This window comes from Monomorium pharaonis, chromosome 10 (assembly GCF_013373865.1).
Source record: "Monomorium pharaonis isolate MP-MQ-018 chromosome 10, ASM1337386v2, whole genome shotgun sequence".
In the NCBI taxonomy this organism is placed as follows: Eukaryota; Metazoa; Arthropoda; class Insecta; order Hymenoptera; family Formicidae; genus Monomorium; species Monomorium pharaonis.
The window spans coordinates 9,742,566-10,319,281 of NC_050476.1; the positions used below are offsets into that span (position 1 = coordinate 9,742,566).

At 35.6% G+C, this 576,716-nt stretch overlaps 17 protein-coding genes, 5 long non-coding RNA genes and 1 pseudogene across 38 annotated transcripts; 9 read left to right on the top strand and 14 right to left on the bottom strand.

Annotated features, from left to right (window-relative positions):
* Positions 1–8,291: 8,291 nt before the first annotated feature.
* LOC118647690 (putative nuclease HARBI1) lies at positions 8,292–8,849 on the bottom strand. Its single transcript, XM_036293061.1, has 2 exons — positions 8,682–8,849; positions 8,292–8,591 (listed from the first exon to the last, which is right to left on the bottom strand). Exons 1-2 carry the CDS (start codon positions 8,828–8,830, stop codon positions 8,315–8,317), a joined length of 426 nt encoding a protein of 141 aa, XP_036148954.1. The 5' UTR covers positions 8,831–8,849; the 3' UTR covers positions 8,292–8,314.
* A 14,392-nt stretch (positions 8,850–23,241) lies between these two features.
* On the bottom strand, positions 23,242–31,535 carry LOC118647689. The gene is made up of 6 exons (XM_036293060.1): positions 31,193–31,535; positions 30,601–30,999; positions 24,847–25,002; positions 24,690–24,752; positions 24,364–24,581; positions 23,242–24,237 (listed from the first exon to the last, which is right to left on the bottom strand). The coding sequence occupies exons 1-6, from the start codon at positions 31,305–31,307 to the stop codon at positions 24,025–24,027; spliced, it is 1,164 nt and encodes a 387-aa protein (XP_036148953.1). The 5' UTR covers positions 31,308–31,535; the 3' UTR covers positions 23,242–24,024.
* Positions 25,001–30,471, top strand: LOC118647691. Its single transcript, XR_004964846.1, has 2 exons — positions 25,001–25,743; positions 30,118–30,471. It is a non-coding gene; the product is annotated as an uncharacterized LOC118647691 (long non-coding RNA).
* A 211-nt stretch (positions 31,536–31,746) lies between the features above and the next one.
* LOC118647730 lies at positions 31,747–42,829 on the bottom strand. 4 transcript variants are annotated; one of them, XM_036293164.1, is made up of 3 exons: positions 42,513–42,829; positions 42,161–42,431; positions 31,747–32,864 (listed from the first exon to the last, which is right to left on the bottom strand). In XM_036293164.1, exon 3 carries the CDS (start codon positions 32,655–32,657, stop codon positions 31,857–31,859), a length of 801 nt encoding a protein of 266 aa, XP_036149057.1. In that variant the 5' UTR covers positions 32,658–32,864; positions 42,161–42,431; positions 42,513–42,829; the 3' UTR covers positions 31,747–31,856. The 4 variants fall into 4 exon arrangements, 3 of the variants coding, with proteins under 3 accessions (XP_036149057.1, XP_036149058.1, XP_036149059.1); XM_036293165.1 differs by lacking the exon at positions 42,513–42,829 and having other exon boundaries at positions 31,747–32,067; positions 32,234–32,864; positions 42,161–42,506; XM_036293166.1 differs by lacking the exon at positions 42,513–42,829 and having other exon boundaries at positions 42,161–42,506.
* A 13,596-nt stretch (positions 42,830–56,425) lies between these two features.
* LOC118647612 lies at positions 56,426–89,477 on the bottom strand. The gene is given in 11 exon segments (XM_036292851.1): positions 56,426–56,551; positions 70,873–71,041; positions 71,164–71,213; positions 71,216–71,386; positions 71,470–71,511; positions 71,590–71,814; positions 72,054–72,182; positions 72,277–72,708; positions 73,114–73,294; positions 87,803–87,960; positions 89,396–89,477. Coding segments are annotated over 10 exon segments (1,584 nt in total). The 5' UTR covers positions 87,890–87,960; positions 89,396–89,477; the 3' UTR covers positions 56,426–56,453.
* On the bottom strand, positions 58,256–61,284 carry LOC105829710. The gene is made up of 6 exons (XM_012668752.3): positions 61,062–61,284; positions 59,683–60,375; positions 59,061–59,174; positions 58,726–58,973; positions 58,479–58,638; positions 58,256–58,415 (listed from the first exon to the last, which is right to left on the bottom strand). The coding sequence occupies exons 1-6, from the start codon at positions 61,258–61,260 to the stop codon at positions 58,306–58,308; spliced, it is 1,524 nt and encodes a 507-aa protein (XP_012524206.2). The 5' UTR covers positions 61,261–61,284; the 3' UTR covers positions 58,256–58,305.
* Positions 61,265–67,293, bottom strand: LOC105829709. Of its 2 annotated transcripts, none has more exons than XM_012668750.3 (3): positions 67,188–67,293; positions 66,461–66,727; positions 61,265–63,453 (listed from the first exon to the last, which is right to left on the bottom strand). In XM_012668750.3, exon 3 carries the CDS (start codon positions 63,430–63,432, stop codon positions 61,303–61,305), a length of 2,130 nt encoding a protein of 709 aa, XP_012524204.2. In that variant the 5' UTR covers positions 63,433–63,453; positions 66,461–66,727; positions 67,188–67,293; the 3' UTR covers positions 61,265–61,302. The 2 variants fall into 2 exon arrangements, with proteins under 2 accessions (XP_012524204.2, XP_012524205.2); XM_012668751.3 differs by having other exon boundaries at positions 66,461–66,720; positions 67,188–67,278.
* Positions 63,477–66,164, top strand: LOC105829711. 2 transcript variants are annotated; one of them, XR_004964801.1, is made up of 3 exons: positions 63,477–63,886; positions 64,321–65,269; positions 65,358–66,164. It is a non-coding gene; the product is annotated as an uncharacterized LOC105829711 (long non-coding RNA). The 2 variants fall into 2 exon arrangements; XR_004964802.1 differs by lacking the exon at positions 63,477–63,886 and having other exon boundaries at positions 64,048–64,742; positions 64,996–65,269.
* A 1,771-nt stretch (positions 89,478–91,248) lies between the features above and the next one.
* On the bottom strand, positions 91,249–143,424 carry LOC118647617. Of its 3 annotated transcripts, none has more exons than XM_036292857.1 (3): positions 142,369–143,424; positions 91,823–92,755; positions 91,249–91,738 (listed from the first exon to the last, which is right to left on the bottom strand). In XM_036292857.1, the coding sequence occupies exons 2-3, from the start codon at positions 92,394–92,396 to the stop codon at positions 91,623–91,625; spliced, it is 690 nt and encodes a 229-aa protein (XP_036148750.1). In that variant the 5' UTR covers positions 92,397–92,755; positions 142,369–143,424; the 3' UTR covers positions 91,249–91,622. The 3 variants fall into 3 exon arrangements, with proteins under 3 accessions (XP_036148750.1, XP_036148749.1, XP_036148751.1); XM_036292856.1 differs by lacking the exon at positions 142,369–143,424 and adding an exon at positions 118,542–118,667; XM_036292858.1 differs by lacking the exon at positions 142,369–143,424 and adding an exon at positions 118,552–118,647.
* On the top strand, positions 93,457–95,081 carry LOC118647613. The gene is made up of 3 exons (XM_036292852.1): positions 93,457–94,262; positions 94,333–94,570; positions 94,652–95,081. The coding sequence occupies exons 1-3, from the start codon at positions 93,880–93,882 to the stop codon at positions 95,042–95,044; spliced, it is 1,014 nt and encodes a 337-aa protein (XP_036148745.1). The 5' UTR covers positions 93,457–93,879; the 3' UTR covers positions 95,045–95,081.
* On the bottom strand, positions 95,701–97,875 carry LOC118647615. The gene is made up of 4 exons (XM_036292853.1): positions 96,827–97,875; positions 96,583–96,763; positions 96,029–96,141; positions 95,701–95,967 (listed from the first exon to the last, which is right to left on the bottom strand). Exons 1-4 carry the CDS (start codon positions 97,107–97,109, stop codon positions 95,735–95,737), a joined length of 810 nt encoding a protein of 269 aa, XP_036148746.1. The 5' UTR covers positions 97,110–97,875; the 3' UTR covers positions 95,701–95,734.
* LOC105833366 lies at positions 118,590–422,024 on the top strand. Of its 10 annotated transcripts, XM_036292848.1 has the most exons (17): positions 118,594–119,564; positions 131,729–131,825; positions 190,295–190,387; positions 190,524–190,671; positions 190,764–190,924; positions 216,981–217,057; positions 217,137–217,246; positions 217,318–217,532; positions 219,376–219,450; positions 281,478–281,586; positions 307,770–307,867; positions 327,415–327,478; positions 327,551–327,629; positions 327,714–327,941; positions 328,761–328,866; positions 370,935–371,163; positions 420,640–422,024. In XM_036292848.1, exons 5-17 carry the CDS (start codon positions 190,782–190,784, stop codon positions 420,778–420,780), a joined length of 1,674 nt encoding a protein of 557 aa, XP_036148741.1. In that variant the 5' UTR covers positions 118,594–119,564; positions 131,729–131,825; positions 190,295–190,387; positions 190,524–190,671; positions 190,764–190,781; the 3' UTR covers positions 420,781–422,024. The 10 variants fall into 10 exon arrangements, with proteins under 10 accessions (XP_028050575.1, XP_028050576.1, XP_036148741.1 ...); XM_028194772.2 differs by lacking the exon at positions 131,729–131,825; XM_012675065.3 differs by lacking the exon at positions 131,729–131,825 and having other exon boundaries at positions 118,597–119,564; positions 327,714–327,851.
* On the bottom strand, positions 180,639–181,175 carry LOC105832699 (vicilin-like seed storage protein At2g18540). Its single transcript, XM_012673880.1, has one exon. The coding sequence runs from the start codon at positions 181,173–181,175 to the stop codon at positions 180,639–180,641; it is 537 nt and encodes a 178-aa protein (XP_012529334.1).
* Positions 285,998–287,502, top strand: LOC118647614 (annotated as a pseudogene).
* LOC118647618 lies at positions 296,758–297,301 on the top strand. The gene is made up of 2 exons (XR_004964803.1): positions 296,758–297,073; positions 297,144–297,301. It is a non-coding gene; the product is annotated as an uncharacterized LOC118647618 (long non-coding RNA).
* On the bottom strand, positions 360,661–363,178 carry LOC118647616. The gene has a single exon (XM_036292854.1). The coding sequence runs from the start codon at positions 362,410–362,412 to the stop codon at positions 361,702–361,704; it is 711 nt and encodes a 236-aa protein (XP_036148747.1). The 5' UTR covers positions 362,413–363,178; the 3' UTR covers positions 360,661–361,701.
* On the top strand, positions 395,484–398,135 carry LOC114255592. The gene is made up of 2 exons (XR_003626826.2): positions 395,484–395,669; positions 395,748–398,135. It is a non-coding gene; the product is annotated as an uncharacterized LOC114255592 (long non-coding RNA).
* Positions 422,025–433,237: 11,213 nt separating the features above from the next.
* On the bottom strand, positions 433,238–434,156 carry LOC118647756 (uncharacterized protein F54H12.2-like). The gene is made up of 2 exons (XM_036293197.1): positions 433,559–434,156; positions 433,238–433,305 (listed from the first exon to the last, which is right to left on the bottom strand). The coding sequence occupies exons 1-2, from the start codon at positions 434,154–434,156 to the stop codon at positions 433,238–433,240; spliced, it is 666 nt and encodes a 221-aa protein (XP_036149090.1).
* A 24,133-nt stretch (positions 434,157–458,289) lies between these two features.
* On the top strand, positions 458,290–458,727 carry LOC105836178. Its single transcript, XM_028188909.1, has one exon. The coding sequence runs from the start codon at positions 458,290–458,292 to the stop codon at positions 458,725–458,727; it is 438 nt and encodes a 145-aa protein (XP_028044710.1).
* Positions 458,728–464,322: 5,595 nt separating this feature from the next.
* On the bottom strand, positions 464,323–465,033 carry LOC105829452. Its single transcript, XM_012668303.2, has 2 exons — positions 464,927–465,033; positions 464,323–464,884 (listed from the first exon to the last, which is right to left on the bottom strand). The coding sequence occupies exons 1-2, from the start codon at positions 465,031–465,033 to the stop codon at positions 464,323–464,325; spliced, it is 669 nt and encodes a 222-aa protein (XP_012523757.2).
* Positions 465,034–469,863: 4,830 nt separating this feature from the next.
* Positions 469,864–470,766, bottom strand: LOC105828279. The gene is made up of 2 exons (XM_012666529.1): positions 470,350–470,766; positions 469,864–470,211 (listed from the first exon to the last, which is right to left on the bottom strand). Exons 1-2 carry the CDS (start codon positions 470,764–470,766, stop codon positions 469,864–469,866), a joined length of 765 nt encoding a protein of 254 aa, XP_012521983.1.
* Positions 470,767–533,391: 62,625 nt separating this feature from the next.
* On the bottom strand, positions 533,392–539,090 carry LOC118647758 (gustatory receptor for sugar taste 43a-like). The gene is made up of 2 exons (XM_036293198.1): positions 539,039–539,090; positions 533,392–533,815 (listed from the first exon to the last, which is right to left on the bottom strand). The coding sequence occupies exons 1-2, from the start codon at positions 539,088–539,090 to the stop codon at positions 533,442–533,444; spliced, it is 426 nt and encodes a 141-aa protein (XP_036149091.1). The 3' UTR covers positions 533,392–533,441.
* A 35,041-nt stretch (positions 539,091–574,131) lies between these two features.
* LOC118647706 lies at positions 574,132–574,580 on the top strand. The gene is made up of 2 exons (XR_004964866.1): positions 574,132–574,337; positions 574,427–574,580. It is a non-coding gene; the product is annotated as an uncharacterized LOC118647706 (long non-coding RNA).
* The last annotated feature ends 2,136 nt before the right edge of the window (positions 574,581–576,716 follow it).

Below are 576,716 nucleotides of genomic sequence, written 5' to 3' on the forward strand. Positions count from 1 at the left end.
TGGGGGGGAATTGAATTGGGGGGAAAGAAAATATATTCGCTGGCATATGCAGATGATGTGGTGCTAATAGCGAAGGATGAAGAGGGAATGAAAGGGATGATGGGTAAATTGGAGAGTTATCTGGATGGGAAGAAGTTGGAAGTAAATACGGAGAAAACAAAGATTATGAGATGTAAAAGAGGTGGGGGGAGAAGGAAAAAGATAAACTGGAGATGGAAAGGAAAGAAGTTAGAGGAGGTAAATAGGTTTAAATACCTGGGGTACACGTTGCTGGCAAATGGAAAACAGGATGGGCATGTAGAAGAAAGAGTAAAAAAAGGTTCGGCTATTTTAGGACAGATCTGGGGAATAGGGAAAAGGAGGTTTGGAAGAGACTGGGGGAGAAGGCTATGGTTATTTGATAGGTTGGTGTGGTCGGTGGTAAGTTACGGTGTAGAGATTTGGGGATGGAAGAGGAGAATAGGGGTAGAAAGACTGCAGGAGAGATACTTGAGATGGATGTTAGGAGTAGAGAGAAGTGTACCAGGATATATGATAAGAGAAGAATTGCAAAGGGATAGATTGGAGGGAAGAGCGGGAATGAGAGCATGGGGTTACGAAAAGAAGTTAGAAGAGGGAGGAGGGGGAGAGCTGGCAAGGAGATGTTGGATGGAGATAAAGAAGAAAGCGAGGGAGGGCAAGGCGAAGTCGGGGTGGGAAGTAGAAAGGATAAATTTCTATAAAGAGAGGGGATGGGAGATGGAGGAGGTGGAGAGGCTAAGGGAGAGAGGGAAGCTAAGAGGAGAGGAGTTGGTAAGGAGAGAGAGGGAAAAGCAAAGAAAGGAAAGATGGGAGGGAATCAAGGATTCAAAATACAATGGGTGGTATTGGAGAGTAAAAGGGGAGGGGATTCCGGAATATTTAAAAAGGAATTGGGAGGAGAAAAGATGGCAAAGGATGGCAAGGTATAGGTTAGGGGGAGTAATGAGGGGGGGGAGATATTGGGAGGAGGAGGAGAGGAGGACATGTAGGTTATGCGGATGGGGGGAGGAGACGTGGGAGCATGTTTGGGAAGAGTGTATAGACTGGGGGGTACAAAAAAGCTGGCAGGAGATGGTGGAGGAATTATTAGGGGAGGAGGGGGAGGGAGAGTGGTGGATGGAGAGGTTAGATAGACTAAGAGAGGACAGGAGGATAGAAGAGGAGGGAGGGGAGAGGGGAGGGGGAGAAAAGAAGGTAGAGCGCGTGTGGATGAATGAATGTAAAGGAAATAGAATGGAAGAAATGTACAGCGGAAGCGGAGGTCCAAGTGTGAATGGCTGTGGAGGTATGAATGCTCTTTCTCTCTCTCAAGCGAGTGTGAATGTGAATGCGAGTAGAGCGGCGGATAATAGTTTAAGAGAGGCGAAGAATTATTGTGAGCGGAGCGGAGGTCCGCTTGTACCCCGCAAGGGATAGCAATAAATATTATTATTATTATTACTATAATTTAATTATTCACGTTTAACAATAACAGTTATTTATACATATATTTGTGTAATATATATATTTATTTACACTCTAAATTTTTCTTCTGATATTACATTTTTTTATTTTATTAGTTTATTTTTATTAAAGCCTATAATTATTATTTATGTTATATACTACTTAGAAACTGATGTTCATAGCAAGAGTCTATATTTAACATTATTTTTAGTTTATTTTCACATACTACAAGAATTATTTTATTGGTTATGGTCTTAAATATACAATCCTACTGAGAACACTGGCTATAGAATATAAAATATATTTGATATGCTTTTTATGATGTATTTATATTTTTCACTCTTTGGTCGATGGGGCGGAGCCTAAATATGAAAGATGTTAGCTACCGATTTCGGTACAGAAGTGAATGAGAAAACTAAGACACTGGCAGTCCATACTTATATAGTCAAAGTGTAATCCACGGACAGGATTGCCAGATGACTCGCCATTTCCCTCTAGCTAATCACTGATTCCTCCTAAAAATCCAAATTCTCCCGCCAAGGCGACCAAGATAAAACGTTTTTGGTAAATTTTTTTTCTCTATATTGGAAAGAATTGCGGAATAATTACATTTTAAATATTTTTTTTAAATAAAATATTTTTAAGAGAAGAAAAAGATATTTTTCAATATATTTTTCTTGTACAATATTAAAAAATCTTAAAATTTTAATATTGTACAAGAAAGATATTGAAAAATATCTTTTATTTATATTTGGTACGTTTTAGCTTTAGTAATCACAATAATATCATACGTGCTCCTTTCAAATGCCTTGGTCGAACAAGCTTTTTCTATATTAAATATAATTAAGGACAGATTGCGCAACAATATGTTAATTGTGGTAGCCCACAAATATAACTTCCCATTTTAGCCTATAACACAAGATTATAATTTTATGAATAGCGTTCGTCCACAGCGGATACAACAATACAATGTATCTATGTATGCGTGTACGTATGTAAAAAAGAAAACATTTCTTTTTAGGGCTACAAATTATGTAACATTATATTACGCGAAAAAATTTCTACGCGAAAACATGTTATGAGTGACACACTCATAACGATAAGGTGTCAGTAACACGATGACGTAAGTCGGTCAGCTGCAGTCAGCATCGAGCGCATCGCGCGAGGTTTCGCGCAATCCGCTCGACAATTAGCGCAATGCTCCTTAGACAGCACTTGCTGTCTAAGCAATAATTTGGAATACTGACCGATTTACGCCCTCACGCAATCCTCCCCTTCTTTCGATCCAACTACCGAATTATCGGATATATAAACCGGCGAAAGAAGGTGAGGATCGGGTCAATCCGAAGTAGACAAACTAAGACTACACACGACACTCTGCTTTGCGGGGTCGTGTATCGCCGAGATAACTTATACTAAATATACAACCACGACACTCTGCGTTGCGGGGTCGTGGACAACAAGTTCATAGACGCGACACTCTGCCTTGCGGGGTCGCGATCTACCCATTGTAACTGAATACAAGAATAAAAGTGTTTAAGACAAATAACGGTGTATGTGACGAAATACCTTCCTCGCGAGATCTCTGGCAGCGATCCCAAATCGTACTCACAACGAGGGGTACAACAAACATTATATTGAACACTTCGCGAAAACTTATGCGTAAACCTTTGCGAAAACTCAGCCTCCTCGTTTTCTTCTTAATAAAGGGGAGGGATGTTGTGAGTGTGATGCACTCACACAAGAAATGTCGCAAGCGATATAAGATGTCAAATGACACCTCGTGCGCGGACATCGCCCGGCCTACATACCGGGCGTCGCACCGTGCAATGCACCCGGTTGCTTAATAAACAACACCCAAAATCTCCTGATTTTGGGGTGGAATCTGCATAGCTAGCAATTGCTGGCTAAGCAAGAGCATTGAGCAAAGGCCAGTGACCGGGAAGTACTCTCCCCGGTTATACACCAAAAATCGGTGTATATAAACACCGAGGTATAGACAACGAGCGGGCTTTGCTACACATACAGCGACGAACGTATGTCGCTCATTTTTTTATATTTGTCACAGGTATTAACGAATTAAGTCAGTGTAACTCAGTGTAATCAAGATAGAAAATATATACTCATTGTTATACGACAATCGGCTACAATCTCTCAAGAAACCTGACCCAAGGAGTATCGACGGACGATCCCTAAATACCGGTGGCCCTCTATCCACCAAAAAGCCACAACACAATTGCTGTGATTTTAAGCCTACAGCTTATGTGTTAAAACGTTTAAATTCAGAAAATGTTTATAACATTGATAACAGAGTCGTTGAAATCCTTGACATTTTTTTGACTGATCAAAGTTGAAATAAATTCCGTTTTAATGGTCCAAAAAAAATGTCAAGAATTTCAACGACTCTGTTATCGATGTTATAAACATTTTCTGAATTAAAACGTTTTAATTCAGAACACATAAGCTGTAGGCTTAAAATCACAGCAATTGACATATTGTTGCGCAATCGGTCCTTAATTATATTTAATATAGAAAAAGCTTGTTCAACCGAGGCATTTGAAAATAACAAAATCAATAAAGCAAGCATAAACTCGGAAATATTTTCAAAACGTTTTGTTCCACTGGCGTTACTAATTTCATATACCTGGATTCAATAGTTTTCGGTGCTTATACAGTTTTTAATATTTAGGCTATGAAGAAGATTCTATTCCCTGATCGTTAAGTCAATGTCGGTCGCTATTTTTAAAACTTTCAGCGATTTCAATAATGTCTATTTTTACTTGAGAAGAACCCCAATAAAACAATACGTGATATCCACGTTAATGCTATGTGGATCGGCATCGTGAAATCCACGTGAATATTCGAGTGGACATCCGCTCAAAAATGGTACTAGAATCTATGTGGATGCGATCCCCAGATAACGTGCTAGAATACTATTGCTTGCATGCCACTGTAGTTAGCATATTGATAGATAGTTGTTAAAGCTTTTATAGGAAACATAATGGAAACAATTGGATAATGCGAATATGAAACAACAATACGCCAAATATCTTGCATTTATATAAAACTACTGGTAGAAGACTATTAGTTTACAAGAGTAAATAATTTATTAATTATTTTTACCATCAATGATATATAGGTCAATAATTAACAACTTTTGCATAAAAGTTTAAGCCTATCTTTACTTGAATACATTTTACGATAGTATATGTGGGGTATTTGGTATAATGTGTGCGTGTGTGTTACTCCCCACTTGAGATATTCCACCGCGTGGAGTTCTTTGGTCGCCCTGAAAAGGGCGGTTTGTCAGGCGCTCTTAGAAGGACAGTTTGCTTCCTTGTTCACAAGGCAGCCACGAACTCCTCGTAGAGGTCCAGTGGCTTTGCCTGGTTGGTCCGGTTGCTCCTAGTCTTCTTCCGTGGTGCTCTTGGAGTCACTGGTTCGGGTACTGGGCCAGGAGATGTCGGAACTGCCTGGAGACTTGACCTGGATGCTGGCGTCGACCTTTGGTTTGGTCGGTGTGGTCTGCGTCTCCGCCGAGTGCTGCAGGTAGCGTAGAGTCCTGGTCCGTGGAATAGGCGGGAGGTCCCAGGTGATGAGCTTCCACTTTAGCCTGGTTTCCCCTGGGTCGAGTCCTGGTGTCCTCGTGTCAGCAGCCCTGGACAAAGGCCGCTCCGGCCGGTTGATCTTCCTTCGTCGAGGCAGGATGTTGCCGTCGAGCACACTCCAAGAAGGAGGCCTTGGTGCGAGCGCACTCTGTGAAGGAGGCCCTGGTGCGAGCGCACTCCGTGAAGGAGGTCCTGGTGCGAGCACACTCTGTGAAGGAGGCCCTAGTGCGAGCGCCTTCCGACGAGCACGCTCCAAAAAAGAGACTCGTCTGCCAAAAAGAGAGAGTACAGAGAATATCTGATAAACGTCAGGATATCCTCTCTGTGAATCTAGGATTAGATTATCTTTCAGCGCTGCGGGTGGTCTTTATATAGCCGGGCCGTTGCATCTTACTCCGGAGTGCCGCGGCCGCTCTATCGGCTGCGCCGCACACTGCTCCGCTGGCGGCGCGCGGCGTAGGCGGTGAGCGCGCGTCGGTTGACGCATCGGTGTACGCCGTGAGCGCATTAGCTTAGGCGCGCTGCGAGAGTGGCGTATGACCGCCACAGTATATATCAATATTTATTCACCTTTCTAAGATGACAAAAATCCCATACAGCACAAAGCTCCGATTAAGCTCCCAGGGAGTTCATTTTGCTGAGCTCCCGAGGAGCTTACAAAATTCGACAAAACAAACTCCCAGGGAGTTCATTTTGCTGAGCTCCCGAGAAGCTTACAAAATTCGACAAAACAAGCTTTCAGGGAGTTCGTTTTATTGAGTTTCCGAGAACCTTACAAAATTCGACAAAACAAGCTCCCAGGGAGTTCATTTTGCTGAGCTCCCGAGGAGCTTACAAAATTCGTCAAAACAAGCTCCCAGGGAGTTCATTTTGCTGAGCTCCCGGGGAGCTTACAAAATTCGACAAAACAAGCTCCCAAGGAGTTCATTTTGCTGAGCTCCCGAGAAGCTTACAAAATTTGACAGAACAAGCTCCCAGGGAGTTCGTTTTGCTGAGTTTCCGAGAAGCTTACAAAATTCGACAAAACAAGCTCCCAGGGAGTTCGTTTTGCTGAGTTTCCGAGAACCTTACAAAATTCGACAAAACAAGCTCCCAGGGAGTTCATTTTGCTGATCTCCCGAGAAGCTTACAAAATTCGACAAAACAAGCTCCCAGGGAGTTTGTTTTGCTGAGTTTCCGAGAACCTTACAAAATTCGACAAAACAAGCTTCTAGGGAGTTCGTTTTGCTGAGTTTCCGCGAACCTTACAAAATTCGACAAAACAAGCTCCCAGGGAGTTCGTTTTGCTGAGTTTTCAAGAAATTTACAAAATTTGACAAAACAAATTCCCAGAGATTGAACATATCGGGTAAATTAATGTACTGCATGTATAGTCATATAGCCGCGAGTAGTTCGCAAGATCGCCACTAGGCGAAGGCACGGCGCTCCTCCTCGTGAGAAAATTTACTCCAAAAGGCTTATAAAAGAAAACCATCACTCACGGCTTACCTAGCAGTTAGTACTTTACTAGCAGCAAAGTGTAATATATATTGTTTTTGTTACACGAAGAGAGTTCGTGGGCCTTCGCAACTCAAAGAGAGCTTCCGAAAATTGAGAAAATATAAAAATAAAATTTTTTCCGGCAGCTCCAATGTCCGCTTTTGAGAACTCCTTGAGAGCTTTATTTAAGCTCGCAGGGAGTTCAGAAATAATGTTTTAAGAACTCCCTGCGAGCTTCAAAATAATTCCCGTGAAGCTTCTATATAAGCTCCCTGATAGTTTCATCTAAGCTCTCAGGGAGCGCCCAAAAGCGGACATAAGAGCTCCCGGGAAGCTTATATAGAAATTTCCCGAGAATTATTTTGAAGCTCGCAGGGAACTCTTAAAACAATTTCTGAAATCCTTGCAAGCTTAGATGAAGTTCTCAGGAAGCTTGTATAAAAGCTTCCCGGGAATTACTTTGAAGCTCGCAGGGAGCTCTTAAAACATGATTTATAAACTCCCTGCGAGCTTAAATGAAGCTCTCAAGGAGCTCTCAAAAGCGGACATAGCAGCTCCGTGCGAATTTTTTGGAAGCTTAAATGAAGCTTATGAAAAATTTTGTGAGCTCCTTGGGAGCTCTCCGTGCTGTATGGGATGATACATTGAAAGTGGGTTATATAGCTTCCTCCAAGCGATCTACATTCGTCCAACTGTATATTTTTTCGTCAGAAAACTTTAGAAGTATACTGTTGATGAATATTAGTAAACTTTTTGCTTACCAAAGTATTTGAGTATATTACATGATATAATATATCGATATTTATTCACCTTTCTGAGATGACAGAAATAATACATTGAAAGTGGCTTATCTAGCCTTCTTTAAGCGATCTACATTTATCCAACTGTATACTTTTTCGTCAGAAGACTTTAGAAGTATACTATTGATGAATATTAGTAAACTTTTTGTTTATCAAAGTACTTCAGTATATTACATGATATAATATATTTAGGCCCGTATTCATAGTCGAGTCTCAAGTCAGTACTTAAGATGATCTTGGTCAAGTCAATCTTATTCAATCAAAACCGTCTTAAGAATAATAGATTTCATAGTCGTGAAATAAGACAATCTTCACGAAGAAGATTGTGCTCAAGTAAATCTTATTTAATAATTCGAGATCATCTTGACGAAGATGTTCTTAAGGTTGAACTTATTTGATATTCGGCAACTTCCGTAATATTTCTGTTGGATTGTCCAATAGGAACGTTGCATTTATTATCATCTGCTCATGTTTTTACGTTATTGTCATAGTTCATGGTGCAATAAGCAGTCACTGCAAAAAGACACTACTAATTATATTATTAAGTTTAATATTAATATTAATTTATTGAATGCTATAAACAAAGTAAGTCGAATATTCAACTTAATAAAATTTATTAAAAAATTTTCCTAATTAAATTATGTATTTATTAACAAAATGTGCAAAGAAAATGTAAATTCGAGCAAAAATAAACAATGGAAAAAAAAGTATTTAAGTATTTAGTATTATTTTTTAATAAGCATTTTATAAGCATTCTTTATTGTACTGAAACCTTATGTGATACATATGCGTTTTATTTATAATTTATCAATTTAATAAATGTCATGTGTTATTATATAAAAAAATATATCAACAATTATTTATAATCAAATCAATTTATATATTATTCATTATTACAATAATCCATTCATTTATTATTACAATGATTGTTTCATTATTCAGTAAAATACACTATCTAAACAATCATTCAATGAGAGCATCTCGTACAATAAAGCCTTCTCCAGGTTGCCAGTGAAGTTCGTTTACAGGAACTTCATCATTTTCTACTTTTTCTTCTTTTTCCATAAGTACATCCTTGAAGATCAGAGATAGATTGTGAAGGACAGCACAGGCAACAACAATTGTCCTAGAGGTTACGAGTTTTGTTGTAAGTCCTTTCGATAAACATGGAAATCTTCGTTTCCATATACCAAATATTCTTTCTACTATTGTTTTGGTTCTTCCGTGGATCGCATTGTAACTATAACAAATATGTCATTTTTTAATTATAAATTTAATTTCAATAATTAAATACAACAATTTACGTGTAGTTATGGAACAAAATTTGAACCTTATTTCTTCATCAGTGACAGGATTACCAATCGGAGTAAGTAGAAAGGGTAATGCTGGGTATCCAGCATCTCCAACTAGCATACCCTGTAAATTCTGACTGTGTATATTGTATATAAATCCGTGAATTTTGAAAAATTCTGCTATCATGCTGACTTCCTGGCCATTCAGGAACTATGTCCAAGAATTCTGTTCGTAGTCCAACAACTAAGAACATAAATATAAAATATATTTTATAAATTTATAACTATTGTTACCACATTTTAATATATTAAAATATTAAATTTGTATATATATAGATTTTTCTTATAAGACCAAAATATGTGCAATAGTTTTCTTTAAAAAAATTCCAAAATATAGGTAAATGTTTTTGGCTGTCACAGTAGGATGATCCTTTTAGAAATTTAATTTGTTTTATGCAATTAAATTTGCTTAAAAGATGATACGTACTTGAACATTTAAGGAGAAGTATCCTTCTCTATTTTTAAATATTTCATCGATATTTTGTAATCTTGTATGTACTAAACGTACATGTACAATCAATTGCTCCATCAATGTTAGGAAGACCAATCACTCCAGGACCATGACCAAGTTGTTTAAATAAACGTTTGTTTTCAGATTTAGCTTCGTCAGAAATGGACATTCTGACATAATGATTAATATTACTAGCTAATAAAGTTAAAACACGATAAATTATCCTGGAAATGATAGATTGTGAGATTTGTGCGACATCTCACAATAATCTGAAATATAAAATTATTTTTGTAGAATCAATTTTTTATATTGTCTAATAAATTTGTATTGTTATTAATTAATTTTTTTTCTACACATATTGCATATATTTTTAACTATAATACAATTAACGTACAATACAATTAACGAACTTCTTTTTTACCTGAAAGCTTGCAGTTGCATAAAATCTGAGACAAATTAATAACTGCATGATAGGACCTTGTTCAAAAAGTACGATAGAAACTGATAGAAACATATAGAAATTTGATAGAAATTTAATATGATTTTATCTGAATCTATCGTTTCTATCGGACACTAGGTTTCCTGCCAGATAGAAAAGTTATAAAATTTTATCGTTTCTTATCGTATCTGAAATAAACGATTAAAACTTTATCTGAATACGACTACTTTTCTATATGATCCTATCTACTTATCGTACTGAATATGAAAATTACGATTCAAGGTCAATAAGACTCTATATGAATTAATCTGAAATTGTTCCTATACGTTTCTATCAGATGTATTCCAATTTCGGCGGACATAAAGTTCTATCGTTTCTTATCGTATCTGAAATAAACGATTAAAACTTTATCTGAATACGACTACTTTTATATATGATCCTATCTACTTATCGTTCTGAATATGAAATTTACCATTCAAGGTCTATAAGACTCTATATGAATTAATCTGAAATTGTTCCTATACGTTTCTATCAGATGTATTCCAATTTCGGCGGACATAAAGTTCTATCGTTTCTTATCGTATCTGAAATAAACGATTAAAACTTTATCTGAATACGACTACTTTTATATATGATCCTATCTACTTATCGTTTTGAATATGAAATTTACGATTCAAGGTCTATAAGACTCTATATGAATTAATCTGAAATTGTTCCTATACGTTTCTATCAGATGTATTCCAATTTCGGCGGACATAAAGTTCTATCGTTTCTTATCGTATCTGAAATAAACGATTAAAACTTTATCTAAATACAATTATTTTTCTATATGATTTTATCTACTTATTGTACTAAATATGAAATTTACGATTCAAGGTCAATAAGACTCTATATGAATTAATCTGAAATTGTTCCTATACGTTTCTATCAGATGTATTCCAATTTCGGCGGACATAAAGTTCTATCGTTTCTTATCGTATCTGAAATAAACGATTAAAACTTTATCTGAATACGACTACTTTTATATATGATCCTATCTACTTATCGTTCTGAATATGAAATTTACGATTCAAGGTCTATAAGACTCTATATGAATTAATCTGAAATTGTTCCTATACGTTTCTATCAGATGTATTCCAATTTCGGCGGACATAAAGTTCTATCGTTTCTTATCGTATCTGAAATAAACGATTAAAACTTTATCTGAATACGACTACTTTTATATATGATCCTATCTACTTATCGTTTTGAATATGAAATTTACGATTCAAGGTCTATAAGACTCTATATGAATTAATCTGAAATTGTTCCTATACGTTTCTATCAGATGTATTCCAATTTCGGCGGACATAAAGTTCTATCGTTTCTTATCGTATCTGAAATAAACGATTAAAACTTTATCTAAATACAATTATTTTTCTATATGATCTTATCTACTTATTGTACTAAATATGAAATTTACGATTCAAGGTCTATAAAACTCTATATGAATTAATCTGAAATTGTTCCTATATGTTTCTATCAAATATATTACCATTTCGGCGGACATAAAGTTCTATCGTATTTTATCGTATCTAAATTAAACGATTAAATCTTTATCTGAATATGAGTACTTTCCTATACAATTTATCTGGCTATCTTGCTGAATATAAAAATTATGACGTAAAGTCTATATAAATTAATCTGAAATTGTCCCTATACGTTTTTATTAAAAATATGTTATATACTATAATAGTTTTTTATCATTGCCTATATATAATTGGAGATATTTTAAACAGGGAAAAATTATTTCGCAATTTTGCCGAACATAACATTTTTCATTCTTTATCATGTCTGAATCAAACGATTAAAACTTTATCTGAATATAGAATTATCTGAATAATTTATATAGACTTTAAGTCGTAATTTTTTTATTCAATAAGATAACCAGATAAGATAATATAGGAAAGTATCCATATTCAGATAAAGTTTTAATCGTTTAATTCGGATACCATAAAGAACAACAGAATGTTCTGTCCGGCGGAATTATAAAATAACACAGACACACAAAAAAAAAGGTTGGTCCGGCGGATTGACTAGTCTAGTCAATCCTTATGTATTTTGATCCGCTGAATACAAATCCAAAGTCAAAATTGCAAAGTTAGCTCGCATTTCCTAACCTCAAAAAAAATTTTTTTTTAAATGTTGGCCTGGCGGACCAGACTATATAATCAGTCAATCCTTATGTATTTTGACCCGCTGAATCCAAATCCAAGGTCAGAATAAAAGAGTTAAATATAATAGGAAAAAGGAGTGAATTTTCTACGCTATTCATTCACAGAAGCTCAGACTTGTTATAAGTATTGAATTTTCCCCGGATAATGTGCTTACGCAAGCTTGCACGCTTCGAATTATACATTTAAGATCCAAGCTGCTTTTACAAGGTGTTTTTTTGAGGTTAGAAAAAAATAAGCCAATTCAGCAATTCTGACCTTGAATTTCGATTCAGCGGGTCAAAATACATAAGAATAGACTACTCTGGTCCGCCGGACCAACATTAAAAAAAATTTTTTTTGAGGTTAGAAAAAATAAGCAAATTTAATAATTTTGACCTTGGATTTGGATTCAGCGGGTCAAAATACATAAGGATTGACTGATTATATAGTCTGGTCCGCCAGACCAACATTAAAAAAAAATTTTTTTTGAGATTAGAAAATGCGAGCTAACTTTGCAATTCTGACCTTGAATTCGGATTCAGTAAGTCAAAATACATAAGGATTGACTAGTCTGGTCCGCCGGATCACTTTTTTTGTGTGCCTGTGATAATTGTTCCTCCTTGAAATATCTCCTATTATAAAGACAACGATAGAAAACGATTATTGTTCCATAACATATATTTGATAGAAACATATAGGGACAATTTCAGATTAATTTGTATAGACTTTAAATCGTAATTTTTCTATTCAGTAAGATAATTAGGTAAGATCATATAGGAAAGTATCCATATTCATATAAAGTTTTAATCGTTTAATTGAGATACGATAAAGAACGATAGAATTTTATAAATTTTCTATCAAATTTTTATATGTTTCTATCATTTTCTATCCAACTTTTTAGTTAGTACGCAGCGCCGCCGATAGGCTGGTAGGCGATTACTCTCTCGTGAGTCAAATGCAGCCGACCCGCTATATAAAGACCACCCGCAACACGATTAAGACAAGCAATAATCAGTTTCTTTCGCTACGAGAGTTGTGGAAGATGTGGAAGACGATTGCCACATTACTTTTATAATTTACTCATTTTAATTGAGTAAATGATTCTGTACAAGAAAAGTAAAACGTTTACATTTTTTGAACTAGATTTACGATAGGTAATCTATACGAAAAATATGATACTAAAAGATAAAAAGTCATAAGTTTTAGATAAGCAATCTAATATTTGCGAACCAAAAACACGATAGAATACGATTAATTTATATAAAACATGACAATAGAAATTGATTAAAAACGGTAGGTAATCTATACGAAAAATACGATACAGAAATATAGAAAGCCTATCGTATATTTCAGATAACCAATCTAATATTTACGAATCAAAAACACGATAGAATACGATTAATTTATATAAAACATGACGATAGAAATTGATTAAAACCGATAGGTAACTATATGAAAAATACGATACAGAAATATAGAAAGCCTATCGTATATTTCAGATAACCGATCTAATATTTACGAACCGAAAACACGATTCAATTAGATAGAACTTTTTCTTATCTGATTCTATCGGATTTTTTGAGCAGGGGAGATATTGATAATCCTCTGTTATTTATTTTAGCAAGTCCTTCCTTTATTATTAGTAAAATTCCATACATAATTGATTCTTTCAAAAACAGGAATCTTTTTTTAAACTCATTTTCATTTCAAAAATTAAAAGGATTGTGACCATCTCGATTATATCTTTTTGGAAGTTGTATTTGTAATTCGTTTTCTTCATTTTCTTCCTCCTCTTCATTAGATAAGTTAATATCTGAGATTTCAATATTTCTTGGTTTTTCAAAATCCATTATAAATGTAAAACTGTCGCAACTTATATAAATTAGGTTAGCGTTCACTTCTTAAGTTTACTACAGACACGACTTGGCGAAGATCGTCTTATTTGCCGACATATATATCAAATAAGACGATCTTAAATGACTATGAATATGTATCATCTTAAGCCTGTGCTTATATTGAATAAGAAAAGTTTATGAAACACATTTAGGCGTTCTGAAATAAGATCGTCTTGGTTAAGTCACGACTTGAGATTTTGCTCAAGTCTTTGCTTATTCGTCGACTATGAAACTAGAGGGCATCTTAAGACCAAACTTAAGACGGTCTTGGAAATAAATCTCGACTATGAATACGGGCCTCATTCACCTTTCTGAGATGACAGACATAATACATTAAAAGTGGCTTATATAGCCTTCTCCAAGCGATCTACATTTGTCCAACTGTATACTTTTTCGTCAGAAGACTTTATAAGTATACTGTTAATGAATATTAGTAAACTTTTTGCTTACCAAACTATTTCAGTATATTATATGATGTAATATATTGGTATTTATTTACATAATTAAGATGACTTTGAAGAATATTTTCTTAGTCTTCTACAAGTAAGATACGATTGGCAGAAAATAGTATTCTTCTCAATTTTAAGTAAATTGTTCTAGAATATTCTAAAAAAAGCACAACAACTTATGATGTTTTCAATCTCAGTTCCTACATAGCCGTGGTGCTAATCACAACGGAAGAAAAGCGAAATTTGTCACGAAAATCGCGCAAAAGTTTTGGTGAGTTATCGAAAAAGCAACAATGATTACGTTATTACGCGGAGTTTTATGCAACTGTAGGAGCTAGTAGTAGTCAATTGTGTAAAAATGACTCGATGGACGTTAGTGGATCGGACAATGGTAATGAAGATCAAACGCAAAACGTGCAGTATTTAAAAGTGAATATCGAACACAATAACGATGAAAATTGCATAAATAATGACAATGGAAATTACATTTCTAGGGATGATAATAATGACACTTCTTATGATATTTGTAGTTGAACAAGCGTCGTGCGTTACGAAAAAACAGCAATAAAGTAAGAAGTGGGAACGACAATAGGCATGAATACCGACACATTTCAATTTCAAGCCCAAAATTACAAATCCTGGACAGCACTGATTTATTTCGTCATTTTTCATCGAAAATATTTAATAAGATGACCTATTGTAAAGCAGCATAGTTATAGCATGATACTATAGGATGAGAGCAGTTTTATAGTATATTGATCTACAGTAGTTTTATAATTAATGAGAATTATGTAGTACAAGGAACTGCAACGATTTTTTGTTTTATCAGAATGATATAACACACTTTTATTAAGTAATACAAATGGTGATACAGTCAAGATTTTAGACCGTGCGTACGTAGAGTGTTACGGAAGAGAAGAAGAAGAAGCATAAAAAGAAAGTACATAGATTGGTCACATAGAAATAACCTTGAACTAGAGAATTCATATAGATGGCAATTGCTATAAGCGCTATAGGAACAGACTCTAAATAGAGCATACAAAGCGCTCTAGGAATTTACTTCTAACACCTCTCCTATCCTAGAGTGCGATTAAATCTCTGAGTAAGCCATAAAATTAAAATAATAGTTTAATTTTCATACTAATTTAGGTTTAACATAGTTACACATTTATCATGCTTTATTTTTGGCAGTGACTTAGTCAAAATATCAGCTATCATTTGATCTGTTCTTAAATAAACTACCTCTATTTCCTTTTAATCTACTAACTCTCTGGTAAAATGAAAGTTTATATCGATATGTTTACTTCTTTTATGTAAAATCGCGTTTTTTTGATAATTCTATTGCACTTTGATTATCGCAAAATATACGTATAGGAGATTCTACACACCTTTCAAAGCCAATATAGTTCAATAGTCTTTTTAAATAAACAACTTCTTTAGAAACTTCAGCTAGTGCTGCGTATTCTGCTTCCATAGTAGACAAAGCAACAGAAGCTTGTTTCTTGGAACGCCAGCTTATTGAACCACCTGCCAGCGTTATGACGGTTCCAGTACACGACTTTCTATCATCGATGTTGCCAGCCTAATCGGAGTCGGTAAATGCTTGAAGTTTTTCCTTGTTTTTTGCGTAAGTTATTCCATAGTGTGGAGTGTTTTTTAAATATCTCAATACTCTCTTTGCGAGAAACCAATGTGTTCTTCCAGGATTTGAACAAAAACGACTTAGTGTACTAGCGGCAAATGCTATATCAGGGCGGGTTGCATTCGTTAAATAGATCAGGCTACCGACAAGTTCACGGTATGGTTTCGTCTGCATCTCTAATTGTTCCTTTTCGTCATGGGGACACAAATTTTTTGTGACTTTTATATTCGCTTCTAAGTTGATGCTCCTTTTGCATTATCTAAATTAAATTTATTTAATAAGTCTTCAACGTATTTTTCTTGATATAGACGAATTGTTCCTGTCAATCCTTCTCTTGTAACATCCATATCTAAAATCTGGTTAATTGGTTTGAGATCAACCATTTTGAAAGCTTGTTGCAAGATCTTTTTGATTTTCATGAGTTTATCATATTTTCTAGAAGCTACAATTATGTCGTCAACATATATCATAAGAATTGTTCGGAATTCGCCTTCGTTGAATGTGTAAACACATGGATCTGCTTCTGTTCTTCTACCTCCAAGATTCAAGAGAAAATTGTTAAGTTTTCGGTACCATTTGCGTCCTGATTGTTTCAATCCATATAAAAGTTTCTTTAACTTGCATACCATTTTTTCCTGCCCTTTTTGAATAAACATTTCAGGCTGTTCCATGTAAATTTCATCCGAAAGTTCTCCTTGCACGTAAGCTGAAACAACATCCATTTGATCCACGTACATTTCATCATTTACGGATGCAGCTAACAATGCCCTGATTGCTTCGTAACGTGCGCAACGGGCGCAAAGACTTCATCATAGTCTATCCCTTTTTGCTGGGTATGTCCACGAGCAACTATCCTCGCTTTGTATTTTGTAATTTCTCCGTTTCGGTTTTGTTTTATTTTAAATACCCATCTACTGGTAAGTATTTTTTTTTTCTTGGTTTCGGCACCAACATCCAAGTATCATTTTCTTTTAAAGTTTTAATTTCAGATTTCATTGCTGCTAGTCATGCTGAATAATCATCTCGATTCGAAGCTTTATTCACATTTGTCTGGTCTTGATATATATTATTACGCTGTTGATAAAGCTTCTTGGATCTTCCTCGTTGACCAGTTTTTAATAATTTTGGACGCCCTCGACCCCGTTGATTTACATTCCTATCGTTTTGATTCGAGACTTCTTCAACTTCAGTATTTTCCTCTTCTTCTGAAGCATCATCTTCCGGTGTTGGATCCCTTGTTTTTTCGTTTTCTTCCGAGTCTTGTTGATTCGTTAATAAGGGGATTGGTTTAATTTTCAACGTTTCTGTTTCGTTTGAGTTATTCTTCAAGTTTTTAATTGAATCACATCAATCATTGTGTCTTGTGTGAAGCTCTTCATAAAATTTTACGTCGCGTGATTTTATTACTGTCCTCGTTCCTGGCTTCCATAATCTATATGCTTTTGCTTCTTCGGAGTAGCCGACCAGAACATAATCATCTCCCTTTGGAAGAAATTTTCCTCGTGCGGGACCTTTATTTAAGGCGATGACCTTGCTTCCAAAAATCCGAAAGTAGCCCACGTAAGGTTTCTTTCCTGACCATAATTCAATTGGAGTTTTATTATTTAAGCATTTCGTAAGAGATCTATTTCGTATATACGTCGCGGTATTTACTGCTTCCGTCCATAAAAATTGTGGTAATCCCGCTTGTTGCAATATGCATCTCGCCATTTCGACGATAGTTCTATTTGCGCGTTCCGCAACGCCGTTTTGCTGCGGCGTATATTCTACGGATAATTGTCATTCGATGCCTTCATCTTCTAGAAATTTCTTGAATTTATTGGATAAGTATTCCTTTCCATTATCTGTGCGTAATTTCTTAATGCGTTGTCCTGTTTGGTTTTCAACTCTTTTTTTGTAATTCCTGAAAGCTTTTAAAACATCAGACCGATTGCGAAGCATAATGGTTTCAGTGTATCTTGAATGGTCATCAATAAATGTAACAAAATACTTCGACCTTCCTAACGACTCTACATACATTGGACCGCAAATATCCGAATGTATTAGGTTCAACACATCAGTCTCTCTGTTATTTGACGGTTTAAATGGTAGAGTATGTAACTTATTCTTGTCGCAAACATCACATCGAAATTCGCTCGTGTTAGTTCTGAATTCCATACCTTTAACCATCTCTTTCGTCTTGAGGTTCTTTAAGTCCGTAATGTTAAGGTGTCCATACCTTTGATGCCATCGAGTCAGCTTATCGTTGTTAATTTTCTGAGCAGCCATGGTATAGTTTTTTTGCTTCATCTACCACGTAAAGTTGATTTCTCTTTGTTGCAGTTAAAACGGTTGATCCGTGTCTACGTTTTATTGTTGCTTGATCCTTGTTAAATATTACGATGTACCCATTATCTGTAATTCTAGAGACTGACATCAGGTTATGTCATAACGCAAGAACATGCATCGTATCTTTTAATTTTACTGTATTTTTCGAATCGCGATTCTTTACGTATAAGTTGATTTCGCCTACGCGTGTTGAGTTTAAACTATGGTCCGCTGCTGTAAACACTTTTGATTGTTCCGCATCGTTTATTACTTCAAACTTTTGAGAGTCATTGCACATATGGTTTGTTGCGCCGCTATCAAGAAACCAATCGTTTGATTCCAAAACTTCGGTATATTAGCTATAGCAGTCATAGCGTTACTTTTATTGCTCGTTTCGCGTTTTGTTTTAGCTCGGCAGTCTGCAATTTTATGTCCGATTTTACCACAGTTAAAACATTTCCCGATAAATTTTCTTTGATTTTGTTTCGTACATTTATCTGTTGAGTTCGCATGTTTTGGTTTATCGCGAGTATGACTAGGAGAGAGTAATGCATCGTTAGTCTGACCTTTTTCTGTGTCGCTCTTTCCGGTCCGTTCGTTTTGACGCGCTTCTTCTTCCAGTAATTTAACCTTCAAGCTGTCGATATTTGGAATTTCGTCGCGAGACTATCGCTATACTAAAATTTTCGAAATCGTTAGGTAATGAGGATAACAGCATTATCGACAGCAGGTTATCGGGTATTTTTATTCTTGCTTCGGCTAACTGTTCCGCCTTATTAGAAAAATTATTTATATACGCGTTCATAGTAATTTCTGAGTCCTTTTTCATTCGATATAACTGTTTATAGAACGTGGCTTTTTTTACCGGTCCGCTTGATTCGTGAAAGCGCTTTCTGATCTTTTGCTGTCCAAGCCTGTGCATTTTCCTCAGTCTTTCGCACGGTACCGTCTACGTAGCTCCATAAATCATTGCACACTAGAACGCTTCTCATTTGGATCTTCCAGGAGTCATAATTGTCCTCTGTCAATTTATTGATGTTCTGGATCCCTTGTGTTGTAGCCATCTTGATTATTTAGAACTGTTTTCCTTTATATAACACGTAGTGGAAGTATCCTGGGCCCATAACCTGATGGGAATTATGTAGTACAAGGAACTGCAACGATTCTTTGTTTTATCAGAATGATATAACACACTTTTATTAAGTAATACAAATGGTGATACAGGCCAGTATTCATAGTCGGATCTTATATTTAAGATCATCTTAATTACTGTCTTAAGATGCCATCAGCCAATCACAGAGCTGTATTAGCATCTTAAGATATTGCTTGAGACGATCTTGAAATAAGATTCGACTATGAATACCAGCCACAGTCAAGATTTTAGACCGTGCGTACGTAGAGTGTCACGGAAGAGAAGAAGAAGCATAAAAAGAGAGTACATAGATTGGTTACATAGAAATAACCTTGAACTAGAGAATTCCTATAAATGGCAATGACTATAAGCGCCATAGGAACAGACTCTAAATAGAGCACACAAAGCGTTCTAGGAATTTACTTCTAACAATAATATTAATCTACAGTAATTTTATATTTATTCTAATTAAATTTACTACAAGCGAACTACTATTGTTCGATAAAATTAACCTATTGAGAGAATATACAAATATGATCCCCGAGCGAACTAAAAGTAAACTACATACAGAAGCCTGATAGAAGTGAGCTACGAGTTCTCGATGAAAGTAAACAATAGTAGGGATATTCATGGTGGAAGGATATAAGGTGTGCTCATACTCAAGACGAATTTCGGTACGGTTCTGCGCAGATTCCAGATGCGGCCATTTTAAAGAAAGAGAGAAACAGAGAAGAGATCCTTTCTCTCTTTCATTATTTCTGTTCCTATTGCCTGTTGTCTGGCATTGTGTTTAGGCCCTATTATGAAAAAGTTAATCTCTTTATTTTTATCCCAACTATCACCTTCAATTATTTTCATCTCTAATAATTTGTAATTATTTAGAATAAGGCCTTTTTCCGAATTATTGAGAATTGGAGTCTGAATACTTGGGTCTGAATGATATTGAGGTACTATTATGATATAACAAATTGAAAATACCGCGGCAAGATGGCGGTATCTGGAAGGAACTTTTCATTGGCTGTTAAAAAGCATATGCGTATGAGCACACCTTATATCCTTCCACCATGGGGATATTAATATATTATTTCTTATTTTATCTATTCTTATCTTACTTTTGTGGGCTACTTGGGATCTGTGGGGTACGCAAGAAGATCGATTCTAGTTCACCGATTGTTGGTTGATTATATACTACTTTTAGTGTGCTTGCATGTTATCTGGGATCATAGATGACGTAAAAACCATGTAAAAATTTTACGAATTTTAAAAACATCCTCATAATATATACATAATCTTTGAATTTCTTGGAGTGGAACATTACTCCAAAATGGAATTTTACTCTAAGCGTTAGTGAAATACGGCCACTGGAAATGAAGTGACATCTCGCTTCTTATAAGAATGAATTTTTTGCTTGATAAGTTATCTCTTCATTTCACTAGAATGACAGTCACTTTTCTTGTAGCGAATCGTTCACTCAATTAAAATGAGTAAATTATAAAAGTATTATGTGACGGTTTTTTTCCACATCAGGCAGGAAGCTTGTCCTAATTATTGCTTGTCTCAGTGCTGTTAGAAAGGGTTCACTTCTTCGCGCATGCGCGCTGTAACGGCCATTATACAGTGCCAAAGTATGGATACTATAGTTTTGACGGCATTTGGTGGAGACAATATCGGCAGTAGAAGTTAATGTTTGAAAGAAAGAAAAAGTGTGTGTGCGTGCGTTTATAACCGCATACACACCCATACACTCTTATTTGATCTTACATTAAAATCTTTATTAATTTTTTTTTAATTTTTTGAAAACAGACCATACGGCACCCTTAGATGACAGATTTAGGTACTGCTCTGACGTGCTCTTAATCCGCATGCGCGCAGAAGTGAACCCTTTCTAACAGCACTAATCTTAATCGTGCTGCGGGCTGCGGGTGGTCCTTACATAACGCAATATCCACCAGATATCCGAGGGATATCGCAATAACCGTAGGACATCCATGGGATTGCAATATGTCCAATTGAATATCTCGATAACCTGGGGATATCCTCAGGATAAAGTGTGCTGTGTGGGTGTCGATGGCGCCGTGCACTAACTGAAATTTGTTACGTAATTTTGTTATGTGATTTCGTGACGTAATTTTTTTCAGTAGGGTAAGCATGAGCATCAAATCCGAGATTATCATTTATACTAAAGAACGAAGAAACTTTTTAATTGTGTTATGCACGCAATTGCAAAAGAGATTATTCAATAATATAAAAATACTTGAAAAACTATCAGGGAAGCGACTTTCGGCGAAAACGTTGAGTTTTTCAAGTATTTTTATATTATTGGATAATCTCTTTTGCAATTGCGTGCATAACATAATTAAAAAGTTTCTACATCGTTCTTTAATATAAATGATAGTCTCGGATTTGATGCTCATGCTTATCCTACTGAAAAAAAGCACGTCACGAAATTACATAACGAAATTACGTAACAAATCACGTAATTAATGACGACCAAACATGTAACAAAATGTTTCAAATTGTTACCTGATTTTTAAAAATCATATGATTTGAAAAATTACATAATTTTAAAGAAAATTATGTAATTTGAAGAATTACGTTATTTTAAAAATTATGTTATTTTGAAAAGTTACTTACAGATTATTTACGTAAAAAAGATTATTTACATCTTCAAACAATTTGACGGGATCGATATTGTCGAATTAAAATAATTTTTGTTTACTGCCAAATTGTGACATCTTTCAGACTACTGCTTAGAAATGTTAGAAATAATTTTTTTTCTAAAATACAATACATTTTGTACATTTGAAAAGATGTGTAGCAATGCTCTTTGTTACTTTACGTGATCTGGAAATGCAGCTTTAATGCATCCCATTGTTTCAATATTAATTGATTGCTTGAAGTTGTATTAGCCATCGTGTATTCGATAGTTTCCCTAATAGCCAAATGCTAGCAGTATGCTGGCAGTATGTCAGCAGATTAAAACATGAATATCAAACAAATTCTTGTCCACTGCGTCCTCATTAAGCTTATTTTCTGACAGCACGATTTACCGTCATAATGCAACAGCAGAAACGCAGCAGAAATTATGCACAACCTACCTTCACAATATGATAGCAGAAACATCGTAAGAATAAAGGCACGACTTACTATGAGTTATTGACGTCAAATCATGCAACATTTCTGCTGTGTTTATGCTGTTACGATCTGAGACGACAATACATACACGATTTTTGTCCCATTTCTGTCATTACCGGTATGCTGCTTAGTAAACTTGACAAGTTTCTGCCTATATAAAGTGACATCATCATCTAATTAATTTTTGCTTACTTCTTGTTAATATATCATGTTAACACATAATGCTTAAATTTTGTTCTCTCTATGATGACATATTTTGTCCGATTTTTGCAGCATTTCTGTTATTATATTACGCAAATTCTACTAGATTTCTGTTTCATTTCTAAGCACATTAGCTGACACTGCAGATTATGCTTTATTATTGTCAAAATTATGTCAGTATAACATACAGCACATCCCAAGGAGAACAGAAATATCAAAATGACGTCAAAATGATGTCACAATAAGGTCAAATTTTAGATTATCAAAATGACGTCAAAGTACAAAAATTTTTGATGGTTTCGTGACATTATTTTTATGTCATAATGATATATTTTTGACGCTTCTTTGACTATTACAATTATTGGGTGTATCCAACCGCTCAGGGTGCAGTCATATGGGGCCAGCGTACAGCGTACCGGCGTATGGCGTAAAGGAATTAGACCAATCACAAGATTTACGCCCGTTTTGTTAGCACAGACATTGGTCTAATTCCTTTACGCCATACGCCGGTACGCTGTACGCTAGCCCCATGTGACTGCACCCTCACAAGCAGTTAAGTAGTAATAAGATGTAATTAGTTGGATTTAGAGATAAAAACCAATCGCATTTGATTCCTACTTAGCTGAATGATTGCGCTATTACTGGATAAACCTGTTGAAACAAAAAATGACAAAGATAAGTTAATTCAGTTATTATATTTATAATTTGATATATTTATTATGAATCATTACAAGATCACAGATGACACAGGTCACACAAATATTATTGCACAATCCTATTCTTGCACAATTTTTATGATCTATAAAAATAACAAAATCTAGAAATAAAAATAAAAAAATGAAAAGCACAAATTTAATAAAAAATCACAAATTAAGTGAAAGATCTGATTATATTTTTCTTATTTGCGTTGACTTGAAGTGTTCAACCAGCGCTTTATAGCTTCTTCAACATTTTTTAAAGACTCATTTTTAAAACGGCCCATTATAGCATCTAAACAACAACAAAAAAGAAATTAAAAGAATTAGTCTTCTAAAAATTACCGTATCATACTGAATCATGTAAAAAATAAAAAATCACATAAACCTTTTTAGCACGTTAGTAAAAGCAAAGATAATTTATTTTTTTATTTTCTTAGTAAAGAAATCTGTACAGATGCACACACAAAATTTGTATTCAATGTTATATACAATAATTAAATATTATATAAAATACAATAATTTGTTAAAATAATTGAATGTTATACATATTTAATGAAAATAAATCGTATACTGATCACAATTTGTAATCATATATTATACGAATACAGAAACAAGTTTTAATACGTTTTACTAAAATATTCTTTCTATTATAAACAAATAATAGTACATCATCAAAATTAATTTATTTAAAAATTTGCCAAACAAAGAAATGGAAAATGTGATTTTAAATTATTTCTTGCTTCTTATAATTTAATATAATAATTTATAATCAGTGTCTCAATATTTCAAATAAGTAAAAGAAAAGATAAACGTAAAACATTTACAAAACAAAGCTTCCTTAATTCTTGTTCCGTAAAAAGAAATTTTCACTCCTCTGGTTCCTTTCCAACTAACTTGTCTTGCAAGTTCATTATGCAATATGTTAGACATAAGACGAGTAACAACATTCCACTGATCACAATCATTAATAAGTGCATTAAGATAGCTAACCTTAAAAACACAAGAATTAAAAATTATGTAAGAAGAGTTCACATATATTAAAAGTTAAATATAAATCATATATGTAAGTACACCACACAAAATATAAATAAAAATTGAAAAATCAACTGTACTTACAAATTGAGAAAATGCAACTTTATTTTCCAAAAATTCGTTGAATTCCTCAAAAGACTTCTCATCTGGTAATGGAAGAGGGGGACAATTTTTGGGTCTGTCTAAAATAGCTTCACCAGGAAATATTTCATTTAAAATGCGACGTTGGTTCATTAATACTATATCAAGTTTACTTGACACATTTCGAAGCAAATCTCTATCAAGATTAGATACAACCGATCCTACAGAATTAATGGAAAAACGGAAATAAATTAATAATTACAAAGTGTAACATATGTTAATATTGCACAGTTATATGTATTAAAACAAAGAAGTTCAATAAAAATTACCATGAAGCTTCTTTAAATGACTTAATGTTGTCGTAAGCAAGTCACGATCTGCATTTGATAAACCTAATAAATGTAAAATATAAATTAAGGAAAAGAATGTGGTATGTGTGCAGAAAAAATCATCTCTCGAAACTAAGATTATCTGGAAAAATCAAACCTTGAAATAGTGGTGATTTTGGAAATACTTCATTCTCGTTGTTCGTAGATAGTATGGTCCTTTCTACTTTTAAAACGTCATCTTCACTCTTTTCTTTTAAAGTTTCGGAGTGTATTGTATTAAAATTCTTGTACTGTTCATTGTCATTTTTATCATCTATATAAAAATTAGAATATTGTTACTTTTATTTATTGTAAGCAATATTTGTTGAGTAAGATAACATAACACATACAAAAAAAAGAAAAAACAAATTATTTCACATTTATAAAATTTTAATTTAAACAAAGAGAAACTATGTAACTAAGTAACATATACGAGTAACTTGAGAGAGAGAGAGAGAGAGAGAGAGAGAGAGAGAGAGAGAGAGAGAGAGAGAAAGATTGTATCTGAAAAGGATTAATACAAATTTAAATATAAGCGCACGTAAAAAAATGTGATAAAAAATGTAATTTAATTTTAGGAAAAGTAGACAGATAATAATGAATTTACCATCTTTGAAGGCCGAAGATAACTTTGTTCTGTTAACATTCTTTGGGTGCAAAATACTTTGTTTTTTTTCTACGAGATTACGTACAGATAGTAGGTGTGAGAAAACTAAGATATATATGTGTGTGTATCGAAAAGGTCTCTAGGATCACATTTAGTTCATGGAGAGTACGCGACGTGTGCGTGCGCCACAAGCCTAATTTTTGGTCTTTAAGTTTCCGCCCTAGTATGCGGTACTTTTATGTTCTTCTCGCTGATCTGCGCCACGCGGTGCCTGTGCATCACACGTTTCTTTTATAAAAGTTATAACCACTCAATTATATCATTTTGTTGTTTACTAAATATAATTACCAACGTACAAAGTTGTGTGTGTTACTACGAGTACCTTCGTTTAGCCTAAATCCCTGTCAGGTTATGGGCCCAGGGATCGTACACTGTGCCAATAAGTAAATTCAGTGTTCAAAGAAAGGACACGCAAAAATGGCTACTGCATCGAGTCTCGCAAATATTGAGAAGCTGACTGAGACTAATTACGAGCTGTGGAAGGTACAAATGAAAAGCGTATTAGTATTCAACGACTTGTGGAGGTACGCTGAAGGCACGGAAATAAAACCGGCAGCAGATGCACAAGAGTGGATAAGGAAAGACTCAAAGGCATTAGCGTTGATAAATTTAAGTATCACGCACAGCCAACTCAACCACGTTAAGAAGGCTACGACGTCGAAGGAAGCATGGGACGGACTAAAGGCGGTCTTCGAATCACGAGGCCCTGTGCGGAAGGCAGCTCTGTACAAGCAGTTGCAGAGGATGGAAAAGAAGCTGAACATCACGATGACGCAATATGTACCCGACTTCACACGGAAGGCGGAACAGCTTGAAGAAGCGGGCATCGAAATACCAGATGAGTTGTTATCGATAATGCTATTAGGCTCATTACCGGCCGAGTTCGAAAATTTTAGTGTAGCGATAGAATCACGCGACGAAATACCGACACTTGAAAACTTAAAAATAAAGCTCATCGAGGAAGAAGCTAGGCAGAGTGACCGCGTCGCGAGAACCAACGAAGACTGTAATAATAATGAAGCGTTACTGACGAAAGGACGTCCCGAACGGTCAAATCGGTCGAATGCAAAATCAAAGGACAGTCATACAAAGGCGAGCGTAAATAAATTTAGCGGAAAATGTTATAGTTGCGGTAAAAGCGGGCACATGAGTCGATTCTGTAAAGCGAAACCGAAACGCAGTGAATCAAACGATGCGACTGATGCGATGACGGCAATAGCGTGCAATACCGAAATTATTAAGAAATCGAATACTTGGTACCTCGATAGCGGCGCGACCAGGCATATGTGCAATGACGAGCGTGCTTTTGTGACAATAAAAAACGACGAGCGAGTAAAAATAAATACAGCCTCGGATCACTTCGTGGAGTCAGGCGGTAGAGGCGATATAAAGTTAGACGCGAAATCAAATCGACAAATAATTAACTCCGTAAAATTAAAAGATGCGTTATACGTTCCAGAGTTGCGAAATAATCTTTTGTCAGTGTCGAATATTACTGAAAATGGTTATACGGTCAAATTCGGAAAGGATCGAGCAACGGTTAATCGGAAGGACGGTTCTATAGTTTTTACAGCGTCAAAACGTGATCAGTTATATGTTGTCAACGAAAGAAGAGAACAGGCAGCGTTTGTTAATGAAAGAGAAAAAATCGAATTAATAAAATGGCATCAGAGGTACGGACATCTTAATATTAGGGATTTAAAAGCGATAAAAACTAAAGACATGGTACTAGGTATGAGTCTTGCGTCAAAGATAAATGAAATAGATTGCGAGGTATGCGCAAAGTGTAAAATTCACGTGAAACCTTTTAAACCATCGTCTAGTCGTGAACCGAGCGTTTTAGGGTTAGTGCACTCTGACATTTGCGGGCCGATGAGCACTGAGTCGATCGGTGGCGCAAAGTATTTTGCCACTTTCATTGACGATTGTTCCAGACATACAGAAGTCGTCATGCTCCGAAATAAATCAGACATTTTTCAAGCATTCAAGGACTACAAGAGAAGAGTGGAGAATCAAACTGGCAAACGAATCAAGAAGCTCCGTACAGATAACGCGAGGGAATACTTGTCTAATAATTTTACCAATTTCCTCAAAGAAGAAGGAGTTCGACATCAGTTGAGTGTCGAGTATACACCCCAACAAAATGGTGTGGCAGAACGAGCCAACCGCACGCTGGTGGAAATGGCCAGGTGTATGATGCTGCAAGCTGGTCTCCCTGATTCTCTATGGGCAGAGGCAGTAAACACGGCGGCGTATTTGAGGAATAGATGCGCAACGAAGTGTCTTGATGGGATTACACCATTTGAAGCATGGACGCAACGAAAGCCGTACGTGGGTTTCTTCAGGACGATCGGAAGTAAAACAATTGCGCTAAATAAGAATCAAAGAGGAAGGAAATTCCAACCGAAAGGCGACGAATATTTGCTGGTGGGTTACTCCGATGAGTCAAAAGCATATCGATTGTGGAAACCGGGAACGAAGACTGTCATCAAAGCACGGGATGTAAAATTCTTTGAAAGGATCGAATCTTCCCCAGAACCCCCGTCAGGAAAGGTGTTTGCCGCACCTAATACTTTCATTGAAACGTCAGACGGAAAAACGAGTAATGAAGATACTGAGGATGAAGTCATAGGAGATTCTAGAGAAAGTCACAATGGAGATACGGAAGACGAATGGATAATGCATCAGATCTCCAAACAGCAGAACAAGAAGTAAGTGAGCCGCGCCGGGGGCCAGGTCGTCCTAGGATCGCTAGGACAGGCAAACCGGGAAGACCACGAAAAGTCTATCAAGACAGCAACGCTAGACATCCAGATCCAAAGTCCACATCACAAATGTTAGAGAGAAATGACAGAGAAGCATGACTATCAGCCATGAAGAGAGAGTATGACATCTTACTAGAAAACAAGACATGGACCCTTGTACCTAGACCATTGGATAAGAAGATTTTAATTAACCGATGGGTATTTAAGGCCAAAGTCGGTCAAGATAGCGAGATCAAGAAATACAAGGCACGGCTTGTAGCTAGAGGAAACACCCAAGAATGGGGAGTAGATTATGAGGAAGTGTTTGCCCCTGTGGCGAGATATGAAACAATTCGCACGTTACTCGCCGCTTCTGTGGATGAAGAAATGCATGTGCATCAAATGGACGTGATCTCAGCATATGTACAAGGAGAATTGAACGACGAAATATATATGGAACAGCCCGAGATGTTTGTTAAACGTGGGCACGAAGAAAAAGTTTGTAAGTTGCTCAAACCATTATACGGCCTAAAGCAGTCAGGACGAGAATGGTACAAGAAGCTCGACAGCTATATTATGGAGATTGGTGGTAAGCGCACATCGGCAGATCCCTGCGTCTACGTAATCGGTGAAAATGAAAGACGAGTCATTATCATCGTTTATGTCGATGATTTAATTTTGGCTTCAAAGAAGATGGACAGACTCGAAGATGTCAAGTTGAAGATGAAATCAATGTTCAAGATGGTAGACCTTGGTCAAATAAATAATATTCTTGGAATAAGTGTGCAGCGCGAAGGTGCAACCGGAAGAATACACCTTTCGCAAAAGAAATACGTTGAAGATTTAATCGAAAAATTCGATATGGAGCAGGCTAAAGCGGTATCTACACCAATCGAGCCAAACTTGAAAATTACTAAGGAAGCAAGTCCATCAACCGAAGAGGAAAGGCAAGAAATGAGGAATCGACCTTATAGAGAGCTAATCGGCGGACTGATATACTTAGCGAATGCCACACGTCCTGATATATCATTCGCAGCCAGCACATTAAGTCGGTTTTGTGCAGACCCAGGAAATGATCATTGGCTCATCGCGAAGCGAGTATTACGCTATCTAAAAGCAACGTCTCATTATGGAATCACATACATTAAGGATGAGGAACGTCTAAGAGCATACTCTGATTCGGATTGGGCAGGAGACATTGACGACCGCAAATCGTGCACCGGGAATGTCTTAACACTAGCTACGGGTCCAATTAGTTGGAAATCAAAAAAGCAAGCGTCTGTGGCTTTGTCGACCATGGAGGCAGAATACGCGGCACTTTCAGAGGTTTCACGTGAAGTAGTCTATATCAAACGGCTGTTAATTCATATGGGTTTCGAAAAATATGTGACACCTCCAATTAATGTGTTCTGCGACAACCAAAGCGCGATTGAATTGTCAAAAAACGCTGTATTCCATAAGCGAAGTAAGCATATTGATATTAACTTTCACTTCACACGCGAGTTAGTTGATAAGAAAGAAATTGTAATTCATTATCTACAGACAGATTCGATGCTTGCTGACATACTTACGAAACCGTTAACTAAATGTAAACACGATAGGTGCGTACAGATGTTAAATCTAAATTCTATTATTTGTTGATAGAGATCTTGTCGATAGAGGGAGTGTGAGAAAACTAAGATATATATGTGTGTGTATCGAAAAGGTCTCTAGGATCACATTTAGTTCATGGAGAGTACGCGACGTGTGCGTGCGCCACAAGCCTAATTTTTGGTCTTTAAGTTTCCGCCCTAGTATGCGGTACTTTTATGTTCTTCTCGCTGATCTGCGCCACGCGGTGCCTGTGCATCACACGTTTCTTTTATAAAAGTTATAACCACTCAATTATATCATTTTGTTGTTTACTAAATATAATTACCAACGTACAAAGTTGTGTGTGTTACTACGAGTACCTTCGTTTAGCCTAAATCCCTGTCAGTAGGCTTGATACTGAAGAACTGTCCGATATAGATTGCAGTTCATTACTATCTATAGTTAATTGAGAAGATGAGCATTTTTCAGAAACTGTAACATTGCAGAAAATAAATTCACAATAAAAGAAAACAGGAAATATAATTAGTTGTAAAATCTAAAAAATCTATTATTTGAAAAGTAATAAACTTACTATCAAAAGAATTATCACAGTTTTTTTTGTCTAAATATTGAGGCATTCTGTTAAATTTTCTGACAGACGTGGTCTTTTTTGATTGCAATGGATTAGCAGTTCCAAAATTTTCCGACATTTTGGTGTTGCAGTCTTCAGGAACTAAATCTCTTTGTTGTACAGTTAAAATTATAAAAAAAGCTATAAAATTATAAAACTATAAAAAAGACTGTTTATAGTTTAAATTAGAATATTTAAAATATAAAAATAAGTTACATAAAATAATAAATACGAATTTACTTGAAAACATATACATACTCTCTTCCAACATAGAATGATGCTTCATCGGATTTTCGTCTAACGTAGTTTTATAAGTTAACTTAGAAGGACTTAAAGATGTAACACGTGACTCTTTACGGGAAAATAATTTCCCAACAGACGTGTCTTTTTGTTGACATATCATTGACGTTTTCATAGATTTATTTTTAAAAAGTGTTTTTATTTTATTTGGAAGAAGAGGATTTGGTGCAGGCACTTTATTGCTAGCACTACAAAAGATGTTTGACGGAGGATTGTCTTCATCTTCATCTGAAGATTCTATATACTTCTTGTTCTTTTTTCTCTTTCTTGGTTGATCATAATCTGTTTCTACTTCTGTCCGAGCAACGTTTCCTTCTAGAACATTCTTAGCAGCTTTGACAGCAATATTGTAAGTACCTACAAGTGAAAAAAAATGTATAAAATAAAATATAACATAAATACACATGATACTGAAATTTATTAATTTATTAATGAAAAGAAATGTAATTTATGTTTTAAGTAAGTTTTAGGTTTTAAGTACATTAACACTAAAAGAACTCAATATTTAAACGCAAATTTATGATAACTTATCTTCGAAAATTAAACTTACTGTAGTAATGATGAAATCTAAGATTATAAGTATTCCAATCTTTTCCAGGATCTATTTTTGACATAACTAGACGAGTCGTTTTAAGTTGATCTTTTTTAGGTGCAATTAATTTCATTAAATTTCTTTGTAGTTAAATCTCATTCCAAAAAAATGAAAATACTACCAGTTCTGTATCATAAAAGTATAATGTGGCGGTCCTCCGCCACATCGGACTCTTCCGCAGGCGCAGCGAAGGAAGATAATTTTTGCTTACCTTCGCGCTGCGAGTGGTCTTTATGTAGCGAGTTGACTGCATTTTACTCCCGAGAAAATAAGCCGCCTATCGACGGTGTCGCACTTTTTATTGCCAATTTGACATTTCGACAGATCTGCTGCATTTCTGGTATCAATCTGTCGCGTACTTTGACACACAAATGTTGTTGCATTTCTACAGGCAATTTGCTGACATTGTTTGCACTTTGGTGTTTGTCGTCAATCTGTTATCAATACTTTCAATAAATCTGCTCGCAGTTCACTATTATTTATATGATGTATTCTGATGACAGACGTTGCTAAATATTTGCTGAATATCTGCTAATAGTGTTTGCAATGACAAAATATGTTTCTCATTTGTCGCCTTTTTGGCAACAGAATCTATTGCCAACATTTGTCACAGCAGAAATGGTTATAGGGGTAAGATTATAACATCTCCATTTTTAGTTTTAAAACAACTGTTTGCCTTGTTTTTTGTAAGAGTAATACTACATAAAATGACAGTCTGAAACTGTTCTCCCTGAATACTGTCATCTCCATCATACTGATTTTTCAACAAAATTTTATTTGGCTCATCTATATTTTTCCTTGGAACAAGTTGCCCTTTAGTTTCTGCATCACGTCTAATTAATTGGTGTAAAGGCTTGTAAGTAGATCTCAAATATCGTTTCATAACGCTCATGAAATTTTCATATTTAAAAGCACTGAATGATTCTAAAATTCCATGGTTTCGACATTCGTCAACTAAATGAATCAGACAATGGATATTATAAACAACAAAATATTTACCAAAAATCTGAGAAGAGTGATTTATAAATTCTTTTAAAATTTCATGCGCAGCATCAAGCATAACAGGATTCTGTACTGTACTTGGACTGGATAGTATATATATTCCACTATGTAGAAGTAAGTAATTGTTATACAGATTTGAAGGCAGAATGTTCTTAGAGATTCGTACACCATCGTATAATAAGATACGTCGCAGTTCTGTTGCTTTATATTTAGATAATTCACAGAAAGATCGAGGTCGACGATTAAATTCCATAGGCACCCAAGAACTATATCGTAACATTTCCAGAGACAATTGAGATTTAGCTGCGTTATTAATTTTGCCTATTGTTGTTACATGTACTCCAAAGAGAAACTGTAGCCATCGTTTAAAAACTCCTAAATATACGAGATGCATCAAGTCTAAACATAGACACCATTCCATGTTGCAAATCACGTTCTAATGGTGAATTATACTTGTGATGTTCTGGTTGATCTCTATTTTGAAAAGATTCATCAGTACGTAGAGGTGCATTATCATATAAAAACACCTGACGATTTCTATGTCTATCACTTTTAATTGTACACTTTTCACAACCAAATACACTGTTATGACTGTGAATGCCTTTGACAAATTGTCTAGCTGGAGCATCTAAAATATAATTGCCTAATTTAAAAACAATATTTTTTCCATAGAAATTATAACTATTTCTACTCAAATTTTTAATTTCTTCAATAAAATCAGATAAATATCCTTCTAAATCATCGGGCTTTGAATGTCCATACCACACACCAATTATAAAAGGAAATCTTTCACCCTTCAGACAACCTAAAATGGGCCAAAATTGATCATCTGTACTTTTATATAATTGGACGCCATCAATATTAATGTCTACTACAATTTGATTATTATTTTGTAGATAATTATCGGTTAATATTTCATTAAGATTCACTTTAATACTTTTATACCACATTAGGCCTTGACCAACTTCATTAACATTTATAGTACGAGGAGTACGAAGAATTGTTTTATATGATTTTGGCAAACCAGGAAAAATAACTCGCAATCCTGCTAAAAGCTTATCCATTTTGTTAAATGATACATCTCGAACACCCCATTCTGACAAAAAGTTCAATAAATATTCTTCTATATCATAAACAGGACAATTTTTTAAATATTCGACATCAATTTTCATATTATGTTCTAATTCATCACTGCTGCTGTATTCACTATCTTCAGCATTTTCAATTTGATGATTTGGTAAATTATATAATTTATCTTTAACATTCAAATTATTATTCTGAACATTATCGCTTTTATCCATATAAAGAGCAGATGAAACATGAGAGAAGTTTGATCGTCCTTCATCTAACGAATCTAATATATTTTGTACTTCATTCAACCGATCTTCAATTTCAGCTTCACAAAAACGCTTGGCATTGGCTTTAGAAGCCTCAGCATATCGTATTTTTATCATGACCAAATCTATAGCCAAAAAATGTATTAATTTTGTAATTCATTAAATAAAAAAAATTTAAGGTTGTGTTTGCTACATTTTGTTTGTACTAATAATTGTAAGTGAAAAACATTAAATAAATATATGTTATATGTTATTAATAAAGATAAAATAATAAGTATTTATAAAGTATAAAAATAATAAAATATTTTATCATACAATATTTCGACGTCATTCTTATAGGTTATATTTGATCTCAAATGCTTTAATATTTATACATTTGTATACAAAACGAAAAATATTACCCAAATCAAAATTTACTTACTTCTTTTTTCAACTCTTGCGACATTTTCTTCTGCATTCAAATATTCTTATTTTAGTAATTAATGTTGTGAACAAATTCGTGCACGCTCATCGTTTCGATCTCTTAAGGTGCCTTTTCACGCTGACGCTTGACGCTCATTTTCAGCGTCAAAAAACATCACGTGACTACAAATGACGAATGGGTATCTTTATTTTTAGTCACGTGATGTCTTTTGACGCTGAAAATGCGTCAAACGTCAGCGTGAAAGGCACCTTTAAAAGACAGCAGAAGCACGGAAAAGCGTCGAAACAGTGATTGGCGACTGAAAGCACGGCGAGGCGCCGTACTGTGTGCGTTTGGCGCTAAATATTCACGACTTCAAAATAAGTAGTTTTTCTGCTTATGAATATTGTAGTCTCAATTACATCCTTTATTTTTAATTGCAGCAAATTATTTTATTACAGGCAAAAGAATCAAGTAAAACTTTTGACATATATTTAATTATTTTATATTTTATAAAAATATAACACTTAATTTTTATTTTATTATATATAAAATTAATTATTAATATTTTTAAAATAATGTAAAAATAATTGCAAAAGATTATCAATATTGTTAAAATAAAAATATAAATTGTTAACATGGTTATAATAAAAAAATCATCATAATTTATATAAGAAAAGTAAATAAATTATTGCTTGCAATTTTAAATAAAACTAAAAAAATTAATTAAAACAAATTTAAAACGCAAATTTTATACATTTTTATAATAATATGCATCTGAAAAATATCATGTTTTTTAGAATATAAAAAGATATATACCATAAAATAAGGAGTCAACATAAAGTCATTTTTAAGTCATCTAAAATCTCGAGATTTTTATTATGACCGAAAAATGACGGAATTAGATCAATATAATGTCAAATTAACGTTATTTTGACTTTTCTGTTCTCCTTGGGATAATGTGCAAAGCCTGTCTTTAGCTTGTCTAGCAGACTTGGCTATTGAAGTTGCCTAATTTTTGAAGTATTTTACCTAAAAGTAAATGTTTGTGAGTTTCTGCGTATTCGATTTGCCGTTTGATACTATGAGAAAACCAGTTGTGCGTTTCCCGTATCAAAAAGTCTAAGTCCCTCGACAGCGCTTTGCAGGCTTTTTCTGTGGCGAAATGCATTGAATGGCAAATAAAAGGTGATCACACAATAAAGTGGATTTATATTCTTTAATAATGTTGACCTAATAATGACGCTCAACATTGACGCTTGCTCCATCGACTTCGAGACCAATTAATTTTTCGAGCTTAAGACCATCATTTTCTAATTGGCGTAGTATTTCCTGTACAATAACATCCGATGTTCCAGCTTCTATTTCAATTAGCTGATAAAATGTTCACGATTTTTTTTGCTGTAGTACTAAAATAACGAATCATTACACAAAAAACTTTTTTTGTACCGATTGCCATAGATTCATTGATTACACAGGCACACACAAAAAAAGTGGTTGGTCCGGCGGACTAGACTAGTCAATCCTTATGTATTTCGACCCTGAATCAGAATCCAAGGTCAGAATTGCAAAGTTAGCTCGCATCTTCTAACCGATTGCGCACATAAGCGATTGGACACAGTAGTATTTCCCGATTGGACACAGACCCGATTGGACACGGACTCGATTGGACACGGACTCAATTGGACACAGACCCGATTGGACACAGACCCGATTGCACACGGACTCGATTGCACACCGACCCGTTTGCACACGGAAGCGATTGCGCACCGATCCGATTGCACACGGACTCGATTGCGCACCGACCCGATTGCACACAACCCGATTGCGCACCGACTCGATTGCACACGACCCGATTGCGCACCGACTCGATTGCACACGATACGATTCCGCATTTCAGATAGTACATGGGTTAGCGACTTGGACGGGGTGGGTGCGGGAGGAGGGCAAAGCCCCCTTGCAGCCCCCCCTCCGTGTGTGTGTGTGTGTGTGTGTGTGTGTGTGTGTGTGTGTGTGTGTGTGTGTGTGTGTGTGTGTGTGTGTGTGTGTGTGTGTGTGTGTGTGTGCGTGCACAAAGCGTTTTCTGCACCACATAAGTTTGCGACTATAAAACATGTATATAAAAGAAAAATATTATAATAAATATTTTATACGTATTTTTATGTCTGAGTTTGCCAAGTATAAAATAATTATAATAAATATTTATGAAAATATTAAAAATAAATATTTATGCTATTATACAAAAATACAAAAATATTTCGAGCTTATATACCATGAATATTTTTTAGTACATTTTAAAAATATATTTTATATATTGTTAATAATAATTTCTAAATAATTTATGAAAACGATTATATAATTTAAAAAATGATTTTTAAACATAAACTCGTAAAATATTTATAAAAATTTATTCTAAATTTTCTGTGCTATCCAGGTTGTTTTTGCATTATTCTGCGATGCGGAATCGTATCGTGTGCAATCGGGTCTGTGTGCAAATGGGTCGGTGCGCAATCGGGTCGGTGTGCAATCGGGTCCGTATGCAATCGAGTCCGTGTGCAAACGGCTCGTGTGCAATCGGGTCGGTGCGCAATCGGGTCCGTGTGCAAACGGGTCGGTGCGCAATCGGGTCCGTGTGCAATCGGGTCGGTGTGCAAACGGGTACGTGTCCAATCGGGTCTGTGTCCAATCGAATCCGTGTCCAATCGGGACTGTGTCCAATCGGGACTGTGTACAAACGGGTCGATGCGCAATCGGGTCGGTGTGCAATCGGGTCTGTGTGCAAATGGGTCGGTGCGCAATCGGGTCCGTGTCCAATCGGGTCTATGTCCAATCGCGACTGTGTCCGATCGGGACGGTGTGCAATCGAGACTGTGTCCAATCGAGTCCGTGTCCAATCGGGTCCGTGTGCAAACGGGTCGTGTGCAATCGGGTCGTGTGCAATCGGGTCGGTGCACAATCGGGTCCGTGTGCAAACGGATCGGTGCGCAATCGGGTCCGTGTGCAATCGGGTCGGTGTGCAATCGGTTCGGTGCGCAATCGCTTCCGTGTGCAAACGGGTCGTTGCGCAATTGGGTCCGTGTGCAATCGGGTCTGTGTCCAATCGGGTCTGTGTCTAATTGAGTCCGTGTCCAATCGGGTCCGTGTCCAATCGGGTCTGTGTCCAATCGGGAAATACTACTGTGTCTAATCGTTTATGTGCGCAGTCGGGCCTCAATCTTCCAAAATACATGGCGATAGAACATTCTTGATTAGAGCCGAACATTTTGTATGGTGTAGTTTAATATTTTTGCAAAACTTCTTTGTCGAGGCTTTTTATTAAAATAGAAAGACGATCGACGGTTTTTATTGAACAATGTTTGGCTATGTATGTCGCAATTTTTAATTTAGCTATTTTTCTTTTTTCAGACAAAACTATTTGAACAAATTTATCAATTTTCGATAAATTATTAGATATTTGTTTATCATATGCACAAAGCAAGTGCTTTTTTGTACAGGTCCAAGAGATTTTTTATGTGCATTTATAGTCAAATTGCAATAAGTGCAAAGCCCCTTTGTTGGGTTTTGATTATATGGTTGCATCCTATATAATATACATTTCCGTATAATATAAATTTACAAATTTGTATTGTTTATTTATACATATATAAAAGAATGTACAAGAAATTCAATATATGAAAGCGAAATAAACTTTAACATAATTTCCCCAAAATTTTATATTTAATTATTCTAAAAACCTACCTTTAAAATTTGGAACTTTTCCAATTTTTAACATATTTTTGTATGTATTTTTTGTTTTTTAGGCATTTTTACAGATTTTTGGGATTCATTGCCCAGCAAACACCAATATTTAACCATTACATTACTGCAATAAAACTGAATGCAACAGATAATATTACATGTAATATTTTTGTTAATTGTAATTTTTCACTCATGTGATGTAGTTATATAACATGAATATAACTAAACTGTTATAGTATAATCATAATCCGAGATATTTTGTAATGGCAATATAAACTATTATATTGCTGTTATAAAAAATAATTATAGTGTAGTTATATATGTATATGTATGAGTGAGTCCCGATTGCGCACATAAGCGATTGGACACAGTAGTATTTCCCGATTGGACACAGTCTCTATTGGACACCGTCCGATCGGACACAATTCCGATTGGACACGGACTCGATTGGACACAGACTCGATTGTACACGGATCCGGTTGCACACCGACCCGATTACATACGGACCGGATTGCGCACCGACCCGATTGCACACGACCCGTTTGCACACGGACCCGATTGCGCACCGACCTGTTTGCACACGGACCCGATTGCGCACCGACTCGATTGCACACGATTCGTTTGCACACGGTCCCGATTGGACACGGACTTGATTGGACACAGACTCGATTGGACACAGTCTCGATTGCACACCGTCCCGATCGGACACAGTCGCGATTGGACATAGACCCGATTGGACACGGACCCGATTGCGCACCGACCCATTTGCACACAGACCCGATTGCACACCGACCCGATTGCGCATCGACCCGTTTGTACACAAACCTTATACATATTTTATAGTCGCAAACCCGTGTGGTGCAGAAAATGCTTTGACACACACACACACACACGGGGGGGGGGTGCAAGGGAGGCTTCGTCTCCCCCCCTCTCACACCCACCCCGTCCAAATCGCTAACCCATGTACTATCTGCAATGCGGAATCGTATCGTGTGCAATCGAGTCCGTGTCCAATCGGACCTGTGTCCATTTGAGTCCGTGTCCAATCGGGACTGTGTCCAATCAGGACGGTGTGCAATCGAGACTGTATCCAATTAAGTCTGTGTCCAATTGAGTCCGTGTCCAATCGGGACTGTGTCCAATCGGGAAATACTACTGTGTCCAATCGCTTATGTGCGCAATCGTGACAGTTCCCACATATTGTACGTATTGGTCAAGTTGGCTCAAATCAAGCTACTTACACTGCAAGTGCTCAGCGAGACACTGCAAAAATATTTCATGACAGACATTGAAGAAGTTGACTGGCAATTTAATAGTGCATTAAAGGGTTATAACATTAATATTTTTTTATAGGACATGCAATATGCTATTGTTAATTTGCAGGTAAGCAAACTCCGATTGTTTAAAAGTCGACATAAAGTCGTTTAGACATTTATTACGGGACATATGTTATTTTCGGGAGTGTCCCAGATGCGCACAGTAATAAACGGACACAGCAGGCTGAGTGAAACGGACACAGTAACAAACGGACACAGACCAAACGGACACAGTAATAAACGGACACAGTAATAAACGGACACAGTAACAAACGGACACAGACCAAAGGCGCACAGAGCAAAACGGACACAGTGCGAAACGGACACAGTAACAAACGGACACAGACCAAATGCGCACAGAGCGAAACAGATACAGTGCGAAACGGACACAGACCAAATGCGCACGGACCAAATGCACACGGACCAAATTCGCACACTGCACATGCGCACACTGCACGTGCGCACGGACCAAATGCAATCCATGTACATTGCAAGCAGAGTAAAGTCCACATAGGTTAGCGACTTGGACAGGGTGGGTGCGGGAGGGGGGCCAAAGGCCCCCCTTGCACCCCAATGTGTATGTGTGTGTGTGTGTGTGTGCGTGCAAAGCATTCACTGCATCACATGGGTTTGCGACTTGCCGTGTATGCATTTGGTCTGTGCGCATGTGCAGTGTGCGCATTTGGTCTGTGTCCGTTTGTTACTGTGTCCGTTTGTTACTGTGTCCGTTTATTACTGTGTCCGTTTGGTCTGTGTCCGTTTGTTACTGTGTCCGTTTCACTCAGCCTGCTGTGTCCGTTTATTACTGTGCGCATCTGGGACGCTCCCGCGCATAATGTTACGTTTCCATGGAATAAAATATTGTATATTTTCCGTATTTCCATTAGAATTAAAACAAAGATCACATTTTCCACAGTCTCACGTTGTTCATTTGTTAATTTCCATCAAGTTAATCGAGTGGCACCCGTTTGGCCACGGTCCCGATTGGCCACGTCATTATTGACCACGGGATGGATTTGTCACGTCATTATTGGCCACGTCAATATTGGCCACGCGTTATTATTGCCCACTTCATTACTGCCCACGCGTCATTATTGCCCACATCATTTTTGCCCACGCGCCATTATTGGCCACGTCATTATTGCCCACGTTATTACTGTATATGGGTTTGCGACTTGGACGGGATGGGTGCGGGAGGGAGCGGGCAAAGGCCCCCCTTGCACCCCCCCTTGTGTGTGTGTGTGTGTGTGTGTGTGTGTGCAAAGCATTTGTCTGCACCACATGGGTTTGCAACTGTCCACGCTAAGCAAAAAAATTGATTAATATTGACGTGGGCAATAATGACGCGTGGTCAATAGTGACGTGGGCAATAATAACGCGTGGGCAATAATGACGTGGTCAATATTGACGCGTGGCCAATATTGACGTGGCCATTATTGACGCGTGGGCAATAATGACGTGGGCAATAATGACGCGTGGGCAATAATGACGTGGGCAATAGCGACGCGTGGGCAATAGTGACGTGAGCAATAATGACGCGTGGGCAATAATGACGTGGTCAATAGTGACGCGTGGCCAATATTGACGTGGCCATTATTGACGTAGGCAATATCACGCGTGACCAATATTGACGTGGGCAATTTCACGCGTGGCCAATAATGACGCGTTGCCAATATTGACGTGGCCATTATTGACGTGGGCAATATCACGCGTGGTCAATAATGACGTGGCCAATAATGACGTGGCCAATCCACCCGTGGTCAATCGGGATCGTGGTCAATAATAACGTGGTCAATATTGACGTGGCCAATATTGACATGGCCAATCGGGACCGTGGCCAATATTGACGTAGGCAAACGGGACGCTCCCAGTTAATCTAATTTGATATTATTTTAGCATATTAATAATTACCTTAAGAATGACTTTGGTTTTGCTCAAGCAAATTTGGGAGAGAAATCACTATACTTTCTTGATGGCGAGCCCAAGAAGACGGTAGTTATAAGAGAAGCAAACTCAAGAATTGAAAAAACGAGAAAATGATTTTCCAATAAATATTATGTCTCTTAACTCTATATTATACTGTAATCTTTCAATACTTTTGTACTTTTTATTATTTTATATTATCTCTGATGTACATTACATATAATTCTTATATACTCTTCATAAATGTAAAAACTTGTAAAAGGATTATAAATGTCTGTCAGTGGTTGTGATTAGCAAGTATGTTCATAAGTAAAACTGATTTGAATAAAATCTAAATTTAATTTTCAATTTTTCCTATAAGAATACGTACAGGAACACAAACTTTCTTACACAACATTATTGTACGAAACAAAAATAATTTGTTAACTTATAGATTCAACATTTTAAAATCAGACTATTAATTTCGTTGTTGCAATCTCAATAAATGTCTACACTGTATCTACAGAAAAACATCTACCTTGCACCGAATATATCCCGAGATGCGCAACTTTGCTTAATTATACTGTGGTTACATACTTGTGAAATATTTTGACTCGCTTTCAATATAAAAATGCCGTTAACTTAATACTTTCTGAATATTCATTATGCGTGGTGTATAATTATAAAGGTTGGTTAAAAAATAAAGCTTTGTACGAGAATCAACGAGAAATATATATAAAACTATATATAAATTCATAAATTCAACGTTTTTTACAAATAAAATTATAATTGCATTTACTTACATTACGGGGAGCGCCCCGATTGACCACGTCCCAATTGACCACCGCTTTTCTAATTGGCGGTCCAATGGAAAAACTCTAAGCATTTATTGCTGTAAATGGTTGTGGTCAATTGCAACGTGGTCAATCGGGGCGCTCCCAAATCTATAGGTTGAAAGTAACTAGCACCACTATGACTTTAATTTTTCCATATAATTATGATAAGAAATAAAATTATAGTTCGGTATCACGAGTTTAAAAAAATTAAAATATTTTGATACATAATTCTTTAGTAAAATTGCGTTTAAAAATTGCAATATTTTGTATAAAATTTTAAACAGTTATAACAAAATAATATATTTTTGGTACTTATTCGTATATGCAGTCTTATTGGAATCATTTCAATAAAACTAAATAATTAATTAGTATTGTTGAAATAATTCCAATACCTCTAATATTTGGACCACGCATCTTATTTTCTGTTGTGCAGGCACATGTTTAAACCCAAGTAACAAAAATGACATTAAACTTTCATCTTCTTTTGTGTCTGCCTTGGAAGATGCATTTAGAAATGTTGGCAAAGATGAGCAAGCTGCCGATATTAATTGTGACGTTTCTTTAATTACAGATTCTATTCCAACATCTGTTTTTTTTTAATATCTGAAGCAGGTACTCTGAATGAGTAATTGTCACTTGCTGGACTATCAATACTCTCATTATCTGAAATTTTTTTAGAGATGTTAGGAGTATTTATAATCAAAAGTTGAGTTTTCTCTGGAAAATTATGATTTAATCGCTTACTTTTAGAAATGTCAACCAAGTTTTTTTTGCAAATAGGGGAGTCTACCGGCGAATCCTTTAATGATCTTGTCGATTCGTCTGAATCTGAAATAGATAGTCGTGGACGCTTTGTCAATAACGATTTGGAGAGAGGCCTGAGGAAAAGTATATTTTTTGAACCAGACGAAGGACATGATGCAGATGACATATCTTTAGTATAATTGGAAACTGTCCTACAACACAATTTTTCTAAATAAATAAGAGAATAATTGTACAGTTAGAAAGAATTTTATGAATAAAATGAATAAAATAAATCAAAACATGAAATAAATATGAAAATCAATAATTACTTTTGTGCAACAGATGACCCATAAAACGACGGATAGCCATGTTTTGCGGTGTCAACAATTTTTCATATGACACATTACCTGTTCTTGAACCTGAACCTGACCGCCTTTATTCTTTTAATAACAATATTTCTCGCCTTGCGCGACCATAAAGATTTTGCAGTGTATCCCATCTACCCAGCTAGTCAGGCCTGTTAAAATAGTCAGGCTTGTCGCAAATAGTATGACGCACATTTTATGCAAATAACAGGATTGCATTATCGAGTTTTAAACTTTATTTCTGGGTGATTTTACTATCTATCTCGAGATGGCGCATTTCTTGTGAAAGATTTACTTATTGAATTAATAAAAGGGGCTAATCGAGAACAGAGAACCAAGTACGATTTTGCACCATTCACATAAGTCACTGATTAGTCCAATACTTCATTTTTGTTATTTTAATTTCGACAAGACTTGTCCTGTTCTTGCCACAAATTCGCTATCATATTGTGCATAGCAAGGTTTGCCTTGTTTTCCACAAATTTGCTATCATATTGTGCATAGCAAGGTTTGCCTTGTTTTGCCACAAATTTGCTATCATACTATGTACAGCAAGGTTTGCTCTATTCTTGCCACAAATTTGCTATCATATTGTGTACATGCCATTTCTTTTTCTTGTGCATTCTTGTAACCTACTTTTCCTTTGGCATAAAGTCTAGGATTGCCTTCAACAAGCTATCAGATCTAAGTCATCTTGAATTTTATTATCAATAGATGTCTTCTAAGACGGTTGTTGCTACTTGGTCTGAATTTTCTTCAATTATCTCCCCTTCATCTGCCATCTCCAAATATTCATATTCGTATAAATTCATGATCGTGGTCGGAACTCGTGATAATGAACATAACCTTCTTCGTAATATTTTTGCGTATATTATGTATTAATGCAATACATGATGCTCTCTTCTCATTGATCCATCGCAGCGACATATTGTAGTCGTAATCGTTGGAATAGGAATTGAACCAACTTGAGCGATTACGAATACGACGTCCTTTGATCGGAAACAAGAAGTGTTACGACCGTTTTTGCGATTCTAATAGTATATCCACACAAATTTGCATAAACGCATAAGCATATGCATAAGAAATTTGATTGGTCTATTTTCTTATGTAAGTGCTTGTAGACCAATCAATTTTCTTATGTATATACAGTAAGGTTTCGACCAATTACGTACTTGAATTAGCCGGTTACAGCAGGTTACGGTTATGGTCGCCCAATCCGACGTGTCAAAACCTTACGTTATAGTTATGTCAATTCATGTGTGAGGGCCTTAACATATAAATTGACATAACCATAACGTAAGGTTTTGACGCGTCGGATTGGGCGACCATAACCGTAACCTGCCGTAACCGGCTAATTCAAGTACGTGATTGGTCGAAACCTTAAGCCTTGTCTACAGAAGTCGCAAGCAGCCAGTTGCGACTTGCGACAGCCAATGAGCGCCTAGTTTCTAGTTAAAGCTCGACAATCATTGGCTGTTGCAAGTCGCAACTGGTTGCTTGCGACTTCTGTAGACGAGGCTTTACTGTTACGGTTATGTCAATTCATGTGTGAGGGCCTTAAGGCATTCGCAGTGTACTGTGATTGTCGTTCCGTTATAGGGCGAAGAAAGTGTTATAAGCAATTACGGAACGCATCGCCAATACTGCTTTACGACGTCACGTTGTCAGTACTGGCAGTGAATATCGGAATGCACCCTTAGGTTGTGTTCGGGAAGACGCTATTAGCGCTATCAGCATCAGTTTATCCTTGTTTTACTTTTAATAAGTAATGAAAATGGACTGATGCTAGTAGCGCTAATAGTGTCTCCCCGAACGCACCCTTAGTTGACTATACGCTCTGATTAAAAAATGTCTTGGACTAAAATATGACCAGTTTTAGTGATCCTTTTAGACAACGTGCTGTCTGGGTTGTTCTACAATGAGTCGTAAGTCGTTGATCGTAAGAAATCTAGCCAATCATAGTTAATTGTAGAGAAGAAAAGCGAACCTGATTGGTTAAATTTCTTACGACCACGATTAACGACTTATTGGCTGGGTTCGGGGAGACGCTATTAGCGCTAAAAGTATCAGGGTGCAGTCACATGGGACCAGCGTACTGGCGTATGGCGTAAAGGAATTAGACCAATGTCTGTGCTAACAAAACGGGCGTAAACCTTGTGATTGGTCTAATTCTTTTACGCCACACGCCGGTACGCTGTACGCTGGCCCCATGTGACTGCACCCTCGTATCAAAAACGACAGATCGTCATTGGTCGAAATTTAATACGCCCGATACGCGCCATGGGACGTCACCCTAAGGTTGGATTCCCATGGCACGCATTTTTCGCGTAAAGGCTCGTCTACATAGGTCGCAATACGTCCATGGACATAGGCCTAGTTTACATCGTGCATTTGATACGCGTATCAAATAGTAAATAACTAGTGAATGTGTTTAATCATTGGCTGATCAGCTTAAATTCACTACTTGATACGCGTATCAAATGCACGATGTAAACTAGGCCATAGGAATATAGGGACAGAGTATAAACTTGGTTAAAGGACGAGGGGAGTGAAGCTGAAAAAATACAGTAGGGGGAGTCCGCCATGATACTGTGCTTAAATTTGATTGGTTATAATTCTGCGCATGCTTAATGTTACTATTTTGAAAAAAAAAAACAGATTAATTTGAAACTGTTATTTATTTGTTATACAAATATAAATCTAGTAACATTGTTGAGTGCTATTGGATTATGAAATTATTTACTTTATTCTTTACGTTATTAAATATTTATCATAAATGAATTTTCAAATTAGACTTATATACCCACCCAAATAACACATTATAGTCAAAATGACATCACATTGATGTCATAATTACGTCACGACAGAAGAGTCAAAATGATGATTTTTGGTTATGTTGTGAGTGTGCGACACTCACACAAACTTTACTTGTAATAACGATAAGGGTGTCGAGTGACACCTCGCGCGACGACACCGTCCGGCCTTGCTACCGGGCATCGCACCGGCCTTCACACCGGACATCACACCGAGCTACATATCCGGTTACTCATTTTGCCACCCGAAATCTCCTGATTTCCGGTGGAATGCGCCTAGCTAGCAATTGCTGGCTAAGCTAGTGCACGGGCCAAAGGCCCGTGACCGCGAGTGACATCCCTTGGTAACAAGCCGAAAGGCTGAGTATATAAAGACCGCGGAAAGAGAACGAGTGGGCTCATAATCAATAATAATAGCGACGAGTATATGTCGCTCGTCGAAACTACAAACTAGACGTAGTAACACATCTTTCGGGTTCGCTAACGAAAACTGTAAAGGAAGAACAAATATATATCTCTTGTTATTAACTCTCGGCGTTATCTATTGGAAACCTGATCCCGAGGAGTCATCGGCAGCGGTCCCGCACTGTATCTCGAGATCAGGGATACAACAAATTGGTGGCAGCGGTGGGATTCACTGCCGAAAAATACCGAAAAGGAAAAAAACGCTCCCTAACGGACTCAGCGCACAGAAGAAAACCGCCGAAGAGAAACATTAAAGCCAGGGCGACAATTCACCCGAGGCGCAACGAAGCCGACCTGCTGATTCTCCGAGACAAGGAAGGAAAATAGCACCGGACGACAGCGATAGCAGTGTTATCTAAGACGACACCGACCTACCGCAACGTGACGCACCAGCCACAAGCAGCTGAGCGACGGACAACATGCGGCGATACATCGCGGTAATGTAAGTCCACGAAACTATTTTGTATACCAAAAAACTTGTAATAAAAACGACACGCGAACCCGAATTGATTAGACCCCCGGTAACACTATTACCGAAACGCGTACTAACGATAGCGAATGTCCGACGACAATAGCACACCGATAAGAAACGAATCGTGGCTATTCAGTAGAGCGGCGGCGCGATCCATACACTATCGCGAGTTAGAACTAGCGTGGCGAGCGGCACAGGCCCTCCGTGAGGATCGAGATAACGATCGCAGGGCCTTAGGGCGTCTCCTAGACGGCGATAGCGAGCTACCCGAGCACGTCCTACGTGAGCGAGAATTTCCTTTTGGGGCCCTCGACGCCAGCTTATTTTCCAACAACGCAGTTGACGTAACACTACGGGACCGTGTGGACAGACGGACGAGACCGTACGTTAGTCGCACTCCGAGCCGCGTATCTTCACGAGGTGAATTTTCACTGACCTCGTACGATTCCGATATCTTTAACCCTGAAGAAATTTTCGAGAGATTCGAAATGAGTACCAACGAACAAGCCCAACCCTCGGGAACTCAACAATCAGAGGCTCAACATTTTATAGCCGACGCAGAGCGGGAACTTCAAGAAATACACCACGAAATCCGCGAAAACCCAGTTGCACGAGCCGCACCGCCCAACGCAGCGCAAGAAAGAGACAATGACGTCCGAGACACTCTGTGCGCGGTGATCCAAGAAGTACGTCGGTTACAAACAGACATAGACGCTGTGCGAGAAACGCAAGTACACACACAGCGCATACACGACTATCGACCATCACAACCCAGCAGGAGAGACACAACCTACGTAGATCACGATGATGTTCGCCACCAGCGAGGCCGCGGGTCCCTACCCTTAAAAGAAGCGCGCTGCATGATCCCTGAATTCGACGGGAATGCAAGTAAACTACAAGAGTTTCTAAGCGCGATGACGTATGCGGTCGAAAACATCGATCCGAACGATGAGGTAACTCTGTTAGGAGCTATCCTATGCACCAAGTTGAAAGGGCGCGCAAAGTTGGACTTCCAAACGCGAAAAATTCGCAATTTTGAACAACTAAGACAGGAATTAGAAGCGTGCTACGTGAGTAAAAAGAGCACAACACATTTACAAATTGAATTTAATACTCTCAAACAAAGAACCGGAGAAAATGCACGGACCTACGGACTTAGAGCCGACAAATTAACAATGGATCTGTATGAGTCCATGATAGAGGGTCGACAACATTACACAACGGAAAATAAACGCGCGATATTAGATATCCTACAACAACAGGCGCTTGAGAATTATCAGATAGGGCTAAACGACGACACAAAAGCCGTAGTCAGATCACGAGGATATGCAACATTGCAGGATGCGATAGCTGCCGCGACCGCAGAAGAACGAATAAAGGGAACGACAGTTTCCCGCCCGAAACCAAAATATTATATGCCGATCGCAGATAGCTACAAAAATAAGCTACAATGTCGAAAGTGCGGAAAATTAGGACACCACGGAAAAGACTGTTGTAACAGTCGCTACTCGAACCGGTTCGCACTACCGCAACCTGATAAAACACGTATAAATGCCGTAGAGAAATTCTGCAAGCATTGCAAAAAACGTGGCCACACACAAGCCGAGTGTTGGCACTTGAACGGGAGACCTCGCAACAAAACGTCATATCACCCTCCTCGACCACAAAATAATGGGAATAAAAGTAACAATCCTAGAAAAGCGATCGAACCGCGTAAAAAGAAGAATTCCGGATCCGAGTCTAGTAGCGAAGACGAAAGGAAAACAGCCGGAAAGAAAGATAAGCGCGCTCAGACGTATCAGGTCGCGCAAGTAACTCGAGCTGCCCAGCCGAACAGCGGCCTAGATTAAATCACGCTTCCGATACAAGAAACGCGCTCAGGAGAAATAAACATGCTTTTCGATTCGGGCGCAACCCTTTCACTCATCAAGGTAAAAAACTTAAAAGGGAAAACTAGAATTTCCCCCGAAAAAATCACCCTTGCGGGAATAACGGGGCACAAAATGTATACAATCGGAAGCATGCAAGCCCACATTAATCTAGGCGAACAGGTATTAAGACATACCATGTACGTGGTCAAGGATGACTTCCCCATGGAGTACGATGGAATACTGGGACTGGACTTCATGAAAAATCACCGCGTGATCTGCGATTACGACAAGCAACAATTGAACATCGCCGGCGTCACTTTCAAAATAAAACCTTACGGTAAGATAATTCTACAACCGCGCAGCGAGACTATTGTCCGAGCAACCACTAACCGAAATCAGCCCGGAGTAATCCAGGCGAAGGAAACTAAGCCCGGCGTATATATCGGACGATGCATGGTCGAGCCGAAGAATTTTGCATGCGTAGTCAGCATCATAAATACCACAGATAAGCCGGTAGAGATACGCACGCCGCACGTGACAATAGAAGATCCCGACGAAAGTGATCATCAAATATACGCGGTTATCAACGAGGCGGAACGTGCGAATAAACTCCCACGAAGCAAACGGATCTGACAAACATTGCGTACCCAGCATCTCAGTTCGGAAGAACGACAGGCACTCACACGGATATGCGAAGAATACCAAGATACCTTTCACCTAAGTGGAGAACCACTGACATGCACTGCAGCAGTGAAACACGAGATACGTACACAAGCCGACTCATCGCCGGTCAACGTACGGCCGTATCGCCTCCCCGCAAGGCATAAGGAAGAGGTGAATACACAGATAAAACAAATGCTGCATGATGGCATTATCAGAGCCAGCACGAGCCAATGGAATGCGCCACTACTAGTGGTACCCAAAAAGGCCGACTCATCTGGAAAACCGAAGCTCCGAATCGTGATCGACTTCCGAAAGCTAAATGATTTAACAATTGGCGATTCTTTCCCCCTACCCAATATTGAGGAAATATTGGATCAACTGGGAAACGCCAAATATTTTTCGACGCTAGACTTAGCGTCGGGGTATCATCAGATACCGATGGCTGAGCCAGATAAACAAAAGACAGCGTTCTCGACACCATACGGACATTATGAATATAATCGGATGCCCTTTGGATTAAAAAATGCGCCAGCCACATTCCAGAGGCTGATGAACTCGGTACTCATGGGAATTCAAGGACTTAGATGCCTAGTATATCTCGATGACATAGTGATATACGGATCGAGTTTAAGCGACCATAATAAACGCCTAACGGAAGTATTGCAACGCCTACGAAAAGCGAACTTAAAATTGCAACCGGACAAGTGCGAGTTCCTGCGCAAGGAAGTAAATTACCTAGGACATGTAATTTCCGAAGATGGAATATCGCCCGACTCGGCAAAATTGCAAGCCATAGAAGATTTTCCGGAGCCCAAAAAGGTCAAAGATATCCAATCATTTATAGGCCTGGCCGGATATTACAGAAAATTTATCAGCAATTTTTCCAAGATCGCGAAACCATTAACGAAACTAACAAAAAAGACGGAAACATTCGCGTGGACTGTCGAACAGCAAATAGCTTTCAACACATTAAAAGAAAAATTAACTACGGCGCCCGTACTTCAATATCCAGATTTTACAAAAGAATTCAATGTGACTACCGACGCCTCAGATTATGCAATAGGAGCCGTACTGTCACAGGGACCGATAGGAAAAGACCGTCCCATTGCTTACGCGAGCAGAATATTAAACCGCGCCGAGCAAAACTACAGCACGACAGAGAAAGAATTACTTGCAATAGTATGGGCTGTAAAACACTTGGGACAAAATTCAAAATCGTAACTGACCACAAACCCCTCATATGGTTATTTAACGTAAATGACCCCGGATCAAGATTGATCCGATGGCGATTAAAACTGGAGGAATATGACTATGAAATTATTCATAAGGCCGGTCGAGCGAACCCGAACGCCGACGCGCTAAGTCGCAACGTGAAGCGGGAAGCTCGCGTTACCGAAGCAGCTGATAAAATCCTCACACTAGACGAAGACGGCGAATACGCACGTGCATCTACAGAAGATGAAAAGGAAGAGGACAACGTATGCGAACCAGCATACACAGAAGAAAAGAAAAAACAAATTCTATACGAATATCATGATGCACCTACGGGAGGGCACCAAGGAATTGAGAGAACAATAAAAAGAATACGATTGACACATAATTGGCCCGGATTAACGGCCGATGTAGAACGATACATTAAAAAATGTGAGCTTTGTCAGAAGAATAAACTTTCTCGGAGAATAAAAGCCCCTCTTGTCGTCACAGACACGCCTAGCCGACCCTTCGAGAAATGTGCACTGGATATAGTGGGACCACTAACAATAACGAAAAATGAAAGTCGGTACCTACTGACATTCCAAGACCATCTTACAAAATTTAGTAAGGCAATACCTATACCGAACCAGGAAGCAAATACCGTGAGCAAAGAATTTGTCACGAAGATCGTCCTGGAATACGGAACGCCAGAATACGTACTGACAGACCAAGGCACTAACTTACTGAGCGAAATTTTCAAGAATACGTGCAAGCTACTGAAGATAAATAAAATTCAGACTACCGCCTACCATCCCGAGAGCAATGGTATCCTCGAGCGATCACATCGGACCTTAGCAGAATACCTGCGACATTATATAAATAAGGACCAAACCGATTGGGACGAATGGATCCCGTACGCGATGCACACGTATAATACAACGCCTCATACGGCGACAGGGTATACACCGTTTGAATTAATCTACGGTCGACAGGCAGAACTGCCGACGGCCCTGACAAAACCGCCTAAACCTACCTACAACTACGACGATTACGCGCAGGAATTACGGGAAAGGTTAAGGGCTACTAATCGTGTCGCACGCGAAAATATAAAAGACGAAAAGGCCAAGGCCAAGACGCAGTACGATAAAAAGACAAAAGAAATAAAATTTAAAGTCGGCGAAAAAGTATTACTATACGACGAAACGCTCCGACGCGGAAGATCGAAGAAACTCGACGCGCAATGGACCGGACCGTATACGGTAACCGAAAAACATTCTAATATAAACTATACAATAAGGCGAGGGAGGACAACGACGCGCGTACACGTAAACCGTCTGAAACCGTTTATTGAAGCCTAACCCGCGGTCAAAAGAGAGGATAAAAAACATGCTCACATGCACGCACATACACAATAAAAAAGAAAAAAGAGAAATATAATAAATAAAAAAGAATTAGACTCACCAAAACGAAGACCGCCAACCAGGAACATAATCCATAACAGCAGTCAGCAAAAGAGGATACACTATACACTATACACTAAAACTAAACTACACACTACAAACTACTATACTACAAAGTATCCATGCACGGATTAGTCAACCGCGTCCATGTCTGGATCCTCCGGCGGAAGATCCAGATGCGGCAAGTTCCCCCCGCGTAAATATTGATCCACAGCAAACTCGAACTCCAGATCAAGGTCACCACCGAATTCTTCACTATAATCATGAGTTAAAAAACGGGCAAGCAAAGAGCCGGGTATCAAAATTTCCCCAAGCTCGTCGGTCGGAAAACTCTCGGAGAACACCTCACCCTCCGCACCGGCGGGAACAAACATTTCGGACTCCTGAGAAAGGTCCATGAATAAATCTAAATCACCATAAGGAGCACTATCAGGGTTTGATAAATGTTCAAACCCACTGACGAGCAACGGCTCAGCGGCATCTGTGCACTCCTCTTCAACAGAAGAAAAACTTTCGCCCAAAAGGGCCACAGTGTCTAAATCGCTGAAGTCGTCAAAACTACTTTCGCTTTCTTCAGCACTCTCCTCACTGGAAGAAGCAAACGAAAATTCACGACGAGACATGATTATCAAAACTTCAGAGCAAACGCACGAACGGATAGCCGACAAGAGACTAAAGGACCGGATCGTCCAGAGAAGAAAAGACACACGAAAAAAGGTGTAAATAGATAACAGGATGCAACGCTAAGCATACGATAAAAAATGAGGAATCAACGAGATACACAGGCAACGGAAACGAAAATATGACACATTTCGAAGCGCGAAATGATAAACGATACAAATTGGAGAATTCTTTTCCGCTCCCATCTGAACTTGAGAATCCTTTTCCGCTCCCACGGTCCCACAACGATCACATTATAAAAATACATTTGTAGCAATTAAAAATAATATATACAAAAAAAAGAATTTTTTTTTTAAATAAAACAAAATAATTACAGATTTATAATCTGGGTGACGCTAAGTTCCGCAGAAGACCCGGACATGAAGGCACCGTATGAAATAGAAAAATTTACGCACCATCCAGGGATATATTTTGAAAAACTAGGAGGATTACATCAGGTTGAATCCTTCTGGAAAGTGGTCATCAAGATAGACGTGACGACACTATCAAAACGACTCGCACAGGTAGAAAAATACGTACGCAAAACGGATAATCTATGCATAATGATAGCAGTCATAGGGAAAGAAACATGCGAAAATTTACACAGCGTTATTGCAAAAGGGTGTGAAAGAACTAATAAATTAATAGAACGCATAAACTCAACATACAATACAAGAATACACAAAAGAGGATTAATCGACGGGATAGGATCAGTCGCAAAATCATTGTTTGGTACGATGGACGCAAACGATGAAAAATTAATTAACGAACAACTAACGGTATTACACGACTTACAGGAATTAAACAAACACGCAATAAAAAACCAAATAAAAATAATGCAAGCCACTATCGCTCACATTGATAACAGTGAAAAAACTATTCGACAAAACGAAAATACTCTCGCGGACGCGACAGACAAACTAAGAACAAAATTATTAGAAGATGAACGCCAAAGTAACCTACACGAAAATTTTATAATAATTAACGCGGTACTGTCTGATCTAACACGCGACGCGGAAGACGTACTAGAATATTTAACGTTTTTAAAAGAAGGAATTCTGCATCCTCGGTTAACACCCATTTCAATAATAATAGAATCACTTAAAGACGCTAGCTCGCAATTGCCCGAAGGACTCTACTTCCCATTCAGAATAAAAGAGAATGAATGGTCGACAATAGAGAAATTTGCGACAGTAGGCGCATACTGCGATCAAATAAATATATATACTATTTTACGATTCCCTCTAATTTCGATGCCAAAATACGAAATACTAAGTGTAATTCCGCTATCTATCCCAAGTCAGAACAACATTTTCTCGTTCGTAGAAATTAACAATCCCCTGATTGCAATAGACGCAGAACAACGTACTTACATAATCCTCGCAACGACCTGCAGAAATGCATAGAGATAAATACCGAATACCTATGCGCGGAAAATCACCCCGTATATCGAATAAACCCAGATTCTATCTGCGAAATAAAAATGTACCTAGAAACTAAAGATCATTATAAAAATTGCAACATAAAAAATGCGACGTCGAACCACAGCCTTTGGATAGCGCTAAGTAATTCACACTCGTGGCTATACTCGTCACCACGAAAACAAGTAATTACTCTACATTGTAAAGACCACGGAAAAATAAAGGAAACAATTGAAAAAGTAGGTAAAATTACATTAAAAAATAACTATAAGTTAGTGACAGAAAATACAATTATAAGATCACCCAAGATGTCACATGAGACAAGAGTAGAATCATATCTTCCTCAGTATAATATTTCACTACTACAGAAGCCTGGTTTAGAAAACGATACAGGTCTCAAAGAAATAAAATTAAAAAATATTATACCAAATCCGACGGAATTAAAAAATTCCAAGGATAAATTAGAGGAGATAGACAACGAACTAGATAAAGATTCAAGTTCAATTTTTCAGTCGCCACACTTTATTTTTCCAATGGCAACAAGCGGAACAACAATTGTAATAATAATAATAGCCGTAGTAATAGGATTTATTATAATAAAAAAGAAAAAGCGGAATAACAATAAGCGGGTCACATTAGATATAGATACAGAATATACGATACCGAGATCTATCCTAAAACGAAGCAACAGCACACGTTTCTAACACAAAAAACATATATATATATATATATATATATATATATATATATGTAATAGTAATTAATAACTATATGTAATAGTAATTATTATATATATCATATACAATTTGATCCATTGTTTCCTGCGGGGAAAAAACGTGGCATTAGTTTGCACAGCTCTACGTCTCGGATTAACAAAATCAGACCACACGATATCGCGTTACACCGGAACCAAAGAATCAAAAAACTTCTTTCTGCAAATTTCGCTCACACACCGGATGTGCATAGCTGAATTGACTATGACCATATATGGCCCGATTTAGGGAATTACACCCCACCACTTCCGTTTCTTACGGGATTATAAAAACAGACGACCCAATCGAGCCCCAAAGACTCGATACTGTCGTTACGATAAACAAAGTTCAAGCTCAAGAACAAGAACAACAGCAGCCAGGCGGAACCAGCCCGCAAATTACCCCGGTGACATAGAGTTTCCAGCATACACACCAACTCCAAGGACAGGATGAAAATTCCTGTGGAATTTGAACTCAGTCAGCCCATAGATGGAGTGCGCCCATTGGACCACCCAGAAAGGTACGAGAGACTTCTACGAAGCATCTGCCTCCAACAAACAGAGAGATGTCTAGTGGAAACAGAGTTTCCTTGGAGAAGATGGTGCCGAAGCTGTTATCGCCAACGATACCGGCTTTATTGCACCATACGAGATCTATCGGCACACGGATACCGGACGCAACTCTCACCTGACGAACATTAGGAAACGATCACCCAGTGCTTCAAGTGCGGAAAAGTGCAAATGAACGTGCGCCCTGCCAGAGACTGCCGAAAGTGCATCGAGATATTCCTCGACGAAGAAGAGGCCGTAAACGAGACCCTGGACATGAACATGTTCAGTTTTGAAAGATTTTAAAACCTGTGTGTACGCGAATCTGAGAACGAGCAATACCAGCTACAAATGGTATGTAATTATTAGTGTAAAACAATAAAGAAATAGCGATTAGTATATAATTTTTCACTACGGAAAAGCGATAAGATAGCGTAAACTATTAGTTGCGAAAACTCAGCCCCTCGTTTTCTTTTCAATAAGGGGGAGGGATGTTGTGAGTGCGCGACACTCACACAAACTTTACTTGTAATAACAATAAGGGTGTCGAGTGACACCTCGCGCGACGACACCGTCCGGCCTTGCTACCGGGCATCGCACCGGCCTTCACACCGGACATCACACCGAGCTACATATCCGGTTACTCATTTTGCCACCCGAAATCTCCTGATTTCCGGTGGAATGCGCCTAGCTAGCAATTGCTGGCTAAGCTAGTGCACGGGCCAAAGGCCCGTGACCGCGAGTGACATCCCTTGGTAACAAGCCGAAAGGCTGAGTATATAAAGACCGCGGAAAGAGAACGAGTGGGCTCATAATCAATAATAATAGCGACGAGTATATGTCGCTCGTCGAAACTACAAACTAGACGTAGTAACACATCTTTCGGGTTCGCTAACGAAAACTGTAAAGGAAGAACAAATATATATCTCTTGTTATTAACTCTCGGCGTTATCTATTGGAAACCTGATCCCGAGGAGTCATCGGCAGCGGTCCCGCACTGTATCCCGAGACCAGGGATACAACAGTTACAAAATTTGACGGTTTATTGACGTCAAAAAAATGTCATTATGCTATTAATATATTTATTAGTAATATTTAGTATTATAGTAATGTACAGGTAAATGTGAAACAAATTTATTAAAATTTTTATTTCTTATAATTAGAATAGATATAAAATTAAATAAACTATATATATATATATATATATATATATATATATATATATATATAAGTATGAACAAAAGCAAAAAACTGAATTTACACCACTCGCTGACTACTGGTATTAAACCAACGTTTTACGTAATCTTCAGGTTTCTTCAGGTTGGTTGTTTTACCAAATTTTTGCAAAATAGAAGCTGCAAAACACAAAAAACAAATTATTTAATAAACTTATTTCTTTTAAAAAACATCAAAAAAGTGTAATGTACAAGATGTACATTATATCTACAGATTTTTTAATTTCTGTTTCAATTTATTATTGCGCACATCAATACATTTAACATAAACCTCTTTATATTAAGAATGTAGAAAAATGTGTACCCAGATAGCACAGAGACTAAAAAAAAACTCAATTATATGTCACAATTATGAATTCTTTTTGAGATGCAAAAATTATTTTTATAAAAAAAAACTCAAAAAGAATTTATAATGGGTGACATAATTGGTGACTCAGATAGCACAGGACGTCCTCAGGATCATCCTGAATATGTCCCGGGATGTCCTGGGATCTTGTCAGGATATAATAGTTGTATTATTGTAAATATTTTATGTATAAATTTGACTTTTAAAGTAAGTTTAGAATGTTAAATTCTGTAATAGTATTAATATAAATTGAAATTTTACTCATGTCTTGAGGACATCCTTGGGATGTCCTGAGGATATATGTATTCTAGCTGAAAACATTATTCTTAAAATATTGTATAAAGAGTTTCATTAGCTACAAAATGTCTGAAAATAAACTAAATATAATGACTGTATAAATACCAGACATTTTAGATAGCCCAGAATGTTCTAAGAATATGATATTCTGAAAGTCCTCAGGACATCCTAAGACAGTCCTCAGGACATTCTAAAACAATCCTCAGGACATCCCAAGACAGTCCTTAGGACGTCCTAAGAGAGTCCTCAGGATATCCTACGAAAGTCCTCAGGACATCCTAAAATAGTATTCAGGGACATCCTGGACGTATCCCACACAACACATGGACACGATTACGACATAAATCGGATATCCGAAACGGGTCCTAAGGACATCCGATAGACATCCCGTGTACATCCCATGGACGTAAAAACGGTTGTCCTATGTCTCGCCAAAAGACATCCAAAGGACGTCCTTAGAATGTCCTCACCGGACATAAAATGGTCATCATTTGGACATATATAATTTTGCTAAAAAATGCACTGAACAACTAAAAATTAGCTTGATTCATAAATAAAATGTCGAGATATGTTAAGTTAATATATAAGTTAACTTAACATATCTCGACATTTTATTTATGAATCAAGCCAATTTTTAGTGCTTCAGTGCATTTTTTAGCAAAATTATATATGTTAACATTAGACAATTTTGTATACGTCGATAGTCGAAGCTTTCTACGATGAAGTTTTCATCGGATAAATGTGAAATTTGGACTATAACTTTGAAACTCTGGTAAAAATATAGTAACGTCTTAATTGTTTTTTTTCATATTCTATTTCTGAGATTATAAAACAATTAATATAAGAAAAAATTATTTAAGTTGTTTTTAATTTTTTTCAAATTATAATTTATGTCTGGAGTAAAATAAAAAAAAAACATTACTGTTTTTACCATAGTTCCGGAATTATGTAGTAATTCAAATTTCACATCTATCTGGTAAAAATTTTATCGTAGAAAGCATTAGCTAGCTATTGATCAGTAAAAAATAATAAAGTATTAATATATTTCGACATTTCATTTATAAATCAACCCAAATTTTTCGTGAATTACTTTTGATGAGAGGACAGTTGTTGGAGCACAAATAAAATATACATATTCACTTTGACATATTTTATATATATATATATATATAAAGGAGAAGAAAAACAAACAATTAAGTTTTATTTTATCAGGTAGGTATATAATATACATTCAGATATTGTCTTCTGGGTTTTTTATCCTCTCAGACGAACGGCGGAACCAGTTAATTATGGTTAACTCCACATTCCTATCGTCAATATTGAAATGCTGCTTTGCAGAAACTGCGAACAAGAATTCAAGTATTATATCGTCAATTTTTGTCATCGACTATTAAATATACATACTAAATAATGCACGTGAAACGAAAGTTCCGTTGAACTTTTCATTCTTTTTGAGTCCTTGCCAGGATATTTTTGTTGCTACACAAGGCGAAAACACGGCTCGTAATATTCGTCGAATACGCTCAGCACCATTTTTTCCCCCACGAGTGGAAAACATTTTCTCCTGAAAGAATAAAAAAAATTTAATTTAATCTTTATCGTCGATTACTTGTACCATTTTTAGAATCGTTACTGTGTTATAAAGACTTACAAGCTGTTCACGCGCAGCAGCGTTGTTTGACAATAATGTCTCAAATTCATGCCAATCATTTAGCGTTTTCAATGGAAAAACTGGTAAAAAGTTTTCCAATTCTTCCTGTCTCGCGTTCAAGACATTTCTTTGAGAAACATCTGGTTCATTGCGTAACTTTTCTTCGTATATTAGTTCAGTTATATCACGAATTTCTTTGACATCATGTTTTATTCGTGTTAAGTCACGAATAACTCGTTTTTCAAATTCTGTATAAAAAATTATAAAATATTAATACTTACAAACATTTAATAAAATTATTTTGTATATTATATCAGTTTGATTTAACATTTTACCAGTTTCACCGGTATATATTGACATCTGGGATTTTACTTTATTATTTGACGACTTCGCTCGTTGTTCTCTTTGAAGAGTATTATCCCATGTACTGCATCCTGGACGAGCATCATCTAAAGTGGAGAAACGGATTTATTTAAAAAAATTTTCTATACATTTTGTAAATATATTGTATATATATGCTAATTTTGTAAATAAAATGTACAGATTTCATAATTTTTTTGTAAAGAAATTTCTGTCTGTTAAAAATTTTGTTAATAATTACTGTCAATCCATTATCGATGAGTAAAATATTACTTTTTCAAATATTGTCAATAAATTTGGAACTTATTATTAATGCTTTGCCGTATATAATTAACCCTTAAAGAACTTTCCCCATATTTAAAGACTTAAGGACTTAAATTTTTAGTTCACGGTTGAGTTTCAAAGTCCTAAAGTGCTAAAAAAAATCCGATAAAATTCATAAATACTCATTAAGATCTCTACTTTTGATTGTCTATGATAAAGTTTTAAAAATTTCACGTGTAAAGAAACCAACAATTAGAAACGGCTTGCCCCAAAACGTTCTCAAAGGTCTTTTAAGAGTTAACTTTACGATATTTCAATTACATCTTTTTTTACCTTTATCGATATCTTTGCGATAATTTTGCGGTGATGAAAAAGATGACTTTATGGACGAAGTTGCACTCTTTTTTGTCGATGCTTCACATGGAGTAAGAATAATTTTCTTCTTAAGTCGATTGTATTTACCTTCGAAGGCTTTGTATTTATTTTCGAAGGTTTCACATATTTGAACTTTTGACTCTTTTTGCCTTTTATTTTCTTTTTCTTCATCGTTTGACGAATTGCTTAAAGAATTATCTGAAACATGTATAAAATCCTCGGTGGCCGAATGATTTTGTGAGGAACCTTCATCGACGACTTTGCGATAATTTTGCGGTGATAAAAAAAGTGACTTTGTGGACGAAGTTGCACTCTTTTTCGTCGGTGCATCACAGGCAGCAGTTGCTTTCTGAATTCGTTTGTATTTATCTTCGAAGGATTTAGGTATTTGAACATTTAACTTTTTTTGTCTATTTTCTTCTTCGTCGTTTGACAAACTGCTTGAAGCATTATCTGAATGTACGGAAGCCTTGAACGAACGCAAGGAATCTGTCTTTTTCTTTTTAGTGTTTACATCACTCGATGAATCATCACTAATATATCGGCGATTACGTTTATGTAATCGTTTGTCAGGTATTTGTACATTTTTTGACGGAAAATCCGACAAAATTTCTGCATCTTTTAGATTCAAACGAGCTGTGTTGAAATCATCTGAAAAAAAATGCTTACAATTATTATTTTATTAAAATAATGGATCAATTAATATTTCAGGGTTGGGTAGTATCTAGTTAAAAAGTTAAAAGTTATTTTTAAGTTATTTTTCTAGATTAGTAAAATGTATATTTAATATTTTCACATTAATCTTTTAAAAGTTATTTTTTTTAATCTGCTTGAGTCAATTTTATCGGCTTTTATTTATCAAAAGATAATAAGAATCCTTAATAATGTATAATTTTTTCTTTTAAAATAACTTTATATCCTGTTCCTATATATAATATGATAATGAAGTAGCAATTGAAAATTATAAAATTAGCATTTTTCCAATTTCTTTGAACATTAAAAGTACATAAAAACATATAATACTATATAACTCACATTATTAATATAAAAAAATTAATTAAATTAGGCTATACAAAATCTACATTTTTCTGACAGTTTTGTAAAAGCTATTAAATAATTTTATTTGCAATTTTACGTATCATATTAAATAATTGGTATCTTGTAAAGAAATTGGAATAAAGCTATTTAAAAATAACGTAACGTATTGTCCAATTCACGCATGTAATTAGATGCAAAAATAATTGTTTGTACACTCACAGAAATGAATTTAGTAAATATACATTTCAAAACTTTTTTTTAAGATGAAATACTCGTTAATTTTATTTTAAAGTGCGTACCAAATGTGCCGAGAATTCTGCACTGATGGATTGACCAATCTTGATGAGGAATTGTCCTTTGAACAACATTCTTGCCTGGAAAAGGTGTATTGGGCCAGTGACATTGTGATGTTCCATCTGATTCCGAAATCCAGAAATCCGGTACAACTTCTACAGTTTCTTCTTCCATAAAATGGACGATGCAAAATTTTGAAGTCATCTCTGTATGAAGCCGTACATTTACATATTAAATATTTTCAAATTACTGATTGTGAATAAGTGGAAAAACTACAATATTGTTATGGCGATCTTCATATCGGTAACATTCATCAAAAACAGGTAAAACAACGGCTTTATTTTTTATGTCATCAATTGAAAATACTCGTAAGGAACTGTATGTACCGGAAAATTGCACAATTCCAAAGCAAGTCGAAGGTGCAGGAGAAGTAAAAAATGGTGTTCCATTTTTCAATATTTTTCCAATAACCACAATACCATTATTTCTATGACATATACTTTTTACCAAAACAATGCTCTCATCAGTCATAATACAATAGTTATTAGGTGCTTTTGTAGTAATTATAAAATGTTTAAACTCGATCTTCTTGTACATAGGCCCTCTGCATTCATTTATTAAGCATCCGTTGTAACATTCAGCACCTAGTTTGTACGTATTAATGGTATTATCAATGGTGATAATGTTGCTTTGAATACTTCTTATTTCAAATATTCTATTGCTAAGTTGTTCAAGAGGTTTATCGTTTTTTCTGACCATTTTCTTTATTTGTTGCAATTGATTTTCAAAAATAAAAGCTGAGAATTCGTCTAGGGCTCCCCATTTCAAGGCATCATCAGCGAGGTGTAGCAAACCGTGGGTATTATATGTCACGTTGTTTTCTCCATATAATTTTATAAAATCGATAAAGTACGCCTCAAGTAAACTTTTCGCATACCTGTTTTGATCCACATTTATTCCATGCATTGCTAAGATACGTATTGCGACAGACAGTTTAAGAAAATGTTCATATACATCTTGCCGCACAATCTTACGCAATACGATTGGTCCAGTATACAATAAAAATTCTCGATATTCAGTCGCTTTCATACGATCAAGTTCATCTAATGCTCTTGGTTTCCGAGCAAAATCAAACGGGATATGCTTTCTTAAAGCAACCTGTCTCTTTGAAATATCGCTAATTTGTTGCGTCCCCAGTTTCATTGCACTTAGTTTTCCTGTCATTATCTTTAACATTTTTTTCGTTTGTCCCAATAAAACTAAATGCATATAGTCGTGAGGCATATCCAAAACCATGTCCGTGACAATATCTAATAAGGGACTTACTCCAGTATGATGCTGCTTTTGAGTTTGATTGATAAATGATTCCGCAGTACGCAACGGACTATTCATTTCTGGAAACACTATTTTTCCTCTGTAGATGCCTTTAGTTTCACATTTTGGACAGCCGTAATATCCTGTGTGGCCTTTTGTACAGGAAATATAAGCCCTTGCAGGCGCATCACATATGAAGCAATCAATAAAAAATTTTATGTTATTGCCTTTCCAATTAAAGCCATTTTGCATCAGTTTTTCAGTTTCTTCGACAAAGTCATATAAAAATACACCAGCAGCTGGCGGCTTTTCATATCCATGAAATGCTCCAACCAGGAATGGTGTCTTGTTAACAAAATTGCGAAAACTTGCAAGAATAGTCCACAGTTGGCTCTTCGAACTTTTTACAAGCGGTAATCCATCTACATTAATAGACAAATGTATTTCTTCAGGTACGCGTCTGGTACCACTTATTTCAATAGTATGCCGTAAGCCCTTCTCTATTTCGAAATAACAGTATCGGCCATGTTCCATTACAATTGTGTTTGCCGTCCTGGGAGTCCTTAAGAGTGTTCGGCCATCTGCTGGAAGGCAGTTCATAATCTCTTCTTTCCTTAAGACGCGCAAAAGATTAGTTATGGCGGATATACATATGTCGTTGTTATGACTCCATTGCACTAAATTTTGGCGCAATCTAACGATATCAATTCCATTGTTTTCGTCTTCCGACTCAACTGAATCTTCACTATCGTAATCGTCTGACGGGATGCCACCCTCAATTACATTAATATTTACTTCTTCCCCTTCTTCTATTTCTTCATTTTCTACTGTTGCTTTTTGTTGTATTAATTGGTAACTAACATTTCCTTCATGTTCGAACGAAGAATCTGAGTTTTGCTGCAATTGTCTGTAAATGTCAGTGTCTGACTGTGCTGAACCAGATTCAGTTAAATAATCCACTTCATCATGATCAAAGGCTTGTATAACTTCACGTATTGTATTTTTTACAAGTCTATCCCTATGGCGATGAGTATAAAACATGCGTTTCCTTAGTTTTGGCATGTTTGCGTCAAAAGAATTGGACTGCAGAACATAATTATAGCTTAGCAAAGAATCAGGTAAAAAATAGTATAAGTGATTAAGAATGTTCTGGGTATAGTCTCTGTCAAGAATTAAATTGGATTGGAAAATGTGTTAACATTTATATTTTTTAAATACATTATAAAAATATTTTATACCAATATTGTATATAAATATACATTTTATATATAAATAAAAATATATATGTTGCGTGCACCGCCCGGTATACTCCTTGGATCGCGACTCGGCTGTCCGATCGGCGATATCGATCGACAGCGGCGGTCAGCTGTCAAAAGCTTAACGACCGATGTCAACAACCAGTTGAATCTCGGCTCCGCGCTCGCGTTGACGTATTTGTAATTGCTCTAATAAAGCTGCTAGTTTGTGTTAAAGAAGTCTCTTTCATTTCCGCGGCGCGCTCGCAACAATATGTTAGGTATACAGTTCTTTCATATATATATATATATATATATAAATTCTATAAATAACATATATATTTTTATTTCATACATTTTTATAGTTTATTTATTTCATTTATTATAAAAAAATTATTTTACAACATTTACAAAAATCAAATAAATTCATTTTTGGACTATTTACGAGATACGGCAATAAAAAATATTAAGCGTAAGAAACACGGAAACACATTTTCCGAACCTCTAAAACTTTTCAGTTTATATATCTTTATTGTTGGGGGTCGTATGCTGTATGAACTTTTACATGCTAATTTACAAAATATATTACCATCGATTACAACTATTAACCGATGCATAGATAAAGAAAGTAATATAGTCGATGGAACAGTTCAGTTGAAAGAATTAAAGTTATTCGTAATAAAATGAAACTATCCGTTGAATGTATTTATTTCAGAAGATCAAACCGCAATAATTAAGAGCGTAGCATACGATTCTAAAAGTAACAGAATGATTGGTTTTGTATCTGCATGTAGCAAAGATAATGGATTTCCTAAAAATAATTTTTATGTAAATTCCGTATAAGATATTGAAAATGCTTTTTCTAAATATGTTATTGGTTGCAATGCATATGTGTACATGGCTCAACCGCTTGTTGATAACGCACCAGGATTTTGTCTAACAGTTTTTGCAAGCGATAACAAATTCAATCACAATGATGTCTTAGCTAGATGGACATTTTAAAAAAATAAACTTGAAAGACTCAATATTCAAATAACTGGATTTTCAAGTGATGGTGATACAAGATGCTTAAAAACCATGAGAATATGGTCCAAAATTCCTTTATCATCTAAAAATCCATATTCTCCTTACTTTCAGGTAAATAATTTAATTACTTCTATTTTCTAGATCAAGTTACTAATTTAACAATGTTGTCAACAGAATCAGAGCCAATTAAATTTCTACTTTAAATAATTGCAAATATATGTATATGTATATGTAATTGCAAATATATTATTTTATAATGGCTTGAAACCCAAAAGAATATTTTTTCATATTAATAATATTACTAATTTAATAATTTTGATTAAAAAATGATGTAAAAAAACTGCAAATCTTTAATTATTTTTAGATGGAATTTGATATAAAAAACCAGTATGTATTCAAGATACAGTTCACATTGGAACAAAATTAAAAACAAGATTTTTGAAACTCAATGTACTTTTACCGATGGGTTCACAGATTGTTTCTCCAGAACATGTAAAAAAATTAATGAAGCAGTTCTCTAAAGACAAACATTTATTATGTGACAGTGATCTTGAACGTATGTTTAGTTTAATTAATATCTGAAGTATTATACATCTGAAGTATTGCATAATTTTTAAATGAAATAAATACTGATTTAAGTAAGTATATATTCATCATATATTTAATTGTACATACACAGAAAAATTATATATAAAGTTTAATTTACTTTAATGTGTTTATTTTAAGAAGGTACATTTCGATTTCCACAAGAAGAAAATAATCGCTTAGGAATTTCTTCGGATACAATTTTAAATTCTGATAAAACTCCATCTACAGAAAAAATTTTAAATATTTTGAACACTGCTAAAAATGATGCAATAAATATTGCAAGAGAATTGGGAATGAATATGAGTGAAGAAAAAATAAAGGAAAGTTTCGAAAAGATTATAATTCGATGTTTTACTGATGAAGAGGAAAATGAAAAAATAGAGAAAAATGACGATGACAACGAACGACAAAATGAAGATATTGAATCTACTGAAGATTTTGAAGATGATTTCGAAAATTTGCGAAATGATATTTCAATTTTTAAAAATCAAACAGATTTAAATTTAAAAATTATACAACTAACTGCACAGAAAACAATAAAGGTTTATTTTTAAATGTAATTATTAATAAAAAAAAATATGTTGTAAGAAAATCATCGCTTTGTTGGTTATATCAAAATAAAAGTAAATTGTCTAGTGATAGATTGTATCGAGTTTGTGGTATGAATGTTACAAATACAAATAGAAAAATAACGAAAGAATTGAAGATAGAATGCGAAAAATATTATTGCGTTTATTATGATACAGGATGGTACATAGGAAGAGTGTTACGTATAGAAAAAAATACATGTAAAATTAAATTTTTATCTGCTAATTTAAATGAGTTTAGATGGCCAAAGAAGGATGACATTCAAGAAGTAGATAAAGAATTTATAATGTATGGGCCGATATATCTTTAAATGGGATAAATCCTTTTACAATTAGTAAAGAAATACGTTCAAATATCGAAAAAAGATTCAAAACATTCAAAAATAATTATTTCATATAATTTTAGTAATAACTTATATTTTATGTTATATTTTTATAAGAATTTTATATTTCCATAAAAGTACTCTAACAAAGAGTTTCTTGAAGCAAAGTTAAATACTTTGTATAAAACTGTTAATTTGCCACAATATTTAATTCGTTTTAAGCCGGCGAGCAAAGAAATACACGTTAATTAAACAAAATGATTAATACAAGTAACCGTATCAGTAACATTCAATTCTACGGACTTCAATGTATAAACAGCTATGTACTTACGGAGCTTTAGGTCCTCTATTTCCAATATCAAGGTTAATTTCTCTATTTCCAATATCAAGGTGCGTTCACCTTTTTCGTACCTCGTACCTTTTTCGCACCTTGTACCTTTTTCAACTTCGGATCTTTCCGCAACTTGTATTCGACATTCAATTACCTTCCCGTCGATTAATCTTTGCTGCGACATAACATCGTCTACGTCGCTTCGTTTTATAAATTTCCCGCTGCAGCTCGGATATCTCCTCAGCGTTGAGACCCTCTTTCTGCAGTCTACAAAAACAAAAAATTCTTAAAAAAAAAAACAATTTCTCGTATTTTCTTGCTACGTCTATCGACAAGTGTTTGACTATAAACTATTCTGTAAACACTAACGATATCGTTACGTGTTCTACGCAGTTTTTCTATATCGTAGAACTGCGCAGAACACTTAACGATATCGTTAGCGTTTACAGAATAGGCCCCTTAATTCTTGTAAAATATACGACGAGTACCCTTTTATCGCATGGCAATAATACGGGATCAATACAAAATGAGATATTATATTGTTTAATCTTTTAAATGCCTAATATTTTCTATGCAACTTTTACAACCGAAAATAACCTCAAATTTATAAGTAGACTATATTTCAATAAATTATCAATATATTTCATATAATTATTTTATAAAAGTAAAGATTTATGTCAGGTAATATTTAGAACAATATTTTATTAAAGAAAGAAAGATTACGTACCTTTCAAAAATGCAGATGAACTGCTGGCTACTGCCGGCTAACTTTACACACACACACCACGTAAGAATGTCTCTCCACTCACACACGTCGCTCGCTTAGCTACCGAGAGTCGCCAATCGCGCACGCGCATGGCGAGCTTTGCAACGCGATAGCCAATCACAGACACACTCAACTTTTACTTAATATAATATATTTTAAATAATTTCCTTATTTTAAACAACTTTATACAACTATAATTAACAAAAAGGTTTAGTTTTTCATATTTAACTAGTAACATTATTAGTTAAAAATATTTAAACAATTAATAAAAAATGTATAAACAATATTTTTTCTTATTTTGAAATAATTAAAAATATACGTTGTATAAATTTTATAAAATTTAAATTTTATTAATTATTAAGATATAGAATACAAATTATATTATAGCATTGTTATCTTCACGATAATTATTTATATTACATTATACTACGATATTTTAGGACATCCGGAACACGTCTTTCGGACATCCTGTTGTAGTTGCGATTTAACGGGACGTCCGGATAACGTACTTCGGATATCCCGCGGACATCCGAAATACGAGGACATAAACAGGACTTTTCAGGACACATATAGGATATCCGAAGGACGTCCGTGTGTTGTGTGGGATAGTAATTTTTGAAAAAGACGGGTAAATTAATATAGCAAGTGAGAAATCTTTGAATATCGTACGTATTTCTAGAATGTATTGCAAAATCAAATGTATAAAAATGTTGACTTCAAAGTCAGATTGAATGTCTACATTTATTGAAACAATATGGCATATTAGCAATACTAAAAAATTATAAAAGATGACATTAAATAATTTTTTTATTTTATTTTATATAAACAGCGCAAAACAGTTTTTTTAATAAGTTATTCCACATGCTATTTCGCGCGCATATGTAAAAATGATTTTAAAAAACTGTAAAACTTTATATTTATTTATAAAAATATAAATTAACTATATATGTTTCATCCTTCTGACAACATCTACTGTAATGATTTATAACAAATATGTATGCATAAACAAGAAATACTCATGGATCATCACGAAGCGTTAGGAAGCGTATGGTCTTCGAAGTCAAGCATCGTCGGTGATGGTTGATACTTGAATGGGTGACCGTTTTCTCGGGTACAGAGATTAAACATGCTTTAACACGTACAACTGTCGCTGAAACATGTATAGTCTCTTCTTCCTCTTACAAAATTATTGTAAAGATAATTTGAACTTTTAATTTCTTTGTTAAAGTTTTTTATCAATTCTCAAAAACTGTTAAAAATACTTAAAAATATTTAAAAAATTTTCTAAATTAATCGGAATTTTTTATTTTTTAAATTTTTCTGAGAAACGTTTCAATTCTTATAAAAAATCGATACATTTATCAAAAATCCTAAAAAAAAATCTAAAAAATCTGACAAAAAGTGGTCATTGTTTGCTATTCCTGAGGATGTCCTGAGGAAATCCTATGGTATCCTCAGGACGTCCGATGGACTGTCCTCAGGATGTCCGATAGACTGTCCTCAGGATGTCCTGAGGACTAAAAAGTGGCGCTCGTTTGCTATTCCTCAGGATGTCCTGAGGACGTCCCGGGATAAAATCAGGACGTCCTCAGGATATCCACGAAGTCCGTCCTGGACGTCCTGAGGACGTCCTAAGGACGTCCGTGTGCTATCTGGGGATATACAATTGAGTTCTTTTTGAACTCTCTGTGCTATCTGGGTAGTTTTTTTTTTCTTTCTCCCCTCCCCCTACACACACACGCGCGCAACACACATATATGTAAAATTATATATAAATAATATATATAATAATTTTTAATTTTTAGTATTATTTTTAAAGTGATTTACATAAATTAATTATTTTAAAAATACAACTTGTCTTTGTTTACGATTAAATTTAAAACTGTCGATCGACATATTAATTTTTGAGAAAAGCGTTGTCAGCTGTTATGAACTTGACAACGCTCTTCTTAAAAATCAATATATCGATCGGCTAAGACAGCTAACCGACCTACCGGGCGCAACAATACATTTACTTATTAATTATTTTAAATACAATTTTAAAACAATGATATCGATCGGCCAGGACAGCTGATCTAACGAACGCAACGATATAATATATAGATAAAAAATAAAAATATATATACATACAGTGTATATTATATACACAATGTCTTATATTTGTATTTATAAAATGTGTATTATTTTAAAACTAAAAATAATTATATATATATATATCCCATACAGCACAAAGCTCCGATTAAGCTCCCAGGGAATTCATTTTGCTGAGCTCCCGAGAAGCTTACAAAATTCGACAAAACAAGCTCCCAGGGAGTTCGTTTTGCTAAGTTTTCGAAAACCTTACAAAATTCGACAAAACAAGCTCCCAGGAAGTTCATTTTGCTGAGTTCCCGAAAAGTTTACAAAATTCGACAAACCAAGCTCCCAGGGAGTTCGTTTTATTGAGTTTCCGAGAAGCTTACAAAATTCGACAAAACAAGCTCCCAGGGAGTTCATTTTGCTGAGCTCCCGAAGAGCTTACAAAATTTGACAAAACAAGCTCCCAGGGAGTTCATTTTGCTGAGCTCCCGAAGAGCTTACAAAATTCGACAAAACAAGCTCCCAGGGAGTTCATTTTGCTAAGCTCCTGAAGAGCTTACAAAATTCGACAAAACAAGCTCCCAGGAAGTTCATTTTGCTGAGCTCCCGAGAAGCTTACAAAATTCGACAAAACAAGCTCTCAGGGAGTTCGTTTTGCTGAGTTTCCGAGAACCTCACAAAATTCGACAAAACAAACTTCCAGAGATTGAACATATCGGGTAAATTAATGTACTGCATGTATAGTCATATAGCCGCGAGTAGTTCACAAGATCGCCACTAGGCGAAGGCACGGCGCTCCTTCTCGTGAGAAAATTTACTCCAAAAGGCTTATAAAAGAAAACCATCACTCACGGCTTACCTAGCAGTTAGTACTTCATTAGCAGCAAAGTGTAGTATATATTGTTTTCGTTACACGAAGAGAGTTCGTGGGCCTTCGCAACTTAGAGAGAGTTTCCGAAAATTGAGAAAAAATAAAATTTTTTTTGGCAGCTCCTATGTCCGCTTTTGAGAGCTCCCTGAAAGCTTTATTTAAGCTCGCAGGGAGTTCAGAAATAATGTTTTAAGAACTTCCTGCGAGCTTCAAAATAATTCCCGTGAAGGTTCTATATAAGCTCTCTGACAGCTTCATCTAAGCTCTCAGGGAGCTCTCAAAAGCGGACATAAGAGCTCCCGGGAAGCTTATATAGAAATTTCCTGAGAATTACTTTGAAGCTCGCAGGGAGCTCTTAAAACATGATTTATAAACTCCCTGCGAGCTCAAATAAAGCTCTCAAAGAGCTCTCAAAAGCGGACATAGCAGCTGCCAGGGAGCTCCGTGCGAATTTTTTGGAAGCTTAAATGAAGCTTATGAAAAATTTGGTGAGCTCCTCGGGAGCTCCTCGGAAGCTCCCCGTGCTGTATGGGTATATATGTATATAAGATTATAAATTATTTTTTTATAACATGATTTATGTTAATCGTTTCTCACTGGAAAAAATATTTTTAGATTCTTTCGAAATAACCTCTTCAAATTTAAGTTATCAATTGTAAATAGAATGGAATAAATAAAGCAAAAATAATTATTTACCTTGAATAGCCTCATATGTTTTGCTTTTATTAAAAGCAATTTTGGTTTTCTGAGTGCCTCCCCAGCTAATACATCTGGAGAGGGAATTCGTAATTATTTTCGAGAGTACAGACTGTACACTAGCAACTTCTGATTCTTGACTTTTAATTTTTGCCGTAAAAACATCCACCTATATAACAATTTTACAAATTAATTATAAACATAATTTTAATTTTGTCAGAATATACAGCAGAAACAGAAAATATGTAATGTTAAACAACTAAAAGTTGAATTAATTGCTAATATATTTACCACATATAAAAATGCGTTGTCATCTGTAAGAATTTCTTCAAGATTTTCCCTTCTGTGCGTAGAGGAAATGCTGGGATTCCATGTGGTCGCTTTAATTTTATTTCCTCTGGAAAAAGCTTCCTTAAGATACGATCTAACTTGACCAAGTTATCAAGCTTAATGCGTATTTCTTCTTGAACTTTGACAATGTTGTCAATAAAATCCAATGTAATTTCTGTGCTCTCTGAAAATAATATTAATTGTAGTTTAACCAATTCTCTTTCATATTCCAATTAACATAGAAGTAAAAATATTAAGAATACTTACCGACACTTCTTTTTCCCTTCTCACAGAAAAAATCGTCAGAACCTGAAATTACAAAAATATATCGTATATAATTAAAAACAAATTCAATAATTGAGGAATAAGATAAAACATTATTTTTACCTTCCAAAGATTTTAGGGAATCTATCTTTACTGAACTCTCTCTACTACTAAAATTTTGTTCTGCAGGCATATGTTCTTCAAATTTCCATATGTCATTGTCACTACGCTCGTCACTGCTTTTGAAAATTTCACTTTGCTGCTTTTGATCTCTCAACTTTTGCAGTATGGGGGAAACTTCATACTCTGTTTGTGTTCCAGGTAATATTTCTACATTAGAAGTTATATCTGAAAAAATAACTAATAATAAATAATTAAAGCTTACATTATTTACGATTGTTCCAATTAAACTATTGTTATATTTACTTTTTGAATTCGCGACATATTATGAAAAAAAAAAATATTTTGAATTGTGTAAACGGCTTTATATATACAAGTGTAACAGACAATAGATAAAAATAATGTGTACTTAATATAAAAAATCTAAAATAATATACCATACTCTTGCAAAACAAAAAAAAACTTACTCTGACTGTCCAATGAAAGGTTAGACGTATTAGAGGCATGAAAGCTTGTATGTTGGGATGTAGATGGAAGATCAGTAGGATTTGTATTTCCTACATCTGTAAGACTTTTCTCATTGTTGATAAAAATTTCTGTAGCAACATATATTAATTGTGAGACATTTACATAATTCATGATAAAAATAAATAGGAATGGATCGTGTCACTTAAAAATCGATTTACTCACCTTTCAGTGGTGATTTTTGGGGAAGCACTTTATCATTGATTACTTTAATAAGTTTCTTTTTAGTGAAAAATTTTTTTTTATTCAAATGAGATCCGTTAGACTTCAATGCTTTTTTAGAAACTTCATCTTTCAATGCAGCAAGCTGTTTTCTAATATTTGCTGCAGGAGCTGGTACATTACTTTTTTGAGAGATATCTTCGCAATTTTTACGCTTTTCATTGACATGTTGCATCTCTCGACTGGATCCTGCTACAACTTGTTTACGTTTTGCATGCACATTTTCTGGCTCCCAATCGTCATCATCAGAAGTTTGAGTAAATCTGATTGGAAGTTGACGCTTCCGCGGTTTTTCATAATCAGTTTCTATGTTGGAGTCAATGGGTTCATCTTCGACAGCCAATATAGTGGCTTTACGAGCTAGGTTATAAGTTTCTAGAAAGAAAACAGTAGCTTAATATCTTTTTTGAGCTTAATCCTAGACTGTTACAGCGGATTACGATAAGCCGGACCCATTACTATATAGTAAGTTATCTTTAAGCAGTGTATAAATATGAAAAATATTACAAATTAAGAAAATTATAATTTTTTTAGCAAAATGTGATATAAAAAAATTGTTAAACAATTTTTTTTAATAAAAATAATTAAAATATTAATTGAATTACAATTAAAATATATTTTCTTGTTTTGACTTTATTACACAATTTTTCAGAAATTTTGAACACTTAGTTTTTAAATTGCAATTCATTAAAAATGGTCATGGTAACCCAGTGTGACAGTCTTATTAAAAAAAAAAAGGTGTGACAGTCTAAGGTTAAAGATTACAGCTAGACTACTTACTATAACTGTGCAAAAACTCAATATTAACATCTTCCCAATCTTCTTGCGCTTCTACAAGAGACATTACCAGTTTTGTAGGACATTTGAGTTTAGTAGGATATACGACACTCTCTTTAGATTTATTTAACCATTTAGTTGCTACCACGCATATTCCACCATCTGGCCAAACGATGACTGAAAACTGTCATGAAACAAAAAAATTAAATACAAGAAAAATTACACTTTGCTCAATTTTTATACACTAGGCAACAATAATACTTTTTCAGTTTCAAACTTTTAAGTTGTATATATTTAAATTTTCGTGTATCAAACAATTTAAGTAAAGGTTATTTGATATTTTAACATTTAAATAATGAATAAAAAATTGAATGCAAAGTTTAGATATCAATAATAGCGCATGTAATAAGTATAATAATTAATAAAATTGATATTTTTACATTGCATAAAATAAAAAAAGGGTACAGCTGAAATTTTAATGCAGTTTAGTAGAAATCTCACCCTTATTTTACTCTTACTCAGCATGAACGAGTGGAATACATAAATAACTATTATCGAGAGGAATAAGAATGCATTTCTGGAGAACTTGATTAAGAGACCAAACTTCTTCGGCTTGTTCAAGTTCAAAATACTTTACAAATGCCCAAGTCTGTAGAATTAATAGGAAATGTAAAGAAATCACGAATATTCCTAAATTTATGTCCGTGTAAGGAAATTTGTGTGCTTCGAATGAGACAAGTAATTTTTGAGAGAATGACAATTTCACCATTTTTTGACTGAAAGCAACAATCAGCTTCTGATGTAGAAAGTATCATTCCATGCATGATCAATTTGGAATAAACTTCTATTTCATCGTCCTTCTCATATTTTCCACTTAATTCTATGTGCTCTTCGTTAATCGTGTTTTTCTGCATCAGTCGACCTCCTCTTTCAAAGTCTCTATTGTAAAGTTGCTGAAGAGGCATGTGTGTTGATCGTAAACAACGTTTGATGATACCCAAATAATTTTCATACTTAAATGCACTGAAATTACTAAGAGCCTTATGGGTGCGACATTCCCCAGCTAAATGGCAGAGTACATGAATATAATAAGTAACAAATTCTTTTCCAAAGATGTCTGTAGCATGAGAAATAAACGAACGAAGAAGGACATCTGCTAATTGAATCATATCGTCCTTTTGAACTAAAAGTGAACTTGAAAGAATATACCCATACAGCACAAAGCTCCGATTAAGCTCCCAGGGAGTTCATTTTGCTGAGCTCCCGAGAAGCTTACAAAATTCGACAAAACAAGCTCCCAGGGAGTTCATTTTGCTGAGCTCCCGAGAAGCTTACAAAATTCGACAAAACAAGCTCCCAAGGAATTCATTTTGCTGAGCTCCCGAGAAGCTTACAAAATTTGACAGAACAAGCTCCCAAGGAGTTCATTTTGCTGAGCTCCCGAGAAGCTTACAAAATTTGACAAAACAAGCTTCCAAGGAGTTCATTTTGCTGAGCTCCCGAGAAGCTTACAAAATTTGACAAAACAAGCTTCCAAGGAGTTCATTTTGCTGAGCTCCCGAGAATCTTACAAAATTTGACAAAACAAGCTTCCAGGGAGTTCATTTTGCTGATCTCCCGAGAAGCTCCCAGGGAGTTCGTTTTGTTGAGTTTCCGAGAAGCTTACAAAATTTGACAAAACAAGCTTCCAAGGAGTTCATTTTGCTGAGCTCCCGAGAAGCTTACAAAATTTGACAGAACAAGCTCCCAGGGAGTTTGTTTTGCTGAGTTTTCAAGAAGTTTACAAAATTTGACAAAACAAACTCCCAGGGATTGAACATATCGGGTAAATTAATGTACTGCATGTATAGTCATATAGCCGCGAGTAGTTCGCAAGATCGCCACTAGGCGAAGGCACGGCGCTCCTCCTTCTCGTGAGAAAATTTACTCCAAAAGGCTTATAAAAGAAAACCATCACTCACGGCTTACCTAGCAGTTAGTACTTCACTAGCAGCAAAGTGTAATATATATTGTTTTTGTTACACGAAGAGAGTTCGTGGGCCTTTGCAACTCAGAGAGAGCTTCCGAAAATTGAGAAAATATAAAAATAAAATTTTTTCCGGCAGCTCCAATGTCCGCTTTTAAGAACTCCCTGAGAGCTTTATTTAAGCTCGCAGGGAGTTCAGAAATAATGTTTTAAGAACTCCCTGCGAGCTTCAAAATAATTCCCGTGAAGCTTTTATATAAGCTCCCTGATAATTTCATCTAAGCTCTCAGGGAGCTCCCAAAAGCGGACATAAGAGCTTCCGGAAAGCTTATATAGAAATTTCCCGGGAATTACTTTGAAGCTCGCAGGGAACTCTTAAAACATGATTTATAAACTCCCTGCGAGCTCAAGTGAAGCTCTCAAGGAGCTCTCAAAAGCGGACATAGCAGCTGCGTGCGAATCTTTTGGAAGCTTAAATGAAGCTCATGAAAAATTTTGTGAGCTCCTCGGGAGCTCTCCGGGAGCTCCTCGTGCTGTATGGGTATACTCCGCATTGCAAAAATAAATAGTTTGTATACAAATTTTGATCCAACAAACTGAACACTTTTAATCCATCATACAGGAGAATCCTCCTAAATTCTGATGCTTTGTATCTTCCAAAATAGGATAAATTGCGAGGTCTTCTGCAGAATTCGATCGGAATGTAAGACTTAATTTGATCAATAGCCATAGAAACAGCAGCTCTGTCGCGCGCTGAAATTTTTCCTCGATTAGGCCCTTGTTTTCCCAAAACAAACTCCAACCATCGCTGAAAAACTCCACTATACAGAAGATGCATTTCATCCAACCTAAATTGAGACACCATACCGATCCTAATTTCTTCTAATGGAGATGTAATCCCAGGAATATGATGAGAAATATCTATCTTTAATTTGAATTCTTCATCATTGCGAAGAAGTGCATTATGATCCAAATAAACTTCTCTGTTTTTATAACGCATGCCAGTGACATGACACTTTTCACAAGCTTTCCTTGACATATGCCCTCTAATGCATTTTATAAATGCTCTTGCAGGGGCATCCAAAATAAAATTCTGTACTTTAACATGATACGTAGTATTATTAAATACAATTCTATTTACCATTAAAATGGAAAGTTCGTCCACAAACTGCCGCAGAAAAGGTTCTAATGGAGGTTTACTCTCTCCATAAAAAACTGCTATTATGAATGGCTCCTTTTCATCTAAAAGGCAACCTAATATTGGCCAAAATACTTTACGAGAACTAGAATATGATTCCACACCATCAATGTTAATATTAAACTCTATACTCTCTCTGTTAGAAAGATATTTTTCTGATAGCCGTGGTATAATACTGTGATAAATTCCTTTATACCAGAATTTGCCATTTCCCATATCGATAAGACTTGTAACTCTAGGAGTTTTTAATAAAGTTCGGTAGGTTTTTGGTAGAATAGGAAATATCACCTGGAATACTGTGAGAACCCAGGTAGCAAGGTGACGTCTAATTGACGGCATTTTTGGTCATTTTATGACGAACCGGACGTCATAATGTCGAGATAAAATGACGTCTAAATGTCGTAAAACTGACGTACATTTGTCTCATCTTAACGACGTCATATATTGACGTCAAAAATACGTCATTATTTTCATATTATTGACGTCATTTTCAAGAAGCTAGTATCGTACATTTGACGGTATTTTATTGTTATTTTTATGACAAAACATAGGTTTTTAGATTACATTTAATAAAGACGACATTTTAACGTCATTTTTATGACTATCCCAGATAGTAAAAGCCGTTATTTTGACGTTTTAGAAAATATTTCGGGTACATGTCCTATATATGCAGTACTTGCATTATGAAAATATCGTAATAACATAATTATAATGTTAAAAAAAAATTTACGTTGTTTCTCAACAAGCATCGTGACCCACCACACCATAGTCACATTTGGGATTGCCTAACTTCTGCGGTCACCCATCCAACTCTGAACCGCCGTCAACGTTGCTTGACTTCGAAGATCGTACGCTACCTAGCACTTTGTGATGATCCATGAACACTTGATGCTTATGAATACATATTTATTGTAGATCAGTTCAATAGATGCGAGAAACACGAAACTTGCAGTTAACTAATATTTTTATAAATAAATATAAATTTACAGTTTTTTTCCTGATTTTTACATATGCAAAATAACTTATAGAAATATGTTTTTGCTTTGTTCTTTTGATAATGCTAAATTATACCTCAGACAAAACGCAATATTTATAAAATATTTATAAAATATTTATAATATTTATTTAAATATTTTATAAATATTTATCTAAATATTTTATAAATATTTATCTAAATATTTTATAAATATTTATCTAAATATTTTATAAATATTTTTGTGGTCTTAGATTTGACAAATCATAAAGATTTATCATAAATATTATAAAAATATTTATGAAATATTTATAAATATTTACAAAATATTACTTATACAAATCTTTATCTTTTATTTATCATAAATATTATATAAAATATTTAATTTATATTTTAATATGTTGAATAAAGATTTTTTTTTTCGTATATATAAAATATGTGTAAAATATTTATATAATATTTTGAAAAATTAAATATTAATAAATATTAATAAATATTTATCATAAATATTATGTGCTGCCTGGGATGATTCTAAAATATTGATAGTATTAATTATATAAAATATTATATTAATTTTAATAATGTTGTTTATTAACCAATCTTTAAATAATGATAGTTATAGGTAGCAAGGTGTCGTCCACTAGACCTCAATAATTTGTCATTTGAGTTCAAATCGTCAATTATTACAAAGAATTATAGTTAACGTCAGTAATTAGTCACTAATAAAATCTTATTAATACGTCTTAAAATGATCAATTAACTAACATTATTAATTAGTCAAGAATATGACGTCGGAAATACTTTGTAGAATGGATAAATGACTGACGTAATTAATAGGTAAAAAAATGACGTTACTATTACATCTTAATTTGGTAACATGACGTCTGCGACATTAAATGACAAATTATTGACGTTGTATTAACGTCACCTTGCTACCTGGGAAAGGTTCCTAATGAAATTTAACATATCAAACAGTTGAAATAAAAAAATATATAAAGGAAAAATAAGAATCCAAATAGCACAGATTATTGCAGTTACATCAATGTTGCAATGCTACAAGTTGCAATGCAAGTTACAAAGATATTGTACAGATATAAATATACCAGCGCACTCGTAGCAATGATATATTTCGGAAACGTTGCAAAACTAAAATATTTATTAATATTTTATAATTTAATATAATTAATTAATTATTTAATCATTTTAGCAATACAGCCCTCCATCCACCTTTTTTCTATATCCTATTGCTTCAACACCATATTCTAGTAATAATTTTAATACAATAATAAAAATAAAATAATTTTATATTACAATAGATTTTAATAATAAAATACTAAAAAATATAATTTTTTCAATATTTGAACATAATAGATGACCAGTAAACATTGATATCTTGTAGAAATCGAAAAGACATCTTATTCAAGATGTCTTCAAGACATTTCTAAAAGATATCTAAAAGATATCTAAAAAGATTTTGTCGAAGATATCTTCATAGAATTTCTAAAAGATATCTAAAAGACTTCTAAAAGACATCTTAAAAGATGTCTTAAAAATTTTTGAATTAGACATGTCAAAGGTATCTAAATAAAAGATCTATACAAGATACCCATATAAACAAAAAGATGTCTTTTAGATTTCTAAAAAACATCTTGTGATTTCCTGCGATATCTCGCATTTTTTACGAAAAGGTATCTTTTCGAGATCTAAAAGATATCTTATGCAACAGTTTGAGATATCTTTTAGATATCTGGCGATGTCTAAAAGACATCTTGAAGAAATCTATAAGATATCTTAAAGATATCTAAAAGATGTCTTTTAAAAATCCAAAAAATCTATATGAGACATCATTAAGATGTCTTTTGTACGTCTTGGAGACGTTTCTTAGAATTCTTTTTAGACATTTATAAAGGTTTATACATTTATGCGGAGGCTTAGAGAGCTTTCTCGGAGAAGACCCGTGGAATTCTCCATCAGGATACAAAAAATTTATTACGTAGGTTCTAAGAGGGTTGAGAGCTTACTACGATTGCTATTGTAATAAGTTAATAAAGTTAATCCATCACCGTAAGTGATCTTCTTATATAGCTCTCAGAATGTAAATTACATCACGAGAAAGACAGCATCGCGTCGCCTATAGCGGCGATTCCGCAAATTACATCACAACGGCGGATGCTGCACGCGTGTGCACATTGTATTGTGGCGGATGTTTCACCGCTACATGAACTACTAAATTATTATTTAAAATGTCTTTTTTTAAATGTTGAGTAATAAATATAATGACGTTTATAGATATCTTAAAGCAATTCTAGAATTGGTATTCAAGATATATGTATAAAAGACATTTTTAACCTCTAGAAGATCAACCCTTTTTTGGCCGACTTTTTAAATTTTAATACTAAACATTTTTGTCCTTGTCAGTGAAATAAACTACGAAGAAGATAACATCACTCTAACGCCTAATATTATTAGGCTTTTAGTTCGAGAAAAAAGTGATTATTTTTTTGTTGTATTTGAACTTTATATTACTATTTATTGTTAAAATAATTGTTTAGCGTCATTTGCAATAAAAATGTTGAAAAATATGTATATAAAAATATAATTATGTTGCACTTTATGAAGTATGAGACAGTAAAGTGTCATTAAAGTAACATATCAAATTATTTCGAAATATATGCATATATTATGTTTTGTTGTTATATTGCACAAAAATGTTTTAGTATTAAAATTTAAAAAGTCGGCCAAAAAAGGGTTGATCTTCTAGAGGTTAAAAATGTCTTTTATATCTATATCTTGAAGACCAATTCTGGAATTGCTTTAAAATATCTATAAACGTTTTTATATATTTATTACTCAACATTTAAAAAAAGACATTTTAAATCATAGCCAGTGAACACAGTAATATAGTAGCAATGTAACAACAATGTAACCGAATATAACAGGTTACATTAATCTGAAATTACACGTAACTTACATGTAAGTTATAATTTCCGACTCAGCAATATAACATGTTATATAACGTGTTATCTAACCAACACAACAGTTACATGCGTTCCGTTTCACGCATGATACGCATATCCTGTTTCTGAAAATGATAACATAAAGAGACTTCTCAAAGATAACATAATGATATGTTAGAATGTTGACCAATGCGACGTTTTTTGAGAACAGAAAGATATCATGAAACTGATATCTAAAAGATTTCTTAAATTGGATATATATCTTTAAACTGCAACTAGAGAAAAATAAATTAAAATTTTTTTAAATATTATTTTTATCAACAGCACATACTAAATTTAGGACAAATTTTTATTAATCAATTAAATTTAAAGGGAGCGTCCCAGATGCGCACAGTAATAAACGGACACAGCAGGCTGAGTAAAACGGACACAGTAACAAACGGACACAGTAACAAACGGACACAGACCAAATGCGCACAGAGCGAAACGGACACAGTGCGAAACGGACACAGACCAAATGCGCACGGACCAAATGCACACGGACCAAATGCGCACACTGCACGTGCGCACGGACCAAATGCAATCCATGTACATTGGCCTAGTTTACATCGTGCATTTGATACGCGTATCAAGTAGTGAATTTAAGCTGATCAGCCAATGATTAAACACATTCACTAGTTATTTACTATTTGATACGCGTATCAAATGCACGATGTAAACTAGGCCATTGCAAGCAGAGTAAAGTTCACATAGGTTAGTGACTTGGACGGGGTGGGTGCGAGAGGAGGGCCGAAGGCCCCCCTTGCCCCCCCCCCCGTGTGTGTGTGTGTGTGCGTGCAAAGCATTCCCTGCATCACATGGGTTTGCGACTTTTCGTGTATGCATTTGGTTTGTGCGCATGTGGTCTGTGTCCGTTTCGCTCTGTGCGCATTTGGTCTGTGTCCGTTTGTTACTGTGTCCGTTTGTTACTGTGTCCGTTTCGCACTGTGTCCGTTTATTACTGTGTCCGTTTGGTCTGTGTCCGTTTGTTACTGTGTCCATTTCACTCAGCTTGCTGTGTCCGTTTATTACTGTGCGCATCTGGGACTCACTCAATTTAAATTGCATTATTTTATTTTATTCTTACTTGCCACTGATAGTTTTGAACCCGGGACCTTAGGATGACAAACCTTGTACTCTATCTAATACGCCAATTTGACTCATCGATATGGAACTTATTATTGTCTACATATACCTATATGTTATAAACTGAGGCAATTATATTATTTTTTATAAAAGCAATTAAATTTTGCAAAACATTAAAAATAAATAGCATTAATTTATTTACTTATTAATTTCATTGTTAAATTTATCTTTTTCCATAACTTTAATAATTTGATGGAAATTGCTATCTATTTAGCACTAAACTTTGAAGCGTTCAAATAGTTAATTAGATGGTTAATTATATAGATCATATATTCTAAGAAAAATTTAATAATACATTTATTATCCTGTTTTTGTTTAGTACATGATGAATTTAGATTTTGTGCATTTTTTTGTGCACAGTAATTGTAGACAAACCGTTATTTTTAAAAACATTATCTTTATGATAATTTTTTTTAATATTAAATGGATCTCTCATTCAGGATGTTATAGTGTTGTTTGATTTGTGAGTCAACTACGACGCATCGTTCCGTAATAACATTGATACGAGCGTGTTATGTTACGATTATACAATTTTTGTTACATGACTGTAACGCTAAAACGATGTATAACAGTTTTATTATCTGCGTATAACAAATGTTACAAAACAGGTTATTTACATGTTATATACTTATATAGCATTTACTTATCGCAAGAATAACAACGTTACATTACATGTAACTTCCATGTTATATTGCCGTTATAAAACGTGTTCACTGGGTAATTTAGTAGTTCATGTAGCGGTAAAACGTCCGCCACAATACAATGTGCACACGCGTGCAGCATCCGCAGTCGTGATGTAGTTCGCGGAATCGCCGCTATAGGCGGCGACGCGATGTTGTTTTTCTCGTAATGTAATTTACATTCTGAGAGCTATATAAGAAGATCACTTATGGTGATGGATTAACTTATTACGATAGCAATCGTAGTAAGCTTTCAACCCTCTTAGAACCTACGTAATAAATTTTTTGTATCCTGATGGAGAATTCCACGAGTCTTTGCACCTCTTCTCGGAGAAGCTCTCTGAGCCTCCGCATAAATGTATAAACCTTTATAAATGTCTAAAAAGAATTCTAAAGAAGGTCTTCAAAACGTACAAAAGACATCTTTATGATGTCTTATATAGATTTTTTGGATTTCTAAAGGATATCTTTTAGATATCTTTAAAATATCTTTTAGACTTTTTCAAGATATCTTTTAGACTTCTTCAAGATATCTTTTAGATTTCTTCAAGATGTCTTTTAGACATCGCCAGATATCTAAAAGATATCTCGAACTGTTATGCATAAGACATCTTTTAGATCGCGAAAAAATATCTTTTCGTAAAAAATGCGAGATATCACAAAAAATCACAAGATGTCTTTTAGAAATTTAAAAGACATCTTTTTGTCTATATGGGTGTTAACGATAAATTAATCAATTTCCGTTTTAATTGATAATAATAAAACATATAATAAAATAAACAAAATAATTACAAATAAAAATATTTAATTAAAAGTATATAAGTCACACATTTATTTCTAAAGAAAAATATTCCTAACATTATTCGTTGAATATAGCAACATCCCAGATGGCAAACTATCGGCATTGTGCCGACATAGCGCATTCACATCTACGCATAGACGTGTCGGCATATTTACAACAATTGAGTCGGCAAATGAAGCGTATGTGAGCAGCACGGTTTGCTGACACATTGCGACACGACTTGTTGTCGTAGTGCTGGCAAACTTTGTTGGATTTGTATAGTATATAATAACGGTTTTGTGCAATAAATACAAAAAGCTGTCAGAGTTCCAACATATCTAAACAAAATTTTTTTTCTTATAATTTTATGGAAAAAAAGAAGTTTATTAATTAAGATATATAATATATAGACCATAAAGTTAAGATCATATTATATTACTTCGCAATATGTACTAATAATACAGTTAACATATAACAAATACACCATGAAATGTTACCATAGAGATAGCTGTTAATATATCTTTATTACATCCTTAAATAAATAAGGAATATTCCTTTGTATTGAGTATGAATATACTCGTCGCGCATACATCTTTGGTTTATTATTAAATTCTATTTTATAAGAATACAGCATAATAAAATTTCAAAAATATAAAATAAATGTTAATATAATTTCAAGAACACAACATGTAATATATATACTGTTCAGTATATGTATTGATACTCGTCTATACTTTTCTTAGCATAATTAATACTATATAATTAATTTTCCTCCTCGTTATTTGAGGCACTATCACTTTTATCAATATTATCACAGCTATAATTATTTTCAACTTGCATATTTTGTCGGTTTCGGAATCGTTGCTTTAAAGACCTCAGTGCTTCGGTAATAGCCTCCTTAAATACAGCTTGCGTTAATTTAAAATTGGGATTTGCCGCCATTGCTTCTAAAATATATTCAGAAAAAATAACCCTTACAGAAAAAACACTCTAATTTTGAGAGTTTACACTCAAAATTGAGTGTTAATACTCGATTTTGGGAGTTTACTCCCAAATTTAGGTGTATATGCTCAAATCTTGAGTATTTACATTAAAGATTGAATGTTTATACTCGAACATTGAGTGTGTATACGCACCGGCAGAAATGGTGTCCCTCGGAATCCAGCGCGGCGATCATCCACATACACGAAGCGCCGTACGTGTTACTAGGCGCGCGGTGAAGTGGAGACGCGGAGGAGCAAAAAAAGTGGCGATCGCGCCGCTGTTGCATCCTTCACCAACGCTACACGCTCAAGAAGGATAGAGTTATGATGAGTAAGAAGACGTGATATCGATTCTGGTGTCCATATCTGTTTCACTTGCACTCAGTACTAATGACATCTTTCGCTTGAGTGCGAGTAAAACTGATATTGGACACTAGCGAATCGGTATCGGTCTTCTCAATCATAACTCTATCCTTCTTAAGCGTTGGTGAAGGATGCAACACCGGCGCAATCCACAATTTCTAAGCCGAGGGACTGTACACGCATCGGCACCATTTCTGCCGATGCGTGTACACCCAATGATTAAGTGTTCCCAGCAAACACAAAGTTAGTTACATGTAACGTGCTTGTTAGTTGTAATTTCTCACTCAACAATGTAATTGTAATATAACACGTGTGTTATATTACAATTACATTGTTGAGTGGGAAATTACAACTAATAGGAACGTTACATGTAACTTGGTGTTTGATGGGTTCATACCAAAGTTTGGATTTAAATAATGAATATTTGAAAGTACACTCTCAACATTTGGATATAACACTCAATAAATGAGTGTATACTTCCAATATAAAGTGTGAATACTGAAACGTTGGGGATGTACGCTCAACATCTATCGGTTGAAGGTATACACTTAATATTGAGTGTACATTCTCAAACATTGGATTAGAAAATGTTAAATAAAAACAAAAGCAAGAAAAGCAAGTTCAACCGAGATTAAAATTAATCTGCATTGGTAGAAATGGACATAAAACGAATATCTAAAATAAACATTCAACTATAGAGTGTTCAGCTGGTTTTGAATGTTAATTTGAGCATTACTTTCAACTTGGATGTTTGCCATCTAATTGAGTGTTAATTTCAGTGTTATTCTTGAATTTAGGATTGACATTGAAATTAACCCAGATAGCACAGGACGTCCTCAGGATCATCCTGAATATGTCCCGGGATGTCCTGGGATCTTGTCAGGATATAATAGTTGTATTATTGTAAATATTTTATGTATAAATTTGACTTTTAAAGTAAGTTTAGAATGTTAAATTCTGTAATAGTATTAATATAAATTGAAATTTTACTCATGTCTTGAGGACATCCTTGGGATGTCCTGAGGATATATGTATTCTAGCTGAAAACGTTATTCTTAAAATATTGTATAAAGAGTTTCATTAGCTACAAAATGTCTGAAAATAAACTAAATATAATGATTGTATAAATACCAGACATTTTAAATAGCCTAGAATGTTCTAAGAATATGATATTCTGAAAGTCCTCAGGACGTTCTAAGAAAGTCCTCAGGACATCCTACGAAAGTCCTCAGGACATCCTAAAATAGTATTCAGGGACATCCTGGACGTATAGTAATTTTTGAAAAAGACGGGTAAATTAATATAGCAAGTGAGAAATCTTTGAATATCGTACGTATTTCTAGAATGTATTGCAAAATCAAATGTGTAAAAATGTTGACTTCAAAGTCAGATTGAATGTCTACATTTATTGAAACAATATGGCATATTAGCAATACTAAAAAATTATAAAAGATGACATTAAATAATTTTTTAATTTTATTTTATACAAACGGCGCAAAAACAGTTTTTTAATAAGTTATTCCACATGCTATTTCGTGCGCATATGTAAAAATGATTTTAAAAAACTGTAAAACTTTATATTTATTTATAAAAGTATAAGTTAACTATATATGTTTCATCCTTCTGACAACATCTACTGTAATGATCTATAACAAATATGTATGCATAAACAAGAAATACTCATGGATCATCACGAAGCGTTAGGAAGCGTATGGTCTTCGAAGTCAAGCATCGTCGGCGATGGTTGATACTTGAATGGGTGACCGTTTTCTCGGGTACAGAGATTAAACATGCTTTAACAGGTACAACTGTCGCTGAAACATGTATAGTCTCTTCTTCCTCTTACAAAATTATTGTAGAGATAATTTGAACTTTTAATTTTTCGTTAAAGTTTTTTTCAATTCTCAAAAACTGTTAAAAATACTTAGAAATATTTAAAAAATTTTCTAAATTAATCGGAATTTTTTATTTTTTAAATTTTTCTGAGAAACGTTTCAATTCTTACAAAAAATCGATACATTTATCAAAAATCCTAAAAAAAAAAAATCTAAAAAATCTGACAAAAAGTGGTCATTGTTTGCTATTCCTGAGGATGTCCTGAGGAAATTCTATGATATCCTTAGAACATCCGATGGACTGTCCTCAGGATGTCCGATGGACTGTCCTCAGAATGTCCTGAGGACTAAAAAGTGGCGCTCGTTTGCTATTCCTCAGGATGTCCTGAGGACGTCCCGGGAAATCAGGATGTCCTCAGGATATCCACGAAGTCCGTCCTGGACGTCCTAAGGACGTCCGTGTGCTATCTGGGAACACTCAAATTAGATTGCGAACATTCAAGTTGAGAGTAATAACACTCTAATTAAAAGTAAATTAAAAAGCGAACACTCAAGTTGAGTGTTTACACTGAATTGAGTGTTTACCCCTGGTCCCAAATTATACTCAACTTGAGTATTTTTGTAAGTGTTATTTTTAGTGTTTTTTTCGTAAGGGAAGTAATATAATTTATCTTGAAAAGACTAATATAACACAATAGAAATAAGATAAATGCCTTTCATGATCAAAGCGGATCTTGGTGTTAATACCCTTACGAAAAAAACACTGAAAATAACATTTAAGAAAATACTCAAGTTGAGTATAATTTGGGACAAGGGGTAAACACTCAATTCAGTGTAAACACTCAATTTGAGTGTTCGCTCTTTAATTTATTTTTAATTAGAGTGTTGTTACTCTCAACTTGAATGTTCGCCATCTAATTGAGTGTTAATTTCAATGTTAATCCTAAATTTAAGAATAACACTGAAATAACACTCAATTAGATGGCAAACATCCAAGTTGAAAGTAATACTCAAATTAATACTCAAAGCCTGCTAAACACTTTATAGTTGAACGTTTATTTTAGATATTCGTTTTATGTCCATTTCTACCAATGCAGATTAATTTTAATCTCGGTTGAACTTGCTTTGCTTGCTTTTGTTGTTATTTAACATTTTCTAATCCAATGTTTGAGAGTGCACACTCAATATTAAGTGTATACCTTCAACCGATAGATGTTGAATGTACATCCCCAACGTTTCAGTGTTCACATTTTATGTTGGAAGTATACACTCATTTATTGAGTGTCATATCCAAATGTTGAGAGTATACTTTCAAATATTCAGTATTTAAATCCAAACTTTGGTATGAACACTCAATCATTGGGTGTACACACTCAATGTTCGAGTATAAACACTAAATCTTTAGTGTAAATACTCAAGATTTGAGCGTATACACTTAAATTTCGGAGTAAACTCCCAAAATCGAGTATTAACACTCAATTTTGAGTGTAAACTCTCAAAATTAGAGTGTTTTTTCCGTAAGAGTAAGAACTTTTAATATCGTTATTAAATATATATTTTTCAGTTCTATAAAGTGCATATCTACGTGCCAATATAATTTGTCGATATATATTTAATAACGAATTGAAACTAAAAATAACATCTCAATTTAATCGTCAGATTTAACAATGACGCTACGAGTATTTTAAAAAATTGTAAAGTATTTATTGCATGAAAAATAATACCAATCAGAGGATAATTAACATATTAGCTTTTAAAGAGAAATACACACCTTCACAAGCCTTTGCAAAACGTAACTCTTTGAAAACATTTTTTCTCTTGTAACCTGTAAAAGTGAAGTCATAAAAGACCTTGTCATTTAGCTTCCTTTAAAATAGCATTGGCACAGCTGCGTACTGTCCATCCACCAATATGACTAAGATATCTAACCTGCAATAATCAGACTTTATTATAATATTTATGCCATGATCACTCATTTCTTGATTTTTTTTATCTTTCTCAATTTGCTTTACAAACGAGTTTGATTTTTACTTATTATTTAATTAAAAATTTTTTAATCTTATTCAATAATAGACAGCATTTCACACAATAGTAGGAAATGAAAACAGTAATAATTTAAATTATTATTACATTAAATATGTATATAAAAATTAATGTATGTATACTTTTTTATTCACAACATTGTCATATTCTTTGTTTGGCAGCTTATCAAACATTTTTATGTCTTCTGTAGTTTATCTTAAGAGGAAGACATGATGGCTATCTGGGCTGGTTTGCATGGAACCTTGATATTTTGTATTAGAGTAGTCTTGACCTTTCGTATTTCGGGAGCGTCCCAGATGCGCACAGTAATAAACGGACACAGCAGGCTAAGTGAAACGGACACAGTAACAAACGGACACAGATCAAACGGACACAGTAACAAACGGACACAGTAACAAACGGACACAGACCAAATGCGCACAGAGCGAAACGGACACAGTGCGAAACGGACACAGTAACAAACGGACACAGACCAAATGCGCACAGAGCGAAACGGACACAGTGCGAAACGGACACAGACCAAATGCGCACGGACCAAATGCACACGGACCAAATGCGCACACTGCACATGCGCACACTGCACGTGCGCACGGACCAAATGCAATCCATGTACATTGCAAGCAGAGTAAAGTCCACATAGGTTAGCGACTTGGACGGGGTGGGTGCGGGAGGGGGGCCTAAGGCCCCCCTTGCCCCCCCACCCGTGTGTGTGTGTGTGTGTGTGTGTGTGTGTGTGTGTGTGTGTGTGTGTGTGTGTGTGTGTGTGTGTGTGTGTGTGTGTGTGCGTGCAAAGCATTCACTGCATCACATGGGTTTGGCTTTCCGTGTATGCATTTGGTCCGTGCGCATGTGCAGTGTGCGCATTTGGTCTGTGTCCGTTTCGCACTGTGTCCGTTTCGCTCTGTGCGCATTTGGTCTGTGTCCGTTTCGCACTGTGTCCGTTTCGCTCTGTGCGCATTTGGTCTGTGTCCGTTTGTTACTGTATCCGTTTCGCACTGTGTCCGTTTGTTACTGTGTCCGTTTCGCACTGTGTCCGTTTATTACTGTAAATGTTTGGTCTGTGTCCGTTTGTTACTGTGTCCGTTTCATTCAGCTTGCTGTGTCCGTTTATTACTGTGCGCATCTGGGACTCACTCCGTATTTCAGCCTGAATTATTGATCTTAAAAATATGCATAAATATTTCATAAATAATACGTATTATATTTTATGCTCACAACGTTGTAATACTTTTTGTAGTAACATTTGTGTGTGTGTGTGTGCTCGCGCGCACATGCATGCATGTAATTTTTTTAGATTATTGTTTATAGTCTATAAATTTACCCGAGTTGATCAATAATCCTTTTCGGCATATCTTGCAATTGTCGTTTAATGTTCCTAAAATAAAATTGGAATATAAAAAAGTATCTTTAAGCTATGTATGTATGTATGTATGCATGTATGCATGTATGCATGTATGCATGTATGTATTGTGACGTGACAGCCGCAGGCTGCTGTCCGTCACAAGGCCCTGAGGCCCCTTACGCAATAACATCGAGGGCCCTGCGTCCTCCCGCTCGGGAGCGGACGCAAAAGCGTATTCCTTTGTACTTTTGTGTGTGTGGCGTCCCACGTGCTGTCCATCTAATAAATTGTTAAGAATTTTGCGGGCGTTATACCGCAGGTGCGGCGGAGATCGGTGGCTCGGAAGATCTCGTTATCATTGTCGGACGTCTCGTCTCAATGGAAAATCGTCCCGGAGATTACAGAGGAACGAACAACGAGGGAGTCGAGGAAGACCCTTTCTAAGCGGGGGTCCGCAGGTAATGCCGCCCTTATCTTGCCTACTGTTTGTGCCATGTAAGAATTGCGATACTGCCGCTGAATCACGCTTTCAGGACCCAGCGACGGCGTGCGATGCCGACATCCCGACGGGGCGATTGCAGACCCGATACCGCGGGAAGTCCGGCGGAAGGATCACGACAACTTAAGATGCGCCGACGCCCCGTCGAGGAGGAAATGACGCCCCGATGGCGGAGGATACGCCGGGCGAGGAGAAAAGAGTCGGACGCGCGAGAAAGCGCCAGGATTCCTGTGCCCGGGGCCCATAATCATCGACCACCGTGCGTGGATCGATCAGCCGGCGACAGCGTGGGCACCGCGCTCTGCGCGAAAATCGATTTTCGCGAAATCAACCAATAAGGGCCAGGAACGCCGGAGGCAAGGTGGGGCGCGCCGCCGAGCGGCCCCCGCGAGATCCAGGATTCCTCACTCGTGCTGCGGAAGTAGAGTAAAACTGTGTGTGCGTTCTAATATCCCGAGCCGAGTGTAAGGAAGGACGCAGGGACGACAGACATCCCGACCCGGAGGAGGCCAGCCAAGGAGAGGCGAAGTGGTGAGACGAGCGTCACTCGCACTGTAAAGCCACCGATTTCGCGGGTTGGGCGAGCCGCGAGGAAATCGCGCACTTGTCGCAAAATCTCGGCGTGTTTATGAGAATCCCGAGCTCGCGGATCCAACGGAGCCTCGTCGTCTCGCCCGATCGCGCCCGTCCGCGTGATTTCGCTACGTGCCGTGTGTTTCATAATCGTTTCGCGTTGCGTGTGCGTCCCGATCCGCAGCCGAGTCAATTGTTGTTGCGTCCGGTCGTCGTGTCGCGGGTTATTCCCGCACTGTATCTTGTCGCGTCGTAGAAGACTTTGTTCGTCAATGTTGTATAGTTTGGTCGATCGCACTGTGACTGCGAGCCCTTCGGGGAGTATATTCGGATAATTATCGACGCGTTCGTCGTATCCCGCCGTACTGGCGAATCATTAGTAATCATCGCGCTTATCTTCGCGAGAATCGTTCGAGCGCGGGAGAACACGAGTCCGTCGCATGTCGCACGGGCTCGGAGTTGCGATCCGTCCCGTTCGCCCTTGGCGAGGTCACCCTGACGGAAGTCGGCGTCCTCCGACGCCGAATCAAGCGTAAGACAAGTCGGAGAGTTCCCGCGTACGCATCATAGCCCGCTCGTTCAACATACCGTTCTCGCAAAATTTGATATCCAGCGGACACCCGCTGATAACGCGCGCGAGCCACCACCGCTCCGCAGAGTCGTCCATTTCTGTATTTATTACGATCAAATACAATTGTTATTTTTATTTGTTACATCTGTGTTGTACAAGTAATTCTCTCGCCTTCCCGATTCCATCCGCCCGCACCGAACCTCCCCCTCTGCCATTTGAGGGCTGAGCAGCTGGATCTCGGAGCCGCTAACGTCCCGGTCGCCTGACGTGCGCCCGTCTCTCCCGAAAGTCGAGTATCCTCACATTTGTTTGCGAGTTGGTGAATACAGAGTGGTACGCTTAACGTACCTGGCGCCCAACTTAGAGTAACGTCGGAAAACCTCGCGAGGATAGTCGCCCCGACACCCGGGCGGCTTAGGGCCGCGACCAGGGACGGAGGCGAAGTTGGCCGTCGCTCGTGAGCGGCGGTTACAGTATGTATGTATGTATGTATGTATGTATGTATGTATGTATGTATGTATGTATGTATGTATGTATATCTTCAAACTTATATATTCTTCATATCAAATATCGCTTCGAATTAGAGACAGATCATTGTTTAATGAATTTTTTGATGACATTGTACATTGTAACTGACGTGAAATATTGTTCGTATTTTTGTGGATACAAGTTTTTAAATCTGAAAATTTAAATTGAGATATTCAATGTTTATATTTTTAATTGACGTAAAATTATAATATTAATAAAATAGTACAATATTTACCACTTCCGCATAACTTGTGGTCGTGTGCAGAGAATTTGTCATGACAAATAGATCGTTTGTGATTATGGTGAGAGTCTAAATCACTTATATGTTTTGTTTGTACAGATGAATGAGTGGAATGCTTATTAGAGTAATAGTGTGATGTTTGGTGTTTACGTTGAACAAATAAAAGAAAGGGAGAGCGGTTAATGTGAAACTCATCTGCATAAGCAATACGGTTTGTTGACGAATGTTGAGTTTCTGAGCAACTGCTTTGAGAATCTATTTGGGCAATGCGGTCCTGTGATGAATGTGAATTCAAAGAGCGTTTACTATAAGAATCTAGTTGGGAAGTGCGGGCAGGTGAAGAATGTGGAGTCACTGAGCGATTGGTGTGATAATCTATCTGAGTAATGCAATTGGGTGATGAATGTAGACTTAGAAAGCGCTTACTGCGAGAATTTACATGAGTAGTATGGCTAGATAGAGAATGTGGAGTTACAGAACGGTTCCTGTGAACATCTATATGGGTAGTAGTACGATTTGGTGATGAATGTGGATGCACAGAGCGTTTATTGCGTGACTCTACATTCATCACAGACAGATGGAGAATGTGAAATTAGAGAATGGTTCTCTTGTGAAAATGATTTATTAGTTAAAGGAAATTTCTTATGAGAGAAGGTATTCTTTTTTAGTAAAGGTTGTGAGAAACAGTGTTTTGACGTGAATGTGTTTCGGACATGTTTATCTTGTTTCGGTCGTTCTTTTTTAGAACGAATAGTCAATGTTGATTTGAATTGTTCAATATCATCTTTAATAGATCTTGAATCATTTAACAAACGCCTTCGATTGATAGGTGGCTCGTTCTCAGATGAGGAGGTATCAAATGGAACCATATCTGCAAAACGCGTTGGCTGCTTTATATTTCTCATTGTTCGTTTCATTTTATCCAATCTGAAATAAATAATACAAAACATATATTCTGTTAATGGTAGAAGCGTCCAATTTGTATAAACACGATGTTATTAATAACTAGCCATACTAATTGTACTAATTCAGAGTGTCTTTTTCTTTCCAATGTGGAAAGAGTAAGATACATTGTAAATTAGTGCAGTTAGTATGGCTAAGTATTTAATAATGCTATGTATACTTTTTCCAACCAAAGAGTTATAAAAGTGTTAATGTAATGTTAAACTTATTAATAACGGCTTAACGTATATTTATTTATTAACTGTTATAGAATTTTTTATTTGTATTTATTTATTAATTGACAAAATCAAATTTTTATAAATATTGTATATTTGCATTGCAAATGGTTTAATACACACACACACGCACGCACGCGCAATTATATATTATACATATTATATACCCCTATAACAATTTCTGCTGTGACAAATGTTGGCAACAGATTCTGTTGCCAAAAAGGCGACAAATGAGAAACATATCTTGTCATTGCAAACACTATTAGCAGATATTCAGCAAATATTTAGCAACGTCTGTCATCAGAATACATGACAAAATAATAGGGAACTGCGAGCAGATTTATTGAAAGAATTGATAACAGATTGACGACAAACAAAAAAGTGCAAACAATGTCAGCAAATTGCCTGTAGAAATGCAACAACATTTGTGTGTCAAAGTACGCGATTGATACCAGAAATGCAGCAGATCTGTCGAAATGTCAAATTGGCAATAAAAAGTGCGGCACCGATAGGCGGCTTACTTTCTCGGGAGTAAAATGCAGTTAACTCGCTACATAAAGACCACTCGCAGCGCGACTCAGGTAAGCAAAAATTATCTTCCTTCGCTGCGCCTGCGCAGGAGTCCGATGTAGCGGAAGACCGCCACATTAAGGTGCAATTTCATTGACGCTAGAAACCAGCGTCAAATGGAGATCACGTGACTAAATTTGACGCTTGTTTAATGGAGGGAGAAGTAGCGGCAAAACATGCGCGTCGTAAAACCGCCGCTTGTTCCCTATGTCCAACAAGGTTATGTATTATTGAGTACTGACAGACTACCTTCAGTTAATAATCTGATTACATGAATTGTGTAGTGATTAAATTAAGAACATAATGGCCTACAAACAGAAATATCGTGCATGGATGACAGATCCTGCGAGGCAGGTGAATAATGCTCAAGAAGAACAACTCTTAAATGACATGCTACTAGTTGTCATTATGCATGAAATATTGCGGATGAATTCGAAAAAAAAGAAACGGATCTATAAGAAAAAGCGTTTTTGGGTACATCCTATATTTAGATTGAGAGATAAGCATGGATTTTACCAAGCAATATATCCGACTCTGTCAAGATATGAACCAAAGTTTCAAAACTACATGCGGATTTCATTATCGCAATTTGAGGATCTGCTAGCTTTGGTTGCACCTTATATCACAAAAGAGACGGTGACTCGAGATCCCATACCTGCTGCAGCACGGTTATCTATGACATCAAGGTAAGCTTGATATGTTAAATAAAATGTGTTCTTTCCATAAAATAATATTACATACAGAATCTTTTTTCAGATACTTGGCTATTGGTGATTCAATGAACTCCATGTCGTATCAGTATCTTGTTGGAACTACAACAGTATCAAATATTATTACCGAGACATGTGCAGCATTGTGGAATTGCCTTGCTAAAAAAGTACTTCCTTTTCCATTAAGTAAAGAGGATTGGCTCAATATTGAACGAGATTTTAAAGATCAGTGGAATTTTGATCATTGTATAGGCGCAATAGATGGAAAACACGTTGCTATTCAGGTATTTCTTTTATTTGACGTTATCTAATTATAACAACTGACTATATAATTAATAACTGCTACATAATTTTATTTATTTTAGTATCCCCATAATGCTGGGTCATTATATTATAATTACAAGAACTATCATAGTATTGTATTGCTTGGGATATGCAATGCCAACTACATGTTTACATTCGTCGACATTGGCGCTTATGGCCGGCGTAGTGACGGTGGAATTTTCCGAGATTCTATTGTGGGTCAGAAATTTTATAATAATAAAATGGGACTGCCAGAACCTAAAAAACTCATAGTCGATGGTGATCCTATGCCATATGTTCTTGTCGGTGATGAAGCGTTCCAGCTAACTAATTTTTTGTTAAGACCATATCCAGGAAAAGGAGGACTTACTCACGAAAAAAACATCTATAATTATCGTCTCAGTCGTGCACGTAGAACAATAGAAAATACTTTTGGAATTCTTGTGAGTCAATAGAGAATATTGAAAAAGCCTATGGACGCTTCTATAAAAAACACAATGCAAATTGTACAGGCTATCATTTGCATTCATAATTGGCTTCGAAAACAGGATTTAGACAAAAATGAGTATATTTCTGCGGATATAATTGATTGCAATGGACCTAATGGTTTTATTCCTGGAAGTTGGAGGAAAGAAATAGATAGCAATCAGGCCTTAAGAAATCTTGGTAATTGTGGCTCAAATAATTCTTCTCGAGTTGCCATGAACATCAGAGATGAATTTTGCGATTATTTTAACGGTGAGGGTGCTATACCCTACCAATATCTTCAACAACAATAATTGAAATTATCATTACGGATTTGCATGAAGAAATTGGTAATAATCTGAATAAATAAATATTTGATATTTTTTTTATTATTGTATGTCTAAATTGTATGTATTCTCTATCATTGCACGTATAATACTATATTTATATTTTGAAGGAAAAAAAATAAAGACAAAAATTAAAAACCATACATTTACTTATTACATACATTTATTTATTTTATTAAAATTTAAGACTAATTATGCTTGTATAAAAATATAAAAAATTTGTTGTCGGAATCTTCTAAAAAATTCAGCTAAAAAAATTAATTTTTATTCATTTCTTCACTCAGTCTGGAGAAAGTCATTTGAACAATATCTTGTAGAGTTTGCATTTGTAGTTTAGGCGCTATTTTGCGCAACTGTATTGCTGCTGTTTGTAACATGATCCACTTCATCGAGTAGATCATTTGTATTTGGTGGTACATTTAGCGCGTTTTCTCGTCTTTCAAAAATTTGGATTAATTTATCCAACGGATTCGTAGAAGCAGCTAATATATCGCTAGCGCTACTGGAATTTGTATTGAGTCTTCGCCTTTTTGTACTCGTAGAAGTACTTGGTAAGCTTACTGGTGCTACAAACAAATTTTTATATACTAATTATATCGATAAATAATAATAAAACAATGATCATACTTTTTGTGCTATTACTGTCATCTGGATCTATGTCAATCAAACTTTGAATTCCAAAAGTTGACTCCGCCGAATTATTTAACTCGTTCTCTGTGTTAGGAATATTACTCGATGTGCTGCAATAAATTAACAAAGTATGAATTACAAAAACAAATTGTAGAATTGCACTAATTTTATCGCTGTCTAATAATGTTCCTGGCACAAAGAACAAGCAATTTTTTAAATGTCTTAGCCTCAAGATCAAGTACAAAATCTGTTTGACATAGACAACATATGCAGTAGCTAAGATAGTATAATAGTTCTATTATTATTGCAATTGTTTCAAAATAATTTAATAATAATAATACATAACAAAATTAAGTTATTTGAATTATTATTATTATAATAAAATGATTTTTAAACAATAGCAATCATGATAACAAAACCATTACGTACAACCTTAGCTATTATTGTCCGTGTCGAACAAATTTTGTTCTTTGTACTCGATCTTGAAGCTGATAAAGTCCACTATTGTGTTGTGTTAGGAACATTACTTTATAATAATAAAAATTAGTTACTCCTTTGATAGACTGGTATCACGAAGAAATTCCATTATGTCATAATGCTTCCACTTGTGACGATCCTCATTTTCATTCCTCCCAGATCCACTTGGAAGGTACTGCTCTGACTGGACAATTTTGCAATATGTATCGCGTAATGATTTAAATTTCTGCTGTACAGCAGCTACATCGAGTACACCTAGAAAAATCAAATTTTATCTTATTTAACTAATCCTACTGTATTATATATTTATTTATTTACCATTCAATTCATTAGCAACTTCTTGCCAGAGTCGTTTCCAAGTTTCCCTAGACCTCTGGTCTACCGGTTGACTAATGTTCCACAGAGGTTTTCTTTGTTGGACGGTCAAAATTAAATGCTCTTCCTCTTCTAGAGACAATTTCTTTGAGGCCTTTTTTTTGGAAGGAACTTTAGATTTTTTGCTGCCCACATTTTTTACATTGTCTGCAATTTGGCAGTTGAAATTCGCCAATTGACAATTTCCTGCCACGACTAAAATCAAGTAAAAAATATTCGATTTCATTGTAAAAGAGCAGAAGAGTTTGTTGTGCCAACTAATCCATAACTTACGTATATCTGGGCTGAAAGTTGCACCAACTTCGGCCTCAACTATTTCCTCTACGCCGTTAATGTAGACACGGCGTAGACACGTTTTTCCATCACATGTAAAAAAAATATTAAGTTTAGAAATATACGTACAACAAAATAAAATGCACTTATAGAAAATAAAATATTTACTTAAAAGCGGGTAAAAATAAAATGTCTTATCATCGACATAACAATCATATCCCTCCAGACATTTGTGGTTTGACACATCGGCGAGATTGCAAATTGTTTCACAAATCCCGCATGTCTGCACCGGTGCAATTTCCTAAAAAAAAATTATTAATTATTTAACATATTCAATTAATCCAAACATAGCTCTATTCGTCAATAACAGTTATTTTAATCATTTATATATTTGCAGATATCCAACTAACCTAAAAATGTAGTTATCATGAGTCATGACTTATTAATACCCCCAAAAACAGCATATTTATGCACAACAAGAATGATCAAAATATTCTACATATACTATAATATTAATATATTACTTACTTCTCGTAATGGTTCATTGTTAATTATAAAACACTTGAAAACACGCGGCACGTTGAAAAAGTTGAAACGATCTGAACTTTATTCCTTTTGACGCCGAATCTAGAGAAAGTCTAGTGATTTTAATTTGACGCTGGTTTCTAGCGTCAATGAAATTGCACCTTTATACTTTTATGATATAGGCTGCGGTCCACTTGACGCTACAAATGCTTCGAAGCGTTTGATTGACCAATCAAAACAAAGATTTTTACGAATTGACCAATCAAAGAATGCTTCGAAACGTTTGTAGCGTCAAGTAGCCATAGAACTGGTAGTATTTTCATTTTTTTTGAGTGAGATTTAACTACAAAGAAATTTAATGAAATTAATTGCATCTAGAATAGATGATACACCTACGATATAATTAAAGGGAGAAAATAGATAGGTCAATTGAGGCCCTCCTATAGGAAATATTAGATGCTAAGAGGGTTGGATAAATTATTTGAGTAAGTCCCAGATGCGCACAGTAATAAACGGACACAGCAAGCTGAGTGAAACGGACACAGTAACAAACAGACACAGACCAAACGGACACATTAATAAACGGACACAGTGCGAAACGGACACAGTAACAAACGGACATAGTGCGAAACGGACACAGTAACAAACGGACACAGACCAAATGCGCACAGAGCGAAACGGACACAGTGCGAAACGGACACAGACCAAATGCGCACAGAGCGAAACAGACACAGTGCGAAACGGACACAGACCAAATGCGCACACTGCACATGCGCACGGACCAAATGCATACACGGAAAGTCGCAAACCCATGTGATGCAGTGAATGCTTTGCACGCACACACACACACACACACACACACACACACACACACACACACACACACACACACACACACACACACGGGTGGGGGGAGGCAAGGGGGCCTTCGGCCCCCCTCCCGCACCCACCCCGTCCAAGTCGCTAACCTATGTGGACTTTACTCTGCTTGCAATGTACATGGATTGCATTTGGTCCGTGCGCACGTGCAGTGTGCGCATTTGGTCCGTGTGCATTTGGTCCGTGCGCATTTGGTCTGTGTCCGTTTCGCACTGTGTCCGTTTCGCTCTGTGCGCATTTGGTCTGTGTCTGTTTGTTACTGTGTCCGTTTCGCTCTGTGCGCATTTGGTCTGTGTCCGTTTGTTACTGTGTTCGTTTATTACTGTGTCCGTTTGTTACTGTGTCCGTTTCACTCAGCCTGCTGTGTCCGTTTATTACTGTGCGCATCTGGGACGCTCCCAATTATTTAATCTGTTCCTACTCCTGAATTAATAAATCTTCCTAGGAGATTGCTTACATCGATTCTCAAATAAAATTATAACTGTGATGAAAGAAGAAATGAAAAGATTTGACAAATCTGTCGCCAATCTGTCGTCATTTATGAATACAGATCTGTTGCATATTTGGCGCAAATCTGCTGTGAGTTTACGTTGCAACATCTGTTCTCAATTTGCTGCGTGAATTTGTCATTGTATTGCTAGTGACAGGTCTGCTCTGGTGTTGCACCCAATTTGATATCAGGATTTGGTAACAATTTTTGCTTGCAATTGGAGCGCACTCGAGGACACAGTAGGCCATGGTTTTGGCAGCCTGATTCCGCAAGAAATTTTTAGCAGTCTGCTGGCAATTTTGCAGCAAATGGCTAGCTGGGTATATATATGTATGTACGTGTATATACATATATATGATGTATGTACGCGCCTACGCGCGTGTGTGCGTGTGTATACGAAACATTTATTTATGTACAAAATACAATTTTGTTGCTTACATGTGACGTTATCTTGTTCAGGATTAAAAATTTAATTTTATTGATGAAGAAAGTTGCTTATACAACCGCATCATGACTCTAATATATATTTATAACTGATCTTTTAATATATCAATTTAATATATCAAAAGTTTTTATACAAATGTATAAAATTGTAATATAAAATTGTAATATAAAATATTTAATGTAAAATTATTAATATTACAGTATGTCTTTGCAATATTATAATAATGATTTATTATAATATTAATTTTAATATAATATATGTATATTTAAAATATTGTCTTAAATATAATCAAAATATAATCTTAAGTATGAAAGCAATTAATTTGAAAATTACAAAAAAGTTAATATTAAAATAATAGTTAAAATAGTTGCACAATATTGTATCATTATATTAATATCATTATAATGAACTCATCATTAATAATACATTGTGCATTTGATGTTGCATCAGAGCTACTAAAATCAGCAGTATTATTTTGCCAATAAGGCATTTGATAGCATTTTGCTTCAATTGCACTTACAGGCACAACAAAAGTTTCAGTACTCAACATTGAACACTTAAAAACCCCTACAGAAGTCGATGAAATTCCCACATCATAAAAATTTTTAATACAACGAAATTTCTTAATAACCAAATAATTTGTTTTTTGAAATACCAAAATATTCACAATAATGCAAATAAATTTATCTTGCAATATGCAGCAGCAATTATGAAATTGAAGGCCTAACGTAAATTTCTGTGTCTGTAACTCGGAATGGACCTTTGTGATTTAGAACAAATGCTCGGGCTGGAGCATCGGCTATGAAGCATCTGAGAACAATAATAGATAATCTATTACCTTCAAACATTATTCCCCCCTCTGTGATCACTAAATTCACTTCATCAATAAAATCTTTAAAAAACTCGAAAGCACTAAAAGGTTTACGTTTTCCTCGATAAATACCGATAATTTCGGGCATACTACCGGAAATGTTGGCAATTTTACATTGGATTGGCCAAATTTGGATTTGACCTGATTTGTCTAAGATAGCACCATCGGTACTAAAGTCTATTTCTAAACTTTGAGGAATCATAGCTCGTGAAACATTCCAAAGACTGTTGGTTATTCTTGCTACAAAACCTATATGAATCCAGCTAGCAAAATGACGCAAACTTTGCGCGAAGTTTGCCGCAAACTCGAACAAACCTTTGCAACAAAATTACGACAGGGTGTGTCCGCATTAAGCTTAGCTTTTGCTGGCAAGGCTTGTTGTAAATAGTATGACGCATACTTTATGCAAATAACAGGGATAAAATTTACTAGTAAAGCATAACAACAAATTTGCAGCAAGAACAAAGCAAACCTTGCTATGTACAATATGATAGCAAATTTGTGGCAAGAACAGGACAAATATTGTCGAAATTTAGATCAACAAAAATGATTATTAGACTGAAATATTAGACTGATTAGTCCAATATCAAATGTGAATGGTGCAATCGTACTTGGTTCTCTGTTCTCGACGAGCCCCTTTTATTAATCCAGTAGTTAATCTTTTTCACGAGAAATGCGCCATCTCGAGATAGATAGTAAAGTCAGAAATAAAGTTTAAAACCCGATAATGCAACCCTGTTATTTGCATAAAATGTGCGTCATACTATTTGCGACAAGCCTTGCCAACAAAAACTAAGCTGTTTATGGACACACCTTGTCGCAATTTTTGTGGCGAAAGTATGCTCGGCAAGTTTTATTTTGTTCTTGCTACTAATTTGCCGTTATTCTGTGCTTAACAAGATTTCCTGTTTCTGCCATAAATTTATTGTCATGTCGTGTAGCAAGGTTTGTTCTGTTATTTGCTTAAATTTTGCATTTTATCGTGTCGGAACAAATCTTGTAATTTCTATACGTAATATTTATGTACAAGTCTTTCTCTGTTATTTGCAGCATTGTGTGATGAAAACTTTTGCCGTAAATTTGCTCGAAACTCTTAGAAAACAAAGCAACAGACAATTACTTGTCATAAAATTGTTGTCAAAATTGAAACAATTCTTGCTGTAAAGCTTTCACGATGTGTGATTTTAACAGGCCTGGCTAGCTGGGAAGATATTCGCCAGAAGGAACATTTCTTAATTTAATGGATTTGCAAGGAGTTTTTAATAAAGTTCTTACATCTTTCGGGAGATTTGAGAAACAATTATGATAGCGTAACGTGTTTAAAATCATATTTCCTTGTACATGATTAATACCACTTTCTATAAAACAAGTCGCAAGTTTTTCAGTGAATGTAGATGCATAGTTTACTACGTTATCCTCATATTCATTGTATTCATCATTGTCACTAACATAGGTTGTACTAGTATCTAAAAAGCTTTGTTCATTCTCACTTAAAAAATTCTGAATTAATTACATCAGAGTTTAACTCTAAATTTGAATCATCCGACTGTTCTTTAGTTACTGAATTGTTAATTGGAATAAAATGATTAACAAGATCCTTAAGTTCGAGAGTTTTGTTATGACAACTGCATAATAAATTATTTGATGCTTCGACGCAATTACGTGTCAACTCAGCTACAATTCGTTGACGTTGACGAGAAGAAATGTGGCGAAAAGCACGACGGCTACAAAAATTAGTGCCTATGGATTGTTTAAGATGTTTCATTATTAATGATATATTTTTATATAATGAAATATTACTGTAGATGTTAATCAAGGAGTCAAAATAACATCGACCAATCTGGAAGTAAAACAAAATAAAGAAATTGACATTATTATACCTTTGATAAATAAAAAATAATTCTTGATAAGTATAATTATGGAACTTTTATCAGTTTCTGCATTCTACAATATAAGTTGCATTCCGATATTCATGCGGTTATTACTATAAAGTATTCAAAATTTATAATATACATAACATAAAATATAGATTTTCAATACTAGTAAATATCGGAACAGAATTATAATTGTTTGTCAGTTTGTAAATTAAAAAGAAATAATTTTCACATAATATTTGTGAATAAATCAAAAAGGAAAGAAATAGATAACCTACAATAAATTATTATACAAGAGACAAAAGTCGCAATAATTATACGGGTTAAACAGGTTGAACTGTTAATATTTGTAATTCGCATATGTTTTTTCTTGAATATTACCAAACTGCTTTATTAAAGAGAAACAAATTGATAATAAATAATTTCATAACAATCATGCGACTGTAGTTTATAGGTTAAGGTATAAAGTACATGCAAGAAATAGATATAAATATTGAAATACTTTAGTTTTACCTTTTACTTATTTATGATAGTAAACTTCTTAAAAATTAGTTTTTTAAGTTATTCTGTATGTTCTGTAGGTATTTTGTACATTAATCAAAAACTTGCACGCGCAGTTACTGATATCCATAGAAAGCTTTGAATCAGCGATTGCAGATTGCAGTCCCCGTAGCATACGGTCGCATAGAGAGGGGATGAAGACTAAGGACGGGAGTTCATAGACCGATCTTAAGCTCAAGCATTGTCTTAAGTCTAGCTTCGAGCCGACTTGAGACTTACTTAACCAATGAAATAACAGCATTAACGTCTCAAGATCGTGCTTAAGCTGGAACTTGAATAAGATTCGACTATGAATTCCGGCCTAAGGGCAAAGACCAATCATATTAAAGAATAAGTAAGTGTTCAGTATATGATTGGGTCTTGCCCTTAGTCTTCATCCCTTCCCCATGCGACCGTATGCTATCGGCCCTGACGCCTCTTTCTCGAGACTGTCTAAAACCATCATTGAACGAAGCAATAAGTAATAAAATATTACTAATCCATAATATATATTATTAAGAAAAAAGTTGCAAAAGACGATTTTGTAATTAATCGGCTTATCGGCATGATATCCCTAATATGAATATTTCCCCACAGCACGGGGAGCTCCCGGGGAGCTCCCGAGGAGCTTACAAAATTTTTCATAAGCTTCATTTAGGCTTCCGAAAAATTCGCGCGGAGCTCCCTGGGAGCTGCTATGTCGGCTTTTGAGAGCTCCTTGAGAACTTCATTTGAGCTCGCAGAGAGTTTATAAATCATGTTTTAACAGCTCCCCGCGAGCTTCAACGTAATTCCCGGGAAGCTTTTATACAAGCTTCCTGAGAGCTTCATCTAAGCTCGCAAGAAGTTCAGAAATTATGTTTTAAGAGCTCTCTACGAGCTTCAAAATAATTCTCGAAAAATTTCTATATAAGCTTCCCGGGAGCTCTTATGTCCGCTTTTGGGAGCTTCCTGAGAGCTTAGATGAAGCTATCAGGGAGCTTATATAGAACCCCTACAGCATGAAATATTGCTGCAACGTTGCAGAAATATTATTTTGCAAGATTGGAATATTGCAGAAAATATTATTGCAATATTGCAGCAATATTTCTATGTCCGCTCCAAAACAATATTGTGCAATATTTCTGCAATATTTCAGCAATATTCTCCGTAAGATTTCTGTAATATTTCAGCAATATTGCTGCAATATTTCTTGTAAGATTGCTGTAATATTTCTGAAACGTTAATGCGCAATATGAAGGAAATGTTGCAGGTGGTTAAATTAATCAATTAATATGTAAGATGTGTATTATACAAAAAACGGGAAATGAATTTATTGTCATACCGTTACGGCACAATAATTTAAAAAATTAATAATTAAAAAAGTAATTAATTAAATTAACATACACCAACGGATATCGAATATCGTTCCATTCTAGATTTAGGTAAGCATTAAAATGAAGCAAGTCCAGAAAATGCCCATCCTGATCAATTTATACGCTAGAATTACACATGCATGTATGGTTCACACATGTTTAATTAATGTATGATATATATAAGTCAGAGTGAACATCTTTTGGACTTGCTTCACTCAATCTAGTATTGAACGCAACGCTGTCGTGATTACAGAATTTGTTGTACATCTATGTATCTTTTAGCTCTAATCTTACATAAAAATTTAAAATAAAAATATCCTGCTCTATTTTTTTATTTGTCCCTTAAAACTATGTAAAATATTACTTATTGTTAGTTCTAGATTAAGAAATACGGATTATAGGGAAATAAATTTTGCAAGGTTGCAATATAATATTGCCACAATATTGTGCAATATCTGTTAGGAAATATTACATTTGTAATATTGCTACAATATTGCACAACATCTGCTAAGAAATATTACATTTGTAATATTGCTGCAATATTGTGCAACATTTGCTAGAGAATATTATATTTGTAATATTGCTACAATATTTCTGCAATATTGGTTATATTATGCACTATTGCAATATTTCTGCAACGTTGCAGCAATATTTCATGCTGTAGGGGAAGCTTCACGGGAATTATTTTGAAGCTCGCAAGGAGTTCTTAAAACATTATTTCTGAACTCCCTGCGAGCTTAAATAAAGCTCTCAAAGAGCTCTCAAAAGCGGACATAGGAGCTGCCGGAAAAAATTTTATTTTTATATTTTCTCAATTTTTGGAAGCTCTCTGAGTTGCGAAGGCCCACGAACTCTCTTCGTGTAACAAAAACAATATACTACACTTTGCTGCTAGTGAAATACTAACTGCTGGGTAAGCCGTGAGTGATGGTTTTCTTTTATAAGCCTTTTGGAGTAAATTTTCTCACGAGAAGGAGCGCCGTGCCTTCGCTTAGTGGCGATCTTGCGAACTACTCGCGGCTATATGACTATACATGCAGTACATTAATTTACCCGATATGTTCAATCTTTGGGAGTTTATTTTGTCGAATTTTGTAAACTTCTTGAAAACTCAGCAAAACGAACTCCCTGGGAGCTTGTTTTGTCGAATTTTGTAAGCTTCTCGGAAACTCAACAAAACGAACTCCCTGGGAGCTTGTTTTGTCGAATTTTGTAAGCTTCTCGGGAGCTCAGCAAAATAAACTCTCTGGGAGCTTGTTTTGTCGAATTTTGTAAGGTTCTCGGAAACTCAGCAAAACGAACTCCCTGGGAGCTTGTTTTGTCGAATTTTGTAAGGTTCTCGGAAACTCAGCAAAACGAACTCCCTGAGAGCTTGTTTTGTGGAATTTTGTAAGCTCCTCGAGAGCTCAGCAAAATGAACTCCCTGGGAGCTTAATCAGAGCTTTGTGCTGTATGTGATAATTACACATAATATATCGTTTTAGTAAAATATATGCATTATATATATGTATTATATATTATATTACATATAACGTATATATACATTGTGTGTGTGTGTGTGTGTGCGTGTGTGTGTGTGTGCGGGCGGGCGTGCGTGCGTGCGTTCGTGAGTGCGTGCGTGCGTGCGTGCGTGCGTGCGTGCGTGCGTGCGTGCGTGCGTGCGTGCGTGCGTGCGTGTGTGTGTGTGTGTGTGTGTGTGTGTGTGTGTGTGTGTGTGTGTGTAACGTATTACAATTAAAATAGCATTATAATAAATTTTAGCATTTTGTTCTAAATACTTATTAAGAATAAATAAAAAATTTCTTGTAGTCTTATTTTCACATTTTTTACCATTAAAAAATTATTCTATCTTCAAACACCTTTGAAAAAATCTTTAATTTCTTAAAGTTAGATTGAATTTTTTTTTTAAATATAACTGTATCCTTAATCTCTGACAATAAGGTTTATGTGAATATCTACATTGGAATCAAAATAATTTGTTTTTAAATTTGATTTTTAAAAGGTAAATATAATCCCACACAGCACACTTTATCCTAGGGATGCCCTGGGATGTCATTTTGGGATATCGCAATATCGTTGGATATCCGTGGACCGTCTGCGATATCCAAGGATATCCAAGGGATGCACAAATGTCCACCGATTTGACATCCTGTAGATATCTCAAACGATATCCAAAGGATGTCCAAGTAATTTCCTGAGATATCGTAATATACCCTAATGACAAAATTTGTCAGAATTAAAAAAATTTTTTTCAGGATTTCTGATAAATATCCAATTTTTTATAAGAATTGAAACGTTTCTCGGAAAAACTTTAAAAATGCAAAATTTTTATTAATTTAGAAAATTGAATTTTTCTAAGTATTTTTGAGAGTTTCTAAGAATTGAAAAAAAACTTGAACAAAAAATAAAAAATTCTAATTATTTTTACGGTAATCTTGTAAGAGGAAGAAGACTATAACAACATGTTTCAGCCAAGCCACAGTCGTACCCGTTAAAGCATGTTTAATCTCTATATCTGAAAAAACGGTCACCCATCCAAGTGTCAACCATCACCGACGTTGCTTGACTTCGAAGACCGTACGCATCCTAACGCCACGTAATAATCCATGAACACTTGTCTATGCATACATATTTGTTATAGATTATTACAATAGATGTTATCATAAAGATGAAATATGTATAGTTAACTTACATTTTTATGAATAAATATGAAGGTTTAGTTTTTTATTCATTTTTACATATGCATGCAAAATAGCATGTGGAATAACTTATTACAAAGTTTGTTTTTGCTCTGTTTGTATAAAATCAAAAAAAATTTTTAATGTCATTTTTTATAATTTTTTAGTATTATTAATATATACCATATTATTTCGATAAGTGTACTTTCTTTATGTTCTGTTTTAATCTGTTTCTTATGTCCGATTTCTTCACTTCCCGATAAAGTTACCCGGAGGATAAATATCAAATTTGACCAATCACGTGCATGGATCTGGTAGTTTATTTCCTGGATAATTTTAACCGCAAGATAACTGGACATGAAGAAATCGGGCATTAGAGATTTAATTAATGCTTTTGTCACTCTTTTATTACATGATAATTCACTTTTCCTTTACACTTGATTTACGCTCTATTAATTGTAGAGATAAAAGATATGATAGGATATTATCTGGATGTAATAGGATATCGTAAGATTTTATAGAATATCTTACAATATCTTATAATATTTTAAGATATTTTTTGGGGATATCCCGGGAGCTACTCATTGAGATATCCGTAGGATCGCCTTCGTCTGTCTGGGATAGTTTGGGATATCCTCAGGATAAAATGCTGTGTGGGATTTGACCATTTTTATTAATAAAATATTTTTTTGGTTTGCAAGTTACTCTATTGCAATTAGACCGCAATGGTGCAATTACACTGCAAAATATTAAAGCATCATTGTTATTAGATTGCAGCAACGATGAAATGTTTGCTTTTACAAAAATTGCAACAAGACATAGTAATATTGCAATGCAATAAAACAATCCCAGATAGACAAACGTGCTGAAGCATAAAAGTGGCAAGCCTTGTCGGATTTGTTTGTCGTTGCTATGCTGGACCTAGTGCAGCACATGTTACATACAAAACTTTATACGTTTAAAAACTATAATTTTAATAATATAATTTATTCGTATATAAATTAATAATGTTTTGTTAATAATATTATTTGAAATTGTTACTGAAATTAAAGTTTTGATGAGAAACATTGCATAAAAATTGTTAAGCTCAGTGTTGGAATAACTATTCGTATTAGCGATAGATAATCAACGTGATCCCCATACAGCACAAAGCTCCGATTAAGCTCCCAGGGAGTTCATTTTGCTGAGCTCCCAAGGAGCTTACAAAATTTGACAAAACAAGCTCCCAAGAAGTTTGTTTTGCTGAGTTTCCGAGAACCTTACAAAATTCGACAAAACGGGAGCGTCCCAGATGCGCACAGTAATAAACGGACACAGCAGGCTGAGTGAAACGGACACAGTAACAAACGGACACAGACCAAACGGATACAGTAATAAACGGACACAGTAACAAACGGACACAGACCAAATGCGCACAGAGCGAAACGGATACAGTGCGAAACGGACACAGTAACAAACGGACACAGACTAAATGCGCACAGAGCGAAACGGACACAGTGCGAAACGGACACAGACCAAATGCGCACGGACCAAATGCACACGGACCAAATGCGCACACTGCACATGCGCACACTGCACGTGCGCACGGACCAAATGCAATCCATGTACATTGCAAGCAGAGTAAAGTCCACATAAGTTAGCGACTTGGACGAGGTGGGTGCGGGAGGGGGGCCGAAGGCCGTGTGTGTGTGTGTGTGTGTGTGTGTGTGTGTGTGTGTGTGTGTGTGTGTGTGCGTGCAAAGCATTCACTGCATCACATGGGTTTGCGACTTTCCGTGTATGCATTTGGTCTGTGCGCATGTGCAGTGTGCGCATTTGGTCTGTGTCCGTTTCGCACTGTGTCCGTTTCGCTCTGTGCGCATTTGGTCTGTGTCCGTTTGTTACTGTGTCCGTTTCGCACTGTATCCGTTTGTTACTGTGTCCGTTTGGCACTGTGTCCGTTTGTTACTGTGTCCGTTTCGCACTGTATCCGTTTATTACTGTGTCCGTTTGGTCTGTGTCCGTTTGTTACTGTGTCTGTTTCACTCAGCTTGCTGTGTCCGTTTATTACTGTGCGCGTCTGGGACTCACTCGACAAAACAAGCTCTCAGGGAGTTCATTTTACTGAGCTCTCGGGGAGCTCACAAAATTCGACAAAACAAGCTCCCAGGGAGTTCGTTTTGCTGAGTTTCCGAGAACCTTACAAAATTCGACAAAACAAGCTCCCAGAGAGTTTATTTTGCTGAGCTCCCGAGAAGCTTACAAAATTCGACAAAACAAGCTCCCAGGGAGTTCGTTTTGTTGAGTTTCCGAGAAGCTTACAAAATTCGACAAAACAAGCTCCCAGGGAGTTCGTTTTGCTGAGTTTTCAAGAAGTTTACAAAATTCGACAAAACAAACTCCCAGAGATTGAACATATCGGGTAAATTAATGTACTGCATGTATAGTCATATAGCCGCGAGTAGTTCGCAAGAGCGCCACTAGGCGAAGGCACGGCGCTCCTTCTCGTGAGAAAATTTTCTCCAAAAGGCTTACAAAAGAAAACCATCACTCACGGCTTACCCAGCAGTTAGTATTTCACTAGCAGCAAAGTGTAGTATATATTGTTTTCGTTACACGAAGAGAGTTCGTGGGCCTTCGCAACTTAGAGAGAGTTTCCGAAAATTGAGAAAAAATAAAATTTTTTTTGGCAGCTCCTATGTCCGCTTTTGAGAGCTCCCTGAAAGCTTTATTTAAGCTCGCAGGGAGTTCAGAAATAATGTTTTAAGAATTCCCTGCGAGCTTCAAAATAATTCCCGTGAAGCTTCTATATAAGCTTCCTGATAGCTTCATTTAAGCTCTCAGGGAGCTCCCAAAAGCGGACATAAGAGCTCCCGGGAAGCTTATATAGAAATTTCCCGAGAATTATTTTGAAGCTCGCAGAGAGCTCCTTGCGAGCTTAGATGAAGCTCTCAGGAAGCTTGTATAAAAGCTTCCCGGGAATTACTTTGAAGCTCGCAGGAAGCTCTTAAAACATGATTTATAAACTCCCTGCAAGCTCAAATGAAGCTCTCAAGGAGCTTTCAAAAGCGGACATAGCAGCTCCCAGGGAGCTCCGTGCGAATTTTTTGGAAGCTTAAATGAAGTTTATGAAAAATTTTGTGAGTTTCTCGGGAGCTCCCCGTGCTGTGTGGGATACTTAATTGAACACAATTTCTCTTCTATATTTATAAAAAGAATATGATGCAACTAGTTCGAGTATCGTGCTCATTGAAACTATCAACTATAGGCATATTTCTCATAGTGAGGGGGAAACGGTTAGAACGTGCAGGTAGAAACTTGAACGATTGTTCAAAATTGAAATTTTCATAAATTATGTTTATATAAAAAAAAATATTGTTTTTTATCTAGAAATCTATTTTTTGTAATTTTTTCTGCACAAATAAATTTTTAAATTACAAAAAAGTTAAAGTTTATGTGTTTTAAAAATAATTAATTAAAATTATAAATTAAATTATTTAAATAAATAAAGTTAAATTAGGTGTACATAATTTTTTAACTTTAATTTTTAATTTTTCTATTGGATTAGCTCTGTGCTTGGTCAACGCAGCTATATACCGCAACACAGAAAATTAAATTGATTCAACTCGTTGCGTGGAGCAGATTTCGCGAATGCGTGTGCACGCTGCGTACGATAATGGCTTAGTTTACATCGTGCATTTGATGCGCGTATCAGGTACCATATTCGTATCAAATTCGTACTAAATATTTAGTACGCACGATGTAAACGCTGCCGGATCAATTTGGTACGAGCGTATCAAGTAGGAGTATCGTACTAAACTGATACGCGTACCAAGTGATACAAATGTCGATGTAAACGCATAAAACGCATTTTAGAGAGAATTTAGCAATTGAGCATAACCTCAGTGCTAAAATCTAAAAACCGGTGTGAAAATGTCTTAGTAGGAGACATCAACATGAATTAAATTTGTATTATATTTTTCACAGTACATGCTTAGTACATTCGATGTAAACGCGCCCGTACTAAGGCTTTGGTGCGCACCAAACTTAATACGCGTACTAAGGTTTTGACGATGTAAACTAAGCCATTGTCACTTTACTTAGGGCCACCGCACAAACTCTTCCATAACGCGTTACGTTACGTTAAGTACTCCATACGAACCTAAGTTGTACTTAAAATTTAACTTAAATCAACGCACAAAGAAATCCTTAACGTAAGTTCTTAAGTTCTTACGTTAAGGATTTCTTTGTGCGTTGATTTAAGTTAAATTTTAAGTACAACTTAGGTTCGTATGGAGTACTTAACGTAACGTAACGCGTTATGGAAGAGTTTGTGCGGTGGCCCTTACGCGTCTGCGAATTGCGTCTGGCGTGTTGCGACCTATGTAGACAGGCCTTTACGCGTATCGCGTAACCAATGAATTTACACGATTGACATTTCTGTTGGAACATTCTAAAAGAATGAACGATATGATTGTCATTGACATAAGCTGCATAAGCATAGCATAAGAGCTCTAGGCCAATAAGCATCTTATGTATATCAATATATGGCGGCTTTTTGCTGGGAACTGATGGGTTCAACGATCTTAGGCTGAAATCACATGGTGCGGAATAGAACGTGCGTCATAGAAGCAGCCAATCAGAGCTTTGCCACATCAGAATGCGTTAATGCGGCAAAGCTGTGATTGGCTGCTTCTATGACGCACGTTCTATTTCGCAGATCTATTCGGCACCATGTGATTTTGGTCTTAGGCTGAAATCACATGGTGCGGAATAGAGCTGCGGAATAGAACGTGCGTCATAGAAGCAGCCAATCAGAGCTTTGCCACATCAGAATGCGTTAATGCGGCAAAGCTGTGATTGGCTGCTTCTATGACGCACGTTCTATTTCGCAGATCTATTCGGCACCATGTGATTTTGGTCTTAGGCTGAAATCACATGGTGCGGAATAGAGCTGCGGAATAGAACGTGCGTCATAGAAGCAGCCAATCAGAGCTTTGCCACATCAGAATGCGTTAATGCGGCAAAGCTGTGATTGGCTGCTTCTATGACGCACGTTCTATTTCGCAGATCTATTCGGCACCATGTGATTTTGGTCTTAGGCTGAAATCACATGGTGCGAAATAGAGCTGCGGAATAGAACGTGCGTCATAGAAGCAGCCAATCAGAGCTTTGCCACATCAGAATGCGTTAATGCGGCAAAGCTGTGATTGGCTGCTTCTATGACGCACGTTCTATTTCGCAGATCTATTCAGCACCATGTGATTTTGGTCTTAGGCTGAAATCACATGGTGCGGAATAGAGCTGCGGAATAGAACGTGCGTCATAAAAGCAGCCAATCAGAGCTTTGCCACATCAGAATGTGTTGATGCGGCAAAGCTCTGATTGGCTGCTTTTATGACACACGTTCTATTCCGCAGCTCTATTCCGCACCATGTAATTTTGGCCTTAAGGTGCAATTTCATGCGAGCGAAGAAAAGCTGGCGTTTACCCCCTCTTCTTCGATTTTCAATAATATGACTGTGGCTACGATCCACTTGACGTTACAAACGTTTCAAAGCATTCTTTGATTGGTCAATTCGTAAAAATCTTTGTTTCGATTGGTCAATCAAACACTTTGAAGCATTTGTAACGTCAAGTGCACCGCAGCCTGTATCAGCTAAAACACGCTGAAAGTTCGACTCAGTCCAACTATCAGCGAAGCACGCCAAATACAAAATATAAAATTAACGTCATGATGGAACAGATAAAATAATAAAATATATTTTGAATAAAATAAAAATGGAAAAATATTAATTTTTAATAGGATATAAAAATACTGAAACAAAATTGTCATATATAGTATATATTATTAATAATATATCCCAAATAGCAATAAATATTTATTAAATATTTATAAAATATTTATAAGATGGAAAAATATTTATGATAAATATTTTGTACATATTTTTATGTCCGAGTTTGTCGGTATAAAAAAAATTATAATAAATATGAAAATATTTAAAATAAATATATCATTATTATCAAAGGAAAAATATTTCAAGTTCATATACCATAAATATTTTTCAGTACATTTTAAAAATATATTCTATATAATGTTGATAATAATTTTTGTATCATTTCTAAATGGTTTATGAAAAATAATTATATAATCTTTAAAAAATATTTTTTGAAAATAAATTTGTAAAATATTTATAAACATTTATGATAATATTTATAAAATATTTATAAGAAAAAAAAATATTTATGATAAATATTTTGTACATATTTTTATGTCCGAGTTTGTCAGATATAAAAAAAATTATAATAAATATGAAAATATTTAAAATAAATATACCATTATTATCAAAGAATATAAAAAATATTTCAAGTTCATATACCATAAATATTTTTTAGTACATTTTAAAAATATATTCTATATATTGTTGATAATAATTTTTGTATCATTTTTAAATGATTTATGAAAAATAATTATATAATCTTAAAAAAATATTTTTTTAAAAATAAATTTGTAAAGTATCCCAGCAAACACAGAACATAGCAGCAACATTGCGTCAATGTTATAACATTGTAGCAACATCACAGCAATATTACAACATTGCCGCAATGTTGCTGCAATGTTCTGTGTTTGCTGGGTATTTATAAATATTTATGATAATATTTTGTGCTATTTGGGAAGTTCTTGTTGATTGCAATGCTGATTGTATACAAATACACAGTAAATAAACAGAAAGTCAGCGAAGACATACTCCATAAAAAGATAAAAGTGGAAATAAAAAGCCAGCTTTTCTTCGCTCCATGAAAAAGAAGGAGGCAAATAGCGATAGCTAAGCGACGCTGCTTTTTATTGGATGGTGAGGGGGTAAAAGCCAGTTTTGCTTCGCTCGCATGAAATTGCACCTTTATGCTATGCATATGCAGCTTATGTCATTTCGTATGTGATGGCCCTTATGCTAAAACTCCATGTCTGCGGTGAGTTCCGGCAAACGCATGCGGTGATCAATCAGCAACCAGACGCAGGTCGGGTTCCGGTAAGTCACAGCAAGCGCTTGAATTCGGATTGGTCACCGCATGCGTTTGCCGGAGTTCACCGCATACATGGAGTTTTAGTATTAGCCCTAGTCTACAATAGCCTTGTTCGTTTTGTCTGTTCTGGGTCTACTCCGAGCTAAAGACCTATAATCAAAGATTCGCCAATGGCGAACCCAATTTTGATTGGTCACTTGAGTCACATGGTTTGACTCAAGACATCCGCCATTGCGTACCCACGCTGGGCGAAGAAGAGGGGAGAGTGCTCTGTGAGTGCTTTCCATTTAATGACACAAGTCGACACAAGTGTCGTTCTATCTTTGTTACTCATTGAACATAAAAAAAGATAGAACATAAAAAATTATAATAATAATTGAACATAAAAAAAGATAGAACGATGCTTGTGTCGACTTGTGTTACTAAATGGAAAGCACCCTGTGTTGAGCAGTATAGGTTAAACGAATATGTGTCAGAAATTATAAGGTAATTCAATCTCTGCACTCTAGGGTCACTATATTTTGACGATACACTCAGGAAGAACAAGAAAAATTAAATTTGCATCTGTTATATGGCTGCGTACAACTTGGAGCAGGCTCGCATTGTTTACTATCTCCACTACTCCAGACCCCAGCCCCAAACCCCAGCCCCCGGCCCCAGCTCCCATCAAGGGTCTGTTCGCGTCACATGCCCCAACATGCTTCTATTCACCCCAACGCACTCCAATACGTTGATTCCGATGACGCCAACCTATTAGAATGCGTTGGAGTGAGTAGGAGCATGTCGGAGCATGGCGACGCGAACAAACCACAAGTCTCCGTATGGGTACAAGATGGTGGATAGCAGTCATGGTGGGGGGCCATTGGCGCATCTTTGATTATAGGTCTTTACTCCGAGCAAACCCAAGCAGACCAACGCACTCTAATAGGTTGATTCCGATGACGCCAATCAATTAGAGTGCGTTGGTCTGCTTGGGTTTGCTCGGAGTAGACCCAGAACAGACAAATCGAACAATACTAATGAAGGATTTAAGCTTTAATCTGTAAGAAATTGACCAATCACAGTAGATTTTTAGAAGAATACTCAATTGTGATTGGTCAATTCCTTACGGCTTAAAACTTAAATCTTTATTGTAGACAAAGCCTAAATGTTACGTCTTAGCCCTTCATTGTAGACCAGGCTTAGGCAGAATCTACAATAGGTGTAATAAGCCTTAAGCCATAAGGAGTTAATCAATTATATTTGATTATTCTTCTCATATTCAATTATAATTGGTCAATTTCTTATGGCATAAGGCTTACTACATCTATTGTAGATCCGGCCTTATGGTATATCCACATAAACTTACATAATCGCATAAGCATATACATAAAAAAATTGATTGGTTTATAAGCACTTTCATAAGAAAATAGACCAATCAAATTCCTTATGCATATGCTTATGCGGTGATGCAAGTTTATGTGGATATACCATTACGGAAAACGTGTGCCACAGGCCTTAGGGCCACCGCACAAACTCTTTTATAACGCGTTACGTTACGTTAAGTACTCCATACGAACCTAAGTTGTACTTAAAATTTAACTTAAATTAACGCACAAAGAAATCCTTAACGTAAGAACTTAAGAACTTACGTTAAAAGTTTCTTTGTGCGTTGATGTAAGTTTAATTTTAAGTACAACTTAGGTTCGTATGGAGTACTTAATGTAACGTAACGCGTTATGGAAGAGTTTGTGCGGTGGCCCTTATAGAGCACTTAACGTAACGTAACGTGTTACGAAAAAGCTTGTGCGGTGGCTCTTATGGAAGAGTTTGTGCGATGGCCCTTAACATAAGAACTTAAGAACTTACGTTAAAAGTTTCTTTGTGCGTTAATGTAAGTTTAATTTTAAGTACAAACTTAGGTTTATGGAGCACTTAACGTAACATAACGTGTTACGAAAAAGCTTGTGCGGTGGCTCTTAGGTCTTAGGTACACGTACCATTAAACAGGCACGTTGGGTGCGTTCTTAAATTCGCAACGGATGCAGCTAGATACACCAGAATGTCATTCCATCTTTGTTACTTACGGAAAGTTGAACAAAGATAGAAAAACTCTCCAGTGCATCCGTTGCGAATTTAAAAACGCACCCGTTGTGTAAGGTGCAATTTCATGCGAGCGAAGCAAAGCTGGCTTTTACTCCTTCTCCATCGATTTTCGTTAAAATGGCTGTTTTAGCGCATCTCAAGTAAAGACACGCTCAAAGTTCGACACAGTCGAACTTTACAGCGAAACAACTGTAGCTGCCATTGTAAGGGCTCTGGCAGACCAGCGCGATTTCCGTCGCGCGCGACGCGCGATAACCATTGGGCGTACAGAGATGAGCGGAGAGGCGGTCATTCATTGGACACCGCGCGTCGCGCGCAACAGAATCGCTCTGGGGCCCGATTCTTGAAGTCATTCGCAAGAGAAACGTATTCGCAAATTCTGTTCTTACAGAAAAGTTAGAAATTTATTGGCTATCGTATGGCTATTAATCAATTAACTTACAACTTTCTGTTAGAGCGAGTATTTACGTATACGTTTCTCTTGCGAATGACTTTAAGAATTGGGCCCCAGGTCTGCTGGAGCCATACGTCAGTAATATTCGACGTACGCGATGTACTGACTATAATACTGATTATAATCCATTTTTATACGCGGTTAATTACAGGCAGAGTTGCAAAATAATTTAATTATTGATTAATAATTAAATAATTAAATAAAAAATTTTTAATTAAATTTAGTTTAATTAAAAATTAAATTCTTGATTAAATAAAATTTAATTAAGAATTAAATTTCAATTCTTAATTAAATTTTGTTGTAATTGAAAATTAAATTTTTTTAAATTGAGAAATAAAATTTAATTTTCAATTACAACAAAATTTAATTGAGCATTAAAATTTAATTCTCAATTAAATTTTATTTAATTGAGAATTAAAATTTAATTTTGAATTATAACAAAATTTAATTGAGAATTGAAATTTAATTCTCAATTGCAACAAGATTTAATTGAGCATTAAATCTTAATTTTTAATTAAATAAAATTTGATTAAGAATGAAATTTTAATTCTTAATTAATTTGTATTTAATTTAGAATCAAAACTTAATTATGAATTAAAATAAAATTTAATTAAAAATTTTTAATTTTTATTTAAAATAAATTTAATTCTTAATTGAAATGAATTTAACTGATCATCGAAATGTAATTCTTAATTAAATAAAACTCAGTCAATAATTAAATTCTAATTCTCAATAAAATTATATCTCTCAGGGAATGAAATTTTAATTTTCAATGTAATTAAATTAAATTAAGAATTAGATTATAATTTCTTTTTCCGTGTAGCTAATGACAGTGTCGAAATGAGACACGACAGGCAGCATTGCAAATAATTAATTAAATATTTCAATTAATTACATTAAAGTTGAAGAATTAAAAGTCAATTAATTTAATTTTAAATTAAATCTTATTTAATTAAAAATTAAAATGTAATTCACAATTACAACAAAATTTAATTGAGAATTGAATTTTTAATTACAACAAAATTTAATTGAGCATTAAATTTAATTTTTAATTAAATAAAATTTAATTGAGAACTAAATTTTAATTCTCAATTAATTTTTATTTAATTAAGAATTAAATTTTAATTTTTAATTAAACTTTATTTAATTAGTAATTAAAATTTAATTTTTAATTACAACAAAATTTAATTAAAATTTAAAATTTAATTTTCAATTAAATTTTATTGTAATTGTAAATTACATTTTTATTTTTAATTTAATAAGATTTAATTTAGAATTGACTTTTAATTCTTTAATTTCAAAGTAATTAATTGAAATATTTAATTAATTATTTGCAACTCTGATTACAGGAACAAGAACAAGTTCTTGTTGATTGCAATACTGATTGTATACAAATACACAGTAAATAAACAGAAAGCCAGCGAAGACATACTCCATAAAAAGATAGAAGTGGAGATAAAAAGCCAAGCTTTTCTTCGCTTCATGAAAAGGAAGGAGGCGAATAGCGATAGCTAAGCGACTCTGCTTTTTATTGTATGGAGAGGGGGTAAAAGCCAGCTTTGCTTCGCTCGCATGAAATTGCACCTTAAAGCCTTTGGCACACGATAGATTTTTTCATGCCAGGGGCTCGATTCTTGAATTCATTTGCAAGAGAAACGTATGCGCAAATACCCGCTCTAACAGAAAAGTTGCAATTTTATTGGTTAAAAGTCATACGATAGCCAATAAATTTCCAACTTTTCTGTAAGAACAGAATTTACGAATACGTTTCTCTTGCGAATGAATTCAAGAATCGAGCCCCAGATCGCATACGAGACATCTTATTACATGTCCTGATTGGCTCGAATAATTTTATTACCAATCGTAACTCAATTATTGTAAGGCTTGAATCACATGGTGCGGAATACAAGCAGCCAATCAGAGCTTTGCCACATCAGAATGCGTTGATGCGGCAAAGCTCTGATTGGCTGCTTTTATTCCACAGCTCTATTCCGCAACATGTGATTTCGGCCTAAGATGCCTTGTATGCATGAAAAATCGTATCGTGTGTGCCGAAGGCATATGCAATTGTGCAACGAGTTAACTATAAAATTCAAGGTCCTCGACAGCGCGCGTGCGCGTCGGCGAGCACAAGCACAGCGTGCGAAGCGACGCAACGGTTTGGAGAGTCTGCGCGAACCTCACCGTTACTCACTGTGTGTGACATCACGCTTCATTGTTGGAGGTTTACGTCATTCCCGAGTCTGCCCAAAGGGTCGATCGTGGTGTGCGCGGAGCAGGTCGCGAAGTGAGTTCACGCACGCATGCACACATTCACGCACGTGTGCATGATAGACAATTTCCTTCTTTCGTCGCGGGAAAGACGAGCGCTAAAATGTCGGTTACCCTGACTCGAGTAAGTTCAAATTGCCGCTCGTACATTCACATCTGTGTCTGCCGCGTGTAAAACAGAAGAAAGGAGACATCGCGCATCCGTAGTGTTGCGCACGGATGTCATTCGCGAGAAACAAATCGCCTTGGTGCCTTTGTGAAAACAAACTTCTATTCGAGGGAATGTCGACGCTCTACATGTTGACAGAGTCGTCTAAGTTCCTCCCTCTTATCGCGGAGTTACGGAGACTTTTACGTTGATTGATATTTACAAGTGAGGTTCCGCGTCGAGGAGCACGCATTGAACAATTTCCGCGCAGTTTGACGCCGCATGACTTTGTCATCGCCCGTTCCTCGCTCGCGCATCGTATCACGTCGACCGGGTAAAAATGTGATTGATCCTCGTACACGGCCTTATTTTATCATATTCTCTTTCGCCAGTTGGTTCGGTGTGCGTGCGACAACGAGGACACGACGACGGCCGCCGGCGCACCTTTCTTTCATTTTAAATATAACAGTATATAAATAAGTATGAGCAATAGCGGGAGTGCGTGGCGAGACTCTTCGCGTCGCTACCGTTGTTGATTTTTCTGCCGCAAGCACGCGCGCGCGCGGATACGCGTTGTTTATCAATGCGCTCTCTGCGCTAGACGGAGATAGTAGGCGTCGGGAAACACTTGAAGGAGTGACAGCGAGAATTGACAAATGTGATATGTGTTGTCTTTTTTTTTCATTGAATGTGCTCATCGAAAAATTCTGATTTTTTTCCTCGCTGACCACGCTGTACTTCTACAGTATTTTTTTTGTATGGACATGTGACGGCCAAGCATTATCAAGGTTAGTTGTATACGACTCGTGTCAGAGCTGCCAGCAAGGTTGGAATCATATGTATCATACACAGTAAAAAAATTTGTGTCTTTTGTTAAAAAATATTTCTGGTTAAAACTTGTATGTTAAAATTTAACATATTTGCTTGTTACTTTAACATATTGCTATTGTTTGATTCAAGTAAAGTGTTAAATTATTAGAATAACTAAAAAAAGTGTAAAAGTAACACAACGTACACATACTTTTAATTTTACACAATAAATGTTCTTTATTATCAGTGACAGCATGTATCTGTTATAATTGACAGAAAAAATGTTGAGTTTACTCTATAAGAGTGACTGTCATTTCTCGACGTGATCTCAATATATCCAGATGTGTCTCGCGAGTACTTATCTTATTGCCAAATCTCATTACAATTACATAGGCTGTTCCACGGCCACTGATACAAATTTTATATAACGAGTAGATTTTATAATATATTGTAAAGTACTTCTTTAAAATGTTTTATAAAATCTATTGTTACATATAGAATAGATCAAGACAAATGAGATATTAGGACAAATTGGAATAAGTAAAAATTGAAATTATATTTATTATATTTTGGTTGAAATTTTCATTCTCAGGTGCGAATTACTTTGTCTCTGTCTTCTTACATCTAAAATCATAAGCCTTACAAAAAACATTACCAATTAATTAATCTTATGTTGGACTGATTCACCTCGATTTACTATACACACATAAAATTTTTATCAATAATGCTGGAACAATCTATATATACAATTGTGAAAAATTTCTTTAGCATTTCTAAAATAATTATTATGTAACATTATAATATGTTAAATTAACATATCTAACGTTAAAATAACATTATGATAATGTTAAAATAACATATATAATTTGTTATTGTAACACATTATATATGTTACATTAACATTATTATAATGTTAAAGTAACATGCTACTTTGATATAATTTTCTCTTAAATTGTTACATAAAAATTATGTTGAATTATAAAATCTACATTTATTTTTACGTTAAAATATAACAATATTTATGGTGCTATTTAATGTATACTTAATATGTTAAATTTAACAGAAAAATTTTTGTGGACTGTTTGGGACATACAATATCTGTTAAATTTAACACAAATTCTTTTACTGTGTACCTTATATATTCTACATAAATATTGTACGTGGTATTTTATCATATTCCTATTTATCTACATAAAAAAAATTTAATAAAAAATACAGTTATAAAATTGCACTATCAAGTTTTGTTCAGAAATTATAATTGAAAAACAATTTAGCTGATTTTTAAAGGCTGATTTCACTTTTTAAACTAAACACTGTTTAGTTATTGATAAAAATATTTATTATAAAATATTTTTACCTCTATAAATCTACCAAGTTTTATTAAATTAAAGAGAGAAATTAATTGAGAGCTTTGAGTAATATGTTGCTTTAGTTTGATACATATATTATATGCTACGTAATTTTATTTTTTATTTGGTGTTTTTATTTAAATTAATTTAAATCAGTCAAATGTGATTTTTGTTTCTACAAACGATGGATAAAATTACCCAATTTTGGTCCAACAATGGAATCTTTCTTATGTATGTTTTCGTATATTTTTGGTTGTGCTGAATCACAATTAAACATTACTTTCAAGGTGCACCGATGGGAAAATATTGAAAATGATATTGTCGTTAGCATGATCTCCAGGATCAACATGAACATAGTGAATGACTTATATCATGTATATGTGTATGTGCATGTGTGGTGTATATGTGTGCGTTTATGTTTAAAATTGGTTCTTGTATTATTCAATAGTTTAAGCGTCAACGTCATTATTGTGATCATAATCCTTTAATATTGATCTATTAAGGCTCATGATTAAACTAGTGACATTAACAAAATTAATATAATAAGAAAGAAAATCGGGGAATAAGAAATTTTCGAGGAATTAGTAATGAGCGGTTATAGTGTACAAAAAATTATTCTTGATATGGATTACCTTTAAATTACCTCGGATTACATAAGATTACCTAATCTATTACCTATTTCAAATTGTTCCAGATTATCAAATACTACCTTATATTACCCAAAATTATCTTCAAGTATTTAAAATTACGTCATATTTTTGGCTTTGTGAACTTGGCATCCGACTTGAAGGGATTTTTTTTTCTTAATTCTTTTTTGAAAGATTTTCGTATGTAGTTGAATGTAGTAACATTTATTTTGTTTGTAGTAGCGTAGAAAAAAAATATCGAAATTTAAAAAAACGTCATCCCCCGACTTTGAAATAAATCAATTTTAATGACTGTTTCTTATAGAAAATCGTTTGTAGTGGATTGTAGTACAATTATTTCCGTTTGTAGTTGAACCGTTTGCGCGGTATAATAATTTAAACAATTTATAAATAGAAAATTTTTTAATTTTTGAAATAGCTCAAATCCGCTTCCGGGAATCGATTCAGAATCGTTTGTAGACGTTTTTAGTGATTTTGCTTTTGTTTGTAGTTGAACCGTTCGCCCGATATAATTATTTAAACAATTTGCAAAATAGCGAATTTTTTAATTTTAAAGATATCTCAAATCCGCTTGCGGGACTCGATTCAGAATTGTTTGTAGTTGTTTGTAGTGATTTTGCTTTTGTTTGTAGTTGAACCGTTCGCTCGGTATAATTATTTAAACAAATGGGTTACAAGTGATAATTGTTAATTTTTAAGATATCTTAAATCCGCTTGTGGAAATCGAGTCAGAATCGTTTGTAGTTGTTTGTAGTGATTTTGCTTTTGTTGTAGTTGAACCGTTCGCCCGGTATAATTATTTAAACAATTTTCAAAATAGCGAATTTTTTAATTTTAAGATATCTCAAATCCGCTTGCGGGACTCGATTCAGAATTATTTGTAGACATTTGTAGTGATTTTGCTTTTGTTTGTAGTTGAACCGTTCGCCCGGTATAATTATTTAAACAATTTGCAAAATAGCGAATTTTTTATTTTTAAAGATATCTCAAATCCGCTTGCGGGACTCGATTCAGAATCGTTTGTGGTTGTTTGTAGTGATTTTGTTTTCGTTTGTAGTTGAACCGTTCAAAAGTTATTAACATTTAAACAAATTAAAAATATAGAAATTCAACAATTTTTTAGATACCGCAAATCGGTAATTTAAATTAAATTAATGAATTATTTTTTATATAATCTTATATATGAAATCGGTTTTTTAACATCGATCATAGTTCCGCCAATAGCTCGAACTAACCGATTCACGCCGAGAAAGCAAGACAGCGGTAACAGCGGTCTTACTCTCGGCTGAACGAGAATGAGAAGGATAGGACATCATACTATTGCGCCGGCGCCGCGGCAGCGCCGGCGCCGCACCGTTATACGGATAGACGAAGCGTCTCTGCGTGCGAAAGTGTAGAGAGAATCCGGAGCGTGCGCTCGAATTTCCATCACTGACGGTCCCCCCGCTCACGTGTATATTGAGCATACGCAGAAGCGCTATACGCATTGCACTGAATCGTTTGCTCTGAGCGTTGATATTCACTCTGCTAACATATACTTGTATATATATAAGTTATATACAGGGTGTTACAAAAGCATCGGATTTGCTTAGTACCATGCGATAGAGAATGAAAATCTAAGAAGAAATGTCTAATACTATTTTTTGATGCGGTAAATAGTTTCGCCTTAATTCATCATTGTAATAAGTCAATAAGCGCGGAGGTACAAGAGAAAGTCAGTGACGGAGAATGCGTGAAGTTGACTCCTTGTTATTAAAAATTAAAAAATGCTTCTAATGCTAATAATAAATTTGGCAACTCATCGCGCAAAAATTCCATGTAATTGAGACCGTTTATCCTTTCTGGTAAAAATCGGCAGTTCTGGTAGCCGCCTGAAAAATTCTATCGATAATTATTAGCACTCGAAGCTGTAAGCTGCGGAATAAAAAATTTCTTTACTTGAAGATACAAATTCGAAAATTTTCCAAGTCCCGTCAAAATGGAAATATTTCTCAGTAATCGACAGTTTTATTGAAAATTTTGGTAGCCTTCCAAAGAATTTTATTGATAATTATTAGCATTAGAAGCATTTTTCAATTTTTAGTAACAAGGAGTCAACTTCACGCATTCTCCGTTAGACTTTCTCTTGTACCTCCGCGCTTATTGACTTATTACAATGATGAATTAAGGCGAAACTATTTACCAGATCGAAAAATAGTATTAGACATTTCTTCTTTGATTTTCATTCTCTATCGCATGGTGCTAAGCAAATCCGATGCTTTTGTAACACCCTGTATAATTATATTTAAATTATATATAATATGTTTTTAATTATTATAATATTTTTATTATATATAAATATGTATAACATATAATTAATATATAATAATAAATTTAATCAATAATAAGAAGCTACAGAAGTTTAACAGATTAAGTTTATATAAAAGGCAGCGTTGCGGTGATATCTTTAATATTCTTTTATCGTTTTTGGCCTGTTTATTTTATCTGAATCAGCTTCAAGAATAATATAAAAATGCCTCGACCGCCGACAAATTCGCCGAATGAAATTTAGGATGCTCTGAAAGGGTTTTGTTTTATTGATAATAAAGGCAAACTTTTAGCATGGGACAACGATGTTTGGAAAAAGGCAGTTGATGCTATGAGAGGTAAAATGTTAAAGGACTACATCTATCTTTATTTATTTAAAAATAGGAATAATATGTTTAATTGAATACATGGAATCGAAATTGGAATGTACCAAAGATGAAAGTATCGATACAACCGCGGATAGTTCACACGCTTCAAATTGGTCAATGGGTGAAACAAATTGCGTATTACCAACTCTACGTAAATCAATAACTTTATCAAAAAATGAATGGGACATCCTCAAGTCAAATATTGTGAAGTACAAAGATCGCGAATATGGTGCTTGTAATTGGTTGGTCTGATGCGGTATATGACATCTTGTGGAGTCATCTTAAATTGCCCTGTCCCTTCTCTTTAAAAAATGCTAAAATTAATCGAAATTTAGGCGAAATATTCTTGTGAATTAAAGGTAGTTGCTCAGAATGCGAATCGAAAATTCACATATATAATCGAAAATTCACATATATTTCAAACCGAACCGACTGGAGATAACTTCATCTTAAATATTTCCACTTTCGATTTTCGTGGGATAGTTCATAAAAAAAAGCGGCAAGTTTGTGGTAACAGACGGATTCGTATTGGGAAAGAGTTGCAGGGTACATCTACTTATGCTTGGCGACGGAATGAAGCTAATAAATTAATGGATTTTGGAGATGTTGTACCGGTCAACCTACCGTCGGAAGATGTTGCACGTAAAGCAAAACAAGAAGTTCAAGATAAAGAGTTAGGAGTGTTCAAAGTTAAAGCAGCTCTTGCTTCAATATGGGACATAAAATATGGTCAAGAGTTCAATGGGTGTATTTATGAAATCGGGCTTGATCATTTTTATGTGATGTATTGTAGTCCCACACAGCTTTTTCTATATAAAAAGTTTCAGAAGGAAGACAATATCGGTAGCATTAGCATTGATGCAACAGGTGGAATGATAAAACAGATTCCAAAGTCAGACGATTCGAAACGAATCGTTTATCTCTATCAGGCTGTTTGTAGCTATCGCAAGAAAATTTTGCCTTTATTTCAGTTAATTTCAGAAAAGCACGATACCAACACATTATCATATTGGATGCGAGAGTGGTTGCGTTCCGGGGCATTGGTTCAAAACAAGTAGTTATTGATTACTCACTGGCACTTCTGAATGCAACTTCTTTAGCGTTCAACAATACCAATCTTAAGACATACATCGAGAACTGTATTGTCTTCGATAACAGCTCATCATCCATGCGTATCCAACGTCCTCGATGTCTTATTCGCATTGATATCGCACATCTTATCAAATTAATTGCGCGTTGGAGCTGCTTCAAACATGAATCTCCTGGGAAAAAGGACTTTTATTTACGTTGCGTTGGGCTTTTGACTACATGCACAAAGATTGATGGGTTCATTGAATTATGTACGGACGTTTTGTCAGTAGCATTTTCAATTTATGAAGATATTGACGATAAAAAAAGTCATTGTTTTGCTGCCCATAATAGAATTATAAATCGTATAAAATTTTATCACTTTCCTAACGATACGCCAAAAGATCCCGAAAACAGCGATTTCAAATTGCTGGAATGTCGCGAGGATTTTGACGAGACACTTTTATCGAGCAATGCACTTGATGCAATTATACAAAAAATCAAATCAGATAGCACCGATAATTTGAAACAAGGCCGATTAAATCCATATTATTGTCCTGATTTTGGTTCTCGTCTCTTCAAATTATCAAAACAGTTTGTTTTATGGACAGCTGTAATGACATCCAGTGATGAACAAAACTCCACTCTCGTAGAACTAGAAAATAAACATGTTGCTAGTTCAACCCGAAGTGAAGAATATTTTTGGGAACTCAAAAATCTAGGGGATTTTAAAAAGGGGAAGGCTATTCAGGTAGACAAATACCTTATTATTTATCTAAGATTTCTGATAGGAACCAATAAATTGTTGAATGCGCCGGAAAAAAAATTCAGGAAGATGATCTCCTACTTAATAAACCACATGAAGAAGTAGTTATTGACGACATGAAAAACTGAATATTTGTTGACAAATTGATCGAGTTAATAATAAATGATACAGATGAATCTTACGTTCATAATTCAGAGGATTTGGTAACAGATCTGGTAAAAACAGATTTATCTCAATCGGAAGATATTACCGTTGACAGTATTCCATTCAAAACCTCCTTTCTTAACGAGGCCGAGAATTGGAAAGGTCTTAATAAAAAGACAAATTCGATTAAGTCAAAGACATCAAATAGAGCAAACAAATGAGGTAAATATCTTATTGCATGTCCCGATATCGAGATTATTTATAAACGGCCGAAATTTACTTCAATGCTACCTATACTTGTGAACGGAAATTCTTTGAAACCAATAAACATAGGTAAACATATCATTAGTGTACGAAACAGTTGTGCATTTGATACTACCATTCAAAGTATTACAGCTGCATATCACGATTTTGAGGCATATTCCGAATATCTCACAAAAAATAACATCTTTATATCTAAATTTATTCACACAATATCAACGATGGGTGTGTCGGCGAAATTATACAATGAGCGAGGATATATTTTAAGTACCACAAAGGAAATAAAAGATGGAATATTAGGCTGTATGATTAATATTTTGTATCTACAAGAAAAATGTATTCTTCGTGATGTGCCATCTCTTGAAGAAATCGCCCGATGCACTGATTGTTTGTTTGAAAAATCAATATGACGGTTTTACATATTAATCCAGTCCCCATATACAAATATGGCGTGATAGGTTTACAAGAAGCTATAAATGAGGCTTGTAAACCAAGCAGTACAAGCATATGCTTACGATGCAAGAGTGCTAATATTATGAAAATCTTTTTGGGGAGCAGTCACATGTTACTTGACATCGAAGATGTTGGAAATGCTTTGCTTTTAAGTCGAATGGGTTATCCAAATTGCAGGAGAAAATTTACAATTGAGGAGATACTAGATAAGCTGGTTTACGACAAATACACATATAAGTTAGTTTCCGCAATTATTTACAGTGACAGTCATTATTTCGCATTTATTATACGGATTACTGGTAAGTGGGAAATTCACAATGATCTCAAAGAACGAGTCATGAAGGTTACTGCGCGAATGCTTTTGCAGAAACATAGTATACATATGTTATTTTACGTTCGAATTTCCAAACCAACCAAGATCGACATGTCCGGTCAAAATCTTCTCTTATCGATGATCTTGCATAAAATGCAAGCACGTTCATCTAAACACACGCACGCATGCACGCACGCGCGCGCGCGCGGGCGCACACACGCGCACCCGCACACGCACACACCACACACACACACACGCACACGCACACGCGCACGCGCACGCACACGCGCACGCGCACGCGCACGCGCACGCGCACGCGCACGCGCACGCGCACGCGCACGCGCACGCGCACGCGCACGCGCACACGCACACGCACACGCACACGCACACGCACACGCACACGCACACGCACACGCACACGCACACGCACACGCACACGCACACGCACACGCACACGCACACGCACACGCACACGCACACGCACACGCACACGCACACGCACACGCACACGCACACGCACACACACACACACACACACACACACACACACACACACACACAATCAATTAAATACTAAAATACCAAATAAGAAGAAAAACACAACAAAAAAGAATTTAAAAAAAAGTAAAAAAAATACAAAAAATAAAAAAAGTAAAAAAAAGTGAAACCGATTTTCTGTCACGTCCTCGTCGTCGGTTTTGGTTAATACTAAGAATGGAAATTTATTATAATGATAATGCTTCTTGAAACTTTCAAAATTACAGCAATGTGTTTAGAACAAAAGAAAGCAAATACACTACAAACGTCTACAAACGATTCTGACTCGATCACCGCAAGCAGATTTAAGATATCTTAAAAATTAGCAATTATTACTTATAAGGCATTTGTTTAAATAATTATACCAGGCGAACGGTTCAACTACAAACGAAAGCAAAATCACTACAAACGTCTACAAACAATTCTGAATCGATTCCCGGAAGCGGATTTAAGCTATCTCGAAAATTAAAAAATTTTTTATTTATAAATTGTTTAAATAATTATGCCGCGCAAACGGCTCAACTGCAAACGGAAATAATTGTACTACAATCCACGACAAACGATTTGCTATAAGAAACAGTCATTAAAATTGATTTATTTTAAAGTCAGGGATGACGTTTTTTTAAATTTCGATATTTTTTTTCTACGCTTCTACAAACAAAATAAATGTTACTACATTCAACTATATAAAAAAATTTTTCGAAAAAGAATTAAGAAAAAAAAATCCCTTCAAGTCGGGTGCCAAGTTCACAAAGCCCATATTTTTTTAGATTACTTGAGATTTGTTCGAATTTACTTCGCTCGGATAAAGTTCTGAAAAGCGCAAACTTCCGATCGCGCTAAAATTTTAACCAAAGCTCATCCTTGATTAGAGAAGAAAGTTCTTAAAAGAATTTTTGGCGACAAAGCCTCATTTGCCCCCAGCCCCTCTCAAAGCCTCCTTTTGACAATTTTTATTAAATATCTCCGAAAATATTGATTTTAGAGGAAAAAGTTTTAAACAAAAAATGAAGCTGTTAAAATGTTTTACAAAAAATGTTAGGTACATTTTTTATGTAAATCTATTATTTTGGCTATCATGAAGAAAAAGAGTATTTTTTTCATCAAAATTTTGAAAGTTTTCATTATGTATTTTGGAAAAGATTAGCGTAAAAAATAGATATAGAGAATGCGTGGTATAGAGAACAAACACACACGGAGGGATGCAAGGGGGCCTTCGACCTCCCCTTTCCCGCACCCACCCGCTGATAGGGCAGAAGTGTGCAAAATTCAAATAAGTACGTACATAATAAGAATCTTGTTTTGCGTGGAAATTTGCAAAGGGTTGTGCAGAGAACGCGTGGGCGGGGGAGGGGCTTCGCCTCTCCCGCTGCATTCCGTCCCCGTATTTTTTCCTAACTCTAACCCACTAATTTTAAGTCGTTATTTGGCTATGGATATCCAATTGACCACGTTACAAATTTGCAATTAAACTTTTGTTTACGTTAAATAAATATATATAACCTTTAAATTAAAAAATTTTCGCATAGTTAGTAAAATAAATTTTAAAAAATGTTTAACGGGGTCAATTTGACCCCCGCTGGGTCATAACAGCCAAAATAATAGGTTTATGTAAAAAATGTATATAACCTTTTTTGTAGAGCTTTTTATGAGCTTCATTTTTTGTTTTAAACTTTTTTCTCTAAAATCAATATTTTCGGAGGTATTTAGTAAGAACTGTAAAAACTTTGAAGGAGACTGTGGGGTAAACGAGACTTTGTCGCCAAAAATCCTTTTAGAGACTTTTTTCTTTAATTAAGGGTGAGCTTTGGTTAAAATTTCAGCGCGATCGGAGGTTTTGCGCTTTTCGGAACGTACCCCTTTGCTCATCTAAGATTATCTTATACATTATATGAGTACATAAAGTATTATTTTTTTAGATCACTCTGGAATGTCTAGAATATCTTTATAGATTATATAGATATGATAGGTATTTTTGAGAACATCAATTTTAAATTTTCACTGCTTAAGAAAAAAAACCACAATTTTACAAAACATTTATTACATATAAAAACACAAAAATGTAAAAATTTTGCAAACAGAATGTGTATATTATATGTATACATCTAATATACTATATCTATACATATTATATGTATTTGACTCTCATAACGTTAGAGATTTTTTAATACTAACAAAACTTTTTACTAATAGATATAAATATTAATATTTTATAAAATAAATAATATTTAAAAAAACATCAATAGTAATACAAACTTTGTGAAACAATATTGCAACTTATTGTTAGTTAAATTAAAAATGTTAAAATAAAAATTAGATATATCAAGTTAATAAATAAAAAGGTACATTTGTGAATCAAATATCTGAAAATTTTTATGTGTATGTACTGCTATTCATTAATGCCTGAACTTATATTTTTACCATTAGTTATCTTATTTATACGGCATTTATTATAACTATGGACAAAAGAGTCGTATTGTTATATGTTACATAAAAATGATCAATTCACATAGATGAGATAAAACACGACAAAAATGTCACTGTGCAAACGGAAATCCAGGCATTAATGAATAGTAGTGTACTTAAATGTTATTAAAATCTTGACATAACTAAACTTTTTTAAATTATTTAAAATTCTTTCATAATCATTTCTTTATCTTTTTAAGAAAGAATTAAAGGATTAACACCCTGCATATTAATAGGACCATAAAATACATATCTCTCCTTAACTTTTTAAATATCATCTTTTTGTGTGGCCACTTAAGAACTTATAAATATTTTAACAGAAATTTTATTTCAAATATTTGATTACTTAATTTTTTCAAGACTTTTTCTATATACCAACCAGTATCATAATAAACAACGTAATACATTTTGGTGTTTATTATACACTGCGAATTGTTATTTTCAGTACTTATGACACTTTTTTAAGACGAAGTTTCTCGGCATGCTTAAGAAACGTTTTCTTTAAAATGTCATTTTCTTGTACTGTTTTTGAAATTTTATCAATATAGAAAAAAGGTCGAGTAATGAACATTTTATTTGAAGATATCGGTAGTGTTCTTTTTAATCTATTTTGTCGATTGTATTTTTCATTAGATTTTTTGTTAAGTGTAATGTTAGCACTGCACGTTATCTTATTTTTTTCCAGTACTATCTGATTAAAATTTGACAACTTAGTATCGGAATCTGATTTTTTTCCTCTACAACGATCTCGGAGATTGTTTTCTCTTTGGTTTCTTCGATTGGAATTATTACTGAAGTTTTTAAAGATGACCTTTGTTTCGATTTTTTATTTTAAGTAGTATCCAAATTGTTACATAAATTTTAATTAGCATCAGTTTTTGAAAAATAAGACATTAGCGGTTTTTTGGAAGAAGTCTGAGATGTTGTTGAAATGTCATTTAAATATTAAAAAAAGTCTATAAAAATTGATCACCATCCATTTTGCACTTGTATTATTTTTATATTTACTACACTTGATTATTTTTATGGATGTATTGCAAAGAAAAATCAATTTTGCTTTACTATAATCCCGTTGGTTGATTTTAATCATGTAATTATTTGATCATCAAGCCCGTTTATTATTAAATATTTTAATAAAAAGTTATAATAAATTTTGTACAAATATTTTTATAATTGGCGCATTTACTTTATATTATTATTTGTGTAGAAAAGACAATAAAACAATAGGACAGTAAGACAATTTATCTAATATAATATTTTTTTTCTTAAGGGGCTACATACACCCAAAAATTTGGAAAAAAATGGCTTTTTTGTTTTTTGCATATTTGTAAAGTATAAAGTCTTGAGAATATGCCTTGCAAGTTTCAAAGTGATTCCTTGAAAATTGTCGGAGATATAGCGAAAAAGGTCCAAGCGCGTTTGACGATGTTGGGGCGTGATGAGCGCCTTTTAATCTTTTGCAGCAGATAGAATATTACGCCGGCAAGCTAGAATCGAAGCCTTTGATGCCGCTACATCTGGGGAGGGTTCACTGTATGGCCCTGGAGTGGATGACTCCATGTAAGTTTAAAAAAAATTATCTACGTTTTAACCGAATGTCAAACTTTAAACGCGTTTTTCTCGAAACCATGTTTTCAAAACGCGTGCCAAAAATATCTCGGAAACTGCTGGACCGATTTACTTGAAATTTGGAGAGCTTAATCTACACAAAAAAGGCAGTTTTTATCGTGGCGGTTTTTTTAGAGCTCTTACTTTTTTTAAAGTTAAAAAAATGACCGATTTTTACCTTTAAAAATTGCTTTTTTTCTTTAAACGGCCGCCATTTTGCCAAAAATCGATATTTTTAAAATTGGCCACGATAAAGACTAGATAATATCATTCAGTTTAAGAAAATTCTAGGCTGGTCTGTTTTAGATAAGTCTTGTACGAGTTGCAATTGGCACCGCGGAGCATCTTTTTTTAACAAGGTCTTGCAACGAGGACAATATCTCTGCCATTTTTTAATATTTTTAGTTCAAATTTATTCTGAAACATGTTCTAAGAATGTATTTTAAAGTAAAGAAAACTAGGATTAATTAGATACATTACGTTTCGAAAAAAAATTGAGACAAAGGCCTATTTTTTACGTCTCTGGGTGTATATAGCCCCTTAAGGGCGCACATACCCACACTTGGCGCCTTTTTTTACCTTTTTTTAAAAAAAGTAATTTTGTTTGGATATCACGCATTTTATAGTATTAAGCATCTTATTTAGGCTGCGTCAGTGAATATTCACCGATTATCACAGTTATAAGTATGCCATTGCGAATCAGTGAATATCCACTGATTAAGATTTAGAGAGTGAAATGCGGTAGTAAATAATGTACCAAATTTTTGTCTTCCTAAATGTCTAACAATGATACATTGGCTTGATATATGTGTAGCTTTTTGAATTCCTCACAAACTTTGATGGCACTTTGCTAAATCACTTTTTAAAAATAGAGAAACAAAGGTATTCCTATATTATTACTTTTGCCAGATAGATCAAATTTTTGTAATTCAACACTTATAATTTTATATTGTTTTATACATAGACTCTAAATATTTATAACTGCAGCAACAAGCATTTGTTACTATATACTAACTACCTAATACTGCATGCTTTGTAATTTCCTGTAGAGCTTTATTTTCTATATTACTTTTGTCAACTTCTGTTTGTAATTTGTCAATTTTTTATGGCTATATATTTAAAAAAAAGGTGCGTGCGTGCGTGCGTGCGTGCGTGCAATGTATGTACACACATACATACTTAAATTTATATACGTACATATATACATATGTATATAAATATTATTACACAATGTTATTCTTTTCTGTCTTTTTCTCTCTCTCTCTTTTTCTCCCCCTTTCTCTCAATTTGACAATAACACTCTTTAACTAAAAATACATTAATTATAATTTATTTATATGTGTATATATGTGACTTACTTTATTTTATTTTTATTACTTTTTCTTAATTTTTCCAAACTATTAAAATTTTTTTTCTTCTTATTGACTTTTTTTTATCTATTCTTCTTCTATTCTACTTTATCTTTAAATACAGTGTTTCTTCCTCTCTTTCTTTTAATATATAACTAAAAATAAAACATGACACAAAGTATATTGATTTATCTCAAAATAATTATTTCTATAAAAAAATAAAAATTTTATATAATATACTTATCTGATTATATAACCGTATAACGGATAGTACGTTATACTATAATCTCCTTGCGCAATGTAATATGCGTACAGAAACTAAATAAAAACTTGCTCGCTATTAACCTCGCGCACGTCACATCATTAATCCCGAACTGTCACATTATCGTCGTGAAACTTGCCGCGGACTCGTCTGCTAACGTCAAAGTATATTTGACTACGAACGCGCACTTCTCGTCGGATCTACGAGACTTTTCTTATAAGAAATTATTAACCGTACGATTTACAGATATATTACTTAATATTTATTCTTTACTCTCACAAAACGATCATATCACGAATGACAGCGATTTATCATCATATCAATATGCAGTATATATTTTATAAGAAACTGTCACAGGTAAGTTTTAGAAGAGCCCTCTCGTGTCGAATTCGTGTACTTGACAAAGACCGACGACGTATCTTAAATGAAAAATTTACATTTTGGACTTTGCGTCGCTATATCTCCGCTCGTAGAGCACGCAGAAAAAAAATGAAAACATTTTTTTTTATAAATCAGACCCAAGCTTTTGATTGAACCTAGTTAGAACTCGATAGGTTAAATTGTTATTGAGATCTGATAATCTCAGGTGCTCGCAAGTATAGAACTGTAGGTTACCGAGAAATATTTCCATTTTGACGGGACTTAGAAAATTTTTGAATTTGTATCTTCAACTAAAGAAATTTTTTATTCCGCAGCTTACAGCTTCGAGTGCTAATAATTATCGATAGAATTCTTCAGGCGTCTGCCAGAACTGCCGATTTTTACCGGAAACGATAAACGGTCTCAATTACATGGAATTTTTGTGCGATGAGTTGTAAAATTTACTATTTTGCCTCCTGTTGCTATCGGCGATATACCGTTATTTCGACGCAACATTATGCATGATGGATGTCCAGCACATTATGCAGGTTACAAATGCTATAATTAAATTAATCGCGCAGAAACGCAGGCCGAATTGGAGGAGCAAATACAAATAGCGTTTAATAATGTACAACGACACCACATTCAACATGCCACAGAAAGTGTCATAAATAGAGCAATTAAATGTTTGGAAGCTAATGGTGGACACTTTGAGCACTTGTTATAATGTTTTATTGTTTTATAATAAGTAAATTTAATTACCATTGAATTTTTTCTTACTTTGCCTGATAGACAAATCTTTGTAAGTCCTCTCAGCAAACACAAAGTTACATGTAACGTGCTTGTTAGTTGTAATTTCCCACTCAATAATATAATTGCAATATAACACACGTATTATATTACAATTATATTGTTGAGTGGGAAATTACAATTAACAGGTACGTTACATGTAACTTGGTGTTTGGTGGGCTATAGCGGTAAAATTTTTTTTGGTAATCGGCAGTTCTGGTAGCCGCCTGAAGAATTTTATCGATAATTATTAGCACTCGAAGCTGTAAGCTGCGGAATAAAAAATTTCTTTAGTTGAAGATACAAATTCGAAAATTTTCTAAGTCCCGTCAAAATGGAAATATTTCTTGGTAACCGACAGTTCTATTGAAAATTTTGGTAGCCTTCCAAAGAATTTTATCGATAATTATTAGCATTAAAAGCATTTTTTAATTTTTAATAACAAAGGGTCAATTTCACGCATTCTCCGTCACTGACTTTCTCTTGTACCTCCGCGCTTATTGACTTATTACAATGATGAATGAAGGCGAAACTATTTACCGCATCGAAAAATAGTATTAGACATTTCTTCTTGGATTTTCATTCTCTATCGTATGGTGCTAAGCAAATCCGATGCTTTTGTAACACTTTGTATATATATATATATATGTGTGTGTGTGTGTGTGTGTGTGCGTGCGTGCGTGCGTGCGTGCGTATACGTTAGTGCGTATACGTGTGGCGTACGTGTGTACGTACATTTTTATTAAAAGGAAGATCTTTTTAATAGGAAGGAAATTTTTAGTCTCCATACAATTTTTTTGTAAATTTATAAAAACGTTAACACCTTTTATATATAAACATGCATGTATATTTTCTCGTATTAAATAGAATAATTAAAAAATTGTATTTGATTAATAGTGATAAGATTTTTTGGTGGTTTTCTCTTAGCTTTGTGACCAATGTCGGTATTCTGTATGAGTTCCGCCAAATAAAATATCTAATTTCAATTTAAATATGTTTTATTCCAAAAATTTTTTGGAACAAATTTTTTTTTTCTTTAAATTGATTTTTATTATTAAATGCAAATTATTTTTAACTTCTTAATTTATGTTAAATATATATACACAAATATACATGCAAACGACATGCAAATATATGCGTGCGTATTAAATATATAAAAAGTGTTAATGTTTTTATAAATTTGCAAACAAATTGTATGGCGACCAAAGATCGTCTTCCTATTATTAATGGATATTTTACTGAAGCCTTATATGATGCGCCTGCGCGAGAACAACCGGCCCGTCTATCAACACCGATATTAAACTTATTCGCCCGTGTCGTCTGCAAAATGTATATATATATATATATATATCCGTGTAAATGTATTTTCAAACTCATTAAATTAAATTATATAATTATATTATTTTTATTATCAGAGTGTGCTATGTGCATATAGTGTAAATAATATAATTATGTAAATAGTTATTGCAGTTTATATTTTATACTTTTTCTTTAATATTATATATTTTGTTATATTGTATTTGCAGTTTTAAATATTAAAAAAATATTTTGCTTTATATTAATCTATATTCGCATTTGTAACAATGAAAATGTACGTACGCACATATGTATATATATGCTACTTTTGTTATATATATGCATTTGTACTTTATATCGTGTAATACGTTGAGTATTATGTAATTAAGATTTTTATGTTCTAATATAAAAATATACGCAGGAGAGACAGTTATGGAATGTGACGCGACTAAAGAAATAACGCAACTTTTAGCGCGGCGCCTATAGCACGAGATTATCATCTTGTTTTGCAATAATTGAGAATGACGGAACCTATATATTATTACATTTGGATGGATTTGGCTTTTAATGTTTTTTAATTTTTGTCCTTACAAAATTTTCAAAATTTAAAAAAAGGGAATGGGATAAGTTAAAAAGTTAGAAATTTTTGGAAAATCTAAATATACTATTGTAAAGAGTCAAGAGACACGGTAGTGGCTCGCGCCAAATGAAAGCGCAGCGCGAGTCCAACCGTGTTCTTTTACGCGAGTACGCGATTTGCGAGCAACCGAGATTATCGGATCTCAGAAACGGCTAAACCGATCGAGTTCTAACTAAGTTCAATCGAAAGCTTGGGGTCGATTTACATTAGAAAACTGTTTTTTTTTTCTACTACATGTCTTATGAGTGGAGGTATCGCGACGCAAAGTCCGAATGTCAAAATTTCATTTAAGATACGTCGTCGTCGTCGTCGTCATTATCGTCAATCTTGTAGGTATCAGTAGGAAAATGAGGGACGAAATTCCATCTTGCTTATCCGCTACCATGTGGCGTTCGCATCATCATTATAGCACCGTATATGGCAAATGTATAAGTCACGTGGGTCGCCAGTTGCTCGCTCGCGCCATGTACTAGCTCACGCGAAGTGACATGTATAGTGTGAGGTTATGTTGATTTTTTAACATCTCATCTATTTAATCATCGACACTAATGTAAAATTAATAATTAATCAGAGAGTAACATAGTACATTAAGATTTTATACTTGTGTCGATAAAATAGATGAGATGGTATGTGATGTAAAATTGTGTATTGGTTTATTGCTGTAATTGTCAACTAATTAATCATTGACACCATTAATCAATGTAAAATTAATTAATTAGAGAATAACATAGCTCAGATTTTACACTGGTGTCGATGAGGTAGATGAGATGTTGCGTAATGTAAAATGTGTATTACTGCTGTAATTGTCAAATGTTGTAAGGTGATAATGTTGTAAGGATAAGAACTATCACCATCATTAAGGTATTACTTTTGTCAGCAAGATATAATTATATGTTACTAGTAAAGTAAAGAATAAAAATAGTATTGTTAAAACCATTCATTTGAAATTTTGTTAGATCTAATTAATAGTTATTAATATTGATTGACAATTATAGCAACATTTAACCAATACATAATTCTTCTATATCATACAACATTTCATCTCTCATTGACTAATGTAAAATCAGAGAGCTATTTTATTTTAATTTTACATTGGTGTTGATGATTAATGGGTCACATAGGTTGCTCGGGCCACTGGTCAGCTTGTGTCAAGTGACTTGTGTATTGGAGGTTAAATAATTTATTTAATGATTTTTAACATCTCATCTATTTAATCATCATTCATTAAGATTTTACACTTGTGTCGATGAAATAGATGAGATGTTGCGTGATGTAAAATTGTGTATTTTTATTGCTGTAATTGTCAATGATAATGTTATAAGGATAAGAACTATCACCATCATCATGGTATTACTTTTGTCACCAAGATATCAACAATTATATTTTATTAGTAAAGAATAAAAATAGTATTATTAAAACTATTCATTTGAAATTTTGTTAGTATAATTAATAGTTATTAATATTGATTGAGAATTACAGCAACATTTAACCAATTCTTCTACATCATCTCATCTATCTCATCGACACTAATGTAAAATTTGATAGCTATTTTACTTTTTGATTTTAATTTTATATTAAGTATATATTCTTTAATTAAGTATACATTCTTAATTTAATATAATTTTTATAAATATTAAAAAAAACAAATTTTGAAGCGAGTTGTTTAATTCATTGATTGATTATTTGTTTTATGTGTAAATATTCTTTTTACACAATAAAGTTGTATTTGTGCATGATGCAATTTATTAATCAATGATTAAAATATTCGCTTTAATTAATCTATGTTACATCATAGGTTAAATTTGATAAAAAATATTTTATCTTGGATTTATTTGATACATAAATAAATGTGATATGTATGTATTTAGATTGAATCAAAAGTGTGATTTTTTGCTTTGTGAAAGAAGTTCACACATATATATTACCTAGGTTGAATTTCATAAAAAGTATTATCTTGAATTTATTTGATACATAAATAAATGTGATTTTTTTCCATCCAAAGGTATATATTATTTAAGTTGAATTTGATCAAAAGTTTTATCTTGGATTTATGATTTTTTCCTTAAAATAAAATATTGCTTAGTCTATGTTACATCAAATAACATTTTAGTGACCAAACATAATTATCTTTTTAAAAAAAGGTAAAAGGACTCCAAGTGTGTGGGCTTCTTTAAGGAAAGACACAAATTCAAAATAATCGTTTTGATCAAATTCAACTTGGGCCTGGTTTCAAAATATGCTTACAAGGAAAATTTTATTTAAAAATTTATAGTATTATATCTGTTATATAAACTTTAGCTTCTTTGTAAAATTTTTCTCAAAGAGAAAGTTTTAGAATGTAATCTTATGTGGTCTAGAAACCTAAGTAGTTTATAAAAAAAAATACAAAATGCGTGAGATCCAAACAAAATTACCTTTTTAAAAAAGGTAAAAAAAGCGCCAAGTGTGTGGTTTTCCTTTAACAAAAAATTTACAAAATTCAAGATAAAAAAGATTTTGATCAAATTCAACCTAAGTGATATATGGAATAGAAAAAAAATTTACTTATGTATCAAATAAGATATTTTTCATTAAATTCAATGTAAGTGATACATGCATCAAATTCAATCTAAGTGGTCTATAAACACTACAAAACGCGTGATATCCCAACAAAATTACCTTTTTAAAAAAGGTAAAAAAGAGGCGCCAAGTGTTTGGTTTTTTTCTTTAAGCAAAATAATTATTGGATGGTTTAACCTAAGTAATATAAGAAAAAAATAACAAATTCAAGATAAAACTTTTAATCAAATTCAACCTAAGTGGTATATACTTTTGGATAGTTCAACCTAAGTATTATATACTAAGTGTGTCAAATTCAAATTTTTGCAGGCGCACAGCAGCCAATAATTTAATACAAAAGGCTAATATTTATAGTTTAATATTATATTTAAGAATCTTCTTAAGTTTATCGTTAAAATACTTTGTAATTAACGATATTGTATCTAAAGACAAACTTAAAACAATCAAATTAATACTCTTATAGTATCAAATCTAAAAAATCGTTTTGTATTATAAAAACTAGCTAAAGAATAATAATAATGTTTTAGTTTTTATAAAAATATTTGTTTTTATAATTGGCGCAAAATATTAGATATCACTATTTTTTTAGAGAAGTTAATTTGTGTGTGTGAGTATAAACTTTAAAAATTTTAGGAATATATATTACTTAGGTTGAATTTGACACACTTAGTACGTAATACTTAGGTTGAACCATTCAAAAGTATATACCACTTAGGTTGAATTTGATTAAAAGTTTTATCTCGAATTTGTTATTTTTTTCTTATATTACTTAGGTTGAAACATCCAATAATTTTTTTGCTTATAAAATACCATAAAACTTTCGTATAAATCATTTTTTCATAAACCTTATATTTTCAAAGATATTTGCCAAAAACGAAAAAATGTGTTATTTTTGAGAGATGGTTTCAACCCCTAAATGTTGAGGCCGCTAAAAAAAAATATGGGTCTAATATTTTTTTATGTTCTACAACATATCCAAAGCTCATTAAAATCGGTGAGGGACAGTTCTGTCCGTTCCCTTGTAAGTCCAATTAATAATTTGGTGAGATATAAAAAAGGGAAATAAATTAATTAAACCGCAAAAAGAAGAAAAAATAGAAAAAGTAAAGTTAACAATTTAGTTAAAATGTAAAGTAAAAGTAAATAAATTACACAAAAACTAAGTCAAATTTATAATTTTGTCATACAGGCAATTCAAATTTTCAGTTTCTTTTTGTAAGTTAATTGCAGTATTATGCTTTTTAATAAATATTATTTCAGTTATCTCGTGCTTACTTAATTGTTTTTCATTGTGTAAGATTTTCGGTGACATCCATTTAATATCATGATCAAAATTTAGATGATGTCGACTTACAACAGATAAATTGCTTTCATGTTTCTTAATATCATAACGATGTTCATTGATTTGTGTTATTAAATGACGTTTTATTTGACCAATATACAGTCTGTTAAGTAAGAGCGTGGCCGGATAAATTTATAAAAAAACTTATTAAATAAAAAAAAATTTATTAAATAAAATTTTTATATACATATGTGCATTATACTCGATAAGAAGAAAGATGCAATTATGTTAATAATGCGTCCAATCACCATCGGTGTCGATAATTGCCTGGCATCTTCGAGGCATGCTTTCAACTAAATTGACAGCATTTTAGCGGCAATGATCTTCCGACGAATCTTGCAAGATAACTCTTTCAAAGTGTGTGTGCGTTTCCCACGAAGCTTTTGCTTAATATACCCAAACATTTTCGATAGGATTTGCATCAGGCGATTGCGACGGTCAATCCAATGTAACGATGCTAGATTGCTTCTTCCACTCGGTACAGACTTGCTGCGGTGTTTAGGATCGCTTAACGTGTCTCTCTTCGAAAAAATCAACAACTGAATCTCTCTTGACAATGCATCAAGGACAGAGCTTTCCTTTATCGGCTCATGAATAAATTAGGATGATATTTTTTATTAGCTATGAGTAAAGTCCACCACGCTCTTACTTGACTGACTGTAGCAAGCATTACAATTATTACAATTTAGTTTGTACACTACTTCAGTTCTTTGTGGTGTGTCTAATTTATCTTTGTCTTTTTTGATTACCAAGTTTAGTTTGTTCATAATTGTATAAATAACTTTTAAGCCACACTTATAAAATGCACTTTGAATAATGTAATTTATGTCATTGATATATGGAAGAACTACACAATGTCGTGGGTCAAAAGTATTAAGCGACTCTTTTTTGCGTCCCGTTGAAGATTTTAAATCCCTCAATCTTCTGTTAATGTGTTTTTTAATAAAATCCAACGCAATTGGATAGCAATTATTAATTAAAATATTTTTGACATTATATAAATTAGCAGAATGAAAAGAATCATCAGCCAAAAGAATGGCTCGATCCACTAAGTTTCTAATGGTGTTAATCTTTTGTTGTACTGGATGATTAGAAAGGTAATTTATGTATCGTCCGGAGTAGGTAGGTTTTTTATACCAATTTATGATTAATTTCCCATTCTTTCTAATAATATCAACATCCAGAGATTTATCATTCTCAAGTTTATGCGTAAATTTTAGACGTCGGTGGTAGTTATTGAAAACGGATAGAATTGCATCAATTTTGTTATTCGGGACTATCGCGATAATATTGTCAACGTATCTGTAAAGTAATGGTATTGTAAATTTAAGAGAACGCAAACATTTAGTTTCGAGATCGTCCATTACCATGTCCGCTAATATTGGTGATAATGGAGATCCCGCAGGGCTACCAAAAACTTGTTCATAATAAAGGTTATTAAATTTAAAACAAGTTGATTCTAAAACGAAAGTGATTGCGTATAAAAACTGTTGTAATGTAAATTTTACAGAGTTTTTAATATTATTCCATCTATTTGTGATTGAGTCTATAACTAATTCTTTAGGGATGTTTGTATATAATGCTGTGACGTCTAACGAAATCAACAATTCATCGTCATTGATGGATTTATTTCTAATAATATTTGAAAAAGACCAACCGTTTTCATTGTGTGAATTGGGTTTTTTTATTGTGTGGTGCAGTATGTTGTGTAAGAAACTTGCTAAGTTATATACTGGACTGCCCACAGAAGACACTATTATACATAGCGGATAATCTCTCTTATGAATCTTTGGAAGCCCGTAACATCTCGAGAGATTGCCGTTAGTGCAACGTAGGCGTTTGTATGTGTGCTCCTTGATAAGTTCAGCATCTTTCTAAGATTTAACAAGTATGTTTACCTTTGTTGTGAGCGTTTTTAACGGGTCCTTCTTTAAAGCTTTGTAAGTCGATTTGTCATTCAAGATATTCGTTATTTTTTCGTTATAATCACCTACATCCATAATCACTGTTACTTTAGTCCAGTCGTGGGAGCAGATGGTATGGACTTGGTTTGATGTAAAATTTTCTTTCACAGATCAGTCCTGAATAACATACATAATAAGAATATTGACGTGCGTCAAGCCAAAAACCATGGGAAATATTTTTAAATTGCACAAGTTTGAAAAAATCGCGAAAAATGGCCCGTTTTTGCTCGAATTTCTCGTTGTAACTTGAAAACGAAGCTTCTGACGAAAAAATTGTACAGAATATTTTTTGTTTATCTTGATGTTTTCTACAAGGAAAGTGCATTTTTAAATTAAAAATTTGCATTGCAAAATATAAAAAACTGATTAAAGTGTAGCCTTTTTTTAAGCGCTTGGCAATCAAGCTAATCATTAGTTGTTATTAATGAAAATGTAGATTAGGAAAGTTCAAACTATTCTTAACTTGTATTCCAAACCCGCTCGTGATCCGTCGAATAGTTTTCGCACAATCAATTTGTTAATTTACAAAAATTGAAAACTTTGATTAAATGTCGCGTCTATAGAAAAGCCCTCATATAAGCGCTGATTTTTTTACATATTCTCGGGAATTTTTTACGTATTTTCCTAAACAATAAAAAATTGAAAAAGTTCCATTTTTTTAGTCTTACCCCTTTAGAATTTTTTGAAAATTTTGAGCTTATAAACAAACTAACTTTTTTCCCTGGCTAATATCTTTTTTTCTGGGTAGAGGGTGTGCGTATGCATTTACGCACACCCGTCACGTTTCTCGTTTTTCTGGGTTGTGTGGGACTTCCAAGGTTGTTTTTCTTTGCCGCTGTTTCCCGTTTTTCAGAATTCAGCTGCGATTTTTTTCCTTGGACTACCCACTAAAACCCCCTTCCTGTTTCTCATTTTCTTCTCTTTCTTTTTTTTTTGCAAAAATTTCTCTTTTTTCCTATTTTCCTTTGCTTTTTTCTAATTACTCTTTATTTTTCCTTAATATATCTTTTTTCTAATGTCCCTCCCCCCCTTTTTTTATTCAATTTCTTTTTTTGTTTTTTCTTTTTTTGCTCCGTCCTTTTTTTCTTCCGATTTTTTTATAACATTTCTCTGTATATTACATTTTTTGTATAATTTTTTTCACTTTTTTCTCTATCTTTTCCCTGATTCTCTTTTTTCTCTATTTTAATTTTTACATTTTTCTTTTTTGTTGCTCTTGAAAATGCCACATAAAGCTGTCCATGTGCAAATACTGGATTTTTTAAATATATCCCTACTTTTTCTAACGTTTGTCCTTGTGTTTTATTTATTGTCATTGCAAATACTACTTTTATTGGAAATTGTCTTCTGTTAAATTTAAATAGTAATTTTCAATCATTTTTTATTAAATCTATTCTTGGTATTATTACCAATTCTGTCTTTTTGCTGGTCCTGTTAGAATCTCTTCATAAATTATATATTTTTTAAATTTTGTAATTATTAATCTTGTTCTATTGCATAATCCTGTATTTAAATTCATTATTAACATTATTGTTGCATTGTTTTTTATTTTTAGTCCATGTACTGGCATTCCTGAAGGTGTCAATGAATTTAAAAATTTACTCGGATAATTTCTTTGCTCTTCTGCATCATCACTAATAATTGTGTCAATTGATAGGTATTCCTTTTCTTCTCCCTCCATTTTTCCAAGTATTTCATTATTTATTTTAAATGTTTCTTCATTTTTAGGACACAAAATTGCTCGATTTGGATAATTTCTTATCCATTCTTTGGAAATTCTTTCATTAAATATTTCATTTATTAATGATCCCTTTATTACATAATTCTGTGGTATTTCAACTGTTTAAGGATCTTTTCCTTCTGTATTTGTTATTCTACCTTCTCCAAGTTGATTAACCAATCTGCAAATTCTTTTTCTTTTGCAGTTTTCATATTTTGTTTTACTTCTTTAGTTTTACTTTTTGTATATTCTTCCATAGTGCATTATATTTCACTGCCGATTCTATTAATGCTGCTTTATTTGCATGTGGCACAACCGGTAGATTTTGTTTAAAATCTCCTGAAAATAATATTATTTTCCTTCCAAAGGAGGGGTTTTTATTCTTCATCAAATCCTTTAATAGTTTATCTACTGCTGTTAAAGCATATCCTACTGTTATACTGACCTCATCCCATATGATTAGTTTCGCTGAGATGAGTTCTCTTGCAGCCTTTGTGTTACTTCTTATATTTGATTTTGCTTCTTTATCTATTGGTATTGTCAGCTTAAATAGGGAATGATATGTTCTTCCTTCTTTTAGTAATGTTGCTGCAATTCCTGTAGATGCACATGCGAGTATTTTCTCGTTTCTTCCACGTATTACACTCATAAATGTGTTAAAGAAGTATGTTTTTCCACTCCTTGCAAAACCATCCATTTAAAATAATCTCCGTTTTTTTTTTTTGTTATCTATAGCTTCCATGACTTTCTCCTACACGTTCTTTTGTTCCGCATTTAATGTCGTTATTAAATATTCTCCCCGTATTCTTTCCTCTTCAACATTATACTCTTTTTGTTTCGTAAATATTTACTGGCTTTGGATTTGGTAACTCATATTCTTTACAGCTATTTCTATTATTTTTCAAAATTTCCTGTATATGATTTAAAGCCGTATTTTCAGGATTGTCAATATTTTTCTTTACACAATCTTCAATCATGTATTTTTTTGTATTTATTCCATATATTTGGTACATTTGTTATGTTTCCGTAGATGCATGTGTATGCAAATAATTTTCGTATTTGTCCTGGCATTTTTTATTTTATTGCCTTTTCTATTGTTTTTTCCCAAAGATTATCTGTTTCTACTAATTGTTTTGCACTTGCTGCAGCCTTAAATGTTTCATAACTCCATTAACAGTTTTTATATCCTTAAAACTTTTTGCTTCTGTTACATGCAATAGTAGTAGACGTAGATAAAATCTTTCTTTATCTTTTATACTTACTGTACATATTTTTGATATTATTTTCTCTTCGCTCTTTTTTCGCGGTTTTTACTTTGTTTCTTTTTTATCAAAGACATATTTATATGGTATATCTGTGTATAGCATCTGCCTTGCATTTTCATCTACTTTATTTAGTTCGAACCATGCTGTTAGCGTTGTATCTCGATTCTATAGTTCTTTCTGAGCAGCTTGTTCCTCATTTCCCCTCTGAAAATATACTATTTGACAATTTGGTAAGTGTACTGCCAATCTTATTATTGTATGCGACCTCATATACAGATCGTATCCGTTTAGTCTCCACATGGCTTCTGGCGTACTTATATATCTTGCATTTAGATATGAGTTCACTTCATCTATTCTAATTAACTTTGTTTTATCTCTTTTTGCACTTCTATTGCTACACAGTCAAAACCCTTATGAATATATATATATATATATATATATATATATATATATATATATGTATGTATGTATTTTACATTTTTTATTGATGAACATATTTCCAAATTAATATGTCGATCATATTTTATAATTAAATATGGAGAATATGGCACCACCCATCGATTATCTACTTCCTTCCCTCTTACGAAATATTTTTTTCCTAAATTTCTACGTTGATACAATGGATATCTATTTATATTCGCTGTTATTTCTTCACAAAAACTTTCTAGAAAACCTTTAGAACATTTTCCATCGTCCCCCGTGTATGGATATTTTATGTTTTGATCTCTACAAGGTCCATGAATCATATGTTTCAATACTTATGCATTCAATTCTGAATATCTTTTCTCGTCTGGTATTTCTGCCCATACCATTTTATCAATTACTTTTTGTTCTCTCGGTTTATCCTCTTCACTTAATATTGCAAGTAAATGCATATGTGATATCTCTTTTTTGAAATTCAATTATACCTGCATAAGCTATTATTTTTCCATAAATTTTATGGTCAAATAGTTCTTTTAAAATCTCTTTTGTATCTAAATTAAATGTTTTGGCTACTACATCTGGTCTAAATTCTATTAAACATTCATTCAGATTATTCTTAATATTTTGACTTTTTGGATTACATGTTATTGTTAAAAAAATGTCTGGTTTACCATACTTTCTTACCATAGACATAGCATCTTGATACCTTTCTTGCATATTTCTTGAACTCTCCATAAATGAAGATGGTAATATTACAGGTATACCTATCATTATTCCTTTATTTTGTGCCTTATTTTCTAAGTGACCCATTAATCCGGAATAAATTTCAACTCTTAATTTTGGTTGATTTAATTTAATATAATTCAGTCTATTTGCTTCTATTTTCATACAGGCATCGAGTATAAATTGACATCTCAATTTTCCAGCCTTTTGAAATTGACTAAATTATTTTCGTGGAGCTAACAGGTGTGCATAATATTCTATTTGACTTATTCTATATCCTGAATGTTTAGGATTACATGTTTTTAGGTCTCTATGCCATCCTTCATTCCCTTCTGGATATAATAATGGATAATTCATTGGATCACATCTTTTGTCTAATATTGATATTTGTTGTACCTCATTTGAATTATATATCCGAATATCTTTTAAATGGAGGCTCTCCATTTTTATTTTGAAAAACTACTGCTATTTCATTTGCTTGTGGCACATTGTATCTTCTTTGATCTTGTTTTGGATCTTTTCTAAAAGACAACATTATATTTACCGTTTTTTTTCTTTTCGGATTTAGATCTTGTTCCACCTGACGCATCATCTTGAATGTTCTAATTTATTTCTTTGTTCCATTAAACAGGACACAAATCCTTCATTAATTCTAATTACATTTTTTATTTGTTTTTATATTCATTCTGTGTTTTACTGCTTCTTCTACATCTAAAAAATAAAGCTGTGCATATCGCGGTATTTTTCCCTGCTCTGGGCGCATTGCTGTGGATGTCAAATGATAATATTGCCCATGAATCAAACAATACGATGCATGGTTCACTACATCCATTGGATTTTTATTTCCTGGTGCTCTCATTGAAGCCATTGCTAATGCACTGTTCTATGATCGTATATTTTCTATAAAATTTTTAGATGTTTTATTTTTTTCAATGTATAACTCTTAAAAATTCTGGACAATTTATTGGCTTAATTTGTACCTTTTCCTTTTGGTAACAATAAGTAAATTTTCCATCTTTGGGTTTTTCTTTCGCAAAGTTTAAAGATTTACATAATTGACGTTCTATATTTATTCGTTCTAATGTATATACTGACACATTAATTTCTTCGTCCTTTGCAATCAGTGTTTTAAGATAATTCCTTTCTTTTTCTTTTCTTCTGTTTTCTGCTATTCTTAATACATCTTTCTTTCGTCTATAATTTTTTGCTTCCTCAGTTTCTTTTGCTCTATTTTTAAAATTTCTCTACATTTGCCTCAAGTCTTTCTATCCTTTCCTCGAAATTTTCATTTTTTCTCTCTTGAGCTTTTCTTTCTGCATCTTTTATTTTTTTTAATTTCCCTTTTGTCCTCATTTAGATTTCTTTTTGAATTATAATTTTTTTTAAAGGGTTTTTTAAATCATTCGTTGTTTTATTTCTTCTATACTCTCGTTCTTACTCCCATCTCGTTTTTGTTTTTTAAATTGCCTGTCTTTTATTTCTCTATCGTTATTACTTATTGCACACATACTGGAATGTGCTTTTCTCTGTGCATCATTATCATTATCTATAATTCCTTCCTCTTCAGTTTTCCCAGTAATATTTTTATTCTTTTTTCTACGTTATTATAATTCTTTCCTTTGTTTAAAAAAATTTTTTACTGTGTATTTCCTTCGGCTCCATATTCTTGTCCTTCTATTCCTTCGTTGTTCATCTCCTTATCATTATTCTTATTTATTGTAATATCATTTTCTTCTTTGTTTTTCTTCACTTCTAAACTCTCTTTTTCACATCTTTCACATACCTGCTTGCACTTTTTACTCTTTATTCAAATTTCCCTCTTTTTGTAGCATTTTTTATACTAAATAGTTTCACCCTTTTTTTTAACCTTTGCTTTGGTTTTATCAACGTAATCTTAAAGAAACTAATCTTAACTTTATCAATTTAAACTATTCTTAAATTTAACTTTTCTTTAAACTGTTCCTTAAATATTAGCCTTTTCCAAAAACCTATAATAATATGCGTTTTATTTTTCTTCTAATCTTTTTTTCTTTTTCCTTTATTTTTTTACTAAGTAAATACTTAAATACTATTTAATATTCAAATTAATCTTAACTTTTTTAAAACAAACTATTCTTAAATTTAACTCTTTTTTAAAGTGTTCCTTAAATATTATCCTTTGTTCAAAAACTTTTAATTATATGCGAAATTTTATTATTCCAAATTATTTTTTTTTTTTTAATGAGAAAATACTTAAATACTATTTAATAATTTCAAACTATTTCTATCTTGCGTAAAATTACAAACATAATTACTTTTTGGAACTATATTTAATAATTACCGTCTAAATATTACTTATCTTTGTTTTAAACAGAATTTTTATTTTCTTTTTATTTTATAAATCCAGTTCTTTTCCGTATTACTTTTTGCATATATCAAAAACATCTCTCTCTTATTCTTCGTTACAGGTAAACATTCTTCATCTTCTTTTAACATTTTAATAATTAATTTCTTTTAAATAATTACTTAAAACACAGATATTTCTATTTTCTCTACGCCTCTAAATTCCTTATTTATAGGACATCTTTTTATTATTTTAGAAATAAGGTTTTTGTTTTTCCTTCCAAAAATTATAACACCGTGAAAAATCATCACATTTTTATTTTCCAAAAAGAATTTTAAAACTTGAACTCTCTATTTTCAAATGAATTTTGGCCATTTCTATTATCTTTTTTTTTATTAAACAGCACAATAATGAAGCTTGACCCATTAAAATAAAATTTTTTATGTAATTTTGCTACATTGCACCTGCTGTGGAAAAAAATCGCGAAGACTTTCTGCTACTTGCATCTTACAGCAGGATCTTTTCCCTTAATTTTGAGTGGTTGTTTATTGCTGTGCAATTTTTCTGACCGAGTTATCGATGTTTGAATAAAACGTGGTCACTTTGACTTTGTTCACTTATCACTCGTGAAAAATTATCGCATTTTTATTTTGCAAAAAACATTTTCAAACTTGAACTATCTACTTTCAGGTGAATTTTGTCGATTTCAATTACTTTTTTTAACAAAACGGCACAATGATTAAGCTTGATTCGTTAAAATAAAAATTTTTATGCAACTTTGCAGCATTACACCTACTGTAGAAAAAATCGCGAAGACTTTTTGTTATTTGCATTTTACAGCGGGATCTTTTTTCGTTATTTTAGTAGATGTTCACCTCTGCGCGATTTACCGAATTATTGAGATTTTTAGAAAAAAATGGTCATTTTGATTTTTATCACTTATTACTCGTGAATAGATCAACGTACAGCGCACCGCAAAAAAACAATGGATAGCTTAAAGTTTGCTCTTTTGAATACTACTATTATTTTTTTTTGCAGATTTACCTGTAGAAAAAATCGCGAAGACTTTTTGTTATTTGTATTTTACAGTGGGATCTTTTTTTGTTATTTTAGTAGATGTTCACCTCTGCGCGTTTTCCCGATTTATTGAGATTTTTATCACTTATTACACCTGAATAGATCAACGTTCAGCCCATCACGAAAAAACAATGGATAGCTCAAAGTTTGCTCTTTCGAATACTACTATTACTTTTTTGCAGATTTACTTTTTCTAACTACAAATCGCGTTCAAAGATTCCGTAAGAAATCGCATATTTTATGGTTTTCATTTATTCATATTGTCGTAAAGAAAGATCCAATCACATCAATAAAACAAAGTTTTAAAGTACGATTACTCGCCAGTAATAAACACTAACGTTCTTTGATCAATTACTGCTTGTAAACGTTCTCATATGTTTATGCACCTCTCAATAATATCCAGTGGAATTTTGTGCCTAAATTGTTAAGCGTTTTTCCCAACTTATCAATTAACATTCGTAAGTGCAAATTTTCAGTTTTCCATAGTTTTTTTTTGCGGAACGCTGTACGTAATCTATTTACGATTAATAAGCGATGAAACTTGAAATGACCATTTTTTCTTAAAATCCTAATAACCCGGTTAAAAGAAAAAATAAACAACCACTGAAAATAAAGGGAAAAGATCCCGCTGTAAGTTGCGAGTACAAAAAAATCTTCAGGATTTTTTCTAAAGGAAATGTAATACATCAAAGATGCATAAAAATTTTTATTTTGACGGGTCAAGATTTATCATTTTGCCGTTTTGTAAAAAAAAGATAATTAAAATAGCCAAAATTCATTTAAAAGTAGAAAGATCCAGCTTCAAAATGCTTTTTGGAAAATAAAAATGCGATATTTTTTCGCGGTGTTATTATTCCTTATTAAAATTATCCATTGTAACAATTTTATCAGCCTTCTGTTTAAAAAATTTGACAATTTTTTTGAAATTGTATTCTAATTTTTCAATTTTTTTTTATAAATAGAAAGATATTCATTACTTTAAATTTTTTTACCAAATAATGAATTATTTTATTCCATTTTTTTTTATCTTTTTCATAGAACTTTTCCCTTTTTTTTGTTAAATAATAATCTAATTTAATTGTTTTGCAAATTGTGGAGAAATTTCTTCCGTATGTATTTTTTTTAAATTGGTTTTTCTAAAAAATATCTAATCAAAATTAAGGGAGGTTTATTTTTTTATTTAAAAAAAAAGGTTTTTAAAGTTATAATTGCGTAAAATAATTTCATAATTAATAAATATATTTTTTGTTTATTTTTAAATAGATTTTTTGGACTTTAACTTAAACGTAAGCACCTATTTTTTTTAAATTATAAAGTTTTATATAATGAATCACTATTTTTTCTTTTTTGATAGTCTTTAATTGCATTTCAAGTATTAATCTTTAATTCTTTAGAATGTTTGCATCTTATTTTTTGATTACCTAAATTTTTTAAATTTTTGTAACTGGCTTTTTTATTTAAAGTTACTAATAAAGTTCGGTATCCAACTTTGTTTAAAATTTTGACTTTTTCATTATTTTTTAATTTGTTAATTTAAATAGATAGTTTAGCATTCCCATATATCTTTTTTAGAATCTTGGAATTAATTTTTTTCTTCTAATTTTATACTGAATCAAAGAAAATTTCCCCAAATTGTATTTAACATTTTAACTTTAAATATATTTTAACTATTTTGCAAAATATTTTGAAATTTCTTTAAATTAAAAAATTTTTTAATTGAATTTTTTTTAAAGAGATAAAAAATACTTAAAATGACAAATCTGGCAAATATCCTTTATTAATTTAATTCAGAGAAAGGCGCAACGTTTCGGCCAGACAATTTCTGGCCCTTATCTATACGTTAAAAATGAAAAAACAACTATAAGTACGTTTCGGAACAATAAATCCACTAATAAAAGAGAATCAGATAATAAATACCTTAAATATTTTAAGTTATCGACAATAAAATTATCTACATTTTGATTTGCACAAAACGGTTGAATATAGCAAGGAACGTGTTGGAAAGCACGTCTGTACGGCACAACTTTTGTTTGTGGAATGAAGAGATCACCGAAAGATGTTAGTCAGATTTAAAAACATGCTGTGAGTTCGTTCAAAAATGATTAGTCATAGGTAGCTATACAACACTTATAATTCTGTCATATAACGGATTGAGATACTCCGTGTCTTTTTGTAAATTAATGCTATTATTAAACTTTTTTATATAAAACATTTCAGCGATCTCTCTTTTTCTTTTAAGTTTCTCTCGATGTAAAATTTTAGGTTTCGACCAATCAAAGTCGTGGTGTAAAGATAATCTATGATCCGTGACCACGGTATGGTGCGTAGACGAACTTTTTTTATTATGTTGGTGTTCTTTAATTCTAGTTTTTAAGTGCCGTTTGGTCTGGCCAATGTATGCAGAATCGCACTCATTACAGTTGAATTTATACACGATTTCCGTAGAGTTCATATCGTCAATTTTGTCTTTACCTCTTTTTATTATTCTATCTAATTTTTTAGGAACCGTGTATCGTACATCCAGGATTGCTCAATATACCTCTTATCTCATTATTTACATGTTTTACGTACGGTAAAACGATCGTTTTCGTATTGTCTGTTTTATAGTTAGTTGGAATGTTGACGTTGTTATTTATAACGTCCCGATCTTTTGATAATTTATTTAATCGTCTTTTAATATATTGATTAATGACTTTTATTGGAAAATAATTATTTAACAATAATTCTTAGACTATTTGAATATTGTGTTTGTGAAAACGTTCACTGGACAATAAAATCGCCTGGTCAACTAAGTTGGTGATTGTATTTATTTTGTATGCATTAGGGTGAGATGAGAAATAGTTAATATATCGGCCTGAAAACGTAGGTTTTCTAAACCAATTAGTTAGTAATTTATTGCCCTCTTTAATTATCTGGACATTGAGAAAGCTCAAGGAATTGTTTGTTTTAATTTTGTACGTGAATTTTAATCTTGGGTGATAGCCATTGAACGTGTCAACGATATGATTTAACTCAGTCTCCGGAATTATTGTGAAAATGTCATCCACATATCGGTAAAACACTCTCGGTATAAAGCGTAGCTTATCAATGCACTGTGTCTCTAAGTCTTCCATCACTATATCGGCTAATATCGGTGAAAGGGGGGAGGCTATCGGGCTGCCAAAAACTTGCTCGTAAAATTTTCCATTAAATGAGAAACACGTGGAACTCAAAACAGTATCGATTGCGTACAAAAATTGGGGCAGGCTTAAATCAGTGGCTCTAGATATCCTACTCCATCTCTTTTCTATGCCCGATAGAACAAGTTCTTTGGGAACGTTAGTGAATAACGCAGTTACATCCAATGACACGAGTCTCTCATGAGGTTCAACGGCTATGTCCCTTATAACTTTGGCAAACGACCAACTATCTCTAACGCGTGATATGGTTCATCTAAGTTATCTAAGTTATCTTTCAGTATGTCGTGTAAGTATCTTGCAATATTATACAACGGGCTGCCCATTGACGGTACGATAACGCGTAGAGGGAAACCGGGTTTGTGGATCTTCGGTAACCCGTAGCATCTCGGTAAATTGCCGTTGGTACAGTTCAAAAATTTATATGTGTGGTCATCGATGATGCCATTTTTTGCCATGATTTGATAAGGTTGTGGGCTTTAGTATTGATATTGTTGATTGGATCTTTTTTCAACTGTTTATATGTATCATGGTCATTAAGTATCTCAACCATTTGGTTTTTGTAGTGATTTGTGTCCATAATAACCGTAACGTGTCCTTTATCAGCTTTAGTAATGAAAACATTGTCGTTCTGTTTAAAAAATTTTTTGCATTTATTAAATTGTTTAAGAATAAATTTGTCCAAATAGTTGAGATGTGTACTGGTGTATAAAAATCTGTTGAGAGAATTGACCATGAGTGATCGTACATTATCTATCGATTTTTCAGGCAACTTGTAACACGACGTTTCAAAATTCTTAACTATATTGAGAGCAACATCCAATCTGTCATTCTTCTCACCTTGATTGATCGGTAACCCAAACTTATCTCCCAAGCTCAACATTTTCATAACTCCATCAGGAATCTTTTTATTACTAATATTCACTACCCATTTAGTTGTGTCATTATTAAAACAAATCATACTTTTTGTTTTGATGTTCGTATAAAATGTTGAACTTGTTTACAAGCTTCGTTTTAATTTTTGCGTTGAAACTATTGAATTTATTTGTGTAAGAATTAAAAAATTTTTTCAGTAAATCAATTGGTAATTCACTGTTGACGTAATTTTCTAATTTTCTGATTTCCGTTTTTAAATACTCAAGTTGACAATGAGCATCCCTAATCTCTAAATTAAGTAATATTTTCTGATAACATTTCTTTATGTTTTTGAGTTTGTTGTTTACTCTACCATTATGTAAATTGACAATCGTTGATTCAAAATATGTGACGGAATAATATCGGAACGTCTGCACCTGAGGAGGAACTTCCCACCAAACACCAAGTTACATGTAACGTTCCTGTTAGTTGTAATTTCCCACTCAACAATGTAATTGTAATATAACACACATGTTATATTACAATTACATTGTTGAGTGGGAAATTACAACTAACAAGCATGTTACATGTAACTTTGTGTTTGCTGGGTTTAGTTGTTGAGATGCGGAGAACATCTTATATTTACTTTTGATCCAGGTCTTAAGTACCTTTGTGTATGTTTCTCCAAAAGTTCTAGAAAGCGTCTTGAAAAAAACGTTGCGCCTTTCTCTGAATTAAATTAATAAAGGATATTTGCCAGATTTGTCATTTTAAGTATTTTTTATCACTATTCTTCAAACACTGGCACTTGAACAAATTACTATTGGAGTTTTTTAAAAGAAATAACTTTTATATAATAATTATTGAATGAGTCTTTTTTTCGTTTATTTTTAAAATATTTAAGTAATTAAAGGGGCTTACATTTCAGTTTTATTCTAAAATATTTATTTAAAAATATAAAGTATTATATTAAATAGATATGGTATTAATTTTACTTTACTTTTTTGATTCATTTTTTTTTTAATGGATGTTGCCTATTTAAAAATTATGCATTTTATTCTTTGTTTTTACCTTTTACTTTCTCGATAGAAATTTTTTTTTCTTTTTATTCCTAATAAGAAATTATCTTGCAGATCACAATTTTAATTTTTTGCATAATTTTGTATTCCTTAAACAAAGTTAATGTTTCAGACATCTCTAACCTATGTTAAATTAAAGGTAAGTATTTTATTTTATTTTTTAAATCTCTCTCCTTTACGTATAAATTCTCAATAGATTAATCTTTTTCAAGACCAACCTTACCTTTTAAATTCGATTTGTGTTTTATTTCCGATCATGGATTTATCAGGTTCATATTCTTTTAAAAACTTTAATATAAGTATACATGCCTTTCTCAAATTTTAAACATCCTTTTTTTGATGTTGAAATAAAACTTCAAACTTCAAATTTTACTAATAATTATACTGCCTACGTTTGCCTTCGATATTTTAATAATATAATTCTTCTACGATCTTTAACGTTAAATCCTCATTCATAGCCAAATTACTATTATGCATGTGAAACCAGCTGTTTAATTTTTCCAATTGAAATAAAATGACTGTCTTTTAATACGTTTATAGACAAATTCACTCACAAACACTCAAACTATTGCACTGACACACATATACAAACTCTCTCAACACACTAACACATATATACACTTACACAATTACACTATTAATTTTTTCACAATTTATCATTTTCAAATACAATCGCATCTCATATTAATCCGGTTATCATACCTGAAATATCCATAGTCTCACGAACACACACAATCTCTGTCTCTCCACTTATTTCTCTCCTTAAATTTGTTATTTTTTATAATCGGCTTTTTTTAAATTTAAAGTTGTAAACAATCAAGTATTTCTGTTAAATTTTAGTACCCTAAAATTTTTTTTTTTCGTAAAAATATAATTTCTTACTGTTTTCGGTTTTAATTTTTTTTATAAATCTGCTAGCAAATTTCCAAAATCCATGCTTTAATTCTCACAAACTACAACTGACCTAAAAAAAAACAAAAAAAAACTTTCTGTTTTTCCTATATTATAATAAACACAACACCCACCTTCAGTCTCACTCACACAAACATACTTTGTCTCCTTTTTTATTTCTTATTAAAAAAAATATTTTACTTGATAAAGGAATTTTATTACAAATTATATCAATATATACAACCAAATTTTCTTCTGTGATATGTTTTCCCCAAAAATAAAAATTAATTTGATAAATTTGTTTTTTAACAATATTAAAATAAAAGCTAAGAAAATTAAATTTTATAAAAAAGAATTATATCCATCACTAAGATCCGATGTAGACCGTTAGGCGATTTACAACTCATTGATATGTTTGTGTTTTAAATTGTTTTCAGTTTTAATCTCATTTTGTTTTTCTTCCACGTTTTCTTCCAGGATACTATTTTCCTTGCTTTTTTTTGTTAAAGACGTCTTCCAAAATCTTCTCCAATTCTTTTTCAATTTCTTTATTTGTACGTCCACTAAAATTTTATTCCATCCATCTTCAAAAGCTTAAATTTTAAATTTTTGAATTAATCAATTTCTCAAATGTTTATAAATAGATTTTTTTTTAAATAAATTAAATCTAAATAATCAATAATATAATTGATTTTTTAAACAAATTTAATTATTAGTTAATTTTTTGAAGATACTTTTTTCGAATCCTCAATTTCTCTTTGTCTTTTTGCACTATTTAATTTCTTTTTTGAATTTTCCTTTGAATTATTTTCTAAAATTAATTTTTTAAGGTTAATATTTTTTTCTTTTTTTCATAAAAATTTGTGCTTTTTAAAAGAATGCCATTTAGTATTTAATTTTTTTCTCCCTATAATGGAATTTACTTCATTAAAATCCTTATTTTTTTTATATTATTTATTTGGGCGTCGCATAATTAATTATTGAACGTTTTTTACAATCGTATTCCATCTTTTTATTAACTTAAAAAAAACATTCTATATTATACTATTCCTTCAGGGGTTATTTAATTTATTTTTGCCCATTTTAAATTCTTAATTTTCTTTAAACCATAAAAATTTATTTTTTAAAAAGTATTTTTTTTTAAAGTCACCTAATATTAATTATATGTCCCGAATTTTTTAAAATATTTTACTAATATTGTAATGTTTTTAAAATAAATTATTTATATCTTAAATTCCAAAAAAGGTTAAAATAAATAATAAACAAATATTTTTTTATTTTTTTTGCCAAAGTTAAAATTTTTTACATTACTTTTAATTATTTTTTTATAAAATATAAATTAGCTTTTTTTTTACTTGTTCTTGAAAAAATACATGGCTTTTTTAAACTATACTATTCTTTCTTTTGTTCTTTTAATCAGCCTAATTAAAACTAATTTATAAAACTATAAAAACCAAAGGGCATAGCGGAGTAAGCAGGTGAAATTTGCCCCCGTACTAATCGAGCTCAAATTGATATCATTAGTTGGCACCCTTGAGATGTAAAACTTCTCCAAATATTAGCTACAAAATTGCATTTTTTTGGGGAGTTATGGAGGGGGAAAAAAATAAAGAAAGTGGTTTTTTTCGAAAATGGTTGGACCGATTTTAATGAAAAAAATATATGTTGTAAACATTGTTTAGACAAGTTTAAGAAAATTTTAAGTAATTTTTGTGGTTAAAAAAAACCCGATAAAAAAATTTTTGAATTTTTTATGAATTTTTTTGGGGGTGATAGTTCTGAGATACCACTTTTATATTTTCACAAAAACATCTCTAGATTTTTTTCTTTAACACATATTTTTTTCAAATCAATCGGAGTGGTGGAACATGGTTAAAAATAATAATTCACACCGCGCCGCCGTGCCGCGCCGCGCCGCTGGGCGACCGGGCCGCGGCGCACGGCGATTGTTGTCATGTTGAACTTACATACTAGTTGCAGTGTTGCAATGTTTAATTGCCAAGAAAAATTATGATATAATATAAAATATAATAATGCATATAATTTTTCCAGGACGTCTGTAATTAGCCTATAAAACTTATCGTTTCAGCAGTTTATCACGAGAAGATTGCAGTACGTTTTTAAATTCCATATGTTCGGGGTGCTTTTTTAATGTGAGTCCCTTTGCCTCTCATATTATTTATCATCGGTGTGTTTTTTTAATGTGAGTTCCTTCGCCTCTCACATTATCTATTATCGGGGTGCTTTTTTCCTTTTTTCCCATCTTCATTAACTTTCGGTTTAGCTGTAATTTCTAAAGACATTTTTGGATTATCTTTGGAATCAATATTTAATTTGAATTTTTTAAATATATTAGTAATTTTTTTTAAAGATTAAATTTTTTAAAATCCGTAAAAAACCTATATATTCCTTGTTTTAAATTTTATTCTACCTTTTTAATTAATTTCTGTTTGTAAACTTTAACAATTATTTTTAATATTAAATGAAGGATTAAATAATATAGGCCTTTTTTTCTTTTTTTTAAATTCTTCATTATTTATTTTTCTTTTTTTAAAATATTTACTTTTAAATTTTACATCTTTAAAGTCAAATATCTCGGTCGTTTTTCTTTTTTTTCGTCATTAATATTTCTTTCTTTTATAATCAGAAAAAAGCATTTCAACAAATTAATTACTTTAATCCTTTTTATTTTGAAAATAAATTAAAATATATACTTTGGCGAAATTAAAAATTCATTAATTTTTAAGAATACCTTTAATTACATCCTCATTTTTGACATGGATAAAGTTTAGCTTATGCTCCATAATGTGAAGTTTCCCGTAAAATCAATTTTCGTATAAATTGAGATGCACAATCTGTTTGAAGCTTTATCAAATAAACATGCAAAATATGAAACTATCAACATTAAAAATGATCGATTTATTTTTTTTATTTTAGGATTTAACTAAACAAGGTTTAACTTGAAGTATTGTTTTTTCTTGAATGGCTTATATTAGAGATACTATAACAGAGATTTGCCAATGTGCCGTGTTGGGGTAAAACCGGATATCGGATATGACGTTTTCGATGGCGGTTTATTTTGATTGTAAATGCAAGAATACAATATATATTTTTTTATTTGTAGTTATTGATATTTAATAATCGTGAACAAAATAAATATTAAAACACAATATATTTAAAAAAAAGGTTTAGGCATATTTCATTAATTCTCCCATGTAAGGTTAAGTAATATAAATTGATTATTGGAGGGGGAAAAATGGCGTCGGTGAGAACGGGTGTGAATTTGGAAGCTCCAAAGTAAGGAGCAGTGAAGTGATAATGGAGGTGAGAGGGAGAGTAGGAAAGTGAAAATTCGGGTAGAAGAGGACGAGTGGTGGTCGGGCGATTGGAGGGAAGCAGGAGGACGGCGGAAAAGAAAAGATATGAAAAGATATCGTGGTGGAGTTTGGGAGATGAGAGGAAAGAATGTGGAGTGAAGTAGCCGTGGAGAAGAAGAGGACAGTGAGAGGGCGCTGAGAAGAAAGGAAAAGCCGGTTGGCAGGAGATGAAGACGGGAACGAGGAAGATGACGAGGAGAGGAGAGATGGCGCGGATGGAGAAGATGGTGGAAAACAGGTTGGCAGGAGTGAGGCGGCAGACGGTAGCGAGCTTTGGGAACGCAGATTCTCACAGCACGTGGTCCGTCGAAGGAAAAGATAGCCGACGCAGAAACAGTAATAGCAGAGTGAGAGAAAGCAGATGAGGTGAAAATAGAGACAGAGATGAAATGTAATAATGAGGAGAAGAGAATGGGATAATGAAGGAGACGGAAAAGGACAGAGTGAGGGAAAAAAGTGCGGTCGAGAGGAGGATAGAAGAGATTGGAAGAGAAGTAAGAAAACAGAGTGAAAATGCCAAAAGGGTTAAAAGAGGTTAGGAAAAGATTTAGAAGTCTGGAGGCGAGACTGGAGAGGTGGCAGACGGGAGAAGAGGACTTGGATCCAGACGAGGAAGAAAAGAGGGGAAGAAAGGTATGGAGAAGCGGCCAGGGAGAAAGAAGAGGAAGCAGAGGGGAAGAAAAGACGGTCGGATGGAGACAAGCGGAGAAGAGGCGGAAAGGGAACAAGGAGCAAAGAAAGTCGGTGTAGAGAGGGAGCGGAATGGAGGGACGATGGAGACTGGTGGGGGGAAGGAAGCAGAGACAAGGAGGACAGGAAGAGACGGCAAGGAGGAGGGAGGAAGTGACAGGTAGGAGTTAAAAAGGAGGTGAGAACAGGAACAGAAACTGGAGAGAGGAGAGACAGAGGGTAGAGGAGGAGGCAGAGGATGACGGAGCCAGAAGAATTGGAGTTCGGGAGAGGACAGTTAGATGGAATGAGAGGGGAGCAGAGAGGAATTAACTTGGATGCGGCAGTGAAGGCATTTGGAGAAGGGAGCGAGAGGGGATAAAGAAGGATAAGGAAGGGGAGAGAGGGAGAAAGAGGTATAGAAGGGCCGTGGAGGGGAGGAGGGGTATACGTCTGTAAGGCTGCTCAAGGGCCAGGTTGGTAGGAGGAGATTAGACATGTAATATATTATAATGAGATATTGATAGGGAAGAAGTTGGGGGACAGGTGGACTTCCGTTTCGTTTACAATTGTGTTTGTCTTGTTATTGTATATTTTGTTACTGTGTTGTATTATATATTTTATATATGTTATATCTTTATATGTATGGCTGATATGTAGAGTATGAATGTATGGATAAACGGCTTGCTAGTGAAAGAAAAGAACGGTCAAACAGATGGAAGAGAGAGGAGCCGAGGAGATCAGAGAAGGAGAAAGAGAGACAAGGAGAGGAGGTTAAGAAGAGCAGGAGAGTGAAAAGAGCAGAGAAGAGCGTAAAGAGTCGGGGGGGCTCAACAGCACGGAAAGTAGAGAGATGACAGAGAGACGGCAAGTTGGGAAGAATGAGAGGTGGAAGGAGAATAATGATTTAATTGATTGTCTTAGGAGGAGAGGCAGGAAAGAAGGAGAGACGGCGAGAAAGCATGAGGGGAAAGAGACGAAGAGGCGGAGAGAGCAGAGGGAGACAGGAGAAAGAGGAGAGGAGGAGAGGCCCCTTGATGAAAAACGGAAAGAGGAAATCAAGGAGGAGAAGTAGAAGCAAGAGAGCAGAGATGAAGAGAGATGAATGGAAGAAGGACAATGAAGAAGGGGCAAAAGAGAGGAGAGAGTGGGATTAGGGGATGGGGAAAAGGGGATAAGGGCGTGCGAGGGGGGGAGGGTGTTAGAATGTAAGGGTCGCAAATGGCCAGGTCGGTTCGGGAGTAGAGAGGATACAACTGTGAACGGTTCGGGAACGCTCCGTGGAAAAAGCGCCTTGTAACCCCATATTGGGACACAATAAAGTCTATCTATCTATAAATTGATTATTAAGAAATTATATATTATTATATATAAATACATATTATGTTTATATACACATTATGTATTATAAATATAATTTAAGCATTGTATTTAGACTCGTAGAAAAATATGTGCAACCTCAGGTTTCTCTGATTTTATATTTTATTTGGTAGACACGTAGACACTCTGTTTTCTTTTGACAGGTGACAGGTTAGGTCGGCTAGGCTTTCTCTGTCAGTTATATCTACTTTTCTCTCTCATACTTCCGGTTATACCCCAAGCGACGGGAGCCAATCAGAAATCGTTAACGCATTGGCGAATCTCTGTTATAGTATCTCTAGCCTATATATGTAATTAAGCATATTTTACATTAAATTTCTCGTTAAATTTGTAACAAAATGAGACCTTTTGCCGGAGAATTTGACCACAAATGATGAAGGAGTTCGGGAACATACTGAAATTTCTAAACAAAATGTAAATAATTTTTTAAAAACCCTGTTTTTTGGAAAAACCAAATCCATAGCAATAATCCTTGTGAAATTTGTAATAAAATAAGACCCTTTGCATTAAGGGGATGCTGGACTGCCTCTCAAACTTGATCGAGGTCGATAATGTAGAGTCATTCGTGCACATCATTAATGAGATTTCGTATATATCTCTTTTATAAATTTGGAAATTCTTTTCCAGAATTAAAGTACACATATTAATATCAATCTGTGAATTGGATTTTATATCAAGAACAAAAAAAATTTTTTTTATATTACTCTACTTATCGACTTCTTCCGAATCCGCACTCACACATACATGAAATTTTCATAGACATTTTTCTCTTATACCAAAAGCTTCGTAGCTGTTCTGAAAGCACATTATTATTTTTTCCTATAGTGACAACCCTGCATAACGGTTATTTTGTACGTAAAGAATCTTTAAAACTTAGTGTTGTGGATGAAAGTTACGAGACGACTGCACAAAAGTATATTTTTTTAATTTTTTCTTGTTTTTTAAAGAAAATTGTATCTAGCAGGGTTTGTTATTGTCTATACTTTAATTCTGGAGAAGGATTTACAATTCTATGAAATCAATTAAGAGCCAAGTGAAAAAGAAAATAATTAGTGTTTAATCGGTAAAACAGACGACTCCAGCATCCCCTTAAAATCCCTATTTTTTTCCGGTAGAATTTTCAAACAAAATAATACCAATTGCATTATATATATATATATTTTTTAAAAACCCTGTATATTTAATTAACAACATTTTACATTGTTATCTACATTTCTTCATTTCCTTAAAAAGGTTGCTTTATATATATATGGTGTAACTTTAAAAAAAGAATGTCTATAAATGAACACCCTGTATATGGAAAAACAAATCGCATTGCAGCCATACTCGCTTAATTTAGTTGTACAATAAAGTTCTAATACATGCACATCGGTACTCAAATGACTAAAATTATTGCGGACTATATTTTATATAGATTTTTGAAAAACCCTGTATACGTAAATAACATTTTACAATGATTTATACCATTATTCATTTTCAGAACAGGTGGTTTCATAAATGTATGCCGTAACTTTAAGAAATAGAAGTCCATAACTGAAACCCTGTATATGGAAAAACAACCAATGGCAGACTTACTCGTTAAATTTGGATTAAAATGAGACCATTTGCTTAAGATTCGGGCCACAAATAACAATAGATTGCGGTTAACAAACGCTTATCCATTACTTAACAAAATATAAATAATTTTTGAAAAACCTTGTATATCGAAAAATCAAATCTATAGCAGAAATCCTCGTAAAATTAGAATAAAATGAGACCTTTTGCATTAGAATCGGGTCACAAATAACGAAGAAGTTCGAGAACGTACAGAAATTACCAAAGAAAATATAAACAATTTTTGAAAAACTCTGTATATCGAAAAACCAAACTTATAATAGCACTCGTCGTAAAATTTGGAACAAAATAAGACTTTTTGCATTAGAATCGGACCACAAATGACGAAGGAGTTTGGGAACAAAGAGAAAAAACGGACATACAGACATCCGGTACTTATGTATATATATAGATAGAATTTCTTCGAGGATTTTGATCGGAGAAAAATGCTTTTTTCACACATTAATAGTGTTGCAAAGCCCGGTTAATTTGAGCTCAACCAGTTAAAAATATCTTGATTAGGTTCGGAGATATTAAAGGTCAAATTTAGTCGCTGTTTACGGCTGAACTATATAACATATTAATATTAACCAAAAATGTGCTGGCAGCTTATTTCATGCAGTTTTTAAGCATGTATGGCACTTTGACGTTAGCATTGTTCTGCGTCTTAAAAAACAGTTGGAAGAGTACCGTAAGCGCGCGAATTTCGTTGCTGCGGCTGAAAGTGGAAGGGGGTAGCCTTGAGCGCGAGGAGCAAAAGTGAGAACCGCGCGCTTCAAATTCGCTCGCGCTACAAAAAAAGTGATTTTTTCAACAACGGATGCACGAATCGAGACTTTTTTTTTAATTGATATAGGAAATCGAGAGAACAACGAATTTGATGTTAAAAATAAAAAATATCCATAAACATCTTACTTATTTTGGGTGTTTCGCAATATCCACACTTTTTTGCATATTTAAACGAATGTATATTATTTTTACATACTATTAGTTACTATTGTTAGTCCGAAATTATTTAGTGTAAATTAAATAAATAAAAAAAATTATATTTTATGAAAAAAAATTTATTTATTAATCTATATAAAAGTATTTTAAAGCTTACATATTATTTTTATTATATTTATTTGCAATAAAATCTTGCTTTTTTACATGGAATTTTAATATCTATATTTTCAGTATCAATATCTATATCTATATCGTTGTTACTTTCTACTTCCACATCGCTAAAATTAATTTCTGTTTTGTCCTGATTTGTATTACAGTCATTGCTATCCTCATCAAATTGAGGTGTAAAAATTTCACTAATTTTACAACTTTGTCCATGACAATGTACGCAATAATCAGAACATTGCAAGCTATGTTTTACGCAGATTTTTGTGCATTCTTTTATGCCCTTACATCGTATATCTTTTAAAATATTGTCAGGTACTAATGGTCCTACTACGTACGATGATACAAGTAAAAATAGTGAAAATAGTGAAATTTTTACACCTTAACTCTTGATGAGGACAGCAATGACTGTAATACAAATCAAAACGAAATAGAAATTAATTTTAGCGATGTGGAAAAACTAACAACGATATAGATATAGATATTGAAATTCCATGTAAAAAAGCAAGATTTCATTGCAAATAAATATAATAAAAGTAATATATAAGCTTTAAAATACTTTTATATAAATAAATAAATATTTTTGCATAAAATATAATTTTTTTTATTTATTTAATTTGCACTATCTTTTTTATTTATTTAATTTACACTAAATAATTTTGACTAACAATAGTGACTAAATAGTATGTAAAAATAATATATATTTGTTTAAATATGCAAAAAAGCGTAGATTGCGAAACACCCGAAATAAGTAAGAAGTTTATGGATATTTTTAATTTTTAACATCAAATTCGTTGTTCTCTCGATTTCCTATATCAATTTAAAAAAAACGTCTCAATTTGTACATTTGTTGCTGAGAAAATCACTTTTTTGCAGCGTGAGCGAATTGAAGCGCGCGGAATTACTTTTGCTCCTTGCGCTCAAAGCTACCCCCTCCCTTCCACTTTTAGCCGCAGCGATGAAATTCGCGCGCTCGCGGTACTCTTCCAACTGTTTTTCAAGACGCAGAACAATGCTAACGTCAATGTGCAATACATGCTTAAAAACTGTATGAAATAAGCTGCCAGTACATTTTTGGTTAATGTCGATATGTTATATAGTTTAGCCGCAAACAGCGACTAAGTTTGGCCTTTAATATCTTTGAACCTTTTTTTTGTTTTACGAGGTGGGAATGCATTTACGCATACCCTCGCTGTCGATGACTCGGGCGAGGGTTATGTGGGACTCACGGGTTTGTGAGGGGGGAGGCTAGTCCTTTCCGCTCACGTGCAATACCCGTACTACCCATTAAATCCACCTCGGGTGGCCATGTCCGCGTGTTTTGAGGGACTTCCCGAGAATCGCTATCCAGTATAACTGCCGGAGGGTCTCCCCACGCTGGCGCGTCACCAAGCGACGCGCGCGTCGCGCCGGGGGGAGCGGGGCGAACATCTCCCGAGGAGAGCCCCCCCTCGGTCAGTCTGTTTGGTTTGGACCGTATTAGCCCCTGATTCGGGGCAAGGGAAGAGAGACCGGTTTCTTGTCCCCCCCCCCCCCGGTCACCACCACTCTGTTCCCATCTCTCCGCGGCGTGCGGAGGAGAGGGACCTAACCGATGTTGGGATGATCCCCCAGGGTACTACACTTTTTGGGGTGGTGAGGGGGGCAGGAGCGAATAGCGCCCCGAACAGCCCCCCGCCCCCAGACGGCCAGCGCGGCTAGCAGCCACACGAAGGGGGGGCCACGCGCCCAAGCCTCGCGGCCGGGCTGCTAGCGGGCGAACGTTGTCAGGGCCCAGAGGGAGGGTCGCTTTATACGGGCGATCTTGGTTGTCCCTCCGGGCCAGCCTCCACATTCTCACTACTTGGGCGCCGTCGCACAGTGGTCCAAACGAACAATATACTGTTCAAAATAGGCTACAGGTCGTATTTTTTAACCGATTTGCATGATCCTTGGACAGAAATACTCGGAAATAAATTCTAAAGAAAACTGTGAGAGCCGATTTTTTAATTTCTTTGTTTATGCAAAAATATTTAAATAAATAAAGTGATAAATTAACATTTTTCAACTCAATTATTCTTTATCTGGCTACAAACGAGATTTTGTGTTTTGTATTTGGTTTGTGTGTGCGTGCGTGCGTGTGTGTGTGTGTGTGTGTGTGTGTGTGTGTGTGTGTGTGTAATGGAGATCAGGACTCTGAGATTCGTCAATTCCCCAGTATTTTTTGACTCCAAATTCTCTCCGTTACATATGTGTGTGTGCGTGCGTGCGTGCGTGCGTGTGTGTGTGTGTGTGTTGTAAACAATTTTCTAACTTATTTCTACCAAAGAAATGTTTTTTGAAATATTTTTATCTTATTGTATTCAACAATATCAAATGAAGGCTGACTCGTATCAGTCAGTTTTTATTTGATATTGTTGAATACAATAAGATAGAAATATTTCAAAAAACATTTCTTTTGTAGAAATAAGTTAGAAAATTGTTTACAACACACACACACACACACACACACACACACACACACGTAACGGAGAGGGTTTGGAGTCAAAAAATACTGGGGAATTGACGAACCTCAGAGTCCTGATCTCCATTACACACACACACACACACACACACACACGCACACGCACACGCACACGCACACGCACACGCACACGCACACGCACACGCACACGCACACGCACACGCACACGCACACACACACACACACGCACACACAAACCAAATACAAAACACAAAATCTCGTTTGTAGCCAGATAAAGAATAATTGAGTTGAAAAATGTTAATTTATCACTTTATTTATTTAAATATTTTTGCATAAACAAAGAAATTAAAAAATCGGCTCTCACAGTTTTCTTTAGAATTTATTTCCGAGTATTTCTGTCCAAGGATCATGCAAATCGGTTAAAAAATACGACCTGTAGCCTATTTTGAACAGTATATTGTTCGTTTGGACCACTGTGCGTCGGCGCGCCCATACCTCCTCCCCTCCTATCCGGGGGGCGTCCCCGCTTTTCCCCGGCCGCCCGCCGGCGGCCCGAACAGGGCCGCGACGGCGGTAGCTGGGGGAGCGGGGGCATCAAGGGCCGGTTACGGTCCCCGCCCCCCGGATCTGGCGGGCGACCGCGACGCCCGCGGGGGGGTGCTCTCTCCGCGTCGGCCATCCTGATGTCGGGAGGGGGGGGACCCGCGAGGGCGCCCCCCCTCTTCCCTTCTAACTCTCGGTCTCTTCCTTCCGCGACATGACAGTTTTGCAGAAGGAGAAGACCGCTTCCCACGTGGACTTGTCCCTTAGCATCGTCCGTACCAGCGTGCCGAGGGACAAGTCCTCGCCGGGCATCAGTTTCGTCGTAGGACACCGCGCTCTCGCTTCCACGCTGGACACATCGCCAGCGTGTGGAGCGCGGTGTCCCCCTCCGCGCCCGTGTCCATCACACAGTGATGGCACGTCGTGCTTTCCTTCCGGATTCGGCACAGGAACTCACCGAAACATCCGTGTCCGGTGAACACCTGCGCCATCCGGAAGGACACTGCCCCAGCTCCGGTTCAGCCAATCCGCTAGCACCGGGGCCAGAGCCCCGACGATCCATTGGCCAGCGCAGCCTAGATTGCACAGACGCGCGCGTCACTCTTCGATTAAGGACCGCCTGGAGCTTAGTAGGCGACGGACCCTGTTCGTCACCGTCCCGTTCCTCTCCCGGAATATCTTCGAACCTAATTAAATATTTTAAACTGGTTGAGCTCAAATTAACCGGGCTTTGCAACACTATTAATGTATGAAAAAAACATTTTTCTCCGATCAAAATCCTTGAAAAAATTCTATTTGTTTATAAGCTCAAAATTTTCAAAAAATTCTAAAAGGGGGTAAGACTAAGAAAATGGAACTTTTTCAATTTTTTATTGTTTAGGAGGTTCTCGAGAATACGTAAAAAAATCAGCGCTTATGTGAGGGCTTTTTTATAGACGCGGCATTTGATCAAAGTTTTCAATTTTTATAAATTAACAAATTGATTGTGCAAAAACTATTCGACGGATCACGGGCAGATTTGGAATACAAGTTAAGAATAGTTTGAACTTTTCTAATATACATTTTTGTTAATAACAACTAATGTTTATCTTGATTGCCAAGCGCTTACAAGAAGGCTACATTTTTAATCAGTTTTCTATTTTGCAATGCAAATATACAAATTTTTAATTTGAAAATTCACTTTCCTTAGAAAAAAAACATCAAGTTCCTGTAGAAAACATCAAGATAAACAAAAAATGTGTACAATTTTTTCGTCAGAGACTTTGTTTTCAAGTTACAACGAGAAATTTGAGCAAAAACAGGCCATTTTTTCGCGATTTTTTTAAACTTGTGCAATTTAAAAATATTTTCCCTGGTTTTTGGCTTGACGCACGTCGATATTCTTATTATGTAGTTATTTAGGACTGATTTGTGAAAGAAAATACTTTACATCAAGCCAAGTCCAAAAAAGCTACTTTTTTTGCTTCCGATATGACATATAACAAGTAATACAACTGTATTACTTGTCACTTGTCAGCCTTGGTGACAAACAAATCTTTATTTTCGTGTAAAAATTTTTTGCAAATTTTTAAACTTTTAATCCAGTGCCTATCTATTGTGCTAAGATGTTTAGGAGTGCTAAAGAGTTACTGAAGCGAAGTAGTGATGAGCCTCTAATATTTTCAGCAAATTTTTTAGATACTTTATGGACATTTGTCTGTACATTTTTCAGCGTCTCAAGAACAATACTTTCTCTATCTTTTTTATTGGTCTGATTCATCGGTAAAGCGAATTTGTCACCAAGACTCAAAAAATTTATAACAGTACTTGGAATCTTTTTTTTGATAATGTTGACAACTCATTTGGAATTGTCAATGTTTTCAAGAGTTTTCAAGGCATTATTTTCGATACAAGTATTAAATTTCGTAATCAGTGTGATTTTTCGTGTGTGATTAAAGTAGTGCAATTTTTTTATAATTATAGAATAAAATTTCTTTAATGTGTTTTTAGGTATTTGTTTCGATAATCAATTTTCAATTTTTGATATTTCTAACCGTAAATAAGTTAAAGTAAAGTTTAAGTCTTTAATTTCTAAATTCAAAAGTCTACTTTGGAAATGTTTTGTGGTTTTTAAACTTATGTCTAACGTGATTTGTGTTGTAATTAATGTTAAGCTTAATGTTCATTAGATGTGGTGGAAGTACATTATATCTTGTGCATCGTAAGAGAAATACTAGTTGTTGTTTTGAGGAACTAATCTTGTATTGAATGTTGATCCAAAATTTTAAAAGCGTGGTGGAATAAGCTCCGTGTTCTTTACTTATTGTTCTGAAGAAACCTTTCTTCTGATGTGGCACTATTATCAAAGTCTTTAAGTTTAGAAAAAGTTTTTGATTGTAAATTAAGCAACACGTTTAAATTAATATAGAAGCAAAAAATGTATTCTGAATGAAAGTTTATGAGAAAATTACTCTAGTTCTAACGATTGTACAGTTGTATACAATGCTATTAACCTGCTTTGAGGGTTGAAATATTTCTATTTTATAAGATGTGATTTGTAGGTTTTTTTGTAACTCTTAATGACAGTTAAGACATTTCGGTATTGTTATAGTATAATTACGCACATATTATACCTGACAATGTATTGATAATACCGAATTGTGAAGAGTTATAGAACAGACCTACAGGGTAAAATTTTAGAAGTTTATATTAGATTATATTATTTAAATATTACAAAAATTATTATTTTTATATTTTACAATTTATAATTTCTTACCAAATGTATAAAAATAACAAAATAATTAAGAAAAAAACAAAAATCAAATAATTCTTACTGTTACAAAATACCAACATGGTCTGTACACTGGATCTTTTTGGGAACACTTGAAAAGTTTACATGCTGCCGTTTTAACAAGTGCCGGATTGAAGTGTCCTTTCGGGTATGAGTACCTATCATTACTAACAAGTTTAGGGTTGGCATTTTGTCCACTTTTTTTCATTTTGTCCACTTTTTTTTATTTTGTCCGGACACTGGAAGAAAATGGACAAAATGGAATAAATGGATGAAATGGACGAAATAAAATAGAAATCGATAAAATGAGAAATGTTAATCGACATCAGTGTTGATAGAACTGAGATTGATTTTATTATATTTAGTACTATTTTGGTACTACTGTAGACAATGTAGAGACAGATATAAAGGCAGATATTATCTATGTCTTATGTTTAGTTTAAATTTTGTTTTGTTAGCTGATTAACAACCAAATTTTAAAAAGATATATATACATATATATATATATATATATATATATATATTTAGTATTTTGTCTAAAACCAAAGTTTTTATTTAATAAAGTTTATTTTTTTCTGAGTTTTGTTTAATTTTCTCCAGTTTTGTCTATTTTGTCCAGCACGTATATTTTTTCCGGGGCAGACAAAATTTGAAAAAAACTGGGGGGGGGGGGGGTTTTCCACTTTGGACAGTGGATCCAACCCTGCTAACAAGGGAACCTTGTGAACCCGAAAATTCTGATTTTAATGAAACTTGGCATAAATGTAGAGGGGGTAAATACATGAATTTAGAAATTTTTAGTTGGTGCTTATAAACGGTTTGAAGAGGTGAAACCACCCTTTAAAGTTGAGACATTTTTGCGTTTTCTCGATATATCTCGCAAACTAAACAAAATATAATAAAATTTATTTATACAAAAGTTTTACACCATAAATACCTCTATTTACTATGCTATTTATTTTTTCAGAAAAAAAATTTTTTTCTGAAAAAGTAAATAACATAGTTAAATAGAGGTATTTATGCTGTAAAACTTCTATATGAAACATTTTTTTATATTTTGTTTAGTTTGCGAGATATATCGAGAAAACGCAAAAATGTCTCAACTTTAAAGGGTGGTTTCCCCTCTTCAAACCGTTTATAAGCACCAACTAAAAATTTCTAAATTCATGTACTTACCCCCTCTATATTTATGACAAGTTTTATTAAAATCAGAATTTTTGGGTTTGCGAGGTTTCCTTGTAAGTTTTTTTTAGGGAGGGAAGCCAAGCTTTGACTATCATCAGTTTTGTGGCTATACAAATGAAAAATTTTACTTGTTCCCCTTTGGTTCAGTGTACAGACGGAGGGTTAATATGGTATGGAAATTTTATAAACTTCATATACATATATTAAAACACATTCATATACGAAATATTAATTCTTTTTAATTTGAGAGAATTAACTACAATAATTCATTAGAAAAATGATTAGAAACTTTTTAATTGTAAATTAAAAAGTATGTTTAAGATAATATTTTGAAATTTTGCTATTAATTAAAACAATTACTATGAAGCTGTACAATCGATAATGTCAAATAATGAAAAGCGATTTATTTATCAAAAACTTTTTCAAATTCGACATCTATCAGTGTTTGTGTTACTTTTTAAATAAAGTCGTTGATTTCAACATTTTAGCATTATTGGATAGTTTTTGTTCTTTAATAAATAGTGTAAATCGTGGCAAAAACATTTCAGCACGATTTTTTCAGCATGTTTGATTATTTTAGCACTTACATATGCTTTATCTCATGACACGTACATGGTAACTCGCAGAATTGACCGATGCTTTATTGCTTTCTTGAACTTAATCTTGGCTAACTTGTCAATTTGTGAGAACCTAAAACACTCAAAAGACTACACATCGACGCATAGATAAAAAAAAGCAATACGGGTGTGACGATCTTTTGTACTCATGCATTCACTCCCGCACTTGTGCACAAAAGATCGACTTTACGCTTTTGTTATATAATGTACTATTTAAATTAAAAATTACTAATTTTATTACATTGATTTTGGATATTTCTTGAAATATTAAATTTTTTTAAAATTATAACTTAATTAATGATCAATTATATGTGATACTTGATTGTTTCTAACACTTTCGTGTAAAAAATTACAAAGAGAGAATAAAGAGGTGATTGGCGTAGTATGATATGAAAGCGGTCGTTGAGCTCTCGAAACACAGTGGTAATGATCCACTGATAGAGTGCTCGACGTTCAACTTTCTTTATAATTCTTTGTATTATAAATAAAAGAAATTGGAATTGTTTATTTTTTTTACTCTAGAATGTAAGCTTTTTATCTTGCTCGCGTGGATGTTAGTCTGTAAAACATTCTTGAACATTTTGATACGCAATTCAAATGTAACTGTAATTAATTCGTAAAAATTTTGTTTTTCATGACAATTTTGAACAACACAGAATAAGAACATATCAAAAGTTGAATTTTATGATTTGATGAAATGTGCATGCGTACGTGTACGTTTTATAAAAATATCTATTTTATAAAAATATTTTTTGTTTTCACCCACATTTTTTTATATTAAAAAATTTCAAATGATAATATAAAAATTAAAATAATAATGTTGCGAAGAAAAAATAATCATATTCTAATAACTTTAACAATATTGGAAGAGGTTAACATACTCAATTTGCAAATTTATCAATCTTACGATTGTATTTCTGAAATAATTAAAAAATGATAATAATGATTTTGTAATAAGATAGACAGGAATAAAATAAAAAAATTTTAATATTTTAAAACAATAATAATTTGTCGCTCGTTAGAAGCTCAGTTTATACGCATCATTGATTAATCTTTCACATGGCAGGATGGTTATGGCTTGTTTTGATTGCTAAAAATGAGATTAGATTACCCCTATCGAGCTGGCTTCCTACCACGTAAAAAAAACGTATAACGCAAAATTATGAGTTATTTATGAGCTCTTACATGCCCCAAATTAAAAATTTTGAGCTTATTCTAAGTAAGAATTTAACATTTTTTGTTGGCGTTTAAGGCGATGTTGACACAGCCCCCTCCACAAAAAATGTTAAGTTTTTCCTCAGAATAATGAGCTTAAAAATTTTTATTTGTAACACATTTGTTTTTTAAATAAAATGATTATTTATTTGCCAGTGATTACAAAAGAAAAAAACAATGTAATTATTACATTTGACCTGACTGGCCTCAAATATATTCAACAAATAGCGCAACAACGTTTCGACGTTGGTTTTGGTCCTTATCAAGTGCTTAGATACGTAAAAATTAAGTGGTACACATTTTGAGTTATAATGTGTCTAGATATCATTTAAAAGACAATATAAACGAAGTAAATTACAGAAGAGCTGTCCTAAAAATATAAATCAATAATAACGTTTACAAATCAAAAGTGTGGTCAAGTTTGTGTAACAAAAAATAATAAATGATTGGATACGTTGAAGTCTAATGTGTGTGTTTCCTTTGAGATGTGAGGCTTGACTAAACGGCGGTGCGGAGTCTAACGGTAAAAATATATATAAACAAACAAAGATACCTAACATCAGATACAATTGATATCTTTAAACGCCTATGCCGATTTAATTATTTTGTCATAAATTCCAGTTAAGTTTTCAGTATCTTTTTGTAAATTAATGGTATGCTTATGTTTTTTGATAAAACATGTTTCAGCTATTTTATGCTTCCTTGTAACGCATTCTTTATGCAGTATAATCGGTTGAGACCATTTAAACTCATGACCACAAGATACCCGGTATTTACTAATAACGGAGTGGTTGCTAACATCTTTTGTTATATCCCGTTGGTGTTCCTTGATGCGCATAGACACGTGTCTCTTAGTTTGTCCGATATACAGGGTGTTGCAAAAGCATCGGATTTGCTTAGCACCATGCGATAGAGAATGGAAATTGAAGAAAAAATGTCTAATGTTATTTTTTGATGCGGTAAATAGTTTCGTCTTAATTCATCATTGTAATAAGTCAATAAGCGCGAAGGTACAAGAGAAATTCAGTGACGGAGAATGCGTGAAGTTGACTCCTTGTTATTAAAAATTAAAAAATGCTTTTAATGCCAATAATTATCGATAAAATTCTTTGGAAGGCTACCAAAATTTTCAATAGAACTGTAGGTTACCGAGAAATATTTCCATTTAGACGGGACTTAGAAAATTTTCGAATTTGTATCTTCAACTAAAGAAATTTTTTATTCCGCAGCTTACAGCTTTGAGTGCTAATAATTATCGATAGAATTCTTCAGGCGGCTGCCAGAACTGCCGATTTTTACCGGAAACGATAAACGGTCTCAATTACATGGAATTTTTGCGCGATGAGTTGTAAAATTTACTATTTTGCCTCCTGTTGCTATCGACGATATGCCGTTATTTCGACGCAACATTGCATGATGGATGTCCAGCACATTATGCAGGTTACAAATGCTATAATTAAATTAATTGCGTAGAAACGCAGGCCGAATTGGAGGAGCAAATACAAATAGCGTTTAATAATGTACAACGATACCACATTTAACATGCCACAGAAAGTGTCATAAATAGAGCAATTAAATGTTTGGAAGCTAATGGTGGACACTTTGAGCACTTGTTATAAGAAGCACTTGTTATAATGTTTTATCGTTTTATAATAAGTAAATTTAATTACCATTGAATTTTTTCTTACTTTGCCTGATAGACAAATCTTTATAAGTCCTCCCAGCAAACACAAAGTTACATGTAACGTGCTTGTTAGTTGTAATTTCTCACTCAATAATATAATTGCAATATAACACACGTATTATATTACAATTATATTGTTGAGTAAGAAATTACAATTAACAGGTACGTTACATGTAACTTGGTGTTTGGTGGGCTATAGCGGTAAAAATTTTTTTGGTAATCGGCAGTTCTGGTAGCCGCCTGAAGAATTTTATCGATAATTATTAGCACCCGAAGCTGTAAGCTGCGAAATAAAAAATTTCTTTAGTTGAAGATACAAATTCGAAAATTTTTTAAGTCCCGTCAAAATGGAAATATTTCTCGGTAACCGACAGTTCTATTGAAAATTTTGGTAGCCTTCCAAAGAATTTTATCGATAATTATTAGCATTAGAAGCATTTTTTAATTTTTAATAACAAAAGGTCAACTTCACGCATTCTCCGTCACTGACTTTCTCTTGTACCTCCGCGCTTATTGACTTATTACAATGATGAATTAAGGCGAAACTATTTACCGCATCAAAAAATAGTATTAAACATTTCTTCTTGGATTTTCATTCTCTATCGCATGGTGCTAAGCAAATCCGATGCTTTTGTAACACTCTGTATACCGCATCACATTGATCACATTCGATTTTGTACACTAGTTGCGTTTGTTTCGTAGTATCTAATGAATCTTTACCGCGTTTAATGATACAATCGAGTTTTTTAAGAATAGTGTACAGACTGTTCAATTTTACACTTTTTAGAATACGCTTGATGTTATCGTTTAGCTCTTTAATGTACGGGATGGCAACAAATTGCTTTAAATTAACCTCATTATGTACATTGTTATTCTTATCATGGTGGTTGAAAGCTTTAATACGCAAACCAACGTGTTTATCGATCATACTAGTAGGGTAATTATTGTTAACTAATATTCTTTTAACTTTTCTAGTATGTTTTCTGAATGGATCTCGTTTGTGAGCGAGTAATATAGCTCTATCAACAAGATTATTAATTGTGTTAATTTTGTATTTTGTTAGATGGTTGGAAAAGAACTTCATGTACCGACCCGAAAACATTGGCTTACGGTACCGATTAGTAATGAGAATGCTACCATCGCGTATAACAATAGTATCTAAAAAATTCAGTGCATTTTCTTTTTCGATTTCATATGTAAACTGTAATCGGTGATGATAACAATTGAACACAGTGCGCATATCATAACTTTTGCTGTCGGTATAATAGCGAAAATATCATCAACATATCTATAGAACATTTTGATATGAAACGGTAACTGTTTTATACAGTGTGTTTCCAAATCATCTATGACCATATCGGCTAGTATAGGAGAGAGCGGAGATCCCATTGGACTGCCGAAGATCTATTCATATATCTCGCCATTGAATGAAAAACTCGTCGATTCCAATATCAGTTTTATTGCAAATAGAAATTGCTATAATGACAGTGAAGTTTTTGTAGAGATATATTGCTATTTATTTGTAATAGAGTTTAGAACTAATTGTGTAGGAATGTTCGTAAACAATGCTGTGACATCGAACGAAATCAACGTTTCGTGAAACTAATTGGTACCGTAAGCCAACGTTTTCGGGTCCGTATATGAATTTTTTTCCCAACCATCCAACAAGATACAAAATTAACACAATTAATAATCTTGTTGATAGAGCTATATTACTCGCTTACAAACGAGATCCATTCAGAAAACATACTAGAAGTTAAAAGAATATTAGTTAACAACAATTACCCTACTAGTATGATCGATAAACACGTTGGTTTGTGTATTAAAGCTCTCAACCACCATGATAGGAATAACAATGTACATAATGAGGTTAATTTAAAACAATTTGTTGCCATCCCGTACATTAAAGAGCTAAGCGATAACATCAAGCGTATTCTAAAAGGTGTAAAATTGAACAGTCTGTACACTATTCTTAAAAAACTTGATTGTATCATTAAACGCGGTAAAGATTCATTAAATACTACGAAACAAATGCAACTAGTGTACAAAATTGAATGTGATCAATGTGATGCGATATATATCGGACAAACTAAGGGACACGTGTCTACGCGCATCAAGGAACACCATCGGAATATAACAAAAGATGTTAGCAACCACTCCGTTATTAGTAAATACCTGGTATCTTGTGGTCATGAGTTTAAATGGTCTCAACCGATTATACTGCATAAAGAATGCGTTACAAGGAAGCATAAAATAGCTGAAACATTTTTTATCAAAAAACATGAGCATACCATTAATTTACAAAAAAATAATGAAAACTTAATTCTCCGACTGCACACTATTAAAAAGTTACGTTTATTGCACACATGGGTGTACGACACCCGGGAAACTTTGACGATTTGTATTTCGGGCAAAAATCGACGAATTTCAATCCATTTTTTTTTAATCCTAAGGAAAATTTCTTAGAATTGTGATAAAATAGGTTAGAAAGTCGTATGTATAAACTGGAAAGAGATATATTCAATAGACAGACAGAATAAATAAAAAAATTTTGCATAAAAAATTTTTTTTTCAAACGGCTGCATTTTGTAGAAAAAAAAGAAAAAATACTTCAAATTATGATAATTTTTAAAGCTGAAAAGTTATATTTTAAGAATTTATTATTAATTTTTTTATTTGTACCAAAAAGTATATTTTTTTAAGATATGAATATTCACTATTTTTTGATCTGACGGTCAATACCCTAAAATCGAAATCATCGATATATTTGTGAATAAAACGACAACAATTATTGTTTTCATTATTACTTATTGTTTATTTAACTCAAATATAAAGAAATGAAAGTTCAACTATCCACTCTTCCGTGTATTTACTTTTCTAGAAACATATACAGAAAATAAGGGAATATTTTTGTTAAATTAAAAAGATTTACTTGAACGAAGATTTATTTCAAAATGTTATATAGTTTAACCAAGAAAATAATATTTTTGTTACTTAAGAATAATTTTCTTGAATGCAAAAGAAAAAAATATCGGATAAAGATACTACATGTTTAAATCGAAGTTTATAATTTTTTTAGACTAAAATTATCAAAACAATTGTATCATATTTTTAAAATAATACTTATAGTATTGAAATAAGATTATAATATTTTGAAATTCAAGATTTTCAAATTCTAACCTTAGGGGTCATGGGTCATCGATTTTTTTCATACTTATAGGATTTGAAGATCAGTACTTGGACTTCAATTTCCTAAAGCAGTACGATGCGCTTTTCGAAAATACTCGAGAAAATCGATTTTGAAGATTTCCGATATCTTTAAGTACAGAAAATTTTAATTTATCGTTAGAGCCGCTCGTAGCCGAGCGCACAGAGCTCTAGTTTCATAAGCGCGGAGTCGCTGGTTTGATTCTTGCTCTGGCCCCAATTTTTTTTTAATAAGTTAATCGAGTTTTTTTAAAATCCTATATCTTAACATTTATCAAATTGAAATACTAATTAATTATTAAATATTTATTCGTTATTTTTTAAATAAAAATTAACATTTTATTTTTAATAGCCATTTGCTTGAAAATTCGAATATTTATAATAAATTAAAATTTGGTACAAAAATGGAAAACGTCTTATTGTTAAATGCAAAAATAATATGTACAAATAATATTCAGTTATTTTATCGCTTACATTTTACGCTGTATCTTTAACACGTTAGTCGGAGTTTACAAGTCGAGTTTATTGTAAGTCAATCCTGGTCGATCCTCATTCTTTCGTATCTAGTCGTGAACAAAGAACAGCTTTGCAAAAAGTGGGAGAAGTAAGGGTTCCGAGAGAGCAGATGCTGTGCTATTCGTATTTTACCGTTAAATAAAAATAAAAAGATGTTAATTTTTATTTAAAATATAACGAATAAATATTTAATAATTAATAAGCATTTTAACTTGATAAATGTTAAGATATAGGATTTAAAAAAAAACTGCATTGACTTATTAAAAAAAAATTGGGACCAGCGAGAATCGAACCAGCGACTCTGCGCTTACGAAACTAGAGCTCTGTGCGCTCGGCTACGAGCGGTTCTGACGAGAGGTTAAAATTTTCTGTACTTAAAGATATCGGAAATCTTCAAAATCGATTTTCTCGAGTATTTTTAAGAAGTGCATCATATTGCTTTAGGAAATTAAAGTCCGGGTACTGATCTTCAAATTCTATAAGTATGAAAAAAATCGATGACCTATGACCCGTAAAGCCCCTTGTAAGAAGATTATATATTGTTGCTTACATATGAAACAAGGATCGCGTTAATTTAAATACATAAGTTGCAATTTGAGAGTAATTTTTTTTCGTGTACGAAAATTAATTTGTCATACACGAAAATATACTTTATTAATGTTTTTTCACTTGGTTTATTTAAAAAAAAGTAATTTATAGTTGAATGCAATTACTTTTACTTACATTTCAAATTTGCGTTATGCACAATTTTGTAACGTTTGCTGCACACTGGGTGTATCACACCCAGAATTGAATTTCCATTCACGCTACTGCAAGCACTAAGAGAGTAATGATCAAGCACGCATAAGGTAAAAGGGACACTTAACTTTTTTTCTCCCCCATGTTCCATCTCTCCACTACTGCTTGTTATAAAATGGCGCACGTTTGAAAATCGGCCTGGGTGTGGCTAACCCAGTGTGCAGTCAGAGGGTTAACTGGAATTTATGACAAAATAATTAAATCGGCATAGGCGTTTAAAGATATCGATTGTATCTGATGTTAGGTATCTTTGTTTGTTTATTTATATATTTTTACCGTTAGACTCCGCACCGCCGTTTAGTCGAGCCTCAGATCTCGAAGGAAACACACATTAGACTTTAACGTATCATTTATTATTTTTTGTTACACAAACTTGACCACACTTTTGATTTGTAAATGTTATTAATAATAATAAGGTTTATTGCTTTCCTGAGTGGAGTTACAATGGCGCTTTTGTACTACGGAGAGTACCCGAAACGTTTACATATTACAACCCTCTTTCTTTCCGACCCGACCTGGCCTTATGCGACTCTTACATACTAGTACCCCCCACCCCTCCCCGCACGCCCCCCTTTCCCCGAATCTTTACTTCTTCCTCTCTGATTCTTCCTCCATCATTTTCCTCTTTCCTTTTCCATCGCCTCTTCTCTTTGGTTTCCTCTTTCCCATTCTCTTTCCGTTCACATCTCAGTGGGCCTCTTTCTCTTCTGTTTCTCTCTGTTCTTCTTCGCTCTCTCTGTCTTACCATCTCCTTCTATCCTAGTCTTCTTTCTTTTCCATGTCTCTCTCCCTCTATCCTCTGTCTCTTCCTAAGAAGAACATAAAACACAAAATATAAAATATACCGCTACTCTCTTTCCTCCTCCTCCCCCTCCATTTTTTCTCCCCTTTAATTTCCTTCCTCCTTTTCTTCTCCCTCGCCTATTTCCCGCTTTTCTTTCCTTTTATTCCACACCCATTCCACCCCACATACTTCTATTCCCTACGTCAACTTTCTTTCCCTTATTCTTCCTCATTTGCCCTTTCCAGCATCCTCCACCTGATTTTTCTCTCCTCCATTGTCAAATCCTCATTTAATCTCACCTCCCAGCGACTCTTAATCTCGGCCCTCCTCTCTAACAACCAGTCTCTATCCTCTTCTCTCACCACCTCCGTAATCACCACTATCATCCCTCTTTCCCCCACCATTCCTATCTCTATCTCTCTTCCCATTTCCCTCTTTATGATCCCTTCTATTATCGCCTTTCTATCACTTCCTCCCCTCCACTCCCCTCCACATTATGTTTCTTCTCACCTCCCTTATTCTTCTCTCCCTCTCTGCTCCTCTCACCCTTTTCCACCCTTCTTTCTCCGCTCTTTCTCTCATCCTTTTCTCCATTTCCCTTTCCACCTTTTCCATGCTTCTACCTCCCTCCCCCTTTTACCGCCACTATCCCCATTCCTTTCCCCGTCTTCCTCCTCTGCTGTCCTTGCGCTCTTCTCCTCTCTGCCAGCTCCTGCCTGTCCTCCCTCCTTTCCTATCATCCTGGCTGCTTCCTTCCTTCTCACTTTTCTCCTCGCTCCCTCGCCTCTCCTTCTCTTCTTCTCATCTCCTGCCACCAGCTCTCCTCGCATCTGTCCTTCCGCTTCTTCCCTTCCTCTCCTCTTTCTTCTCTTCTCCCGTTCTCGCCATCCCCCATCTTCTCTTCCCTCTTCTCTCCATTCGACTGTTTGTCTCCCTTCCCCCTTCGTTCTCTTCTATCGTCCTGTCCGTCCCTCTTCTTTCTCATCTCTCTCTTTTCTTCGTCACCGTCCTGCTGAATTTCCTCCTTTCCATTGCTTCTTCCTCTTGCTTTCCGCATACTCCTCTCCTCCTTCTCTCCTGCTTCCTCTTCTTCCCGTCTCAGTCCTTCTTCCAGCGCCTCTAACCTCTCTTCCAAGCCTCTTAACCTCTCTCTAACTTCCTTCAGCCCCCTTGTCACTTCCCACCTCAATTTTCTTAACTTTTTTCCCAGTTTTTCCATCTTCACTTTCCCCCCTACTTCTCTCTTTTCACCACTATTCCTCTCCTCTGTATCCGGCACTTTCTCTCCCTTCAGCATCTAGCGTCACGTACCATCGATGGACGAATTTACATCTAGCGTCACGTACCATCGATGGACCACGTATGCGGAACTCCGTGTTCCCAAACACGCTACCATCCTGCCCTGATGCTCTCTCCAACTTTACTCTGCTTTTACACTGCCACTCTCCTCTTTCTACCAGATGACGCTTTTCTTCCTCTTTACGTCTTCGTTACTGCATCACTGCGCCCGCACCGCCATCTGTTTTCCGTCACTCCTCTTTTTTTCTCCATCGATACTCTCCTATCTCTCTAGCGCCCTCTCTCTGACCTCTTCTTCTCGTTCACTGCCTCCGTCTTTCCTGCCTCTCGCTACTCCGATAGATTCCCCGACACTTCCATCCTCATATCTTCTCACCTCCGTCTTCTTTTCACTTCCCTCCAATTACCCGTTCGTTTCCCGATCTTCTCTTCCCGCATTTCCACTTCTTTCTTTCCTCTCTCTCACTTTCCACCTGCACATCACCTTTCACGCCGGAGCTTTCCGTAAAGGCTATTCTACAATTGCGTAAGCGTAAGGTTGTAGGAGTAGGAGTAGTAGTAATCATAAATATTTTACAACGGATCAATCTACAATAGAGTAAAGATACGTTGTAAACTTGATTACAACAACCGATCAGAGTGCAGTAAGTTATGGCGGTGTGCGGCATGATGACGTGAACAGCACTCTGATTGGTTGGCTCTTACGTTTACATCTGTTGTAGTCATGAAAGATGAAATTCAACCATCTTCCACAACACGCTCTACAACCGGAAGTACCGCTTTACAACGACGCCTTACAACACTCTTACAACCACTTACGACCACGCTTACGCAATTGTAGAATAGCCTTAATACCTCTACTCTTATCCGCGCCATTTTCCTCTCTTGTAAATGTTATTATTGATTTATATTTTTAGGACAACTCTTTTGTAATTTACTTTGTTTATATTGCCTTTTAAATGATATCTAGGCATATTATAACTCAAAATGTGTACCGCTTAATTTTTACGTATCTAAGCATTTAATAAGGACCGAAACCAACGGTCGAAACGTTGTGCGCTATTTGTTGAATATATTTGAGTCAGGTCAAACGTAATGTTTACATTGTTTTTTTTTGTTTCTTAATTTTTGCATGGTAAGGGGACCGGCTCGACAGGAGTAATTAAATTATGATACTTGATTTTTAAGAACAAATTAAAAAACTTATTCACAAAAAATAAAAAGAATGAAAGAATCTGCTTAATTTTAAACATGGATGTCAGATAGTGTCTGAAGAATCCTCAACAATTTTTTAAATATACACTACATATAATTATGAAATAAATCGAATAACAGTATCGCGTAAACATATTCTCGGAACAAAAGTTTTTTTTTTACAATATATATGCTGTTAACATTGAAAATTAAAATTATCCTAAATTGTTAGGAAGTTAAAATTCTTGTCAGAGTTTCTCAGATTCATGACTGGCATTCTAGGATTAAATATTTTACAAATTATTATTTTATCCATTAAGAAAAAATTGTGCAAATATGATTACATGACGATGAGAACATTAGTGAATAATCACGATGGTATAATGATTTGATAATATACAGGCAGTTAGAAAATGTTCGATAGTGCTTACATAGAGATAGAATGGACTAAACTGAATAGAAAAGTTCTTTATCATTCTGCAATTGTCGCAATAGATCACGAGTTATTAATTAAGAAAGAATAGCCATTTTGCCCGGCCTACCGTTAAACCGGCAAGCGCGTGGCAGCACGAGACAAGATAAGACCGCCCAGCGAGAAGTTATAAACTTCCTGGCGATTGCGGACGCGCGTCCGCTATCTTGCTAACCTAACTATTGCGACAATTGCAAAATGGTAGAGGACTTTTTTACTCAGTTTGGTTCGTTCTCCCTTTATGCAGGCGCTATGTCGAAAATTTTCAGATTTCCTGTACGAAATAAAATAATTTTTATTAGATTTCTTTCTTTCTTCTTCTTTCTTCTTTTTCTCCCTTTTTCCTATTCCCTCCCCTTCTCTTCCTCCCTCCTGCCACTCTTTCTCTCTCTTTTTCTTTTTTATTCCTTTTTCCCTATTTCTTTCCTCTTTCTCCATTCTCTTCTTTTTCTTTCTTCTTTTCTTATTTTTTTCTCCATCTTTGTCTCCTCTTTTTTCTCTTTCTTACTTTTTTTTGTTTTTTATCACGAAATAAGAAATTTTAACTTAATGCTAATGCTATGTTTCAGATACAAAACAAAAATATAAATATTATAATAAGTTGAATATTGGATCGATAGTAATTAATATAAGAAGTGGTAAAAATGCTGAATAGCGGACTCAGCTGCAATGACCTTGACATATGTTGTTAAGATCATAACCTTGAGTAATGTATAAAAGGTTTTAGCTGTCGCTTATTGTTTGTTAGAAAATTATAAACACAAGAAGTTTATATAACGTTTTATGTATATACATACGTATATACATATGTATATATATGTATATATAAGATTTTATTTAACGTGTGTGTGTGTGTGTGTGTGTGTGTGTGTGTGTGTGTGTGTGTGTGTGTGTGTGTGTGTGTGTGTGTGTGTGTGTGTGTGTGTGTGTGTGTGTGTGTGTGTGTGTGTGTGTGTGTGTGTGTGTGTGTGTGTGTGTGTGTGTGTGTGTGTGTGTGTGTGTGTGTGTGTGTGTGTGTGTGTGTGTGTGTGTGTGTGTGTGTGTGTGTGTTTAATGCATTTAATGGATATATTGAACTCATTATATTGAAAAACATGTCAATACGTTTATCATACTCATACGTTTTTTTAAATAAAAATTTTGCAAGATAATTTGTAAAATAATAATTACGTATGCCATAACGAGGAACGTTTCTCGCATTTTTCTCCACAATCTTTCTATATTTTGTGTGTAAGTTCCAGTTACTGAATCCACAAAATTAACAGAATGATAAACTGTTTTGTGTATGTAAATATTGTATTGATCTAAACCATTGTATGCACGCCATTTATCGGTATGAATTATAGAATTAGATGCAACATATATTTGATAAATAGGTATTTGGATAATAGGTAATAACGTTTCAGAACATCGGTTTGGCACACATAATATAAATACTCTATTAATGTCTCTTTCAATATTACCAAAAATCCATTGTCCCTTTTCCAAAACTACATGTTTATAAGGATCACGTTTTGCATGAAAAGTCGTGAAGTTATATGGTATGGAGAACGCGTGGGCGGAGGAAGGACTCTGTCTCTCCTTCTGCACCTTTTCCCCGTAATTTTTCCTAATTCTAACCCAACCAATTTTATGTCGCTATTTGGTTAATGGCGAAGACATTGGAAAGCGTGGATCTTGTTTGGCGTGGAAATCGCAAACCCATATGGTACATTGGTACAGTACAAGCGTGGACGTCATTTACTTTACGTAAAGCATTGATATATATATCGTATTTATGAAACTTTAGTCAAATAGGGTAGACTTTGCTTCACAGGTTTATGTTTATGTTTGCAGGTTTATATGTTATCAAGATCATGACCCTGAGTAATGTATAAAAGGTTTTAGCCGTTGCTAATTTTCTGCGAACATAAACATAAACCTGTGAAGCAAGTTCTATTCTATTTGACTAAAGTTTATGATATATAGGTTTGCAATTTTTTACAACAAGATCCACGCTGTTCGTTTCCAATGTTTTTGTATTAACCAAACAGCAACATAAAATTGGTAGAGTTAGAGTTAGGAAGAATTACGGGGAGGAGATGCAGGGGGGAGGGGTAGAACCCTCCCCCGTTTACGCGTTCTCTATATCATAATTTCATGATTTTATATGCAAAACGTTATCTTTATAAACATGTAGTTTTGGAAAATTACATGTAATTCATAAAACTTCTTGTGTTTATAACTTTCTAATAAACAATGAGCGACGGATAAAATCTTTTATACATTACTCAGGGTCATGATCTTAACAACATATCTTAAGGTCATTGGAGCTGGGTCCCCTATTCGGCATTTTTATCTAAAATATAATAAAAATGTCATTTTTTACTTGCGATAGTTTTTAATAGATAGCTTTTACATTCCGATAATTTTTACAATCTCCAATTTATACGAACATTTTTACGTTTGCGAATTTTTACAATTTTTAATTTGTACGAACTGTGCGCAGTATAATTGTAGGTGTTGAAACACAACTGTTACATAAAGCCGGAATTATTAATGTACAAATTAAACGAATAGTTTAATAGTTTTGACAACAAACATTTATATTATGATCTTGACAACATAAAACCTGTGAAGCAAAGTCTATCCTATTTGACGAAAGTTTCATAAATATGATATATAATATCAATGCTTTACTTAAAGTAAATGACGTATAAGCTCTCGATGAAAAAAATCGTTTTATTTAATTTATGAATTAATTATTCCAATTTTATGTAAGGATTGTGGTTCAAGATTGTCGAATATGCGGCGCGCAGTTTGCAGAAGTTAAAAATTAAAAAAAGTTACATTAATGTTATTAGGCATCAGAAATAACCTTAACTGAGAAATAGCATTCGCTTATTTGTGTATTAATTACATGTCAATCCAATATTCATCTTATTAGTGTATATTTATTTTGCCTGAAGAACTATATTAAAATATATTGGTTATTGCGAATAATATGCCTACCGAGGCATATTATTATTATTCAACTACCGAGTTGAAATAATAAAACATTTGCACGGAAGATTTTAGGGAGATCCAAGTTTGAATATTGACTGAGGTGTTATTTGTCGTAGTTTTTTTGAGGAGACTAGATTTTATAGATACTTGTTAACATAAAAATTAAATTGTTTATTAGTTTAGTTTATTGATATTAACGAATTAATTACTTTGACTTTATGTAAGAATTGTATTCTAAGATTTTTGAATATGCGGTGCGCACTTCGCACCAGCATGGAGATTGTAAAAAATTACACCAAGTTAATATTGTTATTAAGAAATTCTTTTATTTTTTTGTATTAACCTTTTAATGACCAGTGGGATATATACGTCTACCCTACTTTAAAAAAATTTTAATTTCTGTAAAAATAAAAATATTGACATGGTTATGGTTTTAATTTAAAGAGGAAAGATGGATCTGTTTACAAAAAGTTCGGCGAGTATGCAAATCGCACCTCTTTACATCCTGTCAAGAAGTGCAAAAATTGCTGAAAAACGATAAATGACTTAATTGAAAGCAAATTTACTTTTTGTTACATTTGCATCGAAAACGGTTTTTTCCGTGGCCCTTTACCGATTAGAAAATCGCTGATTATGCATGGGCGATTTTTTACTACAAGCAACTCATTTCCCCACCGATCAACTGTGCGGAAAAGTCGTGCGGAAATGATTTCCGTACGATTATTCCTCCGAAATCCCGCCTGATCAATTATTTTGTCACAGCTTTTTCTTCATTCTGACACTCGCGTCACAGATACGTCATTTCTTGACACGCATATGGTAATTCTTGAAAATTTTTGCAAAAATTACCGATTGTTACAAACTTTTTATCACGCTCTATGATAACTTTTGACGCTTTTGAATGAATTTGTTCGGTTTTAAACGAACCTAACCTTAAACGAATATCCTGTTGATTCGTATTGCACAGACTTCAATGTTATTACGCGTTATCGTAAAACCGCGTTAAAAGTCGAGCAGTGCAACTTTGCAGTAATGAACGTTAATGAATATAACAACTTGATATAAAAAAACAAGCATGCTTTCAAAGTAAAAAGTCGAAAGTTTTGACGATAGATGCCTGATCATACACATTTAGTTACAAAACTAAATTTTTAATTTGGGGTGCCTTTCAAACTTGATCGGGGGATAATGTACTTATTTGTGTACATCATTAATGAGATTTTGTATATATTGTAACCGTGCTCACGAGCGACGGCCAACTTTGCCTCCGTCCCTGGTCGCGGCCCTGAGCCGCCCGGGTGTCGGGGCGACTGCCTCCGCGAAATTTTTTACTGCAATGCTTAGTTGGGCGCCAGGTACGTTAAGCGTACCACTCTGTGTCCACCAAATCGCTAATGAACGTTACGGTAACAGAATCGTGGGAAAGACGGGCGCACGCTAGGCGACCGGGGCATTAGCGGCTCCGATATCCAGCTACTCAGCTCTCAAATGGCAGAGGGGGAGGTTCGGCGCGGGCGGATGGAATCGGGAAGGCGAGAGAATCATTGACACAACATTAATGTAACAAAGAAAATTAACAATTGTATTTGATCGTAGATATTACAAGGTTAAACGGCTCTGTAGAGTGGCGATGGCTCGCGCGCGTTACCAGCTGACGACCGTTGGGTATCGTATATCGCGAAAACGGGATGCTTGACGAGCGGGTTATTGTGCGTACGCGGGAATTCTCCAGCTTGTCTACGCTTGACCCGGCGTTGTTGGAGGACGCCAAACTCTCGATAGGATGACAACTTCGTCAAGGGCGAACGGGACGAACCGTAACTCCGAGCCCGCGCGGCACGCGACGGACTCGTGTTCTCCCGCGCGCTAACGAATCTCGCGAGTAATAATTATTATTCACTCGCCAACCAGGCGGTTCAAGACGATTACATCGATTATTACCAGAGCGCAATTACCGAAAGGCTCGCGACAAAAATGCGATCGACCAAATTACACAGTATTAACGATAATTTACCAAGGCGCGACAATTTACAACACGGGAATAACTCATGACACGACGACCGGACGAAATTACGATTGACTCGGCTGCGGGTCGGGACGCACACGCAACGCGATGATAACACGAAATGCACAGCACGGAGCGAAATCACGTGGGCGGGCGTGATCGGGCGAGACAACGATGCTCCGACAATTCCGCGAGCTCGTGGCTTTATTTAACAAGTCGGAAAATACAACGATAACTACGCGACTCTCCCGCGGCTCGCCCAACCCGCGAAATCGGTGGCTTTACAATATTTTGACGCTCGTCTCACCACGTCGCTTCTCTCTCGCTTGCTTCCTCCGGGTCGAGATGATCTCGGCTCCTGCGTCCTCTCTTACAGATCTTGGCTCGGGATTCCGGAACACACGCACAGTATATTCTGTACGCCCGTAGCACGAGTGAGGAATCCTGGATCTCGCGGGAGCCGCTCGGCGGCGCGCCCCACCTTGCCCCCGGCACTCCGGGCCCTTATTGGCTGATTTCCCGAAAATCGATTTTCGCGCAGAGCGCGATGCCCACGTTGTCGCCGGCTGATCAATCCAAGCATGGCGGTCGATAATTAGGGGCCCCGGGCACGAGAATCCTGGCGCCCCCTTCCGCGGCCGTCTCTTCTCTCCTTGCCGGGCGCATCCTCCGCCACCAGGGCGTTATTTCCTCCTCGACGGGGCGTTGGCTGATCATAAGCTGTCGCGATCCTTTCGCCGGACTTCCTGCGGTATCGGGTCTGTAGTCGCCCCGTTGGGATGCCGGCTTCGCGCGCCGTCGCTGGATCCTGAAAGCGTGATTCGGCGGCAGTATCGAAATTCTCAAATGGCACAAACGGTAGGCAAGATAAGGGCGGCATTACCTGCGGACCCCCGCTTAGAAAGGGTCTTCTTTTACTCCCTCGATGTCCATTCACTCTGCGACCTCCGGGAAAGTTCTCCGTCGAGACGAGACGTCCAAAAATTACAACGAGATCTTCAGAGCCACCGATCTCCGCCGCACCCGCGGTACAGCGCTCGCAAAAATCTTAACAATTAATTGAACGGACAGCACGTGGGACGTCACACACACAAAAATACGAGATAACACGCTTTTGCGTCCCGAGCGGGAGGACGCAGGGCCTGCGTGATGTTAATGCGTAAAGGCCCTCAGGGTCTTGTGACGGACAGCAGCCTGCGGCTGTCACGTCACAATATTTTTTTTATAGATTTGGAAATTCTTTTCCAGAATTAAAGTACATATTAATATCAATCTGTGAATTGGATTTTATATCGAGAACAATTGTTTTTTTATTATTCTACTTATCGACTCTTCTGAATCCGTACTCACACATACATATGAAATATTCAGATACATTATTCTCTTATACTAAAAGCTTCTAGCTTATTTCTGAAAGCACATTATTATTCTTTCTTGTAATGACAAGGGTGTATAATAGTTATTTTGTACGTATAAAGTCTTTAAAACTTAGTGTTACAGATTAAAGTCACGAGACGATTGGTCAAAAGTATAATTTTGTAATTTTTTTTGTTTTTTACATGAAATTGTTATTACCCATTTTTTATTATTGTCTATACATTAATTCTGGAGAAGAATTTACAGTTATATGAAATCGATTAAGAGTAAAGCGTATCCGAAAGTAATTAGCGTTTAATCGGTAAAACAAACGACTCCAGCATCCCCTTAAAATAATTTATTTAAAATTACATAGAAATAGTTTTTTTACTTGCCGAGAATTCAAACCCGCAGACTTTTCGTTCTTTGTTCTAAACCCTCTACCTTCCGCTCTGAATCACCTCTCGTCTCCGTTATTTTGTACACACTCGTAACAAAAAATAGAATGTGTTACTCGTGCAAATCATTTATTTCCACTCGTGCGGGTGAACGCATTCGTTGGAAATATTCGATTTTCCGCACTTGCAACACAAACATCTATTTTTATTTTATGTACATGTTTTAGAATAACGTCAAGAATATGTGCGAAAAATTCTCTTAGAAAAAAACCACCTCTAACTATAATAAAATGCCATAAACTATCCTTAGCAGTGGTGATGAGTTTAAAAGTATACTCCGAAATAAAAAAATTTAATAACAAATCGGGGTACAGTTTATTATTGTTCGTTCTCTGTTTTTTTTACAAATTGCGGTGCTTTTTGTTATTGTAAGTTTCCTCACCTCTCACAATTCGGGATGGTTTTTTATTGTGAGTTCCTTTGTCTCTCACAATTTTAGGTGCTTTTTTATTGTAAATCTTCGCGGCCATGTTGGAGCTGCTATTTTGAATTTTTCAAAGATTTCAGATTCGTAATCAGCGACCCCAAAAACTTCTTATACAAAAACTGATCTAATTTGAATTAGCAGAAATAAATATATAAATGTACAAAGTTAAATGTGTAACATATGTAAATATACTAAGAGTTTTCTTTTGCATTTTATTCAGGTGACCTTAAGACTAGAAGAGACCAGGATAAATTTTTTACTTCTGATAAGGAGCATTTATTGTGCTGACATGTCTGACAAAAATGTCACTAAGGTTAATATAATTGTTACATTTAAAATTTAAATAAGAATTGTTAATTATTTAGTATTATTATGTATTATATAGTTTTTTATTTAGTGAAATAAATTTATGTATTTTAATTAGAGAACTTAACTTTGTTTTTCTGTAGGAAAGCTCAAAAGTCTTAATTGAGAAGAATATAAGTACGTTTGTCTACAAGCAAGCATTTAAGTTATTTGTACAGTTTTAAATGATGAGGAACATTTATTATCAGGTATTGATCGAACATAAACTGAACGATTACCAGTATCTCCAGTGTAAGTGATAAATTTTTTTTACTATCTGTATTATTTAATTTTTACTGATCAGTGATGTCAAAACGGAAAGAAAAGATCGTTTATTGTTTCAGATACAAGAAATATACGTGATGCTGTTACTTTCAAACTACTTGCAGCTGTGCAACAAGCTGCAGCACGACGCTGAAGATTGTCCCAAATGTATTGATGCCTATATAATGTTACAAGAATTTTGCATATTTGCCGTAGTACTGGCACGTCTGCGCGAGCGAGGGTAACAAAATCTTTACAATATATTAAGGGGTTAGTGGCAGTTAGCAGGCTAAAAAAACGCACTTTTTGGGATTTTTTTTGGTGACATATTTATATTTTTAATTAAAACAATTTTAATGTATTATAATGTAAGTTTTAAGGAACGTCTACAAAAATTTTCATGCAAAAATATTCATTTGTTCAGGCATAACAGCCAATGGACGGCCTTTTAAAAAAGGTGGCTTTTGGTGAGCAAGATTTCTCGGGACTGGATTATCTGTAAACAAAAATATGGATAAATTTAGTAAATATATTAGTTTGGCGGGTCCCTGATCGAAGGATTTTGGAAAAAATTAATTGGAAACAAAATGGCGGACCTTGAAAGTAAAAACTCAATTTTTACCTAAAAAAGAAGCGTTTATTTTGACAATAAAAAAAAGTATATAAGAAAATAAAAAATCCTTTGATCAGGGTTCTCCTAATTATGTGCAAAAGAAGTCTTTAAAATTTTACAGCTATACGTTGAGCTGTTTTTTAGCAATCTTACTTACCTATTTGAAAAATGCTGTTTCGAGAAAAACGCATTTAAAGTTTCAAGTTCTAATTTGATTGAGTTAAAAAAATTTTTTTTTAACTTACACTGAGTCTATTCCAAGGCCGTACAGAGTACCTTCTTCTGACAGAGTCGCTTCTAAAATATCAATGCAGGTATACACACATACCAATATTTCTAATAAAAGCAGAGAGCAGCTGCCGCGGTGCGCCGGGCTACCTGCTCCGAACAGAGCAATCGTTACAGCTCTATAACTCCGTTTCTTTTAATCAGATTAGCTTGAAACTTTCAGGGAATATTCTTGAAATGTCCTACTTTTAGAAAATAGCAAAATTGAAAAATTTTTTCAAAGTTACTGACTGCCACTAACCCCTTAACGGATTTGACTTTGTTAGGTATTTTCTCAACATTTTCGAAGACATTAGAATAAAATTTTGCCATACGCCGTCCATTTCTTGCAAGCTAAATTATTTGCACTATTAATAAATAAACGTCATTTTTACCCACATACATATTTTTAATGAATCATCACTTAAATGGAAATTTATATATATGTTTCAGGAAAAAAAGATATTGGGCATTTAATTAATGGTGTAGTGAATATTTTTAAAAGCCATGATGAAACGCAACGCAATGTCTGTCGTTACAAAATTATTTGATATTTGGAAGTACGTTTAGTTATAAAACGATTACGTGTTATTATCTGTAGTACATTATATTATCACGTTTTGATAGAAATTTTATTTTATAAAAACATCATTAAATGATGTTTTTTCTTTGCTGTGTAACGGTTTGCCTTTCCCGAACGCCTCGGACAGGCTCGCCGGGTGCCAGGATCCGGGAGAAGGGGGGAAGCCAACTTGCACGCCAATATGAATTTAACAACTCTTTATTAGAGCCTTCTCTTTACATACAATTCTTAGTCTAGGTGAAATCTTATCCTACGTGTTGTCTTATTCTAAACGCACGACCTAACTTACAAGGTTATTTACAATATGTACAGTCTGAACCTAGTGGCGTTCGGACGGGAGCGCGCTAATGCGCAGCACCTTAGCTCGCGGCCGCGGTGCGGGGTTAAACGATAGTCAGGATGTCGAAAGCCGGTGTGCGCCAGGCGGCGGAACGATCTAATGACTTGCTCCATCGGCGGAGGTAAGGAAGCCGAAAGCCGGCGTGCGCCTGGCGGCGGAACGGTCTAGTGACCAGCTTTGTCGGCGGAGGTAAGGAAGTTGAATGCCGGTGCGTACCAGGCAGCAAAGCGGTCGAGTGACCTGTTCTGTCGACAGGACAGGAGTGGTGTTCAGTTTCGATCGCGCCCGGCTTTTATACCCGCCGGGGCGATCCCCACGCGCTCTCAGCCGCGTGGTGGGAGCGGTTTCTCATGGGGCAAAGGAGACTCTCGAGGAGGGCGTCTTAAGACGCCGAGTTTCTTTGTAGTGGGGCGGGTGTTCGGCCCCAGGACTAGTGACAGTCGTCACAGCTGTATAAATTGTTATGCATGGGACGTCCCACATCAATCAGGACAAGTCTTTATACAAAATTGAAGTCTTAAATTAAATCTTCGTGTTGATGTATACTTTAAATGCAACCTGGCCTTTTGCAAAAATCCTATATGGCGACAACAATCTATGAAATATGACGATTATTTAACAATATTATTTATTAAAATACGAAAATAGTTTGCAACGGCTTAAAATTAATCACTCAAGGGTTTTTGAGGTCGCTTATCCAGAATCTGCAGTCAAAATTTAAAAAGGACATGCACACACATAAAAGGGAAATTGGCTACCTGTCGAATTGGCTGAAAATGTAATATATTGTAGTTCATAGCCTCCTGGTCAAAAGTTCCAATGGATCCGAGATCTAAAATCAACCGTTATCAATATAGATGGCATCAAAGATCATGTATAGGGCGCTGCTCAGTAAAAAATGTGTATGTATCACAACTTAATTGGATAAAAAGCATGCGATCAAACAGTTTGCCCTTCAAAATGCTTTTTTACTCGTCTCGATACGATGATTTTTCGCTGAGATGTGCTCATTTAAAGTAAAAAACTGCTTTTTTATTCAAATGCGCATATCTCAGCGAAAAATCATCGTATCGTGACGAGTAAAAAAGCATTTTGAAGGGGAAACTCTGTTTTATCGCATGCTTTTTATCCAATTAAGTTGTGATACTTGCCTCACGCCATGGATTGTCGCAAACTCGGATCAATATTTTTCAATTTCGCATGCTCTCGCTTTGTCATACACCATTTTGAAAAAAATTATTACGCAAAATTTTAATGAATCGATTCTTTAAGTAGACATTTGAAGCTTTAATTTCTTTTTTTAAAAATCTTCCTATCTTTATTACTTGCGTAGTTATCGTTGTTGGAAGTTTAGTGATTTTTTGACAAATTTTAGGTGTACCGTTTTTTTTTTTTGACTGAGTGTATATACTCATACATACACGAGTGGTCTTTACTAAGCAGCGTTCTATATATGACCTTTGACGCCATTTATCTCGATAATGGTTGATTTTAGGTCTCAGACTATTGGGAATTTTGATTAGGGGGCCATCAACTACTGCATTTTCAGCCAATTTGACGGATAGCCAATTTCCTTCTTATGTGTGTGCGTGATTCTTTAAAATAAATTGAATATGATGGCCAAGTATGTTATTTTAAGCGACTCAAATTGTTCGCAACTGCTTGAAATTGATAACTTAAGGGTTTTTGAGATTGCTGGTCAAGAATCTGAAGTCAAAACTTAAAAATTAAAAATGACATTTAATGTGGCAGCCATATACTCAAGTACTTTGTTCTAAATGACACAAAATTGCTCGCAGTTATTGCTAAATTGTTATTCGGAGATTTTTAAGTCACTGATCACGTGTATAAAGTCGGAATTTGCAAATTTAATATGGCGGATTCAATATGGCGCTTATACACCTAAGTATTAAATTCTACTGAACTTAAAAATATTTGAAACGATTTAAAATATGGAACAGTGGCTAATATAGATGTTACCAAATTAATGGAATTGTAGCTCTCACGAGTTTAGTTCTTTTTCAAAACGTTATAATACAGTTAATCTGACCTGATCATAAAACTGCTTATGAAAACGAAAGGAGAGCACTATTGGCACTCTATTTCACTTACAAGGGAACGGACAGAACTGTCCCTCACCGATTTTAATGAGCTTTGGATATGTTGTAGAACATAAAAAAATATTAGACCCATATTTTTTTTAGCGGCGTATCTCAACGTTTAGGGGTTGAAACCACCCCTCGAAAATGACGCATTTTTTCATTTTTTGCGAATATCTTTGAAAATACAAGGTTTATGAAAAAATGTTCTATACGAAAGTTTTATGGCATTTTATATTCTTTACAATAGTATATTTATGTTTTTTTAAATTTTAAAATTTTTTAATTTATTCCACCCTTACCCCTTTTTTTCAACATTTAAAAAATTTTGTAAGGACAAAAATTAAAGAGCATTAAAAGCTGAATCTACCCATATATAATAACATATGGGTTCCATCATTCTCAATTATTATACAAAAGTTTTATGGTATTTTATACTCTTTTCATTAGTATATTTAGATTTTCCAAAAATTTCAAACTTTTTAATTTATCCCACTCTTTTTTTTTTAATTTTGAAAATTTTGTAAGAACAAAAATTAAAGAGCATAAAAGCCAAATTCATCTAAATGTAATAATACACTGGCGCAAAAAAAACAAAACAAAATTTTTGACCGATTTTTAGGCAATATTCAAAGTGATGCAACTTTGCGAAAAATCATCCAAATTACATGTACTTTTGTTAAATTAAAGGGCAAAGACTCTACTTTGAGAATCCCTACGCGAAAGTTTGATTTGTTAAGTGCGAACCTTTTGTATCGCATGAAAACCAAACGTGTTTTTTAATTAAAAAAAGTAAAAGTTTGTTATCATTTTGCACAAGTTTCTCGTTATCTAAATCTTGCTAATATTAATTCAGATTCTGAAAGTTTATTCTTTTCTAAGCAATTTAAAAAAAACATGTCGATACAATGTTTTTTGTTGATTGCACGCTAGTTTGAAATTTGCACTGCATTTTAGCGAATAAATACAATATTTTTTGAATATCATAAATTTTGAGTATTAATATGATATTGCACATTAATTTTATTCGAGTTTAACTTAATCATACCGCCATCATCAAAGTGACCCGATCTGCACCACGTGGAAAATGACGATCGGATTTTGTACATCATGTGGTCCTGAAAAGGCTGATTTTTTAAAATAAAATTTGAACTTTTACTTTTTATGTATGAGTATGTGTATATGTATGTTTATGTGTATGCGTGGGTTTATGAGTATAGATGAATGTGATCTTCTGTTGACTTCAGTGAAATTGGTGCGTCAGCTATCCGTTATATTCAGATCAGTAAGTACAAATTTTCACTGATGAATTTCAGAGCCACATGATGTACAAAATCCGATCGTCATTCTCCTCGTGGTGCAGGTCGGGTCACTTTGATGACAGTGGTATGATTGAGTTCAACACGAATAAAATCAATGTGCAATATCATATTGATACGCAAAATTCATGATATTCAAAAAATACCGTATTTACTTGCTAAAATACCATAAAATGCAGTGCAAATTTCAAACTAGCGTGCAATCAACAAAAAACATCGTATTGACATGTTTTTTTTTTAAATTGCTTAGAAAAGAATGAACTTTCAGAATCTGAATTAATATTAGCAAGATTTTAACGAGAAACTTGTGCAAAATGATAACAAACTTTTACTTTTTTCAATTAAAAAACACATGTTTGGTTTTCATGCGATACAAAAGGTTCGCACTTAACAAATTAAACTTTTGCGTAGGGATTTTCAAGTTAGAGTCTTTGCTCTTTAATTAAAAAAAAAGTACATGTAATTTGAATGATTTTTCGCAAAGTTGCATCACTTTGAATATTGCCTAAAAATCGGCCAAAAATTTTGTTTCGTTTTTTTTTTGCGCCAGTGTATATGGGTTCTATCTTTCTCAATTATTGGCAAAACGAGATAATCTCGTGCTATAGGCGCCGCGCTAGAAGTTGCGTTATTTCTTTAGTCGCGTCACATTCAATAACTGTCTCTCCTGCGTATATTTTTATATTAGAACATAAAAATCTTAATTACATAATACTCAACATATTACACGATATGAAGTATAAATGAATATATATAACAAAAGTAGCATATATATACGTATGTGCGTACGTACATTTTCATTGTTACAAATGCGAATATAGATTAATATAAAGCAAAATATTTTTTTAATGTTTAAAACTGCAAATACAATATAACAAAATATGTAATATTAAGAGAAAAGTATAAAGTCTAAACTGCAATAACTATTTGCATAATTATATTATTTACACTATATGCACATAGCACACTCTGATAATAAAGATAATATAATTATATAATTTAATTTAATGAGTTTGAAAATACATTTACACGGATATATATATATATATATATATATATATATATACAGGGTGATTCAAAATAACTATATGTCCTTGCATAGACGTATTCTTAGTAATATTCTGAGTCAACTTTTTCTTTCGCAAAAAATTATCCAGAGCTTAGATTTCTAGATATAATAAGAAATAGTTTACGTCTCCTGAATCGGATACAAGAGGTAAGCAGGGGTGGCACAACTCACCGCTGCTCGCAGGCACCACGAGCACCGCGAGGCATCTGCTGCGCTCAATAATCGATAATCATCTCAATTATCTTTAACGATGGTATTTAGTATTTTGAATCACCCGAATATTATGTAATAAAGGATGAAATGAATAGGTGACAAAGAGAGAGAGAGAGAGAGAGAGAGAGAGAGAGAGAGAGAGAGAGAGAGAGAGAGAGAGAGAGAGAGAGAGAGAGGAGAGAGAGGGGGGAGAGAACTTGTTTGAACCTGTTTACGCACGTACCATCCTGCAATCAATTGATTGTTTTCACGATCCATCCTTTAGTTTATCGGATTAAAAGTCTTTTTTTCTTTCTTCTTACATTTTATCACTTCCCAGCAAACACAGAACATAGCAGCAACATTGCGGCAATGTTATAACATTGTAGCAACATCACAGCAACATATTACAACATTGCCGCAATGTTGCTGCAATGTTCTGTGTTTGCTGGGTTCACTCATTTACACACACACATTCACACACACACACACACACACACACACACACACACACACACACACACACTCTGTTCACTCACTTGACTGAATTTATTTACACATCAAAAAAATAGTACGAAACATTTAACTATTAAACATTACTAATCATTCGGCGCGTCAAAATTATTCGAAGAAAGAAACGCGTATTTATTCGACGAACACACAACGCGTGTTTACTAGTTACTTGATATCAGCTGACATCGAGCTCAGCTAAGCAAGCAGACAACTGACTTTATTGGTTATTGTATGGTAACACTGTCGAATATGTGTCTGGAAATGCGGCAACTTAAAAATAAAAATATTGATTAATATGATTTACTATTATAATTTGTTGAAGAATATGTTGGAAATGCATACACGGAGACCCGGAGAGCAACAAATTTGACATTCTAGCAATCAATTTGAATATTCTACGTAATTATTTAGATGATAGAAAATTAATTTTAAATCTGTATTAAAGATCTGTGTTAAAGATATTTGAGATGATTATCGATTATTGAGCGCAGCAGACGCCTCGCAGTGCTCGTGGTGCCCGCGAGCAGCGGTGAGTTGTGCCACCCCTGCTTACCTCTTGTATCCAATTCAGGATACGTAAACTATTTCTTATTATATCTAGAAATCTAAGCTCTGGATAATTTTTTGCGAAAGAAAAAATTGACTCAGAATATTACTAAGAATACTATGCAAGGATATATAGTTATTTTGAATCACCTTGTATATATATATACATTTTGCAGACGACACGAGCGAATAAGTTTAATGTCAGTGTTGATAGATGGGCCAGTTGTTCTCGCGCAGGCGCATCATATGAGGCTTCAGTAAAATATCCATTAATAATAGGAAGGCGATCTTTGGTCCCCATACAATTTGTTTGCAAATTTATAAAAACATTAACACTTTTTATATATTTAACGCGCACGTATATATTTGCATATCGTTTGCATGTATATTTGTGTATATATATTTAACATAAATTAAGGAATTAAAAATAACTTGCATTTAATAATAAAAATTAATTTAAAGAAAAAAAAGATTTGTTCCAAAAAATTTTTGGAATAAAACATATTTAAATTGAAATTAAATTAATATTTTATTTGGCGGAACTCATACAGAATACCGACATTGGTTACAAGGCTAAGGGAAAACTGCCAAAAAATTTTATCAGTATTAATCAAATACGATATTTATAAATTATTCTATTTAATATGAGAAAATATACATGCACAAACATGTTTAATATATAAAAGGTGTTAACGTTTTTATAAATTTACAAAAAAATTGTATGGGGACTAAAAATCTTTTTCCTATTGAAAAGATCTTTTTAATGAAAATGTACGTACGCACTAACGTACACACACACACACACACACACACACACACACACACACACACACACGCGCGCGCGCGCACACATATGTATCATATTTGCCACTTTTTTGTAATATTAAGAAACAGTCATATATGAAAGCAAACTTTTTTTATGTTTCTAAAGGATTTTAGAAATATTTCATTTGCAATTTTATTTGAAGCAAATACATTTCTGAAATATTTAGGATGAAAAGTTATAATTAAAATGTTAATGAAATATTTCTATACTATTTCCAATCGTTACAATATTTCACCAATGTTACATGCCAGGTGGGATGCTACTTTTGTTATATATATGCATTTATGCTTTATACCGTGTAATACGTTGAGTATTATGTAATTAAGATTAATCCGTTTTTGTGTTCTAATATAAAAATATACGCAAAAGAGGCAGTAATTGAATTTGACGCGACTAAAGAAATAACGCAACTTCTAGCGCGGCGCCTATAGCACGAGATTATCATCTCGTTTTGTCAATAATTGAGAATAATGGAACTCATATATTATTAGATTTGGATGGATTTGACTTTTAATGCTTTTTTTTTTCAAAATTTTCAAAATTTTGAAAAAAAAGGTGAGGTAGGGTAAATTAAAAAGTTTGAAATTTTTGAAAAATCTAAATATACTATTGGAAAGAGTATAAAATACCATAAAACTTTTTTTTGTATAAATTATTTTTTCATAAACCTTATATTTTCAAAGATATTCGCCAAAAACAAAAAAACGCGTTATTTTCGAGAGGTGATTTTAACTCCTAAACGTCGAGATACGCTGCTAAAAAAAATATGGGTCTAATATTTTTTCATGTTTTACAACATATCTAAAGCTCATTAAAATCGGTGAGAGACAGTTCTGTCCGTTCCCTTGTTAGTACATGTTGAAAGCTTTCTGCATATACAGGGTGAAGTCTGTCTTCGAGTTTAGCTTAAGAACCCTGCATTACTTGGGTTTTTCCATCGTTTTTTCATTGTTTTCATTTTTTATTTTTGTTTTTATTTTTTTATTTTTGGTTTTTTAATATTTTTTATTTATAGTTATTTAATACTAGAATAACTATTTTAAAAAAAGGAAAAAATTAAGCTAATAAACTAAAAATTAAAAAACAAAAAGTAAAAATAATGAAAAAAGAAAGTAAATGCGGACTTCTTAAGCCAAACTCGATGATAGTTTCAATCCTGCAAATAATTTTACGTTCTGTAGAAATTAATACTTGAATGTATAAATTGTATGTCATTTTGAATTTTCAAATTTTGACTTTAGATTCTTCACTTTGGAAACTCCTGAGTGATCAATTTCAAGCCGTTGTGAACAGTTTTTGCATTTTAATAATTAATATTGTTCAATAATCTGCATATTTTATAGGTCGGTATTCATAGTAGAATTTTATATTTAAGATTGTCTCAGTCCATTACCGCCCAAAAACGCAATTTTTTGTTTATTTTTAAGCTTTATTTTTAATAGAAAAAACGGGAAATGTTTTGACCAAAATCATGTATTTTACTATTTGTGGGTGTGCTCCTTTGATTTCCGCAGTTAAATTGCATTTTTATGCTTCAGAAAATCAGTATGGCGGATTTTAAGTGGAAAAGTACCGAAAAATTGGGAAAAATTTTCGATATTTTTTGCGAGTATAAAAAGGCTTAGGATTCATTTCTAATCGCGTCTAAAGGTGGATAAAATAATTGAAGTTTAACAAGAAATTTTTTTTAACTTCAATTCTCTGTAATCTTTTCAAAATGGCGGAAATTGCAAGAAATTTAGTGAAATATGGGGTTTTTCTTAATAATTCTATTAAATAAAGCATTATCAATCTTTTTTTTTCATAGTATGAACTTTGAATTCAACATTACTGTTTATGTTTTCAGAATTTACAGTCTTAATAATGGCAGATTTAATATGACAGTCAGAGATATAAAAAAAATTTTTTTTGTGATTATTAACAACAAAAGTTTTGAAACCATAAGTTTTGTATAAGTTTTTTATGTTGTCGACATTAAAATGGCGGATTCGATATGGCGAATGGAATATAAAAAATGTTGGAATTTTTAATTGAAAAAAAAATTGTATTCTACAAAAAATTTTTTGAAAAATGTACTCTTGTTAATTTCTTCATTGAATGCGTTGTTTTTGAGAAAATAAAATAAAGTTTTGAAATTATTATAATCACTATAATTTATTCTTGAGCTATCAGACCAAAGAGAACTGTCTTGTAGGTTTTTACTATGAACTATTTTAAGGGTTTCTGAGACAACGATTGCAGATTGCGGTCCCGGTAGCATACGGTCGCATGGGGAGAGGATGAAGACTTAAGGACAAGAACCAATCTTGTACTAAACACTCACTTATTCTTTAATATGATTGGTTCTTGCTCTTAGTCTTCATCTCTTCTCCATGCGACCGTATGCTACCAAAACCGCAATCTGCGATCGCTGTTCTAAGATTGCTGAGTCCGAATTTGCTGACAGATTTTCAAAATTTAAAATGGCGAATCCAATATGATGGAATATCAAAAATTAAGAAAAAACGCATATTTCACTAAATTTCTTGCAATTTCCACCATTTTGAAAACGTTATAATGAATTGGGATTGGAAAAAATTTCTCGTCAAACTTTAACTATTTTATCCATCTTTGGACGTGGTTAGAAATGGACTTTAATACTTTTTCTACTCAAAAAAAAAATTGAAAAAAATTTGTTCTTAATTTTCGGTACTTTTCTATTAAAAATCCGCCATACTGGTTTTTTGAGGTATAACAATATAATTTTGACCCCGGAAATTAAAAGAGCACATCCTAAAATACTAAGATACCTGGTTTTGATCAAAACATTTTGAATTTTTCTTATTGAGAATAAAGCTCAAAAATGAACAAAAATTGCGTCTCTTTAGTCGTTATTTAACCCATTAACGCCCAAGGCACGCAATTTTTTGTTCATGTTTAAGCTTCATTCTTAATAGGAAAAATGGGAAATGTTTTGACTAAAACCATGTATTTTGTTGTTCTAAGATGTCATCAATCAATTACAGTTATATTAACAACTTGAAATATTACTTAAGATAATTTTGAAATAAAATTTGACTATGAATTACTGGCCATAGATTGTTGCCGCCATGTTAGATTTTTGCAAAAGGCCAAGTTACATTTAAAAGTATACATCAACACGAAGATTTTAAGACCTCAAATCTTTTTTTTGGTTGCAAGAAATTTTGTACAGAGCCTTGTCTTGGTTGACGTGGAACGTCTCACATACATCCATAGAGTAGCATAATTTTTTAGACATCTCTCGGAAATGTTTTAATTAACGGGGAAAGTATGTATGTATGTATTTATTATACTGCGTCCCCTGAGGGTTTGCGGTCTCTCCAAATGTACATATCAAATTTTACATACACAAAACATTCTACACGCCCTGGTCATTGTGCGACTTTACAACTTTCTTCTTTCTCCCTTTTTCGACCACTCTATACATAAATTATATTTGCATCTCGTCTTTCCTTCGCGCCCTGGCTCCTGTGCGGCTTTACAACTATTTTTCTTTTTCCTCTCCACGACTTTCTAATAACCTTTACCCTTTACTCTCACTCTTTTCCCTCCCCCTTCTCCCTTCTCCTCATTTTCCTTAATCCTCCCGACTCCTTTATTCTTACTTTTCCTCCTTTCCCTATTCCTTTTCACCCTCTTTCGATCTCTCACTTTCTCCGTTCCAACTTCTCCTATCCTTTACCCATAACCCTTTATTAGTAATTTTCACTTTTTTACATTTTGTCCTCTCTCTTCTTGTCGTCTCCAAAATCCTCCATCTCATCCTTCTCTTCTTTATTGTCAAATCCTAGTCCATGCCGATCCCCATATCCCTTTCACTTTCCCCTCGTTAAAATCTCTGTCCTTTTTCCTGGATATTTCCGTGATCAGTTCCCACCTTCCTCCCTCTCCCCTCCTTTCCTCCACTCTATCTAATACTACCCCCCTTCCCAACGCCTTCTCTATTATCCCCTCCATGAACTATCTTCTCTTCTCGTTATTCCTTTCTACCCCATTCCAAACTACGTTCCTCTCTCCTCTTTTTATCCTCTTCTTCCCTCCTCACTCTTTGTCTTTCTTTCTGTGTAGCCCTCTCTCTCTCTTATCAATCCTGCTTTTCGTCTTCTCCATTTTTTTTCTTTGGTTGGTCCTTTTTTCTTCTCTTCTTCCCTCCATCGATCCACCAGCTCCTCATCCTCCTGTTTTTTTCTTTTCCCTTTCCTCCTTTTATCCATTGGCGCTTCTCTTTCTCAGCACATCTCTTTACTCGCCTTCCCCTCCTTCCTTACTTACCTTCTTACTTCTCTGCGTTCTCTTCTCTGCATTTCCTCTATCTCTCTCCTTTTCTGCTCTCCTTATTCTGACCTTCCTTCTTCGTTCTTTCTCCCACTTACTCTCCTTTTCTACTACTCTTTACCATTCTTTCATCATCCCTTTTGCTGTCTCTTCCGTCTTCTCCATCTTCTTATATTTCTTTTCGTCCATCCTCTTTGTCTCCTTCTCCGGACTACTTTCCGTTTTCTTTTTTTTTAAGTCGTTTCTTGCATTTTTCTTTGTTTTTTTCTCTCCTTTTTCTCTCCTGCTCTCTCTGTCTTCTCTCTTCCCTCTCTTTCTCTTCCTTCGCGTACCTTTTTAAACATCCTTCTCATTAACTTTATTATTTTCTCCGTGCCTTCTCTCAGCCACCTCACCTCTCCCTTTATTTTCCTTATCTCGGCACAAATTTCCCTTGCTTTTTCTGCCATCTTCTTTTCCATCTTCTCCTTTTCCTTACATTTCTCACTATTCACGCTTATCATACTTGCTTTCTTTCTCGCTACCATTTTTTTAACTTCTAATCTCCACACCATGCGAACCTTTCCACTTCTCGGCATCGATACATCAACCTGTCTTTATCTCGCGCTCTTCTTCAATCGCCGTTCTCCATCTTCCATTCGATATATCGATGTATCTATTACTCGATCTATGGCTAAGCGAATGCTCGCTCTCGCATTTCTTCTCTTCTCTCTTCCTCTCTCCTACTCCGCATTATTCTTCTTTTTATCTCCCTCAACTTTTTAATTAACTCCTCCATCCTCCGTATTTCTTTTCTCATTAGATACTCTTTCTCTCACTTATACTCTCCTCCACCATATCACACTTTCCTTGGCGGACCACGCGTTTGGGAACGCAAGCGTTTCAAAACCCGCTATCGCTTTCCCACTTCTTATTGTCAACCAACCATCTCTGTCGCCCAATCACCGACCTCTTACTTTCCATTCCACCAATCTTCTCCATGTACCGTGCTTATCACCAATCACGGCCTCTCGTCACGTAAATCAATGAGTCGAAGTTTCTATCATCCTGCCCTCTCATGCCTCCATCCACGTCATCTGCCGACTCTTCTCACTCTCTCCACCTTTAGCGCCTCTTTCCATCTTCCGCACCACCTGTCCACTTATCTTATGCTTCCGTCCGCTTATGCGCGCCGTCACCATCTCAAAAACTGCTATTTCATTCATCGGCCACCTACTCTGATCTTCTAACTTCTCTTGTCTCTCTACCGTCTTCTCTGCACCTCTCTCCAATGTCCAAGCATCTATTCCACCTTTTTATCCACTTCCACTCGTTCTCACTTCCTTATTCACATCTTTCTCACTTGCTCCTTCTGCCCGTCTATCACCGTCTGCCATCATCCCCTCCTATGAATGGGGAAAGTACTTATTATAAAAATTGCGAACATATTTCTGCAACAGTTTTGAAAAAACTCTGGATATGTAAAATGTCAATGATTCTTGTACTTGAAACCCTGGGAAAGTTGTTGCAAGATTATTGAACAAATCTTCAACTTTTCTGAAATATTGTCAAAAGATTACTGAAATGATTAAATAAATTGACAGGAATTAGGCTTGAAAGAATTAAATTAGAAATATATATATATATATATATATATATATATATATATACACATACATATATATGTAAAATGTTATTAATTTAGAGCCAATATTGAATGTTTGCATTGTGTACAATATACTATTTTAGTAGAAATTACAATCTGAAATGATTGAACTATTCTAAAATTTTACAATTTTCTCAAGAATATTAGTTTTGTGAATTAATTTTTTAACAGAACTAAATGAAATTAATTGTAAAAGAGTTTTATTTATTTTATCTTAGAGTTTAATTTTTTCTTTGAATTTTTTGTTAGAACGGTTTTGATAAAAAAATGTCTAGTTGCGCATTCCATTTCTGTTTGATTAATTTAAAATTAAAAAATGATATTTAATTTGAATATTTAAAATAGTTTGAACTGAAGGTTTAACCAAGTTTGACATTTTATAAAGGTTTTGCTTAATCCCTTTATCCGAGATTTGCTAGAAGTCCTAGTATTATAGTTTAGTTTGTTTAGTCTCGCCGCGATTTTGAACGCATGACGCAACTAATAAGTACATTTTATTCTGTATTCAATAATCTGTGATTCCATAATGTATTTTTTAAATTTAATAACTTTTAATGAACATTAAAAATTCTATTTGAGTTTCTTTTTTAAACAAAATAACATATAATTGTTTATAAGTAACAAGTTTTAGTAGTAAGGGAATAAGACGAGTGTCAAGTTAGCACCCCAAAATCAAAATTCCGTAATTCTGAGTTTCCATTTCATATTGAAGAGATTAAGAGTTAAAAATAGATAGCATCTTCATTTAATTCACTACGTATAAAGAATTATCAAACTATTATACATAGTGAATTAAATAAAGACGTTATCTATTTTTTGCTACATCTACAAAATTATTTTAATTCTTGCACGATGAATTTATCAACAAATGCCTGTCAAAAGCATTCTACATGGTATCCTGATTATGATAATGGAGCCCTTTCTCCAATCAGTCTCTGCAATCACTTTTCCTAAGTTTTCCAATGCTAGAAAGTCATAATTAACAATAGACGAGTAAATGTTATTCTAAAATGCTTGCTACAACCATTCTACATGCATCCTACTAGGATGCTATGTAGAATGCTTTTGGCAGGCATTTGTTGATGAATTTATGATGTAAGAATAAAAATAATTTTGTAGAATACAAATGCGAAATAACGAAAAATAGATATTGTCTTTATTTAATTTATTATGCATTAAGAACATTATTTACAGTTGTACTTGTCTATTCTTGCTACCTTGGTATTTTATAATTTATATAAAGAGTTTTGCATTAACGGCTGGAAATTAAAATTTAAAAATGGGGTGCTAACTTTTTTTGAAATTTGAAATCGAATAGTTCTGAACAGCTTAATAGCTTCTTTTTGCAAATATCTAGAGTTTCTGACATACATAGAAAACATCCATTTATAACAAAAATTTTTATTTTTGAAATTTTGATTTTGAGATGTGATAGTTTTAAGACATTTCTATTGTTATTTTATTTATTTTGAAGAGTTCTCGACGGTTAAAAACAATTTAAACTAAATATGAAAATAATTAGAATTTTAAGAGAAAGTGCCCTTGCTAAAGTGCCCGTCAAACTTGATCGGGTCAATAATGTAGTCATTCGTGGATATCATTAACAAGATTCTGTATGTATTTCCTTTATAGATTCGGAAATTCTTTTCCAGAATTAAAGTATACCTAAAGGTAAAGAAAAGGGCACCAAGTGTGTGTGTGTGCGCGTGCGCGCGCGCGTGCGTGCGTGCGTGCGTGCGTGCGTGCGTGCGTGCGTGCGTGCGTGCGTGCGTGCGTGCGTGCGTGCGTGCGTGCGTGCGTGCGTGCGTGCGTGCGTGCGTGCGTGCGTGCGTGCGTGCGTGCGTGCGTGCGTGCGTGCGTGCGTGCGTGCGTGCGTGCGTGCGTGGGCGTGCGTGCGTGCGTGCGTGCGTGCGTGCGTGCGTGCGTGCGTGCGTGCGTGCGTGCGTGCGTGCGTGCGTGCGTGCGTGCGTGCGTGCGTGCGTGCGTGCGTGCGTGCGTGCGTGCGTGCGTGCGTGCGTGCGTGCGTGCGTGCGTGCGTGCGTGCGTGCGTGCGTGCGTGCGTGCGTGCGTGCGTGCGTGCGTGCGTGCGTGCGTGCGTGCGTGCGTGCGTTGCGTGCGTGCGTGCGTGCGTGCGTGCGTGCGTGCGTAAGGTCACAACGAAGAAGTGTTCACGCTTCGTACTGTACCATATGGGTTCGCGATTTTCTACGCATAGCGAGGGCCATTCAGTCTTTATTACCTTTTTCAATTTTAGTTCTTTGGGGTAGTTTAGTTTGATTAAGCATTAAAGTTAATTAATAAAACTCGATATGTGTTAGATGAGTTATATGAAGTTTTGTACATTTACATTTTCTTAAAATTTATTGTCTTTATAGCAAAAATTAATAAAACAAAAGGTGTACTTCGATGAGATCTACAATTTTTATTTGAAGTATTTTTAGAAATTGCTATTATTTACGGAAATAAATAGAAAAAAACCACGATTTTTATGATTTTTCTATACTATGAAAATTAAATTTGCGCCAATTTTTACTATTATATTTGTAATCAGCGCGCTAAAATACATAAAAATACGTAGTTGAAAAAAAAGATTTCAAATCAGAGATTTGATTTATAGGGAAGTTTCCCCTAGAGATTTTTTGTAACAAGTTTTGTAATTTTTTTAGACAAAATATTATGTGCCTATTTCAATTTTTTGTACATATCTCGTAAGCTTTGAATACTGCCGCGTTTTCTTCTTTTGCTCGAGAAGCTCATCGAGTGATGTCAATGTCATAAATGAATGACAATGGCAAAATTAAATGGTACTTATTTGTTTTAAATTATTGTTATAAATTCTTCAAGATTAAAGAATTGATTTATTTTAATACGTATATATATGGGATTTTTATTTTTGCTTCATTTGTTTCTGTTTTCCATATATTTCTTTGTTACATGTTTTTCTATGTTATATTACATATAATAATGATTTGATGTACTTTTATAATTTTAATAATATCAAAGCAAAGGACAAGAGAGTAAGAAAATAATTAATACAATATATATATATAATATATTAATACAAGTTAAAATAGATATTTACATGTTTACCAAGAGACAATACTTGTGACAATACACTATCTATTACGTTTGTTTACATTACTAATTTACAAGTTGAAAAGACATTTATATACATTAGTTAGCGTGAGAGGGAGTTGAAATATTTACAAGGTTAGTTACATAGTATATATTTTTTTTTATCAGTTTATTTTCATATAAATATACATTAAAAATAAACGAACAATTACAAAATCATAGAAACGAGATTTAAATATAAAAATACAAACTTTGAAATAAAATTAAGGTAATTATTTAGTTTAGGGAAGGCAGCTTCGATGACCTTGACTTTGGCTGCGTTCCGTTTCACGCATGATGCGTATAATGCATTGTTTATCTCTGTTTAAGGTCAGACAAACAACAAAGATGATGACGTTTTTGACATATGTTATCAAGGTTACTCTCCTGAGTGACTCAAAAAATTTTAGCTGTCGTTTGTGATTCGTTAAAAAGTTATTAACAAAAAATACGACACATAATTATTCAATACAGGAGTACGTCACATAGGTTTGCGACTTTCCATGCGTAGCGAGGTTCATTTACTTTTCTGCTTCCTCCCCCTGCTCACAAAGCGGAACGACGTCCACGCTTGTACTTTACCACAAAGGTTTGCGACTTTAGATTTGAAATTGTGGCTAAATATTGACTTTAAAATGTTTGGGTTAGGTTAGATTAGAAAAAAATACGAGTAGGAAGGGCAGGGGCTTTGCATTATGTTTTTTAACTTTTTGTTTTAGTATATTCCATAAGTGCTGTATAGGATTAATATCCTGATTCATAACAGGTCACAGTATTCGGGGCATGTTTACGTGATCAAAGAAATCAGTCACTATTCATGCGACGTGTGGTCTTGTGTTATCTGGCACCAATAAGAAATTATCTCCAATGAATTCCTTGTAAGGCACAATGTATGAAATAATAATGTTTTCAATATAAACATGGGAATTTATATTACGCTAAAAGTGGAGGTCCGTATGACTGTTGGCCGATATTTCGGCTCAAACCATAACGGAACCACCATTAAAGTTTTCTTTTATTTTTAAGGCGCATGGAGCAAATTGTTCTCCAGCATGACGATAAACTCGTTGACGTCCATCGGGCATTCTGAGACAAAATCTTGTCCGTGAATAACACACGACTCCAATCATGATAATTCTAATGTTGATATTCTATTGCGAAATTTAATCAAACTTGGCGATGTTATTATTTTAAAGTTGGCATTAAGACTGATCTTCGACATTGAAGATTTATTTCCGCAAGTTTTCGCCGAATGGTGTTGTCATTTATCTCTGTTCCAACTTGTTGCAGATTATTTTTTATTTCGACTGATGTAATGTGTCGATTTTTTAATGCCGATGTAACAATATACTGATCATTTTGTGCCGTTGTACATCTTGGACGACCAGATTCAGGTTTCCGATCATAACTACCCGTTTCCACATATCTATTGTACACTCGCTGTACAGTTGTACGAGGAAACGTTTAAAAAAATTGATACATAACGTTGACTCCTTTCATCATTAATCAACACTACAACCTGTGCGACTGTTACAGAAGAATCTCATAACATTGTTATGAAATTGAGCTGAGTATCGAAACAATACTCTCAATTTTTGTACGTGAATGTCGCCAAAAAACGCTTCTATCCGACATTCAGGTTGTACAAAAATTGAGCGTCGGAGAGAAGCGTTTTTTTTTGTGACGTTCACGTTGTACAAAGATTGAGCGTATTGTTTCGATACTCAGCTCAATTTTGCAACAATGTCATTAGATTCTGCAACAGTCGCATAGGTTGTAGCGTTGATTAATAATGGAAAGAGTTAACGTTATGTATTAAATTAGTTTATTAATTGTTGATTTGAAATGAAAAAGCTTTCGTTTTTGTAACATTTTTTTCAAAACGATGTAATGATGTAAAAAAAATCATAGAAAAATATTCCAAAGATGAATTTGTTAAAAAATAAATAAGCTTAAAAGTTTATACATTTTTAAACAGGAAGTTGACTTTCTTGAGCTACGCAATAATTAAATTTTTTTTCTATTTTTAAGCACTATTTTTAACGTCCGCCATTGTAAAACATAACTCAATTACGGTTTATGTTTTTTAAGAGGAACGTTTAAGCTTTAATTTGAGCTTTGGTTCATCTCGATACGATATTTTTTGGCGGAGTTGTCGTTATTGAAAGATATTAAAAAATTTGAGAAAAATTAGATGGCCCGCGCGCGTTTTTTGCCGGTGAGTGTGCATTTGTTTCAAATTTTTTATTTATTTAAGCGTTTTCACTGAAAAATCTGTAGTGAAAGCGTTCAAATGAATAAAATCTGATTATATAATTAAATTTTTTTATCGCTTGTAATCGTAATCTGACGAATATAGTTTTATTTTTCAATTTGTTCTGAACTGCGGGGTACCATTTATTTGTACGTATAAACTACATAACTTGTATTTTGAAGCGAATATTTTTATGAACAAATAAACAAATATTTTTTTGCATTTTTGATCTTGATCTAATCGTCCTCGGGTTTATTTGTGTACATACTTTAAACGTGTAAAAGGATTTTTCATTCTGCAAATTTAATTTAAAACTAAATCCCCTTAATCTATAGGATGGCTGTATAAATGTGTCTTTCTCTTCTAAAGTCATGAGCTTAAGTGAAAAGAAATATCCCAAATATAACATTTGTATTTGTAAACAGTCTTTATATGTATTTGGATAGTTTATTTAGAATATTAAAGTAAGATTTACTCAACAGATTTATCACTTTTTAAGTTAAGGCCATTCAATTATTTTTTTATGTAAATTCATTTCAGAAATTAGTTTTTTGTGGTCTACAGTTTTAACATTGTCCCAATTGAATGAATATGATCTAGAAATTTTAGAATATATGCTGAGATAACAGACTGTTTGGATGTGTTAAATCTGATATTATTAACACGTTCTTTTAATCTCATTTTTAGTTGTCTTTTTGTTTGCCCCACATATGAGGCATTGCAGTTTTTGCACTTTATATATCTTATTATTATTTGAAATCGCAAGATTTTTATTTTTTTTGTGCTTTAATAAACTTGCTTAGATTATTGAGACATTTGTTCAATAATTAATTAATCTTTATTCACGACTGATGTTACAACTTTTGATTCTTAACATACGGAATAACCATAAAGTTTTCAACAATTTAAAAATCAAAATAATTAAAATATTAATTTTATAATTGAAATATACTTTCCTATGCTTGAACTTTATTTCAGAATTTTTTCAAAAGTTTTGGTTTGGACACTTAGTTTTTAAACTGCAGTTTATCGTAAATTGCGTTGGGTCATGGTGAGTCAGTGTGACAGTTTCGTTCGGAAAAAGAGATGTGACAGGTTAGGATTATGTCTGGATACATTTCCAGATTTTTTAAAATAAAAGTTTGGGTAGAAAAGAACCGGTTCACTAGATTGTGCCGATCTTATGGCATATAGGGTGATGTAGCATGATAGGGGAAAAAAAGGAAAAAAACATCTGCCAGACTACGTATTTTTATGAAACTAATCTATTGTTGTGATATTTTTATTTCTTGATAATGTTAAATTAAAGAAGCTGAGGTTATTGTCCTTTTCTTATTTAATTGTAAATTGTAGGGGTAGAAATTATCTAGAATATTATTTGGGCTGTGAAAACTAGTAGAACTATGTTATTTACATAATATAAAAGGGTAGATTGATTTTAGTGCATGTGTCTTTATATCTTGAATAACTATGTCTACAATTATTATGTTTTTAAATTTGAGACCATTTTAAATATTATCTTAAGATGTCAGCCAATCACGGAGTATTAGCTTCTTATGACACTTTAATGCGATCTTCAAATAAGATGATTTGATTATAAATACAGATATGTAGTAAAACATACAATATCTAGTAAAACATTGTGATATATTTATGATAGTATAATATTGTATATTTTTAATCGGCCTTGTATAAAGCGATCTTAATTTTAATTGATAACTACAAAGTAGGGCTAGGTGGCTTTTATTATTAAATCTTTTGTATAGGAGGCGTGCACTTGGCAACGTTTTTTTCTTTTTTAAAAAGTTATCTCTTTGACAGAATAAATACAATTGCTTTGTATTTTATTATATTTTTTTATGACAGAATAAATACGATTTCTTTCCATTTTTTTAATAAAAAAATTTGCAAAGTTAAATTGTTATTTTTATTTATTTAGGTATATATATTCTCTCCCTTAAATTTTATAAGAAATGTATTTAGGCGCACAAATTAATTTGCTGTTTTTTTTACGAAATTTAAAATTTATTTATAAAAAACAAATACACATTTAATATTCGAAATAATCTCCATTATTTTTGATAACTTTACTTTGCTCTTTCGGGCAATTGACGAATGCTCTTACAAAAGAAACTTTTGACTTGATAAAATCAAGTTTTTTCGGACTTCGTCAACTGTTTTAAACTGCTCATCAGCTAAGTTGAAGTGACTGAAATGAGTAGTAGTCCAATGAAGCGAGATCTAATCAATAACTCATGTGGAGAATTTTTTAGCTAATGTATAGACGACGTCTTTAATATCTTTTGCGGTATGTGATCATCAAAATTATTACCTATTATTGCCAGTATAAAGCATCTTTTGCTCCAATGCATTGTTTAAACTAGAGAGCCTTTGAGGGAGAGAGTGGCAAACCGCATCTCTTCTGATTCGTTTGGGGCGTTAAGGATGCGGTCACGTGATCAATTTGCCACTCTCTCCCTTAGAGGCTCTCTGGTTCAAGCAGATAAATTGTTATTGATAGTATTCTGCATTAACAATCTGACAAGGATTCATCAACTTGTTATGCAGCATATTTTTTATATATCACTAGAATCTAATGGTATATAAAAAATCTAGTGACTAGATACTGAAGCAAAACTTGTTTTACATTGGATTTTGGGCTTTGAAGTTGATATAAATTGTTGGCCGGATATACTTTTTCTACATTTGTCGTATAAAATCCATTTTTTGTCAATTTTTTTGTAATGGTTTTGGACAGAAAATTTTTTAAAATTAGGTTAGTAACATTTTCGAGTTGAATCTTTGCTTTTTGTTTTTCGGGCTTAGATTGTGCGGAATCCATTTACCTTCTTTCTAAATTTTATCGAATTGATGTAGAGTGACAATGAAGTATGCATTGTTGAGTGACTTTGAATTATAATGCAAGATTCTTTGCGTTGAATTTGAGCAGATTTTTCAGTTAACAATTGTTTGAATTTCTTGTCGTTGAATTTTTGTGATTGACTTGGACGTTGTCGATTTTAAAGATTCAAATAAAGTTTCGCTTTTTTATTAATTAAATAAATACTTTTTTGACATTTAAATACTGAAAAAAAATATGATAAAAGAAAAAATATTTTTTGTGTGTATTACTGGATATTTTTCTGTGACAAAATTCAATTACTGTGCCCTAATTATTGAGCATAAGTTTCAAATGCTATACTCTAATTATTGTGCATAAGTTCTAAATACTGTGCTGTAATTACTATGTATGAAACCAATTACTGTTTTCCAAATACCAATTACTGCGCTTTAAATAAAACCTGCAAATTTTTGAATTGTATAAAAAGTATTTTAATTATTAAAATTAAACCAATGTTATTTTAATTTTAATTTGTACTAATTTAAGTTAATTATTATAATATTTAATACAAAATGTTAGTAATATTTTTGTTATACTTAGAAGAGAATATAAATAAAGTTTATAAAGTGACCTGAAATTTATATTAATAAAAAAGTAATATACATTTTTAACTTAATATTTTTATAACAATAATAATTTGAACATTTTTAGACATTTAATTAAAAACGCAGTCTTATCCTTTTAAAACATAAATAATGTAATTTAAACAATTTAATTTTTGGTAACGATACTTTTAGTTTTTCTTTTTGTAACGTTTTTGGTTACTTTTATTTACTTTAGGCTTTTCTTTTACTTCAGATTGATTTTTTATCCTTTTTCCTTTTTTTTCTTTTTTCTTTTCTTATTTTATTAACTGCTTTTTAATCCTTACTTTTTTCATTTCTTTGTCTTTTTCAATCTTTTGTTTACAATCTTTTTTCTCTTGTAATACATTCTAGCTTGTTCGAAAGTTAAAATTGAAGGGATCTTATCTTTAGGTTGTTGGTTTTTCTTTTTCTTATTATCCTTTGGACAAAACTGAAATTCCTTAAAAACGGCAGGAACTTTAACAAGTATATTATTTTTAACTAATCTCAATATTTTTGAATGGCCTATTATTATTATTGTGTACACAATCTAGAGTAGTCTTTGTTTGAGATATAGACTCCAAAACTGGAAGCTTTTGTGAATTTTCTATATCATTATTGCTATTGATATCAGATTTATTAATAATAGAATTACAACTTTGTAAGAACTGTCTTTTTTATTATCAGACTTTTATCTGTAGCAGTAGTACACGTATAAATAATACTGAATTTAGAACCAGCAACCGTATTTAGTATTACCTGCAATAATTACAAAGAAAACAAGTATATAGAAATATTTGAATATTTATTTATTTAAACGATAATCATGAGTATGCATACAGATATTAGTTGTATTAAAAGTGATTTATTTACATTTTTAGTTTCTGTTTGTGCCCTAAAAACAAGTTGCATGTCTGTGGGTTTTAGCTACTCATTCAATCCATTGTATAAGATATCATCAATTTGCCTTGTAACTAACAAGTTATTACAGTTATTGTGAGACTGTTGAGAATTAGTCAAAGGAATACGAATGATAGCAGCAGTAGAAACTACAGAAGTATTAGCTTGAAACTTATATAAATTATTTTATATATAAAATAATTGTATATATTCTGTATCACCAGACCAGGTATTTGACGCACTATCTAATTTAAAAGCTTTTAAAAGGCTTGGCTTAATTTTATCCTCAATACCTCTAAAACGATTGAATGTTTGGAAGGAGTAACTTGCACAGTGAGCTGTAATATTGATGCACTGACTCTGATTTACTCTTACACATATTATCATGTATAAACAGCTTATAATCCACATTATCCATAGAAAATGATTTTAAACCACAAACCTTAAATTCATTTATTAAAATAGTTTTTACATCCATACTTTTAAATGTTTTATACTGATGCAACATCTATTTTTGACATATTAAGTACTTTGTTCGGATCTGCATATATTTATTTGATTTGTCCAAACAGACTTAAATGGTGCGAAAAAAGATTGAACCGTTGGTTGAATTATATGTGTACAGTTGGGATATAAAGCGAATAAAATTTTTATTTTTGTGATAAAACTGTGCTAGTGGGAGAGTCAAATAAGATGTGTATCCATCAACAAATAAGATTACTGAAAGTGGTATTTTATTTTTCAAAATCCATGGATAAAATAAATTCGCTAAACATTATAAACATATTCATAAAAATTTTTATTTTTTCTATAAGCTGTATTAGATTTTCCATAACTTTAATTAGCTGGCATTTTATTATAAATTTTAGTTGGCATTCTTTTTGCTATGGAAATAATAAAAGTGGAAGTGCTAACTGTCCAGTTGCATTAGCAGTAATAAGAGCTGTCAAAGACTTTTTTCATTTATTATCAACTACTCTGTACACATTCTTTGTACCTTTTTTGCAAAAGGTTTATCTGATTTAGGATTCAACGCAATGCCAATCTCATTCGTATTAAACACTCGACAAGATTCTATATTAAGTAAATTATTTTTTCTCCAATAATCACCAACATTTGTGAACCAATTTCTTAAAGCACTTTTAGTAATTAATGCTTGAGAGAGAGAGAAATATTTTCAGTTACACGAGTGCTTATATCAAGATGCCTTTTTAAAATGCTTGTATACCAGCTTCGACCTGGCTCTGTGCCATTGAATGAATGCTCTATTTTTAATTTATTAACTAAAATTCTAATATTTGATAGTTGGATTTTTGTTATTGCATTTCCTTACTTGCAGCTATTCATAATCCTTGCATTAGTTGATTCTCAATATCAAGTTGAAGAACAGTTGATGGTTCGGGCTTCTTGTCGCTGTACATATTAATTGCTTTACTATGTAAAGTAGAATAAGATACTTAGTACTAGCTGCATTTATTGATAATTCAGAGTTTACTGCATTCACAGCTTCTTGAAGTGTTTCTTTGTATAAAGTGTAACACATACGTTTTTTTTCTTCCCATTTATTGCGAGTTAGACAGCTAAAAGGAACCATTGATTAACAACATCATTATATGATGTAATTAAATGTTGAAAAACATTTATTTTATAATAAACAGAATACTTACACAATCACTTTGTGCTTTTAACAAATTACTTCTCCTACTACCTTAAGAGGTTGAGTTTGTCATTTGTCGACTGGCGCGACGGGCACATACAATTGGAGCACGTCATAATTTGAAACTAATTACTATGCACAATAATTAGAGCAAATAAAAAATTCTATACCAATTACTGGATTTATTATATATTTAAAAAATATTAAACATATAGTTATAATTATTTGTTTTATATAATATATATACTTTACTTTATCATAATGTATATTTTTTGTTAATAAGGTTATTTTACATATATAGGTATTCATAATCTTTTATACACGTGATGTTTTAATGATTTTAATAAGCGAAAGGTAAGAAAAACGCTAATTCGACTAACATAAAATTTAAATTTAATTTTTAATATCATTATAACGAGAAAATTATCTAATTCCTTTTTTAATGTGTAAAGTATATTTGAACTTTTCGAAAATTATTTACCTTATCAAAAATATTTGCAGAATTTTTTAAAAGCAAAAAAAAAAACAAAGGCACAGTAATTGAACGAGGCACAGTAATCAGGGCTTTTATCCTATCTGTTTTTGTTCATTTTTAGAACAGCAGCTGTTCCTATGAACGCTTCTTGCTCATTACACGGTGATGGAAAAGGCAGTAATTATAAAACTGGCTCAAGTAAGTAAACAATATGTATTTATCAAGCTTGTTTAAATATATTGATGCTTATTGACTTATCTATTGATTGATTATTCAGAGAGGATGGCATATGAAGTATTTTTGGGTGGGTCTTGTAATCCAACTACCTGGAGGACAGACATAGCAATACCGACTCTTCAAAGCCTTGGCATTACTTATTATAATCCTGTAAGTATTTTATCTTTCTTGTTTTTATAATTACACGTGAGATATTGCAACAAATAAATTATGTATTGTAGCAAGTGTCACAATGGGGTCCAGAATTAATAGCCCAAGAATATGAGGCGAAGCAGACGGCGCGAATTTTGCTGTTCGTCATTGACAATCAAACGCGTAACAGTGCGGGCATCATTGAGGCAGCTCAACTGGCAGCTACACGTAGCGAGTCCTTGGTCCTTGTCATTTACCCATATCGTCAGGGACAGACTATACTTGGGGAGACTGTTTCCACACAGTATGTTGTTTTGTACGATTAGTTAATTTAATAGTATTCGATTGTTATGATTTTTTATTTTATTAAGAGGATAAATCATCTTAGAAGCTTCAAAAATCGAAAAAAATTTTTTATTTAGTCACATCTTTAAAAACATCTTTTTTATCCGATTGAAAAGTTCTTTCAACTTAATGAGTTATAGGTTGATATATCTGAGCGTATCAAGCGCCGCCAGTGCTTTGACACTCTGAGCAATTGAACGTGTCAGGTATTCAGAAATCTTTACTTGATAAGCTATATATATATACACTCAGTCGAAAAAAAGCGGTACACCTATTTGTCAAAAAAATCACTAAACTTTCAACCACGATAACTATGCGAGTAATAAAGATAGAAAGGTTTCTAAAAAAAGAAATTAAAGCTTTAAATGTCTATTTTAAGAACTTAAGAAGATTCATTAAAATTTTGCGTGATAATTTTTTTCAAATGACAAAGCGAGAGCATGCGAAATTGAAAAATATTGGTCCGAGTTTGCGAGGATCCATGGCGTGAGGAAAGTATCCCAACTTAATTGGATAAAAAGCATGCGATAGAATAGAATCTCCCCTTCAAAATGCTTTTTTACTCATCTTGATACGATGATTTTTCGCTGAGATATGCGCATTTAAAAACTGCCTTTTTTAAAAACTGCGCATTTAAAAACTGCCATTCTTATCTTTATTACTCGTGTAGTTATTGTTGTTGGAAGTTTAGTGATTTTTTGACAAATTTTAGGTGTACCGCTTTTTTTCGACTGAGTGTATATGTAATTTGTAGATGGTCTTTATTAACATAAAGAATGGACTGAGCATTGCAATAGACAGAGCAATGCGCGCTGTAGAAAGAGAGATAAGAGGCTTATGAAGAAGCTTATGTTTGTCTCTCTTTTACAGAATCGTCGAAATAAAATTGCTAATCTTGCGCACTTATGTAATTCTTTTCATTTTATAAGTAGTTTTACACAAGAAACATCTTAAAATCATCTTGCTTTGCAAAATAAATAAAAAGATTTTTATAACATAAAATGGCAGAGCAAGTTTTGATAGCTATTACAAAATAAGATTATCGAATCGAGTAGTTACCGAATTTATTTCGAGAGGATGGCACATGAAGTATTTTTGGACGGGTCTTGTAATTCAACTACCTGGAGGTCAGACAGCAATACCGACTCTTCTTCCAGGATTATAAGTAACACCAAGCTTTGGTGTTACTTATAATCCTGGAGGAAGAGTCGGTATTGCTGTCTGACCTCCAGGTAGTTGGATTACAAGACCCGTCCAAAAATACTTTATGTGCCATCCTCTCGAAATAAATTCGGTAACTACTCGATTCGATAATTTGTATGTTATAATCCTGTATGTTATCTTCCCTGTTTTTATAATCACACAATGAGATATTGCAACAAATAAATTATGTATTGTAGCAAGTGTCACAATGGAATCCAGAATTAATAGCCCAAGAAAATTAAAGAGAGGTACTACAGAAGAAGTCTATGTTCGAATTTCTAGCATCTCATTGGTTATCTTGTTCCCTCTCCAGAATTCTTGTAGTAACATAGCATTAAATTTGATAACTATTCGATTTGTAATAACCTTATTTTGTAATAGCTATCAAAACTTGCTCTGCTATTTTATGTTATAAAAATCTTTTTATTTATTTTGCAAAGACAAGATGGTTTTGAGATGTTTCTTGTTTAAAACTACTTATAAAAGTGAAAAAAATTACATAAGTAAGTGCGCATAATTTACAATTTTATTTCGACGATTCTGCAAAAGAGAGACAAACACAATCCTCTTTATAAGTCTTTTATCTCTTTTTTTTACAGCGGGTGGTCTATCGCGGTGCCAAGTCCATTTATTATGTCAATGATGGTATTGGAAACTTTGAAGGTTAAATTAAGGTAGGTAAAATAGGTTAGACAGATTGTTGCAATTGCATTAAGCAGATGTCATTTGCACATGTGAAAAAATAATTCAAGTGCCCACATGTTTTAGATATTGCTGTATATATTATAACAACGGTTTTTTGAACATAATGGCTACTGTTAAATTCATCTTTTGCGTGGTAAATTTCATTTACCAGTAAATGGCTTATTGACCTCTTGTGTTTTGAAATTATTTTATTTGAAACGTCAGCTTACATAGACTCTTTCTCGAATACAGTGAATAGCTTTCGCGAAATAAACGAAAGTAAGGCACAATGTGTGCTGCTTTGTCGTGCTCGCATTGATCGATACGATGTAATCGATATATTGACTACGCTTGAGATTCTTATAAGTGTTGTCGCTAACTAAATTTTTTTAGTAATTAAAACGAATCAAACTTTCTCTTCAGTGTAATGGCTAACAAGACCGCCGGTCTTGAAAGTCTTGGCTTTCAAATAAAAAAAAGAACGATGTTTAATTATCAATGGATAAAGCACATAGTTTTGCTAAGAATTGTCAATATACATCGGATTTGGTTTTTGCTACTATTCGTATTAGCCCATCTTTACCAGGGTACGTTTTAATTACTTGTCCAAGCCGCCAATTCATGGGCGGAATATTTTGCTCATGTAGTGGGACCATCGTCTCCTTATAATTTTGAATTGTTTTCTATTTAGTATGTTGTTAAGTATTGATCATTTTTTCCAAAAATTTTGCCTCAATCGCTCCAGCATTTGGTAATTGTTGAGATGATTTATTTGAACATTGATATATTCGATTATTGAGAGAAGTGGATGACCAATTAAGAAGTGCCTGGGTGTCAGCGCGTTGAGGTCGGTTGGGTTGGCAGACATCGGCGTGTGTTGCGAATTCGATATTGCTTCTACTTGCGTTACGATGGTTGCAAGTTCTTCGAAACTTAAAGGGATGGAGCCTATCGTTTTGTGATGTGTCGCTTGCTCGCCTTAACGTCAACCTCCCATAAACCCTCGATATAAGGGAATTGTGAGGGAATGAAGTACCATTTGATAGTTTGCTCCGCTAGACAGTCATGAATGTGTAACTTAACTAATTGATATATTTTTTGTTTGCGTCTACGAAATTTGTTCCATGGTGTGAAAAGATGCTGTTACATTTGTCTCTTTGTGTTATGAATCTTTTTATCGAGTTTAAGAAAGCGGAAGTAGTAAGTTCCAATGCAATTTCTAAGTGTATGGTTTTAGTAACGAAACATACGAAGATACACAGGTATGTCTTACTTGTCCTATTGCGACCTACTGATGGTAAAAGGTCCCGCGTTTACTCTGCACTTTGTGAAAGGCGGTGAAGAAGTTATGCGCGACGTAGGTAGATTTTCTATCAATTGTGTGGTCGGAGCAGCACGAGCTCGGCAGCAGACGACGCACTTGTATAGTATCTTTTTTATGATACTTTTTTTAGAGATAGGCCAATATTGTGCGCGTATGATTGCTAAAAAGAGCTGGGCACTGGCATGTAGATTCTTTAAATGTTCCATTATAAGTAGGCATGTGAGATGATGTTTCTTTGGCAATATTAAGTGATGGCTTTGATCATAGCTTAATAAAGCCGCTTGTAAGCAATCTTCAACACGTAAGAGACCATTTGTATCTAGAAATGGTCGTAGAGAGATTATCCTGCTTTTGCGCGATACTTCTCGTTTCTGGAAGATCTGACATATTTCTTCCTCAAATGCCTCTTTTTTAAGCTATTTTAACGAAGGTTTGCAGGCTTCGCTTGAGTTCTTTTATTTGTAACAGTGATGTTATTTTTATTTTTCTTGTTTTTTAATTTCGCGTTGTGCGCAAAATTGGAAGCAGTAAGCGATTACTTTCTTGAGCTTACTTAAAGATAATTTATTGTAGAATTTTGTTTGTTGATGTTGTTAGTACTATAGCTCTTCGTCTCTTTTACTTTGGGTAGATTTTGTGGCTCAAGTCAATCAATGGCTAGTATTTAAGATTTCGTGGAGGTTTCTCTTTAGAAACTGGGTTCTGTTCCACCAGAGCGAGTAATCTTGAATTTTGTTGGGATTGTGTCCCCTGGAGATGACGTCGGCGGGATTATGTTCTGAGCGATCATGATGCCATTTTCCTGGCGCCGACAGTTTTTGTATCTCTCAGACTCGATTTGCTACGAAAGTTGCCCACTGACCCGGGTTGCCAGCGATTCAAAATAGTATTATGCTAGACTCGCTCTAGAAGTATATGCTGTCAAATGTTACATCTCTTAGGGCGTTGATGACGCATTGATACAATGGGAGCGTCTCATTTGCCCACGTCAATATTGGCCACGATTCCGATTGACCACGGGGCGGATTGGCCATGTCAATATTGGCCACGCGTCAATATTGCCTACATCAATAATGGCCATGCGTAATATTGCCCACGTTAATAATATGTATAAATAATTTATTTACTTATGCGGCGTGTTTATTTACATATGCTTAAAGTTAATATAATATAATTTTTTTATAACTTATTGCAAGGAATGTGTACGTTATATATTTTTTTGCATAATTTAGTGCAATTAACGAACATTTAAATTAAAAAAAGAATTTAATGTTTTAGTTATATTACTATTAATTGCACTAAAGTTCTTTTTTTAATTTAAATGTTTATTAATTGCACTAAATTATGTAAAAAAATAAACGTTCCTTGCAATAAAAGTAATAAAAAAATTAAATTATATTAACTTTGAGCATATGCACACGCCGCATAGGTAAATAAATTATTTATACATATTTAACGCGTCAAACAAATAATTTACAAAAGGAAAAAATTAATTAAATTGTTTATTTAAAGAGATATAAGAAAATGATTTAGCTTATTATATATAGTTTTATCTCGTCGAGATAGCCCAGTTAAAAAAAATCGTTTTTCTAGGACGCTTAGTTCCCGAGATATTAACGATTGAAGTAATTGGAACGCGCCAGATCCATTTTGTACGCGGGCGTCTGACCATGCACTAACAAACGACGCGCGCGCGCGGCCGCCGTTCTCAAGTTAATACTGCTTTTGTTAACACTTTTACAGTAATCAATCTTCATGAATCGCTTCCGACTTTTGGGAAAGGCTACGTTAATAACTATTTAATAAGACGTAGTCAAAACTTCAGATTTAATATTCATAATTGTAGCAACAGCGACTTAAAAAAAAAAAAAAAAAAAAAAAAAAAATCTGTTTCTAAGCAAGCTAGGACAATGTTTATTTTTTTTAATTTAAAGAAAAATCGCACCTTTCAAATGCATTTTATCCCATTTTGATAGCGTTAATATTTTATAAGATATTTAATAGTTTATTAGGCTTATTTTTTACACATTTATTTGAGGCACTTACAAGGGAACCTTGCAAACCCGAAAATTCTGATTTTAATGAAACTTGGCATAAATGTAGAAGGGGTAAATACATGAATTTAGAAATTAAAAGTTGGTGCTTATAAACGGATTAAAGGGTTGAAACCACCCTTCAAAAATGTTGAGTTTTTGTCTTTTCTGGATATATCTCTTAAACTAAACAAAGTATTAAAAAATGTTTCATACAAAAGTTTTACAGTATAAATACCTCTATTTAACTATGCTATTTATTTTTTCAAAAAAATTTTTTTTCAAAAACAAATTTTTTTTCTTTGAAAAAAAATTTTTTTTTTTTAAATAAATAGCATAGTTAAATAGAGGTATTTATGCCGTAAAACTTTTGTATGAAACATTTTTTAATATTTTGTTCAGTTTACGAGATATATCGAGAAAATGCAAAAATGTCTCAACTTTGAAGTGTGGTTTCACCCTTGCAAACCGTTTTTGAACCAAAATAAAACATTTCTAAATTAATATATTTACTCCCTCTACATTTATGCCAAGTTTCATTAAAATTAGAAAATTTTTCGTTTGGGCGTATAAACGGTTTAAAGGAGTGAAATTACCCTTTAAAGGTTGAGATATTTTTACCTTTTCTATGTTATGTTGTTCTTATCTATGTTATAATACTATACATTTATATTATTTGCATCCCTATATGTATTAGTTTTCATCTAACAGTTGCGCAATATTAGAGTAGTCACGTTGCTTTCACACAGTTCATTCTGTCTACGTCACATATTTCACATTCAAGTTTTATATTCGTTATATCACGGTATATATCATATATGAAATGGAAATCACGTATTAAAGTTTGATATCTTTATTAATGATGTTACGCATTATTTTCACATCTGTATCAAGTCTAACGTGTGCTTGATTAGTACATCAGTATCACATCTAACGTGTGCTTGATTTTTCTGTTAGATTATTTAATTAAGCGAAGCATAATGTTACACGTAAATGTTGCGAATGTTCTTAATATGTTAATTATTTTATTTCAAATTATACATATTCCACCTATAAATGAAAGAGAAATACAATTACGTGATGTGATAGAGGATATTATAACAAATGATATTATAACAGTGAATGTGACTTATCATTTGATGTACACACTGATACTGCTTTAGAATTGTAAAATTATTGGGAAGTGGATTTACCTGACATAGAATATGTAACAAATGTTGAAGAAGAATTTTTTAAAAATGATAATTGTGGTAGGGACTTCACCTTTCTGAAGCGACGTTGCACTCCTAAAAGAGAGTGTCGGCCTTTTATCACTTCTCCAATATTCGACGGCTTTCCTTTTATAGCTACTATTTAAAATTTCGTCTTCTGGTTCACAATTATATTCATTATCAGGTTCATAATCAACATTATCATTTTCTAAAAATTCTTCCACTTTATCTGTTACATATTCTATGTCAGGTAAATCCACTTACAAATAATTTTGAAATTTTAAAGCAAAATGAGTGTGTACATCAAATGATAAGTCATTTACTGCATTTGTTATAATATCCTTTATCACATCACGTAATTGTATTTTTCTTTCATTTATAGGCGTTGGTGGAATATGTGTAATTTGAAATAAAATAATTAACATATTAAGAACATTCGCAACATTTATGTGTAACATTATGCTTCGCTTATACTGATGTACTGATCAAACACACGTTAGACTTGACACTGATGTGAAAATGACGCGTAACACCATTAATAAAGATACCAAACTTTTATTAATACGTGATTTCATATATGATACATACCGTGACATGACGAATATAAAACTTGCATGTGAAATATGTGACGTAGAGAGAATGAACACTGTGTGAAAGCAACGTGACTACTAATATTGCGCAACTGTTAGATAAAAACTAATACATACAAAGATGCAGATAATATAAATGTATAGTATTAAAACGTAGATAATATATAACATATATAATATACACATAGATGATATAAATAAAACGTAGTATAAGATAGTATAATTACTTTATAAATGCTATATACATAAAAGTCAATTTTATTGAAAATTTATCTTAATTAAAAAAAAATTTTTTTTCGAAAAATAAACAGCGTAGTTAAATGAAGGTATTTATGCTGTAAAACTTTTGTATAAAACATTTTTTTATATTTTGTTTAGTTTACGAGATATATCGAGAAAAGGTAAAAATATCTCAACCTTTGAAGAGTAGTTTCACTCCTTCAAACCGTTTATAAGATTAAACAGAAAATTTTCTGATTTTAATGAAACTTGACATAAATGTAGAGGGGGTAAATACATTAATTTAGAAATGTTTTATTTTGGTTTAAAAACGGCTTGAAGGGGTGAAAGCACGCTTCAAAGTTGAGACATTTTTGCATTTTCTCGATATATCTCGTAAACTAAACAAAATATTAAAAAATGTTTCATACAAAAGTTTTACGGCATGAATACTTCTATTCAACTATCATATTTATTTTTCAAAAAAAAAATGTTTAAAGAAAAAAAATTGTTTTTGAAAAAAAAAATTTTTTTTTTTATATAAGTAACATAGTTAAATAGAGGTATTTATATTGTAAAACTTTTGTATGAAACATTTTTTAATATTTTGTTTAGTTTACGAGATATATCGAGAAAAGGCAAAAACTCAAATTTTTTGAAGGGTGGTTTAAACCCTTTAAACCGTTTATAAGCACCAACTTTTAATTTCTAAATTCATGTATTCACCCCCTCTACATTTATGCCAAGTTTCATTAAAATCAGAATTTTCGGGTTTGCAAGGTTCCCTTGTTAGTTGCATTGCACACATTTTGCAATACCAATATATGATACTGCAACTTTTTAAGAAAAGAAAAAATTTTGGGTTTATGCTGGTCTCAAAAATGTAGAAAATAAATTTTAGTGGAGCGCGTTTGGGATAAACAATAGACAATCTTCAAAAAGTTGGTAATATTTTTTGATGAAATTTGGTACACTTTTTTATTATCATAAAAGCCATATTTTCCTACAATTTCAAATGCTTTAGTTAATTTATAAAAAAGTTATAAACAATTTAAGAAACGGCTATTTTTGATTGCTTTTTCTATTTCACAATCAAACTAATCGACCGATCTTAATGAACCAAATTTATTATTGTAGGTCTACTTAACATCTACAACTTTTATTTGAAATTTTTTTCGATTTTGTTTTTAGTTTACGAGGCGCAAGCAAAAAACTGCTTTCCACTTCAACCCGTAATTTTGCAATAACCCCCAGCTTTTTGTGAGTGGCAAATGTACCTATTTTAATCTATACATTATTTGTGCTTTACGCACAGTCAAACCTGAATTATCAATTTTTTTTACAAAACTGTCTTTTTTGAGTCCAATTCTACTGGACTAAATCGAGCTGTGTTCAATCGTTACGTGTCCAACAAGATACTTATGAAAGAACTCAATATAGTGGTCTCAAAACTGCTATGGGCTATCTCCGTGTTCACGGTGATATCCTCTACTATGTTCTCAAAGTTCATTGACTGTATTTTATATTCATACAGGAGGTCTCCAATCTGGACCGAGAAACCATCGATCTTTTCCCAAGCTAAAGCTAATATACTCTTTTTTTTTCTTGGATTTCTAAGTTCAATGTATTTGTTCCGTATGATGATCCGATTGGATCGTGCTGTCTCTTGATGATATAGATGTGGTTGAAGAACAACGCTTACTTATAAATAAAGAACACTACTCAATTTATTTGTACTTTATTCGTACAGGCATCTTGCACGAGTGATTACAGGCTACTGATTTTCCTTCCTTTCTCTCTTCCTTTTCGCCTAGCCTGCTACAAAAATGACATCTATTGCATCGACTTACAAGCTAGTTATACTATCACATCAACGAGCGCTCTTGGCCCTAAAACGCGAACTACGAGTTTAGACATACCGCGCCCTTTGAAAGGCCGCTTTCAACGAATAATCTTGTAATGAGTATTATACTAAAATGAACTTATTTCCTATATATATAAAAAAAAAGAAAAACAATGCGCGTTTTAATACTAATCAGTCTCGTGTAGATTGAGCTACAAATCATATAGTCCTTAATATTTGATTAAGTATCACATCGCTTTGTCTAATACCCAAATTTTTCCTAGCGATCGCTTCAATATTCTATTAAATATTCTTACGCTTACCACACGTACTACTCCATCCTCACCAGGATGAATCTCTATTACGCGACCAAAACGCCATTGCTGAGGCGATGTATGATCTTCCTTTAAATAATACCATGGTACCCAATTTAATCTTTGACGGAGTGTCAATCTTCCACTTGCTACGATGCTGTAGACTCGACAGATACTCCTTATTCCATCGGGACCAAAAATGTTGAACGAGCTGCTGATAGATGTTGATAGACGCCGATACTGATTTAATCGATTAGTAGCTAATTCTATCACGGAGTTTTGTGGTACCGCCGTGAGTGGCTCATCAATTAAAAAATGTCCCGGCGTTAACATTACCATGTCATTTGGATCATTAGATATTGTCATTAATGGTCGAGAATTCATAATTGCCCTAATCCGCGCGATTACCGTGTACAACTCTTTGAATGCTAGATGGGCCCGGCCCATCACTCTCTTAATATGATATCTCGCGGTCTCCACCGCCGCCTTCCATACGCCTCTAAAACTTGGAGCCTGCGGAACAAAACGCTACGCTATCAAATTTTGGGTACAAAAATTCACAAATTTGTCATCACTGTTTATACAATCCAACCATTTAGAGATCCCAAACAATTCCTTGTTTGCACCAACAAAGTTAGTGGCGCTGTCAGAACATATGCGACGGCACAATCCGCGCCGTGACACAAATCGCTCCAATGCGTTTAAAAACGAATCGCTCGATAGATTGTCAACGATTTCCAGATGCACAGCCTCGGTCGAGAAACAAACGAACACGCATAAATAACATTTGACAATCCTTCCACTTCTCAGCTCACCGTCCCTGACCAATAAGAGTCCTGCAAAATCTATACCGACTACTGCAAATGGTTTGTCAGAGTTAAAACGGGATTTTGCCAAATTTCCCATTTGATATTCCGCGTTCTTTGGATTCACGCGAAAGCATCAAACTATGCATCGAGAAATTATCTTTCTTACTGTACTACGGCTATTTAGAGGCCAAAAACGTATTCTAATTGCCGCTGGTGTAATAGCTAATCCTGCGTGCATTTGTTTTTCGTGCTCGTGTATTATAACCATGCGTGTGAATGGATGATCGTTCGGCAGCAACATCGGATGCTTCCGCTCATATCGTAACTTGGAATGTCTTAAACGACCTCCCACTTTTAATATACTGTTACGCGCAGGCCCGCAGAAATGAAAGAAACACTTAGAACTTTAAAATCAGGCAGCTTTATTCCGAGCAATACAGAACGCGTTCGACAAGGCTCGAGACCGAGATTCGACTCTTCTTGTTGACAAGCGTTGCCAAAAGCGTGACAACTGACAAAGCTCTCGGGAAAATCAATATATCGATCGGCTTCAGGACAGCTGAGTCGCAGTCGCGGAGTATACCGGGTGACGCTCGTAACAATACGATGCTCATCTAAAAATGGATTAGTGATAGTATTCTGCGATTTGCTCGTATTGTTTCTCTATGTTCTAAGTCATTGATTTCGCAAAATGTATGGTTTGCACCATTCTAACAAACGCGAATAATGATTCATTCAATTCATCGACTGATAACAGTCTGGTACATTTCTACTTTCCCATTACGTTTTTAAAAAATCGCAAACAATATGCTCTAACGCGAAGTAATTTTATGTATGATGAAAACCGATCGAATAAATCTCAATTGATTTTAACCGTAGTGCACGCCACTTCACTTTTCTTTACTCGGGAAGAACTGTAGCTTGGGAAACAGTATTTATGATAGGCCACATCTCAGATTTGAGTTCCAACCACGGTAGTTTGTGCGAGAGGCCTTTATTTGCGCACAGTACAATTGGACACATTGCGATTGCCCACCGTGGTATTAGACACGAAACATTGCGCACCGTTCAATTGGACACTATTCGATTGGACACCGTTCAATTGGACACAGTTCGATTGCGCACCGTTCGATTGCACACCGTTCAGTTGCACACCATTCAATTACACACCGTTCAATTAAACGCATATTAAATATTTATACATTATGGCTGCGTTCACAATGTGTACATAAGTTAGCGACTTGGACGGGGTGAGTGCGGAAGGGGGGCCAAAGGCCCTTCTTACATCCTCGTAAGTGTGTGTGTGGGGGGGGGGGGTGCGCATGTGTTGCAACGTGTCCAATTGTATTGTGCGCCACTGAATCTCTCCCGGTCCGGTGCCACCACAACCGAGTTGTCGCTAGCTTGTTTAGACTCATTCCTCTTGTTATGACATCTGCGGGATTTTCGTTACTCACAACATGAGACCAACGATTAACGTTAGTAAGTCGCTGTATTTCGGCAGTTCGATTTGCTACAAACGTTTTTGAGAGGTTGGGTTCGGTGGTAATCCACGATAAAACAATGGTAGTATTGCACCAATAGAAGCTATCATATTATTGATTACCAAGACGACTTAGAGCTTCCACTACTTGTTGATACAACCGTGCTAAAAGTAACGCACCACATAATTCGAGTCGCGGTAGACTTATCGTTTTTAGCGGGGCCACGCGTGATTTGGCACATAAAATTTTAGACGTGATATTACCGAGTGGCACCCGTTCGGCCACGTCAATATTGGCCACGTCAATATTGGTCACGTCATTATTGACCACGATCCCGATTGACCACGGGGTGGATTGGTCACGTCATTATTGGCCACGTCATTATTGACCACGTCAATATTGACCACATCAATCTTGGCCACGCGTGATATTGCCCACGTCAATAATGGCCACGTCAATATTGGCCACGCGTCATTATTGCGCACGTCATTATTGCCCACGCGTCATTATTGGCCACGCGTGATATTGCCCACGTCAATAATGGCCACGTCAATATTGGCCACGCATCAATATTGATCACGTCATTATTGCCCAAACGTCATTATTGCCCACGTCACTATTGACCACGTGTCATTATTGCCCACGCGTCATTATTGCCCACGTCAATATTAATCAATTTTTTTGTTTAGCGTGGAAAGTTGCAAACCCATGTGGTGCAGAAAAATGCTTTGCACACACACACACACACACACACACGGGGCGTGCAAGGGGCGCCTTCGGCCCCATCCTCCCGCACCCACCTCGTCCAAGTCGCAAACCCATATACAGTAATGACGTGGGCAATAGTGACGCGTGGGCAATAGTGACGTGGGCAATAATAACGTGGTCAATATTGACGCGTGGCCATCATTGACGTGGCCCATATTGACGTGGCAATATCACGCGTGGCCAATAATGAAGTGGCCAATAATGACGCGTGGCTAATAATGACGTGGGAAATAATGACGCGTGGCCATTATTGATGTGGGCAATATCACGCGTGGCCAATATTGACGTGGCAATATCACGCGTGGCCAATAATGAAGTGGCCAATAATGACGCGTGGCTAATAATGACGTGGGAAATAATGACGCGTGGCCAATATTGACGTGGCCATTATTGATGTGGGCAATATCACGCGTGGCCAATATTGACGTGGTCAATAATGACGCGTGGCCAATAATGACGTGACCAATCCACCCCGTGGTCAATATTGACGTGGGCAAACGGGACGCTCCCATATTACCAGCTTGATCTTCTGATCTGACATATATGCATGCTCCATAGGCTGTTTCCGAGGCGTTGCTAAATCCGTGTAATTGTATACTAAGCTACCGCTGACCCCTTGCGCATCTGAGTATCGAAATTTTGCTTATGTTCTTCATACCCTCGAAAAATTGATTCCATGTCATGAGTATCTCAAAGGGTAACGACTCGTTCCAACCGATTCCTGCTTTCTAGATTTTCTACATAATAATTTTTCCTATGACGATTGTCGGCCTAATTAATTCTAACGGATCAAACAACTGTGCTATAAATGATAATATCGTTCTCTTGGTAATTTTAGTTTATTTATTACTTATAATGCTCGTCTGATAATGTGATGTATCGCTACTACATAGTATTCCACGATAGACCAAGCGTCTTCGAATTGACTTCCTGAGGCAGTTGTATTTGATTAGCACTCGGCTCCGTTTGTAATGACTTAATTATTTCTTTATTATTGCTATTTCATTTATATAGCTGAAAACATCCGCTGCGTAGTACTGTGTCTATATTATGCGCAAGCCCCTTTGCGCCCTCGATTGTATCGTATCCCGAGATTAAATTATCTACATAAAAGTCTATTAAAACGACATTACATGCCTCAGGATACGCGTTTCGTTTATCTATTACTGTTTGATGAAGAGCTCGTATAGTCTCAAATGAAGCTGATGCTGTATCGTATGTTAATGTATTCAATTTAAAATGTCGTGTATAAGTTTCCCTTCACTTTGGCGCCATATAATTCTTTGAAAATTACGATGTGGTCAATAAACATTGATTTGTCTATACATCTTTCTTACATCAGCGGTAAACACATATTTGTGCACTCTAAAACGAACTAATATTGCGAATAAACTATCTTGTATAATCGGACCAGTCATCAACACGTCATTTAATGATAAATTAGAAGATATCTTTGCTGACACATCGAAAACCACGCGTACTCTCGTAGTTGTGCTCGATTCCTTCACCACGCTATGGCAAGACAAATAAAAAACTGAGTTAAGGCGTGATGTCTGTCATGTGACCGAGTTCTTGATATTCCCTCATGAAATTTGAGTATTGTTTCTTAAGATCCGGATCTTTAGCTAATCGCCGTTCTAACGCATAAAGTCGTTTAATCGCCATGTTTAAAGAATCCCCGAGTTTATTTACATTTGCTCGAAACGATAATTGTACTGTGCAACGCCCTTGCTCATCGCGTTCCGCAGTTTTAACGAATAAGGCTTCGCATTCAGACTCCTTGCGTGTATTTCGGCACTGTGAAGCATTCCTCTATCTCTCAGAAACGTTCTAAACTATCGCGCACTTCCTGAACAGTATTGACGTGACAGGGATGCTGCTTTTCTGCACGTAGGTGCTATAGGTCCTGATATGACCTATCCTAATTTCGTTTTTTGAAGGAATGGCCTTCCCTTACCTAATTGAATCTGTCCTGCGCACAGAAGTTCCCAAAAAATACCCGCGCCTAACAGCAAATTTATCCTATCGGGATAATTAAAATGCGAATCCGTTAATGATAGATCATCCGGTATATTTAATGTTAAAATATTATAAAATCTGTTTGGCAACTCTTGCGTGATATTTTCAATTACTAGAATGACAATTCGTCCTTATAATCATTGTAAATTGATTTAACGGAGGCATTGATCTTATGCGAAATGGTCGTTACGCTTTGATTGATCCTACAAACCGGAAGCCTTATAGACGTCCCTGTGACACCTAATTTTTGAGGCAAACCTTTTGTAATAAAATACGATTGCGATTCATTATCTAATAGAACCCTGCATTGATGGGGCTTACCATCGTTATCGAATATGATAATCCTAGCCGTTTCTAACAGTATATATGAATTATTGTTTATTTGTAATGCATGTGTGGCCACCGCCGATTTCTTTACGCTGTCATCGCTATTCGTATTAACAGTCGAGTGATCATTTTTCTCATTTTTGCCTTTAGAGTCACCGAAATATAATAACGTGTTGTTCTTACCGCTACATTTCTTACAGCCACTTGCTTTGCAATCTCTATTAAAATGATTGCTTCTTAAACAATTTGTGCATAATTTTAGTTTTTTTGACTTGCGTTAATCGCTTATCTACTGATAAGTCTAATAAATCCTTGCATAAATATATATTATGTGAACCCTTGCAAAATAAGTATTTTGTAAGGTTTGATGCTAATTACGTTAATGTACCTACTCTTGCCTTATCCTTAGTCTCTCTATTTCCAATTTGTTTGTTTGCCTGTTTATCATCCCTTGCTAATTTTACAAGAAACTGACAACGTTTATTTAAAAAGGTTTTAAAATTTTGGTAGTTGGTAACTTGCTATGCTTGACCGTTGCCTTCTCCCATTTCCTCCGCGTTATTGTATCCAATTTCGACGCAATAAGAAAAATGATCATCGAATTCCACTCACCTACCGGTTGTCCCAAGGATTTTAAAGCTCGCAAATGCTGTGACATTCTATCGATATGACTCCTAAGAGATGTGTGTGAATCTTTAATTACCTGTGGTAATTCGAATAAAGCCCTTACGTGACTATGTATTATAATATTTTTGTTTTCGAATCTTTATCTTAAGATATCCCAAGCGACCTCATAATTCGCGTCCGATGCTTCTAATGTATCTAATGCTTGGGCGGCCTCTCCACTCAAGCACGACCTCAAATAATAGAATTTTTGCGTGATATTCAACGTATTGTTATAAATTATCGCATTGAATGTATCGTTAAACTGTATCTATTTACTGTATTCTCCGTTAAACTCTGACAATTTCAATGTGGGCAAATTTACGTTTTGATTAGCGCACGCATGATTCGTTTGTGTCTGTACATCTGAACTTGCTTGTTCTGATCCCGCTTGTTTAAACTGTCTCGCCCTACCTATTACATTAAAATATGCTGTTTCGAATACATCGCGATGCTCAGATTGCGTTTCGGTATCTTCCACTAACTTGATTTCCGTTTGTATTTTGTCAAAATCCGCCCATAAATCTTCAGCTTTTTCACCGCGCAATTAATTCCGCCAAATTTCTCGAATTATTAAATTTATCAATATATGTCGTGAATTTTGATAATTGACTTTTGATGATGCCGCGTTTCTTTTTTAACATACCGATTGTTTGTTCATCCAGCATACCGACTTGTGTTGTACGTGAATTAATATGCTTTAAATGGATAGTGATCACGCAATTATGCGTAAAAATGATACGAATGATATAAGTGAGCCACTCTGCTTACATGTCGCGATCGCAAATGACTTCGATTTCTCGCTATCTTGAGCGCGCCGTGAACTCGAGCTCCTTGCTGTTAAGGCCGCTGGCGCGTCGTTCCCGCTAATTCCTTTGATGCTACTATGGCTGTCGACGCGTCCCTTTCGCGGCTGCTATGGCCGCCGCCGTGTTTCTTCCGCTTTTCACGTGGTTGATATGGCTGCCGATGCGTCGTTTCTGTGTCCCTTGCGACTGTTATGGTTGTTGACGCGTCGCCGTGTTCCTTCCGAATTATGCTGAATTTGTGTGACGTGTTGAATACGCCACTGCTGCTAGCCCTTGCTAGAGGTTTGATGCCGGCGTACGTGCACTTGCTTTGTACGATGCCTTATGATTATTGCGTTGAATAGCCTTGTTTAGCCGACTTCTGATTACGATGCCTTCTTATCACCGTTTTTGCGTTATCGTTACGCTGCGTAGAATCGCAACTTTTTGTGTGTGGACTTATGATTCCGTGGGTACAATTTATTGTCTTGTGTGTGTTTGCATCGATGAATGTGCCGAATTGCAAATCCGCTTGCCTGATTCCTATGTGAGAGCTCACTCGTGTGGATTTCTCGACATTTTCATGCGACGCCGTAATTCCAATTGTTGCTTGCACGAACTTGTTTCTTATTAATTCCGAATATCCGGTTCGAAGGACCAATGCTTCGTATGGTGATCCGATTGGATCGTGCTGTCTTTTGATGATATGGGTGTGGTTGAAGAACAACGCTTACTTATGAATAAGGAAAACTACTCAATTTATTTGTACTTTATTCGTACAGGCGTCTCGCACGAGTGATTACATGTTACTGATCTTCCTTCTTTCCTCTCTTGCCCTTTGCCTAGCCCGCTACAAAAATGACATCTATTGCATCGACTTACAAGCTAGTTATACTATCACATCAACGAGCGCTCTCGGCCTTAAACCGCGAACTATGAGTTTGGACAGTATCTCTTTGTTATACACAGATCATTAAAGCTTCTCTGCAATATACCGGTTTATCATACTTCTTAACTTTCACGCAGAAATTCATAGTCAACATCAAGAATCTATAGTACCCCTGTTAATGTTATGATTGCCGAGTTCAAGATTGTTTTTCTGACACATAGATCCTTGATATTGGCTATGAATTTTTGCGTGAGAGTTAAGAAGTATGGTGAATCGGTATTGCAGAGAAGCTTTAATGATCTATGTATAGCGGAGAGATACATTGGATTTAGAAATCCGAGAAGAAGAAGAGTATGTTAGCTTTAGCTTGGGAAAAGATTGATAGCTTCTCGGACCAGATTAGATACTTTTGTGTGAATATGAAATATGGTCAATGAACTTTGAGGACATAGTAGAGGATATCACCGTGGATATGAAGATAGAACTTTCTAGGAATAATATTAAGAAGAATAAAAACACAAGAAGACTTGAAGATCTAAAATATACCCCAGATGATTATAGATTGATTGAGGAGATCAAGAGTAAGCTTCATATACAACGGGAATGTTAGGTGGTTTATAGAGATCGTTCGAGACCTAAGAATGAAGGGACTACGGGTTATTGTTTTTGAGAACAATGAGGAAGCGTGGTACGTGAGTCTACTGAAAACCTGTTCTTCTTTTACGGTGGTGGCCTTTGCTGTCAAGGCAGCCTTGGAAAGGATAGAAGTGTGAATGAATTGGATGATAGAGACATTTGTAATCATTACACATAGTCAAAGTATTCTGAAAACTGTAATGAATAATAGGTTAGATGTTTATAAGAATAAATATATATTGGAAATTAGAAGGAGACATTTTTGGATTAAAGATAGATTTAAGGTGAATATAGTCTATGTTTGAATTCCATCTCATCGTAATATTACTGGAAATGAGGCGGCGGATAAGTTGGCTAACCTGAGTGTTTTGAAGGAGACTGGTGCGGGGATAAAGGTCCCTACATCGGATTTTAGAGTTTTTTTTGCGGAGGAAGCTTGGAAATTAACCCAAACTCTTATCATAGAAGAAAGTCGAAAAAATTTTTATTTTAATAAATTCTACAACAAAGATACCCAAAAACCTTGGTTTTGGAAACTAAAAACGGAAAGATATTATATTTTCTTAAATAGAATCGGAGTTAACCACTACAACCTGAATGCTGGCTAGAAAAGGCTATGTTGATTTGTCAAGATGTGAGTTCGGAAACGAGATAGAGGATATTGATCACGTGATATAATGTGGTAGATACGATGTGGAAAGGGAGGTTATGGACGCTAAGCTCGTGAAGCGATGGATTGTGGGTGTGGAGGAGTTCGCTAACGTGATTGCAAGGAAGGACTGGATGAAGATTCAGGTTACATTTAACTTTATCAAAAAGATCAACAGAGTGATATAGACAAGTTCACAAACTATTTTTACTATATAACTCAAAAGTAGAGTGCTTAGCTAATTCATCCGGAGCACAACCCAAAATAAAATATTATAATCAAATTTACTTTTGAGCGAAAACTTTAAAACGCGATATCTGCTCGTAATTCACGTAGCAGAAAAATACAAACTTTTGTTATATAAATCGGATCCAGCTATTTATTCAGCCTATTTAAAAATCAATTGACTCAACCGTTATTGAGAATCCGATAACTACTGACGCAAATGGCGTCTCGCGTAAAGGAAGCGCGGCAGTGCCTCGCGCGCGTACACTTGGCGCGAGGCACTATCGTGCTTCTTGATATTAATTAACATGAAACACATTAAAAATTAATTTAAACAAAATCAAGTTTGGAAAAATGGCAAAAATGAGTTTTTTTTAATCTATCATATTTTTATTAATTATTAATTATTATTAACAAATTTTAAAAAACAGTTTTGGAAAGGTAAAAGATCTAGAACCGGGATAAAATGGATTTTAAGTACCGTTTAAAATGTATAATTATTTTGATAAACAGTTGAAAAAAGATAGCTTAAGGTGGAAAACTTGTGTAAATGAGCAGTTTTTTAGGAATTTTGGGGAGGAGAGGACTAATGGATGGAATAATTTGAAATTTTGTATGCTTTTTGCTGACATTACTAACTATAACATACAATTTTTTTTTAGTAAAATATTTACTAAAGAATCTTAGTAATAAGCAGTAATGGTAGCTGAAAAATGGCATCTTGAAAATGCGCCGGAACAAATGGAGGCTGCAAAAATGTTTTGAAACAAAATTTTTAATAGTTTCGGTAATTATTTACATTAACGATTTCTCACAGACTTTGATGACCGTTAAATATGTTGTCAGGGTCATTATTCTGAACAACTTGTCTTTATTAAGAGACACGGTAGTGGCCTGCGTCAAGTAAACGCGCAGCGCGAGCTTGATTGTGCTTTTTTACGCGAGTATGTGACTTGCGAGCACCCGAGATTATCAGATCTCAGAAACGGTTAAACCGCTCGAGTTCTAACTAAGCTCAATCTAAAGCTTGGGGTCGATTTGTATCAGAAAACTGTTTTTATTTTTTTCTGCGTATTCTATGGGAAGAGATATTACGACGCAAAGTCCAAATGTCAAAGTTTTTACATAAGATACGTCGTCGTTGTTAATCCTGTAGGCACGTAAGGGGCGAGAGACAAGACAAGAAAATGTACCCAGTCTGTCTTTTTTCAACGTCTAGGTTCATTCTTTTCTAGCCTATACGTGTACCTATCGGCGCGTAAGGGGCGAGAGACAAGACGAGGAAATGTACCCAGTTCGTCTCTTTTCAATGTCTAGGTTCGTCCTTTTCTAACGTGTGCCTATACTTGACCCCCCACTTCTGAAACGAAAGGCTTGCTCGCGCACCGCGTTGGGTCACGTGGGTTGCCAGTGGCTCGCGCTGGTTTGCGCTATGTGAGAGTGTGAGGTTATAATACAACAACAAATCTATTGAAAATATATGAGATTTTTGTACTAAATGTTCTTATATATAATATTTTATTATTTTATTATCACACAGATGTATTAATTAAACATTTAATTGAGCTATGTTACTTTTTGATGAATTTTTAATTTTACATTGGCGTCGATGAGACAGATAAGATGTGTGCATCAGTTAAATGTTGCTGTAATTGACAATCAATATTAACAACTATTAATTAGCTTGAATAAAACTTTAAATGTTTTTAATAATACTAATTTATATTCTTTATTTTAGTGGTAACGTATATATAATTGCCAATACCTTGGTGACAAAAGATGGTTCTTATCCTTATAACGTTATCAATATTTAACAGATGCACAACTTTATGTCACACTTTATCTATTTCATCATCAACTAATGTAAAATTAATTAATCAGGGAGTATCATAACGATTTTACACTGGTTTTGATGAGATAGATAAGCTGTTGTGTGATATAGAATTGTGATTAGTTAAATGTTGCTGTAATTGTCAATCAATATTAACTATTAATTAGTTTGAATGGAACTTAAAATTAATTTTAAATGGAACTTAAAATAAATGTTTTTAATAACAATAATTTTTATTCGTTGTTTTATTAGTGACATGTATAATTGCTAGTATCTTGTTGACAAAAGATGGTCTTTATTCTTACAACATTATCAATATTTAACCAATGCACAACTCTATACTTTACATCTCATCTATTTAATCATTAGCTAATGAAAAATTAAAACCAAAATTACTTTTTTAAAAAAGATAAAAAAAGCGCGTCAAATGTGTCGTTTTTCTTTAAGGAAAAAAATTACAAAATCCAAGATAATTTCCCAGATAGCAATTTGTCATCAAATTGTCGCCAAATTTGATCAAAATTTGATGCCAAATATTATAACATCTGTGTCCGCATTAAGCTTGTATTTTGGCGACAAAATTTGCAGACATAATGTGACAGCAAATTGCCGGCAAAAACCGAGCAAAACTTGTTGACATAACCCGACGACAAATTGACGACAAACACCGAACAAACCTTGCAGCTATAATGTGACAACAAATTGTCGGCAAAAACTGAGTAAAGCTTGTTGATATAATTGACGACAAATTGACGGCAAAAACCAAGCAAATGTTGCAGACATAATGTAACAACAAATTGTCAGCAAAAACTGAGCAAACCTTGTTGAAAATATGGCCACTCGAGATGGATTGACATTTCACTTCTTATAAGAGTGAATTTTTTGTTTAATACGTAAATTATTTATTCGATTGGAGTGAACGTTTCACTTCTCTTGTAGCGAACGTTCACTCAATGAGTAAATCATAAATGTATTATGTGGAAGTCCTCTTCCACATCGGACGGAAGCTAACTATTGCTTGTCTTAATGGTGCTGTGGGTCTTTAGCACCAATGAAAAATTAAAAACAATGTAGCGCGTCGGCTGCACCTTACTTCCAAGAGAGTTAGCCGCTTATCGACGGCGCCGTGCACTAATTGGCGGACGAGCGCGCGGTGTTCCTCGAAATATCTATGTAAATTCCCTATAAATATTTCTTTTCAGATATATCCACAGAAAATCTAGATATTTCGAAAATAAAAGAATTCGCTGAAAAAGGATTTGTATCTACGTGGATAACATGTGGAAAAACTTGCATCCACGTAATCTATGTAAATCACGTGATGTCACGTAACTATTTTATTGGGGTAGTTCTTTTAATTTAATTAAAAAAAAGAGTGCAGTACATTTTATTATACTTTATGGCAGAGCGGGATGCAATTTTGTAACATGATATTATCAGTTAATGATCGTTTAAATACCAAATTATCAATTTAAATAAAGTAGCACACTTAAATTCAGTTTTCACCATCAATTTGCCGCTAGAATATATTGCAAACTTTAATCAGTTTTTGTCATTAATTTGTTATCAGATTATGTCAGCAAGGTTTGTTCGATTTTTGCAGACAATTTGCTGTCACATTATGTCTGCAAGGTTTGCTCAGTTTTTGCTGTCAATTTGTCGTCAAGTATATCAACAAGGTTTGCTCGGTTTTTGTCGACAATTTGCCGTCGGGTGATGTCAACAAATTTTGCTCAGTTTCTGTCGACATTTGTTGTTGAATTTTATCAACAAGATTTGCAGACAATTTTTTGCCAAGTTTTCTACAAATTTTGCATGGTCTTTGCTATCAATTCGACGTCAGATTATGTCAGCAAATTTTGCTGTATATTTGTCATCAAATTGCTGACATTATTGAATATAATAAAATTTGCATCAAGTTTGGTGCTTTCTTGTCAACAAAATTTGTAGCAAAATTTTACAAGGTCTGTTTTCGACAAACTTGGCTATTTGGATTTGATCATATCAAATTTAATCTAAGTGATTTATAATCTGTAAATACTACAAAATGCATGATATCCAAACCAAATTACCTTTTTAATAAAGGTAAAGAAATGCGCCGAGTGTATAATTTTTCTTAAAAAAAAAAAAAGAAAATTACAAAATCCAAAATAATACTTTTGATCTTATCAAATTCAATCTAAGTGATATATAATCTGTAAATACTACAAAATGCGTGATATCCAAACCAAATTACCTTTTTAAAAAAAGTAAAAAGAACACGCCAAGGTTTTTCTTTAAAAAAAATTACAAAATCGAAGAAAATACTTTTGATCATATCAAATTCAACTTATTCTAACCTCTTTTTATACTAGGGAAAATGCATTTGCATATTCCTTTACCGACGGGGAATCGGCAGAGGGTATGTGAGACTCGAAGGAAATCTGGGAAGACTCCTCCATACCCACTAAAAACTCTAGTATGGCCGTCAACCGGTGTCATGGGCCGGGATCACACGAGGTAGTTTACGGCCTCCCAGCCACCGCACCGATACCCTCCCCCGTCTCAAACTCCCTAAAGGGGCGGAGGGTGGGGAGGGCCCTGCTCGGGGCCCGCCATTGGGATCTTAGAGGAGTCCGGCAGGCCCACATTGTCCTAACTCGGCAGGAAATGCGCGGCCACGCATAACCAGTCTTATGGAGGCCTTTGGTTTTCCTGCCTCTGTCTTTCTGACTCCTTTTTTTATAGCCATGACCTCTTCACAAAATTCAGTTAAGACTCCATTTCTCTTCATCCTCCAGAGCTACCATTACTATTCTATTTAATTTTAAATTATTTCCTATTATTGATTTAAGTTTGTTTCTCTGTTCATTCCACGTTTCGCAGAACTTCAGTGTGTGTTGCGCGTTATCCGTGACGAAGTCACAATGCGCACACACTGGAATTCGCGATTTACCGATTCTAAATAAAAATTTATTAAAGCAGCCATGGTCTGTAACTATCTGGGTCAATCTAAATGTTAAGTCAAATCTCCTCTCTCATACCAATCAATAAGAACCGGTACAAAGGTCTCCCGAACCCTTTTCCCAGTTGTGTTAGGACCATTGTCAACCATTTTATCTCTCCATACCTCCAGCATGCTTAATCTTTCTTGCTCCTTGATCAGTTGCTTTGCTCTCTTAGTTAAGAGAGTTTCTTCGTAGGGTGCATTCTTAATTCTATTATAGACTATTTTATGTTTCTCGGCCAATAGCTTAATAGGTATTAATTTGGCTAGCAACATGCTTGCCTCATAGGAGATTGTCCTATACCCTCTTTTCAAAACCAATCTCTTTTGTAACTGCCTAATTTTAACTGAAACTGCTCTATTTTTAGCTGCGTTTTTGCCCCACAATGGAGCCCCATAATTTATGACCGAGTGAACAATTTTGGAGTATAATCTCCGAGATCGCACACTCGGCTCTCTTAAATTCGGAGAAATTCTACTTAGAGCCATAGCCAGATTCTCAGCCTTAGGGATAACAGTTAATAAATGCTCCGTAAAGCTCCATCTACTATCTATAATTATACCCAAATATTTTATGGATCTTTTGATAGGTATATTAGTATTGTTTATATTGAGGGATAACCCCTGCGTTTTATTCTTGTTTAGGCCAAAAACTATGACATCTGTATTTTCCGTTGCCACTTTTAAATCCAATTTATTTATTGCCCTTAACATTATTTTAATCATTAATTCGGTTTTTTTTATAACTTTTTTTATTTTATCCCGGGGCAATCTTTTTTTTAACGAGAGAAATGCTTTTTACGCATTCCCCCCACTCTGAGGATTGGGTGAGGGGTATGTGGGACTCCTCATCCCTTCTCGGGATGGGCCTACCCACTAAACCCCTCAGTGGTTGTGCCTACCACTGGCGTTACGGTGAATCGCGGGGTCGGACAGGCGTGCACCGCGGTCTGCCGCGCCTATTGTCGCTCCCCGAGGGGGAGACCCATCCCTGAGAAGCAGCCGGACGAGTCTGGCTACTCCTCTGCCCTATACTATTAGTGGCGTCGAGGCACAACCACGCCGCCTCGACGCCCCTTCCTAGGGGGTCGATGTGCAAGCGGGTCGCTCACGTCTCCGCGTGAGATGGCCCAATCGACCCATAAGGGACGGGCGAAGAAGAGGCCTACGGATTTCTCACGTAAGCCCTTCTCCTCCGCCCGCCCCTTACTCGGCGGGCGGGATCGGCAGCCCTGTCAGACTTCCTCTCCCGCTCCGTCTCCTCCTTCTCGAGATAAGGAGGCCACCGCAATCCATGCCTCCTCGTCGCCGACCATGGCCTGAAACACGGCTGGCAGCGAGAGGTCCTGCTCTATTTTATTGCTTAGGACACGGTGCCGTCTCGCCCACGCCGGACACGCTTCCAGCGTGTACTGCGCCATGTCCCGCAGTGGTGACACCGCTCGTCGGGTTCCCGCCCTATACGATGCAGATACCGAAATAACCATGAGCACCTGCACCAGCCTAAATAAGAGGGGTCCGTGCGCCCTCGCCACCCAGTTTTTGAGGACCGGGCGGATCGCCACCATGGTCTTCAGGCCCGCACGCCCATGCGTCAAGCGCTCGCGCCACAGGCCCAGGGGCCTTTCTCTGGCCTGGAACCCCCAGGCCACCGCCATCCGGGGTGTCGAGGTGATTCCCTCTCGGCGAAGGGCCGACCGCCAGTAAAAGCGATCGGCGGCGGCGCGGCCCATCCCTAGGCTTTCTGGGGCAACTTTTTTTTTGTTTGCAAGGAAATGGGAAATCTTCATAATGGGTCATCCAGAAATCCGAACCTCTCGCATAGTAAGGAAATCAGGAGGCCCAAGACATCCGGGTGCCCGCACACCCGGTGTGGGATTTTATGTGAGCACATCGCGCCAGATACTGCTCACATAGCCTACCCACTAAAACCCACTCCCTAAGACTTATCCCTACTTAAACATATTGGGGTTTCCCCCGGTACCAGCATGAGCTATTTCGTCGGTAGGGAATCCCATGTCTGGAGCTTATCACTCCCCTACCGTGCGGCGTTTAACAGAATTATATATACTTCCATATATAGTTGCTTGGCTAAAGCCAAGCAGCCCTATCCTTACGCAATATACAAATTTCTAACACTATACTAACGACAATTACTAACGCTTGCAATACCATAGAATAACACTAGATCTAAATAGTTTCTAAATAGTTCAACCCAACTTTTGATCATTTGGCCATTATTCATGACCTGACAACTAACTAATTATAATCTCTATACATGGAATTTAGCACCATATAACTTACATTATGATTTGCTTAACCACTTTGCTCGGCCATCCGGCTAACCCCTATCGCACGCGTTTTTCTACGCGTCATAACCTCTCGCGCACTTGGCTCGGGATCGGGGGAGCGCCAAGCCCCGGGTAACTGCAAGTCACCTCCCTGCGATTATATGAGTCAGAGAAATAAAATTCTTCTAACTCAGAAACTAACTAATATTATCACAAACTATTAAGGTGGCCCTCCGCTGTCACACCTTTGTCTCTCTCTCTCTCCGCCTCCTTTTTAACAACCATAATCGTTTTTACATACTCAATTAATGCTTTCCACTTTTCCTTACCATTAAAGGCTACCCTTAATAAAGGACCTAGTTTAATATCCTGGCCTACAACTGTTCTCAGCTTAGTCTTTTCTTCATCCCAAACTTCACAGAACTTCAGTGTGTGCTGCGCGTCATCGGATATAAAATCACAATGTGCACACACTGGAGTTCCAGACTTATCTATTTTGTACAAAAATTCATTAAAACAACCATGATTTGTAAGTATTTGCGTTAACCTAAAGGTCATATAACCTCCTTTTTCCTCGTTGTACCAGTCTATTAGAATGGGCAGCAGTGCTTCTCTAGTTCGCCTTCTTGGAGCATCAGGTTCGGATTGCTCCAACTTGTCCCTTCATTCCTCTAAAGCCCTGTCGTACTCTTCTCTTCTGACGTACTTTCTCACAGAGGGTGTCACCACACCTCCTTCTATTCTAATGGATTTGACCCTACGGAAAACCCTTTCGTGTTTAGCTGCCATAATTTCAATCGGTAACATTCTGGCCAAAAGAACCGTAGGAGACGATTTGTAGGACATCCTATATGCCATAATTACGCGTTGAGCTATGCGTCTTTGTAGGGCTTTAATTTTAATCCTAATCTCCTTAAATTTGAATATATTATCCGCCCATATGGGGGACCCGTACATCAAGACCGTGTAAGCTACCTTGGCATATAGTCGTCTCCAACGCTCATTTGGTCCCCTCAAATTTGGCATCAACCTCGCAAGGTTTTGTGACTCTCAACTTTGGGTATTATGGTCTTTAAATGATCTCTAAAGTTTCATTTTTGGTCTATCCAGATATCCAGGTACTTAATTACTTTTTTAGTTTTACTGTAACCGTTTTCTATCCGTATCTCGATCTCGGGAGTTCCATCACCCCCAGCGCCGCATAGCGTTATATCTGTCTTTTCAGCTGCTATTTTAAGCCCTAAACTTTTAATCCTGGAGCACACCATTGCCAGTACCCACTCTGCCCTGGGAATAAGTTGATGCAAGCTGTCCCCGGCAATTATAACCATAGTATCGTCGGCAAATTTGACAATCTTCACTCCTTCTGGTAGAAGAAGTTCCAAGATCGAATCATACGCCAATAACCAAAGTAAGGGCTCCAGAGCAAATCCATGGGGTACCCCACACGTTACATCTCTATATACAATTTTGTTTTTATTATTTACGTACATAATTTTTGTTTTATTAAAATAGTTCTTAAGAATTCTCTGTAAGTACCCCCTTATTTTCGGCTGCTCGCAGAATAGTTCCCCAAGAAAGGGAATTAAACGCATTACTTATATCCAAACTAACGACAAGTACCAGCATATCCCGTTCTACAAAGTTACTAACTAAATTACGAACCTCGATGACCGCATCAATGGTTGATTTCCTCTGTCTGAAACCAAACTGTCTTTTTGATAGTCCATTAGATTCCTCCAGAAACGACATAAGCCTAGCTCCGATTATTCTTTCCAAAAATTTGCCAGCTTCATTTTCCGGGGCAACCTAATCTAACCTAACCTAACCTAACCTAACCTAACCTAACCTAACCTTTTTTGCGAGAGTAGGGGGAAATGCATTTACGCACGCCCAGAATCCGTCCGGACGGGCAGTGTAGGACTCCCGGGGGCCCGTCGTCCCGAGGTCGGAACCAAGTCCCCCATCCAATGATGGGAAACGTGGACCCAACCAAGGAGCGGATGCCGCCGGACTACTCACTAAAACACCCTCCTTGTACCCTACTTCCGCCATTTGTGTGGGACGTAGCCGGAAGCGTCGCGAGACATACGTCAGACTCGTACCACTTGGGCGTGGCTCCTTGACGGAGTCCCTCTTCTTTTCTCCTCTATCGATCCGTCTGCCAGGCGTCCGGTTACAGGGAACCAAGGTGGTATTGCTCCGTTTTTTTGCTATGAGCTGAGGATGGGGGGTTGCTGGGCGCCGGGGGAGATCTAGGATACTCCCCCCTTGCATTCAACCTAACCTTACCGTAACCTTAACCTAAGTGACATATGAAAAATTCAAGAATACTTTTGCACCTAAGTGATATTTTTTATAATGTAAAAAAAAATCACAAAACCAAGATAAAACTTTTGATCAAATTCAACATGTAATCGTGAATCTCCGTTTAAATTATTTGCCGCGGATAGCCGCGGGATTCAGGGTTGGACTCAGTGAATAAGGAGACAAGTTTTACATATTTGGCTGACGAACAATTTATTGAACAGTAGTAAAGGTGCCCTACGTTAATATATACAGGTGCCCTATTCTAATATATACAAGTGTGCCTCGAAATGCGAGGAGAAGCGAATGTTGGCGACGTGTGTCGCGGCGCGCGTGGTATCTCAGCGCGATTGGTTGCGACGGGGCGCAAGGCGGGAGGCGGAGGTGGCGGGTAACGCTGGTGGCAACGGTGGCGCGGATCGTGGCGGCGATGGCGGCAGTAATGCTGGTGACGGAACGGCAAAGTGGTTGGTGTCGGAGACCGGCGGTAGCGCGACGAGCAGCGGCGTCAGGTCCGGCATCGAGGTAGCCTGTCAGTGGTGGTGGCGGTGCAGCGGTGGTCGCAGCGACGTCTTCGTCGTCGACGTCCAAGTCCGGTAACGTCGACCCGAACGTGCAGAGCAACTCCTCGCGTCGCGTGGCAGTTGATGTCCGGGAAGCCGGTTCGTACAGCCGCTTCTGTCGGGAGCGCGTCGTTTGTTGCCGGATTGTCGGCGGCCGGCGAGGTCCGGACGGTGGTGGTGGTGCCGGCACGGGCGTCCCTTTGGCCGCGGCTGGTCTTGCGTTGTTGGTGCGGCGGGCGTGCGGCGGATGGTTTTGTGGCCGGGTTGATGCCTCGAACAGCCTGGAACTGACATGCATTTTTGGCGGTCCGACTATGGCGCGCGCGAGGCGTTGTTGCAGAGTGCTTTTTTGTCGTCCCATGTTCACGATAGAGCTTTTCGCCTTCTCCTCTCGCTTGAGCCACCGTGCCTTTTATATCCTCCGGTTTTGTTATGACCCGGCATCCGGACATCCCTTCAAATCTTTAACGTGCGTGTTGTCAAGGATCTTATTGTTTTGGTCGCGGAATTGAACGATAACGGGCGAGATGTATTTGTCTATGGTTTACGGGCCTGAGTATCGCGGAGCCAATTTTTTATCGAAGTTTTCGGAGCCTTTAGACAAAGGGTGTTTCCGTCGCAACACATCTTCGCCGGGCTTCCATTCCCGTCGCCGTAGATTATAATATGGGCTTTGTCGTGCGGTCTTCCTGCAGGCTTTGAATTTGGGCCAGTCGGTTAGCGGGCCTGCCTGCCGATACAGTTACTTCCCCTAGGCTTTTCTTGTGTTGGCTCTGCAGGGTTCCTGGTGGTGTTAGTTCCCGTCCATACGTTATCCAGGCGGGCGTGTATCCCGTGCTCTCATGTACCATTGTATTGGCTGCGAACACGAGATGCGGCAAGCGTTGATCCCATTGGCAGTGATTGGCTCCCGTGAACTGCACGATCATCGGCTTTAATGTTTTATTGGCGCCTTCCACCGGGTTGCACTGGGGCGAGTATGGCGGCGCCTTGCGGTGCTCGATCCCCGTGCGGCTTAGCAGGTCCCGGAATTTGCGACTTCCGAATTGTCCGTTGTCCGTTATGATGCGCCTCGATCGTGGATAGATATCTTGCTTTCCGTAGGTAATCTAATATGTACTGTACCGGTGGGAGCGGATATGCGTCTCTTTCGATTATCTCGTTTACTTTTTGGAAGTCTATGCAAAACCTGTAGCGGCCGTCTTTCTTTTTTGCTAGTACGATCCCGGAGTTCCACGGACTACTCGTTGCTTCTATGCAGCCTTCCCGGATCATGTTGTCGGTCTCATCGATGATTTTCTGCTTCGCCGGATTGTAGATGCGGTATCGTTGCCGAATTCGCTCTTGTCCTGGCTTTAGGCGGATTCGGTGTTCCATCAGTGTAGTCATGCCTTGGCATTGTGCGAATTTTCGCAGGTATTCTTGTAGCAGATTCTGTAGCTTCCGTTGCTGGTCTCTTGAGCATTGTGATAGCCCGGTTTTCGTGGTCTCCTGTGTGTGTATGGCTGTATGCTTGTCGCTTCTGGCATTGATCAGTGAAAGCCTGCCTTGCGTAGGAGTATTAGGGCGGCTATCACATCCAGTGCCATTCCAGGTAGTAGAATGTCTGCCGGCTTCTGTATTGTTCTGTTGTGAGCGAAACACTCACAACCAATAAAATCATATTATAAAATAAAGAAAATAAAATATTAAAATTATCAGATAGCTCGCCGAGGAAGGCTCGCTATCACAAGGTGTCAGGTGACACATGCCTTGTGCGCTGCCGGCCGGTCATCGCACTGGGCAACGCACCAGCCACCTTAAAGAATTAGCGAAGCCAGCTTAGCAACAATCATGCCGCCGGGAATGCATACCTGCATTTTGGCAATTGTTGCTAAACTCGCAAATATTTCCCGCGCGTCGGATGCGCGCGGGAATGACCATATGTGATCATGCGGATGGCCCAATGCCCCCACTAATAACCAAATCCACGACACTATTTAAGCTGCTGCCGAACAGCGGCCAGCGGGATCAGTGATTAGCAATCAAGCCGATACGTACGGTCTGCACGAGTGAGTTACGAGTTCGGGACTTAGCCGCAAGCAAATCTCAAGCGAGCAAAGGGACGACGCGTTAACTCCGAGTCACGCGCCGTATCTAATCAAGTGTAACACGACGTGCCTTCGCCGACCGCAACCAATGTACAACCACAGTGAAATAAATCTTTTATATCAAATTAACTTAGAATCAGTGAGTGAGTGATTTGAGGACCCTGCCAACAAAAGCCGCCTCTCCGCGAGTTCCTACTCCTTAGGCAGTAACGAATCCCGAAAGATCTTTTGTCGCACCACAAGGTACGGCAAAAATCATTTGTTGCACCGCAAGGCGCAACAGTTCCATGCGGATCGGTACGTTGATTTCTTCGGTTATTTCGTTTGTTCGCCTGTCGGCCAGGAATACGGACGCAGTGATTAGTCAACTATGCCCGTACGGTCTGATTCTGTATGTCGTCTCTTCGGAGATGTAGGATAGAACGGCTCCGCAGTCCAGGAGTGCGGTGTGGGGTTGTTCTGCAAGATTAATTGTCCTCCGCGGTCACGGGTTGTTCGAGTTGTGGCGGGGGTCTACGCTCGGAAGGTACGGTTTCAAGTGGTATCTTCTTCCGTGGATGTTGTCGACCGTGGTGCCCCCTTTGCTTCTTCGGCTCTGGTGGCGTTTCCCGGCGTTTCGTGGCAGTTCCTTGTTAGAACGCCTTCTTTCCCGCACTGGGAGCAGAAAAGCTTTGGCGGCCTCTTGCAGAAGCGGCGTGTGTGGCCGCATTGGCCGCAGCCCCAGCAGCAGTCTTGTGGATTGTACCCTGGTGATACGGCAGCGGTGGGATTGGTAGCAGATTTCGGTTTTTCTTTTCCCGGTCGGGCCAGCGGTTGGTAACTTAGCTCGTATCGGCGAGTGCGCTCGTAGTTATCGGCGAGTCGTAGCAGCCCCGAGAGGTCGGCGAAGACGGCCCTTCGAATATACAAGTGGTACTCTTATCGTAAGTTCTGATAAATTCGTTCGAGACGGTCTCCCGGGGGTACGCGCCTATGTCGGCGTATTAATGTTTGTAATGCGGTCACATATTTCCGCGTCGTTTCGTTCGGGCTTTGGGTGCGGCGGGCGATGTCGGCCTCGAGTTCGAATTGGGTCTTGGAAGACACGAAGTACTGCCGGAAATCGTCTTCAAAATCGGCCCAACCTCGCCATTTTTCGCGGTTGTTGCGGTACCAAAGAAGTGCTTGGTCTTTGAAAAGGAGGGTCAGGCACTATTGTAGTTGTGCGTGCGTCAGCGCGTAACTCAGGCGGAGGTCCTCGAGCCGTTCTAGGAAGAGTAGCCCGTCTTTTCCGTCAAATTGACAGCCCCACTTCCGGACGGTATCGAGAAGAGTAGTTGTGTCTGACAGTGTCCGTCTGCGTCGTGGTGTTCGGGGTGTTCGAGGGGCTTTCTCCCCCTGCACGGTTTCGCGGTCCTCTTTGTCGCTGCTGGTCTTGCTTTCGATTTTTCCGGAAGTAGCTTCGTTTTTCTGAATATAATCGATCAGGCGGTTTCGCATTTCGTTGCGATTGCCGTCGGCGTTTAAACCGTGTCGTTGTAGTTCGCGTATTAACGCGGATTTTCGGAGGTGGTAGATCTATCCGGTCGGGGTCGCTTTTATTTTCGCGGAACGCTTGTTTCCTTATAGTCCCTGTTCGAGCGATATTTTGTAACCGTGAATTTCCGTTTAAATTATTTGCCGCGGATAGCCGCGGGATTCGGCTATTGATTCGACTATCTATTCAGGATTCGGACGGTGGACTCAGTGAATAAGGAGACAAGTTTTATATATTCGGCTAACGAACAATTTATTGAACAGTAGTAAAGGTGCTTTACGCTATGTACAGTTGCCCTATTCTAATATATACAAGTGTGCCTCGAAATGCGAGGAGAAGTGAATGTTTTCGACGTGCGTCGCGGCGCGCATGCGCGCGTGGTATCTCGGCACTCGGATTGGTTGCGGCGAGGCGCACGGTCCGTGTATTAGTCTGTCGGCACGCTGAGTGGCACCCGTTTGGCCGCGTCAATATTGACCACGTCAATATTGGCCACGGTCCCGATTGGCCACGTTAATATTGACCACGCGTCAATATTGGCCACGTCATTATTGGCCACGTCATTATTGGCCACGCGTCAATATTGACCACGTCAATATTGGTTACGTTAATATTGGCCACGCGTGATATTGCCTACGTCAATAACGGCCACGTCAATATTGGCCACACGTCAATATTGACCACGTTATTATTGCCCACGCGTCAGTATTGGCCACGTCATTATTGGCTACGCGTCAATATTGTCCACGTCATTAATGCCCACGTCAATATTAATCAATTTTTTTTTGTTTAGCGTAGAAAGTCGCAAACCCATGTGGTGCAGAGAAATGCTTTGCACGCACACACACACACACACACACACACACACACACACACACACACACACACACACACACACGCGAGGGGGGTGCCTTTGGCCCCCCTCCCGTACCCACCCCGTCCAAGTCGCAAACCCATATACAGTAATGACCTGGCCAATAGTGACGCGTGGCCAATATTGACGTGGTTAGTATTGACGTGTGGCCAATAATGACGTGGCCAATCCACCCCGTGGTCAATCGGGATCGTGGTCAATATTGACGTGGCTAATATTGACATGGCCAATCGGGACCGTGGCCAATATTGACGTCGGCAAACGGGACGCTCCCGACACGTTGATTGGCGGCAGCGATTGGTCTTGGTATACGCGGTACTCGTGATGATACAGTTACGACTGCGCGGTGCGAGGCGACGGTCGCGGAGGTACGGTCGCGGCGACGTGGTGCGGCGCGGCGAGCGCGGAGCGCGTGTCCCGGCGGAGTCAGTTGTTCGCGGTCGATCAGCTGTTCCGTACGCAGTCAACATCATTCCCCGAGAATGATCTTCGCGGTGCCGGTTATCCCTTCACTCTAGGATGCCAGGCTCAATCCGCACGGAGGTACGATCAGCTCACTCCGCTGATCGGGAAGATCTGTTTTCTCTCGGTCGGTGGAGGGCTTTTATATCCTCCAATTGATGACGAGAGGGGCAGGGAAGCAAGGAGGAGAGACCCTACACGTGGTAGAGAGTAACGGCCCTGCGTGTTTACCGCGGTACGCTCGGCGAGGGGCGAGCGGCTCTTTACAAACCTAAGTAATATAAAATATACATTTCTAAAATTGTATAACTTTGATTACAAAGGCACACAAAAAAAGTGATTGGTCCGGCGGACTAGACTAGTCAATCCTTATGTATTTCGACCCGCTGAATCCGAATCCAAGGTCAGAATTGCAAAGTTAGCTCGCATTTCCTAACTTCAAAAAAAATTTGTTTTAATGTTAGTCCGGCAGACCAGACTAGTCTATCCTTATGTATTTTGACCCGCTGAATCCAAACCCAAAATCAGAATTGTTGAATTGGCTCATTTTTTTCTAACCTTAAAAAAAAAATTTTTTTTAATGTTGGTTCGGCGGATCAGAATAGTCTATCCTTTTCTATTTTGATCCGCCGAATCCAAATTCAATGTCAGAATTGCTGCATTGGCTCATTTTTTTAACCTAAAAAAATTTTTTTAATCTTGGTCCGGTGGTCCAGACTAGTCTTTTTATGTATTTTGACCCGCTGAATTCAAATTCAATGTCAGAATTGCTGCATTGACTTATTTCTCTTAACCTTTAAAGAAAAATTTTTTTAAATTCTTGGTCCGGCGGACCAGATTAGTCTATTTTTATGTATTTTGACTCGCTGAAATTTAAGGTCAGAATTGCTGAATTGGCTCATTTTTTCCTAACCTTAAGAAAACACCTTGTAAAAGCAGTTTGGGTCACGTAAATATAATCCGGAGCGTGCAGGCTTGCGTAACCACATTATCCGGAGAAAATTCAATACGTATGACAAGTTTGAGCTTCTGTGAATGAATAGCGTAGAAAATTCACTCCCTTTTTCTATTATATTTAACTCTTATTCTCGAAGGTTCTGTGCAATCGCTATCTCATACGTTTCTTCTCTTTCACAGAGAATTACGTTTGAGCATCCAGCAGAAATCAGCCATCATATTCACATCCCACTTGCCTTGATATCGATACTCTATCTTCTTGATGTTCCGATAAAATCTTTTTCCCTGTTCTTCACTATAATCACCAGCATTTTCTGGAAAGTAGTCGATATTAGAATCTACGAAATGCAACTTAAGATTCATCAGGCAACCTAGTTTTTTATAGATCTCCATCATTTCCGTTACCCTTTTTCTGTAATCTTGACTTTCGTGGTTTCCTAGAAAATTTTCTGTGACACCTTTGAAACTCAGCCATGCTGCTCTCTCGTCTTTATTCATTTTGGTGACAAAATTATCGTCTCTCAGCATTTTACGTATTTGAAGTCTATCGAAAATTCCTTCCCGCAATTTTGCATCAGAGATGTTGGAAAATTTTTCTTATAAATACTGGTAGCATTCACCATTTTTATTCAGAGCTTTCACCCATTGTTTTATGAGTCCTAATTTGATGTGAAGAGGTGGAAGAAGAACTTTCGAAGCCTCAAATAACGGTTTATTTATGATATTTTTAGATCCAGGTTGCAGAGACGTTCTTGTCGGCCGATCTTTTCTTATGTAATGTTTTGTTTGATCTCTACTATCCTATTCACATAGAAAGCATGGATTTTTTGTGTAACCTGATTGTTGATCCAATAATATGGTGAGAATTTTTAGATTCCCACAAATTTGCCACCTATGTTCTGTGTATTTAATTTTTTTAAGAATTGTTTTCAAGTTTGTGTACTCTTTTTTTATCACTACCGAGTGTGCTACAAGAATGGAGGAATACATTAGTATTGTGCAGTAACACTGCTTTTATACTTCTCTTAGAAGAATCGATGAATAGTCTTTATTCGTCTGATTTGTAACATCCAGGTTTCAGTTTGTTCATTAATCCAAACTTTCGAGAATAAATGAGTTGTATATAATAGAAAAACGGAGTGAATTTTTTATGCTATTTACTCACAGAAACTCAGACTTGTCATACGTATTGAATTTTTGTCGGATAATGTGGTTACGCAAGCATGCACACTCTAGATTATACATTTGTGATCCAAACTGCTTTTACAAGGTGTTTTTTGAGGTTAGGCTAAAAATGAGCCAATTCAGCAATTTTGACTTCGAATTTGGATTCAGCGGGTCGAAATACATAAAAATAGATTAGCCAGGGTCCACCGGACCAAGATTTAAAAAATTTTTGTTTTGAGGTTAAGAAAAAATGAGCTAATGCAGCAATTCTGATATTGAATTTGGATTCAGCGGGTCAAAATACACAAGGATAGACTAGTCTGGTCCGCCGACCAACAGTAAAAAAATTTTTTTGAGGTTATAAAATGCAAAAGCTAACTTTGCAATTTTGACCTTGGATTCAAATTCAGCGGGTCGAAATACATAAGGATTAATTAGTTTAGTCCGCCGGACCAACCACTTTTTTGTGTGTTTGTATTATTGAAGTGACAATTATTTTAAATAAAAATTTTTGTATTCACACACACAAATTAATTTTTTTATAAAAATAACGATAGGTAAAATGACAGGCAAAAAATTAACACCTAGTTTTATAAATTGGCGCATATCTCTTCATATCATTATTTATGTAGAGAAAAAAATTTAATACTCTCATTTTGTAGTGTTTATTCTTAATTGGCGCAAAATATTTACCTATCATTATTTTTGTAGAAAAATTAATTTGTGTGTGTGAATGCAATAATTTTTTATTTAAAATAATTGTCACTTCAATAATCAAAGTTATACCATTTTAGGAATGTATATTACTTAGGTTAAATTTGATCAAAAGTTTTATCTTGGATTTGTGATTTCTTACGTTATAGAAAATATCATTTAGGTGCAGGAAGTATTCTTGGATTTTTATATGTCACTTAGGTTAGGTTAGGTTAGGTTGTAGCCGGACCGTGCTCGGGAGTTCCCGAATCTTCACGTAAACCGGTCTCTTTGGGCTGAATTTCACTTACCGTGGCGGCATATCCCGTCGTATGGTGGCCGCTTGCGGTCGGTGTCGGTCCTTGTCGGTCGCCAGGCTGGTTTGTTCTTTCCCACCACCAAGGTCACAGTCACCTGCGCTTCGGCTGGTGCCACCGGCGTCCTCGCATTTTGGTTGGCCCGCCGGGGGAAGGAGGTAAGAGGGTGCGTGGCGAAATAAACACACGTGCTTATTTTCCGGTGAACTTGCCTTGCAGGGCTTTATTTTGGTTGCCGATACACTTTAACGGGCTCTCAGCGTCCTCGCGCGCACTCGCACCACACTTACACACTCGCTCGTCCCACGCGCTCGTTCGCGCTGCCGTTTGATCGCCGAAACAATGTTTCCTCTGTGATTCGAGGCGCTTTGTTACACCAGACCTCGGGTCCCCGCTGGGCCTTCCCGGGTCCTCGCGTTCGCGTTTTTCGTCGCGAACTTGTTTTCGCGCGTATCGCTCCCCCGTCGTCGTATCGTTGCGTTCGTACTTTGATTACGTCGCGCCGTCGGTCGGTCGTCTCGCTGTTGCGTCTCGGTATGTTCCGGTTGTTGGCTACGATGCTCTCGTCGGGATCGCCCGGTAACGACTCTCTACTTCGTTCCGTTGCGTCTTTGCTGCTGGCGTCGGTCTCTCTTCCCCGGGTGTCGGGTACCGTGTCGCGCATGCTCGACACGCCCTCGGTCGTTCTGGTGGGGTATCCGCCGTAATTCGCGCCTTCGCGCCGTATCTACGGTTGCTTATCGTAGTTCGTGACTCGTTTGCCGTATCTACGGTAGCCGATTCAGTCGCTTGCCGTATCTACGGTTATCTCTGGGTTTCAGTTCGGTTGCCACGTTTTCGATCGTCGGTCGGGTTTGTGGGTTTTTGAACCGTGGTTCGTTTGCTCAATACGGTGAGTTCGGTTCGTCCGCGGTGTTCCCGGTTTTTTGACCGTGGTCTTGCGCTCGAGACCGTGGGTCGTGGTCGCCCGTCGCGTTTCCGGTTTCCTCGGGTCGTGGCCCGTCGCTTTGCGTTTCTCGGTCGTTTGCCGTTGCGCTGGGTTGGTTTGGTCTTTCGCTCATTCACACCCGATCATCAGTGGACCGATCGCGTTGCCTCGCGACCGTATGGTTGGTGGTCGCAAGGTTAGGTTAGATTGTGGCCGGACGGGCCTTGCCTGGTCGCGTAATGCCGGGAAATCACGGTCACTCGACGGCTAGCTCGGGAATTGGCGCGTACCACCGTTGTTTCACAACGACTTACCGTTCGGTGTCTTCTCGCGTCTCCGTCGCACGCTTCGTCCGTCCTCTCTCTGTCTACAAGTCGCACCGCTCAAGTTCTGCGCTCCTCACGGTCGCCAGATCGGTTTGACCTCCAACCGTCAAGGTCACTGAGCGTTGTCCGGGTCGCTCACCTTCGGATCGCCTCGAAGAATATAGCTTTTGGCCGCGTCGGGTACGAGCTCTCGCTGTGCGTCGCTCGGCGGGGAGTAGGTATCTCGCGCGTTAAATAAACTTGACACTTTATCTAGGCTTGGAAACTCTTCGATGCCTTTATTTCTATTTTTCTCTCTTTACATTTCACTTGCGCTTCATCTCTCTCTCGCGCCTCTCGCTCACGCACGCATTCTCGCTTCGCACATTCACTCTCGATCGCGCCTCTCGCTTCGTATTTCGTATCACTACAGGCGTCGGGTGTACACGATTGCCTGGCCCTCCGTGGGCTCGTCGAGTTACACTCGCTCACGTTATCGTATCGATTCGTTACAAATCGTAACGGCCGCTCTCGCACACGGTCGCACGATCGATCGCGTCCGCGCTACGCGAAACGCGTCTTTTCCTCGACGGGAAAAGAAAGGAATCTACGCCGCCCGCGTCGCGTTTGTCGTAGGCACGCTGTTGCCGTTGCGTATTCGTTAAACGATGCACGACGTAGTAATAGGCGCGTCACTACGACTCACGTTCTCGGGTAGCGACGATGTATTGTAATAACGCAAACTCGAATAGTCGCGGAGCCTCCCGTGTTATGTGACTTCTTCGTTAAAAGGTCCGGGAGAGACTGTTCTCGAATAACGCGATTAATACTCGCGGAGCTTCCCGTGTTATGTGACTTATTCGTAAGGATGTCCGGGAGAGACTGTTCTTAAATAACGCGATTAATACTCGCGGAGCCTCCCGTGTTGTATGACTTACTCGTAAGGATGTCCGGGAGAGACTGTCGGGTGTCGTTGGGACGAATTCCCACCTCGGTCTCTGCTTTCCCCCGTTTCTTTACGCGCGCATGCTCGCCACGCCCTCCTACGCAGGAGTGGGGATGCCGCAATTACGGTGTGGCCGTATTTTACCGTTTACTGCGCTCGGACTCTTTGCCCTCGCGAAAACTACGGGTCTTACGTGACTTCGGTACTTTCGCGGATGGTCCGCGGATACGGTTCGCGCGTCTCGCGTCGTTCAAACCTTGATTACGGCGAATCGGTCGCGCACTTGGAACGACGTTCCCGTCGGTTCCAAGGTTAGGTTAGGTTGAATTTGATATGATCAAAAGTATTATCTTGGATTTTGTAATTCTTTTTCCTTAAAGAAAAACTTTAGCGCGCTCTTCTTACCTTTTTTAGAAAGGTAATTTGGTTTGGATATGCATTTTGTAGTATTTACAGATTATATATCACTTAGGTTGAATTTGATAAGATCAAAAGTATTATTTTGGATTTTGTAATTTTACATGTTACGCTGCTCGGTTTTAATTTTTGAGTTATACACAAAAACTTTTTTTTAATTTCTTGCTTCGATTTCATTTTGTTTTGAAGCAGGAGGGCGAGTGGATTGCAGAAAACATGGGCGGGATGCATGGAAAGAGGCTTCGTTCCTCTGCTTTGCTTTGTAAGCAGAGGAGAGGTGTGGGTAGACCTCGCTGTACGTGGAAAGTCACAAACATTGTTTTACTCCATGTGGTATAAAAAATGCGTGGAGGGAGATGCAGGGCAGGAGTTTTTTACACTTTCCACACCAAATAAGATGCTTGTTTCCACATTGTTCTGCGCTACGGAGAACTTTGCTTAAATCAAAGTCTGTTTTGTATTTACAGTTATTTCTCTGGCTTCATTATTTATTGAACTGTTAGTGTTATTTGATATAACGAATTACATATTTTGACGTGGTTTTATATTTAAAAGTAATGTGAAGTAATATGAATTTTTAGATATTTGCAATAATTATGATAAATTAATTGATTTTTTAATTGAACGCAAAGTGATCCATGGCATTTATTAATAAGTCATTAACACAAGTTCTGTGATAATAATAATAGTAAACATTGACAGTCTGCATGATTGAGAAGTACACTTAATCAACATCTTTTCGCTGTGGTCACATACGAGGAGGGTTGCAAGGAGGGTCTTTAGCCCCCTTTCTGCACCCACTCTGTCGGTAGGGATGCCCTGGGCAGAAGTACGGTGCGTATTTTTTTGAGGAATAACTAGGTCAGTTAAGTCGTAATTTATCATCAATAAAGTACGCACCGTGCTTTGGCGCACTTCTGCACATCTAACGCCGAAGTCCCCCCCCCCCCAATGTGTGTGCGTGCGTGCGTGCGTGAGAAAATCGTGCAATGTCCAATAATGCGGTGTCCAATTGTGCGGTGCCCAATCGTGCCATGACCAATCATCCATATCCAATTGTTACGTGTCTAAACGGGATACCTCCGCTGACGCGTTCTGTAAATCCTTATTGTCGTCATTAAATTTTCTTCTCACTTCCGTGGCTGATAATTGTCGCGACCCTTTGATTTTGCGATAATGGTTGCTCCTGTGAGTGTTGGCGCTCAGCTGTAGTTGCAGTCGCATATCGACACAACAACTTCAACTGATGAACTCATAGATTATTTGAGCAGTTCAAAGTTTTGGATGCGAGATTCTTTACTTTCATGTAGGATCAGCGGCGTACCAATAGCGAACTAAACGATAAGCTTAATCAGTTGAATTGTATTGCGAGTAGCGTTGATCGGAATAGTTAGCGGATTACTAAGAACTTAGAACAACAGTGTATTTCTCTTACAAATAAAGTTCGCGAGTTATCTGGTAGTGGGTTTTTATCTGTTCCAGTTTTGCACAGTCCGACAGTATGCTTATAATTTTTGGTTTGTCAGCTAGTATGTTTATTGCCCCCTTGGTGCGTTTGCAACGTGTTTGCTGTTTTCAATATCCCTGATATTTTTTATTATATTTTGGATGGCAGGACTATTGTTCGTAAGCTTCGGTTTGCTGTGGCTCTGATCGGCTTTCAGCGGTCTCCGACACAAATTCGTATATTGTCACAGTAATTTCCGTTGCTGTTCAGGACATTGTTTTTTCTAAAAAGCGGGCACGTGCACTCACGCAGTGGGAGGTCTGCGGCAATGATTCTGTATGTAGTGTCTATGTTAACGAACTGCTCTTTAAAGAGATTTATGAATTATTACAACACACTAAGCGTGTTGCTAAAGAAGAGGTTTTGTGCGTATGTCTGTGTTAGGGGCGGTTGTATTTGCGTTAAACAATTTGATGACAAACTTGTTATTTTGATCAACTCTAACGTTGACCTCGACAAGCTTGTTTGACACACTTTTCCTGTTCAGTCTTTATCTTCTGTCTCACCTTGTAATTTAGTTTCGAGATCTTTTCAATTTTGTATTGCTCAGTTCATTGCTAATTCTTTACGTAGTCATATTGAATTTATTAGATTGCACTTCAATACTTTCTCTTACCATGCAATTTCTGTGTCTGAGTCTTGGCTCCATGCGGATGTCTCTGACGATCTTGTTGCTTTGAATGGCTATTTTCTGAGTCGTAATGATCGAGCAGGTCGAATCGGCGAGGAAGTTGCTTGCTACGTTCATAACTCGCTGAAAGCTGCGATTATTGCTGCATCCGAAGATAACAATGCTAATGACCCCGAATAATTATTGATAATCGTTTGCCACATAATGAGTCGTTATTGTTTGCGTCAATTTATAGAAGACCGAAGCGATATTTCCATGATTTTGTTGAATCGTTGACTAGTGTCTCACCTGTATAAAAATATTATTGATTGCGACCTTAATTGTAACTTATTAACAAACAATTTCGAAGCGATTTATTTACACCAACTCATGGCCAGTCTATCATTGCATATTGTACACTCGGATGCAACTTACCACACTGCTACTTTTGACTCTTGGCTTGATGTCTTGATTGTTGATGACAAGATTTCATTATTTATCACTTCTTCATGCCCATTTGTAGCTAGTTATGATCTTCTTATGGTTTTACGCTGTCACTCGATTTGGTGGACACTGAAAGCTCTTGTGGCGTAGTTACCGAGGTATTGCAGGTTCTGAATTTCTTGAGTTTTTTCGCACAGGTGTAGACAGTGCTTTAACAGAAATTAACAATTTATCTGATGAGACATATGTTCATAATTCGTGTGCCTTATTATCTTATACCTTGCGTAGAACGTTTGATATTTTTTTGCGCCCGCTCAAGCGTTTGTTGTTAGAAGGCCCGTTGAGCGGTGATTTTCTAATGAGCTCATGACTTGTCTTTGTGCTTGCAATTTGCTATATAAGCCAAATGTTCTAACAGTCTGCTTGGTTATGGTAGATACAGACTCTTTCGCAATAGATTCAATGTGGATATCAAGCGTGCTAAAAGTGAGTTTCTCTTCAGTTCACTTAATGATATCACTGGCTCAACTAAATTCTGGAGAGAGCTTGCTCGTCTGGGATTTGTAATGTCTACCTTAATCTCTCTTCTCCACATTTTTAGTCTAGATTTTTTAAACTTTTACTATGCTTTGGTTTCAAGCGCTCCGCCTTTGTGGTTCACAGATTTTCTGCTATCACTAGTCTCACTTGCCCATCTAGTCATCCCGAGTTTGCTTTTTTTGCCAGTACTGTCTAGTGCAATTTTTAAGCTTATTGCGCAGGTCCCCCTTATTCTTATGCATTTGGCTCTGATGGCATTCCTTTTTATGTTCTTTGTATCGCTTTGCCTCTTATCTCTTCATGGCTTACTTCGCTATTCAATCATTTATTGGAATCTTCTTCATGTCCTTTTGAATGGAAACGTGCTTTTATCCGTCTTCTTTCCAAGATTCGCATTCCTTTATCCCCGTCTGATACGCGATTGATTGCAAACCTGCCGGAACTGTTAAGAATCCTTGAAAAGATTATTGCTGAGCAGATTACAGACTATTTGAACAAATTTAATTTTTTAGAACAACAGTGTAATTATTTGTTTCGACCTGACTAGCCTTGAATATATTTAATTAATCAGTGCACAACGTTTCGACCGTAGGTTTCGGTCCTTATTAAGTGCGTAGATACAAGAATTAGAATAGCTTTGTACACATTTTTTGAATTAAGACATGTTGCCTGATATGTCGTGTGTAGATATGCGTACTTTATTTTCTATTCCGAAGAAGCTAGACTGCCTTATAAAACGAGGAGAAGACCCATTGGAATATTTAAAACAAACACAACTCGTTTACAAAATTCAATGCAACCAATGCGACGCAGTATATATCGGACAAACCAAGAGATATTTGGCTACACGTATCAAAGACCATCAACGCGATATAACTAAAGATCCAAGTAACCACTCTGTTATTAGTCAGCACCGCATATCGAGTGGTCATGATTTTGAATGGTCTCAACCGATTATACTCCACAAAGAATGTGTTATAAGAAAGCGTGAGATTGCGGAAACCTTTTTTATTAAGAAGCATAAATGCACTATCAATTTACAAAAAGATACCGAAAACCTTGCTTGCATTTATGACAAAATTATCAAAGCGACATAATAATTTCCGTAGCAATGTGCTTATATTCGAGGTTCTATACTTTTTCTGTATTATTTATTTAATACATAGTCATTTTGTTTAGTCAAGTACACGATCTCGAGAAAAACAGACGTATAAGTTGTTACTTATTAAAGATTCTGTATATCATACATTATATTTTTTATTTTATATTTGTGACTACATTTTTGCGTTATAAGTAACTGCACACTGTTTTAATTATTATAACTCTTGTATCGTTAACTTATTTTTAATTTTTATTATTTTTTATAATTTTATTCTTATAAATTTCTGTATAAGTTCTAAGTTATATATTCGCTCGTTGTCTTCAATTTTCAGACGACATATCAGGCAACATGTCTTAATTAAAAAAATGTGTACAAAGCTATTCTAATTCTTGTATCTACGCACTTGATAAGGACCGAAACCTACGGTCGAAACCTTGTCCACTGATTAATTAAATATATTCAAGGCCAGTCAGGTCGACACTAATAATTACACTATTGTTCTTTATATTTACTGGCGAACAAACGATCTTATTAATCTTTTAGATCTTAGACAATTTGCATACCGTTCTGGTCACAATACTCAGAGAAGATATTGATGGCGGATTTGTCACTATCATGATTCTATTCGATTTCAGCAAAGCTTTTGAGACCGTTCCGCATCTTTGACTACTCATTAAGCTCAAAGGGATTGAATTCTCTAATTCAGTGCTCACCTTGTTTTTCTGGTATTTAACTGACCGTTCTCAAGCTGTGGTTGATGATGCAGGAAATTGTTCTAATTGGCTACCTATGTTTCTGGGTGTATCTTAGGGCTCTGTGTTGGGTTCGTTTTTATTTTCTCTCTTCATTAACGATATTAGCAAGGCCTTGTTCTTTTTTAGCTACATGCTTTTTGTCGACGACTTGCAGATATAGCTTTCTTGTTCATCTGCTGATATTCTTCATGGTCTTGAGCTGATTTCTATTGATGCTCATGCGATTTTTGATTACGCTAATACAAATGGGCTTAAACTTACTTGTTAAATCTAAGGTTATTATATTTGCTAGTCACAACAATGTTAACAATATTGACACTACCTAGCTACCACAGATTTTTGTTGATCATACACCTTTACCTTTTGCGAGTGAAAAAATTGAGTGTTATTTTTACGTCAAGCCTCTCTTGAAAAAGGCATGTCTTGCATGTATCACAAAGTGTTTATCATGCTCTGTACAAACTTAAATTTAATATGTATTTTCTCTCCACTAAGCTTAGAATCAAACTTGTCAACACTTTGTGCAACACTTGTCAATTACTTTAATTCTATCTCACGTTAATTATTGATGTTGTTTATCATGGTTTAAGCAATGAATTGAATACCAAATTGCAACGGCTGGCCAATTGCTGTATTAGATTTATTTTTAATGTTAGTGATGAGCATATTACTCCTTTCAGACGTCGACTCAGTTGGTTTTCGATAGAGAATAGAAAGCTTTATTTTTTTGGCTGTTTAACTTATTGCATTCTCTACATGCACTCTTTTTTATATTTACGTGAACTTTTTACTCCTCTTGACCCAATGATAAGAAGATCTGACCGTCTTGTCTCACTTTCACAAATTTTTTACATACCTTGCTATAAAACTACCACGTACAGAAACTTTTTGTCTTTCTGCAGTCTACTTTTGGCACTCTCTCTAAATACATTACATCTGCACCTTAACTTTAATACCTTCAAAGATCTGCGCTCGTTTCTGGCTGTATCTGAGCTTGTTTGATGTTGTCATTTTTATGTTTTTAATTGGCGCTTGTATCTATGATTTTGTACTACTTGTAGTCTTAGTTTTAGTTCTTTAGTTTTACATTAGATTTAATTTTTAGCGAACTATTTATGTTTACTTTTATGATATTTTTATTCTAAATCTTCTATTTAGCTATTTAATTGTATCTGAATTATTAGATGTATCTTTATACGTACTACTTGTGTTTATATATACAGAGTGTTAATAAACCTTTGCATAATATTTATACCATCGTGTTGCCTACGAAAATTGAAGACGAAAAGCTCTCTAAATTTTTTTAATTTCATGCGTACAGTTCTTATAATTACTGTCGGAAAATAGTGAAATATTGCCAATGTACGCACGGCTATAACGGAAACACGAGCACGGTGGGAAACAAGACGATCGTCGTCGCTCGCCGCGAGGCGAGGAGAGCGCAAACAAAATTCATTGCTATTCGCAACGTTGTTCGTAGCGATAAGCGACTGGGGACTAAGGATGGTCGACGACGAGCTCATAACTAAAAATTTTCACATAATTTTTTAAACTGTACTACATATAGTAATAAAAAACTTTTATAGAAATTACGAAGTCTGTTATTGTTTTTCAAATCATGATAAATCAGTGAAGAAAACTTACTTGTGTTAATTAATGTACGTGATTCACTAAATCAGCCAATTGTCCGAACAGGAACGTCAGAACATGTGTACATTTCAATAGTCATCGGTTCATAATTATTTTAAAATTCTATCTCTCAAATGCTATCCTGGTTTGAGTCCTATCTCGCTCTAGCGAGTGTGTGAGCCTGATGGTTTCTCCTACTTGGCTAGAGTCTCCACCGGCATACCTCAGGATTTTGTGCTCGTACTTCGCAGTTTGGCTTAAGTAAATAAATATTTTTAATATTTAATAATAATAATGACAAAACTACAAGAAGATCGATATCTTGATCAATTATAACAACATTCTGAAACAATATCGATTTTTCTTATGCTGTATTAATTGTAAGTATGTATGCATCTTCTTTTGCTTCGAATTATCTTGATTTTCGCTGCTTTCATTTTTTCCATTAAAAATTTAATAAATTTTTTATTATTTTTTATTTGCAAAAAATTCGTCGGGTTTCGTTAAGGGTTTTAAGTCGTCCAAGAAGATTTTACTGTAAAAGTTAACGAGAAAATAGATATGATATTAGATAATACGGCACTTTTTATAGAAAATTAATATAGAGAAAATTTTAATTTACTTGTATATATATTAATAATTTACTTGTAACGTTTTAATTTATTTCATATGTATGTAATATTTATAAGTAAGCCAAAACGTCTAATTGATGTATTATTTTTACCGGTTTTTATGAAATTGCTTTTTTCATATGTGTATTTGAAAGGAAATTTAATTTGCAACAAAAAAGGTGTCTTGTACTATTTCATAAAATGCAAAGCTTTCTAGATACATGAAATATAAGAAATACTTATCGTTCAAATCCAACCGCAAAAGTGAAAAACTGAATAAAAATGCCTAACTTCCGTCAACGATATCTTGGTAATTATTAATGGAAAATACTTTAACGTGTGCTCATTTTGTTCGTTATAATGTATACTTTAAGTTTTTGTAAACGTTTTTTACTTTAAGCGTACTTTAAGTTTTGTAGTCGATCCCTTTGAGGCAAATATTAGTTATAAACAAAGATGTAAAAATTGGAATTTTTTGCAAATTTTCGTTATTCTTTGCCACCGTTTTTTTATTTTAAAAAATTGTAAAAATTTTTTTTAAATACATATTTGATAAGAAATTTAATTTCTTACAAAAATGTTCTGGAGCAATTTTTTCGTACTTGCCTTTGTTTTCAAGATATTTCAAATTTCGTGAAACCTACTTTTTTTCTCTATATCTCGAAAACGCACCCCTGAATTTAATAGCATTTTGAGGCTTTTCCACTTTTTTGGTCCAGTATACCATAACAATCAATAAAATTGCTTGAAGGAATTTGTTCCTAATTAATCCATTTTGGACCAAAATGCTACATTTTATTCTCAACTTTTAATGCTCTATCTTTTGATGTAATCAACTTAGTAAAAATTTTTTGAATATCATTTTTGAACGCAAAAAGCTTTCTTTTTTAGATGCCGTCATCAAAAAGACCTACGAAGTCTTTGAAAAAAGTTACAGCTTATTTTTTCGAAAAAAAACCGATTTTTCCGTATATTTTTTTCAAAAATCCCATATTTTGAGTTCGAAAACAAGTGGTCAGAACCTCTCTGCTATGGTAGAAAGTGTCATCTGTATCTGCTTTAAAAGATCTCATCGCGATTTTTTCGAAACTTTAATATGGCGGCTCAAAGTTTAGCAAATTAAAAATATTGATATTTCTTAGATTTTTTTATAGTGATCTCACTAAATATAATCTAAAACCGATTAGAATTTATCAACACCACATATGAAAGGCTTGAAAATGATAAATATTCCGATATTATTGTCGAATCATTGTCAGTTCTAAGAATCTAGGATCTTTGATGCAGAGACATTACTGTCGGCATTAGCGTTACCCAAGATACACCGACGTGGAGGTTTGTATTTCTTGGATTTGTATTTCTTTTGTTGTGTATGTGCGTGCGTGCATGCGTGCGTGCGTGCGTGCGTGCGTGTCTGTTTATCTGTGTGTGTACAACATGAAATGAGATCACCATGAAAAAATCTAAGAAATACCAATTTTTTAGAATTTGTTGAACTTTGAGCCGCCATATTAGAGTCGCTATATTGAATTTTTGAAAAATCGCAATGAAGTTTTTTAGAGCAGATAGAGATGACACCATGATAGAGATGTCTGGTCACTTGTTTTAGAGCTCAAAATATGACATTTTTTAAAAAAATTTACGAAAAAAATCGGCTTTTTAAAAAAAATAAGCTGTAACTTTTTTCAAAGACTTCGTAGGTCTGACGACGGCATCTGAAAGAGATTTTTTACGTTCGGAAGTATTAACAAAATTTTTACTAGGTTGATTACATCAAAAGATATAGCGTTGAAAGTTGAAAAAAAATGTGGCATTTTGATCCGAAATGGGTTAAACCCTCTAGTTACTGGTTTAGTAGAGATACCTACAAAGTTGACTACAACGACGACGTATCTTAAATGAAATTTTGACATTTCGGATTTTACATTGCGATACTTCTACTTATAGGGCATGTAGAGGAAAAGTAAAAAGTTTTCTTATATAAATTGCCCTCAAGCTTTCGATTGAGGCTAGTTAGAACTTGATAAGTTTAGCAATTAGCCGTTTTTGATCGGATAATCTTAGGTACTCGCAAGTCGCGTGGTCGTTTAAAAACTTTAAAATACATGGTCGGTCTTGTTGCGCGTTTACTTGGCGCGAAACATTACCGTGTCTTGTGATTTGAAACTGTTAAAGAGACTCGGAAAACGAGTAAAACTGTTAGAAGAGAGGCAGAAAAGGCTAATAAATAGTTCAAAGGCCAATTATATAATACAGTAGTAACTGACTAAAAATTAATATGCATTTTTATTATGTATTTTATGGTAAAAATTACGTTTTAAAACTTTAAGTGTTTTTTTTTTTTTTTTTTTTTTTTTTAAATTGCATTCTTAGAATTGATGGGGTCAATAGCTCCTACATTTTTTGGGAAATGTGTTTGATTGGACTTGAAAATTTTAGATAAGCTTTTTTATGAGTGGCCTTCACTTGGATACAGTACAATTGGACACAGTGCAAATGGACACGGTGCAAATGGACACAAAATAATGTACACGTTTCAAATGGACACGGTTTATTTCGACACAGGAATTTTGGACACAGTAATTTTGTATACAGGAAAAATAAATTTTGGACAAATTATAATTTGGACACGATAAAAATGTACACTGTACAATTGGACACGTAAAATTTGTACACCGCAAAGTTATACACCGCAAAGTTGTACACCACAAAGTTTTGCGTGGAAAGTCGCAAACCCATGTGGTGCAGAGAATGGTTTGCACACACACACACACACACACACACACACACACACACACACACACACACACACACACACACACAAGGGGGGTCTTCGCCCCCTTCCCGCACCCATCTATCGAAGTCGCTAACCCATGTTGTACATTGCAAACAAAGTAAAGTTCATATGTATTAGCAGATTTTTAATACAATATACAAGGTGTACAATTTTGCGGTGTACAAGTTTGCGGTGTATAACTTTGCGGTGTACAAGTTTGCGATGTACAACTTTGCAGTGTACAAATTTTACGTGTCCAATTGCACGGTGTACATTTTTATTGTGTCCAAATTATAATTTTTCCAAAATTTATTTTTCCTGTGTACAAAATTACTGTGTCCAAAATTCCTGTGTTGAAATGAACCGTGTCCATTTGAAACGTGTACATTATTTTGTGTCCATTTGCACCGTGTCTATTTACATTGTGTCGAAGTGAACCACTCCCCTTTTTTATTAATATAAAGAAGTACGTAGCCATTTTTTAATATATTAAATATTTTCTTTTTGCAGACTTATTTATTTTTTTTTACAAAAATTAAAATGTTTTTTAAACTATTTCTACAAAAGTCAATATTGCTTAAAAATCTTATTTATCTAGCAGATGTTATTTAGAAACTAGAAAAAGTAACTGTTTTATCCCAGTTTAACAATTCCGATCGTCATTGACGTTACTGCGGAGAGGGTCGTTCGAGAAAATGTTGTGAAATAATTCTAGTAGCCATTTTGAATTAAAAATATAAAAAAATACATAAATGTCGTTGAACAAATACTTAACCCTTTAAAGTCTTACAAGGGGACACTACGCACTACTCTTCACCAAATTGAATAAAACTTACAGTAATAATAGAAAATACTATCCAATGAGTACATGTAAAGCCATTTTTTTTAATGAGCCTTAGAAGATAAATTATAAGCAATTAAAGATAGGTACTTTTCGTTATGTAACGTTCTAACCGTCGATATCGCAAAGTTTATGTGGCTCAGGGAGTAGAGCGTTGAGCTACTGTTCCGTAGGATCGCGGTTTGCGGTTGGCGTCGGAGCTTTTTTTTTTATTTTTTTATATCTTAAAAAAAATTTTTTTTTATTAATAAGAAAGTAAAAAATTATATAAGCAAAAAAATAAAGTGATTAAAAAACATACGAACTATTAAATAAACAAATTAAATGGATAAAATTAAAAACCAAAGAAATGAAAACTAAATGTCTTAAAGGTAATTACACTTTACAATTTACAAAAGTTTCATGTTTTAAATGCTTTTATAACGATTATCATCTAATCTAAAAATTGTAAAGTGTAATTACCTTTAAGACATTTTTTTTTTCATTTCTTTGGTTTTTTATTTTATCCATTTAATTTGTTTATTTATTAGTTCGTATGTTTTTTTATCACTTTATTTTTTGCTTATATAATTTTTTATTTTCTTATTAATAAAAAAAATAATTTTAAAAAAGGTAAAAGAAATAAAAAAAAGCTTTGACATTAGCCGCGAACCGCGATCCTACAGAACAGTAGCTCAACGTTTTACTTCTTGAGCCACATAGACTTTGCGATATCGACGGTTAGAACGTTACATAACGCAAAGTACCTATCTTTAATTGCTTATAATTTATCTTCTAAGGCCCATTCAGAGAAATGGCTTTACATATATTCATTGGATAGTATTTTCTATTATTATTGCAAGTTTTATCCAATTTGGTAAAGAGTAGCGCGTAGTCCTCTTGTTAGCTAAATTCATGAAACGGACCCAAAGGACTAAAAATAAAAATATTGAATTCCATTAAACATTCATACACGGAGGTTTTTTAGGATGCTAATTACGAATTTTGTGTGAAAATTGCGAAATTTAAAATGGCCGATCTAATATGACGAGTTGATTTTCTGAATACTCGTATTAAGAAAAAAATACCGGCTAGTAAAAAAATACCGCTTAGTCGTGCGAGTCATAGGACCCCAATGTATTAAATATTGGCTTCCGCCTATCGACGCTGAGCGCGGACGCGGTGGCATGCTGGGTAGCGACTCTTTATGTAGAGGGTGCCGGGATCGGAAACGTACATTTTCAATAAGTGTACTAGCAAATGTCAAAGGTGAAAACATTTCAGCATCTTTATTATTGTAAATTTTCTTTAAAAATTATTAATGTAAAGATATAATTTGCGGTTTTTTTTCCAAAATAATTTTGATGCCGTTATATTTTATCAGCAATTTCAAATTTCGAAATCATGATATTAAATTTGTATGTAGTACAAAAAACATCGGAAATGGTTATTTTCAGATTTTTTGAGCCTCAAAATGATTATATGCTTTATAACAAAAATTTATTAAAAAATTAAAAAAAGTTAATTTTTTAGTTATCGTATTTTGTTTAGGATATGAAAATTGGAAAAACTGACTGTTTAGAGATTGTGTTCAGCGAGCCTTAAAACATTTAGAAAATCCTTTCTTCAAACGCAACTAAATTTGAGTATAGTAAAATGTTTTATGACAAAGATTTGCCTTTTTCCAGGCCTTTAGACCAAGTCCTAAATGGCAAAGATCTTTGCCATTAAGAGGATGCTAAACTGCCCATCAAACTTGATTGAGGTCGATAATGCAGAGTCATTATTTATCCTTGTTCATGAAAAAATTTGCTTTAAAATACGAGTTATATAGCTTATACTTACAAATAAATGGTGTCTCGCAGTTTGAAATAAAAGGAATAAAACTATATTTGTCAAATTACGATTACAAGCCGTAAAAAAACATATTTATGCGATCAAAAATTTTATTTATTTAAGCGCTTTTATTATAAAAATATCTTTTTTTTTTACGGCTTGTAATCGTAATTTGACGATTATAATCTTATTCCTCAATCTATTCCGAACCCGGGAACACCATTCATTTGTACGTATAAGCTACATAACTTGTATTTTGAAGCAAATATTTTTATGAACAAATAAACTTTAAAAAATTTTTTGGTCTTTATCTAATCGTCCCTGGGTTTATTTGTGTACGTTTACTTTAAAAGTGTAAAAGGATTATCAATTCTGTAAATTCAATTCGAAATTAAATGATTAAACAGAATGTCGGTAAAACACACGGCTTTAGCATCCTCTTAAGCCTTAAGGAGTTAATAATAAACCTTCAAATAGATTTTATATTTATTTTATATTTATTCTAATATGTACAGGGTTCCAGATCAACCGCAGAAACCGGTATGTAAGTATTTCTCATGAAAAACTAAGTTGAAAATATCAATAGCAAAATGTTGAGGGGTCAATAGTTTTTAAATGGTGAGCCTTTGGAACTTCCTAATCACAGGCTGTGAAGCTCGTGCCGTGATGGCGCAACTAAGCGGCCGGCCGGATGCTTTGATGAGTACCGGTAAACGGCACGGTGTCGAACAAGTATTGCACCGTACAAATCTGTGAAATCTTTTAACATCTATTGACAAGAAGTAATATCAATTGCAAATTTAATAAAACATCATTTATATGAATAAAAAGTACATGTTTCTGAAATACGTTTTATGTATAAATAAATTAATAACTAAAATTAATATTAATTAAATTAGCGAATTAAATTATGATATGACAGAAAAGAGATACAGTGAAGGAATCGAAGTAAGCAAGTAATAAGCCGTATTATTACGACAAATTACATTTTAAATAATCTTTCAAAAATTTTAGAGTAGGTGTTTGAAATGGCCACCACCCATTTTAATACAAAACTGAGCATGTCTAATCATATTTTTCTCATCATAATTCGAAATTTCGTTCATTTCATTTTCTAAATATGAAATTTGTTTACATTAAATGTGAATTTTAAATGTAAATATTTTCGAATATTGTTTATGACAGAACTTTTTGAAAAGAAGTTTTGGAAAATGTTTGTTGACTGATGTTTTAATATTATTTAATTGGATAACTTAATATTAATTTTATTTATTAATTTATTTATACATAAAACGTATTTCAGAAACACGTACTTTTTATTCTTATAAATGATGTTTTATCGAATTTGCAATTGATATTACTTCTTGTTATTGAAATTGGACTCAATTTAAGAATACAGCAATAAATGTTAATAGAGATTTTACATTTCTGTGCAATACTTGTCCAGCACCGTGCCGTTTAGCGGTATCCATCAAAGAGTCCGGCCGGCCTGTGATTAGAAAGTTTCAAAGGCTTATCATTTAAAAGCTATTAATTTTTCGATATTTTTGACTCAATTTTTTATGAGGAATACATGCTGGCTCTTGCGATTGATGTAGAATACCCTGTATACATATATATTAATACATGCGTTATGTATATACTGGTTAAGTCAAAACGATCCAGATGTTCTTGCAATGACATATTTCTGAATTAATTCTGAGACAATTTTTCCTTTACGAAAATTTTATTCAAAGCTTACTTTTTGAATTAGTAAATAAAATAAGTACCGAGGAGGTATCACGGAAGGTATACAGAAGGTAGGCAGGAGAGGCGCGACTTACCATCCAACACGGGTGATTACAAATTCGATGTCTTCATACTGCTTGACGGATAAAGAATTTTTTCGTGTATGTACACACACGCACACACACACACACACACACACACACACACACACACACACACACACACAAATTACATACTAAAAGTTTCTTGAATTAAATAAATTGTTTATAAGTTTTCAAACATTTTATAAATTTATATATTTGTAAATTTACACGGAGAAAATTTTACAGTAAAATTATATATGATTTATTATTTATCTTAATAACCACAAACTGTAAGAAAAAATTTCAGAGAATTATATCATATAAGTAGTATAAATATTATCGTAATTTGATAAAAAAACATAAAAGAAACCAGGAATGAACAACACTTTACGTATAACATTTTATATATAACAAACCCATAAGTATCAATAAGTTATAAGCTTTTTCTTTCTTGTCACACAATACACATTGAATTTACTCACGCACTTGATATGCACAATGCTTTTGCAAATTTACACACCCACACAGACACACGAACAAATCTGTCTGTTGCTATTAATTATTACCGGTTAATTATTCAGCGAGCGAAAATTATTCGAAGAAAACGCGTTTGAAACGCACGTAACTCGACTCAGTGTCAACAAACCAAGTCAAGGTTATGTTTTTTGAAAAACATTAAGTGTGTAATTTTGTCGATAAATCATGGTATTAATCTCGTTGGGTCGTTCTGAATTACCCCGTATATTAGATATCTTATACTATATTATATTTTACATATATATGCATATATATATACACATACAGGGTGTTAATAAATCTTCCCATAATATTTATACTATCGTGTTGAAATCCACGAAAATCGAAGACGAAAAGCTCTCTAACTTTTTTCGATTCCATGCGTACAGTTCTTATAATTATTGTCGGAAAATAGTGAAATATTGCCAATGTACGCACGGCTATAACGGAAACACGAGCGCGGTGAGAAACAAGACGATCGTCGTCGCTCCTGAGCGGTGATATCCGCGCCGTCGTCGCGAGGCGCGAGGCGAGGAAAGTGAAAACAAAATTTATTACTATTTGCAACATTGTAGCGATAAGCGATTGGACTAAGGATGGTCGACGATAGCTCATAACTAAAATTTTTCACATAAATTTTTAAACTGCACTACATAAATTGCGAAGCTAGAAAAATTAAAAGTTGATTAACAGCCTTAAGAGAATCATTTCATAGTATTTTCATTGATATACTTGAATTTTAAATCAATGAAAGCGAATAATTCGTTGGAAATCCACTACAGCTTATGCTCTTTCGTAATTTTGCAAGCTTATCAGAACTGTATGTAAAATTAATATATTTTGTAATTATTTTTATACTAGCAGGTCATTTTACAGCTTTCAGAAAATGCATAGTATTTTCAATGATAAATTACAGTTTTAAATTAATAAAACCGAATAATTCATTAAAAGTCTGCCGCGTCCGATTTTTTTCGCAATTTTCCAACTTTATCGATTAAATCCTGATAAGGAAAAAAGGAATTATGTTGCCATACCAAAACTTTTTATACATTGGCAATTGTATTGTCACAAATCATAAACATAATATTTATAAAATGTAAGTAGACATTTTCACGAACACCGGACTTCACAATTTGTGGACCTATTCCAACGTGCAAAATTTCCAAAACGAATAGGAAACAATTAATTGTTCACGTATTATTCGCTTTTATTTATTTAAAATTCAAGTCTATCAATGAAATTAATATGACATATTCTTTGGAAACTGTTAAATAGTCTACAAGTATAATATATGTGGTCAAAAATATTAACCTTATATATTTAATCGATAAAGTTGGAAAATTGCGAGAAAAAATCGGAAGCTGCAGACTTTTAATGAATTATTTGGTTTTATTAATTTAAAACTGTAATTTATTGAAAATACTATGACGTATCTTTTGAAAACTGTAAAGTGACCTGCTAGTATAAAGATAATGACAAAATATATTAATTTTACATACAGTTCTGATAAGCTTGCAAAATTACAAAAGAGCATAAACTGTAGTGGATTTCCAACGAATTATTCGCTTTCATTGATTTAAAATTCAAGTATATTAATAAAAATACTATGAAATGATTCTCTTAATGTTTTTAATCAACTTTTAATTTTTTTAGCTTCGCAATTTATGTAGTACAGTTTAAAAATTTATGTGAAAAATTTTAGTTATGAGCTATCGTCGACCATCCTTAGTCCGCATCGCTTATTGCTACGAACAACATCGCGAATAGCAATGAATCTTGTTTGCGCTCTCTTCGCCTCGCGGCGAGCGACGACGGCGCGGATATCACCCTTCACGCGCAACGACGATCGTCTTGTTTCCCACCGCGCTCGTATTTCCGTTATAGCCGTGCGTACACTGGCAATATTTCACTATTTTCTGACAATAATTATAAGAACTGTACGCATGGAATCGAAAAAATTTATAGAGCTTTTCGTCTTTGATTTTCGTGGGCAACACGATGATATAAATATTATGCAAAGGTTTATTAATACCCGTTATTAACATGGAGCATTCTTTGTCAAGCGGGCCATCTGCCATTCCAAAATTGTACTTGATAGAAGAATCACTTTGCCCACAAATTTAGTTATAGACAAGAGTTATCGAAAGCCATGTGCACTTTTGAAAAATTTAAAATGGCGGAGCCAATATGGCGGATATAAGAGTGCAAAATGTAAAATAGTTTATAGATTTACTTCAATTTTGTTTTCAAAGGGATATTGAGGATGCTAATTACGAAACTGCTGTCAAATTTTCGAAATTAAAAATGGCTGATCCAATATGGCGGATCTAAAAGTATAAAATGTAGAATAGTTTACACAATTACTTAAATCTTGTTTACTTGAGAATCAATGTAAGGCATAAGTCTAGTGTCATGTGACTGATGATAAGACTAGCGCTGATAGAACGATAGTATACGGAGACTACGGATATAAGAATGTAGAAATACAGTGTAAGGTAGGAAATAATCATTCGCAAATACATAAAATTTTATGAATAAGGTAATAATATGTTTGTAACATTAACACGTAACAACACTTATCATATAAATACTATTAATAATATTTCTCTCTTCACCGAAAGAGTCCTAGTGAAGGTTCTAGGATACCCCGCTTTGCACCTCATGGCTTCTACCTTGCGAGATAAGTTGTATCCCTACATTCCTATATCCGTTCTATCAGTGCTAGTCTTACTATCAGTCACGTGACATTAGACTTATGCCTTACATTACACTATTTCTCAAGTAAACAAGATTTAAGTAATTGTGTAAACTATTCTACGTTTTACACTTTTAGGTCCGTCATATTGAATCAGCTATTTTGAATTTTTAAAATTTGACAGCAGTTTCGTAATTAACATTTTCGAAAACTCTTAGAAAACAGAATTAAAGTAAATCTATATACTATTTTACATTTTGCACTCTTATATCCGCCATATTGGCTCCGCTATTTTGAATTTTTCAAAAGCGCACATGGCTTTCGATAGCTCTTGCCCGTAACTAAATTTGTGCGCAAGATAGTTCTTCTACGTCGAGTACAATTTTTAAACAGCGGGTGGCCCGCTTGACAAAGAATGCCCCATATATATATAGGATGTTTTGTAAAGATTTATGCAATTTTTATGAGCAGGTAGAGCGCATTAAATTGAACAGAAAAGTCTATTTTCCAATTTTCGCAATAGTTAACGAGTTATTGACTTGTAAAATTTGCTGTACTTGTCCGGCTTACCGGCAAATGCAAGCACGCCGAGCGCCCGGCCGCCCCCCCCCCCCCAGCGCTTGAGCCTTGAGATTGCTAAGCGCGCGGCGGGAGTTGTTACAACAAGTGGCAATGGCTATGCACGAGCGACGCGTAACGCTGGATTCTTCCTTTGAGTTATAATAGTTTCTTACCTTTTTTAATAGAAATATAATTTTCTAAAGACAAAAAGTACGTGTGTACGTGTACACGCACGGGCAGAAATGGTGTCCTGCAACGTTCAGCGCACGGTGATCATGCACACACGCGAAGTGCCGTACGTTTTACTGGGCGCGCGGAGGAGCCGGGGAGATGGGAGAGGAGCGAAAAAAGTGGGGATCGCGCTGGTGTTGCATCCTTCACCAACGTCGCACGTTGAAGAAGGATAGAGCTAAGATGAGTGAGAAAACGTGATACCGACTCGATGGATCCCAATATCCGTTTCACTCGCACTCGATACTAATATTGTCTCTCGCTCGCCAATACCCATGCGTCGTGCTTTCCTTTTTCCTTGAGAGGCGGCTATCCGAGTACACGAAGCGTCGACATTTATTCTATTAGCATGTCATTCATTACTTTATATTATGTAAAGTGATAAAATTTAATTAAAAAAAATACTTTTTATTGAAATATTAATTATGTTATACATAGAAAGAAAATGGGGTATGTCTACTACGACTCCTGGTTTCACCTCGACCGGGATAAGCGGTAAAGGCGCAAGTCCATAAACTTGGAGAGGCTCCAGAGTCGGTCTGGGAAATGGGGTGGTCGCGCTTCCACACTCACTCTCTGATTTCGGGTCTCCAGGCTCGTCGGCGCATATTGTAGTGGCGTTCTTGTTGCTGGAATGCCCGCGCATTTCGTATCCGCACGAGTTCGTATGCTTCTTGGAGTCGTCGCTGGAGTTCGTGCGGCGGTCGGTGCTCGTGTTCGGCGGGAGGTTTGGTCGGTCGACAGAGCTCATACTCGTACATGAGGAACACAGTTTAGTATCCCGTCGTGTCGTGTTTTGCTGTATTATAGGCGAATTGTAATTCCTCGATATGCTCGTCCCACGCGCGGTAATTTCAGCAGACATACTGGGAAATCATAGTCTTGATGACGCGGTTCTTGACGGGGTTACAGTGCGGGGCGTACGCCGGGGTGAGTCGGTGGCGTATTCCATTCTCTGCGAGTAGCTGCTTGAATTGTGACGACAGCAGTTGCGTTCCGTTGTACGACAGGATCTCTGGGCATCCGTGCCGGAGGATGACTGCTTTGGAGATCTTCTCCACTATGTCTTTCGCGGAGGCGCGTTGCAATATCCGCACATCAAGCCACCGGATAAACCGATCCTGCATCGTCAGCACCTAAGTACCCTTGAGCGGTTCGCGGTAGTCGACCTATTAGATCGATGGCCACCTGTTGCCGGGGTTCGGTCACCGAGGTGTAAGAGTTCGGCGGGTCGCACCTGGATGGGTTTGTGTGCTAGGCACTCCGGGCACTGGCGGACGTATTGGGTGATATCGCCGAATATTCCTGGCCAATAGTAATGTTCGGCAAAGCGCGCAATTTTCGAGATGTCCCGCGGTCGGCTCGTCGTGCTACCGTCGCAAGAGTTCATGGCGTTTTTCGGTGGCTACACACTCTTTTTACTGTGTTTCCGGTGGGATGTCTTTGAAGTCGAGGATGTGGAGGATATGCTTTCGGAGTTGATTTCCTTTGATTCGATAATCGGGAGTGCATCCGGGCGTCCGTTTAGCGTATCGTCACATGCGACAGTACCACGCGCACTTCGGCAGGGCTACGGCGTTTACGGCGTGTTGGCGCGATAGCGCGTTTGCGATGCGATTTAGCGTGCCTCTTTGGCATTGTACCTCGAAATCATATTGCTGGAGCTCAAACGCCCAGCGCCCCATCCGTCCGGTTAGCGGATCTAATTTCCCTAGCCACCATAGGGACTGATGATCGATTGCCACTTTGAAATGATAGCCTTCCAAGTAGCACCGCATTCGTCGTATCCCCCATATGACCGCGAGGCACTCGAGCTCAGTCGCGCTATAGTTTCGCTCGGCCGGGTTGAGGGTCCGGCTGGCGTACGCAATTACTCTCTCCCCTCCGGGGAAGTTTTTGCGTTAGGACCGCGCCTAACGCCGTTGTGCTTGCGTCTGTCTGTAGAATAAACTGCCTCGAAAAATCGTTAGCGTTTGTTTTAGTCCATCGAAAGCAGCCTGCTGCTTGGTTCCCCACTCCCAGCGGGCGTTTTTATGCATCAAGGCGGTTAGCGGGGCGGCGACGGTAGCGAAGTCCTTGATGAATTGACGATACCAGGAAGCGACCTCGAGGAACTGGCGGACCTGCTTTACATTTTTTGGCGGCTCTTATTTGGCAATCGCATTGGTTTTTTCGGGGTCGGTCCTGATCCCGTCGCGATCCACCACGTGCCCGAGTTAGGTGGTTGACGTCGAACTTGCACTTGTCGGGGTTTAGGCGGAGGCGAGCGTTGCGGAGTCGTTGGAATATCTCGCGCAGTGTCTCGAGATGGTCCGTAAATGTATTATTAACGATCTCGAAGCTTGCGCAACCCGTGACGGACTCGTGCTCCTTCGTACAGTATAATATCCGGCGCGAATAAAGTGCGCGACAATTACTACTCGCTTGTTAGCCAGGCGGTAAGGGATAAATACATTTATTGTAATGAAAATATAATTACGCGAAGATTCGCGATATGAATACGATAAGAATACATTAATAACTCGGCTGCGGATCGGGACACGCACGCAACGCAATTATAACAAGAAGAACGACACGCAGCAAATTCACACAGGCGGGCATGATCGGGCGAGACGACGAGATTGTAGAAAATTCGCGAGCTCGTGACTACTTTAATAAAAAGACAGTAATAAATCCGTGATCTTCTCGCGGCTCGCCCAATCACGAAATCGGCGGCTTTAGAATACTTCTGACGCTCGTTTCACCAAGTCGATTCCTCCTCCTCAGCATCGTCCGGGTCGGGATGCTTCGGCTCCTGTGTCCTCTCACAATTGCTCATAGCTTGGTGTCTGGAATTCACTCGCAAAGATTTCCGCAGCTCGAGTGATCGATTTTGGATCCTGCGGGGGCCGCTCGGCGACGCGCCCCACCTTGCCTATGATAAACCGGGCCCTTATTAGCCGCGATTTCCCAATTTTGACTTGCGCGTGACGTGCGTTGCCGCTACTTGCTGGCTGATACAAGGCGCAATGATTGACATTTTGGGGCCCCACGGTAATTTTCGCGCTTTTCCATCAGTGGCAGTTTCCTGTCTTTCAGCCGGGCGCATCCTCCGCATCCGGGACGTTATCTTCCTCGACGTGGGCGTGAAAAGGTCGTTAACTGTTGCGATCCCTGCCGGAAATCTTGCGGGATCGGATCTGAAGTCGCCCCGTCAGGGTACTGGTCCTGTGCGCCTTTGCTGGATCCGCAATTGCGATTCGGCAGCAGTATCGGAATTCTCACGCGATGAAAATTGTAGGCAAGATAAAGAGCGGTATTATCTGCGAACTCCCGCTCGAATAAGGTCTCTGTAAATTCCTCTTTGACAGCTCACTCCGCGACTTTCGGAAACGTTCTCTGTTAAGACGTCTGAATGTTATGCAATAAGCTTCTTTTGGTCGCCGATTTCCGCCGCACTCCTGATACAATGCTCGCAAAGAACTTAAATAATTAGAAAAAGGACAACACATGGGACGGCACACACAGAAAGTACGACGTGTCACACTTCCGCGTCCGCTCCCGAGCGAGAGGACGCAGGACCCGCGTGATGTAAACGCGTAAGGGCTACCAAGGCCCTTGTAACGGACAACAGCCCGCGGTTGTTACGTCACAGCGCGCACGCACACACACACACACACACACACACACACACACACACACACACACACACACACACACACACACACACACACAAATTACATACTGAAAGTTTTTTTAATTAAATATTGTTTATAAGTTTTCAAACATTTTATAAATTCATATATTCGTAAATCTACACGGAGAAAATTTTATAGTAAAATTATGAATGATTTATTATTTATGTTATTAATCACGAACTGTAAAAAGAAATTTCAGAGAATTATGCCATATAAGTAGTGAAAATATTATCATAATTTGATGAAAAACATAAAAAAATAAAAATTTTTATAATTTCTCCTTGGTCCGCGTTTACTACTTACCACAGTAATTGTACCATAAAGTTTTCTTCGTGTATTATAATTTATCACAAGGATTAATTTTATTAAAAATATAAATTCTAGTTATTTAATTTTTAATTAAGAATATGAAGTTGAAACAAAAATTTTATTTGATTGTCATTTTGATTTTATCGATAAAATTTTTTAATGTTTTTTGAAGAAGTATAAATTTTTTCCGAACACATAATAACAGCTTCTTTTAAAATTTATAATGACAATTTACGACGTTTAAGACTATCATCAAAAAAGATTTTTTATGAAAAATAATCTTTATTTATTAAAAAAATAAATTTAGTAGTTGCTTCTTTAAGCATTAGAACTGATGTTTTTGTACACATTGTTGTACCCCTCGTTGTGAGTACGATTTGGGATCGCTGCCAGAGATCTCGCGAGGAAGGTATTTCGTTACATACATTATTTGTCTTGAACACTTTTATTCTTGTATTCAGTTACAATGGGTAGATCGCGACCCCGCAAGGCAGAGTGTCGCGTCTATTAGCTTGTTGTCCACGACCCCGCAAAGCAGAGTGTCGTGTGTAGTCTTAGTTTGTCTACTTCAGATTGACCCGATCCTCACCTTCTTTCGCCGGTTTATATATCCGATAATTTGGTAGTTGGATTGAAAGAAGGGGAGGATTGCGTGAGGGCGTAAATCGGTCAGTATTCCAAATTATTGCTTAGACAGCAAGTGCTGTCTAAGGAGCATTGCGCTAACTGTCGAGCGGATTGCGCGAAACCTCGCGCGATGCTGACCGACTTACGTCATTATGTTACTGACACCTTATCGTTATGAGTGTGTCACTCATAACAACATGTATGTACACGTACACACATACTTTTTGTCGTTAGAAAATTTTATTTTTATTAAAAAAGATAAGCAATTATTATAACTCAAAGGAAGAATCCAGCGTTACGCATCGCTTGTGTGTAGCCATTGCCGCTTGTTGTAACAACTTTCCCCGTGCGCCTAGCAATCTCAAGGCTCAAGCGCTGGGCGGTGGGGCGCTCGGCATGCTTGTATTGGCCGGTAGACTGGACTAATACAGCAAATTTTACAAGTTAATAACTCATTTACTATTGCGAAAGTTGCAAAACGGTAAATGACTTTTCTGTTTAGTTTAATGCGCTCTATCTGCTTATAAAGATTGTATAAATCTTTACAAAACATCCTGTATATATTATGTATGTATATATATGTACAGTATGAATTTTGGGTGTCTAACATTTTAATATATATTGTTGTATACGATAATTTTATTAACCCTCAGTTATTAGACTGACAACGGATAGTGGAAAAATTATGGAACAGTAAATGAACAAATAAAAGATATTATATATGTCATATAATTTAGTTACGTGACATATGATTTGTAATATTTTTAATTTGTTTATTTATTGTTCCATAATTTTTTGATTTTTCTTTAAAAATACGTAAATTCTTTTTTATCTATTTTTTAAAATTATATATATTATAAAATATTGCTAAACAATTAATACATATAACGACAAAAATGGCAAAAATAGATTAAAATTATGAAAAAAATGATAAGAAAAAGATAAAATCTGGTGACCTGGCTCGAACTCGAGTCAGCCGCAGACAAAAAGCATTACGCGTGCAGTCTGATTATTGTCAGCCACCGCATTTCATGCTTGGAGAGGCTATGTTTTAGGTGTGTGGCACTTAAGCAATTATATTATTAATCGTTTATATCTCAGAACCAAATCAATTAATTAAAGTTTTTTTTAGTTTAGGAAAATTAATATTCTAAATAAAATATCAAAAATTAGATTTAGAAATATTTTGAAAAACGTCAACAAAATTTTTGAAAAAATTGGGCGCACGTTTGAGTGTGCCACACTCACTTTTTGAAATAAAATTTTTTATGAAACATAGCGCAAAAAGAGGGAGTACTGAAGAACTGTAAAGTGATTGGTGTGAATGGGCCTTAGTTCCAGAAAAATTTGTATCGAAAGTTGGGCATTTGATTGACTGTACGGTAAGTGCAAAACATTCGAGCCAGGCCACTAGTTTTTATCTAATAATAACGGTAAATTTCGATAGTCTAATAACTGAGAGTTAATATATATGGTGCCTTCTGATTTAAATAATTATTATATATATTTTATCCTTTAGGGAATATTATGATTTGATGAACGGGTTGTTAGTGCTCCAGTACCTAATGGAAAGGCAAAGGATACCGATATTTGAGAGCGTATCAGTTGCCCTTCACTGTACGTCTAAGGTAATAGTTTTTAGATAACACAGTTTAATGAAAAAAAACTTTTTGAACATCGAACGAAGACTAATTATTTCCATAGTTTTGTTAAAGACAAATTCAATTTCCAAATGTCTTTATCACGTCCTAATTTGCAATTGCAGTTGTGAGAAAGTTGTTTTATTGTTAAATTAAAAATTCATAATTTTTTAAGTTAGATTGGTATTAATATTTTAACATAAGTAAAAGTAATTATAATGTAAATTATTAAATAAATTTATTTATTTGTGTAAATTTTGTAAATTATATGTATAAAATGTAATTTACACAATTTATTTAATAACATATATAACAGATATTTTTATGCGGGAATGTATTTTTTCAAATTTTGTTTTAATAGAAAAAAATTTTTTACTTACGAAGGAAGACAATTAATAAGGAAAGTGTCACGGGCGTCCAACGTCAATTTGATTTTCTATGAAATGTATTGTTAAATACAAAAATCAAAACACGTATTTTTTATGTGCGGAATTTTATGTTTAGAAGGTGGAATACCCCTTTGAAAGTGGGGGTATTTTGTTAAACAAAAAAATTAAAAAAAATTTGTACAACTTCAAAGTACCTTTGAAACTGTACAAATTTTATTTAAACAATTTTTTTATTTTATACTTCCGACAGTATGCGCTCCAAAAGGGAAAAATTATTTTTTTCGAAAGGTTGTTTTACTCTCTGAACATGAAATTCTGCACATAAAAAATACGTGTTTCTTTAACTTTTGTATTCAACAACATATTTTATGGAGAATCAAATTGGCGTCGGATGCCCGTGACACTTTCCTTGTAAGTTTTTTTTTTTTTTTTTTTTTTTTTAATTTTAATGAGCTTTAGATATATTGAAATATAGACAAAAATAAAAGACGCATTTTTTTATATATAAGTTTTTGACATTAATGGGATGAAACCCCTTTTAAAAAATTACCTATTTTCTTTTGAAGCAAATATTATCAAAACTGTAAGAAAAAGAAAAAATGTTTTAAATAAAAATTGAATGGTTTTAAAAGTACTTTCTGAAAGTATTAAATTTTATTTTTTTATTTTTTAACTCTAGGCTGTCATCTCTTTTTTCGAACGAGACTGTTACACTGGATCACTGTGACTCAACACAATTTTGATGAGCTGCAGTTTAAAAACTAAGTGTCTGAAATTTCTGAAAAAATTCTGAAATAAAGTTGAAAATAAAGAAATTATTTGTTTTTAAATTTCAATTAGAAAATTTAATTTTTAATCGTAAAACAGCTAATTAGATTGTACAATGCATTTGATTATATTTTATTGATCAAGATTTATACGCATCATAGTTTTGTCTTATTTTCATTGGTAACATATGACCAGCATGAAATTCTATCTGAAAATTGCTTTGATCTGAATTATATACATTTTCAATTCCAAAGCGCACAATATAATATTTGACATTATGAATAAATCTATTACTTTTTTTTTAAGTTTTATTGATATTAAAGCTTTTTTGTATGTTTTCTGGATACAATTTTATACGCGAGCTTAAATCTTCTTACTCATTTATGTGATGCTGAATCTTGGTTTTTTGTTATTGTGCTTGCAAAGCTTATCGTATAATACCGATATCATAGATAATTGTTGTCCTCTAAAGTGATTTATTTTTATTGATAAAAATGCATAAAAGGTAAGACCTCATCGATTTTTTCTTCTTAAAATATGTTATAAAAGTGAAATTTTTAGCAACTTTTTTCTATATAACTATATGGAGATTGCATGTAGTTTTAAAGTATTCGACTTTAAAGTTTCAAAAGTGTATATGTTATAAACAGGCCTAACCTTAATAATCGACAATGTTTCTTCACATTTATTGTAATATATACTTTAGTTGTAATGTGGTTTCGCATAGAAAATCGAAAACCTATGTGGTACAAAGAACGCGGTTTTTATCTTTCCTCTTACATTCTCGCATAAATAATTATAAAATTTATCTCTGTGGCACCTAAGAATGTAGAAACAAATCGCGTGAGTTTAATCTTATAAATAAATACGACATTATCGCAAAAATTGTTTTTAAACGAAAATTTTTATATACTGAACGCATAGAAGCATTTTTTGATGTTATGGCAAAACATTATTTACCTACACTTTAATAAAAACAAATTTTTTTATATATTTAAAGATTATATGTTTCTTTTATATTAATATATATGTATTGAGGAGAATCTCCTCGTCAAAGATTAGTCAATGTGGACTTACAAGGGAAGTTATTGAATCCGAAAATTCAAAAAATTCTGAAAAATCATATGCAAATAGAGCAGTTCGTTCCTAATAGGGAACTATTTTTCATTTCTGCTAACTTTCACTTTGAAGGGGTGAAACACTCCTTTGAAAAAAATCGGTTTTTTCCTTTTGTGTAAATATCTTCGAAACTATAAAAGATAGAAAAAAATTTTTTAAACAAAAGTCGAACGGTTTTAAGAGTACTTCAAAGTTATAAACAAAAAATTTTTATTTGCTTTTGTTTAACAAAATACCCCCTCTTTTCCTTCCATTTTTTTAATTTTTAAATTTTTGTTTACACTAAATTAAAAGTTTTTTTTTCCGAATTCAACCATATATGATTAATTTATGTTTCAATAAACCATTTTCGAAAAATAATTATAAACGTGTCGGCATATATGCTCTCCATATTTATATGCGTAAGTAATAATCGTTGAAACATTAAAATATAGAAAAATGTTTTTAAGTAAAATTTTCGTAATTTTATATGTTATTCATGTTTGTTAATATATATATATATATATATATGTATACACTACTAAAAAAAAATAGGGAACATTTTTTGTATACCGAAAATTTAGGTTATTTTCAAACTGTTGCAACTCAGCGAAAAATTATCGTAGAAATAAAATCCAAAAAGCGTTTTAAAGCTTGAAACTTCTTCTTTCGAATGCTTTTTGGCGATTTTAGTTATCTTTTTTTTTACCAACATGGCACAATATATGTCTCCGGGTAATCAATGGGTCGTACCCCATCGATGGGTCCGTAGTTTTCCATTTCCGACTCCGTCCTTTCCTCATTGTCAGTTGGTAGTTTCATCTTTTAAAACAATTAAATTAAAATTTGTTAACAATAATTTTAATTTTAAAAGAAAATACCTTTTTTGGTTCCTTGATAAGGAGATCTGGCGTTCTTTCTCTCGCACTCGCATTTTTTTTTTTTTTTTTAAGAAATAATTTTTGTTTATCCGTTAGAAACTATTAGACACGTATAAATTGGATCCACTTTATATATAAATCGGAAAGGTCGATAAGATTATCGGCGCAACATGTGATTTTGCGTCATTTAATATCAAAATAGAGTTTCATCTAATATCTTATTTATCGTGCTGTTTAAAATTATTTAATAAATATTATTGCAAAAATAACTAGACACATCCGCTTTATATCAATCAGAAAAATTGACAAGATTATCGGCGCAGCATGTGATTTTGCGTCATTTAACAACAAAATAGAATTTCATGTAATATCTTATTTATCGTACCGTTCAAAATTATTTAATGAATGTTATTGCAAAAATAACTAGACTCATCCGCTTTATATCAATCAAAAAAATTGACAAGATTATCGGCACAACATGTGATTTTGCGTCATTGAACATCAAAATAGAATTCATCATGTAATATCTTATTTATTTATTACACGAAAAATGAGATAAGATTAATGTTATATAAGTGATAAATTAAACTACTTTGCAAAAAAATAAAATAATATGTAATTGCGTCTTTTGATTCATATAAATATGCTCAAGAAAATGTTATTTTCTGTTTTACTTACGGCAGCAATTAATAATTTTAGAGAAGAGTTTGTGATTTATATAATATCCTACTTTATATAATTCTCTCTCTTCAAAATGACACCATTAAATGTAGCAAACATAATAAACATGTTAGCAACTACGTTTCAAATTGCAAGTATAACACAGACACCTATAACGTCGTTTGAAATTGAAGTACATAATGAAATTCGCGATATTCTACAAAAATGTCAAGACGTACGATCGGTATCATTATTTGAACATGATTATGTACTTTATTTTGAAGATTTATTAGAACCGCATGAAGCACAAGTTGTAAAACCTATTACGCCTGCAGAAAAAGAAGAAGACAGTTTTGAACCTGAAGAATGCATTGTTGATGAAGGTGGGAAGGTCGACTTTAATTATAAGAGAAAAGCTGTGGAGTTTTGGAAAGCCAGAAAGAAAGCAAGTCGACCTTTAACTACTGTACAAAACCGTTTTCGCAAGGTTAAATCCATACATCAACTATACAGGTAGGAAGCAAGTATAAAGAAAGGTGGAACAAATGCAGATAAAGTTGTATTTATTACGGAATACGTACTGCAAAAATTCAACGAAGCTCGTGAAAGAAGATCTATTGTTTATGACATGAATTTAAGATCATGGGCCTTGGAAGCAAAAAGCCAAATAGATCTACTTGAATTTAAGGCAAGTAAATATTGGATTTGGAAATTTAAGCATGTGCATGGAATTGTTTCCCGCAAAATAACAACATTCAGAACGCAATTTATGCTTGAAAATATTAATAATCTACAAGATATCGCAGAATCGTTTGTTTCAAACGTAAGATCTAACATCCCAGCCATCGGAGTTGAAGAAGTTTATAATGCACTTGAAAGTGGTTTCAACCTTGAAATACATTCTGGACGAACATTAACGCAATTAGGTGCAAAAATAGTTGAAGCAACGGTTCAATCAATATCTTCTACGACATATAGTTACACTATAATGCCGATTATTTCGGCAAGCGGACGTCTTCTTTCACCACTGTACATGGTTTTAAAGGAATCCACAGGAACATTTGGTCCAAGAGTGCAAGAAACTCTTTTTCGTCCAGTTAATATTTACATTCAAGCTTCAACATCAGGAAAACTTACATCTGAGCATTTCAAAACTTGGTTCAGCGACGTGTATTTACCGAATACTGGTCGTAAAAGCATGCTACTGCTTGATTCATGGACGGAACACTGCCCGAGTACAGCTACAGCAATTGATTCCACAAGACAAAGAGGTACAACTTTTAACCATTCCAAAAAAGACGACGGGCCTTATTCAGCCTTTAGATGTGTTTGGATTCCGGATTTGGAAAAATTTTGTGCGAACATTTTCAGATAATATAATTCTTCAAGAGAGAGATGTTAATTTGCACTCCCGTAACGAAATAATTAAATTGCAATCATTAACCCATAATCAGTTTTCTTCGCCAGCTTCAAAAATCTTTTCCAATATGCTTGGTTCAAAAGCGGATATGTAGAAATACATCCTGACGAATTTCAAAATCCTGTAGAGTTCTGTTACTTACAAAATGAAAAGCATATACCCAAATGTAGTATTTGTGGAATGACCGCTTTTATGCGCTGTGCGTGGTGCGGCGAATATTTTTGTTTTAAACATTTTTATGAAGAATATCATTATTGTACAAATTATAATCCGTAATTTACAAAATAGTTAAACATATCCGCATTATGTAAATCAGAAAGTTAGACAAGGTTATCAGTGCATTATGTAGTTTTACATCATTAAATATTAAAATAGTTTTAAAATCTTCTTTATTGATTTGCAAAATTATTCACTGAATAAAAAAATGTATGAATGTTATTATTACAAAATAATAAATAACGTATATTGTTATTATAATTTATACGTGTCACTAATTAGTATTAACTTGTTTTAATTTTTATATATTTGTAAGTGCATACTGATCGGCTTAAAAGCTATCTGAAATGTATATTAATAATAATACACTCCGCATCAAAATTAGGGGATCACTTTTAATCTACCCAAAAATACCCAAAATTAAAACTTACATAACTTCGCGGGAAATGGTCGTAGAAAGAAAAATAAAAAAGCATTTTGAAGCTTGAAACCTCAGTTATAAGACACATTAAACCGTTTGAACTAAAAACGATTTCCCTCAAATAGATGGCGCTTTGAACATAACTGTGAAAAAATTTCAAAAAATACTCAACTTTGAAATCGTACATGACATTAAAAAATTTTTTTGAAAATTTTTATTACAGCTAATCTAAAGCTTAAAGTCTCCTCTTTAAATTGGTTTCTTAAAATTTATCCTACGATTTTTTTCCGCCGAGTTATTCCACTTTCAAATAAACCATGCATTTTCGACACTTTCTCTGAAAAATATTCAGATGCCGCAGGCATTAAATGACTAAATTATCTAAGGGATGTACTAGGAGTAGGTAGGTAGGTGTGTGTGTGTGTGTGTGTGTGTGTGTGTGTGTGTGTGTGTGTGTGTGTGTGTGTGTGGTGTGTGGTGTGTGTGTGTGTGTGTGTGTGTGATGGTGTGTGTGTGTGTGTGTGTGTGTGGTGTGTGTGTGTGGGTGGTGGTGTGGGTGGTGTGTGTGTGTGGGGGGGGGTTGAACTTACTGTTCAGAAACGAGTGTTGCCACCTCTTTGCCGAATAACTTCCTGACATCGAACTCGCATATTGATGCAGCGACGTATATCGTCATAAGAAATTTCACGCCAAATTTGTTGAAGGGCGGCAGTTAATTCTTCCAAGTTCATTGATTGTACTTCAAGACTTCTCAGACTACGACCAAGCATGTCCCAAACATGTTCGATCGGATTTAGGTCCGGACTCATGGCAGGATGATTAAGAAGCGGAATGTTGTTGTCTCTAAAGAAACGAAGAGTATGCTGAGCAATATGTGGACGGGCATTATCTTGCATAAAAATAAATTCTTGCCCCATAATATCCCGCATTGGTAATACGTAAGGATGCAATATTTCGTCGACATATCGTTGTGCAGTAAGTCCTGGTGGCGGCACTATGACGAGTTCGATTCTGTACGATGGAAGCTCGAAATACCCGCCCAAACCATTACAGAACCTCCGTGAAATGCTCTTACTGGAACCATGTGGCGTTGCTGGTATCGTTCTCCTCGTCGTCGCCAAATGCGTACACGTCGATCATTGCCATACAAACAAAATCGCGATTTGTCAGTGAATAATACGCGATTCCACTGTCTTGGACTCCATTCCACATGTGTGCGTGCATATCGTAAGCGCGCACGACGATGATTTAAAGTCAACGCTGGTGCTGGAGCACGTTGACGTGACTGCAATCCAGTGTCCCTTAGGCGTCGTCTAATGGTAGACACACTGAGATTCCCATAGACTTCTCTAAATTGATCTCTGACTTGCCTTGCTGTGACCACTGGATTGTCCACAACGAAACGAACTTTCTCAATTTCTGATTAAAGAAAATCCATTCCATTAAGCAGTATTTTGTAGAACCAGGTTTCTCAATTTTTGATTAAAGAAAATCCATTCCATTAAGCAGTATTTTGTAGAACCAGGTTTCTCAATTTCTGATTAAAGAAAATCCATTCCATTAAGCAGTATTTTGTAGCACCAGGTTTTTCAATTTCTGATTAAAGAAAATCCATTCCATTGAGCAGTATTTTGTAGCACCAGGTTTTTCAATTTCTGATTCGGGCTTTAATAAAGCGAAGTGTTATCACGTTAATGCATTTTCGAAAATGCCGAGACAGCTTACGGAAATGCAAGCAGTTCAGATTGTTACTCTTCTACAAGAAGGTAACAGTCAACGTTATGTTGCAAGACGTTTAGGTGTTAGTCAGTCAGTGATAAGTCGTACATGGTCACGTTATCGGGAAACCAACGATTTTCGAAGACGTCAAGGCCAAGGCCGTAGACGTGTAACAGATCAAAGAACCGACAAAGCAATAGTTCGTTTCGTTGTGAACAATCCAGTGGTCACAGCAAGGCAAGTCAGAGATCAATTTAGAGAAGTCTATGGGAATCTCAGTGTGTCTACCATTAGACGACGCCTAAGGGACACTGGATTGCGGTCACGTCAACGTGCTCCAGCACCAGCGTTGACTTTAAATCATCGTCGTGCGCGCTTACGATATGCACGCACACATGTGGAATGGAGTCCAAGACAGTGGAATCGCGTATTATTCACTGACAAATCGCGATTTTGTTTGTATGGCAATGATCGACGTGTACGCATTTGGCGACGACGAGGAGAACGATACCAGCAACGCCACATGGTTCCAGTAAGAGCATTTCACGGAAGTTCTGTAATGGTTTGGGCGGGTATTTCGAGCTTTCATTGTACAGAACTCGTCATAGTGCCGCCACCAGGACTTACTGCACAACGATATGTCGACGAAATATTGCATCCTTACGTATTACCAATGCGGGATATTATGGGACAAAAATTTATTTTTATGCAAGATAATGCCCGTCCACATATTGCTCAGCATACTCTTCGTTTCTTTAGAGACAACAACATTCCGCTTCTTAATCATCCTGCCATCCGGACCTAAATCCGATCGAACATGTTTGGGACATGCTTGGTCGTAGTCTGAGAAGTCTTGAAGTACAATCAATGAACTTGGAAGAATTAACTGCCGCCCTTCAACAAATTTGGCGTGAAATTTCTTATGACGATATACGTCGCTGCATCAATATGCGAGTTCGATGTCAGAAAGTTATTCGGCAAAGAGGTGGCAACACTCGTTTCTGAACAGTAAGTTCACCCCCCCCCCCCCACACACACACACACACACCACCCACACCACACACACACACACACACACCACACACACACACACACACACACACACACACACACACACACACACACCTACTCTTAGTACATCCCTTGGATAATTTAGTCATTTAATGCCTGCGGCATCTGAATATTTTTCAGAGAAAGTGTCGAAAATGCATGATTTATTTGAAAGTGGAATAACTTGGCAGAAAAAATTTGTAGGATAAATTTTAAGAAACCAATTTAAAGAGGAGACTTTAAGCTTTAGATTAGCTGTAATAAAAATTTTCAAAAAAATTTTTTAATGTCCATGTACGATTTCAAAGTTGAGTATTTTTCGAAATTTTTTCACAGTTATGTTCAAAGCGCCATCTATTTGAGGGAAATTGTTTTTAGTTCAAACGGTTTAATGTGTCTTATAACTGAGGTTTCAAGCTTCAAAATGCTTTTTTATTTTTCTTTCTACGACCATTTCCCGCGAAGTTATGTAAGTTTTAATTTTGGGTATTTTTGGGTAGATTAAAAGTAATCCCCTAATTTTGATGCGGAGTGTATAAATAATTTAAATATTGCTTTGCGAAACCATTTTAATAATTAAAACTGCTAACAATTTTTTAAAAATTATTTTAGATACAATTTTTTCGGTTCTTACTTATTGATGGTTATTCCGTAAAAACAAAGTCTATAATTTTTACAGAGTTTTTCTTAAATTGTAGTATTGTCGTCGTTTTTGTAAAGAATTAAGTGCTTACACGAATAGCATACGAATAGTCTATATACGGATAGCGTATATGCGGAAACGTTTATAATTATTTCTCGAAAATGGTTTATTGAAACATAAATTAATCATATATGGTTGACTTCGGAAAAGAAAACTTTTAATTTAGTGTAAACGAAAACAAATAAAAATTTTTTTGTTTATAACTTTGAAGTACTCTTAAAACTGTTCGACTTTTGTTTAAAAAATATTTTTCTATCTTTTATAGTTTCGAAGATATTTGCATAAAAAGGAAAAAACCGATTTTTTTCGAAGGGGTGTTTCACCCCTTCAAAGTGAAAGTTAGCAGAAATGAAAAATAGTTCTTTATTAGGAACGAACTGTTCTACTTGCATATAATTTTTCAGAATTTTCGGGTTCGATAACTTCCTTTGTTAGTCTTCAAAGAATATTTATTTCTTTACAATAATTTTTAATTGCTTTAGTGCGCCTTTCGGCGCGGAAAAAGTGTTTTACAATCTTCTCTCCCTGTAGGAGATGTGTGGTTTTGTTAAGATGACCAATATCGGTCCGTATTTCTCTTCTGGATGAGCTTCCTCTTTTGTTGAAGATTTTGGAAGATCCGTTTGTGAAGGTGTCTCTAGGCGAGTCTTCTTTTCTGCTGGCGGTTCTGGAAGATCCATTTGTGTCAATATTTTCTGACGAGTCGTCTGGATGAAGGCGTCGAAGAAGTATCTAGGTTCTGGGAAGTCGATCGGGATTAACCTCCAAGGGAAGTATTCCGTATATCGCTCTGATATCAGGAAGATCTTCGCTCAAGTAGGAGCAAGTACTACATTTGCTCAGTGAGCGAAGAGACGTCGAATCGTCCCTTCTTATATATAGTTTGATTAGTTATCTTAATTATGAGTAAATTCATTATGCGACGTCTGTCGGCGAAAAAAATTTCCTCAATTTGTTTGAAATTGAATTCAGACAAAGCCAAATTCAGAATATGTGCGTCTGTCAATTGTCAACGGTCATAGTCGCCTTGTCAATGATCATAGCCGCCACATGTATATATACATATATATATATATATATATTTTTTGTTATATTATATTTTATTATATGTTATATTATGTTATATTATGTATAGTATGTTATATTATATTATGTTATATTATATTATATTATATATATGTATAATCTATGTTTGTATCTAAAAATAAATAAAGTTATAACATATATATTTTAAAAACTTTGAAGTTAATAATAATCTTTATTACTTCAAGCATATACAATGCCAAGAAGGGATTTGGTTTACATTAAAAATCTTAATTAAATAAAAATATTTCAAACCTTGCATTCATTCACACTTTACTTATACTGGTTTAACCTAAACCTAAACCTAAACTCCTAATTTCTTAATCATTATTTCTCTTGACTTTTATCTGTTTATTTACATTCAATTCCTCTATTTTCCAGACACCTTACCTTTTTCTATATCTTATTTTATATCTTATATATTATACCTTCTACATTTTTACATATATTCCTTCAATCGTGTAACTATCCTTCTATCCTAATCTCCAGTCGCATAGCTTCTCACTATTAAATAAACCTATTTACCTATAAACCTAATGTAATGTATCTTATCTTATCTTACCCTATAATCGCAAGAATCCTTTTTACACAACAAATCTTTTTTCTCTTTAGCATCCATTGCCAAGAAGAGAATCCTACATAGAATACAATATAATCTTACTTAAATCATTTTTCTCGCTACGTACTTCCAATATTCTAATATACCAATGACATAACGATAAGATAATTAAACACTCTACCTCTTCTATTCCCTACATACATTGATACTTCTATCCTCTTCTACTCTACTTATAATTCCTATCCCTTTACTCCACGTGCACTTAACCTGTTCCACTATCTACTATCTACTCTCTGAGACGAGACAAAGACAATGAACTCATCGCACAGCTTCTTCCCAGTCTTGCTCTGTCCGTCATATTAAATTCGTTGTACTTGTTACTCCTTCTTCTATCTCTCCTGTCATCATTGTGTCCTCAAATCTTTTTTCCATCTTCACTTTTTCCTATATCTTTTACATTCTTCTCGTGTACCTCCTGAATTTTCTCTTCTTGTACTATTGTGAGCTGCTTTTAAGTTTTGATCCATAACCTAAAGGAGACTGCAACCTTTTTTTCTTTACTTTTTCACGCAGTCCGTACTATATGGATCACCAATAAAACTGTATCCTTCGCTCCTTTCCTTTTAATCTTTTACCTTAATATTTACCTTAATATTTCCTCTTGTCTTATCTCTCTTTTGCATCTCTAATCTAACCTTTTCTTGTCCGGTCCAGAAAGTCCTTTAAATTATTCTTCTCATTTTACTCCTCTCACCTTTCTTTCACCTCTTCATAGCACTTATCTTTTCTCTTCTCTAATGTGTACAGCCATTATCCTAGGCCCGTTATCTCTTCTCTCTACTGCCTCTCTGATCTATCGTTTTCTTGTTTTCGGACCAAAAAACCCTTTGATTTTCTTTTTTCAATTTATTCATCTCTCCTACATTTTGTTTGCCTCTTCCTAGAATCTTGCTTTCCTTTTCTTTAGTGTACAGCCGTTAACCTACCAGAATCAGAGTCTCCATCCATTTGTCTTTTCCACTCTTTCCTAGCGTGACGTTCTGCAGGTGAATTGTCGTCCTCTCTTATTCTTGTCCTTTCTGCATTCCCTTTCCTCCTCTTCTTTATCCTTGTTATTTTCATCATCCAGGGCATGTGTTTCGAGTTTACTCCTTTCTCTGTTCTAAATTTCCTATTCTTACCGAGACAATATTATTATCTATTCTACCTATCCTACATATTCTATAACTATATTTCTTTCGCTTTCATTAACATATACACTTTACTTCTTATTTTCATTTGATCATCTTTCTAGAACCTTCGAACATTAACTTAACCTAACTTTCTCTTGCTCACTTCTATATTCATTTTTTCCTTATAATCCTCTATCACTTTTACTATGACACACGTATCTACCTTATATTTTATCTATTCGATTTCTCTAGCCCTCTTCTAACATTTTTTACTTTTTCCACTCTCCTCTCTATACATTTTCCGCGCACGACTACGTATTTTAACCTTCATTCCTATAATCTTTTATCCAAATTCTGACCTTATCTCCTATTTCTATCTCGTTCCCTTCAATTATCCTACAACTTTACGCTCCTCTCTTCCCTCTTACAACAATTTTCACAACCTAAATTTCGTTATTCCGATTATCCCTATCCCTATTCTCACACCGCTTTCGCCACACGACCATTCACTCTCACACCACCTAACCAAGTCCAAAAACTTTGAAGTTAGAATATTTTTGAAACTAGATGCGACCCTTATATGGGAAAACGTTATAAAGAATTTTATTCTTTATAATATATTTTACAAAGGAACAATCGTTGAGGTGTTATCTTTTATGCACGTTTACCAGTTTATCTAGTGTATAGCAGAAATTTATTCCTATTTTTCTAATCTGTTATCACTTTTATTAAGTTGTTTCTCCAACCGTCGCAGTTGTTTTGCTGATGAAACTTACCGAAATTTTTGTTTCACTTCTATGATTATTCTTGGCTTTGTCTTACTATTTTTTCAAAATTTTTTCTATTCTTTTATTTCATTAGAATATCATTGACGTCACTTGACATTAATTCCTTCATATTGTATGCGTAAATTTCTTCATCGAGTAGTATTTCTTAGGTACGCTTTCATTCAAATGCTTGTGATGTACGCGGGCCAAAGGCATGCGGGGAACTGCCGACTATCATCACTCTCAGCATGGATGCGTACTTTGCACGCACGCACACACACGCGCGCGCGCGCGCGCACACACACACACACACACACACACATTTCTATCACCATACATATACAGCACTTCTTATATACTACAATTTTTCTTTCTCCTTAAATTTTAAGATTAATTGTTTAACTGCGTCTGGTTTGCAAGGAATCATGGAGATTATTTCCGCAACGGTGCAGTTGTGGATGTACATCTTTGTTATTTTTTGCAATATTATGAGTATCTTCCGCTGGTTTGCGATTTACAAGTTGATTAATGTGACGTTTATTGACTCTCTCTGCGACCCACTTAATTCTATATACATTACTGGTCCGATTTTTTCTTTAATTAATTGCTTCTAACAACCGAGGACCGTTTTTACAAAAATTTTTTGTCCAGACCAGTTTTCCTTCTTTAAAGCCGATAAAATTTTCCCCGTTTTATTTTTGATCTTGTTCGTTTGTAATTTTTTGCTCGGTACTTGGGTGCAGTAATGAGAATTGTATACACAGTTTCTTACCTAACATAAGTTTTGCTGGCGACTCACCCGTCGTTTCGTGGACCGAGAGTCAAATAAAAATGTATCTAGCTCTTGGATCGTAATCCTTTATCTCATTAATTTTTTAAACGGTTTTTTTTATATTTGCACTAAATTTTCTGCAACATCATTTGACGCTGAATACTTTACAGTTGAGAAGGTATGTTTAATTCCTAATTTTTTTTTATAAATGATGCAAAGATGGATAACGTATTGGTGCCCATTATCGCTAAATATCTTTAGCGAAAATATGCTTAAAAATTTTAATCAAATTTTTTGAAATAAATAGATTTAATTTCAAATATTTCAGGCCACTTTGATCTTCCATCGATTACCAGTAAAAAATTATGAGAATATACACTCACTCGAAAAAAAAGCGGTACACCTAAAATTTGTCAAAAAATCACTAAACTTCCAATGACGATAACTACGCGAGTAATAAAGATAGAAAGGTTTCTAAAAAAAGAAATTAAAGCTTTAAATGTCTACTTTAAGAATTTATTTAGTAAAATTTTGCGTAATAATTTTTTTCAAAATGGCGTATGACAAAGCGAGAGCATGCGAAATTGAAAAATATTGATCCAAGTTTGCGACGATCCATGGCGTGAGGCAAGTATCGCAACTTAATGGGATAAAAAGCATGCGATAGTACAAAGTTTTCCCTTCAAAATGCTTTTTTACTCGTCTCGATACGATGATTTTTCGCTGACTTGTGAGATATGCGCATTTAAAGTAAAAAACTGCCTTTTTATTTAAATGCGCATATCTCAGCGAAAAATCATCGTATCGAGACGAGTAAAAAAGCATTTTGAAGAGAAAACTCTGTACTATCGCATGCTTTTTATCTCATTAAGTTGTGATACTTGCCTCATGCCATGGATCGTCGCAAAATTGGACCAATATTTTTCAATTTTGAGTGTTTTTGCTTTGTCATACGCCATTTTGAAAAAACGTATCACACATAACTGTGATATAAAATTTTTTTAAGTGGCAATCCGAATCTTGAAAATGCTTCTTGGAAAACTTTGCTAGCTGTATTAGGTGCTGAGATATTCAATTTTGAATTTTTAACAATGCCCAATTTTAACTATTGCAAGAATAAAAATTCCGGGTTTCGCTAACAACTATGGTTAATTTTTATTTTAAAACTCGAAACCATCCTCGGATTGTAAGCGTTCGACGTACATGTGCATGTGTGTTGCGTACCTGACTTCCCACGAATTTTTACTACTCCAGACTCACATTAACACAAGCAAATCTGAGTAGTTACGCGAACGAAGCTTCCCCATTAGGGAATTTTGATATTCGATTTTACCACGTAGAAAAAGTCATTGGGCTGTATCAGTTTCAGGAATTGCGATATCTAATAAAAATAGACGACTTTCATCTGACTATTTCTTATTAAAAGGTTTTACGATCGGAATTTGCACATCATGGGGCTCTGAAAAGTGCCGTTTTGTGTGTGTGTGTGTGTGGGGGGGGGGGTGTTTAACTCAAGGATGACCCCGTGGCTCGTCAGTTCCACAGTATTTTGCGAATCCAAACCTTTCTTGGGTGTGTGCGCGCGCGTGTATGTGTGCGTGTATGTAAGCGTGAGTCTATGCGTGAGAGAGAGAGAGAGAGAGAGAGAGAGAGAGAGAGAGACGAGCCAAGGGGTCCTTATCCTTGAGGTAAACACCTCCCCGCCACACACGCACACACACACACACAAAACGTTACTTTTCAAAGCCCCGTGATGTGCAAATTCCGATCGCGCAACTTTCCTGTGGTGCACATTGGGTAATGCTAATGCCGACGGTGAAACCTTTTAATAAGAAATAGTCAGATGAAAGTCGTCTATTTTTATTAGATATCGCAATTCCTGAAACTGATACAGCCCAATGACTTTTTCTACGTGGTAAAATCGAATATCAAAATTCCCTAATGGGGAAGCTTCGTTCGCGTAACTACTCAGATTTGCTTGTGTTAATGTGAGTCTGGAGTAGTAAAAATTCGTGGGAAGTCAGGTACGCAACACACATGCACATGTACGTCGAACGCTTACAATCCGAGGATGGTTTCGAGTTTTAAAATAAAAATTAACCATAGTTGTTAGCGAAACCCGGAATTTTTATTCTTGCAATAGTTAAAATTGGGCATTGTTAAAAATTCAAAATTGAATATCTCAGCACCTAATACAGCTAGCAAAGTTTTCCAAGAAGCATTTTCAAGATTCGGATTGCCACTTAAAAAAATTTTATATCACAGTTATGTGTGATACGTTTTTTCAAAATGGCGTATGACAAAGCAAAAACACTCAAAATTGAAAAATATTGGTCCAATTTTGCGACGATCCATGGCATGAGGCAAGTATCACAACTTAATGGGATAAAAAGCATGCGATAGTACAGAGTTTTTTCTTCAAAATGCTTTTTTACTCGTCTCGATACGATGATTTTTCGCTGAGATATGCGCATTTAAATAAAAAGGCAGTTTTTTACTTTAAATGCGCATATCTCACAAGTCAGCGAAAAATCATCGTATCGAGACGAGTAAAAAAGCATTTTGAAGGGAAAACTTTGTACTATCGCATGCTTTTTATCCCATTAAGTTGCGATACTTGCCTCACGCCATGGATCGTCGCAAACTCGGACCAATATTTTTCAATTTCGCATGCTCTCGCTTTGTCATACGCCATTTTGAAAAAAATTATTACGCAAAATTTTACTAAATAAATTCTTAAAGTAGACATTTAAAGCTTTAATTTCTTTTTTTAGAAACCTTTCTATCTTTATTACTCGCGTAGTTATCGTCATTGGAAGTTTAGTGATTTTTTGACAAATTTTAGGTGTACCGCTTTTTTTTTCGAGTGAGTGTATATACTTGATGGGGTACGCGCGCGCTCGCGCGCACACACACGCACACACACACACACACACACACACACACACACACAACATACATCCATATATGAATTTTTTTTCTCTGCAATTTCCGAGAAGTGCATCAAATAGCTTTGCAAAAGTATTTTAGTTATATACATTTTGTGATTCAATACCGCGTGAAAAGGATTATAGGTATGTATCGAAAAGAGATCTATTGTTTCTCTCTAAATTACGTCAGGGCCTGAGTGATGAATTTTTGAAAGCCATCTTTTATTATTCTAGCAGACGAACCGTAAGTTTAACTATTCAAACAGTGAGAAGATCCCTTAAGCAACGATTAGTACCACAAAATATTGGTTTTCAAGCAATAACGAGAGATGAATTTATTGAAAGACACGTTAATTACTTTGTGGCTCGTACAATCTACAACTCAATGAAACCAGAGTAATTGTTTATATTGATGGCACCTATGCTTACATATACAAGAGCAGTAACTTCCGTATCTTGTGACAATCTTATTGTCGTCATAAAGGTCGTTATTTAGTTAAACCTGCTATTGTGGCTCTGGATGGCTATATACTGACAATCCAAGGATCATATTTTTCAGATTCAAAAAATAATGATATAGAAATGCTCCGAAATGAGTACGAGATGGTGATGCAATGAGAGTATGATTTCAAAATGAAGACATCCTTGTAGTTGATTTTGGATACCGAGATGTTATGTGCTCGAAGCCTTGGGAATTTATATTAAAATTCCACCTATTTTTAAGTCTGAATAACTTCAATTTTTCATTGAACAAGCGAACAAACCATAATTAGTTACTAAAACTAGTGGATAATTGAAGCTAAAAACCGCTATACCCTTACGAAAAAAACACTCTAAATAACACCCCAAAAAAACACCAAAATATAATAGCGTAATTTCGGATACCCAAATGGCGTTCACACCATTTGAACGTTAACGCCAAGAAAAATGGCACCGAAAAAACACTAAAAAATAATACCGTTTTGGATACCCAAATAGTATTAACACCCACAGTAACACTGAACCGAGTAGAAATTGACAAGCAATTAGACATAAAAAAATAAAATAAAAATTTTATTTAAAAAAATTACTTTTATCAACAGTACATATTAAATTTAGGACAAATTTTTATTAATTAATTAAATTTAATTTAAATTATATTATTTTATTTTATTCTTACTTGCCGCTGGTGGGTTTTGAACCCGGGACCTTAGGATGATGAACCTTGTACTCTATCTGCTACGCCAATTTGACTCATCGATATGGGTACTTGTTATTGTCTACATATACCTATATGTTATAAACTGACGCAATTATACTATTTTTTATAAAAGCAATTAAATTTTGCAAAACATTAAAAATAAATAGCATTAATTAATTTACTTATTAATTTTATTGTTAAATTTATTTTCCTCCATAACCTTACATATATAACTACATAATATAACTTCGAATTTTAGAGTGAGTCCCAGATGCACACAGTAATAAACGGACACAGCAAGCTGAGTGAAACGGACACAGACCAAATGCGCACGGTCGCAAACCATGTGGTGCAGAGAATGCTTTGCACACGCACACACACACGCGCGCGCGCGCGCGCGCGCAGGGAGTGCGAGGGGGGCTTCGCCCCCCCTCCCGCACCCACCCCGTCGGTAGAAGTGCCCGAAAAGTCGCAACCCATGTGGTAAGTCTGTTGGTTATTGTGTCCGTTTGGTCTGTGCGCATTTGGTCTATGCGCATTTGGTCTGTGTTCGTTTCACTCAGCCTGCTGTGTCCGTTTATTACTGTGCGCATCTGGGACGCTCCCGAATTTTATATACATATATACATATATATATAATTCAAAATTAAGTATATGTATAATGTGGTCTCATAATAAGTCGAAGTTTTAACTTTGCATTTTATAATTTTTATCTTTTGTTTTATAATTGGGTGTCATCAACACTGAAACCCGAGTATCGACACCCAAAGTTTCGATATTGACACGAAATTTTGGTGTCGACACCCTACTGTTTCGGTGTCGACACCCACTGTTTTGGCGTCGACACTCAACTTTTGATGTCGACATTTAACTTTTGGTGTTGACACCCAAATTTTTTGTGTTGACACAAAAAATTGGGTATCGATACCGAAACTTTGAGTGTCGATATTAAAATGTTGGTGTTAACACTAAAAATTTAGGCGTTAATACCAAAAATGGAGTGTAAACACTCAAAGTTAGGTGTAAACACCAAAATCTTGGGTGTTTTTTTTTTCGTAAGGGTATAAAAAGCATTTTCAAGTTCTTCCCACAAACTGTTATTGTGTCGCATGTCACGAATTTCGGTGATTTCTTCCGAATAGCAGGAGCAATTATAAATAAGTATCACTTATTGATACACATGGAAAATGCTAACCTCTAACTAGCCCAACAATTATTAGCTAAATGTCAGGAGCCAAACACTGTGCAGGCTTGATTAGAAGTGGAAAATCTGTACAAGAAATGCAAGAGGATTTCTTGCACCACAATCAGATTTACGACTTTCCGCGCCTTGACATAGATTATTTTAGAGACTTGACCATAGGAATATATCAGGTACATCTTGCAGCTGGATATATCCAAAACAAGCTTTAGCGAGAAAACAAAGAATTCTATGTAAATATACTCACTAATGAACGTGGTTTCTTGAGAGTGAAACAATATTCACGTTTCCGGAATGCGACAACACATCAATTATGGATAGTATACAACTCTTTTGAAAACTATGATATTAATAACGACGATATTCTTGGATATTACTGTGTTTGCCAATTCGGAGCAAGAACATGCTGTGCACACGTAGCAAGAAAAAATCTGGTTTCTGGGCTATGGAAGACACCAACCAAATATACGGTACCCTGATGCACCTTTACTTTATTTCGTATTAAATACTAAAAGAGACGACTACAGCAAAATCCAAACGATCTAATTACTCATTAATGAATAATAATGTAATATTTTATATTAATTAACACCCTTTTTCGACACACACACACACACACACACACACAGACACACATACAGCAGAGAGGCTTTGGAGTCAAAAATGCTACGGGAGTGACAAACTGTGGGGTCCTTATCTTAGCTGTGACACACACACACACACACACACACACACAAGATCGAGGGTCACATATATCGAGTTGAAAAGCCTATACCTTTACATTAAGTTTGAACCTTCCAGGGCCTGTAGCGCGGAAACGGCTCATAGGATCGAGTTGTGCATTGAGACATTTGTTCAAAATGATGAGAACTACAACATATCTAAAAATTAGCCAATCCGCAGAAAGAAATTTTTTCTTAAAAATGGTGCGGGGTCCTTTGATAGTTTTAAAGTACTTAGTTCTTTGCAAGAAATTTGTGGCAAAAAAAAATTAATATTGTACAGACATAAATGATGTACATTTCTGCAAAAATTTCTTTTAATTAATAGACTTTCATTCTCTTTTTTTTTGTTTTTAAATTCTATCACGAGTAAATAAAGGAAATAAAACCATAAACTTTTTTATTTCAAAATATAAAATAGAATCATTGTATGCATAAATCGGAAATGTTTAAAAATATAGAAAATAAAAACTTTTAGAAATAAATTTACATTTGTTGGGTGTCTCAGAACAAGACATGATCGTGATTATTGCCAAGAAGTTCGACTTTAAATTGACACATCTTGCTTGATTTGCATTTGCTTTTATACTTTTACTTATGGTTTAATGTTGGGTAGCATCCAAATTCTACATCAGCATTATCAAAACATTGTTTAGGCAGAATTTGTTTAATAAACATTATCTAACAAATTCTTATTTTAATATTTATTGTTGTACTGATTTGCCTTTAACGCTATCTCACATAGGCAATACATATAAAATAAATTCATTTTAACGTAAAGCACCAATACAAATGTATTTGTGTAATTATTTTTCAAAAACGGTAAAGATATCGAAATAGTACATTATATAACAAAAGTGAGGCCAAAAATTGCCTTTTTGGCCACCCTTAAATTCCTACCTGAATTTTGTGCTAAACGATAGTTATATATAAGACATTAATCCCTTTGAAGTTTTAGATTGAGCCTACTCTTTATCTTCATTTGGTGCTAAACAATAGTTATATATAAGATATTAATCCCTTCGAAGTTTCAGATTGAGTCCACTCTTTATTTTTAAGATAGGGAGGTTAAAGTTTGCATTCTGCAACGCTAACACAGGCACACAAAAAATAAAAGTGGTCTGTCTCTGGGACTACACTAGTCAATCTTTATACATTTTGACGTGCTGAACACGAATCTAGTGTCACAATTGCTCCATCACTTACCTCTTTTTTTTAATCGAAGAAATAGCCTAAAAAACTTTGAAAATTGTAATAATTTCGCTGCACGCGGAAAAAAGTGTACATTTTTTTGATTTAAAAGAAAGGTGGGTGATGGACACCGGACACCACCGGTGGGTAATTCAGACACCGGATTCGTGTTCAACACGTCAAAACACATAGAGATTTACTAGTGGAGTCCCAGAGACAAACCACTTTTATTTTTTGTGTGCCCGTGTTAGCATTGCAGAATGCAAACTTTGACCTCCGATGAGCCAAAACACGATTTTTACTTTTTATCTTTCTTTTCGAATGCACTATGGCTCATTCAAAAGTAGAGAGTAGTTATACTATGGGAGTTCTGACCCAAATAATAGAATGGCGGGGAGGGGGAAAGGAAATGACGTCACCAGGGAAAGGGTGAGAGGTAATTACCTGTCACATTTTCAAAATTCCTTTGTTTATTGTTCTTTATAACAATTGACGCTGTCATAAATTTTAAAATTTCTTTTGTTTATTGTTTCTCTGTAACAAATAATTCTGTCATAAATTTCAAAATTCTTTTGTTTATTGTTTCTCTGTAATAAATAATCTTGTCATAAATTTCAAAATTTCTTTGTTTATTGTTTCTCTGTAACAAATGGCCCTGTTATAAATTAAAAAATTCTTTTGTTATTGTTTCCTTGTAACAAATGACCTTGTCATAAATTTCAAAATTCTTTTGTTTCTCTGTAACAAATACTCTGTCATAAACTTCAAAATTTTTTTGTTTCTCTGTAACAATTGAGAAACTTGTCTCAACATGTTTTCGAAAGTTCTTTGTGCTCAGGGCTCGCCGCCGCTTAGGTACATAGATATAGAAACTTTATTATTATTTCATATATATATAATTTAAGTGTAAGGAGAACATGCCCGCGAGTACCACCGCGTATTATCTTATTATACACGATCACGTAGTTCAGTACAATCCGTTGACCAACATTGTGCGCAAAATTACCTAAGACGACGACGCCGCTCTTTTTTTCTGAAAATACATTCGACGATATAAGAATCTATAACGCATCCATGTTAACCACAGTCTTTCAACAATAACAGTTTATGTCTGTACCAACGTTTGTGGACCTGCAAGGTTTTCCCGTTGGGAGAAGCTTTGTCGTGAAGGAGTTTGCCTCTCTCAAAAATGGCGTCGAAATCTCACTATATTTTTGGATGCTTTGAACCATGGAATCCAATCTCACCAAGATAGAGAAACATCAGACAAAGTGGTTGATTAATCATCATCACGGAATACAGTGGGAGGATGGAATGATTCCATACAGCATGGCTAGGAGATTGATTACAACAGCGGTAATGGATGCAACTGTGGTTAAAAATGAAATTACTGTATACGTTAAGGGGCGTGAGAAACAAGAATGGCTGCAGGATTTGCTCTTGGACAAAGCGAAACAAGAAGTCTATATTGAAAACATCGAGACGCATTATGAAAATATTGTGTCTCTAAACAAAATGAATGTTACGGATCCTTATGTTGTCAGAAACATGTAAACATTCCAACCGCCTTACTGGAGCCGCCATATTGGATTTTTCAAAACGCCACAGTGCTATCGAAAGTTAAAGTTATAAGTTACTAGCAGAAATTTTTAAGATTTATTTTGTAATGGAAGGAGAAGGGTCCAGTTGACAGAGAATGCCTCATATATATAATATATATAGGAGATAGAAATAATTCTTAAATGATTTTTTTTAATTTTTACACAAATACATTTTTATTTATCGCACAAAGCATTATGTACAATATTGTTAGAAGCATAAGTCACCAGTTCACAATTAATCATACAAGTTTTATCATAATTTTTCTATAATATTTTTAGAGCATCACACTTATTAGTAACATAATTTTGACGTAAAAGGCTTACAAAATGTTTATATTTATCACTTACTCTATAAGTATCTTGATATAATTGATTATATACAGATTCGACGCAGTGTTCAAGATTTTATAAAAATAATATTGTTGATGGTTTCATGTATATACAAGTACTTTGCAATATTAATTTTACGATACCTTTATCGTATATGTTTACAATTTCTATTACTAAATCACAAATAAAAAATCTCGAAGATGGTATAGTTGCCCGCACGAGTCCCTCAATATCCACACGTTTCGATAAATTTTTGCCATATTATGTATGGCAAAATTATCTTGTCGCCAAGCATTATTTCCACAAAAGGCTCGGGGCTCCACGCTGATTCCAATCCGTCTAAATATTTGAAGGATGTACCCGTAAGGAAAAATTTCCTTCCCAGGATGCGGGGAGTATGGTGCGACTGCGATATTGTTCTGTAAAGAAAAAAAAATTTTGCGAGTTAGAAATAAAATCCAAATAAATATGTAACAAATTTTGATTTAATTAAGAAATACTTACGGTTTATCGCACGCTTCGTTTTTCTGCATTGGAACGTAGTAGTTCATATTGTACGTTTTTTCAACCGATTGACTAAGGAGCAACGTTGTCGGGAACCTTTCCGATGTCCGTTCGGTAATGAGCGACTGAAGTTGGAACTCTTCTTATATGATGCACCCCTCCACCATATCTTAATAGTAGTATGCGTAATCCCATTGGTCTTGTGATTTTTTGAAAAGAATTTTAGGAGAAGGGAAAAAAGTCCTGCTGAGCTTTAACATGTTGCTACGCGTTCAATTGTAGTAAAGAAATTTTTCAGGTATAATATTAGACGTACATTACAATATCTGAATGTTATACTTTTTTCATTAAAAAGAAAATATTTTTAAAGTTTATAAAATCTAGCAGCCTGACATCGGTGCTCGCTGGCAGCCGAGAGAACGGTGCTGCTTATATGATTAGTGTAGCGGGAGAAAGAAAGAGAACAAACTGTAACTGGGATGAAATATATATAATATAATTTTTATTATTTAATTATTTATAATTTAAATTAGAGTATAAATATATACATATAAATATATAATCTAACTTAAATTTTAAATAATCAGATAAAAATTACATTATATATATGAAATAATAATAAAATTTCTATATCTATGTACCTAAGCGGCGGCGACCCCTGAGCACAAAGAACTTTCGAAAACATGTTGAGACAAGTTTCTCAATTATTACAAAAAAACGAAAAAATTTTGAAATTTATGACAGGGTCATTTGTTACAGAGAAACAAAAGAATTTTGAAATTTATGAGAGGGTCATTTGTTACAGAGAAGCAATAAACAAAGGAATTTTGAAATTTATGACAGGATTATTTGTTACAGAGAAACAATAATAAAAGAATTTGTTAATTTATGACAGGGCCATTTGTTACAGAGAAACAATAAACAAAGGAATTTTGAAATTTGTGTGACAGGTAATTACCTCCACTTCTTCCCCGGTGATGTCATCCCCCCTTTTTCCCCTATTCTATTGTTTGGGTCAGAACTTCCATAGTATAACTACTGTAGAGTTAGCAGATGGTGACATCTCCTTGTCTGACTAGACAAGGGAAGATAAATCTGGAGACATGTTTAAGGTTAACAAAGAAAAGATTTTATTAATGTTAATAACGTTAGAGTTACAATATATAAAACGCATGTTTACGTTGCGTATTAATGGCCGATGTCACGGCCCTACAAATCGATTGGCTGTGGCACTATCGCGAGTAGTCGAGTTTTTCGCAGGGTTGTCACATTGTGCGATGTTTCGAAACGCGACGCATGACGCGAGTTCGGCTAAACAACAAGCAACGCTCGGATCACGCAGAGAAGAGGGGGGATGCACGTGTGTTTGAATTCTTCGGATCCGTGTCACACTACGTATTGCGGACGCGGGTTGATTTGGGATTGCGTGTTGTTAGTGTTGCGTCTTTAGTTTCGAGACACGGTACGGGATCGCTGCCGATGACTCCTTGGATCAGGTGTCCAAAAGATAACGCCGAGAGTAGATATAAAAAGATATATTTGTTTCAACTTGGTTACAGTTCTCCGTTATTATACCCGAATTGACATGTGTTGTAATTGATTATGCGTTATGACGAGCGACATAGATTCGTCGTTATATTGATTAATAATGAACCCGCTCGTTTGCTTTTTGCGGCGTTATATACGCCGCTTTTCGGCCTGTTGGTAGGTGGTTTCTCCCGCGGTCACAGGCCTTTAGCCCGTGCACTTGCTTAACCAGGAGTTGCTGGCTACGTGCATTCCACCGGAAATCAGAAGATTTGTGTGGCAATGGGGTGGCAATTGAGTACATTGTCCGATGCGACATCCAGTGTGAAGGCCGGACGGTGTCATCGCGCGAGGTGTCACTCGACAACCTTAGCGCTCGCGCTATTCTTGGTGTGAGTGTCGCACACTTACAACAGTGTATTCCGATTGTTCGTTCACACTATCCGACTAAAAAATAAAAAAATTTCGGTCCGCCATGTTAAATACGCCATTTTGAATTTAAAAATTCTGATGTCATTCGTAATCAGCAACCTTAAAAACCACTGTTATTAATTTTATCCAAATAGATTAAAATATTTTTGGATTGCCACGTTTGATCTGCTATTTTGAATTTTAAAATTCTAATGCCAGATTTGTAATCAGCAACTTTGGAAACCCTTATATTATGAATTTTACCCAAATGAACTAAATTGAAATATTATTGGATCCACCAGTTCAAATTTTAAAATTTTGATGTCAGATTCGTAATCAGAGATCCCAAAAACCCTTTTTTATTATAATTATAATTGTCACATCAGTATTACGTAATGTTCTGACATGAATTTTTCATGTGAAAAGGGCATTTTTTTGTTAATTATTATGAACAATTTTTATAAATAATTTATGAAAATAACATGCATCCTAATGTTAATAAAAATATTGATAAGGTAAAATTAAAAAAGAAACGAAAAAATTTTGGGTTTTAGTGCCCCTAATAATTAAAAAAGTAATTCTAAAAAGATGAGACTTCAGAATCTCGCTGTGATGCAAAGGGTTAAAACTTTTTTTTCTTACAGCTTCGATGTATTCGCTTCGAAAGAAAATAAGTAATTTTTTTTTTTAATGAATGTTTCTCCCTTTTATTTGTGTGAAAAAGCACAAATTAAAAAATATGTGTCTCTTATTATTGTCTATATTTCAACATATCTAAAACTTATTAAAGTCGAAGACACTTGATTGTTTTATTATTAGAAAAAAGTTATTTAGTTAAACTTTCTTTTAAAATAACTAAGTACAATTTAAAAAATATATAATGTATATCTATATAGATGTTACGCGAAGAGATTAATGTGCAGGATTGCATGAATACCGAGGATGGCATCAGACCTGTAAGAATCTCGCTCACTCAGAATGGAACGGATACAGTGTAAGTTTATTCAGTATAATCGTTTACGTACATTGTGTATATGCGTGCGTGTACGTGTGCGTGTACGTATACATAAGAGTAATTTGAGAACATTTTGACAAATAATAAGATGTAATACATTTAAAACAAGCAATTATTGCTTAATTACTCATGTTACTAGAAATGTTTAATGTTTTGAAAATATTACGTCATGTGTCTCTTGATGTATAATACTGTAACAAGAAGACAATAACGTCTAAAAGTTACGAGACCTCAGGCGCGTTGCAATACAGAAGTATACTGGTAGTCGTACCTAAAATATTTCTTTTGTTAAATAATTTTTATTTTTATTAAATAAGTATTAATAATTTTATTATTTATATATGTTATGTATAAAGCTATTTTACATATATAAATTATGGACTATACTTCCGAAAACGACATACCGACTTTTTGAAACTGTGTATTTTTACGTATTTTGGCGCCATGATTACGAATATGATAGTGAAAATTGGCGCAAATTTGATTTTCATGGCGAAAACCATAAAAAAAACCATAAAAACCACGGTTTTCTTATTTACTTCTTTAAATAACAAAAATTTCATAAAGTACTTCAGATAAAAGTTGTAGATTTCATTGAAATACATATTTTATGTTCTATTGATTTTTGCCATAAAGACAATAGTTTTTGAGAAAAATGACGTTAAATGTTCAAAACTTTATAAAACTTATTTAACACAATTCGGGTTTTATTAGTTAATTTTCTTAGTTAATAACACAGGCACACATAAAAAAAAGTGGTTGGTCCGGCGCACTAGACTAGTCAATCCTTATATATTTCGACCCGCTGAATCTGAATCCAAAGTCATAATTGCTGAATTGGCTCATTTTTTTCTAACCTCAAAAAAAAATTTTTTTTTTAAATGTTGGTCTGGCGGAACAGAATAGTCTATCCTTATGTATTTTGACCCGCTAAATCCAAATTTAATGTCAGAATTGCTGCAGTGACTCATTTTTTCTAACCTCAAAAAAAAAATTTTTAATCTTGGTCCGGCGGACCAGATTAATCTATTTTTATGTATTTTGACCCGCTGAATCTAAATTCAAATTCAGAATTGCTGATTTGGCTTATTTTTTCCTAACCTTAAAAAACACCTTGTAAAAGCAGTTTGGGTCACAAATGTATAATCCGGAGCGTGCAGGCCTGCGTAACCACATTACTCGAAAATTCAATACATATGACAAGTTTGAGCTTCTGTGAATAGCGTAGAAAATTTACTCCCTTATTTTATTATATTTATTGTAACTTTTATTCTCGAAGGTTCTGTGCAATGGCTTTCTCTTACGTTTCTTCCCTTTCACAGAGACATCACGTTTGAGCGTCCAGCAGAAATCAGCCATCATATTCACATCCCACTTGCTTTGATATCGATACTCCAACTCCTTGATATCCCGATGAAATATTTCTCTCTGTTCTTCACTATAATCACCTAGATTTTCTGGAAAGTAGTCGATATAAGAATTTAAAAAATGTAATTTAAGATTCATTAGGCAACTTAGTTTTCTATAGTTCTCCATTATTTCCGCCACCTTTTCTCTGTAATCTTGACTTTTGTGGTTTCCTAGAAAATTTTCTGTGACACCTTTGAAACTCAGCCATGCTGCTCTCTCGTCTTTATTCATTTTGGTGACAAAATTATCGTCTCTCAACATTTTATGTATTTGAAGTCCATCGAAAATTCCTTCCTGCAATTTTGCATCAGAGATGTTGGAAAATTTTTGTTATAAATACTGGTAGCATTCACCATTTTTATTCAGAGCTTTCACCCATTGTTTCATGATTCCTAATTTGGTATGAAGAGGTGGAAGAAGAACTTTTGAAGCCTCAAATAACGGTTTATTTATGATATTTTTAGACCCAGGTTGCAGAGACGTTCTTGTCGGCCGATCTTTTGTTATGTAATGGTTCGTTCGATCTCTACTATCCCATTCACATAGAAAGCACGGATTTTTTGTGTAACTTGATTGTTGACTCAATAATGTGGTGAGAATTTTTAGATTCCCACAAATTTGCCACCTATGTTTTGTGTATTTAATTTTTTCAAGAACTGTTTTCAAGTTTGTGTATTCTTCTTTTATCATTACCGAGTGCGCTACAGGAATGGAGGCATATACATTAGTATTGTGCAGCAACACTGCTCTCAAACTTCTCTTAGAAGACTCGATGAATAGTCTCCATTTGTCTGACATGTAACATCCAGGTTTCAGTTTGTTCATTATCCAAACTTTCGAGAATAAATGAGTTGTATATAATAGAAAAAAGGAGTGAATTTTCTACGCTATTTACTCACAGAAACTCAAACTTGTCATACGTATTAAATTTTCCTCGGATAATGTGGTTATGCAAGCCTGCACACTCTGGATTATACATTTGTGACCCAAACTTTTACAAGGTGTTTTTTGAGGTTAGATAAAAATGAGCCAATTCAGCAATTTTGACCTCGAATTTGGATTCAGCAGGTCAAAATACATAAAAATAGACTAGTCTGGTCCGCCGGACCAAGATTTAAAAAAAAATTTTTTTTGGGGGAGTTGAAAAAAATGAGCCAATTCAACCATTCTAACCTTGGATTTGTATTTAGCGGCTCAAAATACATAAAGATAGACTAGTCCAGTCCGCCGGATCAACATTAAAAAACAAATTTTTTTTTTGAGGTTAGGAAATGTGAGCTAACTTTGCAATTCTGACTTTTGATCCGGATTCAGCGGGTCGAAATACATAAAGATTGACTAGTCTAGTCCGCCGGACCAATCACTTTTTTTTGTGTGTGCCCGTGTAATGGTAGGCTGCAAAGCCTCTTTTCCGCCTACGTGTTTTCTATATTACATCAGTTTGCGACATTCCACGTGTTGCAAGGTTCACTTATACCCCTCCCTCCCCTCGCCTTTCTTACAGAGCGAAACTATGTCCACGCTTGTACTGTACCACATGAGTTAGCGACCTTCTAAGGGATCCTTTTTATGGGCGACAAAATCGCGGCGATTAAGTTTTAAATTCAGCGACTATTGCGCGCGCGATTTTTGGAGCATCAAATCAATTCTAACCTAAAATGGAGTGGATTTCGGAAGATAATTATTTACAGTATCAAAAGAAATCTCAAGAGTGGTTATTACAGTGTGCGCAAATTATTTATGAACATGAAGAAATATCAAGGAAAAGAAAAATTGCTGCAGTTGTGGCTCTTTTTGTAAATAAAAAGCGTTACAAGAAAAAAAAATTTTGGGTGGCTCCAATTTTAAAAGAAAGAGAAGAGCATGGTTTTTATCATGCTCTTTTTCCAATTCTGCAACTTGAAGATCTTTGCTTTCATAACTATTTAAGGATGTCAGCCACGCAGTTAGAAAAACTAATAAATTTAGTTGGTCATAATTTCCAAAAAAAAAATTGTTTTAAGAAATCTAATAGGAGTTACAGAGAGATTAGTTATAACATTGAGGTATGTAAAATATCCCTAATGAAATATGTGTTTTCATAACCTTTACAACATTTATGAGTTAAAATATGATCAAATAAACAAACTTTATTACATACGCCACATATATAAGCCTAGAAAGATAAAAAGATAAATGATAATAATAATTTTATTCATTAACATATAGTTGAGATTGATATTTTCGCATATTATATATATATATGTATGTATATGTTTTTATAAACATTGTATCTCTTGATATTTTACTTGAATGTCTACTAAACATTAAAATACTCACTTCCGACACTACGTTTTTTTTATATTATTAATAATTAATCACCAATTTTAATAAAATATTAAAAATGTTGAATCGATTTTAACACTCAGCGATATCGCTTCTAGTTAAAAAAAATTTAACTTCAAAATCCGATCGCAGCGACAAGACATCACGTGACACAAATCACCGCGATAGAGCGATCAATGAAATTGCGGCCTAAGCGTAGCGAGGTCCATTTTTGTATTGTATCACATGGGTTTACGACTTTTTACGCGTAGCGAGGTCCACTCTTGTACTGTATCACATTGGTTTGCGACTTTAGGGGACCTCTACCGACGGTGTCGAGAGGGGGTGCGAAGCCCCCCTTTGCATCTTCGTGTGCGCGCGTGCGTGCGTACGCGCGCGCGCGCGAAGAAGTGTCGGTCGATTTGTGTTGGATAAATTATATGAAGTTTTGAACATTTAACGCCGTTTTTCTTAAAAAATATTGTCTTTATGACAAAAATTAATAGAACATAAAATGTGTATTTCGATGAGATCTACAACTTTTATCTATATTATTTTTCTATATTATTTACATATATCTATATTATCTATATCTGTATTTTTTGAAATTTTTATTATTTACGGAAATAAATGGAAAAAACCGTGATTTTTATGGTTTTTTATGTTTTTTGCCATGAAAATCAAATTTGCGTCAATTTTTACTATCACATTCGTAATCAGTGTGCCAAAATACGTAAGAACACATAGTTTCAAAAAAATCGGAGGTATTTCGCTTTTGGAAATATAGCCGTAGATTTCCAATACATGAATATATGAAAATATTTATTTTAAAATAAACTTTGGGGAAGATATAAAAAAAACAGAATTTTTCTCAAAAATCATTATTTTTAATACTTTTTGTAATTTTGAGGGAATTGGAAATATTTTTATTGGAAAGAACAGGAAATTTTACATAAAAATGTGTATACGTTTGAAAAAAAAAACAGAAAAGAAGGAATTGGTGAAAATTTACTTCAAAGCGTTGTCGGAACGCGACATGTCAAAGAAATGACAGCAGCGCCCCCACTCCCGTGGGTTTAAAAATCTAAAAAAATTCAGGTTATTTTAACTTATCTTGACGAATATTTTTCTGCAGTTTAAACGAAATCGGTGACTATGATCTCAAATTTCATATTTGGATTCCGTGAAATGACTCATATATATGTATTAAAAGACATTAAAAGAAACTAAAGACATTAAAAAGCATGACATGACATGATATTTTTTATTTATTTATTTTTTATTTACATATATAAAATACGAAACATATAGTCTCGCGTGTGCCTCCGAGACGACGGCGACGAAGAGTGAATGGCGAGGCACGGACAGGCGTGAGGCCGCGCGAGCGGAAGCGTCTCGTCCTCGTGTGTTTTTTTCCGGGCCGGCCGGTCACGCGCGGACACGTGAGATTTTCATTTCACCAGACGGTAAGGCTCGAGGATAAGTCAAGAACACGGGAACAAAGACTATTATTATTTATAAGCACTCTGGTACAGAGCACGCGGGGCACGCGAAATGTTATCGCGAGGACATTAGCAAGGCTACAGGTTGCTAGGCGTAGATGCGCGCTTGGATCGCGCTCGAGCGACCACTAGACTAGTTGAGAAAAAGTTCGATTGGAGATCGAGCTTGGATGAATTAACACATTTCACGATCTCATTATATATAGGCCCACACAATTTGCATAATAATTAAATAAAATAATAAAAAATAATAATGATTAAAATAACAATTACAATAAAAATGCCATTTTAATCGCTATGTTAGTTATTAAATTTGTTATTAAATATTACAATATAATAAATCGCGCGCGGCTATTATAATATACATACCTAATATCTAAATTTTTTTCGTTTTTTTTAAAGAACTAATATTTTTTTCTTCTATAAAATTTTTAACTTAGGTAATGTTAAATATTGTGTGTGTTCACTATGCTATCACGTGTGCGTAATTACTGTATCATCACACGTGTAATTACACGTGATGGTATAGTGCAACCTTCTATACACGCACGTATGCCAAAATCACTTCGTGAAGCGAGCATGATGCGTTCGTACATGCACGGTGTGATAATCACGCCGTGAAGGTAACATGACATCGCACGAATTGTTATTTCGGTAGTATCTACATTAACATACTTCTTTGAACCATTCTTATTGCTTATTTCTCTTGTATTATTTTTAATGCGAAACTGCATGAATTTATAATTTTTAAGCATTATGGTAACATATTTTTGGTTTACTTTTTTTGCTACCCTGGTAAAATTACTAGTCTGTAACTTATGCAATTATTTCGATTACGATTGCGATGTCTTAGAATTATAAAATTCATGCTCATTTTTCTTATTATTACAATTACAACCACGATATAGCAGTCATTATGTATCATTTCCTTAAAAAATTTATTATTACTTTTGTATACTGTTATATTTTGTTAAAAAAGTTCTCTCTACATAAACAATAACAAAAAATAAGCAAGTGTAATAAATCAAGAAAGTTTTATTACTATTTTACAATATAATAGCAATTATTGTTTTACGTAATTTTATTATTTTTTTAAATTATATTTTATGCATTTTTCAATGCATGTTATTACTCTTTGACAAATCATTATTTATTTTAAATAATATTATTTTGTAGATTTGTTATAAAAGAAAAATGTTTAACTTTTTTTACTATTTAAATAAATGGTTATAAATGTGCAATACCTTCTGTACTTTTTTTACTTATGTTATATTAATTTGTAATAAAAATAAAAATTAAGTATTAAAACTTATTATCTTGTTCTGCAAAATATGACGGTACACACACACACACACACACACACACACACACACACACACACACACACACACACACACACACACACACAGACACACACATATATATATGTTATAGATTTAATTTTTTATTTTTTTATTTTTTACTTTGCTATATTTGTTCTTTCTTTCTTCACGATTATTATATCTTGTACGAGCGTATATTTTAACAGTGATCATGTACTTCAATGCTTTCATTCGATGTTTATAGCACGATTTATTTTTATCCAGCCATCCAGAATGCATCTTATTGGTTTCATTAACATATTTATTAATAATTTCATCTAAAATTCCTGTAGATGACCAGTGATAGCGCCATGTACGATTAAACGTCATTAATTGTAACAATATTAATAAAGAAAGTTGTTGGTCGTATTAATTTTGTCACTGTTGGAGTATCTTCATCCATATTTTCGTATTCGCGAAATTCCATGTATTTTTTATTCGTCGTTGATTCGTCCATTGGTGTCTTTATCATAATATCGCGACAGTTGTTGCACTGACTTTTGCTAATACTACGTCGTGCCACAAATCTAGCGAAATATGTGATTACATTTTCATCGTACTCGCTAAGTGAATTTGTATTTTCAATATCTTCGGTATTACGTTCTTCAATCGTTTCAATATCTTTTTGAAGCAAGTTACTTTCAAAATCTATATCTTATTCTACAGTGTCATCGCTTGCATCCATTGTAAATAACTAGCATAGGAAACTACTGATAATAAATATAATAAACTGCCGATTTACTGCACATGTACCTATCTCGTCACTTAATCAGCCCGCCGCTCGAATCCTGAATTCCGCTGTTATCTGTAGCCAATCACATTCGAAATTCACGGTTACAACCTTGAAAAAATAAACTGCCGCATCGAGTATGGTATCATAATGATCGCATATTTATCTGCTTTTAAGATATCCATGTCCCGAATTTTTTGCTCTAAATTTATTATATTAAGTAGTTTACTCTTGCCCGCGCGCATTAACAATTGAGTTGCACAAGTTAAATGTTGAGGAAAAAATTTGGGACCTAGGATATATTAAGAGCAAATAAATAAACAATGATTTTGATGCCATAGTTAATGCAGCAGTTAATTTTTTATGGGTACTTTATTGTTATATTTTTATGAATTTTAAGGCTTTTTGAAGATATTGTGCAAGTTAAACAAGGAATTTTAGAATTGTGTATTTTACGAGTATTTGATTGAAGAACTACTTTATAAGTTGTCGTGGCATTGTTAGTTTTTTATTTTTAACCATTTTTTCTTATATCCTTGCTGTACGATTGTTCTGAGTGCCGGTTCATTGATAACCGTTCAATATTTTTGATATCTCTTTACGGTTTCTTAAAGCAGAAAATTTTTGTATATTTGTTTTTGTTTTTGTATTTTTTTATTGGTGGGGGTGCTACGTCGTTACGGTCGTTACGTGAACTTAGTACCCCCACTTTTAGTCTTAATCTCCTGCGAACGGGTAGAAGCAAAAAATTCGAGACTAGGGCAAAAATTAGCAGAAAATTTTAAGGTATGTCCGAACTTTTTTTTTTAATGGTTGGGGTGCTAACTTTACGGACGTGAGCAATTTTATGAAATAAATATTATATTATTGTTATATATGTATAAACACCATATTTTTTTTTAAACAACAATTTGAAAAATTAATATCTCGGCTATCATTGGAGATATCCAAAAATTATAGTGGACTTTTATGTTTATCTCGACTTCGTCTATATTTGCAAGCGCTGAGCCGCTCGAGCTGCCACCGGCAGCCAATGCTTAACACAGTGGGCCGTGCTACGTCCTACAATTTGAAAAATTAATATCTTTGTTATCATTGAAGATATTCAAAAACTATAGTGGATTTTTATGTTCACTTTGATCTCGTCTACTTTTCTATGAAGTATTTCATACCTTACGTAAGACACTTTACACACACACACACACACACACACACACACACACACACACACATGCATAACATACCCAGTGAACACAGTAATATAGTAGCAATGTAACAGCAATGTAACCAAATATAACAGGTTACATTACTCTGAAGTTACACGTAACTTACATGTAAGTTACAATTTCCGACTCAGCAATATAATATGTTATATAACATGTTATCTAACCGTCACACAACAGTTACATGCGTTTCGTTTCACGCATGATACACATATCCTGTTTCTGAAAATGATAACATAAAGAGACTTCTAAAAGATAACAATGATATGTCAGAATGTTAACCAATGCGCCATTTTTTGAGAACAGAAAGATATCATGAAACTGATATCTAAAAGATTTCTTAAATCGGATATCTGAACTGCAACTAGAGAAAAATAAAATAAAATAAAAATTTCATTTTTTTTTTATTTTTATCAACAGCACATACTAAATTTAGGACAAATTTTTATTAATTAATTAAATTTAAATTATATTATATTATTTTATTCTTACTTGCTGCTGGTAGGTTTGAACCCGGGACCTTAGGATGTGGATATAGGACTCATTGATATGGGTACTTGTTATTGTCTACATATACCTATATGTTATAAACTGACGCAATTATATTATTTTTTATAAAAGCAATTAAATTTTGCAAAACATATTAAAAATAAATATTATTAATTTATTTACTTATTAATTTCATTGTTAAATTTATCTTTTTCCATAACCTTAATAATTTGATGGAAATTGCAATCTATTTAGCACTAATACTTTGAAACGTTCAAATGATTAATTAGATGGTTAACTATATAGATCATATATTCTATGAAAAATTCTCAGATAGCATACGGACGTCTAGGACGGACTTCGTGGATATCCCGAGGATGTCCTGATTTTATCCCGGGACGTCCTCAGGACATCCTGAGAAATAGCAAACAAGCGCCACTTTTTAGTCCTCAGGACTAGTGATGTAACGAATGTGCGATTTTAGATATTCGCGAATGCGAATGCGAATGCGAATATTGACTTGCACGAACCTGTCGCTTCGGTGCAGCCAGTTGGCCCGCGCGTAAGAGTGTAGCGCTACAGTAGCAGTGTCTTGCTGGAACGCAGTCATTGTTTACGTCGTTTACAATGTAAATCCTTAAGAATGGCTAACTTTAATAAAAGAAAATTATTGAATTGTCTAATTTTTTTACAGTATTTTATTTTATTATTATTTTTTTTTTCCTCTAAAGAGACCAACTTTTACTAAAGTAATATTCGCAAAACATTCGCATATTTTCTGCGAATGCGAATGCGAATGCGAACTCAGGACATCGTGAGGACAGTCCATCGGACGTCCTGAGGATATCATAGGATTTCCTCAGGACATCCTCAGGAATAGCAAACAATGACTACTTTTTGTCAGATTTTTTAGATTTTTTTTTTAGGATTTTTGATAAATGTATCGATTTTTTATAAGAATTGAAACGTTTCTCAGAAACAGCAGAGGAGTTCAAGAGAGGGGGTAAGAAGAAGAGATGGTGAAGACGAAAGAGCGGAGTTAGGGAGATACGAGATATCGAGAGATCGGGAGAGGATCAATAGGAATAAAAGAGAGTCATTCGAGAGTCGAAAATCCGGTTGGCGGCACTGGGCATATGGACGGCGGTAGCGTGTTTGTGAACGCAGTGTTTGTGAACGCGTGGTCCGCCGGCGAAGGCAATAATAAAGGCAGCAGTTAAGTGAGAAAGTAATAGTGGAGAGAAATGGATAGTTGGAAGGAAACGAGAAAAGTACAAAGTAAGAAGAGGAATGGAAGTAGATAAAAGAAGAACGGAAAGAGCCTAAGTGAGGTAGCGGAGGAGCAGAAGAAGATAAGGAGAGAACTGGGAAGACTGGAAGAGATGACGGAGGAGACGACAAATTTGGTGAGAGGAAGAAGGATAAAGAAGACCAGAAGAGACGGAGGAGGAAGAAGAGAAGGAGCGGAGGAGACGCCAGAGACGGAGAGAGAGGTAAAGGAGGCTGAATGGAAACGAGCGGAGGAGCAGGAGAAGGAGTACGGGAATGGCAGATCGGAGAAGAAGAAAGGAGAGGATATAATAGCAATGAAAGAGGATGGCTGATGATCTGAGAAGAGAGAAGAGCAAGGGGAGAGAGGGGAGGAAAGCGGTGGAAGAAGGGGGAAGGGCAGGAAGATGAGGACGGAAGAACACAAGGGGAAGGAGAGGACGCCAAAGAGGAATGAAGAAGAAACAGGGTGAAGAATCATGGGGGTGGCCAAGAAGGAAAAGGGAAAAAAGAAAAAAGGTGATGGTGACAAACAGGGAACTGGGAGAGTGGAGAGAGAAGCGGGATGAAACAAAAAAATGGACGAGGGAGAAAAGAGGGAGCAGAGGGGGCGCCGGAGACGGAGAAAGAGTTAAAGCAGGCTGATCGAAAACGGACGGAGGAACAGGAGAAGGATGGTAGGTCGGAGAAGGAGGGAAAGGATATAATAGCGATGACAAGAGGATGGCTGATGATCCGAGAGAAGACAAGAGAGAGGACCGCAAGGGAGAGGAGATGGAGAGGAGGTCTGGGTGATGAAGGGCTGCAGAAGAGGGGGGTGAACGGGGAAAGGGGCGTGCGAGAAGGGATAGGGAAGCTAAAGAATGTAATGGTCGCTGATGGCCAGGTCGAGTCGGAGTTCGGGGTTATGATACAGATATAAACGGTTAGGGAACGCTCCGTGTTAAAAGCGCCTCGTAACTCCTGAGAGAATACAATAAAGTCTATCCATCTATCTATCTATCTATAAAATATAGATATAAAATAATACTTTAATTATTTTGTATAAATTATATTAATATTATAATATTATATAAACTTAAACGTAGATATTACATATTAAAAATAAAAAACATTCAAAGTATATAACATTAATTTTAATTAATCATCAAATATATATTATTTTTTATTAAATAATTTAATTAAGATATCAATAAGATACATTAAATAAATATTTAAATATATATTATGACATTCTGTTATATATATTTGTTGTTACATTAGAGTGTGTTTCAGTTGCCTACAGCTTTGTTGCACACAAATTTTGCAAAGGTGTCCGATTGCCTACAGCTTCGTTTGCACACACGAAAATAATTAAGGCACAAAAGTACGATTGCACACATAATATTATTTTGCTTATACACATTGCACACATGACATTATTGCGCTCATACACATTGCACACATAATGTTTTTTCGCTCATACACAATGCACACATGATATTAATACGTTCATACACATTGCACACATGATATTAATACGTTCATACAATTTGCACACATGATATTGCGGACAAACACATTGCACACATGACGTTATTGCACACATAAGCTTTAGCTGTGTGCAATTCTTTAGAAACAATATTAACACATTGCACACATGATATTAAAACGTTCATACACATTGCACACATGATATTATTAAGCTCATACACATTGCACATATGACATTATTGCGCATATGCACATTGCACACATGATGTCATTGCGCTCATTCATTCTGGAAGCATGATTTCAATAACTTAGGCGCCTTGATTTGACAATGATTTCTGATATTTTTTATGCTAAACAAAAAATTGTATAAATCTTATAGGGATAACTGTTTTAGTTTTTTGAGATATACTATATTAAAAATAAAAATAAAAGTAGATTAAAAATAAAAACAAAAGTAGGTAGACCTCGCTTTGCATGAAAAGTTGCAAACTCGTGTGGAACAGTACGACGCGTGGACACACACACACACGGGGAGTGCAAGGGGTGGTTTCGTCCCCCTCTCGTACTCACCCCGTTGGTAGGGGTGCCCTGGAAAGTCGCAAACCATGTGGTACAGTACAAGCATGGACATCGTTTCAATAAGATTACTGCTTTAGTTAATGTTAGAACAAATTTGTATAATTTGATTGGTGATGTCTGTTTTACACTGTGCGCATCTGGGATTCACTCTCTTGTCTTTGCTAGAGTGTATGAGCGCAGTGATATTATGTGTGCAATGTGCATATGCGCAATAATGTCATGTGTGCAATGTGTATGAGCGTAATAATATCAATTGTGCAATGTGTATAAACGTATTAATATCATGTGTGCCATGTGTATAAGCAAAATAATATCATGTATGCAATTTGTATGAGTGTAATAATGTTATGTGTGCAATGTGCATATGCGCAATAATATTATGTGTATGAGCGTAATAATATTATGTGTGCAATGTGTCTGAACGTTTTAATATCGAATGCAATGTATTGATATTGTTTATTTAGCTTATGTGTGCAATGTGTTTGTCCGCAATAATGCCATGTGTGCAATGCGTATGAACGTATTAATATCATCTGTGCAATGTGTATGAACGTATTAATATCATGTGTGCAATGTGTATGAGCGAAATAATATCATTTATGCAATATGTATGAGTTTAATAATGTCATGTGTGCAATGTGTATGAGCGAAATAATATCATGTGTGCAATCGTACTTTTGAACCTTAATTATTTTTGTGTGTGCAAACGAAGTTGTAGGCAATCGAAATGTAGGCAATTGGGCACGTAAGCAATCAGGCACCTTTGCAAAATTTGTGTGCAAACGAAGCTGTAGGCAACTAAGAATGTAGGCAAATGAGATCCCTCCTTATATTAGCTCAATGCACACTAACAATTACTATATGTAAATTATTTTTATATAAATCTTTATTTGATTATAAAAGTATTAAAGTTTTTAAAAATTATAAAAATGATAGAAAATGCTCAATATCTTGAATTTAGCAGATTTTAATGGTAATATAATAATTTTATTAATTAAATACTTAATTTTTATTTAATTAAGCATTAAATACTTTTTTAATTTTATAGTTAACGAGCAAGACTTTGAAAAGAATGTTTTTATATTATATTTATTAATTTTATTTTAATGCGTAAGAATACACTGATTTAAATATTTACGAATATTGGGCAATTGAATTATGATAGTGTGTACTGCTTGAATATTTTTTTTAATATCAAATACGCCAATGTTATTTATTATTGTGTTGGGGCGTATAATTAATTTATATGACAAAGTACCATGAATAAAATTGGATATTTTAGGTTTCAGTAATCATTCAGTTTAGGGGAGGCAGCTCCGATGACCTTGACCTTGACATATGTTATTAAGGTCACCCTCCTGAGTGACCTTTGAAAAATTTTAGCCGTCGCTCGTGATTCGTTAAAAAGTTATTAACAATGTAACGGACCGTATTTCCTACGCGGACATTTAATTTGCCGGGATCGGATGTAGGAAAGGTCCCTGAGACAATAGACTCGGTTTCGGTAAAAAGAAATAAAATAATATATTTAAGTCTTGAGATCTATGTACAATATTTACAGGTGAATATATATACAATGCGTCGCGCGGTTGAAAACAGCTGTTCCCGGTCGCGTGGATCGTTTGGTGGGAGTCGCGGTGTGGCGACGAGCCGGCGGGCAATGCCCTGAGGCGCGACGCAACGTTTCATGACGCGGTAAGGCGAGCGGTGCGGCGGGCGGTAGCTGCCGGAGCCTCGAGATCGGTGCGCGGTACGCGGCGTAAGGCGTGAGGTATTTGCGCGATGATTTTGACTTGCGTCTGGTGATCGAGGAAACGCCGGTCGATCTCGAGATCTCTTGAGGGAGACGGAGAACACTCCACCCTCGTTGTGTTCGAGCCGGGTGATCGGGCGCTAAGAAATATCCGAAGCCGAGAACTCTCGGCGAAGGCGAAGTACGCTCTACCCTCTGCTACGGATGCGAAAACTAGGAGTTCGGATGCTAGCGATACCGAGAGCTCTCGGTTAAGGCGGAGAACACTCTATCCTAATAACCATGTCGCAGGAGGCTTTTCTTGGTCGTACTCTGGTCGGGATCGGAGTACCAGTGCACGGTCGGATCGAGAAGTGTCGTATCTTCCACCGGAGCGGCTTTTTATACCCGCTTGGGGTGGCGGATCGGAGATTCTCGTGGATCTTCGGGTTTCCCCGCGCTCGCTCCCTTCCCATGGAGGCTGGGAGAGCACGGGGAAATACGCGGAGCGGAGACGAGGATCGCTTTTGTGCGGCGTTTAGGACGGGCCGGTGCCCGTTTTCGCGGCCCGGCGGGTGTTCGGCCGGGCCGTACGCGGTCGGTGATGTCGGCGGACGGGAGGTTCGTTACAACAAAAAGAGTTTCATAAATACAACACATGAATATTCAGTATAGGAGTACATCACATGGTTTTGCAACTTTCCACGCGTAGCGAGGTCCATCCTTCCCTTCTTACAGAGCGAAACAACGTTCACGCCTGTACTTTACCACAAGGGTTTGCGACTTTAGATTTAAAATTGTGGTCAAATAGCGAATTGAAAACGTTCGGGTTAGGTTAGGTTAGAATAAAATACGGGAGGAGTTGTAGGGAGTGGGGCGGAGCCTCTGCCCGCCCACACGTTCTCTGCACCACACTTTGCAGTATAGGAGGGTATGAAATATTTATATACAATAATAATTTTATTTATTTGTGATATTCTTCAATAGGATACATTGAAGCCATAATTTCAAAGAATTTATCAATTCGTTCGGAATAATTTGCGTTTACAAATGAATTCAGCTGTATAATACATATAGTGTTCTTTTCGGGTGCCATATCGTGGTATTCCAGCTTGAATATTCCGCCACAGACGTTCAATATTTTGAGTATGTATTGAGATTGATGTATGTATACTACAATTCTATCTATATGGTGCCAGATAAAGTCACAAACCCATAATACAGTACAAGTAAGAAATTTATAATTCTTAATTCTTTATTATTGATGTAGAAAGAATTAAATTGTATAACCACGGTTATCTAGCTTAATTTCCAAAATATATATATTTTATATTATTTAATAGTATATGAAATGCGTGATTTGCATGTTTGCTAATCCATATGCAAAGAACGTGTGGATAGGGGAATGGCGGAGCCCCTTTCCCTGCACCTCCTTCCCGTATTTTTTCCTAACCTAACCCAAACATTTTTAATTTGCTATTTGGCCACAATTTTAAATCTAAAATTGCAAACCCTTGTGATAAAGTACAGGCGTAAACATCGTTTTGCTCTGTAAGCAGGGGGCGATGGATCTCGCTACGCGTGGAAAGTTGCAAAATCATGCGATGTACTCCTATACTGAATAATTATATGTCATATTTATGAAACTTTTTTTGTTAATCACTTTTAACGAATTATGAGCGACGGCTTTCTTTTCCCTTTCTTTATCTTCCACCGTCCGCTTCATCCGTCTTTTCTCCTCCGCTACCTTCTCCGCCTCCTTGACCTGTTTCCTCGCTCTTATCTCCTTCCCACACTCCCGCTCTTCTCGTCCTATTCCTCGTCTGTCTTCCTTACCGCCCGCTTCCTTGTTTCGTGTATCTCCTGACCTGTTCTTCTTCTGCACGGATTCCATTCTGCTTCTTTTTTCTTTCTCCGACTCATTTATGTGGCTTCTCTCCCTCCTCGCTCCCCTCTTCGACACCTCCATCTCCCGGCGCTTTCCGCATTCTCTCTTTTCTCCTCACCTCTCTGCCTCTGCTTTTGCTTCTACTCTGCTCCTTCCTCTTCTTTGCTTCTTTATCTTGCCTCTCTTTCTCCTTTCTTTTTCTCCCGCCTCTCTCTCCGTCTTCTCCTGTCTTCTCTCCGGCTTTTCTTCTCCCCTTGGTCTCCTTATTAATTTCACTTCTTCGCCTCTTCCCCCTGCTTCCAAATTCCATCTCCTCCATATCCCCACCAGCTCCTCCACGCCTTTTTTATATTTTTCAACTTCTTGATTATCTCCTCTATCCTCCTTGTTTTCTTTCTCATTAATTTTTTCTTTTTACTTTCTCTCTCCACTGTCACCACTCTCTCCTTGGCGGACCACGTGCTTGAAAACGCAAGCGTTCCCAAACCCGCTACCACCGTTCCCTCTCAGTCTTGCCAACCCGAATCTTCGCTCCTCTTATTCCACTGTATACACCACTTTTCTGTCGCCCAGCGCCATCTGCCATTGTCTCTTTCATCTTTCTATCACTTCGCCTATGCCTTCGTGTTTCCACTCCATTCTTCCTCTTTACCACTCTGCCACTTATCTTCTCTCCAGCTTCCTTCTTCCTTCTCCCGGTCATCGCTCCAATTTTTGCTCGCTTATCCTCGTTCCTTCTCCGTATCTTCTCACCTCCACTACTCTTCCTCCTCCATCTCCCGACTTCTTCCTTCAATTACACTTATTCACCACCACACTCTCTTTATGATTGACCACTTCCCAGCTCTCCTCCACACCTCCATCCTCCCATTTTTTCATCTTACTTCAGAAGCATCCCAGGACACACCTCCTCGCTTTAAGGGCGCCATTTTCCCTTTTTACATTATATTAATATAATTATATATTACTTATATTATATTAGTATAATTATATATGATATTAATAATAAATTACTTTTTTTATTGTCTTTTTTTCATTATTTTGTCAAATTTTTTTTGTTTAATGTTACATATTATTGATATATTATTTATGTACGATTTTTATTAATAGAAAGAAAAAGAGAAAGGATATGTTTAATTAAATCAGTCGTCATTTTTACATCCATGTCAGCATATATCTTTCTCTTATACACACGCACGCGCATGCGCTCTTAATCCATTAATTATTAAAAAAGTTTTTTATATTTTTATTTGTAGTCATTGCTCTCTTATTTTTTTTACTACGTTCATGAATTTCAATTTCTATTTTTGTTCTTATTTTTTTTATTTTTTATTTTAAAGTTTCTCTTTTTTTTCTATCTTTTATGTTTTATGTTTTATTATTATTTTTTTTTTTTTTTTGTAAGGTATATGCAGAATATACGAATTAAAAAATAAACTAAGATATTTTATAATTTTAATTAACATATTAACATATCATTGAAATGAAAATGATACATTATTGCTAACCTAACGTAAATAACATATAAATAACCAAATAACTTTCTCTTCTACTATTTCCACCTTTTTTACTTCCTCTTCCACCACCTTTATTACCTTTACTTTTGCCATCATCTATTTTCTTTTTATTTCTGTGATAAACGTATATAAAAGATAAAGATACAGAAAACTTACTTTTGTTATTATTTTTACCTCATTATTTTTTATGTTACAACCTAGCAAGATATATTTTTATATACATATCTAATTAAATCACTATTATATATATATACAATATATAATTTTTAAAGTTTAGTAAAATATTTAATACATTATTTCTCGAGTATTTCTTTATAAACGTAATTTTTAAATTGATTAAATAGATTATTATTTCCTAAATAAACTTTTACTGAATCCCAAAAACGCACTCGTGATAATGCAACGTACAATTGTCTATGGAGACAGCCATTAGAATAAAGCGGCAACAATACAATTGCAACTGGCAGCCAATTTTAAGGGTTTCACGGAAATTTTAAAGGATTTGCCATATTGAATCCGCTATTTTGCAGTATTCAAACATAAAAAATGTACAAAACTTATGGTTTTAAAACTTTTGTTGCTAATAATCACAAAAAAATCATTTTTTTAGTTCTCTGACCATCATATTGGATCCACCATTATTAAGACTGTAAATTCTGATAGAACATAAACAGTAATGATATTGGATTTATCCCAAATTCAGACTGTGAAGGAAAAAAGTTTGGCCATGCTTGATTTTCATAGAATTATTAAGAAAAAAATCCACATTTCACTAAATTTCTTGCAATTTCTGCTATTTTGAAAAGTGAATTGAGGTTGAACAAAATTTCTTGAAGTTTCAACCATTTTATCCACCTTTGAACGCGGTTAGAAATGGACCCTAATACTTTTTTTTACTAAAAATTATCGAAAAAAACTTTCCTATTTTTTAATAAACTTTTCTACTTAAAATCCGCCATATTGGTTTTCTGAGACATAAAAATGCAATTTTGACTTAAGAAATCAAAAGAGCACACCCAAAAAATAGGAAGATACATGATTTTGGTTAAAAAATATTTTTTATTTTTTCTATTGAAAATAAAGCTAAAAGATGAATAAAAAATTTGTTAATGGGTTAAGGCCCGTTAAGAGAACATCTACTTTTTCCGAAAGCAAAGTGTAAAATTTAAACTGCCATAACTTTGCGAATAATGGTCATAGAAAGAAATACTAAAAAGCAAATTAAAAAACAAAATGTCTACTTTTCGATGGTTATGTCAAAATTTAAATTTTTTTAATTTAAAAAATTTTTTGAATAAAAAGAAAATATTTGAAATTTTAATAAAACTTTTTCTGATATATTAGTTATTTTTTATTAAAAAAACTGCAGTCTCGCGATTCAGAAATCCGCACACAGAAAAGTGATTACCGTCGGCATCAGCGTTACCCGATGTGCACCGCAAAGAGATTGCTCGATTGCGTTTTACGCGTCATATGGTCATTATGTGGACTGAAAAAAATTGTTACAACTGGTCTCGAACCCAGCTTGCACGGATAGCAAAACAGTAGGCGCACCCGCGGCCACAGCGCTACATGCTAAAAAGTAGCTTTCTATTGCACTTATCTTACCGGTCGAAAATGCACATACTTAGATGCAATTTTTTCAGAAACTAAGGCCTCAAAAGCCAAAACACGGTTTTTGTTTTTTTATTTCCCCTTTCGAATGCATTCAAAAGTAGTTAGCAGATGTTGGGATCTCCTTGTCAATTAAATTTTGCTCAACATTGCATTTAGTGTACTGAATTTTTATCAAAAAAATTTTTTTACCAGAAATTTAAGAAATTTTAGGATTGTAACAAATCAATGATATATAAAACTGTATTAGATATTTTTTAATTTAATATGACACAAAGGTGTTTTTAAGAATGTAATTAAGCAAGAATTGTTTGTTTTTGTCCTTTTTATTAATTATTTCAGAATGTTTTTAAATCAGCATGTATTAAAAATCTCAGAAATAACACATAAAAATTATTTACAAATAATTTATAAATAATTTTATTTACATGACAGAAAATTGCGGGAAATTTTCAAATCTATGGACGTTAATGATAGTGGCACAGTAAAGTTAGAAGAAGTATGTAAATTTTTTTAACATCAAGTATCTTATAAAATTTATCGAAGCTAACGCAATCTTTTTTATTTCCAGGTTTGGATGACATTACAGTCGAGTACAATGTGCAATAATGTGTCTTTTTCGGACCTGCTCAATACTGTGAATAAGTCCGGTAACGTTCTCGCGTTTTATTTTTATGGATATTTTATAGATTCTTATATGTTGAAAAATTAAAATACGATGTTTGCCCTCGCAGAAATCTACAGGACATCGATAGACGGATTTTCAAAAGATGATGACCCGACTGAATTGCGAATCAATTTTGAGCAGTTTTGTGTTCTTGCCAGCGAGTTGTCGTGGACACGGACGAAGAATAATGGCGTCTCTTGTGAAAGTGAGATACCTTCAGTATGGAATATATTATGTAGGAAGACTTCAAATTTCTTGCGCCGAGTTATCGTACATCCCTTTAATCGCTTCCTAGGTATTTTTGATTTTCGACAATTTCCCACGATCTTCAGTTCCTGGCGAAAATTTTTCTCATAATATTTAAAAAATTTATATATTTTAAATTTATGAAGCTTTTTATAAAAAACATTTTGCTTTTTAAAATTTTTTAGAAACGCAGATTTTTAAAAATATCTTTATATTTTTCAGATTTTATAAGATTTCTTTAACAATTTTGACATGAGAATTTTTTAGAAAACATCAAAATTGATGAATGAGCATGCGTGTGTGCGTGCGTGCATGCGTGTATGCAAAGAATTATTAGAAAAAATGTAGACTTTAATTTTTTATTACTCAAATTAAATAATTACTCTAATAAAATAATGATAAAATAATAAAATAATTTTAAAGATAACCCTCTACAATTAGGCTTCAAAATAAATAAATAAATACTTATTTTAACACTTTAATATATAAAATGTTATACCAAATACAAATTTACACCTGTGTGTAAAAATTGATATTAATTTAAATATTCTTATTTGAGTATTTTGAGATATTATATTTAAAAATCTGAAAAATATTTAGTTTTTAAAAAAATTATTGTTGAAGTGTTTCAATTTGTACATAAAAATTAAGGAAATTAAAAAATATAAAATTTATATATATTGTAAAAATTTTATGAAAAAGTCAGAAAAATTTTCACTACAGGTATATACTTACTGTTTACTCACTTCTTGACTTTCCATTTTTCTCATTTTTCCCAAAATCGAGCATTTGATTTCATATTTTTGTAGAGCAGGTCAAAAACGGTGCTTACACTATTTGAACATTATCAAGACTTAAACTTTTTTAGATTGGACCAATTCCTTCGTACAAGAATTTGAACAAAGAGATATTTACATTGGCGTAGTCAATAAAGATCTGTTTTGGTTAGAAACATCCGCAGCACCATTGATAGAGTGAGTATATCAGTAATCCACTGATGACAGGCTATTAAGTATTTTTAAAAATTTAGAGAAGTTAAGAAAATCGGAAATTTTAGAAAGTTTTTTTATTCTTAATTCCTTCGACGATATTGATCTTATATAACGCGGAAAATTGTGTGTCTCTGACGTCATATGGCGCACATTGTTTTGTTTTTGATTAACCGGTCTTGATTTTTATAAAACTTACTTAGGAAGTACTTATGAATTTTTTGAGTCGCTAAATACAAAATTAAAATAAAAAATAAAATTTAAGATGACAGACTCAATATGGTTGTTGAAAAAAACCAAAATCTATATGATTGATAGAACTTAGTGTTTGAGAGTTTTGTGGATTGTTAAATACGAAATCAAAATGCAAAATAACGAACTATAACCGTTGGCATTGTACTTGTTACGCGAAAAAGACTCCGCACTTTTCTTACGGAAAATAGGTTTTATACAAATTGGCTCAAACTCTGGCAAAAGATAACAGAAGGTATGCCGATTAAAAGTTGTCATTTCTAAGTCAATCCACTCTGAGTCACTTTTGACTTAACGATGCTTGAAAATGAAAGTAAACGTGTCATGTATTTCGAATAATACATATTGTATATACGCGCGCGCGCGTGTGTGTGTGTGTGTGTGTGTGTGTGTGTGTGTGTGTGCGTGCGTGCGTGCGTGCGTGCGTGCGTGCGTGCGTGCGTGCGCGCGTGTGCGCGCATTTGTTTGACGTCTGGTGTGCATAACGGCAGAAACTACATCTTTTGGTTGTTCGGTTGATAAACCATTCTTGCTTAGGTTAGAATGCGCGCGCGCACGCACGCACACACACACACACACACACACACACACACACACACACACACACACACTCTCTCTCTCTCTCTCTCTCTCTCTCTCTCTCTCTCTCTCTCTCTCTCTCTCACGTATATATGTATTATTTAAAATGCATGACAAGTTTTTTTTTTTAAGCGCCGCTTAACTAGAAACGTTTTTAGGTGTAAATCTCCGATTTGAATGAGCTTGAAATACGTTGTCGAGCAGCTAAAAATAAGAGACACGTATTTTCTTAAAAGTATCCAAACGCACATTTAAGGAGTAAAAGAGCCGTTAAAAAAAATTAGTTTTTCTTTTTGGGGCGAATATCGATGAAACTATATAAGAGATTTAAAAAGTGTTTAGTAATTATGTACATTAGCGATTTCTCACCGATCTTGATAATCTTCAAATATGTTGTTAGTGTTATTATTTTGAACAACTTTTCCCTATACATGTTACCACCGCTTGACTTTAGTTTCATACACAAAATTAAAAAAATTTTTTTAATTTTATTAGTTTTGAAGCAGAGGGAGGGTGGGATGCAGAAAACGCGCGAGCGGGGTGCAGGGGGAGAGGCTTCGCCCCTTTGCTCTGCTCTGTAAGCAGTGGGGAACCATAAAATGAATTTTATCGATCTAAATAGGGGGGCACATACTCAAAATGTTGAACATTGTTGGCGTGAAACTAGGGCCAATATTTTGCGATATGGACTTCAAGAAAAACATTAAGTTGGTTATATAGCCGAATTTTTGTTTCGACGGCGACATGACTTTAAGGTGAGAACCTCATAAAATAAAATTTTTGAGCAATTTTCAATTTTTGCTTAAATTGATAGGAAAGGGCATGGCAGGATAAGTATGTATGTGCTGTCTCCGCATGGATTTGATTGAGATTTTTTTAAAAAGTTGGTATTGATGTAAGATGAAATTTCTTCAAGTATTATATCTGAAAAATAATTTTTATGGGAGTTATGGGGAAAAGAAGAAAAATCGAAAAAAAAAAATTTTTTTTTTAAACTGCTGAACCGATATTGATTTAAAAAAATATATATTATAGATTTCAATTTCACAGTGTTATTTAAAAATTAAGAATTTTTTTTTAAATACATGGGGAGTGCCATCGACTCGCGATCGAGCATCTATCGTCTTGATCGCTCTCTTCCGCACCAGCCGTCATAGATATCGTTTCGGCAGCTTGGCCGTCCTCGCGAGAAGGAAAGTGCCGTGAGGGCGTGTCAGGAAGCAAGCCAGGGCCTTAACGAGGACCCGGAGGAACCTGGAAGCCGCTGAAGCGTGTTAGTGTCATTGTAAAGCCATTCGCGAGTCGGCGGATCGCGCTCGCGTGATGAGGTCGAGCTCATTGGTGTTGCGGGAGCACGCTAGGACGTACTCGTTAGTGTGAGGTAAAAAGAGCGATCGACGCCCGTCGCCGGGAGTTTGCGGAGGCTAGAGTTTGCGTATCAAAGCGTCGCGTATGGCAGGGGCTATAATCTCTTATGTATTTTTTGTGACCAGCGTTTGTGGCGCCGCCTGTAAGACAATCAACCGAACTGAACTAAAAATCAATATGGCTGTTTAAAAGCAGTATGGCCGTAGTAATAAATGCGAATAAATGCCCGTGTGTCGGATATCACAATCGTCCAGAATTTTGTAATAAATCTTGTGCATATGTGTTGAGTCGGATATCGCAATCGTCCGCAGTGTTGTAATAAGTCTGGTTTTGAGATTGAGTACGACAAGATGGTAAGAACGTGTTATTAAAACGTGTGTGTCGGGAAGAGATGTGCCAAGACACGTTTTCCCGAGAGATAAAGATCGGAAAACAGAAAACTTTGGTTTTTGGTTTAAACAATTGTTTAAATAAAATTGTATGATGTAAAATATATAATAATAAATAAAATATTACAGGAAATATTAATTTGTTTCATTTATTCACAATTTGTATGCGTGCATGTGTGTGCGCACGTACATCAAGGAGTTGATTGGTAAGAGGAGTGAGGTGAAAGGGGAGAGAGCGGCCATACTGATTTTTAGTTTGGTTCGGTTGATTGTCTTACAGTGGTGGCACCACAAACGCTGGTCAGGAAAAAACGGGAGATTGTTGCCCCTGGCGTGTTACGCGCTTTCTGAGGATAGTGGCCCCCGGTGACGAAGGAAAGAGCATCCGTTCGCAAGAAAAGCCCGATAGCGTGGTCGCCATCCCGTTGCACGCCCGAGTTGTGTGCTTGTCGGATCGTGGTGCGTGCGTCGCGCGTTCACGCTGCGGTTTGTGCATGGGGCTTCTCTAATATCTTTGCGTCATTGTTATCTCTGTTTATCTCGTTCCGTTAATATCGCGTCTTAATCTTATTGTTAATTCCGCGTCGCGCTATTTCCGTTACTTTCACATCCTAGTATTATTCGCAATTCCGTGTCTTATTGCTATACTATTGATATCGCGCCTTTTTCTATTTTTGTTGTTCCCTTTGTGCCTTTTGGTTAATTCTGTTATTTTTGATTTCCCTCTTAAACTCTGTAACTTGCGCGTTAAGCGAAATTTCTGTTCCATTTCTTTGCTATCTTATTAATTATTATTGTTGTTTTCTTTCTCTCGAATAAACGCGCTATTAATTTGTTCTACAATAGGAGTGTAAATTATTTCTTTTTTCGTCTCGCGTAAACGAACGTCCGTCCGTAGCATACCGCCCCACTCCTCTACCGAAATCGGAGCGGATGGCTAATTACCCTGATCGAGCGTGAAGCGGGATCTTGGAGCTACTTTCGTGGGATCTCGCTTGTGATTCGACGTGACGGAAGCGCGCGTCTGGCGCCCAACATGTGATAATTTGCACGGATCGCTCGGCGATAATTCGAGGGGTGCTTAAGGGAACGTCCATCCTCTCTCTCCTCTCGTACCGTTTTTGATCCGCATCGCGGTTCCGCATGGCGGAACGTGAAACGCGTGACAATATATACATAATGTATACGTATATTATATTATTAAATATGTATGTAGGGTGGTTGACTATAAACATACAAACTTTATAAAAAAATAAAAAGCATTGAAATAAGTACAACGAACGGGAAACAATTAGAATCGATTACATAAAGTTTTGAGAAAAATTGCTAAGAAGAACTGCTAAGACTGCGAATAAATGCGCAGTGGACGAGCATCGTGGGCCTCAATCATCCTGTAAATACATTTCAAACAAAATTGCCTTTTTAAAAAGGTAAAAAAAGCGCCAAGTGCATGGTTATTTTTTTATGGAAAAAAATCACAAATCTTAGAGATAGTTTGACGAAACCTTTGATGAAATTTAATCTAAGTGATATATATCTTTATGGTTGAAAAATATCACATTTATTTACGTATCAAATAAAGCCGAGATAATACTTTTTACTAAATTCAAATAAAATTATATATATTATATACACTGTGCACTGGCGCAAAAAAAATGAGACAAAAATTTTGACCGATTTTTAGGCAATCTTTAAAGTGATGCAACTTTGTGAAAAATCACCCAATTACATGTACTTTTTTTAAATTGAAGGGCAAAGACTCTACTTTGAGAATTTCTAGGCAAAAGTTTGATTTGTTAAGTGCGAACCTTTTGTATCGCATGAAAACCAAACATTTTTTTTAATTGAAAAAAGTAAAAGTTTGTTATCATTTTTCACAACTTTCTCGTTAAAATCTGACTAATATTAATCCAGATTCTTAAAGTTTATTCTTTTCTAAGCAATTTAAAAAAATACATGTCGATACGATGTTTTTTGTTGATTGCACACGAGTTTGAAATTTGCACTGCATTTTAGGATATTTTAGCGAATAAATACGGTATTTTTTTAATATCATGAATTTTGAGTATCAATATGATATTACACATTGGTTTTATTCTTGTTTAACTTAGTCATTAATTTATTATAATTTATGTACTTATTAATTTATTATAATTTTAATAAGACAATAAATTACATTAATTAATGGTAAAAAATTTAATAAAAATTATAAATAATATTATCAATGCTATCAATGATTAATATCAATTGATCTGCTCGACGATCGCGATGCTGAGATGACGGGGGGAGCATAGGTGCCTTTCGTCAAGCGTCAATCGCTGGCCGCTGAACGCACGCTTTCGTGGCAGCCTTGGAGGAAGAGAGACGGACGTCTCTCTCTGTTTAATAACCGAGTAGAGGCAGGCGCAGCGAGAGCGACCGAGCCGGCCCGAGACTCGAGGTACAAACGCGACCAGCTTGGGTGCTCGGCGGAGCACCCAAGGTGCTCGCGTCCCAAAACGTGCACCACTGATGGGACTTTCTGTTTTTTATTATATATTCTTGTAGCCCTCGTTGAGACATTTCCAAAACACTGCAATAAAGCTTCTTTTGGTTAAGCATTTCCTCAGATATTTTAAAATTTGTTATGATACGTTTTAATACAAAATATGAAATATCTCGTAAATTAAAGGAGAAAGATCCAGCCATTTAAGGCAAGATTGGAGGAAAATTTAAAAAAAAACGAACATTGTAAATATTCAATAATTAGATTAATATAAATTTGGTAAAATAAATGCTAATAGAGCCAGAGCAGGATAGAGTTTGCTTGTAATATTGTAATATATATTTCGCAAGAAGACTACTATGTTTGCAGCAGACGTTTTGGCGCATTGGTTTCGGCCATCTTCAGTGCATAATAATTTTCAATTATACGTCAGTGCAGTTAAAGAATCGTTATTCTGAATGTAAAGTTATTTGTTATTCCTTCCCATTCCGTTTTACATTCAGAATAACAATTCTCCAACGCACTGATGTATAATTGAAAATTATTATGCACTGAAGATGGCCGAAGCCAATGCGCCAAAACGTCTGCTGTAATCATAGTAGTCTTCTTCCGAAATATATATTACAATATTACAAGCAAACTCTATTTCACTAAACTTATATTAATTTAATATTAAGAGCCTTTCTAGATATATTACTATTGTCTAAATTTCAATAATTAGAGATCTGTTATTATCTGTTGTTTTTACGGGCTACTCAGTATCAGTCGCTTTCACGACTACTTATTATCAGTTGCTTTTGTGGCTACTCAGTATATGTTGTTTTCGCGGCTGCTCAGTATCAGTCGCTTTCGCGGCTACTGAGTACTGGTCGCTTTCACGGTTATTCATTATCAGTCGTTTTCACAGCTATTCATTATCAGTCGCTTTCATGGCTACTCTGTATCAGTTGCTTTCACGGCCACTTAATATTAGCCGCTTTCGCGGCTATTTATTATCAGTCGTTTTCATGACTACTCAGTATTTGTTGTTTTCACGGCTACTTACTATCAGTTGCTTTTGTGGCTATTCAGTATTTGTTGTTTTCACGGTTATTCGTTATTAGTCACTTTTACAGCTACTCGGCATCTCTTGTTTTCGCGGTTATTCAGTATCTGTTGTTTTCGCAGCTACTCAGTATCTGTTACTTTCACGGCTACTTTGTATCTGTCGTTTTTACGACTACCACATATCAGTTATGTATTTATTCTTTAATTATTAAAGTACATATTTTGCATTGTTTGTATTATTTTGTCAAAATACAACACCTTACTGAACATGAACGAATTTTTTTTTATGATACGAGGTTGGGGAAACAGACAAAGGTCATATAATGATGTTAGGCAGCTCTTCAATGCAATGTTCAGGAATGAAAATTTGAAATCTACAAAACGTTTTGAAGAAACTGGTAGCATTAAAAACCGCTCAAAAACAGGGAGATTAGTAACAGCAACAAATCCTGAAAAGTCATTGGATGTTTTACAATCCTTTGTAGAGAATGCACATAGTTCCACTCGCAGAACAGCTGTAGAACATGAAATAGATCAGAACGCTGCAAAATATTAAACAGAATAAATTCCATCCATACAAAGTTTATCTAATACAAGAGCTGAATGAAAACGATTTTAATCGACATCTAGAGTTTTGTAAATTAATGGAAAGAATAGATGCAAAACCTGATTTTCTTTACAACATATTTTTTCAGACGAACCAACGTTTGAAATTAATGGTAATATTATTCGACACAATTGTAGATTTTGGTTGGATACAAATCCTCATTGAAAACTAGAATATCATACTCAATATCAGGATAAAGTAAATGTTTGGGCAAGTATTTTAAATAATATTTTGATAGGTCCATTCTTTATTAAAGGAAATTTAAATGTAATGTATGAAGATATGTTGAGAAATTAAATAATTTCTGCGATAAGGGCCATTGTTGATGAAGACATTGAGAACATTTGGTTCTAAGGATGGTGCTGCGCCACACTATGCAAGAAATGTTCGTATTTGAATATAGATTTCGCTGAACGATGGGTAGGGAGGAAAGGTCCGATTGAGTGGCCAGCTCGATCGCCAGACCTTTTACCTTTCGACTATTTTGTATGAGGCTACCTGAAGAGTAATGTTTATGTTACAAAACCACAAACTGTACACGCTCTGCGTCGTCGAATCCTTGATGAAACTGCGCTTATTCCCAGGGATTACATTAGGAACGCTACTTCAGGATTTTACCATCGACTAGCACACTGTCAAACTGTGAATGGTCGACATTTTGAAAATTTGTTGTAAACTTGCTTTGAAAAGGTAGATCCTTCCTTGATCTTGCCTTAACTGGCCGGATCCTTTCTCGATCTTGCCTTAACTGGCCGGATTGTTTCCGATCTTGCCTGAACTGGCTAAACCTTTTCTGACCTTGCCTTAATTGGCCGGATCCTTCCTAAATTTTGCCTTAATTGAGCGAATCTTTTTCGATCTTGTCTTAACTAGCTGGTTCTTTCCCGATCTTGCCTTAACTGGCCGGACCTTCCTTGATCTTGCCTTAGATGGCCGGATCTTTTTGTTTTATTTTACGAGAGATTTCATATTTTGTATTAAAAAGTATCATGACAAATTTTAAAATATCTCAGGAAATGTTTAACCAAAACAAGCTTTATTATAGTGTTTTGGAAACGCCTCGACGAGGGCTACAAGATTATGCAGTAAAAAATAGGAAGTCCCATTAAAAAAATTTAAGGTAATTTTGTCCTGACCTTGGCAACGCCATGCAAAGTCAAACTGATAGGATCAGTAAATACAGTTTTTTTAACCTTACAACTTTTGTTTGAAACATTTCTTTCTAAAATGCGTAGTTTCCGAGATACTTAAGGGTTCCTGTATTTTTTTTCTCACCCTGTATATAGAGTTGAATTTGATGAAAAGTATTATCTTGGATTTATTTGGTATATAAATAAATGTGATATTTTCCAACCATAAAGGTATATTCCAACCATAAAAGTATTTACAACATTTAGGATTTGTGATTTTTTTTTTCTTAGAGAAAAACCATACACTCGGCGCTTTTTTAAAATCTTTTTAAAAAAATATTTTGTTTGGATAATGTATATACAGGGTGATTGAGGCCCATGATGCCCGTTGATTGCGCGTTTATTTGCACATCTTAGCAATTTTTCTCAAAAGTTTATGTAGTCGATTCTGATTGTTGTACCTATCTCAATGTTTTTTATTTTTTTATAAAATTTGTACGTTTATAGCTAATCACCTTGTGTATATATTTAATAATATATACCAGTGCTTGAGCCTAGTTGCCTTTTTCGAGCCGATTCCCGAACGCGCCGCCTCCTATGTCCCCATTACCGCGCGCGGCCTTGACGGCCGAGCCGCCGATCTCGCCCGTACGCTTTGTCTCAGGACAGCTCTGTATAAGAAATAGTGTCCTACACCACAAAATTCATTAAAATTACTTTAAGTAAATAATTTTTGTTTTTATAAACAAAAAAGTACTAACTTTTTTATTACTAATTTATTTCATATGTAGTATAACATGTAAAAACATAATATATAAATTAGAATTTTGATAATAGTTTAATTTTCACATCACCCGAGGTATTATTATTAGGCCCACTGGGGAAACCACTTAAAAAAAAAACGCATCAATAATAGTTTTCCACCTCACGGGTGATGTGGAAAACTATTATCAAAATTCTAATTTACATATTATGTTTTTACATATTGTTATACTACATAAAATAAATTAATAATAAAAAAGTTAGTACTTTTTTGTTTATAAAAACAAAAATTATTTACTTAAAGTAATTTTAATGAATTTTGTGGTGCAGGGCACTATTTCTTATACAGAGCTGTCCTGAGACAAAGCGTACGGGCGAGATCGGCGGCTCGGCCGTCAAGGCCGCGCGCGGTAGTGGGGGCATAGGAGGCGGCGCGTTCGGGAATCGGCTCGAAAAGGGCAACTAGGCTCAAGCACTGATATATACGTATGCATTGTATATGTATAATTGTATATGTATATAAATAATGAAGTATATATATATATATATATGTATATATATATATACAATTTGTTATGTTTATATATGTAGTATTCTTCCTATTATTTTGAAAGTTAAATATATCATATTAGAGAAGTCAGATTTTTTCTACAAAAAAATGGTGATAATGTCTTATTTGGATTCCATAGAACCAATTCAAAAAGATTTTGACAATTTTTGGGATTGAAACTCATAACATATTTTTTTTTTAATCAAAATCGGTTTAGCCGTTTTCGAGAAAAAAATTTTTTTTTATTTTTTTTTCCATAACTTCCCTAAAAATTATTTTTCAGATATAATACTAGAGGAAATTTAATCTCACATCATACATTGTAAAAATCTCAATCAAATTCGTGCGGAGACAGCACACACATACTTATCCTGGTATGTCCTTTACTCTAGAATATAATAAGAAAAGTTAAAAAGTGATCGGAAATTTCCTTGTACTTGATTTAAAAAAAAATGAAACAATTAAATTTGGGCGGAGCACTCAGGTAAACGAGTGCTTGTCGGGCTTTTGGTCCTTTTGTAATAAATTTAATATTAATTTAATATTCGAGGAACAGAAAGATTTGCTCTATTGCCCTGGAATCGCAGATTAGCAAAAAACTGCGGTAAATTAAAATAAATTACGATTTTTTCATGATTTTTCTTATTCAAACTTTAAACGCGTTTTTCTCGAAACGCAACATTTCGCACGCCCAGCAACGTAGCTCAAAAACTAATCTTTCAATTTTTATAAAATTTACTAAAAATATTTTACAGATAATTGGCCTCAACATGACGTGCTCCGATTTCCAATTTTTAAATTTAAAACATTGTTATTAACAATTGTTTAATAAAAGAAAATTAATTTTTTTTAAGTTTTGCTATTTTTGCAAATTCACAAATTTTAATAAAATAAAAACGTCATGCGGAGTGTTTTTACATAAACTAAAGGACCTATTTTGAATTTTTTGTTTTAGTTCATTTTTGTAACCTGTACGCTGCACGGCGCATTTTCTAGACGCCATTTTTAAGCCGCCATTACACCGTTACTATTACGTTGAAAATTAAAGTTTAAAAAAATATTTTACATTAGAACGTCCGTAAAATTGTCCCTCAAATTTCAAATTAATCTACGCATTACATTAAAAAAAAAATCTTGAACAGGCCGTTTACATGAGGTTCCCTCTAATACAAGAATAGTTGCGTTTTTTGACATAATGGCCGAAATTTTTTAAATTTTTAGTAATAATAATGAAGATTAAGGTAATTATTTACATTAGCGATTCCTCACTGATTTTGATGATCTTCAAATATGTTGTTAAAGTTGTGAAAGTTTTAGGCCGCGCTCAGCATTTCGTCGCTTCTGAATAAAAGGGCGTAACTTAGAAGCCGTTTGAAAAGGGTGTTAATTCTGAAGCCGATTGAAAAGGCGTTAATTTGCAAGCTGATTGAAAAGGGCATTAACTCGAACCTTGATTGAAAAAGGCGTTAACTCGGAAGTCGGTTGAAAAGAGCGTTAACTCGAAAGCTGATTGGTAAAGGCGTTAACTGGGAAGCCGGTTGAAAAGCGTTGATTCACCTGCTAAAATTTTTCGCTTTATTTTAGTTTTGCAGCATTGCCGAAATAATTTTGGTGCTTGATTTAAAACATAAACATTGAAACAAAAATGAATATGCACATATAAATAGAACACCAAAATTATTTCGGCAATGTTATCAAAATTTACTTAAATTGAAGAGAAAAATTTGAGGGCGCGAATTAACGCCTTTTTAACCGGCTTCTCAGTTAACGCCTTTTCCAATCGGCTTCTCACTTAACGCCTTTTCTAATTGGCTTCCGAGTTAACGCCCTTTTATACAGAAGCGATGATTTGTTAAAAAATAATTAACACAAGTTTTATGTTAATAATAGTAAACATTGACAGTTTACATGATTAAGAAGTACACTTAATCGACACTTCTTCGCTGTGGTCACACACACACACACACACACACACACACACACACACACGGGGGTGAGGGTGCAAGAGTGGGCCTTCGCCCTTCTTCCGCACCCACCCTGCCGATAGGGGTTTCTTATGCAGAAGTGCGCAAAAGTATCATGCGTATTTTGTTGATGATAAATTATGACTTAATTGACATAGTTATTTTTCAACAAAGTGCGTACTGTACTTTTGCGCACTTTTGTCCGAGGCACCGCTATCAGCGGGGTAAGTACGGGAGAGAAAAGCGACTCTCCCTCTCCTCCCGTTGTGTGTGTGTGTGTGTGTGTGTGTGTGTGTGTGTGTGTGTGTGTGTGTGTGTGTGTGTGTGTGTGCATGTGTGCGTGTGTGACCACAGCGAAAAAATGTCCTATTGTATTTATTAAATTTTTTTTGTTAATAACTTTTGTGTATAACTCAAAAACTAAGACCGAGCGGCGATAACATGTATAAGGAAAAGTTGTTGACCCTGACAACATATTTGAAGGGCATCAAAATCGATGAAGAATCGCTAATGTAAATAATTATTAAATTTTTTCAAGCAGAAGTTAAATAACTCCAGAAGTACTATAAAACAATAGAAAAAATTTTTCGTTTTAATTTTTTTAATACCCCCATCACTTAACTTTTTTTCAAAATTTTGATATTCATTTGTGACAAAATCGTAGGTTATTTTATTACAATTTTAGCCATACGTGTATAATAAAGTTATGCTATGGAAAATCATTTTTTAGAATTAATTATAACCCCTCTACAGATACGCTAAGGGGCACTAAAAATTTAATTATCAATATCGCATTAAATGCTTTCTAAAAAAACTAAAAAATGTTTTAAAAAAAATTTTTTTCACACGTTGGAAAATTATTTTATCTATAATTTCATTTTATATCATTTTAATTTTGAGTTTATTTATTTTTAATTTTATTATTAATTTTTATTTATTAATATTTACATATTAAATTTTATTTTTTATTCACATAATATATTTAATATAAGAAAGTTAATATAAAACGCTTATTTTTTTATACGTTTTTAAAATGGAAACTTGTACTCATCCTTTCTTACGGAAAGATGAACAGAACGTGTTGCGTGAAGATTCGAACGCATAGACAAGCACGGAAAACGTATTTGTAGAGGGGTTATAATTAATTCTCGAGAATTTTCTCAAGGTTTTTCATAGCATAACTTTATTATACATGGCTGAATTTGTAATAAAATAACTTTTGGTTTGGTCATAAACGTTTTGAAAAAAATAGTGGAAGTATTTTAAAAAAATTTTGTTCATTGTTTTATAATATTTCTGGAATTATTTAACTTCTACTTAAAAAATTTTTTTTAATCTTTTATAGTTTCGATATTCGCCCTGAAAGAAAAAAACAATTTTTTTTACGGGTTTTTTCCCTAAACATGCGTTTAGGTATTTAAAAAAAAATACGTGTCTTTTATTTTGAGCTGCTATACAACATATTTTACGCTTATTCAAATCAGAGGTTTACACTTAAAAACGTTCCCTTGTGAATTAAAAATGACTCACAGAATTGACTTAGCAATGACAACTTTTAATCGGCACGCTTTTAGCTATCTTTCGCCAGAGTTTGAGCCAATGTGATCAAATCTATTTTTCAAAAGAATAGTGCAGAGTTTTTTATTTTAAAAAGCATGTGTTTTTTATATATTACGTTTTTAGAGTGAAATTACGAATAAAAATGCACCTATCCTATATGTATATTATGTATTCGTATTCGTTATTTTACTCTCAGAATATAATATATTTAAAAAATGCTTTTTTAGAAATTTTTGCACAAGTATCGTGCTGACTTTGTAGCCCGTCATTTCTTTAAGTTAGTGCTCGGTGATAGTTGCACTTTTTGGGCAGATTTCAGAGCCTACCGTTTCCCCACTACCGCGTGCGACTTTGACGGCTGAGCCGCCGATCGCTCGCCAATGCTTCAGGCGCATTGCGATAAAGAAGTATACTGGAGGTCGTATCTAAAATATTTTTCTTCTTAAATAATATTTATTTTTATTAAATAATTAAATATTAAATTTTATTATTTTTGATGAAATACAATTACAACTTTGACAATAGCTTTCCACATCACCCGTGAGGTACTATTGTTTAATATATATTTTTTTATTAGTAATTTTCCTAGTAACCCTATTCCACTAATAATAAAACGTTATGACATAACAAATAAGAAAACAACTTTTTTATAAAATGAAAAAGTAATTTGAAAAAAACTTAACGTAATTTGTCTATCGTTTAATATACTATAATTTAATATAATTTAAGTAATTTAATATAAAAAAATTTAATGCGATTTTTTAGGTCATTTGCACGATTTTACTAAAGATGGTATATCTACAGAGATTTGAAAAGAATTAACTCGTATTAGCGAAGATGATGTTTTATCGCTTAAAGGAAAACGTTTTTTGTTTTCGTAAGTTTTATTTTTGAAAATGACATTCACATAAACATATGCACCCAACAGAGAAAATTAGAAGACCTAAATTTTTTATGAGTGGATAACATAATCTAAAATATCTGTAGATATACAATTTTTAGTAAAATCGTACAAACGACCTAGAAGATCGCAATAGATTTTTATATATTAAATTAATTTTTATTAAATAATAGATAAAATTGGCTTTAGTTTTTTTAATTACTTTTTTTTTATTATTATTATAAAAATGTTGCTTTCTTGTTTACTAGCGGCGAATTCGGTTTGATTGCATCAGTACGCACTAATGCACTCATTTAGTGCAGTTTAGTTTTTCCCATTCTGAATACAAGACAACAGAATACGAAACACTAAACGAGAGTGCACTAGTGCGCACTGGTGCACCCAATCGAATTTGACATATGTCATAATATTTTATTGTTAGTGGCATAGGCTTACTACTGGAGAAACCACTATTTAAAAAACGCATTAAACAATAGTACCTCACGGGTAATGTGGAAAGCTATCATTAAAGTTGTAATTATTTAATCAAAGATATATTATTATAACATATATATGTATATAATAACTGTAAATACATATAGTAATATTAATAATAAAGTTTTCAATATTTAATTATTTAATAAAAAAAAAATTATTTAACGAGAAAAATATTTTAGATATGACCCTTCAGTATACTTGTTTACAGAGACGCGCCTGAGGCGGTCACGTGCGTGTTCAGCGGCTCGGCCGTCAACGAATGGTAGGCGTCGCTTCTGAAATCTGCCCGAAAAGGGCAACTATCTCCGAGCACTGCTTTAAGTTAATAAAAGTAAGAGTTTTAATATTTATTATTTATTATATTATATTTATATAAATAAATATTTATATATTTATTATTATTAATATGAAAATGGAATATATATGCAAGTTCAAAATTGCTCAATATGGCTGCATAAAAACCAAGATTTGTCCAAGATTGATAAATTCTAGTGCTTGAGGATATGCGTCACTGAATATGGAATAAAATAAATCGTTATTTCGTTAAACGCAATATAGATATAGTTTAATATAATAGTATTGTATTGGATCCGAATTTTGAAATTGTGACCTTAAATTCAGCGATAAAGAAACTTTTAGGTACCGGATATTGTAAAAATCTGATCACTTTTTTTTCTTGCCTACAGAGGCACAAACGAAAATTCTGCGCGCCATCAAAAAGGTTAAAAATCATGTTTTTTCGTGGGCTTAAATAGGTAGTCAGGACAATGTTGTAAATTTTATTTTAATTTTAAGTAAAAATATGTATATACAATACATCTTACAAAATTGTTTCTTTCATATTGTTGGTAATGCAAAGTGCAGCAATCGATTAGCAGTGAAAACACATTCACGTATATTTTTTTGTAATTCGTGAATTTTTATAAAAAAGGTCAGTGACAGAAGACAATACAGCATTATATGTTTAATCATGTTTTGAAAATTCAGTATTTTAATATTAATTTTAAAACAATGATTAAACAGTATACAGTTATATAAAATTTTAGATGTATAACTTAATTCTTACTTTTATATTTAATCAACTGCAGTACCTTTTAATTTAAGTTTTTTCCGCTCTATAGTCGTTTTGAAGTGCTGCCACCCTTAGCTTTAAAACGAGATATAATAGTTTTAATAATGCTGCTGATATAGGATATATTTAGGGAGCTCGCCTTTAGCTCTATCTAATGCTAATGTCATTCAGAGAACTTGTTACCAACGCTAGCAATGCCATTTGTAACGTCATTGTCATAGTAGTGTTTGACGTTATAACTCACGCTATCAACATTCTTGGAGATAGTGCGTTAGCATATGCGAGCTTTATGAACAGTAGTAGCGATAGTGTTCATATAATTTCAAGCGCAATTTCGGTCGTTTCTATCGGCTGCCATGGTCAAAATCGTCTAACTCGCCAACAAGTAAGGACGAACATTTTCCAAGACGATTAGCGCAGCGCCCGTTATCTCGTGAAGATGAGCGAACATTTAAGACAACGGATTTAATGGTAAACTAAGAGAATCAGGAGAATTCTTGGAGACTGTGAATAAATGTTGAACTTGCGTTAAGCTAAACTAAGTTAAACGAACACAAGCGAAACTTTGAGAGAATGTTCAAAAGGTTGGCGATTATATTGATCTATCCAGGAAGATTACTAAAATATGCACTGATTAGCCTGATGTAATCTAAGAGAGAATCACATTTTAATGCTACCTATCTTTCTTGCACAATCACGTTGAAAACTTATGACGTATTGTTACTACACACATTTAACCGATTAATTTCCTGATCCACCTGTAGATACACACATGCATAGGCATGTGTGAGACACCAAGTGTTGAATACACTGTCCGACAAAATTTAACTTTTTTTTGTAATACGAATGCGAATAGTCATTTTTGACCTGTTTATTTTTACCTGCCGAACACGAATTTGTTGTCAAAAGTTGGCTATCGCGTTACAATTTTGAGAAAATAGCGTCAAAGGAAAAAATGACGATTTCGAGGGTTTTTACGCCATTTTTCTCAACATTGTGACGCGATAGTCAACTTTTGACAACGGATTCGTGTTCAGCAGGTAAAAATACGTCGAAAATGACTATTTGCATTCGTGTTACAAAAACCGACCCGTTTGCACACGGATCCGATTGCACACGGACCCGATTGCACACAGACCTGATTGCACACGATACGATTCCGCATCGCAGAATAATGCAAAAACAACCTAGATAGCACAGAAAATTTAGCATAAATTTTTATAAATATTTTACGAATTTATTTTTAAAAAACATTTTTTAAAAGTTATATAATCGTTTTTCATAAATTATTTAAAAATAATACAAAAATTATTATTAACAATATATAAAATATATTTTTAGAATGTAATGAAAAACATTTATGGTATATAAACTCGAAATATTTTTTATATTTTTGGATTATAATAGCATAAATATTTATTTTTAATATTTTCATAAATATTTATCATAATTTTTTTATATTTGGCAAACTCAAACATAAAAATACGTACAAAATATTTATTATAATATTTTTCTTTCTTATACATATTTTATAGTCGGAAACCCATGTGGTGCAGAAAATGCTTTGTGCGCGCACACACACACACACACACACACACACACACACACACACACACACACACACACACACACACACACACACACACGCACGCACGCACGCACGCACGCACGGGGGGGGCGAGAGGGGCTTTGCCCCCCTCCCGCACCCACTTCGTCCAAGTCGCTAATCCATGTACTATCTGCAATGCAGAATCGTGTGCAATCGGGTCGGTGCGCAATCAGGTCCGTGTGTAATCGGGTCCGTATGCAATCGGATCCGTGTCCAATCGGGTCCGTGTCTAATCGGGAAATACTACTGTGTCCAATCACTTATGTGCGCTGGACAGTCCCGTCTATAAGCCATAACGTTTGATTGTTTTACGGCCTATTTTCTCTATGTTAAATGACTGAACTTTGAAGCTTCATAGTTCAAGTTCGGCACGGTAAATGGTTTTAAAATTTTAACCGGTTATGCGGATATGCGAAACAGCTTGATGTATTAAATCTATTTGTATAACAAATTTTTTCAAAATTATTGAAAATTGATTTGGGAACATAATATCTTGAAAGAGTTCTGCAATGCATTGTTAATGTCTCGTTGCTAGTTGCTAAAAATGGCAACTCTAGTTACAAAACGTTATTTTCAGTTGAAATAAGCAATTGCGGTTACTATAGAAAAGTTTTAATTCTCAACTAAAAGTTGAAAATTGGTTAACTGCTTATTTTTAACCGGAAATAGCGTTTTGTAACTGTTACGTTCAGCTTTAAGGAATCTTGGGTCGGATCGGATGGTTGTAAGGATGTTTAGGAAATGGTGATAAGGCAGGGAAGGACGTAACGTAACGCGACCTAAAGGCACACGCTCGGAGAAGACAAGTGCTTTAGGAGTGAACGCACTTTTTATTACTAGGAAATAAGTGTCAGCGTGCCAATGGGCTTGTTATTACGCTGTTTTTCTAGATTGGTCCTGTTTTAAGTCGGCAATTTAATTGCTTTAACTTGAGATTGGATCAAGTGCTAACTTTGGATCGGAAAAATTGAGACTGGAGGCCCTTTAATAAACTAAACGAATTACTGCTCTCTTTTTAATTATTATAATATTTATTCTTACGAAACAAAAACAAGTTTGTTAAAAATTTGCTGTGGTCTTGTTTCTGTGGTGAGAATAGTGTGATACAATTTCGGGTTTGTGAGATTATTATTTATATTCGATAACATTTTGTAACGGTTCACCTTTCCCGAACGCCTCGGACAGGCTCGCCGGGTGCCAGGATCCGGGAGAAGGGGGAAGCCAACTTGCGTATGCCGATATTAAGTTAATACTTCTTTATTAGAGTTCTTATGTTACGTCTAGATCTTATTCTACGTGAAATCTTACCCTAGGCGCATTACTTAACCTACGAGGATATATAAAATATATATACAACTTAATTCTATTGACGTCAGTCGTATGGGAGCGCGCAAATGCGCAGCACCTTGGCTCGCGGTCGCGGTGCGGGGTCAAGCGGTAACAGGGATGCCGAAAGCCGGCGTGCGCCAGGCGGCGGAACGATCTAATGACCTGCCCCGTCAGCGGGAACAAGGATGCCGAAAGTCGGCGTGCGTCAAGCGGCGGAACGGTCTAATGACCTGTCCCATCGGCGGCAACAAGGATGCCGAAAGCCGGCGTGCGCCAGGCGGCGGAACAGTCTAATGGCCTGCTCCGTCGGCGGAAACCAGGAAGTCGAATGCTGGTGCGTACCAGGCAGCAAAGCGGTCGAGTGACCAGCCCTGTCGACGGGAATGGTGATCGGTCTCAATCGCGCCTGCCTTTTATACCTGCCAGGGCGATCCCTATGCGCTCTCAGCAGCGTAGTGGGAGCGGTTCCCCGTGGGGGAAAGTAGATTCTCGGGGAGGGCGTCTTAGGACGCCGAGTTCCTCATAGTTGGGCGGGTGTTCGGCCCGGGACTAGTGACGTTTGTCACAATTTAGATTTATTGCAGTCATAACACTAGCACTATCAATTAACCTTATTTTTATTATTACACCACAATTTACTATCCTACTTCTTATTTCAAATAGATCTGTTGACATTTTAATACGACAGTGTTAAGGCCTAAAATTTTATAATTGACATTATCTTTAGGTTTATTATTGCAATTATGTGAACATAACTACGAATTAATTTTTATAACAAATTAACATTATGTTAGATGTATTACTGCGACTATATGAACATAACTATGAATTAATTCTTAAATTGAACTTACTAATAAATTGACGAGTTATAATAATAAGGTGGAAGGAGAGAGTAGGAATTTATTTCATGTAATATGGCTGTAGATGGGGGGGGGAGAAATGTAAAAGAAATCTACAGGTACGGCATAAGGGAGAGAACTCGCGGATAGGAAGACAGAGATATGGTTATCTGGCGAGAGAGCAGAAACTACTGTGAATAATGCCTCTAAATGTATTTTTCGATAGTTAAGAAAGTACCTTAGAGAGCGTCTGAAGGAGGATATCTGGGAGAATTGCTAAAGGATATCCTCCAGGGACTCATGGATATAATTGTAGTAATAATAATGGACGAGGGGGTGGAATGTAAAGTTCATCTAAAAACTCGTGCTTGTCAAAAGGCGCAGGGGAAAGTGGGGGTGGTGGCGGTTTTCTGGTGAACTAATGGCGGAGAATGTGGGAGGAGGGATGAGTCGGGGTGAGTCCTCGGAAATAGAGACACCTAGAGATAAAAGGGACTCGAGATGAGTTCTCGAGAATAGAGGCTAGAGACTCGATTAGAATCCTCGGTTGTTGGAAATAAGAGGGAATTATTTAAAAATAAGAGCGTGCCTTAAAGAATTAAGAACGGAAGGGAATAGATAAGTAAAAAAAAAACAAGAAAGAAATTGTGATCGTGGGACTTACTCATTATTAGTTTTCGAACAAATCTGTTGGAATCGAATAGATTTCTTGACCAGATGTGGAACGGCACTACAGTTATTTACACACTGATTTTACATGATTATATTCTACTACAACTACTGCTATACAACTTTTAACTAACTTCATTATTACTCTTCTATTTTTATTTCCATCACTGCTGTTTTATTTTCTTCAACTTTAGCTGTTCTGCTCTACTATATTTTTTAACTAACTAACTGGTCGTGCTCTTCAAGATTTGGTATTTTATATATATAGAGTCTTACAGAGGAAGGATATAAATGTAGGTGGTTCAATTTAGTTATTCTAATTGGTAGGACTTTTCAGGATTGTGTAATGAATGAATTCTAAGTTTTCTTATTGGAAAAAGTTTTTTTTTTTTTTTGATTAATCATACGTTGAGTAATCTGTCGAAAGTTTCTTTGTTTTCTCTCACATTTCTTTAATTTTATTGAAGGGATCTGACCTGTCGCATAGGTTATCTTCTCTTCGGGTTTAAAAAGATAGATAATTCTTTATCGTGCTAAACGTGCTACGGTTTGCAGATGGAGAAAACGATTATTTATTTATTACTAATGTTTGGATTTTTTTATTGCTTATTCTTGTGAGGAATCGTGAAACCCTGTTTCGACGCGAGTTTGTTTTTGTATTTCTACGCTCAGAATTTATTGTTTGTTGACTCAATATTCAAAAGGAGTTGAACTTATCAACTTGGTCGTTTCATCCTTCGATGTTTGTCGTCACGTTTCTAACAGATTAATCCTAGGCGCATGAAAAAATTATCGGAGGCCGTTGAATTTTTTTTGTAATTTCATTTGTTTCTTTGACAAAGGAAAATTGTAGAGTCTGTCGGACATAACAAACTATAATAGCGTATTATAGAATTATTATTCTTAATAATTAGCAACGCATTATAAATTTTTTTTAACGTTTGCGAGTTTTATGAACAGCGGTAGCGATAGTAAACTGTTTATTTGCATGTTTAACTCAGCATTCTTATCTCATCGGCCTTTACAGTGCACTGCCTAAAATGTAAGTGGTAACTTCTTTAATTAAATTTTCGCAAGGAGGTAATTTTTTGCAAGCCTTACTGGCTATAAAGGCGGATGAGTAACGAATATGATTAAGAAGTTGAATGAACTTACCTTAAGTGAAGTTTGATTATAATTATGCGTTCTCGTCCGGATGTATAACTATGTAGTCATACTCCTTGCGTCATCTACAACAGGCTAATTCAAAGTAAAAGAAAACACGTTGTCTGCGCCGTGCTATACGTGTCGGAACATATACTTTCAGAAAAAATTATATAACCTTAATTTTAACAGATAAAATTATGATCCTTTTTTTTAATTTAAAGATAATAATTTATCCATTAAAATGTATTAAGTTTTTAACTATTATACACTTTTAAAAAAAAGATGCTATCGATTTTATTGTTGACAGTTTTTTGCGATGCTGATTGGCTCTCCCGTTGCGCTTACTTCGTGCGAAAGCAACTATCATTGCGATTGAATTTTGACAGATGTCAAATTACAAATATTTGGACCAACAAAATATAAAGCACGTTCTAAAATAAATACAGAATGGTCTAATGTGACGCATAACATCAGATTAGAAAGCAATGCGTTACAATAAATATAGATTATGAGAAAAAATTAAAGACAGAATTAAAATGTTAGAATATTAAAACTTACGTGTCAATGTTCAAGAATCGAACATAAAATATAGGATGTAAATTACATATGAATAATACTCTGAACAGTAAAACAAAATATAAAGGAACATAATGTAAATTACATCAAGCTGGTAACAAGTTTACGAAACGACTAAGAACAAAAACAAGAATTTATTTAAAATATATGTACATGAAAAATAAACATTAAACCAAAGTTATTATTCTATTATATACTGCTTAAATTTTTTGTATATTTCTCTAGATTAATAGAATTCGTGTTTATTTTTATAATGGACGGATTAAAGAATTGAAAAATCGCACACAGGCTTCTAACAGTAGTTTTACAATAGGAAACGTGACTTTTGATACGAAAAGAAGTTTAACAATTCCTTACAATAAAGGTATCATTGATGGTATTAGTCATTACTTGAAAAAAATGGGCATCGACACATTATTCACGGTTCCAAAAAAGTTTGATATTATTATTAAAAAAGGAAAAGATGAGCTTGACGATTTGAAGAGAAGAAATGTCATTTATTATTTAAAGTGCAATGACTGCAGTTTATCCTACATTGGGCAAACAAAACGTTACTTAGAGACACGATTGAAGGAGCATATGAGTAACATGAGAGTAACGAAAGTGAACACTCAGTAGTTAATAAGCACAGAATGTTAGCGAATTATGATTTTGATTGGCAAACGCTTCGATTACATATAGAGAAAACAGTAAAGAACGAGAAATAGCCGAGATGTTTTTTATAAAAATGAACACGAATTCTATTAATCTACAGAATGATACGAAAAATTTAAACATTCTATATAATAAAACAATAACTTTGGCTTAATGTTTATTTTCATGCACATATATCTTAAATAATTTCTTGTTTTTGTTTTTAGTCGCTTCGTAGACTCGTTAGCAGCTTGACGTAATTTACATTATGTTCTTTTATATTTTATTTTACTGTTCAGAGTATTATTTATATGTAATTTATATGTTATATTTTATATTTGATTCTTGAACATTGACACGTAAGTTTGAATATTCTAACATTTTAATTCTGTATTTTTTTTATAATCTATATTTATTGTAACGCGTTGCTTTCTAACTTCATGTTATGCGTTACATTACATTATTCTATATTTATTTTAAAACGTGCTTTATATTTTGTTGGTCCGAATATATTGTCACGCGCGTACTTGCGGGAATGAATAAGACACATTTTCTCTTGTAAAATAAACGGTTTAATTTAGAGACAGAGAATACACGTCCGCTCAAGCGCAAGACCGAAATTCAATTCTTTGTTTATCCGCGTTTTCAAGCTCTTGACAGCTGACAACGTTCTGTCGCGGAAATCAATATATCGATCGGCCAGGACAGCTGACCGATCCAAGGGGCGTAATACTGCCCCTCCTCCTTCAAAAGTTGTCCCGACAAAAACGTTTTAAAGAAAAATCTTCCAGCTGCGATGTTTCAGAAACCACGACCTTGTTCCTCTTCGGCCTGCTGACCGAATTTCCGAACCGTCGTTACAGGTCTAACATCCAACTCAGTCAAGTCTTCAGCCAGCGAAATTTCAGAAGCCTCGACCCAGCTTTTCCTCAGATTGTCGCCCGAGTTTCTCAGCCCAAGTTCGTCAGCCCAGGCTCCAACATTTGGCTTCTTTCGGATTCTTAGGTCCTCTTCTTAGGTCCTTTTCTTAGGTTCTCTTCAGAGATCTCTTTTCGTCCCCCACTTAAAATTTCTTCTCTCCAAGACATCCCTTCTGGATTTCTCCTCTTCACGAGGTGTACACTTCTCGAGGGGTTCTTCAAGAAATTTCTTCTCGTAGTGACAAGGGGGGGGATACTCCCGTGGACCCTTCGCCCTCATGGGCGCTCCGAGTCCCTGCCTCGGCATTTGACTTGAGCCCAGCGGGAAAACCATGGTCAAAAACTGCACCGCGGGCGAGGCAGTCTTCCAAAAATTAAAATTTCTCCCGCGAGGAAAGAACAGCACAACTTACAATTATAAGTATTCGTCGGAAAAATTCTCAAGAAGATCTTCCACCTGTCCTTTTCTCTACGATAAGAAACTCTGTAAAACCAAACAAAAGCAAAGGGCAGAACAACAAAATTAATTTTAAACTTGTTTATAAATGTTACAATTTTCTAAAACTCCGGGCTCTGTCTCCCTAGCCTGCTCTAAATCTATCTACATTAAACTATCTCCCTTTCCTTAAAAGGAGCCAATCTGTCAGAATGAACAATTCTATTACGATGCCTAGGGGACCTGCGTATACAATAGACTACTTTATTCAGCTTTTTAATTATGATTAAGGTCCATCCGAATTCCTTTGTAACTTCAGAGCTAAACCTCTCGTTCTCCGAGGATTGAACAACCAAACTTTTTGACCTTTTTGAAATAAAACTTGCCTGGCCTTCGTATCGTAACGCACCTTCACACGTGAAGAACGAATATTCAAACGCTCCCTAGCTAAAGAACTAATTTCTTTGAGCTTCTGTCGAAGATCTCTCACATAACGTCCCAGCAAAAGAGATACATTTGTTCCAGGAGGACTTTCTCATAAAAGATCAAGAGGCATCCTTAGATCTTGTCCTAAATAAAGCTCAGCGGGAATCAAACCGGTCGCTTCATGTTTCGAAGAACGATAAGCCAAAAGGTACATTGGAATCCAGAGATCCCAATCCTTCTGATTCCAAGAAACGTACTTCGCTAAAAAATTGGTGATGGTTTGGTGTTGGCGTTCCACTTGATCATCAGATTGAGGGTGAAGAGGAGTGGTCCTAGTTTTCTTAATTTCGAAAAGCACCATAAGCTCAGAAAAGAGTGCTGACTCAAAGTTTCTTCCCTGATCAGTGTGAAGTCTTAAAGGTACTCCGTGCCTAGAGACAACCTGGTTTACGAAGACTTTAGCTACCGTCTTTGCTCTGATGTTTTTTAGAGGAAAAGCTGCAATCCACTTAGTAAAACAATCCACAATAACAAGTAAATATTTGTTTCCTGAAGAGGAAGTAGGAAATGGTCCTAAAATGTCCATCTCAATTCTTTCAAATGGAGTGCCAATGTTGTAAATTTGTAGAAGGGATTTTCCCTTTTCGGAAGGACCTTTCCTAGAAATACATACGTCACAAGATTTACACCAATCCTTAACGTCTTGTTTACAGGTTGTCCAAAAGAAACGTTTCCGAATTCTCTCAAGTGTCTTATTAACACCGAAGTGTCCGCTCGAAGAAGAATCATGGGCAAGCGTCAAAATTTCTTTTATATGACTACGGGGAACAATAAGCTGAAGAGTAGTCGACTTTAAATCAAGGGCGAACCATTTCTTGTATAGAATTCCGTTCCGGAGACAGAGAGTATCACAATAAGACCGATAAACTCAAGAAGAAACATCTCGCGAAGAAAATTCTGCACGCGGAGGAAACTCCCGCCTCCTTACCACGAATGAAAATCGCTATGCTAGGATCCTCCCTCTGTTTCTTGCGTCATTCCGCTAAGTCATTCTCGGGGATGATAATCCGCGCTATCGTGTCCACCGGCTCCTGGGAACTTTTCCCTTCTACTTTGGCACAATATCTGCCTACCCTCAAGATTCACACATCCGTCGAGACATTCCATCTGCGTTTCCGCGAGACTGGCCTTTTCGATAGATAACCTCGAACTTGAAGCCAACTTGAAGTTTTTCCAACCAACGAGCAAGTTGGTTCCAACTCTTTGAAAAACATTAGCCACCTTAAAGAAACATGATCAGTACGTATAAAGAATTTTCGACTCAATAAGTAATGAGAAAAGGATTTAATTGACTCGACAACGGCCAAAAGTTCGCGGCGAGTTACACAATAATTCTTTTCAGCTTTATTCAGAACTATAATACGCGAATTATAATTTGCAACTATAATACGCGATAACTTTTTCTATTCCCGTTTGTCTTTGCAAAAGAACCGCACCAATACCATTATTTGAGGCATCAGTATCCAAATTCTCTTTCCCCGCTAGGGAAAGAAAGAATAGGAAAAGAGGACAAAATGCTTTTCAGTTTGACAAATGCATCCTGACATTCTTTTTCCCAAGAAAATTTGACTTTATCTTAGTAAGTACAAAAATGATTTTCGCAATAGAAGAAAAACCTTTTACAAGTTTACGGTAATACGGGCAAAATTCTAGAAAACTACGCAACTGCTTTTTAGTATGCGGAACTGGCCAATCTTCTAAAGCGGAAATTTTATCAGGATCGGTAGTAATGCCACTCGCGGAAATGACATGACCTAAGTATTTAACGTTTTTATAAAAGAAGACACATTTTCCAGGATTAATGTTTAAATTGACTTCACGAATTTGTTGAAAAATTATTTTAAGATTCTTTAACATTTCTTCAAAACTTTTCTCGAAAACAATTATGTCATCCAAATAGACAAGACAAATTTTTGACAAATATTCTTTCAAAACCTTTTCCATAAGCCGCTCAAAAGTCGCGGGAGCGTTGCACAAACCAAAGAGCATAACGGTAAACTGCCAAAGTCCGTTCCCGATGTAGAACACAGTCTTTTCATGATCCTCTGGACGAATTTTTATTTGCCAATAACCGCTTTTCAAATTCAAAGTAGAAAACCAAACATTACCTGAGAGCTGGTCGAATATGTCGCCAATCCTGGGGAAGGGAAAGGAGTCTTTGATACTAATAGCATTTAATTTCCGGTAGTCTACATAGAATCTTATTGACCCGTCTTTTTTCCTGACCGAAACAGCAGGAGAAATCCAGGGACTTTGAGACTCTTCAATGACACCAAGATTCTTCATATCCTCAATGATTTTCTCCACTTTCCCACGTAAATGTAAAGGAATCCGACGAGGTACCTGCTTTATTGGAGAAAAATCTTGGATATTAATAGCATCATGTTGAACTAAATCACAGTTTCCAGCAATGGAACTCTTTAGAAAACACATCACAAAATTCCTCAAGAAAATCAAAAAAATTCTTTCTTTGGATTTCGTCAAAATTAGACGAATTTTTAAGAGTGAGCTCCTCCACGACGGAAAGAGTTTTTCCCGAAAATGCTTCCAAACGAGCAATTTCTTTTTCTGCCGGAAAGAAATCAGAAAAAGCGGTATCAAAAGTATTTCCCAAATTAATTCTTTTAAGAAAATCGGCACCAAATAAACAATCGTCTCGAATGCTAGCTACAATAAAAGGAATTTCCATCGAAAATTTTCCAATTTGAACCTTAGCCAAGATTCTCCCTTTGCAAGGAACTCTCTCCCCGGTAGAGTATCTCAAAATACAACTCAGTTTTCAACGAAAATTCTTTACCTTCAACAAACTTCTCATTAACAACCGAAACGTCAGAGCCCGTATCGATTTTAAAGAAACAACTTCTTCCATTCAAACTCCCACCATAAACAAAATTTTCCTTATTAACAAAACATGAACAGAACGAAAAGGGTCAACTTCATTAATGAAACGGCTGACCATTGGAGGTCCCACTTCTAAAATCGAACTCGCTCCGGGAAGGTCGACTAGGCCAAGTTTCCCCCCTCCTCGGGACAATCCGCGCGATAATGCCCGACTTTCCGCACGTCCAACACTCGCGCGAGCCACCAGCCGCGGACTTTTGCCTACGCCAGTCTTTCTTTCCCCCGGCAAACTTTTTCTCCCCCTGTTCCTTTTTGTCCTGCGTGCGTCCCTCGCCCCTTTCCCCGAAATTATTTTTAACATCGGAATTAAATCTTTCCGTAGCCAGAACTCCCTTCCTGAATAATCTTAACCGCCCTAGCCCTTTCGATGACCAATTTCAGCGAGAAAACTTCCTCGAGCTGGAGTCCTCCTCACGAAATTATCTGAGAGAGCGGAAACGAATTGCGCGCAAACAATCTTTTCGCGGACCGGAAAAGAACACTCGGTACGCTAAACGCGAAAGCCTTTCGAGCTCGGCTCCGAAAGAGGCATAGTCCTCCCCGTACCTCTGCCTCCGGCTAGTAAAAAGCGAATAATAATTCTGCGTAAGCTGACTTTCACGGAACCGCACTTCTAATTTTGATTTAAGTTCTTCGAAGCTCAACTCCTCCAAATTTTCTACAGACTCTAAAACCGCACGCGCTTTTCCCCTTAGACAAGCGGCGAGAGCGACGGATTTCCTCGCGTCATTCCAAAGATTCGCGCGCGCGATAAGGGAAAACTAGGAGAGGTACTCACGCAGCGGAACACTCCCGTCAAAAACGTCGGGCTTCAGCTTTAGGCCGAGAACAACGGACTCGCGAATCTCACGAGAGACTCCCGTGCACACGCCCGCGCCGTCCTCAGCGGTGTTTCCGCGTCTCACGACCACACTCGCGCACGCGCCGTCCCGAGCGGCTCTCTCATGTCTCACGCCCGGCCCGCCAAAAGTGTCATCCCCTTCAACTCTATTATCAGAAAGACTTAGCTGTAAACAGCGGAGCTTCTTTTCATAACGACGCAGTGTCACGGCTAACTCCTCCTCCCTCCGCGTTTGACTCTCGCGCAACTGACGCATCTCTTCCAGGAGAGCTTTTAGAATTCCCGACTCCCGTTCCGGAGTGAGGCCCGATTGCGCACATAAGCGATTGGACACAGTAGTATTTCCCGATTGGACACAGACCCGATTGGACACGGACTCGATTGGACACGGACTCGATTGGACACAGACCCGATTGCACACGGACCCGATTGCACACGGACCCGATTGCGCACCGACCCGTTTGCACACGGACTTAATTAGACACAGTCCCGATTGGACACGGACCCGAGTGCACACGATACGATTCCGCATCGCAGAATAATGCAAAAACAACCTGGATAGCACAGAAAATTTAGAATAAATTTTTATAAATATTTTACGAATTTATTTTTAAAAAACATTTTTTAAGTTATATAATCGTTTTCATAAATTATTTAGAAATTATTATTAACAATATATAAAATATATTTTTAAAATGTACTAAAAAATATTTATGTTATATAAACTCGAAATATTTTTGTATTTTTGAATTATAATAGCATAAATATTTATTTTTAATATTTTTATAAATATTTATCATAATTATTTTATACTTGGCAAACTCAGACATAAAAATACGTACAAAATATTTATTATAATATTTTTCTTTCTTATACATATTTTATAGTCGCAAACTTATGTGGTGCAGAAAATGCTTTGTGCACACACACACACACACACGGGCGGGTGCAAGGGGGGCTTTGCCCCCCTCCCGCACCCGTCCCGTCCAAGTCGCTACCCATGTACTATCTGAAATGCGGAATCGTATCGTGTGCAATCGGGTCCGTGTGCAAACGGGTGCGCAAACGGATCGGTGCGCAATCGGGTCCGTGTGCAATTGGTTCGGTGTGCAATCGGGTCTGTGAGCAATCGAGTCCGTGTCTAATCGGGACTGTGTCCAATCGGGACGGTGTGTAATCGAGACTGTGTCCAATCAAGTCCGTGTCCAATCGAATCTGTGTCCAATCGGGACTGTGTCTAATTAAGTCCGTGTGCAAACGGGTCGGTGCGCAATCGGGTCCGTGTGCAATCGGGTCCGTGTGCAAAAAAATATTAATCTTATCATCAATGTATTAATCAAAAAGTTATCCCATCCCGTTCATCTTTCAAACAATAAATAATAGACTGAAATATTTGTGCAATAAAAATCACTCATGGAATAATGATCAGAACAGTGACCCACGGGAATTTGAAGAAAGGGTTTCTTAGGTTATTATTTGGAACCACGGCTCCACCTTCAAATGGGCTGAAATTTTTTGTAATGGCTTTTTATGGTTAAAAAGTAATGTTAAAAAAAATGTAAATAACAAATTTTTAGTCAGGGGAAGAACAAAAAGAACTTATAAACAAAAAAGGAATACAACAACATGAGTATGCTCGCGTTTTAGTGATTTTTCGCTAGATTTGCGAAATTTTAACTCAAATTATGAATAGTATACAATTTACAATAAAACTTACAAATCTTTAGGATAATCTTTGACAAAAGAGGGCTTCCTTCTAATGACAAACTATCAAGATTATAAATGGACTAACGCGACGTCCGATATACATAAACAATCGATACACATACACGAAGGTGCAACAAGGGCTTGGGTCCCCCTTCCCGCACCCGCCCCGTCGCGTCGGTAGGGGTACCCAGGGTAGAAGTGCGTAAAAATACGGTGCGTATTTTGTTAATGATAAATTACGACTTAACTGACTATTATTTCTCAACAAAGTATGCGCATTTGCGCACTTTTACCCAGAAATGTGTGTGCGGGAGGGAGGGCCGAAGGACCCTCTTGCACCGACCCATGTGTGCATACATGCATGCATGCATGCGTACCCCTGCGAAGACGAATTTTATTCCACATTAATCGGAAGACAATGGTACATTTTTAAATCTTTTTTGTTTATATTTTTTTTTCTTGTACTTCTCCTGACTTAAAATTGTTATTTACATTACTCTCTAAGCATAAGAAGCCATTACAAAAAATTTCAACTTATTTGGAGATGGAACCGTAGTTCGAAATAATTACCGTCTCTTTTTTTTACAATTCTTTTTGTTAATACTATTGCTCAGAATTTTACATTTATTACTAGGAATCTGAATTGCAGAATAGCATATTCTACTAACAACAATTTAAAACAATTGATTAAAAATGGCAAGGATGTTTAGATAGCATATCGTGTTGTGATGTGGTATAGAGCATCTTGCCAAGATTATGAGGCATCTTATGTGGGCTAAACTAAGAAAAAATTAATCACCAGAATTAAAGAACACAAAAAAGATATTGATAAAAAAATGTGATTCATTATTGGTAATTTTTAATCATAGAATGAGCCAATACTGGATATCGTTGTATTCAGTCTATTATATCAATAAATTTAAACAAATCAGATAAACGTTTTGATTTGTATTCAGATCATTATCAATATTAAATACAAGCATAAAACGCAGATAAGACAGGCACACAAAAAAAAAAGTGGTTGGTCCGGCGGACTAGACTAGTCAATCCTTATGTATTTCGACCCGCTGAATCCGAATCTAAGGTCAGAATTGCAAAGTTAGCTCGCATTTTCAAACCACAAAAAAAATTCTTTTTTAATTACACAGGCACACAAAAAAAAGTGGTTGGTCCGGCGGACTAGACTAGTCAATCCTTATGTATTTCGATCCGCTGAATCCGAATCTAAGATCAGAATTGCAAAATTAGCTCGCATTTCCTAACCTAAAAAAAATTTTTTTTGAGATTAGGAAAAAATGAGCTAATTCAGCAATTCTGACCTTGGATTTGGATTCAGCGGGTCAAAATACATAAGGATAGACTAGTCTGGTCCGCCGGACCAACATTTAAAAAAAATTTTTTTTTGAGGTTAGGAAAAAATAAGCCAATTCAGCAATTCTGACCTTGGATTTGGATTCAGCGGGTCAAAATACATAAGAATAAACTAGTCTGGTTTGCCGGACCAACATTTAAAAAAAATTTTTTTTTTTTAGGTTAAGAAATGCGAGCTAACTTTGCAATTCTGACCTTGGATTCGGATTCAACGGGTCAAAATACATAAGGATTAACTAGTCTGGCCCACCGAACCAATATTTAAAAAAAAAAATTTTTTGAGGTTAGAAAATGCGAGCTAACTTTGCAATTCTGACCTTAGATTCGGATTCAGCGGGTCAAAATACATAAGGATTGACTAGTCTAGTCCGCCGGAACAACCACTTTTTTTGTGTGTGCCTGTGTAATTAATACAACAAATTAAACAAAAACACTGTGTTAAAGAAACGTTTCGACTGTACTTACAAGGGAACCTCGCGAACCCGAAAATTCTGATTTTAATGAAACTTGGCATAAATGTAGAGGGGGTGAATACATGAATTTAGAAATTAAAAGTTGGTGCTTATAAACGGTTTAAAGGGTTGAAACCACCCTTCAAAAATTTTTTAAGTTTTTGAGTTTTTGCCTTTTCTCGATATATCTCGTAAACTAAACAAAATATTAAAAAATGTTTTATACAAAAGTTTTACAGTATAAATACCTCTATTTAACTATGCTATTTATATTTTCAAAAAAATTTTTTTTTCAAAAACATTTTTTTTCTTTGAAAAAAAAATTTTTTTGAAAAAAATAAATAGCATAGTTGAATAGAGGTATTCATGCCGTAAAACTTTTGTATAAAACATTTTTTTATATTTTGTTTAGTTTACGAGATATATCGAGAAAATACAAAAATGTCTTAACTTTGAAGCGTGCTTTCACCCCTTCAAGCCGTTTTTGAACTAAAATAAAACATTTCTAAATTAATGTATTTACCCCCTCTACATTTATGCCAAGTTTCATTAAAATCAGAAAATTTTCTGTTTGGTCTTATAAACGGTTTGAAGGAGTGAAACTACTCTTCAAAGGTTGAGATATTTTTACCTTTTCTCGATATATCTCGTAAACTAAACAAAATATAAAAAAATGTTTTATACAAAAGTTTTACAGCATAAATACTTTTATTTAACTACGTTGTTTATTTTTCGAAAAAATAATTTTTTTAATTGAACTTGTTACACACTACTTGTGGTTTTTATGTGTATAATCTATAGGATATCTTAAAACATTATAAGGTATAACATATTTTTATTCTGAATAAACTAATAAACTTTTGCATAAGACTGTAAAATAATTTCTGTTAATAAATTAATTATTATTTAATTACACATAATATTGTTATATTTACCGTCGCCCGTTCTTTTACAGTTGTCTCAATGGTTAAACAGAAAGTAATAATACCAACAGTTTGTAATATTTATTTATTATTATAAAGTTTAATTATTAGTTATTAGTAGTAATTAATAAAATATTTTTTAAGGCGCCTTTATTTTATGAGGTACACCACAATTTACACACGGTATTTCCATGTTGTTACACGACTCGAAGCGTTGTCCATACATTCTATATCTACTTATGATGTTTATGTCTCGGGGCGTATTACATATTGAAATTACATAAATAAATAAATGTAATAAAAACAATAAAAAATGTAAATATAATAATGAATGTATTTATAATTTGCGAGTGTATGTTAATACTAATCTTATTTACGTCTAAAAAACGTCAGTTATATCTACGTCTAATTTTAGAAGTTTTCTAGACGTAAACAAGATTAGTTTGTCATTATCAACTATTAATAAAAATCTGAAAAACGTTGCGTAAAAAATCACGTGCGCATTTAGTATATTCGGAGAGATTATTTCTTGAAAGTTTTTAACTGTACTGTTTTTTTACACAATATAACTGACACAACGAATTTGGTTAAATATGTTGTATTTGTATTCCATTACATAAGATCAAATTATTTTTTCCATATACATAAAATATACGCATGCATTTTATGGATGACATTTTCACCATGCTGATAAAAAGTATTATGCCATACATATATTTGAAGGCTTTTTCTGTAACATAAATGTAGTTGTTATAAATATTTAATTGTCTAAATAATTTATTACAATTATCTATCTTCGTATCTTTTTCCAAATATTTTTATTGGTACTTACATTATTTTTATTCCTCATAATGTTTGCAATCATGATATTGCTCAAAAAAATGATGCATACAAAGGTATTGCTTGCACCAAGAACAACGTATTACTGCCGGGGCGTTACATATGGAACATTGTGGTACATCCTGTATGTCTTTTCCAGAAAAACAGAAATCCACTGGATTTTGAAATTGTGATGGCCGTTCCTCGATATATCCACTCTTGAACCAGGCATACTTAAAAAGATTATGAAATCGCGGCGAAGATAGTTGTATATGAGTTAAAGATTGCAATTTTATAATATTATTTCTCAAGTGTAAATTAATATCGTAATTAAATAATACGACACGATCACTGAACGTTCTTACAAAATTTTTCCATATTCTGAACCCGAAAACATCAAGAGGTTGAATCATTCCTGTGGTCTTTTTTGGTATAGTTAAAATTCGCACATCTTTATCAGATGGCATAAATTCTTGAAGGGTTGTAGGACAATGTCCGGTCCAAGAATCTAATAATAGCACACTGAAGCTTCCACTTATGGGTAAAAATACATTTGTAAACCAAGATTGAAAGTGTTTTCCAGTTAATTTACCCGATTTCGATGCAGCGATGTAAATGTTTGCAGGCCTGAACAAGGTTTCTTCAACTCGTGGACCAAAATTTCCACTAACTTCTTTCAAAACCAAATAGAGAGGTGATTGTAATTTTTCGTCTGCAGAAACTATGGGCATTATTGTATAATTATGTGTTATTGCTGACGTTGATTGAATTAGAGTTTCAACTGTTTTAACATCTGTGTGGTCAGCGTTCTGCCTGAATGAATCTCCAAATTAAATCCACTTTCGTCAGCATTGTATATATTTTCTATTCCAAAAAGGCCAATAAAGGATTTTACAGTAATTATAAATTCTTGGCATGCAGCTTTTAATTGTTCTTTATCTCTTATTGTAGAACGGTTTATAAATTTTGTTATTTTTCTGGATACAATTCCATATTTTTTTTTAAATTTAATATCCACGTTGCTCCTGCTTTAAATGAAGGAAGATCTATTTGTTCTTTCGCTTCTAACGCCCATCGTCGCAGATCCAAGTCATGAATAATCCGTTGTTCATCATTAGCGTCTTTAAAATGATTTAAAACATATTGGGATATATATAACAATTTTTCTCTACGATTACCTCCTTTTTGTAGATTATTTTCCCATCGATATAATTGTGTTAGGGACTTCACCTTTCTGAAGCGACGTTGCACTCTTGAAAGAGAGTATCGGCCTTTTTTTCCACTTTTCCAATATTCGACGGCTTTTCTTTTATAGCTACTATTTAAAATTTCGTCTTCTGGTTTACAATTATTTTCATTATCAGATTCAAAATCGTCATTATCATTTTCTAAAAATTCTACCTCTTCGTCTGATACATATTCTATGTCAGGTAAATCCACTTCCCAATAATTTTGAAATTCTAAAGCAGTATCAGTGTGTACATCAAATGATAAGTCATTCACTGCATTTGTTATAATATCTTTTATCACATCACGTAATTGTATTTCTCTTTCATTTACAGGCGTTGGTGGAATATGTGTAATTTTAAATAAAATAATTAACATATTAAGAACATTCGCAACATTTATGTGTAACATTATACTTCGCGTAATTAGAAAGAATCTAACAGAAAAATTAAGCCACGTTAGATGTAACACTTATGTACTGATTAAGCATACGTTAGACTTGATACTGATGTGAAAATGACGCGTACCATCATTAATAAAGATATCAAACTTTGATACGTGATTTCCATTTCATATATAATGTATACCGTGACATGACAAATATAAAACTTAAATGTGAAATATGTGACGTAGACAGAATGAACTGTGTGAAGGCAATGTGACTACTCTAATATTGCGCAACTGTTAGATGAAAACTAATACATACAGGGATGCAGATAATATAAATGTATAGTATTATAACATAGATAATATATAACATACATAATATACACATAGATGATATAAATAGAACGTAGTATAAGATAGTATAATTATTTTATAAATGCTATATACATAAAAGTCAATTTTATTGAAAATTTATTTTAATTAAAAAAAAATTTTTTTTTGAAAAATAAACAGCGTAGTTAAATGAAGGTATTTATACTGTAAAACTTTTGTATAAAACATTTTTTTATATTTTGTTTAGTTTACGAGATATATCGAGAAAAGGTAAAAATATCTCAACCTTTGAAGAGTAGTTTCACTCCTTCAAACCGTTTATAAGATTAAACAGAAAATTTTCTGATTTTAATGAAACTTGGCATAAATGTAGAGGGGGTAAATACATTAATTTAGAAATGTTTTATTTTAGTTCAAAAACGGCTTGAAGGGGTGAAAGCACGCTTCAAAGTTAAGACATTTTTGTATTTTCTCGATATATCTCGTAAACTAAACAAAATATAAAAAAATGTTTCATACAAAAGTTTTACGGCATGAATACCTCTATTCAACTATGCTATTTATTTTTTTCAAAAAAATTTTTTTTTTAAAGAAAAAAAATGTTTTTGGAAAAAAAATTTTTTTGAAAAAATAAATAGCATAGTTAAATAGAGGTATTTATACTGTAAAACTTTTGTATGAAACATTTTTTAATATTTTGTTTAGTTTACGAGATATATCGAGAAAAGGCAAAAACTCAAAAACTTAAAAAATTTTTGAAGGGTGGTTTCAACCCTTTAAACCGTTTATAAGCACCAACTTTTAATTTCTAAATTCATGTATTCACCCCCTCTACATTTATGCCAAATTTCATGAAAATCAGAATTTTCGGGTTCGCAAGGTTCCCTTGTTAGTCCTCTTCAGTTATAATACATTACCAATGTACGAACTTAAAACATGAATGAAATGATGGACACGAAAATATAATTAAATACAAGCATAAAACGCAGATAATTAATACAACAAATTAAACAAAAACACTGTGTTAAAGAAACGTTTCGACTATACTTAGTCCTCTTCAGTTATAATACATTACCAATGTACGAACTTAAAACATGAATGAAATGATGGACACGAAAATATAATTAAATACAAGCATAAAACGCAGATAAGTAATACAATAAATTAAAGTTGGAAACAACGTAGAAATGTCTCATGAGTTTGCCTGGAAGCACGTTAAAATTTTAGACTCGTCTTATTAAAAGAACCGTCTTATTAAAAAAATTCATATCCGAGACATATCAAAAGGCAAAAAATGATCTTAAATAAGCAAAATGATATGAAATTTCTACCAGATTTGTATTTATAGATCTTAGATACATTATCACAATTATAGCCCGTACTTTAATTAGGTGGTAATTTTTATTCTTTTAATTTTTTATTAATTATTTTATTTTTCAATTTCTCTTAATTTTTTATTTTTTATTTCTTATTTAATTGACTTGATTGATTTTTTCTTAACTGTCTTGTCTAAGGCCTTCCTTGATTTATTCCCTACTTTGTCCTCTTCTCCACCTCTCTCAGCTCCTCGCTCTTGTTTATTCTTTTATCACAATACTTATCACTCATGTTTTTGACTCCAAAGACCACGTTTGTTTCTTATTTAAATTGTTCATTCTTTTTCCACCTATGGAGCACACGTCTGAACTACATTCATACAAGTATTAATTTTTAGTTTACTGCTTCCCTATCTTGGTTAATAATTTATGACATCGACACATAATACTAAGAATTCGGCCGTATTTACAGTCTATTTTTACTCCGCAAAGAATGAAATACGTAACTTACTAATTTTTATTGTCCTCGAAAACCTATGTTTTTTAAACTTTTATATCCGCTACCGGGCATTCTTCCCAATGAGCACAATAACGTTTGAAAAATATTTTTTTTAATGTTTGAGAAACATTTTTAAAAACATTTAAAAAAACATTTAAATAATGGAATAAGTCCCGTTTTTCTCATAAAAAAATGTTTATTTTACATTAAAAAAAATATTCTGTTATTATTTAATAAACATTTATTTAACGTTTAAACAAATTTTTTTTTATATTTACTGAACATTTGTTTAATGTTTTAAGATCAAAAAATTGTTTGCATTATTCAATCATTTTGATAAATTGAACGTAACCTCACCAGTCCAGCATCGCTTAATTTCTACGATAACTTCCCAAGGAGCACACAATATTTTTTTAACGTTTTTTAAATATTTATTTTTTATTATTTTTACATTATTAGCGTTTATTGTATAAATTGTTGTACCCCTCGTTGTGAGTACGATTTGGGATCGCTGCCAGAGATCTCGCGAGGAAGGTATTTGGTCACTTTACACCGTTAGTTGTATTGAACATTTTTATTCTTGTATTCAGTTACAGTGAATAGATCGCGACCCCGCAAGGCAGAGTGTCGCGTCTATGAGCTCGTTGTCCACGACCCCGCAAAGCAGAGCGTCGTGGTTGTGTATTTACAATAAGTTATCTCGGCGATACACGACCCCGCAAAGCAGAGTGTCGTGTGTAGTCTTAGTTTGTCTACTTCGGATTGACTCGCTCCTCACCTTCTTTCGCCGGTTTATATATCCGATAATTCGATAGTTGGATCGAAAGAAGGGGAGGATTGCGTGAAGGCGTAAATCGGTCAGTATTCCAAATTATTGCTTAGACAGCAAGTGCTGTCCAAGGAGCATTGCGCTAATTGTCGAGAGGATTGCGCGAAACCTCGCGCTCGATGCTGACTGCAGCTGACCGACTTACGTCATCGTGTTACTGACACCTTATCGTTATGAGTGTGTCACTCATAACAAAATAATATTTATTTAATATTTATTAAACATTTGTTTTACATAAATTATTTATTTCAAATAATGAATTAGAAAAAATATTTATAAAACATTTATTTGGCGTTTATTTAATATTTATAAATTATTAATTTTTTATTAAAAATAATTAAAAAAAATTATCTAAATAATATTTATTTAATATTTATGTAATTTTTATTTTACATTCAAAAAATCGTTTGAAATAATATTTTTAAAAATATTGATTTAATAGTGATTTAATATTTATGTTACAATAATTAATTATTTAAAATAATGATTTAGGACAAATATTTATATAATATTTAATTAATGTTTTTATAATATTAATTTAACATTTTAATAAATTGTTTAAAATAATATTTACGTAACATTTATTTAATGTTTATGTAGTAATTATTTCACATTTAAAAAGTTTAAAATATTTGTTGTGAGCGAAACACTCACAACCAATAAAATTATATTATAAATAAAGAATATAGAGTATTAAAATTATCATATATCTCGCCAAGAAAGGCTCGCTATCACAAGGTGTCAGGTGACATATGCCTCGTGCGTTGCCGGCCGGTCATCGCACTGGGCAACGCACCAGCCACCTTAAGGAATTTAGCGAAGCCAGCTTAGCAACAATCATGCCACCGGAAATGCATACCTGCATTTTGGCAATTGTTGCTAAGCTCGCGAATATTTCCCGCGCGCGGGAATGACCATATATGGTCATGCGGAGGGCCCGATGCCCCCACTAATAATCAAATCCGCGACACTATTTAAGCTGCTGCCGAACAGCGGCCCGTGGGATCAGTGATTAGCAATCAAGCCGATACGTACGGCCCGTACGAGTTCGGGACTTAGCCGCAAGCAAACCTCGAGCGAGCGAAGAGACGACGCGTTAACTCCGAGTCACGCGCCGTATCTAATCAAATGTAACCCGACGCGGCACCTTCGCCGACCGCCGCTATTGTACATTACAAGCAGAATAAATCTTTTTATTAAATTCACGTAAAATCTGTGAGTGAGTGATTTGAGGACCCTGCCAACAAAAGTCGCCTCTTTCCGCGAGTTCCTACTCCTTGGGCAGCAACGAATCCCTAAGGATCTTTTGTCGCACCGCAAGGTACGGCAAAAATTATTTGTTGTACCGCAAGGCGCAACATATTATTATTTTTTTTTTTTAATATTTGACTCCTGGTTAGGAAGTGTTACTGATTATGGAGCATAAATCAAGTGTAAAGGAACAGTGAATCTATATAATAAGAATGTTAAAAGCATATAAATGAAACCTGCAACAGACACAAATTGAAACATCGGAACATAAAGAAAGTGAAGATTAAGACAATTATATTATCGAAACAATATGACATATTAACAATGCTCAAAAATTATAAAAAATGACATCTATCTTTCATTTTTTTAACGAACACAGCAAAAATAGATCTTTTCATAAGTAATTCCACATGTAGCTATTTTGCATATGTAAAAATTAGTAAAAAACTAAAATTTTATGTTTAATTATAAAAACATGTGTTAACTATACATGTTTCATCCTTTTGACAACAACTATTGAATGCTCTATAACAAATATATATGAATAAACATGAAATACTCATGGATTATCACAAAGTGTTAGGTTGCGTACGATCTTCGAAGTCAATCGATGTTGACGGTGGCTAACAGTTGGATGGGTGACCGTTTTTTCGGGCGTATAAATTAAACATGTTCTAACAGGTACGACCGTCGGTTGCCTGAAACATGTAGTCTTCTCCCCTAAGTTATCGTAATGTAAACATAATGTTTTACAGTTTTTTACTAATTTGTACATATACGAAATAGCTACATGTGGAATTACTTATGAAAAGATTTATTTTTGCTGTATTTGTTAAAAAAATGAAGGATAGATGTCATTTTTTATAATTTTTGAGTATTGTTAATATTGCCATATTGTTTCGATAATATATATTGTCTTAATCTTCACTTTCTTTATGTTCCGATGTTTCAATTTGAGTCTCTTAGAGGTTTTATTTATACGCTTTTAACACTCTCATTATATAGATTCACTGTTCCTTTACACTTGATTTATGCTCCATAATTAGTAACGCTTTCTAACCAGGAGTCAAATATTTAGAAAAAAAAAAATTTTTAAACGTTTTAAATGTGAAATAATTACTACATAAACATTAAATACATGTTACGTAAATATTATTTTAAACAATTTATTAAAATGTTAAGTTAATATTATAAAAACATCAATTAAATATTATATAAATATTTGTCCTAAATTATTATTTTAAATAATTAATTATTGTAACATAAACATTAAATCACTATTAAATTAATATTTCTAAAAATATTATTTTAAACGATTTTTTGAATGTAAAATAAAAATTACATAAATATTAAATACATATTTAATAATTTTCTTAAATTATTATTTTTAATAAAAAATTAATAATTTATAAATATTAAATAAACGTCAAATAAACGTTTTATAAATATTTTTTCTAATTTATTATTTAAAATAAATAATTAATGTAAAACAAATGTTTAATAAATATTAAATAAATATTATTTATACAATAAACGCTAATAATGTAAAAATAATAAAAAATAAATATTTAAAAAACGTTAAAAAAATGTATGCTCCTTGGGTTATCAATGAATCTCCGCTAACTATACCCTGTATTTTCATTATCTATTAATGAAAACAAATTTTACATGTTTCCAGCTTTAATTTGTTGGCAAAAAAATTTAAAATTTTGCATCAATATATTACTGGACAACGGCTATCCACTAGATCTTGTTTTTCATGAAATTAATAACAGACTTAAGAAACATTTTAATAATCGAGTGGAACTCACAGACTCTCAAACTAATCAGGCTAAAACTGAAAGTCAATGTATAAAGAAAAAGTATTTTGTATTACCTTATATCAGACACATATCTGAAACAGCCTCATCTTTGTTAACAAAGATTTGTTAATGTTTGGCTTTCGATGCCTCAATAAATTGAACATGTTCATCAGGGTGCAGGACATAACCGATATAAATCTAATGAATAATATTGTCTACAAAATATGCTGTAAAAATTGTAACGCGTCATATGTAGGACAGACAAAGAGACATTTAAGTACCAGGATTAAAGAACATGCGAATAATTTTAAATTGGAATCGTCGAGACACTCCGTGGTAACAGAACACATGCTAAAAAATAACCACGTGTTTGATTGGAATAACGTTAAAATATTAGATTCTGAATCAAGATACCAAAAAAGGTTAATTTCAGAAATATTAAGGAACAAGTTAATGGCATCAATTTACAGAAGGACACCGAGTGTCTTGACAATTCTTATTATTGTTTGTTTGACATTTTGTCGAAAATGACTAACGGAAAATAAGTCTCGCTCATTCTGCCTCTGACTACCGAACGTTACACTTGTCTCTAGCGCTTTGTCGAATACTCTGTGTATTGTTGCTCTTTTTAATATTGTGTTTTAAGATCTGCGATTAACATATATAAGTTTACAGTTTTCTGCAATACGCATACCAGTTTATGTTATTCATAACACGGTTTCCATCGTTTTTAATCTTATAAATTTATTTTAATATGAAAACCGACTTACGAAAAAATTTCATTATTTTTCACTTTATTATTTATTTAATTATATTATTGATTAGTTTATGTTTTTATTTATTATGACATAATTTGATACGCAATGAGCTGTTTTATGGTTGTTCAATGGTCATCTTGTTTAACTGTTTAATTATATTTTCGTGTCCATCATTTCATTCATGTTTTAAGTTCGTACATTGGTAATGTATTATAACTGAAGAGGACTAAGTATAGTCGAAATGTTTCTTTAACACAGTGTTTTTGTTTAATTTGTTGTATTAATTATCTGCGTTTTATGTTTGTATTTAATATTGATAATGATTACTTCAATCTGATTACAGATTGAAACATTTATTTCATTTGTTTAAGTTTATTGGCATAATACACTGAATACAACGATATTCAGTATTGGCTCATTTGACCGTTCTTTTTTTAGTTAATTTATTATTAATTCTAAAATATTTACTACATTTTCTCGATTAAATGAACATTATTTCCTTCTTATTTTAACTTCAAATAAGGTAGTAAAATTGTTTCACAGGTTTTCATTAAGGGTAGAAAATAATTTTTACACTCCTTCCTTTAATATTTAAAACTTGAATGACTTTCTTGTAATTATATGATTAAGAAACATTAAAAGATATAATAAAATAAATATATTATACTTCAAAGTATTTAAAAATTTTCTAATCTTATCTGAAATTTTAAATAAAAGTTCAAGAAGTCTGTATTTTCCAGAAATACTCAGGGGATTCTTTTACAAAATTTGAGTAAAATAAATTAAGTTACTTTCTAGATAATCACCTTTCGAAATTAAACACGATCATAATTTTATCTACAATTTTCCAGGTCAATGAGATTGTCTTTATACCGACCAAGCTTGAATGAATACAACGTACGAATATTGCCACAAGAATTGCAGAAGATAAAGAATTCACGACTGATCCTGTTAATAGTACCGCAGCATTCGCGCGGAATCGCTATTATGGCACTGGCAGCTCACTTGATTGGATTACACTCCAAGCTCGTCCTCTGTGTTCAAATTCTTCCTGAGGGTTCTATTGTGTCTGATGAACAAGTATGATATATACTTTACATTTTCCTTCTACCTTTATCTCTTTACTAATATACACGTGCGCGGAACACACACACACACACATACACACACACACACACACACACACGCACGCACGCACACAAAGCAAACAATTGCTATTTTAGATAATCAAGCCTGCAGAGATAGTTTTTGAACTATGTTACCAATTTCTAATACCAAGAAAGTAACAAATTTTACACTCTGTTGGGGATGCTGGAGATTTTAATATGGATTCTGTCTATTTTACCGACAGAAAGACAGTAATTTTTGTTTTGCAATATTTTTTTATTTCTTTTATAGATTTAGAAATTCTTCTCCAGAGTGAAAGAATACGCATTATTATCAGTCTTTAGGAAGGAGTTTCTAACAAAAATGAAAAAAAAGTTATGTTAAAGTGCCCATCACTTAGAGTCAATAATGTAGAGCCATTCATGCATATCATCAAGATTTCTTATGTATTTCTTTTATAGATTTGGAAATCCTTTTTCAGAATTAAAGTACATGAATTAATATCAAAATATGAACTGGATTTTATACACGTCAGTAAACTTAGCACCTACTAAAAAAAAGTTCGGAAATACCGCATAATTTTCTGCTAATTACACAGGCACACACAAAAAGAATAGTTGGTCCGGCGAACCAGAGTAATCAATCCTCATGTATTTTGACCCGCTGAATCCGAATCCAAAGTCAGAATTGCAAAGTTAGTTCACATTTTCTAACTTCAAAAAAAAAATTTTTTATGTTGGTCCGACGGATCAGACTAATCTATTCTTATGTATTTTGACCCGCTAAATCCAAATCCAATGTCAAAATTGATGAATTGGCTCATTTTTTCCTAATCTTAAAAAAATTTTTTTACGTTGGGTCTCGCGAACCAGACTAGTCTATCCTTATGTATTTTGACTCGCTGAATCTAAATTCAAGGTCAGAATTGTCGAATTGGATAATTTTTTTCTAACTTCAAAAAAACACCTTGTAAAAGCAATTTGCGTCACAAATGTATAATTTAGAGCGTGCAAGCTTGTGTAACCACATTACCCGGGGAAAATTTACTACGTATGACAAATCTGAGCTTCTGTGAATAAATAGCGTAGAAAATTCACTCCCTTTTTCTATTATATTGTTGCGCGCCACGCGTCGCCCGGTATACTCCGCGCCTCCAGTCAGCTGTGAGACCGATCGATAATATCAATCGGTCGGTTGCCGGGGAATATTTGTAAACAAAAATGTGATTGTTACTTTTGTGCCAGACTCCTGCCATGGAGGACGCTCTGTAAATTTGTTTCCGCTGTCGAAATAAAGTTGGTGTTCCTACGAAATCTTGCCTAACTTCTTTTCCGCAAGTGCGTGTAATTTCTGCTGAACGCTCAAACGAGATGTCTCTGTAATAGAAAACAAACGTAAGAGAAAGCCATTGCACAGAATCTTCGTGAATAAAAAAGTTAGATATTGTTGCGTCGAGACGCTTCTTGTCTCGACGCAACAATATCTAACTCTTTTATTCACGAAGATTCTGTGCAATGGCTTTCTCTTACGTTTGTTTTCTATTACAGAGACATCTCGTTTGAGCGTTCAGCAGAAATCAGCCATCATGTTCACATCCCACTTGCCTTGATATCGATGCTCCATCTCCTTGATGTCCTAATGAAATTTTTTTCACTGTTCTTCACTGTAATTACCTAGATTTTCTGGGAAGTAGTCGAGAATCCAAGAAATGCAACTTAAGATTTATTAAGCAACCTAGTTTTCTATAGTTTTCCATCATTTCCGCCACCCTTTTTTTGTAATATTGACTTTTGTGTTTTTCTAGAAAATTTTCTATGACACCTTTGAAACTCAGGCAGGCTGCTCTTTCATCTTCATTCATTTTTGTGACAAAATTGTCGACGTATTTGAGGTCCATTGACAATTTCTTCTCGCAATTTTGCATTAAAGATGTTGGAAAATTTTTCTTGTAAATACTGATAGCATTTACTTCTTTTATTCAGAGCTTTCACCCATTGTTTTATGAGTCCTAATTTGATATGAAGAGATGGAAAAAGAATTTTTGAAGGCTCAACTAACGGTTCATTTATGATGTTTTTAGGTTCCAAAGACGTCCTTTTCGGCCATTCTTTTCTTATGTAATGGTTTGTTTGATCTCTATTATCTCATTTACATAGAAAGCACGTATTTTTTGTGTAACCTGATTTTTGGCTCACTAATGTGGTGAGAATTTTTAGATTTTCACAAATTTGCCATCTATGTTCTGTGTATTTAATTTTTTCAAGAACTGTTTTCAGATTTGTGTACTCTTCTTTTATCACTACCAAGTGCGCTACAGGAATGAAGGCATATACATTAGTATTGTGCTGCAACACTGCTTTTAAGTTTTTCTTAGAAGAATCGACGAATAGTCTCTACTCAGATTTGTAACATCCAGGTTTCAGTTTGTTTATTAATCAAAACCTTTGAGAATAAAAGAGATATATAATAGAAAAAAGGAGTGAATTTTCCACGCTATTTATTCACAGAAGCTCAGACTTGTCATATCTTTACAATTTTCCCCGGGTAATGTTACGCAAGCTTGCACGTTCTGGATTATACATTTGTGACCCAAACTGCTTTCACAAGGTGTTTTTTTGAGGTTAGAAAAAAATGAGCCAATTCAGCAATTCTGACCTTGAATTTGGATTCAGCGGTTCAAAATACATAAGGATTGATTAGTTTGGTCCGCCGGACCAACATTAAAAAAATTTTTTGTGAGGTTAGAAAATGTGAGCTATCTTTGCAATTCTGTCCTTGGATTCGGATTCAACGGATTAAAATACACAAAGATTGACTAGTCTGGTCCGACGGACTAATTACTTTTTTTGTGTGCTTGGGTAATTAGTTATATTTATAGCAAAGTTCTTTGCACTATGTTTTTTCACGAACTGCGTATTTAATAAATAAAAACTAAATATTGAATAAATAAAAAGTATTAAAAAAACAAAAATTGAAACAAAAAAAAAGAACAAAATTACAAGTAAATCTTATTCACGTTCATCTCCTCGTGGTAAGATTCGAATAATGACTATGATTGTAGACGGCTAAGAAACGTGAAAAAATACATGTACCCGTGAGTGCATAACTGAAAACGCACACGTATCTTTACGCACAAGCGCACATATTCATAGACACTTGCATAGATATACCAGGTCTGTAAATATGAAACTGGAATTTGCCCATAGATGGCGCTAGCTGTCAATATAATGTGATACTTATAGCCAAGGAATAATGAGCTCAGGGCACTAGGTATTCTGTTACTCAATTTATTTGCGAAGAGATACACACGAAGCACACTGATGATAGTAATAATAAGAAGAAATCGTATTAGTCCGAGGCAGCGCGAGCGTCTTTTACACACTTACCCGCGCGCGCCCCAAAAAAGAATAATGAAGAGGAGTTCCTTGGTTGGTTGTCGAAACCACCGGAAACCCACGCGATTGGTCGTCACATGGAAGTGCGCCAGAGTTCGTGGCCTATGGGCTCAACTGGCGCGGAACTAGCAGTTGCTTCCGCCTGTGGCGCCGTAACTCTCGTGCGGGCGACTCGTAAAGCTGGAGATGGTTTGCGCGGAGAATCGTGTCGGATGGTGGTTCCACCACAATAATTATTGTCAAACCGCGTCATTGGCGCCATTTTCTTGTTTTGACATCTGATAAAGATTTTCAATTCACAACAATATAAGTTTCATACAACAGTATAGTTTTTAATAGCGTTGAACATGTCGAATTTTGTGCCTGGAAACTACGATTTGCGGACAGCATTAATTTTCTGTTATCATTGAAGAAAACTGCTGCAGAATCACATCGAATGCTTGTCGAAGCTTACGGTAAGCATGCTCTGGGCAAATCACAGTGCTTTGAGTGGTTTAAAAAATTCAAAAGTGGCTATTATGGACGCGAGAAGCGAAGAACGTGGAAGACCACCGAAAAAGTTTGAAGACAGCGAATTGGAAGCATTGTTGGATGAGGATGACGCTCAAACGCAACAACAACTCGCGGATCAATTAAATGTGACACGAGAAGCCGTCTTTATACGTTTGAAAGCCACGTGGGAAAGATACAGAAAATGGGAAAATGGGTTCCACATGAACCGAATAAAAGACAGCAGGAAAACCGAAAAATCACTTGCGAAATGCTGCTCGCCAGGTACAAAAGAAAGTCATTTCTCCATTGAATTGTGACTGGCGATAAAAAGTGGATATGTTTTGAGAATCCTAAGTGTAAAAGATCATGGGTAACTCTAGGCAAACCATCGACGTCGACTGCAAAGCCAAATCGCTATGGACGGAAAACAATGCTCTGTGTTTGGTAAGATCAGAAGAGTGTGATCTATTATAAGTTGCTAAAACCTGGCGAAACCGTTAATACTGAACGCTACCGACAACAAATGATCGATTTGAATCAAGCTTTGGGTGAAAAACGACCAAAATACCAAAAAAGGCAACACAAGTGATTTTGCTTCATGATAATGCACCATCACATACAGCAAAACCGGCCAAGGAAACGATTGATGCGTTTGGTTGGGAAATACTTTCGCATGCGGCTTAATTACCAGACTTGGCTCCATCCGATTATTACTTATTTTCATCGATGGGACACGCACTTGCTGAGCAGCGCTTCACATCTTACGAATATATACGAAAATGGCTCGATGACTGGTTTGTCTGAAAAGAGGAACATTTTTTGGCGTAGCATCCACAAATTGTCAGAGAGATGGGAAAAATGTATAGCTAGCGATGGACAATACTTTAAATAAAATATTTTTCATCATTTTCATACAATTGTAACGAACCTCCCGTCCGCCGGCATCACCGACCGCGCACGGCCCGGCCGAGCCGCAAAACGGGCACCGTCCTAATCGCCGCATAAAAAGCGTCGAGACGACCATCGTCTCCGCTTCACATTTTTCCTCGTGCTCTCCCAGCCTTCACGGGAGGGGGCGAGCACGGGGAAAACCGAAGATTCACGAGGATCTCCGATCCTCCACCCGGGCGAGTATAAAAGGCCGCTCCGGTAGAGGCTGCGACACTTCTCGATCTGACCGTATACTGGTACTCCGATCCCGATCAGAATACGACCAAGAGAAGCTTCCTGCGACACGGTGATTAGGGTAGAGTGTTCTCTGTCTTAACCAAGAGCTCTTGGTACCGCTCGCATCTAAAACTCCTAGAAGCGATTCCGTAGCAGAGGGTAGAGCGTCTCCGCCTTCGTCGAGAGTTCTCGGCTACGGATCTTCCTTAACACCTGATTACTCGGTTCGAACACAACGGGGGTGGAGTTTTCTCCGTCTCCCTCGAGGATTCTCGAGATCGACGCCGGCACTTCCTAAATTATAGCCAAATCCGAAGTCGCCACGCGATACGTCAAAACACACCGCGCTTCACGCCTCATACCGCGCACCACCGATCTTGAGGTAATTACCGCCCGCTGCACCGCACGCCTCGCCGCGTCTCGAAGCTCCGCTTCTCACCTCAGGACATTGCCCGCCGGCTTGTCGCCGCACACCGCGACTCCCACCGAGATATTCACGCGACCGGAGAACAGCTGTTTCAGTCGAGCGACACTTTGTATATAGAATCTCACTGTAAATACTTATACATACGTTCTTAAAAGCAAAATATATTATAACGTTTTATTTAATCAAGCCAGATCGAGTCTATTGTCTCAGGGACCTTTCTTACACCCGATCCCGACGAGCTAAAAAGTCCGCGTAGGAAATACGGTCCGTTACACAATAAACGTGTATTTTCTACACAAAAATTCCGGTTTCATATTTACATACCTGGTATACACATTTGTGAAAAGCAACTACTTTTTGATTGGGTTCAACGGTATTAGTCAGATTTTCTAAGCAAATATTGGTTTTTTATTACCATAATACGACTTTTAAGTCGCCATTTTGAATCAGCTATTTTTTCCTTAAAAAAAAAAGATTTTGGTCCAAGAAACCTGCAAAGTTCTATATTTCATTTATAACTGCATTAAAATTTTGCAGAAATAGAGAAATTCGAGAAATGTCCAGTTATTTGCCTCCATTTTGTTTTCACCATCTTGATTTTAAAAAAATGCTTGCATGCCTTTCGAAACCTTAGACATATAAGATGCGATATATTTACGTTACGGTGATTTTTAAAAATCATAAATGGTAGTAAATTAAAGATTTATGAAAAACAATTCGTGAAAATTTCGATTTTTCGTTGACAATCGAGTTATAACTTTTAAACAAATGGAATTTTTGAAATTCTGATGACTGATGCATCTGAAAAAGCAATCTTGAAAACATAAGGAAAACCTTCATACAATTTTTTTCTGTTTTAACATAAGAAATTATGGCGATGAAATTGCATTCAAAAAGTGTCCATTTGGGTCTTAAAGGGTTAAGGTTGTGTGCTGACGCAAACGCAAGAGTAAAGTACCCTTAAAAAATGAACTGCAGCATTGACTATAGTATCAAAATAATCGTTAATTTATTTGTTGTAGAAATATCCAGGTCTCGAATTTTTTGCTCACAATTTAATTTGTGCAACTTAATTGTTAATGCACACACCCAAATATCTTAAAAAATTAAATTGCTGCATCGACTATGGTACCAAAATGGTCGTCTATTTATTTGCTATTAAAATGTCCAGTTTCCGAATTTTTTGCTTAACATTTAATTTTTTAGATAATTTGTTCTTGCATGCGCGCATTAACAATTGAGTTGCACAAGTTAAATTGTGAGCAAAAAATTCGGGACCTGGATATTTTAAGAGCAGATGAATAAACTCAAACTTGGTCGGGGTCGATAATGTAGAGTTATTTGTGCTTATCATTAACTTTAATTCTATTTACCTAGGGTAGAATAAACTCTACGGGCATTTTTAAGACTTAAAATTAGTTTTAGCTAAGTAGATAGTCGAAGGTTATACTTGTGTCGACATTTACCAATACTTTAAAACACCCTTTTAAATATCACGCAGTGACGCACAATGTCACTTTGGCTTAGGATATTTGATCGAAGCGGACGATTTCGAGGCTTGGGGGTGAACTACACCTCATATGTAGGATACGTAAATATTGTGAAATTTTTTAATTAAAAAAAATTTTTTACAGTATTAGATACTATAAATTAGGTACATGTTTGTGTATATAATAATCTTTTTTACGACTCATATGTGAGGGCCAATATGAAAAAAGTGTTAGTGCTTGAAAAATTGATTTTCGGTTTTTGACAGATTCTTATGTAAAAATGTCTAAAAAATTCGATAAAACAATCCGCGGAGCTCTATCTGATTTATTAGGTATTTATAAACTGTCAAAGTGGAGTATGTTATTTGTAAGTTTGACAAATTTGATTTCTATAAATTCTATGTGAAGGTACATGTTTATCTTTAAAAACTTTAAAAGCGTTTTCCTCAAATAGTTGTTTTTGATCACTAACATCCTTTTCATATTCTCGCTCTTACATATGTTTTGTACATGTAGATGAGTTACAATTTTTTATCACAGACCAGACCGTGATATCTTTATGTATTTTTACCCGTTGAACACAAATTCGGTGTCAGAATTGCCCCATCACTCACTATTTTCCGCGTACAGCGAAATTATTACGATTTTCAAAGTTTTTTTAGACCATTTTTTTTTTATTTAAAAAAAAGGTGGGTGATGAAGCAATTCTGACTCCGAATTTATGTTCAGCATATCAAAATACATAGAGATTGATTAATGGGGTTCCAAAGACGGACTAGTTTTTTTTTTGTGTTTCTGTGTTCCTTGTGTTAGCGTTACAGAATGCAGACTTTGACCTTATATCTTGAAGATAAAGAGTAGGCTCAATCTGAAACTTTTAAGGAATTAATATCTTATATTATATATAACTATTGTTTAGAACTAAATTTAAATCGGAATTCCAGGGTGGCGAAAGAAGCAATTTTTGGCCTGTTTTTGCCTCACTCTTTTATTAAGGGGGAATCCCATTTTTAAAGTAAAAAAAAAAAGATTTTTTTATTGCTTTAATTATTAGTTTGAACTTTTAACCCTCAGTTCCTACACTATCGAAATTTTACGTTATTCCTACACTGAGTCTGTAAGACCCGAGCGATTTAGGGATACAAACCCTTGTATCTCTAAATCAAATTAACATAGAATAAACAATTTTTTTTTCAAATTTAATGCCAGAATCTCAAAAAAAAGAATATGCAATTTAGAATTTTTCAAATTTAATAATTTTTTAGATATTTTGAAAAATATGAAAATACTTTTTGAAATAAACACGTTTTTTTTTCAAAATTAAATATCTCCATTACAAATCAAGATAAAAGAACTTTAATAGTGAGCAAATAAAAGGTCTTGAGTACTTTATGACTATAAAAGTTGTTTTGTGGTTTATTTCAAAAAACATTTTTTTGCAAAATGAAAATCAGTAAATTGAGCCTTTTTTAATGTTTCTTTTTTATCGTATTTAGGTTATTCTTGCTTAGAAAAAAATATAGTTCTAATTTTATACTTTTTATATAATTAAATATAATATTTATAAAATAACATTTTTGTAAATAAATAAATTGTTTATAATTAATGGATGGTCGTTTTTCTTGATGAAAAACAATAAAAAGACTTATTTTACGTAGTACAAGTATACAAAACAAAGAAAAATTATATTATAGAGCGATAAACTTATTGCAATAAGAGAAAACAAATTATTAAGTTTTTGCACGTTGTTACACGCATGCACAACTGTTCGCGATTCGGGTGATGAGTTCGCTAATATCCCAGATGGAAGGTAAGAGGATGCAGGGTGAGAGGACGTCGTGGACACAGTGCTCAAAGAAGTAATACAGAATTGATTTTAATATATAAATTACACGTAATGCTCAGAGAAAGTCTAAGAGATTATACATTGTATCATAGATCGAAGAATGAGATAACACACTTGAAATGCCTTGATAAAAATGAGTATCTTACACTGATGAGCAGTTTTTAATTATACGCACGGCTCAATAATATTAATTGAGAACCGGCCTGGTGATGATAGCGCCCGTGAGCTGTGTACTCCACGTGACACCGGCGTGCGCTTTATGTGGTGAGTTTGAGTGGTCGTTGTTGATGTACACGAAATTGTCCGAAATGAGTCTTGTCGTCAGATATCGTGATTTTGGTCACGGAGAGAAGTCAAGAGATTGCTGAAAGTCCACATGCTGAGAAAACACACGAAAACTATGCACAATATTTGTCACGTATATTACGAACAGTCGCCATGAAGCAAGAGCACGTACGAAGTGAAGTACAGCGCGGCGCACGCGCTAGCTCTCACCGTGACGCTCCGCAATCTACGCGAACTCTGATCGATGCTGCCATCTGACAAGACGGCGCAAACTCATTATTTACTGAATCTCGAACATTCCGCCCGCCATCAGCAACCGCGTTGATAATTCTTAATCTGCTAGAGTTATAGGTAGAACGGCGAGTTTGGTCACAGGTATATGGTCATACAAGAGTGGTGGTGGCGGTCTTTAGCGTCACCACTCTGGCGAGTCTACCTTTCCCCGAATGTAGAGCGGTTACCCTAGCGAGTGGCCATTTGCATGACGGTAATCTTTCATTTGAAATGAGCACTAATGAATCGATTTTTAAGTCGTTATTCTTATGGTGCCACTTTGATAAGGACTGTTGTCATTGTAGATAATGCGCCAACCATTGAGACCAAAACTGTTGTACTTTTTGCTAAATGAGTTGCCATCTTGAGAGTCTTGAGATTGCAAGGTCAGTGAGAGATGGTTCTGGTACTGTGTTAAGTGGACCCCCACTTAAATGGGGAGCGTCCCGTTTGCCCACGTCAATATTGGCCACGGTCCCGATTGGCCACGTCAATATTGGCCACGTTATTATTGATCACGATCCCGATTGACCACGGAGTGGATTGGCCACGTCATTATTGGCCACGTCATTATTGGCCACGCGTCATTATTGACCACGTCAATATTGGCCACGTCAATATTGGCCACGCGTGATATTGCCCACGTCAATAATGGCCACGTCAATATTGGCCACGCGTCATTATTGCCCACGCGTCATTATTGCCCACGTCATTATTGCCTACGCGTCATTATTGCCCACGTCATTATTGCCCACGCGACATTATTGGCCACGTCATTATTGGCCACGTCATTATTGGCCACGCGTAATTATTGACCACGTCAATATTGCCCACGTCAATATTGCCCACGTCAATAATGGCCACGTCAATATTGGCCACGCGTCATTATTGCCCACGCGTTATTATTGCCCACGTCATTATTGCCTACGCGTCATTATTGCCCACGTTATTATTGCCCACGCGACATTATTGGCCACGTCATTGTTGGCCACGCGTCATTATTGGCCACGTCATTATTGTCCACGCGTCATTATTGCCCACGTCATTATTGACCACGCGTCACTATTGCCCACGTCATTACTGTATATGGGTTTGCGACTTGGACGGGGTGGGTGCGGGAGGGGGGGCCGAAGGCCCCCCTTGCACCCCCCCCGTGTGTGTGTGTGCAAAGCATTTCTCTGCATCACATGGGTTTGCAACTTTCCACGCTAAGCAGAAAAATTGATTAATATTGACGTGGGCAATAATGACGCGTGGTCAATAGTGACGTGGGCAATAATGACGCGTGGGCAATAATGACGTGGTCAATATTGACGCGTGGCCAATATTGACGTGGACATTATTGACGCGTGGGCAATAATGACGTGAGCAATAATGACGCGTGGCCAATATTGACGTGAGCAATATCACGCGTGGCCAATATTGACGTGGCCAATATTGACGTGGTCAATAATGACGCGTGGCCAATAATGACGTGGCCAATCCACCCCGTGGTCAGTCGGGATCGTGGTCAATAATGACGTGGCCAATATTGACGTGGTCAATATTGACGTGGTCAATATTGACGTGGCCAATCGGGACCGTGGCCAATATTGACGTGGCCAAACGGGTGCCACTCCTTAAATGTGCGAGAGCGTGAGCTGTGTGCCTCTATGTAGAGTTCGATGATGGGAATGAGCTATTAGGGAATGAGGCACCTCTTCTCTTTCAGGTCTTAACGGTGAGTCCTGCATAGTTCACACCTGTATGAGTGAACGGTCGTGCCTGCGTGACCCGAGAGAGAGGTAGTTGGACCATCAGCACGGATCTCCCTCTGCGAACATACGTGACACACCGCAAGATGTGTGACTTAACAGGAGCCTTTTTGCCAAGAATCCAATAATGTTGTTCAATGTGCGAGAGCGTGAGCTGTGTCTCTATGTAGAGTCCAATGATGGGAATGAGCTATTATCAATGAAGATAGATGAGAATGACGAAGCAAGATCACAGGATGTTTGCCATCGAGTGAGAGAGATGAGTGAGCGAGTCGTCCGTCGACTCGAATGATTTCTTCAGCGTCGATGTAGGTTGTTAATCGGTTGGATGTGTGTATTTTTGTTAACGGCGAGTTGGACTGAAGAGCCAGTTTGTGAGAGAAGTACGCCGCCTGAGTTGCCTTAATCCAAAGTAGTTTTGCTTTCTCCAAAGCCGTGGGAGAGATATGTATAACAGACGATGAATCGTGGATTTTCCTCAATCTTGAGATGACTCTGAAACAAAGAGCTGTAATCCTCAATAATTTATTGACACTTGAGTATCTGTAAATGATATTTTAATGATAGTCAGCCTTTGGTGTAACCGCCAGTAAGAAGACACCTAGACAAGCTTCCTGTGCACTCAACTCATCGGAGAGTGCTGGTTGCGATGGCCATGAGTCTGGCTTGAGTATCCACGGTGGTCCCGTCCAGCATAATAAGTGGCTTTGAAGTTGAGCAGTTGTGAGGCCTCGATCATGAGTCTGCTGGATTGGATGTGCCGGAAATATATTTTCAGTGAGCGTCTGGTATGAGTTCTTGAGCCATCCAGTTTCTGACAAATCCAGCGCGATGCATGAGATTTGATCCACGATAGTGTCACTAGAGTCCGTCCAAATGTGAATTGTCGAAATGTCCATTTGTAAACTTGGACGTATTGCATGAGTCGAGAGCAGCAGAGCTGCGGTGAGTTCTAATCTTGGAATTGAAAGTTACTTTAGAGGTGTTACCTTTGTTTTGGAGCACACAAGTGAAATCGTGGCGCCGTTTCAGTCGTGAACGGAAATGTAGATGACTGCAGTCATTGCCAATTGAGAAGCACCAGAAAATCCGCAGTTGTATTGATGAGTTGGTTCATGTGTTAAACCATCGAGGTATTGAGATCTTGGCCAAGTTTGAGTTCTTCTCTGATGATCAGCCACCGGGATGAAAGCTGGGATGATAGTACTTTATCCCATTGGAGCTTATGCAGCCATAGCTCCTGCAAGAGAATTTTAGCCTTGATCACGACAGGCGAAGCAAAGCTAAGTGGCTCGAGTATCTGAGCCACTTCAGATAAGACAAGGCGTTTTGTGTGCTTGCTTTTATTAAAAGAATTCTTCACTAAGAATTTAAATGTATCATCTTAAGGAAGCCATTACAATCTGAGTATCTTGATTGCGCAATCGTCGAATGTAATTGGTAAACCTTGGTCTTGATTGTCTGTGACAGCAGTGATAATGTCAAGATGAGTTGCGTGCCATTTAGCTAGCCAATTTGGGAAGCCGCTTGCCATACAAAGATGCTTCAATTGATGTGCAACTTCCTGTTGTTGTATCGTATCTGCATTACCAAAGATGTCGTCGACATATCTGCCGTGAGTGATAGATGGCACAGCAAGTGAAAATCTATGTCCTTTGTTTTCTGCCAGTTACAGCAGAGTTCGTATGGCTAAGAATGGTGCGGCCTTTGTCCCAAAGATGACCGCTGTTAAATGATATGGCACTTCATTGAGCTGATCGTCAATTCAGATTATCTAGCCAGAGATAAAATACTGTCCGTTGTAAATCTCAATTATTTTCATAAATTTGTCTGTACATCTTCATGATGTCCGTGGCGAAGATGTGACGATGTCTACGTATCCATAATAAGACATTGGAGATGTTCAAATGTAATTTTACCTGAGTACATATTAGGTCATTAATAGAGTAACCTGAAGTCGGTGAGCTAGAGTCATTGAACACAACCCGCAGTTTTGTTGTTGCGCTGTTAGGCTTGGGTACTATGATGCGGCAAATAAAAGTGTGAATGATGAAGGGAAGCGGATGGTGCCTTCGCCATGTGATTGAGTGTTTCATATTCTGCCATAAACTGTTGATAGCGACGTTAGTATCCCACATCTCTTGAGAATCGTCTGAGTAAGCTCTTGAGATACCGATGAGCAACGTGGTATGAATCACCCAGGAGATTAACGGGTGATTTAAGTAGAATCCGAACAATATATCTTCTTGAGGAATCGCAAGTGTGTGTGGCCTTAAAATGTTCCTCGCATCTCTGTTCGTCAGAAGTGAATCGGTTGACACTGCGAGTAGGTGTCTTCTCTTGAACCCAGGATTTTGTTAATAACTCTTGCAGAACATTTTTGTTTTGTTGAATAGCCACATGATATGTTAACGTGTGTGGTGCTATTTTCTTGCTGACTGATCCAGGAATGAGCCAACCGAAGATGGAGAGCTATGCTATCGGATGGAGAATGTCTGATAATATTGGGCTTGATAAATTTGCCCGTAAGCGTCTGCGTCGATAAGGATATCAACTGGCCGTGGGATGAAAAAGTCTGGGTCGACTAATCCCAAATTTCTGAAATGCGGCCTTTCTTCCGGTTTCGTCTCGAATGATGGTAAGATCGACGTTACTGTTTTGAGGATGTGAGCTTGAATGGTGGCAGTTGAATCTGAATGTGTAGAGTGTAACGTGAGCGACATGACTCATCGTGTCTGAGTATATTCCTTGCCCTCGATTTCAGTAATAAAGATACCTGAATTGACGAGGGATGGCGAATGAGATCTTCCGTGGCAAAGGTGAGTTCTAAGCCTGAATCGATGAGGAAGGGTACCAAATGCTGAGTCGTAGATGAGCTGATTAATGCCAAGGCTGTGGCGAGTAATGTAGAGCGGGATGAACGTGCAAATGAGATGGATTCGACAATTGCATCGTCTCTTCAATTGGAAGGCTGTGACGATGAGCTGGCGGCTGGTTGAGAGGACGATGGTATTGGGCGTACCTCACGTAACATTGTATGATGTCGGTCAGTGCACTTTTTACAGCCTCACTGGCTCTTACATGAGCGGACGTTGTGACGCCCCAGGCAGTTAAAGCACAAGCGCTTGTTAACTGCGAGCTTGTGCCGATTTTCCATTGACAAATCTCGAAACTTAGTGCACTTAATCACAAAGTGCTGGCCATTACAGCAGTCACATGGATATGTATTGACTGAGACGTTCGATGCGTTTTTTTGAGAACTCTGATGAGCCGCTGCTTTTCTTAGGGTTGATATGAATGAGCTGGAACTAAGTTGAGACGACTCAGACTCGATCCTCTCGAGAGCTCGTGTGCGAGAGGTGAGGAACTCTTTAAGTTGCTCAAATCGTGGGTATTTTCGAGTGGTGCCAAGCGCTGTCTTCCATTGTTCGCGCGTGAGACGATCGAGCAGTCAAGAGACATGATACACCACAACGCAGTCCCCTAGATCGTCGGACACTCTCAAGGATTTCAATGCCTTGAGCGTTTCCTAGACACCGGTGAGACACTTGTCGAGAGCCACCGCTTTCCTTGGAATCGGCGTTGAGCTGGCGAAGATCTTGTCAAGGTATGATTGAATGGGGAATCTTTTATTCTCATATCGCACCTTGAGCAGCTCTCAGGACGGACCGAGTGAGTCATCTGTCATTGTCAGTTCTAAAATCAACTGAGCCGATGCGCCTTCTAAAGAGGCTCGAAGGTAATGGAGCTTCTCGACATTCATGAGTTGCTGATTGTGTAAAATCATGCTCGTGAAAAGATCTCGAAAAGCAGGTCATGCTGAATATTCCCTAGAGAACTTGGGAAGTGAGATGTCTGGAAGGCGTGAGTGCACTCGTTTTCTTTTATTTGGTGTCGAAGTCGTTTCCTGCGGAGCAATTTGAGCTGAGTGGCGGAGCTTACCAATACCAATGATGCGTCGTGTATTTATATAATGCAAAGTCTCCTCTCGATGAGCGTTCTTGGAGAAGTACTCGTGAGGAGTTAATGCAGAGGGCCATGAGACCTCAAAATATGCATGTTTTTTGAGAAATGCCTTGTGAGTCTTTTCAATTTGAAGCCAAAATTAGCTCAATTTTTTGAGTGATGTCTCGTGGGACTCCAGAAGCATTTTTGCTATGGATTTGATGGCGGAGATCCTACCCATCTGCGTCTGCAACATCAACAGCTCCGTGGGGAGCCTGACTGGAGAAGCATGCCGAGATAATGATAGCTTTTTCTGCAGTATTTCCAGTTGAGGAGTAACTGGTCAACTTTGCTTGTTTTCTGAGATTCCACTATAATGAATGGACAGCGAGTCGATAGAGATGTGTCAACACGTGAGAGAGATGAGATTATTCAGTATAGGAGTATAATCACATGAGTTTGGAAAGTTGCAAATCCATGTGATTATACTCCTAGACTGAATAATTATGTGTTGTATTCAGAGATGGGCGGACAGGATTGTAATTGACTATTACCAAATTAAAAATGCTCGAAAGAATGAATAATTAAATGTGATTTATTTACACATTATTTTGAATATTTGTAATTAAACACGATTGAATTGCTAATTTGTTTGAGCATTTGTAATGGATGTCCAAAGTAATTGTTGCTCAAAATAATTAAATTACATTTATGTATCTTAATTACATTTGTGTAATTTAATTACATTTATGTAATTTAATTACATTTGTGTAATTTAATTACATTTGTGTAATTTTAATTACTTATTTATTATTAAATTAAATATTCTCGAAGAGGTAATACTTAAGGAGAGCTTACTGTTCACCGAATTTGTTAAAACTTAACAATATTGTGTGTTTTTGTACGTAGAACACGAATCTGGCAAAAAAAGCGTCGCTCTGCTCCGCGAGACGAGATATTAATTGTTAAAGGGTTGCTGGAGTTGTCTGTTTTACCGACAAAAAGATAGTAATTTTTGTTTCGCAATATCTTTTTTTTTCTTTTATAGATTTGGAAATCCTTCTCCAGAATAAAAGAATACGCATTGCTATCAGTCTGTGAAGTGGAGTTTCTACCAAAAATGGGAAAAAATTGTTAATTTGCTGTTACATTATAACAACGTTTGCTTAATATAAAAGATCTACAGTTTATACTTACGAAATTCGTATTCACAGACTAGTAGACGATGAGATCAAACAGTGTCGAGTTTTGAAAATTATATTTTAGTATCTAATTGAAACGAAATTGCGAAACGAAAATTTAGATTATATATACGTAAAAGGTCGATAAGTAGAGCAATAAAATTTTTTTTTCTTGATATAAAGTCTAATTCACAGATAAATATTAATATGTGTACTTCAATTCTGGAAAAGAATTTTCAAATCTATAAAAGAAATATATATGAAATCTCATTAATGATGTGCACGAATGACTCTACATTATCGATCCCGAGTTTGAGAGGCATTCCAACATCACCTTAAAGTTCAATATTTGACAGGTTATGAAACCTGTCACCGGACGAAATGTTGCGACTGAACATGATGGTTTCGTGGCCATATATGCACATGCTCCGTGGCTAGATGTGCAAACACTTCAATGCGTTCAATTACATGCACTCAAAACAAGGTATTTTCTGCTTTAACAAATGTTTTTTTTTTGTTTGTTAAAGCAGAGAATACTTTGTTTCGCGTGAAACAAGACCGTCTTCTTTAGTATTACCTTAATATATTCTTAGAAAACGCGTTGTGGGCTCCGCCCACGCGTTTTCCTAACCTAACCCAAACGTTTTATAAATACGATACATGATATCAGTGCTTTATGTAAAGTAAACGACGTCCACGCTTGTACTACATAGGTTTGCAACTTTCTACGCTGTTCGTTTCCAATGTTTTCGCATTAACCAAATAGCGACTTTAAAATGTTTTGATTAGGTTAGGAAAAATTACAGGGAGAGGGTGCAGGGACAGGGGCTCCGTCCCCTCCCCGCGTTTTCTGAGAATATATTAATTCTTTTACAATCAAAAGTATGCGCATATATGGCCATGTTCGGGATCATGTTTGGTCGCAACATTTCGTCGATATAATAGGTTTTATAACCTGTCAAACAGTGAACTTTAATGATTATTATCTTTTGTCGCGGGGCAGAGCGACGCTTTTTTCTGCCAGATTCGTGTTCTACGTACAAAAACACACAATATTGTTGAGTTTTAACAAATTCGGTGGACAGCGAACTCTCCTTAAGTATTACCTCTTCGAGAATATTTAATTTAATTGTAAATAAGTAATTAAAATTACACAAATGTAATTAAATTACATGAATAATTACATTACAATAGTGTAATTTAATTACTTTGAGCACTAATTACTGTCAACATCAATTACAAATGCTCAAAATAATGAGTAATTAAATGGAACTTAATTCCAAATGCTGAAAACAATGGATAATTAAATGGATTTTGATTACAAATTGTAAGAGTAATATATAATTGAATGTGTAATTTGGAGTCAAAAGTATTTGCTGCCACCCATCTCTGGTTGTATTTATGAAACTTTTTTTGTTAATAACTTTCTAACGAATCACGAACGACGGCTAAAATTTTTTGAAGGTCACTCAGGAGAGTGACCTTGATAACATATGTTAAGGTTATCGAAGCTGCCTCTAATTGGATAATTATACAGACACACAAAAAAAGTGGTTGGTCCGGCGGACCAGACTAGTCTATTCTTATGTATTTTGACCCACTAAATCCAAGTTTAAGGTCAGAATTGCTGAATTGGCACATTTTTTTCTAACCTAAAAAAAAACGCTTTGTAAAAGCAGTTTAGGCACAAATGTATAATCCGGAGCATACAGGTTTGCGTAATCACATTACCCGGAGAAAATTCAATACGTATGACAAGTCTGAGTTTCTGTGAATGAATAGCGTAGAAAATTCACTCCCCTTTTCTATTATATCTAACTCTTTTATTTTCGAAGGTTCTGTGCAATGGCTTTCTCTTATGTTTCTTCCCTTTCACAGAGACATTTCGTTTGAGCGTCCGGCAGAAATCAGCCATTATGTTCACATCCCACTTGTCTTGATATCGATGTTCCATCACCTTGATGTCCTGATAAAATCTTTCTCCCTGTTCTTCACTATAATCATCTAGATTTTCTGGAAAGTAGTCGATATGAGAATCCAAGAAATGCAACTTCCATTAAACAACCTAGTTTTTTATAGTTCTCCATTATTTCCGCCATACTTTTTCTGTAATCATGACTTTTGTGGTTTCCTTGAAAATTTTCTGTAACACCTTTGAAACTCAGCCATGCGAGTTATTGGAGCCAGAGAATGATGGATGAAGAACTTCTAAAGGCTCAACTAACAATTTATTTATGATGTTTTTAGATCCAGGTTGCAGAGACGTTCTTGTCGGCCATTCTTTTCTTATGTAATGGTTTGTTCGATCTCTACTATCCCATTCACATAGGAAGCACGTATTTTTTGTATAACCTGATTTTTGACCATTTATGTTCTGTGTATATTTAATTTTTTCAAGAACTATTTTTATGTTTGTGTACTTTTCTTTTATCACCACTGACAAGGGAACCCTCGCGAACCCGAAAATTCTGATTTTAATGAAACTTGGCATAAATGTAGAAAAAGTAAATACATAAATTTAGAAATTAAAAGTTGATGCTTATAAACGGTTTAAAGGGTTGAAACCACCCTTCAAAAATGTTGAGTTTTTGTCTTTTCTCGATATATCTCGTAAACTAAACAAAGTATTAAAAAATGTTTCATACAAAAGTTTTACAGTATAAATACCTCTATTTAACTATGCTATTTATTTTTTTAAAAAAATTTTTTTTGAAAAACAAATTTTTTTTTTTTGAAAAAAAATTTTTGAAAAAAATAAATAGCATAGTTAAATAGAGGTATTTATGCCGTAAAACTTTTGTATGAAACATTTTTTTATATTTTGTTTAGTTTACGAAATATATCGAGAAAATGCAAAAATGTCTCAACTTTGAAGTGTGGTTTCACCTCTTCAAACCGTTTTTAAACCAAAATAAAATATTTCTAAATTAATATATCTACTCCCTCTACATGTATGCCAAGTTTTATTAAAATTAGAAAATTTTTCGATTGGGTTTATAAACGGTTTGAAGGAGTGAAATTACCCTTTAAAGGTTGAGATATTTTTATCTTTTCTCGCTATATCTCGTAAACTAAACAAAATAAAAAAAAATGTTTCATACAAAAGTTTTACAGCCTAAATACCTTCATTTAACTACGCTTTTCATTTTTCAAAAAAAAAATTTGTTTTTTAATTGAAATAAATTTTTAATAAAATTGACTTTTATGTATATAGCATTTATAAAATAATTATACTATCTTATACTACGTTCTATTTATATCATCTATGTGTATATTATGTATGTTATATTTTATCTATGTTATAATACTATACATTTATATTATCTGCATCCCTATATATGTATTAGTTTTCATCTAACAGTTGCGCAATATTAGAGTAGTCACGTTGCTTTCACACAGTTCATTCCCACATAGAAATGAAACCTCCAGTAGACGTCTAATGGACGTCTGCCATGGAAGTTTAAACTTCCAGTGGACGTCCATTAGACGTCCTATATAGAGCCATTAGAAATCCACAGTTCCGCACTGTGGACGTCTATTAGACCTTCAATAGAGGTTGTCAAAGAGGTCTATTAGACGTTGTGTGGATCATTAACAGAGGCTTCATGGAGCCTCGATGGATGACTTACGGACGTTTCGTGGATCATTAATAGAGGCTTCACGGAGCCTCGATGGATGATTGACAAAATAAAAATTAAAAATAAAAATTTTATTTCTTTTAAATTATTTTTATCAACAGTACATACTAAATTTAGGACAAATTTTTATTAATTAATTAAATTTAAATTAAATTATTTTATTTTATTCTTACTTGCCTCTGGTTTTGAACCCGGGACCTTAGGATTACAAACCTTGTACTCTATCTGCTATGCCAATTTGACTCATCGATATGGGTACTTGTTATTGTCTACATATACATATATGTTATAAACTGACGCAATTATATTATTTTTTATAAAAGCAATTAAATTTTGCAAAACAATAAAAATAAATAGCATTAATTTATTTACTTATTAATTTCATTGTTAAATTTATCTTTTTCCATAACCTTAATAATTTGATGGAAATTGCGATCTATTTAGCATTAATACTTTGAAGCGTTCAAGTGGTTAATTAGATAATTTTAACTATATAAATCATATATTTTAAGAAAAATTGAATAGTTTATTATTCTGTTTTTGTATTCAGTACATGATAAATTTAGATTTTGTGCATTTTTTTGTGCGCAGTAATTGTAGACAAACCGTTATTTTGGAAAACATTATCTTTATGATAATTTTTTTAAATATCAAATAGATCTCTCATTCAGGATGCTATAGTGTTGTCTGATTTCTGAGTCAACTACGACGCGCATGGACGGCTAAAAAATCGGACAGCATTGTGATATCTTTTATGAGATATTAAGCTGATATCATTTAGCTGTGATATCATAAGGATAACATTTTCAAGAAACTTAAATGAAACTCTTCCATGAGATATTTCAAAGACCTATCTTAGTAGACGTCTCTGATAAATGTTACCATTTGGACATCATTTCCAAGATATCTAAATGTTTTCTTAAAAAAGTTCTCTTAAAGTTTTCATTCTGACAAGCGTGTTGTCTGGGTAACTTTTACCATGAAAATAAATGTTCCATAGAGCTATGGAAGTTTAATGGATCCTTAATGGACGTCTGTATAACTTCCATCATGGAAATAATGTTCCATAGAGCTATGGAAGTTTAGTGGATCCCTAATAGACATCCATCTAACTTCCACTATGGAAGAAAACATCCAATGGAGCTATGGATGTTTAATGGATCCCTAATGGATGTCTATCTAACTTCCACCATGGAGGTAAACCTCCAATGGAGCTAAGGAAGTTTACTAGACCTCTAATGGACGTCCATCTGACTTCCACCATGGACATAGACGTCCCATGGATCTATGGAGGTTTAATGGACGTCCATTGGACATCCACTGGATGTCAATTTCTATGTGGGTTCTGTCTACGTCACATATTTCACATTCAAGTTTTATATTCGTCATATCACGGTATATATCATATATGAAATGGAAATCACGTATTAAAGTTTGATATCTTTATTAATGATGTTACGCGTCATTTTCACATCTGTATCAAGTCTAACGTGTGCTTGATCAGTACATCAGTATCACATCTAACGTGTGCTTGATTTTTCTGTTAGATTATTTAATTAAGCGAAGCATAATGTTACACGTAAATGTTGCGAATGTTCTTAATATGTTAATTTTATTTTATATTATACATATTCCACTTATAAATGAAAGAGAAATACAATTACGTGATGTGATAGAGGATATTATAACAAATGATATTATAACAGTGAATGTGACTTATCATTTGATGTACACACTGCTTTAGAATTTTAAAATTATTGGGAAGTGGATTTACCTGACACAGAATATGTAACAAATGATGAGGAAGAATTTTTTAAAAATGATAATTGTGGTAGGGACTTCACCTTTCTGAAGCGACGTTGCACTCCTAAAAGAGAGTGTCGGCCTTTTATCACTTCTTCAATATTCGATGGCTTTCCTTTTATAGCTACTATTTAAAATTTCGTCTTCTGGTTCACAATTATATTCATTATCAGGTTCATAATCAATATTATCATTTTCTAAAAATTCTTCCACTTTATCTGTTACATATTCTATGTCCGGTAAATCCACTTCCAAATAATTTTGAAATTTTAAAGCAAAATGAGTGTGTACATCAAATGATAAGTCATTCACTGCATTTATTATAATATCCTTTATCACATCACGTAATTGTATTTATCTTTCATTTATAGACGTTGGTGGAATATGTGTAATTTGAAATTAAATAATTAACATATTAAGAACATTCACAACGTTTATGTGTAACATTATGCTTCGCTTAATTAAAAACAATCTAACAAGAAAAATCAAGCACATGTTAGATGTGATACTGATGTACTGATCAAACACACGTTAGACTTGACACTGATGTGAAAATAACGCGTAACACCATTAATAAAGATACCAAACTTTTATTAATACGTGATTTCATATATGATACATACCGTGACATGACGAATATAAAACTTGAATGTGAAATATGTGACGTAGAGAGAATGAACACTGTGTGAAAGCAACGTGACTACTAATATTGCGCAACTGTTAGATAAAAACTAATACATACAAGGATGCAGATAATATAAATGTATAGTATTATAACGTAGGTAATATATAACATATATAATATACACATAGATGATATAAATAGAACGTAGTATAAGATAGTATAATTACTTTATAAATGCTATATACATAAAAGTCAATTTTATTAAAAATTTATCTTAATTAAAAAAAAATTTTTTTTCGAAAAATAAACAGCGTAGTTAAATAGAGGTATTTATGCTGTAAAACTTTTGTATAAAACATTTTTTTATATTTTGTTTAGTTTACGAGATATATCGAGAAAACGTAAAAATATTTCAACCTTTGAAGGGTAATTTCACTCCTTCAAACCGTTTATAAAACCAAACAGAAAATTTTCTGATTTTAATGAAACTTGGCATAAATGTAGAGGGGGTAAATACATTAATTTAGAAATGTTTTATTTTGGTTCAAAAGCGGCTTGAAAAGGTGAAAGCACGCTTCAAAGTTGAGACATTTTTGCATTTTCTCGATATACCTCATAAACTAAACAAAATATTAAAAAATGTTTCATACAAAAGTTTTACGGCACGAATACCTCTATTCAACTATTATATTTATTTTTTCCAAAAAAATTTTTTTTTATAGAAAAAAAATTTGTTTTTAAAAATAAATAACATAGTTAAATAGAGGTTTTTATACTGTAAAACTTTTGTATGAAACATTTTTTAATATTTTTTTTTAGTTTACGAGATATATCGAGAAAAGGCAAAAACTCCAAATTTTTAAAGGGTGGTTTCAATCCTTTAAACCGTTTATAAGCACCAACTTTTAATTTTTAAATTCATGTATTCACCCCCTCTACATTTATGCCAAGTTTTATTAAAATCAGAATTTTCGGGTTCGCGAGGTTCCCTTGTGAGTGCGCTACAGGAATGGAAGCATATACGTTAGTATTGTACAGCAACACTGCTTTCAAGCTTCTCTTAGAAGAACCGATGAATAGTCTCCAGTCGTCAGACTTGTAACATCCAGATTTCAGTCTGTTCATTAATCCGATAACATCGACAATAAACTAATGAATATTCTTCATCTGCAAAGAAATTTGCTGATATTCTCTTTCTCTGTCACTATAATAAGAAGTTTTCATATGTTTCCCTTCCCTAACATTGGTTTCAACCAGGAACTCTGCTCCATCTTTGGGAAAACCCAAATCTCGGACGAGATTGTTCACCTTCTCTTGTGTTATTTTTCCTGGTTTTTTTGAAATATTATACGGAACATAATCACCATCAGTTGATTTACTTTTACTCTCAGTCTCGCCCCCAGTTTCTTTCTTAGATTCTTTTAAACTTCCATCAGTTTCCATTTGATTGAGTTCAGAAGTAATACTTGTATCCATGATTTCATCGTTTGTTCCGTCGGATGCTGATACATATGTAGGTTTCGTTAAACTTGCAACATTGGTGTAGCATAATGCCGACTTTTTTGTGTTGTTTATTCCGTTCAGACTTGTCATACAGAAATAGCAATCTTCTTTGGTCATTGGTTTCTTCCATGGCAGGTGCTTTCATTCTCAGTTTTGTCTTATTCTTTTCACAATTTTTCGCAACATTTTATAACAAGAACTACATATTTTCTTGGGGACCCAATCAGATTCTTGGTTCGCGATTTTGATACAGAAGGAATTTTTGTAGAGATCTTTGATTTTGTCATTAATGTTTCTCCGGTTTTGTGGTATCATATCGGAGGTTAGGAAAAAATAAGCCAATTCAGCAATTCTGACCTTGAATTTAGATTCAGCGGGTCAAAATACATAAGAATAGACTAGTCTGGTCCGCCGGACCAACATCTAAAAAAACATTTTTTTTAGGTTAGGATAAAGTGAGCGAATTCAGCAATTCTGAGTTTGGATTTGGATTCAGCGGGTCAAAATACATAAGGATAGACTAGTCTGGTCCGCCGGACCAACCACTTTTTTTGTGTGCCGTTGATACCATTATATTAATTGAATACCGGCCTGGTGATGATAGCGCCCGTGAATCGTGTATTCCACACGATGGTGCCAGTGTGTGCTTTACGTGGTGAGTGAGTGTTGTTGTCGATGTACACGAAATTGTCTGAAATGAGTCTTGTCGTCAAGATCGTGATCCTGGTTACAGAGAGGAGTCAAGAGATTGCTGAAAGTTCACACGCTGAAAAAACACGGAAACTATGCACAATATTTGTCACGTATATTGCGAACAACCGCCATGAAGCAAGAGCACGTTTGAAGTGAAGTACAGCGCGGCGCACGCGCTAGCGCGCACATTGTGGCGCTTCGCGATTCACGCGAACGCTGATAGATCGATAGATGCTGCCATCTGACGCGACGACGTGAGCTCATTATCTACTGAATCTCGAACAATAAATTTTTGCTGTGTGATTAGTACACATCACTAGAGCAACGCACGCAATAAAATCGTGTTTTTCGATCGATGAAAGACGAACATATTGAACAACGTTCTTTTAATCTAAAACATTATTTACTGACCGATCTCGAAGATTTTAGTCTTCTGGCCTTTTATCTACTCCAGAAAGTTCTTAATTACATTTTTGAGTGATATTTTTATGTAATACATACATTTAACACAATACTTATTTACAACATTTGAAACATTTTAATTAACAAAATAATCATTTCAAAATAGGTACCTGTATTTTAATTTTTGGCACACTACACTTTTTGTAACGTTTTTCCTACATTGGGTCCGTGGGACCCGTAATTTTTTTTTAATGCACTGTTCAGCAGCTGGGGCTGGAGTGAGTTCGGTTAGGCGTCAGAGTGGTAGAGGATATGTTCCCCCCTCCCCTTTAGTCCGAACCACCCTCCCCTTTTAGCACAGAGTTACAGAGGAGAAGAAAAGGTGCCAGGTCTATCAGACTCAGTGTAGGAACTAAGAGTTAAGAATACGAGAAAAAAGGTCCGCAAGTGAAATTTACAGTCGTAGTGACCGAGAAAGTAAATTTTCCAAAGGAAGGAGCACGACGTAGTGCGCACAAAGGGAGAAAAAATCCCAAAAGACGCTAGGTCATTATTAGTGGTCAGAAAAGAAGTTGATGATGCTGATGACTTGGCAGAAAGTCAGTTTTATAAAGCAGGCATTGCAGATTAATGAGCACGTTTACACCGTACATTTAGTCTGCGACCTATACACTATATTCGACCCAAACACGATAGGTCACAACGATGTAAACACTCGCGAACTTGTTTGGGTCTGGTCACTTTTTCACGATCTCTAGCCCATTTTAGGCCACACAACGTAACGCGTGTAAACGGTGGTGTACTATAAAGCGGGTAAGTGTACCAGCAAATGCTAATAGATGGATCTGCTTTATAGCATACACATATAAACTACTTACAGTCTGTCAAGTAAGAGCGTGGCCGGATAAATTTATAAAAAAAAACTTATTAAATAAAATTTTTATATACATATATGTATTATACTCGATAAGAAGAAGAATGCAATTATGTTAATAATGCGTCCAATCACCATCGGCGTCAATAATTGCCTGGCATCTCCGAGGCATGCTTTCGACTAAATTGACGGCATTCTAGCGGCAATGATCTCCAGATCCGACGAATCTTGCAAGATAACTCCTTCAAAGTGTGCGTGCGTTTTCCACAAAGCTTCTGCTTAATATATGCCAAAACATTTTCGATAGGATTTGCATCGGGCGACTGCGACAGCCAACTCAATGTAACGATGCCAGATTGCTTCTTCCACTCGGTACAGAACTTGCTGCGGTGTTTAGGATTGCTTAACGTGTCTTTCTTCCAAAAAATCAACGACAACTGAATCTCTCTTGACAATGCATCAAGGACAGAGCTTCCCTCTATCGATTCATGAATAAATTAGGATGATATCTTTTATAAGCTGTGAGTAAAGTCCACCACGCTCTTACTTGACAGACTATACCTACGTTAGTCCAAACTTATGTATAGGTCTACACGGTGTAAACAATTTGTTACTAGCCTACCTTAGGTCGCGGTATAGGTCAAGGCATAGGTCAGGTCGTAAGGTGTAAACTAGGCCAATAATAAGATGGAAATTTTTGTGACATAGTGTAATATTTCAAAAATTTTAAACGCATTTTCCTCGGAACTGCATTTTCCGAAACGATGGGACTAATAACTCAACAATTTTTTATCCAATTGACTTCAAATTTTAACTCAATATTCTCAGCAACATTCTCTATCGACTCAAGTAGGATTTTGTCAAAATATTTTGTAGTACTTTTTAATCTACAATTAAAGTCGGTTTTTTTTTTTCGAAAAAATTATTATTTTTCTTTAAACCATCCCGATTTCAAGAGAAATCAATATTTTTAAAAATCCCTACGATAACTACAACAGTATAGATGATGACTTTTTTTGTGTCTACCTAGGTTTGCCTAGGTTGATCTGTTTTGCCGAAATCAGTCCTACCGTTTGGGCCCGTCTCGCGAAAGGTGTTTCCGTAATTTGAGCACGAAGTCGTCATTTTGTGATTTAAACGGAATAAAAAAAATATTTTTTACATTAGAAAAGATGTACAATAAAACCTTTAAATTAGTTTTTTAATCAAGATGTTTACTTCCTCCCCCCCAAATTTACAAACTTAAAACTGATTTTTGGGTCTCAGGGGTGGGGTCCATCTTTAATGATGTGCATGAATAACTCTACATTATTGACCTCGATCAAATTTGAGAGCCAGTCCAGCATCCCCTTAATATCTAACAAAAGTCTGCGAACTATTTTGCGAACAAAATATCGGTAAAAACTAATCGAAATTTGCAACACGTGCTTAGTTTCTACTACAAGCCTGATGTTTTAAGTTGTTCATGTGCAGATTCTGTTCTTTTGTCAATAATTTGCCGTCAGATGCTGTTGACAAACTGTCAGTTATTATGCCAGTAGAACATAAGTATAATGAATATCTAGCGGCAGATAGAAAACAAGCAGATTTCACGTACGTAAGCAATTTGACATCACTCTGGTAGTAGAAACTAAGCAAATTTTGCTCAGTGTTTGCCGATAATCTGCTGGTTGCAAGTATAATACGTTAACATATTTTTTTTAGATATTAACAGTATGTTTGTTGCCTTTCTGCTATCAGAAATCAGTAGCATATTCTGTTCAAAATTTATTTTTGCAGGCTTTATTACGTAAGAAAGTAATTTTGTGTGTATGCATGTGTCTGTATGTGTGTGGAGGGAGTACGCTCACGCGTGCATGTGTGTGTTGTATGTGTATGTGTGAATGTATACGATAAAGAGTATAGAATCTCAGGAGATACCGTATCGGTAGTGGGGATACAATTTACTGGAGACGGATGTGTTATATAACAATCATAAAAATATAAGAATAGAGTGCGTAAGAGAGTCGAAAGGGCGATAAAAAATAGAAAGAGAGCGCCAAATAAAGGCCCCTCCATTCTTGTTTAATCGTTCATGCGCAATGCTCAAACGCTATGAAATAAGCGCACTCACAGCTTGTTTACCGACTCTGCACATGCGTCAGTAGACAAAGACAGAGAGGCCTTTACTTTAGCTTTCTCTTTCTATCTCTCTACCGCAGCCACTTATATGCTAGTATACAACTCACGCGCTCTATTCTTATATCTTTATGATAATAATCGAGCAGCCATCTTAAGTATCATCTTTTGCGACATGCGCATTAGCATGTTTTCCATAGTGTGCTTTTATGTGTTGTATGCGTGTGTATGTGTGTGCGTGTATGATGTATGCACGTATGCATGAGTGGCCATCTTGAGTAGCAACTTTTATATATAGGTATAGGACATCCATCGCCTTCTCTGAAACCAATGCTGTTTATTGTGATTCTTTACTCTTTGGTGTATGAGGTAGAGGCTGCGTTCTCTTTGGCGCTCACAGCATTTGTAAGCATCATTTATGTTTGTTTAATATTTGATGAATAACAAAGATGAAATGATACTCACAGCACTACGAACGCCAAAAGGAACACAGGCTATAGCGACATAAGGTGCTATGGTAACACTCATGTATCATGAGTTTATCGTCATGTTTTTCTCAAATCTGTTAACAGACTGCTGACATTTTGCTCATGAATAATATGTATGGTATCTTATTTTACTACAATACAATTCAATCAAATATTTTGAAAATTGAAATAGATAAAAATATTTGGTAAAAATGTATGGCCTAGAAGGAATAAATAATGACAAAATCAATTTCCAAAAAAAGTGATTTTTTTAAATCACAAAGATTAATGTTATTTTTTAGAATATATTTTTTACATTATATGCTTCTTTTATTTCTCTGATTCTGTACACAAAAGTATTAAAGTAATATTATTACAAAAATCAATAACGTACAAAATATTTTATTATTTATTTAAAAAATATGTTAAAATAAAGAATATATTTATCTTAACACTTTTACATATAGAATAACTAAAACCACATTATATGTAAAAAAAATTCTAATTTTATTTAAAAAAACTAATATTTACATGACTTTAACCTTTTCAGTGGCGGTGAGAAGTATATTTTTCACCTCATTTTTTTTATATAACTGAGGTATAATTGTGAAATAAACTGTTCTATACTTGTTAATGATAGAACTACTATGAGTTTTGCATCAATCATGCATTTTGCAATTGTTATCAAACAAACAATGACAAAAAAGGCCCTTTTTTACGATAAATTTGTTCTAAAAGCCTCTTGAATATAAATGAACTTTCAGACCATAATTTTAAATTTTAGAGATGACGAACTAAATCATATTAAGTTGAAGTTGCAGAAAGTATATTGTTAATATTTTGTATTCAACAAAATGTATTGCAAAAATGCTATTTTCAGCATATGAAATTGATTTATTCACTTAATTTATAAGTCAATTGTATAGAATTTTGTACTTAATGGTTATTTAGGTTGCTAATTATTGAAAATGACTTGAAAAATGTAAAATTTAAAATGGCGGCTACAAAATATCGAATAAAATGATTTTAAGTATATAATTCCGAGAATTTATCAAAAACTATGCATTTTAGCGAAAAACCGAAAGAGACTTTTTTTATTACAAATTTTGTGAGGAATATGGTTATATTTTTTTTTATTCCCGAATTTTTTATTATTATATTTTGACCTCGGATTCAATTTTAGCATGATTTAAAACATACAAATGTGACAAGATGATTCAATATAATTGCTAGAAAAAATATGCCCCTTTAAAGGGTTAAAAAAATCAATTTTGTTCAAAAATTTATTTTATCATTATTTGTCTTTCTTCACCAAACATACACACACACACACATACACACACACACAACACACGTCATACAACTCTTTTATGAAATATTTTTGCCTGAATTCAATTTTTCAGTTCTAAAGATATTCGGATTAGATAGAATAGGTATGAAACAATAAGTTTCATACCTATTAAGTTTAAAAATTAAAATAGATTTAAAATAGAATATTAGTAACTAAAATATCCTTAAAATATTATCTTATTATTTAAAATTAAAGGTATGTTTACACAAAGATTTAATAGCGATAATTCCGAAAACATCCAATCTCCAATTTAGTTCAAATTTTGAAAATTTAGGTTTGTTTTAGAGAAAAAAAAATACATGCAAGGATTTTTGGCAATTCAAAAATTTTTTTGTCAGTAAGTGGAAAATCTATAATTTTTAAGTCTTTATTATTGATGTAGAAAGAATTAAATTGCACAATCACTATTTTTTATTTTAATTTTCAGACTATACATATTTTATATCACTTATAAATAATATATGAAATGGATCTCTTTCCATTATTTTTACTCTTACCGCCACAAATATTCACACGTATGATTGAGAGTTAACCGACACTTCTTCGTTTTACGCGTGCGCGCGCGTGCGTGCGCGCACGCACGCACGCACACACGCACACACGAGAGGGGATGCAAGGGGGGGCCTTCGCCTCCCTTTTTGGTAGGGGTGCCCTGGTAGTACGGTACGTAGTGCCCAAAAGTACGGTACGTACTTTGTTGATGATAAATTACGACTTAACTGACATAGTTATTTCTCAATGTACTTTTGGTTAAAGCAGATGATTCTATTTCCCCTCCCTCTACATCCCCGAATTTATATTTATAACATATCCTATCTCCGTAGCACGGAACAATGTGAAAACAAATATCGTGAATTTTAATTTTTAATTTTTTACTTATTGGCCAGAAAAATATTTTTAAGTCGCCAAAAATCCTTCTTGCGTATGTATATTTTTTCTTTAAAAGAAACCTATTTCTAAAATTTGAACTAAATCGGAGATTGGACGTTTTCGGAATTACAGTTAATTCAAGTTTTTTATTGTTATATAATTTAATAATCAATAGTGAAATTAATTTCTATACAGGATACTTTCCTAAACTGGCGCAAAATATTCTAATGACAAATTTTTGGTAACATTTTAACTTTTAAAGGGCATACGTCTCAAAAATTACGAAAAGACCACACGGGGTATGGCATACTCTAGCTTTTTTAAATAAATGCATACTATAATGATACCATTTAATATTTTATTGCGAAAAAATTACTAAATAAAGTTTATTACATGAATTTTAAGGTTTAATTAAAGTTTTATAATAATGTTCTGACATTGTTTAAAAAATTGTATTAAAAAATAAACAAAAATAATGATTTTATAGAAAAATTAAAGATTGTAATTTTCATATTTTTTGTTTTTTCCATGTTTTTTATACGTTTTAATAGGACTTATTGGAGCGCAAAGTTTTTATGAGGTATCCCATACTTCCTGTTCCCTTTAAGGAATAAGATGAAAATACTAATATGAAAATGTCGAGGTTATAATAATTTTCAAATGGAAAGAGTTTTAAGATCACGAATGATAAGACAAGAATTTTGCGCGCTTAGGGATAGCAGTGATAAAGGTGCTTTCAAATGCTTTTGAATATAACATCTTTGTTCAATAAACAAATCTTGAACAAATATGTCATAAATTTCATTAAGAAACCAGTTTTTTTCCATAATGAATTTGTTATAAAAACAGTTTAAAATGTTTCTATTCAATCTTTAATACGTGTATTATGTATCGATATTGATAATCCCTTTGTTATGAAAAAATATTATTAAATTTGTGAAAAAACTATTAGAAATTTAAAAATGTATTTGACTCTGAATTGTACATTATTATTTTTAATAGTTTCGTCGCATAATCAATAATGTTTTTTTTTATAAAATTAACCGTTAACACATTTATTTGGTTTATGTGATAAAGAGTGAGACTAAAAATCGTCTGTTTTACTATCCTTGAATTTCGACTTGAATTTGAGGCTAAACAATAGTTATATATAAGACATTATTCCCTTAGAAGTTTCAGATTGAGCTTACTTTTTATCTTCAAACAGAATTGAAATAATTTAATGTCACTAGTAATTAAAGCTAAAGAATGAGTAGATTAAAAATCGACAAACTGGCAATACTTTATTGTAAACACAATCTTACAACGTTTCGACTATAGGATTTGGTCCTTTTCAAGTGAAGAATTTGGTTATATATGTATTATATACGCAAGACAATTGTTCATAAACTCGTGCCAACGGATTCATAAAAATTCTACAATTTTACAGAGAAAAAAAGAAAATTATTAAAAATGTATAATAGACGTAACAACTTGATAGTGAATCCGTGAACTTATGTGTCTCTTTGTCAAAAACTAAACAATATATAATAGGCAACAAGCCATTCAGTCAGTGAATAATTTTAAGCAACGTTTCAATGTAATTTAAAAATAGTGTCAAGCACAGTCACAGGTAGCAGAAAGACTGAATATATTTTTCGTTAGAACGCACAGTGGATCAAACAACCTTAAAATGCGGACATAGACCCCTCCCAAAAAATTTGTTTACATAAAGTCCCTAACAGCAAATTTAATTAGTAAAAAAGTTATAGAATTATTATATCATCATTATTTTCAAAATTGTTATCAGATTCATATGAAAAATAACCTTGAATATCATGATTTATACAAAGACGGATTTTTGTCTAATTTTAAGCTAGTATATTTCATACCACTTTAAATATTGTAATATCAACTTTTTTCCAATTTATAGGATCTTTGTTAGCTTGAAAAAACTTTGTATCTCGATTAATGAATGGTATTGTTTAACGTTTGACAATCGTTTTTACAATGTCATAATGAAAATCCTAAAATGTGAACTTTCTTTTAATGGTAACAGAAAGTCTTGTAATATCTTGAACTTTGGCTGGTAATAATGGATTAAGAGCATAATCTATTTTATAAATTTATTAATTTTAGCTGCTACTATCTGCTACTTTACAAAATAAGTCAAAAAATTATCCGACATAAGGCAGAGGGATGTTGCGCCATAGGAGTAATTTTGCATTTTGTGAGTATGCGACATGTCTTTGTGTGCGTGTGTGCGTGTGTGTGTGCGTGCGTGCGTGCGTGCGTGTGTGTGTGTGTGTGTGTGTGTGTGTGTGTGTGTGTGTGTGTGTGTGTGTGTGTGTGTGAGCAAATGAGGCGCGTAATAAAGAATTTCGAGAATATAGGAGGCAACATTCACGTAAAATTTGCATAACAGCTACGAATAAAGACGTTTGACATCAATTATTAATTTCATCGGATCCCTTAATTTCTAGTTTAAGAACGAAAACATGTAAAGAGAAACAACAAGATTTGCTTCCCGAAACATTGGAACTTTTAATATAAACGTACACGCACATATACACATAACATACACGCACGCACACGCACACGTACACGCATCGGCAGAAATGGTGTCCCTCGGCGTAAAAATTGGGGATTGCACCGGTGTTGCATCCTTCACCAACGCCACACGCTCAAAAAGGATAGAGTTATGATGAATGAGAAGACGTGATATCGATTCGCTGGTGTCCAATATCCGTTTCACTCGCACTCAAGCGAAAAACGTCATTAGTATTGAGTGCGAGTGAAACAGATATGGACACCAGCGAATCGGTATTACGTCTTCTCCTTCATCATAACTCTATCCTTCTTGAGCGTGTGGCGTTGGTGAAGGATGCAACAGCGGCGCGATTCCCACTTTTTTTGCTCCTCCGCGTCTCCACTTCACCGCGCGCCTAATAACACGTACGGCGCTTCGTGTATGTGGGTGATCGCCGCGCTGGACTCCGAGGGATACCATTTCTGCCGGTGCGTGTACACGCACGCACACACACACGACACGCATGCATGTACACTAGAGAGGGTTTGGAGTCTCTAAATACTATGGGAGTGACGAACCGTGGACTCCTTATCTCTACAGTGACACACACACACACACACACATACACACGCACGCACGCACGCACACACAATATGCAAAATCCGACTCTCCGTGGTGCATATCGGGTAATGCTAATGGCGATAGCAGCCCATACAAAAATTGTTGCTGAAGTTTATTGTTTAATATAATAATGCGAGCAATAATTATTTTAATCATCAGAATACATTTAAAAATACATTTTGTAATTACATATAATATTCACAATTGTAAAGCGTTTGTTGTATATCGTTTCCAAAACAACGATGTCCGCACTTTACTATCTTTCGATCCACTGTGGGACGGTGAGAATGCCAAAAGAACAAAAATATTAAGTGACCTTGATTAATAATAATAATAATAATAATAATAATAATATTAATAATAATAATGGTGTCGAGGGCGGTCCTCCTACGAAGCCTACTTTGGCACTCAGATCGAGTCCATTGTGCCTCCCCGTTATCAGCTACCCTAGCGGGGCCCCGCTTCCTTCCAGAAGCGGAGCAGATTCCCCACAGGCAGCTGCCTCACCTGGTTTGGTTCCAGAAAACCTGAGCCCAGCAGGCGTGTTCTTGGTCCGACCAATGCTGGGCAGTTCCCAAGAATGTGGAGGCTAGTTTCCTCCTCTTTCCCAACTTACAGTTGGGCGTATCGCTACGACCCAATTTGTGCAGGTGGTAGTTGAGGTCGTCATGGCCCATGAGCAGTTGTGTCGCGAGCCTGGCGTCCCTCCTACCTAGAGATCTTATGCTCTCGGCCAGGTCCCTGCTGGGGCACTTCCCCAGCATGACCCTAGCCTGTCTGCATTTGCTCTCTGTTTCATTCTTCCAGTATTCAAGATGCTGGTTCTGGAGCCAGCTCCTGATTCTCCCCCTGCCCAGGCAGAAGGAGATCCCGACAGTCGGCTCAGGTCCCAACAGTTTTGTTTCGGCCGCCTCCTTAGCAAGCAGGTCCGCCATTTTGTTGCCCTTGATCCTCGCGTGCCCGGAGACCCATACTTTTTTTTTACGGGGAATGCGTCTTATGTATACCCCCGCCCTGGGGAAAAGGCGAGGGCTATGTGGGACTCACCGCCACGCAACCGCAAAGGCGCGACGGCATACCCACTAAACCCCTCGGTGGTTGCCTGCCTCCGTGGCAATCGGTGAACCGCGGGATCACCGAGGTACGCAACCGCGATCCACCGTACGCCCCAAATGCCCCCTCTCCCCCCGCGGCACTCTAACCACCCTAAATGTGGGAGTGTAGTCGCGGGGGAAGCCCATCCCTGAGGGACGGCCGGGTTTTAAGCCGGCCGCCCCCCCGTCGTAGAAGGGCGAGAGACGCAACCACCCGTCCCCCGTCCCGGGGCAGCCAAAAGATGGGGTAGACCGTATTCCCCCACGGCCCACCCCGGCCGTCCCACTAGGGGAGGGCGAAGGAGCTAGCTAGGGGACTCTCCTGTACGCCGCTCTTCTCCGCCTCCCCTTTCGCCCTACGGGCGGGATCGGCAATCCTATTGGCCTCCCGATCCCGCTCCGCCGCCTCCTTCCGCGACATAACATCTTCGCAGAAGGAGGCCACCGCCCTCCATGACTCCTCATCGCCCACCATGGCCGCGACCACGGCGAACAAAAGGTCCCTTCCTATTGAACTGGTCAGAACACGGCGCTGACCCGTCCACGCTGGGCACTTCTCAAGGGTATGCTGCGCCGTGTCCCGAGCCGCCCGACAGTGGTGACACCGAGGGTCGACCTCCCCTTTCAATTTGATGCAGGTACTCCTCGAAGCACCTGTACCCGAGGAGCACCTGCACCAACCTGAACGTCAGGAGCCCGTAAGCCCGACCCGGGGACCCATACTAGGCCAACATCATTCTTCTTCGCCAACTCCAGTACGCACTTGCAATCCCAGACCAGTCGCGAGTTAATTCTTGGACCCTCAAGCCCCTTAAGCGCCGCCTGACTGTCCGAGCAAATCCGGATGCGCCTTTCCACTCTTTCAGACTTTAATAGGTTCTGGGCACATCTCATGATGGCTAACACCTCCGCTTGGAAAACCGTAGCGTGCTCGCCAAGCGGAACGACGATTCTTGCCCGGTCGCGCTGGCAGTAAAGACCAGCTCCAGAGCCCGCACTCGTTCTGGAGCCGTCCGTGAACCAGACGTCCCCGCCCCGAGGGACCGGTCCTTTAGAGCCGTTCCACTTCCAGCGCCCGGGGAAGTTTATCCTGTACCTTCTTTTGAAGGTATGAATCACCGGCCTCCTATCCTGTCCCATTGCAAAAATGATGCCCGATAGGATTCCTTTAAGAAATCTCGTGTGGAGGGCTTCTGCCTTCTTTGATTCACACCTTAGGCGGTAGGCCGCAGCCGCAACTACCACCTGATCGAGAGACTCGACGCCAAGCAGCATCCCCATCGCCGCCACCAGCGTGGTCCGCATGGCCCCCAAAGCCCCTCTTAAGACTAGAGCTCTGACGTGCTCCAATGTTGACTTAGCGGTCTTTCCCAGCACCCTTGGCCACCATACAGACGCGTAAAGCAGCCTAGGTCTGAGTATCGCTGTGTATATCCAGTGGATCATTTTCGGTTTGAGACCCCAAGTCTGCCCGAATGTCCTTCTGCATATCCAGAAGTAGGAGCACACACTCCTACAGCGGTTCTCGAGATGTTCTTTCCATGCTAGCTTTCTGTCTAGGATCACTCCCAGATATTTAGTCGATACGGTTGGAACTAATTTCGTTCCCCCAAGGACCGGGCCTACCTTGTACCTGCGAGTGAAGATTACGAGCCCGATCTTCAGTGGATTCACCGCCAAACCGGTCTCGCCGCACCACTCCTCAATCACCTCCAAAGCCCTCTGCGTAAGCTCCAGGAGCGTCTCCAAAAAGGGTCCTCGTATCAGGATAGCCAGATCATCCGCATATCCTAATGACACTACAAGAGTGGAGAGAGAACTCTCCCTTGCGGGCAGCCTCTCTTCACCCATCCACTGACCTTCACTGTTCCTAATGAGGCCGTTACCTGCCGCCCGAGCATGCCTCTGATCCAATCCACGATCTTTTCCGGCACGCCCCTACGAGTAACTTCTTCACACACTACCTCGTGCGGTGTGTTGTTGAAGGCTCCTTCTATGTCTAGAAAGGTGCCAACTACGTACCCTTTCTTTCCAATTACTCCTCGATAAACGATACAGCGTAGTGAAGTGCCGATTCTGTAGAATAACCCGTACGATACGCGTGCTGATTCACGTGCAGTGGGTGTTGCAGTAGGACCACGTCGCGTATGTAGACATCCACCAGCCTTTCCAGCGTTTTGAGAAGAAAAGACGTCAGGCTGATTGGACGAAAATCCTTGGCGGAGCTATAGCTCGTTTTTCCCGCTTTGGGAATGAACACAACTCTCGCCTGCCTCCAAGCCATGGGTGTATAGCCCAGTGCCAAGCAAGCCCTTAGCATCCGCGTGAGCGGCCCGGTGATCTGTTCCAGCCCTTCCTGGAGAAGGGTCGGGAAGACCCGGTCCGGCCCAGCCGACTTGAAGGGCTTGAAACCTCTTACAGCCCATTTGACCTTGTCAGTCCCAACGATTTTTGCCGCAAGAGACCAATCTTCTCCTCGTACCCTATGTAGATTCAAAGTTCCCCGAGGGGCGTTTCCTTCCGGGCCTCCGCGGAAGCCCGGAAAGTTCGACTCCAGCAGGTGGTTCAGGCATCGCTCTCCAGACGCCATCGTCCCGTCGTTGAGTCGAATGGCCTCCAGAGTCACGTCCCGATCTCTGGCCAAGATCTTAGCGGCTTCGGGTATCCCCTCCACCGACTCGCAGAATCTCCTCCAGCTTTCCTTTTTAGCCCTTACTACAGAATCTCTATAGGCCTTCTGAACCCTTCGGGGGCTCTGAAGGTCCTAGTCAGCCTGGCGGCCCGTGTTCCTGGCCCTGTTCCAGGCACGACGTGCAGCACTCCTGAGCTTCTGCAGCTTGGGATTCCACCAGGCGACTTCCCTAGTATTCCTCACTGTCCTTTCTGGACAGTTGTCCTTAAAGTTGCCGACGAGAACCCTTTGCAGGTGCTCGACGCACAGCTCAATCTCTTGTGGGGTTCCATGTCTTTTGGGAAACTCCCTAAGACCGACAGCCAGGTCCTCTCGAAACGAGTCCCGTCTGTCTTTCTTGGGTCCGTCACTGTTCTCACCTTAGCCAGCCTGAAGGTGATCTGTCTGTGATCCGACAATGAGGGCTCGTCAGAGACCCTCCAGCCGGTCACCTCCTGCACTACCTGTCTTGAACAGATGGTTAAGTCCAGAACCTGCCTTCTCACCGCAGTGACAAAGGTAGGCTCCCTGTTTCTGTTAAGAATCTCCAGGTCTGTGTACACCAGAAATTCTAACAGCTTTTCTCCTCTCCTGTTGGTGTCCGTGCTCCCCCACACCATGTAGTGCGCGTTCGCATCGCACCGCAGTATGAGGGGAAGTTGCTCCTTTTGGCAAAACTCCACCAGTCGTACAACCCGGTCCGATGGCAGTGGATCGTCCTCTTCGTGTGGAAAGTAGCCCGACGCCACTACCATCTTTCTCTTGATCCCGGTCCCGCTGGCGCCCTCAATCACAACTGCTATCAGGTCCTTGGAACAAAAATCCGGCAACAGCTGGCTCTCCAGCCCTTTAACGGTCACACAGGCCCTGGGCCGGTCCTCGTGTGGTGGCCTAAACAGCCTGCCGCACCCCGCCAGACCCATAATACAGCTTCGGATCAGCCAAGGTTCTTGTATTAGTGATATAGCTGTGTGCATTCCAGCTTGGCGCCTGGCAAGAACAGCCGAGGCTCCTTTGCTATGGTGCAAGTTGATTTGGGTGAAGCCCACCCCGGTCAAGCCCACTACGAAGACGAGACCTTTGGATCGGGCTCCTTCCTACCCTTTCCCATTCCCTCTTGGGATGTTCCGGTCACTTTAAAAGTAACCCGGTCCATCTCAAGGTGGGGCCTAAAGTCCAGCGCCTTAAGTTTATTGACGCTGGACTGGGGGATGCCGACAATGAGGTCTCTACCCTCGTAAGTAGCCCACACACTCTCGGCATAGACGCGCCAGTCCGAGGTGACGATCCCCGGATTCTGCCGCTCCAGCAGCCCCAAGACCGCAGCCGCGCCCACGGGAGATCCCGGGACCCATACCGCAGCCCTGTACTGCTTTTGCAGCACCTCCAGTCCTATCATCCTGAGCCTGGCGCTCTCCCACCGTACGATGCCGCCGATTCGGCTTTCGAGCCATCTCAGCGACTCCGTATCCGTGCACCCCACCACCGCATCTCCCCTCTCAGAGTGGTGCTGTTGAATCTGGCCAGGGTACCCTCTCGGATCTCCTAGATCTTCTTGAAGACCGCACCTCTCAGCTGCGAGAACTGCTCAGCAGTCATCACAACATCAAGGTACCCCTCCACGACAATCACCCTTGTCAGAGAGTCCGCGGCGTCGGCGTAAGCATGAGTTTCCTGGACCCTCTGTTTCTTTTTCACCCCTTCCGCCGATTGTGGGGTCCTATTGGGGTCCTTCCGGCGCTTATTGCCGGAGTTCCCCTGAGGCCCCTCAACCGGTGTCCGGGGGATAGCTGAGGACGAAGAAGAAGAGATTTCCGGAACGATTGGCGGAGACACAGTCCCAGCCTGAGCCTGGGCCCGAGCCCCCCCTCTTCCGCTCCCGAGCCCTTCTCCTTTTTGCGGCTCCGGATTTTTTTCTTGCGAAGATTCTCTTCCTTCGCCGGTTTGTCCGTTGCGGCTTCGGTGCCTCCCGTGCCCCCAGGGGCCTGCTCGGCACTCGAAAGCGCCCCCCCTTCCGCGATCTCGGTGCTTCCCGTGCCCCTAGGGATCCGTTCGGCTCCCGATCCCGCTTCTTCTACCCTTCCTCGGAGTCCTCAGGCGAAGCCTCCATCGAGGTGTCTTCAGTGAGTTTTAATTTTTCAATATTCTTCTCCATTTTGTTCTCACAAGCAGTTGGGGAAATATACGGTCCGCCCATGCAGAGCCCCGCATGCGTGGGTAAGGCTAGATACTCTGGGGTTTCGCCTGGTTCCCCAGAGGCATCGTTCAAGACACTGCTCCCCCAGTGCCATGCAACCCTCGCCACGATGGCTTTTAGCTTGGCTTGGATCGAGTTGGTCCGCGGTATCGGCTTTCCCCACCCCTGGGCAGGGTTTTACGCCCGCCAGAGCAGGTTATAACCGTTACTACCCGGGCGGTCCGCCCCGGCACGCGGGGGTTTAGGCCCGGACCGGGGTTTCTCATCGGGCGTCTGCCACTCGGAGACGCGCCCGCTAAGCATTCAACCCACGGGGTGGCCTTGATTACACTGTGGTAAATAATATTCAGATTTTCAATGTTTTTTTGCAGGTTGATAGCATTTATATTCTTTTTTATGAAGACCATTTCAGCAATTTCCCTCTTTCTTCTGTTCTTTTCGCAATGTAAGATACGGGGAGACTACCAATTGAAATCATGCTTTTTAATCAAGCGGTATTTACTGACTACGGAATGGCCACTTTCATGTTTTTTAATATCATTTTTGTGTCCTTTCAAGCGCGTTTCTAAATGTCTTTTCGTTTACCGAATGTAGGACGCATCGTATGCGGTACAATTTATGCAATATACTACATCAATTCTCTTTGACAAGTCCGTTTTGTTTTTGTCGTCCTAACGAAAAATATATTCAGTCTTTCTGCTACCTGTGACTTGACACTATTTTTAAATTACATTGAAACGTTGCTTAAAATTATTTACTGATTTGAATGGCTTGTTGCCTATATATTTTTTGGTTTTTGACAATGAGACACATAAGTTTATGGATTCACTATCAAGTTGTTACATCTATTATACATTTTTAATAATTTTTTTTCTTTTGTAAAATTGTAGAATTTTTATGAATCTGTTCGCACGAGTTTATAAACAAATGTTGTCTTGCGTATCACATATATAACCGAATTATTCACTTGAAAAGGACCAAATCTCATGGTCAAAACATTGTGAGATTGTGTTTACAATAAAATATTGTCAGTTTGTCGACTTTTAATCTACTCATTTTTTGGTTTTATCTTCAAAATATGATAGGTCAAAGTTCACATTTTGCAACGCTAACACAGGCACAGAGAAAAAGAAAAGTGGTCTGTCTCTGGGACCCTACTAATCAATCTTGATATATTTTGACGTGCTGAACACGAATCTCGGTGTCAAAATTGCTTTATCACCTACCTTTTTTTCTAATTAAAAAAAATGGCCAAAAAAATCTTTGAAAATCATAATAATTTCGCTGCGAAAAAATTCGAGACCTTTTTTGGGTGGTTGTGTTGCACTGCCGCACCAAAAAAAAATTGAGTGGTCTTTATTTGGACACAGTACAATTGGATACAGTGCAAATGGACACAAAATAATGTACACCGTACATTTCTACACCGTAAAGTTGTACACCGTAAAGTTATACACCGCAAATTTGTACACCGTAAAGTTGTACACCGTACATTCCTACACCGTAACCGTGACCCCACACACACATACATAAAAACACACAGGGGGGTGCAAGGTTGGCCTTTAGCCCCCCTCCCGCACCCACCCCGTCGGTAGGGGTGACCTAAACAGAAGGGTATAGAAAAGTACGGTGTACGGTGTAAACTTTACTTTAAGTGATGGAACAATTCTGACACTGGATTTGTGTTCAGTACGTCAAAATACATAGAGATTGATTAATAATATCCCAAAGACCATTTTTCTTTTTTTGTGTGTCTGTGTTAACGTTGCAGAGTGCAAACTTTGACCTCTTATATTTTGAAGATAAAGAATGGGGTCAATCTGAAACTTCTAAGGGATTAATGTTTTATATGTAACTATTGTTTTGCACCAAATTCAAGTCGGAATTCAAGTGTGACAAAACAGGCAATTTTTGGCCTGTTTTTGGCCTCAATCTTTCCACAACGGTTAATAAAAACATTTTTATTCAAAATGGAAATTAAATTTGTCAATAAAATAACATATTTACACCGATTTATAAGAGAATTCAGAAAAAGAATGTACCGAGTGAATTTTAATGGCTGTCCCAACTTTTTACCATGAGAGATGGGATTACCGACCGCAATTTTAGTAAACACATGTACGACATATGGATGAGTAAATGCCGTACATGTGTGTACTAACAAATTGCAGTCTTTAATCTCATCTCTCATGGTAAAAAGTTGGAACAGCCATTAGAATTTACCCCGTATATATATAAGTTATTTCCGGAATCCGAATATGAAATTTGGGATTATAGTCACCGATTTTGTTTAAACTGCAGAAAAATATTTGTCAAGATTAGTTAAAACAACCTGAATTTTTTTAGATTTTTAAACCCACGGGAGTAGTAGGGGCGCTGCTGTCATTTCCTTGACATCGTTCCGACATCGCTTTGAAGTAAATTTTCATCATTTTCTTCTTTTCTGTTTTTTTTTAAACGTGTACATTTTTATGTAAAATTTCTTACTTTTTCCAATAAAAATATTTTCAATTTCCTCAAAATTAAAGAAAGCATTAAAAATGATAATTTTTGAGAAAAAACATTTTTTTATACTTTCTCAAAATTTATTTTAAAATATTTTCATTGGAAAAAGCGGATTTTTTTTACATAATATATGTAGTTTATAGCTTTTGCTCTCAATGGTTAGAACCAAAATTAAATAAATTAACAAATTATATTTACTATTTCTAATTATATTTTCGTCTTTAATAATTATTTTTTATTAAGTCCAGCCATCAATTAATTTTTATTTTTATAAAGCTCAAAGATGATAAAATTACTTTTGCATGAGCATATCCTACCATGTTATTCAAAGGAATTATTGCGTGATAACTCTGAATGCCTTTTACTGTTTTGATTGTAGTATATCATGGCTCTAAAAATATTTTTGTTTGCTTTGCTTACGACTTGAATCCAAGTTGAAAGGATTGAAACATTTTTTTAGTTTCTTTTTGTGAGCACTTTGATGCCATTTCAAGACGAAAATGAGCAAAAAAGTTATAAAAAGTAATTTTGAGAAAATTGGAAATATTTTTATTGAAAAGAGCAGGAAATTTTACATAAAAATGTACACGTTTGATAAAATAAAAAAAAAAGAAATTGGTGAAAATTTACTTTAAAACGATGTCGGAACATGCCATGTCAAGGAAATGATAGCAGCGCCCCCGTTAAACCCGTGGGTTAGAAAATTTAAAAAAATTCAGGTTGTTTTAACTTATATTGACAAATTTTTTTCTGCAATTTAAACGGAATCGGTGACTATGATCCCAGATTTCATATACGGATTCCGTAAAATGACTCATATATATGTGTGCGTGCGTGCGTGCGTGCGTGCGTGCGTGCGTGTGTGTATAGAAAAAAATAGTGTAAAATAAATTGAAACGGTACTGCTTTAAAATTCGGGAGAAAAAAGTTTTAATTATTTTATACAAATTTTATGAATGTTATTAAATTTTATATATTAACATTTGTGTATATACATACGTATATGTACATACATATATTGTGTATATATGTATATAAGTATTAAATTTTGTATTTATATTATGAAAATAATTTATTAACACAAATAAACATGTGATTTAAGAAAAATAACATTTAACAATATACACAAGGTCATTCTGAACAACTTTATGTCTGTAAAATGATGTATTTCTGACACAATTCTAAGACGATTTTTTTTTTACCAAAATTGATTTAAAGTCTAGTTTTTGAGTTATAAGCAAAAATATCGAATCACGCATCAAGTACAGAAGGCAGGCAGGAGCGGCGCGCCACAAGCATAACGCAGGCGCAGCTGACCATCCGCGTCAGCTAATGGATGATTACCACTGCGTAAGTCGCTAACTATTTTATCTTACAATATAAAATTATGCTTTAAATAAAAGTTTGGTATAGAAGAAAGTGTCTTGGAATTATGCCAAAAATACGTGTTCCTTAAAATAACGTCACTTTAATGACCAAAAGTTGTTTCGGATCGCTGCCCGTCGAACGCTGCAATCAGCTGATTGCTATACGCGATGTGCGTATGCCATGAGTATTTGCGTAAAAGAAAGAAAGAGATAGAGAAAGAGAGATTTATTGAGTGATTGATTGAAGTTTATTAGCTTTCTCAGTTATTATGTGTTAAATAAATTTATATACCTAAAATATGCTTTTTAACAATCGGTTAAACATATCAATTCTTTCGCAATTTCTTATTTCCGCTGGTAAGGCATATAATTTTACATCCTAATAGCACATGCTTGTTTGTGCGCTACTAGTTCTACAGAATTTTATTGTTACATCTTGCCTAGTTTTTCTCCCATCTTCAGTCCTAATTACTTCTAGTCTATTCCTTAAGTTATTTGGCGCTAAGTTATGTACAATCTTAAATATAAAGAGAGAGAGAGAGAGAGAGAGAGAGAGAGAGAGAGAGAAAGAAAGAAAAAAGGGGAGGAACAAAGGGAGAAACTTATACATACGCACGAATACACACACTCTCTCTCTCTCTCTCTCTCTCTCTCTCTCTCTCTCTCTCTCTCTCTCTCTCTCTCTTTCTCTCTCTCTCTCTCTTTTGTTATGAAATGCACACACTAATGGCATGCACACATCATATGTAGCAATCAGCTGGTTGTAACGTCCGACGTACAAACACTCATATACACTTTCTCATTTGCTTACTCACTCACCTGCTCACTTATTTTATGCACAGTGTTCACCGGGCCGCTTTTTCTCGTATATGCCCGAGAATTCGCAGTATAATTGTTCATTATTTTATTTGATTTTATACAATCTTGACTTTAAAAAAAAATTTTATATAATATTTAAATATATAATCAAAGTAGAATGCCTAAAAACCAATATAAATCAGATTTTTATACTATAATAATGTTATATTTGACGCACATGCGCGAGAAAAAGCGACCCGACGAACAACATTGCTTGTGCAGCGTAACCAATCTTTATGCTATATATCGTTCTGTCACCTGCTGCGGTTATGGTTAGAGATGCGTGACATATCCAAACTTTCTCGCTTTTACAAATTACTCACATTCTATTGACACAATACAGATTACGCGTTTATTGTTTATTTACTTACTATTGATTCACCGATACCAAAAATTTCTATTAAAAAAACGCGAATGCAAATAGTACATGACTCGACGCGAAGCGACGGACCCTAGAGAGTACGCGACCACAAGGATTATGTTAACTAGCATTGCAAGGAACGCGACCTGTAAATGTGCAAGTTACGACCTTAGACCACATACTACTGGACCGCGTATTGTCTCGGAAAACTGATGCAAAAGTTTCAGCCGATCGTTTGTCTCATTTCGCGTCAAAACAATCGCGGTAGCGACCTCCTTTCCGCCGCCGGCGCGGTCGCTTCTTTGCCTGCGGCACCGGCATTCTTGTCCCAATCGCAACAAGTCGTAAAGCTCGTATCAGACTAATGATTGAGATTGAGATTGAATTGAAATTTGACGAATCAGAACAAAGTTTTTAAAACTTTTGCTTAATTTACTTGCTCTGATTGGTTAGATTTCAATCCAATCTCAATCTCAATCGTTAGTCTGATACGGACTTAACCAGTGTTTCCAGTCTCGAATCTTTTTACAGCAGCGTGCTGTAAAAAGATTCGAGACTGGAAATACTGGTTACGACGTTGCGATTGGGACCCAAGAATGCTGGCGCCGCAGCGAAGAAGCGACTGCGCCGGCGGCGGGGGAGGGATCGCTACCGCGATTGTTTTGACGCGAGATGAGACAAATGATTGGCTGAAACTTTCGCATTGCGAATGTGGTAGAAAACGTGAAACGTGTAATGACATTGTAACCCGTGAATTTCGAATGTGATTGGCTAACGGATAGCTGCGGGATTCAAGGCGGCGAGCTGGTTTGAGTGACGAGACAGTCAAATATATATACAACGGTGATTTATTATATATCTATCATTAATAGTGTCCTATGCTAATTATTTATAGCGTCCCTACGATAATATTTACAATATAGGTGTGTGTTGCCTCGTTTTGCGAGGTGCGCAATAATCGCAGTTGGCGACGTGTGTCGCGGCGCGCGTGTGAGCGGAGTTCCTTCGGAGTAATGCGGCGTTCGGGTTGGTCGCAGTAGTGCGCATGAAGCGTGCAGAGTAATGCGTGCGCCGGTTGGTCGGTGCTCGGATTGGCGGTGGCGGTCGATCGCGGCGGATGCGGCGCTTGGGTTGGTCGCGGCGGTACGGTCGGCATATTATGCACATAAAAAATTCCTTTTTGTGTGAATATTCATCGCTGAATATCGCACGAGAGGAATATCTGGGATCTCGATCGACGTTTCGCAGAAAATTTTCGCAAAACTTTCGTCTTGCAGAGTAATTTGCTGGTCGTAAATGTTGTATGCGTGTATAATGAAATACATGCAACTTTTCTTCTTCTAATATTCTTTGTACGGTTGCCCAAGATAAATTGTGTTTTCAAACAACTACCCGAATGCTCGTTTTGGGATTATCTTCGAAAATGTATGACTCTCTCCGTGTTCCGTACATTTCTAATGTCGCGATCTTTCCTAGTGTCGTGTTTGTTCGGCAGAACACTGTCAGTATCGTGAAGTCTTTGAGTTATTGTAAGTATGACGTAATCCGATAGATGTCTTCGAATTGGAAACAATTCGGCGTATCTTCTTGCATCAGAGTACTGCTGCCCGTGACACTCGCCAAGTGTCATCATTATGTCGTAGTATTCTTGACTTATGTACGCTGCTATATCTTCTTCACGCTTATTGATAATCGCAAGCTTATTGATTGTAGCATCGATCATGCGTCTAATTTATACGATCTTCGCGGGTGGTCGATGACCCCTCCTCGCCTCCCGCGGTGAATCGCGAACGTCACTCGTGTTAATTCGTCGCATTAATTAAACGAGCATTTTCCCGAACGCTGGATGAATCGATCCGATATGTTGGCCTACAAGATCTCCGGATCTCGACTCTCTGGATTTCTTTTTATGAGAATATTGTAAGGAAGTAACTTATAAAACGCTTCTCGAAGATATCGAAAATCTAGAGACAACGATTAGCTATTTAGGACATTAACGAAGAAGTAATGGAGAACGTCGAAAGAAATTAAAACGCATGAGAGCTTGCGTTAGGATGGATGGCGGACATTTCGAGCATCTGCACTAAAATTTTTTTTAGTCAATCTGCTCTTGTCACAGCGACTAAACATTTTCACATCTCTTATGAGCAGAATAAAAATAAATTGTTGTATCTTGCGGTGCAACAAGTGATTTTGCCGTACCTTGCAGTGCGACAAATAATCTTGTTGGGTTCGTTGCTGCTTTAGAAGTAGGAACTCGCGAAAGGAAGCTTTCGTTGGCAGGGTCCTCGAGTCACTGACACACTTGTTTTTGATAATTAAAAAGAGATGTTTATTTTCTATAAGTTACAATGCAGTTCTTGCAACTCATTGTCAGCGAAGGTGCCGTGTCATTTTACTCAGAGGTGATAAGATACGGCGCGCGGCTCTGAGATAGCGCGCTGTATATTCGCTCGTTCGAGGTGCGTTGCGACTAAGTCCCGAACTCTAAGTTCGTATGTTAATCTCGCGGGCCGTATGTATCGGCTTGATTGACTATCACTGACCCCGCGACCCGCTATTCGGTAGCGGCTTAAGTAGTGCCGCGGATTTGGCATAATAGTGGGGTAACGGACCCTCCGCATGATCATATTTGGTCATAATCGCGCGCATCCGTTACGCGGGAAATATTCGCAAGCAACAATTGCCAAAACGCAAATATGCATTTCCAGTGGCATGATCGTTGTTAAGCTGAACTTTGCTAAATTTCATGCGTTGACCGGTGCGATGGCCGGCCGGCAGCGCATGAGGCATGTGTCACTTGACACCTCGCGATAACGAGCCTTCTTCGGCGAGCTACTTTTTTAATTTTAATATTCTATATTATACAATATTATATCATCAGTTGTGAGTGCCTTGCTCACAACAAAATGTTTTCAAATCTAATTTATTAATTACATTATTCTTGAGATTGACTGAAACCTTTGCATCGTGAATGCAATAGTTTCGAAAAGTAATAACTTGTAACACATGCTTATTAAAATAATAATTATTTATTATAACTAGAAATAGTTATTAATTATAATAAATAATTAATTTTGTTAAGTACGTTATTATATGTTTCATGTTTTCTACCGCATTCGCAATGCGAAGATTTCATTCATCTCATCTTGCATCAAAACAGTCCCGGTAGCGACCTCTCCCCTGCCGCCGGTGCGTTCGCTTCTTCATCTGCGACACCGGCCTCAGTTTTTGCGTCCCAGTCGCAACACGTAACTTGCACATTTACAGGTCGCATTTCTCGCAACGCTAGTTAACCCTTGTTGTCGCGCAGTCTGTCCGTCGCTACGCGTCTAATAGTGTACTATTTGCATTTGCGTTCTTTTTATAGGAAATTTTTGGTATCGATTAATCGATAGTGAATGAATAAACAATAAACGCGTAATCTGTATTGTGTCAATCAAGTGTGAGTAATTTATAAAAGCGAGAAAGTTTGTGTCGCACATCTCTAAACATAACCGTCCAGCAGTTAACAGAACGATATATAGCATGAAGATAGGCTACGCTGCTATAAGGTGAGTGAGCAGGTGAGTAAGTGAGCAAATGAGAGAGTGTTTGTGCGTCGGACGCTACAACCAACGAATTGCTATATGCGATGTATGTATGTCAATAGTGTGTGCGTGAAAGCCTTTCTGCCTCTCCTCTCTCTCTCTCTCTCTCTCTCTCTCTCTCGGACGTCCGAGTCGGGGCTATCTCTCGAATAAACTCACCCCCCCCCCAGCTCTATACTCCCGTCCAGCCCGCTCCCTCACTCGCTCAAGCCTCTTCCCCTCCATCTCTACTCTCCCTCGCGCTTCCTCCCGCTCTCTCAATCCCTCCGCGTCTCTCTCTCTCTTCTCTCTCTCTCTCTCTCTCTCTCTCTCTCCCTCTCCCTCTCTCTCTCTCTCCCTCTCTCTCCCTCTCCCTCTCTCTCTCTCTCTCTCTCTCATTCTCTTTTTCTCTCTGTGTCTCTCTTTTACGCAACACTCATGGCATACATCGTGTATAGCAATCAGCTGATTGCAGCATTCGACGGCCGGCGATCCGGAACAACTTTTGGTCATTAAAATGACATTATTTTAAGGAACACGTATTTCTGGCGTAATTCCAAGACACTTTCTTCTTTACCAAACTTTTATTTCAAGCTTAATTTTATATTGTAAGATAAAATAGTTAGCGACTTACGTGGTGATAATCACCCGTCAGCTGACGCGGATGGTCAGCTGCACCCGCGTTACGCTTGTGGCGCTTCGCTTCTGCCTGTTTTCTGTACTTGACGCGTGATTCGCTAACGATTTTTGCTTATAACTACGCTTCAAATCAAATTTTGGTAAAGGAAAAATTGTCTTAGAATTGTGTCAGAAATACATTATTTTACAGACATAAAATTGTTCAGATATGTATAGACGTGACAATATAATAATATAACTCTGCTATTATTATATGAATTAATATTATCATTTTTTCTCACCTGTCAGTTCTCGCGCCAGTTTAGGAACACTTTGTATATTATTAAAAAGTAATATTATTAAAAAGTATATAATCTTTGATACATATTTGGTTTTATAGATATTTGTAAAAAGTGGATTTGTAAAGATTTTTTAATTAAATGGAAATGTTATGTATTATTATTTTTTTTTTTTGTTTAGCTGACTGATCAAGCCCGAAAGGATTACAATCGGGGAAGAATGTACCTGTCGGACTACGCAACGCGTGAAGGTGTACCTGTTTTTCAGAATATCGCTGATGCTCTGCAACATGCGATACAATTAGTTCAAAGTCCTTGTTGACTTAATTAATTAAGTCAACCTTGCTTTTTACTGTTTTTTTTTCTATCTTTTTTTCATACATATAAGCTCATTAGTTCGACAACTAATTTATTTTTATTTTTAACAATGTCTAACTATTATTTTCGAGGTCGACACGAACATCATAGGTATAATGTTGATGATCATACCGTATTCATCATTATTATACCTATAAAAAGTAATTATTAGTTACATAGCGATTTATTGGCTACTTTTGCTAATAAGAATTTTCTTATAATATTTCTTATCATTAATTCTATCTCATTGACATTGCTCTCGCGTGTTATTTACGCACTTTTTGTTAACAATGCCTTTTTCTTACATAGTATTATTACTATTGTCAGTTTTAAGTTTTTGACAAAGTTGAAACAATCAAAACTTTTTATTTATATCAAAATGTTATATTTATTGTTACTATTTGTCACAAAAGCATGGCATTTCCGAAACAATTATTTTTAATTTGTTAATTATCATTAATGATCCTTTTATTGTTTATTTTATTTAAAAAAATACATATTTTATATTTGCTAACAAATCGAGCAGTTAACTATTTTACTATTATTTCATTGTTTTATTACTACCTTATTTTTTTACCTATCCTTCTTCTCTTTTTGAATAACATAAAACTCATTACTTATCACAAATCAATAGAAAAAAAAGCAGTTTCTCACGGTGGACGTATATAACTTTTCCTTTTTTTTAAGTAACTTAACATTTGCAAGTTTATGCAACTTTTTGATTATGTGGTTGAGGATTAATTTAATATATGTGTATATAAAACTTATAATTGTCTCTTTAATGATTTAATCGAATTATTAATTTTTGAAATCCAATTGAGGAAGAATGTGAGAAAAAGGATATAAGTATATTTGCTTGTATTTCGAATGCGTTCATAATACAGGACTTTCCAGTTGTATTATAATGTAATGTTTCAAAAACATTATTTCTCACACACACATACACACACACACGCACGCACGCACGCGCGCGCACACACACACACACACACACACACACACACACACACAATAAAGTAATATTCGTTACAAAAAATATTTCAAACACATTGTGAAAATAAATTGCTGAGATTTTATGTATGAATATTTAATGTATAAATTATTGTGTATATATGCACATTTCCTGATCTTTCATAAGCAATTTTATACACGGCTTGTATTTAAGATGATGTCCTTTTATAAATAAAAAACTTGGAGAATTGAATGAAATCTACGAAGACTATTCATGGATACGAGATAAATTTCCTTGATAAATTTTTCAGACTAGATTGCTGACCGAATAAGCGAGTAAAAAATTTTGAAAAATGGAATTTTTATATACATAATTTTATATCAGATTTGCGATTTGTCACCGGAAATAATACTATTTATTTTCATAAAAACTGGATTTCTCACTCAAAAACTAGGTACTGGAAGTAGAAATCATCAACTTTCTAATGATTCGTTCATAATTGTACGACGCCGAACGTTGCAAAAGGAAATGATAAAATTAAGGTTGTATAGGTTACGGAAGCCATGCCGATAGCTTGATAATACAGTAAAATTCAAATAATTCGTATATATGATAGTGTAAATGAAAATAAGAGGAAATTGATTAATTAAATGTATTATACATATATACAGTACCTACCAAAAGTTTCGGGCAACCTAAATAATTTTTGAATGGTTTGAAATATAGGATTGAAATTTATAGGGATACAATGTGTTGTGAGCGTTTGCTTGGAACGGGAGTTCTTCCCGAAAGTAGTTTGGGATTCGTCCTGCCTTAGGGGTTAGGATCCGAAAGGTGAAGGTTCGACTCGTGGTTATTAATAAGATTGAACACTCTTACTTGTTTGTCTGATGAACTTTTATTCTTGTCTTGTGTCAGACTTAGACTCAGCTATTACGCGTAGCGGTATTAGGTGTCACTCGCGATAAGACTCGTAGTAAACCGACGTAGCTCGGACGTTGTTGAATTACTCTCCGCTCGGTCACGGCGTGCTCGCGCTTATATACAATGGTTTCTGGCGCAATTTTTGGGGCCAGTGACCGGGCGTCGGTACTTTCTGCGAGGCTAAGCGTTTCGACATCGGACATTTAATTGTATAGCGTAGGGCCTTATTTCTAGAGCGATACGGAACTGCTTCCGAACGTGATGTTGTAAGCTCACGGAAGTTGCTTGGGACTTCCATGAACGCGGCGAATTCTTGTGTATCTTTCGAAAGAGGTGCTTTTCGCAACGTCTTTTGAAAGATGATACGTTACTCTCTTCAAGATTTTGTATTATATATACAGAGTCTTACAAGGGGAGGATCCAGATGTAGGTGGTTCAAATATTCTAATTGGTAGGATTCTTTTTTAGGATTGTGTGGTGGGTGAATTCTACGTTTTCTTATTGGAAAAATAGTTTTTCCCTTTTGACTAATCATACGTTGAATATTCTGTCGAAAGTTTCTCTGTTTCCTCCCACATTCCTTTAATTTTATCGAAGGGATCTGACCTATCGCGTAGGTTATCTTCCCTTTAGGTTTAAGGGATAAATAATTTTTTCTATCGTGCTAGACGTGCTACGGTATGGGTTGCAGATGGAGAAAACGGTTATTTATTTTTTGCTTATGTTTAGATACTTTATTGCTCATTTTTTGTGAGGAAACGTGAAACTTTGCTTAGATCCCATGTTTGTTTTTGAATTTCTATCTTCAGAATTTATTATTTGTTGACTCAATGTTCAAAAGGAGTCGGAATTATCTACTTGGTCGTTTCGTCCATCTATGTTTGTTATTACGTTTCTAACAGACTAATCCTAGACGCATAAAAAATTATCGGAGACCGTTGAAACGGAATTTCTTTTGTAAATTATTTGTTTTTCTGACGAAGGGATATCGTGTAATTTTTATTTTTAACCTTATTCCACTACTCCGATTGATTTGAAAAACATACGTGTTAAAGAAGAAAATCTAGAGATGTTTTTGTGAAAATATAAAAGTGGTATCTCAGAACCATCACCCCCCCAAAAATTCATAAAAAATTCAAAAATTTTTTTATCGGGTTTTTTTTAACCACAAAAATTACTTAAAATTTTCTTAACCTTGTCTAAACGATGTTTACAACATATATTTTTTTCATTAAAATCAGTCCAACCATTTTCGAAAAAAACCACTTTCTTTATTTTTCTTTCCCCCTCCATAACTCCCCCAAAAATGCAATTTTGTAGCTAATATTTGGGGAAGTTTTACTTCTCAAGGGTGCCAACTAATGATATAAATTTGAGCTCGATTAGTATGGGGGCAGATTTCACCTGCTTCCGCTATGCCCTTTATTCTCAAAAAATATTTTTTAAAAATCACATAATTATTTTTCATAAACCTTTTTCATAAACTTAGAAATAATACAAAAATTATTATCAACAATATAGAATATATACTTAAAATGAATTGAAAAATATTATGATATATAAACTTGAAATATTTTTTATATTCTTTGATAATAATAGTATAAAAATTCGGGCATAAAAATATGTACAAAATGTTAATCGTAAATATTTTTTCTTATAAATATTTTATAAATATTCTATAAATATTTTGCGCTATCTAGGATATATACATTACAATTAATACAATAAATTTTTATCTATATAATGTTAATCATGAAATTTTTAAATAAAACTTTAAATTAATTAAAAACTTGTCTGGGAAGCTAGACTTTACGTCTATAAATAATAGGTGTGTTGAATCAATAATTAAAAACTATTCTGGTATGCTAGACCTCACATCTATAAACAAATGTGTTAAAAATTTCAATAAATTAAATGTGATATAATAGGGCTACTAGCGAAAGTCCACGTAAAAAAACCTAACGCGCTATTAGTGGTACTTCATGGATGGCGTGGAAGCCACTTAATAATTTATATTTTTTCATTAATTTTTTGCTAACTCATCAACAAATCAGTTCTTTTTTATTTGTGTATTTAATAAATTATTAGAAATATTTATTATTTAATTTATATTTTTATTGAAATTAATTTTATTATAATTTAAAAAAGACAATAAATTACATTATTACTAAAAAATTCAATAACAACCCAGACAACACGCTTGTCAGAATGAAAACTTTAAGAGAACTTTTGTAAGAAAACATTTAGATATCTTGGAAATGATGTCAAAATGGTAACATTTACCAGAGACGTCTACTAAGAGAGGTTTTTAAGATATCTCATTGAAGAGTCTTACTTAAGTTTCTTGAAAATGTTATTTTTATGACATCAGTTAAATGATATCAGCTTGATATCTCATAAAAGATATCACAATGCTGTCCGATTTTTAAGCCGTCCATGCGCGTCGTAGTTGACTCAGAAATCAGACAACACTAAGAGGTCTTTGAGATATCTGATTGAAGAGTCTCATTTAAGTTTCTTAAAAATGTTATCTTTATAACATCAACTAAATGATATCAGCTTGATGTCTCATAAAAGATATCACAATGCTGTCCGATTTTTGAACCGTCCATGCGCGTTGTAGTTGACTCAGAAATCAGACAACACTAAGAGATCTTTGAGATATCTGATTGAAGAGTCTCATTTAAGTTTCTTGAAAATGTTATCCTTATAACATTAGCTAAATGATATCAGCTTGATGTCTCATAAAAGATATCACAATGCTGTCCGATTTTTGAGCCGTCCATGCGCGTTGTAGTTGACTCATAAATTAAATAACATTATAATATCTTGAATGAGAAATCCATTTGATATTATTTAAAAATTATCATAAAGATAATGTTTTTAAAAATAACGGTTTGCCTATAATTACTGTGCACAAAAAATGCACAAAATCTAAATTTATCATGTACTAAACAAAAACAGAACAATAAAAACCATCTAATTAACCATTTGAACGCTTCAAACTATTAATGCTAAGAATAGATCGCAATTTCCATCAAATTATTAAGGCTATGGAAAAAGATAAATTTAACAATATGAAATTAATAAGTAAATAAATTAATGCTATTTATTTCTAATGTTTTGCAAAATTTAATTGCTTTTATAAAAAATAATATAATTGCGTCAGTTTATAACATATTGGTATTATATGTATAAGACAATAACAAGTACCCATATCGATAAGTCAAATTGGCGTAGCAGATAGAGTACAAGGTTCGTCATCCTAAGGTTCCGGGTTCAAACCTACCAGCGGCAAGTAAGAATAAAATAAAATAATTTAATTTAAATTTAATTAATCAAAAATTTGTCCTAAATTTAGTATGTTACTGTTGATAAAAATAATTTAAAAAAAATGAATTTTTATTTTATTTTTTTATTTTTAGTTGCAGTTTAAAAATATCCGATTTAAGAAATCTTTTAGATATACGATTTAAGAAATTTTTTAGATATCTGATTTAAGAAATTTTTTAAATATCCGATTTAAGAAATCTTTTAGATATCAGTTTTATGATATCTTTCTGTTCTCAAAAAACGGCGCATTGGTTAACATTCTGACATCATTATGTTATCTTTTAGAAGTCTCTTTATGTTATCATTTTCAGAAACAAGATATCTTTTAGAGATTTTTTTGACAACGTATTGTTCACTGGGAAATAATAAAAAATAATATGATTAATGATATCGATGATTCATATCAATTAATTTACTTGATAACTGTGACGCTTGTGATGAGTGGGGGACGAGCGGAGGGGGGAGGGAGAGCATAGGTGCTTTTTGTCAAGCATCATCGTACTGGCCGCTGAAGTTGAACACACGCTTTCAGCCTTGGAGAAAAAGAGACGAATGTCTCTCTCTTTCTAATATCCAAGTAGCGACAGACGCGGCGAGAACGGCCGAGCCGGCCCGAGACGGCCGAGACCTGAGACATGAACGCGGCCGACTCGGTGTTCCGAGAGCACCCGAGATGCTCCGAGAGTACCCGAGGTGCTAGCGGACTAAATCTTGCACCTTCCTGTCTGGAAGACTCAAGCCGATTCTCGGATCCTCGAGCCTTTTGCATGTTATTATTCTCATCTCGCTCTCCCCTGTTACTGTCTCGCTCGGTCTTACTGACAGACGGCCATAGATCTTATAGATATGGACTGGCAATACCAAGCGAAACCGTGTCCATACTTCTTTCTCTAAAAAGTCCAGAAATATGTTTCGCGCATGATTGCACATATTATACATTAAAATCCAATGATTGGATACGTTCTGATCACGGATATAGTCACGTGTTTTAACTTATATATGTGCAGTGATGTAAGATATCTAGCTACATGTATCTAGTTACATTATCTAGATATTTTTTGTGTATCTATATAACTATAACTAGTTGCATTTTCTAATCCATTAACTATAACTATAATTAGTTTTTTTTTTCTTGTAACTTATCTGAAAATGACGTTTTAGATACAAGATACAATTTTTGCTTCAGGTATGATTTTATGAGTCGCTCCAACCGGTCAAAAATCAGATAATTGACAATTTTAGACATTTTAGCACAGATTCAAACTATTGATTTTTCGACTCGGCGATTTTATCGACAATGTCGTAAAATAGAAGTGCTAGATAGTACCACCAACAAAATTTCTCATTTCCTCGTCGATGGTAGTACTAATTTCGAAAATGGATGTAATGACTGTTTAGGAATCGAGTTTCAACAGTCCCACGTGGTCCCACGAAGAAGGCTAGGATGGATTTTGGGTTCCTCTCTAACATTTTGAGATGTTGCTCATGTTAAATAAAATAAAACTAAGAAAATTAAATTTAATAAAAAGAAAGAATTATACCCATCACTAAGATCCGATATAGACCGTTAGGCGATTTAAAAACTCATTGATATATAAAAATAAAGAATATTATATAAAAATATTTTTTAAAAATCACTTTTATCCATATTTACTATAACTAAAATAATTTTTTATATAATTTTTATTAATAAAAAAAATATTAATCTAATATTATTATATTAAGTACTGATAAAAATGATTTTTAAAATTATTTTTATATAATGTATTTTATTTTACATTAATATATTTAGAGTGAGTCCCAGATGCGCACAGTAATAAACGGACACAGCAAGCTGAGTGAAACGGACACAGTAACAAACGGACACAGACCAAACGGGCACAGTAATAAACGGACACAGTAACAAACGGACACAGTAACAAACGGACACAGACCAAATGCGCACAGAGCGAAACGGACACAGTGCGAAACGGACACAGACCAAATGCGCACACTGCACATGCGCACGGACCAAATGCATACACGGAAAGTCGCAAACCCATGTGATGCAGTGAATGCTTTGCACGCACGCACGCACACACACACACACACACACACGGGGGGGGGGTGCACCCCGTCCAAGTCGCTAACCTATGTGGACTTTACTCTGCTTGCAATGTACATGGATTGCATTTGGTCCGTGCGCACGTGCAGTGTGCGCATGTGCAGTGTGCGCATTTGGTCCGTGTGCATTTGGTCCGTGCGCATTTGGTCTGTGTCCGTTTCGCACTGTGCGCATTTGGTCTGTGTCCGTTTGTTACTGTGTCCGTTTCGCTCTGTGCGCATTTGGTCTGTGTCCGTTTGTTACTGTGTCCGTTTGTTACTGTGTCCGTTTATTACTGTGTCCGTTTGGTCTGTGTCCGTTTGTTACTGTGTCCGTTTCACTCAGCCTGCTGTGTCCGTTTATTACTGTGCGCATCTGGGACGCTCCCTATATCTACATATTTATACAACGTTTTTCATATATCTTTATTTTTATTACTTTATTTAGTAACTAAGATTATGATTAAGATATGTAACACTAAAATTAATAAAATTAATAATAATTCAGTTAATAACCAATAATAAAATAATAATTAATATATATATTTTCTCTTTTTACTATATATTGTTCCCATGTATAATATTATATTCTGTGTATATTATATTATACATTGGGAGCTTTCCAGCAAGAGACACAAATCGGCACAGCAGTATTTCTGTCTTTGTTTGATATTCAGTTAGAGACAAAGACAGAATTACTGCTGTGTCGATTTGTGCTCTTGCTGGAAAGCTCCCAATTTTTATTCAACATATGTACAAAAAGTATCTAAAATGTATCTAGATACATTTTGAAATTATTGTAATTGTATTTAGTTACGCATTTAAAATTTATATCTGTATCTATATCTAGTTAATATTTTCTTCAAGTATCTGTAACTGTATTTAGATATTGACAAAAATGTATCTTTTACAACACTGTATATGTGTATATATATATGCGATTTTTGGCGATCGTTTGGTACATGTACCAAACTGTACCAGAACCAATAAGATAAAAGTTTACTTATATCCCATTGGTTTTGGTACAGTTTGGCATGCTTTAGTACATGTACCAAACGATCGCCAAAAATCGCCTTATGTATATACATATGTATGTGCTGACATGCGTGATAGTTATTTCCGGTAACTTTAGAGAAAGAAGTACTAAAAAGTCTGTTTCTCTCTCGCACCTCTTCTGGACACCGTTTTCTATACACAAACTGTAGGCAATTGCCGATCCATATCTATAAGGTCTATGCAGACGGCTCACTCCTATTGCTGTCTCGCGCTCTCTCTTATTGATCTCTCGCTCACTTCTACTACCTGCGTCGCTTGGTATACTCCTCGACCGCGGCTCAGCTGTTCAATAGCCGATCGATATATTGATTTTCGAGAAGAGCGTTGTCAAGCTCTCGTCAGCTGACAACACTCTTCTCGAAAATCAATCTATCAAATAAAAAATAAAACTTAATCTTGATATATGTACAAAGAATATATTTTGAGAACAAAAATTGTTAATAATTTATCTTGATATTAGGAAAAATGATAATAATTTATAAATGTATAACCTAGTGTTCATTAATGTTATTATAAAAAATAATTTTGTTTTAAAAATTACTTTATCATTTCAATAATAAAAACTTACCTTCGATTTCGTATTTTCACATATGTTTATCTTTTAAAAACGTATTAATTCTGAAATGGTGAACTTATTTCTTATCAAACGTCATATGGGTTACAAACGTATTCCATTTCTTCCTAAGCGTTCTATATCAAACAGATGGATATGAATCTAACAAATATAAAGAGCTCGTTAATGCTAAACAAAAATAATACGATAAACAAGTCAATATATCGAGCCAAGATAAATTTTCCTAATACATTATAATTTATTAAATAAACATTATATAATTATAAACGCGATTAAAAACCAGCTGTGTTAAAAAATGTTAAGCCTGTTTATCGTATTATTTGTGCTTAGCATTAACGAGCTCTTTATATTTGTTTGTTTTGTTGTTTTCCACACGCTGGTCTAACAATGTGTTACAAAAACTTACCTTTTAAATATTATATATATAATTTTTTGTTCATCAATTTTTATTACGGCGTGAACACCACATCTTTTAGTTAAGCATTGGATAGATATCAATTATAAATTGATTAAAGCAGTTTCTCAGATACAATTTCTTAAGAACTGTAAATCCAACAATATTTTTCCGCAACATTTAAACACAATTAGGGGCATACATTTATGGTTCAAACATTATAGATCAATTAGGAGGCTTGAGAGAGCGTTATACAATTTTCGTGTTAGATTACTCTCGATAGAAATTTTTGATTTACATAGACTAGTTAATCAACTAATTGTAAGACGTGAACGGCTAAATGCTTCTTACCTGTTAGATAAATTTATTCATTCTCATGTTTTAAATAGCATTATAATACATCATACTAATTCTTTCGATAGATTTAAATTAACCCTCCGTCTGTACACTGACTCCAAAAGGGAACAAGCGAAATTTTTCACTTGTGTAGGCACAAAACTGGTGATAGGCAAAGCTTGGCTCCCCTCCCTAAAAAAACTTAGTAATAGTAGGTACTCCTACCCAAAAGACGCTTCGATTCGGTAATTGTTGTTAAAACGGCAGAATGTAAACTTTTCAAATGTTCCCAAAAAGACCCAATGTACAGACCGTGTTAGTATTTTGTGACAGTAAGTAATATTTAATTTTTGTATTTTTCTTAATTATTTTGTTATTTTTATCATGTTTTTACTTGAGTTACAAGCATAATTTGCTTTTTTTAGTTGATAAAGACAATTTAATCACAATGGCCTCTTGGACACGTCTAGTCGCTGGCTCTTGCGTATATTCTATGCCATGCTTGATTATGCTGACATAAATTCGTCATTTTATACTATTTGCGACAAAAAATCTATTTTTAAATCGGCGTGACTTTTTGAAAGACTTGGCTTTCAATTTAGTAAAGCCACATTTGCAACGTCGTTTAGAAATAAAAACATTAAGAAGCTATTTGCGTCATACAATTCGAGAAATTTTAAATAATGACGATGACTCTACTCAGACTTTTAATCCTAATACAAAAATGAACAAACAAAAAAGACATTCTGTATGTCGGTCCGCAGATAATTAAAAAAAACGTGGTTTTGTGTGGTGTATGTGGCGAACCAATTTGCGACGATCATCGCACAATTTTCTGTTTAGATTGCGCACAAAAACATAGTTAATATTATTATTACTTCAATTTTGATTATTTTATATTATATATAGCTAAGTTTTTTATGATAATGTATTATAATTTTTTATAATAAAAAAAGATTTGTGAAAAATTATTATTTTATTATATTCTCAGTAGGTATGTACCATTATAGGAAAACGCCTGTGACGTCACTGGCGCCGTCCCCCACCTTTCTACGACGGCTCCAGAGTCACAGGCGGCTACCCATAGTGGTACAAATTTAGTGGTACTACATTTATGAAATCTGCTACATTTATGAAATCTCTCTCTCTCTCTCTCTTGTTCTATAGTGGTACTAATGCTACATTTATGAAATATCTCTCTCTCTCTCTCTCTCTCTCTCTCTCTCTCTCTCTCTCTCTCTCTTTCCCTTTTTAAATACTTTATTGGTACAAATTTTTGATAAATACTTATTTATTTATTCTAATAACAAAAAGCACATCCTTATAAAGCTTAAAGAGAGGTTTTTAAGAAATAAAGCATTTTTTGTTTTTTAAATAATCAAATAATATATTTATTTATTGATTACATGTTACATTTTACGACATACATTTTTTTCTGTTGCAGTAGTAATACAAAATACTATCTTAAATATTTATTGGTTACATAGTTGTGGTTAATATAAGATATATTATTTTCGCGAATAACAACTTTGTGTTTGTGACGCATAACCAGAATGAGACATATCACGACCTATAAATTGATTTTTATTTGAAATATAAGGTTGTTGGTGTGTCATATACGTTTTATAATAATTGCGAACTATTTTATCATTTCGTGATAAATCGTTCGAAAAGATGCATACTAAAACCAGTACACATAAGATGCACAAACATAACACAAAATTGTCCACACACGTCAGAGGTATTACTTTGAAATTGTTGAGGGTTGTAGAATAAGATTTTGCAGTTTCTTCTAAGCCGTTTGAGATGCTGAGGGATGATGGGTGGTAATCCGTAGCTGTCGAAATAGCGGCCGACGCCGTCTCTTCCGATGTACATAGCGACCCAGTGTGTTCCGGGTTTTGTGTGATCATCGATATTAGCAATAATTCCTGCAGGTTTACTCCAAACAGTTGGTATTTCATCCGCCGCGTAAACACCGGCGGTGTCACAAGGAATATTTTGTAAAGCTGCTCGCAGTAGCAAACTATTCATAACCACCAAGAGTTATGTGGAGAATTATTTTCTTCTTCTTCTTTAGTATTTTGATGCTTATCACGATTATACCATGTCATAGAAGATGATGGGGCTGGTGGCGATAATGGTGACGATGATGTAGAATCCAAAAGACCATAATCTTTAAGCCATTTTCTGATACGTAACGCATTATTTAAAGCACATGTATATTCTCTATTATTTGTCTTACTTTTTATGTTATGAATGAGACAAGTTTGCTCTAACTGTGGTAAATGATGAAATAATGGACATTCTTGCTTTTCTTCTAAATTTATAATGTTTCTGCTAGTAATACGTTGGATAAATGCTGATTTATCAGCGCCTCTAGTGAATATTCGGTTGGTAAGTTGTGTAACAGCTTTCAAATGTCGACATAAGTTTTTATACGGTGTGTCTCCTTCAAACCACTCAATACCATAGAAATTTTTACTGAGCCAATTGTTTTGAGATTTTGAACGGGCAGACAGTTCAGTAAAAGAATACGGCTGTGCAATGATCCAATGAGCGCAATGGGCGATGTTTACAGAGACAACAGCAACTTCTTTTGGAAAAAAAGATTCTTCAGTATCCTTGAAGCCTTGTATATCGATAACGATGTCCATATTTTATAATTATAACAGCAGGAAAAGAGAGAATTACTAATAGCTGTAGTAGTAGTAGTAGTAGTGTATATGACCAAGAACTAACGAAGACTGACGGTGCAATATATAAGATCTTTACTGCTGTGCCTGTTCCTGTAGTGCTTGTTCCCATAGTACCGCAGTTTCAGACTGTTTCTTGCACACTTATCCACCATAATCCACAATTACTTGTCTTGAGGCGTCAATTTCCAAAATATTATCATATTCAGGATAAATAATACAATTTATCGTATGTTCTAACGCTTCTTTGAAACGCACTTTAATTCTAACATTGCCGTGTTTCATTAAATTCCAATGTGTATTGTCATTTGCTGAAAGATCTGGTGTAAGATCAAATGCAAAAAGAATAACCGTTTGGATAACACTCACGAGAAATAGAATTTAAAAAATGTTTACCTGTTCCAGAAAAAAGCGTATGATAAGCATCCATATATAAATTTTCTTTCGTAAAATCTGGTTGTAACGGTTTACTAGGTATTTGTTTACCGTCTACATAAAGAGATAAGTAATTAATTTTGTAATGATGAAAATTAAAAGGATTAAGTTTACGATTTCCGTTGAATGCTTTATTATCAACAAAGCCAATTATTAAACGTTTTGGTATTTGACCTAATATTACATTGTCGAGTGTTTCACCGTATATACCGCTATGTATAGATATAGATTTCAATTCAACACGCGTAAGAGGATACTTCGCAGTGGTTTTCGAAAGAGCTTTAGCATGTGTTAATAATATACCCGGTGAAATCTTTGAACGTCTAACAAGTAGAGTAGCATCAAGTATATGAATCTCGAAATTTTGTTCAGTTTTATCCATAAGACAGAAACTATCTCTTGAGCGTACCATTCGTAAACGCATTTCTACGCTGTTTATCAGAAATCTTTCTTGATTGAAAACATCACAATGTAGATGGCCCATAAGATCAAGTTTCTTGTTATTACTTGTTAATGAATGTCGTTTTACAAAACCTTGATTTAAATCGAATTCGGTCATTGCACCACTTGTATCTTCATACCACAATACACTCGTAAATGAGAGTTTTTTGCAGCAGGACCATAATGAAGCAATGTTTCTATATAAGCTCGGTAAGCATAAGCGTTGTTTGGGGGTGATACAAGTTTTTGATTAAAAAAATATCCACTTGATTAAATAACGAGTGCATAAAGTTATTTACAAGCCCTACGAGATTATCAGTTACATCTGAGGATTTTGAAGCTTCTGTAACAACTTCTGTTTTTTTTTGTAAACAGTAGGCCTTATTTGAACGTACATATGCAACATTGTATGTGGTAAGTCAATGTATTCTTCTCCTTGTCCCGGTACAACAAATTCTATAGGTGAATCATCAGTTAACGATGATATCGGTTTATAGTGTATCCATTGTAAGTTTTCAATTGTTGCCTGTGTGGGTGGTACGGTGAATAATTCTAATTCTGATTTGAGACATTCACATGAATGAGCATGTAAAAAGGCCATATTCGTTGTTATTTAGCGTCAAATATATTATTGAAAAATATCAACAACAGTTCGATTGTTCCGTGTGTAGCTCTTTTTCTTCTTTGTTTTCTTCTTTTTCTTCTTCTTCAACGTGTTTGTTCTGTTATGGTAAGTCGCCTTCTTTTTCTTTTGTTGTTTCACGATATGACCGTTGTCACGAGCATTAATTAAATGTCCTATATTTGATTTTCTCAGTGTTTTATACCCCGATCCCTCCATAAGAATATCGATTTTCTCTTCGGCTTTCCGTTTTAACTTCTCAGCTGAATCTTTTATACGAGTATTAAATACTTCTTTAAACGATATATCTCTTTGTATTACATTATGAGCTACACTCATCCCAGAACGAACAACTTCTTTACCGATAGCCTTTGCACCTTTTGACAAAAGAGGTAAAACACGACGAAAAAGTCCCCCGAGAAAACTACCAATTCCATGCCCTCGTTGATTCGCTGACCCTACATATATGCGCTCAATACCGCTCTGTCTACCACCACCACCATATTGAATATCAAAATACTCATCGTAATATGTCATTTTTTCTTTTTAATGTTTATTTAATCTAATCTAATTTTTTAAAGTGCAGTGTTACAGTCAATGTACCGTATTCAAATGGTATAGGCTGTCCAAATTCATTTCTTATATCAATCTCAATTGCTTGCAAGTATGGAGTAGTGGTATATATTTGGACGTTGCAAAACTTTTATGTTTGACCGAACCATAAACGTACGATTCTATATCTAAAGATACGGTACGGAGTAATGGTGTTTGCACATCACCTGTAATGTAAGATTCACATATATCTGTATATACAAACAACGACGTAGGTAATGCTCTGATTAAACTAGCTGGTCTAGATGCTACCCAAGGTTTTTCATCATCACCATACAAAATATGATACCCTCTTTTTTTCATATCCGAATCATATCAAAATATTTGTGTTAATGTTGGCGATAATTGGATAGTATGCTTATATTCTCGGCAATGTTTACAGGAACGTTGTGCTGTAATATAACCGTTTCTATCTAATGTAAAAATTAAATGCTCGCTCAACGATGTTCCATTCACTGTTTTAATAAAATCATCAATTGTCTGATACAAACCCCGTGATACAATGTGGTGTTCTACAAATATATTTAGCTTTTCTTCTACACCCCTCAATGTATCAAGCATCTGTGATTCGATGATATAGTTTCTTCTTACTATTGTTTTTTCATCTTCAGGAAGATGAAGAAATGTCATAGGTATTTGAATATCAGTTAAAGAAACACCCCATTCACCTTGTAAACGCAATTGTTGTGGTAATCGTGTAATAAAATGTGTCGTTGTGTTATCCGGAAAATATGAGATACTGCTGTTGCTAGGCAAAACTACATAAAAATTATCCCTCATTTTTTTTTCAAATCGTTAGGCTTTATCCACCTATTAAAACTTTCTGGAAAACCACGCCAGCTAACGAAGATACGTCTTGTACGGCCTCGACCTTTACGGCGAATTATTCTTTCAATCCTAAGATCTGTCTTTGCATAATCTCGTTGAACTCTGGTCAATTCTTCTTCGTAAAAGACGCCGTCGATGTCTTCACCTTGAAGGTCACGTAAAAAGTAGACCGGTGGCTGTGGTTGTATGGATATACGTATTATAAGAAATATTTCTTTACTCCAGCTACCTTCATAACCTTTCGCAAATGCAGCTTTGCTATTACTGATTCGCACAAGATCACCGACCTTGTATTTAGGAATACGGGTACGTTTACAAGCATATTTATGCAAGAGATTTGCTCGAGCAATTTGAACATTATTCAATGTTACATCTTGGGGGGCCATTTTAATAGCGCTGTAGTATGAGCGATTATACGCATCAACAATATTTTGCAGTACATCAATATATCGTTTATTTTTTGTGTAGGTAAAATATCTCCATATACGTTTTTTTAACGTTCTGTTAAATCGTTTGACAACTGCTGCTTTCACATCTAGATTACGAGCTACTCGAAAACAAATTTTTGTGTTTTTCAAGTAAATCTGTGTGGCTGCCCCTACAAATTCTTTACCTCGATCAGTCTGTAGAACAATAGGACGTCTACCATTACTGCGTGATAGTATATGTGCTAAGCCTTTTGCAACACCAACACTTGTTTTATCCCGCAGTTTTTCAACCCAAACAAATTTAGTTAAAGCGTCAATAATGACCAGTAAATATGCATAATTGTTATTATAATTTTTAATAGCCCGTAGATCTACGATATATGTCTCCCACAAATCAATATTATATAAATTGTAAAAACGTCGCGGGTATCGACGTCGTAAAGGCCTGTGTAACGTATATGCATCTTGATTCTTCAACCATGCAATTGTTTTGTCTTTGGAAATTGTTTTATTTGTTTCGCGTAATAATTTCGGCGCTCCAGAAAAAGAGGTCTTATTAGAAGGGTTGTAATAGATTTTTTCCAATCTCTTCATACTTTAGTTTTATTTATTTTTTTTTTTTAATTTAAAGGAGTTAAACTTTCCCAATTATTCTTATTAGTATAACGCTCGTAGACGTCGGTATCATTTGTGAAAAACTCACTCGAGTCAGATGTCTGACGTACTCTTTCACCAGCATCCAACGATACAATGTTAGGTATTTGAAGCGTATGACTGTCGGTGCTCAAATCATTTGACCAAAAATTTTGGTTTCCTATAAATTCACGGGATATCTTTACACTACGCAGGAGTGATGCAAAATGATGTCTTCCGACAGGTCTTTCCATTTTTCTAGAACGTATAGCGTCATTTATAAGATCGATAATATTAGATTCATCTATTTTCAAACCGTTAATATAGTGACAACTCCATATTTATCCCAACTTAGTCGATCAGAAGCGTTAGAATGTATATGGTTTAATAAAAGTTTAGCTTTTTGACGAAATTTTAAAGGCACACTATCCAAAATTAATAAGTCATCTAGACAGTCTTTTTTTTTCATCTCTTCATCCTCTGAATATTTTGATTGTATTGTTTTATAATCGTTATTATCAAGGCTAGGCTTAATAGGTGATGTGTTACGTTTTGCTTCTTCCACGAAGTATAGATAACGTTGTAGTATATGTAAATAGGCCTTGCATTTTTCTCTTTCGTCCACAAATTTGCTTGAGTTGAGAATTTCACGTATTTCTTCATCTAGTCTACTTAATGTAGTACCAGGTGTTTGAATTGTTTTATTATTATTATTATTATTCAATACATGTGTTAATTGCTCGATTTTTTCTTCTGGTATCAAGACCATTTTTTTGTGTATTCCATTATTCTTTAGCTACCTCCTATAAGACGAGATAATACAGTACCCAATATAGGTGCTAGTAATAAAGGTAAGAAGCCTCCTCGTTGTACGATTAAGCGCTTTTTGTTCTTCCAAGAATTGTTTTTATTGGCTAGTCGTCGTAATATGTGCGCATAACGTTTCAAACGCTGTTTATATGGTTGTTTAAGAGTCACATTACCACGTAATATGTTTAAAGCACACTCACATATACACTTGACGAGTTTCGGATCAGCCTTTTTCAAGATAGCAATTCGTTGTTCGCTACTAAGATGACATAATGCCTGTAGTATTGCAGCATGTTTTTGACCGAATAAAATATGCGCCGGCGGTGCCATTATAAACAAATTACGTGATCGCGGGTAATACTGTTATCTGCCTGTCTGTCTGTCTGTTAATATAAGAAATGTTTTAGCTACTGACAAGATTTGAATTAACTCTTGGGTATAAATATATTAAGTGAGTCTCTGTATAAAATATTAGATGTAGATTATCGGAGCTGTGTTTCCCGTATTATATTTTTACTCTTTATCTCTTTACGTGGTATATAAACATATTGATACTCATCATCCGGAAATATATGTGTACGAAAACGACAATTTTCCGGTGTAGATTGTTTTAAATCTAGTAATAAATAACCATGAGGAGTAGATGCTGCATCGTTATATATCTCCCGTAAAAACCGGATATCTCTAAAAACTGGATAAACTTGACGAGCTAAATGTTGTATTTGGGCCCTATCCCTAGGATTTTTAAACACAACTATATAATTAGCATTCAACGAAATATCCCGCATACCACGACCTTGATGAAATAAATTCTGTGTGATAAAAATAACACTAATATTTTTATGGTGGCTCCCTTTTGTAAATAAATCTACAACAGCGTTATCAGATGCTTCGCGCATAAGATCGTCAATAACAATAAGTTTTGGTCGTAGATCATTAACATAATCATCATTTCGTGGTAGACTCTCGCGAAATTCGACATTATCACCATATTCAGTATAACTTGGCTGCCATTCTGAATAGTAAAACAATATACGATCAAACTTGGTGTCGCTCATAGTATCTATGTTTCAAAAAAATCTTTTCACGAAGGTTTTATCACAACCTGTGGGACCACAGATTATAGAAGTTCAAGGATGTTTCTAACGCGTATCCATCTTAGCGACTAACCAAAGTTGGCGAAAGTTTCTGGTTAAAAGATTTCTTACATCATAATATAGTTATCTAAATATTAAAATATTTTAAAAAGTAAACAAAACAAAACTTTTTTAATGTATCGATATTTTTTATTTCAAGAAATTGTAAGCATATAATAAATAATTATAAATTACAATAACCATACGGTAATGAACCATAAGATCCTTCACGCCTTCTTTTATCGAAAGTCTGTTTGCATGTTTTATGCTCGGAATTTGTTATAACGTTATGAAATTCTGTACGCTTAATAGTTTTAAAATGAAGTGTTATAGGGGTATTCAGCTCATTTGTAATGAGAGATCTGACAGAATGGTAATTGATCAATTTACTATTTGCGAAATTAAGAGTAATACCTTTAGCTTTACAAATTTCGGCGGTACTACCATCAGGTTTACGTACTACAAAAGCATAAAATTTTGGACCACCCGAAACAAAAGATTCGATATAACTACCCGTACCATAACACGTTAATTCATCTGTCAAATCACCCAACAATTTACCAGTTGGCGGTTCATATTCGTTTGGTGAAATACCCCTTACATATATACAGGAATCTGTATCGCAGTATAACATTCGTTTGTCAAGACGTTCGAGATATTCATATAATTTTAAACGCGCTTGAGTTGTTGTGTATGCGGCTATTACAACATTTGTTATCGAAGATGGAGTTAAATTTTCGTCTGTACTTACATAACCAACATATAAAACGTCGTCATTAACAGGTAGTATACTTGTAACGTTAACTTCATTACTGGATAGTAACTGTATCAATCTGCTACGTGTTGTCACAATTTCAACTTTAGGAAGATTTTCACGCTGACCAAATTTACCCCAAAAAGAATTTAAACATAATTTTGAAACAGCTCGGAGACCTGGATTGACACATATTTTTTCCGACTCCAATTTAACACCTTCCGCTCGCTCATATTCCTCTATGTATCGTATTTTAGATTCCTCATCAACGCAATCGGAAGGCCAACCACTAGTTTCTTGCTTAATTTTTAAGAAAGTGTTTATGTATTCTGTGAAGTGACCACCCTCCTTAGTTTGAGAATTATATTGCGTTACGTCGTATTGCCAAATTTCATAAATATTTTTGATCTTATAACCAACGCTTACTGCTTTGCGTATTTCATGAACCACCCAAGTGCCTGTAAATTCGCGATCGGTAACATCCTCGTGTATACAATTTGATTGATACTTATTTTTGCAACATGTACGGCATAAAGCAAACATTAATTTACCATGCATCCGTACGGGTAACACAGAGTGATAAAGATTACGAGGTGGTAATATTGTACAGTGAACAAGGCCTTCTATTTTATCGATTTCGACACCTGTAGGACCTGTTAATTCGCGACATTCTTCGCCGACGTATATTTTCGGTTGTCCTACAGGAAATTGACCTGTTTTACAAATATAAGGGTAAAGAGAACATACATTGACATAATGTATTTTCTCATTATCCTTTACATCATACAGAGATACCATGTTTTCTGTACGACCTCCGTAAAAGGCATCACGCGGATTTAACACTTTCAGCGATATAGAGGTTTGGTTTTTTTTCTAAAAATATACGCATATCTTCTCTAGATGCTAAAATACAATCATAGTCACACTCCCACATTTCTGTTAAAATATATCCGGCAGATATAATTTTTGCTGTAATAAACTGTGTGCGTTCCAAACGCGTATCCATGGTATCAGTGGTAGTACGGGGACAATAAATACGGGGGACATCGGGGACAACCATGCCAATAACAACCGTGAAACTGTAAAACATGTTTAATCATCGTGTTCTCAATAGTTTCTTCGTAATATCCGTCAACCAAGATACCTTCGGGTAACTGTGTTTCACGACCACGCCCAGCATGAGTTATAATACGACCCAATTCATGTTCCATCCAAATCAATCAAGAAATAGCTTTACGCGATTGTTTTTGACCCCACCGATAACCCCCTGTATGTATAATACCTATACTATTTTTTTGAAGAAAATTTTTACGGTAAACACGTGAGCAGGCCGATGCTATTGTTGTACTCTCCTCAAAAGGACAAACCTTACCACATTCAATAAACATTTTACGAAAAGCTAAACAAGCTCGGCGTAATATTGTTACATCATTTTTGCAGTATCGTACAATTGCTTTTGCAAAATCAAATATATAGTTTGAATGTTTTTTTTGTTATACCAAAGTAAAAAACGTTCGCGTTCATCGTTATGCATATAACATGGTGAATAATATTTTATATCTGGTAATGGTCCTATATAATTTTGATTTTTAGGTGTATTAAATAAATGCGGGAATGTGCCTTTTGTAGTACAACTATCAAGTGCAAAAGCTTTCGGTAAAGCGCTTAACGGCATGCGAAAATAATTTAAGCTATCAAGAAATGTAGTGTGATCTATTGTCATTACAACGATGTTTGTACCATTTAATATTATTGATGGCATTTCATTCATACTACCTCGCGTAGCAAAATATCGTAAAATAAATTGAGCATCAAAAGCTTTTGCATTATGAGCAATACAGATTGTGCGTTTGAAAGAATGTAACGGTTTTGTTGCTAAGTCAACGAATTGCTTTACAGGATCTTGATTAAATACATATTCGCGCACACCGCAATATTGACATATTTTTGACATATCACTGTTATCATTTAAACAATAACTACACGATTGTTGAACAACGCATAAGCTAGGTACATGTACAAACGTTTTATCATCTCCTTTAACACGCATATTTTGTTGTGTTTCAAAGTCGTAAAATAAAAAAACGATTTTTGACTGATTATTTTTAGTTTGTTTTATAGGTTGAATGTAGCATAAATGATTAATAGGATAAAAATTTTTACATATTTTGCAATACGTAATATTACAATCGTGCTTTTGCTTTTTATCTGTTGAAATAAATCTTGATCATATATTACATATCTTTATTGTATCACACACACTTTTTTTATCTTTTCTTTTTTTATTGTCTAACGTTATGGGTTTTAAATGTCGTTGAAAACAATTATTATTGTAAAAAGATCTTTTACAAGAATTACATTTAATATGAGGGCTTACAGCCGTTATGCACGGTGGTTGCCCCATACAGCGATTGCATTTTTGTAAACATTTATGATCACTTACTCTAATATACGCTACATTACAAGCTATACAAAAACCGCGACTACCTACGGCAGCCCGTAAGTTTAAAATGGTGTATTCTACGATAATATAAAAGACGTAACGTATGTGTGATACTATTAAATATATTCATTACATATCTCGTACCGTCATATAAAGTTTCTCCACCGTAACCTAGTGTTTCAACTTCATATAAGACAATAGCGATGCCAAATTCCGCTAAATATTTTTGAAATTGTTCTAATTCTGCTATTGTACATCCATTATCAGGTATATTTACTTTTGCATTTCTTACAAGTTCGAGAGCCTTCTCTTTTTGTAATCTGCCGCGAGATAAACGTATAGACATCCAATGTTTGTGTAATTCGCCCGAACGAATTTCACCTCGTTCCACGTACGCTCGTGCTGCTACTAACGACCGTGGTAAGCAAAGATTGTCGGAATTTGTTATTGATAATATTGATTGTTTCGCCACATTATCCAGGGTTAGTTTTCTGCGTGAACCACCGTTTAAGCGACGTATTATACAAGTTGTTAATGTGCAGCTATCATTATTATGGAAATCTGAGGCACTTTGAGCGACTCGACTCACTAATTCCCACAAATCTATATTTCTAAAATCTCGTACATAACGGTAAGACAGCCACACAGGCCCATGCCCATGGGCAAGAGTATCAGCAGTAAATGTCACGCCTATATAATCGTCAGGATTGCTCGAATTTGTAAGATATACATGTACTTCTGCAAATACTTTATCTAACCATCTTAAAGGATTGAAACCTTCTGGCGGTTGTCGTACAACGAATGTTATCTCATGTCCATGAATGTCAAATTGTTGAAAATAGCGTCGATTTTCTCGTAAAATATTAAATGATGTCGGTTCACTCGCTTCATCAGAATCTTGAACGTGTTGTATATTCTCTCTTTCTCCAAGCTGTTCTATCTCCACCTCTCCCTCCTCCTCTTTTTTCTCTTCTTCTTCTTCTTCTGCAGCCGTATCACATGTCGCATGGCCACACTCTGTTTGTATTGTTAATATATCTGTAATAAAAATATTAATAAAACATTTTTTTTTCTTTTAACTTTTCTGTAAATTTATTTATTTATTTTATTACTAACTTAATTTTCAAAGAGTTTAAACGAATTTATGATCTCGTCCGACACATGTTTCACCGGTAGAGATCCTGCATCATATATATATATATATATATATATATATATATATATATATTTTTTTTTAATAATATATTATTATTATAAAAATATCAATATCTTACCGTCATAATCATTATCGTTATTTATTGCTGATAGTTCAATCTCGTCCGATACATTATTTACCAATGAAGATCCTGTATCATGTATAAATGTAATAATTAATTTTTAAATACATTCTACAATAAAATATTATTCTTTCTTAATTAATATATCTTACCGCTATTTTTTTCGTTGTTTATTGTAGTAGTCTCAACTTCGTTCGGCGCATTAAACGCATCATTATTATCGTTGTTTATTGATGTAGGTTCAATTTCGACCGACACGTGATTTACAGATGGGGTTCCAGCTTCATATGTATGTACATAGCTATTATTTTTATGATTTTCATTGTCTTGCTTTATTTCTAATGAAGTTGATGGTGTAAAACGAAGAAATTCTTGCCACATCCAACTACACCCTTCAAACAGGTTAGAACTGTCGTAAACTCTCTCTGCATCGGTGTGTTCTACATTTTTTTCTTCATGTACTGGTTCATTAGTAGTATCATTATTTTCAATTTGTTGAACAAATTCCAATAAAATAGCGTCATCTTCATCTGTCATTAATTCTTGTATGGCTATTTTAAAAAGTATAGAAAATTATAAATATTATATTTCTATCAGATTCTGTTTTTATTTTTTTATTTTTTTTACTTACCACGACGTTCGTTGTATCTGGTCACTATATTGTGAACATATTCAGTATTTTGTAAACCGCGTTGCACAATTTCGTTGTAAACAATATTAAGAATATCACTATCATCAGTAAATAAACCTCTATTATAACACTTTATAATGATACGTAAACCGAAGCGACTTATTAAAAATTTAAATTTTTTCAATAAAGCTTTTCGTGAAAAATTTCGCAAACGGGCGCACCATGTACTATTACAAACACGTCGTAAATACGGCGTATAGGGTATCAAAATACGTTGTACTTTGGATATGATTTCGTAGAGATTCATTTTAGCCTCTTTCAAAGCTCGCACAATACTAAATGTTGCAAAAAAATCTCGCTGTTTGGAGTTATAAGATTCTACCTCTATCATCATTTGGTTTAACATTTCTACTTTTTTTTTTTTTTTTTTTTTTTTTTTTTTTTTTTTTTTGATGACAATGCAACACATGTATTTCATGTCTGGTTGTATCAAGTTCAATATATAAAATATTAAAATATTAAAATATTAAAATAAATTATAGATTTTAATAGTAATTAATAGTAGTATTAAATAACATTAATAAATATCCTGCTAATTATTTTTATTATAATATTATATAAAAAATAACTCTTTGTTTCGATCTTGGTGTACGTGCCGAGCGGCTTATAGTCATCTCACGATGACGTGATAATGCAACGGTTACATGTTTTGGAGTTTCATATTACCGAACACGTGCAAAGGCACTATCTTTTATTTGTGATGAGATCACTCCCCGTAGAAATCTTGGTACTTTGGGGAATCGTCGTCTTTGGGAAATCACTACTAAGATTTATGAATACCTCCCGTCATTTCACCTATTGTCATTGTTGCATAGCAGCTCTATAAACACAGTTTACTTTCAATCAAGCAATCTTCATTAGACATTCGTAATATAACGTCATACATTCTGAGAGACTCTCTCTGAGTAAATTATATATACATAGTGTACGTGTTGGCAGTGTTGGGTAAGATACTTTTAAAATGTATCTCGATACAGATACAGATACTTATAAAAAAATGTATCTAGATACAGATACAGATACACAAATCAAAATGTATATAGATACAGATACTCAGATACTTTAAAAGTATCTCAGATACGTATCAGATACTCTTAAATTATTCAAATAAAAAAATCTGAAAAATTTAAATGTTTGTGCGCAACACGAAAAGCGCATTATAAAATAAATAATTACATTTTTGTGTTGCGCATAAATACCTGTCGCTGAACTCTTACTGTCTTTTCCGAATTTTTTATTTGTTTGTTGAATTGTTGAATAAACTTGCGTTTCTCGTCTTTTAAATTATATTTTATTGTAATAATAATAATAATATTAATAATGTATGTAATATGCACAAAATCTGATGATTCTATAGACTAGATAGCAAAGTTATTTCATACATAAGTACTATTTGCGCAAATCTAAATGACGCTATCGACAGTAATAGCAAATCAAAAATGACATTAAAAAAACATTTTTTTCCCAATAAAGACAAAAAGTACGTAAAAATGTATTTGAAAATGTATCTGAAAATGTATCTGAAAAGCAGTTCAGATACTGTGTTTTGTATCTAGATACAGATACAAATACTCTAATTCAAATGTATCTCAGATACAGGTTCAGATATACAAAATGTATCTCTATACATGTATCTAGATACATGTATAGAGATACTACCCAACACTGCGTGTTGGGCCCTGTATTGTACCAAGTTTATTTGCTTACTTACTTATTTACGATAACCATGGCAAAAAGAAAAATTATCAACAGCAACAACAATGGTACGTCTCATGAAATAAGTGAATCACCCAAAATTTTCGAGAAACAACTTCTTCTGCCTACGATATACAAGTTAAATCTTTCTTTTGGCAAGAAAGTAGTTATTGGATTCGAAGAGCAGAAAGATGGTGATTTATATCCTGTAATCCGTCTAATTGGAAAAGATTTTATTGGCCTATCGTTTAAAGCAGATGCTTGGTATAATTTTCAGAAGGAATTTAATACCATATCTGAATATTTTGATTCAGAAGATGCAGTAGCAAACGAAATGCGTGATTAACAATTTGTAAAACAAGATTTTTCACTACTTTTTACAATTTCATACGGTCAGCGGTGTATAATCATCGATAGATTGCAAAATTGTGACGAAGAGGAAGAGGAGGATGAATCGAAGAAGAAAAAAAGGAAATATAGCCCCCGAGCCATAATTATGCAAAAAACCATTTTTGATAATCTTAGAGAAATATGTGTGTGCATCAATGAACGTCTGAGAAGACTTGAAGCAATCGTCTAATGCGTTAACTATTGTCAACATCTTCTAATCAAACAGCTACATATAGAAATCCGTAAAAATGATTTAAAAATGGATTTATGTACCGTGATACAGTTTATTAAAAACGTGTGCAATATTCTTGAAAAGCAGACTTATGATGAACTAAATGCAAAATATTTGTTATTTACTGAGCAAGAATTTCATATTATTTTCCTTGAATTAACAACGATATATCGAGCTTCTATAGCGCAAAAAATCATTAAGTAAATATAATGTGTAATATTTTGAATTCAGGTTTATTAATTACTTTAATAATAATAAATGTATTAATTTACAGAGTTACAACTGATACAGCGTTACAGGAAAAAAACAAAGACTAAAAAAAATTGTAAATTGAATTAAAATATTTTAAAAAGCTTGCTCCTGATAAAATTAAAAAAAAACACTACTGACCACTATGGAGCGAAGAGTACAGACTTAATCGTTATGTGTATCTTTAGTCGCTCTGTATTGCTTTTTAACTATGTACCATTATATTTTCTTTAAAATATACAAGTTTTTACTTCGTATGATTATGGATTGTAAAACTATCGTGCATATGCAATAAAAAATATATATATATGTATTTGTTAAAACGTGTTTATATAATCAATAAATAAATATTTAAGATTACTTCGTATTTCGTATTACTACTGCAACAGGAAATATATGTATGTCGTAAAATGTAACATGTAATCAATAAATATTTGTAATCAAAAATTATTTTAAAAATATTTTATTTCTTAAAAAAACCTCTCTTTAAACTTTATGTTAAGGATGTGCTTTTGTTATTAGAATAAAAAAAATAAATAAATAAGTATTTATCAAAATTTGTACCAATAAAGTATATTTAAAAAATTTTATGGGAGTGGGGGAAGCGAGTAAATGAAAGAAGGGAAAAAGGGAGGAGGAAGAGAGAGAGAGAGAGAGAGAGAGAGATTTCATAAATGTAGCATTTGTACCTATGGGTAGCCGCCTGTGACACTGAAGCCGTCGTAGAAAGGTGGGGACGGCGCCAGTGACGTCACAGGCGTCTCCCTATAGTGGTACATACCTACTACTCATTACCCGAAAAATATCTATTTTCAATCATGCAAATAATTATACTTTTTGCAACCGACACATGTAGAACAATTTTTTTCTGAAAAGTCATACTTTATTCTAAAAAACCTTAAAAGAATTTTCCTTAATAATAATTTGTTATTAAGTTATGAATTTTTTTACGAAATTCCATTTCTTGTCAATCTCGGGAAATTTAAATTGTTATTGTAAAAAAAATTTTTAATAAATAACCAAAATAACTATTGAAATTAAAAGTGTAGTCATTCAAAAGTAATTAAGAATTTTTTCCGATTTTTTGCATGTATTTAACATTTACAAAAAAGGGACAAGATAAAAAGGGCTCAATGTACAGACCGTGTTAGTAAAAATAAGTGTACAGACGAAGGGTTAAGAATAAATAACCACAAAAAATTGGAATGGCTAGTTCACAGAAATGAACTACTTCTTCGAGCGCAGATGTTAGACTAACCGAAATGTGAAGTCAAGTGGTAAGCGTATAAAACAATAAACAAAGAAAAATAATAAATAGAATGTTGAAATTTTGGTATATACGAACTATGTGGCTTTGATTACTTTGTCGTATACAGCAGTCAGATTCTCAGTATCAGTTTGTAAATTAATCGTATTTTCGTGCTTTTTTATGAAAAATTATTCTACGATCTTACGTTTTTGTCTAACGTTTTCTTTATACAGAATTACTGGATTAGACCAGTCAAAATCATGTGCGACAGATATGCGATGCTGACTAACAACTGAATGGTTATTAACGTGTTTTATTATATCCCGTTGATGCTCCTTAATGCGTGTGGAAATGTGTCATTTGGTTTGCTTTATATAAACTGCAGCACAATCATTACACTCAATTTTATATACTAATTCGGTTTATTTTAAACGTTCTAATTTATCTTTGCCACGCTTTATTAAACAATTAAGTTTCTTGGGGATAGAGTAAAGAATCTTAAATTTTAAATTGTCCAATATAAGATTTATATTATCACTGAATTTTTTAATATATGGTATCGTAACAAATTGTTTTAAGCCATCATTAGCATTATTACTGATATTGTCCGAGTTGTTAAGTTTTTTAATACGTAGTCGAATCTGTTTCTCAATAATATTTCTAGGATAATTGTTGTTAATTAATATTTTCTTAATTTCATTAATATTTTCAGTATGAAAACGTTTATCGGCAAGTAATATGGCTCTATCAGCAAGATTAATAATAGTGTTGGTTTTATACCTCATTGGGTTTGATAAAAAGTTCATGTATCTTCCAGAAAATGTGGGTTTACGGTATCAAACGGGTTTTTTTTTTTTTTGTTTATTTCACACCTTTGACCGAAAAATGGTATTTAAATGTGGAGACGGATTTTTTGCTAACATTACGATATAATATGGATACAACGTCACCAGGTTATTAAAATCTTGAATCAACATAATGCTAAAAATCAACTTACTCAGACAACAACGAACATTTTTAATTAAATGCCGGCGCTATGATAGTCCACCACACATCCGCAATCTACGACTTCATATCCATTTTCAAGTAATCGAGTAAACTATAAGTTTAATTTGCTCAAACAAAATTGTCATAAACATATTTTGAATTTTGAAATCAATGATGTAAATAGTAATTTGTCGTAATTTTGTACACGTAAGTTAAACACAATCGATCGCCAACTTAAGTGTATATTGCCTATTAGTTTAATTAACGAATTTTATAATCTAAATAGTGTCAAAATAACCACATACGAAAGGAAAATTAAAACAAAATTGATAGCGAACTTTAATGACATCTTAGTTAAACCCCATAAACAGAATAATATATTCTCTGACATCGATTGTTCTAAGTGAATAGTTAACACTAGTAAAAAAGACATCCCTAAATCAGTATTAAATATATTAAGTTCAGGGGAAAAATTCGCGTTGCCTATATCCACTATTCGGAAACAAGACCGCACAAATACTGTTGTCGATGTAATTAAGAACATTGATTTAACGCAAAGTATCTGACGATATTGTAGATGAAACACGTAGTTAGATTGCAATATCCTTACACAAATTTTTAAGTAAAACCGTACATGTTAGTTATGTGGACCAATGAGTTTGATAAATGTAAGAGATTTTTGAAAAACAATGATGACATTTTTGTTACGAAAGCTGATAAGGGGCAGGTTACGGTCATTATGGACAAAAGCACATATTTAGAGCAAATGACTGCACTACTTAATGATCGATCCACTTATAAAAAATTAAATAAAGATTTCATTAACCGAATCACCTCTAAATTGAACAATATGGTTAAAGCGTGGCGTGATAATGATGTCATCAATGATTTTACATACAAGAAATTAAACTGTACAAATGGTAACCTTATACGTTGTTATGGATAACCGAAAATTCACAAAAAAGATGTTCCACTGAGAATTACTGTGTCGACTCTTGATATGGCATTCCACAATTCTTACATGAAATCTTAGATGAGTCGATTCCAAAGGCCACATCTTTTATAAAAAATAGTTGCTCATTTGCTAGACTTATTAATAATTTTCACATTCAATCAGAAGAATCATTAGATGTTACATCTTTGTTTACGAATATTCCTACACAATTAGTATTAATTGCGATTGAAAATAGGTGGAATTATATCTCTGCTGTAACATCTCTCACGCTACCACAATTTTTACATGCCATACGGCTGATATTAGAGTCGACCAGCTTTTCGTTTAATGGCCAAATTTACGAACAGATTTTCGGTAGTCCGATGGGTTCTCCACTCTCTCCTATTTTAGCAAATATAGTTATGGATGACATAGAAACATACTGCTTGCAGTCATTACCATTCAATATTCGAATGTTCTATAAATATGTGGATAATATTTTTGCCATTATACCATCATTGCCGTTATACCAAAATCAATGATATACTTAATATCTTTAATAGTTACCACTCACGTTATAGTTTACGTATGAAATAGAAAAAGATGGTATGTTGAGTTTCTTGGATACATTGGTTATTCGGGACGGCAATAATTTAATTACTAATTGGTAATAAACCCACATTTTCTGGAAGATATACGAACTTTTTATCAAACCACCCAATGAGGTATAAAACCAACACTATTATTAATCTTGTTGATACAGCCATATTACTTGCCGATAAACGTTTTCATACTGAAAATATTAATTAACAACAATTATCTTAGAAATATTATTGAGAAACAGATTCGTATTAAAAAACTTAACAACTCTGACAATATCAGTAATAATGCTAATGATGGCTTGAAATAATTTGTTACGATACCATATATTAAAAAATTCAGTGATATATAAGCCGTATATTAGGCAATTTAAAATTTAAGTTACTCTATCCCCTTTACTCTATCCCGAAGAAACTTAATTGTTTAATAAAGCGTGGCAAAGATAAGTTAGAACGTTTAAAACAAATCGAATTAGTATATAAAATTGAGTGTAATGATTGTGCTGCAGTTTATATAGGGCAAACCAAACGACACGTTTCCACACGCATTAAGGAGCATCAACGGGATATAATAAAACACGTTATAAATGTGTAACCTGTGTGTAACCTAATCATTCAGTTGTTAATCAGCATCGCATATCTCTCGGACATGATTTTGACTAGTCTAACCCAGTAATTCTGTATAAAGAAAATGTTACACGAAAACGTGAGATCGTAGAATCGATTTTCATAAAAAAGCATGAAAATACGATTAATTTACAAACTGATACTGAGAATCTGACTGCTGTATACAAAGTAATCAAAGCCACATAGTTCATATGTACCAAAATTTCGACATTGTATTTATTATTTTTCTTTGTTTATTGTTTTATACGCTTACCACTTGACTTCACATTGCGGTTAGTCTAACATCTGCGCTCGAAGACAACGTATACACCTCACATCTTTTATATATATTCTTATATTTTATACTCTTGACGATACATATGACTTGTAAATTTTTAGGATTTGAAGATTATTATCGTTCATGACTTTATGTTATATACTCAGATTTATTGTGGATCGCGATTTTTGTTGTTCTAGACGATATACCTGGGAACATATCTAAAATCTGTACGTATATGTCATAGACGTGTATAGACGCACTTGATAAGGACCGAAACCTACAGTCGAAACGTTGTGCATTGTTAAATATGTGACCAGTCGAAGCTAATAATCAATCTTGTTATGATTTCACATCCACTGGCGAAACGAATATTATTTTTTTTTAACTACATAATATTAAGAAAATCAAACCAATTTAGATATCAGTCCATAAAATCATTGAAGAATGATACTATTGAAATTTTCTTAGACCCGAATGAGTTCAAGGACAAGACGAGGATCCCCATATCAGAGACAAACAAGAAGTGGTTTGTGAATCTATCTAGGAGCCACATCCCTGAAACAGTTTCGAATCTATTACAATTGGGTAGTAATTTTTGCCTTCCTCCTCGATTCAATAAAAAAAAGTACCGTCCACGAGATCATAAAAGATGTGGAAAATTTTAACAAACATGTGGACCTAGAAACAATAACTAAAATGAGAAATGCGATCATTCCACAACTATATAGGTTTTTAACAAACGATCATATTATAGTTAACAACATTGATAAGAACTTTTAAAATTACGTAAAACAACTTTTCAATTTTGCAAAAAGACTCCTAATGTTATTTTTACTAAAGCGGTTAAATGTAACGTCACGGTTGCTCTGGATAAACAGGAATATATTACAAGGATGGAAGAAATTCTGCAAGATGAAAACACACAATAGTTAAAAAAAAGTTGCATGTTGGACAGAAATTTAAACAATATGTTAAAGTAGTGGTTACGTAAAGGGTTTATTCAGAGAGAAACCTATTGGGTGCTTCATTCAAGTGACTCCAATTTACCTAAGGCTTATGGACTTCCTAAAACCGGTTTCACAAACCGAACACACTTTTAAGAATTATTGTTTCTTCGGTAAACACTGCCCTATATCGCCACTGGCGAATTACATACATAAAATCATTAAAGAAAGCCTACCGATTCATAATAGACACGCCACGGGCAGTTTCAGATTGTACGACGCTCTCTCGAGTAAAACTACTGACGTGACGTTTTTCGTCTGTCACAAGAGCCGAAATGGCCCGATCGGAAAAGGTCATTTGGGGCCGCTCCGTACCTTGAGCGGGAGGGTGGTTTCTTTTTCTATTTAATATTATTGTAAGATATTTAAAAATCCGACAAGCGAAAGGCGCGGTCCACGGGAGAAGTGGTGTGTCGAAAGGACCTTATGTAATAGAGGAGCAGCCGTCGAGGGACAGAAACAAGGTTGGCATTTTGTCCACTTTTTTTCATTTTGTCCGGGGCACTGGAAGAAAATGGATAAAATGGAATAAATAGATGAAATGGACGAAATAAAATAGAAATCGATAAAATGAGAAATGTTAATCGACATCAGTGTCGATAGAACTGAGATTGATTTTATTATATTTAGTACTATTTTGGTACTACTGTAGACAATGTAGAAGCAGATATAAAGGCAGATGTTATCTATGTCTTATGTTTAGTTTAAATTTTGTTTTGTTAGCTGATTAACAACCAAATTTTAAAAAGATATATATACATATATACCCCTATAACCATTTCTGCTGTGACAAATGTTGGCAACAGATTCTGTTGCCAAAAAGGCGACAAATGAGAAACATTTCTTGTCATTGCAAACACTATTAGCAGATATTCAGCAAATATTTAGCAACGTCTGTCATCAGAATACATGACAAAATAATAATGAACTGCGAGCAGATTTATTGAAAGTATTGATAACAGATTGACGACAAACACCAAAAGTGCAAACAATGTCAGCAAATTGCTTGTAGAAATGCAACAACATTTGTGTCTCAAAGTACGCGACAGATTGATACCAGAAATGCAGCAGATCTGTCGAAATGTCAAATTGGCAATAAAAAGTGCGGCACCGTCGATAGGCGGCTTACTTTCTCGGGAGTAAAATGCAGTCAACTCGCTACATAAAGACCACTCGCAGCGCGACTAAGGTAAGCAAAAATTATATTCCTTCGCTGCACCTGCGGAGGATGTGACGGAGGACCGCCACATTATACTTTTATGATACAGAACTGGTAGTATTTTCATTTATTTGGAGTGAGATTTAACTACAAAGAAATTTAGAGGCTCCTCTTTAAGAAATATTAAATGTTAAGGAGAGGGTTGGGTAAATTATTTAATCTGTTTCTACTCCTGAATTAATAAATCTTCCCAGGAGATTGCTTACATCGATTCTCAAATAATATTATAACTGTGATGAAAGAAGAAATGAAAAGATTCGATAAATCTGTCGCCAATCTGTCATCATTTATGAATACAGATCTGTTGCATATTTGGCGCAAATCTGCTGTGAGTTTACGTTGCAACATCTGTTCTTAATTTGCTGTGTGAATTTGTCATTGTATTGCTAGTGACAGATCTGCTCTGGTGTTGCACCCAATTTGATATCAAGATTTGATAACAATTTTTGCTTGCAATTGGGGCGCACTCGAGGACACAGTAGGCCATGGTTTTGGCAGCCTCATTCCGCAAGAAATTTTTAGCAATTTGCTGACAATTTGGTAGCAAATGGTTAGCTGGGTATATATATATATATTTAGTATTTTGTCAAAAACCAAAGTTTTTATTTAATAAAATTTATTTTTTTTCTGAGTTTTGTTTAATTTTCTCCAGTTTTGTCCATTTTGTCTATATTGTCCAGCACATATATTTCTTTCGAGGCGAACAAAATTGGAAAAAACCGGGGAGGGGTTTTCCACTCTGGACAGTAAATCCAACCCTGGACAGAAAAGGGAATTATAGGAGCGGCTGAGCGGCGAGATCCCGGACCATCGTAAAGCTACTTGGGCAAGTATACAATCGACGTTATCGTGGCAGGAGAGTGGAGATTCGTGAGGCGGTCGCTACCGTATGTCGCCTTCTTTTAGGAACTCTGGAGGCGAGAACGGGTCGGAAGGAGCGGGGCGCTCCCGAGGACGACGCCGGGGAAGTTAGCGTGCGCCCTCGCACTCTGTGGAGCCGGGTGGAGGACCCCAGCCGGAGCGGTCAACGACGGTCAAGGCCGACATTGGGAAGGTCGGGGCCTGATCAACCCCGAGCCAACCTCGCCAGGAGATAAGGATCTGGCAGCAGGCCATCGGCCCGTGAAGACCAGTGGCCTTTAAATTGCGCGGCGTCGTGACCGGAGGCGCCCTCGACCTGCAGGAGCGGAGAGAAAGAAGCGACACCCTATCGATAGGAAGATCCCTGTGCGCGAGTCGATGCACGAATCGATGCGCAAGGACAATGCGCAGTCCTAATCGATGTCCGTAGTGTCCCCGCTCGCTCACGCCGTCTCACTATTTGGCGAGACGACTTCGAGAGCGGTTTAACGGTCACCGACGACGTCGCAGAGACTGTAAGGCCACCACGTCGACCACGCAGTAAGGACGGAAGCGGCTGGCCCTGCATTTCGCGAGAGATTGTAGCATAATTATCTTACCGAGCGTTCGGTAGGAGGGTGAAGAGCAGTCGCGATGTGAAATTACCGAGGTTAAAGTCACCGTAGAGCGGGGTCGTGTCGATCTCCGTCTTTTAGATATAATACTTTCGCCTACCGTTTTCTCCCTCGGGGAAAATGTCGAGCCGACAGTCCAATTGCAAAAAGTAGAGCGCGTAGCGACGGGATAGTACGTGGGGCGGTGTTGGCGGGATTCACTCGCCGTTTGAACATACCGAGAGTGCACAAGTCGTATGCATTGTCCCGTAGATGAGGACTCTTGAGATACGCGTAATGAGCCGAATATCTATCCCGAAAGCCGTTAGAGTTAGACGTACTGTATTGTTCGATATTGGGCCTTAGTTAGACTTCGATAAAGCATAGAAATTTCAATTGTAGCGCGAGTATTATATCGAGTCATGAAACAGTCACATAAGAGAATAATATTTGGTGACTGCCATGTATTCTTTGTTCTTACCTGTTAATTCTGGATCTTCAATTTGTTATTCTTATATTTATTAAATTAACGATTATTTAATACCGAGACATCTCCTCTCCTGTTCCGCAAAACGAAAGAACCTCGCCGCTCTACCATTTTGTGTAGAGACGGGCTAACCGACACTTAGCCGTCGTGTACCGAGTTTTCAAGTTTTGTGCGGCACGGATTTCCGCGCCTGGCGCCCAATTAAGAATTAGAGAAAAATTAGTGCACGACGAAGTTGCTGACGCGATCGGAATTCACGTCGCAAACTATACCGTCACCACATATCTTAATATCGTTCAATGCAACTTCATTATTTACAAATATACCTCGAGATCTTGCGATACAGAGCATTATAAATAGGTGGACATTTATTGAAAATACCTCGATTCCGTTAGAAAATTTTATAAATGGTATTAATTTCATTCTTTCGTCAATCTTTTTCACGTTTAACAATAAAATTTATAAGCAAACATTTGGCACTCTAATGGGCTCACCTCTGTCACCTATTATGGCTGATTTAGTGTTGCAGAACCGCGAGGACAAAGCGTTGAAAGCATTAAAATTCGAAATTCTGATTTATTATCGATATGTAGATGATATTCTATTATCTGTACCCTTGACAAAAACCACCGAAACTGTCAACATGTATAACAGCTTTCATTTGAAACTTCACTTTAGAACCTGAAAAAGACCGTTGTCTCAGTTTTTTTGATCTTTTGTTGAGAGTAGGGAACAACAAGATCATAATTGATTGTGTTAAGAATCGCTCAAATTTTCAGTTTTATATTGTAAGCCGTTCTCGGTGTGATGTTTCCCTCGTGATTTGCTCGTGCAAATCATGATGTGTTTTACTGGATCACATCTATGTAGACGATGTGTTGTTCGGCGCTGACGACATGTCACTTCTCCGGCAGATTCGTGATCAGGTCTGCGCTCTTTTGCGACGAGGCAAATTCGAGTTGCGAAAGTGGTCAATTCTTTCGCACTTCTAAGCGACATTGCTGCAGACAATCATGGATTGGCGGGTAGCAAAAGTCTGCCAACCGACGAACAGCTGAAGATTCTTGATATTCACTGGACTTCCGCGTTGGATTCTTTTCAATTTCACGTATCTCTCCCGTCGCGCCCCTCGAACATGAAGCGATCAATTCTCTCAACGATCGCGAAATTGTTTGATCCTCTGGGCTGGAGCTCTCCGGTCATCATAAATACAAAAATATTCCTTCAACACCTTTGGCAGGTTAAAGTCGATTGGGATGATAGACTTCCCTCTGAATTAATGTTGCAATGGGAGGCTATTCAAACGTCGTTGGCTCAGCTCAACGGTCTTCAACTTGACCGTTGGATCGAGCAAAGTGCCGACACGCACCTTTGCGAGTTTTACGGCTTCTCAGACGCCTCCACCAAGGCTTATGCCGCTGTCATTTATGTTCGATTCATTTCTTCTGTAGGTGACATCTCGTCAACATTGTTAATCAGCAAATCGAAAGTCGCTCTAATAAAATCATTAAGTACACCTCGATTGGAGTTAGCCGCCGCCGTTCTATTGTCAAAGCTAATGGACTTCGTGCGGACTTCCCTGCAACTCACCGACGTTCCTTGTTATTGTTGGACAGATTCCACTGTTGTAGTTGCGTGGGTAACTCAACACCCCTCAAAGTGAAAAACGTTTGTTTCAAATCGAGTTTCAGAGATTCAGTCGCGGATTCTATTGGCATTATGGCGGTATATTCCGACGATATATTCCTGATGAGAATCCAGCCGATTGTGCGTTACGTGGAATTCTCGGTAGTCAACTCGCATCTCACCCTCTGTGATGGCACGAGCCGCCATAGCTTCGCTGCTCTCCTTCTGAATGGCCAAGGATGGTGAGCCCGATGACGGGTGTTATCCTTGAACGAACCAACCGCGGTACGACTCATCTTGCTGGGCCTGCTGAGCCCTGGGACCCGGAGTCTTGATTTTCATCGTGGCTTAAATTGATAAGAGTCACCGCTTACATTATTCGATATGTGTCTCGACTTCGCAACCGCGCTGGTCGAATCGCTCAGCGTATTGAAAGTCGTCCATCGTCCCTTTCCGCGGACGAATATCAAACTGCAAGAATCTTCTGGCTTAAGCGCATTCAGGATGCGACATTTCCCCTCGAAAAAAAAAGCACTATTGCGTAATCAACCAATCTCGTCAAAAAGCGTTCTCCTATCTCTTTATCCTTTTCTCGACGAGGATCAACTAATTCGCGTTGGCAGGCGGCTATCACAAGCTCCGATCCCAATTCCAACTAAACATCCCATCATTCTAACCTCCCATCCGTTAGTCAGGTTAATTACCCAACAAGCTCACCTACGTGCTCTTCATGCCGGAATTCAACTTACGCTTGCTACCCTGCGTCAAGAATTTTGGATATTGCGCGCGAGAAATCTAGTGAAATCCGTCATTTATCGGTGTATCGTGTGCACGCGCGAAAAGGTCGCCATTTCTCATCAGTTGATGGGAAATTTGCCTCAGATGCGAGTCACTCCTCCGGCGCGTGCCTTTTTGCGGACTCGATTACGCCGGTCCGATGCTCGTTCGAGCGGCGTCCGGTCGTGGAATTGCCGCTCGAAAAGCGTACATTGCTGTTTTTATATATATGGCTGTTCGCGCCGTTCATCTGGAGCTGGTCGAGGGCTATTCCACTTTCGCGTTCTTAGGTGCATATGCTCGCTTTTGCGCCCGCCGCGGACTGCCCCAATCAATTTATTCGGACAATGAAACTACCTTCGTTGGTGCGGATCGCGAACTGTCAAGAGCCTTCCATGCCGCTATCCGCGACCCTAACTTTCCGAACAGGACATCATCCGACAAGGTCTCGTGGCATTTTTTGCCTCCTTCAGCTCCGCACTTCGGGGGACTGTGGGAGGCAGGAGTACGCAGTGTCAAACATCACCTTCGCCGCGTGGTAGGCTCTCACACTCTTACCTTTGAGGAGTTCTCCACTCTTCTGTGTAACATCGAGGCCTGCTTTAATTCCCGACCACTTGCCCCTCTTACCGATGATTATGAGCCTCTTACTCCAAGCCACTTTTAGGATCAGCTATCACTTCAAGTCCGGAACTGTCTCTGCTTGACGTGTAAGAAAATCGTTCGACCCGTTGGCAGGTTGTTCGACAAGTCACAGAGCGATTCTGGAAGCTGTGGACCAGCGACTATGTCAACTCACTTCAACAGCGCGTTAAATGGAAACGAGTTGCTGATTCAAAGATACAAGTCGGACAATTAGTATTATTTCGAAACTCATTGCTTCCACCCTGCAAATGGGAATTAGGTCGCATAACTGTATGTCACCCGGGTCCCAACGGTCTAGTGCGAGTGGTAACGGTCAAGACAGCATCCTCCGAATATAAGCGTCCGCTCGTAAAATTATGTCTCCTACCGATCGAGATCGAGAAAATAGATTCTTCCGCGTCAAGTTCATCGTCTAATGGTAACTGACATGCCGATCGCCTCGCGAAGAATTTTTATTTTTACTTAAATTGTCCAACATTGAAACATTCCTTTATAATCTTTGTTTCATTATTTTTCCGTTACTGTCGGTTAATTTTTTCGAAACTATAGTTTCGAGGCGAGCGGTATGTTAAGAATCGCTCAAATTTTCAGTTTTATACTGTAAGCTGTTCTCGGTGTGATGTTTCCCTCGTGATTTGCTCGTGCAAATCATGATGTGATCTCGACTTTTGGGCATGATGACTTGCGCAGAAGTCACATTCTGCGCCACGCATCTCCCCGGGACTTGGAGCCGTCGGTTGATCGCGCCGGGATCGGCACTCAAGTCAGAAGAGCGAGAACTGTCACGCGAGTATAATATCGCACGAATGAAAAGCGATTTGAAGAAAGATCAGCGGGAAATCCGACACTCAACTGCAATTCGGGCGTGGATACCGAAAAGTGAACGATTGCGCTGCTCACCCATCTCGAGCTCGCAATCGCTGCTCACATTTGTCGCCCGCGTAAAGTGACGGTGTTTGAAAAAAACTGTGATCAATAAACGAAACTGATTTTGAACATCATTCAAGTGACTCTTTATTTAACATCTAATATTTAAGAGTTCACGCTTGATCTCTTCTGATCACCTTCTGCCCACCCGTTCGCTTCTTCACTCACGCTTTCTTGCGCTCTCTCTCTCTCTCTCTCTCTCTCTCTCTCTCTCTCTCTCTCTCTTTCTCTCTTTCTCTCTCTCTCCCTCTCTCTCTTCCTCTCTCTCTCCCTCTCTCTCGTCGTTCTCACCGTGTTCGACTCGATCCGATTCTCTGTCTCTCTTTCTCCTTTCCACTCTGTCAGTCCCTGAGCCTTCTCAGCGAGATCCTGCGGTTCTAACTGATTATTCGAGGTTCGCGACGATCTGTTCACTCGATCGCGAACAGATTGGTTCCATAAAGATACGTCGTCGGGAAAATATTTGTCGTTTTTCTCGCATCTCGTCACAAAATAGGAACAATCTATAGTCTAATAAATAGAGCAGTTATGTTGTCAGATCCATCTTTTTGGCAAAAGAACTTAGAATTTTGCATTAATAGGCCTGTTCTTTTTCGCTGCACTGCTGCACTGGTGCAATAAGTTAGAATAAGAAAAAATATACTTGTCTTACTCTACCCTGTTGCACCAGTGCAGCAGTGTAGCGAAAAAGAACAAGCCAAATATATTACTGGACAACGGTTATCCATTGGATCTTGTTTTTCATGAAATTAATAACAGACTTAAGAAACATTTCAATAATCAAATGGAACTCACAGACTCTCAAACTAATCAGGCTAAAACTGAAAGTCAACGCATAAAAAAAAATATTTTATATTACTTTATATTAGGCACATATCTGAAATCGCTTCATATTTTGTTAATAAACTTATTCATGGTTGGCTTTCATTGTTTCAACAAATTAAACATGTTAATTAGGGTGCAGAAGGACATAACTGACATAAATCTAATGAATAATATTGTCTACAAATTATGTTGTAAAAATTGTAATGCGTCATATGTAGGACAGACAAAAAGACATTTAAGTACCAGAATTAAAGAACATGCAAATAATTTTAAATTGGAATCGTTGAGACACTCCGTAGTAACAGAACACATGCTAAAAAATAACCATGTGTTTGATTGGAATAACGTTAAGATATTAGATTCTGAATCAAGATAGCAAAAAAAGTTAATTTCAGAAATGATTCATATTAAGGAGCAAGTTAATGGCATCAATTTACAGAAGGACACGGAATGTCTTGTTCCTATTATTGTTTATTTGACATTTTGTCGAAAATAACTAACGGAAAATAAGTTTCGCTCATTCTGCCTCTGATTACCGAACGTTACACTGGTCTTTAACGTTTTGTCGAATACTCTGAGTGTTGGTTGCTCGTTTTAATATTGTGTTTTAAGATCTGGGATCAACATATATAAGTTTACAGTTTTTTTACAATACGCATATCAGTTTACGTTACTCATAACACGTATTCCATTGTTTTTGATCTTTTAGATTTATCGACAAGACTTATTGACTGTATATTCTGTCATTTTAATATGAAAACCGACTTGCGGAAAAATTTTATTATTTTTCATTTTATTATTTATTTAATTGTATTATTTATTAGTTCACGTTTTTATTTATTATGACACAGTTTGATACAATATGCGCTGTTTTATGGTTGTTCAATGATCATCCTTTTTTAACTGTTTAATTATATTTTTGTGTCCGTTATTTCATTCATGTTTAAGTTCATACATATGGGTAATTTATTATGAGTAAAGAGGATTAAGTATAGTCGAAACGTTTCGAAATTTAACATTTTTTAACACAGCTGGTTTTTAGTCGCGTTTATAATTATATAATGTTTATTTAATAAGTTATAATGTATTAGGAAAATTTGTTTTGGCTCGATATATTGACCTATTTATCGTATTAATTTTGGATATAAATCTCTTTGTCTTTTTATGACGAAGATGATATAATCCACAATAATATAAAAAGTTTCAAATTTATAAAAATATAGTAGTAAAGTGTTTTTAAAAAATTAGTTATTGTATCGACTTTGGTATCAAAATAATTGTCTAATTATGTGCTCTTAAAATATCCTGATCTCGAACTTCGTGCTCATATTTAAACTGTCAAACTCAATTGTTAAGGGAGCGATGCTGACGCGTACACAAGACTAAGATATTAAAAAAAAAATTAGTTGCTGCATCGACTTTGATATCAAAATGATTTATTTATGTGCTCTTAAAATAATTTTAAGAGTATATTTTGATAAATTTTTAAGTATATTTAAAGTTATAACTTTTCGAGTTATTATTTTGCAAGTTAGATTTTTTTATACCAGTATGAGGGTTCTGAGTATTAATACTTTGAAATCTGTTTGCAGTATCTTAAAGTTCAAAGTCAGTAGAAAATTTTGATATATGTATTTCTTTATACAATGTTTCAGTAGAAAATTTTGTTATATTTTTTATGTAATGTTTTTTATTAGTTTTCTATGAATAGATAAAAGCAAAAAATTCGAGAGCAGAAATTAGCACATAATTAGTAATTAGTAGATAACTATGCTGTATGTTCGAAGTTTTTAGTAGTAGGGATGCTAGGTTTAGTGAAGTCTTTATTTCGCTCTTTTGAGAAAACAGATAAAGTTTAAGGGGATGCTGGAGTCGTCTGTTTTACCAATTGAACGTTATTATTTTTAATTAGGCCTATTTTTTACTGATTTCATAGAATTAAAAATCCTTCTCCAGAATTAAAGTATAAACAATAACAAATAGTGCCTACCTATAATATTATGTAAAAAACAAAAAAAGTTAGAAAATTATATTTGTGTGCAGTCGCCTCGTATCTTTCATCTGTAACACATAAGTTTTAAAGAATCTGTACGTACAAATAACTAGTACTAATCTTATTACATGAAAGAATAATAAAATGCTTGCAGAAATGAGCTAGAAGCTTTGGTGTAAGAAAAAAGCCTCAGAGAAAATTTCGTATATATGTGTGAGTGAAGAATCGGTCCGAGGCGGTCCGAGGATAGAAACAGAGCACTAGTTTAATTCACAGATTAATATTAATATATGTACTTTAATTCTGGAAAAGAATTTCTAAATCTATAAAAGAAATATATACGAAATCTCATTAATGATGTACACGAATGACTCTACATTATCGACCTCGATCAAGTTTGAGAGGCAGTCCAGCATCTCCTTAAGTGCAGCTGAAGTTTATGAGCTCGGAGGATTTTTGAATCGATTTAAGCCAATTCTTAAAAAAATGTTTTTTTACACGACGATATTTTTAGGCATTTTCTTTAAACCTACTAAAATGATCTTTATATATTTTATTTTGAATTTTCAATAATGTATGTCCTAAAAATGTTTGTTTGTATTACGTCCACTTAATGAAGTGAATATCAAAATTGTGTGCTGTTTGAGTACTGCATAGTTCTCATTAATATGTTAATAGCAGTTATTTAATTTTGAATACGATTTAAACGGAAATTTATGTTTAAATATTTTATATATGTATATATTTACATATGAAATATGTTTATAACAATTATATTTACTTTTATATGTTTATAACAATTATATATGTTTATACCATATATATTTATATATGAAATGTTTATAACAATTGATTTATGGATTATATGTAATTACTTAGTTCGGGCGCGCTCTGGTCATGCGCGCTTTCGGGTTTTCACGCGCGATTGGTTCGCGAGCACGTCTTGGAGACTGCACTATGCGAGCCAGCGTGCTATCCGCAACTCGGCAACGGGCGACCGTTAAGACTGTATATTGTGCACACAGTGTGAGCCTGTCCTTAGCTTGGAGAAAAAATAAAATTAAGTAGAAAAATAACAAATATCCACGCTTCAAGTCCACGCTGTGCGCGCCCGAATTTTCATCGTTTTGCTGAGTACAATTCAATGGGAAATATCTTGATGGTACGATATTCACGCAGGGTCTCGAACATTCCCGCCTGCCTCGTCGCGCTGCGACGAAGTGAGATGGAGCAGACGCCTCGCAGGTGACTATCGATCTGCGATTGGTTGGTGCGGTTGATGGCGGTTTTGAGGTTCATGCGCAGTGAACACGACCGCGTACCACGATGCCGAACCTGAGGCGAGTCTGTTGGCCTGTTCTTTTTAGCTGCACTGATGCACTGGTGCAATAAGTTAAAGTGAGACCAATATATTTTTTCTCATTCTAACTTGTTGCACCAGTGCAGCAGTGCAGCAAAAAAGAACAGACCATGTGTGATGAATGAGAGACGGTGGTGACACGTGGTGATGCAAGTGCACGAAACGGAGACGGCACGAGATGAGAAGAGCTGAGATGAGGAGATGCGCGTACGATAAATAATGAGGAGGCCGTTTATGGTTCACATAAGTTCCGGATGCCACAGCGTCGACGTTGTCCATCGGCAGCAGCAGCAACTTCAGGAGGGGCCGCAGAAATTCTGACGATGCTGTCTTGACGGTCGCCACTCGCGTGACGCCGTTCTCACCGGAGTGAAGGCTTGTGACGTGACCAAGAGCCATCGGCTCGGTGGAGTCGTTTCCGATCGGATGAGACACAGCGATCCTACTTGCAGGGTATGATCGGACCTATGCCACTTAGGACGTATTGCAAGTGCGTGCAGACATTCGCATGACTACCGCTGCCAAAAGTGATCGCGCATTTTTTGCAGATGCTGCCAGCGAGACAGGGAAGACTCGACTGTCTTGGTGAGCGAAGGTTCCGAGATGGCAATTAGCGTACTGCCGATCAGCAGGTGACCTGGAGTGAGCGCGGACACGTCGTCGGGGTCGTCGAAGAGTGGATGAAGCGGCCTGGAATTCAAGCAAGTCTCCACTTGCGTTAAGAATGTGCTCATTTCCTCGTAGATAAGGGTTGAGTCGCCGATGACACGTCGCAGGTGGTGCTTAGTTGACTTTACCGTAGCCTCCCAGAGACCGCCGAAGTGCGGTGCAGACGGTGGGTTGAAGTGCCATCGGATGTTGTCATTGGAAATAGCGCTAGCAAGGCTGGTGAGGCTGGCTGAGGACGAGGCGCGGAAGAAATCCCTGAGCTGCTTGTCTGCGCCAATGAAATTGGTGCCGCAGTCGGAGTAAAGGTCGGTGCACAAGCCTTGGCAGGACGTAAATCTTCGGAGTGTGGCTAGGAACGAATCGGCCGTGTAATCTGACACCACTTCGATGTGCAAAGCCTTGGAACTCAGTCAGACAAAGATGGCGATGAAGGCCTTATGAGCTCACTGGCCTCGACTTCTACTGGTTTGAATAAAAACGGGCCCAGCGTAGTCCACTCCGGTGTGCATGAAGGGCTGCGCTGGATTAACTCTGTCTCGCGGGAGGTCGCCCATAGATGGTTGCAGATGGGTGGCTCGCCACCGGGTACACACAATACATTGATGCAACAGTCGCTTGATCACGGCGCGTCCCTGAGAAGGCCAGAACCTGTCGTGAAGACTGGAGAGCGTCAGCTGCACTCCTCCATGAAGCGTGCGGCAATAATGCAACTCCACCAGGAGGCAAGCGAAGTGCGACCGCGGTAGGACGATCATGGTCGTAGAAGAGCGATGCCTGAGCCGACCTCAAGCTCGGAGAATCCTGTCGCCGTTCAGAAACGGGTTCAAAGTTATTAACCGATTCCGACGAGGGAGTTCTTGATTGCCTTTGACGGCTGCAACCTCAACGGGGTAGTGCAGTTCCTGGACAAGTCGGAGCCATCTGTGAAGCGCCTGATCAACCTCGTTAAGATCGAGCCAGGGTCCAGAGCGTCCCGGTGCAGCAGCTCCGCTCCAGGATCGCCGCCAGCGGAGACACCACACCGTAACGCGAAGAAGCTGATGCAACATAGAGAAATTGATCAGGGCGTCCGGCTCGGTGACTTTTCTGACGTAGACGGCGTGCAAAGAGGGCCGGCATTTGGTAATTTCGTCGGTGGGGAGCTCCCAGGAGGATGCTGACCACCCTGATTCGTCCTTGCTGAGCCAGCGAGGGCCGGTACACCAGAGCGGATGAGTAAGGAGTTCGTTAAGCAGAATTCCTTGAGAAGCGCAGTCAGCCGGGTTGTTCTTGCCAGAAACGTGGCGTTAGGATGCCTCTAGAAGGAGTTCCTGGATGCGCGAAACCCGGTTGGCTACGTAAGTTTTCCACCGAGAAGCGTGGCCTTGTATTCATTGAAGCGTAACTCTAGAGTCAGACCACATGGTGATAGGAGCTGTCAACAACCTCAACGTGTTGCGAACATGGATGATCAAACCGGACAGCAATGAGGCCGCACATAGCTCCAACCGCAGCAAAGAGATGGACTTTATTGGGGCGATCTTGGTCTTGGTCGCTAGCAAGTGCAAGCGAACGCCGTCGGCTTGAGCTACGCGGAGATATGCGACGACCGCATAGCCTCGCTCCGACGCATCGGTGAAGCCATGCAACTTGAATCGTGAGGGAAGTATCCTGTTTGGACACGTAACGATTGGACACGGCTCGATTGGACACGCACAATTGGACACGGCTCGATTGGACACCGCACGATTGGACGCGGCACAATTGGACACCGCACGTTTGGACACTGCACGATTGGACACCGCACGATTGGACACATTAATGGACACTGCACTATTGGACACCGCACGACTGGACACCGCATTATTGGACACCGCACTATTGGACATCACATGATTGGACACACACACACATCCACACGTGTCTGCAGATTTCTAATACAGTTTACATGGGTTAGCGACTTGGAAGGCCGAAGGCCCTCCCTGCACCCCCCCCCTCGTGTGTGTGTGTGTGTGTGTGTGTGTGTGCGTGCGACCATTTTCTGCACCACATGGGTTTAAAACTTTCCACGCAAAACGAGATGCTCCTAAAAATACGTATATAGACATTTAAAATTCACTTTTTTTTGGCAGATCGACGCTATTTTCTGCTAGATGTTTCTAAGGTTAGATAATCTGTCATATAATATATACCCAGATAGCTAAATAAAGGCAACGTGTTATTTTGCTGTCACTTATTCCCTATTAATTTTATTAAACTAAAGCCAAGGTGTTTCTTCAAACTGTCTGTTGTTCTGACATCATATAAAATTCTGCATTAGAATTCAACAAACTGACGGCAAGTTGTCAACATGCATGCACAATTGCTGTCAATGTGACAAGTTTATTATTCCTCAATGCATGCACATATAATTTTATAAATTCATGAAGGTTGTAACGAGCCGTTATCCGCGACCGGGATAAGCCGGGTAAAAACATTGTAAAACTGTTACCCTTTACTTCACGCGGGCTCCCCGCTCCTTACTTCTCTACCCCTTTCGTCACCCGGTGGAGGGTATAAAAACCTTCCACCGATCGAGAGAAGGCAGATCTTCCTGATCAGCGGAGTGAGCTGATCATACCTCCGGGTGGATTGAGCCTGGCCTCCTAGAGCACGGAGTGAGTGCGCACCTAACCTGCAAATCCCATCGACACGCACTGAGTGTCTCCCGAGTCGCGGACTGAGCGACGACACCCCGTCACGCTCTTCGTCCCGGCCACGGAATGAGTGGTCCCGCACCACCGCTGAGGACCCCGAAATGAGGGGATAACCGGCGCCGCGAAGATCATCCTCGCGAATGATCACCGACCGCGTGCGAACAGCTGATCACCGGTAGACAGCTGACTCCGCCGGAACACGCGCTCCGCCGTACCGCGAGCACCGCGCAGCCGCGCACCGCCGGGGCCAATTCTCGAGCCGCGACCGATCGACCAGTACGGGCTCCGCGTCGTATCGCGCAGCCGCCGCCATAATGGCCGACCAATCGCACCGCCGCAGCGACCGACTTGAACGCCACCGCGCGCCGAGCAACCGTAGCTGCACCACCCCGAACGCCGCAGACACCGGGGCCGACCGCCACTGCCAATCACAGCACCGACCGACCGCCGCCGCCAATCAGAGCGCCGATTGACCGGCCACAGGCCGTGTGCCGCCGCAGGCAATCGAGATACAACGCGTCCACGTGCGCCGCGATAAGGATCGCCAGATATCGCTTACGCCTCTCGCAAAACGAGCCTAACATGTATATATTAGAATAGGGCATTGTATATATTAGTATTAGGGTCATTACACTGCTTATCAATAAATTACTAGTTAACCGAACGTATGCCTTGTCTCTTTACTTATTGAGTACACCGCCCGAACCCTGAATCCCGCGGCTATCCGCGCTGACAATTCGAATCACGATTCACGGTTACAAGGTTATTTGCTCTCCTGATGTTAACTTTGTTCCACGTTAAATTACAATGACAGCAAATTGTGGGCAAATTTACAACATACATGCAGTGCATTAATATGTCCGATATGCTTAATCTCGCTTGGCTATCTGGGTAAATGTTTTTCACTAGAAGATTGCGGTATCCAATAATTCGGTGTCCAATCGTGCGGTGTCCAATTGTACGGTGTCCAATCGGGTGGTGTCCAATCGTGCGATGTCCAATCGTGCTGTGTCCAATCGTGCCGTGTCTAATCGTGCGTGTCCAATCAAGCGGTGTCCTAAAGAAGGTCACCCAATCGTGAGTCCTTGTCACCGCCGCCCACCCAGCGGCCGATTTGGAGGTGAGCGAGCTGCGGTAGCTCCTGGAAAAATTGCTGCCATTGCTGAACGTCGACTAATCGGAGAGAAGCGTACCAGTCAAGGTTCTGCAACCAAGTAGACTGGATCAGAATCTTGGCCCAAATCACAACGGGAGCCAGCCAACCAAGATGGTCGAACAACCGGGCAGTCTCAGCGAGCACACTTCTTTTGGTGTACTTGGAGATGGGGCGGTGCTTGATCGAGAACGAGAACGCGTCCTCGGCAGGATACCAATGCAACCCCAAAGTCGCGTGACCCTCATGCTCCCAGGTGACTGAGTCGGCCAAGAGGCAGTGATCGGACGGAATTTTGGTCAAGATGTCCTGCCAGTTACTACTCAACTTTTGTAAGAGAAACCCGTCCGCCGTGCACAGCTGGCGTAACTCGTTCTGCACTGCTGCTGCGTCTTGCTTGGAGTGGGCTCCGGTTACTATATCGTCGACGTAGCAATCGCAGTGTAGCATGGCGGCGCCGCATGGAAATCGCGATTTCTCATCGTCGGCGAGCTGGTAGAACGAGTGGATTGCGAGAAACGGCGCGCACGCGAGACCGTACCAGGCCTGCCAGATTTCCAGATCTGGTACCACATTTTGGTTTTGGAGGGGGTAACTTATACCACAAGAGGTTGAGAGTTGACACAGTCAGATTTTAGGTGTCCTTCAGCGTCCTCATGATATTAACAACGTGGACATGTACTACGTAACTAAACGTTAGGGTTAGAGAGTAACGCGTATCTGTATAATGTTGGTTCCGTTCTGTGCTATTATGCACGAAATGTCCGTGCGATAACACAAAGTTATCATGCAAAATAATGTCGAAGATCCATGATCAGATCGATCCTTGCAACCCACACACTTGATGTATTAAAAATTAAGGAATTTATATGATAACTTAACAGTAGAAATTTCTAAGTAAAATATATCGGTCTTATAATATAATTATTATATATAAGCGAGCACATCAATAATTGAATTGACCGAGTTGATAATAATAGCGTGCAAGGACCAATCCAATCATAGATCTTCAAAATTATTTTGCATGATAACTTTGTGTTATTGGAGACATTTTGTGCACAATAGCACAGAACGGAACCAACATTGTACAGATATGCATTACTCCTTGGTCCTAACGTGAACATTGGTTACGTAGTACATGTCCACGTCGTTGATGTCATGAGGGCGCTGAAGAACACCTAAAACATGACTGTGTCGACTCTCAACCTTTTCTAGTATGCTGGTACCAAATCTGGAAATCTGGCAGGCCTGGACCGTACGTCACGGTATTAAGACGGTATTCGCGAATCGGATCACTTGGTAAGTGTCTCCACAAGATGCGCTGGAAGTCTCTGGAGCTACAAGAATTTGGCGATACATCTTCTCGATGTCTGTCGCCATTGCGTAGCGATGCCATCACCAACGCATCACGTCGGCAAGGGGCAAAAGCAGGTTGGCCCCGACAAGCAAGTGCGAATTGAGAGATTCACCGGATTTGACGCGTTGAAAACGACTCGGAATTTAGTAGAGACGTGCGTCTTTCGCAGCACGCCATAGTGTAGTAAGTAGCATGAGCTTCACGTGGCTGCGTCCAAATGATTGGCTACCAGCTTCATGTGCTGTAGCTCCTCGTATTCTTTCAGGAAAGCACGATACAGGTCTCCGAACAGGGTGTTAACGTCGCATCGATGTTCCATGGAGGCCAGCAGTCGTTCTGCTGACCTGCGGGTTTCACCAAGAGAAGTAGGAGGGGAAGCAAACGGTAATTGCACCATGTATCGACTGAGGGAGGTGCGCCTGTGAGACCGCACGAACATGCTCTCGCACAGTTGCTCGTCGAGGGTGAGGAGCACACAAGGAGCCGATTCCTTTTCCCGAGCCCAAAACCGCTGAACGAGCTCGAACAGGTTGCGATCGACCGTGCACTAAAAGGATTCGCGAGTAGATACTGACCGACCCCCTTCGCAGCCTCCGGAGAGGATCCATCCGAGGAAGGTGCTCTGCGCGACGGGAGACAGCGCGTCTCCCCTTCGAAGACCCTCCCGGAGTATGACTGAGCATACCTCGGCCCCGAGAAGCAGCTCGGTTGCGTCGTTGGCTAGGAAGTCCGGATCCGCTAACTGGAGTCTGCGAAGATGCGGCCACTGCGTTCCGTCATTGTGCCCTGATAGAGAGAGGCGCGGCACAATAAAGGCGACGGCGGTAATTTTTGCGTCATTAACCTTCGACGTCAGAGTGAGTGAGACCCTTCCGCGACAAACTCCGGACCGCGAACCGCCGATCCCAAAAATACACATGGACAAGCGCGATCTTGGCAAGTGCAATCGTTGCACCAAGGATTCGGAAATTAGAGAGACTTCGGACCTCTGGTCTATCAGAGCGCGCACGGTGTGCGGGTTGCCGTGGTGATTGATGACGTCAACTCGCGCGGTTGTGAGGAGAACTGCCTTGCGGTCGTCGTCCCCACGCATTGCGGACATTGTGCTTACTTCTGTCGTCTGTGGCGGCACGTACGCTTCATGAAGCATTAAGTGGTGCCGAGCCTTGCACATGTTTTGAATGACTGGCACTTAGCGGCGGAGTGCGAACCAAGCCAATTAAAACATAGCCGGTGTGTCTCAGCGACAGCCTTGCGATCGTTAGCCGACTTGGATTTAAATTGCTCGCACATCATCACGTTGTGGCGACCCTCACAGAGGATGCACTGCCATCCATCGGAGGTTCGTTTCGCGAAGTGTGACTTCGCTGCTTCCGTGGAATTTGCGGGAGTCTTTGCGGATTTCGGTCGCGCAGCATTGAGCGAGAGAATTCGTTTGGAAATGAAGTTTATTAGGCCCTCGAATTTAGGCGGATCGGTGGACTCATTTGAGCGCATTTCCCATTCGAGCCTAGTTTTGGAATCCAACAACTCTACCAACTCAACAGGAGGTAGTTGAAAAGGTTAAATTCATGAGAGTTGATGGGACTCGACCGATGCTCTCCTGAGCATTCACCGCACTAGTGGCGGTATTGTAGATGCGGGTAAGCTCATCGGCGGTATCTCTTCGCGACCGCGGTGAACGACGCGAAATTCGAGCGAGCCAATTCTCTTTGGTTTTCATAGTGCTTCGATAGCAAGGTCCACGCACGCAAATAGTTATCTCCTGTTACGGGCAATGAGCGTATAAATCTTTCAGCGGCTCCTTCCACGCTGCATTTGAAGTGAAACTTCTCGACGTTGGACAGCGACGGGTTGTCGTCTATGATTGACAAAAAGTGATCGCGGAACAATAGTCAATCTTGAAAGGCTAATATTTAAAGCTTAATCTTATATTTAAGAATCTTTTTAAGTTTATTTAGTTATAATTAGTTATAATTATTTTTATCTAATTTAATTGATTTTTAAAAACAAAAATTTTGTACATCAAATTGTCGTAGACAAAAATAAAAAAAACATAATAAAACATTAGTTGCCAGATTATTGAGATTAGAAAAACTGTCACAGAATATGCTTATATTATCCATGCGTAGAATGAATATGTTTACCTAAAATTTAATCACACATATTAACATTTATTCAATTAATTCAATAGAGAGTTACGTAGATTACATTACCGCAATTATTTATTTTAAACACCTCTTTTTTTTATAATTTCTAAAAAATTTTTACGAATTTAATTGTGTCTGATTAATACTGTGTCCGTTTCTCATTGTGTCCATTTCGCACTGTGTTTGTTTTTCACTGTGTCTGTTTCGCATTGTGTCCGTTTTTTTGTGCCTATTTTACACTGTGTCCGTTTGGCACTGTGTCCGTTTTTTATTGTGTCCGTTTTATTCAGACTGCTGTGTCCGTTTATTACTGTGCGCATCTGGGACTCACTCGAACTCTACCTCTAGTGTAGGGTGTCTGGAGAAAATCCCAGCTCTACTGTTCCGTCTCCTATACTATCATTATGATCCCAAAATTCTTTAGAATCCATAATATGGCAATTCCCTGTAAAATCTGGTTCGACCACATTATTATCTTTACAGTTTATTCAATTTTTATGAAATTAATCTGAATGTTCTCTTCACTGTAGTGTCCGCTCTCACCCCCATCGACCACATATCCATTTTCCGTCCTGACTGCACTTTCTTTTTTGCCATCCTTACAGATTTTTTTTATAACTTTTCCCCCTCTCTACCTTTACTCTCAAAGAGTTAAACTAGAGAACAATCGAAAAGAAAGAGAGAGAAGTCACACCCATTCTTTTGTTCCGAGTTATTCAAAATTCGAATAAATAAAATTATGACAATATTATTGCGACAAAACGACAAACATACTGTTGTAACAAGCAATTACAAAATGAGTTTAATTAAAATAATTATATTCTTTCAAACAAACTAATTATATTACTACACAATAACAATATTACCATAACAGAGTAATTTATTTTATTGTAACAAAAAAGGGGATTATATACCGTAATAATATGACTGTAATAAAAAAATACTACCGATAAGTTGCACTCTAATTCTAATATTACGAATCTAATACTACGATTATTCTGTTGATATTACGAATTTTCAAATTACGACTTCAGAACTTAAATTGTATTCCAATCTATAAACGTTATTAGAAAAAATACTTTGGTAATTTTAAGAAACACTTGACCTTTATGTAACATTTTAATGACATCCCCTCTCGATTGACCAAAGATTGTGCCTGATCTAGTCCTGAGTTATAGCAATTCGGTTTGCTGACTCGAAATTTTTCCAATGGACACATGATTCGGTTATAACGGGTTTATTGACACGCTGACTCACATTTCCCGATCACAAAAAGTGTGTTTGATTGGAGGTACCTACCCTTTCTTTGTTCGCCTTTCGAGAACGGAGTTTTATTACGTCCTTCCCAGCCTCACTTTCGCTCTTTAAATATCTTCTCAAAAATTGAAATAAATTAAATTCTACAAGGTTGGACGTAACAGACAAATTGACATTATATAAAAGTGAGCCAAAATTGGACTCCGAAATAAAAGTCTACACAGCATTTTGACAATACCATTTTATTTAGTTCTGTATAAAAATTATTTTATTTATTTATTATTTTTTATATATCATTTAGTTTCACTAACTATCTGAAGATTATTTGTAAAATTTAATTGAGAATTCTTATAGATCTGTTGCACCCCTCGTTTGGAGTACTTTTGGGATCGCTGCCAGAGATCTCGCGAGGAAGATATTTGGTCACTCACACCATTATTCTTCTTAAACACTTTATTATATGATTCGTTTACAGTGTGCGAATAGATCGCGACCCTGCAAAGCAGAGTGTCGTGTGTTATCTTGGTTTGTCTACTTCGGATTGACCTGTCCCTCACTTTCTTTCGGCGGTTTGTATATCCGATAATTCGGTAGTTAGATTGAAAGAAGGGGAGGATTGCGTGAGGGCGTAAATCGGTCAGTATTCCAAATTTTTGCTTAGACAGCAACTGCTGTCTAAGGAGCATTGCGCTAATTGTCGAGCGGATTGCGCGGAACCTCGCGCAATGTGCTCGATGCTGACTGCTGCAGCTAACCGACTCATCATGCTAATGACACCTTTTTTATCGTTATGAGTGTGTCACTCATAACAGATTATTAAACAATTTTTTTCGGAATTTAAAAAGGATTTTACAGTTAATAACATAAAAATGAAATCTTTTGGATCTGTTAAAATTTTTTTCGAAAAGAAATGCGGTGAAATAAGAATTTATTTTATAATTCGAAAATTAAAAAAATGTTTTTTTCTGCATCTGTGATATTTCGGATTGATTCTAATTTAAGCCTGTTTTTCCTGCCGTAAAATTATGAAGCGCTGAAGCATTCTTGAGCATCTGCGTGGCGTTCTTTAAAATGTTGTCAAAACTGCCTTTTGTATCATCTTCCTTTTGAAACTGTATAAGTATTACGAGGTACGTTGTGACGGCACCGGCAATCTAAAAAAATTATGTTTTTATATTATGCATTTAAAATATATTTGTTCAAAATTATAATATGCAGAAAAAAATTATAAACTTCATACTGAAGTTATAAGATTTCGATCTAAAGTGAAAAGTCCGCACGCTGAAAATTCTAAAGGACGGTGTAGGAGCTGAAGCGAAAATATCTCCAGTCGTTTCCTGCCTTCTCTGTCAGGACTCATTGATAGTAATTGACTGATTAAAATTGCTGTTTTCTTTCCCTGAAATTTTATAAACGCAAAAATAATAGTTAAATAAGGTAGATATATTAAATAATTTTATAATATGTAACAAAGAATATATGTATATTATAATTTGTGTATGTATTATTTAAAACAAAAATAATTTGAAAGTTTCGAATATTTTTAAATAGTAAACAATACATCAATATATTTCTATAAACAGTCCAAATAATATGGCATTTAATTGTTACATTGCAGCCTTCTGTCAGAAAAACATGTCTTGTTCGAAAAGAGTCATCAGTCGCCAGACAATCCTGATGAAAAGATGCAATGCACCGTTTCTTATTTTCAATAAATCCAATGGCCGCGGCAAGTACTTTGCAAAGGCGAAGGGAGAGGGGAGCGAGCTGGCACGAAAACATGCGATTGTTATCGAAATTTTCTAAAATTACCGATTCTTGCGCATATAACAATGAATAAAAATCACTCTCTACATAGCCTGTCCTGTTTCTTGGCAAATACTCACCTATCCACCCACACACATACATCCACCCACCCATGCATCGGGTAATGTTAATGCAAAAACTGGCATGAACAGACTGAAATGCATAGATAACTTTGATATGTTATAACTTCGCCAAAAAATTCGTACAAACTTCAATTCTTTTTTAATTTGTAGAGAAAAGTTTATATTTTACAATAATTCTTATAAAGTTTAAGAAAAAAATGTATAATTTTTTACCCCCCCCCCCTGCACCTTTATATTTCTTAATACTTTTAAGCATAATATAGAGATTGCATTTCTTTTTGTTAATTCATTTGTATTAGTTTTTAAAATTTTTTCTGCTGTAATGCATATTTCTATTACATCAGGTGAAGCATTAGTAAGAGCTCCTCTACACTTTAAAGTTTGTAATTTAGATAAAGTCTTTGTGTCTGTTAAATATTTTTCACAATTTTTACATTGCAAATGTTTTGCTACACTTTTTGATACAAAACCTGCAATATACATAATTACTTCACAAACATATTCATTCAAATTGGTTTCGAAATTAATACAATAGTCATGTTCCTGAAGGAATAAATTGGTTTCTTTAAGAATTTCTTCTGATTGTTTTTCCAGTACTTTATCATTTATCATTAGTTTAGTGTTATCTAGTATATGGCAATTTGCATTATGCAAAATTCGTACATCTGCTTTAGCCATCAATCGTTTGAAGGCTGTTTTAAACTCCCAAGCAGTAGGATTATTGTTAAAGCCTCCTCTACTACGAATTGCATTGAAAAATGTTTCGAGGTGATCTTGTGATAATTTATATGTCATCAAGAATTTGAAACTATTGTCTTCAAATAACATTTCGGCAATACCAATTATACTTTTTAAAGAAATTATCCTTCCTATGAAACCTGTTTTTCGTGATGAATTCAATATTAATCCTTGATCGCGTAATGAAGACAAATATGTAATAAAATTGTTAACTTGTATTTTGATGTTATCAAGATTTTCTCGTGTGATACATTGTTTTGTAGAAGTTTTACAAAGTAAATTTTTGCTGTTTAATAAATCAAAAATATTATTTATATAAACACAGAAACGGGATGTTGCAGCGGAATCTAAAAACTCTGGATATTTTAATGTTTCTCTGCAAAATGTTAGTGCATTACTTACACTTATGTTAGACTTAATGTTTGGGCAGCAAGTGCAACTTTCATTTTTTCTTGCTGCTACATTATATGACGTTTTCGTATTTTTGTTTTTAAATGCAAACCCTCTTTTTCTTGTAGATGAACAAGCTTAATAATATATAACCAATTAATAACGTTATTGTCATCATCAAAAAGTATACCTTTAAAAGCTAAACAATTTTTAATTAATTTCAGCATACGACAAGCATCTAAGAGTATTGTTACGTCCGGCGGGGCCAAGGATCGCGTCGTTTATAATTTTTATTAATTCTTTTTAATTTTCTCTCCACTCCGCCGAGCGGAACGGAGTGAGATTTGAGGAACAGCGGGAAAGAAAGAGATAAATAAAAATTCCTGGCAACTTCCTTTTGAGATTAATTTATTCTAACTCTATTAGAGTAATAGTGGCCTTTATGACGGTGTCGGAGGCGACCATTCTATCGTCTATGATCGTGGGCCTCCTGTAGCTGCGTGGTGAGAGCTTGAAGGTCGGACTTCCCTGGACATAGGCAGGGCCCGGAACGGGTGCCGGACGGAAAAGGTCGCGCGGCGAAGGCAAGGGTTGAGACGGGGGTTCTGTAAGGGCCACCGGCAGTGGTTGGTCAAAAACACGGGAGTCGAACTCTCCGTGTTCCACCAACTCGGCGTACAGCCGCCTCAGCTGGACCTTTCTGCCGCCTCGCCTAGATCTTCCCATCTACAGGGGAGAATGCCATATCTCAGTTCTCACGATTTTATTTTATATTGTATAATTGACGATTAATTTCGCGGAATTTTAATTTATAATTCAGATTTTATCTTTGTAAGAATACGCTAGTGGGCAATCTGGCGCTTTGATTAATCGGGTGGCGCGACCAATTGGTGTTTCGCGCGATGAATTCTAGCACTGACGTCCTGAGGACGCTGGGTCGCTCGGAGGCGTGGATAGAAAAAGGATTGAGGGACGTATACCTCTCACCATGAGTTCGAATGGAAGCGCCTGGTTAGATAGCGGCACCGTATTCGGTGTCCGCTCCGGTGCTGTCGGTTTTGTCGGAACGCAAACGCGCGCCGACTACCCCGCGCCCACGCTAGAGTTTTTCGACTTTCGCAGGGCTGGTTGACGGGGAAGGGTGTACACTTTCCAGCGCGCACCTTCCCGCACCGTTGGCTGTTCGTCCTCGAATTGAGGCGACAGAGAGAGAGAGTTGAACGAGGCAGACGATTCTCCCGGGTGCCGTGAGAGAACGCGAACGCGCTCACTCTGCCAGTGACGGGGGCCACTGAGTTCCTTACGGAACTACAGCTCAGCGCCAGGTTCACGACTCTCACTGTCTATGAGAGGAAGGTGTATTTCACAAATGATCGAAGCACCACCGTTGTCACACGACACTCCACGACTCGAGAACGGAACGCACGAAAGAAAAAGAAAAGGACTTGCTTGCTATAACTGTAGTGATTTAATAGAATAAGAAAAAGAAGAGAGAACTCGCACCTTTTCGTTGATTGCACTATTACAGTCACACTCGCACGCACGCACGATCACGGAGATCGGGAATTGCTAACTATAAAATAATAAAACGAATTAGTAGTGGGAGGGAGAATTTGCCTTCTCTGATGTTACCGGTTGCCGTAAATGCTATACGGCAACTCGGTACGCTATTGATTGAAAATATTCTAAGTTCACATTTGCGAGACGCGAAAATATTCTAAGTCTTTATTTGACGACGCAAAAATATTCTAAGTCTTCATTCGACAAACCGAAAATATTCTAAGTCTTTACGCGACAAACCGAAAATATTCTAAGTCCTTACACGACAATGCGAAATATGTCAAACGACCTTTCGGCACGAGACGAGGAGGCAAAATCTCGATTTTCGCGGCTTTTATACTTTCAACCGAGGGAGTTCGGGGGTGAAGAGCGTGGAAAGGGGAGCAGTAAATTATCTAGTGCCTGTCACGTAATTCGGTAATTAATGAATTAGCGTGTCCGATTCTATGGTCACCAAATGAAATTCCGCTTCCCCATTTGTAATTTTGAGTCGCGGGGCGTGCAACTATCGCCCGCTCCTTGCAATTGCTTGCATTTCTTATTTGGGTTTTTATGAGTGGAGTTCAGAATAGCGAAATTCTAAAACACGGAGGTGCGGCGTGTTCATCCGCGTGTTCAGCACCTCTTTAATTCGTTATTGCTTAATTAAGGGTGCTAGGCCCTTAATATCTTATTCTGAATGGTCCCGCGCGAGCGTGGATGCGTTGACGCTAGCGGGAACGTTCGCCTGTTCCTTTCTCGAGAGGTAATTAATTAGTCCCGTTAATTAGGCAATTTACGCGATTGCTATTAAATGCCCGGGTTGGAGGCGCCTCAGGAGGAAGCCGGCTAGGGGGAGGAGCACCCCCCTTTTGTGTTTTCCCGATTTGTGGTACGGTTAATTAGTTAGGCGTGTTTTTAATTAGCGCATGCGTATTGGTAGCGCGGGCCGCATGTTCCTAGCGTGTGATCGCACGGGCTCAGCACCAAGAACGCGTGATCTAGCGGCGTTCGGTTGCCGTAGCGACCCGTCATCGCGGAACGCGATCGCTCCCCAGATCGTGACGGCCGGCGAGAAATATCGGCCGGACGTAACAGTATGTAAACATTTTTTTCTGTTGACGGATGACTAAAATATGGTTTCAGATTGTCAATATTGAAGGAAGCCCCAAGTTTTTTAAATGTTGACAAATTACATGCAGCACCATCAGCTGTTATTGAAACAACATTTGCATCGATTGCATGTACCCAGATAGCTAGTTGATATAATAAAGATATTAGCATCTTGCTACGCATTTATGTCGTCCCTTGTGCTGTTGTTTGCTAGCATTCGATGTCGGAAATAAAATTTTTTGCACGTTTCAAACATTATGTTAGCATTACTTAAGATTAGTGTCGAATGCTAGCAAATAACAGCACAAGGGACGACGTAAATGCGTAGCAAGATGCTAACATCTCTAGCAACATGAGAACAATTTGTGCTCATACATACATTTGTGGCTATCTGGGTAATTGTTCTAAACATTTATTAATAATTGCTACGCGTTCATTGCTGGATAAACTATTAATTAAATAGTATGCTATAGGAAGCTTTCAGTCATCATTTATATTAACTAACATTATGACTAACGCATAATGTGCTGTAGGTATGTTATTATTCTCAATATTAATATCACTATTAATACCAATGTCAACATACCCACAGCATTCTTGACCACGATATTCAACTTTCTCTTTTATGGACATTTCATCCATAGTCATATTAAAATATAATGGTTTATCATTTACTCTTTTTTTCTTACATTGTACCTTTATCGATTCAATAGCTTGTTCATTGATTCCAGGATCACAATTGATATTTTTATACCATCTTGAGAGTGTTTTTGGGTGAGGAAGATTATTCATAAAATTAGTTCTTACATATCCATATGCTTTTGCAGAATAAAAATGCAGAGTTACTGCAAACGATTGGAGTTCTTCTGAATATTTATGTTTTGATGATGTTAAAGCTCTATTAATTAATTCTATGATTGGCGCACTAACTGATCTCTGAGAAAAACATGGAAAGTATAAAATTTATTAAGAAATTAATATTAAGAATATTATTTTTTAGAAGTATAATATACTATAATTCTTGCTGTAATCTTTATTTACAAAAATTAATACATAATGTATAATGTGTAATATATATTAGATATATAATACAGTATACAGCAGTATATAGCTTTATAAAGTAACAAATCTATAATATAGATTTGTTACTTTATAAAGAAACTTTATTTATACATACATTGAGTTTTTGTTCTATAATATTCTATATCAACTGATATTAAATTTTGTTCTTTTAAATGAAATAGTAAATTGTTTAAATTTGTTATTTTTTTCTTGTATCTTTGACATTTTTTTCAATGTATCATTTTGTTGTTTTAATTGAGTAATACGTTTCGTTGTTCCAAATTCCAAATATTGTTTTAATCGTTCAGGATTTTCTAGATTCCATGATTTAATATCCTTAAGATAACGTGGCTTTCCTATTCGAGGGCGTCTAATGGAAACGTTGAGTTGCTTCTTTCTATAAATTAATTTTCTTATTAATACTTTTATTATTTCTATTAATATAAAATAACACAAAAAAATAAAACTAGAAAAATAAAATAAAAAATAAAATTATTATTGATAATAAGTATAATATTACCTTTTGTTTTTGAAGAAATTTCTTGAAAATTATGAATTTGTTTTATATTTTTATTTGGCACTTCTAATAAACTTTCACTTGTACAGAGTTGTTCTTGATCAGTATATGTTTGTGTATTCATTTTTTCATGTGTATTATTTTCTTGAAGTACAGTTTCATTCGTTGTATGAAATTGACATAGACATTTATATCTAGACTGCTGACTCCCCTATTTACCGTGCATAAAAATTGGTTCCAAAACCTATGTATTACATAGCGTGACGTAAGTGGGACAAACGTGATCACGTGATGTATTAGCAGCCGTATTCATGTGCCTACAAGATACGTCAATACATGGTGGAAGTAACAGGTGTGCTATTGCGCAGGCATTTCTATTGACCAATAAGAGAGCGTGCCAAGATTCCGCCATCTTGTATAATTTGAATGGATATTAAACGAAAATTCGAGCAAGAAAGAGTTATTATTATAATAAAAGATTTTTGTATGTAATTATAATTATAGTGAATATATTAAAAGACAAAAATACAAATACATAAATACAAATATAACACTGATAAACACAGAGAAACAATATATAATATTGTTGGATAGCAACAGCAATTGTATGCCTGCGTGTGCGCTGTTGGCGCTACTTGCATGCTCACGCGCGACACTGTGTTTCCGATGCATGCCTTTTTGTATGCTCTATGGCTGGCTGTACGTAGAGATGAGCACACGTGTGTCATTGATATAAGTTTTTATTTTACTTATTATAACATTTTGTAAGTCTACGTGAAAGATATACAGAATACAGCTCCTTTTTGCCAGCTATATTGATCAGCATTATTGCTCTCTCTCTACCCATAAAGTATATTTTAACAGGTTATGGGCCCAGGTTACGCAGTATAAAGTAAGAGGTAATAATGGCTGATACTCGTCTTGTTATCACAAAATTGAATAACACAAACTTTCAAGTATGGAAGTGCAAGTTAGAGCTATTGTTAATAAAGGAAGATTTGTGGCACACAATAAGTGAGGTTAGACCGACAGAACCGGACCAAAAATGGCTTAAAGCGGATAGACAGGCACGGGCTACGATAGGATTATTAGTCGAAGATGACCAATTAAGGCACGTAAGGGAGACAAACAGCGCTAAGGAAGCATGGGCAGCATTGCTAAATTATCATCAGAAGGCTTCTCTTACTAACCAGGTATTTGTATTTAAGAAGATTTGCAGCATGAAACTTTCTGAAAACGATGATATGGAAAGTCACTTAAATGCTATGCTCAATGCAGTAGATCAACTAGCAGGCTTAGGAGAAGTGTTAAAAGATAAAATGATAATAGCATTACTATTGTGTAGTCTGCCGGAGTCCTACAACACACTGATAACTGCGCTAGAAACTAGATCAGAAGATGAACTATAGAACTCGTAAAAGGAAAACCCTTGGATGAAGACAGAAGACGAAGAAATGCAAGAGGCAGCACAGATGAACGAGATGATAGAGCGCTTAAAGTACAGTCGAAGAAATTCACAAAAGGAGCAATGGAAAAGCAAAATTTAAAAAATGTTACGTGTTTTTTCTGTAGCAGGCCGGGTCACATGAAGAAGGATTGCAAAAGCTACATAAAGTGGAAAGCGGGAAAAGAAAAGGAAAAGGATGTTGTAAGCAAAGCGGTAAGCAAGGATAACAGTGATGCTCATATTTGTTTTATCGCTCGAGACAACAACGTTAATCCTTCATGGTACATTGATTCAGGAGCGACCAGACATATGACAAATGACAAAAATTTCTTTAAGATACTCAATCATATTGATGAGAAAATAAAGCTAGCAAATGGAGATAATGCAGAAGTGCACGGAATAGGAGATGGCTATCTAGTCTGTAGAAACAATGAAAACAAGTTAACTACAGTTATGGTTAAAGACGTATTTTATGTACCTACACTGGAAGGAAGCCTACTGTCAGTACGGAAACTAGCAGAGAAAGGTCTACGAGTAGAGTTCAATAAAAAAGAGTGCAGTATAATGAAGAACGAAGTTACTATAGCAATTGCAGACTTAACAGGAAGCTTATACAAACTCAGGTTCGACGATAGGGCTATGATGGTCACAAGCAAATACAATAAAAATTGTCAGCATACATGGCACAGGAAATTAGGACATAGGGATCCAGAAGCAATAAAGCAAATAGAAGCAAAAGATTTAGTAAAAGGAATGAAGGTAATAGAATGTGGTGTGAGAGGCACCTGTGAGACGTGCATAAGAGGAAAAATGACCAGACAACCGTTTCCCAAAAGGTCATTCAGTAAAACAAAGGAAATATTGGATATGGTACATACCGACGTTTGTGGTCCGATGCAAACAAAAACTCCAGGAAACAAACGATATGTACTAACACTCATTGATGATTATAGCAGATACACTGTAATACACCTTATGGAACATAAATCGGAAACAACTGAGAAGATTCAAGATTATGTGCAACATATGAAGACAAAGTTTCACAAGGTACCAAAAATTATTAGATCAAATCAAGGCAGAGAATATATAAATGCAAAGCTAAAGGACTTTCTACGAAAGGAAGGCATTGAAATGCAGAACACTGTAGCATATGCACCGGAACAAAATGGTGTAGCAGAAAGAAAAAACAGATACCTTATGGAAATGGCAAGATGTATGTTGGTTGACGCTGACTTACCCAATAAATACTGGGGTGAAGCAGTAAATACAGCGAATTATTTACAGAATAGGTTACTGACAAAAGCTACAGGGACGACGCCATTTGAAAGATGGTATAAGAAGAAACCAACTTTGCAGCACGTACACATATTTGGATCCAAAGTATATACACATACGCCAGATGAACTAAGAAGAAAACTGGATGAAAGAGCAAAAAGATATACCTTTGTGGGTTATGCTTAAAATGCAAAAGGATACCGTCTACTGGATACAAATACGGATAAAGTTATAGTAAGCAGAGATGTTATGTTCCTAGAAGAAAGTGAGTCAAATGACGTAATAATTCAAGAGAAGAAAGTGCAGAAAGATATGGAGGAGGAATTAAAATCAGAAATAAAAGAACAAAAGGAAGACAAAAAGGAAAAGAAGAATCAAGAAAAAGAAAAAGAAATAATTATACAGGAGGAGAATAAAGAAGATCCAGGATATCGACGATCACAAAGGCAAAACAAAGGCATTCCGCCAGACAGATATTGTAATTTAGCGTATTGCATTAAAAAAGATAGAACGAGTGAACCAGATACATATGAAGAAGCAGTGTCTTCAGCTGATAGCATTCAATGGATTAAAAGTATGAATGATGAATATGATTCACTCATGAAAGCCGACACATGGATTTTAGTGAAGAAACCAGAAGACAAAAACATCATAGGATGCAAGTGGATCTACAAGATCAAGACGAACGCTGCAGGACACGTCGTAAGATACAAGGCAAGGTTGGTTGCGCAAGGATATACACAAGAATATGGTGTGGACTACGAAGAGGTGTTTGCGCCGGTAGCTAGACAGACAACTTTCCGGACATTGCTGGCGGTAGCAAAGAAGCAGAGACTGATGGTGCGACATTATGACGTAAAGAACGCTTTCTTGAATGGAATTCTAGAAGAAACTATCTATATGGCACAACCCGAAGGTTTTAAGGTAAAGGGTAAAGAGCAAATGGTATGTAAACTAAATAAAAATATCTATGGTCTGAAACAAGCAGCTAGAGTTTGGAATAAAAAATTGAATAGTATTTTAACTAAAAATGAGTTCGTACAAAGTAAAGTTGATTTATGTTTATATACAAAAGAAACTAATAATGTTAAAGTTTATATAATTTTGTACGTAGATGATATTTTAATTGCGAGTAATAACGTAGAGTATATATTTAGCATGTATAAGGAACTAAATGTTTTTTTAGAGTTGACAGATCTTGGAGATATCAGTTATTACTTAAGTATAGAGGTAATGAAAGATAAAGAAGGAAACTATTGTATTAGTCAAACAGGATATATCGAGAAACTGCTAAGGATCTATGGAATGAAAGACGCAAAGGAATCAAAAATCCCATTAGATGTAGGATACAAAAAAACAGAGGATACAACGGACATGGTTGAAAAGAAAACATTCCAAAGTGTTGTAGGGGCATTAATATATATTGCTACTAATACGCGAATAGATATAAGTGCGAGCGTGTCAATACTTAATAGAAAAATGAATTGTCCTACAAAATTAGACTTGATAGAAGCTAAAAGAGTAATTAGATATTTGAAAGGCACAAAAGATTTAAAGTTAAAATTAAGTGATAAAGAAACAAGCGATGCAAATGTATTGATAGGATATTCAGATGCTAATTGGGCACAGGATGTAAAAGATAGGAAATCGAACAACGGGTACTTGTTTAAATTTGATGGCGGGACAATAAGTTGGGCGTGTAGAAAACAGACATGCGTTGCATTATCTTCCACAGAAGCAGAATATGTCGCTCTTGCAGAGGCGTGTCAGAAAGCGTTATGGTTAAGAAAATTATTAGTAGAGTTTAATGAAGAACAGCTAAAACCAACTGTAATCTACGAAGATAATCAGAGTTGTATTAAGTTAGTTAATAAGGATAAATATAGTAAAAGAACTAAACATATCAGTACAAAGTATAATTTTGTGAAAGATTTGTGTAAGACAGGTCATACGAAGTATGTATATTGTACAACAGAAGATATGGTTGCCGATATTTTAACTAAACCACTGCAACATGTAAAATTAAATACTTAAGGCAAAAGGGAGGATTAAGTGACTAAAGGGAATTGTTGTTGAGGAGGAGTGTTGAATAGCAACAGCAATTGTATGGCGCCTGCGTGTGCGCTGTTGGCGCTACTTGCATGCTCACGCGCGACACTGCGTTTCCGATGCATGCCTTTTTGTATGCTCTATGGCTGGCTGTACGTAGAGATGAGCACACGTGTGTCATTGATATAAGTTTTTATTTTACTTATTATAACATTTTGTAAGTCTACGTGAAAAATATACAGAATACAGCTCCTTTTTGCTAGCTATATTGATCAGCATTATTGCTCTCTCTCTACCCATAAAGTATATTTTAACAAATATAATAAAATATAAAATTACTTTTTATTAGTAAATTTTTTCATTTTTCTTTCTTGTTTTATTTTATTATTTTCCGCCGAAATTTTTTTATTTATTATGCGAAGTCTTATATATGTTCGTGTTCTAATAAAACATAATAAAACCTCGCGCGGGATTCTTATATTTTTGTCAAATCTTTTTTCGGTTCTATCTGCGACTGTTTGAAATATCCATAGATCTTTCCGCAAGAAGGATCCATGGTACGCTTGGAATTATTCATTCATTACTATTGCTGCTTTAAATAAGTCTGGAGAAGGCCTTATAATCTTTCTTCTAGAGATATAGTTAATCCAGTCATTTTCTTGATTAATCAACATCTCAGTAGGATTACCCAAATTTTTATATTTATTTAAAAATAAACACGATGGCATTTTAAACGACAACTTATCAATCGGTTGCTATGGTAATTATGCAAGATGGCGGAAACTTGGTGCTGCGCAGAACGTGACGAAAATTCGTTCAAAGTAATAGCACACCTTGTTACTTCCACCATGGTTGGTACATTCTCTATTGCTATCGTAGTCCGATTACTCGCTCAGGACATGCTTTTAGTGGTATGCTCCGTCTATTATGTCTATGATATTGACGTAGCCATTATTGACGTGGGCAATATTATGCGTGACCATTATTGATGTGGCCAATATTGACGTGTCCAATATTAACTCGTGGGCAATATTGACGGGGCCAATCCGCCCCGTGGTCAATTGAGATCATGACCAATATTGACGTGGACAATCGGGTCCGTGGCCAATATTAACGTGGACAAACGGGTGCCACTCCTGTACCACATGCGTTTGCGACTTTCCACGCGAAGCGAGGTCCACCCACACCTCTCCGCTGCTTACAGAGCAAAACAACGTATACGCTTGTATTGTGCCAGATAGGTTTGCGATTTTCCACGACAAACAAATATCCACGTTGTTTGTTTCCACATTGTTCTGTGTCTCCGAGATAGGATGTTTTATAAATATTAATGCGTGGGATGTAGGAGGAGAAACAAATCCTCTTCCCTTGCACTTTGTCCACGTGTTTTCTGCATCCCACCCTCCCCCTTGCTTTAAAACTAATGAAATCAAAGCAAAAAATAAAAAAAGCTTTTGTACAACATATTTAAAGGTCATTAAAATTGGTAAGAAATTGCTAATGTAAATAAAAACTAAAAACTTTTAAATACGATATGTTTTCACGAAGTTACGATTATTTGAAGTTAAGCGACATTTTAGTTTAAAATTTTATTGCACTAATTTTGTTGCTCAATATATATTGTATTAAAGTTCTATACTTAGTAATCTGTTATTCCTGTATTTGTAGATCAATCTGTATTATAATTTTTATGTTTGCAAATAAATCTTTTAATTTATTTTCACCTAATTCGACGCGTAATTTGTTGACACCCTCTTACTCTCTTGTTCAATCTACACCCGCGCGACATCTGACAAGCTAGTCCGAGCATCAGGAGGACGGTTGTTACATGACGCCCGAACGCGGACAAGACTGAAAAGCACACCGGTACAAAAGAGTGGATTTACTGTTTCAGTAAAAGCGAATTAATTAACGAACTAAATACTGTCGATCTGGATACCCAGGGAACAGTTAACCTCCGCTTAAGTCGCTACGTGAATGAAGGTCTGACATCATTCACAGCTATCACGGCAACTCCCGCGATACCGATCATAGTAGTGGATTCTACATCCACCCATTCTAATCATGAAACTTTCCGCGAAAATAATTAATCAAATGCGTAAATATACATTTATACATTTCGAAGGCAAAAATCCCTGGAGTTTTTTTAAACGAATTTACGAACTTAAAGACACTTACGGTTTAATCGATCGACAAATGCTGCTTGGCTTGCTGGAATTATTGAAAGATAAAGCATTTTTATCATACCTCGATCGAATACTAAGGAGGCTGATCAGATTGTATTACGGATTTTAAGAATACCTTTCTGCCTCTTCGCTACTACACAATTACTGCTAAGAATCTGCAACTGCACCCAAAGACCCATAAAATTATATTTAAAATACGTCGCTCTACTTGTGTTAATGCGACGAGCAGGTGGCTTTGATGTAACTGATCAATTGCCAAATGAAAAGCAGGCTAATCAGCCAATACAGCGTCTTAATGTAGAAATTATATTGTCTTTAGAAGTATAAAGTAGGAATTCAAGGAGAGTTCTAACCCGGAAGCTTTGAAGAGGGTGCAGGTATGTAGGGGTACCCGTACTTGTAGATGTACTTGTAGATGGGGGGAATGTTACAGCGGGAGGGAAAACGTTACAGGAGGATGTGGAAAGAACCGCTTATCAAAAACATGCTTATTAGACGTAAATTATTTCGGAGATATTTTTGAAAAAACCTTGATATGTTTATTAGGGGTATTAATATCAAAAAATGCCGCCCTCTACCCTTCCTCCCCCATTGCAGTAAATATACTATGTCGATTTTAGGCGTCAAATGCCGCGTGTGGGAGGGGGGAATATAGGCTCCAATTGAGACGAAGGAATAAGAAATTTGTAGAAGGGTATAGAACATAAGAAGAGTTCTGACAACGGGTACCGCATCACTCGTGTGTTACAAGACGGACAGCAAAGCTTTTCAACAACGTTGCTCCTCAGTCGATTGGTGGAAGACGAACTTCAAAGCTTTCAGAAAAGAAACCGTACAAAAAGAATTATTACGTTCCGATCCAACAGAAGGAAGCCTGCGATAAACCAAAGGTATTAATAAATTTCAAATTCTTCTCCATATTTAAATTCTATATTTTTTCTAATTTTTTTTCTATAGCTCGCTATATTCTTAGTAGAGGTACTAGACCGGTTCTAACTCGGGAGCTCCGAGAAAGGTGCGGATTTGCGAGGGAACTTGTAGGCGCGGGGAGTGTCACGGCGGAGAGAGATGACGTCATACGGGGAGAACCGCTTATCAGAAGTAAACTGATATCCCGCTTATCAGACGTAAACTATTTTGGGGAAGCCTTTGAAAACCCGAAATGTTTATTAGTCATAACATTAAATATACTATGTTGGTTTTAGATACGAGGTGGCGCGCGTGTCACTGCCTCTCTGTAGAAGATGGCGAGGAGGGATGACGCGGGGAAGAACCGCGTAAACATGGCCGCCTTTAAAAACCAATACCGATAGCCGATATTGGAAGTATGATATCACGAGGGAGGAAATAACTTTTTGTAGGAAAAGCTGCTTATTAGATGTGATTACATAAGTCTTTATTTAAAGGTACATTAAAAATTGGGGTAATGTTAAAAATCTATTCTCGCGCGTCCCCGCTCTTTCCCATTGTGATATTATCTTCACATTCACTCACTGTTTGTAACAACGTTGTCTCGCTATACATTAAAGAAGAGGGGGTGGAAATGAGACGATATATAACTCTACGACGTATTGAAGTTAATCACAGTTTTCTCAAAAAACAACATGTCATGTCTGTACCAACGTTCGTAAACCTGCAAGGTTTCCTTGTTGGAAGAAGCTTTGTTGTAAAAGAATTTGCTTCTCTGGATTCAAACTTACTATGTTTTGGAATATTCCTCACCAAGGCGGAGAGGCATTAGGCGACGTGGTTGAATAAGAATCATCATGGAATATCATGGAAGGATGGAATGGTTCCACACATCATGGCTAGGAGTTTGATTACAAAGGTGATGATGGGTACAATAACGACCGACGATGAAATTGTCATATACGTCCAAGGACGTGAGAAACGTGAATAGTTGTGGGATTTGCTTTTGGACGAGGCGAGACAGAAAGCTTACGTCGAAAATATCGAGGGGCATTACGAAGACATAGAACCTCTAAACAAGTTGGATATTACACACACCTTAGGTCAGAATCGTGTGAGCAATTGCGCTTTACAAAAGGTATTTAAATTGTTCAATTGGTGGTCTAAAAATAAAAAAAAAATATATATATTGTGTCCATTTTTTACAACCTTTTATACTCTTATTTTTTGCCCACCTCGTTTATTTACACAATAATTTTCAACTTAGAACTATAAATAGAAAAAAATAATTCTAACAATATTATTTTTTCCACACATTTTGTTATTATATAAAACATAATATACAATATGATTTATAACGCAAGTAGCTCACAGTCTGCAAGACTGATTTTATAATTTCTTGGCACATTTTATTTGTCATATAAAACATTATATACAATGCTATCCAAAGCGTAAGCAATTAGTTTGCACTCTACGAGACAAGTTTTGTCATATTTTACACGCAATAATTTTAAAGCGTCATTTTTATTAGTAATATGATTTTGACGTAAAATAGTGATAACCTGCTTATATTTATCACTCAAGTTATACGTATTTTGATGTAATTGATGAAATACATAGTTGATACGCAATCTTCAAATCCGAATAGGAATAGTAGAGTTGACGGCTTCATGTACATAAAATTGTCATGCAACATCAACTTTACAATATTTTCATTACACATTTTTACAAGTTTATAACCAGATCGCGAATCAAAACTCTTGAAGATATAGTTGATTGCACGAATTATTCAATATTTGTGCGTTGCTTCATGAATGTTTTCCATGTTATGTCTGGCAAAATTATCTGGTTTCTTTTGTTATCACCAAGCATATTTCTATATAGGTTATAAGTCCCATGCTGATTCCAATATCCAAATATTTGTATGCTATGACAGTTAAAGCATATTTCCTTTCCAAGATGTGAGGAGTACAGCACGGTTGCGATAATGTACTGTAAAAAGAAGTAGGGGTGTAACGAACCTCCCCGTCCGCCGGCTTCCATCGTCCGCGCACAGCCCGATCGAACACCCGTTGGATCGCTATACGGGCACCAGCCCGTCATAAAAATCCACACGTCGTTGAAACAAAAATCGTTTTAAACGATCCGTATACTTTCCCCGCCGCTCTCCCGACCGGCAAGAAGGATCGAGTGCGGGGGGGAGCCGAGCTCTCCCGAAATTCTACGAACCTCCACCCGGACGGAGGTTCGTAAAATTTCGGGAGAGCTCGGCTTCCCCCGCACTCGATCCCTCTTGCCGGTCGGAAGAGCGGCGGGGAAAGTGTGCGGCATATAAAAGGCCGTTCCGGTGGAGGAGAACTTCACTTCTCGACCGACCGTATTCTGGCAATCCTTTCCGCCCGATACGCCGAGAAGCCTCTACGATCGAGAAACAAAGTGGAAAGTCCGCTTTCGCCTAGCGTTCTTGGCCACGATCGCCTCTCATCTCCTTATCCTGAGCTCACCAGTCGAAGATGGAGTGTTCTCCGCCTTCGCCGAGGCAGTCTCGGCCGCAGCTCATTCCGATTTATCACACGGCCCGACCACACGAGATCGAGAATTCTTTGTCTCCCCCGAGCATTCTCGGGACCGCTACCGTTCCTCGAAAAACATCTAGCCAAAATCATAAACGCGATACGGAAAAGCTTCGCACCACACCGCGCACGCCGCCGACCATCCAACCGCGTAAACTGGGCTCGCTGCCTACTGTGCGCTCCTGCGCCTCAGAACTCGAGCTCGTCACAGCGGGATACCGCCCGACACCGCGCCGCGTATCCCGCCGGCACCACCGAACATAGCACGCGAGACGGCAAAACAGCTGACTCTTATAAGTTACGCGCATCTTGTAAATACTGCTGTAAAAATACTTGTACATAGTTATCGTTAAAATATAATTGTAATAATCTAATATCAAGGGTTACGATTCACTGTCTCAGGACCCTTCCTATCCCAGATCCCGGCAAGCTACGTCCGTGTAGGAAAACGGTCGTTACAGTGGTACTAGGCTGATTCTAACTCGGGAGCTCCGAGAGGGGTGCGGATATGCGGTGGAACTTGTAGGCGTGGAGGGTGTCACGGCAGGGAGAAACACGTCACACGGAGCCCCGCTTATCAGAAGTAAATTGATATCCCACTTATCAGACGTAAACAATTTCGGGGACGCCTTTGTCCCCGGAAATGTTTATTAGCCATAACGGTAAACATATTATGTCGGTTTTAGATGCGAGGTGGCGCGCCTGTCACTGCCTCTCTGCAGAAGGTGGCAAGGAGGGATGACGCGGGAAACCGACGTAGGAAAGAACCGTAAACATGGCCGCTTTGAAAACCAATACCGATAGTCGGTATTGTGGGTATGATATCACGAGGGAGGGGGTAACTTTTTGTAAGAAAAGCTACTTATTAGGAGTGATTGTATAAAGGTACAATTTCATGCGAGCGAAGCAAAGCTGGCTTTTACCCCTTCTCCATCCAATAAAAAGGAGCGTCGCTTAGCTATCGCTATTCGCCTCCTTCCTTTTCATGGAGCGAAGAAAAGCTGGCTTTTTATTCCTACTCCTATCTTTTTATGGAGTATGTCTTTGCTGGCTTTCTGTTTATTTACTGTGTATTTGTATCAATCAGCATTGCAATCAACAAGAACTTGTTCTTGTTCCGAACCTGTAATCAGAGTCGCAAATAATTAATTAAATATTTCAATTAATTACATTGAAATTGAAGAATTAAGTCAATTTTAAATTAAATTTTATTAAATTAAAAATTAAAATGTAATTTACAATTACAACAAAATTTAATTGAGAATTAAATTTCAATTTTTTATTAAATTTTGTTGTAATTAAAAATTAAATTTTAATTACCAATTAAATAAAGTTTAATTAAGAATTAAAATTTAATTCTTAATTAAATAAAATTTAATTAAGAATTACAATTTAGTTCTCAATTAAATAAATTTTGTTGTAATTGTGAATTACATTTTAATTTTTAATTAAATAAGATTTAATTTAAAATTAAACAATTAATTGATTTTTAATGTAATCTTCAATTTTAATGTAATTAATTGAAATATTTAATTAATTATTTGCAACGCTGCCTATCGTGTCCTATTTCGACACTGTCTTTGGCTACACAAAAAAAGGAATTATAATCTAATTCTTAATTTAATTTAATTACATTGAAAATTAAAATTTCATTCCCTGAGATTTATTTCTCAATTTAAAAAAATTTAATTTTCAATTACAACAAAATTTAAATAAGAATTGAAATTTAATTCACAATTAAATTTTATTTAATCAAGAATTGGAATTTAATTTTCAATTAAACTAAATTTAATTAAAATTTTTTATTTAATTATTCAATTATTAATCAATAATTAAATTATTTTGCAACTCTGCCTGTAATTAACCGCGTATAAAAATGGATTATAATCAGTATTATAGTCAGTACATCGCGTACGTCGAATATTACAGACGTACAGTGGCAGCTACAGTTGCTTCGCTGTAAAGTTCGACTGTGTCGAACTTTGAGCGTGCCTTCGCTGAGATGCGCTAAAACAGCCATTTTAACGAAAATCGATGGAGAAGGGGTAAAAGTCAGCTTTGCTTCGCTCGCATGAAATTGCACCTTAAGTCTTGAAGGTACCATTAAAAATTGGGTTACTGTTAAAAGTCTATTCTCGCGCGCCTCCACCCCGTCGTAATATTATTTTCACGTTCACCCGCTGTACGCCATGCTATCTACATTCTATCACACTTTTTCTCTCTCATTCACCACACACACACACGCACGCACGCACACATGAAAACACACACACCTAGTTATATGTTCTCATTCCCATCCATCGCGCACGTATTCTTGCGTATGTATTCTCGCTTCCGTTTTCGCTTTCACCCGTTGTATACGAATTTTCGGGCGCTTTTGCTCCCACTTATTACGTACGTATTCCCCCGTTACTCGTTCCCCCTTCCATCCATTGCCTATGTCTCTCGATTTCGCTCCCGCTTTCTTTTACGTCTAAAAGAAAGCGGGAGCGAGATCGAGAGACACAGGCAATAAGTGGGAGGGGGAACGAAAGACACAGGCAATGGGTAAGAGCGAGAGCACACGAGAATACGTACGTGATGAGTGGGAGCAAAAGCAACTTTCAGATATTTCTTTTTCCTCGGTTTTTTTTATCTTCAACGGTGAATACCCACTATTTTTCTATTTTTTCTTATTTTTTTATTTATCGTCGATAGCTATAAACGTAAATTTTACGTTTATAGCTATCGACGATAGATAAAGAAATAAGAAAAAATAGAAAAACAGTGGGTATTCACCGTTGAAGATCCAAAAAACCGAGGGAAAAGAAATATCTAAAAGTTGCGAGCTACCAACTATAGATAATACTTGATTCGATAATATTTGCTGTTAATGCAAGTACAATGTTGATACTGCAATAGCATCTATTATTGTATCGAGTATATCTGTAGTTGGCAGACCATAATAAGATATTTTATTAGATATATTATTTTTTCCGTGTACGTAGTGGAATAAAATCATTCGATAGCCGCTCTAACAAAGTTATCAATTAATTCTGATAGCGCTTTAGTAACTCGTGGACTAAAATATATAATTAAGGGATGCGATTCGAGGTCGCGGTTTAGCGTCGATACCCAGCTTTAGATAACTAAATATAATAATTTGAAATTCATATTATATCACTTTAGCACACATTTATCACACTTACGTGCTGTACTGCTTCGATTATTGCGGACTTTTTTTATCCTATCAATTATTTCACTCAAAAGAGAAAGTGCATTGTTTCAAAAATTTAACAGTACTTTTCTGGGCAGCTAAGATGTATCATTGTAAAGTTTCATCAACATCTGTTCATTACTTCTACGTTCAATACGGTGATAAAAAACCAAAAAATCATGAATATTCATTGATTCCCATAAGAGCACATGTAAATAAAATATTTAATATCTAAATAACTAACTAGTTCAGCTTTTTGAAATTTTGAGTCAATTAATATCACTAATTTGAACTTCTCTACAAAGATATATGAAAATCTATTCATTTTGATTTAGCAGCGAAACTGCCTTAAGTAATTGTTTCCTTCAACAACAACAAAAAGTATATTCTCGATAATAATTTCAAAATGTACTCATAACGGATATTAAAAATCTTTGTGCTTACATGTACTTACATGTTACTCATCATGTACTTAGAAAAAATTTCATTTTCTTTTAATATTATGATATATTAATCTAAGAAAGTTTTCTTCTTTAAAGTAAATCTCTTCCCTACATAAAAGTCGTATATGACAAAATCGTATGTGATCGTATACGATAATGGCATATGTGTTTTTGGGATACGATCGTATACGCTTGATCGTATACGATTCATATATCAGTCATATATGACAAAATCGCATGTGATACTGATGAATCATATATGATTTATATAGGCGTAAGTATTTTGTATAATTATATAAAATTTTATTTTTAGATTTTCTCAATTTTCGGAAGCTCTCTCTGAGTTGCGAAGGCCCACGAACTCTCTTCGTGTAACAAAAACAATATATACTACACTTTGCTGCTAGTGAAGTTACTTACCACTACGTGGCGTGTTTTTCATGAATAAATTCATTTTCTGTATGTATGAAAGAGACTTGTCAAGAGCGCGAAAAGAAAGGAGCGTCCCAGATGCGTACAGTAATAAACAAACACAGCAGGCTGAGTGAAACGGACACAGACCAAATGCGCACGGACCAGATGCACACGGACCAAATGTGCACAGACAAAACGGACACAGTAACCTACAAACTTACCACATGGGTTGCGACTTTTCAGGCACCTCTAGCGATGGGGTGAATGCGGGAGGGGAGGCGAAGCCGCCCCTTGCACCCTCCGCGCGCGCGCGCGCGCGCGCGCGCGTGTGTGTGTGTGTGTGTGTGTGTGTGCGTGCGTGCGTGCGCGCGCGCGCAAAGCATTCTTTGCACCACATAGGTTTGCGACTGTGCGCATTTGGTCCGTGCGCATTTGATCCGTGCACATTTGGTGCGTGTGTATCTAATCCGTGTGCATTTGGTCTGTGCGCATTTGGTCTGTGTTCGTCTCACTCAGCCTGCTGTGTCCGTTTATTACTGTGCGCATCTGGGACTTACTCGAAAAGAAGCATTAAAAATACATTTTTGAATGTGATTAAAATATATGGTTTTCTTAACTCGATTTAATTATATAGTAAATAAATTAAATTTTTGTTCTTATTTTATATTCTTGTCTAAAAAACTGCAATTTCTAAGACTTAAAAAATATATTTTTAGTAAATTTTATTTGATTGTGATAAGCTTATGATAGGTTTGTTGATATACAAATCTATCATAATATACATAAATGACTTAAATTAATTAATTAAATAAATTAATATACCCATGATATACTTAAAACCAGTAATATTTATTTGAATGCAGTATGTATTTCTCTCAATGTATGAGGTTAGGTTTTATATTCACAGTATCTATTGATATTATTAAGTTATTTTTAATATATAAATTTTATTATTAATTGTAATAAAATATTTATATCATAAATATGATAATGATCCTTTCTAAAAAAGGACATGGCATCGATACTCGCATCTCTCGAAGTATTGTTGTCGATTTTCCGCGATGCCGATTAAACGTGTGTGAAGTTAGCATATCATAAAAATACTACAGAATTACTTGCATCCAGCATAGTTCTATAGATCTTGATAAGTTTCAACAATAGTTCCGTTGAATTACGTATTTTAAATAAATTTTTATAAATGAGATGCTAACTTCCAAAATCACATAATAGCATCTCACCGTATTTTGAATATACGACCACAATATGTTTAAAAAACATTTTAATTAATTATATCACCGGAACTTTTTAGAAAATTATTGTACGCGTCCGGAACAATATGAGAACTGCATTAAAATAAATAGAACTGTCGATATTCGACCAGCATCTCACGTCTAGCCCTCAAAATTCAAGTTTCCCAGGCAAAATAATTGTTTAAAAAATGTTTTAATTAATTATATCACCGGAACTCTTTAGAAAATTATTGTACGCGTCCGGAACTATATGAGAACTGCGTTAAAATAAATAGAACTGTCGATATTCGATTAGAACTTAACGTTTAGCCCTCAAAATTCAAGTTTTCCGGGCAAAATAATTGTTTAAAAAATGTTTTAATTAATTATATCACCGGAACTTTTTAGAAAATTATTGTACGCGTCCGGAACAATATGAGAACTGCATTAAAATAAATAGAACTGTCGATATTCGACCAGCATCTCACGTCTAGCCCTCAAAATTCAAGTTTTCCGGGCAAAATAATTGTTAAAAAAATGTTTTAATTAATTATTTCACTGAAACTCTTTAGAAAATTATTGTACGCGTCCGTATCTATATGGGAACTGCGTTAAAAGAAATAGAACTGTCGATATTCGACCAGCATCTCATGTCTAGTCTTATAAATATAAGTTTTTCATCAAGATAGTTGTTGAAAAATACTTTTAAAATTTTTTAATTAATTAATTTTGTCTATCTGAGATGCCAGTTACACCAAATCCACGTGCGCATCGTACACGCATATATACGTATGTTTTGTAACAAAAAATTTTATTTTCATTAATTTAATCATCAGAACTATTGATAGGACGTCTCTAAACGATAGAACTCTATAGATTTAGTTTTCTCTGTGGTCGTATATTCGAAATGCGGTGAGATGCTATTATGTGATTTTGGAAGTTAGCATCTCATTTATAAAAATTTAATTAAAATAGGTAATTCAACGGAACTATTGTTGAAACCTATCAAGAACTGTAGAACTATGCTGGATGTAAGTAATTCTGCAGTATTTTTATGAGATTCTAAACTTTGAGATGCTAACTTCACACACGTGCCGATTGGTTCTCTCGTTGCGCTTACTTCGTGTTGCGAGAGTAATTATCGCGATTGAATTTTGACAGCTGTCAAATTTGTATAAATGGTTATCTATACCGGAAGAGACCGGGAGAGACGGGGAGGGACCGGGAGAGACGGGGAGATACGGGGAGAGACTGGGAGAGACGGGGAGAGACGGGGTGAGACCGGTAGCGACGAAGAGAGACCGGGAGAGACGGGGAGAGACCGGGAGAGACGGGGAGAGACCGGGAGAGATGAGGAGAGACGGGAAGAGACCGGGAGAGACGGGGAGAGACCGGGAGAGATGAGGAGAGACGGGAAGAGACCGGGAGAGACGGGGAGAGACCGGGAGAGACGAGGAGAGACGGGAAGAGACCGGGAGAGACGGGGAGAGACGGGGAGAGACCGGGAGAGACGGGGAGAGACGGAGAGAGACGGAGAGAGACCGGGAGAGACCGGGAGTGACCGGGAGAGCCCGGGAGTGACGGGGAGAGACCGGGAGAGACGGGGAGAGACCGTGAGAGACGAGGAGAGACGGGAAGAGACCGGGAGAGACGGGGAGAGACGGGGAGAGACCGTGAGAGACGAGGAGAGACGGGAAGAGACCGGGAGAGACGGGGAGAGACGGGGAGAGACCGGGAGAGACGGGGAGGGACCGGGAGAGACGGGGAGAGACGGAGAGAGACGGAGAGAGACCGGGAGAGACCGGGAGTGACCGGGAGAGACGGAAAGAGAGAGAGAGAGGGGGGGGGAGAGAAGTGCGTGCATCCGTACGTGTGTACACTGTGAAGTATTTTACTCAAACGAAAGATTTTCGAAAGTTAGTTTTCTGTATTAATTTTTGCAAAAGATGTTGATCTCATTTTATATGGAAAAATACACATATAATGTCAAAGTATTTAATAATTTATTAACATTTGTTATTTTGTTTTTCAAACTATATCGTCAATCTCTAATACTAATAAAAGAAAAAAAAACAAGAAGAAGAAAAATCAGAACTGACAACATTTCGTTACATTTCAGTGTCAATATCATATTACTTTAAAGAAGATTTATGTATGTTGTGTATATTGTATTTCTTTTTTCCTTTTTTTATGTGTATATTTTTAAAGAAGAAAGAAAATTAGATAATAAATTAATGTATGTAAGTATGCTTTCTCTTTCTCTCTCTCTCTCTCTCTCTCTCTTTCTCTCTTTATTTCTTTTTCCTTTCTTTTTGTATAAAATTATTTATTTATATAATTATTATTGCAATTGTTATTTTTATAAAGTAAAAAACCAAATAGCGCGCGCGTAGCGCGCGCCTGTGTTGTTCTAGTGTAATAAACATGTCGATGCATCGAACATGTTACAACGTGTTTTTCTCGTGATGACATCACATCATCGAGATCACATGATTAAAAGATCAAGATGAAAGTAGATCCGGCAATGTATGTTCCATGATAATGCCACACCACGTAATTGAATCTAGATGATCATGTGATCAAATCTAGCTAAAATTCTGGCAATGCTGTAATGAATATACCAGATATAAGAAATGATACGAGAATGATATATGTAAATTATTGTGTTGAGAGCAGTATGTCATGGAGCAACAAAACCAACATCTATTACAATAATTACAACAAGCCGCTTGGCTGAGTTCAAAGAATAAATACTTTTTTCGCTGAGCTGCAGCAGTTTGAATACAGCCTAAATTTTTGGTATACAAAAAGTGTTCCCTATTTTTTTTAGTAGTATATATATATATAACTATAAACATGTATGTACAACAGCACGTGGTCGCTTTCCCGCCTTTCGGATCTCCCGATAGGCGGGATAGTTTGTTAAGGATTATTTTATGAATTTTATATGCGTAAAAGAATTATTATATGCGTAAGTCGGATCGCGAAGATCGTGACGCAAATAGGAGACTCGGCTCCCGTGGAAATCAGCTCGAGAAGATCGCGACGCAAATAAGAGGCGCGTTTCCCGCAGACCGAGCTGCAAACTCGGTCGTACGTGACGAAAGTTCGAGGGCAACTCGAATCTCGTGTAATACGCCGAAGCGCGGTTGCGTGATTTGAATTCGCGTAAGCACGTGTTCTGAAGGTCGGGACTAATCAGTTTTATCATTCAAAGCACTACTGCTAGATTGGTTATCCGGAAGAAGACTGAGGCCTCGTGGCCGGCCGGTCCACGAGCCCCCTGCTCCCCGTGCAGCGCCGCCGGTGGAGCTCGGGAAAAGTCGGGCGTGCGACGAAAACCGTACTTGTCCACGAATAATGCTGATCGACGCCGGGCAAATTCCGGACAAGTCCGAGCACCGCCAATGAAATGCGTTCGGCTGTGTTCCGACGGAACAATGTAAGACAACAATGGTATTATTAAATAAAGAATGACAGAGAATGAGGCTGAAAAAGCAAGTCGTGACCCACCAACAGGAGCGTCAGTTCTCGACAGATGCCATATAATCTATAGCGGTCGACGAATGAAGAAGAAAAAAGAAAAAGGAGGTCTTAATGGTAGAAGGTAAGAAAAAATGTACGATGCGGTTCGATAATAATTCGATAGATGTATGAAGCATTTTGATAAATGTGCGAAGCGGTTCGATAGCTGTTCAATAGCGGCTCGATAGTGGTTTGATAGATGTATGATGCGATTCAATAGTGGTTCGATAATAGTTCGACAGATGTATAAAGCAGTTCGATAGATGTGTGAAGTGGTTCCATAACGCGTGTATGTAATAAAAAACAACGCGCGTACGTACGAGAACGGTGGTGGGAAAGAGGAAATACATGTAGGAGAAAGAACATGTACGATCTACCGAAACGGACGCAGTGCGAAACGGACACAAACCAAATGCGCACAGATCAAATGGACACAGTAACAAATGGTCTTACCACATAAGTTGCGACTTTTCAGGGCATCCTTACCGACGGGGTGGATGCGGGAGGGGGCAAAGACCCCTTGCACCCACCGTATGTGTGTGTGCGTGTGTGTGTGTGTGCGTGCAAAGCATTCTCTGCACCACATAAGTTTATTACTGTGCTCGTTTCGCACTGTGTCGGTTTGTTACTGTGTCCGTTTGGTCTGTGTCTGTTTGTTACTGTATCCGTTTGGTCTGTGTCTGTTTGTTACTGTATCCGTTTCACTCAGCCTGTTGTATGCGTTTATTATTGTGCGCATCTGGGACTTACTCGCATACGGTTAGGTACAACCCAGACAGCACAGGACATCCTATGGACGTTCATTTTGTGTCCATTTTGAGTTCACACGTTCATGGACATGAAATGGACGTCCATCATATGTCCGATTTCAGACATTCATCAATGGCCAATATTTGGACATCTATAGAATATTCGATCTTGGGCCTGTATTGTCGATTTTTAATTATTAAAATAGTCTTAATTACTATCTCAATACACACGATATTTCCGGACCCTTATACAATTAGTCCCAATAAACATAAAACATAGCAGCAACATTGCAGCAATGTTATAACATTGTAGCAATATTATAGCAATATTACAAAATTGCCGCAATGTTGCTACAATATTCTGTGTTTGCTGGCGTCGTTCATGTCCGTCCTTAATTTTTATTATTTCTATAAATATATAGAAATTATTAAATAATTTGTATGTATCATCAAAATATAGGGAGCGTCCCAGATGCGCACAGTAATAAACGGACACAGCAGGCTGAGTGAAACGGACACAGTAACAAACGAGTGAGTCCCAGATGCGCACAGTAATAAACGGACACAGCAAGCTGAGTGAAACGGACACAGTAACAAACGGACACAGACCAAACGGACACAGTAATAAACGGACACAGTAACAAACGGACACAGACCAAATGCGCACAGAGCGAAACGGACACAGACCAAATGCGCACACTGCACATGTGCACGGACCAAATGCATACACGGAAAGTCGCAAACCCATGTGATGCAGTGAATGCTTTGCACGCGCGCGCGCGCGCGCGCACACACACACACACACACACACACACACACGAAGGGGTGCAAGGGGGGCCTTCGGCCCCCCTCCGGCACCCACCCCGTCCAAGTCGCTAACCTATGTAGACTTTACTCTGCTTGCAATGTACATGGATTGCATTTGGTCCGTGCGCACGTGCAGTGTGCGCATGTGCAGTGTGCGCATGTGCAGTGTGCGCATTTGATCCGTGTGCATTTGGTTCGTGCGCATTTGGTCTGTGTCCGTTTCGCACTGTGTCCGTTTTACTCTATGCGCATTTAGTTTGTGTCCGTTTGTTACTGTGTCCATTTTGCACTGTGTCCGTTTCGCTCTGTGCGCATTTCGTCTGTGTCCGTTTGTTACTGTGTCTGTTTATTACTGTGTCTGTTTGGTCTGTGTCCGTTTGTTACTGTGTCCGTTTCACTCAGGCTGCTGTGTCCGTTTATTACTGTGCGCATCTGGGACGCTCCCTAACAAACGGACACAGACCAAACGGACACAATAATAAACGGACACAGTAACAAACGGACACAGTAACAAACAGACACAGACCAAATGCGCACAGAGCGAAACGGACACAGTAACAAACGGACACAGACCAAATGCGCACAGAGCGAAACGGACACAGTGCGAAACGGACACAGACCAAATGCGCACGGACCAAATGCACACGGACCAAATGCGCACACTGCACATGCGCACACTGCACGTGCGCACGGATCAAATGCAATCCATGTACATTGCAAGCAGAGTAAAGTCCACATAGGTTAACGACTTGGACGGGGTGGGTGCGGGAGGGGGGCCAAAGGCTTTCCTTGCACCCCCCCGTGTGTGTGTGTGTGTGTGTGTGTGCGTGCAAAGCATTCACTGCATCACATGGGTTTGCGACTTTCCGTGTATGCATTTGGTCCGTGCGCATGTGCAGTGTGCGCATTTGGTCTGTGTCCGTTTCACTCTGTGCGCATTTGGTCTGTGTCCGTTTCGCTCTGTGCGCATTTGGTCTGTGTCCGTTTGTTACTGTGTCCGTTTCGCACTGTGTCCGTTTGTTACTGTGTCCGTTTCGCATTGTGTCCGTTTATTACTGTGTCCGTTTGGTCTGTGTCCGTTTGTTACTGTTTCCGTTTCACTCAGCTTGCTGTATCCGTTTATTACTGTGCGCATCTGGGACTCACTCAAAATATATGTATATATTTATATATGTAATATTTTCAAATTTTATCGGTGCCTATATATTTTATATATAACTTTAGATATATTTATAATATCGATCTGTATTATTAATAAATAAATAAATATTTATATATATACATTATAATATATAATATATACATAAATCTCTTAATCACAATAATTTATAATATTGATTTATTATGTTGTATTTTGTTTCATATAATAAATATATAATTCGATTCTGTATTTCAAATTTATTATTGCTCATAATCTTCTCCTTTATATTTTTTAAACATTTATTTTAGCAATAATTACGAATACTAGAGCACTAAAAAATATGTCCATTTGAGGTCTTTTCAGATCCATTTCTGGTCCATTTCAGGTCCTTTTTTGGATGTCCAATGGACGTCTGAAGTTGTGAGCGTCCATAAGACGTCCACTGGATGTTCCTCTAACCTTATTTGGTTACTCAATGGACGTCCCGATGTCCAAGCTAGGACGTCCAGTGGACGTTCAATGAACGTCCATGTGCTGTCTGGGTAGTGAATGTGTTTAATCATTGGCTGATCAGCTTAAATTCACTACTTGATACGCGTACCAAGTGCTCGGTGTAAATTAGGGCTCTATCTAATCAGTAGCATAATGGGCGCTAGACAAAGAAAGAAATTGACCCGGACCATGTCTCCTCTTTGTCTTTCTGCCGAACACTTTTCAAAAGCTTTTTGCAGGAAATGCGCAGTCCATGCTTTATGTCAATGATTTTTACAAAATTTGGATTAACCCACTATTGCAGCAAGCTCTTCAATTGAAAAAAGCCCAAAAGAAATAATCAAATCATAATAGGTCCAAAATTTGGTTTATTTCGGACTTTCTATGAATGTTCGAAATTGTGACAAACGTATATCCCATGGACGTCCATTAAAGGACTTTCTATGAACGTACAAAGTTGTGCCAAACGTATATCCTATAGATGTCCATCGAATGTCCGACGGACCTTATTTGGACTCTTAATGGACGTCCGAATGTCCAGAAGCGGATATCCATTGGACATACAATGGATGTCCTTGTGCTATCTGGGAAGTGTAAGAGAGAACGAGCATAACACGTGAGAACGCGATGTGTGGGTGTGAGAGAGAGAACAACGGTACTCAGAGAGAAGGGGGCATTAGAAAATGTACGTACGTGTTTCTCCCCTTCTTCCCTCTAATTTTTAAACAGTCGGGTAATCAGATCCAAACCACTACCTCGAAACTCTTAAATACAACTTTTTTAACGGCCAAGTACCATCACTAGACCGCGTTCTCGAATTATATTTACAAAGTTTAGTCGGTGCCTTTTCATTGATTCGAGATATTCTTCACATCATTGGTTCCATGCATCGTATTTATTCTTTGAATTCAGCCAAGCGGCTTGTTGTAATTATTGTAATAGATGTTGGTTTTGTTGCTCCATGACATACTGCTCTCAACACAATAATTTACATATTTCATTCTCTTATCATTTCTTATATCTGGTATATTCATTACAGCATTGTCAGAATTTTAGCTAGATTTGATCACATGATCATCTAGATTCAATTATGTGGTGTGGCATTATCATGGAACATACGTTGCCGGATCTACTTTCATCTTGATCTTTTAATCATGTGATCTCGATGATGTGATGCCATCACGAGAAAAAACACGTTGTAACATGTTCGATGCATCAACATGTTTATTAGATCATTATCATATTTATGATATAAATATTTTATTACAATTAATAATAAAATTTATATATTAAAAATAACTTAATAATATCAATAGATACTGTGAATATAAAACCTAACTTCATACATTGAGAGAAATACATACTGCATTCAAATAAATATTATGGGTTTAAGTATATCATGGGTTAAGTATATTAATTTATTTAATTAATTAATTTTAGTCATTTATGTATATTATGATAGATTTGTATATCAACAAATCTATCATAAACTTATCACAATCAAATAAAATTTATTAAAAATATATTTTTCAAGTCTTAGAAATTGCAGTTCTTCAGACAAGAATATAAAATAAGAACAAAAATTTACTTTATTTACTATATAGAATTGAGTTGAGAAAACCATATATTTTAATCACATTCAAAAATGTATTCTTAATGCTTCTTTTCGCGCTCTTGACAAGTCTTTTTCATACATACAGAAAATGAATTTATTCATAAAAAACACGCCACGTAGTGGTAAGTAATAAAAAAAGTGCCATCTTAAGAATAAAATATTATCGACGAAAGCTAATTGTTACAAATATACATTTCTAGTTGAAGGTAGCATTTCATATTCATAACAAAACATAGCATTCAAGAATAGAGATTTACTTGTTACAAAGATTTATTTTTGGTGATAAAGTAAAATTTTTTTTTGTAAAAATTTTTTCCTCTTCTTGAACAGAGTATATATATATATATATATATATATATATATATATATATATATACTTCTTTTGACATAATAATACATTTTGTTCCTAGAGAAGGATATTTTTTTAATTGAGAAAAGAGATTTACTTTAAAAAAAAATTTCCTTACATTAATATATTGTAATATTTTTTAAATATAAATTTTTTGTAAGTACATAGTAGTTTAGATATTAAATATTTTATTTACATAGGCTCTTATGGGAACTGATGAATTTTCATGATTTTTCGGTTTTTTATCACCGTATTAAACGTAGAAGTAATGAACAGATGTTGATGAAACTTTACAATGATACATTTTAGCTGTACAGAAAAGTACTATGAAATTTTTGAAACAATGCACTTTTTCTTTTAAGTGAAATAATTGATAGGATAAAAAAAGTCCGCAATAATCGAAGCAGTACAGCACGTAAGTATTATAAATGTGTGTCAAAGTGATATAATAAATTTCAAATTATTATATTTAGTTATCTAAAGGTAGTATGACAACGAAAAATGTTTATTCTTAATTTAAAAAATTATTTCAGTGATGAAGGCAGTACTTTATAGATAAATGTTTTTCTCATATTTACTAATATTAACTTCAGATTATATACAGCAAAAAAGTTAAAACAATAAAATTGTTAAAACTTCGGACTTCTGTGCCACTTTTGTGCCAGGTCTGAGCAGAGAAACTTCCTTAAAAGGAGGAAGGAAAGCTGAGTAATTGCTTTACTTTGCAATAAAAAAAATGATTTTTTTTTCCAGTGTGTGTAACAGAGGACCCAATGATAGGGTGGCAATGTTTATGGGAGAGAAAAAAAGGGACCATGACATCACACAACGCCGACGATGTCTTCGATTGTAACGACTGTTTTTTTGCGCGGAATTTTAGCTCGTCGGGAAGAGTCTAGGGCGAAAAAGGCTCAGAGATAGCAAAACATGGAGGTCGGTTAACGGCATAGGTTTTATTATTATTTTATGTTACATGAAATTCGCGATTATTTACAACGGTGTGACAAAAATACAATAATCTGGCTACGCGCTATGTACAACGGTATATTACAATAGTCAACGACGGTGCGCGTGACGGCCGGCCAATCAGCTGGTCGGCTCGGCGGGATGTCCGCGGAGCGCACGGTACGGTGGGTGGTACGCGCCTCGAGTTCGATGCTCGAAGTTCGGTGATCGGTGGGCGCGCGGTGCGGGAGTGGGTGTGTCTCGCGTTCCCGAGCTTTTCCTTGAATTGCTTCGGCAATTCTGCGGAACGTTGGTTGGTTTCGGGGAACGGCGCCGAGAACGCTCAGGGGGAGACGGAGAACACTCCGTGCCGATTACCGGGCCGCGAGAATTTTCGGTGAGGATGGTAGCTAGCGGCCGAGAGCTCGGCGAAGACAGAGCACGCTCTACCCCGTGGCTTGCCAGCAAAGGGAGGAAAGAAACTTGAGCTAGGCCGAGAACTCTCAGCAGTGACGGAGAACACTCCACCGTGGGTCGTAGCTCTAGGTCTGGCTTCTCGTCGGAACAGAGTCGGACGGGATGCGAGAAGTGAAGATTATTGCTGCCGGGCGGCTTTATATATGATCCCCGGCAGCTGCTCGGAAATCTTTGGTGGTCCTTGGCCTCCTTTCGGTGATGTATCCCGTCGGGTCGGGATGCTGGCTCGAGAGGAGGGAGGAGATATGCCTCCGAGATACGCGTCATCTCGGTGGCGTGGAGCTCTTATGGCGGGCACGCTTGCCCGATTTTCGGCCCGGCGGGTGGTTCGGTCGGCCGGGCCGCGCGGTCGCTGGTAGCCGTTAGGAACGCGGTTCGTTACACGATAATTACCGGTTCGTCGATTACGAGCTCTTAGCGTTTAATACGTAAAAAGACAAATATATATTATACATATTATACGTATTATACCTATATATCTGTAACATTGAACATGTAAGAAATAAAAAATTTATAAACATATATTCAACATTTTTTTTATCCCTCACGCCTCTTGATTTAGTCTAATACCGCGAGCAAAGCGACGAACGTGAATGAAAGCGAAGATTGTGCTACGATGAATTGAAGCGAGTGAGAGCATACGGTTAGGTAGATGTATTAGTTTAATAGAATCAGCTTCAAAAAGGGCCGTTTTGGGTAAAAATTGGTGACTCAGATTTGACTGCGCATAAAGCACAATTAATGTGCGTAGATTAAGATAGGCGCGTTTGCCACTCGCAAAAAGCTGGGGGTTATTGCAAAATTATGGATTGAAATGAGGAAAAAGTGGTTTTTTGCTTGCGCCTCGTAAATTAAAAACGAAATCGAAAAAAGTTTCAAATAAAAGTTGTAGGTATTAAGTAGATCTACAATAATAAATTTGATCCATTAAGATCGGTCGATTAGTTTGGTTGTAAAGTAGAAAAAACCATGAAAAATGGCCATTTCTTTAATTATTTATAACTTTCTTAAAAATTAACTCAAGCATTTAAAATTGTAGGAAAATATAGCTTTTATAACGATAAAAAAGTGTACTAAATTTCATCAAAAAATAGTAACAACTTTTCGAGTAATGTCAATTGTTTATTCAAAACGCGCTCCACTAAAATTCTACATTTTTGAGACTATGCACGAATCTGAACCGAAGTTTTTTCCCTTCTTAAAAAGTTGCAGTATTATATATTGGTGTTGCGAAATGTGTGCAATGCAATTAAATGCATCAAATAAACGTGTAAAAAATAAGCCTAATTAACAATTAAATAACTTTTAAAATATTAACGCTATCAAAATGGGGTAAGATGCATTTGAAAGGTGCAATTTTTCTTTAAATTTAAAAAAGGACATTGTCCGTTGCTTAGAAGCCGAGATAATTTTTTTTTTTTTGAAAAATCACTGTTATTACAGTTATAAATATTAAGAGTTGTAATTTTAACAGCGTATTATTAAATAGTTAAAGTAACCTTCCCCAAAAGTTCAAAGCGATTCATGAACATTGACCACTGTAAACGTGTTAACAAAGGCAGTATCACTCGAGAGCGACGGCCGGTGGCGCGCGCGCGCATGTATGTCGTCCGCTAGCACGGCCAGACGCCCGCGTACAAAATGTATCTGGCGCGTTCAAATTACTTCAATTGTCAATATCTCGGGAACTAAGCGTCCTAGAAAGATGATTTTTTTTTTTTAACTGGGCTATCTCAACGAGACAAGACCAATAAACTAAACTATTTTTGTTTATCTCCTCAAATAAACGTTCTAATTAATTATTTCCTTTTTTACATTGTGCAATGATCGTCGCAAATTGGCTCTCCATACACACCACATAAAATCACGTTTTTTTTTAATTATCTGCGGACCGACATACAAAATATCTTTTTCGTTTGTTAATTTTTGTAATATGATTAAAAGCCTAAGTAGTGTCATCGTTATTATTTAAAATTTCTCGAATTGTATGACGCAAATAGCTTCATAATGTTTTTATTTCTAAACGACGCACAGTGGGGAATTTTGGCTAAAACGTAGCCATAAATCGAGGAATCATCAGAATTGCACAAAAATTGGTAAATTTATGTTTTTGGGGTCGTTGATTATGAATCCGATGTGTAATTTTTCGAAAACAAAATGACGGCCTTAATATGGTGGAACGAATCATCAAATATTCATCCGATTTGGCTGAAAATTTATAAATCAATGATTTTGAGGTCGCTGATTACAAATCCAATGTGTAATTATCTAAAAACAAAATGGCCGTCTTAATATGGCGGAACGAACTATTAAATACTTATTCGATTTGGCTGAAAATTAATTTTTGAACTTGCCGATTAAGAATTAAATTCAAGAAAAAATTTTTTAATTTATGTGCAGCTATAAGAGTTTATTCTTACATTTTTTAATAAATAGGTATAAATTATTATTATTATTTAGTCCGAATTAAATAATTAATTTGAAATAAAAAAATTAATTAAATAAAAATTAATTAATCTGAATCGGAATCGGAATCGAAATCCTCTTCATAATCAGAAGTTATTTCTGTATCCGAATCTAATCTCGACAGTAATTGTATTGCTTCAGGCAATAATTCTTTCACTTTGTTTTGAGGCAGTTTCCTTAAATTCGATATAAAAGGATTTGACGACACCAACAGCCAATTTAAAACATCCTTCATTATTTTTTTGTGTGAACATATCCGTGAGAATTCCTTTTGATATTTTTTAATGTTTTTATTCCGGATTTCCTATTATCATATATAATATCTATTATATAATCATATAAAAAACATATATTATTAGATCTTTCCATATCTAATTATATATTTTTATGATTATACATGATTATATTGCGCCAAATTTCGGATTAGATTATATATGATTATATATTATTAGATCTTTTCGTATTTAATTATATATTTTTACATCTGATTATACTAATATCCATTTTTTTCTCGGGTAACGATTTTGGAAATTTTGTTAGTATTTAGTAAACATTCTATAGAAGACATTAAAAACTTTAAATACTTTTGATTTTTACCCGGATTTCAAACACACACTTTCTCTATTACTGTTGTGAGCACACATGGAATTAAGCGGGACTGCTTGAGATCTCAAACACGCCTCACCGGGTCTCTTTTTGAACGCATACATTACTTCAAAAAAATTGTACAACAAGAGTAGCAGATATTAGCAGCTGATTATTGCAAATTTTAATAACTAATAGTATAAGTTACCAGGAAAAAAAATATGAACGCGGAATCTCGTGGAATATACAACTAAACGTCTACACGAAGTAAATATTAATTTAAAAAAATAGAAATTTTTTAGACTATTGATTATGCGTTGCAAAAACAACATGGTAAGTGTTATTTAAAAAATATTAACAAGTAAAGTTTTACATACCTCCAGGATGAGAATCCATTTTGCAGAATTTGATTATCACTTTTATTTAAAAAGTTACTGATGTTTAAAGTAGACGAAAAATATGTATAAAACATGTGAAAAACTTGTGTCGCTGAGGAAGGTTTACTCTCAACTGACACATCTGCTTAATTTAAAATAGTAGAGGACTAAAAATAACGGAATTCTATCCGAGGAACAGTCATTTGTCGATCCTCAAAGATAATAAACCCCGAATCTAAACTTTATTTTTTTATTTTTGGCCAGCTTTTTATCGAAATTCCCCACTGTGCGACGTTGCAAATGTGGCTTTACTAAATTGAAAGCCAAGTTTTTTAAAAAGTCACGCTGATTTAGATTTTTTGTCGCAAATAGTATAAAATGTCGAATTTATGTCAGCATAATCACGCATGGCATACAATATACGCAAGAGTCAGCCATTAGACGTGTCCAAGTGGCCATTGTGATTAAATTGTCTTTATCGACTAAGAAAAGCAAATTATGCTTATAACTCAACTAAAAACATGATAAAAATAACAAAATAATTAAGAAAAATACAAAAATTAAATATTTTTTACTGTCACAAAATACTAACACGGTCTGTACACTGAGTCTTTTTGGAACACTTGAAAAGTTTAGATTCTACCGTTTTAACAACAAGTACCGGATTGAAGCGTCCTTTTGGGTATAAGTACCTACTATTACTAAGTTTTTGTTAGGGAGGAGAGCCAAGTTTTGGCTATCACCAAGTTTTGGAGCCAAGTTTGCTTACACAAGTGAAAAATTTCGCTTGATCCCTTTTGGGATCAGTGTACAGACGGAGGGTTAATCCTCTGCCTACACATGGAGTTACGGTAACCCTAGATTTTGAAATGCCCGCTACTTAAAAGTATTTAGCAAGGGGACGCTGGGATTGAGAGGAAACAAATTTGAACTGTGCTCTACTTATTCCTCTTTGGGCGTTGTCAATGTTCTGAAAACTACAGAAGTAGGATCATCGAAAGTGTGTGTTGGGGTTACAGTTACCCTGTGTGTAGGGAACGTAACAAAAAATGGAAAAGTTTCAAATTTGAAGGGAAAGGAAAAATTATTTTTTTGTTTATTACGTATCATTTACACATACAGTACTTATATATATTTTTAATGTCGCGATTACTTTGCAAAAATATGCTGCAATTGTAGCATTACAAATTGAAAATTTTTTCTATAACATTACACATTACGAAATAAATATATTTTTTTAACAGAATCAAAAAACTGACAATAGATTCTTAAAGTACAACTCTTCCCCTTTCCATTGATTACCATTTTAATTACTTTATCTATTTCTTTCTAATAAATATGGGCGTTTGAAAAAAAGGCAAATTTTTACAAAAATTTTTTGTTCTTTTCTCATTCTTTTCAAGAAATCTCTTTTCTTTTAATATCTTCGACTTTTCAGCCAAGACCATCATAATTCTGAAATTTTTTCTTTTTGATTAAAAAAAAAAAGTTAAAATTGATTAAATATATTTGGAGATATAAGTCAATGAAATTTTAGGGTTAGCGTAACCCCTATATGTAAGAATCGGGAGAAAAATAAGGTGTGTAGGTAGAGGGTTAAATAAAGACTTATGTAATCACACCTAATAAGCAGCTTTTCCTACAAAAAGTTACCCCCTCCCTCGTGATATTATACTCACAATACCGACTATCGGTATTGGTTTTTAAAAGCGGCCATGTTTACGCGGTTCTTTCCTGCGTCGGAACCCCGCGTCATCTTTTCTTTCCACCTCCTACAGAGAGGCAGTGACACGTGCGCCATCTCTCAACTAAAACCGACATATTTTATTTACCGTTATGGTTAATAAACATTTCAGGTTTTCAAAGGCGTCCTCAAGATAGTTTACGTCTGATAAGCGGGATATCAGTTTACTTCTGATAAGCGGTTCTTCCCGAGGCCCAGTGTGACATCATCCCTCCCCGCCGTGACACCTCCCGCGCCTAAAAGTTCCCCCGCACATTTCTCGGAACTTTCAAGTTAAAACCGGCCTAGTACCCCTACTATTCTTTTTACAGTACATTATCGCAACCGTGCTATACTCCTCGCATCTTGGAAAGGAAATGTATTGTTGCTTGTTGTTGATTTGTATGCTTTAACTGCCAAAGCATACAAATATTTGGATATTGGAATCAGCGTTTGACTTATATTCTATGTAGAAATACTGATTGGTGATAACAAAGGAAACCAGATGATTTTGCCATATACAACATGGAGAACATTCATTAGCATACAATGTATGTCATCAATTACATCAAAATACGTATAACTTAAGTGATAAATATAAGCAGATTGTCACTATTTTACGTCAAAATCATATTACTAATAAAAGTGATGTTGTAAAATTATTGCGTGAAAAACATGACAAAACTTGTCTCGTAGAGTGCTAATTGCTTACGCTTTGGATAATATTGTATATGATGTTTTATATGCCAAATAAAATGTGCAAAGAAATTATAAAATCTTGTAGACCGTGAGCTAATTACTTGCGTTATAAATCATATTGTATATTATACTTTTTATAACAAATAAATGTGTGGAAAAAATGATATTGTTAGAATTATTTTTTCCTACTTATAGTTTTAAGTTAAAAATTATTGTGTAAATAAACGAGATGGAAAAAAATATGAGAGTAAACGAATATAAAAAATGGACGATATATATATTTATTTTTTATTCTTAGACCACTAATTAAACAATTTAAATACATTTTATAAAGCGCAATTGCTCACATGATCGTAAGGTGTGTGTATTGTCCAACTTGTTTAGAAATTCTATGTCTTTGTAATGCTCCTCGATTTTCGACGTAGGTTTTCTGTCTCGCCTCGTCCAAAAGCAAATCCCGTAACCATTGTCGTTTCTCACGTCCCTGGACGTACACGACAATTTCATCATTGGTCGTCATTATATCTATCACCCCCTTTGTAATCATACTCCTAGCCATGATGTGTGGAACCATTCCATCCTTCCATAATATTCCATGATGATTCTTATTCAATCACGTCGCCTAATGTCTCTCCGCCTTGGTGAGGAGTATTCAAAACATAGAGGGTGAATTCGAATCCAGAGAAGCAAATTCTTTTACAACAAAGTTTCTTCTTACAAGAAAACTTTGCAGGTTTACGAACGTTGAACGTATAGACATGACTGTTGTTTTTTGAGAAGACTGTACTTGATTGCATCGTAGAGTTATATATTGTCTCATTTCCACCCTCTCATTTTTAAGGGGTTATACTACCCAGGCGTGCTGAAAAATGAGGCTTTTTTATGAATTTTTTTCTCCACTACTAATAAAACAATCAAACTAAAATTTACAGGGTTTATTATATAAGTTTTAAGATATACAAAAAAAATTTTTTTTTTTAATTTAAAGTACAAAATGGCGTCGTGGCAATAAATTGCTTAAGAACGCTTTTTTTTCGAAAAGATAAACGGCGTGCAGGGTAGCAATGTTTATACAGTATCTACAGGGATAAAAAAATTTTTTTATATTCTATATTAGTGTTTCTTTGGAAGTACCAACGATTATTTAAAAATATTGATTTTTACAAATTTGGCATGCATTTAAAAACAAAAATTACTTTTTTCGATGAAAAATTGATTTTAAATCGTTTATAAAAAATGTAATTATTTATTAATCGTAAAAATCATTGGTACTTTGATAGATAATCTATCTAAGAAGCTACAGTTCAAATTTCAAGTCAATCAAATATAAATTGCCCGAGTTATGCTGCACGCCAATTTGAAAAACATGGTTCTGAGATAATCGCGTTTAAAGTTTCAAAACATGTTTACTATATGAAAAATTGAAAATATCGGCTTGCTGATTTTTTTATCTTCTTTCTGCTATCTCAGGACCGTAAAATATTTCTTCCAAGCCTAAATATTGCTCTTCAGCCTCCTTTCTAAGCGATGTAAGGTTCTTCCGCGCGTTTTTTCTATTTATTGATGCTGAGCGGTTTGCAGCTTGAACGCGCCGATTTCATCGATTTCTATACAATAATTGTAAAATTCGTGGCTAATCTTTAGTTTAAGTGCTCATTATAGCAAGTAATCCTTGAAAACCATCATTATAAAGGATTGCAGCAACGTTAGTCGCTATATCAATAATAGTTGTGCTGCTTGATACCGATTTCGGCGCTACTATCCAAACGACGGCGTTTAAACTTTCATTCGCATTTAATTAACACTTAATTTGAGAAAGTATAACTTACTTCTACCTATATAAAAATACCGACTTGACTACAACGCTTCAAAATGCTGCGCGTGACGGATTGGCATTTTTAAACATTTTAAAGCGCTCGGCGGCGCTTCGGAAAATAAGTTGTAAAAATTTTTTTTAATATTTCCCACTTATAATTATGCTGAAATATCATTTTTACATAGTTTATGCATTATTTAAGCCAATAAAAAAAACGGAAAAAAAATTTTTTGCTGAGTAGTATAACCCCTTAATGTATAGTGACACGTTAAGCGATTTTGCACACCACGCTTTTCAATGAGTTGTACTGAATCACGCGATGATGATGCAGTACGCGGTGGTATTCGTTGGCTCAATCTCTTTGCACTCAAACTCTATGCACACATCTACGCTTGCGCTCTTGACCGATTTGTTCTGTCGAGAGCAATCGATGATCACGAATGGACCGTTAAGTAGAAAAGTCGGTGAGGTTCGGCTCGAGATACTTGTATCCATATTATGGATTTAATAACAGCCCTTGCAGAAACGCGCGTACATGTCATACAGAATCTCCCATCTATTTTTATCGAAATTCAAGTATCCATACCGTCATACGGATAACATTCCGAGTTTAGATACAGTTTCATATTTGTCAATTTGCAATGATCAAATTGGCTGTGGTCCTTGAACATGACGTTCTTTTGTACTGTCTGCAGAAAAAAGATGACGTATCGCGGCTTTTCGAGCTGAATGGTATTAATAGCCCACGAATGCTTAGTTGTTTGCTACAATAGCGGAAACTCGTACAAATTCCACGAGCGAAAAGCCATGCTTAGGTAGCGTCCGCTTTCCAAAGTACGCAGCATCGACGACTTATGTATCTCGTTCAGCAGCACGAGGCATTTCCCATTGTATTTTGAATATATTAATCAAGGGTTCCAACATCTAACTTTCCATCAGATATTATCGTTACGCGCGCGTATTAAAATCAACTTGTGACGAGTTAATTCCTACGGATCTGTAATCCTCGCAGAACACCAACATGTTGAGAGCTGTGTGAAGTTACCCTCCCAACTTTGAAAAATAAAAAATTTTCTTTTTCCATACGTTTGCCCATCTTTTGCCTATGAATGCCTCGTTGGAATTTTTATTTGCCCCCCTCTAGTTAAAAAGTTATAAACAAATCAATTTTGGAGAGGCTAACTTCACACTGGCCTTCCAATTTTAAAAAATCAAAAATTTTCTTTTTCTACACGTTTGCTCATTGTTTGCTCATGAATGCCCTGTTGGAATTTTTGTTTGTCCTCCTTTAGTCTAAAAGTTATAAAAAAAATTAGTTTTAGGAGGCCAACTTCACACTTGAAAAATAAAAAAAAGATTTTGGCAAATGTTTGCTCATGAATGTCGCGTTATAATTTTTATTTGCCTGGGTTTAATTTAAGAGTTATGGGCTAATCAATTTTGAGAGTCATCTTCACTCCGATCAGTAATCGTTTGCTCATTTATAATAAAAACGTATCGAATCATAAGTCGCCAAAGTTTAAATTTAATTTTGCAAGCTTACTTACAAAACAAAAGATTAATTTTATACTAAATATTATAGTGAATCTGAAGATTATCCCTAATGATAGTTATAATTTCACACAAAAATTTATTACGGTATGTAAAAGAACTATTATTACGCAATCATAAATGAATCAATAATTGATTAGGATATATATATAAACGTGCATTTTTTCTCTCTATGTGTAACAATTAATATTTTAATAAGAATTTGTGTTCTGTATTAAATTTTATTACTTATGATATAAGATAATGAATGATATGCTATTAAAATAGAGTGGATATAATTTGCCCATTCAAAATGGCCACGCATAAATTTGACCACGTTCGAAATGGCCACGTTCAAAACGGCCACATCAAAAATGGCCACGTTCGGAATGGCCACGTTTGGAACGGCCACGTTCGGAACGGCCACGTTCGAAATGGCCACGTTTGGAATAGCCACGTGAAATATTGCACGGAGTTCAATTTGCCCATGTTCGAAATGGCCACGTCCGAAACGGCCACGTTCGAAATGGCCACGTCCGAAATGACCACGTTCGGAACGACCACGTTCGAATCGGCCACGTTCGAAACGGCCACGTTCGGAACGGCCACATTTGGAAGAGTGAGTCCCAGATGCGCACAGTAACAAACGGACACCACCAATCAAATTCTATAAATTTATCCTAACCCTAACCAACCCAGCAATCTGAGAGTGAGTGCCAGATGCGTACAGTAATAAACGGACACAGCAGGCTGAGTGAAACGGACACAGATTAAATGCGCACAGACCAAATGCGCACGGACCAAATGCGCATAGTCGCAAACCCATGTGGTGCAGAGAATGCTTTGCACGCACGCACGCACGCACACACGAGGCGTGCAAGGGGGGCTTAGCCCCCCCTCACCCGCACCCATCCCGTCGGTAGAGATGCCCGAAAAGTCGCAACCCATGTAATAAGTCTGTTGGTTACTGTGTCCGTTTGGTCTGTGCGCATTTGGTCCGTGCGCATTTGGTCCGTACGCATTTGGTCTGTGCGCATTTGGTCTGTGTCCGTTTCACTCAGCCTACTGTGTCCGTTTATTACTGTGCGCATCTGAGACGCTCCGGTTCGGAACGGCCACATTCGAAATGGCTACGTTCGGAATGGCCACGTTCGAAACGGCCATGTTTGGAATGATCTTTTTCTTGTTTGCGTGGAAAGTTGCAAACCCATGTGGTGCAGAGAATGCTGTTGTACCCCTCGTTGTGAGTACGATTTTGGGATCGCTGCCAGAGATCTCGCGAGGAAGGTATTTCGTCACATACACCGTTATTTGTCTTGAACACTTTTATTCTTGTATTCAGTTACAATAGTTAGATCGCGACCCCGCAAGGCAGAGTGTCGCGTCTATGAACTTGTTGTCCACGACCCCGCAACGCAGAGTGTCGTGGTTGTATATTTAGTATAAGTTATCTCGGCGATACACGACCCCGCAAAGCAGAGTGTCGTGTGTAGTCTTAGTTTGTCTACTTCGAATTGACCCGATCCTCACCTTCTTTCGCCGGTTTATATATCCGATAATTCGGTAGTTGGATCGAAAGAAGGGGAGGATTGCGTGAGGGCGTAAATCGGTCAGTATTCCAAATTATTGCTTAGACAGCAAGTGCTGTCTAAGGAGCATTGCGCTAATTGTCGAGCGGATTGCGCGAAACCTCGCGCGATGCGCTCGATGCTGACTGCAGCTGACCGACTTACGTCATTGTGTTACTGACACCTTATCGTTATGAGTGTGTCACTCATAACAATGCTTTGCGCGCGCGCACACACACACGGCGGGGTGCAAGGGGGGCCTTCGGCCCCCCGTCCCGCACCCACCCCGTCTAAGTCGCTAACCCATGTGCATTGTACTGAAAATTTTGTAAAACATCCGTGGCCATTTCGAACGTAACCGTTTCGAACGTGGCCGTTTCGAACGTGGTCGTTCCGAACGTGACCGTTTCGGAAGTGGTCGTCTCAAACGTGGGCAAATTGAACTCCGTGCAATATTTCTCGTGGCTATTCCGAACGTGGCCATTCCGAACGTGGCCGTTTCGAACGTGGTCATTTCGAACGTGGCCATTTTGGACGCTCCCATTAAATTAAATATTGGCGCTTCTGACAGTCGTTTTTTAAAGGAAAAGAAAAGCGCGACGCATGGGTATTAGCAAGTGAGAGACGATATTAGTATTAAGTGCGAGTGAAACAGATATTAAACACCGGCGAGTCGGTATCATGTTTTCTCGCTCATCATAACTCTAGCGTGCGGCGTTAGTGAAGGATACAACATCGGTGTGATCTCCACTTTTTTTATTTCTCCCTATCTCCTCAATCTCTTTCGTGCGCTCAATACACCTACGGCGCTTTATGTGTGTGCGTGATGATCGCGCGCCGAGCTCCGAGGGGCACCATTCCTGCCAGTGCATGTACACAGTTCGCTCTGTCTTTTATTATTCGCTACTCGCCGATTGCGCTATCCCCTCCAGATATATCGCAACGCAGGGTTCAGCATCCGATATCACCTGATTACTTGTCACATTGTTTTTAAGCAGCTCTTGTCAACTGCTCTATGAGGACGGAACCGACAATGCAGTCGACTTTTGATTCTTTTCCTTGTGTAATGTTATAACTCACGATAATAAAAAAATTTATTTTACTTTGTAAAAGAAAATTTTCTTCAGTATTTATCTTTTGGTTTGTTCATATCTATTCGTCTGGACAGTTACATTAAAATTGGTGAGAGACAGTTCTGCTCTTGATGCTCTTGCACAAGCCGAGATTTTTCAAGACTCTGAAGAGACACTTAAGCCACGTTCGAACAAAGTTTGGGACGATATTTGTGCACTATTGGAAAATAAAATTAAACGTGATACTCTATTCCTGCATGTACAAAAAGACAGAAATGATGCATTATTTAAAATCAAGCAGCAAAAAAATATACCAACAAATGTAAATAAAGTAAGTGTAAATAGATCGGAAGAATTAGTTGATCGATCTCCTGAAAAAATCGCAAGTAGTAATGGGATTTGCAAAGATAATTATAATTGTCCAGATTTATTATTTGATATACAAGGGAACAGAACTGTCTCTCACCAATTTTAATGAGCTTTGGATATGTTGTAGAACATAAAAAATATTAGAATTATATTTTTTTAGCCGCGTATCTCGACGTTTAAGGGTTGAAAGCATCCCTTAAAAATAACACATTTTTTCTTTTTTGGCGAATATCTTTGAAAATATAAGGTTTATGAAAAAATGTGTTCCGGCAAGCATCCTTCGGTAGTCGAAGATTTGCTTCCCGAATCTTTGAGATTTTGTCAATTACTCAGATATATATTCTAACCGATAGCTCGAGAAATCTTATTAAATTTCACAGTCGTTAAAACCAAGGTCAGTGTTCGGAATGTACCACCGAGCCGTGTATAACGTATGTACGAAGTGATATTCGATTTGCCCCGACGCGCTCCCATGCGCGATCTTCGTCGTTCTGCTCCGAGCGCCGTTTCGTTAAGGGCAGATCGACCACGCACGTCTTCGCGACAAAACATGTGTCTTGTAAGTGGCCTGTTTGCCCTAAACATTCAAGATCATGAAATCTAAATCGACTCGTGTTTTACTGAGTTCGGCCTGTGACTCTCCGCCTTGGTGAACGTGCCTTTGTACAAGGTTGAAAGCAGCGAACGAAACAAAATGTTATAAAAAATGTTATGAAAAAATGTTCTACAAAAGTTTTATGGCATTTTATACTCTTTACAATAGTATATTTATATTTTTTTAAAATTTGAAACTTTCCAATTTACCCTAACCCACTCCTTTTTTTAACATTTAAAAAATTTTGTAAGGACAAAAATTAAAGAGCATTAAAACCCGAATCCATCCATATATAATAATATATGGGTTCCATCGTTCTCAATTACTGGCAAAACGAGAAGGAGCGGCCCAGGTGCACATAGTAATAAACGGACACATCAGGCTGAGTGAAATGGACACAGTAACAAACGGACACAATGCGAAACGGACATAATAAAAAACGGACACAGTGCGAAACGGACACAGTACGAAATAGACACCGTAACAAACGAACACAGTGCGAAACGGACACACCGTGGTGGCAATCAAACACAGTAACAAACGGACACATTGCGAAACGGACACAGTACGAAACGGACACAGTACGAAACGGACACAGTACAAAACGGACACGATACGAAATGGACACAGTGCAAAACGAATACTGTACGAAACGGACACAGTACGAATTGTTACTATGTCCGTTTCGCACTGTGTCCGTTTATTACACTGTGCGTTTCGCACTGTATCTGTTTGTACTGTGTCCATATCGCAATGTGTCCGTTTATTACTGTGTCCGATTGCCACTACGGTGTGTCCGTTTTGCACTGTATCCCTTTTGCACTGTGTCCCTTTTGCACTGTGTCCGTTTGTCACTGTGTTTATTTCGCACTGTGTCCGTTTGTTACTGTGTCCGTTTCGCACTGCATTCGTTTGTTACTGTGTCCGTTTCACTCAGCCTGCTCCCACAAAGAACAAAATATCTAATAGATATCTAATGAATATCTACATATCTATATAATGTCCATGTCTACTATGGATAACTAGTAGATGTCTAATAAATGTCTTAAATGTCTATCTTCTGAATAACTAGCGGGGATATCTAATGAATATGCACACATTATCTACATATTCATGTCCACCAAATAGTTATCTATTAGATATCCATGCGTTGTCCACATATCCACGTCCATCAAACAGTTACCAAGGATATCTATTAGATATTCACGTACTATCCACATATCTATGTCCACCAAACAGCTACTAAAGATATCCAATAAATATTTCCGCGTTGTCCACATATTCACGTCCCCCAAATAGCTACCAAGGATATCCATTAGATATTCACATACTATCCACATATCCCCCAGCTAATCTTAGATATTTTTGAGATATTTCATTTGTATGCGGCAAAACTGCCGTATATTCTGCAGTGGAAGAAGAATGTTCATAGAATCATCAAATGTCCCCTAAATATTTGAAATAGTGCATGAACATTATATGTACATATGATAAAAAATGTGCTGCGTCGACCGCCGCGCACTCGCCAGCCGAGTAGTGCGCGGCGTCGCCGATAGAGCGGCCGTGCAACTCGGAAGTAAGATGCAACAACCATGCTATGTAAAGATCATCCGCAGTGTAGGAAAACAAGTCTAAAATTAGACTCCCCCAGCGACGATGGTGTTTCTGTGGTAACTACAGGACCTCTCAGAGCATGCTCGATGGGCCACTTTTGATGATTGTTATGGCATCCTCCCACAAAGAATATAATATGCATTACATATCTAATGGATATTCTCGACAGATATTAAGGATATCCATGAATATATCGAAAATATCCATTAGACATGCCATAAATATCCAGATGTCCGCAATATATCTAGTAAATATCAATGGGATATATAGATTAATATCCAATCGACATCCATAGCAGTATCTAGTGAATATTTATGTAGATATCCACTGAATGTAGATATCCTATGGATGTCGACTGGATATTGATCTATATATCCTATATATGTATACGGATATTTACTAGGTCTTATATTGCAGACATCTGGATATTTATAGCATGTTTAATGGATATTTCGTATATATTTATGGATATCCCTAATATCTGTCGAGGATATCCATTAGATTTGTAATACATATTATGTTCTGTGTGGGCTGCGTCCGTTTATAACAATGCGCATATGGGATTCACTCAAGCGAGATGACAATCTCGTGCTATAGGCGCCGCGCTAGAAATTGCGTTATTTCTTTCGTCGCGTCACATTTAATAACTGCCTCTCCTGCGTACATTTTTATATTAAGACAAAAAATGGATTAATCTTAATTACATAATACTCAACGTATTTCAGGATATAAAGCATAAATGCATATACATAACAAAAGTAGCATATATATACGTATGTGTCTACGTACATTTTTATTGTTACAAATGCGAATATGGATTAATATAAGCAAAATATTTTTAATATTGAAAATTGCAAATACAATATAACAAAGTATATAATATCAAGAGAAAAATAAAAAATATAAACTGTAATAACTATTTGCATAATTATATTATTTATTATATGTACATAGCACGCTCTGATAATAAAGATATAATTATATAATTTAATTTAATGAGTTTGAAAATACATTTATACGGATATATATATTGTATATATTTTGCACACGACACGGGCAAATAAGTTTAATATCAGTGTTAGTAGAGGGGTTGGTTGTTCTCGTGCAGGCGCGTCACGTGAGGCTTTAGTAAAATATCCATTAGTTATATGAAGGAAATCTTCGGTCCCCATACAATTTTTTTGCAAATCTATAAAAACGTTAACACATTTTATATATTTAACACGCACGCATATATTTGCATATCGTTTGCATGTATATTTGTATATATTATTAGGATGTTGAACAAGTTCTCGTTGTTTTTTCGTGAAAATTAATGCGTTATTTAAAAAAATCAGTAAAAAACCTGTCACTGCATCGTATTGTCCATCGCTAGCCACTACTTTTTTTGCATTTGAATTCCACGTCGGAAAAACGACACGTCTTTTGACGAAAAACGCCACGAATATGGCGGGTGGGATAGGACTTTCCATTTAAGCGTTTCCAAGTAAGTTTTCACCGGTTTTGCAACATGTGACCGAACGTTGTCATGCTGCAAAAATACTTTGTCATCTCTCTGCTCGTATAGCGGCTGTTTTTCTTCAATGTCTGGCTCAAACGCATCAATTGTAGTAATCTTCCGTAATGATTTCATTCAGTTTGAGGAGCTCATAATAAATTACATCCAGCTGATGCCACCAAATGCAAAGCAGAAGCTTGGAACCATGGCTAATCGGCTTTGCCGACGATGTTGATGCATGGCCGGGCTTAGACCACGATTTTCTACGTTTAGGGTTATCGTAGTGTATCCATTTTTTATCGCCAATCACGATACGATGCAAGAATCCTTTCGCTTCTGTCATTGAAACAGCTGTTCACACGTGAAAAGACGCCGGTCGATGTCTCTCGACTTCAACTGGTACGGCACTCAATGACCTTGCTTTTGAATCACTCCTAATGCTTTCAAACGTTTCGAAACTGTTCTGTGATCAACTCCTAATGATTCTGCAAGTTCAGCTAGCGTCTGACATGAGTCTTCATGAAGTAATGCCTCCAATTCTTTGTCTTCAAACTTTTTCGATGCGCCAGAGCGTTTTTTATCTTCAATATCAAAATCATTATTTTTGAAGCGTCTAAACCAATGTCTACATGTTGTTTCCGACAGAGCATGATCGCCGTAAGTCTCAACAAGAATTCTGTGTGCTTTAGTTGCAGATTTTTTTTGAATAAAATAGTGAAGTAAAATTTTTCGCAAATACTCTTTGGAAATTTGACATGTTTAACACTATGAAAAATAAAGTTATTTACACTTCGGCGAAATGACACACATTGAATTTTAAGGTTGTTTATAGTACTTCTATGTATATGCGTCACCATCTTAAACTACGCGCAAGTAGTTCTAGTAACGCCACCAGTTAGAAAACAGCGAGAACTTATTTAACGTTCTAATATATTAAACATAAATTAAGGAATTAAGAATAATTTGCATTTAATAATAAAAATTAACGAAAACAAAAAAGAAGGCCCGGGAAAAAAGTTTATATCTAATTATGTATAATTATACCATATTATATAAAATTACATATAATAAGATCAATTTATACATTAATTTATATATAATTATATCAAAATATGAATAACTTTATATCAAATTATGCAACATTATATTTTTGAGTGGATAATTATATATAATTGTATCAAAATATTTATAACCTCATATTGAATTACACAACATTTTATTAAAATTACTTTTCGAGTAAATAAATATATATAATTATATCAAGATATTTATAAACCCATATTGAATTATACAGCATTGTATTAGAATTCTTTTTTTATTAAATAATTAAATATAATTATATTAAAGTATTTATAACTCCATATCATATTATTCAAAGTTATATTAGAATTTTTTCAATTTCAATTATATACAAAGGGCATAGCGGAATAAGCAGGTGAAATCTGCCCCCGCACTAATCGAGCTCAAATTGATATCATTAGTTGGCATCCTTGAGATGCAAACCTTCCCCAAAAATTAGCTACAAAATTGCATTTTTGGGGGAGTTATGGAAGAGGAAAGAAAAATAAAAAAGTGGTTTTTTTTTTAATGGGTGGACCGATTTTTATGAAAAAAATATATGTTGTAAACATTGTTTAGGCAAGTTTAAGAAAATTTTAAGTAATTTTTGTGATAAAAAAAACCCGATAAAAAAATTTTTGAATTTTTTATGAATTTTTTTGAGGGTGATAGTTCTGAAGTACCACTTTTATATTTTCGCAAAAACATCTCTAGATTTTCTTCTTTAACACATATTTTTTTCAAATCAATCGGAGTGGTGAAACATTCTTAAAAATAATAATTCACACCGCGCCGCCGTGCCGCGCCGCGCCGGCTGGGCGACCGCGCCGCGGCGCACGGCAATTGTTGTCATGTTGAACTTACCCAGACAACACGCATGTCTAAAAGACATCTGTAAGACGTCTTAAAAGAGGCATCTTTGAGACTTTACCAAAATACGTCTTTATGACGTCTAAAAATCGTCTTATTTTAGACGTCTCTCTTAAGACGTCTAAAATACGTCTTTTTTAAGACACCTTATTTGAGACGCCATTTAGACGTCTTTACGACGTTTTAGAAAAACGTTTTTAAGACGTCGAATGACGCACATAACCAAATCTGCCATGTGATGCGATCAAGTCGATCGACGTGCTTATCCCGTATCAATTTTTTGAACTCACGCACGTATCGCGTGTGTGTTGGGACGTTTTGTTCCGGTTTGCTGTGTAACGCAGCCGATTGTGGATACGTTAATACAACACAATTTTTTAACTCTCGTACGTATCGCGTGTGTAGACTGTTATTGGAAATAATTAACCTTTTTGACAACGTTTCTGACAACAGTTTGACAATTAATAAACCGGACGATAATTATAATGTTGCGCTTAAGTTGCTGTAAAATGTGACTGAATCCAGTATCTCTGTAAAATTTTGTAATTTCCAATCACGAAAACATGAAATAAAATTGAAATATATGATATAAAATTTTTTATTCATAAAAAATTTTTTTTAATAATAAAATAAAAATAATAAAATATAAGTATAAAATATTATATTTAAAATAATTAAAAATAAAGAATAATAAACCATAGCTTTTGGAATCCCTGGCGGAAAAATTTTCTACAAAATTCTAAAGAACTACAAAAATTTAAAAAAATGTTTTTCAAATTTAGCATTTTTTTGTAAAAACGTCATAAATTTGACAAAAATAGAACGTCTATAAAACGTCATAAATAAAAAAAATTAGACGTCTTTAAGACGTCATAATGTTCTCTGGGTACATACTAGTTGCAGTGTTACAATGTTTAGTTGCCAAGAAAAATTACGATATAATAATATAAAATATAATAATACATATAATATTTCTAGGATGTCTGCAGTTAGCCTATAAAACTTATCGTTTCGGCAGTTTATCACGAGGAGATTGCAGTACGTTTTTAAATTCCATATGTTCGGGGTGCTTTCAATGTGAGTCCCCTTGCTTCTCACATTATCTACTTATCATGATGGTGCTTTTTTAATGTGAGTCCCCTCGCCTCTTACATTATTTATCATTGGAGTGCTTTTTTAAAGTGAGTTTCCTCGCCTCTCACATTATCTATCATCGGGGTGCTTTTTTAATGTGAGTGCCTTCGCCTTTCACATTATCTTTTTGGCGAAGGGACTCACTTTAAAAAAGCACCCCAATGATAGATAATGTGAGAGGCATGGGGACTCACATTAAAAAAGCATCCCGATGATAAATAATGTGAGAGGCGAAGGGACTCACTTTAAAAAAGCACCCCGATGATAAATAATGTGAGAGGCAAGGGGACTCACATTAAAAGTACCCCGAACATATGGAATTTAAAAACGTACTGCAATCTCCTCGTGCTAAACTGCCGAAACGATAAGTTTTATAGGCTAACTGCAGACGTCCTAGAAATATTATATGTATTATTATATTTTATATTATTATATCATAATTTTTCTTGGCAACTAAACATGGCAACACAGCAACCAGTATGTAAGTTCAACATGACAACAATCGCCGTGAGCCGCGGCGCGGTCGCCCAGCCGGCGCTGCTTGGCACGGCGGCGCGGTGTGAATTATTATTTTTAACCATATTCCACCACTTCGATTGATTTGAAAAAAAATACGTGTTAAAGAAGAAAATCTAGAGATATTTTTGTAAAAATATAAAAGTGGTATCTCAGAACTATCACCCCTCAAAAAATTCATAAAGAATTCAAAAATTTTTTTATCGGGTTTTTTTACCACAAAAATTACATAAAATTTTCTTAAACTTGTCTAAACGATGTTTACAACATATATTTTTTCATTAAAATTGGTCCAACCATTTTTTAAAAAAACCACTTTCTTTATTTTTCTTTCCCCCGTCCATAACTCCCCAAAAAATGCAATTTTGTAGCTAATTTTTGGGGAAGTTTTACATCTCAAGGATGCCAACTAATGATATCAATTTGAGCTCGATTAGTGCGGGGGCAGATTTCACCTGCTTATTCCGCTATGCCCTTTATATATAATTGTATCAAATTAGATATAATTATATATATACTTTTATGTTTGATTAAAATATATATAATAATGTGTTTGCATTAAATTTGGATAAACATACCATTTTTACATTATAGAATAAGTAATTTTATTTTCATATATGTATGCGCGCGTACACAGAGTTTATCGTTCACATAATTGAAGCACAGAGATAGCACAGAGATTTAAAAAGAACTCAATAATATTTCATCAATTATGAATTCTTTTTGAGAGGCAAAAAGAATTATTTTTATAAAAAAGATTTCAAAAAGAATTCATAATTGGTGACGTAATTAGTGACATACGATTGAATTCTTTTTGAACTCTGTGTGCTATCTGGGAAGATTAATTTCTATTGCATATTATAAATTTTATAATTTATAATATTTTATAATTTCAGACAAATTCTAATTAAAACATTTTTTATTAATAATGTTAATTTATTTTATTGCAAAATTTGAGCAATATTTTTTTTATATATTTATAAAATATTTTATATAAGAATGTTTATGTAAATGAATACAAGTATAAATAAATAATCTTCTATTCATAAAAATACATCTTAATTTACATATTTGCCACAAAAATGTGATCCATTAAATGAGATCCATTAAAAATTTGATCTAATCGTATTTAAAAACATATAATTATAACTAATTATGTATGCATATACACTGAGAGAAAAGTGTCTAGTATTTGCAATTATAATTGCATAGTAAAATAATTATTGTTGCAAATATCATTTTTATAGTTATTATTGCTATAATGATAGTGTAAATAACCATATATGTATAGTTGTGCCAAACAGGGTAAAAATGTTACTATAAATTATAATAATTTAAAATAATAATATAGTAGAATGTCAAATAGAAATAGTCAATCGAATTAACCATTTTGATATAATAAATGCAATCACAATTGCGGTAAATGTAATTAAATTCCTAACATTCTATATTATATAAATTTAAAAAGTATGTAGTTCGCGGATTGCCGCTAGGCGACGCACGCGGCACCTTTCTCCTAATGCAATTTACACTACAAAGGCTACATAAGCAGACCACCCACGGTGACAAAAACCTGATCAACCTGTGTTATCGTCGTGAGCTTTCAGGACATATATATTTTTTATTACATCTTTAAAGACACATCTTAGTTGTCATGGGTAAATTTTAGCTTCGGTAACGAATCCTTTTTAAGAAAATTTATTAAATCCGAAAAAACTTTTCTCTCTGCCCGGGAAAAAATGTATATATTTAATTATATATAATTTTGTATAACTTTGTAGATCTAATTAGATCTAATTAGATCAGGTCAAAATCCATACATAATTAGATCTACAAAATTATACAAAATTATTTATAATTAGATATATACATTTTTTCCCGGGAGGCCACGTTTAATCGTTGTAGTTGTTTAAAAAATCGAAAATACAATTGTTATTTGATTGTTTAAAACTGTGGAGTAGGTAGTTCTTTCGCCTTCCATATTTCAACCGCTCATACCGAACCTCCCCTATACCATCTTTCAAAGCTGAGTAATCGGCTATCGGAGCCACCAAAGTCCGTGTCGAATATAATTACTCGCCCTTTTAGCGTTTCCTTTCTAGAGATAATTACTGAGCATCCCGCGAAAAGAGTGATACGCTCTTTCGTACCTGGCGCTCACATCTTTGAGTGAGCTGTACGAAATCGTTTGCTGCCCCGTTATACGGACGACGTATCACGCCAAGTAACGGCACGGACAAGGGCAAACTTAGCTCGCGAGTACGATTGCATGGGACAGGGGATATGTACATATATATACATATACACTGGCGCAAAAAAAAAAGAAACACAATTTTTGACCGATTTTTAGGCAACCTTCAAAGTGATGCAACTTTGCGAAAAATCATACAAATTTCATGTATTTTTTTAAATTAAAGGGCAAAGACTCTACTTTGAGAATCCCTACGCGAAAGTTTGATTTGTTAAGTGCGAACCTTTTGTATCGCATAAAAACCAAACATGTTTTTTTTAATTAAGAAAAGTAAAAGTTTGTTATCATTTTTTACAAGTTTTTCATTAAAATCTGGCTAATATTAATCCAGATTCTTAAAGTTCATTCTTTTCTAAGCAATTTAAAAAAAAATACATGGCGATACAATGTTTTTTGTTGATTGCACACGAATTTAAAATTTGCACTGCATTTTAGGATACTTTGGCAAATAAATACTGTATTTTTTTAATATCATGAATTTTGAGTATCAATATGATATTGCACATTAATTTTATTCGTGTTTAACTCAATCATACCGCCGTGATCAAAGTGACCCGATGTGCACCACGTGGAGAATGACGATCAAATTTCGTACATCATGTGGCTCTGAAAAGGCTGATTTTTTAAAATAAAATTTGAACTTTTAATTTTTATGTATGAACATGTGTATATGTATGTTTACGTGTGGGTTGTATGTGTGGGTTTATGAGTATAGATGAGTGTGATCTTCTGTTGACTTCAGTGAAATTGGTGCGTCAGCTATCCGTTATATTCAGTAAGTACAAATTTCCACTGTGTTGAATTTCAGAACCATTAAATGTACAAAATCCGATCGTCGTTTTCCACGTGGTGCACATCGGGTCACTTTGATGACGGCAGTATGATTGAGTTAAACACGAATAAAATCAATGTGCAATATCATATTGATACTCAAAATTCGTGATATTCAAAAAATACCGTATTTATTCGCTAAAATGCAGTGCAAATTTCAAACTCGTGTGCAGTCAACAAAAAACATCGTATCGACATGTATTTTTTAAAAATTGCTTAGAAAAGAATGAACTTTAAGAATCTGGATTAATATTAGCAAGATTTTAACGAGAAATTTGTGCAAAATAGGAACAAACTTTTACTTTTTTCAATTAAAAAAAACATGTTTGGTTTTCATGCGATACAAAAGGTTCGCACCCAGGTAGCAAGGTGACGTTAATACGACGTCAATAATTCGTCATTTAAGGTCGCAGACGTCATGTTACCAAATTAAGACGTAATAGTAACGTCATTTTTTGACCTATTAATTACGTCAGTGATTTATCCATCCTACAACGTATTTCCGACGTCATATTCTTGACTAATTAATAACGTCAGTTAATTGATCATTTTACGACGTATTAATAAGATTTTATTAGTGACTAATTACTGACGTTACTATAATTCTTTGTAATAATTGACGATTCGATCTCAAATGACAAATTATTGAGGTCTAGTGGATGACACCTTGCTACCTATAACTATCATTATTTAAAGATTGGTTAATAAACAACATTATTAAAATTAATATAATATTTTATATAATTAATACTATCAATATTTTAGAATCATCCCAGGCAGCACATAATATTTATGATAAATATTTATTAATATTTATTAATATTTATTTTTTCAAAATATTATATAAATATTTTACACATTTTTTATATACATGAAGAAAAAAATCTTTATTCAACATATTGTTGTGAGCGAAACACTCACAACCAATAAATTTATATTATAGAATAAAGGAAATAAAATATTAAGATAGCTCGCCGAGGAAGGCTCGCTATCACAAGGTGTCAGGTGACACATGCCTCGTGCGCTGCCGGCCGGTCATCGCACTGGGCAACGCACCAGCCACCTTAAAGAAGTAGCGAAGCCAGCTTAGCAACAATCATGCCACCGGAAATGCATACCTGCATTTTGGCAATTGTTGCTAAACTCGCAAATATTTCCCGCGCGCCGGACGCGCGCGGGAATGACCATATATGGTCATGCGGAGGGCCCGATGCCCCCACTAACAATTAAACCCGCGACATTATTTAAGCCGCTGCCGAACAGCGGCCAGCGGGATCAGTAATTGGAAATCAAGCCGATACGTACGGCCCGTACAAGTGTATTAAGAGTTCGGGACTTAGCCGCTAGCAAGCCTCAAGCGAGCAACGAGACGACGCGTTAACTCCGAGTCGCGCGTCATATCTAATCTATTGTAACACGACGCGGCACCTTCGCCGACCGCAACCAGTGTACAACAACAGAAATAAATCTTATATCAGTTTAAAGTAAAATCAGTGAGTGAGTGATTTGAGGACCCTGCCTACAAAACCGCCTCTTTCCGCGAGTTCTAACTCCTTGGGCAGCAACGAATCCCAAAAAATCTTTTGTCGCACCGCAAGATACGGCAAAAATATTTTGTTGTACCGCAAGGCGCAACAATATTATTAAAATATAGACTAAATATTTTATATAATATTTATGGTAAATAAAAGATAAAGATTTGTATAAGTAATATTTTGTAAATATTTATAAATATTTTATAAATATTTTTATAATATTTATGATAAATTTTTATGATTTGTCAAATCTAAGACCACAAAAATATTTATAAAATATTTAGATAAATATTTATAAAATATTTAAATAAATATTATAAATATTTTATAAATATTTTATAAATATTGCGTTTTGTCTGAGGTATAATTTAGCTTTATCAAAAGAACAGAGCAAAAACATATTTCTATAAGTTATTCCACATGTTATTTTGCATATGTAAAAATCAGGAAAAAAACTGTAAATTTATATTTATTTATAAAAATATTAGTTAACTACAAGTTTCATGTTTCTCGCATCTATTGAACTGATCTATAACAAATATGTATTCATGATAATCAAGTGTTCATGGATCATCACAAAGGGCTAAGTAGCGTACGATCTTCGAAGTCAAGCAACGTCGACGGCGGTTCAGAGTTGGATGGGTGACCGCGGAAGTTAAGCAATTCCAAACGTGACTATGGTGTGGTGGGTCGTGATGCTTGTTGAGAAACAACGTAGATTTTTTTTTACATTATAATTATGTTATTTCGATATTTTCATAATGCAAGTACTGCATATATAGAACATGTACCCGAAATATTTTCTAAAACGTCAAAATAACGGCTTTTACTACCTGGGATAGTCATAAAAATGACGTTAAAATGTCGTCTTTATTAAATGTAATCTAAAAACCTGTTTTTTCATAAAAATAACAATAAAATACCATCAAATGTACGATACTAGCTTCTTGAAAATGACGTCAATAATATGAAAATAATGACGTATTTTCGACGTCAATATATGACGTCGTTAAGATGAGACAAATGTACGTCAGTTTTACGACATTTAGACGTCATTTTATCTTGACATTATGACGTCTGGTTCGTCATAAAATGACCAAAAAATGCCGTCAATTAGACGTCACCTTGCTACCTGGGCACTTAATAAATCAAATTTTCGCCTAGGGATTCTTAAAGTAGAGTCTTTGCCTTTTAATTAAAAAAAAACGTGCATGTAATTTGGATGATTTTTTGCAAAGTTGCATCACTTTAAATATTGCCTAAAAATCTGTCAAAAATTTTGTTGTTTTTTTTTGCGCCAGTGTATATAAAATTATTGCACCCCGCGACTGAGGTATTCAAAGAATCAATGCCAAGAATCCGTCTGGTGGTGGATTGAAGGTGGGAGATTGCGCGGTACCTCGCGCAATACGCTCGATGCTGACCAGTGCAGCTGACCGATTTACGTCACCCACGATATGTGTCACTCACATCTTTTTATCTTTAGTTGTGATGTCTCACAACAACGTATGTATGCTGACGTGATGTCTGTCACAAGGGCCGCGAGGACTCGATCGCGTTTCCACTACCCGGGTTCTACGTCCTCCCGCTTGGGAGTAGGCACGACAACGTGGCGCGTTTTGTATCTGTGTGCCATCTTGTATGCCTTTTTTCTGTTTAATTCGAATTATTTCAAAAAAGTTGTATTAAGAGTGCGACGGAAGTCGACGATAGCAAGAAGTCGAGTTTTGTATAATATTGACGCCTACGCGTCTTGCCGGAAGAACACCGGAACATCAAAGAACTAGCCGCCGAGGGATCGCCGAGACTCCTTGAGAGCGGGGGCACACAGGTCGTACCGCCCTTTTGTTTTGTCAAAATAAAATTACTGCCCATTTGTGAGAATTTTAATATTATCGCAAAAATGAAGTATAAGATCTGAGCAGGCACCCTTTGGCTGGCACATAGACGGGACGATATCCGGACGCAAATCCCGACGAGCAGAGCGGAAACGAGAGATGTTATTTTCCGAGACACGAAAGTTGGGGAGCGACATTCCGAGGAATTGAGATACAACCGCTCGAAAAGGACGGAGCCATCGCCGGCAAAATTGAGAAAAATCTTGTCGCAAAGGACATGCAGATTCAAATCTTGTGCCTCAGATCTGCGAGTGTGTAGCGACAGCGTACGTAACGCGTCGCACGCGAATCAGGCTGCAGGATCGCGATTAATAAGGGTTCGACACACTTAGGCAAAGTGGGACGCGTCGCGGCATGATCTGACTGAGCACAACGGATATATTCCCAGTGAAACAGCTTATTTAACCACGGAACTGTCTTGAATATCTACGTAAAGCCCAAAATCAGTTTTGGACCAAATAAGCTCGGAGTGGCTCTTTGATTCCATCATCAATCTTTGTTGGATTTTTAAACGGATCTTTGCTTTAAGAAGTTTTTTCAATGCAAAAAAAATTACTCATACCCGTAAGGCCCATGTTTAGATTTGGGCATGATCGGGCTCTAAATCGGTCTTTGACTATCTCGTCAATCATTGCCGGTCGCCAATGTTTTCATGCTTCGAGTACCTCTTTCAACAGTTAAAAACTGCTTGGAATCCGTAAGGCCCATGTTCAGGGCAGCTTCTCACGAATCTGAGACGGCTCTCTGACTTTTTTGTCGCTCGGTATGGTCGTACAGTATTGTTTTGACTTCAAGCTTTCTTCGAGTAATAGATTGCCCATGTTTCAACAATTTAACCCTTGTTTACTCAAAAACTGTCTATTTTCGCGACTTGAATCTATGGGGACTTTTGTTCAGCACACTGAAAACAACATACTATATTTTGAGCACATTTGACCGAGAGTCATTTCCATAAGGAAAAGGATCTGTGTAAATACTCAATATTTAAGTTTCTATTCCACAATAGTCTTGGTTTAATATCACAAACTAAATAAAACAAACAAATCAAAATGATATAGAAACGACGTTTAATAATCATTTTAAATCATCACCATTTTTGACATTTTAACACTATGGTAATTTAGTGTTCTATTTAGGGATGTTTTTTAAATTTATTATATATGAGAGATTTTACATTTTTTGTTGCAATATTTCATATAACATTTTGCAGAATTTTTTCAAAATTGTACACAAAATGTAAATAAACAGTAACTTTTTGCAACAATCACTATAAAGTAGGATTGGTCAAATATTCTTAAGACAACCTTTGATTGTTTTTACAATGTCTTTTGTGAGTTTGTGCTGTATAAATTACTGTTAATTGATTTATATATTTAAATTTTAGATCGACCTCTATTGTAGCAGCATATGTAGGTTGCACGATCATGAATAATCTCCAGATATGAAAGATGCACCATAATCCTTGTACTACGAGGAATAGTGGTTTTCCATCACCTTTTCCATCGGCCTCCATGATTGAGAAGTACGGAGTAATGATTAAATGTATCAGGCAGGTGATTGTAATCACAAGCGTAATAACACCGTAAGCAGCGTTTATGAGCATCACCGTGTCACATAATGATGCATGCACTGTCATTAATTGAGATATGCTGTCCGTGAAACTTTTTTCTAGTAAAAATTTACTTCAATTACTTAAGATACATTTTAATTATAAATACTTAAGCAGCTAACTTAATATAAGCTTAATTTGATATTGCAAAGATATTTAATAATTATCTAAGATTTCGTAATTTTCGAAATATCCCGTTTACATTATACAAGGTATTTATATAGTCTGTATTCATCCTATATATTTCATAAACTGTTAAAAATGTTCAAAAATATGTATTTGATCATTTCGATATTGTTTATTGTTTATTGGATTGAGAAAAATAGAATAAATATAGAAAATGGACACAGACATTTAAACATCCTATATATAATTTGTCAAAGACTTATACGTGCGTTTTTATAATATAAATTGATAACTACGTGTTCCCAGACTGGCGCTATAAAATATTTAAAACTGTATCTTGTAAGCAAAACACGCGTAATATGTTAGCAGATCAGCAACAGATTTTTTTAAAAGTTGAGATTCTTAAATTGATATCTGTCATTATAGCAATAGGCTTATGATTTGCTAGAATTGCCAGTAGAGCTGCTCACAGAATCTGACAGCAGATTGATAGCAAAAATTGAGCAGAAATCGCAAATTTTTCTAAATCTCTCGATTGCTGTCGCCAATCTGTTAGCATAGCATGATTAACAAACTTTATTATATTTTTGATGGCAGTTTGCAGACATCTTCTGAAATTACAGATTTTGTGTATAATTTGTAGCCTTTTTACTAATAACGGTTCAAAACAGACACTTGGTATAATTCACATTTTTCAATAGACTTGGCTATTTGAATAGGTTTTACTTAATATTATATTTGCCGTTATTTATATAGAATTGTCTAGATAAATCGTTTTAGATGCAGATATAACTTTTAGATCATTAAAATGTATATTCGCCACAAATAAATTATTAGCTTGATCAATCTGATATATTATTTATTATTAGAATTAAAGCGATACAATGTTTTAACTTCCGGTTCTTGTCAAGCATATCTACAAAATTCGCAAAGTATGCATAAATATCAATGTTATTCAATATATCTCAGAAAAATACTATTACATAATATGAATACAATATGTGTATAATGGTAGCGATCGTGACGCAGTGAGTTGTGCGTCTGTTTACTGTCCAGGTTCAAACATAGACTATGTACTATTTGATTTTTATTTGATCACTACTTCATAGAAAAAAAGAGCTCTATTGAATAAATACTCTAAGAAAACTTCTCATAAATTTGAAGACGTTCAGAACTGACACAGGTTTTACATTATAGGTCTCAAAATTGTGTTATCCAATTCAAATAATATGTATTTTGGTAATTATTCAGTTTAGGGGAGGCAGCTCCGATGACCTTGACCTTGACATATGTTATCAAGGTCACCCTTCTGAGTGACCTTCAAAAGATTTTAGCCCGTCACTCGTGATTCGTTAAAAAGTTATTAACAAAAAATGTTTCATAAATATGACACGTAATTATTCAATATAGGAGTACATCACATGGTTTTGCGACTTTCCACGCGTAGCGAGGTCTATCCCTTCCTGTTTACAGAGCGAAACGACGTCCACGCCTGTACTTTACTATAAGGGTTTGTGACTTTAGATTTAAAATTGTGACCAAATAGCGGATTAAAAATGTTTGAGTTAGGTTAGAAAAAATACGGGGAATAATTACCTGTATTTTAAATAAAAATATAAAAACTGTGTATTCTCTACAAAAATAATGACATAAAAAAATCTGTCAAATATAGAAACGAATAATTATTCAAATTAGAAAATTTATTGTTTATCATCAATTTTTAATATTAAAAAATGTTATATTAAATAATATGGTTCTGTATATAGTGAAGTGTTTTAAATCTTTTTATTAACATATTAATATTAACTCATCAACACCCAAGCAGACTCATTTTTAACATAACTTTTTGGGTTCTAGATAACAGAAACTTGCATTTAGAAAATTGCAATTATGTAAACGCATTATAAGTAAGTATTTACACTTTAAAAACAAACTTTTTTTTACAAACATTAATTTTAATAACTTTTGTATTATTTTATGCACTTAAAATTTTATTTTACATTCGATTTTTTCAGTTTTTTTTTTGCTTAAAGTTTACAGAAATTAAATTGTTAGATTTGTAGTTTATTGAATCACACACAGTGTAAAAAAAAACGTTTTGAAATCTGCTTTTATTCATTCTGCAAATTTTTATTTTTGCTTATTTTGAAAGAAATTTTTTTGAAAAATAAAGAATTAAAGAATTTTAAGCATTATCACTTTATGGTTTATTTTTTCATATCTGTTAAATATGTATATTACATATTGCGTTTATACATTTCTTTTTAATTTTAATAATTTCAAATTATTCGAAGTTTTTTATAAATAATTTTTTTTAAATCAAAACTTATTAAAAATATTATAATTTATTATATTTTTAAGTATATTTTATCATAAATATCATTTTTTTAGATGCTACAAAACTTTGCGATTCAGAAGCATCAGACAAACAGGTTGAGAATGCTATGAAAATATGGCTGAAACATGCACCACAACGAATGAGGAATAGAAGAGAAACTGTGTAAATAATCCTAAAATAAAATAATATTTTTATATTTTCTAAATAACACAGGCACACAAAAAAAGTGGTTGGTCCGGCGGACTAGACTAGTCAATCCTTATGTATTTCGACTCGCTGAATCCGAATCTTAGGTCAGAATTGCAAAGTTAGCTCGCATTTTCTAACCTCAAAAAAATTTTTTTTTAAATGTTGATCCGGCGGACCAGACTAGTCTATCCGTATGTATTTTGACCCGCTGAATCCAAATCCAAGGTCAGAATTGCTGAATTGGCTCATTTTTTCCTAACCTCAAAAAAGAAATTTTTTTTATAATGTTGGTCCGGCGGACCAGAATAGTGTATCTTTATGTATTGTGACCCGCTGAATCCAAATTCAATGTCAGAATTGCTGCATTGGCTCATTTTTTCCTAACCTCAAAAAAAATATTTTTTAAATCTTGGTCCGGCGGACCAGAATAGTCTATTTTTATGTATTTTGACCCGCTGAATTCAAATCCTAAGTCAGAATTTCTGAATTGGCTTATTTTTTTCTAACCTCAAAAAAAATTTTTTTATAATGTTAGTCCGGCGGACTCGAATAGTCTAACTTCATGTATTTTGACCCGCTGAATCCAAATTCAATGTCAGAATTGCTGCATAGGCTCATTTTTTCCTAACCTCAAAAAACACCTTGTAAAAGCAGTTTGGATCACAAATGTATAATCCGGAACGTGCAGGCTTGCGTAACCACATTATTCGGAGAAAATGTTCTAGAAAATCACAAAAGTCAAGATTACAGAAAAAGGATGAGCAGAAATGATGGAGAACTATAGAAAACTTGCTTATTGCTAAGGTTGCTTAATGAATCTTAAGTTGTATTTCTTAGATTCTCATATCGACTACTTCCCAGAAAATCTAGGTGATTATAATGAAGAACAGGGAGAAAAATTTCATCAGGACATCAAGAAGATTGAGTATCGATAGCAAGGCAAATGGGATGTGAATATGATGGCTGATTTCTGCTGGACCCTCAAACGTGATGTCTCTGTGAAAGAAAAGAAACGTAAGAGAAAGCCATTGCACAGAACCTTCGAGAATAAAAGAGATATAATAGAAAAAGGGAGTGAATTTTCTACGCTATTCATAGAAGCTCCAACTTATCATACGTATTGAATTTTCCCCAGGTAATGTGGTTACGTAAGCCTATACGTTCCGGATTATACATTTGTAATCCAAACTGCTTTTACAAGGTGTTTTTTGAGGTTAGAAAAAAATGAGCCAATTCAGCAATTTTGACCTTGGATTCGGATTCAGCGGGTCAAAATACATAAGGATTGACTAGTCTGGCCCGCCGGACCAACATTAAAAAAAAATTTTTTTTAGGGTTAGAAAATGTGAGCTAACTTTGCAATTCTGACCTAAGATTCGGATTCAGCGGGAAATACATAAGGAATTCGAAATACATAAGGATTGACTAGTCTAGTCCGCCGGACCAACCACTTTTTTTTTGTGTGCCTGTGTAATTGTAAGTATATGTATATATCGCACATTGTAGGCGATTTATAGCGATCGTTTTTGTTACGTGTACCAAACTGTATCAGAAGCAATAAGATAAACGTTTACTTATATTTCATTGATTCTAGTACAGTTTCGTACGCTTGATACATGTATCAGACAATCGCCAAAAATCGTCTTTGTTCGGGATTCAGCATGTACTGAGTTCGCGCCGTCACGTCAGATGGCAGCAGCTATCGATCACCGTTCGCGTAGATCGTGATGCGCCAGCATGCGCGCTAGCATGCGCATATCACCAGAATTAATGACTTCGGTACGTGTGTTCTATGGCGGCGGTTCACTTTCGTTCATCGTGCGACTGTTTCGACATAGTTTTTAGTGTTCGAATCTATTCGTGAGATCATAGGAGATTCAGTGGACGACTACTCAAGGAAGAACTCAACTAATTACCATTGAGAGACTTATCCGTACTGCATCAACATCGAGAGGCTCAAGCTCACCACGCTACGCGCACGCCGGCGCCGCGTGATATCGGTTCACGGACATCACCATCACGACCGGTAACAGATTCATATAATCTCTCCCGTGTAAGTGATCAAGACATTATTCTCATTCAGACATTTATTCTTGTGCTCATTAAACAGTAAACGCATGTAGTGTGTATCAATTAAGATCTGTGATAAATATACGACTCGGACATCACGATGAGTCCACGTGACACGTAATCGCAGTGCATTTTATTTAATACCTGGTCCACGAATGTTCTCTGACCCTGTTTAACATTCTCAGGGGCTACCCAGCGATCTCTTCGCCAAATCGCAAACAGTCTTACATTGTACTATAATGTATATCATGTACGTATACTTGCGATTTTTTTCAAATATTAATATATATTACATTAATAAAATATATATGTATGCAAACGTTATATATACAGTGGCGATCAAAAGTTTTGGCCAGGCAGATTTTTTTCATATTTTGAGTTTAAGAGAAATGAACAAAAAAAGAATTTAACTTTAAATAAAATAATATATTTTATTATAAATAATTGTTGATAATGATTAAAAAACGTTTTACTCTGTAGCTATTATTTTTTGAATATCGCAAAAAAACATTTGGCTCGAAACTTTTGATTGTCACTGTATATCTATATAAATAAATACTGGGAGTATGTATGTTCGTTTTTTCTCCTTTGTTCCCGAACTCCTTCGTCATTTGTGGTCCGATTCTAATGCAAATGGTCACATTTTGTTCCAAATTTTACGAGAATTGCTACTATGGGTTTGAATTTTCGATATATAGGGTTTTTCAAAAATTATTTATATTTTGTTTAGTAATTTCTGTTTCTTCGCGAACTCCTTCGTCATTTCTGTCCCGATTCTTATGCAAAAGGTCTCATTTTATTCCAAATTTTACGAGGATTACTGCTATGGGTTTGGTTTTTCGATATACAGGGTTTTTCATAAATTATTTATATTTTGTTAATCGTGATCTACTACGTCATTTCTGGCCTGTAAATCAAGCATATTTTTTCATTTTATTCCAAAAGTAAGCGAGTAAGGCTGCCATGGCTTTTGTTTTTCCATATACAGAATGTTTCATTTTCTATACATTCATTTCATAAGTTACGCCAAACAATTATGAAACAACCTTTTTTTCGATATGAATTAATGTATAAATCAATGTAAATTGTGCTTATTTACATATACAGGGTTTTTAAAAAATTTAAATATATAAAATATTTTCTGCAATAATTTTGGTCATTTGAGTACCGATGTTCATGCAAATGGTTTCAATGAATTCCATCCTGATATATTAAAACTTAATTGTAGAAGTAAATTATGCGAGTAAGACTGCAATGGCATTTGTTTTTCAATATACAGGGTGTTTCATTTATGGACTACCATTGCTTAAAGTTAAGCCAAACATTTATGAAACAATCTGTATATGAAAATGAATAAATTAATGTAAAATGATGTTATTAACATAACAGGGATGTACAAAAAACTAAATATATAAATTCGGTTGTCTGTATGTCTGTATGTCCGCGAAAATTTTCGTCATTTGATGTCCAAACCACATGCAAATGGTCTCATTATGTTACAAAATTCTTCCGGATAAAAAACAAGGGGTTTATTTTTAACATATACAGGGTTTTTCCAAAATTTTCTTTATATTGAATAGTAACGGAAAAGCGTTTGTCTATATAAATGCGAACTACAGCGTCATTTGTGGCACGAACCACTAGCAAATGGTCTCATTTAATTCAAAATTATTCGAGGATGGTTGCCATGGGTTTGGATATTCTATAAAGAGGGTCATTTCAAAAATAAATGGCGTAACTATAAGAAAGGATCCTAAAATGGAACAATCTATATGGAACCATTGATTCGGATTTTCATCATAGAGGGGGTATCATAACATGATCTTCATTATAAAAAGTTTAGTAAAAAGATATATAGGACAAGAACACGCTTGAAAACAGCATGATGTACTGATGTAAACGGCACAACTAATGATAGTGTATTAAACGATAAATACGCATATTTGTTAGTTTGTATTTCCGTGAACTACTAAGACGGGTGTGTATTTTTGAACAATAAAAGGAAAAAAAGAAAACCAAAAGCAAATGGATGGAAATAGAAATAAATAGGCTAACATTTCTGTGTTATATATATAAATAAAAGATTCAAAAACAACTAATTATACATACATACAGACGCGCGATTGAATGATGATTGGATTTGAAAAGAGCGACCGCAAAAACAGGCCTAAAATCGCCCGTTGCGTGGACATCGAAGTTTGAGAGGATTTTAGCGGGAAAAAAAGTACATAGAGGAACATTAATACTCTGAAAAGTACAGAAAGAGTATAGCTTGAATTACTGAGATATGAGGGGTTAAAGTGGTCACCAATGAAGGGTATGCCATTTTATCCGTTCAACACAAAAAGACCTCGTAATTTCTCATATAAAAAAAGTTTCAGAAGAGATTTGTTAGTCTGTTAGAAGACTAATTTATCGTGACTTAAAAATGACGTTTAAGTCAGAATGTCATTAAGAGGTAACTTAGGAATTTTAGGAAAATTTTTTAACTGATGTGGAATACCTATCTCAGCGGGCACAGAAAGAGAACATGTATATACGGGAGTATTTTATTAACGTTATTTTATGTGAACACGGTTGAAACTTGCTTTAAAATTAAAAAAAAATGAAAACCTTATAACAATAATTCAAATATAGATACCACCGAATTCTGAAAAACTGCGGTATTTATTATGATTTTTCTAAAAGTTTAAGAAGAACAAATAAAGGTTGTCATAAAGAATTAATGAAGGATTTGTCCTGTTTAATGGAACAAAGTAATGATTTAGTAAAAACATTTAAGATGATACATCAAGTAGAATAAGATCTGAATCTTAAAGGAATAAACCGATAAATATATGTTGTCTTTTAGTAAATATCCTAAAAAAGATCAAAGAAGGTACAATGCGCCACAAGCAAGTGAAATAGCAGTGGTTTTCCAAAATAAAAATGGAGAACCACCATTTGAAAGAGATATTCGAATATATAATAAAAATTCAAATGAGGTACAACAAATATCAATTTTAGACAAAAGATGTGATTCAGTGAGTTATCCATTATTATATCCATATGGGAATGATGGCTGGCATAGAGACCTAAAAACATGTAATCCTAAATATTCAGAATATAAGATCAATCAAATGGAATATTATGCACACCTGTTAGCACCAAGAAAAGAATTTAGTCAATTTCAAAAGGCAAAAAATTAGGATCTTTACTAAAAGACAACATTATATTTATCGGTTTTTTTCCTTTAGGATTTAGATCTTGTTCTACTTGACGCATCATCTTAAATGTTTACTAAATCATTACTTTGTCCCATTAAACAGGACAAATCCTTCATTAAGATGTCAATTTATGCCTATATGAAAACAGAAGCAAATAGACTAAATTATATTAAATTAAATTAAGCAAAATTAAGAGCTGAAATTTATTCGAGATTAATGGATTATTTAGAAAATAAAATACAAAATAATGGAATAACAATAAGTATACCAGTAATTTTACTATCTACATTTATGGGCAGTAAACGAAACATGCAAGAAAGATATTAAGATACTATGTCTACGGTAAGAAAGTATGATAAACCAGAAATTTTTTTAACAATAACATGTAATCCACAAAACCCAGATATTAAGAATAATCTGGATGAATGTTTAATAGAATTTAAACCAGATGTAGTAGCAAAAACATTTAATTTAGATATTAAAGAGATTATAAAGGAACTAACTAACCAAAAAATATATGGAAAAATAATAGCTTATGCAGGTGTAATTGAATTTCAAAAAAGAAGATTACCACATTTGCATTTACTTGCAATATTAAATGAAGAAGATAAACCGAGACTACAAGAAGTAATTGATAAGATGGTATGGGCAGAAATACCCGACGAGGAAAAATATCCAGAATTGAATGCAAAAGTATTGAAACATCCCATACAGCACAAAGTTCCAATTAAGCTCCCAGGTTCATTTTGCTGAGCTCCCGAGGAGCTTACAAAATTCGACAAAACAAGCTCCCAGGGAGTTCGTTTTATTGAGTTTCCGAGAAGCTTACAAAATTCGACAAAACAAGCTCCCAGGGAGTTCATTTTGCTGAGCTCCCGGGGAGCTTACAAAATTCGACAAAACAAGCTCCCAAGAAGTTCATTTTGCTGAGCTTCCGAGGAGCTTATAAAATTCGACAAAACACGCTCCCAGGGAGTTCGTTTTGCTGAGTTTCCGAGAACCTTACAAAATTCGACAAAACAAGCTCCCAGGGAGTTCATTTTACTGAGCTCCCGAGGAGCTTACAAAATTCGACAAAACAAGCTCCCAGGGAGTTCATTTTGCTAAACTCCCGAGAAGTTTACAAAATTCGACAAAACAAGCTCTCAGGGAGTTTATTTTGCTGAGTTTTCAAGACGTTTACAAAATTCGACAAAACAAACTCCCAGAGATTGAACATATCGGGTAAATTAATGTATACTGCATGTATAGTCATATAGCCGCGAGTAGTTCGCAAGATTGCCACTAGGCGAAGGCACGGCGCTCCTCCTTTTCGTGAGAAAATTTACTCCAAAAGGCTTATAAAAGAAAACCATCACTCACGGCTTACCTGGCAGTTAGTACTTCACTAGCAGCAAAGTGTAGTATATATTGTTTTTGTTACACGAAGAGAGTTCGTGGGCCTTCGCAACTCAGATAGAGCTTTCGAAAATTGAGAAAATATAAAAATAAAATTTTTTCCGGCAGCTTCTATGTCCGCTTTTGAGAGCTCCCTGAGAGCTTTATTTAAGCTCGCAGGGAGTTCAGAAATAATGTTTTAAGAACTCCCTGCGAGCTTCAAAATAATTCCCGTGAAGCTTCTATATAAGCTCCCTGATAGCTTCATCTAAGCTCTCAGGGAGTCCCCAAAAGCGGACATAAGAGCTCCCGGGAAGCTTATATAGAAATTTCCCGGGAGTTACTTTGAAGCTCGCAGGTAGCTCTTAAAACATGATTTATAAACTCTCTGCGAGCTCAAATGAAGCTCTCAAGGAGCTCTCAAAAGCGGACATAGCAGCTCCCAGGGAGCTCCGTGCGAATTTTTTGGAAGCTTAAATGAAGCTTATGAAAAATTTTGTGAGCTCCTCGGGAGCTCTCCGGGAGCTCCCCGTGCTGTGTGGGATATGATTCATGGGCCACGTGGAGATCTTAATAAGAGATATCCATGCACAGGAGACGATGGAAAATGTTTAAAAGGGTATCCTAAAGGATTTTGTGAAGAAACAAATACGAATGTGAATAGATATCCAAAATATCAACGTAGGAATTTAGAAAAACAATACATTGTAAGAAGGACATGTAACGGACCGTATTTCCTACGCGGACTAACTCGCCGGGATCGGGTGTAGGAAGGTTCCTGAGACAATAGACTCGGTTTTTCGGAATAAAAGATAATATATATTTTAACGAGATCTTTGATATGTACAATCTATTTACAATGGTGTAAGCGTGTCGGTGTGTGTATCGTGTGTCGTTCGGCGGAATGGTTATTTACAGGTGAGATGTGTGTGTATGTGTGTCTGTGTATTTCGTGTGTCGCGGGACGAAACAGCTGTTCGCTGTCGGGCGCGTAGCTAGCTCGGTGATAGTCGCGGTGTGCGGCGACGGGCCGGCGGGCATTGCCCTGGCGCGTGAAGCGGCGTTTCGTGGCGCGGTGAGGCAAGTGGTGTGGCGGGCGGTAATTGCCGGAGATCGGTGGTGCGCAGTACGCGGCGTGAAGGGCGGGGTGTTGTGCTGCGCGGTTATTTTCGACTTGCGTCTGGTGATTGAGGAAACGCCGGTCAATCTCGAGATCTCTCGAGGAAGACGAAGAACTCTCCACCCCCGTTGTGTTCGAGCCGGGTGATCGGGCGACTAAGGAAAGTCCATAGCCGAGAACCCTCGGCGAAGGCGGTGTACGCTCTACCCTCTGCTACGGAGACAAACTAGGAGTTTCGAATGCGAGCGGTACCGAGAGCTCTCGGTTAAGGCAGAGAACACTCTACCCTAATTACTGGTCGCAGGAAGCTTCTCAGGAGCGTACTCTGGTCGGGATCGGAATCCAGCGTACGGTCGGAGCGAGAAGTGTCGCGGCCTCCACCGGAGCGGCTTTTTATACCCGCTCGGGTGGAGGATCGGGAATCCTCGTGGATCTTCGGGTTTCCCCGCACTCGCTCCCCTCCCGTGGAGGTTGGGAGAGTGCAGGGAAATACGCGGAGCGGAGACGATGATTCGTCTCGACGCTTTTTATTGCGGCGATTAGCACGGGCCGGTGCCCGTTTGTGCGGTCCGGCGGGTGTTCGGCCGGACCGCGCGCGGTCGGTGATGCCGGTGGACGGGAGGTTCATTACAAGGGAGAAAGTAGATAATCGTTGAATGGTGCCATATTTTCTTTATTTAATAATGATATACGATCGACATATTAATTTGGAAATATTCATCAATAAAAATATTCATCAATAAAAAATGTAAAATACTTACACAAATATATTCTATACAATTCTACAATAAAAAGTGTAAAATACTTATATAAATATATTCTATACAATTCTATAATAAAAAGTGTAAAATACTTTATATAGAACATTATCTAAAATGTCCCACAAATTAATATCTATAATTGTTATTTTATAAAAATGCATTGGTAATGTAGAAACATTTCTTTAAAGTCAGATAATTTTATATTCAGGTTTTACAACTGTTTTACAACTGACAACGCGCATTGTCTTCTACAACAATATTTTATTTTATAAACTTTATTCCTTTCAATGACAACTTAATAAGATCTTATTCTAACATATATTGTAAAAAAAATGCAGTATGTTACTTATATTTGTGTTATTAATATATTGTTTAAATAGTGAACATTTTATAAATGCATATAAATAAAGTTATTAATATAAAAAGTGTGCTGATCTCGCTTATTGCCTATCTTCACTATGAAATAAAAAAAGTGAACATAGGCAATAAATAACACTGACTGAAAAGAGCAAGTCGGCCGCAGACCTGCAATAAGTAATAGCTTTGTGTTCTTTTTTGCAAATTTTTTTGTTTTTTATCCATATAGTTAATTATTTAAAGTTTATAGTTTGCGTACTACACTATTAGTGAAGTAATACTTTACAATCAGTTCTTTATTTTCGCTTAGTGTGGCTAAAAATGTGTTCGATAAATGTAAGCCATCGCAATATTCACGCAATTATTTTCGAAAATAAAGGTGAATTAGAATATATGCAAAAACAACGCGTTCTAGATTATTTAATCGACTTATTTAATTTGAGTGAAGATGAAGATGGAAAAAAAAGAGATGTTATCTTATATATATGAGAACGCATTTGTTTCAGTTAAGCACTAATAAAAGATAGAACTTGTTCTCGGAGACAGTAGGACGACTAATAAGGAAATGAGTGAGAATCACGTAGTTTCAGCCTCCTTCTTTTATTCACCAACTTTATTCTGAATAACGCTTTCTAGCTCTCAGGAGGTATCAGCGTTCGTTCCTTTCTTTAATGCTCCGGGCCGGAGTCTTCGAGTTCAACGTTTCACACAACTGTTCACCGAAACGGTTACGCGATATCGAATCAGTTCAAAATCGAATTCACATCTCGAGAATGCTAAGGAACAGTAAGGTAGCACGTGTCGCTATTACAAAAGTACATTCCATAGTGAGTCGCGCCGTTTTTCTTTCTCGCGTAGATTCGGAGTTCTCTCGACGGTTTCGGGGGCGCTTTGGAGCTCCGTACACTACTGTCCTCGCGCGAGAAATTCGGAAGTCGTTTACAGTAGCGTACGAAGTAAATACGTAAATCTTAAGGCAAAATAAAGTTCTATAGAACATAGAATCCTGAACAGCATTTCTTTCAAATATACTTTAAAAAATGGAGAAATAATATGCGTATTAATAAACGTTTCTTATGTAAAAATAAAATATGGTTACATCGAGAGATAAAATTTCCGCATTGTATATATTGAAATCTTCTCAATACATCCAGTCACATTTGCGGTCGGCCATCAAAGAAATTTGATGAATGTAGTGAAAGAAGTAAACGACGGAAAAATGAAATTCTTCGGATAAGTAAAACTACAGCGGAACTATTATGCGGCATCAATGAATTTACGTGCAGACGGCGATAAGGCTGCTGCCAGACTTATAAAAGAAGTTACTAATAATGATACTAAAGTAGAACAAATGTTATCTAAATTGAAGAAAAATGAAATAACAATTTCAAAATTTTCTCCAGAAGAAGCTCTCTCACTTATTGTCTCTGCTAATCTAACAAAACAATAATATATTTTTATACGTAATGCAGCGAAACAACAAAATCATAATTTATATCCGCCATATAATAATATAATACAAGCCAAAAATATTGCATATCCAGAAGGAATAACTATTATTGAAGAAAAATGTGAAGTAAAATTGCAATCTTTGCTCAATCATACTTGTGACAGAATTCTTAAATTTCTACAGTATTCTCCTAGTTATCCTATTTGCAATTATCTAACATTAACATGTAAATGGGGCTTTGATGGGAGTTTAAGTCAGTCTCGCTATAAACAGAAATGGACAACATCAAAAATTAGCGATGAAAGCATTTTTGTAACTTCTCTTGTACCTTTAGAATTAATTAATGATACAACAAAAGAAATTATATGGAAAAATTCTTATCCATCTTCTACTCGTTTCTGTAAACCCATAAGATTGCAATGGCTTCAAGAAACTATCATCACATCAAAAAAAGAAGAACAATATATAAATTAACAAATAAACAATCTGGAATCTTTTGTATCAAACAACTGTAAAGTGAAATTTTCTTTAACTTTGACTATGATGGATGGAAAGGTAATTTGGTTTTTTATAATTTATTTTATGCCTTTTAATAAGTAAAAGTTTATATTTACAGATATGTAACGCTTTAACTGAAACATCCAAGCATGCAATGTTATATTTGTGGTGCAAAAATTTCAGAAATGAATAACAAATGCAGAACAAAGATTAGAAGATCCCTCAAAACTTAAATTTGGAATATCAATTCTTCATTTTTATATTAAACATTTTGAATGTATTTTACATATATCTTACCGATTAGATTTTAAAAAGTGGAAAGTCAGAGTATTATAATTATTGGGTACAGTTTCGAAAACGACTTACCTCCGATTTTTTTGAAACTACGTATTCTTACGTATTTTGGGGCGCTGATTACGAATATGATAATGAATATTGGCGCAAATTTGATTTTTATGGCGAAAACCATGAAAAAATAATAAAAATGTTTTTTTCTATTTATTTCCGTAAATAATGGGAATTTCTAAAAATACTTCAAACAAAAGTTGTAGATCTCATTGAAATACATATTTTATGTCTTATTCATTTTTGCCATAAAAACAGTAGTTTATGAGAAAAACGACGTTAAATGTTCAAAAATCTATACAACTTATCTAACATACGCATCGAGTTTTATTAGTTAATTTTAATGCTTTTAATTATATTTAAGTACATTATATATATATATTATATACTTAAATCTATTAATATTTGTTGCTGTATTCTTAAATCGAATCCAATTTAATTGACAAAAAGTAAATTCGATAAAACGTCATTTATATAAATAAAAAATATGTGTTTCTGAAATACGTTTTATGTATAAATAAATTAATAAATAAAATCAATATTAATTAAATTATTTAATCAAATAATATTAAAAACATTAGTCGACAACATTTCCAAAACTTTTTTTCAAAAAGTTCTGTCACAAATAGAAAACATTTACATTTGAAATTCGCATTTGATGTAAATAAATATTTCATATTTAGGAAATAAAATGAACGAAATTCCGAATTATGATATAAGAGGAAAAGGAAGTAATACTGTGAAGAAAAATCGACGTAAGTAAATAATAAGTATTATTATTACAAATTACATTTTGAATAATATTTTAGAAACTTTTAGAGTAGATGTTCGAAATGGCCACCACCCATTTCAATACAAAGCTGAGCACGTCTAATCAAATTTTCTCTCGATCATTGTACCATTTCAGGCGTAATGGTTGCAAGCGCCTCATCAATTCGATCACTCTAAAAGTTTCTAAAATATTATTCAAAATGTAATTTGTAATAATAATACTTATTATTTACTTACGTCGATTTTCTTTCACAGTATTACTTCCTTTTTCTCTTATATCATAATTCGGAATTTCGTTCATTTCATTTCCTAAATATGAAATATTTATTTACATCAAATGCGAATTTCAAATGTAAATGTTTTTTGTTTGTGACAGAACTTTTTGAAAAAAAGTTTTGGAAATGTTGTCGACTGATATTTTTAATATTATTTGATTAAATAATTTAATTAGTATTGATTTTATTTATTAATTTATTTATACATAAAACGTATTTCAGAAACACATATTTTTTATTGATATAAATGACGTTTTATCAAATTTACAACTGATATTACTTTTTGTCAATTAAATTGGACTCGATTTAGAATACAACAACAAATATTAATAGAGATTTCACAGATTTATACTCGTTCGGTACCATACCGTTTAGCGATACTCGTCAAAGCGACCGGCCGGCCGCTTAGTTGCGCCGCGCCTGACAGCGCGAGCTTCACGGCCTGTGGTTGGAAGGTTTCAAAGGCTTACCATTTGAAAACTATTAATCCCTCAAGATTTTGCTACTGACATTTTCGACTCAATTTTTCATGAGGATACATACATGCCGGCTCCTCCGGTTAATTTGGAACACCCTGTATATATAATGTACTTAAATATAGTTAAAAGTATTAAAATTAACTAATAAAACTCGACGCGTGTGTTAGACGAGTTGTATAAATTTTTGAACATTTAACGCCGTTTTTCTCAAAAACTACTGTTTTTATGGCAAAAATAAATAGGACATAAAATATGTATTTCAATGAGATCTACAACTTTTGTTGGAAGTATTTTTAGAAATTCTCGTTATTTACGGAAATAAATAAAAAAAAACATTTTTATGGTTTTTTCATGGTTTTTGCCATAAAAATCAAATTTGCGCCAATATTCACTGTAATATTCGTAATCAGCGCCCCAAAATACATAAGAATACGTAGTTTCAAAAAAATCGGAGGTAAGTCGTTTTCGGAACTTTATCCTAATTATTTTATTACTTTTAAAAATCTTGTTTAACATTTTCAATATATTTAATGATTACTTATTAATATATTTAGACAAGTACATCTGACGGTACTAATAAAGGAACCTCGCAAAACCGAAAATTCTCATTTTAATGAAACTTGGCATAAATGTAGAGGGGGTAAATACATAAATTTAGAAATTATAAATTGGTGCTTATAAACGCTTTGAAGGGTTGAAACCAACCTTAAAACATTTAGAGTTTTTTGCCTTTTCTCGATATATCTCGTAAACTAAACAAAGTATTAAAAAATGTTTCATACAAAAGTTTTACAGTATAAATATTTCTATTTAACTATGCTATATATTTTTTCAAAAAAATTTTTTTTTAAAAACAAATTTTTTTTTAATTTTTTTTTCAAAAAAATAAATAGCACAGTTCAATAAAGGTATTTATGCCGTAAAATTTTTATATGAAACATTTTTTTATATTTTGTTTTGTTTACGAGATATATCGAAAAAATGCAAAAATGTCTCAACTTTGAAGTGTGGTTTCACCCCTTCAAGCCATTTTTGAACCAAAATAAAACATTTCTAAATTAATGTATTTACGCCCTCTACATTTATGCCAAGTTTCATTAAAATCAGAAAATTCTCCGTTTGGGCTTATAAACGGTTTGAAGGAGTGAAATTACCCTTCAAAAGTTGAGATATTTTTACCTTTTTTCGCTATATCTCGTAAACTAAACAAAATATAAAAAAAAGTTTTATACAAAAGTTTTACAGCATAAAACCTTCATTTAACTACCAAGTCTAACGTATGCTTAGTCAATACATCAGTGTTACATCTAACATGTGCTTGATTTTTCTGTTAGATTGTTTTTAATTAAGCAAAGCATAATGTTATACATAAATGTTGCGAATGTTCTTAATATGTTAATTATTTTATTCCAAATTACGTATATTTCATCAATGCCTGTAAATGAAAGAGAAATACAATTACGTGATGTGATAAAAGATATTATAACAAATGCAGTGAATGACTTATCATTTGATATCACTGATACTGCTTTAGAATTTCAAAATTATTGAGAAGTGGATTTACTTGACATAAAATATATATCAGATGAAAAAGAAGAATTTTTAGAAAATGATAATGACGATTTTGAACCTGATAATGAAAATAGTTATAAACCAGTTGACGAAATTTTAAATAGTAGCTATAAAAGAAAAGCCGTCGAATATTGGAAAAGTGGAAAAAAAAGCCGATCCAACGGTGCACTTTGTAACGACCGTGTTTCCCTGCGCGGGCAGGTTCGTCGGGAACTAGGGCAGGGAAGGCCGCAGAAACAGCGAAAGCGTGCGTATTATGATAATAAAGTATATTTTATACCGAAAGGTATCTGTACATTTATTTACAATTATTTACAAAGTTTCGCGACGTAATATCGTTTGCGGCGCGCGTGTGCTCGGGCGTCAGCTGTGCGGTCGGGCGAGCTGACGAGACACGGTAGCGGCGGGGCCTCGAGGTGAGCGCGTGATCGTCTCGGGCCGTTCTGTGGTGCGCGGCGCGCGTGATCGCGTTTCTCCGAAAACGGGTAGAGCTTTGGCGAATCAGTCACGGTATCCCGAGAAGGCTCGGGCGAGGGGGAGAACACTCTACCCCGTTTGTTATATCCGTGTAAGGAAAGGATGGAACCGGCGGCCAAGAACCCTTGGCGAAGGCGGAGAACACTCCACCCTCGACTTGCTGGTTCGGAGTCTAGGAAGTGTTTCTTTACGAACGTAGCCGAGAACTCTCGGCTAAGGTGGAGCACGCTCTACCCTAGTCTGCGTTCGTTCTTCTCGTGGTGTCTTAGCGGATCAGGAAAAGCTCGAGCACCGGGTAAAACGAGAAGTGAGTCTTCTTCCGTCGAGGCGGCCTTTTATACCGCTCTCGGTGGAAGCTCGTGGACCCTCGGGGGTCTTCGGGCTTCTCCGTCCTCCATCTCTCGCTGAGCGAGATGCTGGCGGGAGGCGCGAGGTCATCGAGACGGTCGTTGTCTCGGTCGCCTAATCTTAAGGTTTATCGCGGGCTGATGCCCGTATCACGGTCCGGCGGGTGGTCGGCCAGACCGGCCGCGGTCGTTGGTCGCCGGATAGGTGCGGTTTGTTACAACTTTCTTTCAGGAGTGCAACGTTGCTTCAGAAAGGTGAAGTCCCTAACACAATTATATCGATGGGAAAATAATCTACAAAGAGGAGGTAATCGTAGAGAAAAATTGTTATATATATCCCAATATGTTTTAAATCATTTTAAAGACGCTAATGATGAACAACGGATTATTCATGACTTGGATCTGCAATGATGGGCGTGAGAAGCGAAAGAACAAATAGATCTTTCTTTATTTAAAATAGGAGCAACGTGGATATTAAATAAAAAAAAATGGAATTGTATCCAGGAAAATAACAAAATTTATAAACCGTTCTACAATGAGGGACAAAGAACAACTAGAAGCTGCATGCCAAGAATTTATAATTACTGTAAAATCCTTTATTGGCCTTTTTGGAATAGAAAATATATACAATGCTGACGAAAGTGGATTTAATTTGGAGATTCAGGCAGAACGCTGACCACACAAATGTTAAAACAGTTGAAACTCTAATTCAATCAACGTCAGCAATAACACATAATTATACAATAATGCCCATAGTTTCTGCAGACGAAAAATTACAATCACCTCTCTATTTGGTTTTGAAAGAAGTTAGTGGAAATTTTGGTCCACGAGTTGAAGAAACCTTGTTCAGGCCTGCAAACATTTACATCGCTGCATCGAAATCGGGTAAATTAACTGGAGAAGACTTTCAATCTTGGTTTACAAATGTATTTTTACCCATAAGTGGAAGCTTCAGTGTGCTATTATTAGATTCTTGGACCGGACATTGTCCTACAACCCTTCAAGAATTTATGCCATCTGATAAAGATGTGCGAATTTTAACTATACCAAAAAAGACCACAGGAATGATTCAACCTCTTGATGTTTTCGGGTTCAGAATATGGAAAAATTTTGTAAGAACGTTCAGTGATCGTGTCGTATTATTTAATTACGATATTAATTTACACTTGAAAAATAATATTATAAAATTGCAATCTTTAACTCATATACAACTATCTTCGCCGCTATTTCATAATCCTTTTAAGATGCCTGGTTCCAGAGTGGATATATCGAAGAACGGCCATCACAATTTCAAAATCCAGTGGATTTCTGTTTCTCTGGAAAAGACATACAAGATGTACCACGATGTTCCATATGTAACGCCCCGGCAATAATACGTTGTTCTTGATGCAAGCAATATGTATGCATCATTTTTTTGAGCATCATGATTGCAAACATTATGAGGAATAAAAATAATGTAAGTACCAATAAAAATATTGGGAAAAAGATACGAAGATAGATAATTGTAATACATTATTTAGACAATTAAATATTTATAACAACTACATTTATGTTACAGAAAAAGCCTTCAAATATATGTATGGTAATACTTTTTATCAGCAATGTAAAAATGTCATCCATAAAATGCATGCGTATATTTTATGTATATGGGAAAAATAATTTGATCTTATATAATGGAATAAAAATACAACATATTTAACCAAATTCGTTGTGTCAGTTATATTATGTAAAAAAACAGTACAGTTAAAAAATTTCAAGAAATAATCTCTCCGAATATACTAAATGCACACGTGATATTTACGCAACGTTTTTCAGATTTTTATTAATAGTTGATAATGACAAACTAATCTTGTTTACGTCTAGAAAACTTCTAAAATTAGACGTAGATATAACTGACATTTTTTAGACGTGAATAAGATTAGTATTAGCATACACTCGCAAATTATAAATACATTCATTATTATATTTACATTCTTTATTGTTTTTATTACATTTATTTATTTATGCAATTTCAATATGTAATACGCCCCGAGACATAAACAAGATAAGTAGATATAGAATGTATGGACAAGGCTTTGAGTCGTGTAACAGCATGGAAATACCGTGTATAAATTGTGGTGTACCTCATAAAATAAAGGCGCCTTAAAAAATATTTTATTAATTACTACTAATAACTAATAATTAAACTTTATAATAATAAATAAATATTACAAACTGTTGGTATTATTATTTTCTTTTTAACCATTGAGACAACTGTAGAAGAACGGGCGACGATAAATATAATAATATTATGTATAATTAAATAATAATTAATTTACTAACAGAAATTATTTTACAGTCTTATGCAAAAGTTTATTAGTTTATTTAGAATAAAAATATGTTATACCTTATAATGTTTCAAGATATCCTATAGATTATACACATAAAAACCACAAATAGTGTGTAACAAGTTTAATTAAAAAAATTATTTATGCTGTAAAACTTTTGTATAAAACATTTTTTTATATTTTGTTTAGTTTACGAGATATATCGAGAAAAGGTAAAAATATCTCAACCTTTGAAGGGTAGTTTCACTCCTTCAAACCGTTTATAAGCCTAAACGGAAAATTTTCTGATTTTAATGAAACTTGGCATAAATGTAGAAGGGGTAAATACATTAATTTAGAAATGTTTTATTTTGGTTCAAAAACGGCTTGAAGGGGTGAGAGCACGCTTCAAAGTTGAGACATTTTTGCGTTTTCTCGATATATCTCGTAAACTAAACAAAATATAAAAAAATGTTTCATACAAAAGTTTTACGACATGAGTAGTTAATACTAAGACAGTTCTAACCCAGGTGCTCCGAGGAGGGTGCGGGTGTGCGGGGGGGGATACCCGTAGGCGCGGAGGTATGACGTCACGCGGGGAGGGGGATCTCGCGGTTCGGAAATTGCTGACGCAGTATTTTCAGGTCCGCGACCCGGGAGCGGGAGAGGGGTGTGCGGGGGGGTACCGGTAGGCGCGGGGGTATGACGCTACGCGGGGAGGGGGATCTCGCGGTTCGGAAATTGCTGACGCGGTATTTTCGGGTCCGCGACCCGTGAGCGGGGGAATCAGGGTCCGCGACCGCCGCCGCCGCCGCCGCCCACCGACCGCCACCCGCCGCCCATCGCCGAGTGCATGAGAATACGTACCCAGCTAGCAAAATGACGCAAACTTTACGCGAAGTTTGCCGCAAACTCGAGCAAACCTTTGCAACAAAATTACGACAAGGTGTGTCCGCATTAAGCTTAGCTTTTGCTGGCAAGGCTTGTTGTAAATAGTATGACGCATATTTTATGCAAATAACAGGATAAAATTTACTAATAAAGCATAACAACAAATTTGCAGCAAGAACAAGGCAAACCTTGCTGTACACAATATGATAGCAAATTTGTGGCAAGAATAGAGCAAACCTTGTTGAACATAGCATGATAGCAAATTTGTGGCAAAAACAAGGCAAACCTTGTTATGCACAATATGATAGCAAATTTGTGGCAAGAACAGGACAAATATTTTCGAAATTTAGATCAACAAAAATGATTATTAGACTGAAATATTAGACTGATTAGTCCAATATTAAATGTGAATGGTGCAATCGTACTTGGTTCTCTGTTCTCGACGAGCCCCTTTTATTAATCCAGTAGGTAAATCTTTTTCACGAGAAATGCGCCATCTCGAGATAGATAGTAAAGTCAGAAATAAAGTTTAAAACCCGATAATGCAACCCTATTATTTACATAAAATGTGCGTCATACTATTTGCGACAAGCCTTGCCAACAAAAACTAAGCTGTTTACGGACACACCTTGACGCAATTTTGTTGCGAAAGTATGCTCGGCAAGTTTTATTTTGTTCTTGCTACTAAATTGCCGTTATTCTGTGCTTAACAAGATTTCCTGTTTCTGCCATAAATTTATTGTCATGTCGTGTAGCAAGGTTTGCTCTGTTATTTGCTTAAGTTTTGCATTTTATTGTGTCGGAACAAATCTTGTAATTTCGATACGTAATATTTATGTACAAGTCTTTCTCTGTTATTTGCAGCATCGTGTGATGAAAACTTTTGCCGTAAATTTGCTCAAAACTTTTAGAAAACAAAGCAACAGACAATTACTTGTCATAAAATTGTTGTCAAAATTGAAACAATCCTTGCTGTAAAGCTTTCACGATATGTGATTTTAACAGGCCTGGCTAGCTGGGTACGTGATGGGTGGGAGCGAGAGAACGTGATGTGCAGTATGCGATAGGTAGTATGCAATGTGTGTGTGTGTGTGTGTGTGTGTTTGTGTGTGTGTGTGAGTGAGAGCGTCAAGAGATGAGAGCAAGAGAACGCGATGGATAATATCATGCAATAAGTGTGAGTGAGAGAGCGTGTGATAAGTGCGAGTGAGAGAGCGTGCGAGAATATGTATGTAACGGGTGCGAGCGAGAGCGTGCGATGAGTGCGAGCGAGAGCGATAGCATACAAAGTATAAGAGAACAACGATAATATTGTGAAGAACGCAAGCAAAAGAACGTGAGTATAAGAGAAAATATGAAAAAGAGAAGACAAGTGTATGAAAGAGCGAGAGAGCAGAAGCGCACGGGAATACAAGAGAAAGAGGGAGAGGATAGTATGATGTGTGAGAGTTAGAGCGAGAGCGCGCAAAGTACGATAGAAAATGATGATTTTATAATAATTATTTAAAGAGCGGAATAACGAGATGAAAAACAATACGCGTACATGAAAATAATAAGTCTAAACTATTTATCGAGGAATGAAGTAATCACTCACCGGAAAAGCAGCCCCATGCCTCAGCCCAGGAACTAGTCCGTAAAAGAACAAAAACTACACTAAACTATCACTACATTACTAACTATTACTACACTGAAACTATCACTACTAAAAACTACTAAAACTACTAAAACTACTATCAATTAATACTATAATTATAAAAATAATGTTAGAGGAGGAAGTCACTCCTCCCCCTCTTCGGGGGAGTCATTATCTCCCTCGTCCTCCTCCTCCTCCTCAAAGTCTGATACCCCCATGTAGTCCATATTGGGGACTGCAAGGGGTTGGAGGACCTCGCGGGGGTCACTGTCACTGTCACCGTCACTGTCACGGTCACTGTCACGGTCACCGTCACTGTCACTGTCACGGTCACTGTCACCGTCACTGTCACCGTCACTGTCACCGTCACTGTCACCGTCACTGTCACCGTCACTGTCACTCTTTTCTCGATCGGAGACTTCGCGAAGGTCTATAAATTCACCCACTACTTCCCCCGCATCTTCATCAGCGTCTACAATTGCCAAAATGCCCGGAATGGGCGATGCGGGGGGTGATGGAATATATACATGCATGATATAAGTACACGACGCGATGCACACCGTAAAAAACAGTGGACGACTAACATAGAGAACTGAGAAGACAGCACGGCAGTTGCAAGAAAGCTTAAAAGAGCTGACATATCAAAATGATAGGCTTCAGAGAAAACGGGATCACATATCTCAATCATGACCGATAACCCGCCTTAATCTTTTATACCTGCATGCACCTTAACGAAGGACCACGTTTACGAATACGAATATGTCTATGAAACTAGATTGCATAGTATTGAACTGGACGCTAACATAGAGAACTGAGAAGACAGCCCGACAGTTGTGCACCTTAACGAAGGACTACCAAGCAATTCACAATATCGAATAGAAAATTAATAGTTTTGCAACCCTTTCTTATTCATTCTCATTCTCTCTCACCATCATGCGATCTTTATTTTACATACGGTTAGATAGAAGTATGAGATGATGGCATGATAGAGAACTCGAGTAAGAGAACGTGGCTAAGAGAAAACATGAATAAATATGGTTTTATTTTATTTCCGTTGATGCGAGGGCGTGACATTATGCAGATCGAAGTGGTCTTGCGGCACATTACTTTCATTTTCAGATTATATTTTATAAACATTACAGATTTTATTAAACATTTACAAGGAAAAGCAAAGAAAACACTTTATTTTTGAAAAAATTAATCGTTTAAATGTTACATCGAACGGTTGATTGGGAGGAGATCACGTTTCGCAGGCACGTTTGTCACCATGGAACAGCTGAGCAAGGAGAAGGAAATCGCCCCTCCGAGGTCTGCGTTCGCCAGCATCACCATGATGCTCTTTCCCTCTTATGTACTGCGGTTTTCATGATTTCTCTTACACTCGTTCGTACATGGTCATCTCCGTCGACTTACATGTTATCTCTCACTCCCACCCGTACGCAATGTCTCCAACCGTACGCTCATTATCATTCCGGCTCTCTCATCCACTGTATTTTTCTTATGCGATCACCTATTAACATACATGTGTTTCCATCCATCACACCTTATCTATGTACCTCCTACTCAGTCCTACATGTGCCCTTTTACCTCTAAAGGAACAAGAATTATGGAAAACAATTTCAAAAAAATTAAATTGAATTCAGAAAAATGTGTATGATTCATCAAAGATATAGTCTTATAGTATACTCTTATGCTACCTAGTAAGAGATATAGTCTTAATGAATTTATATCAGTCAAAGTAAAGAGCACATTAAACATGAATCGAACGTATTATACATCAATCAAATACATCCACCAACCGCTAAAGAAGCATAGAAGAGAGAAAATAAACTAAATCATTATTTATAATTATTTTCATTTATTTGTCATGCAAAGCGTTATACAAAATATTATAATATAAAGCGTAAGCAATTATTTACTTCTATGAGACAAGTTTTATCATATTTTTTATGCAATAATTTTACAGCATCGCTTTTATGAAATTATTCGTTTGACATTGCAGCGAACAGCTGATTGGAAGAAGATCACGTTTCGCAAGCACGTTCCGTTCCGGTAAAAAGAATAGCCGCTTGATAAATTTTATTGAACTATATCAAACATCAAACATTAAACCACCATTATACATCTATGTTTGCTTTTCAATGCATTCTTGTTCTCTCTCTCTTTCTCCCATTCGTTACGTTCATACACGATCATCTTCGTCAACTTACATGATATCTATCGTTCCAACCCGTACGCAATGTCTCCGACCGTACACTCATACAATCCTATCATTCTAACTCTCTTTCATCCGTTGCATTCACTCTTTATCTATGTACTCAACCCTCCTCCTCCTCCTCAGTCCTGCACAAACCATATTACCGCTAAGGGAACAAAGATAGTGAAAAACAATCTCAAAAAATTATTTATAAATATTTTGAAAAACATGCAACATGTAACCCCTTATCCCTTACAAGAATTTATCTTAGTCAAAATAAAGAGCACACAAATCAAACATATAATATATCAATCAAATCACATTATATCATACATATCAAATCACGTTGTATATCTATTGAACTGTTATCATTGTGGATCAGTATAGCCAATTATAAGCGGACTGTGCTGAGTCGATGTGCGAGCAAAATTCAAGAACTATCGATACCAGCGGTCCTAGCACATCTTCGGTTTGAAATTACATGCAAACGTTTAAAAAAATATGAATGCAATACGAATTGTAAAGAATAAAATTGTAAAAAAGCAATAATGTATTAGATTATTACATAAACTGATATAATATAAACGTTAATGAGAAAATTTCTCTATACTAAACACATCCAGTGCTACCGCATCATCAATATCCTCCTCATTGTTCAAAAATATCTCTACACACACTCTACAATCTTGCGCAGGTTTAACTTCAATCAGTTTTTTGTCACAGAAAGAACACTTTATCACAGTTGCCAATGGATCATCCTGCGATAATTTGCTTCTAAATCCATGTGATTCTGGAGTTCGATACCAGCTTCTGAATCTTCCCGACCGATAGCATCTAAAACATTGGCGTCTCCAAGGAAATTCAGTCTCAATGAAGCATCTTTCCATGGGCTTTATGCATAGACCCGTCAAGATATTTGCATATCTTTCAGGATAGTCTTCTGGGCACACCCCATCAAATTGTCTCACCTCTTCAGGGGACTTGTTCAAGGGAATCTTCATCTATAAACATTATCTATTAAACTCTCTCTATATATTTATTTTAATGTCTTAAAGTCTACTTTATTTTGTATTGTAAAATTACCTTTATTTTCTCAATCGTTGACTAAACTTCTTAGATTTGCACTGTTCTTGTAATCTCTCACTCGCTAACTTCTCAGACTTGTACTGGACGTTTGACGTGAAACAGCGGACCACTTCATTTTATATCATGAAAATACATGTCTCTTACATATGAAATAATTTAGACTCAGCTTCTGACGTGGAATTTTTTTATCTGGTGATCACCAGTTAAATATATTAAATACATTTTGTAATACAATTCTTAACATGTTTTTTCATATAGCGTATCACCGACGTCATATAATATTATTTTATACTGAAATTATTTGTTTGACATTGCAGCGAACAGCTGATTGGAAGATGATCACGTTTCGCAAGCACGTTCCGCGGAGAACATTTGAGAGTGTCCATGTGAGACGCGTTTGACTAACGCGGAAAGCGCGGAGTTGAGCGTAAAAAGAATAGCCGCTTGATAAATTTTATTGAACTACATCAAACATCAAACATTAAACCACCATCATACATCTACGTTTGCTTTTCAATTTATTCTTGTTTTCTCTCTTTCTCTCATTCGTTACATTCATACATGGTCATCTCCATCGACTTACATACATGATATCTATCGCTCCCACCCATACGCGATGTTTCCAACCGTACGCTCATACAGTCTTATCATTCAAACTCTCTCTCTCTCTCTTTCATCCATTGCATTCACTCTTTATCTCTCAGTCCTACACAAACCATATTACCTGCTAAGAAAACAAAGATGGTGAAAAACAATCTCTAAAAATTATTTATAAATTGTATTCTGAAAAACACGTATAATTTATTATCCCTTACATTATTATGCTATATGAATTTATCTCAGTCAAAATAAAGAGCATATAAATCGAACATATTATACACCAATCAAATCACATTATACATATCAAACCACGTCGTATATCTATTGTATCTATTGAACCGTTATCAAACCGCATGGTATCGAACTACTATTGAACCGCTATCGAACCGTTATCTTTGTGGATCAGTACAGACAATTATAAGCGGACTGTGCAGATTCGATGTGCAAGCAAAATTCGGGAACTATTGATACCAGTGGTCCTAGCACATCTTTGTGTGAAATTACATGTATTACGTTCAAAAAATCTGAACGCAATACAAATTGTAAAGAACACCAATACGAACGGCCAAAAATTTATTATCGAGTTGAAGGCAGTTTGCGTTATCAACTGTACTTTACTTCTGAAGTGCTCCTGTAATTAAGGACATATTTTGATAACTTTTAAATCGTCTAAAATTTTTATAACTATCACAATCGAATGTGTATCGAATCACTTCATCTATCAAATTGTAAAGAACACCAATACGAACGGCTAAAAATTTATTATCGAGTTGAAGGCAGTTTGCATTATCAACTGTACTTTACTTCTGAAGTGCTCCTGTAATTAAGGACATATTTTGGTAACTTTTAAATCGTCTAAAATTTTTATAACTACCACAATCGAATGTATATCGAATCACTTCATCTATTATCTATCAGACATATATCGAACCACTATTATACAGCTATTGAAGCCGTTATCAGATCCTTTTGTACAGCTACTGAACCGATATCAGTCTGCATCGTTAAATTTTTAACGAATAGATCCCACAGACTTCCCGATATAAAGAAACATAAAATAGTCCGGGGTGCAGGGGCAGAGACTTCGTCCATCTTACTTGTAATCGATTAAATAAGTGGATGTTAAATGGATGGATACATGTAAATATTGAAAGACTGTTACAACGATATTAACCATTGCAAAAACATGCAGTTATTTAATCGATTACAAGTAAGATGGACGAAGACTCTGCCCCTGCACCCCGGACTATTTTATGTTTCTTTATATCGGGAAGTCTGTGGGATCTATTCGTTAAAAATTTAACGATGCAGACTGATATCGGTTCAGTAGCTGTACAAAACGGTCTGATATCGGTTTAGTAGCTGTACAAAACGGTCTGATATCGGTTCTGTAGCTGTACGATACGGTCTGATATCGGTTCAGTAGCTATACAAAACGGTCTGATAACGGTTCAATAGCTGTACGATACGGTCTGATATCGGTTCTGTAGCTGTACGATACGGTCTGATATCGGTTCAGTAGCTATACAAAACGGTTTGATAACGGTTCAATAGCTGTACGATACGGTTTGATATCGGTTCTGTAGCTGTACGATACGGTCTGATATCGGTTCAGTAGCTGTACAAAAGGATCTGATAACGGCTTCAATAGCTGTATAATAGTGGTTCGATATATGTCTGATAGATAATAGATGAAGTGATTCGATATACATTCGATTGTGGTAGTTATAAAAATTTTAGACGATTTAAAAGTTACCAAAATATGTCCTTAATTACAGGAGCACTTCAGAAGTAAAGTACAGTTGATAATGCAAACTGCCTTCAACTCGATAATAAATTTTTAGCCGTTCGTATTGGTGTTCTTTACAATTTGATAGATGAAGTGATTCGATACACATTCGATTGTGATAGTTATAAAAATTTTAGACGATTTAAAAGTTACCAAAATATGTCCTTAATTACAGGAGCACTTCAGAAGTAAAGTACAGTTGATAATGCAAACTGCCTTCAACTCGATAATAAATTTTTAGCCGTTCGTATTGGTGTTCTTTACAATTTGATAGATGAAGTGATTCGATACACATTCGATTGTGATAGTTATAAAAATTTTAGACGATTTAAAAGTTATCAAAATATGTCCTTAATTACAGGAGCACTTCAGAAGTAAAGTACAGTTGATAACGCAAACTGCCTTCAACTCGATAATAAATTTTTGGCCGTTCGTATTGGTGTTCTTTACAATTTGTATTGCGTTCAGATTTTTTGAACGTAATACATGTAATTTCACACAAAGATGTGCTAGGACCACTGGTATCAATAGTTCCCGAATTTTGCTTGCACATCGAATCTGCACAGTCCGCTTATAATTGTCTGTACTGATCCACAAAGATAACGGTTCGATAGCGGTTCAATAGTAGTTCGATACCATGCGGTTTGATAACGGTTCAATAGATACAATAGATATACGACGTGGTTTGATATGTATAATGTGATTTGATTGGTGTATAATATGTTCGATTTATATGCTCTTTATTTTGACTGAGATAAATTCATATAGCATAATAATGTAAGGGATAATAAATTATACGTGTTTTTCAGAATACAATTTATAAATAATTTTTAGAGATTGTTTTTCACCATCTTTGTTTTCTTAGCAGGTAATATGGTTTGTGTAGGACTGAGAGATAAAGAGTGAATGCAATGGATGAAAGAGAGAGAGAGAGAGTTTGAATGATAAGACTGTATGAGCGTACGGTTGGAAACATCGCGTATGGGTGGGAGCGATAGATATCATGTATGTAAGTCGATGGAGATGACCATGTATGAATGTAACGAATGAGAGAAAGAGAGAAAACAAGAATAAATTGAAAAGCAAACGTAGATGTATGATGGTGGTTTAATGTTTGATGTTTGATGTAGTTCAATAAAATTTATCAAGCGGCTATTCTTTTTACGCTCAACTCCGCGCTTTCCGCGTTAGTCAAACGCGTCTCACATGGACACTCTCAAATGTTCTCCGCGGAACGTGCTTGCGAAACGTGATCATCTTCCAATCAGCTGTTCGCTGCAATGTCAAACAAATAATTTCAGTATAAAATAATATTATATGACGTCGGTGATACGCTATATGAAAAAACATGTTAAGAATTGTATTACAAAATGTATTTAATATATTTAACTGGTGATCACCAGATAAAAAAATTCCACGTCAGAAGCTGAGTCTAAATTATTTCATATGTAAGAGACATGTATTTTCATGATATAAAATGAAGTGGTCCGCTGTTTCACGTCAAACGTCCAGTACAAGTCTGAGAAGTTAGCGAGTGAGAGATTACAAGAACAGTGCAAATCTAAGAAGTTTAGTCAACGATTGAGAAAATAAAGGTAATTTTACAATACAAAATAAAGTAGACTTTAAGACATTAAAATAAATATATAGAGAGAGTTTAATAGATAATGTTTATAGATGAAGATTCCCTTGAACAAGTCCCCTGAAGAGGTGAGACAATTTGATGGGGTGTGCCCAGAAGACTATCCTGAAAGATATGCAAATATCTTGACGGGTCTATGCATAAAGCCCATGGAAAGATGCTTCATTGAGACTGAATTTCCTTGGAGACGCCAATGTTTTAGATGCTATCGGTCGGGAAGATTCAGAAGCTGGTATCGAACTCCAGAATCACATGGATTTAGAAGCAAATTATCGCAGGATGATCCATTGGCAACTGTGATAAAGTGTTCTTTCTGTGACAAAAAACTGATTGAAGTTAAACCTGCGCAAGATTGTAGAGTGTGTGTAGAGATATTTTTGAACAATGAGGAGGATATTGATGATGCGGTAGCACTGGATGTGTTTAGTATAGAGAAATTTTCTCATTAACGTTTATATTATATCAGTTTATGTAATAATCTAATACATTATTGCTTTTTTACAATTTTATTCTTTACAATTCGTATTGCATTCATATTTTTTTAAACGTTTGCATGTAATTTCAAACCGAAGATGTGCTAGGACCGCTGGTATCGATAGTTCTTGAATTTTGCTCGCACATCGACTCAGCACAGTCCGCTTATAATTGGCTATACTGATCCACAATGATAACAGTTCAATAGATATACAACGTGATTTGATATGTATGATATAATGTGATTTGATTGATATATTATATGTTTGATTTGTGTGCTCTTTATTTTGACTAAGATAAATTCTTGTAAGGGATAAGGGGTTACATGTTGCATGTTTTTCAAAATATTTATAAATAATTTTTTGAGATTGTTTTTCACTATCTTTGTTCCCTTAGCGGTAATATGGTTTGTGCAGGACTGAGGAGGAGGAGGAGGGTTGAGTACATAGATAAAGAGTGAATGCAACGGATGAAAGAGAGTTAGAATGATAGGATTGTATGAGTGTACGGTCGGAGACATTGCGTACGAGTTGGAACGATAGATATCATGTAAGTTGACGAAGATGATCGTGTATGAACGTAACGAATGGGAGAAAGAGAGAGAGAACAAGAATGCATTGAAAAGCAAACATAGATGTATAATGGTGGTTTAATGTTTGATGTTTGATATAGTTCAATAAAATTTATCAAGCGGCTATTCTTTTTACCGGAACGGAACGTGCTTGCGAAACGTGATCTTCTTCCAATCAGCTGTTCGCTGCAATGTCAAACGAATAATTTCATAAAAGCGATGCTGTAAAATTATTGCATAAAAAATATGATAAAACTTGTCTCATAGAAGTAAATAATTGCTTACGCTTTATATTATAATATTTTGTATAACGCTTTGCATGACAAATAAATGAAAATAATTATAAATAATGATTTAGTTTATTTTCTCTCTTCTATGCTTCTTTAGCGGTTGGTGGATGTATTTGATTGATGTATAATACGTTCGATTCATGTTTAATGTGCTCTTTACTTTGACTGATATAAATTCATTAAGACTATATCTCTTACTAGGTAGCATAAGAGTATACTATAAGACTATATCTTTGATGAATCATACACATTTTTCTGAATTCAATTTAATTTTTTTGAAATTGTTTTCCATAATTCTTGTTCCTTTAGAGGTAAAAGGGCACATGTAGGACTGAGTAGGAGGTACATAGATAAGGTGTGATGGATGGAAACACATGTATGTTAATAGGTGATCGCATAAGAAAAATACAGTGGATGAGAGAGCCGGAATGATAATGAGCGTACGGTTGGAGACATTGCGTACGGGTGGGAGTGAGAGATAACATGTAAGTCGACGGAGATGACCATGTACGAACGAGTGTAAGAGAAATCATGAAAACCGCAGTACATAAGAGGGAAAGAGCATCATGGTGATGCTGGCGAACGCAGACCTCGGAGGGGCGATTTCCTTCTCCTTGCTCAGCTGTTCCATGGTGACAAACGTGCCTGCGAAACGTGATCTCCTCCCAATCAACCGTTCGATGTAACATTTAAACGATTAATTTTTTCAAAAATAAAGTGTTTTCTTTGCTTTTCCTTGTAAATGTTTAATAAAATCTGTAATGTTTATAAAATATAATCTGAAAATGAAAGTAATGTGCCGCAAGACCACTTCGATCTGCATAATGTCACGCCCTCGCATCAACGGAAATAAAATAAAACCATATTTATTCATGTTTTCTCTTAGCCACGTTCTCTTACTCGAGTTCTCTATCATGCCATCATCTCATACTTCTATCTAACCGTATGTAAAATAAAGATCGCATGATGGTGAGAGAGAATGAGAATGAATAAGAAAGGGTTGCAAAACTATTAATTTTCTATTCGATATTGTGAATTGCTTGATAGTCCTTCGTTAAGGTGCACAACTGTCGGGCTGTCTTCTCAGTTCTCTATGTTAGCGTCCAGTTCAATACTATGCAATCTAGTTTCATAGACATATTCGTATTCGTAAACGTGGTCCTTCGTTAAGGTGCATGCAGGTATAAAAGATTAAGGCGGGTTATCGGTCATGATTGAGATATGTGATCCCGTTTTCTCTGAAGCCTATCATTTTGATATGTCAGCTCTTTTAAGCTTTCTTGCAACTGCCGTGCTGTCTTCTCAGTTCTCTATGTTAGTCGTCCACTGTTTTTTACGGTGTGCATCGCGTCGTGTACTTATATCATGCATGTATATATTCCATCACCCCCCGCATCGCCCATTCCGGGCATTTTGGCAATTGTAGACGCTGATGAAGATGCGGGGGAAGTAGTGGGTGAATTTATAGACCTTCGCGAAGTCTCCGATCGAGAAAAGAGTGACAGTGACGGTGACAGTGACGGTGACAGTGACGGTGACAGTGACGGTGACAGTGACAGTGACGGTGACCGTGACAGTGACCGTGACAGTGACGGTGACAGTGACAGTGACCCCCGCGAGGTCCTCCAACCCCTTGCAGTCCCCAATGGACTACATGGGGGTATCAGACTTTGAGGAGGAGGAGGAGGACGAGGGAGATAATGACTCCCCCGAAGAGGGGGAGGAGTGACTTCCTCCTCTAACATTATTTTTATAATTATAGTATTAATTGATAGTAGTTTTAGTAGTTTTAGTAGTTTTTAGTAGTGATAGTTTCAGTGTAGTAATAGTTAGTAATGTAGTGATAGTTTAGTGTAGTTTTTGTTCTTTTACGGACTAGTTCCTGGGCTGAGGCATGGGGCTGCTTTTCCGGTGAGTGATTACTTCATTCCTCGATAAATAGTTTAGACTTATTATTTTCATGTACGCGTATTGTTTTTCATCTCGTTATTCCGCTCTTTAAATAATTATTATAAAATCATCATTTTCTATCGTACTTTGCGCGCTCTCGCTCTAACTCTCACACATCATACTATCCTCTCCCTCTTTCTCTTGTATTCCCGTGCGCTTCTGCTCTCTCGCTCTTTCATACACTTATCTTCTCTTTTTCATATTTTCTCTTATACTCACTTTCTTTTGCTTGCGTTCTTCACAATATTATCGTTGTTCTCTTATACTTTGTATGCTATCGCTCTCACTTGCACTCATCGCATGTTCTCTCACCCACCCGTTACATACATATTCCTGCAAGATCTCTCACTCACACTCATCACACGTTTTTGCTCAAACCCGTTACATACATATTCCCGCACGCTCTTTCATTCGCACTTCAATCCTCGATAAATAGTTTAGATTACTTTTATGTACGCGTATTGTTCTTCATTCCGTTATTGCGCTCTTTAAATGATTATTATAAAATCACCATTCTCTATCGTACTTTGCGCGCTCTCGCTCTAACTCTCACACATTATACTATCCTCTCCCTCTTTCTCTTATATTCCCGTGCGCTCCCGCTCTCTCGCTCTTTCATACACTTGTCTTCTCTCTTTCATATTCTCTCTTATACTCACGTTCTCTTGCTCCCGTTTTTCACAATGTTATCGTCATTCTCTTATACTTTGTATGCTATCGCTCTCGCTCGCACTCATCGCACGCTCTCGCTCGCACCCGTTACATACATATTCTCGCACGCTCTCTCACTCACACTTATTGCATGATATTATCCATCGCGTTCTCTTGCTCTCATCTCTTGACGCTCACTCACACACACACACACACAAACACACACACACACACACACACACATTGCGTACTACCTATCGCATACTGCACATCGCGTTCTCTCGCTCCCCACCCATCACGTACGTATTCTCATGCACTCGGCGATGGGCGGCGGGTGGTGGGCGGCGGGCGGCGGGCGGCGGGCGGCGGCGGCGGTCGCGGACCCCGATTCCCCCTCTCCCGCTCCCGGGTCGCGGACCCGAAAATACCGGGTCAGCAATTTCCGAACCACGAGATCCCCCTCCCCGCGTGACGTCATACCTCCGCGCCTACCGGTACCCCCCCGCACATCCCTCTCCCGCTCCCGGGTCGCGGACCCGAAAATACTGCATCAGCCATTTCCGAACCGCGAGATCCCCCTCTCCGCGTGACGTCATACCCCCGCGCCTACCGGTACCCCCCCGCACACCGCTCTCCCGCTCCCGGGTCGCGGACCCGAAAATACTGCGTCAGCAATTTCCGAACCGCGAGATCCCCCTCCCCGCGTGACGTCATACCCCCGCGCCTACGGGTACCCCCCCCCCCCCGCACACCCGCACCCCCCTCGGAGCACCTGGGTTAGAACTGTCTTAGTATTAACTATTGACATGAATACCTCTATTTAACTATGCTATTTATTTTTTCCCCCAAAAAATTAAAAAAAAAAAAATTTGTTGAAAAAATTTTTTTTGAAAAAATATATAACATAGTTAAATAGAGATATTTATACTGTGGCCAAGTTTAAAAAAATAAATATTTATGTTTTTGGTTGAACGTTTTTAATTTTATATCGCCATTTTCAATCCGCCATTTTATTTTTTATTGATTTTGACTTCAGATTCGTGATTAGTAACTTTGAAAACCTCTATATGTAAAGTTTCAAGCAAGAATTATGTTTTTAGCTATTTTTAGCTACATGTTCTCCGTTCAATATCGCTATTTTATATCCGCCATTTTAATTTTTTGTTAATTTCGACTTCAGAATCATAATCAGCGACCTCGAAAACCTCTATATACATAGTTTTAAGCAAAATTTTACCATTTTCGATTTTTGGCCAGCTTTTCGGGATTTGATCCCACTGTGCGACGTACAAATAGGGGTGAGAAAATAATATTGAGATTATATACAGTAGGTATATAAGATATTGAAAGATTTTATCTACGACTACTACTTCTGCATGTAACAGGAGCGAAAAATTATGAGGATATTAAAAGTGTAAATGGATTACGTTATGAAACCTTTAAGGACGCAGCATTAGTTAAACAATTAGTAGAAACAGATGATTTATGGGAAAAAACAACAGAGAAAGCTATAGAATAAAAAATGCCAGAAGAACTACGAGAATTATTTGTTTACATATACATCTACGGAAACATAACAAATGTACTAATAATATGGAATAAATACAAAGAATATATGATTGAGGACTATGTTATGTAAGAAAAATATTGTCAATCCAGAAAATTTGGCTTTAAACCATATTCAAGAAATTTTAGAAAATAATGGAAGTAGATGTAAAAAATATCAATTGCCAAATCCGAAGCCGATAAATATATATGAAACAGAGTATAACATGGAAGAAAAATGAAAACGCGGAGAATATTCAATAACAACATTAAATGAAGAACAAAAGCACGTGTACGAGAAAGTCAATAAATAATGAATTTGAAAGGAAAGATTATTTTATATTGACGATTTTGTAAGAAGTGGAAAAACATACTTATTTAACACATTTATGAGTGTACTACGTGGAAAAAACAAGAAAATTCTAATATGTGCTTCTACAGGAATTGCAGCTACACTACATTAATCTTAATAAGAAATTTAAATACAAAAAAAGGATTATGCAATGAAACAAAATTAATAATAACAAATTAAAAAAATATATAATTTATGGAGAGATTCTAACAGGACCAGCACAAGGACAAATTGTCATCATATCAAGAATAGATTTAGTAAAAAGTGATTGGGAATTACCATTTAAATTTAAAACAAGACAGTTTCCAATACGAATATCATTTGAAATGACAATAAATAAGTCACAAGAGGACGGCACATAAGCGATTGGACACAGTAGTATTTTCCGACTGGACATAGTCCCGATTAGACACAGTCTCGATTGCACACCGTCCCGGTCGGACACAGACCCGATTGGAAGCGGACCCGATTGCACACGGATCCGATTACACACCGACCCTATTGCACACGAACCCGATTTCGCATCGACCCGATTGCACACGACCCGTTTGCACACGGAGCCGATTGCACGCGATGCGATTCCGTATTGTAGATAGTACATGGGTTAGCGACTTGGACAGGGTGGGTGCGGGGGGGAAGCCCCCCTTGCACCCGCGTGTGTGTGTGTGTGTGTGTGTGTGTGTGTGTGTGTGTGTGTGTGTGTGTGTGTGCGTGTGTGCGTGCGTGCGTGCGTGCGTGCGTGCGTGCGTGCGCACAAAGCATTTTCTGCACCACATGGGTTTGCGACTATAGAATATGCATAAGAAAGAAAAATACTTATAATAAATATTTTGTACGTATTTTTGTGTCTAAGTTTCTCAGGTATAAAAAAATTATGATAAATATTTATGAAAATATTAAAAATATTTATGCTATTATAATCCAAAAATATTATATAAAAAATATTTCAAGTTTATATACCATAAATATCTTTCAGTACATTTTAAAAATATATTTTATATATTGTTAACAATAATTTTTGTATTATTTCTAAATGGTTTATGAAAACTAATTATACATATAATTAAAAAAAAATATTTTTTAAATAAATTCGTAAAAATTTTATGAAAATATATGCTAAATTTTCTGTGCTATCCAAGTTGTTTTTGCATTATTCTGCGATGCGGAATCGTATCGTGTGCAAACCAGTGAGTGCGCAATCGGGTCCGTATATAATCTGGTCCGTGTGCAAACGGGTCGATGTGCAAACAGGTCGGTGCGCAATCGGGTCGGTGTGCAACCGGGTCGGTGTGCAATCGGGCCCGTGCGCAATCGGATCGGTGTGCAATCGGGTCCGTGTGCAATCGAGTCGGTGCGCAATCGGGTCCGTGTGCAAACGGGTCCGTATGCAAACGGGTCGGTGCGCAATCGGGTCGGTGCGCAATCGGGTCGGTGTGCAATCGGGCCCGTGTCCAATCGGGTCAGTGTCCAATCGGATCTGCGTTTAATCGAGTCCGTGTTCAATCGGGACTGTGTCCAATCGGGATGGTGTGCAATCAAGACTGTGTCCAATCGAGTCCGTGTCTAATCGGGTCTGTGTCCAATCGGTTCCGTGTGCAAACGGATCGTATGCAATCGGGTCGGTGCGCAATCGAATTGTGTCCAATCGAACTGTGTCCGATCGAACTGTGTCCAATCAAACGGTGTCCAATCGAACGGTGTCCAATTGAACAGTGTGCAATGTTTCGTGTCTAATAGCACGGTAGGCAATTGCAACATGTCCAATTGTACTGTGCGCAAATGAAGGTCTCTCCAATTGGGTCCGTGTGCAAACGGGTCGTGTGCAATCAGGTCCGTGTGCAATCGGGTCGATGTGTAATCGGGTGGGTGTGCAATTGGGTCCGTGTCCAATCGAGTCCGTGTCCAATCGGCTCAGACAGCACACGGATATCCTAATGACATCCATAAAACGTCCTTAACGGATATTGAGGATATCCACAGGCCATCCGTTTTACATCTTTCGGACATTCTATGGACGTCCATGGGACATTGGTTTATGAAATTGATGGACATGCTATATCCCTAAAATATGTCCGATGGACGGTCTATGGACGTCCTATGGACGTTCTATAGACTTCCTATGGACGTGATAAAAAGCGGCATTCAAAATTAAATTAAATAAAAGGGTAAAAACAATAATATATATATAAATATAAATATTTATTTAAGAAATTATATTATTCTTGCAATAGATTATACATTAAACAATTTTAATTAAATAAGTATCATACGTATAATATTAATTAAACAATTAGCTTAAAATTTTTGTAATTATCACACATATATAGCGTGTATCCATTGTTTAATGACTACCGTGGAACGAATATTCTTTGTATTGCAGACAATTGGTCTGTTCTCTTTCGCTGCACTGCTACACTGGTGCAACAAGTTAGAATGAAAAAAATTTTTTTCTCAAGTTAAAGTGAGACAAAAATATATTTGTCTCACTTTAACTTATTGCACCAGTGTATCAGTGCAGCTAAAAAGAACAGGCCAAATGACTGCAGCATGCGAGTGATCTCGTCTAGGCAACAAATAATTGTGACTTGTCAACTATAACATAAATTAAATTTTATGTTTATATACACGCATATATATTCGGTAATCCGGAAAGTCATGTCGTATTTTTACTATGTTTTTCAAAGATAATTTATTTATATGAAGATGACAATTCAATCAATAATGTATTGGCCATTCTGTTCGATGACCTTTCGCCATCTTTCAACAAGCTTCATAATTCCGCGCTGATAGAATGACCTCTATTTAGAAGCGAAAAACTGTATCAGGTGTCGATTTATAGCCTCGTCGGAATCGAATGTTTTACCATTGAAGGAGCGAAACAAATGATAGTCTGAAGGTGCAAGGTCAAGCGAGTATGGTGGGTGGGGTAACACATCCCATCCAAGATCCAATAATTTTTGCATATCACAAATGCTTATATGCGCCGTCAAATGAACTTCTTTAAGTTCATGAGGAACCCAAACATCGAGCTTGCTTACGAATCCGAGCTTCTTTAAATGGTCATGAACGGTTGATTAATCAATGTTTAGTGCCTCTGCAATCTCTCGTGTCATGTAACGTGGGTGAGACTCAACCAATGCCTTTATTTCGTCATCGTCAGCCCTCATTGACCTTTCTGAGCGAGGAGCATCGTTCATATCAAAATCGCCAGAACGGAATTTCGCAAACCAGCGCTGGCACTGACGTTCTGTTAGAGTATCGTCACCATAAACTTTACGCAACTTTTCACAAGCTTGTGTCGCATTCTTGCCTTTGCGGAAATAAAAAAGCAAAATATAACCCACGGTTTTTTCCTCCATTTTCAAATCTGTATAAAATCTATAAAACTCAGTCGAATCGCACAATCTTTTGTTTATTGTATAGGTTAAAAGTGTCACCTCAAATAGTATGTAAGTAAAGTTAAAACGAATGGCGTTTCTATTAAGAAAAAATGAACTAACGACATCTATTAGCAAAATGCGACATGACTTTTTGGATTACCCAATATATATACATACACTGGCGCAAAAAAAACAAGACAAAAATTTTGACCGATTTTTAGGCAATTTTCAAATGTAACTTTGCGAAAAATCATCCAAATTTCATGTATTTTTTTTAATTAAAGGGCAAAGACTCTACTTTGAGAATCCCTACGCGAAAGTTTGTTAAGTGCGAACCTTTTGTATCGCATAAAAACCACATGTTTTTTTTAATTAAAAAAAGTAAAAGTTTGTTATCATTTTTCACAAGTTTCTCGTTAAAATTTGGCTAATATTAATCCAGATTCTTAAAGTTTATTCTTTTCTAAGCAATTAAAAAAAAATACATGTCGATACGATGTTTTTTGTTGATTGCACACAAGTTTGAAATTTGCACTGCATTTTAAAGTATTTTAGCGAGTAAATACGATATTTTTTGAATATCATGAATTTTGAGTATCAATATGATATTGCACATTGATTTTATTCCTGTTTAACCCAATCATACCACCGTCATCAAAGTGACCCGATGTGCACCACGTAGAGAATGATGGTCGGATTTTCTCCATCATGTGGCCTTGAAAAGCTGATTTTTGAAATAAAATTTGAACTTTTATTTTTTATGTATGAGTATGTGTATATGTATGTTTACGTGTATGTGTGGGTTTATGAGTATAGAGGAATGTGATCTTCTGTTGACTTCAGTGAAATTGGTGCGTCAGCTATCCGTTATATTCAGATCAGTAAATACAAATTTCTACTGATGAATTTTATAACCACATAATGTACAAAATCCGACCGTCATTCTCCACGTGGTGCACATTATACCGCCGCCATCACTTTGATGACGGCGATATGATTAAGTTCAACACAAATAAAATCAATGTGCAATATCATATTGATACTCAAAATTCATGATATTCAAAAAATACCGCATTTATTCGTTAAAATGCTCGAAAATGCAGTGCAAATTTCAAACTCGTGTGCAATCAACAAAAAACATCGTATCGACATGTATTTTTTTTAATTGCTTAGAAAAGAATGAACTTTAAGAATCTGGATTAATATTAGCCAGATTTTAAAGAGAAACTTGTGAAAAATGATAACAAACTATTACTTTTTCCTTTTCTAAAAAAGATATGTTATTTATTTATCGAATGTATCGAAGTCATCTCGAAAGTCTCGAAGAATTGTTGCCTTTAATCCGCGATGCTGATTGGTTCTTTCGTTGATCATTGAGCCGCATGCTTCGTAGTGTTTGACAGTTGTGTTTGACAGTTGTGTTTTCAAATCAAAATTGGTTATATCAAAAGTGTGTAAGTAATAAGGTAAGTAATAAAGAGATATATTAAGTAATAATATAATCTCTCTCTCTCGGAAATAACAATAATATCTTTAAAATTTTATAATCTTTTAGAAAAAAAGAAGGAAAGGAAATAGATTGGTAGGAGAAAGAGAGAGTTTCGACTTTTGTAGAAAGAAGAAGCAGAAAAGGAAACAGAAGGTGAAACAGCGACTTCTATAGAAAGAAGGAGCGGAAAAAGAGAGAGAGAGAAAGAGAGTGTAAGAAAGAAGAAAAAGAAAAGTGTTAGAGCATTAACAGTAAATATTATTGTATTGAGTATTTTATGTAGTTAGCAGCTCGCAATTACATATATTATTGGCTAATTTTTTTCTGTGTGTGTATATTTGTGTATGCGCGCGCGTGTGTGTGTGTGTAAAATTATGTAAATTTATAAATAATTACATAATATTATATAAAAATATATTTTATTAAAAATTATTATTTACTTAATTCTTTTAACTTTTTTAAAATAAATACATACATATGTGTGTGTGTGTGTATTTATAAAAAAAAAGTTTAAAAAAAATAAGTAAATAATTTTTATTAAAATATGTTTTTATATAATATTAAGATATATTAAGTAATAATGCAATATATATAGGAAATAACAGTAATATCTTTAAAATTTTATAATCTTTTAGAAAAAAAGAAGGAAAGGAAATAGATTGGTAGGAGAAAGAGAGTTTCGACTTTTGTTGAAAAAAGAAGCAGAAAAGAAAACAGAAGGAGAAACAGCGACTTCTATAGAAAGAAGGAGCAGAAAAAGAGAGAGAGAGAAAGAGAGTGTAAGAAAGAAGAAAAAGAAGAGTGTTAGAGCATTAACAGTAAATATTATTGTAAGTTAGCAGCTCGCAATTACATATATTATTGGCTATATTCTTTTCTGTGTGTGTATATTTGTGCGTGCGCGCGCGTGTGTGTGTGTGTGTGTGTGTGTAAAATTATGTAAATTTATAAATAATTACATAATATTATATAAAAATATATTTTATTAAAAATTATTATTTACTTAATTCTTTTAACTTTTTTTAAATAAATACATACATATATGTGTGTGTGTGTGTGTATTTATAAAAAAAAGTTTTAAAAAAATATGTAAATAATTTTTATTAAAATATGTTTTTATATAATATTATGTAATTATTTATAAACTTACACTTACACGTTTTTTATTCAAAATTGCAGAAGATAGAGGATAGATATAGACAACATAAAAATATGATTAATAATTTGTGTTGAGAGAGAAAGAGAGAAAGAGAGAGAGGGAGAAAAGGAGAGTGAGAGAGCGTGAGATAAAAAAAATAAAAAATAAAATTTAAAATAATTAAGTAAATAATAATTTTTTATAAAAATGTTTTTATATAATATTATGTAATTATTTATAAAATTATACTTACACGTTTTTTATTCAAAATTGCAGAAGATAAAGGATAGAGGATTAAAGAAAGAGAAAAAGATAAAGAAAGGAGAGAAAAAAAGAAAAGAGAGAAAAGATTCAAAAAGCATAATTCTTTTAAATTAATAAACATTAAGACATTTCATAAAAAAGCGGAGAGAAAAAAGGAAGAAAGACGAGATAGGTATTTAATAATTGTTTAAAAAGCTGTAAAGCTTGTTTTGTCAAAATTTTGAATTTTTAATGACTTAATTGCGTTTTTATTTTTAACATATATAAATGTTTTTATTTAAGGTTAAAGAAAATAAACATTATATTAAAAAAAGAAAAAAAGAAATAGAGGAAGCAGAGAGTAAGAAAAGAAAAAAAGAAATATTAAAGAGGTATATACAGAAAATAGAAATAAAAATTTACATAATATTAATGAATGTCAGGGGTAGAAAATCAATATATCATTTGGTTGTAATTAACATTGACTCCAAACTGGTAGATATATTGATTTTCTTATAGCTGTTTCAAAATCAATTAATATAGCTGATACGGACGTCAAACTATATATACACTGCAAAAAAATGTAATGTATCCAATGAGATATGTAGTTGAGGACTGCCTACTCAATGCAATACTATATGTTATATTAGCACTTAACAAATCAAACTTTCACCTAGGGATTCTCAAAGTAGAGTCTTTGCCCTTTAATTTAAAAAAAGTACATGTAATTTAGATGATTTTTCGCAAAGTTGCATCACTTTGAAGATTGCCTAAAAATTGGTCAAAACTTTTGTCTCGTTTTCTTTTGCGCCAGTGTTTATATAGATATTTATAAAAAATAAAAAGTTTAAAAAAATTGCAAGAATTAAGTGATAGGTAGAAGAAGAAGAGAAAGAGAGAGAGAGAGAGAGAGAGAGAGAGAGAGAGAGAGAGAGAAGGAAAGAGAGAGAGAGAGAGAGAGAGAGAGAGAGAGAG

Excerpts from the sequence above, each read along its gene's own strand:
- LOC105829452 (XM_012668303.2), bottom strand. The coding sequence starts at position 465,033 with ATGGGCGACCTCCCGCGAGACAGAGTTAATCCAGCGCAGCCCTTCATG. Across the intron at positions 464,885-464,926 it reads ACCAGTAGAAGTCGAGGCCA|TTCCAAGGCTTTGCACATCG; the intron begins GTGAGCTCATAA and ends TGTCTGACTGAG.
- LOC118647617 (XM_036292857.1), bottom strand. The coding sequence starts at position 92,396 with ATGAATGTAGAGTCACGCAATAAACGCTCTGTGCATCCACATTCATCA. Across the intron at positions 91,739-91,822 it reads CCACAAGTTATGCGGAAGTG|ATTTAAAAACTTGTATCCAC; the intron begins GTAAATATTGTA and ends TTAAATTTTCAG.
- LOC105829710 (XM_012668752.3), bottom strand. The coding sequence starts at position 61,260 with ATGACTTCAAAATTTTGCATCGTCCATTTTATGGAAGAAGAAACTGTA. Across the intron at positions 58,974-59,060 it reads AATATATACCGGTGAAACTG|AATTTGAAAAACGAGTTATT; the intron begins GTAAAATGTTAA and ends TTTTTTATACAG. Across the intron at positions 58,639-58,725 it reads CTGCTGCGCGTGAACAGCTT|GAGAAAATGTTTTCCACTCG; the intron begins GTAAGTCTTTAT and ends TTATTCTTTCAG.
- LOC105832699 (XM_012673880.1), bottom strand. The coding sequence starts at position 181,175 with ATGCTGAAGGGAGAGAAAGTGCCGGATACAGAGGAGAGGAATAGTGGT.
- LOC105836178 (XM_028188909.1), top strand. The coding sequence starts at position 458,290 with ATGGCTGTTCGCGCCGTTCATCTGGAGCTGGTCGAGGGCTATTCCACT.
- LOC105829709 (XM_012668750.3), bottom strand. The coding sequence starts at position 63,432 with ATGCCAAAACTAAGGAAACGCATGTTTTATACTCATCGCCATAGGGAT.
- LOC118647613 (XM_036292852.1), top strand. The coding sequence starts at position 93,880 with ATGGCCTACAAACAGAAATATCGTGCATGGATGACAGATCCTGCGAGG. Across the intron at positions 94,263-94,332 it reads CGGTTATCTATGACATCAAG|ATACTTGGCTATTGGTGATT; the intron begins GTAAGCTTGATA and ends ATCTTTTTTCAG. Across the intron at positions 94,571-94,651 it reads GAAAACACGTTGCTATTCAG|TATCCCCATAATGCTGGGTC; the intron begins GTATTTCTTTTA and ends TATTTATTTTAG.
- LOC118647615 (XM_036292853.1), bottom strand. The coding sequence starts at position 97,109 with ATGAAATCGAATATTTTTTACTTGATTTTAGTCGTGGCAGGAAATTGT. Across the intron at positions 96,142-96,582 it reads GATACCAGTCTATCAAAGGA|CACATCGAGTAATATTCCTA; the intron begins GTAACTAATTTT and ends AATTTATTGCAG. Across the intron at positions 95,968-96,028 it reads TGACAGTAATAGCACAAAAA|CACCAGTAAGCTTACCAAGT; the intron begins GTATGATCATTG and ends ATTTGTTTGTAG.
- LOC118647616 (XM_036292854.1), bottom strand. The coding sequence starts at position 362,412 with ATGCCCATAGTTTCTGCAGACGAAAAATTACAATCACCTCTCTATTTG.
- LOC105833366 (XM_036292848.1), top strand. The coding sequence starts at position 190,782 with ATGCTGTTACTTTCAAACTACTTGCAGCTGTGCAACAAGCTGCAGCAC. Across the intron at positions 307,868-327,414 it reads CAGAATGGAACGGATACAGT|AAAATTGCGGGAAATTTTCA; the intron begins GTAAGTTTATTC and ends TTTACATGACAG. Across the intron at positions 328,867-370,934 it reads TCCGCAGCACCATTGATAGA|GTCAATGAGATTGTCTTTAT; the intron begins GTGAGTATATCA and ends ACAATTTTCCAG.
- LOC118647689 (XM_036293060.1), bottom strand. The coding sequence starts at position 31,307 with ATGAAATTAATTGCACCTAAAAAAGATCAACTTAAAACGACTCGTCTA. Across the intron at positions 31,000-31,192 it reads TAGATTTCATCATTACTACA|GTACTTACAATATTGCTGTC; the intron begins GTAAGTTTAATT and ends TTTCACTTGTAG. Across the intron at positions 24,753-24,846 it reads AAAATCACCACTATTTCAAG|GTTTATCAAATGCAGATCGT; the intron begins GTTTGATTTTTC and ends TACATTTATTAG.
- LOC118647758 (XM_036293198.1), bottom strand. The coding sequence starts at position 539,090 with ATGACGAAGGAGTTCGGGAACAAAGGAGAAAAAACGAACATACATACT. Across the intron at positions 533,816-539,038 it reads AACGAACATACATACTCCCA|AAAAAAGTTTCACGGACAGC; the intron begins GTATTTATTTAT and ends AATTTTTACTAG.
- LOC105828279 (XM_012666529.1), bottom strand. The coding sequence starts at position 470,766 with ATGTCCGCAATGCGTGGGGACGACGACCGCAAGGCAGTTCTCCTCACA. Across the intron at positions 470,212-470,349 it reads AGCTGCTTCTCGGGGCCGAG|TGCACGGTCGATCGCAACCT; the intron begins GTATGCTCAGTC and ends GAATCCTTTTAG.
- LOC118647730 (XM_036293164.1), bottom strand. The coding sequence starts at position 32,657 with ATGGAATGGTGTCTATGTTTAGACTTGATGCATCTCGTATATTTAGGA.
- LOC118647690 (XM_036293061.1), bottom strand. The coding sequence starts at position 8,830 with ATGATAGCAGAATTTTTCAAAATTCACGGATTTATATACAATATACAC. Across the intron at positions 8,592-8,681 it reads GTCACTGATGAAGAAATAAG|TTACAATGCGATCCACGGAA; the intron begins GTTCAAATTTTG and ends TATTTGTTATAG.
- LOC118647756 (XM_036293197.1), bottom strand. The coding sequence starts at position 434,156 with ATGACCGAATTCGATTTAAATCAAGGTTTTGTAAAACGACATTCATTA. Across the intron at positions 433,306-433,558 it reads TACGCTTTTTTCTGGAACAG|TGTGCAAGAAACAGTCTGAA; the intron begins GTAAACATTTTT and ends ATGGTGGATAAG.